We start from the raw sequence: 564,445 nt of genomic DNA, 5'->3' as shown, positions 1-564,445 counted from the left end.
TGGCCTTACTGAGTGGATTAAGGATCCAATGTTGCCCTGAGCCATGGTGTAGGTTGCTTACGTGGCTCGGATCCTCTGTTGCTGTGGCTGTGGTGTAGGCTGGCAGCTGCAGCTCTGATTTGACCCCTAGCGTGGGAAACTCCATGTGCCGTGGGTGTGGCCCTAAAAAGCAAAAAATTAAAAAAAAAAAAAAGATTTGTAAAAATAATCTAGACAAATAGCCCTTGCTTGTTGAAAGATCAACTATTGAAAGTACATTTGTTTTACATCAAGGTGGACATTAACCCCTGACCTATATATTTGACTGTTAGCACAAGAATGTAAAGAGTGGCAACTCCTCGTCTAGGGGAAAGAAGAATAAAGTAGCCATAAAACTTATGGGGCATATCCATCTCTAAGATTCCTATTGAATAAGGCCTGATATAGGTGACTGGACAAGGACAACGGGAAAAAGGAATGATGTCTGGCCACCATGAATGATGTCATACCCCAGACCTTAAGAAATGAAAACCTCCACAGGACAATAGAAAGGTGGGACTCGTCCTCCCTGTCCCAGTGTCTGTGTTGGGAGCTACTTGCTTTCCTTTAATAAAGGCTTTTGACTTTTGACTTTTGAGTTCCCACTGTGGCACAGCAGAAACGAACCTGACTAGTAACCTTGAGGTTGAGGGTTTGATCCCTGGCCTCGCTCAGTGGGTTAAGGATCCAGTGTTGCCATGAGCTGTGATGTAGGTCACAGATGTGACTCAGATCCTGCATTGCTATGGCTGTGGTATAGGCTGGCAGCTGTAGCTCTGATTATCTCCCTAGCCTGGGAACTTCCATATGGCACTAGTATGGCCCAAAAAGCAAAAAGGAAAAAAAAGACCTTTTGCTTGCTTGCTGCCTGTGTGTGTTCTTGAAGTTCATTCTTCGGCTCCTTGAAAAAGAACCCAATTCCGGTAACACATCCACCACCCGAGCCCCTTCATGAAATTTTTTTTTCTTTTTTTGGGGGGGGCCGCAACTGCAGCATATGGAAGTTCCCAGGCTAGGAGTTGCAGGTGCCAGCCTCCACCACAGCCACAACAACACCAGATCCAAGCTGCACCGGCAACCTATGCCACAGCTCATGGCAACGCTGGATCTTTAACCCACTAAGTGAGGCCAGGGATTGAACCTGTATCCTCATGGATACAAGTTGCGTTTGTAACCCACTGAGCCACAACAGGAACTCCCAAAGTGCCCCCACTTTTGCTGTTCAGGGAGACACTGCTTTGGGAAAGATCCTCTGTTTTTTTGTTTTGTTTTTTGGCCACACCCACTTCTGCATGCAGAAGTTCCCAAGCCAGGAATTGAACCTGTATCACAGCAGGGACCATAACAGTGATAACACTGGATCCTTAACCAGAGCCACCAGAGAATTTTCCTCTATGTTCTTACTTGCTGCAAGTAATAAACCCTTCCTTCTTCTGATCTTTGGCTTGGCTGTGTAACTGAATTGGTTAACTGGACCCAGGCCAGTGTCCTAGCCCAGATGAGACCCCTTGTCTCCCCCCAAGGAGGTTCCTCTCCACCCCTGTTCAGATTCTCACAGCCAATAACAAAACTGATGCTGAGACTGGAACAGCACAAACTTTATTTAATGGCCAAAGAATGGAAAAATGGGGAAATTAGTTTACAAATCAACTTCGCAACCAATTCAGTTAGACACCAAATATATCAGAGGATTGAGGATTAAGGGGAGTAATTTAGAAAGAAAGGGAGGTATATTCATGACTTATCAGAGAACAAGGGTGTGGTTTGGACCTAGAACTGCTGCAGCACTCCTTTTTACTTGTATGGGCTACTCTAGTTGTTGTCATGGCAATCGTCAACAGTCAAGGTGCTGGTAGGTGTGTCATTTAGTATGCTAATGTATTACAATGAGCCAATGAGTGTATAATAAGGTTCAAGGACTGAAAGTCAAATCTTCCGCTATCTTGGGCTTAGTTGATTCTAACCAGTTCTTGTTTTTTTCTTTGCAGCTTCCTCCTGAAACTTAGATAAGAGTGATTGGTTTCCATTTGAGGGAGGGGTAGGGGTATGATTCTAGGCCAATAGTCTTGGTGACAGTTGTGTCTTTTGGCTTGTTGCTGAAATTTGGCCTCTGTCTGCCCATGCCAAAACTTGGCCTTCATCAAATGGAGACAGAGTTTTGGGTGAAGAAGAAAAAGATAGCATTGTTGCTTGCAGGCAAAGGGGGCCACAGCAGGCTAATGCCTTAAAGACATTCCTTTGGGAAAGATTAGGAGGTGGTTTTATAGTTTGGGAGTGAAAAATAGGGCCATAGACAAGGATCAGGGTAGAGGCCAGCTTGATTGCATTGTTTCACAAAGCTGGTGTTTAGTGGCCCTGGGACTGGTTCTGGTGGTCCCCCTTCTTCCTGAATAAAGAATGCTTCATCAAGGAATTCTTCCATTTGTTGGGGGTTTTAGTTCTGCAGAAAGGCTCAAGGACAGTGTTATGTCTATTCCTTGAGAAGGAACCGGGACCTTGCCCTAGAGGGCACTGTTGTCTCTTGACTGCTCCTCCCTGGTCTCTGCATCCCCTCCCTTCCCTGATTAGCAACTACCCTTTGGAACTCATGGAGGCTGAAGTTATTCCCTAAAACCAAGAAAAGCTTGTGTGCCTAGTAGCCCCACAGGGCCCTAGCTCAGTTATAGACTCAACACTCAAGAGGCAAACCCAGTTTTCTTTTCTTTTTTTTCTCTTTAGGGCTGCACCTGTGGCATATGGAGGTTCCCCGGCTAAGGGTCGAATTGGAGCTGCAGCTGCTGGCCTACACCACAGCCACAGCAATGTGGGATCTGAGCTGCATCTGTGACCTACACCACAGCTCACGGCAATGCTGAATCCCTAACCCACTAAACAAGGCCAGAGTTGAACCTGCTTCCTCAAGGATACTGACTGGTCAGATTCGTTTCTGCTGCGCCACAACAGGAACTCCAAACCCAGTTTTCAAGTAACACCAATGACTCTTTCTGAAATAGGAAGAAAGGGGGAGAGCATAACCTTTAAAAGAGTGACATAGCAATTGAGGATACGACAAAAATTGGTTAGAACAAACTAGGTCCAAGATGGGATGATTCTACTTCCAGCAAAACCTGACCTCATTATATGCTCACTGTAATACATTAGCATGAATGAAACACCCATAGGCACCAAGACAATTCCAAGGCCAACCATAAAAGGCTGAAAATTGGGCGGTGGCCCGATTCCTGGAAATCCCCACCCCTTCCCCAAAATTGTTGGAATAATCTTCCTAGTCATGAAATTACTCAGCCAATAAAAATTCACCACCTCATACTTCCAGGCCTCTCACCTTCGGAGATGGCCCATACTTTGTCTATCTCTCTCAAAAAAATCTACTTCTCACTTTGTCTTTCACTGAATTCCTTCGGCACTGAGATATAAAGAACCAGGACTTCAGGAAGTCCTGAGACCAGGTGTGTGATTTAAATTAAACAACAGTGGCTTCACTGTAATTCCCTGGTGGCTTACAGGTTAGGGATCTAGCATTGTCACTGCTGTGGCTCTGGTTATGGCCGTGGCGTGGGTTCGATTCGGGCCCAGGAACTTCTGCATGCCATGGGCTGGGCTAAAACCCTCCCCTGCTCCCCAAAACAAAACAAAAAACCAGTGAGTCCCAATCTGGGTTTCAGTTGAGTCCTAGCACGTGGATTCAAGTCCCAATCTGAGTTGTTTGGTTTCACTTCCACTTATAAAAGCGGGCTGTTGGGGATGTGCCCGCCCCCGCACTGTATGCAGTCTGCCCCTTCCGTAATTCCCAGGAGTGGGAACCGCCCCCTTTTTGATTTTAGGCTAAATGAGTCTGACTGCTGGTTACGTTCACTAGGGTTAATGGTTGAGCAGGAAGATTAGAAACAAGGACATAGAGGCAAAGTATTCCCTTGGTATTAATTTTATTTTTATTTATTTTTATTTTTTGCTTTTTAGGGCTGCACTTGCAGTATATGGAGGTTCCCAGGCTAGGGGTCAAATTGGAGCTACAGCTGCCAGCCTATACCGCAGCCACAGCAACGCAGGATCCAAACCGAGTCTGTGACCTACACCACAGCTCACGGTCATGCTGGATCCTTAACCCACTGAGTGAGGCTGGGGATTGAACCTTCGACTTTATGGTTACTAGTTGGATTCGTTTCTACTGTGCAACAATGGGAACTCCATAAAGTGATTTCAAACAAGGTGAAAAGTAAAGGATATACTAGGGAAATCTGGTTGCCTTGGCAAAAGCACAGAGTTTCTGGTCATAATTGGCATAGCAAGAGCTTCATTGGCTTACCACAGGCATACCCTCCCTGCAAATGAAGCATGCAATGGCCCTCAGCTCTTCCAGTGAAGAAAATTTTTTTTTTGTCTTTTTAGGGCTACACCATCAGAATATGGATGTTCCCAGGCTAAGGGTCAAATCGGAGCTGCAGCTGCCGGCCTACACCACAGCTCCTTAACCCACTGAGCAAGGCCAGGGATCGAACCTGTGTCCTCATGGATGCCAGTTAGATTTGTTTCCATTGAACCACAATGGGAACTTCCCAACAAAAAAAATTTTTTTTTCTTTTTTAGGGCTGCATCCGCAGCATATGAAAGTTCCCAGGCTAGGGGTCCAATTGGAGCCAGCCCCACAGAGTAATCTGTTGCCTGACTTTTCAGGAGCCTTCCATCTCCCAGTCTTCTCTTACTTCCCAGGTTTTTCAGTCTCTGTGCAAAGCCTGAGGGCTTAGCTTCCTTTTTTTTTTTTTTTTTTTTTTTGTCTTTTTCAGGGCCACATCCGAAGCATATGGAGGTTCCCAGGCTAGGGATCCAATCGTAGCTGTAGCCACCAGCCTACGCCAGAGCCACAGCAATGAAGGATCCAAGCCACCACTGCAACCTACACCACAGCTCACGGCAACACCGGATCCTTAACCCACTGAGCTAGGCCAGGGTTTGAACCCACAACCTCATGGTTACTAGTCAGATTCGTTAACCACTGAACCACGATGGGAACTCCTTAGCTTCCTCTTTTATCTTGCTCTACACCCCATTTCGAGGCTGAAAAACTCTTGGTTCCTAGAAGGGGCGGTTGGAGAGTGAAGTAGAGTATACATTTCCATGACTTGCAAGATTTCTTTTCTTTCTCTTCCTTCCTTCCTTCCTTCCTTTTTGTGTCTTTTTAGGGCTACACCTGCAGCATCTGGAGGTTCCCAGGCTAGGGGTCCAATTGGAGCTGTTGTTGCCGGCCTACACCACAGTCACAGCAATGGGGGATCTGAGCCAGGTCTGCGATCTACACCACAGCTCATGGCAATGCCTGATCCTTAACCCACTGAGCAAGGCCAGGGATCGAACTTGCATCCTCATGGATGCCAATTAGATTCGTTTCCACTGAGCCATGACGGGAGCTCCTGACTTCCAAGATTTCATACGTGGACCATGAGCCCATCAGGTAGACTCCAGCCAGAAAAAGAATCTCACATTACCACATAATTTGAACAATAATAAGAGCCCCCATAAAGATCTGTGGAACCGGACAAGAGAGCTTGAAAGGCATCCTGGAGGAGGTGCCTTTTGATCTGAGCCTTCCCAGGGAGTAGAGGAAAGGGCATCGCAGAGGAAAGGACTGGCAGAGAACTGGCTGGTGGGTAGGCCTGCGGACTGAGCTCAGGGGAGGGTGCACCAAGAAGGGGAAGGGACGCTGGGGAGTAAGAAAGGAAGAGTAAGGGGGAGGAGGGCCAGCAGGAAAGGGGAGAGAAAGCGTGATTAGGTCAGAGGGAAAGGGAGGTACACAGACACAGTGGAAGGGAGGCCAGGAAGGGCTCAAAACCTTTGCAAAGACAGTTCGCCTCCCACTGATCTGAACGCTTAGATCTCAAGCCCTGTCCAGAGTTATTCCAAGTCAGGGAGAAGAACCACAGGCATCCGAATTCCCTGGGGACAGGTCCAATATACAGATTCCTGAACCCCACTCTCACCCTGAAGAGTCACTAGAGGCTGGCATCCAAAAACTTGGACTCGATCATCCCTCCCGTCCCCTGCCCTCAGTGCCAATGGATCTGGAGCGTAATAAAACGTGAGATTCTCTGTCCCGACCTGGGAGATGAGGGGTAAGGGTTTGACAGTTGTGGAGACAGAAGCTTCTACTGTTTGCCAGGTTGGAATTTTGATCTGCCCTTGCCAAACAACTGGAAGGGTGGGTACCCCTGTTACCCCCATAGTACACATAAGGGAGGTTAAGTGACTTGGGGGCCCGAGACCACACAACTCATAAGGGGTAGAAGCTGGGTTCTCACCCGGCTCTTTCTGATTCTAGTTGGAGAAGGAGGTAGTTCAGTGGCAGAGCACGTGAGCTTTGAATCCAGGCGTGCTTAGCTCTGAATCTCAGCTCTACTCCGTAGTGTTTGCTGGGCTTTCCCTAAAACAGTGCAGGGTCCAGGGCAACACAAGTGGCTAAGACAACTGCTACGGGGTCGTGATTTTTCATAGGCCCCTGGGGATGGCATTGAAGATAGAAACTTGTGAATTGAATTTGATCGATACTCAGAAGAGAGAAGTGAGTCCCAACACCCTCTGGCCCCTTGGCCTCAGGCAGAGGCGGCCAGAGTGTGTGACTTCAGGGAAGTTCCAGAAATTCACCGAACCTCAGTTCCTCATCTGTACACTGGGGGAAACATCAGATGAAATAAGATAATATCATTAGGACAGTTTCTGGTCTGTAGTAAGCTCTGGAAGATGACTAGCTATTATTATTACAGTTCTAGGTAATTCTCATCTTCCCAATCTAATCAGGTCCCTGCTTTCACTGCTCTTCTGAGCACTGCAGGGAGATCTATTCTTGTTTAGACCCCAGGTATAACCTTGCTTGGCATTTGATGACATCTGATGGCATCTGATTGAAATCATCAAACTAGTATTAATGTAATCATTTCTCTCAATACTGGAATAGCTAGTACTCTGGTTCCTTTTTCTTTTTCCTTTTTTTGGCTGCCCCATGGCATATGGAGTTCCCAGGCCAGAGATCAGATCCAAGCCATAGCTGTGATCTCTGCCGCAGATGCAGCAACACCAGACCCTTAACCTACTGTGCTGGGGATCAAACTTGGGTCTCAGTGCTCCAGAGACACCACTGGTCCCGTTGTGCCACAGCAGGAACTCCTCTCCTGGATTCTGTTGTAGGATGCTTGTTCTTCCCACTCTCTTTTTAAAAATGGATTTAGGAGTTCCCACTGTGGTGCAGTGGATTAAGAATCCTATTGCAGCAGCTCAGGTTGCTACAGAGGCACAGGTTCAGCCCCTGGCCTGACACAGTGGGTTACAGGATCCTGTGTTGTCATAGCTGCGGTGTATGTCACAGATGTAGCTTGGATTCAGTCCCTGGCCCAGAAACTTCCATATGTCTTGAGTGCAGCCATTAAAAAAAAAAAAAAAAAAGGATTTAAAAATTTAAATTATTTGTCAGTTTTACCACTTATTGGGAAGAGAAAAATCACAAAATAATGAACTGGGGAAAAAAACCCCAAAGTTGTTTTACTTGCATGATTGAAATGAAATTATGTGAAATGAGTAGTAAATAGTACTAAGTGAAATGAAATGGTGATAAAACAGGACACACGGCAGCTCCTTGCCCCGACCAGTTCCTTGCTCACTTCCTAAGACAGTAACCAGTGGGCCTGGTTACTTCTAGGGAGCTGGTTTTGGGGGTTCCCCCCCCCCGACCCTTTTTGGCTGCACTCTCAGTATGCAGACTTTCCCAGACCAGGGATTGTCTTTCTCATTTTTTTTTCTTTTTAAGGGCCACACCCAGGGCACATGGCGGTTCACAGGCTAGGGGTCAAATCAGAGCTGTAGCCAATGGCCTATGGCACAGCCACAGCAACACCAGATCCAAGCCACATCTGCAACCTATGCCCCAGCATCTGGCAACACTGGAACCTTAACACACTGAGCAAGGCCAGGGATCCAACCTATGTCCTCATGCATACTAGTCAGATTTGTTTCCACTGAGCCACTATGGGAACTCCCCTGGGCCAGGGATTGAACCTGCACCACAGCAGTGACCTGAGCTGTGACAATACCAGGTCCGTAACCTGCTGAGCCACAAGGGAACTCCAAGGGAGTGAGTTTTAGCTGTTTTCTGGTGCTTTTCTCTGCCATCTCTTCGCACATCCAATTCTCGATTTATCCGTTTAGACCCTGTCTGTTGAATTCCTAGTAACATGGGCGAGGGCTGCTTCTTTTACAGTCTCACCCCCAGTCCATTCTTGAGGTTCAGGATGTCACTATTTCCAGATAAAAATGGATAGTGTTTATGAAATCGTGGCCATGTAGACATTGTTCTCCGTCGAGCTTAATAATTACACTCACTTCCCGTCCTGAGACTCTGGGTGTTTCCCTTCCCCTCCCCTCTCCCTGCACTATCTGCTGCTGTCACGTCCTCTGCTCTCCTCCAGGGCTCTGGCTTCGCAATTAGCGCGCTTCTCGCTCTGAGCCCGCTCTTCCAGGGTCTGTCCCGCTAGTCACACAGCCGCCAGCCTGGACCCTCCCCTCGCTGCCTCCTGGGTTGGGCCTTGTCCTGGCTCCCTGCTCTTCGTGCTCTCCTTACTCTCGCTCTGTCGGAACACATCCCCAGTTAAGAATCCCTAACTCACATCCGAAAACAGAATGGTCTTTGGACCTCCTCCTGATAGTTAGTTCCAACTTGAGTATCCATTAACGGGGCCAAAAATGCATAAGGACCACAAATTACCGGGAAGGCACTACTGCTTTCAAATGGATTGTGTTTTACTTATCACAATAGCATCAGGGAACATGTGAAAACCTGTTGAGAGTAGAGGCTTGGGAGTTCCTGTTGTGGCTCAGAGGGTTAAGAACCCGACATAGTGTTTGTGAGGATACAAGTTCGATCCCTGGCCTCGCTCAGTGGGTTAAGGATCTGGTGTTGCTGCAAGCTGCTGATGGGTCACAGATGCAGCTTGGATCCAGCGTTGCTGTGGCTGTGGCATAGGCCGGCAGGTGCAGCTTGGATTCAACAGCTAGCCAGGGAGCTTCCATATGCTATAGGTGCCGCACTAAAAAGAAAAAGAAAAAGAAGAGTCGAGGCTTGAGAGTTAGTTCAATCTAGCTTCAACCTCCGATCCTCCATTTGCCACCTCATGCCCTTGACTTCTGGTAACAGAGCCTCCCCTGCTCCCTGTGATTAAGTGGGCTCTGAAGTACTGGTTTAAGGCCCCACTGAGCATGGCTGGCCAGTCATGGTCTCCTGCTGGACACATGGTCCAAAGGTGTGGAGTTGGGAGTTCCCGTGTGGCTCGGTGGGTTAAGGATCCGGCACGGTCACTGCTGTGGCACGGGTTGCTGCTGGGATGCGGGTTCTTTCTGGCTCGGGAACTTCCGCATGCCACAGGCGTGGCCCAAAGCAATGAGAAGACCCAGAGAAAAACCAAATAAAAACAAAGGCGTGCGGAGTTCCCACTGTGGGATGGTGGGTTTAGACTGCAACTGCAGCCGCTTGGGTCCCTGCAAAAGTGCGGGTTCGATCCCTGGCCTGGAGCAGTGGGTGAAAGGAGCTGAGACTTGACTCAGTCTCTGGCCTGGGAACCTCCATGTGTCATGAGTGCGGCCATCTAAAAAGAAAAGGGAAGAAAACGGTCCGGCGTTGGAATGACTGACGACCATCTTCGCGGTCATGGGGCATGAGTCCTCTGGAGGCAGAAGCCATGGCAGAGGAGAGCACAGATGGGGAGAGGACGACGTGGTCTGCGCCCTGGAAGCAGCCGGCTCTAAGCCCGCAGGCTTCCTGGGGAGATGAGCTGACAGACTGTAGGCCATCTGCGGTTCACGCGTATTTGGTTGGATTTCTTCCACTTGGAACGTAAAGAGTGCTGACTAACAAGTTACCGTTGTGAACCTGGGCAAGGTTTTCACCCCCTCATCTCACCCCCAAGTCTCGGTTTCCTCCTCTGTTGGAGGGGGGAGTAAGATCTACCTCACGGGTAGCCGCAAGATCTCCACGAGGTGGGAGTTCCCGTTGTGGCACAGTGGTTAACGAATCCGACTAGGAACCATGAGGTTGCGGGTTCAACCCCTGGCCTCGCTCAGCGGGTTAACCGATCCTGCGTTGCCGTGAGCTGTGGTGTAGGTCACAGATGGGGCTCCGATCTGCCTTTGCTGTGGCTCTGGCGGAGGCCGGTGGCTACAGCTCCCATTAGACCCCTAGCCTGGGAACCTCCATATGCCATGGGTGGGGCCCTAGAAAAGGCAAAAAATAAATAAAATAAAAGCATCATTCGGCTGCATGTTCCCCCGCCCCCATTCCCTCCTTAACTGGCCTGGATACAGGGGAGGAGCAGGATCCTCTTTCCCTATCACCCCGAGTCTCAAACTCGCTCAGGTGGCAGGGTGCTTCTCTCTGTGACGGAACCAGGAATAAACTTATATTAGCCACGGGTCCTAGGACTGCCACTTATTCATGCTGAATGCAATCACAACCATCTGCACACATTTCTCCTGGAAGAAAAAAAAAAGGGCTGTCCGCAGTGCTTGACAGCTGGTTGTTTTTCCTGGAACCCCCCCCCCCCTTGCTACTTACTGCTTCACTTTGCTGTCAGTGAGCTCACAGAGCAGAGAGAGGGTGGCAGGAGCTCAAAGTCTACACTGTGAAAAAAATTAAATGTGAGATCATAACATCCACATACTTCTTTTGTTTTAGGCTGAATGCAAAGGAACTCTCCTGGGACTCACTGTCCTAGGACAGTGACCCATATGGAGATTCTTAATTCCCAGGGCCTTTTTGTTTTTATTTAACTTTTTTAAAAACTTTTTTTCTTTTCTTTGTATGGCTACACCCGTGACGTATGGTTATTCCTGGGCTAGGGGTTGAATTGGAGCTGTAGCTGCCGGCCTATGCCACAGCCACGGTAACGGTGGATCCGAGCGAATCTGCGACCTACGCCACAACGTGAGGCAACACCATATCCTTAACCCACTGAGCAAGGCCAGGAATGAACGTGGGTGCTCACGGATACTAGTTGGGTTCTTAACCTACTGAGCCGCCCCAGGAACTCTATCTTCTAATTACTCGATATAAATGCATGGTATAAAATTCAAAAGGTATGGAAGGGAACATGGCACTGCAGCCTCACAGTTCCCTGCCCTGAAACCAACCACCATGACCCATTTCTTGTGAGTCCTTCTGGGGGTATTCTGTGCTAGCATCATCTAATAGAATTATCATGATGAACACAGGCTATCTGCACTGTCCGTTAAGGTAGCCATTGGCCACATAAGCCTTTTCACACTTGAAATGTGGCCAGTGTGACTTAGCTGACTTTTAGTAAAGTTTATTTACTTTCCATTTTGTCTTTTTTTTTTTTTTTATTTTCTAGGGCCACACTTGTGGCGTATGGAGGTTCACAAGCTAGGGGTCCAATTAGAGCTGTAGCTGCCAGCCTACGCCACAGCCACAGCAACGTGGGATCCGAGCCGCGTCTGCGACCTACACCACAGCTCACGGCACCGCCAGATCCTTATTAACCCACTGAGAGAGGCCAGGGATTGAACCCGTGTCTTCATGGATACTAGTCGGGTTGGTTAACGGCTGAGCCATGATGGACACTCCAAAATGCACTTTCCATCCACATGCTCCGTGCCTGCAATTCAGTGGTGATGGCGGCATTCTTTAGCGTTAACCAGGACTCCCTTTCCTTCCGTAAAGGGCGAAGTCTGCAGGGCAAGAAACAATCAACACAGAGCATCTGGGGCCAGCTTTGCTTTTGCCCCGTGAGAGGGACGAAGAGATGGTGAGAGGGGCCAAGGCGCTTTGTGGAGCTGGCGAGGGGGAGGGGGGGCTCTGCTGGTGAATCTCACTGTTCTTAAAACTGACCCTAAGTGCATGTAGATCCCTGACTAGGACTGGGCTCTTAGACCACCTTCCTTTCAGGCTAGTTCAGGGACTGTGCATCTCGCCAGTTTCAAATGGCCTCTAGAGAAAGGCATGTCACTAACCTGCTCCGGTGTCTACCCTGTATAAACCCCTTCTTCTGTGAGGTCCCTATGGAAGGCAGGGGATTCCGGAGTCAGTATCAGACAGATCTGGCTACAAACCCCAGCTCCAAATGGCATCGTTTCTTTGCAGCTTATGCGCTGAATACGTGGCTTCATGTGCTGGCCTGAAGGAGGTCAGTCTGTTTTTGCCAAGTAATCACAGGAGGAGAAGGAAAAAATGGTCTACAATTCGCTCAGGAATATTCCCGAGTCATCCCTGGGGCAGGGCCTGCTACTAGACGTCAGGGAGAGGAAGGAGGTGGGATCCTTGCCTTGTCCGGGTTCCTGACCTCATCGAGAACAGCGGTTGGGTCTGCACACTGGTGGACACTGTCTTCCATGATGCTCCTTTGGTAGGCGACACCCGGAGGAATGGAGGGCGTACGTCCTGCAGAACGCTGATCTCTGTTACAGGGCTAGCAATAACCTCACCAATGGGCCCAGTGGCTACTGGTTATTGATGCAACATAAAATCACAGTCCTCTGCGCATCCCAAACCAAGACTCAGCCACATCCTGGATAGAGAGGACTATTGGCCCCATCCTCACCCCTCCTGGAATCCACACTCTGGCCACCTCACATTGTGGGTAGAGTGTACTGTCCCCCCACCATCCCCACTCCCCCGGCTTGGGGCTTGGCCAGAGGACTTGCTTTGGTCCATGGACAGGGCAGAAATGAGTCTGCCAGTCCCATGCCCAGGCTGCAAGGAGGCCCGAGGGTGGGTTTCCACCTGCCCTCTCGTGCCTCTCTTGGGTACCTGCTGCCTCTTCAGCCTGGGCCCCGGCACGAACGAACACACATGGAAAAGAGCTACCTCGGCTGCTGTGCCGACCAGCAGTGAGAAGCAGAGGGGATCCAGTCAGCAGAGCGTTGAAGCAAAGCTGTACCAGTCATACTGCAGACTGGTGAGAATTGTTATTCCACCCACTGAATTTGGGGGTTTTGGGGGGGGGGCGTACCATGGCATGCAGAAGTTCCCAGGCCAGGGATCAAAACCCAAGTCATAGCAGTGACAATGCCGACTCCTTAACCACTAGGCTCCCAGGGAACTCCCCAACCCAGTGAATGTTGGGATGGGTTTTTTACGTAGCAATATTGTGGCAATAGCTAACCAATACATCATGTACTCACTCCTTTTTTTTTTTTTTTTTTTTTTTGCTATTGAGGGCAGCACCCCCGGCATATGGATGTTCCCAGGCTAGGGGTTGAATCAGAGTGTAGCTGCCAGCCTACACAACAGCCACAGCAATGCCAGATACGACTTACACCACCGTTCACAGTCATGCCCGATTCTTAACCCACTGAATGAGGCCAGGGATCAAACCCGCCACCTCATGGATCCTAGTCGGGTTCCTTAACCACTGACCCATGACGGGAACTCCCTACCCACTTTTGGTTTGGGCTTGTTAGGGCCACACCCAGGGCATATGATATGGAGGTCCCCAGGCCTTGGGTTGAATTGGAGCTGCAGCCACTGTCCTCCAGTACAGCCACAGCAATGTCAGATCCCAGCCGGGTCTGCGACCTACACCACAGCTCATGGCAACACTAGATCCGTAACCCACGGAGCGCGGCCAGGGATCGAACCTACCTCCTCGTGGATACTAGTCGGGTTCATTTCCACGGAGCCACGACAGGAACTCCCCGCTCTCTTATTAGGTTATAAAGTCAGCTGCTACAATAGACACCCTACACAGTGGTGGGGTAAAAGAGAAAGACATTTTTGGATCTCTTGGGTGAGAATCTGGCTCAGCAGTCCAGGGCTACTTTGGTGGCTCGTGTGTCAGGGAGCCAGGCTCCACCGTTCTCCAGTGTGAGCCTCCTCCACGTGAAGCCTTCCTCTTCACAGGTTGAAGCCTTGATTTCCTGCCTTGATTTCCCTGCAAGCCAAGATGCTCCACAGGGTGGCGCCAAAGCCTCCTTCCAACATTAACCCTCCTACATCCAAAGCCTCACCTTCAACTTTCCTCTGGAGCCCCTTTTGAATGGGAGCTACATTTTCTCCCCTGCTGCCTTGCCCACAGTCTGCCCAGCTTCCACTCCTGGGAGAACCTTCCCGAGATCAACCAAGGACCAACTCCGTCATCTCTGGGGCTGACTGCATGTCACCAGCATCTAGTACCTCACCTGCTGACCAGCTGGAGTGACACTTTCCAGTTTTGTGACTCAGCTAGCTCTGCTGTCCACCACATTATTACCCTTTGACAACCCCCCATGCCCCGCTTTTACAAAGACGTGGATGCCCACAAGCCTATTTAAAAAAATAATAGGGGGAGTTCCCTGGTGGCTCAGCAGGTTAAGGGACTGGGGCTTTGTCACTGCTGTGGCATGGGTTCGATCCCTGGAGCCACGATCCTGGAACTTCCACAGGCCATGGGCACAGCCAAAAAAACAAAAAACAAAACAAAACAACGAGTGGGGCTCTGGGGTTCCAAGACACGCCCAATTGCGGGGGCGGGGGGCGTCTTCACCATATCCGTATATGGAGGCATGTTGGCTAGTGTTGGTTGGCTCCTGACACCGACTTCTACCCCCTTCTCTGCCGGTGCTAGAAGCCTGGGAACCACATTTCACAGATTCCGGACAGCAGGTTCTGCCAACAAAATGGGCTTGTGTGCAGCTGGAAGGTGGAAAGGAGCTGGAAGCCACTCTTTCCTCCTCTGCAGCAGACTCCACATTCCGCGCCAAGTCACCAGCCTTGGGGCTGTGGGGCTGCAGTGACCTCATGAGTGGTTTCCCAAAGGTTCCTCACTTCTGAGTGTACCAGGAGTCCCTTGTGGCACAATGTGTTACGGACCCGGTGGTGTCACTGCAGTGGCTGAGGTCGTTGCTGTGGTGTGGCTGTAATCCCTGGCCCAGGAACTTGCACACGCCACAGGTATAGCCAAAAAAGAGAACATATGTCTGCAAATTCTTCGACCCGCCTTTCTTCAAAAGGTGGAGACTAGGACCCGCTAACTAGTGGGTTAATGATCCAGCTTGTCTCTGTAGAGGTGCCGGTTTTGCCCCTGGTCTGGTGGACACAGAAGGCTAAGGATCCAGTGATGCTACAGCTGTGACAGAGGTCGCAGCTTCAGCTTGGACTCTATCCCTGGCCTGGGAACTTCCATGTGCCACGGGGGGCGGGAAGAGATAGAAGGAAAAAAAAGGTGGAGACTAAATCCCTCCTCTTGAATGAGAGCTGGCCTGAGTGACTGACCTCTAACCCCTCATGTTAGACGACAGAAGTGATGCTGTGTGCCTTCTGAGACCCGGTCCCACAGAGGATAACTTCTCTGGCTCGCTCTTAGCTCACTCTGGAGGAAGCCAGCCCCCATGTGCGGACATCCGTCAGGTAGCACGTGGACAGACAAGCCCAGACGGGGAGGAAACGAGGCCTCCTTCCAACAACTGGCACCACCCGGGCAGCATGGAAAGGAGTGACCCACCTCGGCAGTGGACCCCCCAGCCTCGGCCAAGCTGTCAGATGACTCAGCCCTGCCCCAGATCCTGAGGACCTCAGGAGAGACCCAAGCCCAACGGCCCAAGCCACTCCTAAGTTCTTGATTCACAGAAATGGTGAGCAATAAATGTTTACTGCTGCTTTAAGCCTCTGTTTTGGTGGGATCGGTTACATACCCCCAGACAATCAAGACACTGCCTGATCCAGGGGTTGAAGCAGACAGACGTGAGACCCTCTGAGATGATATATTAACAAATCACGTCCTCATAACGGTTGGGGACCTTGGCCCCGGGCTCCAGGCCTTTGCCTTTACCACAATATTGCCATGCCAGCAACTCACAGATTTTCCTGGGTACAAAATTCCTTGACACCCTGTCCCATAAAAAGGGCAGTAGAACTAAATGTGCACTATAATCCAGTAGGGTTTTGTTGTCTGGGGGGCAAACTTAAAGCAGAGCAGTGGCAGAGAGGCACACGATCCCCCAGGCTTTCAGAGATGAGGATCAGGCCAGACTTAGCTGTACTGCGTGTCCCACGGCTGGAGCTCCAGAGGGAGCCACGTTCACAGGGAGGCTCAGACGGGAACCTCTGCACCACTAGCAGGGGACACTGCTGGATGCCAAATGGGCGCGTTAGAGCAGGGAGCCTATTTGTTCCATCGAGCTCACTGGGACCTGCTGGGCTTTCTGCTGAGCTACCGAAAGGGAAAGGAAGGAGCCTCCACGACGATCCCAGGGATTCCCCACTGCTTCCCGCATTCCCCACACTTACTTCTCTCATCCCCATTCTCAGGCCACACCTGGACCTTACCATCATTTGGCATTTACCATAAAAAGTCTCAAGGAGTTCCCCTCAGCAGACACGAATCTGACTTGGCATCCATGAGGACGCAGGTTCAATCCCTAGCCTTGCTCAGTGGGTTAAGGATCGGAGTTGCCGTGAGCCGTGCTGTACGTCACAGAGGTGGCTCAGATCTGACGCTGCTGTGGCCGTGGCCAGCTGCTACAGCTCCAAGTTGACCCCTAGCCTGGGAACCTCCACATACCACAAGTATGGCCCTAAAAAGCACACACACACACACAAAAACCCTCAAAAGTCCAATCCTTCATTCTCCGAACCTAAGCTCTTGTCCTTTCAGGTCTCACGCAAGTGTATCCACATACACGTTCTTTAGCTGCCTCAAAACTTCGGGTCTGGTGCCCCATTTCTCTCACTTGGTCTAAACGCCCAAGTTGACCGCTTCGTCTCTCTACTTCCAGGCCACCATCCAAGGACTCTTTCTAAAACTCAAGCTTGATCCTGTGGCTTCTCAGCTTAGAACATCAAAGTTGTGCTCAGTTTGGTCAAGTCCATGTGCCGCTGCCAGGCCCCTCAGGCGTGGTCCCCGCTCACCTGCTCGGCCTCCGCCCCTGTCCCTTCCTCCCTGTGCTTCCTGCCTGGGGACCCAGACCACACAGATCAAGCTCACCCACGGTTTCACGCTCCTCGCCTCGGAACCGGCCTCCGTCTAGAAGGCCTTTCTTTCACCTCATCGGCCTGAAAAGCTTCTCTTTGGCCTTCTTCCTCTTCCCCTCCTCCAAGCCATCCCTCGCATTTGCTCCTTTCCAGCCAAGCAGGAGCTGAACCCCTCCTAGGTACACTCCTTGGTACACTGCCATTGTCCCGTCAACTCACTGTCATCTCTGTTTATCCTCAGGTCTTAGGGGCCTCTCGGGGGCACAGACGTTGCCCTCGTCAACTCCTTCCCCAGGATCCAGGCCCGGCTCAAGCTCCACCTCGTTCATGGACTCTCCCTACTTTCCCACCCTTCCCGCCTCTGAATCCTGCCACTTCTCTTCTCTGCATCACTTCTGCCCTAATCACACGTTGGCTCATTTCACAGTACTTTAAACACTGGCTGGTTTCTCTAACACACGTCATCGGGATCAGCGAGGATTGTCATTCGTTTGGTGGCTGGTGGCCTTGTAGCGCCCTCTCTCCTTCCATCACTCAGATCTCAGCAAGGAGCCGGGCTCCGAGCCAGTCTGTCCATCGGAAAGGTGGAGACAGAGGGCAGTCCTGGGCAGCGCTGTTTCGTACCACCTGACCCTGGGCACCCCCTCCCTTCCAGGCTACTTCTGGGGGTGTGGCCCGACTCAAGAGGAGACAGCTCGCCCACAGCCTGGCTCGGTGAAATCTCTGGGCTCTGGCTCAAACACTGCCCAGTCTAGGACTAGGTGGGCAAAGCAGAATCTCACTCCTGGGAATGTGAATTCAGAAATAGGGTAGGGTAGCACCGGAGGCTAATACAGAATTGTGCAAATCTGAGGGAGTGGGATGTAAAAAACATTCCCTAGGCCTCACTTTATGTACTGACTTTTAAAAGAAGGGAACTATCCCCCCAAAGGAAGCTGGCGCTACCTGGGATCCTGGCCCACACTTTGGTAAGCCCCGCAGTACAAGGACCTTGCTCCTTGGTCTCTCTTCAGCTCCCTGCCTTTGGGTCCATCTCTTACTGGAATCAACCCCCCACTCAGCAGCATCTGAGCGGCACGAGGACCTTCTGCTCTTGCGACCCAACCGTGTAGCCAAAGCACCGAGTACTGTGCCTGGTGCTCAATGGACAGTCGCTGCCATCCCCCTCCCCCCCATTACTGTCACCCCTGTTAGTGACTCTTGGGTGGCAACCGCAGCTCACATGTCTCTGCATCCCTACACCCAGGGCAGTGTGTCGGTTTGCAGGTTTGGGGTCTAACAGTCCCGGGCTACAATCCGAGCTCGAAATGTTGGATGTGTGGCCTTGGGCCGTTGAGCAGGTTACTTGTATTTTCCAAACCCTCTTCCCTGTCTGTCAAAGGAGGACAGCAAGATATGCTTCCATGGGTTGTCGGCTCAATAAGACCATAAAAGGCCTAACCCAGGGCTTGGCACCGAGCAGGCAAGTAGTAACTATGAGCTCCTAGCTGTCTCCCGGGCCCTCTGCTCCTCCGGGGGACCCTGTGCTATTGGCCTGCCGTTAGCACCATTCTTTACCTCATGCTGCTAAACCAACGGCACTATTTGTGGCCATTTTTGGCAGATGACCACATCTTGTTCATTCAGAATTTCTTGTTCTCACTAAGGTATTTAACTCTCATTGACTTACTAACTGTGGTTGATTAATGACTTTCTTTGCAGCAGTGGAAGAGCCTTTGCAGCTACTGTCATTACATAACCACTTGGAATCTTGCAGCCGGAGGCCTGTGCTGGGTGAGGGAGGAAGTGGGAAGGTCTGGTGCTGGGCTGAGCTGGAGGGCGCCGAGCAGCCCATGGCAGACCCTCGGGGAGGTCAGGAGAGGCCAGGGAGGTCCGTCTTGGGCGGGGCCACTCTCACACCTTATTCTTCTTCTGTTTTTTCCGGCCTGGAAACATGCTGTAAACAACTGGTACTTGATGAACCAGGAGAGAGAGCACCAGCACACGCTGTTATCTGACCTGACGCTCTACGCCCCTTGAGGATGACATGTCCTCAAGTTCCCAGGGACTGATTCCACTGGGGAATCGAGGGAGAGAAGCCCCCTTCCTCCTCCTCTTCCCCCTCCTTGGCCCGCATTTCCTCTTGTGCAGGTACCGGCTACCACCAGGGGTTCTAGCTTCAGCTCTGCGGTTTCTTGCCTGCGGCCCTTGTTACTGGCATAGAAATAATTCGGCTGCTTACATTCTAATTCCTTACCACATGGCTGATTGGTTGTGAATGTACATTTTACTAGAACAACAACAAAAATATTTTACAAGCAATTCCTAGAATCTGGTGCTATACACACACGTGTAGGCGGCCTGAGCCAGGACGGGGCTCACTCGGGGGGAACCTCAGGTGCCGCGTCACTCTCCTCACCCAGGTCTTCCACGTCCGATTCTATGGTCAGAACCGCATCTGCTGGGGCTTCACTGACCTCCCTGGAGTAAGAGGAATAATGCCAAGGCTTTTACTCTCAGAAGCGGCAGGGAAACGTTCCATTATTTCCTTATTTTATTGTGGCTTTTCAGGGCCCCACTTGTGGCACACGGTAGTTCCCAGGCTAGGGGTTGAATCCAGCTGCAGCAGCCGGCCTACACCACAGCTCACGGCAACACCGGATCCTTAACCCACTGAGCGAGGCCCGGGATGGAACCCAAGTCCTCAGGGATACTGATCAGGTTCATAACCCGCTGGGCCACAAGAGGAACTCCTGTTCCCTCATTTGAGACCAGAACTTTACTTTGTCCCCCCTCACTTACCCCGCACCCGCATGGAGGACCTCTTCCTCATCAGAAGACTCCTTGTCGTGTAGCTTCTGGGCCATGTTTTTCTTGCGTGTGGCGTTGAGAGGTCTGTACATATCCTGAAGCCAGAGTGGCCGCCTTCTCCAAAAGAAGCCCTCCCTCTGCAACGCAGAAAGGGAGATATTAAGTCTGCACCTCCCCTCCTTTCTCTGGCCATGGCACTCTGTCCTCCTCAAATTTACCTCGCTCTCGCTCTCCCCCGAGCGTCTCTTACGCAGCAGAAAGCCGAAAAAGCCCCTTGGAGGAAAACACACACAGTGAGTGACACGTGCCCCTCCCACCTCCCTCGCAGCGTGCTCGCTCTGGTCCCACCAGGACTGAATGGATACCTCAGCCCCCAGTCCCAACGAGCCCAAGCACCCCACATCCGGGATCCCGAGAACAATTCCACGCACGCTGGCCTTCCCGAAGGTCTCCAAGTCTGTCCCAGACGGCCCCTCCGTGTCTCTGGGGAGCCTTTGGCATGTGGCTTCGCACGGAGTAAAGGCAGCATTTTCAGCCCCACTCGGCTTTGTGGCCCTTACCCAAGGGCCCCTGGGCAGTGCAAACACTGCCCAATCATGCTGGGCGGAAGAACATTAACTCTCTAGACGCATTTTACACGAGTCCCCTTCAGACATCGTTTCCCATGTGGCATTTGCTGGCGGGAGGGGAGAAGGTGATGCTAGTTTCCTAGGTGCTTTATCCCAGAAGCTGAATCCCACCAAGCAAACACCTGAGTCCAACTAGGAACGTTATCTAGCTTGCTGCCTTTGGTTGTTTTGTTGTTTGTTTGTTTGTTTGTTTGTTCCTTTTTAGGGCTGCACCCACGGCACATGGAAGGTCCCAGGCTAGGGGGTCAAATCGGAGCTGCAGCTGCTGGCCACAGCCACAGCCGCAGCCACAGCCACAGCCACAGCGATGCAGGATCCAAGCCAGGTCTGTGACCTACACCACAGCTCCCCAAATGCCAGATCCTTAACCCAGTGAGCAAGGCCAGGGATCCAACCCACGTGCTCACGGATACTAGCTGGAGGCGTTTCCGCTGAGCCACGATGGCAACTCCCAGGCTTGCTGACCTTCAAACTGCAGGCTCTCCCTGATGTGTGAGTGAATTGTGAGATCAGTTTCAAGGCCGTCACCAGCACAAAAACATAAAATACTCTTTTTCAATGCAAACAGAATAGAGAAAAAGAGTCAGAGGGCACGATAAGTTTGGCTTAGAAATGACGGAGGTCCATATAGCATGTGTGTCCTCAGTTGTGACCGAACATGAGGCCAAGAGCCCAAGCATGGTGTGGACAACAGGACGTCCCCAGGGGAAAGGGCCCGTCTTCTTTTTGATACTCACTAGCGGTGAGTCAATGGGGCGAGACATTTTCCCTTGCTCTCTCTCCTCCTCCTTATTGTAAAAGGGAGAGACAAACTACTGTCTCAAGCTTCCTCCAGTTAGAACTCTATGAGGTTTGGATAAAGCGGATAGAGAGTGGGGGCCGGAAGGCCAGCAGGACGACAAGGCAAGTTTGCTTGCCACTGTACAGGAAGGAGTCGTCTGCTCCATGTCATCCACTTGGAGGGGGCCTAGGAGCCCCCAAACCCCCAAAACCACGCGGCCCTCCCTACCCCGGAGCCTCCGAGAAGCCTCTCCTGGTCCGATGCCCACCACCAGCAGGAACGGGGACAACCCAAACCGCTCCCCCTCCACCCTCGTTCCTTAAAGGACTAGAGAAAGCGGATGAATCTGGACCAGTCTCATTCGAACTCAGCTTTGGCCGGGAGCTAATCCTGCTGGTGAATAAAGTATTAGGGTAAAGAAACATTCTTCCTGCCTTCAGTGGCTTCTTCCCTGTAAAACGAGGAGACTGAAAGAGATGAGTTCTACGTTCTCTGGTTCCAAAAAACTCTGTCTTAAAAGACCAGTATTTACCTTTTGCGTCCTACTTTCCCTTCCCGCAATGCCCTCTTACGAGAACAGACCTGTTTTGGAAGAAAACATGACCGTGATTAGCCATCACAACAATTTTCTCCAAATCCTTACTCATTCCATTTATTTTAGGTCTACCAGTCCCATGATAATCACTTCCGAGGCCAGGAATTCTCGCCTGTTTAATAGTCCCTTGGCTCGTCCCAAGGCCCTAACCTAGCATCTTGCATGCCGCTGGCAGTACACTTCGCCGACTGCTTCAGACAACATTCAACAGATAATTCCTAACAAAAACTCCCAGAAGTGGGAAAAGAAAATACAAGTATCCTCAAGAAACCTAAGCATTGTTTTCAAGTCCAGAACAAGAGTTAGAAGCCTATCGTGACGGCTACTGTTGATCACTGTTGAAGAGGTCCTCATCAACGCAGTAAGGACAGTGAAACACTGGAACGGAAAAGACAAACATACTTGAATGCGAAGCGATGGGCAACCTAAAAAAGACCAAAAGAATCCACCGAAATTGTACTGGCAGCAAGATGAGAATTCAGGCAGATGACGCCACACAAAATCAGGAGATCCACATCTAAGCCTCAACAGCTTCCCCATAGAACACAAAAAACTAGCTAAACAACAGACGATCGAGCCCGATGATAATATCAAAGAGCAGGACTCTTCCCTGCCAGGTATAAAATACATAAGGGAGCAGCTGGAATTAAGCCGTGTGCTACTGCTGCTTCTACAGGAAAAGATAACTGCATCAGCAGACTAGAGTCCGGATAAAGACAGCACTTCAGGTCAGTGAAGAAAGAATGAACCATGCAGTGAAAGATCTTACAACAAGTGGATTTCCAAAGAGGGGGGAACGTTAGATCCCCTGCGTCCACCCCAACAGATTCTAGGCAGATTATAAAAGCCCCCGAAGAAAATGTTAGACTCCTTTTATGACATGAGGAGACAGCGGCCTGGCTACCAAAACCTGCTCCCCAAAAGCCCTGAGGAGAGGACGGGCAGACACGGCGGCAGACTGTCCACACGCCGCCTACTCTTCCCAGCCCTTGCCGCCTTCTCCCCTGCACTCTCGCCTTCCTCTTGACTTATAAAACTCTTCATAACAAATAAATAGATACGGTCTTTAATTACACATCAGGGTTTCCCGTCTTTCCCAGTGCTTCTGTCTCCAAGGAGACAAGACAGAAAAGCAGAGTCGGGTGAGACTGGCTTCTGCTTTTGGTTTGGCCACCGGGGCCCGAAGTTGGTCTCCTTCATCTATAAAACGGGGTGCGGATCTCACCCGCACAGGGTTGTTGGAATTCAATCAGACACCACATGGAAAACTCTTCACCCTGCGCTTGGCATAAATCAGCGCTAAGTTGGTGCCACAGACACGGTGGTCAAATCTATCAAAGGCTCTGCTTGAGGCATCAGGCTCTGAAGGCGCTTTCCCGCCACAAGACTATAAAAAAAATACTGCCTCCGTTTTTTTTCTGACACTCTTATCCCTTTTCTTTTTTTTTTTTTCCACATTTATGGAAATATGTTTACTTAAGGTGAGAAATGGGGACCTGCTATTATTTTCCCCCTCAAGCCGTTAGGTAGCTGTTCTATTACCATGTATTCATTTTCTTCCACGGATCAGAGTATGAAAACACGACACTGCAAAAGTCTTGGAAACACATGGGTCTATGGACAATATCAATAAAAAGGCATACATAAGCTCAACCAAAAATGTGTTCAGACCTAGGTGATGAACACATGAAAACTCTTCTGAAGGACATCGCACGGCCACGCGTACATGGCATCAGATACCACCTGCCTAGAATGCTGTAACGATGTCAGTTTTCCGCAGATCAACCTACAAATTCCATGCAACCCTATTTATATCCAAGACAATTTGCAAACGCCACTTGGCCAGCTGACATTTGGTAGAGAAAATATGCAAGAATAGCATGTCACCTCTGGTCTTCTTACAAACCGAATTTGTCCAACTAGTCTAATGCCTTTTTAATCTCGGGTTCAATTCTACAGAGACCTCCTGGGAGTGAAGTTCCTTTAAAAATCCTGGGAATATACGTTTCAGTAAAAGAACCCCACGTATTTCAGTCCTCGTGACTAAAGAGGGGGTTCAAGCGGTAGTAAGTGGAAAGGTGGCTGTGCTTTTCAGTTTGCAGGTTCTGAATCTGACGTAATTGTTGTCCTTACCTCGATGAGACAGAAAATTACAATCAAAAGCATCACCACTACAGTCACAGATATCGCCAAGATGAGCTTGTTATTATAGCCATATCCGGGGACTTCTTTGGGGAGCTAAAAAAACAAAGCACAATTTTTTAAAACCAAGGGGATAGAAAGGATAAAAGCTAACTATTTTTAAACCTTCTCTAAATAATAGCTAACTATTCCTTTTTTTTTTTTTTTTTCCCGCCAGGGAGGCATGCAGAAGTTCTGGGCCCGGGATCAAATCTGTGCCACAGCAGTGACCCAAGCCACAGCAGTGACAGCCCTGGATCCTTAACCTGCTGCACCACAGGGGAACTCCAATAGCTGATTATTCTTACACTGTGCTAAAACCCCATCCTTTCAGGCGAGCAGCTCACAGGTTCTTAAGAACAGACCAAACCCAAAGTGTTATTAATCTTATGGCCAGCATTTCCTTCTACAACCTAGTTATCTTGTGCTTTTGGCCCTCCTCTCGTCTACCCTAGGAACAGTGCCACATGCCCTAAATGAGCAAAGAGGGAGGGCGCTGGCTTAGCCGGTCTCGTGGCTGAGACAAGAAACAGGCTAGGAGCCCCCGGTCTTCCTGCGTGGGCACTTTATGGGCCTGTCCTAAGCGGACGAAAAGTCCAGCTCCCATGTGTCAGGCATTGTCTTCACCTCACTCGACTCCTTCTGTTCCCCCTGGGCTTCTGTGTTCTCGTTGATGTAGTTCTCGGTTTTCCACTGGTCCGTATCCCATTCTGCCTTGGACACCTTTGCTTCTTGCTGCTCACTGAGAAGCTTCATCAGGAGGCCTGTCCTGGAGATGAGCTTGGCACAGGCCAGCTGCACTTGGGGCTCGGAGCAGTCCATCTTCAACGTCCGGATAACATGAGAAATGAGCCCCCTCACGTCATTGTTGGGGATGAGGGACTGCAGCTGCTGGTTCAGCTGAGCTTCAAACTGAGTCCCCGGGGAGGAAACTCCTGGGGCAATGAAGCTTGTGGGCTTGGAGGCCACGTCAGTGCCCACACCGTGGTACTCCCACTGTATTTTGTGGGTGTGTTGATCAGTAGGCATAACGTTGTCTGCAGGAACAGCAGAATATCCTGAAGGAAGAGTGCTCTGGGCGGTGCTTGCAGGGAGAGTGCCCGACAAAGTAGTTGTGCCTGAAGCAGTAGTAAGTTCTTCAAAAACAACCTGTGGAGTATTGTTTTCTGAGATGACGTTTTCTGTAGAAGGCTCTGAAGGAGAAAAGGATTGTGGAGAAGGCTTTTCCTGAGAACTGGGTTCTCCTGAAGGCGACGAAGCCTCTAGTGAAGGGGAATTTATGAGGCTCCTCACTGCAGAGGACAGAGGCCTCAAGGCAAACAGCGATCTGTAGCTTGAGATTTTGCCTGGGAACCCCTGGCCCTTTTTGGGAACGGTCGTTCTGTGAAGCAAAGGAGAGTGAGAGTTGCGGAAGGAGTACATCTTTCTGGGATGTGAGAGTGTTTTAGAAGTCTTCATATTTTTGACTCTTGCATTAGCATCTTCTAAAACAAAAATAGTGTATGATAAGTCCTTTGATTTCTTTTTGACCTTTCCTGGGGCTTCTGGATGGATAGAGGCAGCAGGCCTGCCCCTCGAGTACTGTTTCAGGAAAGAAGAGACTTCCGCTTTACGTTCCTTTAGGAGTAAAGCCTCTTTTTCCAAGGAGTTTGCCACTAGCTTCCCGGGCCTCTGCGCCACGTGCAGCTGGGCCAGTTCCCTGGCGGAGGGCCCCCTGAGCTTGCTTCCTCTGGCAGCGTTCTCCACCAGTGGCTGGGCATTCTCTTTGCCCCTGGGGCTCTGCCTTCTCATTTCTCTGAAGTGCCTTTTCTTTATGCCCCTTGGGCCCTCGAGGACCCTGTTCACCTTCGGCGGCCTTTTTTCTGCGCTCTCAACCTCTTCGAGGCTCTTCTCCTGTTGTCGGGCGGTTTCCAATTTCTCTCGAAGGATGTGGCGTCTCAGTTGGGGACTTAACACGTTGGACTGTATAAGCATGGCAGTTTTTTCTTTCCTTAGAACGTCATCAATTTTTTCCTGAATTTCTGCATCTAACAAATTTTCCAGAAAACGGAGTTGCCTCAATTTAGTTTCATAAGTTGAAATACTGGATTCAGGTTTAACAGAGGGGTTCCCGGTGGGGGTCTTCAAATGGCCCGGTGGGATGTTTGCCTCTGCTACATTTGAAAAGAGAAGCTGGATGAATGGCAGCAAGGTGGATTCTGCATCTTCTAGATTTCCCTCGGAGAAATACGGCAGGATGTAGTTGAGTGCACTGATAACATCACTTTCATCACTAAAGTCCGGCTGCTCATCCATGAAGCTCGACAAGCTGACACGACTTCTGCCTGAGGACGGCCTCTCTGGCTCAATAATCAGCTCGGTGCTGGTGTTCTTCTTCCGGGCTTGTAGCACCTTCATGAACGATCCTTCTGCGTGCCCTAGAGATGTTTCTTTATCTGTCAAAAAGGAAGAGACTGGTTCTGAACACAGAAGACTGATGGGGCAGCTCTTGTCCCATCAGCCACGTATCCCGGGCAAACACACTAGGCAGCAGCAAACCTCCGAGGGCCACTTAGAGAGGAGACAGAGAGACCCACACTTAGACCTACGACTGGCAACAACAACAGGTGGCAGAAGACAGCTTCCCAAAAAGTGCCTCTTCATTCAGAGAGCTCCATAACGTGAAATACAGCGACTACATTTAGGATTAGTCCACTGGACCCCAGGGGCCAAATGCCCAGGACTCGAGAAAAGCCAGGGCTGGAAGACAAACACTCCCGGACTCAGCTGGACCCTGCGGATCTACTGTGACTCCTCCCCCAGGCTCACACACCCCATCCTGTCCTGCCTCAGAAGCAGAGGGGCTGGCCCCGTCTCTCCACCTCTTCACTGTGCTTGTGTTCTGGCTGCTATCCCAGGGGACCGCGACAACACCTGCGGCTCACAGGGCCTCACCTGCACTTGTCCTTCTCCATCTACCCACCGAGTCCTTTGCCCGGTCCCTGCTTCCATATATCCCAGCCCTCACCACCGAAGGTTCTACACAGAAGAAGACACTATGTCCACCCTGGTTCTTTGCTACAATTTGGGCAGGGATCTGGGGTGCAGGTTGAGAGATTTTTCCAGGCTGTATGCCAACGTGGAATGTTAATACGTGAGGTCCTAAAAGGCAAGAGGGAAAAAGCAACTTCTGCCAGAAGCCTACTCTGCTTTCATTTCATTTCACTTCGCCTATTTCCAGCTCTGCTTGCGGAACCACCAAAGCTGCTCACTACGGGAAGGTGATGTGTACCACTGTGTAGCTGGGCTTCTCCTCCAGAGGGATGAAAAGAGTTTGGGGTGGCGGTGGTGAGGGTCAGGGGAGGAGGGAAGGGTCACGAGGAAGGAGGAGCCCAGACTGGCCGAGAGCCCACAACTGGCGACAGGGGCCTGAGCACTAGGCCACGACACTGAACGCCTCTGATCTTGCTTGCCCTCACCTGTAAAGGCAGACCAAACACGCCTTTTCTGCCCACTTCTGGGGGAGAAGGGAGCAATATAATTGGTTAAAAAAACTGAAAACATTGTTTTGAAAAAGAAGCAACATGGTCTTTATCTAAGTAGCAACGTGTCCTTTACAATGTGCTCTAGATCATTGATGGAGACGCGTATTCGAGCCATCTGGGCAGGAAAGCAGGTTTTGAAGTTGTTAAGGTAGTGTCAATAAATCTAATATACAGAAAAATAGTTGAAAGCACCCGAGTGTTTTGTGGGTAGAAAAGCTTGAGATTTAGAGCAAGTTCAGAGCTGGATGGTCTAAGAATAAAATAGCTCTCCTACCCATTCGAAGGGCTAGGTAGCAGCTTCGGGTTGTGGAACCAGAAACTCTCAGGTAAACCATAAACCATAAACCATAAAAGGGCACTGCTTACACTCTATCATACAACTGCAAACAAAACAAACAAACTAATCAGAACTACATTTACGCCTGTTGTAGAAGACAAAGGGTACTTGAGACTTAACGTATCTAAACTCAGTTTACACACTGTGGTGCACTGTAGGAATAAGTTCTCATTTGCAGGGAGCACCGAATATAGTATGTGGCCATTAAGGTTGACTCCCTTCCCCTCTGCATTCCTTCCTCTTGCTCCTTTATGTGGGTCACTTACATCAGGCAGCTAATGTAACTGAGCTGTTATTAGCTTAATAATGTAACCAAGAATCTGACCTTTAGCAAGGGAGTAGTTCTTAGAAATTTAGGGAGTTGGAGTGCTGAATGAATAAAACTATTGCAATTACACCATTCATTCAACAATCCATCATAACTGATTAAAAATAAACATTAAATAAACATTTAAAAATGTATCACCAGGCAATTCGGACTCACCACAACGCGCGCTGTTTTGCAGGCATCTGTCACAATGCAGCTTGACTGTCTTGCAGACAACTTCAATGCTGTTTTTAAATTGGCAGAGGCAGCAGGCCATATGGCTAGGCAAGATCCTATAAACGGAAATGCAGAGAATTAAATCTGTGGTAGAGGGGTTGGTTGAGCAGATACGAGAGGCAGGCCACAGCCACCACAGGGCGGGGCCGAAAGGACTTCTTAGGGCATATGAACTAGAGCATTGCACAGGGACTAGCTGGTCAAGGGCTGCTCTTGGCTGTTGTAAATAAATATGCAGGAGGACAGAGGTACCCAACAGAAGGATGACGATGGCAGTAGATATAGTGTGCCTAGACGAAAAAAGTGATACGTGTTAGAATTGGGGGACATTGGCCTGTAGTTTAATTCGGAAGTATCTCCTCCCAACCCAAAAGCTCACTGTGAGTTGACAGTACACAGCAAGAGGGCAGATTTCTAGGAGAAGTCTGAACAAGTCCCCAGCTTCTGGAGTCCCTTTCTCAATTCCTAGTTGTGAGTAGCAAATATATTAGAAGGTACTAAATAAAGAAACATTGTGTGGTTAAACAATAACAGAGACTGTATTGGCCAGATCTGGACAATCTGAACATTCAAAAGAAGAATGCGAGCATGACAATAAGGTATAACAGCATTAAGTTAAAGAAGGGCACACGAGTCCGTAATGATAAGTGAAAAGACAAGAGGGAGAGCTCTTCTTTACACAGTAGTATTAGCTAATAAATGCATAGGGAATGATAGAATTAGGAGCATCATCTTGGGAATTCCCGCTGTGGTGCAGTGGGTTAAGGATCTGGCTTGTCTCTGTGGAGGCGCCGCTTCGATTCCTGGCCGAGAGCAATGGTTAAGGATCTGGCATTGCCACAGCTGGAACACCTCTGGCTCGGATCTGATCCCTGGCCCAGGAGCTTCCATCTGCTGTGCGGGCGGCCAAACAAAAGGGAAAGTGCCATTTTGCAACTACCAATGTAATAACTGATTCAGACAAGGATCACCACTGATGCACAGCTGGGCGAAGAGCTGTTTGACAGTAGGACCCTCACTGATCCCCAAATGTCACCCCACAGATTATTTATGAATTACCAAGGGGGAAAATAACTTTCCAATGGAGCGATATGGAAGACAGCTCCCTAAACAAGTGATCAAATCTTGACCCACTGGGCCACCCAGAGGGAGGAAGTAGGAAGGATACAGTGTCTACGAAGCATTCGTCCCCAAAATGTTTACTTGGAATCTCATGAAGAAACAGACAAATCCACACTGTAGGGCAATGCACAAGACAACTGGCTTAGATTCTTCAAAGATGACAATTTCATAAAAGACTGAAAAAAAAAAATACCCGAGAAATACTCCAGCTTAAAAGAAACAAAGATATGACATGAGATGCCTAATCTCTGACTGGACTCTGTATCAAGACAAAACAGACTTAAAGAATGGTATTGGTGGAGTGTCCGCTCAGGTGCAATGGGATTCGGTGGCGTCTTGGGAGCACTGGGACGCAGGTTCGATCCCCAGCCCGGCACAGTGGGTTAAGGAGCCAGCGTTGCCACAGCTGTGGCTTAGGTTGCAACGGCAGCTCGGATCCGATCTGGCCTGGGAACCCCATATGCTGCGAAGGGGCCAAAGATATGAAAAGACAGTTTTCAAGAAACCGCATCTCAGGCAATAAGGTTCAGTGATCCCCAAGAGATGGGAAATAAGGAAGTGATCCCTATGATTGCCCTGCTCACTTCTTTGAGAGAGTTTTCAGGTCATCGGACAGGGAAGAGAAACCCAGTCAGAGACTGATGGACTCCCTGACTCAGGAAATGGAGCTGAGAGTCTGGGAAAACCAAGGTAACAGGGGTTCACAAAGCAGAGTACTAGAGAGAAAAGAAAGGCACAGACAGAGAACTCTGGAGACATGCAGAGGGATCTCTGGACTATTCAGCAAGGTGTTGGTCAGTGCAGGTGTGTGAGGAATTCCTTGAGGCCAAGAAAAGAACCACATTAAAGGATTAATCAGAATAAATGGGTATCACACAGCATGGGAAATAGTACCTGTTCCTACAAGCCAGACGGGAAAACCTTAGGATACTCAAAGGACTTGTCTCAGCAGTTTTTTTCTTCCTTTCTTTGCTTTTCTTTTTTCTTCCTTTTTTTTTTTTTTTTTTTTTTTTGCCTTTTCTAGGGCCGCTCCTGCAGCATATGGACGTTCCCAGACTATAGGTCTAATCGGAGCTGTAGCCACTGGCCTACGCCAGAGCCACAGCAACGCGGGATCCACACCGCATCTGCGACCAACACCACAGCTCATGGCAATGCTGAATCTTGACCCACTGAGCAAGGCCAGGGATCCAACCCGCAATCTCATGGTTCCTAGTTGAATTCATTAACCACTGAGCCACGACGGCAACTCCCCTCAGCAGGTTCAAATGATGAGCTCCAGATCAAAGGCTACTTGTGGTCATATCTAACAAATCTTAAAAACGAGACCTAGGGAGTTCCCGTTGTGGTGCAGCAGAAACAAATCCGACTAGGAACCATGAGGTTGCAGGTCTGATCCCTGGCCTTGCTCAGTGGGTTAAGGATCTGGTGTCGCTGTGAGTTGTGGTGTAGGTGGCAGACGCGGCTTGGATCTGGCATTGCTGTGGCTGTGGTGTAGGCTCGCAGCTGTAGCTCTGATCCCATCCCTAGCCTGAGAACCTCCACATGCTGTGAGTGTGGCCTAAAAGAAAAAAAAAAAAAGTGACAACAATAACAACAACAAAAAACTAGACCTAAAAAGATAAACTGTTTTGTTCCACCCAAAACAAAGCTCAAGCATTTTATACGAATATACAAATATATATAGCACACAATAAACTAAAATTCACAATGTCTGGAATTATGTGAAAAATCACCAAGCATGCAAAGCAACAGGAAAATATGTCCCATGTGGAAGAGAAAAAGTACTCAATCAAAGCAAACCCATAATCTGCACAGATGTTACCATCAGCAGAAAAGAACATTAAAAATTTTAATACATAGGAAAAAAGTTATTATTACTGTATTCCATGTGTGAAAAAAAATCCAGACTGAAAATGTTAAGGAGACGCATAGAAGACGTAAAACACACCCGAACTGAGCTTCTAGAGGTGAAAGCCAATTTCTAAATGAAAAAGATACAGGATGGGCTTAATGGCAGGTTAGACACTGCAGAAGAAAGCATCAGGAAACACTGAGGCAGAGAAACTGTCCAAAATGAAGCACAAAGAGCAGCAAAACAAAACAACACAAATGACACAAGGGCTGGGAGGGGAGAAATGAAAGTACATTATCTGAAGTTGCCTACGCGAGTCATGACTCTTATTAATGAAAATGACACATGAAAAAACCTGACTGAGGAAAATAACACAACAAACCTAAAAAATTTAAGTGAACATAAATGTAAGAAAAATCAACTTACAGCTTTTCCAATTCAAGGGTCATCATGAGGATACTTTCAACCGTTGTAAGTGACACTTGTGTTGTTCCCAGGTCTCTGAAGGAAAAGCCCAAACATGCATGATATAAACACAAGGACAAAAATTCTAGACTTAAAAAAGAAAAAAATGCCTAACATGTAATTACTTCAATTCTGGCTTCTTACTTGCCATAGATGATAATTCCAAAGAGCTCTTATTGACGAAAGTTAAATTGACTGGCATCGTCAAATTAATGACCTTGGTGTCGAACACTCCAACCTTTTAAAATTATTATTAAGGCTTCGTTTTGGTCTTTTTAGGGCCACGGGGGCGGCATATGGAAGTTCCCGGCCTATGCCACAGCCACAGCAACTAGTGATCCAAGTTGTGTCTGCAGCCTACACCACAGCTCATGGCAACGCCCCATCCCCAACCCACTAAGCGAGGCCAGAGATCGAACCCGCATCCTCGTGGATAATAGTCAGGTTCACTACCACTGAGCCAGGACAGGAACTCACACCACTTAGAATTTAAATTGTCACTGTTTAGGCAAAACACTCAATCTCCCATGAGACGGTGGTGATACTTACAAGTATCTCAGCGCTGGTAATTTATAAAGATACGAATCTTCAACTGTTGTCAAAGGATTATGGCTGAGAACTCTGAAAAAAATGGAATGGAATTAAAATTATCTGCATTTTTAATTACTTTCCTGAAAGTTTTTTATTCATTTTTTGGGTCTGGAACTTGAAGGAAAAAATCATTTTCTGTCTTTACTTATAAATCACCCTTAGAATCCTTAAAACACTCTTTCTTTGGAAACTACCCAAGTATCCAGGAGATAAAGAGAAAGAAATAGAAAAAAAAAAAGTGGATAGCAAAGAAAAAACACTCCAAAGAACTTTTCAGGTCAAAGACCCTAGAAGTGATTATCCTGGCAGGAAGTCCTTGCTCTCTAAGAAATGCTATTTTGAGGGTTGTTTTCTTTTTTTTTTCCCCTCCCACTTTTCTCGCCATGCGGCACATGGGCTTCTCGGGCCAGGGATCAGATCTGAGCCGCAGTCATGACCTAAGCCACAGCTGCAGGATCCTTAACCCACTGTCAGGTGGGGATCAAACTTGCAACCCAGCGCTCCCGAGATGCCACCAATCCCGTTGTGCCACAGCAGGAACTCTAAGGAATGCTAGTTGTAGTGTCCTCCATAATTCAAGGTGGTTTTCACCTCTAGAATTTTTTTTTTAATTTCATGGTTTAAACTGCACAGTTAAAAACAAAAATAGGACCAAATCCTTGGTTTTGGAGACAAAGAAGAAGAGATAAGTCCAAGAGAAACTGGTAAAAGCCATACTCCCATCACACAGTCCCGTGTGTAACCTTTTTGCTTTGCTTTTCTTCTCCTTTCTTTGTTTTAGAGCTATACCCACGGCATATGGAAGTTCCCAGGCTAGGGGTCGAATCGGAGCTGTAGCTGCCGGCCTACACCACAGCCACGGCAACACCAGATCCAAGCCACGTCTATGACCTACACCACAGCTCATGGCAATGCCAGACCCTCAGCCCACTGAGCAAGGCCAGGGATCGAACCCTCATCCTCATGGATACCAGTCGGATTCTTAACCCACTGAGCCACAACAGGAACTCCTTAGAGATTTGAAACCATGTGGCAGGCAAATCACTGAAAAAGGTGGAGGAGTAACATCTGAAAGTTCATCATCCCTCTACAACAACAACAACAACAACAACAACAACAAAATTGGCAAAAGGGGTCAGAATCACCTGTTTAGAACTCTGGAAATGTAGCCAACAGGCTTGCAGCAATTTAGTTTAAGGAAAACAAATTAACTTCTGTAAGAACAGTGAGATGGGTTGTTTTAACATGTCCTAGACCTCTGCTCTCCAGGCCAGTGGTGGCCTTGAAACAGAGCCCACGTTCCCAGTCCCAGAGGGAGCAGAACGGAGCTTGAGTTCCCTCGAAGACTCATTCCCAAGGCACCGCCATTGTTTTACCTGTCTGGTGGTTCCCTGGAAGACCTCACTTGAAAGGCTCGCCTTTGACCTGACTGACAGCTGCCTGGTGCTAAAAGCCTCTCCTCGGGTGGCATTTTGGAAAATGTTTGCAGGTCAGTGTTGTAACAGGGCAGTTGCATGAAGGCGTAGGTAACCGTTTGGGGCAAAAACCTGCATCACTAATAACTATGAGCATTAAGAAATGGGGTCAGCAAGGTTGCAGGATGTAAGAGCAATAGGCAAAAATTAGCTGTATCTCTATACACGAGTAATAAGTAAGCCAAATCAAAATGAAGAAAACAACTCCATGTATAACAGCATCAGTAAGAATAATATACTTAGGAAAAAACTTTAACCAGCGAAGTGCAAGACCCACGCTGCAAAGTGCAAAACATCGTTGAAAGACGTTGAAGATCGAAATAAACGAAAGACGCCATGGTCACCGATCCGAGGACAGCATTATTAAATTTGTACTACTTCCCAAATTGATCTATGTTTGCAGTGCAATGCCTACCAAAATCCCAGCTGATTTCGTTCCGGAAACTGCCAAGCTCATTCTAAAATCCACATGGCAATTCAAGGGGCCCAGAACGACCAAAGCGATGTGGGTAAAGAGCAAAGTGGGAGGACTCACCCGTCCTGGTTTCCAAACCCAGTTCAAAGCTACTGCAATCACAGGGTGGTACTGGCATGAGAACATACACGGAAATCAACAGAACAGACCTGACAGTGCGGAAATAAATCCTCATATTTATGGTCTATCGACTTCCAACAAGGTGCCGCCGAGCAGAATTCAATGCGGAAAGAAGAGTCCTAAATGGTGCTGGGACGACTGCACACCCACACACAAAATAACAAAGCTGGACTCCTACCTTGCACATCACATATGAAAAGTAACTCAAAGTGGATCAAAGAGCCAAGTGTGACAGCTAACGCCACACAATTCTTAGAAGAAAACCCAGGAGTAAATCTTTAGGACCCTGTCCTAGGCAACGGTTTCTTACAAACAAGCAACCAAAGGAAAAACCAGGTAAATTGGACCCTGTAAAAATTAAAAATGTGTGTGCTTCAAAGAACACTATCAAGAAAGTGAAGAACAGCACACAGCATGGGGGGAAATATTTGCAAATCATTTATCAGGTAAAGGTCTAGTATCCAGAACATCCAGAATACACAAAGAACTCTTACAGCTCAATAATAAGATAACTAACTTTACTTTTTTGCTGTTCAGGGCCAAACCCATGGCCCATGGACGTTCCCAGGCTAGGGGCCGAACTGGAGCTACACGTGCCAGCCTACGCCACAGCCACGGCAACGCGGGATCCAAGCCATGTCTGCCACCTACACCACAGCTCACGGTGACGCCTGATCCTTCACCCACAGAGCAAGGCCAGGGATCGAACCTAAATCCACATGCATACTAGTCTGATTCGTTTCTGCTGTGCCACAATGGGAACTCCAAAGAGAACTAATTTTAAAATGGGCAAAGCAGAGTTCCCTAGTGCCTCAGCAGCTTAAGGATCCATTGTTGTCACGGCTGTGGCTCCGGTTCAATCCCTGGCCTGGGAACTTCTACACACTGTGGACATGGGCAAAAAGGAAAAACTACAAAAGCACAATGGGTAGGAGTTCCCATTGTGGCGCAGCAGAAACAAACCGGACTAGTATCCATGAGGACACAGGATCGACCCCTGGCCTTGCCCAGTGGATGCTAGTCACATTCCTTTCCGCTGAGCCACGACAGCAACTCCTCCTTCACTATTTCTCAATAACTCGTCCATGGCCTTGGTCCCATCAGCTCAGTGTTTCTTCGTAACCAGACAGTCCTTCTCTAACTGAGAATATTACCCTTGTGTTTGTCCCTCGTGAAATCAAGACATAGGACCACTCTAAATGATCCTATCTCCTCTTCCCGTCTTTAGTGTAGCCTCTTCTTCACTAAGGCTGTGTCTGGGCAAAAGGGAGAATGAGTGAGAACGGAGTCCACAGCTCAAGCTGGGGGACTCTACAGCAACCGTTTCCCCACAAACCACAGCACAAATGCTTTTACATGCACAGTGGACACGGCACTAGGGATCATTTCCATTTTGGTCTGACTCCCTCATTTTATAGATAGGAGGTGTGCTAACTCCTAGGCCATTGCCTCTTTTATGTTCATGAGCTTATCTTCACAGGAGTCACAGTTTAAGACACGTTGTTCTAAGTGATTTCTTCAAATGTATCTTATTTGAGGAAGAAAACTCCAATACTTTTGCATAAGCCTTTTGCTGTAGAACAATGGAACAGAATAAAGGCAACTCACAAAATAAGGGGACATTTCTTTCTTTCTTTCTTTTGTCTTTTTAGGATCCTACCTGCGGCATTTGGACGGTCCCAGGCTAGGGGTCCAATCGAAGCTACGGCTGCCGGCCCACACCACAGCCACAGCCACAGCCACAGCCACAGCCACAGCCACAGCCACAGCCACAGCCACAGCAATGCTGGATCCGAGCCACATCTTTGACCTACACCACAACTCCTGGCAAAGCTGGATCCTTAACCCATGGAGCGAGGCCAGGGATCCAACCCGCAACCTCATGGTTTCCAGTTGGATTTGTTTCCGCTGCGCCACGACGGGAACTCCAAAATAAGGGAACATTTCTTGCCTGTTGCTTTTTTCTCCAAACTCTTCTCTACAAGTCCAGACAGACAGACTACATTTCCTTTCGGTGAACTGAGGAGACTGAGAAGAACTGAGGGCTGAATCACGTCATCACTGCCCTGAATGTACTGAAATCCTAACAGCTGAAGCTGAAAACCATCCAAAGAAGGCAGTGAACAAAACTTTAAAAACAGGGCAAACTCCAAAACTATCTGTGCTAGAATCCCAGGGCAGGCAGGGAAAACTGGGTCCTTGGCAGAAGGCAGTCAAAGAAATAAGCAGAGAGATCCTGACCCTGTTCCAACATGTTTGAAGGACTTGGGGACGAAGCACCCCCTTTCCCTAACCCTTCTACACAGCTTCAGCAGCCATGAGAACATGACTCCCCACGGGAGACTTCTCAATCCGAGACCTCTAACTGCACCACATGAACCCTCTCTCAGGGAATCCGAAATGGTGAACCTGTATCTTCATCAAAGCCCTGAGAATAGCCTTGAGGAAGAGTCCCTGGCAGTCGGGAACAGTGGAAGAAGCAAGCGCCGGGGAATCAGGCAGATCTGGAGTTGCATTCTGGATGTCACCTGCTGGGGAAGTCACTCGAGCAAGAAACATCTCTGAGTCTCAGGACCATTTACCTCATAAGGCAGTTGGAGGATTAAATGAAAGAGCACGTGCAACGCACCTGGCACAGGCTGGGCACAGAGTACGTGCTCAGCAGTAATGACGTCACAGCTGCACTGGCCAGTGGCCGGTGCAGATGGGGTGCCCAGGGGTGGCACGCCAGGAGTGCCAGAAGCAAGGAACTCTCACAGGGAAAAAGAACTCCCTGCTCTAAAGGTCCTAGTCACGTTAGAAACCAACGTCGGGATACAAGGCACAAAAAGCCACATTGCCACCATTTACCGCCTTTGACAAGGACCTGCGGAGCTGCATAGGAAATCACTGGCAGGCTCCTAAGCGGTTCTGCCACTTGTTAGTGGTGTGAATCTCGGCAAGTTATCCAACGTCTCCGAGTTGCCATTTCCTCATCCCCACAATGGGGATGATAATATCTGCGTCACGAGAGTTGCTGGGATGAGAACCCTGAGATATTATGTGAGGTAACACGTGCTCAGCACTGACTATATACCAAGCACTACTGTCTTCCTTGTACAGTAAGGAAAAGTACGGCATGGTGCCTGGGACAGAAGTACTTGTTAGGGGGCAGAGGAAGACTCGCTATGCTTCTGAGAGAAGGAAGATTTCTCGCGATACAGGGGGGAAGACGAGGAGGCAGCTGGGAAGAGAGGAGAGGAGAGAAGGTGCTGGAGTTCCCGTCGCTTGCTCAGCCGTTAACGAACCCAACCAGCATCCATGAGGACGCGGGACTGATCCCTGGTCTTGCTCAGTGGGTTAAGAGCCGGCGTTGCCGTGAGCTGTGGTGTAAGTCCCAGACATGGTTCGGATCCCGAGTCGATGTGCTTGTGGGGTAGGCCAGTGACTACAGCTCCCATTCAAGCCCTAGCCTCGGAACCTCCACATGCCACAGGTGTGGCCCTGAAACGGGGCGAGGGGCCGGGGGGGAGGTGAACACAGACATTCCAGAGGAACTGGTTGGTGCCCCTTCCTCAGGAATCTTTCCTAATGCACGACCCACTTTCTCCTTCGGCCCCCACCCACACCTGGCCACCCGGCTGCAGGGCTTTCACGTTTCCCCATCCACATCCATCTTTCTCCTTCCAGTGCAAACGTTTCTCAGGGACAAAGTCCCTGTCCTAGTCTTCTTCATACCCCAGCACTTACTACAGCGCTGACACTCAGTGGGCATGGCCCTCGGTAAATCACTGGGCATGAATTCGTGAACTTTCATCCACTGTGATTCCACAATGCATTTTCCCGCGTTGCCTACGTTACTCGGATTCTCATAAGGCACTCCCCGTGTTATAAAAAGTTCAGAAAATGTGCTGCGTTTAAGACCCTGTATTGATACTGCTACTACAACCTCCTGCTTTAGGGACCCAATGGGCCTGCTCTCAGATGTGTCAGTTCAAAAACAGAACAAAACGAAACAAAACCAAGCAAAACAAAACGAAACACTGACCCTGGAGCTCCTTCCCCAAGGTCGGCACCAGCAAATTACCGAGGGGATGAGGGAGGCCACCACAGACAGGCATCCGCAGGAACTGATCCTCTAGCTCCAGACCACCCTCGACACCTGCATTAATTAACCTGAAATGAACTATGTGAAACTGGATTTCTGAATTCAGCGAAGGGAGTCTTTTCCAAAGCCAGGTTTAGAAGAAGCTCTTCACCTTAAGTCTAAAATGCCCATTCAGGCCCCTGAACATACCTGCTCTCATTCCCTGGAGTCACAGAGAAATCACAGAATGTCCTGGCTGCACGAGTATAAAACCCACATCTCCTACTGAAGAGCAGTCAGGAAAGAACGTATATAGAATTGTATATACTTGTATGTAATGTATTGTCTTCATGTCTTCCACACTACAGCTGAACACAAACCACATCTTTTTCCGTATCTTGAAGGTTGCTATTGGCCAAGAGAATTCACGTTCCAGGTATGTACTTTCTGAACAATAATGTTCTGGGAGGTGGGGAGAGAAGGGCCTGCCTGCGGTGGGTGTTCGGGAATTCGTTCTGCTTTGCCACGTCAAAGAAGCTAATGGTTGAGGAAGCAGCCACACCTTTTGCTCCCTGAAGAATTCTGTGCTCAACTCAGTTATTGGCAGCTCTGTGTTGCGTACTCAGTTATAAGCAGCTAGGACTTTGCCCAGGAGCAGGAAGCAAAGTTAAATTCAAAAGGAGAACTTCACGGACCATGCGCATACTGGAGCAGCGGGACTGGGATTAGCCATGGGATTCCGTGACAATGCTAACCTGGCTGTTTTGCTTGGTTCTCTGGTTGCCCATGCCCAAGACCAGTACTATGGAAAGGAGAGCATTTCATTGCTGAGTTAGACCCGGCTCTTGGCCTCTTTGTACCTTAGTTTCCTCACTTGGAAAATAAATACAGGGACCTCAGGATGTCTTTTCTGGAATTCATACTGGACTTTGATTTTTTTTTTTCTTTTTCTTTTTTTGGCCGCCCCGTGGCATACGGAATTTCCAGGCGAGGGATCAGATCCGAGCAGCAACTGCAGCAATGAAGGATCCTTAACCCACTGTGCTGGGCCAGGGCTCAAACCTACATCCCAATGCTCCTGAGATGCTGCTCATTGCTCCACAGCGGGAACGCCCATCTTAGGTTTTAATGCATAGGGTTCTTTTTACATGTATTCATCTTCTATTGCACTTACAACTTGTGTAAAAACTGCATTCCATGCCAGGCTTGAAACGTTCCAAAGCTCACCTCTGTGATTAAATTGCAACCAAGATTTCTACAAAAAAGACACAAGCAAAAGAAGAAAAAGATTTATTCTGTCCGAACATTTAACCATTGGCAGTAATCCTAATCTATACAGGATGACACATAACCTCAATACTCCCTCCACACATTAAAGAACTCTCACTGCAGAGGACATCTGCTTGGGATTTATACATGTTCATGATTATTTACGTGGTGCATCAGATACAAAAGAGCAAAGGTGCAATAAATATTTGTGCCTCGTGATCTTTATTTCTCCAGAGAAGGGCAGCACGCTTGACATTTGGGGCTGGATAGTTCTTTGTTGGGGGCTCTCCTGTACACTGCAGGATGTGTGGCAGCATCTCTGGCCTCTGTCCACTGGATGCCAGCAGTACATCTACCGTTCTGACAGCCAAAAATTATCTCCGGACATTGCCAAATGTCGCCTGGGTGCAAAATCACCCTGGTTGAGAGCCACTGCTCTATGATTAGTCACTCCGATATGTGCAATAATTCCCAGGCTAATCTTTACTAGAGACAAAAAGAGATTTCCTCCATCGTTTTTGTAGCAATTTTAGTATTCCAAAATGAGTAACAAATTACTTTCATTAAACAAATAGTCTTTATAACAATTCCAACATAATGACGTTTATAGTTGCAACTTACACATATTGCAAAAAAGGTAGCGATTCAAATGTACGTCTTTCAATAGATTGTATTTTGTTGCAGGATAAGTCCCTAGGAAAAGGAAAAGGAAAATAGCGCCTCAATTAGCTACTACATTTCCAATTAGTAGGAATAACCAGTAGAGCTTAGAATGATACCAATGAATAAGCTGCTTTTGTCTCAATGCTAAACCTTAGGAAATGTGACTTGAGCCTTCCAGAGCCCCTAACCCTCTCTTCACCTCTCTTAAGTGTCACACCTTCACGAGCTTCATAAGCAAAATATACAACTGTAGACCTTGATAGATCTTGGAGGTAAGCTTTCCCGAGAGCAGAAGACTTGATAAGATGACCTTTCATGGTCTCCTCAAAGTCTAGATGATGAGCTCAAAGTTTTAATCTCCACAAGTAATTTCTTACAGCTAAAAAGAATATTCTTACATTTACACCCCTCCCAGTTTCATCATGTTTTTCTAGGCCAATTCAACACCAGAAGAAATCAAAGATATCCTTCTTGGGAGCTCCCATCGTGGCTCAGGGGAAACACATCTGACCGGCATCCAGGAAGATGCGGGTTGCATCCCTGGCCTCACTCAGTGGGTTAGGGAATTGTGAGCTGCGGTGTAGGTCACAGACACGGCTGGGATCTGGCCTTGCTGTTGTAGTCTGGAGGCTGCAGCTCCAATTCGACCCTTCGAACCCTAGCCTGGGGAATTTCCTATGCCACAGGTGTGGCCCATAAAATAAAATAAAATAAAATAAAATCATATCCTTCGACACAACTTGAAAGGAAGGTACTCCTCTCGTTAACATGTAACTCCAAACTAACCCAGTACTGTACTTTCTTTTTCATACTGACTTTCACTTGAAAATACTCACTGTTGACCGTAGTAGCTATCTTACGTCCTAACGATTCCAGCTTAGTCTCTCATTTCATCTGGGTGGGTATAACTGTCTTCTGACTGGTGTTTGCATCACTAGTCTCTCCCTTTCTAAGCCATCCTGTACACAATCGCCACATTAACTCTACACAGGTGATTCTCAAATATCAGCATCATTTGGGAACTCACTGAAGATACATTGTACTCAGCGCTACGCTGGACCAATTGAATCGGTAACTATGGGGATGGAGCTTGCGGGGTTTTTTTCCTTTTCTTTTCGTCTTTCCAGGGCCACACACACGGCATATGGAGGTTCCCACGGTAGGGGTCCAAGAGCAGGTACGGCTGCCAGCCTACACCACAGCCACAGCAATGCGGGATCCGAGCCTTGACCGTGACCTACACCACAACTCAAGGCAAAGCCAGATCCTTAACCCACTGAGCGAGGCCAGGGATCCACCCTGCACCCTCATGGATGCTAGTCAGGTTCGTTAACCGCTGAGCCAGGACGAGAACTCCCTGGAGCTTGTGTTTTAACAAGCCTCCAACGGATTGACTCTGTTGCAGGCTAAAGATTGTTCTAGAGCTCTGCTCTGGTAACATGACAGGGCATGTTATCCTTGGCTCAGCCTCCCAAACCCTAGAGGATCAGGCTCTAATCGCCTACTCTCCCTACTTGTACTCTACAGGTACTCAACAGTATCTTTTCCGTGTTTCGCCTTTCTCCCACTTGCCTTTGCAAGCTTACTCTTCCCACGATGTCTCATGATACCCAAGGGCCTTTCCCGGTCTCATTTAAACAGCACTGTTTTTGTAAACAGTTATCTCCCCTGATCCAATTTTTTGGATCTTTTTTCCCTCTTCCATGCACCAAAACAACTCATAGCACTCACCGCCCTGATCCATTTCTTCTTTGGAAGATAGCCTCTTTTGCATCCCAGTTCCTCTCAGCATAAACACCGTGAAAGTTTGGACTAGATCGTGCTCATGTGCATTGTCTTTTTTTTTTTTTTTTTTTCTTTTTTTTTGCGTTTTAGGGCCGAACCCGCAGCATATGAAGGTTCCCAGGCTAGGGGTCTAATCGGAGCTACAGCTGCCAGCCTACGCCATGGCAACTCCAGATCCTAGCCTGGTCTGTGGCCTACATCACAGCTCACAGCCAAGCAAGATCCTTAACCTGCTGAGCAAGGCCAGGGATCGAACCCGCAACCTCACGGTTCCTAGTCAGATTCCTTTATGTGGCGCCATGACGGGAACTCCTCGTCTCTCCTTTTTAAGCCAACGCATGGACATAAAGCAAACGCTAATATTTACAAAATAAACATACATCTGGGGAGTAAATAAGAGAAATAGGGAGGAAATGACTGCTTTAAAAGAAGTGCAGTTTTCTTACTTCATGGCTCCCTCTTCGGGCCTCTACAGCACCCTGTCATCCTTCAGTGCTTCTCTAGTACGGTCTGCACTTACATGTGCATTTTTCCGCTGAGATCATGAGTGGCTAGAAGGAATCCTGTCTTACCCACCCTTATGTTTACCACACTAGGCACAGGGCCTGACACATCCTTTTTCGGCTTTTTTATAGATTGGTTTTGTTTTTTGTTTTTTGTTTTTTTGCCTTTTCTAGGGCCACTCCTGCGGCATGTGGAGGTTCCCAGGCTAAGGGTCCAATCGGAGCTGTAGCCACCGGCCTACGCCACAGCCACAGCAACGCCAGATCCGAGCCGCGTCTGCGACCTACACCACAGCTCATGGCAATACCGGACCCTTAACCCAATGAGCGAGGCCAGGGATCGAACCCGAAACCTCACGATTCCTAGTTGGATTTGTTAACCACTGAGTCATGACAGGAACTCCAACTTAATGTGTTCTTGACAATACTATTTACATAATTCATCTGCTTAAATATTGAAATGTTCATTTAGGTTCAATTACCAAAATTATGAGTTCGTGGCATTCATATTAATCGACATGCTGTATATTTTCTTGTCCTATAGGTGACAAGTTGAGAGGTTAACTTTAATTCCTCTTGTCTTACTACACTAACTTTTTCAAACCTTTCTATAAAAGCCAGATATTTAGGATTTGCAGGCCACATACAGTTTGTTGCATATTTCTCTTTCTTTCTCTCTCCCTTTTTTTCATTCACAGCCCTTTAAAAATCGTCCTCAACTTGTGGACTCTATAAATAAAAGTGGACCAAGGGCCAGATTTGACCCATGGATCCTAAACTCAATTTTAATGGATAATAGAGGAACACTTCTAAGGTTCATGTGCCTGTGTATAATGGCTCAGGCCTCATTACCACTCTTCCTCTACAACCAAAGGGTGTTTTTCTATTTACATCTTATCTCGATAATTAAAAAAATTTAAATGCCCGGCAGATATTTAACTAGAGATGGGCTGGGGCCCTACGCAGACTTACAGAATTGTAGAATTTTCTGGCTGGAAGAAATTGTTGAGATGATCTATCTAGAACCCATTAATTACTTTATAGATACTCTACCGTATAGATAAGAACTCATAAGTACATATGATTAACTAATTAACTTACAAATACCGGAGGGACAGCAAGCCTTCAAAGGAATCCTTATGTAACTCGGTCAAAGCATTATCCCTGAGAATTCTGAAAAATGAAAAGGTTATTTCTGCATCAAAATGCAAAATAACTACAACTATTTACTACATAGGACCGACTCCCAGATGTGGGGAAAACATGGGTAATGGTGACACCTAAACGCCATAATACTTTTTTTTTTTTTTTTAATATCTTTTCAGGGCCATACTAGTGGCACATGGAGGTTCCCAGGCTAGCAGTCAAATCAGAACTGTAGCTACACGAGAGCTACAGCAATGCCGGATCCGAGCCGCGTCTGTGACCTACGCCACAGCTCATGGCAACGCCGGATCCTTAACCCACTGAGCAAGGCCAGGGATCAAACCTGCAACCCCATGGTTCCTAGTCGGATTGGTAACCACTGAGCCACGATGAGACTCCCCTAATTCTTTTCTATTTATTTATTATTATTATTTTAAATGGTTATGGCCACACACAGGCTAGGGATTGAACCTGAGTGGCAGCTGCCACCTACACCGTGGCTGCGCCAAATATTGGATCCTTTAACCCACTGTGCCTGGCCGGGGATTAAACCCTCACCTCTCAGACACATGAGCCACTGCAGTAGGACTCTTAACCCACGGTGCCACAGCAGGAACTCCCACCCCCATTGTTTTAAAATGATTTTTATTTTTTCCATTATAATGGATTTACAGTGGTCTGTCAATTTCTACTCTACAGCAAAGTGAACCAGTCATACACACATGTATTCTTTTTCTCACATTATCCTCCATCATGTTCCCTCACAACCCAATTCTTATTTAACTTAGGGATGGTGATCTCTGCTCTGTCTTAATTTAATTTATTTTCAAAAATTTTTTTGACTGTGCCTACAGCATGTGGAAGTTCTCAGGCCAGGGATCAAACCTGCACCACAGCTGTAATCAGAACCACTGCAGTGATAACGTCAGATCCATGACTGCTAGGCCACCAGGGAACTCCCTGCTCTTGTTTTCATTTCAGCCTTTCTTCTCATGCCCTCCTTTGTGTCCTTCTCTCCCTCCCCTGCTCTCTCTCTTCCCCTCTCCCCTCCCCCCCATTATCTCTCTCTCTCTCTCTCTCTCTCTCACTCTCGCACACACACCACAACCCATCCACTCTTCCCACCAAGTCACATAGTTAACGTCTACTCTTTAGATCACAAAGTCTCTGTTAGAGTTCAGCTCTGGTTGGCATCAACCTTGCAGAGCTGGTTGTGCTCCTTGCTGGGGCCTGCCGCCTCCGCCTCCGCCTCCTGGTTCAGCTGGCGGGGGCATCCGGTGACCCCAAAGGCTGCTCAGGGGCTGAGTGTAGGCCTTGGAGTTCTGGGGCGAGTGTGGGATAAGGAAGAGCACCTGCCGGGACCTCTTGCTCCCGAGGCAGAGCTGAGAGTCCTGGGGAAACGTCTCTGCCATGCTGCAGAGCTAGCAGGAGCCTCAAAAAGACAGCAACTTTTGCCTGACCGGCAGGAACTGCAGAACCCAAAGGATTGACAGTGGGAAACCCGGTGGAGACGGGATTAAGATGGCGGAATAGAAGGACTGGAGCTCAACTTCTCTCCTAAAAACAACAAAATTACAACCAAATGCTGAGCAATCTTCAACCAAATGGACTGGAAATGTTCCAAAAGATATCCCACTCCAGAAGACAAAGAGGAGGCCACATCAGGAGGTAGGAGGGGCGATTATGCCATAGAAGCAACCCCATACCTCCTGGGTGGGACGCCTCACAGACTGGAAAGGAACTGGTTCACAGAGACTCACCCACACAAGTGAGAGTTCTGAGCCCCACGTCAAGTCCCCATGCCTGAGGATCTGGCATTGGAGAAAGAGCTCCCCAAGCATCTGGCACTGAAGGCCAGTGGGGCTTGTGTGCAAGAGCTCCACGGGCCTGGGGGAAACGGAGACCCCTTTCTTAAAAGGCGCACACAGACTTCCGCCTGCGCTGGGTCCCAGGGAAGAGCAAAAGCTCCAGAGGACTCTGGGTCAGACCTGACTGCAGGTCTTGGAGGATCTCCTGGAAAAACAGGGCATGAATGTGGCTTGTTGTGGGGGAAGGACATTGGAAGCAAAGCTCTTGGGAATATTCATCAGCAGGTGTTCCTCTGGAGGTGGCCATTTGGGAAAAATCTGGACCCGCCCATCAGCACTGAGAAGCCCCAAGCCAAACTACAATCCAGGTGGGATCACAGCCCCAGCCATCATTGGTAAACAGGCTGCCTAAAGACACCCCAGGCACAAAGCCTCTGCCTCTAATCTCACCCAGAGACAAAGCCCCACCCACCAGAGGGATAGGAATCAGCTCCACCTACCAGTGGGCAGGCACCACTCCTTCCCACCAGGAAGCCTACAGCAAGCCCCCAGACCAACTTCACACACAAGGGGGGCAGACACCAGAAGTGAGAGAGGCTACAACTCTACCATCTGTAAAAAGGTCACCACACCAAAAACCTATAAAAAGGAAAAGACAGCCAAATATACTCAGAGAAGGGAGAAAGAAAACAAAAAAAAACCCAGAAAAACAGCCAAGTGATCAGGAGATTCTCAGCCTCCAGGAAAAAGACTTTAAACTGCTGATGCTGAAGATGATGCAAGACATTGGAAATACACTGGAGGCGAAGATGGACAATGTACAGGAAACACTGAGCAAAGAATTACAAGATATAAAACTTAAGCAAGAAGAGATGCAAAATACAATTAACTGAAATAAAAAATTCATGTAGAAGCAGCCAACAGCAGAATACAGGAGGCAGAAGAATGAATAAGCCAGGTGGAGGACAGACTAGTGGAAATCGCTGATGCAGAACAGAGAAAAGACGGGAAACAAATGAAGAGAGTCTCAGAGAACTCTGGGACAACGTTAAACGCACCAACATCCGTATCATAGAGGTGCCAGAAGGAAAAGAGAGAAAGGGACAGAAAAAACATTCAAAGAGATAATAGCCGAAAACTTCCCTAACACGGGAAAGGACCCACTCACTCAAATCCAGGAAGCACCACGAGTACCATATAAAATAAACCCAAGGAGGAACACCCCGAGATGCATATTAATCAAACTGACCAAAATTAAAGACAAAGAGAAAAGACTGAAAGCAGCTAGGGAAAAGAAACAAATAACATACAAGGGAACCCCGATAAGGCTATCGGCAGATTTCTCAGCAGAAACTCTGCAGGCCAGCAGGGAGTGGCACGATATACTTAACGTGATGAAAGGAAAAAACCTCCAACTGAGACTACTTTACCCAGACAGGCTCTCATTCAGATTTGAAGGAGAAATCAAAAGCTTCACAGAGAAGCAAAAGCTAAGAAAATTCAGCAACACTAAACCAGCCTTACAACAAATACTAAAGGAACTTCTCTAGGCAGGAAAGAAAAGGCCGCAACCAGAAACAAAAATACCACAAATGACAAGGCTCACCAGTAAAGGTATAATATACAGTAAAGATACGAAATCATCCACACACAATTATGCCACCAAAGTCAGAAATGGTGAGAAGAGGAGGGTACGTTACGGAAGCAGGACACTGGAGATGCACTTGCAATTAAGAGACCAACAACTTAAAACAATTTCGTACATGTTTAGACTCTCCTATCAAAACTTCACAGCAGCTGCAAATCAAAAATCTACAATTGATACACAAACAATAAGAAAAATCAACCCAAATACAACACCAAAGATCGTCATCAAACCGCAAGAGGAGAGAACAAGAGAAGAAGGGAAGAAAAAAGAGCAACAAAAACAAATCCAAAGCAATTAATACAATGGCAATAAGAACACACATACCAATAATTACCTTAAATGTTAATAATGGACTAAACGCCCAAGCCAAAAGACACAGACTGGCTGAATGGATACAAAAACAAGACCCACATATATGCTGTCTTCAAGAGACCCTCTTCACTCCCAGGGACACATACAAATCAAAAGCGAGAGGATGGAAGAAAATATCCCATGCAAATGGGAATCAAAAGAAGCCGGAGTAGCACTACTCATATCGGACAAAATAGACCTTAAAATGAAGACTATTTTAAGAGACAAGGAAGGTCACTACCTAATCATCAAAGGATCAATCCAAGAAGAAGACACATAACAATTCTAAATATCTACACACCCGACATAGGATCACCACAATATGTAAGGCAACTGCTAACAACCTTAAAAGGACAAACCGACAATAACACAATCACAGTGGGGGACTTTAACACCCCACTTACAGCAATGGACAGATCATCCAGACAGAAAATCAATAAGGAAACACAGGCCCCGAATGAAGCCTTAGACCAGATGGACTTAATAGGACATGCCACCCAAAAGCAACAGAATACACATTCTTCTCAAGTGCACATGGAACATTCTCTAAGACTGATCACATCCTGGGCTACAAATCAAGCCTCGGTAACTTTAAGAAAACTGAAATCACGTCAAGCGTCTTTTCCCACCACAACGCTCTATGGCTGGAAATCAACAACAAGAAAAAAACTGCAAAAACCACAAACACATGGAGACTAAACAACACGCCACTAAACTACCAATGGATCACTGAAGAAATCAAAGAGGAAATTTAAAAATACCTAGCAGCAAATGACAACAAAGATAACGACACTCCAAAACCCATGGGGTGCAGCAAAAGCCATTCTGAGAGGAAAGTTTATAGCAATACAAGCCTACCTCGGGAACCAAGAAAAAGCTCAAATAAACAAGCTAACTTTATACCTAAAGCAGCTCGAGAGAGAACAGACAAGACCTAAAGTTAGTACAAGGACAGAAATCTAAAGACCAGAGCAGAAATCAATGAAATAGAAACGAAGAAAACCACAGAAAAGATCAATCAAACAAAAAGCTGGTTCTTTGAAAAGATCAACAAAATCGATAAACCCTTAGCCAGACTTATCAAGAAAAAAAGAGAGAGGACTCAAAGCAATAAAATTAGAAATGAAAAAGGAGAAGTAACAACGCACATCACAGAAATACAAAGGATCATAGGAGACTACTATACGCAACTATACGCCGATAAAACGGAAAACCTAGAAGAAATGGACACATTCTTAGAAAAGCACAATCTTCCAAGACTAAACCAGATGAAACAGAAAAGATGAACGGACCCATCACAAGTCCTGAAATGGAAACTGTGATTAAAAACACTTCTCCAATAAACAAAAGTCCAGAACCAGGAGGCTTCACAGGCAAATTCCATCAAACACTTAGAGAAGAGCTAACACCTATCCTTCCGAAACTATTCTAAAAGATGGAAGAGGAAGGGACACTCCCAAACTCATTCTATGAGGCCACCATCACCCTGATACCAAAACCAAAGATACCACACAAAAAAAGAAAACCACAGGACAATTTCATTGAGGAACACAGATGCAAAAATCCTCAACAAGATACCAGCAAACCGAATCCAGCAATACATTCAAAAGGATTGTACCTCATGATCAAGTGGGATTTATCCCAGGGATGCAAGGGTTCTTCAATATCCACAAATCAATCAGTGTGATACACCACATTAACAAACTGAAGAATAAAAACCGTATGACCCTCTCAATAGACGCAGAAAAAGCCTGTGACAAAACACAACACCCATCTGATAGAAACAAAACAAAACAACCTTCAGAAAGTGGGCACAGAGGGAACCTACCTCAACATAATAAAGGCCATATACGACAAACCCAGAGCTAACATCATCATTCTCAGTGGTGAAAAGCTGAAAGAATTCCCACTGAGATCAGGAACAAGACAAGGATGTCCACTCTCGCCACTACTATTCAACATCGTTTTGGAAGTCCCAGCCACAGCAATCAGAGAAGTAAAAGAGATAAAAGGAATCCAAACTGGAAAGGAAGAAGTAAAACTATCACTATGCGCAGATGACACGATACTATACCTAGAGAATCCTAAAGACTACCAGAAAACTGTTAAAGAGCTCATCAATGAACTCGGCAAAGTCGCAGGATACAAAATTAATATACAGAGCTGCCCTTCTCTTCTCTTTTCCCAAACCATATTGGGAAGCCCCATACAGAACTACAGGAGGGTTAGGACTGCATATGAAGTCCTTTGATTTTTTGCCCACGTTAAATTTTTTTAAAAAGCTAAAATGTGGGAGTTCCCATCATGTCTCAGCAGCTAGCAAACCCGACTAGCATCCATGACCACACAGGTTCGATCCCTGGCCTTGCTCAGTCGATTAAGGATCTGGCATTGCCATGAGCTGTGGTGTATATTGCAGATGCGGCTCGGACCCTGTGTTGCCGTGGCTGTGGTGCAGGCTGGCGGGCACGGCTCCGATTGGACCCCTAGCCTGGAAACCTCCCTGCGCCACAGGTGTGGCCCTCAAAAGACAAAACAAACAAACAAAAACGAAAATGTGCCCCAAATGTACCTAACTGTTCAGTTTAATAATTACAAAACAAATCCTCTCGTGTAACACCATTCCCGTCAAGAAAGAAGACCACCAGCATCCCTTTGTTTTTCTATATATTTTAACTTTTTACACCCTTGAAATTCTACACTTATGTATAAAATCTCAATCTTTTGAGACAAGAATCCCTTGAGAATGTCATAAGAGCAATGGTCCTTTTCCCTAGGAAACTGAACTTTCTTGAATACATGCAAAGGTATGCAAGCAATTTCCATTTGTGGGCGATCCTTCTATGGCAGAGGTCTGTGAATAGAGTAGACTGAATTCAGAGGGCCGCACTTGGATGGGAAATCAAATTACATCCCAATTTTCACAAATTTCTAATGAAAATGAGCATTTCCTTCCACTGTGAATGTAGGCAACATACCACAGTGGACAGCAACACGGTGAATTTGGTCCCCAGGAGAAATCACAGATCATTTCATATCACACATTTGTTGCAGATCTTTTTTTTTTACACACATCCTAATGAACATGGCAGCAGTTGCATGTACCGGTGCATGTAAGGAACCCAAAACACAGTGGCTATGAAGTAAACGGTGGCTGTAATACAGCCCAGTGGTTCGACATAGGAGCTCAGGGTTCCAAAGGCCTTGGTTCAAACGTTGGCTCCCCCACTTCATGAAGAGAGAGACCTGAGCCAACATGCTTCATTTCGCCAAGACTCAGCTTCTTCATGGGGATAATGATACCTTCCCCCACTGGGCTGTTGTGACGAGTACATGAACTGGATCCACATGATGTGCTTAGGACCCTGTCTGGCACCGTCAACAGGCCCATACATGCAACTCCCACTACTACTGTTACTTCCCAACAATGCAAACCTCCTCCTAAGTGAGGTCTGTTTCCTGATTTTTCCTTTTCCCTGGTTCATGTCAGATAAACCACATAAATCTTAGGAAGCATATTACCTTTAAATCTTGATTGTACGTGTGCTCCCCCACCCCCACCCCCACAAGACTCTCATCCTCTCAATGCCTCTGTTAATACTTCTCTTGCACATATCTTGAACTATCATTTATTCTCATCGCTGCCCTGCAGTTATAGTAGTTAGTAGCCCTACCACTGTACCTTGGGCTTTGAGTTAAGCGTAGCATATTTATTACACTATCATTAATTTTATTTGTTGCCCCCCCTCTTTCTAGGACTGTACCCATGGCTAGGGGTCAAATCAGGGCTGTAGCTGCTGGCCTACACCACAGTCACAACAACACAGGATCCAAGCAGCATCTGAGACCTACACCACAGCCCTCGGCAACGCCAGATCCTTAACCCACTGAGCAAGGACAGGGATCGAACCTGCGTTCTCATGGACGCTAGTCAAATTCGTTTCTACTGAGCTCGCCAGGAACTCATTAGTTGAATATATATCATTAATTTGAAAAGTATTATGAAAACCATTTCAATATAATTGGTTTCCTTTGTCTTTCTAGATACTTGAACTTATTATACATTTATTGACTGATTTTTTTTTAATAGAAATTTATTGTCTCTCAGTTCTGTAAGTGAGAAGTCTGAGACCAAGATGTTGGCAGGGCCACGCCCTCTCTGAAGTTCCTAGAAGGATCTGTTCCAGGCCCCTCTCCTGATTGCTCATAGTTCCTTGACTTGTGGTAGCATAACTCCAGGGTTCATGTGGGTTTTGTTGTTGTTGTTGTCTTTTTAGGGCCGCACCCATGGCACATGCAGTTCCCAAGCTAGGGGTTGAATCAGAGCTGCAGCCGCCAGCCACAGCCACAGCAACGCCAGATCCACGCTGCGTCTGCGACCTACGCCATACTTCACAGCAATGGCGGATCCTTAACCCACTGAGTAAGGCCAGGGATCAAACCCGCATCCTCATGGATCCTAGGCGGGTTTGTTACTGCTGAGCCACAATGGGAACTCCCTACCTTATTATACAGTTAAAACCATTACCCCAAGGACATAGCTTCTATAGATTGCCAATGAGATATACGTGGGGACTGGGGGTAGGTTAAGAAATCCTGCCCTGGGGAACCAGTGACCCCAAGTTAGGAACCTCTGTTTATAAGATACAAACCTCAAGCTAATTTAGAAATCCTCAAACCTCACTAGATTCATGTTATAGTGTACCGACTCCCAAACACACGCTTTTTAAATATTGTAAATTTCATTTTAGTTTTTAAAATTATGTAGCATATATATATATATATATATATACACTCACCTGGTTCAAAATTCCAAAGGTATGGAGGACACAATCCAAGGTTTTGCTCTGACCCCTGACCCTCAGGCTACCAGCACGCTCCACTCCCCAGAGGAAACTAACGTTATCTATCTCTTGTGCCAAATGACTTTCATTTTTCTTACAAGTTTGAGAAATAAAATCTCCAAGTCAGATACCATCATGGACAATAAAAACTACATATAATATTTAGGAAATCTGTCAATTAAAAAAAATTGGAGTTCCCATTGTGGCTCAGCAGGTTACGAACCCACCATAGTGTCTGTGAGGATGCGGGTTCAGGCCCTGGCCCTGCTCAGTGGGTTGAGGATCCAGTGTAACTGTGAGGTGCAGTGTAAGTCGCAGGTACAGCTCAGATCTCATGTTGCTGTGGCTGTGGCGTAGGCCTGCGGCTACAGCTCCAATTCAACCCCTAGCCTGGGAACTTCCATAAGCTGTGGGTATGACCCTAAGGAAGAAAGAAACAAAGAAGGAAGGAAGGAAGGAGGGAAGAAGGGAAGGAAGGAAGGAGGGAAGAAGGGAAGGAAGGAAGGAAGGAAGGAAGAGAAAGAAAGACAGACAGACACACACACACACACACACACATAGAATTTCAGTTAATAGATTGCTTTGAAATATGGAGAGGGAAATACTTTTCTCACAGCTTCCGACCTCAAAACTCTGGACCAAGAAGGACCTTACAATGGAAGATGTTATATTCATATTTGGAGAGAATATACTCACAGTGTCTCAACCCACTGGAATGCCTTCCATGTATTCCCATCAATGTAAGAAATAGCGTTTCCTTGGAAATCTCTGTGAAGAAACACAGTTCATAACTTTAATAGGCAGCAAAAGAATAAAGAGGATAAGTAAGAGAATCATGGCCACCTTGTGGGGACTATTCAAATGCAGAAAGGACCAGCTTTCTAATTTCCGCAGCTTTGCAGCTTCCAAGTGGGCACCGTTAGTAAAGACGCAATGCGAGGCCACTGGCACCAACAATGAGGCATTACCTCGGAACCTGACTTCCTATCTGTCCGATTCCTTGGATAGATAATGCCAATTACTCTGAATGTAAGTTTTTTTTCCCCCCAGTCACCTCAAATGACTCCTCCTGGGAGTTCCTGTCATGGCTCAGCAGAAACAAATCCGACTAGTATCCACGAGGTTGCAGGTTCGATCCCTGGCCTCGCTCAGTCCGTTAAGGATCTGGCGTGTGCCACGTAGGTCACTGACACAGCTTGGATCTGGCATTGCTTTGGCTGTGGCGCAGAACGGCGACTATAGCCCTGATTCGACCCCAGGCCTGGGAACTTCCATGTGCCACAGGTGTGGCCCTAAGAAGCAAAATAAATAAATAAATAAATAAAAACTGAAATGACTCCTTCTACAAATCAATGAGAACAAAACAGCAAAAATGTATCAGTACCAGCAAAACAAAGAAATTCTAAGTCAGGCAACACCCACGCTTTGGCTCAGTGGCCTCTGAATCTCTCCAGGTATTAGAAGGGTAAAGGCAGTCAGAAATTAGAGGGACCAGTACGGAAATCTCGCTCAGACATATTGCACAGGAAAAAGCACACTGAACAAGGAGGAAAGTCATGAGCTCACTGGGGAAAAACAAAAAGGAAAGAGACTGGAAGGTAAGACATACATCCAAAGAGTAACGGGAGTTTTCTTATGCATGGGGTGGGATAAGTCCAAACAGATACCTGTAGGCCCATCTGCCTAGGGGACAGTTCCACTCAAACAGAAGCCTCCTGACTGCTTTATGCTCACCAGTACCCGAGGCCCAAAACTCCGCTCGCCTCCCTCCAACGGGTTCTCCTTCCAGACTGCTGTGTTTCCACCGGTTACACCATCCCTCGCATCAACATACGAGATTTTTCCCTTTCCTGGACTCCCCGCCCCAGCTCCAGTCAACTGCTAAATCTTGTCAGTTCTTCCTTCCTGGTGCTCTCAGCAGTTCCTTTCTACTCCCATCACAACCACTCCAACTGCTCACTTTACTCCTAGATTTCACTGCAGCATTCACGTTGGTCTCCCTGAATTCACCTTTTCCCCTCTAGATCACTCTGCATATGGAACCGAAAATAATCCCCTTGTTTCCATCATCTGTGCCTCTTGCTTAGAAACTTTCCATGGTACCCGTATCTTAAGGGCGTTAACTTCCAAACCTGCATGGCCGACAGTCAAGGGGTTTCCATAATCACATCTTTCGCTGTTGCCTGACCCAATCTTGGCAGCCAGACGGATCGATGAAATCCTGATCGCCGAGACAGCCACACTGAGGCCTGAACTGTACCCCCTACTTTTTCTCTAACAACTCACAGCTAATCTTTAAGTCCCAGCCAAAGTTTCAGCTTATCCATGCAGCTGTCCCGGGCCGCCACACCCCAGTGAGGACCGGTGCTGGATGCGTTATGGTACCTTTCTATAGCTCTTCTAACACCTCATTATATATCGCCGCCCTTTTAAAGGCATATTCCTCTTCTTCCCACACATCATTGTCCTGTTCTGGAGACAACGCCATACTTCCGTGGCTCTCACAGTATCTAGCCCTGATTTGGCACAAAATGGGTACCACATAGAGAAAGCCAGGTGACAAAGATGCCTTTGAGATATAACAGAGGGACTGAATAATCATAATAATAGCTAACAATTGGGAGTTCCCTTTGTGGCTCAGTGGTTAACGAACCCGACTGGTATCCATGAGGATGAGGGTTCGACCCCTGACCCCGCTCAGTGGGTTAAGGATCCGGGGTTGCCGTGAGCTGCACTGTACGTCTCAGACATGGCTCAGATCCCGCGTCGCTGTGGCTGTGGTGTAGGCTGACAGCTCCAGCTCCGATTCCACCCCTAGCCTGGGAACCTCCATACACCACCGGTGGGCACCCCCCCCCAAAGAAAAAAAACAAACCATTCTTACAAGACGGTGAAGGTGTGGTTGTAGCTCTTGGGCCCTAGAACAGGCACACTGCGGAGCCTCTGATTTGGGCTGAGTCCAGTGCACGACAGCGTCTCATTTCTGCAGGTGCACAGCTCACATATGTCGACGTGCTCTGTGACGACATTCTGTTCTGACTGCTCCTTTTCTGGGGGGTATTGGGCGGAGTGCACCACCGAAGACTGCGCAGAAGGAAGGGTTGTCTCAGTTGACCCTGGTTGAGAAGTTATGCTAACAGGTGGAGCTGTGACTTGAGTCAGGCCTGGGTAAGGAAGTGTCACCGCAGGGTATTCTGGAGCGGGAGATGTCGTCTCTTGCAGGACTGTAGAAGGTTCAGCCTCTGCAGTAGGGTGTAGAGTGGTGGTAGGTTCCTGACTTTGATCCTCACTTGGAGCTGGAACTGTCACCTCCTGATGCAATGGCTCTGGAGGCTGAGGTGGGGTCTCTTGCTCGGTTGGAGAAGGTTCAGCCTCCACACCGGATCCTGTAGTTTCAGTCAGTTCCACAGGTTGAATTGTGACTTGAGTCAGGTCTGCATGTGGACGTGTCGCCTCAGGGTGTTCTATAGGGGGAGCTGTAGTCTGCTGCAGGCCTGTAGAATGTTCAGCCTCTGTGCTGGGTTCTGCAGTTGTGCTAGGCTCCTGGTTCACAGGCTTACCTGTGACACTGGGTGACGTTGGAAGCTCAGCCTGACCCTGATGTGGTGTTAGAACTGTTTGGCTCTGACTTACGGGAGGCTGGGTTAGGGTCTCCTGCGTGGCTGGAGAAGGTTCCTCCTCCTTCGTGGGTTCCGTCGTTATGCTAAGTCCCAGGTCCAGAGGCTGAACCGTGACTTCAGTCAAGGTTGGATGCTGATGCTGAACCTGCTCTGGACGTGGAAGCGTCCCCTCAGTGGGGTTTGGAGGGGGAGTTGTAGGATGCTCAACCTCCGTGGTAGGTTCTGGAGTCACAGTAAGCACCACGTCCAAAGGCTGAACCGGGGGGTTGGGCAATGTTGGATGTGGAGCTTGGTCCTGACCTGGAGCTGCATTCGTCGCAGACTGATACAATGGAGGCTGGACCACAACCTCTTTAGGTGGCTCCAGAGTCTGAGCTGGGGTCTCCTGCGTGGCTGCAGAAGGTTCGTCCCCCTTAGCGGGTTCTGCACTTATGGTCAGTTCCAGGTCTGAAGGTTGAACTGTGACTTCAGTCAGGTATGGACGCTGAGCCTGAAGCTGCTCTGGATGTGGAAGTGTCGCCTCGAGGTATGCTGGAGGAGCTGTCGTCTGCTGCAGGACTGTGGGATGGTCAGCCTCCATAGCAGGTTCTGGAGGTTTAACTGTGACACTCGGCGGAGCCTGGTCCTGTCCAAGCGTCGGAACCGTCATCGCAGGATGCACTGGACTTTGTGCCTCCACCTCCTTAGGCAGCTCTGGAGGCTGAGGCGGGGTCCCCTGCTGGGATGGAGATGGGTCCGTCTCTTTGAGGGGTTCCAAAAGCTCCTGCTGGATCGAGGAAGCCTCTGTATGCCCAGGGGACTGCAGAAGTTCGGGAAGGGGCCCTTGAGAGGCTAAAAAGGGTTCCACCTTCTCAGGAGGCTCTGGCGGCTGAGCCTGAAGCTCCTGCTGTGTGGCAGAAGGTTCTCCCTCCTTCGGGGGCTGCAGAGATGCAGCTGGGGCCCCAAGGGGAACGGGAGACTGAGCTGGGGCCTCCTCCTGGACTAAAGAAAGCTCCATTCCCCCAGGGGGATCTAGAGTCTGAGCAGGGCCCTCCTGCTGCGCTGGAGAGGTTTCCACCTCCTTAGTGGGCTCTAGAGTTAAGACAAGCGCCAGATCCAAAGGTTTCCCTGTGGCACTAGACAACCCTGGACGTTGCGCTTCACCGGGACCTGGAGGTGAGAACGTCGCCTCTTCATTTACTGAAGGCTGAGCTTCGACCTCTGCAGAGGCCTCTGGAGGCTGAGTTGGGTGCTCCTGATGGCTGGGAGCAGGTTCGGTTTCCTCAGGAACCTCTTCAGGCCGAGCTGGGGCTGAATGCTGACCTGAAAACTCCTGCTGGCCTGACAACAGTTGCGACTGCTCAGGGGACACCGCAGACTGCACTGAGGTTTCTGGTGGCAGTGGAAAAGCTTCAACCTTATTACTGGATGCTGGACTTAAGGTGAGCACAAGATCCACAGGTGTAACAGTGACACTGCTGGGCCGCTGCGGAAGCTGAGCTTGATCCTGACCTAGCGGAGAAACTGTTGTCACGTGATGCTCTGGAGAGATAGCGACATACTCGTTAGAGAGCTCTGTTTGCTGAGCTGGGGAGGATTCAACCTCACCAGGAGCCTCTGGATGCTGACCCGGGGCCTCCTCATGAACGGTAGCAGCTTCTGGAGATTGATCTGGAGCCTCCTGTTGAACTGGCAAAGGTTCAACTTCCTCAGGTGGCTGTGGAGGCAGCGTGGGGGCCTCATGCTGGGTTGTAGAAAATCCCACACTGGTGTGGGACACCGACGGCTGAGTTGAAGGCTTGTGCGGATTTGGAGACCCAGGTCCCACCTCTGGCCTGGGTTCTGTGCTTATGGTAAGCCCCACATCCACAGGCTTGACAGTGACATTGGCTACGTTTGACTGCTGAGCATGATGGTGACTTGGAGGTGAAACTGTCACTTCATGATGCTCTGGAGGTTGAGCTGGCTGTTCCTGTTGAGCTGGCAAAGGCTCCGCCTCCCCAGAAGGCGGCTCTGGAGGCTGAGCTGGTTGCTCCTGCAGGGTTGCAGAAGGTTCTACCTCTTCTGCAGACAGAGCTGGGGTCCCTTCCTGGGTTGGAGAAGTTTCAGCTTCTTCCAAAGACTCTGAGAGCTGCACTGGGGTCTCCTGCTGGGTTGGAAACGGTTCATCTTCCCCAGGAGGCTCAGAAGGCTGAGCTGGTGGCTCCTGCTCACTCAAAGGCTCAACCTCCCCAGGAGGCTCTGGAGGCTTCTCTGAGGTCTCCTGCTGGGTTGGAGAAGATTCCGTCTCCTCAGGGTGCTCAACAGGCTGAGGCAGGGCCTCCTGCTGGGCTGTAGTTGACTCAGCTTCCTTAGTAGGCCCTGGAGTGATGGTAAGTCCCAAATCCAGAGGCTGAGGTGTCCCATTGGGCAAGTGCAAATGAAGGGGATGCGGCTGATGATGCGGAGCTTCTAGCTCACCGCTCTCTGGCCTCTGAAGTACATCCTGGGTAGGGAACCCTGGGGCGTGAGCTGGGGACCCTAGCTGGACTGGGGAAGGTTCCACCTCCTCAGGGCGCTCTGGAGGCTGAGCTTGGGTCTCCTGCTGGAGTGAAAAGTCAACCTCTTCGGGGCGCTCTGGAGGCTGAGGTGGGGCCTCCTCCAGGACTGGAGGAGTTTCAGACTCCTCAGGGCTCTCTGGGGCCTGCAATAAGCCATCCTGCTGGACTGGAGAAGGTTCAACCTTTTTAGTGACCTCTGGAGTTACGGTAAGGGCCAGATCCAGAGGTGTCACAGTGACACTGTGCCTGCCTGACTGCTGAGCTTCATTTACCCTATGACGTGCTGATGGCTGCCCTCCAGCCTCCTTAAGTATCTCCGAAGCTTGAGCTAGGAGGGCCTCCTGAAGGCTTGAAGTTTCCATTTCCTCAGGGGCCTCTGGAGGCTGAAACAGAGCCTCCTGCTCAAGTGGAGGTGATTCTACCTCTTCTGTGGGCTGTGGATGCTGAGCAGGGGCCTCTTCCTGGAGTGAGGATTCCACCTCCTCAGGGGGCTCAGTAGGTGGATCTGGATCCTCTACAAAATCTGTAGGTAGATTAGGATAAAAGACACTCACACCGGGATCGAAATGATTATCCTGCCACTGTTCCCTCCAGTTGCTGAGTTTCTTCAGACTGGCCCCTAGTGCCAACACTAAGTTTGGCAAGCTGTCGGTGCTGAAACAGATCTTTCTTCTAGTTTGGGGGTGAAACAACAAATTTGCTTGGTTTTGAACTCTTGCTACCTAGAGGTGGAACAAGTATTGCAAATAATTGGTGATCTTCAGCCTGATCTGGACCTACCCTCTCAACCTTCCTTTGGAGTACAGGCAGAACTAAGCCCTGACTCTGATCCCAACCTAGCACTAGAGGCACCTCTGGGAAATTCTGATGCTGCCTTAGCCTGTCATTCAGATGCTGCTGGTCAACAGAAAAGTGATCTGGCCTTGCAGGCAACTCACCAGCTGAATCCAAGTCCGGGTCTGGAACGAAAGTCTCCGTTACCTCCTGACTGGGCGGGGCGAACATCTGGGCTGGAGAGGAGGCCGTCGAGTAAGCCAAGCCCCCCGGCTCTGCCGAGGGTGCAAGCACATGGGGCGAGTCCAGTGAGCGTTCAGAGGTCAGCCCTGGGGGGTCGGAGGTCAGGGCGACATGGTCCAGGGCCCAGTCCCCCGACGCCTGAGCTACCTGGACCAGAAGCCACAACGGTGGCCACGAGAGGAGGAGCAGTGGGGACCAAAGGTAAAGGCGCGACATGACGGGACGTTCCCTGAGCGGGAGCTGAACCACTAAGGCAGCGCCCTGTCAGCAACCGTGTGCCCCGTCCTCCGCCTCACCTCACCCGGCTTAGTTGGGCCGTCTCCAGGCAGCCCCCCCTTACTTAAGTTCGCTCTCCTTGGGCCCCTCTAGGCACGCCCCCTTTCATTGCGTTCCCTTTCGTCACGCCGCCATAGTTACGTTCCCTGAGTTCCGCCCCCTTGTTAGGTTTCAGGCCCCCCCCCCGCCCCGCCCCAGAGCCAAGCTGCGCCTCCCGCCTCCCTCCCCAGAGAGCCTTTCTCCCAGGGTCCGGAGGGCCCTCCCCCTTGCAGAGGCAACAGTTCTCCCCTGCGCAGCCCCCTCCCCAGCCCCTTGCCCTCCCCAGCCCCTTGCCCTCCCCAGCCCCGCGGTGCCGCCCCTCCCATCCGCCCTGGCCCCCACAACTGGGCAGGATGGGGGCTGCCGACAAGAGCCGCCCTCGACTCCAGAGGCCTAGGGGTGGCGGGGTGGGAGGTGCAGAGCTTCCCAAGGAAGCCGCAGGGCCTAGCGTTCCAGGAAATTCAAACATGCTAGCCCAGTTCTGGTCGTTTGAACGCCACCTCCTCAAAGGGAGACCTGAGAGACATTCTTCCTCCCCTTGGCCACACTGTTTCCAAGAGAAGTAGCTGACCTGCAAAATGAGCACCAGTCAGGGTGCCAGCAGGGGAACACACCTCACAGGTGGCAGTTATGAAAATGTTGCCATTTCCTCTAAGCTCTCCGTATCCATGTCCCGTTACTAATTCACCACTGTCCTATTAGGGGTTACCACTGACTCAGTGATGACTCCAACACTTCCGTAGGAGGGGTTTTGGGGGGTGGGGGTGGGGGTGGGCAGTGAATGGCCCTTTACACTATTCGCCTGGGAAAACGTCCCCATCCACTTGCCTCAAGCCAGCCATTAACCTAGAAAAGCATTTCAGTGCTGCTTTTCAGAGGTCTACTGTGGGTGCCCACATGAAGACACTTCAGATGTGAAGTTTGGAAATGCTGTGACCAGCACCCAGTTTACTTCCTTCCTACTCCCTTTAATACTCTATCTAATTTTAGTCCTTTTTAATTGGCTGGCACACCTTCTAACATCCAAACTCCAAGAGAGGAGTTTCATCTTAATCCCAGTGTCTAGCACACAATGGTTTGGTTAGGTTTGGTTTGGTTAGGTTTGGTTTGGTTTGGTTTAAGAGCTGCACCTGAGGCACATGGAAGTCCCCAGATCTAATCAGAGCTGCAGCTGCCGGCCTACACCACAGCCACAGCAACGCAGGATCCGAGCCACGTCTGCGACCTACGCCACAGCTCAGGGCAATGCTGCATCCTTAACCCTGCTGAGCGAGGCCCGGGGTGGAACCCACCTCCTCAGCGATGCTCGTCGGGGTCGGGTCTGTTACCACAGAGCCACAGCAGGAACTCCCCACACATAATGGTTTTTAAATGGAATTGATTCTAAGACTGGCCTCATTTAGGAATGGATCTGTTATTATAATCAGGTTTCACAAATCTTTAGCCTCAGTACTGAATCCTTTCCTCTCCCGTTTTACATTTCTTAAAGCCCAAATTGGGTATCTTCGAAGTTCCTTAACCGATTCGATTTACACGGAATTAAGTACTTTGCACAGGAAAAACTTTCAAAAAATGTTTACATTTGTTCAGAACATAGCCACCTTTTCTTTCTCTGCTTTCTTCCCTTCAGAACAAACTTTGCAACATTGGGGTGAGTTAAATACGCAGAAATCTAGCTGCAAATTAAGTTCTCAAGGATGTGAAACACACTTTTTGCTCTTAAAAGGAAAACAACCCGGGAGTTCCCGTCGTGGCTCAGCAGTAATGAACCCGACTAGGATCCAAGAGGATGCGGTTTCAGTCCCTGGCCTTGCTCAGTGGGTCAAGGATCCGGCGTTGCCATGAGCTGTGGTGTAGGTCGCAGCTGGGGCTTGGATCTGGCGTTGCTGTGGCCATGGTGTAAGCGGAAGCTATAATTCCAATTCGACCCCTAGCCTGGGAACCTCCATATGCCGCGCATGGGGCGCTAAAAAAAAAAAAAAAAAGACAAGACAAAAGACATAGGAGTTACTAAGATCCAGGTAGTACACCTTATTTGAAAGGCATTAATAGTTTTCCAACACTGGAGCCATAATCACACTGAAAGCCATAGTTCCTTTGTTCCCAAATCCCTGGGATTCTGTCTGGGGGAGTTCTAAAAGCCCTGCGTCTTCTCCTGGGTCCGCAGCTGTAGAAGTACACTGAAGGCCCTCAGTCCTGCTCTCCAAATTTCAAAGAAGGGGTCAGAGCCCTCGCTAAGCACCTGGAAGGTGGGTACCCCTGTTACCCCCATAGGGACCTCCCATAAGGGAGGTTAAGTGACTCGGGGGCCCGAGCCCACACAACTCTTTAGGGGTAGAAGCTGGGTTCTCACCCGGCTCTTTCTGATTCTAGTTGGAGAGGGAGGTAGTTCAGTGGCAGAGCGAGTGAGCTCTGGAGCCAGACGTGCTTAGTTCTGAATCTCAGCTCTACTCCACAGTGCAGTGTTTGCTGGGCTTTCCCTAAAACAGTGCAGGGCCCAGGGCAACACAAGTGGCTAAGACAACTGCTACGGGGTCGTGATTTTTCATAGGCCCCTGGGGATGGCATTGAAGATGGAAACTTGTGAATTGAATTTGATCCATCCTCAGAAAAGAGGAGTCACAACGCCCTCTGGCCCCTTGGCCTCAGGCACAGGGGGCCAGAGTGTGTGACTTCAGGGAAGTTCCAGAAATTCACTGAGCCTCGGCTCCTCATCTGCACACTGGGGGAAACATCAGGTGAAATAAGGTAATATCATTAGGACAGTTTCTGGTCTGCTGTAAGCTCTGGGAATTCCAGCTAATTCTCATCAGTCCCTGCTTTCACTGCTCCTCTGACCACTGGAGTGAGATCTGTTCTTGTCTGGACACAGATGCAGCTTTGCTTGGATCTGATTGAAATCATCAAACCAGTATTAATGCAATCATCTCTCTCAACGCTGGGATAGCCAGTATTCTCCCGGATTCTTTTCCTTTTCTCTTTCTTTCTTTTTGTCTTGGCCTCCCCGTGTGGCATATGGAGTTCCCAGGCCAGGGATCAGATCCAAGCCACAGTTGTGGCCTATGACACAGATGCAGCAACACCAGATCCTTAACCCACTGTGCTGGGGATTGAACCTGGGTCCCAGCGCTCCAGAGATACCACCGATCCTGTTGTGTCACAGCAGGAACTCCTCTCCTGGATTCTGTTGTAGGATGCTGGCTCTTCCCACTCTCTTTTTAAAAATGGATTCAGGGAGTTTCCGTCGTGGCTCAGTGGTTAATGAATCCAACTCGGAACCATGAGGTTGCGGGTGCGATCCCTGGCCTCTCTCAGTGGGCTAAGGATCTGGCATTGCTGTGAGCTGTGGTGTAGGTGGCAGACGGCCGGATCCCTCGTTGCTGTGGCTGTGGCACAGGCCCTCGGCTACCGCTCCACCCAGACCCCTGGCCTGGGAACCTCCATATGCTGGGAATGCGGCCCTAGAAAAATACAAAAAGACCAAAAAAAAAAAAAAAAAAATAAAGGATTTAGGGGAGTTTCCGTCGTGGCACAGCAGAAACGAACCCGACTAGGAACCCTGAGGTTTCAGGTTGGATCCCTGGTCTCATTCAGTGGGTTAAGGATCCAGCATTGCTGTGGGCTGTGCTGTAGGTTGCAGAGGCAGATAGGATCTGGTGTTGCCGTGGCCCTGGCGTAGGCCGGCAGCTATAGCTCCGATTAGAAGGAAAAAAACCACAAAATAATGAACTGGAAAAAAGAAACACCAAAAACCCAAAAGGCGTACTACTTGCATATTTTGGAGTACTAAGTGAAATGAAACGGTGCTAAAACCCAAGGACACACAGCAGTTCCTTGTCCCTGACCAGTTCCTTGCCCATCTCCCTGAGCCAGCTCAGTGGGCCTGGTTACTTCTAGGGAGCTGGTTTTTAGGCGTGCTCCCCCCCCCCAGCTTTTTTGTCTTTTTTAGGGCTGAACCCACAGCATATGGAGGTTCCCAGGCTAGGGGTTGAATCCGAGCCTACACCATGTGGGATCCAAGCCGAGTCTGCGACCTACACCACAGCTCACGGCGACACCGGAGCCTTAACCCACTGAGTGAGTCTAGGGATCAAACCTGCATCCTCATGGATACTAGTCAGATTTGTTTCCACTGAGCCATGACAGGAACTCCTTCCCTCCCCCCTCCCCTTTTTTTGTCTTTTTGCCTTTGGTGGGGCCACTCCTGCAGCATATGGAGGTTCCCAGGCTAGGGGTCCAATCGGAGCTGTAGCCACTGGCCTATGCCAGAGCCAGAGCTATGAGGGATCCCAGCCGTGTCTGCGACCTGCACCACAGCTCACGGCAATGCCAAATCCTTAACCCACTGAGCAAGGCCAGGGATCGAACCCACAACCTCATGGTTCCTAGTCGGATTCATTAACCACTGAGCCACGACGGGAACTCCTCCCCCTTTTTGGCCACACTCTCAGCACACAGAATTTCCTGGGCCAGGGATTGAACCCACACCACAGCAGTGACCTGAGCTGTGACAACACCAGATCCTTAACCTGCTGAGCCACAAGGGAACTCCAAGGGAGTGAGGTCCAGCTGAGTTTTCTGGTGCTTTTCTCCACGTCTCTTTGCACATCCAGTTCTTGATTTATCCGTTTAGACCCTGTCTGTTGAATTCCTAGTAACATGGGCGAGGGCTGCTTCTTTTACAGTCTCACCCCCAGTCCATTCTTGAGGTTCAGGATGTCACTATTTCCAGATAAAAATGGATAGTGTTTATGAAATCGTGGCCATGTAGACATTGTTCTCCGTCGAGCTTAATAATTACACTCGCTCCCCGTCCTGAGACTCTGGGTGTTTCCCTTCCCCTCCCCTCTCCCTGCACTATCTGCTGCTGTCACGTCCTCTGCTCTCCTCCAGGGCTCTGGCTTCGCACTTAGCGCGCGTCTCGCTCCGAGCCCGCTCTTCCAGGGTCTGTCCCGCTAGTCACACAGCCGCCAGCCTGGAACCTCCCCTCGCTGCCTCCTGGGTTGGGCCTTGTCCTGGCTCCCTGCTCTTCGTGCTCTCCTTACTCTCGCTCTGTCGGAACACATCCCCAGTTAAGAATCCCTAACTCACATCCGAAAACAGAATGGTCTTTGGACCTCCTCCTGATAGTTAGTTCCAACTTGAGTATCCATTAACGGGGCCAAAAATGCATAAGGACCACAAATTACCGGGAAGGCACTACTGCTTTCAAATGGATTGTGTTTTACTTACCACAATGGCATCTCAGAACATGTGAAAACCTGTTGAGAGTGGAGGCTTGGGAGTTCCTGTTGTGGCTCAGGGGTTAAGAACTCAGCATAGGACTTCCCTCGTGGCTCAGTGGGTTAAGGACCCAACGTTGGTACTGCTGGGGCAGAAGTTCAACCCCTTGCCCAGGAATTTCCACATGCCACAGCTGCAGAAAGAAAGAGAAAGAAAGAGAGAGAAAGAAAGAAAGAGAAAGAAAGAGAAGAAAGAAGAGAAAGAAGGAAAGAGAGAGAAGAAAGAAGAGAAAAAAAAAAAAAAAAAAAAAAAAAAAAAAAAAAAAAAAAAAAAAGAAAAGAGAAGAAAGAAAGAAAGAAAGAAAGAAAGAAAAAGAACAGAGGGAGGGAGGGGAGGGAAGGAAAAGACCACAACATAGGATCCCTGGCCTCACTCAGTGGGTTAAGGATCCGGTGTTGCTGCCAGCTGATGGGTCACAGATGCAGCTCGGATCCAGCATTGCTGTGGCTGTGGCATAGGCCGGCAGGTGCAGCTTGGATTCAACAGCTAGCGGGGAGCTTCCATATGCCACAGGTGCGGCACCAAAAAGAAAAAAGAGTTGAGGCTTGAGAGTTAGTTCAATCTAGCTTCAACCTCCGATCCTCCATTTGCCACCTCATGCCCTTGACTTCTGGTAACAGAGCCTCCCCTGCTCCCTGTGATTAAGTGGGCTCTGAAGTACTGGTTTAAGGCCCCACTGAGCATGGCTGGCCAGTCATGGTCTCCTGCTGGACACATGGTCCAAAGGTGTGGAGTTGGGAGTTCCCGTGTGGCTCGGTGGGTTAAGGATCCGGCACGGTCACTGCTGTGGCACGGGTTGCTGCTGGGATGCGGGTTCTTTCTGGCTCGGGAACTTCCACATGCCACAGGCGTGGCCCAAAGCAATGAGAAGACCCAGAGAAAAACCAAATAAAAACAAAGGCGTGCGGAGTTCCCACTGTGGGACGGTGGGTTTAGACTGCAACTGCAGCCGCTTGGGTCCCTGCAAAAGTGCGGGTTCGATCCCTGGCCTGGAGCAGTGGGTGAAAGGAGCTGAGACTTGACCTAGTCTCTGGCCTGGGAACCTCCATGTGTCATGAGTGCGGCCATCAAAAAAGAAAAGGGAAGAAAACGGTCCGGCGTTGGAATGACTGACGACCATCTTCGCGGTCATGGGGCACGAGTCCTCTGGAGGCGGAAGCCACAGCAGAGGAGAGCACAGATGGGGAGAGGTCTGCGCCCTGGAAGCAGCCGGCTCTAAGCCCGCAGGCTTCCTGGGGAGATGAGCTGACAGACTGTATGCCATCTGCGGTTCACGCGTATTTGGTTGGATTTCTTCCACTTGGAACGTAAAGAGTGCTGACTAACAAGTTACCGTTGTGAACCTGGGCAAGGTTTTCACCCCCTCATCTCACCCCCAAGTCTCGGTTTCCTCCTCTGTTGGAGGGGGGAGTAAGATCTACCTCACGGGTAGCCGCAAGATCTCCAGGAGGTGGGAGTACCCGTTGTGGCACAGTGGTTAACGAATCCGACTAGGAACCATGAGGTTGTGGGTTCGATCCCTGGCCTCGCTCAGCGGGTTAACCGATCCTGCGTTGCCGTGAGCTGTGGTGTAGGTCACAGATGGGGCTCCGATCTGCCTTTGCTGTGGCTCTGGCGGAGGCCGGTGGCTACAGCTCCCATTAGACCCCTAGCCTGGGAACCTCCATATACCATGGGTGCGGCCCTAGAAAAGGCAAAAAATAAATAAAATAAAAGCATCATTCGGCTGCATGTTCCCCCGCCCCCATTCCCTCCTTAACTGGCCTGGATACAGGGGAGGAGCAGGATCCTCTTTCCCTATCACCCCGAGTCTCAAACTCGCTCAGGAGGCAGGGCGCTTCTCTCTGTGACGGAACCAGGAATAAACTTATATTAGCCACGGGTCCTAGGACTGCCGCTTATTCATGCTGAATACAGTCACAACCATCTGCACACCTTTCTCCCGGAAGAAAAAAAAAGGGCTGTCCGCAGTGCTTGACAGCTGGTTGTTTTTCCTTGAAAACCCCCCCTTGCTACTTACTGCTTCACTTTGCGGTCAGTGAGCTCACAGAGCAGAGAGAGGGTGGCAGGAGCTCAAAGTCTACACTGTGAAAAAAATTAAATGTGAGATCATAACATCCACGTACTTCTTTTGTTTTAGGCTGAATGCAAAGGAAGTCTCCTGGGACTCACTGTCCTAGGACAGTGACCCATATGGGGATTCTTAATTCCCAGGGCCTTTTTGTTTTCATTTAACTTTTTTAAAAACTTTTTTTCTTTTCTTTTTATGGCTACACCCGTGGCGTATGGTTATTCCTGGGCTAGGAGTCGAATTGGAGCTGTAGCTGCCAGCCTACGCCACAGCCACAGCAACGCGGGATCCGAGCCGCGTCTGCGACCTACACCACAGCTCACGGCAACGCCAGATCCTTATTAACCCACTGAGCGAGGCCAGGGATTGAACCCGTGTCTTCATGGATACTAGTCGGGTTGGTTAACGGCTGAGCCGTGACGGACAGTCCAAAATGCACTTTCCATCCACATGCTCTGTGCCTGCAATTCAGTGGTGACGGCAGCATTCTTTAGCGTTAACCAGGACTCCCTTTCCTTCCGTAAAGGGCGAAGTCTGCAGGGCAAGAAACAAGCAACACAGAGCATCTGGGGCCAGCTTTGCTTTTGCCCCGTGAGAGGGACGAAGAGATGGTGAGAGGGGCCAAGGCGCTTTGTGGAGCTGGCGAGGGGGGGGGGGGCTCTGCTGGTGAATCTCACTGTTCTTAAAACTGACCCTAAGTGCATGTAGATCCCTGACTAGGACTGGGCTCTTAGACCGCCTTCCTCTCAGGCTAGTTCAGGGACTGTGCATCTCGCCAGTTTCAAATGGCCTCTAGAGAAAGGCATGTCACTAACCTGCTCCGGTGTCTACCCTGTATAAACCCCTTCTTCTGTGAGGTCCCTATGGAAGGCAGGGGATTCCGGAGTCAGTATCAGACAGATCTGGCTACAAACCCCAGCTCCAAATGGCATCGTTTCTTTGCAGCTTATGCGCTGAATACGTGGCGTCATGTGCTGGCCCGAAGGAGGTCAGTCTGTTTTTGCCAAGTAATCACAGGAGGAGAAGGAAGAAATGGTCTACAATTCGCTCAAGAATATTCCCGAGTCATCCCTGGGGCAGGGCCTGCTGCTAGACGTCAGGGAGAGGAAGGAGGTGGGATCCTTGCCTTGTCCGGGTTCCTGACCTCATCGAGAACAGCGGTTGGGTCTGCACACTGGTGGACACTGTCTTCCATGATGCTCCTTTGGTAGGCGACACCCGGAGGAATGGAGGGCGTACGTCCTGCAGAACGCTGATCTCTGTTACAGGGCTAGCAATAACCTCACCAATGGGCCCAGTGGCTACTGGTTATTGATGCAACATAAAATCACAGTCCTCTGCGCATCCCAAACCAAGACTCAGCCACATCCTGGATAGAGAGGACTATTGGCCCCATCCTCACCCCTCCTGGAATCCACACTCTGGCCACCTCACATTGTGGGTAGAGTGTACTGCCCCCAACCCCCCTCCCCCCGCCCCCCGGGCTTGGGGCTTGGCCAGAGGACTTGCTTTGGCCCATGGACAGGGCAGAAATGAGTCTGCCAGTCCCATGCCCAGGTTGCAAGGAGGCCCGAGGGTGGGTTTCCTCCTGCCCTCTCGTGCCTCTCTTGGGTACCTGCTGCCTCTTCAGCCTGGGCCCCGGCACGAACGAACACACATGGAAAAGAGCTACCTCGGCTGCTGTGCCGACCAGCAGTGAGAAGCAGAGGGGATCCAGTCAGCAGAGCGTTGAAGCAAAGCTGTACCAGTCATACTGCAGACTGGTGAGAATTGTTATTCCAACCCACTGAATTTGGGGGTTTTGGGGGGTGGGGAGCGTACCATGGCATGCAGAAGTTCCCAGGCCAGGGATCAAAACCCAAGTCATAGCAGTGACAATGCCGACTCCTTAACCACTAGGCTCCCAGGGAACTCCCCAACCCAGTGAATGTTGGGATGGGTTTTTTACGTAGCATTATTGTGGCAATAGCTAACCAATACATCGTGTACTCACTCCTTTTTTTTTTTGCTATTGAGGGCAGCACCCCCGGCATATGGATGTTCCCAGGCTAGGGGTTGAATCAGAGTGTAGCTGCCAGCCTACACAACAGCCACAGCAATGCCAGATACGACCTACACCACCGTTCACAGTCATGCCCGATTCTTAACCCACTGAATGAGGCCAGGGATCAAACCCGCCACCTCATGGATCCTAGTCGGGTTCCTTAACCACTGACCCATGACGGGAACTCCCTACCCACTTTTGGTTTGGGCTTGTTAGGGTGTTAGGGCCGCACCCAGGGCATATGATATGGAGGTCCCCAGGCCTTGGGTTGAATTGGAGCTGCAGCCACTGTCCTCCAGTACAGCCACAGCAATGTCAGATCCCAGCCGGGTCTGCGACCTACACCACAGCTCATGGCAACACCAGATCCGTAACCCACGGAGCGCGGCCAGGGATCGAACCTACCTCCTCGTCGATACTAGTCGGGTTCATTTCCACGGAGCCACGACAGGAACTCCCCGCTCTCTTATTAGGTTATAAAGTCAGCTGCTACAATAGACACCCTACACAGTGGTGGGGTAAAAGAGAAAGACATTTTTGGATCTCTTGGGTGAGAATCTGGCTCAGCAGTCCAGGGCTACTTTGGTGGCTCGTGTGTCAGGGAGCCAGGCTCCACCGTTCTCCAGTGTGAGCCTCCTCCACGTGAAGCCTTCCTCTTCACAGGTTGAAGCCTTGATTTCCTGCCTTGATTTCCCTGCAAGCCAAGATGCTCCACAGGGTGGCGCCAAAGCCTCCTTCCAACCTTAACCCTCCTACATCCAAAGCCTCACTTTCAACTTTCCTCTGGAGCCCCTTTTGAATGGGAGCTACATTTTCTCCCCTGCTGCCTTGCCCACAGTCTGCCCAGCTTCCACTCCTGGGAGAACCTTCCCGAGATCAACCAAGGACCAACTCCGTCATCTCTGGGGCTGACTGCATGTCACCAGCATCTAGTACCTCACCTGCTGACCAGCTGGAGTGACACTTTCCAGATTTGTCCCTCAGCTAGCTCTGCTGTCCACCACAGTATTACCCTTTGACAACCCCCCATGCCCGGCTTTTACAAAGACGTGGATGCCCACAAGCCTATTTAAAAAAATTATAATAATAGGGGGAGTTCCCTGGTGGCTCAGCAGGTTAAGGGACTGGGGCTTTGTCACTGCTGTGGCACGGGTTCGATCCCTGGAGCCACGATCCTGGAACTTCCACAGGCCATGGGCACAGCCAAAAAAACAAAAAACAAAACAAAACAACGAGTGGGGCTCTGGGGTTCCAAGACACGCCCAATTGCGGGGGGGGGGGCGTCTTCGCCACATCCGTATATGGAGGCATGTTGGCTAGTGTTGGTTGGCTCCTGACACCGACTTCTACCCCCTTCTCTGCCGGTGCTAGAAGCCTGGGAACCACATTTCACAGATTCCGGACAGCAGGTTCTGCCAACAAAATGGGCTTGTGTGCAGCTGGAAGGTGGAAAGGAGCTGGAAGCCACTCTTTCCTCCTCTGCAGCAGACTCCACATTCCCTGTCAAGTCGCCAGCCTTGGGGCTGTGGGGCTGCAGTGACCTCATGAGTGGTTTCCCAAGGGTTCCTCACTTCTGAGTGGCAGCGGCAGTTTTGTGTCTACGGAAAGCAGCTGTGGTAAAATAACCTGAAGGCCAGTGGGGCGATCCCCCCACCCCAACTTTCACCACCATTACCCCCTCAGTGACAACCACCAATTCATGGCATAGTTTCTTTTCCTCCCTCCCTTTCTGTTTCTTTCTTCCTTCTTCTTGTTTTTTTTTTTTTTTTTTTTTACTTGAAATATCTAGAGTGGTTTCTATTTTCCTGTCTATAGTAGTTTTAAAATATGTCTGCCAGGAGTTCCCATTGTGGCTCAGCAGTAACAAACCTGACTAGTATCCATGAGGATGAGGGTTCGATCCCTGGCCCTGCTCAGTGGTTAAGGTTCCGGTGTTGCTGTGAGCTGTGGTGGAGGTTGAGATGCAGCTCAGATCCCATGTTGCTGTGGCTGTGGTGTAGGCCAGTGGCTACAGCTCTGATTTCACCTCTAGCCTGGGAACTTCCTTCCATATGCCCCAGATGTGGCCTTAAAAAGGCCAGGAAAAAAAAAAAAAAAAAAAGTCTACCAGGAGTTCCCTTGTGGCACAATGTGTTACGGACCCGATGGAGTCACTGCAGTGGCTGAGGTCGCTGCTGTGGTGTGGCTGTAATCCCTGGCCCAGGAACTTGCACACGCCACAGGTATAGCCAAAAAAGAGAACATACGTCTGCAAATTCTTCGACCCGCCTTTCTTCAAAAGGTGGAGACTAGGACCCGCTAACTAGTGGGTTAATGATCCAGCTTGTCTCTGTAGAGGTGCCGGTTTTGCCCCTGGTCTGGTGGACACGGTGGGCTAAGGATCCAGTGATGCTACAGCTGTGACATAGGTCGCAGCTTCAGCTTGGACTCTATCCCTGGCCTGGGAACTTCCATGTGCCACGGGGGCGGGGGGAAGATATAGAAGGAAAAAAAAGGTGGAGACTAAATCCCGTCCTCTTGAATGAGAGCTGGCCTGAGTGACTGACCTCTAACCCCTCATGTTAGACGACAGAAGTGATGCTGTGTGCCTTCTGAGACCCGGTCCCACAGAGGATAACTTCTCTGGCTCGCTCTTAGCTCACTCTGGAGGAAGCCAGCCCCCATGTGCGGACATCCGTCAGGTAGCACGTGGACAGACAAGCCCAGACGGGGAGGAAACGAGGCCTCCTTCCAACAACTGGCACCACCCGGGCAGCATGGAAAGGAGTGACCCACCTCGGCAGTGGACCCCCCAGCCTCGGCCAAGCTGTCAGATGACTCAGCCCTGCCCCAGATCCTGAGGACCTCAGGAGAGACCCAAGCCCAACGGCCCAAGCCACTCCTAAGTTCTTGATTCACAGAAATGGTGAGCAATAAATGTTTACTGCTGCTTTAAGCCTCTGTTTTGGTGGGATCGGTTACATACCCCCAGACAATCAAGACACTGCCTGATCCAGGGGTTGAAGCAGACAGACGTGAGACCCTCTGAGATGATATATTAACAAATCACGTCCTCATAACGGTTGGGGACCTTGGCCCCGGGCTCCAGGCCTTTGCCTTTACCACAATATTGCCATGCCAGCAACTCATAGATTTTCCCGGGTACAAAATTCCTCGACACCCTGTCCCATAAAAAGGGCAGTAGAACTAAATGTGCACTATAATCCAGTAGGGTTTTGTTGTCTGGGGGGCAAACTTAAAGCAGAGCAGTGGCAGAGAGGCACACGATCCCCCAGGCTTTCAGAGACGAGGATCAGGCCAGAGTTAGCTGTACTGTGTGTCCCATGGCTGGAGCTCCAGAGGGAGCCACGTTCACAGGGAGGCTCCTCTGCACCACTAGCAGGGGACACTGCTGGATGCCAAATGGGCGCGTTAGAGCAGGGAGCCTATTTGTTCCATCGAGCTCACTGGGACCTGCTGGGCTTTCTGCTGAGCTACCGAAAGGGAAAGGAAGGAGCCTCTATGACGATCCCAGGGATTCCCCACTGCTTCCCGCATTCCCCACACTTACTTCTCTCATCCCCATTCCCAGGCCACACCTGGACCTTACCATCATTTGGCATTTACCATAAAAAGTCTCAAGGAGTTCCCCTCAGCAGACACGAATCTGACTTGGCATCCATGAGGACGCAGGTTCAATCCCTAGCCTTGCTCAGTGGGTTAAGGATCGGAGTTGCCGTGAGCCGTGCTGTACGTCACAGAGGTGGCTCAGATCTGACGCTGCTGTGGCCGTGGCCAGCTGCTACAGCTCCAAGTTGACCCCTAGCCTGGGAACCTCCACATACCACAAGTATGGCCCTAAAAAGCACAAACAAACAAACAAACAAAAAAACCAAAAACCCTCAAAAGTCCAAGCCTTCATTCTCTGAACCTACGCTCTCGTCCTTTCAGGTCTCACTCAAGTGTGGGCTTGAGTTCTTTAGCTGCCTCAAAACTTCGGGTCTGGTGCCCCATTTCTCCCACTTGGTCTAAACCCCCAAGTTGACCGCTTCGTCTCTCTACTTCCAGGCCACCATCCAAGGACTCTTTCTAAAACTCAAGCTTGATCCTGTGGCTTCTCTGCTTAGAACATCAAAGTTGTGCTCAGTTTGGTCAAGTCCATGTGCCGCTGTCAGGCCCCTCAGGCGTGGTCCCCGCTCACCTGCTCGGCCTCCGCCCCTGCCCCTTCCTCCCTGTGCTTCCTGCCTGGGGACCCAGACCACACAGATCAAGCTCACCCACGGTTTCACGCTCCTCGCCTCGGAACCGGCCTCCGTCCTGAAGGCCTTTCTTTCACCTCATCGGCCTGAAAAGCTTCTCTTTGGCCTTCTTCCTCTTCCCCTCCTCCAAGCCATCCCTCGCATTTGCTCCTTTCCAGCCAAGCAGGAGCTGAACCCCTCCTAGGTACACTCCTTGGTACACTGCCATTGTCCCGTCAACTCACTGTCATCTCTGTTTATCCTCAGGTCTTAGGGGCCTCTCGGGGGCACAGACGTTGCCCTCGTCAACTCCTTCCCCAGCACCAGGCGCCGTGTGGGGCACAGGATCCAGGCCCGGCTCAAGCTCCACCTCGTTCATGGACTCTCCCTACTTTCCCACCCTTCCCGCCTCTGAATCCTGCCACTTCTCTTCTCTGCGTCACTTCTGCCCTAATCACACGTTGGCTCATTTCACAGTACTTTAAACACTGGCTGGTTTCTCTAACACACGTCATCGGGATCAGCGAGGATTGTCATTCGTTTGGTGGCTGGTGGCCTTGTAGCGCCCTCTCTCCTTCCATCACTCAGATCTCAGCAAGGAGCCGGGCTCCGAGCCAGTCTGTCCATCGGAAAGGTGGAGACAGAGGGCAGTCCTGGGCAGCGCTGTTTCGTACCACCTGACCCTGGGCACCCCCTCCCTTCCAGGCTACTTCTGGGGGTGTGGCCCGACTCAAGAGGAGACAGCTCGCCCACAGCCTGGCTCGGTGAAATCTCTGGGCTCTGGCTCAAACACTGCCCAGTCTAGGACTAGGTGGGCAAAGGAGGAACTCACTCCTGGGAATGTGAATTCAGAAATAGGGTAGGGTAGCACCGGAGGCTAATACAGAATTGTGCAAATCTGAGGGAGTGGGATGTAAAAAACATTCCCTAGGCCTCACTTTACGTACTGACTTTGAAAGAAGGGAACTATCCCGCCAAAGGAAGCTGGCGCTACCTGGGATCCTGGCCCACACTTTGGTAAGCCCCGCAGTACAAGGACCTTGCTCCTTGGTCTCTCTTCAGCTCCCTGCCTTTGGGTCCATCTCTTACTGGAATCAACCCCCTACTCAGCACAGCGTCTGAGCGGCACGAGGACCTTCTGCTCTTGCGACCCAACCGTGTAGCCAAAGCGCCGAGTACTGTGCCTGGTGCTCAATGGACAGTCGCTGCCATCCCCCTCCCCCCCATTACTGTCACCCCTGTTAGTGACTCTTGGGTGGCAACCGCAGCTCACATGTCTCTGCATCCCTACACCCAGGGCAGTGTGTCGGTTTGCAGGTTTGGGGTCTCACAGTCCCGGGCTACAATCCGAGCTCGAAATGTTGGACGTGTGGCCTTGGGCCCTTGAGCAGGTTACCTGTATTTTCCAAACCCTCTTCCCTGTCTGTCAAAGGAGGACAGCAAGATATGCTTCCATGGGTTGTCGGCTCAATAAGACCATAAAAGGCCTAACCCAGGGCTTGGCACCGAGCAGGCAAATAGTAACTATGAGCTCCTAGCTGTCTCCCGGGCCCTCTGCTCCTCCGGGGGACCCTGTGCTATTGGCCTGCGGTTTGCACCATTCTTTACCTCATGCTGCTAAACCAACGGCACTATTCGTGGCCATTTTTGGCAGATGACCACATCTTGTTCATTCAGAATTTCTTGTTCTCACTAAGGTATTTAACTCTCATTGACTTACTAACTGTGGTTGACTAATGACTTTCTTTGCAGCAGTGGAAGAGCCTTTGCAGCTACTGTCATTACCTAACCCTTGGAATCTTGCAGCCGGAGGCCTGTGCTGGGTGAGGGAGGAAGTGGGAAGGTTTGGTGCTGGGCTGAGCTGGAGGGCGCCGAGCAGCCCATGGCAGACCCTCAGGGAGGTCAGGAGAGGCCAGGGAGGCCCTTGTGAGGCCTGAGGAGAGCCGTCTTGGGCGGTGGCCGCTCTCACACCTTCTTCTTCTTCTGTTTTTTCCGGCCTGGAAACATGCTGTAAACAACTGGTACTTGATGAACCAGGAGAGAGAGCACCAGCACACGCTGTTATCTGACCTGACGCTCTACGCCCCTTGAGGATGACATGTCCTCAAGTTCCCAGGGACTGATTCCACTGGGGAATCGAGGGAGAGAAGCCCCCTTCCTCCTCCTCTTCCCCCTCCTTGGCCCGCATTTCCTCTTGTGCAGGTACCGGCTACCACCAGGGGTTCTAGCGTCAGCTCTGCGGTTTCTGGCCAGCGGCCCTTGTTACCGGCATAGAAATAATTCGACTGCTTACATTCTAATTCCTTACCACGTGGCTAGAATTGGTTGTGAATGTACATTTTACTAGAACAACAACAAACATATTTTACAAGCAATTCCTAGAATCTGGTGCTATACACACACGTGTAGGCGGCCTGAGCCAGGACGGGGCTCACTCGGGGGGAACCTCAGGTGCCGCGTCACTCTCCTCACCCAGGTCTTCCACGTCCGATTCTATGGTCAGAACCGCATCTGCTGGGGCTTCACTGACCTCCCTGGAGTAAGAAGAATAATGCCAAGGCTTTTACTCTCAGAAGCGGCAGGGAAACGTTCCATTATTTCCTTATTTTATTGTGGCTTTTCAGGGCCCCACTTGTGGCACACGGTAGTTCCCAGGCTAGGGGTCGAATCGAGCTGCAGCAGCCGGCCTACACACAGCCCCGGCAACGCCAGAGCCGATCCTCATCTGCGACCTACACCACAGCTCACGGCAACGCCAGATCCTTAACCCACTGAGCGAGGCCGGGATGGAACCCGAGTCCTCAGGGATACTGACCAGGTTCATAACCCGCTGGGCCACAAGAGGAACTCCTGTTCCCTCATTTGAGACCAGAACTTTACTTTGTCCCCCCTCACTTACCCCGCACCCGCATGGAGGACCTCTTCCTCATCAGAAGACTCCTTGTCGTGTAGCTTCTGGGCCATGTTTTTCTTGCGTGTGGCGTTGAGAGGTCTGTACATATCCTGAAGCCAGAGTGGCCGCCTTCTCCAAAAGAAGCCCTCCCTCTGCAACGCAGAAAGGGAGATATTAAGTCTGCACCTCCCCTCCTTTCTCTGGCCACGGCACTCTGTCCTCCTCAAATTTACCTCGCTCTCGCTCTCCCCCGAGCGTCTCTTACGCAGCAGAAAGCCGAAAAAGCCCCTTGGAGGAAAACACACACAGTGAGTGACACGTGCCCCTCCCACCTCCCTCGCAGCGTGCTCGCTCTGGTCCCACCAGGACTGAATGGATACCTCAGCCCCCAGTCCCAACGAGCCCAAGCACCCCACATCCGGGATCCCGAGAACAATTCCAAGCACGCTGGCCTTCCCGAAGGTCTCCAAGTCTGTCCCAGACGGCCCCTCCGTGTCTCTGGGGAGCCTTTGGCATGTGGCTTCGCACGGAGTAAAGGCAGCATTTTCAGCCCCACTCGGCTTTGTGGCCCTTACCCAAGGGCCCCTGGGCAGTGCAAACACTGCCCAATCATGCTGGGCGGAAGAACATTAACTCTCTAGACGCATTTTACACGAGTCCCCTTCAGACATCGTTTCCCATGTGGCATTTGCTGGCGGGAGGGGAGAAGGTGATGCTAGTTTCCTAGGTGCTTTATCCCAGAAGCTGAATCCCACCAAGCAAACACCTGAGTCCAACTAGGAACGTTATCTAGCTTGCTGCCTTTGGTTGTTTTGTTGTTTGTTTGTTTGTTTGTTTATTTGTTCCTTTTTAGGGCTGCACCCACGGCACATGGAAGGTCCCAGGCTAGGGGGTCAAATCGGAGCTGCAGCTGCTGGCCACAGCCACAGCGATGCAGGATCCAAGCCAGGTCTGTGACCTACACCACAGCTCCCCAAATGCCAGATCCTTAACCCAGTGAGCAAGGCCAGGGATCCAACCCACGTGCTCACGGATACTAGCTGGAGGCGTTTCCGCTGAGCCACGATGGCAACTCCCAGGCTTGCTGACCTTCAAACTGCAGGCTCTCCCTGATGTGTGAGTGAATTGTGAGATCAGTTTCAAGGCCGTCACCAGCACAAAAACACAAAATACTCTTTTTCAATGCAAACAGAATAGAGAAAAAGAGTCAGAGGGCACGATAAGTTTGGCTTAGAAATGACGGAGGTCCACATAGCATGTGTGTCCTCAGTTGTGACCGAACATGAGGCCAAGAGCCCAAGCATGGTGTGGACAACAGGACGTCCCCAGGGGAAAGGGCCCGTCTTCTTTTTGATACTCACTAGCGGTGAGTCAATGGGGCGAGACATTTTCCCTTGCTCTCTCTCCTCCTCCTTATTGTAAAAGGGAGAGACAAACTACTGTCTCAAGCTTCCTCCAGTTAGAACTCTATGAGGTTTGGATAAAGCGGATAGAGAGTGGGGGCCGGAAGGCCAGCAGGACGACAAGGCAAGTTTGCTTGCCACTGTACAGGAAGGAGTCGTCTGCTCCACGTCATCCACTTGGAGGGGGCCTAGGAGCCCCCAAACCCCCAAAACCACGCAGCCTTCCCTACCCCGGAGCCTCCGAGAAGCCTCTCCTGGTCCGATGCCCACCACCAGCAGGAACGGGGACAACCCAAACCGCTCCCCCTCCACCCTCGTTCCTTAAAGGACTAGAGAAAGCGGATGAATCTGGACCAGTCTCATTCGAACTCAGCTTTGGCCGGGAGCTAATCCTGCTGGTGAATAAAGTATTAGGGTAAAGAAACATTCTTCCTGCCTTCAGTGGCTTCTTCCCTGTAAAACGAGGAGACTGAAAGAGATGAGTTCTACGTTCTCCGGTTCCAAAAAACTCTGTCTTAAAAGACCAGTATTTACCTTTTGCGTCCTACGTTCCCTTCCCGCAATGCCCTCTTACGAGAACAGACCTGTTTTGGAAGAAAACATGACCGTGATTAGCCATCACAACAATTTTCTCCAAATCCTTACTCATTCCGTTTATTTTAAGTCTACCAGTCCCATGATAATCACTTCCGAGGCCAGGAATTCTCGCCTGTTTAATAGTCCCTTGGCTCGTCCCAAGGCCCTAACTTAGCATCTTGCATGCCGCTGGCAGTACACTTCGCCGACTGCTTCAGACAACATTCAACAGATAATTCCTAACAAAAACTCCCAGAAGTGGGAAAAGAAAATACAAGTATCCACAAGAAACCTAAGCATTGTTTTCAAGTCCAGAACAAGAGTTAGAAGCCTATCGTGACGGCTACTATTGATCACTGTTGAGGAGGTCCTCATCAACGCAGTAAGGACAGTGAAATACTGGAACGGAAAAGACAAACATACTTGAATGCGAAGCGATGGGCAACCTAAAAAAGACCAAAAGAATCCACCGAAATTGTACTGGCAGCAAGATGAGAATTCAGGCAGATGACGCCACACAAAATCAGGAGATCCACATCTAAGCCTCAACAGCTTCCCCATAGAACACAAAAAACTAGCTAAACAACAGACGATCGAGCCCGCTGATAATATCAAAGAGCAGGACTCTTCCCTGCCAGGTATAAAATACATAAGGGAGCAGCTGGAATTAAGCCGTGTGCTACTGCTGCTTCTACAGGAAAAGATAACTGCATCAGCAGACTAGAGTCCGGATAAAGACAGCACTTCAGGTCAGTGAAGAAAGAATGAACCATGCAGTGAAAGATCTTACAACAAGTGGATTTCCAAAGAGGGGGGAACGTTAGATCCCCTGCGTCCACCCCAACAGATTCTAGGCAGATTATAAAAGCCCCCGAAGAAAATGTTAGACTCCTTTTATGACATGAGGAGACAGCGGCCTGGCTACCAAAACCTGCTCCCCAAAAGCCCTGAGGAGAGGACGGGCAGACACGGCGGCAGACTGTCCACACACCGCCTACTCTTCCCAGCCCTTGCCGCCTTCTCCCCTGCACTCTCGCCTTCCTCTTGACTTATAAAACTCTTCATAACAAATAAATAGATACGGTCTTTAATTACACATCAGGGTTTCCCGTCTTTCCCAGTGCTTCTGTCTCCAAGGAGACAAGACAGAAAAGCAGAGTCGGGTGAGACTGGCTTCTGCTTTTGGTTTGGCCACCGGGGCCCGAAGTTGGTCTCCTTCATCTATAAAACGGGGTGCGGATCTCACCCGCACAGGGTTGTTGGAATTCAATCAGACACCACATGGAAAACTCTTCACCCTGCGCTTGGCATAAATCAGCGCTAAGTTGGTGCCACAGACACGGTGGTCAAATCTATCAAAGGCTCTGCTTGAGGCATCAGGCTCTGAAGGCGCTTTCCCGCCACAAGACTATAAAAAAAATACTGCCTCCGTTTTTTTTCTGATACTCTTATACCTTTTTTTTTTTTTTCACATTTATGGCAATATGTTTACTTAAGGTGAGAAATGGGGACCTGCTATTATTTTCCCCCTCAAGCCGTTAGGTAGCTGTTCTATTACCATGTATTCATTTTCTTCCACGGATCAGAGTATGAAAACACGACACTGCAAAAGTCTTGGAAACACATGGGTCTATGGACAATATCAATAAAAAGGCATACATAAGCTCAACCAAAAATGTGTTCAGACCTAGGCGATGAACACATGAAAACTCTTCTGAAGGACATCGCACGGCCACGCGTACATGGCATCAGATACCACCTGCCTAGAATGCTGTAACGATGTCAGTTTTCCGCAGATCAACCTACAAATTCCATGCAACCCTATTTATATCCAAGACAATTTGCAAACGCCACTTGGCCAGCTGACATTTGGTAGAGAAAATATGCAAGAATAGCATGTCACCTCTGGTCTTCTTACAAACTGAATTTGTCCAACTAGTCTAATGCCTTTTTAATCTCGGGTTCAATTCTACAGAGACCTCCTGGGAGTGAAGTTCCTTTAAAAATCCTGGGAATATACGTTTCAGTAAAAGAACCCCACGTATTTCAGTCCTCGTGACTAAAGAGGGGGTTCAAGCGGTAGTAAGTGGAAAGGTGGCTGTGCTTTTCAGTTTGCAGGTTCTGAATCTGACGTAATTGTTGTCCTTACCTCGATGAGACAGAAAATTACAATCAAAAGCATCACCACTACAGTCACAGATATCGCCAAGATGAGCTTGTTATTATAGCCATATCCGGGAACTTCTTTGGGGAGCTAAAAAAACAAAGCACAATTTTTTAAAACCAAGGGGATAGAAAGGATAAAAGCTAACTATTTTTAAACCTTCTCTAAATAATAGCTAACTATTCCCTTTTTTTTTTTTTTTTTTTTTTTTTTTTTTCCGCCAGGGAGGCATGCAGAAGTTCTGGGCCCGGGATCAAATCTGTGCCACAGCAGTGACCCAAGCCACAGCAGTGACAGCCCTGGATCCTTAACCTGCTGCACCGCAGGGGAACTCCAATAGCTGATTATTCTTACACTGTGCTAAAACCCCATCCTTTCAGGCGAGCAGCTCACAGGTTCTTAAGAACAGACCAAACCCAAAGTGTTATTAATCTTATGGCCAGCATTTCCTTCTACAACCTAGTTATCTTGTGCTTTTGGCCCTCCTCTCGTCTACCCTAGGAACAGTGCCACATGCCCTAAATGAGCAAAGAGGGAGGGCGCTGGCTTAGCCGGTCTCGTGGCTGAGACAAGAAACAGGCTAGGAGCCCCCGGTCTTCCTGCGTGGGCACTTTATGGGCCTGTCCTAAGCGGACGAAAAGTCCAGCTCCCATATGTCAGGCATTGTCTTCACCTCACTCGACTCCTTCTGTTCCCCCTGGGCTTCTGTGTTCTCGTTGATGTAGTTCTCGGTTTTCCACTGGTCCGTATCCCATTCTGCCTTGGACACCTTTGCTTCTTGCTGCTCACTGAGAAGCTTCATCAGGAGGCCTGTCCTGGAGATGAGCTTGGCACAGGCCAGCTGCACTTGGGGCTCAGAGCAGTCCATCTTCAACGTCCGGATAACATGAGAAATGAGCCCCCTCACGTCATTGTTGGGGATGAGGGACTGCAGCTGCTGGTTCAGCTGAGCTTCAAACTGAGTCCCCGGGGAGGAAACTCCTGGGGCAATGAAGCTTGTGGGCTTGGAGGCCACGTCAGTGCCCACACCGTGGTACTCCCACTGTATTTTGTGGGTGTGTTGATCAGTAGGCATTACGTTGTCTGCAGGAACAGCAGAATATCCTGAAGGAAGAGTGCTCTGGGCGGTGCTTGCAGGGAGAGTGCCCGACAGAGTAGTTGTGCCTGAAGCAGTAGTAAGTTCTTCAAAAACAACCTGTGGAGTATTGTTTTCTGAGATGACGTTTTCTGTAGAAGGCTCTGAAGGAGAAAAGGATTGTGGAGAAGGCTTTTCCTGAGAACTGGGTTCTCCTGAAGGCGACGAAGCCTCCAGTGAAGGGGAATTTATGAGGCTCCTCACTGCAGAGGACGGAGGCCTCAATGCAAACAGCGATCTGTAGCTTGAGATTTTGCCTGGGAACCCCTGGCCCTTTTTGGGAACGGCCGTTCTGTGAAGCAAAGGAGAGTGAGAGTTGCGGAAGGAGTATATTTTCCTGGGATGTGAGACTGTTTTAGAAGTCTTCATATTTTTGACTCTTGCATTAGCGTCTTCTAAAACCAAAAGAGTGTTCGATAAGTCCTTTGATTTCTTTTTGACCTTTCCTGGGGCTTCTGGATGGATAGAGGCAGCAGGCCTGCCCCTCGAGTACTGTTTCAGGAAAGAAGAGACTTCTGCTTTACGTTCCTTTAGGAGTAAAGCCTCTTTTTCCAAGGAGTTTGCCACTAGCTTCCCGGGCCTCTGCGCCACGTGCAGCTGGGCCAGTTCCCTGGCGGAGGGCCCCCTGAGCTTGCTTCCTCTGGCAGCGTTCTCCACCAGTGGCTGGGCATTCTCTTTGCCCCTGGGGCTCTGCCTTCTCATTTCTCTGAAGTGCCTTTTCTTTATGCCCCTTGGGCCCTCGAGGACCCTGTTCACCTTCGGCGGCCTTTTTTCTGCGCTCTCAACCTCTTCGAGGCTCTTCTCCTGTTGTCGGGCGGTTTCCAATTTCTCTCGAAGGATGTGGCGTCTCAGTTGGGGACTTAACACGTTGGACTGTATAAGCATGGCAGCTTTTTCTTTCCTTAGAACGTCATCAATTTTTTCCTGAATTTCTGCATCTAACAAATTTTCCAGAAAACGGAGTTGCCTCAATTTAGTTTATAAGTTGAAATACTGGATTCAGGTTTAACAGAGGGGTCCCCGGTGGGGGTCTTCAAATGGCCCGGTGGGATGTCTGCCTCTGCTACATTTGAAAAGAGAAGCTGGATGAATGGCAGCAAGGTGGATTCTGCGTCTTCTAGATTTCCCTCGGAGAAATACGGCAGGATGTAGTTGAGTGCACTGATAACATCACTTTCATCACTAAAGTCCGGCTGCTCATCCATGAAGCTCGACAAGCTGACACGACTTCTGCCTGAGGACGGCCTCTCTGGCTCAATAATCAGCTCGGTGCTGGTGTTCTTCTTCCGGGCTTGTAGCACCTTCATGAACGATCCTTCTGCGTGCCCTAGAGATGTTTCTTTATCTGTCGAAAAGGAAGAGACTGGTTCTGAACACGGAAGACTGATGGGGCAGCTCTTGTCCCATCAGCCACGTATCCCGGGCAAATACACTAGGCAGCAGCAAACCTCGAGGGCCACTTAGAGAGGAGACAGAGAGACCCACACTTAGACCTACGACTGGCAACAACAACAGGTGGCAGAAGACAGCTTCCCAAAAAGTGCCTCTTCATTCAGAGAGCTCCATAACGTGAAATACAGCGACTACATTTAGGATTAGTCCACTGGACCCCAGGGGCCAAATGCCCAGGACTCGAGAAAAGCCAGGGCTGGAAGACAAACACTCCCGGACTCAGCTGGGCCCTGCGGATCTACTGTGACTCCTCCCCCAGGCTCACACACCCCATCCTGTCCTGCCTCAGAAGCAGAGGGGCTGGCCCCGTCTCTCCACCTCTTCACTGTGCTTGTGTTCTGGCTGCTATCCCAGGGGACCGCGACAACACCTGCGGCTCACAGGGCCTCACCTGCACTTGTCCTTCTCCATCTACCCACCGAGTCCTTTGCCCGGTCCCTGCTTCCATATATCCCAGCCCTCACCACCGAAGGTTCTACACAGAAGAAGACACTATGTCCACCCTGGTTCTTTGCTACAATTTGGGCAGGGATCTGGGGCGCAGGTTGAGAGATTTTTCCAGGCTGTATGCCAACGTGGAATGTTAATATGTGAGGTCCTAAAAGGCAAGAGGGAAAAAGCAACTTCTGCCAGAAGCCTACTTTGCTTTCATTTCATTTCACTTCGCCCATTTCCAGCTCTGCTTGCGGAAACACCAAAGCTGCTCACTACGGACGGTGATGTGTACCACTGTGTAGCTGGGCTTCTCCTCCAGAGGGATGAAAAGCGTTTGGGGTGGCGGTGGTGAGGGTCAGGGGAGGAGGGAAGGGTCACGAGGAAGGAGGAGCCAGACTGGCGAGAGCCCACAACTGGCGACAGGGGCTGAGCACTAGGCCATGACACTGAACGCCTCTGATCTTGCTTGCCCTCACCTGTAAAGGCAGACCAAACACGCCTTTTCTGCCCACGTCTGGGGGAGAAGGGAGCAATATAATTGGTTAAAAAAACTGAAAACATTGTTTTGAAAAAGAAGCAACATGGTCTTTATCTAAGTAGCAACGTGTCCTTTACAATGTGCTCTAGATCACTGATGGAGACGCGTATTCGAGCCATCTGGGCAGGAAAGCAGGTTTTGAAGTTGTTAAGGTAGTGTCAATAAATCTGATATACAGAAAAATAGTTGAAAGCACCCAAGTGTTTTGTGGGTAGAAAAGCTTGAGATTTAGAGCAAGTTCAAAGATGGTCTAAGAATAAAATAGCTCTCCTACCCATTCGAAGGGCTAGGTAGCAGCTTCGGGTTGTGGAACCAGAAACTCTCAGGTAAACCATAAACCATAAACCATAAAAGGGCACTGCTTACACTCTATCATACAACTGCAAACAAAACAAACAAACTAATCAGAACTACATTTACGCCTGTTGTAGAAGACAAAGGGTACTTGAGACTTAACGTATCTAAACTCAGTTTACACACTGTGGTGCACTGTAGGAATAAGTTCTCATTTGCAGGGAGCACCGAATATAGTATGTGGCCATTAAGGTTGACTCCCTTCCCCTCTGCATTCCTTCCTCTTGCTCCTTTATGTGGGTCACTTACATCAGGCAGCTAATGTAACTGAGCTGTTATTAGCTTAATAATGTAACCAAGAATCTGACCTTTAGCAAGGGAGTAGTTCTTAGAAATTTAGGGAGTTGGAGTGCTGAATGAATAAAACTATTGCAATTACACCATTCATTCAACAATCCATCATAACTGATTAAAAATAAACATTAAATAAACATTTAAAAATGTATCACCAGGCAATTCGGACTCACCACAATGCGCGCTATCTTGCAGGCATCTGTCACAATGCAGCTTGACCGTCTTGCAGACAACTTCAATGCTGTTTTTAAATTGGCAGAGGCAGCAGGCCATATGGCTAGGCAAGATCCTATAAACGGAAATGCAGAGAATTAAATCTGTGGTAGAGGAGTTGGTTGAGCAGGTACGAGAGGCAGGCCACAGCCACCACAGGGCGGGGCCGAAAGGACTTCCTAGGGCATATGAACTAGAGCATTGCACAGGGACTAGCTGGTCAAGGGCTGCTCTTGGCTGTTGTAAATAAATATGCAGGAGGACAGAGGTACCCAACAGAAGGATGACGATGGCAGTAGATATAGTGTGCCTAGACGAAAAAAGTGATACGTATTAGAATTGGGGGACATTGGCCTGTAGTTTAATTCGGAAGTATCTCCTCCCAACCCAAAAGCTCACTGTGAGTTGACAGTACACAGCAAGAGGGCAGATTTCTAGGAGAAGTCTGAACAAGTCCCCAGCTTCTGGAGTCCCTTTCTCAATTCCTAGTTGTGAGTAGCAAATATATTAGAAGGTACTAAATAAAGAAACATTGTGTGGTTAAACAATAACAGAGACTGTATTGGCCAGATCTGGACAATCTGAACATTCAAAAGAAGAATGCGAGCATGACAATAAGGTATAACAGCATTAAGTTAAAGAAGGGCACACGAGTCCGTAATGATAAGTGAAAAGACAAGAGGGAGAGCTCTTCTTTACACAGTAGTATCAGCTAATAAATGCATAAGGAATGATAGAATTAGGAGCATCATCTTGGGAATTCCCGCTGTAGCGCAGTGGGTTAAGGATCTCGCTTGTCTCTGTGGAGGCGCCACTTCGATTCCTGGCCGAGAGCAATGGTTAAGGATCTGGCATTGCCACAGCTGGAACACCTCTGGCTCGGATCTGATCCCTGGCCCAGGAGCTTCCATCTGCTGTGCGGGCGGCCAAACAAAAGGGAAAGTGCCATTTTGCAACTACCAATGTAATAACTGATTCAGACAAGGATCACCACTGATGCACAGCTGGGCGAAGAGCTGTTTGACAGTAGGACGCTCACTGATCCCCAAATGTCACCCCACAGATTATTTATGAATTACCAAGGGGGAAAATAACTTTCCAGTGGAGCGATATGGAAGACAGCTCCCTAAACAAGTGATCAAACATAGCACTGGGCCACCCAGAGGGAGGAAGTAGGAAGGATACAGTGTCTACGAAGCATTCGTCCCCAAAATGTTTACTTGGAATCTCATGAAGAAACAGACAAATCCACACTGTAGGGCAATGCACAAGACAACTGGCTTAGATTCTTCAAAGATGACAATTTCATAAAAGACTGAAAAAAAAAATACCCAAGAAATACTCCAGCTTAAAAGAAACAAAGATATGACATGAGATGCCTAATCTCTGACTGGACTCTGTATCAAGACAAAACAGACTTAAAGAATGGTATTGGTGGAGTGCCCGCTCAGGTGCAATGGGATTCGGTGGCGTCTTGGGAGCACGGGGACGCAGGTTCGATCCCCAGCCCGGCACAGTGGGTTAAGGAGCCAGTGTTGCCACAGCTGTGGCTTAGGTTGCAACGGCAGCTCGGATCCGATCTGGCCTGGGAACCCCATATGCTGCGAAGGGGCCAAAGATATGAAAAGACAGTTTTCAAGAAACCGCATCTCAGGCAATAAGGTTCAGTGATCCCCAAGAGATGGGAAATAAGGAAGTGATCCCTATGATTGCCCTGCTCACTTCTTTGAGAGAGTTTTCAGGTCATCGGACAGGGAAGAGAAACCCAGTCAGAGACTGATGGACTCCCTGACTCAGGAAATGGAGCTGAGAGTCTGGGAAAACCAAGGTAACAGGGGTTCACAAAGCAGAGTACTAGAGAGAAAAGAAAGGCACAGACAGAGAACTCTGGAGACATGCAGAGGGATCTCTGGACTATTCAGCAAAGTGTTGGTCAGTGCAGGTGTGTGACGAATTCCTTGAGGCCAAGAAAAGAACCACATTAAAGGATTAATCAGAATAAATGGGTATCACACAGCATGGGAAATAGTACCTGTTCCTACAAGCCAGAAGGGAAAACCTTAGATACTCAGAAAGGACTTGTCTCAGCAGTTTCTTTCTTCCTTTCTTTTCTTTTTTCTTCTTCTTCTTTTTTTTTTTTTTTTTGGTCTTTTTGCCTTTTCTAGGGCCGCTCCTGTGGCATATGGAGGTTCCCAGGCTATAGATCTAATTGGAGCTGTAGCCACTGGCCTACGCCAGAGCCACAGCAACGCGGGATCCATGCCGCATCTGCGACCTACACCACAGCTCATGGCAATGCTGGACCCTTGACCCACTGAGCAAGGCCAGGGAGCCAACCCGCAATCTCATGGTTCCTAGTTGAATTCATTAACCACTGAGCCACGACGGCAACTCCCCTCAGCAGGTTCAAATGATGAGCTCTAGATCAAAGGCTACTTGTGGTCATATCTAACAAATCTTAAAAACGAGACCTAGGGAGTTCCCGTTGTGGTGCAGCAGAAACAAATCCGACTAGGAACCATGAGGTTGCAGGTCTGATCCCTGGCCTTGCTCAGTGGGTTAAGGATCTGGTGTCACTGTGAGCTGTGGTGTAGGTGGCAGACGCGGCTTGGATCTGGCATTGCTGTGGCTGTGGTGTAGGCTCGCAGCTGTAGCTCCGATTCCATCCCTAGCCTGGGAACCTCCATATGCTGTAAGTGCGGCCTTAAAGAAAAAAAAAAGTGACAACAACAACAACAACAAAAAACTAGACCTAAAAAGATAAACTGTTTTGTTCCACCCAAAACAAAGCTCAAGCATTTTATAAGAATATACAAATATATATAGCACACAATAAACTAAAATTCACAATGTCTGGAATTATGTGAAAAATCACCAAGCATGCAAAGCAGCAGGAAAATATGTCCCATATGGAGGAGAAAAAGTACTCAATCAAAGCGAACCCATGATCTGCACAGATGTTACCATCAGCAGAAAAGAACATTAAAAATTTTAATACATAGGAAAAAAGTTATTAGTACTGTATTGCATGTGTGAAAAAGATCCAGACTGAAAATGTTAAGGAGACGCATAGAAGACGTAAAACACACCCGAACTGAGCTTCTAGAGGTGAAAGCCAATTTCTAAATGAAAAAGATACAGGGTGGGCTTAATGGCAGGTTAGACACTGCAGAAGAAAGCATCAGGAAACACTGAGGCAGAGAAACTGTCCAAAATGAAGCACAAAGAGCAGCAAAACAAAACAACACAAATGACACAAGGGCTGGGAGGGGAGAAATGAAAGTACATTATCTGAAGTTGCCTACGCGAGTCATGACTCTTATTAATGAAAATGACACATGAAAAAACCTGACTGAGGAAAATAACACAACAAACCTAAAAAATTTAAGTGAACATAAATGTAAGAAAAATCAACTTACAGCTTTTCCAATTCAAGGGTCATCATGAGGATACTTTCAACCGTTGTAAGTGACACTTGTGTTGTTCCCAGGTCTCTGAAGGAAAAGCCCAAACATGCATGATATAAACACAAGGACAAAAATTCTAGACTTAAAAAAGAAAAAAATGCCTAACTGTATTACTTCAATTCTGGCTTCTTACTTGCCATAGATGATAATTCCAAAGAGCTCTTATTGACGAAAGTTAAATTGACTGGCATCGTCAAATTAATGACCTTGGTGCCGAACACTACAACCTTTTAAAATTATTATTATTATGGCTTCGTTTTGGTCTTTTTAGGGCCACGGGGGCGGCATATGGAAGTTCCCGGCCTACGCCACAGCCACAGCAACTAGTGATCCAAGTTGTGTCTGCAGCCTACACCACAGCTCATGGCAACGCCCCATCCCCAACCCACTAAGCGAGGCCAGAGATGGAACCCGCATCCTCGTGGATAATAGTCAGGTTCACTCCCACTGAGCCAGGACAGGAACTCACACCACTTAGAATTTAAATTGTCACTGTTTAGGCAAAACACTCAATCTCCCATGAGACGGTTGTGATACTTACAAGTATCTCAGCGCTGGTAATTTATAAAGATACGAATCTTCAACTGTTGTCAAAGGATTATGGCTGAGAACTCTGAAAAAAATGGAATGGAATTAAAATTATCTGCATTTTTAATTACTTTCCCGAAAGTTTATATTCATTTTTTGGGTCTGAAACTTGAAGGAAAAAATCATTTTCTGTCTTTACTTATAAATCACCCTTAGAACCCATAAAGCATTCTTTCTTTGGAAACTACCCAAGTATCCAGGAGATATAGAGAAAGAAATAGAAAAAAAAAAAAAAGTGGATAGCAAAGAAAAAACACTCCAAAGACCCTTTCAGGTCAAAGACCCTAGAAGTGATTATCCTGGCAGGAAGTCCTTGCTCTGTAAGAAACGCTATTTTGAGGGTTGTTTTCTTTTTTTTTTTCCCCTCCCACTTTTCTCGCCATGCGGCACATGGGCTTCTCGGGCCAGGGATCAGATCTGAGCCGCAGTCATGACCTAAGCCACAGCTGCAGGATCCTTAACCCACTGTCAGGTGGGGATCAAACCTGCAACCCGGCGCTCCCGAGATGCCACCAATCCCGTTGTGCCACAGCAGGAACTCCAAGGAATGCTAGTTTTAGTGTCCTCCATAATTCAAGGTGGTTTTCACCTCTAGAATTTTTTTTTTTTAATTTCATGGTTTAAACTGCACAGTTAAAAACAAAAATAGGACCAAATCCTTGGTTTTGGAGACAAAGAAGAAGAGATAAGTCCAAGAGAAACTGGTAAAAGCCATACTCCCATCACACAGTCCCGTGTGTAACCTTTTTGCTTTGCTTTTCTTCTCCTTTCTTTGTTTTAGAGCTATACCCACGGCATATGGAAGTTCCCAGGCTAGGGGTCGAATCGGAGCTGTAGCTGCCGGCCTACACCACAGCCACGGCAACACCAGATCCAAGCCATGTCTATGACCTACACCACAGCTCATGGCAATGCCAGACCCTCAGCCCACTGAGCAAGGCCAGGGATCGAACCCTCATCCTCATGGATACCAGTCGGATTCTTAACCCACTGAGCCACAACAGGAACTCCTTAGAGATTTGAAACCATGTGGCAGGCAAATCATTAAAAAAGGTGGAGGAGTAACATCTGAAAGTTCATCCCTCTACAACAACAACAACAACAACAACAACAACAACAACAACAAAATTGGCAAAAGGGGTCAGAATCACCTGTTTAGAACTCTGGAAATGTAGCCAACAGGCTTGCAGCAAACTGGGGAGCAATTTAGTTAAGGAAAACAAATTAACTTGTGTAAGAACAGTGAGATGGGTTGTTTTAACATGTCCTAGACCTCTGCTCTCCAGGCCAGTGGTGGCCTTGAAACAGAGCCCACGTTCCCAGTCCCAGAGGGAGCAGAACGGAGCTTGAGTCCCCTCGAAGACTCATTCCCAAGGCACCGCCATTGTTTTACCTGTCTGGTGGTTCCCTGGAAGACCTCACTTGAAAGGCTCGCCTTTGACCTGACTGACAGCTGCCTGGTGCCAAAAGCCTCTCCTCGGGTGGCATTTTGGAAAATGTTTGCAGGTCAGTGTTGTAACAGGGCAGGTGCATGAAGGCGTAGGTAACCGTTTGGGGCAAAAACCTGCATCACTAATAACTATGAGCATTAAGAAATGGGGTCAGCAAGGTTGCAGGATGTAAGAGCAATAGGCAAAAATTAGCTGTATCTCTATACACGAGTAATAAGTAAGCCAAATCAAAATGAAGAAAACAATTCCATGTATAACAGCATCAGAAAGAATAAAATACTTAGGAAAAATCTTTAACCAGCAAAGTGCAAGACCCACGCTGCAAAGTGCAAAACATCGTTGAAAGACGTTGAAGATCGAAATAAATGAAAGACGCCATGGTCACCGATCCGAGGACAGCATTATTAAATTTGTACTACTTCCCAAATTGATCTATGTTTGCAGTGCAATGCCTACCAAAATCCCAGCTGATTTCGTTCCGGAAACTGCCAAGCTCATTCTAAAATCCACATGGCAATTCAAGGGGCCCAGAATGACCAAAGCGATGTGGGTAAAGAGCAAAGTGGGAGGACTCACCCGTCCTGGTTTCCAAACCCAGTTCAAAGCTACTGCAATCACAGGGTGGTACTGGCATGAGAACATACACGGAAATCAACAGAACAGACCTGACAGTGCGGAAATAAATCCTCATATTTACGGTCTATCGACTTCCAACAAGGTGCCGCCGAGCAGAATTCAATGCGGAAAGAAGAGTCCTAAATGGTGCTGGGACGACTGCACACCCACACACAAAATAACAAAGCTGGACTCCTACCTACCTTGCACATCACATATGAAAAGTAACTCAAAGTGGATCAAAGAGCCAAGTGTGACAGCTAACGCCACACAATTCTTAGAAGAAAACACAGGAGTAAATCTTTAGGACCCTGTCCTAGGCAACGGTTTCTTACAAACAAGCAACCAAAGGAAAAACCAGGTAAACTGGACCCTGTAAAAATTAAAAATGTGTGTGCTTCAAAGAACACTATCAAGAAAGTGAAGAACAGCACACAGCATGGGGGGAAATATTTGCAAATCATTTATCTGGTAAAGGTCTAGTATCCAGAACATCCAGAATACACAAAGAACTCTTACAGCTCAATAATAAGATAACTAACTTTACTTTTTTGCTGTTCAGGGCCAAACCCATGGCCCATGGACGTTCCCAGGCTAGGGGTCGAACTGGAGCTACACGTGCCGGCCTGTGCCACAGCCACGGCAACGCGGGATCCGAGCCACATCTGCGACCTACACCACAGCTCCTGGCAAAGCCGGATCCTTAACCCATGGAGCGAGGCCAGGGATCCAACCCGCAACCTCATGGTTTCCAGTTGGATTTGCTTCCGCTGCGCCACGACGGGAACTCCAAAATAAGGGAACATTTCTTGCCTGTTGCTTTTTTTCTCCAAACTCTTCTCTACAAGTCCAGACAGACGGACTACATTTCCTTTCGGTGAACTGAGGAGACTGAGAAGAACTGAGGGCTGAATCATGTCATCACTGCCCTGAATGTACTGAAATCCTAACAGCTGAAGCTGAAAACCATCCAAAGAAGGCAGTGAACAAAACTTTAAAAACAGGGCAAACTCCAAAACTATCTGTGCTAGAATCCCAGGGCAGGCAGGGAAAACTGGGTCCTTGGCAGAAGGCAGTCAAAGAAATAAGCAGAGAGATCCTGACCCTGTTCCAACATGTTTGAGGGACTTGGGGACGAAGCACCCCCTTTCCCTAATCCACCTACACAGCTTCAGCAGCCATGAGAACATGACTCCCCACGGGAGGCTCCTCAATCCGAGACCTCTAACTGCACCACATGAACCCTCTCTCAGGGACAAAGGCTAAAGAATCCGAAATGGTGAACCTGTATCTTCATCAAAGCTCTGAGAATAGCCTTGAGGAAGAGTCCCTGGCAGTCGGGAACAGTGGAAGAAGCAAGCGCCGGGGAATCAGGCAGATCTGGAGTTGCATTCTGGATGTCACCTGCTGGGGAAGTCACTCGAGCAAGAAACATCTCTGAGTCTCAGGACCATTTACCTCATAAGGCAGTTGGAGGATTAAATGAAAGAGCACGTGCAACGCACCTGGCACAGGCTGGGCACAGAGTACGTGCTCAGCAGTAATGACGTCACAGCTGCACTGGCCAGTGGCCGGTGCAGATGGGGTGCCCAGGGGTGGCACGCCAGGAGTGCCAGAAGCAAGGAACTCTCACAGGGAAAAAGAACTCCCTGCTCTAAAGGTCCTAGTCACGTTAGAAACCAACGTCGGGATACAAGGCACAAAAAGCCACATTGCCACCATTTACCGCCTTTGACAAGGACCTGCGGAGCTGCATAGGAAATCACTGGCAAAGCTCCTAAGCGGTTCTGCCACTTGTTAGTGGTGTGAATCTCGGCAAGTTATCCAACGTCTCCGAGTTGCCATTTCCTCATCCCCACAATGGGGATGATAATATCTGCGTCACGAGAGTTGCTGGGATGAGAACCCTGAGATATTATGTGAGGTAACACGTGCTCAGCACTGACTATATACCAAGCACTACTGTCTTCCTTGTACAGTAAGGAAAAGTACGGCATGGTGCCTGGGACAGAAGTACTTGTTAGGGGGCAGAGGAAGACTCGCTATGCTTCTGAGGGAAGGAAGATTTCTCGCGATACAGGGGGGAAGACGAGGAGGCAGCTGGGAAGAGAGGAGAGGAGAGAAGGTGCTGGAGTTCCCGTCGCTTGCTCAGCCGTTAACGAACCCAACCAGCATCCATGAGGACGCGGGACTGATCCCTGGTCTTGCTCAGTGGGTTAAGAGCCGGCGTTGCCGTGAGATGTGGTGTAAGTCCCAGACATGGTTCGGATCCCGAGTCGATGTGCTTGTGGGGTAGGCCAGTGACTACAGCTCCCATTCAAGCCCTAGCCTCGGAACCTCCACATGCCACAGGTGTGGCCCTGAAACGGGGCGAGGGGGCGGGGGGGAGGTGAACACAGACATTCCAGAGGAACTGGTTGGTGCCCCTTCCTCAGGAATCTTTCCTAATGCACGACCCACTTTCTCCTTCGGCCCCCACCCACACCTGGCCACCCGGCTGCAGGGCTTTCACGTTTCCCCATCCACATCCATCTTTCTCCTTCCAGTGCAAACGTTTCTCAGGGACAAAGTCCCTGTCCTAGTCTTCTTCATACCCCAGCACTTACTACAGCGCTGACACTCAGTGGGCATGGCCCTCGGTAAATCACTGGGCATGAATTCGTGAACTTTCATCCACTGTGATTCCACAATGCATTTTCCCGTGTTGCCTACGTTACTCGGATTCTCATAAGGCACTCCCCGTGTTAGAAAATGTTCAGAAAATGTGCTGCGTTTAAGACCCTGTATTGATACTGCTACCACAACCTCCTGCTTTAGGGACCCAATGGGCCTGCTCTCAGATGTGTCAGTTCAAAAACAGAACAAAACGAAACACTGACCCTGGAGCTCCTTCCCCAAGGTCGGCACCAGCAAATTACCGAGGGGATGAGGGAGGCCACCACAGACAGGCATCCGCAGGAACTGATCCTCTAGCTCCAGACCACCCTCGACACCTGCATTAATTAACCTGAAATGAACTATGTGAAACTGGATTTCTGAATTCAGCGAAGGGAGTCTTTTCCAAAGCCAGGTTTAGAAGAAGCTCTTCACCTTAAGTCTAAAATGCCCATTCAGGCCCCTGAACATACCCGCTCTCATTCCCTGGAGTCACAGAGAAATCACAGAATGTCCTGGCTGCACGAGTATAAAACCCACATCTCCTACTGAAGAGCAGTCAGGAAAGAACGTATACAGAATTGTATATCCTTGTATGTATGTATTCTCTTTAAGGTTTCCACACTACAGCTGAACACAAACCACATCTTTTTCCGTATCTTGAAGGTTGCTATCGGCCAAGAGAATTCACGTTCCAGGTATATACCTTCTGAACAATAATGTTCTGGGAGGTGGGGAGAGAAGGGCCTGCCTGCGGTGGGTGTTCGGGAATTCGTTCTGCTTTGCCACGTCAAAGAAGCTAATGGTTGAGGAAGCAGCCACACCTTTTGCTCCCTGAAGAATTCTGTGCTCAACTCAGTTATTGGCAGCTCTGTGTTGCGTACTCAGTTATAAGCAGCTAGGACTTTGCCCAGGAGCAGGAAACAAAGTTAAATTCAAAAGGAGAATTTCACGGACCATGCGCATACTGGAGAAGCGGGACTGGGATTAGCCATGGGATTCCGTGACAATGCTAACCTGGCTGTTTGCTTGGTTCTCTGGTTGCCCATGCCCAAGACCAGTACTATGGAAAGGAGAGCATTTCATTGCTGAGTTAGACCCGGCTCTTGGCCTCTTTGTACCTTAGTTTCCTCATTGGAAAACAAAGGGACCCCTCTGGAATTCATACTGGACTTAGGCCCAGCTAACCAATAACTGTTGGATTTTCTTTTCATTCTTTTTATTTTGTCTTTTTGCCACTTTTTGAGCTGCTCCCATGGCATATGGAGGTTCCCAGGCTAGGGGTCCAATTGGAGCTATAGGCACCGACCTACACCAGTGCCACAGCCACTCGGGATCCGAGCCGCGTCTGCAATCTACACCATAGCTCACGGCAACATCAGGTCCTTAACCCCCTGAGCAAGGCCAGGGATCGAACCCGCAACCTCATGGTTCCTAGTCGGATTCATTAACCACTGAGCCACGACGGGAACTCCTGATTTTTTTTTTTTTGTTTTTCTTTCTTTGGCCGCCCCGTGGCATATGGAGTTCCCAGGCAAGGGATCAGATCCGAGCCACAGTTGTGACCTACACAGCAACTGCAGCCATGAAGGATCCTTAACCCACTGTGCTGGGCCAGGGCTCCAACCTACATCCCAATGCTCCTGAGATGCTGCTGATCCCATTGCTCCACAGCGGGAACGCCTGTCTTAGGTTTTAATGCATAGGGTTCTTTTTACATGTATTCATCTTCTATTGCACTTACAACTTGTGTAAAAACTGCATTCCATGCCAGGCTTGAAACGTTCCAAAGCTCACTTCTGTGATTAAATTGCAACCAAGATTTCTACAAAAAAGACACAAGCAAAAGAAGAAAAACATTTATTCTGTCCGAACATTTAACCATTGGCACTAATTCTAATCTATACAGGATGACACATAACCTCAATACTCCCTCCACACATTAAAGAACTCTCACTGCGGAGGACATCTGCTCGGGAATTATACACATTCATGATTATTTACGTGGTGCATCAGATACAAAAGAGCAAAGGTTCGACAAATATTTGTGCTACGTGATCTTTATTTCCCCAGAGAAGGGCAGCACGCTTGACATTTGGGGCTGGATAGTTCTTTGCTGGGGGCTCTCCTGTACACTGCAGGATGTGTGGCAGCATCTCTGGCCTCGTTCCACTGGATGCCAGCAGTACATCTACCGTTCTGACAGCCAAAAATTATCTCTGGACATTGCCAAATGTCACCTGCGTGCAAAATCACCCTGGTTGAGAGCCACTGCTCTATGATTAGTCACTCCGATATGTGCAATAATTCCCAGGCTAATCTTTACTAGAGACAAAAAGAGATTTCCTCCATCGTTTTTGTAGCAATTTTAGTATTCCAAAATGAGTAACAAATTACTTTCATTAAACAAATAGTCTTTATAACAATTCCAACATAATGACGTTTATAGTTGCAACTTACACATATTGCAAAAAAGGTAGCGATTCAAATGTACGTCTTTCAATAGATTGTATTTTGTTGCAGGATAAGTCCCTAGGAAAAGGAAAAGGAAAATAGCGCCTCAATTAGCTACTACATTTCCAATTAGTAGGAATAACCAGTAGAGCTTAGAATGATACCAATGAACAAGCAGCTTTTGTCTCAACGCTAAACCTTAGGAAATGTGACTTGAGCCTTCCAGAGCCCCTAACCCTCTCTTCACCTCTCTTAAGTGTCACACCTTCACGAGCTTCATAAGCAAAATATACAACTATGGACCTTGATAGATCTTCGAGGTAAGCTTTCCCAAGAGCAGAAGACTTGATTAGATGACCTTTCATGGTCTCGTCGAAGTCTAGATGATGAGCTCAAAGTTTTAATCTCCACAAGTAATTTCTTACAGTAAAAGGAATATTCTTACATTTACACCCCTCCCAGTTTCATCGTGTTTTTCTAGGCCAATTCAACACCAGAAGAAATCAAAGATATCCTTCTTGGGAGCTCCCATCGTGGCTCAGGGGAAACACATCTGACCGGCATCCAGGAAGATGCGGGTTCCATCCCTGGCCTCACTCAGTGGGTGAAGGAGCTGAGCTGCGGTGTAGGACACAGACGCGGCTGGGATCTGGCCTTGCTGTTGTAGTCTGGAGGCTGCAGCTCCAATTCGACCCTTCAAACCCTAGCCTGGGGAATTCCCTATGCCACAGGTGTGGCCCTTAAAATAAAATAAAATAAAATAAAAACATATCCTTCGATACAACTTGAAAGGAAGGTACTCCTCTCGTTAACATGTAACTCCAAACTAACCCAGTACTGTACTTTTTTTTTCATACTGACTTTCACTTGAAAATACTCACTGTTGACCGTAGTAGCTATCTTACGTCCTAACGATTCCAGCTTAGTCTCTCATTTCATCTGGGGGGGTATAACTGTCTTGACTGGTGTTTGCATCACTAGTCTCTCCCTTTCTAAGCCATCCTGTACACAATCGCCACATTAACTCTACACAGGTGATTCTCAAATATCAGCATCATTTGGGAACTTACTGAAGATACAAATACTCACCGCTACTCTGGACCAATTGAATCGGTAACTATGGGGATGGAGCTTGCGGGGTTTTTTCCCTTTTCTTTTCGTCTTTCCAGGGCCGCACACACGGCATATGGAGGTTCCCAGGGTAGGGGTCCAAGAGCAGGTACGGCTGCCAGCCTACACCACAGCCACAGCAATGCGGGATCCGAGCCTCGACTGTGACCCACACCACAACTCATGGCAAAGCCAGATCCTTAACCCACTGAGCAAGGCCAGGGATCGAACCTGCACCCTCATGGATGCTAGTCGGGTTCGTTAACCGCTGAGCCAGGACGAGAACTCCCTGGAGCTTGTGTTTTAACAAGCCTCCAACGGATTGACTCTGTTGTAGGCTAAAGATTGTTCTAGAGCTCTGCTCTGGTAACGTGACAGGGCGGGTTATCCTTGGCTCAGCCTCCCAAACCCTAGAGGATCTGGCTCTAATCGCCCACTCTCCCACTTGTACTCTACAGGTACTCAACAGTATTTTTCCCGTGTTTTGCCTTTCTCCCACTTGCCTTTGCAAGCTTATTCTTCCCACGATGTCTCATGATACCCAAGGGCCTTTCCCGGTCTCATTTAAACAGCACTGTTTTTGTAAACAATTATCTCCCCTGATCCAATTTTTTGGATCTTTTTTCCCTCTTCCATGCACCAAAACAACTCATAGCACTCACCGCCCTGATCCATTTCTTCTTTGGAAGATAGCCTCTTTTGCATCCCAGTTCCTCTCAGCATAAACACCATGAAAGTTTGGACTAGATCCTGCTCGTGTGCATTGTCTTATTTTTCTTTTTTTCTTTTTTGCTTTTTAGGGCCGAACCCGCAGCATATGAAGGTTCCCAGGCTAGGGGTCTAATCGGAGCTACAGCTGCCAGCCTACGCCACGGCAACTCCAGATCCTAGCCCGGTCTGTGACCTACATCACAGCTCACAGCCAAGCAAGATCCTTAACCTGCTGAGCAAGGCCAGGGATCGAACCCGCAACCTCACGGTTCCTAGTCAGATTCCTTTATGTGGCGCCATGACGGGAACTCCTCGTCTCTCCTTTTTAAGCCAATGCATGGACATAAAGCAAATGCTAATATTTACAAAATAAACATACATCTGGGGAGTAAATAAGAGAAATAGGGAGGAAATGACTGCTTTAAAAGAAGTGCAGTTTTCTTACTTCATGGCTCCCTCTTCGGGCCTCTACAGCACCCTGTCATCCTTCAGTGCTTCTCTAGTACGGTCTGCACTTACATGTGTATTTTTCTGGTGAGATCGTGAGTGGCTAGAAGGAATCCTGTCTTACCCACCCTTATGTTTACCACACTAGGCACAGGGCCTGACATTCTTTTTCGGCTTTTTTATACATTGGTTTTGTTTTTCGGTTTTTGGTTTTTTTGCCTTTTCTAGGGCCACTCCTGCAGCATGTGGGGGTTCCCAGGCTAGGGGTCCAATCGGAGCTGTAGCCACCGGCCTACGCCACAACCACAGCAACGCCAGATCCGAGCCGCGTCTGCAACCTACACCACAGCTCATGGCAACACAGGACCTTTAACCCACTCAGCGAGGCCAGGGATCAAAACTGAAACCTCACGATTCCTGGTTGGATTTGTAAACCACTGAGTCATGACAGGAACTCCAACTTAATGTGTTCTTGACAATACTATTTACATAATTCATCTGCTTAAATATTGAAATGTTCATTTAGGTTCAATTTCCAAAATTATGAGTTTGTGGCATTTGTATTCATCTACGTGCTCTATAATTTCTTGTCCTATAGGTGACAGTTTGAGAGGTTAACTTTAATTCCTCTTGTCTTACTACACTAACTTTTTCAAACCTTTCTATAAAAGCCAGATATTTAGGATTTGCAGGCCACATACAGTTTGTTGCATATTTCTCTTTCTTTCTCTCTCACTTTTTTTCATTCACAGCCCTTTAAAAATCGTCCTCAACTTGTGGACTCTATAAATAAAAGTGGACCAAGGGCCAGATTTGACCCATGGATCCTAAACTCAATTTTAATGGATAATAGAGGAACACTTCTAAGGTTCATGTGCCTGTGTATAATGGCTCAGGCCTCATTACCACTCTTCCTCTACAACCAAAGGGTGTTTTTCTATTTACATCTTATCTCGATAATTAAAAAAATTTAAATGCCCGGCAGATATTTAACTAGAGATGGGCTGGGGCCCTACGCAGACTTACAGAATTGTAGAATTTTCTGGCTGGAAGAAATTGTTGCGATGATCTAACTAGAACCCATTAATTACTTTATAGATACTCTACTGTATAGAGAAGAACTCACAAGTACATATGATTAACTAATTAACTTACAAATACCAGAGGGACAGCAAGCCTTCAAACGAATCCTTATGTAATTCGATCAAAGCATTATCCCTGAGAATTCTGAAAAATGAAAAGGTTATTTCTGGATCAAAATGCAAAATAACTACAACTATTTACTACATAGGACCGACTCCCAGATGGGGGGAAAACATGGGTAATGGTGACACCTAAACGCCATAATACTTTTTTTTTTTTTTAATATCTTTTTAGGGCCATACTAGTGGCACATGGAGGTTCCCAGGCTAGCAGTCAAATCAGAACTGTAGCTACACGAGAGCTACAGCAATGCTGGATCCGAGCTGCGTCTGTGACCTACGCCACAGCTCATGGCAACACCGGATCCTTAACCCACTGAGCAAGGCCAGGGATCAAACCTGCAACCCCATGGTTCCTAGTCGGATTGGTAACCACTGAGCCACGATGGGACTCCCCTAATTCTTTTCTATTTATTTATTATTATTTTTTTTTAATGGTTATGGCCACACACAGGCTAGGAATTGAATCTGAGTGGCAGCTGCCACCTACGCCATGGCTGCGCCAAATACTCGGTCCTTTAACCCACTGTGCCTGGCCGGGGATCAAACCCTCACCTCTCAGACACCTGAGCCACTGCAGTAGGACTCTTAACCCACAGTGCCACAGCAGGAACTCCCACCCCCATTGTTTTAAAATGATTTTTATTTTTTCCATTATAATGGATTTACAGTGGCCTGTCAATTTCTACTCTACAGCAAAGTGAATCTGTCATACACACATGTATTCTTTATCTCACATTATCCTCCATCATGTTCCCTCACAACCCAATTCTTATTTAACTTAGGGATGGTGATCTCTGCTCTGTCTTAATTTAATTTATTAGTATTATTTTTTTTTTAATTTTGACTGGGCCCACAGCATGTGGAAGTTCTCGGGCCAGGATTCAAACCTGCACCACAGCTGTAATCAGAACCACTGCAGTGATAACATCAGATCCATAACTGCTAGGCCACCAGGGAACTCCCTGCTCTGTTTTCATTTCAGCCTTTCTTCTCATGCCCTCCTTTGTGTCCTTCTCTCCCTCCCCTGCTCTCTCTCCCCTCCCCCACTCTGTCTCTCTCTCTCTCTCTCTCTCTCTCTCTCTCACACACACACACACACACACACACACACACACACACGAACCCATCCACTCTTCCCACCAAATCACATAGTTAATGTCTACTCTTTAGATCACGAAGTCTCTGTTACAACTCAGCGCTGGTTGGCATCAACCTTGCAGAGCTGGTTGTGCTCCTTGCTGGGGCCTGCTGCCTCTGCCTCCTGATTCAGCTGGTGGGGGCATCAGGGGACCCGAAGGGTGCTGAGGGGCTGAGTGTAGGCCTTGGACTTCTGGGGCGAGTGTGGGATAAGGAAGAGCACCTGCCGGGACCCCTTGCTCCCGAGGCAGAGCTGAGAGTCCTGGGGAAACGTCTCCGCCATGCTGCAGAGCTAGCAGGAGCCTCAAAAAGACAGCAACTTTTGCCTGACTGGCAGGAACTGCAGAACCCAAAGGACTGACAGTGGGAAACCCGGTGGAGACGGGATTAAGATGGCAGAATAGAAGGACTAGAGCTCAACTTCTCTCCTAAAAACAACAAAATTACAACCAAATGCTGAGCAATCTTCAACCAAATGGACTGGAAACGTTCCAAAAGATATCCCACTCCAGAAGACAAAGAGGAGGCCACATCAGGAGGCAGGAGGGGCGATTATGCCATAGAAGCAACACCATACGTCCCGGGTGGGACGCCGCACAGACTGGAAAGGAACTGGTTCACAGAGACTCACCCACACGAGTGAGAGTTCTGAGCCCCACGTCAAGTCCCCATGCCTGGGGATCTGGAATTGGAGAAAGAGCTCCCCAAGCATCTGGCACTGAAGGCCAGTGGGGCTTGTGTGCAAGAGCTCCACGGGACTGGGGGAAACGGAGACCCCATTCTTAAAAGGCACACACAGACTTCCACCTGCGCTGGGTCCCAGGGAAAAGCAAAGGCTCCAGAGGACTCTGGGTCAGACCTGACTGCAGGTCTTGGAGGATCTCCTGGAAAAACAGGGCATGAATGTGGCTTGTTGTGGGGGAAGGACATTGGAAGCAAAGCTCTTGGGAATATTCATCAGCAGGTGTTCCTCTGGAGGTGGCCATTTGGGAAAAATCTGGACCCGCCCATCAGCACTGAGAAGCCCCAAGCCAAACTACAATCCAGGTGGGATCACAGCCCCCCCACCCCACCCCCAGGCACACAACCACATCTAATCTCACCCAGAGACAAAGCCAGAGGGATAGGAATCAGCTACACCTACCAGTGGGATAGGAATCAGCTACACCTACCAGTGGGAGGCACCACTCCCTCCCATCAAGGAAGCCCACAGCAAGCCCCCTGGACCAACTTCAGCCACAAGGGGGGCAGACACCAGAAGTAAGAGAGGCTACCGCTCTAGCATCTGCAAAAAAGGTCACCACACCAAAAACCTATAAAAAGGAAAAGACAGCCAAATATACTCAGAGAAGGGAGAAAGAAAAACCCCCAGAAGAACAGCCAAGGGATCAGGAGATTCTCAGCCTCCAGGAAAAAGACTTTAGACTGTTGATGCTGAAGATGATGCAAGACATTGGAAATACACTGGAGGCGAAGATGGACAATTTACAACAATCACTGAGCAAAGAATTACAAGATATAAAACTTAAGCAAGAAGAGATGCAAAATACAATTAACTGAAATAAAAAATTCACTTAGAAGCAGCCAACAGCAGATTACAGGAGGCAGAAGAATGAATAAGCCAGGTGGAGGACAGACTAGTGGAAATCGCTGATGCAGAACAGAAAAGAGAAAAAAGACGGGAAACAAATGAAGAGAGGCTCAGAGAACTCTGGGACAACGTTAAATGCACCAACATCCGTATCACAGGGGTGCCAGAAGGAAAAGAGAGAGAGAAAGGGACAGAAAAAACATTCAAAGAGATAATAGCCGAAAACTTCCCTAACACGGGAAAGGACCCACTCACTCAAATCCAGGAAGCACCACGAGTACCATATAAAATAAACCCAAGGAGGAACACCCCGAGACACATACTAATCAAACCGACCAAAATTAAAGACAAAGAGAAAAGACTGAAAGCAGCCGGGGAAAAGAAACAAATAACATACAAGGGAACCCCGATAAGGCTATCGGCAGATTTCTCAGCAGAAACTCTGCAGGCCAGAAGGGAGTGGCATGACATACTTAACGTGATGAAAGGAAAAAACCTCCAGCCGAGATTACTTTACCCAGACAGGCTCTCATTCAGATTTGAAGGAGAAATCAAAAGCTTCACAGAGAAGCAAAAGCTAAGAGAATTCAGCAATGCTAAACCAGCTTCACAACAAATACTAAAGGAACTTCTCTAGGCAGGAAAGAAAAGGCCACAACCAGAAACAAAAATACCACAAATGGCAAGGCTCACCAGCAAAGGTATAATATATACAGTAAGGATAAAAAATCGTCCACACACAATTATGCCACCAAAGTCAGAAGAGGAGGGTACAGATGCAGGACACTGGAGATGCCCTCGCAATTAAGAGACCAACAACGTAAAACAACCTCGCATATGTTTAGACTCTCCTATCAAAACTTCACAGCAGCTGCAAATCAAAAATCTACAATTGATACACAAACAATAAGAAAAATCAACCCAAATACAACACTAAACCACAAGAGGAGAGAACAAGAGAAGAAGGGAAGAAAAAAGAGCAACAAAAACAAATCCAAAGCAATTAATACAATGGCAATAAGAACACACATACCAATAATTACCTTAAATGTTAATAATGGACTAAACGCCCCAACCAAAAGACACAGACTGGCCGAATGGATACAAAAACAAGACCCACATATATGCTGTCTTCAAGAGACCCTCTTCACTCCCAGGGACATATCCATACAAATCGAAAGCGAGAGGATGGAAGAAAATATTTCATGCAAATGGGAATCAAAAGAAGCTGGAGTAGCACTACTCATAGCAGACAACATAGACCTTAACATGAAGACTATCTTAAGAGACAAGGAAGGTCACTACCTAATCATCAAAGGATCAATCCAAGAAGAAGACATATAACAATTCTAAATATCTACACACCCGACATAGGATCACCACAATATGTAAGGCAACTGCTAACAACCTCAAAAGGACAAACCGACGATAACACAATCACAGTGGGGGACTTTAACACCCCACTTACAGCAATGGACATATCATCCAGACAGAAAATCAATAAGGAAACACAGGCCCCGAATGAAGCCTTAGACCAGATGGACTTAATAGCTACTTATAGGACATGCCATCCAAAAAGCAACACACTCTTCTCAAGTGCACATGGAACATTCTCTAAGACTGATCACATCCTGGGCTACAAATCATGCCTCGGTAACCTTAAGAAAATTGAAATCATGTCAAGCCTCTTTTCCCACCACAATGCACTATGACTAGAAATCAACAACAGGAAAAAAACTGCAAAAACCACAAACACGTGGAGACTAAACAACACGCCACTAAACTACCAATGGATCACTGAAGAAATCAAAGAGGAAATTTAAAAATACCCGGAAGCAAATGACAACAAAGATACGACACTCTAAAACCCATGGGGTACAGCAAAAGCCGTTCTGAGAGGAAAGTTTATAGCAATACAAGCCTACCTCGGGAACCAAGAAAAAGCTCAAATAAACAAGCTAACTTTATATCTAAAGCAGCTCGAGAGAGAACAGACAAGACCTAAAGTTAGTACAAGGAAAGAATTCATAAAGACCAGAGCAGAAATCAATGAAATGGAAACGAAGAAAACCACAGAAAAGATCAATGAAACAAAAAGCTGGTTCTTTGACAAGATCAACAAAACTGACAAACCCTTAGCCAGACTTATCAAGAAAAAAAGAGAGAGGACTCAAAGCAATAAAATTAGAAGTGAAAAAGAAGAAGTAACAACGCACATCACAGAAATACAAAGGATCATAGGAGACTACTATATGCAACTATACGCCGATAAAACGGAAAACCTAGAAGAAATGGACACATTCTTAGAAAAGCACAATCTTCCAAGACTAAACCAGATGAAACAGAAAAGATGAACGGACCCATCACAAGTCCTGAAATGGAAACTGTGATTAAAAACACTTCTCCAACAAACAAAAGTCCAGGACCAGGCGGCTTCACAGGCAAATTCTATCAAACACTTAGAGAAGAGCTAACACCTATCCTTCCGAAACTATTCTAAAAGATGGAAGAGGAAGGGACACTCCCAAACTCATTCTATGAGGCCACCATCACCCTGATACCAAAACCAGACAAAGACACCACACAAAAAAAGAAAACTACAGGACAATTTCATTGAGGAACATAGATGCAAAAATCCTCAACAAGATACCAGCAAACCGAATCCAGCAATACATTCAAAAGGATTGTACCTCATGATCAAGTGGGATTTATCCCAGGGATGCAAGGGTTCTTCAGTATCCACAAATCAATCAGTGTGATACACCGCATTAACAAACTGAAGAATAAAAACCGTATGATCCTCTCAATAGATGCAGAAAAAGCCTATGACAAAACACAACACCCATTTCTGATAGGAAAAAAAAAAAAAAACCTTCAGAAAGTGGGCATAGAGGGAACCTACCTCAACATAATAAAGGCCATATATGACAAACCCAGAGCTAACATCATCATTCTCAGTGGTGAAAAGCTGAAAGAATTCCCACTGAGATCAGGAACAAGACAAGGATGTCTGCTCTCACCACTACTATTCAACATCGTTTTGGAAGTCCCAGCCACAGCAATCAGAGAAGTAAAAGAGATAAAAGGAATCCAAACTGGAAAGGAAGACGTAAAACTGTCACTATGTGCAGATGACATGATACTATACCTAGAGAATCCTAAAGACTACCAGAAAACTGTTAAAGAGCTCATCAATGAAGTCGGCAAAGTCGCAAGATACAAAATTAATATACAGAGCTGCCCTTCTCTTCTCTTTTCCCAAACCATATTGCGAAGCCCCATACAGAACTACAGGAGGGTTAGGGCTGCATATGAAGTCCTTTGATTTTTTGCCCACGTTAAATTTTTTTAAAAAGCTAAAATGTGGGAGTTCCCATCATGTCTCAGCAGTTAGCAAACCCGACTAGCATCCATGACCACACAGGTTCGATCCCTGGTCTTGCTCAGTCAATTAAGGATCTGGCATTGCCATGAGCTGTGGTGTATATCACAGATGCGGCTCGGACCCTGTGTTGCTGTGGCTGTGGTGCAGGCTGGCGGCCACGGCTCCGATTGGACCCCTAGCCTGGAAACCTCCCTGCGCCACAGGTGTGGCCCTCAAAAGACAAAACCGGAGTTCCCGTCGTGGCGCAGTGGTTAACGAATCCGACTAGGAACCATGAGGTTGCGGGTTCGATCCCTGCCCTTGCTCAGCGGGTTAATGATCTGGCGTTGCCGTCAGCTGTGGTGTAGGTTGCAGACGCGGCTCGGATCCCGCGTTGCTGTGGCTCTGGCGTAGGCCCTTGGCTACAGTTCCGATTTGACACCTAGCCTGGGAACCTCCATATGCCGCGGGAGCAGCCCAAGAAATAGCAAAAAGACAAAAAAAAAAAAAAAAAAAGTTTTGGAAGTCCTAGCCACAGCAATTAGACAAACAAAAGAAATAAAAGGCATCCATATAGGAAGAGAAGAGATCAAACTGTCACTGTATGCAGATGACATGATGCTATACATAGAAAACCCTAAGGACTCAACCCCAAAACTACTTGAACTGATTAATAAATTCAGCAAAGTAGCAGGATATAAGATTAACATTCAGAAGTCAGTTGCATTTCTGTATACCAGCAATGAAATATTAGAAAGGAATACAAAAATACGATACCTTTTAAAATTGCACCTCACAAAATCAAATACCTCGGAATACACCTGACCAAGGAGGTAAAGGACCTATATGCCGAGAACTATAAAACTTTAATCAAAGAAATCAAAGAAGATGTAAAGAAATGGAAAGATATTCCATGTTCCTGGATTGGAAAAATCAATATTGTGAAAATGGCCATACTACCCAAAGCAATCTACAGATTCAATGCAATCCCTATCAAATTACCCATGACATTTTTCACAGAACTAGAACAAACAATCCAAACATTTATATGGAACCACAAAAGACCCAGAATCGCCAAAGCAATCCTGAGAAACAAAAACCAAGCAGGAGGCATAACTCTCCCAGACTTCAAGAAATACTACAAAGTCACAGTCATCAAAACAGTGTGGTACTGGTATCAAAACAGACAGACAGACCAATGGAACAGAATAGAGAATCCGGAAATAAACCCTGACACCTATGGTCAATTAATCTTTGACAAGGGAGGCAAGAACATAAAATGGGAAAAAGAAAGTCTATTCAGCAAGCATTGCTGGGAAACCTGGACAGCTGCATGCAAAGCAATGAAACTAGAACACACCCTCATACCATGCACAAAAATAAACTCCAAATGGCTGAAAGACTTACATATACGACAGGACACCATCAAACTCCTAGAAGAAAACATAGGCAAAACACTCTCTGACAGCAACATGATGAATATTTTCTCAGGTCAGTCTCCCAAAGCAATAGAAATTAGAGCAAAAATAAACCCATGGGACCTCATCAAACTGAAGAGCTTTTCCACAGCAAAGGAAACCCAAAAGAAAACAAAAAGACAACTTACAGAATGGGAGAAAACAGTTTCAAATGATGCAACTGACAAGGGCTTAATCTCTAGAATATATAAACAATTTATACAACCCAACAGCAAAAAAACCAATCCATCAATGGAAAAATGGGCAAAAGAACTGAATAGAGGGAGTTCCCGTCGTGGCGCAGTGGTTAACGAATCCGACTAAGAACCATGAGGTTGCGGGTTCGGTCCCTGCCCCTTGCTCAGTGGGTTAACGATCCGGCGTTGCCGTGAGCTGTGGTGTAGGTTGCAGATGCGGCTCGGATCCTGCGTTGCTGTGGCTCTGGTGTAGGCCGGTGGCTACACCTCCGATTCAACCCCTAGCCTGGGAACCTCCATATGCCGCGGGAGCGGCCCAAGAAATAGCAACAACAACAACAACAACAACAAAAGACAAAAAGACAAAAGACAAAAAAAAAAAAAAAAAAAGAACTGAATAGACATTTCTCCAAAGAAGATATACAGATGGCCAACAAACACATGAAAAAATGCTCAACATTGCTGATTATAAGAGAAATGCAAATCAAAACTACCATGAGATATCACCTCACACCAGTCAGTATGGCCATCATTAATAAATCCACAAATAACAAGTGCTGGAGGGGCTGTGGAGAAAAGGGAACCCTCCTGCACTGTTGGTGGGAATGTAAACTGGTACAGCCACTATGGAGAACAGTTTGGAGATACCTTAGAAATCTATACATAGAACTTCCATATGACCCTGCAATCCCACTCTTGGGCATACATCCGGACAAAACTCTACTTAAAAGAGACACGTGCACCCGCATGTTCATTGCAGCACTATTCACAATAGCCAGGACATGGAAACAACCCAAATGTCCATCAACAGATGATTGGATTCGGAAGATGTGGTATATATACACAATGGAATACTACTCAGCCATAAAAAATGACATAATGCCATTTGCAGCAACATGGATGGAACTAGAGAATCTCATACTGAGTGAAATGAACCAGAAAGACAAAGACAAATACCATATGATATCACTTATAACTGGAATCTAATATCCAGCACAAATGAACATCTCCTCAGAAAAGAAAATCATGGACTTGGAGAAGAGACTTGTGGCTGCCTGATGGGAGGGGGAGGGAGTGGGAGGGATCGGGAGCTTGGGCTTATCAGACACAACTTAGAATAGATTTACAAGGAGATCCTGCTGAATAGCATTGAGGACTTTGTCTAGATACTCATGTTGCAACAGAAGAAAGGGTGGGGGAAAAAATGTAATTGTAATGTATACATGTAAGGATAACCTGACCCCCTTGCTGTACAGTGGGAAAATTAAAAAGATTATAAAAAAAAAAAACAAAAAAAAAAGACAAAACCATCAAACAAAAACTAAAATGTGCCCCAAATATACGTAACTGTTCAGTTTAATAATTACAAAACAAATCCTCTCGTGTAACACCATTCCCGTCAAGAAAGAAGACCACCAGCATCCCTTTGTTTTTCTATATATTTTAATTTTTACACCCTTGAAATTCTACACTTATGTATAAAATCTCAATCTTTTGAGACAAGAATCCCTTGAGAATGTCATAAGAGCAATGGTCCTTTACTCTAGGAAACTGAACTTTCTTGAATACATGCAAAGGTATGTAAGCAATTTCCATTTGTGGGCGATCCTTCTATGGCAGAGGTCTGTGAATAGAGTAGATTGAATTCAGAGGGCCGCACTTGGATGGGAAATCAAATTACATCCCAATTTTCACAAACCTCTAGCGAAAATGAGCATTTCCTTCCACTGTGAATGTAGGCAACAAACCACAGTGGACAGCAACACAGTGAATTTGGTCCCCAGGAGAAATCACAGATCATTTCATATCACACATTTGTTGCAGATCTTTTTTTTTTTACACACATCCTAATGAACATGGCAGCAGTTGCATGTACCGGTGCATGTAAGGAACCCAAAACACAGTGGCTATGAAGTAAACGGTGGCTGTAATACAGCCTAGTGGTTCGACATAGGAGCTCAGGGTTCCAAAGGCCTTGGTTCAAACGTTGGCTCCCCCACTTCATGAAGAGAGAGACCTTAGCCAACATGCTTCATTTCACCAAGACTCAGCTTCTTCATGGGGATAATGATACCTTCCCCCACTGGGCTGTTGTGAGGAGCGCATGAACCACCGGAACCACATAATGGGCTTAGGACCCACCCTGTCCGGCACTGTCAGCAGGCCCATTCATGCAACTCCCACTACTATTGTTACTTCCCAACAATGTGCAAAGCTCCTCCTAAGTGAGGTCTGATTCCTGATGCTCTGTTCATGCCAGATAAACCAAATCAACCTTAGGAAGCATATTACCTTTAAATCTTGATTGCACACACATGCTCCCTCCTCTCCCGCCCCCGCAAGACTCTCATCCTCTCAATTCCTCTGTTAATACTTCTCTTGCACATTTCTTGAACTATCATTTATTCTCATTGCTGCCTTGCAGTTATAATAGTTATTAGCCCTACCACTATATCTTGGGCTTTGAGTTAAGCATAGCATATTTATTACTATATCATTAATTTTATCTTTTGCCTGTTTTTTTTTTTTTTTTTTTTTTTTTTTTAGGACTGCACCCATGGCATATGGAGGTTCCCAGGCTAGGGGTCAAATCGGACCTGTGGCTGCTGGCCTATGCCACAGTCACAACAACACAGGATCCAAGCAGCATCTGCGACCTATACCACAGCCCTCGGCAACGCCAGATCCTTAACCCACTGAGCAAAGACAGGGATCGAACCTGCATTCTCATGGATGCTAGTCAAATTCGTTTCTACTGAGCTCGCCAGGAACTCATTAGTTGAATATATATCATTAATTTGAAAACTATTATGAAAACCATTTCAATATAATTGGTTTCCTTTGTCTTTCTAGATACTTGAACTTATTATACATTTATTGATTGATTTTTTTTAATAGAAATTTATTGTCTCTCAGTTCTGTAAGTGAGAAGTCAGAGACCAAGATGTTGGCAGGGGCACACCCTCTCTGAAGTTCCTAGAAGGATCTGTTCCAGTCCCCTCTCCTGATTGCTCATAGTTCCTTGACTTGTGGTAGCATAACTCCAGGGTTCACGTGGAGTTTGTTGTTGCTGTTGTTGTCTTTTTAGGGCCGCACCCATGGCACATGCAGTTCCCAAGCTAGGGGTTGAATCAGAGCTGCAGCCGCCAGCCACAGCCACAGCAACGTCAGATCCACGCTGCGTCTGCGACCTACACCATAGTTCACGGCAACGCCGGATCCTTAACCCACTGAGTAAGGCCAGGGATCAAACCCGCATCCTCATGGATACTAGGCGGGTTTGTTACTGCTGAGCCACAATGGGAACGCCTTACCTTATTATACAGTTAAAAACATTACCCCAAGGACAGAGCTTCTATAGATTGCCAATGAGATATACGTGGGGACTGGGGGTAGGTTAAGAAATCCTGCCCTGGGGAACCAGTGACCCCAAGTTAGGAACCTCTGTTTATAAGATACAAACCTCAAGCTAATTTAGAAATCCTCAAACCTCACTAGATTCATGTTATAGTGTACCGACTCCCAAACATGTGCTTTTTAAATACTGTAAATTTCAATTTAGTTTTTAAGAATGTGTAAACATATCTATATGCTCACCTGGCTCAAAATTCCAAAGGTATGGAGGACACAATCCAAGGTTTTGCTCTGACCCCTGACCCTCAGGCTACCAGCACGCTCCACTCCCCAGAGGAAACTAACGTTATCTATCTCTTGTGCCAAATGACTTTCATTTTTCTTACAAGTTTGAGAAATAAAATCTCCAAGTCAGATACCATCATGGACAATAAAAACTACATATAATATTTAGGAAATCTGTCAATTAAAAAAATTGGAGTTCCCATTGTGGCTCAGCAGGTTACGAACCCACCATAGTGTCTGTGAGGATGCGGGTTCAGGCCCTGGCCCTGCTCAGTGGGTTGAGGATCCAGTGTAACTGTGAGGTGCAGTGTAAGTCGCAGGTACAGCTCAGATCTCATGTTGCTGTGGCTGTGGCGTAGGCCTGCGGCTACAGCTCCAATTCAACCCCTAGCCTGGGAACTTCCATAAGCTGTGGGTATGACCCTAAGGAAGAAAGAAAGAAAGAAAGAAGGAGGGAAGGAGGGAAGGAGCAAAGGAGGGAGGAAAGAGGGTAGGAGGGAAGGAAGGAAGGAAGGAAGAGAAAGACAGACAGACAGACACACACACACACACACACATAGAATTTCAGTTAATAGATTGCTTTGAAATATGGAGAGGGGAAATACTTTTCACACAGCTTCCGACCTCAAAACTCTGGACCAAGAAGGACCTTACAGTGGAAGATGTTATCTTCATATTTGGAGAGAATATACTCACAGTGTCTCAACCCACTGGAATGCCTTCCATGTATTCCCATCAATGTAAGAAATAGCGTTTCCTTGGAAATCTCTGTGAAGAAACACAGTTCATAACTTTAATAGGCAGCAAAAGAATAAAGAGGATAAGTAAGAGAATCATGGCCACCTTGTGGGGACTATTCAAATGCAGAAAGGACCAGCTTTCTAATTTCCGCAGCTTTGCAGCTTCCAAGGGGGCACCGTTAGTAAAGACACAATGCGAGGCCACTGGCACCAACAATGAGGCATTACCTCGGAACCTGACTTCCTATCTGTCCGATTCCTTGGATAGATAATGCCAATTACTCTGTATGTAAGTTTCTTCGACCCAGTCACCTCAAATGACTCCTCCTGGGCGTTCCTGTCATGGCTCAGCAGAAACAAATCCGACTAGTATCCACGAGGATGCAGGTTCGATCCCTGGCCTCGCTCAGTCCGTTAAGGATCTGGCGTGCGCCGCGTAGGTCGCAGACACGGACGGCTTGGATCTGGCATTGCTTTGGCAACTGTAGCCCTGATTCGACCTCTAGCCTGGGAACTTCCACGTGCCGCAGGTGTGGCCCTAAGAAGCAAAATAAATAAATAAATAAATAAAAACTGAAATGACTCCTTCTACAAATCAATGAGAACAAAACAGCAAAAATGTATCAGTACCAGCAAAACAAAGAAATCCTAAGTCAGGCAACACCCACGCTTTGGCTCAGTGGCCTCTGAATCTCTCCAGGTATTAGAAGGGTAAAGGCAGTCAGAAATTAGAGGGACCAGTACGGAAATCTCGCTCAGACATATTGCACAGGAAAAAGCACACTGAACAAGGAGGAAAGTCATGAGCTCATTGGGGAAAAACAAAAAGGAAAGAGACTGGAAGGTAAGACATACATCCAAAGAGTAACGGGAGTTTTCTTATGCATGGGGTGGGATAAGTCCAAACAGATACCTGTAGGCCCATCTGCCTAGGGGACAGTTCCACTCAAACAGAAGCCTCCTGACTGCTTTATGCTCACCAGTACCCGAGGCCCAAAACTCCGCTCGCCTCCCTCCAACGGGTTCTCCTTCCAGACTGCTGTGTTTCCACCGGTTACACCATCCCTCGCATCAACATACGAGATTTTTCCCTTTCCTGGACTCCCCGCCCCAGCTCCAGTCAACTGCTAAATCTTGGCAGTTCTTCCTTCCTGGTGCTCTCAGCAGTTCCTTTCTACTCCCATCACACCCACTCCAACTGCTCACTTTACTCCTAGATTTCACTGCAGCATTCACGTTGGTCTCCCTGAATTCACCTTTTCCCCTCTAGATCACTCTGCATATGGAACCGAAAATAATCCTCTTGTTTCCATCATCTGTGCCTCTTGCTTAGAAACTTTCCATGGTACCCGTATCTTAAGGGCGTTAACTTCCAAACCTGCGTGGCCGACAGTCAAGGGTTTTCCATAATCACATCTTTCGCTGTTGCCTGACCCAATCTTGGCAGCCAGACGGATCGATGAAATCCTGATCGCCGAGACAGCCACACTGAGGCCTGAACTGTACCCACTACTTTTTCTCTAACAACTCACAGCTAATCTTTAAGTCCCAGCTAAAGTTTCAGCTTATCCATGCAGCTTTCCTGACCGCTGCAGTGAGGAACGGTGCTGGATGCGTTACAGTACCTTTCTATAGCTCTTCTAACACCTCATTATATATCGCCGCCCTTTTAAAGGCATATTCCTCTTCTTCCCACACATCATTGTCCTGTTCTGGAGATAACGCCATACCTCCGTGGCTCTCACAGTATTTAGCCCTGATTTGGCACAAAATGGGTACCATATAGAGAAAGCCAGGTGACAAAGATGCCTTCGAGATATAACAGAGGGACTGAATAATCATAATAGCTAACAATTGGGAGTTCCCTTCGTGGCTCAGCGGTTAACGAACCCGACTGGTATCCATGAGGATGAGTGGGTTAAGGATCCGGGGTTGCCGTGAGCTGCACTATAGGACTCAGACATGGCTCAGATCCTGCATCGCTGTGGCTGTGCTGTAGGCTGACAGCTGGAGCTCTGAATCGACCCCTAGCCAGGGAACTTTCACATTATGTGGGTGCAGCCACAGGAAAAAAATAGCTAACAATCAAATATACGCTAGGCACTGACATGAAAGCTTCACCTGTCTTTACTCATCTAAACTGCCCAACACGTCTGGATTCTGTGAGATGGTGACTATCATAATTCCCATTTTGCAGATGCGGAAAGTAAGTCAAAAAGCTAATAAATGACTGACCTGGGTTCAAACCCACAAAGTCTGGTTCCAGAATCCCCACTCTTAAGCCCTTTGTTGTATTCTCACCCATGACATGGGGAAAGGGACACGTTACTGTGAAGAGGATGGAGCAAAGGCAGGAGAAGAGGAGATATTAACGAACTAATGGGGTAAAAAATGGAGAAGGAGAAAGAATAAGGGCAATCATATGGAACAGACTGGAGAAGAGGGAACAACAGTGAAAAAATGAAGATAGGGAATCGCTGACAAACAAAAAGTGAAAACAGAAAGTCAGTCAACACGGGCTGGGGAGATGAGAAAGACCTGGAAGAGAGGCTGCCATGCCAGGCGGGATGCAGAGAACAAATGAGGAAAGGCAATTCGTGGAATTCCGTCGTGGCTCAGAGGAAACGAAGCTGACTAGCATCCATGAGGACGCAGGTTCCGTCCCTGGCCTCGCTCAGTGGGTTAAGGACCCGGTGTTGCCATGAGCTGTGGTGTAGGTCGCAGACGCAGCTCAGATCTGGCGTTGCTGTGGCTGTGGTGTAGGCCGGCAGCACCAGCTCCAATTACACCCCTAGCCTGGGAACCTCCATACACCACCGCTGGGCACCCCCCCCCCAAAGAAAAAAAACAAACCATTCTTACAAGACGGTGAAGGTGTGGTTGTAGCTCTTGGGCCCTAGAACAGGCACACTGCGGAGCCTCTGATTTGGGCTGAGTCCAGTGCACGACAGCGTCTCATTTCTGCAGGTGCACAGCTCACATATGTCGACGTGCTCTGTGACGACATTCTGTTCTGACTGCTCCTTTTCTGGGGGGTATTGGGCGGAGTGCACCACCGAAGACTGCGCAGAAGGAAGGGTTGTCTCAGTTGACCCTGGTTGAGAAGTTATGCTAACAGGTGGAGCTGTGACTTGAGTCAGGCCTGGGTAAGGAAGTGTCACCGCAGGGTATTCTGGAGCGGGAGATGTCGTCTCTTGCAGGACTGTAGAAGGTTCAGCCTCTGCAGTAGGGTGTAGAGTGGTGGTAGGTTCCTGACTTTGATCCTCACTTGGAGCTGGAACTGTCACCTCCTGATGCAATGGCTCTGGAGGCTGAGGTGGGGTCTCTTGCTCGGTTGGAGAAGGTTCAGCCTCCACACCGGATCCTGTAGTTTCAGTCAGTTCCACAGGTTGAATTGTGACTTGAGTCAGGTCTGCATGTGGACGTGTCGCCTCAGGGTGTTCTATAGGGGGAGCTGTAGTCTGCTGCAGGCCTGTAGAATGTTCAGCCTCTGTGCTGGGTTCTGCAGTTGTGCTAGGCTCCTGGTTCACAGGCTTACCTGTGACACTGGGTGACGTTGGAAGCTCAGCCTGACCCTGATGTGGTGTTAGAACTGTTTGGCTCTGACTTACGGGAGGCTGGGTTAGGGTCTCCTGCGTGGCTGGAGAAGGTTCCTCCTCCTTCGTGGGTTCCGTCGTTATGCTAAGTCCCAGGTCCAGAGGCTGAACCGTGACTTCAGTCAAGGTTGGATGCTGATGCTGAACCTGCTCTGGACGTGGAAGCGTCCCCTCAGTGGGGTTTGGAGGGGGAGTTGTAGGATGCTCAACCTCCGTGGTAGGTTCTGGAGTCACAGTAAGCACCACGTCCAAAGGCTGAACCGGGGGGTTGGGCAATGTTGGATGTGGAGCTTGGTCCTGACCTGGAGCTGCATTCGTCGCAGACTGATACAATGGAGGCTGGACCACAACCTCTTTAGGTGGCTCCAGAGTCTGAGCTGGGGTCTCCTGCGTGGCTGCAGAAGGTTCATCCCCCTTAGCGGGTTCTGCACTTATGGTCAGTTCCAGGTCTGAAGGTTGAACTGTGACTTCAGTCAGGTATGGACGCTGAGCCTGAAGCTGCTCTGGATGTGGAAGTGTCGCCTCGAGGTATGCTGGAGGAGCTGTCGTCTGCTGCAGGACTGTGGGATGGTCAGCCTCCATAGCAGGTTCTGGAGGTTTAACTGCGACACTCGGCGGAGCCTGGTCCTGTCCAAGCGTCGGAACCGTCATCGCAGGATGCACTGGACTTTGTGCCTCCACCTCCTTAGGTGGCTCTGGAGGCTGAGGCGGGGCCCCCTGCTGGGCTGGAGACGGGTCCGTCTCTTTGAGGGGTTCCAAAAGCTCCTGCTGGATCGAGGAAGCCTCTGTATGCCCAGGGGACTGCAGAAGTTCGGGGAGGGGCCCTTGAGAGGCTAAAAATGGCTCCACCTTCTCGGGAGGCTCTGGCGGCTGAGCCTGAAGCTCCTGCTGTGTGGCAGAAGGTTCTCCCTCCTTCGGGGGCTGCGGAGATGCAGCTGGGGCCCCAAGGGGAACGGGAGACTGAGCTGGGGCCTCCTCCTGGACTAAAGAAAGCTCCATTCCCCCAGGGGGATCTAGAGTCTGAGCAGGGCCCTCCTGCTGCACTGGAGAGGTTTCCACCTCCTTAGTGGGCTCTAGAGTTAAGACAAGCGCCAGATCCAAAGGTTTCCCTGTGGCACTAGACAACCCTGGCCGTTGCGCTTCACCGGGACCTGGAGGTGAGAACGTCGCCTCTTCATTTACTGAAGGCTGAGCTTCGACCTCTGCAGAGGCCTCTGGAGGCTGAGTTGGGTGCTCCTGATGGCTGGGAGCAGGTTCGGTTTCCTCAGGAACCTCTTCAGGCCGAGCTGGGGCTGAATGCTGACCTGAAAACTGCTGCTGGCCTGACAACAGTTGCGACTGCTCAGGGGACACCGCAGACTGCACTGAGGTTTCTGGTGGCAGTGGAAAAGCTTCAACCTCATTACTGGATGCTGGACTTAAGGTGAGCACAAGATCCACAGGTGTAACAGTGACACTGCTGGGCCGCTGCGGAAGCTGAGCTTGATCCTGACCTAGCGGAGAAACTGTTGTCACGTGATGCTCTGGAGAGATAGCGACATACTCGTTAGAGAGCTCTGGATGCTGAGCTGGGGAAGATTCAACCTCACCAGGAGCCTCTGGATGCTGACCCGGGGCCTCCTCATGAACGGCAGCAGCTTCTGGAGATGGATCTGGAGCCTCCTGTTGAACTGGCAAAGGTTCAACTTCCTCAGGTGGCTGTGGAGGCAGCGTGGGGGCCTCATGCTGGGTTGTAGAAAATCCCACGCTGGTGTGGGACACCGACGGCTGAGTTGAAGGCTTGTGCGGATTTGGAGACCCAGGTCCCACCTCTGGCCTGGGTTCTGTGCTTATGGTAAGCCCCACATCCACAGGCTTGACAGTGACATTGGCTACGTTTGACTGCTGAGCATGATGGTGACTTGGAGGTGAAACTGTCATTTCATGATGCTCTGGAGGTTGAGCTGGCTGTTCCTGTTGAGCTGGCAAAGGCTCCGCCTCCCCAGAAGGCGGCTCTGGAGGCTGAGCTGGTTGCTCCTGCAGGGTTGCAGAAGGTTCTACCTCTTCTGCAGACAGAGCTGGGGTCCCTTCCTGGGTTGGAGAAGTTTCAGCTTCTTCCAAAGACTCTGAGAGCTGCACTGGGGTCTCCTGCTGGGTTGGAAACGGTTCATCTTCCCCAGGAGGCTCAGAAGGCTGAGCTGGTGGCTCCTGCTCACTCAAAGGCTCAACCTCCCCAGGAGGCTCTGGAGGCTTCTCTGAGGTCTCCTGCTGGGCTGGAGAAGATTCCGTCTCCTCAGGGTGCTCAATAGGCTGAGGCAGGGCCTCCTGCTGGGCTGTAGTTGACTCAGCTTCCTTAGTGGGCCCTGGAGTGATGGTAAGTCCCAAATCCAGAGGCTGAGGTGTCCCATTGGGCAAGTGCAAATGAAGGGGATGCGGCTGATGACGCAGAGCTTCTAGCTCATCGCTCTCTGGCCTCTGAAGTACATCCTGGGTAGGGAACCCTGGGGCGTGAGCTGGGGACCCTAGCTGGACTGGGGAAGGTTCTACCTCCTCAGGGCGCTCTGGAGGCTGAGCTTGGGTCTCCTGCTGGAGTGAAAAGTCAACCTCTTCGGGGTGCTCTGGAGGCTGAGGTGGGGCCTCCTCCAGGACTGGAGGAGTTTCAGACTCCTCAGGGCTCTCTGGGGCCTGCAATAAGCCATCCTGCTGGACTGGAGAAGGTTCAACCTTTTTAGTGACCTCTGGAGTTATGGTAAGGGCCAGATCCAGAGGTGTCACAGTGACACTGTGCCTGCCTGACTGCTGAGCTTCATTTACCCTATGATGTGCTGATGGCTGCCCTCCAGCCTCCTTAAGTATCTCCGAAGCTTGAGCTAGGAGGGCCTCCTGAAGGCTTGAAGTTTCCATTTCCTCAGGGGCCTCTGGAGGCTGAAACAGAGCCTCCTGCTCAAGTGGAGGTGATTCTACCTCTTCTGTGGGCTGTGGATGCTGAGCAGGGGCCTCTTCCTGGAGTGAGGATTCCACCTCCTCAGGGGGCTCAGTAGGTGGATCTGGATCCTCTACAAAATCTGTAGGTAGATTAGGATAAAAGACACTCACACTGGGATCGAAATGATTATCCTGCCACTGTTCCAGTTGCTGAGTTTCTTCAGACTGGCCCCTAGTGCCAACACTAAGTTTGGCAAGCTGTCGGTGCTGAAACAGATCTTTCTTCTAGTTTGGGGGTGAAACAACAAATTTGCTTGGTTTTGAACTCTTGCTACCTAGAGGTGGAACAAGTATTGCAAATAATTGGTGATCTTCAGCCTGATCTGGACCTACCCTCTCAACCTTCCTTTGGAGTACAGGCAGAACTAAGCCCTGACTCTGATCCCAACCTAGCACTAGAGGCACCTCTGGGAAATTCTGATGCTGCCTTAGCCTGTCATTCAGATGCTGCTGGTCAACAGAAAAGTGATCTGGCCTTGCAGGCAACTCACCAACTGAATCCAAGTCCGGGTCTGGAACGAAAGTCTCCGTTACCTCCTGACTGGGCGGGGCGAACATCTGGGCTGGAGAGGAGGCCGTCGAGTAAGCCAAGCCCCCCGGCTCTGCCGAGGGTGCAAGCACATGGGGCGAGTCCAGTGAGCGTTCAGAGGTCAGCCCTGGGGGGTCGGAGGTCAGGGGGACATGGTCCAGGGCCCAGTCCGACGCCTGAGCTACCTGGACCAGAAGCCACAACGGTGGCCACGAAAGGAGGAGCAGTGGGGACCAAAGGTAAAGGCGCGACATGACGGGACGTTCCCTGAGCGGGAGCTGAACCATTGTGGCAGTGGAATGAAGCGCACGCGCACCTTTAGCAACGGCGCGCCCCTCCCCCGCCGCACGTCACACAGACTAGCCACGCCCCTCAAGTCCCGCCCCCTTTATTGGGTTCAGGTGGGGACCCTGTCTCCGCCTCCCCAGGTAGCCTTTTTCCCAGCGTCACCGGGACCCTCCCCCTTGCAAAGGCAACAGTTGCCTCCCGCCCAGCCCTCACCCCAACCCCTTGCCCCTCCCAGCCGCCTGGGAAAACGTCCCCATCCACTAGTCTCAAGCCAGCCATTAACCTCGGAAGACATCACAGTGCCGCTTTTCAGAGGTCTACTGCGTGTGCACACATGAAGGCACTTCAGGTGTTAAGTCAGCATGTGAAATAATTTTCTGGAAATGCTGTAACGAGCGCCCAGTTTACTTCCTTCATGGCCCTTTTAATAGTCTCTTTAATTTGGGTCCTTTGTAATTGTCTGGTACAACTTCCAACATCTAAACCCCAAAAGAGGAGTTTCATTGTATTCCCAGTGTCTAGCACACGATGGTATTTTTGTTTTGTTTTGTTTTGTTTTGCGTTTTAGGGCTGCACCTGGAAGTTGCCTATGGCATAGGGAGGTTCCCAGGCCAGGGGTCTAATCAGAACTGTAGCTGCTGGCCTACACCACAGCCACAGCCACAGCCACAGCCACGCCAGATCCCAGCCGCGCCTGCAATCTACACCACAGCTCGTGGCAACGCCAGATCCTTAACCCGCTGAGCGAGGCCAGGGATGGAACCCACATCCTCAGGGATGCTAGTCGGGTTTGTTACCGCTGAGCCACAGCAGGAACTCCACACACATAACGGTTTTAAAATGGAATTGATTCTAAGATTGGCCTCATTTAGAAATGGATCTGTTATTATAATCAGGTTTTTCGATCTTTAGCATCAGAACTAAATCCTTTCCTCTCCCATTTTACATTTCTTAAAGCCCAAACCGGATCTGTTTGAAGTTCCTTAACTGATTTGATTTAAACTGAGTTAATTATTTTGCACATGAAAAACCTTCAAAATGTTTACATTTTTCAGAACATAGCCACCTTTTCTTTCTCTACTTTCTTTGCTTCAGAACAAACTTTGCAACATTGGGGTGAGTTAAATAATCAGAAACCTAGTTGCACATTAAGTTCTCAAGGAAATGAAACACACTCTTGCTCCTTTAAAAAAGAAAAATCCCGGGAGTTCCCGTTGTGGCTCAGTGGTAATGAACCCGACTAGGATCCATGAGGATTTGGTTTTAATCCTTGGCCTTGCTCAGTGGGTTAAGGATCTGACGTTGCCATGAGCTGGGGTGTAGATCACAGACATGGCTTGGATCCTGTGTTGCTGTGGCTGTGGTGTAGGCTGGCAGCTGTAGTGTCGATTGAACCCTTATCCTGGGAACTTCCATAATGGCCCTAAAAAGAAAAAAAAAAAAAAAAAAAAGATAAATTTTATATGTAATACATTAATATTTTCTTTTAGTAATTATTTTGTCGGAGTTCCCGTCGTGGAGCAGTGGTTAACGAATCCAACTAGGATCCATGAGGTTGGGGGTCGATCCCTGGCCTTGCTCAGTGGGTTAAGGATCCAGCGTTGCCGCGAGCTGTGGTGTGGGTCACAGACGTGTCTCGGATCCCGCGTTGCTGTGGCTCTGGTGTAGGCCAGAGGCTGCAGCTCCGATTGGACCCCTAGCCTGGGAACCTCCATTTGCCATGGGAGCGGCTCAAGAAAAGGCAAAAAGACAAAAAAAAAAAAAAAATTACTTTGTCAATTTAATTTCTTTCTTTTTTTTTTTCTTTTTTTGTCTTTTGTCTTTTTTGTTGTTGTTGTTGCTATTTCTTGGGCCGCTCCCGAAGCATATGGAGGTTCCCAGGCTAGGGGTTGAATCGGAGCTGTAGCCACCGGCCTACACCAGAGCCACAGCAACGCGGGATCCGAGCCGCATCTGCGACCTACACCACAGCTCACGGCAACGCCGGATCCTTAAGCCACTGAGCAAGGGCAGGGACCGAACCCTCAACCTCATGGTTCCTAGTCGGATTCGTTAACCACTGCGCCACAACGGGAACTCCGTCAATTTAATTTCTAATTTAGGGCATCCATATAATTGGCTTACAGAAGGTTCTTCAGCAAAATATTTCACACACGATACATATAAGTTACTACGATCTGGGTAGTACACCTTATTTGAAAGGCATTAATGGTTTTCCAACACTGGAGCATAATCACACTCAAAGCCATAGTTACTTTGTTCCCAAATCCCTGGAATTCTGTTTGGGGGAGTTCTAAAAGGCCTGTGTCTTCTCCTATGCCCACGACTGTAGACGTACACTGAAGGCCCTCAGTCCTGTTCTCCAAATTTCAAAGAAGGAGTCAGAGCCAAGGCTCAGGACTTCAGGAAAAGCCCTTTAAATTTCCTGCCTCATGGAGTTCCCGTCGTGGCGCAGTGGTTAAGGAATCCGACTAGGAACCATGAGGTTGTGGGTTCGGTCCCTGCCCTTGCTCAGTGGGTTAACGATCCGGCGTTGCCGTGAGCTGTGGTGTAGGTTGCAGACGCGGCTCGGATCACGCGTTGCTGTGGCTGTGGCGTAGGCCGGTGGCTACAGCTCCGATTCAGCCCCTAGCCTGGGAACCTCCATATGTCGCAGAAGCGGCCCAAAGAAATAGCAAAAAGACAAAAATAAATAAATAAATAAATAAATTTCCTGCCTCAAAAGCAGTTTCAGAGTTTCATGCTTTCCTATGGAATGATAGAGCAGAGTAGTCATGCAAAGTCTTCTAAATCCTGCTGGTTGTTTTGAATTGTGGCTACACTGGCTCTGCATCCCTTGACTTTTTATATCCACATACTTAAATTAAATCCTATAGTTCCTCTTTGGTTCTCGCACCTGTGACCTCTTCACAGGGTCCATATACCACAGCTATTTTACCACTTTCTGAAATAAAGTTAACAAGGATCAATGCAGAAATTTTCTTATTTTAAAACTTCCTGTATACAGTGGTAGCACTCAATAATTACACATCTTTTTGATTTTTGTGTGTGTGTGTTTTTCTAGGGCCGCACCCACGGCATATGGAGGTTCCCAGGATAGGGGTCTAATCGGAGCTATAGCCGCCGGCCTACGCCAGAGTCACAGCAACACAGGATCTGAGCCAAGTCTGCAACCTACACCACAGCTCACGGCCACGCTGGATCCTTAACCCACTGAGGGAAGCCAGGGATCAAACCTGCAACCTCATGGCTCCTCGTCGGATTCGTTACTGAGCCACGATGGGAACTCCCATCTTTTTGGTTTCTAAAAGTAATAAATACCATTTTCCTAGAAGTTCCCTCATGCAACACTTCAGTTTTTGTCACAACTATTTATGAAAAAATATATAAGATGTATCAACTCTGCTTCAAAAACCTTTATGATCTTAGAAATAAGAGCTAAGGAATAATGACAAAGGAAGTAAAAGCTGTAGAAACAAATACATTCAATCATAATACGACTAGTAAAGCGTTAAGTAGGGGTCAAAGTGAGTGCAAACCTGGGATAGATACCATTGGGCTATAATTTTTTTTTTGGCTGTCCTTGTAGCATATAGAAATTCCCAGGTCAAGAATCAAACCCGTGCCACAGGGAACTATAATAGATACTTCATATTAGAAGCAAGGCAAGTATCTACTCCCCGGGATAAAAATTCCACCATGAACACAGCTTTGGAGAGACAGAGGGAACATTTGAACACTCTAGAAGAAGAAACTGGTTCATGCACCTTTTGGAAAATACAGCTTCCCTCAAGGCAAACTACAGCCACAAGGCTTTTGGTCGAAGGAGTTTTAAGTGCATAGAAGGGAGTATGTTAGCATATGAAGGACAGGAAAACAACCCAGACATTTAGTTTGGTTCTTAAAGGTTGTTACTCAGAGTTGACAGCTGATGGAGATTCTGCCTGATGACCAGGGAAGTCAACCTTCACTGGAAGGACTGTCCGGGCTGGAAGACTGAGACCAATCCACAGTCAACTCTTAACAAGCAAATGAGGTGTCTGACAACTTAGCTAGGATTTCTCAGTCTCTAGGGAATCAGGGAAGCAGTTCTGTTCTGGGAATCTACCAATCCTAAAGTTTCCTTTGAGCACAGCCTGTGATATTCTCCCACTGTTTAACTCCATAGGGAACACAATCAACACTATTCAATAGCAGGATCACTTTCAAGGCTCACAAAAGTGTAACTAATTATTACGTAAGAATCATGTTCACCCAATACATCAGAAATGAAAACTGAAACTAAACTGATTCCAAAAACATAGTCTAATAAACTCTTCAATGGGAAAACATCAATGATAATAATAATAGTCAATACATTTTTGGGAGTTACTGTTGGGGCACAGTAAAACTGACTAGTATCCATGAGGACGTGGGTTTGATCCCTGGCCTCACTCAGTGGGTCAAGGATCCAGTGTTGCCATGAGCTATGTTATAGGTCGCAGATGTGGCTTGGATCCCCTCTTGCTGTGGCTGTGTCATAGGCCAGCAGCTATAGCTCTGACTCAACCCCTAGCCTGGGAATTTCCATATGCTGCAGTTGTGGCCTTAAATATATATATATATATATATATATATATTCTGCCTACCATGTTCCAGACATAGTTCTAAGCTTTTTACATTCATCATCTCATTTACTCTTACAATATACCCCAATGAGGTAAGCTAAATTACTAATTCTATTTTGTAGATAAAGAAATTGCAGCATAGAGATATTAAATACCTTCAAGTCTCTCTGGCTACAAAACCTAAAATGGCATTTTTTAAAAATCTAAGAATTGGCACAACATTGTAAATCAACTATACTTTAATAAAAAACTTAAAAATTAAAAAAAAAATCTAAGGACAAAGACAGGACTCAAACATAGATGTCCAAGGCTATGATCACTATACTATTCCACATAATAAGCAAGCAACTGAGAAAGACGAACTGGATCAAATACTTTCTGTATGAACTGAGGCAAGTCATTCTATATCTAAACACTAGAGATAGTAATATTTGCTGTCATTTTTCTTACAAATGCTACGAGAAACAAATTTGAGACCACTGCTGTGAAAACATCTGGTGAATGAAAGAATATGTAGTGTTTTAAACAACCATTTTCATCCAATTACCTTTCCAAATAAGTTTATTTGCTCAGTAAAACTGACGTACTTCAAGGACAATCAAAAAAGTCTTACCTAAAACCACAGTCAGCAGCTTCTGGAATGCATCTGTCATAGCCTTCTGAATAGCAACCTTCTGCGTTATCTTCCTTTTCATATAAGGAATGATAAGGGCCCTAAATCCAACCAAAACAAATGGATTTAAAGTGCCTTCTGAATAACTATTTCTATGTTACATACTTAAAAATAAAAATGCACCTGTGACTCTTGGATTATTATCTTAGCGATTAAGAGCAGGCACAAAATAAGGGTTTGGTTGCAGGTATATCCTGTCAGGGCACATTTTCATTGCTCAGATCTATTCTGGAAGTTCCTAAAGTACTAAACGGGAGATGCAAGCCAAGAACGTGGCACAAATCTCGCATTACTCACAGATTTCAAAGGAATACACTGTAGCTACAATGCTATAGACCCTGCTCTTCTGTGCATAAAGGGCTGGATTCAGCACAGTGAGGTAGATTTAGTGCTAGTGCAGATGATCTGGCCTCTCCCCAAGCATCAGCCACTCAGGTGGATGGTGGAGCCTCCTCCACTCCATTCACTAACAGGCCTGCCTCTGACTTAAAACCTTAAGCCCCACTGCCACAGATTTTAGGGAAAAACTCAGTACCAATTGGAATACCATTTCTATAGATCTGCACTTGACTTTTTCCATTGAGGCCCTTCTAGAGGAGGCAAAGGACTAAAAATTTACACAAGAGTTTATTTAAGTCTTTAGATGATGATTTTGTTGGAATAACTAAAGGTCACAGACATCTGTATTTGAAGGACTATTTTAACACTAAACAAATTAATTAACCAAAAATGGGGGAAAAATTTCCTGCCTCCTAATCTTCTCGGCAGGCAGTCAACTCTAAATTTCTAAAGTTAAAGGTTCTGTCAGGTATTGCCTATGTTGCAAGGCAGAAAAACTCTGCCCAGGGCTTTATTTGCTTATCAAGGGTGATGATGTATCTGAAAAGATGTTTTAGAAAGAAAGGAAAAAAGAGAAATCCCCACCCCCCCAGCCCTCCATACATATGGGAAAACAGACCTTCCTCTAGCTTATCCAAAGGTTCCTGCCAACTCCAGTACTTCTGCACTCATAGGATGGCAACACCACCTCTAAAGCACAGAAGAACTTCAGCCTTTACTTCGATATCTTCATTTTCCCTTTCTTTAAGGTCAGAAAGTTCCTGAAGCTGTTCGGATTTTGAATTAAAGGCTAGACTTCAAAATATTTTCCTATTAGAAATAAAAACTAAACTCCAGCAATCCCAGTTAATAGTTGAGATGTCCTATAGCTTCAAAATCAAGTAGGACTTGCAAATGAATTACTATAGATGCACAACTATTTTTTATTATATACCATACAAATACTGGAGAAAATTATGGACACCACCATATCCATGTCACTGAGATCATCACTGATTCTAGGTGGCAGGCCAATGCTCAGAGGCTTTCACTTGGGGGCCTCTCACATCTCCTCCCCACAGCCCAGTTCTAGTCTTCTCTCTAAAGTCTAGGATTTCAATGTTAAAAGGAGTCTGTTTAGTCAAAGAAAATCTAGAGGGTTTACCTTGATGATCCTTTTTGACCATCCATTGAGACCAAAATAGTAATTTGCCAATTCTTGGCATCTGGAGCTGTTTAGGGCAAGAGTGTTATGTGGAACTGCCTTATGTCTGGTGCCAAGACAAACCTAAAGACATGAGACCTAAAAATATCACAACCTGACACAGACTTATTTTGCATACACCTGAGAATTATCAATACCAATGTCATAGAGTAGTTGTGAAGATTAAACGGGACATTTTAAGTAATGAATTCAAGTAAGCCCTAATTAAATGTTATTTATTATTTTTAAGTCAGTACTTCTCTGCATCATTTCCAGGGCCCTTGAATCACATCTGAGGAAAATTCTCAGATTGCATCAAGGTTAAATTAGTGAGGAAAGAAATATGCATAAGAAATGGCAGCAAGGTCAGTAGGAAGTAGCCAGATCCAGAAGCCAATCAGAGAAGCCATACAATTATAAAGCAAAGTGTTTGGGACACATAAGCCTCACTCACTTATACAGAGAAATTCAAACAGTCCCTGAGAAAGGAATGGTGGCTGAATGGAGGCACATAATGAAATGTAACTCTAGGGATCTGGGAAAGTAAAACTGGATGGCATGTTTATATGGAATAAGATTTCTACAATGCATTAAAGAATATTTTAACCATTTTCCAGGAATTAAAGGGAGTTCTGAGTAGCTAACCTTTTTTTTTTTTTGGCCTTGCCTGTGACATATGAAGTTCCCAAGCCAGGGATCAAACCCATGCCACAGCAGTGATCCAAGCCACTGAAGTGACAATGTCGGATCCTTAACCCACTGTACCATGGGAGAACTCCACTGAAGGGAGTTCTGAGTAGGCAGTTTGAGAGTGATGGGGTGATGATGCATCATTTATGTTACAACTGACAAAAGGGTTTATCAAGCTCACACGTTTAAAATTCACATAAAAATAAACATAAGCAAGACTCATGTGAAAATGTCAAATTAAGGGGCAGATAAAAATCACATGGTGTTTAACAGCAGTTAAGTTTGGGTTAGACCTCTAGCTTCCACATTTATTATCATGAACCCTAAGTCACTTAACCATCCTGAGTTCAAGTTTCTCCATCTTAAAACAGAAGAAAAAAGAGGGAGTTCCTTTCATGGCTCAGTGGTTAACAAACCCCACTAGGAACCATGAGGTTACAGGTTCCATTCCTGGCCTCACTCAGTGGCATAATTTGCCCTGAGCTGTGGTGTAGGTTGCACACACGGCTCAGATCTGGCGTTGCTGTGGCACAGGCCAGAGGCTACAGCTCTGATTAGACCACTAGCCTGGAAAATTCCATATGCCGCGGGTGCGACCCTAAAACAATAAATGAATGAATGAATAAATAAATAAATAAATAGAAATGGGGAACCAGGGGAATCAGTGGAGGAGTGCACCTGAAAGCATCCTGTAATTAGAGTGCTGTACAAATGCTGGCCTATTATTTTTAAAGTCAGCACTTCGTCCCAGTGGAGCGAGGAATTCCACATTTGGACCCTCACTGGAGATTTCTGAAAAAGCTGCTTCTGGTCACATGCCTTCTGGGCTCTGTGGGCGTCCCTTGCTGACTAAAACTTGATGATGGCATAGAACCCAGGACTTGCCACCACAGCATCTGGGAAGACTTGGGCCGAATATAAAAGGCCAAACTGGGAGAAAACTGTGAACAGAGGAGGCTGTAGGCTGGTCCCACGCTAAGTAAGTGCAGGAAATTTCACGCCCAGGAAACAAAACTGCCCGTTTCCTTAAGTTCCCCCAACCCTTCACCACAGGCAACTGTAGGGAACCTGCAACTCCAAACGCTTCTCATTTCATGAACAAGTCTGCTTCTGAAATCCTAAACTTCGAGAAGCATTAGTAGACAATGTGCTGGCTGTTGGGAGCTATCCCTCAACTCTCCGGGGCGAGCAGACTGCTCAGGTCCCCTGGAAAACTAAGATTCCTCTCAGCGGAGACTACAGGCGCCTGAAGTGTTGAGGCAGGACTCCCCGGGTCCCAGTTATTGGGGCGGGGGCGACTTCCTCCATCCCTCCCGCCCCCCCAGCCGGCTCACTTGCAGGTCCTCGGCCGTGGGTCCAAAGCTCAGCTCCCACACAGGCAAGGTTCTGTCATTCCGAGTAGGTACCTCAAAAGAACGCAAGGCCGCCATTCTACCGTCACTGCGCAAGCGCGGCTCAGGAGCAAGCGACACTGCGCCTGCGCAAGGCGCTCCCGCGCTTTTTAAAAATGGGGCAGGGAGGGGGCGGGGCCATCTTGGTTGAGGTGAAAGGGAGGGTGGGGCTCAGACCTCTTCTTTTCTCCTCCCGCTTTGGGCGGATCTCTGCCTCCAGTTTATCACCCGCAGGCCCACCATCCCTAGGCCTTGTAATTTAGTGTTTCTCTTCAAGTGCATTTTCAGGGTAGAATTCAAAAGGTGAATTTACAGGATCAAATCTTTATAGCAGGAGTTCCCCTTGTGGCACAGCGGAAATGAACCCGACTAGGAACCACAAAATTGCGGGTTCGATTCCTGGCCTCACTCAGTGGCTTAAGCACCAGGCGTTGCCGTGAGCTGTGGTATAGGTCACAGATGCCGCTCGAATCTGGCTTTGCTGTGGCTGTGGCGTAGGCCGGCAGCTGTAATTTTTTTTTTTTTTTTTTTTTTTTTTTTTGTCTTTTTGCCTTTTTTTGGGCCGCTTCCGCGGCATATGAAGGTTCCCGGGCTAGAGGTCAAATCAGAGCTGTAGCCGCCGGCCTACGCCAAAGCCACAGCAACGCGGGATCCAAGCCGCATCTGCAACCTACACCACAGCTCACGGCAACGCCGGATCCTTAACCCACTGAGCAAGGGCAGGGACCGAACCCACAACTTCATGGTTCCTAGTCTGATTCGTTAACCACTGCGCCACGACGGGAACTCGGGCAGCTGTATTTCTGATCAGACTCCTAGGCTGGGAACTTCCATATGGCACGGGTGCGGCCTTAAAGGACCAAAAAAAAAAAATCTTTATAACAGCTGGCTTCATCTTCAGACTCCCAGAAAAGACCAAATTACTAGCAACTACTCACAACAGAAGATGCAAACTATTACATTTAGAATGAATAAGCAATGAATAAGCAAATGAGGTGTAGCACAGGGAACTATATCCAATCACATGTGATAGAACATGATGGAAAATCATGAGAAAAAGAACATGTATATATCCACGTGTGTATGACTGGGTCACTATGCTATTCAGCAGAAATTGACACATTGTAAATCAACTATACTTTAATAAGAAAAAGAATTTTTTTCTTTTTTGGTCTTCTCCAGGGCCACACCCGTGGCACAAGGAGGTTCCCAGGCTAGGGGTCTAATCGGAGCAGTAGCCACTGGCCTAAGCTACAGCCACAGCAACGCGGGATCCAAACTGTGTCTGCAACCCACACCACAGCTCAAGGCAACACCAGATCCTTAATCCACTGAGCGAGGCCAGGGATCGAACCTGCCACCTCCTGGTTCCTACTCGGATTCGTTAACCACTGAGCCACGACGGGAATTCCAAGAAAAAATTTTTAAATGAACTTTAAAAATTTAGCTTTCCTGACCCCGTGCGGGTAAACAGTGCCCCCCTGGGCGTGGAGCCAGCGGCCACTGCCCAAGGGCGAGCTCAGAGTGCGCTGTCCCACTGCAGTTTGGGCTTTGTGGCTGCGCGTGCGTGTGCGTGTGAGTACGCGTACGTCTGTGCCGGCTGTGGGTGGGTGTGTGTGTCTCCCCAACCAATCAGTTGACAGAGCCCCGGGAGGGAAGTTGCTGCAGCCACCTGGGCCTTCGGCTCTCTGGTACCCCCAGGGCCCACACTGAGTTCTGTGTCTGCGGCCCGGACCCGCCCAAGTGACACATACGGTTGCCCCTAGCATGAGGGCGATCTGATCAGCAACCACGTGAACCCAACTCCTGTGTCCGGCGCCTTAGTGCTGGGGGCCTGGCCACTGCCCACCACTCCAGACTTGCCACAGCTGCTGCCTCCACATCCACCTCTGTCATTTCACAGCCCTGGTTCACGGCCGTGAATGAACCACAGTGCTTCTACAATGAATCCATCGCTTTCTTTTTAGCTTGCCACAGAATGGGACACAGTGAGCAAGTTGGTGATGGGGACTTGGAATCACCATATCTTCATCATGTTGGCCAACCTACTGGTCATGGTGACAATCTATGTCAACCGCCGCTTCCATTTTCCTATTTATTACTTAATGGTGAATCTGGCTGGGGCAAACTTTTTTTTTTTTCCTTGGTTTTTAGGGGTGCAAGGCCACCTGCGTGGCATAGGGAGGTTCCTAGGCTAGGGGTTGAATCAGAGCTACAGCTGCCGGCCTACACCAGAACCACAGCACAGCCAGATCTGTCTGCAACCTACACCACAGCTCACGGCAATGCTGGATCATTAACCCACTGAGCAAGGTCAGGGATCGAACCCACCACCTCGTGCTTCCTAGTCAGATTTCTGCCACACCTCAGACGGGAACTCCTGCTGCAGACTTCTCTGCTGGGTTGGCCTACTTGTATTTAATGTTCAACAGAGGACCCAACACTTGGAGACTGACTGTCAGCACATGGCTCCTGTGTCAGGGCCTCATTGACACCAGCCTGACAGCATCCATGGCCGACTTACTCACCTCTGCAATTGAGAAGCACATTACAGTTTTCTGCATGCAGCTCCACACTCGGATGAGCAACCAGTGGGTGGTGGTGGTGATCGTGGCCATCGGGACCATGGCCACTGTTATGGGGGCAATACCCACTGGGGGTTGGAACTGCATCTGTGATATTGAAAACTGTTCCAACATGGTGCCCCTCTGCAGTGACTCCTACTTGGTCTCCTGGGCCATTTTCAACTTGGTGGCCTTTGTCATCATGGTGGTTCTCTAGGCTCATATCTTTGGCTGTGTTTGCCAGAGGACTATGAGAATGTCTCGGCAAAGGTCTAGCCCCTGCAGGAACCAGGATACCATGATGAGTCTTCTCAAGACGGTGGTCATTGTTCTCGGTGCCTTTATCATCTGCTGGATTCCTGGACTGGTCTTGTTACTTCTCAACGTGTGCTGTCCACAGGGTGACGTTCTGGCCTATGAGAAATTTTTCTTCCTGCGGACAGAGTTCAACTCTGCCATGAACCCCAACATCTATGCCTACCGGGACAAGGAGATGAGCGCCACCTTCAGGCAGATCCTCTGCTGTCAGTGCAGTGAAAACACCAGTGGCCCCACAGAAGGGTCAGCCCGCTCAGCTTCCTCCCTCAGCCACACCATCTTGGCTGGAGTTCATAGCAATGACCACTCCGTGGTTTAGAAAGGAAACTAAGATGAGACACAGCCATCATCTTTGGAGGTATGAGCAGCCTCCCGCTACCCCAAAGCCAGGGCAAGGTGGGGGATGAGAGAGAGAGGAAAAATACACTCATGTACTTAATAAACACTAACCCATGGCAGTTGTCTTCCTAGACCCAACAAGACTTGATACATATTGAAAATTAGCTTCTGTGACAAACTTCATCCTGATCCCCCTTCCTTTTGAAAGTAGAAAGTGGTGATCTTACAATGGAATTCATAAACAGACTCTGGAGTGTCCGTTTACACTGCCCTAACTAGTCTTCAAAAGATTTTGTGTGGTTTGGTGCAAGTCAGAATAAATTCTGATTGAATCCACAACATCATTTACATACAGGCTTCCCTTTTTTAATTTTTAAAGGATACATTTCATGCTTGTGATGGATAAGCCTATAGACTGTTTTTAAACTATTCTAACTCCATTTTTTTCCTTATGTAGGAACCCTGTAAATTAGAATTACATTTTTAGAAAGCATGCATGTAATGTATCTATGCAGTTTGCCTTAAAAAGATAGGAGGGTAGGAGTTCCCGTCGTGGTGCAGTGGTTAATGAATCCGACTAGGAACCATGAGGTTGCAGGTTCAATCCCTGCCCTTGCTCAGTGGGTTAAGGATCCGGCGTTGCCGTGAGCTGTGGTGTAGGTCACAGACGCGGCTCGGATCCCGCATTGCTGTGGCTCTGGCCTAGGCCGGCAGCTACAGCTCTGATTAGACCCCTAGCCTGGGAACCTCCATATGCCACAGGAGCGACCCAAGAAATGGCAAAAAGATTTAAAAAAAAAAACAAAACTTCTAGGAAATAGAAAAACCTAGATGTCAAAGCCAGTATTCCTTTGGATTATGAAACAAACAATGATCTAATCACAATATTTCCTTTTATGTTAAAGTGTTATAACATGTATAAAACAAGCAGGGAATGTAAGCTTATTACCGGAAGAATATGTGCTCTATAAAAGTTACAGGAGATGAGCACAGTGGTATTGTTTCCATATAATACCCAAGTACATTCTAATTATCAGTTCATCAGAAGAATTTTTTAATAACCTGTGTTTTTCCGTTTTATTATACATAGTCATTGTAGAAAACTTGAAAAATGCATAAATGTATAAAACAGAAAAAATACTGATATCGCAAACCAGAAGTAACCACCATGAACAGCTTTTCCCCCGTGTATGCCTATATGTATATGATATAGCTTTTTATACAATTGAGATCATACAATTTTATAACTGGTTTGTTTTTTCCACTCAGAATTGCCACATTTTCCTATGGCATTAAAAATATTTCAAAAATATAATTTCAATGACTGTATAATATTCCACTTAATGGATACAATTCAGTTTAACCATTCCTGTCTCGTTGACTACTTAGACTATGTCTAATTTTCACTATTATAAATAATGTTGCAAAAAAATTTATGTACATAAAACTTTGTCCGTATAATTGATTATTAACTTAGGACGCATTCCCATGAAGGATTTTTTTTTTTAAATGTGATCTTTGTGTGCTCTTACCTTTTATAAAAGGGGATTTCCTGCTTTTGCGCTGCATGGGTGGTAATTGTGAGAAAAGCCAATTAAATTACCTTTTTTACAAAGGAAATGCAGTGGTTACTCTAAGAGAGTGACTCTTTTGTATCACAAGATAGATGAGAAACAGTCAGCTGTCACAAATTGCCAGGATACCCTAACTAATAGGTCTAGCGATTCCAAATTTCTCTTGAGAGCTGGATTATCCAGCTCTCATTAGCCACAACTGTAATGTAGAATTGAAGAAAATGGAAAGAAATCAAACCTACCGAGTGAATAACGGATCATCTTCATATTAAATATCTGAGGACCCTTCTGTAGCAAATGGGTTGAGTGTGTCAGTACAAGACTGGATACCTGATTCTCGAGGGTCATCCCCATAGATGCTGCCATATTAGATGATACCTGTTTAACAGTTCAGTACACTTACTAATTTGTTGTAAGAAGTAACCAATAAAGTCACAGTCACGAAGCAGGCATGGGAAAGTCAGGAGTGTGTTTAAGAGAGAGCTGTCTGGAAGGAGAATGGTTATCTAGGAAGGAGGAAGGCAGCACGTGGTCACCATTTGAGCAAAGGGCAGGCTCAACAAGTGCCCCAAATGGAAAGAGTCTGGGGAACCAGCTGGCAGAAAAGTGATTGCACAGACTTTGTACAAAATACAGAGCATTTTATAGTGGAAAGGAAAGAAAGGAACTTGGACCTTTACTCATGTGCATTAATTCTGAAGGAGATATGGACTATTTGAAAATTAAAAACATACTCATTGGGCCTTAATAAATCATTCTCAATCAGCGCTTAAAAAAGAAAAAAAAAAAATAGCTTCCCGGACGCTATATGGGAAATGACCACAATCCTTTGACTTATGTTTTCATGAGTTTTAAACACGCAAATTAAAGTATAACTCATTAAAGCCATCAACGGTCTAGTATGAAATCCATAAAAAGCTAGTCTCTGGGAGTTGCCATTGTGACTAAGCAGTTAATGAACATGACTAGGAGCAATGAAGATGCAGGTTCGATCCCTGGCCTCTCTCAGCGGGTTAAGGATCCAAAGTTGCACGAGCAGTGGTGTGGGTCGCAGAAGCGGCTCGGATCCCGAGTTGCTGTGGCTGTGGCGTAGGCCAACAGCTGTAGCTCCAATTCGACCCCTAGCCTGGGAACGTCCGTATGCCGCAGGTGCGGCCGTAAAAACAAAAACAAAACAAAATAAGCTAGTTTCGTTAGCGCCTGGCATCATTTCTCCACCCTCCCCGCTACTACTTTCCCCACCTCAGTAGATCAGGCCCTAAGCCTCCCCATTACCTACTTGTGAGCCTCACCGTCAGCTTTAGCCGTCCTGGTTACTATGGTGGGGAGTATCCCCGCCTGTCAAAAATAGTTGGTTTTGGAGGAATTACTTGGATCCTGGTACTGTTTCAAACCAATAATTACATATTTTATTGTCCATTTCATCATCCATTGTATTCATTGTACACACGCATTTGTTCATTGTATCCATTATTTGCGGATGTCTCTGCATCTTCAGCTGGTTTGCAAACACCTCATGAAGAATAGTTCTGCCAAATGTCCATCGACAGATGATTGGATTTGGAAGATGTGGTATATATACACAATGGAATACTACTCAGCCATAAAAAAGAATGACATAATGCCATTTGCAGCAACATGGATGGAACTAGAGAATCTCATCCTGAGTGAAATGAACCAGAAAGACAAAGACAAATACCATATGATATCACTTATAACTGGAATCTAATATCCAGCACAAATGAACATCTCCTCAGAAAAGAAAATCATAGACTTGGAGAAGAGACTTGTGGCTGCCTGATGGGAGGGGGAGGGAGTGGGGGGGATCGGGAGCTTGGGCTTATCAGACACAACTTAGAATAGATTTACAAGGAGATCCTGCTGAATAGCATTGAGAACTTTGTCTAGATACTCATGTTGCAACAGAAGAAAGGGTAGGGGAAAAAATGTAATTGTAATGTATACATGTAAGGATAACCTGACCCCCTTGCTGTACAGTGGGAAAATAAAAAAAAAAAAAGTATAGTTCTGTTTTATCATCCTTCTTTTAGTACCTAGCACACTCCCCCTCTATGAGGTACTCAAATATAAGTGGACTTAATAATGAAGTTTTTTGTTTGTTTGTTTGTTTTTGGCTTTTTAGGGCCACACCCACAGCATATAGAAGTTCCCAGGCTAGGGGTGGAATCAGAGCTACAGCTGCCAGCCTACGCCACAGCCACAGCAACTCAGGATCCAAGCCACTTCTGCAACCTACACCACAGCTCACAGCAACACCAGATCCCTGACCCACTGGGCGAGGCCAGGGATCGAACCTGCATCCTCATGGATGCTAGTTGGATACTCTTCCACTGTGTGCCACAATGGGAACTCCAATAATGAAGAAATTAACACACTCTTTGCACAAGGAAGGCTTTAATAATTCCAAAAATATAGAAACTTCTTCATTGTGGTCTTTTTGGTTTGTAAATGGCAGCCAGGGGCCAGGGGCCTGAGCTTGGATGGGAACAAGAAGGAAGCCCTAGAAAACCACTTATTTCTGGGGCTCTGGTCAGTTTTATTTGTAAATGGGAAGGGAAGAAAATAACAGGAAGTGGAGGCAAGAGGAAGAAGAAATGAAGAATTCCCAAGTGAGGAGAGGCATTCTGGAACGACTCCACCACAGGCCTCTGCCCACTTTCTCATCCCAAGTGGCACCCTGTCATCCAGTAGGAGAGTGGCCGGCCTGCACAGTGCAACCTCCACTTTACCCTGTGGAGAGAAAGAAGATTGGTTCTTGCTTCCTACTTAGTAGCTGCTTCTTCACACCCATGGCCCAGCGATCAGTGAGTCTACCACGCAGAGCAACGCGCAGAATCCCCTCCATTCCCCGCTCTCTAATCTGCGCTCCTGTGGCCCCTCTGATTCTTCCTTTATTTTCTTCTTCTTGCTTTTCTTTTCAGGGCCGCACCTGCGGCATATGGAAGTTCCAGGGCGACGGGTCAAATCAGAGCTGCAGAGCTGCAGCTGCCAGCCTACGCCCGCAGCCACAGCAAACCTGGATCCAGGCTGCATCCGCAACCTAGGTCACAGCTCATGGCAACACGGGATCCTTAACCCATGGAGCAAGGCCAGGGATCGAACCCACATCCTCATGGATCTAGTAGGGTTCTTAACCTACCAATCCACAACGGGAACTCCCTGATTCTTCCTTTAAATTTCCTTTATCCATGGCGGTTGCCCTCCTCTCCCATACAGTGTGTGTCCACATTTTCAAATCCCCAACTCCTTCTGAAGGCAGAGAGCACTGTCTTATGAGACTGAGAATTACTCTAAAAAAATTAAAATAAAAAATATCCCAGCTTCCAGCATCAACTTTCCGTCCAGAAAGCATCAGCCCAAATAGTCGTCAATGTCCCTTTTTTGCACGGTGTTTTTCTGGGAGGCACTTAACTCCTCCCAGTCTCAGTTTCCCGTAGAGGCGGCCACGTCTATTATTTATATACACGTTGAAGCTCAGAAAAGGTAAACAACCATCCCAACAGCCACCCTTGGGAAACTGACACGGGGTGTCTGCCCAGCTGATGAGCCACACGCTTGCTATAGAAGTTGTTGCTGCTGATCGTGGAGAGAAAGGCCCCCAGGCAGCCATGTTTATATTGTTTAATTGCTCCCATGCCTGTGGCTAATTGAACGCAGCCGGTACATGGGGTCCAGGCTGAGCCCATTAAATTCTCTGTCCCAGGCACTTGGACTGGGACTGAGCCTCGCCAGGCTCTATGGTTGCTTAGCATGTTAGATCCATGGATTCAGGGCAGACATTGTCATGGGGACCATAGAGCAGAGAAAGCTGGTCTTCAGAGGGAGTAGTGAAGCCAATGCACCAAGGAAAGCAGAAACCTGCCAGGGAAAGCTGCTTCCCTCCTCTTCCTCGGGCCCATTTGCACCCCTTCTGAGGGCTCAGAAGGACACCTTGTCCTCTCAGAATAAACCACCCTCGGCTAGCTCAAATCGTTCTGTTATTCCAAAGAAGAGAGTCGGTTTAACACCATGGCAGAGGAAGAGCCAGATTCCAGGTCTTCCAAGTCAGAGTTCCAAGCCCTGCCACCATCCTACATTTTTCTAGAATGCAGACAGTCTAGGCCTGGCCTCCTGTCACTCTCTCCATCACCTTGTCTTTCTTAAGACTCTAACCACTAACTTAGTCCCACCGTGTCCTCCTCACCAGTTCTTCATCCCTCCTGCTCCAGACACAATCTTTTTTGCACAGTTGATGATTGAGAGAAGATTGGGGCTCAGCAGTTCTGAAAGGGAGAAAGAGGATACTCATGAGAACACAGAGAACCGTCCCAAAGGCTGGCTCACCCCGCACAGGCGCATGCCACCCAGAGGCTGAGAACTTCCAGACGAGGCAGCGTCTCCCTCCCAGCGGCTGCCGGAGGTGAAGGGTAGCTGAGGGTGGGAGCAGGGGGGCAGAAAGCTGAGATCCAGGCCTCTTTACTGCCATACTTCCTAGCCAGAGTACACGGTGGTTCGTCCAAGTGTGGAGGTTTCTAGGGAAAGGAAACGCCAAAACAGGCAGCCCAGAGACCAAGGGGAAGTCCTGCCTACGGAGGAAGGCTCTTCAGGTGAAGCACCCAGAGCCATTAGTCAGGGTGCAAAGGAGGAGATGAGGGACAGAGCCCTGGCCCTGGAGCTTCCTGGATTAGCTCTGAGACTGGGATTTTGCACTTGGCCTTTGCTCAGACCGTTAGCCAAAGACAGTATACCTTGGCGGTGAGAGCCGAATCCTCAGAGTCTTCAGCAGTTTGGCATTCAGCACTGGTTCTAGGAGCCTGTTTGCTCATCTGTAAAGTGGGTCATACTAGTTTCTATTGTGTGGCAAGTTGGGTGAAATGACCTCTGCATATAAAGTGCTGGGTATGGAATACGCCTGCAATATGTACTGGCTCCTGTCGCTGCTCTGCTGCCACTGACTGCAGAGCCTTTCTGGGCACTGCGAGCACACCACACAGCCTCCTGTGGTGGTTGGGACATGAGTCAGACCCTCTGTTCAATAAAGGGATTCCCTGGTTCCTCGCCACCCACGGGGCCCCAGCCAGACCTTCACATTCTACTTGGCAAATGTTCTCCGTGTGACTCCGGTAATCGTTGCACCAGTAGTGGCTGTTGATCTGGAAGATGCCATAGTCAAAGCTGCCGTCTGTATTTTCATTTACCTTTGTTATATTGAATTCACTTTCCACGAAAGCCAGGCACAGCCCTTAGGACAGGGAGAAGACGGCTTTTAGAAGGGACCAAGCTGAGGGAGAAGGGACACGGAGGAGAAAGGGAGACAGGTATCAGAAGAGAGGAACAAGACCTAAGAGGCTAGATGGGGCGAGTGGGCTAGAAACACCCACTAGCTTCTCCTCTCATCGCCAGGCCGTACACCCACCCAACCATTCATTGTCTCTCTGTCCATCCATGCTTTCCGCACTTCATGATCCCCTACTGTACGCCAGAAACGGTGCAAAGCCCAGTGAGGGACACTTAGCTTGGTCAAAAGCAGATCCTGCCTTCAAGGTGCCTTTAGTACAGGAATGAAGATATGGACCTAAAAAGCCCACGAAGCAAGGTGAAGGGAGAGAGTGCTGTCAGACAGAGGTGCAAACATTCTGGCCCAAAAGGAGAAAGGTCTGCCACGGAGAAGGATGAAGCCTTTACACTGGCTGGTCCCTTTGCCTGGAATGCTCTTCCCCCAGATGTTTGGGGGACCAAATCCTTTACTCAATGTCCTCTCCTTAGAGGGGCCTTCCCCTTCTAGAATATGGTCACTCATGCTCTCCCTGCTTTATCCTTCTGCACAGCATTTCTCACCACCAGGAAGCACTTCCCACATCTGCGTGCCTGGCTCTTGCTGTCCCTTCACCTAGGATGTGAACACACGAGGGAAGGGGCTGTATGGATGTCTGTATCCCCAGTGCCCAAACCAGTTCCTGGGACAGAAGTGCTCAGTTCACAATCGTTGAATGAGGAGTTCCCATCGTGGCTCAACGGTTAATGAATCTGACCAGCATCCATGAAGAGGCAGATTCAATCCCTGGCCTCGATCAGTGGGTTAAGGATCCAGCGTTACCATGAGCCGTGGCGTAGGTCGAAAATGCGGCTAGGATCTGACGTTGCTGTGGCTGTGGCCTAGGCTGGCAGCTACAGCTCCAGATTCAGCCCCTAGCCTGGGAATCTCCATATGCTGTGGGTGTGGCCCTAAAAAGAAAAACAAACAAAAAACCAATGGCTGAATGAGCAGGGAGGTGGGGGAAAGGCTTCTTGGAGAGGGCTGCTTTTGGAACCTGACTTTGAACAACCAATAAGAGAAAAAGAAGGATGGCCCCCCGAGGGCATGGCTGGGGGGGGAGGAGGAGCAAGGGGGGGGCGGGCTGAGGAAATCCACTCACAATCGCTCAGGGAGTAGCCCTCAAAGCCATCCAGGTCCTCCTGGTGCAGCACCTTGGCCAGGTCACAGCGGTTGATGAGGCTGGCTTGACTGACAGCAACCAGGCAGCTGACCAAGGAGATGAGCAGCGGGCGGGTCATGCTCGGAGGTGGGAGACGCAGTGGAGGGCGGGCCGGGGAGGGGTTTGCGGGGCCTGTGGCCTCACAGGTGGGACCTCACAGCTCTTCTCTGAGGGCCTGAGAAATCTGGAGAAAGCAGCCAAGGGTCCTTGCTCACTCACTGCTCCCCACCTGGCTGCTTCCAGTCTCTTTCCTCTCGTGTTATTTTAGAATACTTTTGTTGTTGCAGACAATGTTAAATATTTACCAAAAAAAAAAAAAAAATAGTATCATGAGCCTCTACACACCCATTGCCCAGATTCAGCAGTGGAAAACCAAGACCAGGAGTTCCTGCTGGGGCGCAGCGGGTTTTCACTTCGTTTAGGTTCTGCTCACCAACCACTTTCCTTGCCCCTTTTCCCCCTCTGCCTCCACTCTTCAAACTTCTGGTGGATTAATTAAGCTTTCTGTGTTCCCTTTGTTTTTTCTGTTGGTTTAAAAGATATCTATATTGTGTCTTTATACCTTTAAGGTACCTCAACATTTTATGATGCATACTTAAATATACTTTTTCTAATAAAATCAACAAATTATTCTGTGAAAAAAAACCAGAGAAGTAAAAGAAAAGATTCCCACTGCAGTGGTTTGGGTCACTGCAGAGGTGCAAGTCCGATCCCCAGCCCAGCACAGTGGGTTAAAGGATCCGGTGTTGCTGTAGCTGTGGCTGGATTCAGTTTCTGGCCTGGGAACTTCCATAGGCTGAAGGTGTGGAAAACAAACAAACAAACAAAACCACCAACCTCGTCCCCACCCCCTTTTAGCTCTTCTCACTCTTGTGATGGGCACCCAGCCAGGGGGAGCCTTTGGGTACGGGGGTAGGGGGGGAATGAGGATGGTAAGGGAGGTTGATGAGAACTGTACTTCAGCAGGATTTGAGTATGTGCTTTCAGAAGAAGGGCTAAGCCACTGGACAGTGATCTTCCCCAACCCCGAACTCCCACACGTGTCTTGTGACTTTCCTGAAGGGCATACCCTGCCTTGAGTTATTCATAGGGGATTGAGTGTATGGAGGTTCCCAGGCTAGGGGTTGAATCTGAGCAGCAGCTGCCAGTCTACACCACAGCCACAACAACTTAGGACCTCAGCCGCATGTGCAACCTACACCACAACCCACAGCAATGCTGGAAACTTAGTCCACTGAACAAGGCCAGGAACTGAACACACATCCCCATGGATACTAGTCGGGTTCATTACCACTGGGCCACAGTGGGAACTCCCATACGTTCTATCATTTTTTTTCCACTCAAAGGTGCAAGACATAAAGCAAGTAAGAGTAATTTAGTTGTAGAAATAACCTTCACTTTCACCCTGTGTGTGTGTGTGTGTCTGTGTGTGTGTGTGTGTCTGTGTGTGTAGGAAGAGTGAAGAACAGGGACTCTGGACTTCAAAGGCTGGGCTGCTGTGTAACCTTGGGCAACATACTAAACCTCCCTAGGTCTCCTTTGTAATAGGAAGATGTGCTCATACTTATTTAATAGGGTTATTGTGATGATTAAAGGACATAACAAATGCTCAGACCTTGGTATCACATTCCGCGCCTCCGAATGGGAACCAGAAGTCCTGGGAAAATGGCCAATTCCCGGGCTGGAGTAGGAAGAGATCCTAAGATAAGTCTCAATTATCTTATGCCAGAAAGTAAGGAAATGCTCAAAGTATGGATTGGGGCATGTCAAATGGACACGAGAGCCAGCTCAAGGGGCACCTGCTGGCCAAATCTGGAACAGCTTTTTTTCTGGTAACAGCTTTACTGAGATAGAATTCATGACCTATAATTCACCTACTATACAATTAATTCATTTAAAGTGTAGACTTTTTCACAGAACTATGCAACTCTCACCATAGTCAGCATGAGAACATTTTCATCAAACCCCAAGAAATTACACCTCCATCAGATCTCCATGAGCAGCCACTTCCTATTGCACCTCTCTCCAGCCTCTGGCAGCCTCTAAGCTACTTTCTTTGTCTTTTTTCTTTCTGTCTGTCTGCCTTTTTTTTTTTTTTTTTTTTTTTTTTTTTTTTTTTTTTTGCTGTTTAGGGCTGCACTTTGGCCTATGGAAGTTCCCAGGCTAGGGGTCAAATCAGAGTTAGAGCTGCTGGCCTACACCACAGCCACAGCAACGCAGGATCCAAGCTGCGTCTTTGACCTACACCACAGTTCATGGCAACGCCGTGAGCGTAACAATACGTGGAGACACCAGACAGTATTTTGACCTTGTAACCAAAATTAACACCTCTAAATAGAGACAGAGAGCTTATGCCACTCCAGATGCGATACCCTGAGAAGGACACACATCACTTAGGCAGTATTCTGGCCAGGAATGCGTAACCTGTATCTAATCTTGAGGAAACATCAGACAAAGCCAAACTGAGGGGAAATCTATAGAATAACTGGCCTCTATTCTTCAAAAGGGTCAATGCAATGAAAGCAAAGAATGAGGCTATTTTTATCACTAGGGTGTGTGTGTGTGTGTGTGTGTGTGTGTGTGTGTGTGTGTCTGTGTGCGTGTGTGTATGTGTGTGTGTGTATGTGTGTGTGTGTGTTTCCCCTTAGACTAGGTGAGAGTTCCTGCTGTGGTGTGTGAGTTAAGGATCCAGAGTTGCTGCAGGTGCAGCTCAGATTCAGTCCTGGCCCGGGAGCTTCCACATGCTGTGGGTGCAGAAACTAAGTGTATGTCCCTAAGGGTTCCTCCAAGCACGGCAGCTTCTGCTTGGACAAGAGGGCTCCCCTGATGCCGGTCTCCTAGACTCACGGCCATAGCAGCCCAAACTTGCGAGCAATCTTTTGCTTCTCTCTCCCACCCTAGAGCTGCCAGATTCACCAATAAAATTACAGGATGCCCACTTACATTAGTATTTCAGACAAACAACAAATAATTTTTTAGCGTAAGTAGATCTCGTGCAACTTTATTCTGCTCTGACTCAGCAGGTTCCTTCACAGACAGGTGTCACGGAGCCCCAGAAAGCAGGGAGTTTGGTCTCTGCCCTCGAGGTCCCCTGTCAGGGTTCCCTGAGAAAGACAGTGGTTCGGCAGGTGCAGCCACCTCCCCTCCCAAAGCTTACCTCTCTCCTAGCCCTCTCTGACCCCAGGTCCCAGCTGGCCCAGGGTTTTCCCGAGGACGCTGTAGTAGAACAAGGCCGTTTGGGGCGGAACATCCGCCTCCTCGTGGACTATTCTTTAGCCCCGCCCAGCTCACCACGCTCCATGTTCTAAAGAAGGTGGGTGTGCTGGGCCATCCCTGCCTTCTGGAACCCCAGTTCTGTGAGGTCATCACTCTCCTGGAAATACCCTGGACTTAACCATGTAAATTGGCTCAGTCTGGTTTTTTTTTTTTTTTAATTGTTTTATTTTGAAGTTCCCATTGTGGCTCAGCGGTAAAGAACCTGACTCATATCCACGAGGATGCAGGTTCCATCCTGGCCTCGCTCAGTGGGTTAAGGATCTGGTGTTGCCGTGAGCTGTGGTGTAGGTTGCAAAGGTGGCTCAGATCCTGAGGTGCTGTGGCTCTGGTGTAGGCCGGCGGCTGCAGCTCCGCGTCAACCCCTAGCCTGGGAACTTCCATATGACACAGGGGCAGCCCTAAAAAGCAGTATATATATAGTTGATAGTTGATCAGATTGGCTTAGTCCTGAAGTAATTCTGCCAATTACTTCAGGCAGAAATTGTAGATGGGCCTAGAAGGACTGGCGGCACCTGTGATGCAGATCAGCGGGTAGGATGGGGTAGAGAGGGCTGACTGTTCTGTCTCCTACCTCCCGTCCCTTCGGGGAACAGAACCACCTTTGAGGGAATTCCTCCCCCCATGGGGCTTTAGTGGGACTGCTGCTCACAGGATCCTGCCCTCCAGGTGACAGAGTGTGCCCAGGCCCCAACCAGGGTATCTTGAATTGGAATTAAGCAGAGCAGCTCAGCTTCTCACAGAAAGCCTTGGGGTGTGGGGCCAGAGGCCAAACGTTTGAAATCACATGGATACAGCCCATCTAAGAGAATAGGCCTCCCTGAAGAGGGCACAGGGTCCAGACAGGATTCTAGCCCCAGGGTCCCGGGGTCCATCCTTTCTGCAACCAAAACACACTCTCGCCCTGACTGCAACCCTGCAATTCCAAACGTGCCCCTTCCTGTGTAAACACATTTAAGTTGGGGTTTTGTCACTTTCAACCAAGAGGAATCCGCCTAGCAGAGTCAGGATGGGACTAACCATTCATGGAATGGTAACCTGACAATCTGTCACCTCCCCAGGAAGGCCACACTTCTTGGAATCGTTTGTCACCAAGGCAGCCTGGGAGACATTTCCACCAACTGTAGCAGAAAAGAGGGAAGAGAAAGTTTTGTTACTGATGTTCACTCCACCCTCTAGGGTCTGACAGTAAGGAAGTAGGACGAACTTTCTGAGTGGGCAGCGCTGTCCTCCCCCTCGGGCCCGCCCTCCCGAGCAGCACAACCGCGCTTTGCATCTTGGGATATGAAGCCAGTGGTGGGGGGTGGATTCTGGGCGCAGGGCGCCGATGGAAGTAAAACCCTGGGAGGAGGGCATTCTCGGGGTACCACTTTATGAGGTACAATTTGTGGCTAAAAATCTGCAAGTGCATCCCAAATATGACCCAAATAACCTCATCTGTGCAGAATTAGAACCCTGGGCCTCTTTTGTATAGAGGCTTCCATAGCCCAGGACCACATGCTGGAAATTTGGCCAGGGGAGGGTCTCCCTGCAACTTTAGGTCCCAGAGGGGTTGACGGCACAAAGGGGAACCAGAGGGACCCTTGACTCCTGCCCCTCTAACTATGACAGGCATGAGCCCTGGATGGACTCCTAGTCATTCACAGAACTGGAAAACCCAGCCTGGGACCCAAGAGTAAACTCTGGATGTCACAGCCTGCGTCAAGAAGACGTGGAGGCTGTGGATCATCTGTTGAAATAAACATTTATAAGTTATACACCAACCTAACAAACTATAAAATAAAATATTTTCTATCCTCATATTCTGACCAATATTCCTTTAAAGGGAAAAAAATTTTAAATCTGCATGAAGCTATGGTTTATTTATGACTGAAAATTAGCAAATGTAAAAGATAAAAGAATTTAATTTTTATTCCACAAGTCTAGATGCTCTGTTAATGGGCTGAAAACATTGGGCTGAATAATAAACATATACATAACTCATAAAGGATTATAACTATTCCATGAAATGTATTTTACTTATCTTCCTTTCAGAAAAGATCACTAATTATACTATTACGATCAAGATTTTAAAATATATTTGAGAATTTAAAACATAATTATATTCCAGGAGTTCCTGCTGTGGCTCAGTAGACAAACCCAACTAGGATCCATGAGGATGTAGGTTCGATCCCTGACCCTGCTCAGCGGGTTAAGGATCCAGCATTGCTATGGCTGTGGCATAGACCAGCAGGCGTAGCTCCGATTCAACCCCTAGCCTGGAAACTTCCACATGCCGCAGCTGAGGCAAATAGTGTAAATTCCTGTGTATTTCCAGAACCATGACTAGGAACACAAAAATAAGAAATTGTATACTCAGCACTACTAGAGAAACAATACATCATCGTGTTCAAATCTCTCATGTTCAGGTAACCTAAGAGGAAAGCATTGACAAGTTAATTAACTTTTTTCTCTTACCTAAGTACTTTGCCACTCAAAAAAGAGTAGAACTAGCAGGGGTAATTAAGCGTCCATTAACTTTTTTTTTTTTTTTTTTTTGTCTTTTTGCCTTTTCTAGGGCGGCTCCCTTGGCATATGGAGGTTCCCAGGCTAAGGGGGGTCGAATCAGAGCCACAGCCGCTGGCCTACACCAGAGCCACAGCAATGCGGGATCCAAGCCGCATCTGCAACCTACACCACAGCTCACGGCAACACCGGATCGTTAACCCACTGAGCGAGGCCAGGGATCGAACCGGCAACCTTATGGTTCCTAGTCAGATTCGTTAACCACTGTGCCACAACGGGAACTCCAGGGGTAATTAAGCATCCATTAAAACTTTAGATGCAGTTGTATTTCCCCATATGAACATAGGGCAAGATGCAAAGAAGCATCTTGCTGGGGCCTAAATACTGTTAGCCAAGGAAGTGGATGTTTAGGGTTAGGTCGTACTCTGCCGGTGCTGAGTGGCCCGTCCTGAGTACAGAGGCATCCCATGGTTTAATTTCTTTTGTATATAGGTGCCCTAAAGCACAGGGCCCAGCTACAGACTCCCCTTTCAGTTCTAAGGACAATACTGGAAAAATATGCCTTTGGAAAGAAATTGTTGTAGAAAACAGAGGAAAATTTAAAGAAATGTCTGCTTTGAGTTTTCAATAAAATATAAGAAAACCCCAGAGTTCCCTTGCGGCTCAGCTGGTTAAGGATCCAGTGTGGTCACTGCTGCAGCTTGGGTCAATGCTGTGGTGTGGGTTTGATCCCTGGCAGGGGAACTTCTTCATAAAAAAAAAAAAAAAAAAAAAAAAGTTAGAAAAAGTAGAACAAAAGCATTCCCAAGGAAAACAGAAGGAATCAAAGCCTAAGAATGAAAGTATAACATATTTCCTTGGATATAGGGGGAAATGTTGGGTGATAAATTAAAAACAGAGTTAAGAAACAAAGACTAGAGAACCTGTACATTGCATGTCCCACTATGGACTTCGGATCCTTCTCTGTAGCACCAATGTGTAAACTAAATTCTTCAAAGTTTCCCAGTGAATTCCCCACAAGGACAGGCCACTCTGAAGCCAAGGGTTACCACCAAGCAACAGACTCCTTTAATAAAAACTCCGAGGAGTTCACTGGTGGCTCAGCAGGTTAAAGATCCCGTATTGCCACCGCAGTGGCTCAGGTCACTGCTGTGGCGCTGGTTCGATCCCTGGCCCAGGAATTTACCAGGGATGCAGCCAGCCAAATAAATAAATAAATAAATACACAGAAGGTGGATTATCCAAGAAGGTAAATACAACTGAAGGTCATATTTATAGTAGACGATTCTAAAGCCATGTTGACTTAAAAGCATGGCTAAACTCTTTCTTCCATAGAATCATATTCTGCCCTGAGAGAGGGTCCCCAGCAGGCCTGGGAAGTACCATTGCCTGCCGCTGGCCTGAGAGCATGAGACAAGGAGGAAATGCATGTCTTCGCTCAGAAACGTGCAATGGAAGCTCCTAAATTGTTCTGTGAAATGCAAGATAAGTGAAATCCAAGTATGCCTTTGAAAAATCAAATACAGACCTTAGTGGGTCCATAAGTCTAATTAATAGAGATTCCTGGAGAATTTCCATGGTAGACATTCACACAATTCAAAAAGGACCATGTCACCCTGATGGTCAGCCCTGTGAGAAATGAATCTTTCCACTAAGCTAAAACCTGCCTGTGTCCACTTTCTCTTTTCTTTCTTTCTTTTTAGCTGCATCTGCCACATAAATTTCCCAGGCTAGGGGTTGAATAAGAGCTGCAGCCACCCGGCCTTCGCTTCGGCTATAGCAAAACCAGATCCAAGCTGCATTTGCAAACTACATCACAGCTCACGGCAATGCTGGATCCTTAACCCACTGAGTGAGGCCAGGGATTGAACCTGCATCCTCAGGATAGCCACAACCTCAGTCCCCATGAGTCTTCCACTCAACATTGTAATCTTCTATGTGGAATGGCCAGCTGTTGAATTTTAGAGCCAAACCAAATTTTCTGGCAAAGAACTGGGTTTGTGTAACTGCATTCATAGGTGAAGCGTCTGACTACATCATTGCAGGTTTTAGTGTGATCCTGCTTGAGCATCTACGTGGAACTTACCCATTGTTTTACTATTTCCCTCCATTTCTCTTGTATGTTATAGTTAGGGCATTACACTGATTTTTAAACTTACCTTTATTCTGAATAGATAAACAAATAAAAAAAGAATAAACTATTGGTTCATACAACATGAATACATTTTAAAATAATTATGCTGGAGGAGTTCCTGTCATAGCGCAGTGGAAATGAATCCGACTAGGAACCATGAGACTGTGGGATCGAGCCCTGGCCTCTCTCAGTGGATTAAGGATCTGGCGTTGCTGTGAGCTGTAGTGTAGGTCGCAGCTACAGCTCCAATTAGACCCCTAGCCTGGGAACCTCCATATGCTGCTAGTGTGGCCCTAAAAAGCCAAAAAAAACCAAAAAACAAACAAACAAAAAAAACTTATGCTGGAGTTCCCACATGGAGAAGGGGGTTAAGGACCTGGCCTTGTACTGTGGTGGCTCAAGTTCGATCCCTAGCCTAGGAATTTTCACATGCTGCCAGGGCAGTCAAAAAAAAAGCTGTTCTGAGGGAAAGAAGCCAGACCAAAAAAAAAGTGTGTATTATATGATTTCATTTATAGAAAGCTCTAGAAAATGTAAGCTAATCTATAATGACAGAAAGAAGATCAGTAGTTGCTTGGGGATAGGGGAGTAGAAAGGGGAACAAGGAAATTTTGGGGGATGATAGAGATGTTCGCTATGTTGGTTGTGATGATGGTTTCCTGGGTATAGGCATATATCAAAAATTTTCAAATCATACACTATAATATGTCATTTATTAATTTCAATGCCGCAATAAAATGCTTAAAATCTTTAAAAATTATGATCATTACACAAAACGTATTTTATGAGAAGGGAGCTATGGGTCTGTCGTGGTTGGGAATGCCAGCATCAGGAAAATTCTGAAGTGGGGAAAATTTCTTCCCTATCCAGGTTGTCAGGCCAAATCGCTGTGCAATTTATCCCATGGCCACTAGAGAGCAGCAGCGGCCCACGTACAGAAAGTGGGGCTTTGGGGGCACCATTACTTTTTTGTTTTTTGTTTTTTTTTGGTCTCTTTTGCCTTTTCTAAGGCTGCTCCCGCGGCACATGGAGGTTCCCAGGCTGGGGGTCCAATCGAAGCTGTAGCTGCCGGCCTGCGCCACAGCCACAGCAACGCGGGATCCGAGCCGCGTCTGCGACCTACACCGCAGCTCACAGCAACACCGGATCCTTAACCCACTGAGCAAGGGCAGGGATCGAACCCGCAACCTCATGGTTCCTAGTCGGATTCGTTAACCACTGCGCCACAATGGGAACTCCGGGTGGTGGCCCTAGAAACAGCAAAAAAAAAAAAAAAAAAAAAAAAAAAAAAAAAAAAAAAAAAATTCCCTCCTGTTGGTCCCTCAACATGAAGAGACCTTCCCAGGCTACCATATGTCCTGTCTTCAGCGGGCAGCAGCCATAGCTCCAGGACTGTCATCCACAGAGGTGACATGGAGTAGCCAGAGATGGCACCAGTTATGATTCTCTGGGTGCCTTGGGAAGACTTCTCAGGCTCAGGATACCTTCTGTATTGGCCTTCCACCTTGAAACCCTCCCATTGCAACACAAGGGAGCATTCCATTTTCAGACACCGTAACGTCACAGGCTTAGCCAACCAGGCTAAAGAATGAAGCACTGGAAAGATCATTTTTATAAAGGAGAGAAGGTTTCCCTGGGGGTGGGATGGTGGTGGTGGAGGAGCCATGGGATGCTGTGATGGAGGCCTCCCAATAAAAGCTATTGCTAATACGTATTGAGCCCTCCCAGCGCTTAAGGCACGAGGCTTTGTCTGCAGTGACTTAATTTCATCTTCACAGCACTCTTGTGAAATTAGCTGCAGAGAAATGAAGTAACTCACCCCAAATCGCAGAGCTGGTACAAGGCAGAGTAAGGATTTGCATCCAGGTTTGACCCCAACATGGTGGATTTAGCTTCTACTCTATACCGCTCGCTTTCATGGAGGTGTCTTTCTTGCTTTGGGGAGCTGGGGTATTATTGACTCATGAATTAATGTGATAAATGAGTTCGTGTTGGCAGCAGGTGGTGGGTATTTCAGTTCAACCTTCTGGAGATAAAGCCCCTGATGCCTGAGGAGAATTTTAAGCACCTGTGATGGCCCAGGAGGGAATTGGTCTTTTTTTAATTGATCATTTACAATGTGTGAGATTCTGTGATAGACACTTTTTTAGTGATGCCATTGGAAGGGCAAGTGGGCAGAGGCCAGCAGCAAGGAATTGAGGGGCAGGTGACCTATGATGATGCAGCAACACTGTTCACTCACATCCACAGGAGCATGTCAAAGGCAGCAAGACCCTCCTTCAACTGGAGTCCTGAGCAGGTGACCAGACCAGGATGTAGGTCCAGGGAACTCACCAGAAGGCCCCAGTCATCAGGAAAGATCAAACCATCCTGGTGAAGAGATAACTCATACACGTGGTTTGTGGGTGATGTAGTCCTCCAGCGGTTTCTTTCCTGGCCATCCTTTCTCCTGGGATCATGCAGCCTGATCCTCCAGGCCAGGTGCCTCAGGGAGGTGGCCTCTTCTGCTCTAGGTTCCGTAGGGCTCAACAGCCCTGGGCTTCTGCCCATCCTGCTGCTTTCATGCTCTTATGGACACATGGTAGGCATGATCAGGTACCAAGATAAGGCTCCAGAGCTGTACAGGTGAGGACAAAGCAAAAGGAGGCCAGAGTTAAACAGACCTTCACTGACCCACTGGGTCCACTTGCTTCATTTCTTAGATGGGAAAACTTAGGGCTGGGGGAGGGCGATGGACTGAACCAAGGTCACACATCGGGGAGCTGGTGGCCAAGGGCTAATGGTGGACTCCCAGCACAATCTCCTTCTCCCATACTCCCCCGCCTTGCTCAACCACAGGTCCTTGCTGCTGGGTTCTTCTTTTGTCCTTTGTCCATTGTTATTCACTTCTTGTTATTCACATCTTGCTGTGTCTTTCTGAAAGCAGTAATTCTTTGACACCATTACGTATTCAGGCTGGGTTCAAATTTCCAATTGTTTTATGTCAAAAAGCACTTTTTAAACAATTGCATTAAATCAAGATCCAGATAAGATGAGTTCAGTTGTGACTGGTTGATGTCTCTGAAGTCTCTTTTAATCTACAGGTTTCTCTCTCATCTTTCTCTTTTTTCCATGCAATTTATTATTGAAGAAGGCAGATCATATATCCTATAGATGGTCCATTGTCTGAGTTTTGATGATTATAAGCCCATGATGTAGTTTAACGTATTGCTCTGTCTTCTGTAATTCCTGTAAATTGACAATTGAGTCTAGAGGTTTGATCAGATTAAGGTCAAAGTAGGTGTTGTGTTCTTCCATTGAAGGGATATGATGTCTAGTTGGCTTCCTTTTTGTGGCATTAGCAGCTGCTGATGCCCATTGCCTGGACCCATTCATTCCCTGGGGGTTAGACATGGTGACATTGCGTCATCCCTTCTTCATTTATTAGCTGGATCATTTCTATAAAGAGGGGCTTCCCCTCCTCTACCATAGGTTCCCCAGGCCCTTAGCTCATGAATTCCATAAAGATTCTTGGTAGTTACCCGTGATTACCACCATTTCTACGTGAGCAGGCTGAGCTTAGAGGGGTAAAAGGACCTGTCACCAGAACCGTCCAGTTGCGCCCCAGTCAACCCACAGAATCATAATGAGTAATTTAATGGAAGTTGGTTTAAAGCCCTAAATCAAGCAGCAGCCCATGTGTGGCAAACCCAGGCCTGAGGACACTAGGGCCCTTTTCTCCCTTCGTAGGTGGATAGAGCTGCATAGAATCTTAGACATCATCCAGGTCAGCTTTGTCATGTTCAGACGGGGAAGCTGAGGACTGGAGAGGTATAGTGACTCAGGCAGACTTGCCCATGCAACCAAGGTCATGGGCATATCCTTAAAGGAAACCCCTGATATTCCTGTGATCAGTGCCAGGGTCTTTGATGGCTTTGCCTCTGCCATTCTCACTCTACAGCCTGTGCTTGTACCCACTGCATTAGGCCCATCTATCAGTCATGTCTTCCCTCCCACTCTGTCCCAGAGCCCAAGACAGACTTTTGAGGAATACAGTGGAATAAACCTACAAATGAAGGTGCCATTGTTTCTCCATCTTAGGAACTGACTGCTCCATCCACTGGGAAAGGTACTGTAGGCATCAGTCCTGCTCAGGCACATGGGTAAGAGGATGGGAGGGAAGCAGGAAGCAAAGGGCCCATCTAGGAAAGCAACTGGAGCAACAGACTCTACTCCACCTTGGCAATAGTCAAGCCCAGCAACACACCATCCTGCAGGCAGCATGGATGGGGTGTACCAGCAGATGGCAGGGTCTAGTCACTGAGATGGGGTGGGGGCAGAACTCCAGGCTGCAGAAGGACCAAGGGAGGACCCTCATCCTCATACTGGGCAGGTGACCAAGGCAGAAACCCAGGCCAGGGATCAAGTCAGAAGCCTTAAGTATTAGAATTTAGCTGAGTTGGGAGGAATGGAAAGCCCTAAACATCAGTGGCTCAAACGCTGTAGAAGCTCATGTCCCTCTCATGTTAAGACACCTCGAGGTAGTCAGTCCACTACCAACAGGGTGCTCTATGGTGCAAAAGAGGTGAAAGAGAGAGCACCCAAGCTCCCCTGTCTTGTTAATCTCCTGTCTTTAATCATGACTTTGTTCCTTGGCACAAAATGGCTGCTGGTACTCAGCATTTCCATGCCATATTCCAGGTATCGAGAAAGAATAGGGGAAGGAAAAGAACAGTTTCCTTTTTAAGGACAATTCCTAGAATTGTGCAGACTACTTCACTTACATTCTATTGGCCATATCTGAGTCACATGACTAGACCTAGCTGCAAATGACAAGAGGAAGTACAGTCTTTATTTCACACATCTATGGGCCCAACTCAAAATCAGAGAGTCTGTAAGTGAAGATTAGAGAACATGTGTCCACCGGCTCAAATTATTATTCAAAACAGAAGTCAGCAGGGGACTCACAGCTTAGGGCCAGGAGCTAGGCTGTAGCTCTTTCCATTCCTGCTGCCCTAGGTCCCAGGGCTTGGCCAGAATGGAGTCCTAGGAGTCCACTTGTGGGGAGGGAGGAGGTGTTGAGCCAGCCACAGAACCCGACTGTGCCTGAGTACCTGCTACTGCAGCCCCAGTAAGTGGGCCTTTCATAGCTAAGTGTAGCTATGAAGAAATGTTTGCTCATTGTCAAGGACAGGCCCAGACTCAAAGGCTAACAACTGCTTGATGCTGTGAAAAGCATCTCACGATGCTCAGTCCAGGGCCACAGAAGGCAGTGATGTGGCTGAGGACAACTGCCTTTGGTTTTCTTTTAATTTTTTTTTTTAAACTTTACTATAGAATAACAAACAAGCACAGAGAAAAGTACCCAAATCATAAATGCACAGCTCAATGATTTTCACACAAAAACGAACACACTCAAGTACCCAGACAAAGAAGTAGGAGTTCCCATTGTGGCTCAGCAGAAACGAATCTGACTAGTATCCATGAGGACACAGGTTCGATCCCTGGCCTCTCTCAGTGGGTTAAGGATCTGGCATTGCCTTGAGCTGTGATACAGGTCACAGACGCCGCTTGGACCCCAAGTTGCTGTGGCTGTGGTGTAGACTGACAGCTGCAGCTCCGATTGGACCCCTAGCCCAGGAACTGCCATATGCTGCAGGTGTGACTGTTAAAGGGAAAAAAAATCTTTCTAGGCAATTCCATAGACGATGTTAAGAATCACTGCTTTTATAACAATGGCTCACCAACTTGGCTGCACGAACCCACTGTGATAGAAGAGGAACAGAGAACTAGAAGGCAGTGGGGGTCAGTGGAGAAAACGGGGGGCCAGACAGGCCTGCCAACTATCAGCTGTGTGACCTTGACTGAGTCCCTTCACCTCTCTGAGCCTCGCCTGTGAGTTGGGAATATCACCTCATGCCCTGCAGAGCTGAGGCTGAGAAATAGAGGGTGTAAGCCCTGGCACAGGCAGGGTCCATATACAGGAGCTACGGTTATCATGCTAACGGTGGGCGGCCCCAGAGGGACCGGAAGTACTTCTCTCTTTCTGCAGATGGGACCCAATCTGGGTGTAATGGACACAGCCTGTGTTGGCGAAGGGTCAACAGGTGGTGTTGGTGAGAAGCTGGGCTCTTCCTAGGGAGCATGAGAAAATTCCACGGGCAGCAGAGATTCCAAGCCAAAGCCAGGGATGGGTGGCTGCTGCTAGCATGGGTGCAACAGCACCAGGAACCAGCAGCTATGGATGAACCTGCACAGGATGAGCTTTCACAAAGCCAATCCTCTTCCAGCCAGAAGAGGGAGAAACTGGCTGGCTGCAGGCTCTGGCTCTGAAAGCGGCTTCTGGAGAAAGAAGCAACCTTTGTCCAGCACCTGCTTTGCGCCAGATGCTGCACATTCATGGCTTTAATCCTCTGAGGTTCAATCCTCATCCCATTTAACCCTTGAGGAGCCTGAGACTTAGAGGCGGCCGTGCCTGCCTAACTCACAGAGTCCTGGTGTAGTCAAGAGCCTGGGACCTGCCTCTCATTGGCCTGAATACAGGGATGCTGTGTATTCAGACGACCTGAGGACACCTTGTTTGATTAGATGCTCATATCTGTATTTTTTTTTCCCAAAATGAGAAGTATATTGGAGTTCCCTGGTGGCCTAGTGGGTTATCACTGCTGTAGCTCGGGTTCAATTTCAGGCCTGCGAATTTCTGTATGCCGTGGATGTAGCTGAAAGAAAGAAAGAAAGAAAAGGAAGGAAGGAAGGAAGAAAGAAAAAGAGTATATGACTTTTTAAGCTGATACATTTATCTTATGTACTTTTTAAAAGATACAATAGTCACTTTAGAACATATAGAAAATACAGGAAATCAAAGGAAAAATATAAGAATCTCTCGTGGTCCCATCCTACAGAGATAAGTATATCATGTTTTGGCCCAATTGGTCATATATATGAGGTGTGTGTGTGTGTGTGTGTGTGTCTAGGTAGAAATTTACCATGGAGTTCCCGTCATGGCTCTGTGGTTCACGAATCGGACTAGGAACCATGAGGTTGTAGGTTCGGTCTCTGGCCTTGCTCAGTGGCTCAAGGATCCGGCGTTGCCGTGAGCTGTGGTGTAGGTTGCAGACGTGTCTCAGATCCCGCGTTGTTGTGGCTGTGGCGTGGGCTGGTGGCTACAGCTCCAGTTTGACCCCTAGCCTGGGAACCTCCATATGCCGCGGGAGCGGCCCAAGAAATGGCAAAAAGACAAAAAAAAAAAAAGAAATTTACCCAAAAAGGAGTCACATGGTACACCGTTGGATAATCTGCTTCTTTTCAGTTAATAAAACAGTGGACCTTGAACAACGCAGATTTGAACTGCGCAAGTCCACTTAGAGCAGATTTCTTTCAATACAAAGCAGGCTGCATATTCATGGAGATGGAGGGCTGACTGTGAGACTAGCATCTGGGGATTTGGTATCCGTGGCAGGTCCCGGAGCCAGTTCCCAGTGGATACAAAGGGACGACTGTACATAGTGGCTGTATTTCTATGGCGTTGAATATTCTTCAACAGAGGTTCTATGTTAGAAACCCTGGGAAAGCTTAACAAATATTCACGTCTGGGATCCATTCCCAGCCCGATTTACTTGGCCTGGGATGTGATTGGCCTCTCGGACCTTTAAAACTCCCTAGGCGGTTCCGATGTGCAACCAAGATGGAAGCTCCTGGGCCACAGCATTATTTTTCCATCGTGGCCTTGAATTCTCTTTGCTGAAGGAATGCACTGTAATTTGACCAATCCACCTTTTTCGGACATTTAGTTTGGTTCCATTTTTTTCATCATTAGAAACCAGGGGTTAGCAAACTTTTTCTGTAAAGGGCCGAATAATATATGCTTTAGCTTTTTTGGGCTAAAAGTTCCCTATTTAACCCTGCCTTTGTAGCACAAAAGCAGCCATAGACAATGCATAAGTGAATAAGCCTGGCTGTGTTCCAATAAAATTTTATTTACAAAAACAGGTGGTGGCCAAATTTAGCCCCTGGGCTGTGGTTTGCTGGCTCTTGCTATAAGCAGTGCTGTGGGGAGTATTCTTGAAGCTACACCTTCTGGTATGAAATGATCGTTTTCTTGGGACAGTGATTTTTACACTGATTATTTTTATTTATTTATATATTTGGCTGCACCCATGGCATGTGGAAGCTCCTGGGCCAGGGATCAAACCTGTGCCAGAGCAGCCACCTGAGCCACTGCAGTGACATGGCCAGATCCTCAACCTACTGTGCCCCTAGGGGACTCCTATACTTTTTATTTTTTATTTATTTGTTTATTTGTTTGTTAATTTAGGGCCACTCCTGCGGCACATGGACCTTCCCAGGCTAGAAGTCGAATCAGAGCTACCGCTGTCAGCCTACACCATGGCCACAGCAATGCCGGATCCTCAACCCACTGACCTGGGCCAGGGATGGAACCCACGTCTTCATGGGTACTAGTCGGGTTCATTACCGCTGAGTGGGAACTCCTGTACCACATCTTCCTAATCCATTCACCTGTCAGTGGATATTTAGATTGTTTCCATGTCTTGGCTATTGTGAATAGCGCTGCTATGAATATTCGGGTTCATGTATATTTTTGAATTGTGCTTTTGTTCAGATACACGGCCAGGAGCAGGATTGCTGGATCATATGCTTGTTCTATATTCAGTTTTCTGAGGTACCTCCATCCTGTCTGTTCTCCATGGTGGTTGTACCAATTTACATTCCCGCCCACAGTGAAGGAGGGCTCCCTTTTCTCCACTCCCTTTCCAGCATTTGTTATTTGTAGACTTATTAATAATGGGCATTCTGCGCAGGACCACCTCATTGTTGTTTTAATTTGCATTTCTCTAATAATTAGTGACACTGGGCATTTTTTCACATGCCTGCTGGCCATCTGTATGTCTTCTTTGGAGAAATGTCTATTTCAGTCTTCTGCCCATTTTTTGATTGAGTCGTTTGGGTTTTTTTTTTCTTTTCTTTTTTAAAAACATTATTTTCTCTTGTTAAGGGCTGTACATGTTCATTGTCAATTTTTTTGTAAATAAAGAGAAGTGTTTTGTTTTGTTGTGTTTTTTAAGGCAGGGAAATGAAAATGATTCCCTGCTGATTTCCCACCATTCTTTAGCCGCCTCTTCTGACACTTCTCCGCTCTGCCTTCCCGCCCCCAGGTCCCTGCACTACAGCCCTGCCATCCTCCAGGCTTCTAAGCCACAGCAGACGCTGTTTCCTCTGTGGATTGTTCTTCCGGCCCTTCTTGTCTGTTTTCCTATTTACCTTTTCTGACTCAGCTCTCCTGTCACTGTTTCCCCAGCATATGACACAGACCCGAAAGTGGCCAAGATCACCGTGCCCCGAACAGTGGCAAAGGGATACTGACCCACGAAGGATGCTGTGGGGTTCTTCCGCCTGACCCTAAAGCAGCACTGGTCCTACCCTTTTCCTCTCTGCAGTCTCAGATACTCCCCACAGCGTCTGAGCTAAACAGGGAACCACCAACTCCCCTGAGCCTTGTCACTAGGGGGTTGGCATTTTGCTACATTGCCCTGCTGTGAAGACTGGTGGGGAGGCTGGTGCCAAATGGGCAACCCAGAAGGATCTTTCTCTTCCTTCTTCCTTCCTCCAGGCTTGTTTTTTTCAGCTCGGGAAGCCAGATGCTTTGGAGTTTAATTACACGCTGCAGTTGGAAGCACAGAATGTCAGAGCTGGAAAGGAAGAACCTTATTATAAATAATCATTGCCAGCATTTATTGAACACTTACTCTGTGCCAGGCACTGTGCCAGGCCTGTTTCCAGGCATGACCTCATTTACCCTTCCCAACAATTCTAGGAGGCAGATAGCAGCCTCCAGTTCTACAGGAAAGGAAACAGAGGCTCTTTAGGGAGGTTACAGGGCATTTCCCAAACCGTGCGGAGTGGGACACAGGGGCAAAAAATCTGAGGCAGTATTAGGAGAAAAGAGTCCCATTGTTACACACTGCATCCTGAGCCCCTCCTGGGAAATTCACAAGACACATCGACATCCTAAAGGCCCTGAGAAGTCCTATAGTAAAGAAATCTGTTGAGGTCAGTGTCACTTCTGTTGCAGACCTCATAGGATCAATGATCCGCAAAGCACAGTTGGGAGTTCCCATCGTGGCTCAGTGGAAACGAATCTGACTAGCATCCATGAAGATGCAGGTTCGATCCCTGGCCCTGCTCAATGGGTTAAGGATCTGGCATTGCTGTGGCTGTGGTGTAGGCTGGCGGTTACAGCTCCAATTCAGCCCCTAGCCTGGGAAATTCTGTATGATGTGGGTATGCCCCTCAAAAAACAAACAAACAAACAAACAAAAACAAAAAAGCACAGTTGGGGGAAGTGCAGGTATTAACCACGCTCCTCATCTTGTAACTGGGAGGCCCAGGCAGTGATTTCGGTGCAGACCAGGCGCAGATATTGGCCCCATGCTCTCTGCTCACACATTCCCCCACCACCACCCCAGGGAAACACAGAGCAGAGGAAGGCAAATCATGACAAGCTGGCCCACTCCCTGTTTTTGTAAATAAAATTTTATTAATGAGGATCTGGACCGGAGGGAGTGGGATGGACTGGGAGTTTGGGGTTAGTAAATGCAAACTATTCCATTTCGAATGGATGGGCAATGAGGTCCTGCTGTACAGCACAGGGAACTGTGTCCAAGCTCTTGGGACAGAACATGATGGCAGATGATATGAGAGAAAGAATGTGTATATATGTATGACTGAGTCACTTTGCTGGATAGCAGAAATTGGCATAACACTGTAAATAAACCATACTTCAATTATTTTTCTTTTTAGGACCGAACCTGCAGCATACGGAGGTTCCCAGGCTAGGGGTAGAATTGGAGCTACAGCCACCAGCTTACACCACAGCCACAGCAACTCTGGATCCTAGCTGCATCTGTGACCTACACCACAGCTCATGGCAACGTCAGATCCTTAACCCACTGAGCAAGGCCAGGGATGGAACCCACATCCTCATGGAGCCTAGTCGGGTTTGTTAACCACTAAGCCACGAAGGGAACTCCCAAACTATACTTTAATTTTTAAAAAATACCCCCAAAAGAGAAGATGATCTGATCCAGCTCCCTTGGTTTCCAGATGAACCAATCGAGGCCCAGAGAGGATGGTTGACTTATCAAAGATCACACAGCCAATCATGGGCAGTAGATTTCCGATCTCCAAGAGCCAAGTACTCTCTGGATTTCTCAAGGGCCAACCTCAAAGTCTCTCGAGGAGCAAAGGCTGAACAGGGCAATCCATGTTTATTTAAATTCTATACCAGATGCAAGAAAAAGTTATTAACTTCCCTTCTGCCAACATGAAACGTGAGATCATTTGGGAAGGAACCCAGCAGAAGGCAACCTTTGCCCGCTCCAGGAAGGGTTTGCCAAACGAATGAATAGTGTAAACAGGAGCCCCAGGGCAGCTGTTTGAAACCACTTCAGAAAATAAACTCCGCTCAAGGGCTCTTGGGCCTCCCTGAACTGTGCTGTCATACAAGGATCATCTATTTACATTTTTTGTGTACAGACACAGTTGAATGTGCAAATAAAATCATTCTTATCTCTTCATTAAAATGGCTCATGCCTAGAGCACGTTGTTAACTTCTTTTTTAAAAGGTGGATGATTTAAAATACTTTCTGATTGGATTTCCCTTTGTGGCTCAGTGGGTTAAGAACCTGGCTAGTAGCCATGAGGATGCGGGTTGGATCCCTGGCCTTGCTCTGTGGATTAAGTATCCCGTGTTGCTGTGGCTGTGCGGTCAGCCGGCAGCGGCAGCTCCGATTCGACCCCAAGGCTGCGAACTTCCATGTGCCGCAGGTGTGGCCCTAAAAAGACAATAAATAAATAAAACACCTTCAGGTTTAAACATTGTAGTTCAGATCGGTCCATCCAGCAAGTGATACGGATTGGGAAGGTTTTATTAATCTCTGAATCTAGGGTACGAGGCATCTTACCGCCCCTGGATGGCCGAGGCCTGCGGGAGCGCTAAAGGTTCATGTAGACACAGCTGTGGGGACCCAGGGCATAAACAGGGGCCTCGAGGCGGAGGTTCTTCCTGGGGCAGATGTCCTTTCCAGAGCAGGGAGATGAAAGCTTGTCACTGAGGTGGAGGGTAAAAATAGTCCTGTGTGGGTGGCAGCTGGGCCCAGAGGCACTGGTTTTCCATCTCTGCCTCTAGAGCGAGAGCAGCCCGGTTGACTGGCACCTTCCCAGGCTCCAGAGGCCCCTCCTGCCAAGCCCCTCCCGCCAAGCCCCTCCCGCCAAGCCCTGGAGGCCAGGGGGCGTGGTCTTTCTCTAACCAGGAGGTCCACTTCCCCCTCCCCTGTCTGTGCACCCAAAGTGCTAGGAAGAACTTGGGCTGGGTTATCAGGCAGCTAAGGGCTTACAATTCCGCTGTGCCACTTACCAGCTCTGTGACCCCAGGCAAGCTTTCTCTCCTTTCTGAGCCTCCATGTTCTCATCTGTCAAATGGGGCTAAGGATTAGTCTCTCTAAGACCTGCTGTGATGATTCAATAACAAAGGTAGCCAACTCTGCCACTTTACCCTTCTGCCCCTCTCCCATCCACCCTCTGCTCACCTTCCAGCATCTTCTTCAAGAGTGGCTCTGAGGAGCTCCGGGTATGGCTCAGCAGGTTAAGAATCCAACTAGCATCCATGAGGACGTGGGCTCGATCCCGATCCCCGGCCTTGTTTAGTGGGTTAAGCATCCTGCGTTGCTGCAAGCTATAGCATAGGTCACAGCTGTGGCCTGGATCTGGTATTGCTGTGGCTGTGGCTTAGGCCAGCAGCTATGGCTCCGATTTGACCCCAGCTGGGAACTTCCATATGCCACAGGTATGGACCTAGGGAAAAAAAAAAAAAAAAAAAAAAAAAAAAAAAAAAAAAAAACATGGCTCTGGGCAAGCCAGCTGCAAATCATGAGGACACTCAAGCAGCCCTACTGGAAGGTCTACACGGCCCGGAATGGAGGCTTTGAGACAACAGCTGTTCAGGGAGCCCTGTTAGAAGCCGATCTCCCAGCTCCAGTGGAGCCCTGGCCACTGTCTTGACTACTGCCTCAGGAGAGACCCCCAGCCAGAACCACCCAGCTAAGCTGCTTCTGGTTTCCTGGCCCTCAGAAACTACATGAGATAATATATACTTGCCAAATATTGGGGGTGATTTCTGATGCAGTTAAAAATAACTAATTTACTTACCTGTCTGGGTTACTATAAGAATTAAGAGTTGATGTGCAGCAGGGAGTTCCCGTCATGGCACAGCGGAAACCAATCTGACTAGTATCCCATGTGGATGCAAGTTCGATCCCTGGCCTCACTCAGTGGTTAAGGATCTGGCATTGCCTTGAGCTGTGGTGTAGGTCGAAGACATGGCTCAGATCTGGCATTGCTGTGGCTGTGGTGTAGGCCAGGGGCTACATCTCCTATTCGACCCCTGGCCTGGGAACTTCCATATGCCACAGGTGCAGCCCTAAAAAGAAAAAAAAGAGAGAGAGAGAGATAATGCACTTTAAACAGCAACCAGACTTGCTGGGACCAGTGGCTCCAGAAAGGGCAGAAGGGAGAAGTAGAAGGAGGGAGCACTGGACAGAGAGTACCTGTCTGGGTCCAAGACAGGCAGGTTCCCACTTCCGAACTCTGTGGAGGAGTCTGAGGGATTGGAAATACAAACTGGTAAGGACCAGCCCATGTATAAAAATAGCAACAGATTGACCTTGTGGCAGAGTGGGTTAAGGATCTGGCGATCACTACAGGGGCTCAAATTTGATCCCTGGCCCAGGAATTTGCACATGCCACAGGCACAGCCAACCCTGGCCCTAAATGACATGAACAATAATTGGCAGTAAAAAATTAATAATAATAAAATAAAAATAGCAACATCCCAGGAAGTCAAACCAAAACCCCTGTAGCAATCAGCCCCAAAGGGCCAGGCCTTGATCAATAACTGACAGCTTCCCTAATTTTGCCCCACTTTCAGCATAGTACAAATTGAAGAAAGTTCAATGCAATCCCCTAGCCCGTCACTCGGGATGTCCCCGTTCTAGTCAGTGCACCTCCAGCTTTTCCATGCCAGCAGCCTCCTGTCAGGGCAGACCTGAAGCCTGCTGTTTTTTCTGATACAAAGTAACCCCGCTCCTCTGCCTGCCTTTGTGTCTCTGGCAAACCCAAGTAGGGGAGGCTGACCCCTTTGCTGTAGCCGACTCTGAAAAAATAGCCTTTGGTCCTTCTCATTTGGGTGATCTTTATTTATTTTCACAAACCCAAGGTTTCTCTCTCTCCCTTCCTGCTCCTAAGTCATAGACAACATCTTCCTCTTCTGCCAGGTATCCAGAGAAAGCTGCTCAGGGATGATGGAAGAGAGGGGACCAGTCAGAGTTAAGAGTGTAGCCTGGAAACAAGACAGATCTGGGCTCAAATTCTGGCTCTGATGCTTAACTAGCTGTGTGGTCTTGAGCAAGTCAATTAGCCATGCTGAGCCTCTGTTTCCTCGTGTCAAGGGGACATCCACTGTAAGAATTCAGTGAGATAATATCTGTTTTTTTCTTTTTTTAGGGCCACACCCATGGCATATGGAAGTTCCCAGGCTACGGGTGGAATCAGAGCTACAGCTGCCAGCCTATGCCACAGCCACAGTAACGTGGCATCCGAGCCACATCTGCAACCTGCACCAAAGCTCACGGCAATGCCGGATCCTTAACCCACTGAGTGAGGCCTGGGATGGAACCGTCATCCTCATGGATACTAGTCAGATTTGTTTCCACTAAGCCACGATGGGAACTCCCCAGTGAGGTCACACCTTTAATGCACTGAGCAGATAATAGATGCTTAATAAAGGCAAGGCCCATCATCAGCCTCTTGCTGGAGTAGGCAGGCCCCTGTACCCCACCTTGACTCTCCCCCGCCCCCACCTTTCTATGCAGCAGACACCTTGACTGACCTCAGCTGGATTGAGGCAAAGCCATAGGCTCCCAGATCAGGGGTTGGTCTTGGGAAAAGGATGGACCAAGGACATAAGAGCTTGTCTCTAAAGAAATCCAGCTCATCAAAATCAGGGGACAAAAATGTCCAGGCCAGATATCTGGTTTTATCCTGTTCTATCCTGGCTCTGAGGGTGGTCAGGGCAGGGAGACTCCTGCCCAGAAAAACTGATTGCCCCTGTGCCAGGCTGCTTTCCTAGGACTGAAAAGAGTGAGCTGGGTCTTTCCCTAATCCCTCCTATATGTCTGTGTATCTATGCATATGTGTCAATTTCTTCATCTTTAAAATGAGAGATGGGAGTTCCCTGATGGCTCAGCAGGTTAAGGATCCAGCATTGTCACTGCTGTGGCTCAGGATGCTGCTGTGGCACAGGTTTGATCCCTGGCCCTGGAATTTTCACATGCCACAGGCATGACAAATAAAATAAAATATAAAAACATAATAGCTTACCAGGACACACACACACATATTAGTGTTCTGCTGATAGTGAGGGGGCGGCTTTGGGATGTTCACATACTTGAGGCAATTTGCCAAAACTTTTCCATCCATTTGTCTCCACTGGAATCCTCCTGCCAGAATCTTCTGCCTGGACCACTGCAAAAAGTCCTAAATGCTTTCCTTCCTTCCTTTGATTCAACAGTCAAAGACTAGGGTAAGAAACTACCCCCTACCCCCTAAATGCATTCAATGATTTTCAAGGATTGGAGGCAATGCCCTCATTCCCTACAAGGCCGGCGTGTGAACTGGCACATTTCTGGAGGGTGATTTGGTTGGATGTGATTTACTGATTCTGCAGGTATGTTTTTCAAAATACAATCAAAGTAAATAGTATAGTTTCTGCACGAAGACTTTGTTATGGGTTCTTTATGATAATATTGTTTCTGATGGGAGAAAGAAAGGAAGGAAGGGGGAAGGAGGGAGGAAGGAAGGAAAGAAAAGGAAGGGAAAGACAGAAAGACAAGTAAAATGTCCAAAAATAGAGACCTTGGTTAAATAAACTGTAATAGTCTCTACTTTGAAACACCATTCCTTCACTGAAAACGATGCTGCAGATCAGTCATTCTCAAAGCGCAGCTAGGAAGCAGGAGCATTAGTTTGAAATGGGCAGAAACTCTGGGCTTGGCCCAGCAATGTGAGTTTTAACCAGTCCTCCGGACAATTCAGAACCCCTGTTGTAGATGAATATTTATCATTACGAAAGGGTAAATTGTTACATGACAAAGAATTACAAAACAGCATGTACCAAACAGCATGGATGAACAGTGCGTCCTTATTTTGAATACATATAGAGAGAGACACACAGAGACAAAGGCCAGGAAGATTTTGCACTGAGGCGGTAACATGGACACTCCGGGGGGGTAGGATTATGAGCTTTGAGACTTTTTTCCCTTTTGCTAATCTATACTTTCTAACTAGTTTACGGCGACGTGTTTTTGTAAAAAAGGAAGGAGAAGGGGAAAACACAATAACTTACATTTAAATTTTTTAAAAAGTCAAGTGGGGCGGGTGGCGGGCGAGGTGCGCGGGAGGCGACCGCCTCCACCGTGGAAGCTGGGGGGCCTGAGTGGCGCTGGCGGGTCGCCAGCCGGCCGCGGCCGCGAGAAGGGAGAGGGGAAAGGGCCGGCGACACTGGGGTGGGGGGTCTGCAACTCCTCTGAGGTCTGGGAAAGCTTACCGCGACTTAAATAAAGAGTGCAGAAGAGATTTAGGGCGGACTCAGGAGGAGTGGAACTGCCCAGAGTACCAAATCCCGGAATGGGCGCCTTGGGGAGATGTTTTCCGGCTGGAACAGACCAAGGCTGCCGGGAGGGTGTCGAGCTTCGCCGACCGAGGGCGGACCGGCCCTGATCTCCGGGCCGCTTCCAGCCCCGGGACACCGGGAGCGCAGCGCCGGAGGCTGCATTCCTGTCCCCCCGGGCTGCGGCGGGGCCCGTCGCGGGGGGAGGGGAAGGAGGAGGGAGAGGGGGCGGCGCCGTTGCTAGGGGAGGGGCGGCAGGGCGGGCGCGGAGCTCAGTCGGTGCCGCGACGCGCGCTCCGCTCTGCGGCTCCAGCTTCCGCGAAGCCTGTTGCTCGCTTCTGGGGGCCGCCGCTTCCCGCCAGGTGCCCAGGGGCCGGCGGCCCGAGGGGTGCCGCGCGCGGACAGCCCCCCGCCCTCTTCCCTTCCCCCTGCACAGGTGGACCCGAGCGTTTGCAAGAGCGCGGACGCCAGCAAGTCTCCTGGAGCGCCCGCGACCGCGCGCCAAGACCCCCGGTGCGCAGCGGCGATGAACACGACCTTCTTGAACCACAGTGGCCTGGAAGCGGCAGGTGGCTTGGGCGGCGGTGGAGAAGCCGCCCTGGGGAACCGCAGCCACGGGCTGGGCACGTGGCTGGGCTGTTGCCCCGGGGGCGCGCCGCTGTCCACCAGCGACGGAGTCGCGGCGGGGCTGGAGCCGGACGAGCGCAGCCTGTGGGTGTCGCGCGTGGCGCAGATCGCCGTGCTCTGCGTGCTGTCGCTAACCGTGGTCTTTGGCGTTTTCTTCCTGGGCTGCAACCTGCTCATCAAGTCCGAGAGCATGATTAACTTTCTGATGCAGGAGCGCCGGCCCTCCAAGGACGTGGGCGCTGCCATCCTCGGGCTGTACTGAGCACCGCCTCGTCCCGCCCTCGCCTGAGTTGCTGGAAGAAGACGGAGAAGGAAGCTCAGGACCCTAGTTCCCCCTCCCCAAGCTCTGCCACCGCCTCGGGCAGCGCCTGGCGGGCAGCGCAAGGGGGCATGGCCTTTCTTGGGGCACCTGGGTCTGGGACACTGCGGGACTCCAGGCGGCGGATCGGAAAGGGACTTCCACACCCGGCTGGGTCCTGATTGCGCTTCAGCCTTGGGGGATGGGAGGGTAAAGGATGGGGGTTCCTAAATGTTTCTTTGAAAGGAAGTTCGAGGCAGTGGAGGGAGAGGTTGTGGGATGCAGCTTGGGGCTGAGGTCACCTGCGTGGGAATTTTGTGTGTGTGTGGGTGGGGTGGAATGGAGTGGGGCGAGTTACGAGCAGCGTGGGGGTGGGGGAGAGTTGTTGACGAATCCGAGTCGCTGAGCTTGTTGGCCTGATTTCTCATTTGGAAAGAAATCTTGTAATAAAACTGCAGCCGTCGGGCTTCGTGCTTCCGGCGGTTTCTACCCGCCATCGCTGTAGGCTGTGAGTATGTTGGGGTGTGTTGGCGGGTGTGGGCGGTGTGTAGCCTAGCGTGTAGCACTTTAAGTCGGTCACAGGACGCAGGGTTGCCGGACTGGGCAGCTGTCACGGTCGGGGGGTTCCTGAGGCCTCCCTCTTAAGCCAAAACCAGGGAGGGGAAAAGGAACCTTTATCTATGCTCACAGCCACAGAGGTAGGTCTTGCAGAGAGAGACAGGACAGCTGGTGAGATCAATTAAATCACTGGGAAATTTGAATCTCTTTCATGAGATGAAAAAAAAAAAAATCAATGACTTGAGTCCCAAAGGGAAAAACAGCAAAGTTAATACATTGGGACAATTAACAAATAAAATTTAATTTGGGGGCTGTCTAGATGGAGGTAAAATTTTAATTATAGGCTAAAAGCACAATCTAAGAGGTTGTTTGACTTCACCCTTGCAGAGGGTAGGTGAGTAGATTCTAAAGATGCCCCTTTGCTGCAAGGAAAGAGAGGCTATGGGGGTTGGGGGTGGGGAATGTAAGCCTGGGAGAGGGCTTGGTGGTTTAAAGGACTCAGGATGTTTAAAATGAAGTAAATGACCTCCAGTGAAGCTTGGTTTTGGGTATTTGGAACCTCCATTATGAGATGCCCCCTGCTGCTTAGAACCCTGGCACCTCTTACAGGTGCAGAATGTCCTTAAAGCAGGGTTAGCACTAAGAACCTTGGCACTCAGGCCCAGGGGAAGTGGGTTGTCTGTCTGCAAGTGTCTGGTCTAGGGAAGAACTGAGACGGGGGGCTGGGGGTGGAGGAGAGAAAGCTGGGCTTTGTAGCACCTGTATATCCCCCTTACCAACCCCTCTCAGGCACCCTGGTGCTTGAAAGATTTGCAGGGAGGGTTCCAGTGGATTTCTCCTCTTCTCTTTTTTGCCATGGTACAAAGTCAAGGTGAATGAAAAGGAAGGTGGCTGAAGCCTTACTTGGCTTTGGGCAGAGAAGTATAGAAAACACCATCTCGGAGTTCCTGTTGTGGTTCAGAGGACTAAGAACCTGACTAGTATCCATGAGGATGTGGGTTCATTCCCTGGCCTTGCTCAGTGGGTTAAGGATATGGTGTTGCCACAAGCTGTGTAGCATAGGTCAAAGATGTGGCTCAGATCCAGTGTTGCTGTGGCTGTGGCATAGCCTGGCAGCTGCAGTTTGGATTTGACCCCTAGTCTGGGAAATTCCATATGCTGTGGGTGCGGGCCTAAAAAGAAAAGAAAAAAAAAAAAAAAGAGAGAGAGAAGGAGAGAACACCGTCTCATGTCTTCAGCACTAGTACCACACAAGATGGGAGAGGGGGGCACACAGTATCTCAACAAAAGCATAGACAGTCACTGATTATGAAGGGTCTGAATCTTCCTGGCTCCTGAGCCCTCCTGTGTCATCAGAATCACCATCATCAGGATGTGTCACCTCCCCACCCACCCCTACCCCATGACCCCAATCTCAGACCTGGGAGGGTTCATCCAATTAGGCCAGTCCAGTAGAGGTTAGAGGCCTGAAATTACTTGTAACGTGTCTATGGGGCAAAATTCACAACGTGCAGAATGTTTTGTTGATGGTTTAGAGTGACATTATGTAGCCTGGCCTGATCTGGAGAGAGCAGCCTTGAATGATTTGGGCAACCTGAGTATCTGGCTTTGTGCAGCACAGGTGTCTGGAGCCTGGGCTGACCTGCTGGCCTGGAGAATGCACTTCAGACAGCTGCAGGCATTCATGTACAACCCAAATGACAGGAAAATAGGAGTTTCAGGAGGGATGCAGCTTGGACGCTGTTGTCTGGCTGACCACATTGGAGCAAACACGGCAAGACCCTTCCTCTAATAAAATAGATCTGTGAGGAGTTCCCTGGTGGCTCAGTGGGTTAAGGCATTGTCGCTGTTGTGGCACGGATTCAATTCTTAACCAGGAACTTCCACAGGCCATTGGCAAGGCCAAAAGAAAGAAAGAAAAAAAAAAACAAAAAAACAACATGATTTCTGACTGAGTTAAGAGAAGAGGATTCAAGAGTTAAGTTTCCTGAATTTGCTGAAAAAGGAAAGCCTTAGTGGGGAAGCTTTGCAGGATTTTCTCACAATAAAGAAGAAAAAGGACAATGAAGACATGTACCAACATGACTGTGCGTTCCATCCCATGACTGGCACACGCACATGCACATGTATGCACACACAGGCACACTCACGGGCATTCTTGCACAAAACATTCACACAGGCAGGCACACGAAGCCAGGCTCAGCCTCAAAGAAGGAAAGAGCTAGAGTGAGTGGGGTCCTGGGAAGGAGTGGAAGGTGAGATCTCATTCGCAGCCCATCTTTGTTCTCCCAAAGCCTCGATGTCCTGCAGTGTTTACAGAGCTCTCGTATATAAACTTCGGGGCAAGAACACTTAGTGATGTAAGAGTGCATGATGCTTAGTGCTCCAGGGGAAAAGGCAAGACCAGATCCAAGTCCTGAGCCTGGGGCATCAGGTGCTGGATGGAGAAGGGACCTGGTTCTCCAATGCCCTCTCCCCACTCCCCAGGGATTGATCTCCCTACAAGGGCTGCCCTAAGTTCAGGGGTCACATCTTTGGGGGTCTTGAGTTCAGAAGGGAACTCCTCAACCATGGTCTTTGAAATCCTAGCTTCCCTGCTTCCTAGTTCTGTGGCTCTGGAAAAGTAACTCAAGCTCTCTGTGCCTTAGTTTCCTCATCTATAAAATGGAAGCAGTGGAACCCACAGCTCTCATGAGATGATGAGTATAAAGTAGCCAACCTAGTGCCTGGCACGAAATAAACACCCAGGAAAGATACTTATTGTGATTATTGTTATTTTTGGTTTTGGTATGAACTCTTTCCCAGCAAGATATATTTGATTCTCTGAAATGGGATCCCAAATAGAAAAATAGTAATTCATATTTGCAAAGCTCTCTCATAAATAGGATAAAAACAACGTACCACAAGTCTAATGTGCCCATCAGTGAGCTCCCATCCTGGTGAGGAAGTTTCATTACTACTCCCACTTTATGGGGGAGGAAAATGAGGCTCAAAGAGGTTACCTGAGGTCACCCAGCCAGGAAGGGGCAGAGCTAGGATCCGGCCCCATCTGTGAATCCAGCCTTCACGCCACATACTCTTGTTTGTTGCCCACGACAGCTTGGTGAGTAAGAGCAGACAGTCTCCCATGTGTCTGTTTATAGGAGAGGAAACTATGGTTCCGTTTCACCGACCTACCCAAGTTCATCCTTTCAACCAGTGTTTACTGGGAATCTCCTGTGGGCCAGGTACCATGCAGGCACTGGAGTGAGAGAGGGGGTGACAGGGCTGGAGTCTAGCCTGGCTTGCAGCCCCTGAGCCCCCGGTACTTGCATTGCTCCACGGGGCCACTAGCTCTCAGCCACCAAGGGTCTCAGGGATGAAGTCAAACCCTCCACTTCCCTTCCTCTGAGTCAGGGATGGATTTTCTGGAGTCCGTTGTGCCCTCACCAACGAGATGTCCCCTGGAATGTGGGACAGTAGGGAGGACTCACCTCACAACATCCACTTACTTTCCCACTTGTTTGTCTGAGCCAAGTTCACATGGAGTCGTGCTGGGCTGGCTTCCAGGAGTCAACCTGCCTGAACTCAGCCGAGACCCCAGCTCAGCCGCAGACCAAGAGCAGCCCTGAGCATTAGGGCGGCTTAGAAGGGAGAGTGAAGCGTGAGAAGCGATGAGCACAGACCAATGTGGCCACACACACACACACTTGGTACAGAGGAATTCAGTGGGATCTCTGAGGAGCAAGCCATGAGTGCAGCTCGTGGTCCTCTCTTGTCAATCAAGATCTCACCAGGTACATGGATGTCCAGAACCCCTAACCCCAGCTCAGGCCAGGCCACATCGGGCAAGTGTCCAGGTCCCTAAGATGGGGTATTCTGGAGCAGTGCCTGCGCACCCTCGTAGCTCTGTGATGTGGTAGGATACTGGGGCATGGGTGGGGAGTTTAATCCTTGGGGAACAGAATTTTCGGGGGAAGAAAAGACAACGGAATTAGAATACCAGCTCTTCTAAGGTTGTCATCTGTGTATGTGTGTGTGTGTGTGTGTGTGTGTGTGTGTGTGAGAGAGAGAAAGAGAGAGAGAAAGAGAGGTCATGTGACTGTGCCAGCAAGTGGCAGCATTTCTTAACCATGACTGTCCTGGTACTAGCTGCTGAGGAGGTTGCTAAGACAAAGGCAACTACATCCTCAAGATGCTAATAACATGAGTATAGAAACAGCCATCCACACAGGGACTCAGTTACGCCAGCCTCTGCTAGGGGTGTCCACGGGGGAGCACAAATCAACCCATAGTCCTGTTTTGTCTGAGGAGGGAGAGGAAGACTCTGGATTTGGAGGAGAGGGTGTTTGGACACCTCAGTCCCCAGTTCCTTACTCACAGGGACGCACCAAGCACCTGATCTGGGCAAGGTGTTCTATGGGGCTTTGTGAGGACTGGCAGGTAGAGAGATACAAGAATCCGCACTGGACCAAGCCACATGCCCCAGGCTGAAGAAGGTCCCCCATCCTCAAGATAAGCCTTTTCCTGTGGCTTCGGTTTTGTAAGACCATGGTCTTCCCCACCTTCCTAGCCACCCAGCCGGAAACCACATGTGACTCACTCCTATCTCCTCCCTGGTTTAAACCCTTCGGATTAGTGCCGGGTGGGAGGGGGGCGGCGCTAGAACACCCCAGTGGTCTCTGCTCCCACCCACTCCCCTTTTTTCCTGATCTCTCCTTTGATGCCACCAAGCCAATTTGCCCAAAGAACAGGCGACCTCATGCTGCGCCCCCCTGGCTAGCCGTCATGGGGAGTGCTCAGAGCACTGCCCAAATGCTTGAGCCAGGGTTCACAACCTTCTAGGGCTGTCCTAAACCTCTCTGCCAGCCCCTTCCCCAGCATTTCCCTCTGCTCTCCCCCTGTGATCTAGCCGCCAAGCTACACCCTGAAAATGCTGCTGAGTTCCCTCTCCATGACTTGACTTCTATTGATTGGCCTCCCCAAATGCTTGTGTCCCTACTTCCCCTGCCCTTTGAGAACTACTCACCCTTCAGGGTCAAGCTCAGTGCAGCCTCATCCACGGGAGAGAATTACAATTGCGCTTATCACACATCCCCACCGTACAATCTTTGTACATCTATGTAACAACAGCTAATGTTTATTGAGCCCTTCTACGTGTTAGGCTCAGTTCAAACATTAACCCTTCTACAAGGTGGCTGCTACCATGTCCTTATTTTCCATTTGAGGCCTAGCAAAGTGAAGAAACTTGTCTGAGATTGTACAGCCCGTGAATGGAGCTGGGATTCCAACCCAGGCAGACTGGTTTCTGAGTGCATACTCCTAACCACCAGGCTACACTGCCTCAGTGCATGCTCAGGCCTGCGTTCTGGTTATCAGTGTCCATGTCCATCTCCAACACTATACTACCCTTGAGGACCAAAATTTGTCTTCTCTGTGTATTTTCTATGGTACCCGGCAGATGCTGTATTCAGTTTAGAAACATCCCAAAACTTGGTTGAAGACACAGGCTCTGCTTTCAAGCAGCATCACGCATCACAGGGATCAAAGACATGTCATCAAGTAAAACACAAGGAGGATGAGCCTTCACTTCAATCAGATGCAAATAAAATTCCATGGGAACGAGTCCCCTTTTAGGTGCTAATATTGCTATTTAGAGAAGATCTTCCACACGCCGGCAATGGTGTGAAACAATTTTCATATTTTATCTCATAATCCTTTCTGATTTTTCTCCTAACCCAGATCTAATCATTCCTGCAAGGCAGAAACTATTGTCATCTCCACTTAAGAGAACAAGGCTCAGGCTCTCTAGGTCACTCCTCTGAAGCCACAGTGAACAATCAATGGCACCAGAGTTCAAATTCAGGTCTATCTGAGTTCAAAAGATGTGTGGAAGTTGAAGAGCTGACACACTTCATGATTTTGATTGAAATTTTGAAATTACACCATGCCTTGATTTTTCTGTTTCGTTGTTTGGGATGCTGGGATTTTTGTGAGCACTTCTCACTTTTCTTTGTTGAAGAATGTGATGGTGACTCCTTCGTCAGGAAATAGTCTTACTCCCAACGATAAAGATGATGATGAAGGGGTTCCTGCTGTGGTGCAACAGGATCAGCAGTGTCTGCAGCACTAGGACAAAGGTTGGAACCCTGGCCCGGCACAGTGGGTTAAAGGATACGGTGTTGCTGTAGCTGGTGCATACGCTGCAACTGCAGCTTGGATCTGATCCTTAGCCTGGGAACTCCATATGCCAAGAGCAGCCAAAAAAAGAAAGAAAAAAAAAAGATGATGCTGATGACGATGAGATGAAAGTAACAACCTATCACCATCATTAAACAGACTTGAAGGAGTTCCCGTCGTGGCGCAGTGGTTAACGAATCCGACTAGGAACCATGAGGTTGCGGGTTCGATCCCTGCCCTTGCTCAGTGGGTTAACGATCCGGCGTTGCCGTGAGCTGTGGTGTAGGTTGCAGACGCGGCTCGGATCCTGCGTTGCTGTGGCTCTGGCGTAGGCTGCTGGCTACAGCTCCGATTGGACCCCTAGCCTGGGAACCTCCATATGCCGCGGGAGCGGCCCAAGAAATAGCAAAAAAAAGACAAAAAAAAAAAAAATAAAAAAAATAAACAGACTTGAAGTGGCCAAGAAATGTTACCAAAAACACTATAAGTAGAGAGAGAAAGAGAGGGTTAGGTTGAGACGGTGGATAAATAGTCACTCCAGCCAGCTTTATAAACATGAGGGCAGATATTAAAGAAAATCCATAGCATGGTTGGAAAACAGAAGGGGTGCCCTCAGTGGGCTAGAAACCCTGAAGATCTCCTGGAAAATAGGCAGCAGTTTAGGTCATGTTGAAAGGAGTTCCCAGAGCTCATAGATCAGGCAAGCAAGGTCTGCCACACAAGGAGGGAACAGTTCCAGGGGTGCCCCAAACTGGGGTGCACGGGTAAGGGCAGCAGGAGTCACTCGTGGGGTACCAAAGAGGTTGTAGTCAGAAGAATCAGCCTCCTGGAGTTCCCATCGTGGCTCGGCGAAAACGAATCGGACTAGTATCATGAGGACGCAGGTTTGATCCCTGGCCCCGCTCAGTGGGTTAAGGATCCGGCATTGCCATGGGCTGTGGTGTAGGTCACAGATGAGGCTCAGATCCTGAGGTGCTGTGGCTGTGGCTGGCAGCTACAGCTCCAATTCGACCCCTAGCCTGGGAACATCCATGTGCTCCAGGTTAGGCCCTAAAAAGACAAAAAGAAGGGGGGGCAGGATGTAAAAAAAAAAAAGAAAGAAGAAGAAGAAGAAGAACAAAAACAATGGGACTAAAAAAAAAAAGAAAAGAAATCAGCCTCCTCTTTCCTTGCCCCAGCACTTCTTACCATCAGAGGCAACTCTGAGGTTTTTGTCATGGGAAGGGCACTAGCGGATGATACAGAAGAGGAGAAACTATTTATGCTCATGGTGAGCCTAAGATACACTGATCTGTAAAGATTAGAAGAGGTTTGCAATGGCAGAGAGATGGCATACCTGCCTCAAAGACTGCCCTGGGCCCTTGATGCCATGCACCCTGTCTCTCTGGCACCTGCCTTGTTATGCTCCTTACTGCAGACTTGGGTCATGAGATGCTCCACTTCTAAAAATGTGGTTTTATATTCATTTTTCTGCAATGTACATATCAGCAGTCACATGTATACTTACAGAAGGGTGGAAAACTCCAATGAATTGCTATGGAGATGAAACCTGGAATGAGGTTTCCTTAGTAACGAAACTGTTTCTAAAAGGCCACATCACCTTGGGGAAGCAGGAAGCTCCTGTCAAGGACTTGAAGAGGCCCCGTCACAGACCTTTCCATCAGGGCCAGGTGCTCTTTCAGTTTCTTTCCACTTTTTTTTTTCTTTTCTTACCATGCCCAAAGGCAAGGGATTTAAAGACTTTGATTCAAGCTCTGGCTGTGCCACTAGTAAGACGTGGGGATCAGGTATTTGAGGGCCCTGAAGAGGGGTGAGGAAATGGGCTGCTGCCTTTCCTCTCTGGCTCTGTATTGACCCAGCCTCCAAGGTGACCAGCCATGTGACCTTGGACAAGTCTTTGTATCTGTTCCTGGGTTTCCTTGCCTGCAAAGGGAGGGGCCAGACTAGATGGTTTCTAAGATCATATAAGCAGTACTTTTCTCTCTCTCCCACGACACTCAGCCTTGAGGGACAACGAGCCTCTCCAGTCAATTAGGCCAGCGGAGCTGTCCGTGGTGCTGAACATCTGTGTTGCGTTTCTGGACCACTCGCTGATCTCAACAGATCCTGGCTGTGCCCAGCACTCCTAGAAACTGGTGGGCTCAGGCCGCCTCCATCAGGCGTCTCGGGCCTGCCTGCAGCTGGAGAGGAGACTCTGGAGGGTCTTGGAGTTCAGGGAACACTGGAGGAGGAATCTGGAGATGTGGTCCTAGCCTGACTCGGACATTTGCTGTCAGCGGGTTTTTGATGAAGCCACACCTTCCCTTGTTTTCTCATCTGTGAGACTGAGATGGGGACTAGGACTAACACCTGCTGGGCCCAGAAGTCCTGGGAGCGTGCCTGGGCTACGGGGGAGAGGGGAGCCCTTGAAGATTCAGCCATTCCCTCCCTGTCCCAAGGCTCAGGCTTCTCTAACGGTGATTGAGGATGAGGAACAAAACTCACTCCCTTGTTAGGAACATGTGTTCTTTTGTCTGGAAGAAAAGACAGGCAGTGAGCAGATGTAGCATTTACATTTTTTTCAAATGACAACTGAACACTGAGGATGATTAGTGCTTGTTATGAAATGTGTCAAAACTATAATAAAATCTCCAACTTATATCATCTGCCTACTTATCTGATCATCTTTCCAGAATCTGCTTCACTCCTCAGTAGCACAGGATGAAAAAGACAAAGAGGGGAAAGGGGGCTCACACTGGGAGGGACCCAGACACCGCAATTCGCTCTGAAACATCTTGTGTTTCTCAGCCTTCTGCTCTCCCACTTGTCGATATAATGTGACCATTGGGAGTGTGGAGTCCAGAATCAAAAAGGCCCTTGATTCAAGCCTTGTTTCTGCTTTTATGAGCTGTAAGGCATTCTTTCCAACCTTCAGTTTCTTCATTTGTAAAATAGGATGTAATGACACATATTTCTGAGTATTGCTTAGAGAGGATGGAATAACATTTATGAAAATGATTAGCAAGCACAGGGTCACCATGCATTGAAAGTAACTTATTTATTTATGGGTTTTTTTTTTTTTTTTTTTGGCTGTGCCCTCCTTATGCAGAAGTCACCTGGGCCAGGGATCAAACCTGAGCCACAGCAGTGGCAGTGAGCCACAGCAGTGACAATGCTGAATCCTTAACTGCTAGGGTACCAGGAGTGACTGTTTTGATTAATGAATAGTTGCATAACAAACCACCCCCCAAACTTTTTCTTGTCTCTTTAAGGCTGCACCTGCAGCACATGGAAGTTCCCAGGCTAGGGGTCGAATTGGAGCTGCAGTGCTGGCCTAGACCACAGCCACAGCAACACAGGATCTGAGCCACATCTGTGATCTATGCCATAGCTTGCCGCAATGCTGGATTCTTAACCCAATGAGCGAGGCCAGGGATAGAACCCAAATCCTCATGGATACTATGTCAGGTTCTTCTGAGCCACAACAGGAAATTCTACCCCCAAAACTTCATGGTTTATGTGGTTAAAATGAGAAACCATTTATTATCTCTCATGGTTCTGTGGGTTGAAGGGTGACCACGGGTCAGCTGGGCAGTCCCTCAGCTGCATGTGACATAGGCAGGAACTGCAGCCATCTAGGGCTCATCTGGCTGGAGTATCCAAGTCTGGTGCCTTGGAGGGGACGGCTGGCAATCAGGGCTCAGCTGGGATGGCACGCCTCTCTCCTTTCCTAGTAGTCTCATGGCATTTCCTTCTCCCTGTGGCTTCTCTGCTAGTCTCTGCAGCAGGACAGCTGTACTTGTCCCATGTCAGCTTTCTCCCCACGAGCGCAAAAGCCGAAGTTTCCAATCCTTTATAAGCCTTGGGCTCAGAATTGGCATATTTTCTTTTCTGCCGTATCCTATTTATTAATATGATTCCCAAAGCCAGTCCAGATCCACTGTGGGAAGAGAGACCCGATAAGGGCATGGGTGCTGGGAGGTATGTCTTGTTGGGGACTATCTTTGGAAACAAACTACTACATTGAGCAATACATGATTTTTATGGTGGGTTAAGGAACTGGTGTTGTCATTGCAGCAGCTTGGGTCACAGCTCTGGTGCAGGTTTGATCCCTACCCCAGGAACTTCCATATGCTGTAGGCGGAGCCAAAGAAAAAAAAAGGATTTTTGCTATTGAAATTTCAAGTATGCCACTCCCTTATCCCTTCCTTAGAAATATCGTCTCTTAGGTTTGCACAATTATTGAACAAGTATTTGTTGACTATATAATTTTTTTAGAGCCACACCCACAGCATATGGAGATTCCCAGGCTAGGGGTCGAATCAAAGCTGTAGCCACCACCTACACCGCAGCCACAGCAATGCCAGATCCAAGCCGCATCTTCGAACTACACCACAGCTCAGGGCACCTCCAGATCCTTAACCCACTGAACAAGGCCAGGGATTGAACCTTCGGCCTAATGGATGTTAGTCAGATTCGTTTCCACTGAGCCACGACGGGAACTTCTGCATAGAGTAATTTAGAGTCTGTGGTCACCATCCTAATACAGGTGTCATATTTCCATTTCTTACATATCACTTCACAGGCCTAGGACAGAGCTCTGCATACAGCAGGTGTTAAAGGCTACACACTTTGCTGGATATAATATTTCTGCACCAACTTTATTCTGGTTAATATTTTCATGTATCTTTTCTTTTCTTTTTGGTCTTTTTGGGGCCACACCCACGGCATATGAAGATTCGAAGGCTAAGGGTCAAATTGGAGCTGTAGCCGCCGGCCTACACCACAGCCACAGCCACACAGGATCTGAGCTGCATCTGCGACCTACACCACGGCTCACGGCAACGCTGGATCCTTAACCCACTGAGGGAGGCCAGGGATCAAATACTAGTCAGTTCATTAATCACTGAGCCATGATGAGCCACGAAGGAAATTCCTATGTATCTTTTCTTTAACCCTTTACTTGCAGGTTTTCTCTGTCAATATATTTTAGGTCCATAAAATATAGCTGGATTAAAACAAACGTAATTTTTTTGCTGATGTGTTTCCTGTAGTTTCATTTATTGTGAAAACCAACATATTTGGCTTTATTTCTACTGTCTTATTTAGTGTTCTGGTTTTTATTTACCCTTGTCATTTGTTTTTCTCCCGTCGTTCATGCTCTCTCTTGGTTTGGAAGTTATGCATTTTATTTCTGTTCTTCCAGCAGTTACCTTCAGTTTTTAACAGCCTCCTTGATGAAAGAGTCTGAAATTAATCAATATTTCTGTCTTCATCCTGGACAAAACAAAGACTTCAAATGTTTAAACTCTGACTACTTCACCCTTCTACCAAGTTTTCTTATCTAGTATTTTGTTTCCACCTTGTTTTTTAACTCTCCCAAAGTAGCAATTATGTCTTTTTATTTTGAAATTTACTTACATAAAATTCATGCTTTTGGGTAACATACCATGAATTTTGACAAATGCTTAGCGTTGTGTAATCACCACCATAATCCACACAGACAGTTCTACCAAACAAACAAGCAAGCACACTTTCTCAGGCTGCCACTTCAGAGTCAAACCCTCCTTCCTTCCCTGACAATCACTGCTTTGTTCTCTATCTCTATGGTTTTCCTTTTTCAGAATGTCAAATAAATGGAACCCTATGATATGTAGCATTTTCAGTCTGGCTTCTTACCCTTAGCTTACTGCAACCACACTGACGCATGTATCAACAGTTCATTCCTTTTTATTGCTGAGTAGTATTCCATTGTATGAATGTATCACCTATCACATTTTTAAAAATTAAGTTTTGATTTTTATCTATCTTGAAGGACATTTGGGTTTTATTGGTTCTTTGGCAATTTTGAATAAACCCAACATAAATAATCCCATACAGTTTTTGAATGTATGTGTGAGCAAATTTTAGATTTCTCTGGGGGAAATACCTAGGAGAGGGATTGTTGGGTCATATAGGAAGTACCTACTTAATGTTACAAGAAACTGCCAAGCTGCTTCCCACAGCGGCCGTCCTATTTGGCATCCATCAGCAATGTGTAAGTCATCCACTTTCTCTGCATCCTCGCTTGCACTTGGTAATAGCAGGGTTATCATTTACTGTTTTGAAAATAATAATCTTTAATGAATGATGACATTGGCTCATTTACCATCTGTATATATTTTCTCTCTCTCTCTTTTTTTTTTTTTTTTGGCTTTGTGTCACTTTTGGGCCACAACTTTGGCATATGGAGGTTCCCAGGCTAGGGATCTAATCAGAGCTACAGCTGCTGGCCACAGCCACAGCCACGCCAGATCCAAGCCACGTCTTCAACCTACCCACTGAGCAAGGCCAGGGATCAAACCCAAAACTTCATAGTTCCCAGTCGGATTCGTTTCTGCTGCGCCACGACGGGAACTTCTACCACCTGTATATTTTCTTCAGTGAAGTCTTTTGCTCATTTTTAAAGTTGGGTCGATTTTCTCATTGTTGACTTTTGAGGGTTCATTGCATAGTTTGGGTACAAGTCCTTTGGCAGATATGCAATTTGTGGACATTTTCTCCCCACCTGTGGCTTGTCTTTTCATTTTCTTTTTCTCTTTTTTTTTTTTTTTTTTTTTTGTCTTTTTGCCATTTGCTGGGCTGCTCCCTCGGCATATGGAGGTTCCCAGGCTAGGGGTCGAATGGGAGCTGTAGCTGCTGGCCTATGCCAGAGCCAGAGCAACTCGGGATCCGGGCCACATCTGTGACCTACACCACAGCTCACAGCAACTCCGGGTCCTTAACCCACTGAGCAAGGCCAGGGATCAAACCCGAAACCTCATGGTTCCTAGTCGGATTCGTTAACCACTGAGCCACGACGGGAACTCTTCATTTTCTTAACAGTGTCTCTCACAGAGTTCCACCCCTCCCCCACCCATTGCCTCCCTAACAAGGTGACTCAGTCCGGCCTGGGTATTGCATCACTCAGGACTACTGCCTTTTTGCTCTGGTTCTCTGTCCTCCAAGTGGCTTCCCGATCTTTATGAGGGCTTCCCTGGTCTCCTGACTCTGAGGAAGGAGTCCCCCGCACAGCAAACATGAGTAGTCCAGGACTGCAAAGGCAGCCTCCATCCCTTCCCTCCTGAGTTTAGGAAGTGGCATTCTGGTGGCCAAGAGGCTGGCCAATTTATTTGTGTCTTTTTTTAAGGGCCGCACCCGTGGCATACGGAGGTTCCCAGGCTAGGGGTCCAGTCGGAGCTACAGCTGCTGACCTACACACAGCCACAGCAACACGGGGTCCAAGATACGTCTTCGACCTACGCCACAGCTCACAACAACGTCGGATCCTTACCCGCTGAGCGGGGCCAGGAATCGAGCCTGTGTCCTCATGGATACTAGTCAGGTTCATTAACCTCTGAGCCATGACAGGAACTCCGAGGCTGGCCACTTTTGAGTGTCCTGGCCCAACTTCAGGACCCTACTGAAGCCTGGATCATGGCAACTCCTCTGAAGTCCACCCTGTGAGGTCCTGCCTGAGGGCCCGGCCCACGATCTTCAGGGGACCTCCCTCTGTTTTGCTTCCAAGCTCAGCGTGGGGGGCGGGGGCGGGGGTGGGGGAGGGAAGTCAGCTCCAGGGTGGGAAGACTGGCTTTCGGGGGACCTCCAGGGATGGAAGGACTTTGTGTTTAGGGAGAGAAAAGTTTTTGGGGTGGAGTGGGATGGCAAAGGAGAGAGCCTGGAACAAAAAAGAGTGCTCAGCTTAATCCCTTCTCCCCACAGTGCAGTGCAGGGGACTGCTGTGCAAGGAGGTGGGGGAGGTGGACAAAAGGTTTATTTCCAAATACAGCAGAGCCGTCTTGGCTCTAGAGATAGAGTCACTTTGCCTCTTTTCTTAGTTCCCAAAAGAAAGATGAAAACCTCTCCTTTCTCTAGAGTTTTTAATGCAGCCTGAGCTACAGGATCTGAAAAATAGCAAATGGCTCTTGAGCAAGAAACAAACTTAGAAGTGGGGGTGGGGATGGGGTGGATTCAAGTTTTTCCATTTTTTAGGGCCATATCTGCAGCATATGGAAGTTCCGAGGCTAGGGGTCGAGTCAGAGCTGTAGCTGCCGGCCTACACCACAGCTCATGGCAATGCTAAGCCTTAACCCACTGAGTGAGGCCAGGGATCGAACCCACATCCTCATGGATACTAGTCAGGTTTGTCCGCTGAGCCACAACAGGAACTCCTATCTTTCCTTGTGAGCCAAATTCCTTCTTAAAATTAAAAAAACTGGAGGTCACGCACTTTGCTGCCAAGCTCTCAGTTTGTCTGTCCATCAGTCTGCTGGTAGGGAACAGACGAAGTTCCTGCTAAGCCACCATCTGCCCCCACCTTCCCACCGCCTTCCGGGCACTGCTCTCTGGCCACACATTTCTTTTCTTTTCTTTTTGTCTTTTGTCTTTTTTAGGGCCGCACCCGAGGCTTACGGAAGCTCCCAGGCCAGGGGTCAAATCGGAGCCACAGCTGCCAGCCTACACCACGGCCACAGCAATGCCAGATCCAAGCCACGTCTGCGACCTACACCACAGCTCACAGCAACACCAGACCCTTAACCCACTGAGTGAGGCCAGGGACCCATGTCCTCATGGATACTAGTCAGGTTCATTAACTGCTGAGCCACGATGGGAACTCCCCCCTTGCATTTCTGATGCTGACTCACTTGTCCTAGGATGCTCTGCCTGTGGAGGAGAGCCTAGGGCACAGCCAATTGTGTCAGGTTGTCCTGCATGGACACATGGAGACCTCTCGTCTTTGCGCTGGACTTCGCTTTGGTAAAGCATTTCCCATCTCATTCTACTCATTCAGCCCTGTGCTAGTTCTTCAGGGGAGGTTGTCATTTCGCTATCTGAGGGGTCAATACAGCAATGGGGGGCAGAGTGGGCTAGAGCCCGGTTCTCCCAACCTGTGTCAGGTGTGGGATTTTCATGGATTGGACTCAGTTCCCAGGCAGACTCAAACTCCCAGAGCCCCCAGGTTCCCAGGAAGTTGGGGCCATCCCTCATGCCCACCTCACGACCTCTGGAGGCAGGGAGAATGCCTGTCCACCTGAAGTGGGTGGCGGGACAGGCGATGCCCTGAGAGCTCAGCCCTCACCCCTAGGCTAGCACATGCTCCCAGAGTATTCTGCAGCCAGGCCTCAGAGCAGCTCTTCTCTAAGCCTTTAGGTCTTCTTCCAGCTCCCCTGCCAATGGTTCCTGGCTTAGTCAGGCTCTGAGACGCCTTGGTTCCTGCCGTCAGCACTTCCTTCAGTTTAGGAATAAAAGGAAGCCGTCCTCTGAATCCCCACGCACGTCTCCCACCCCCAGAGTCTTCTTTGCTAGCTCCTGCTGTTGCGACTGTCAGGAGTGGATTTTTGGGTAATTGTTGCCATGGAGATCCTGTCTTGAGTTATTGTGCAAATGTGTCCCATCTTTCTCCTTATTTGGTGTGTGATGGGAATGCGGGTAAAATGGTGAGGCTGAAGACGCCTCACCTCTCTCCCCCAGCACCAAGCTGGTTCACCTGCGCCCAAGCTTCTCGGTAGCCTGAGCCTCATTCCTGTCTTCTTGGAGGACCCTGGCCAGTTGCTACCAATGGAAAGAAAGTCCTGGGCAGCTGAGGACAAGGAGACCTGCTCTCCGTGGGTTGAACAGGGGGGCCCAGGTCCAGTGACCTTTGGCAGCGATGGCTTCCCAAAGCAGCAGCCGATTCCTGGAGCCATCAGCCCATTGGGGAATTAAGCCAGAGCGCCCAGCACCTTCCTCCAAGAGACAAGCCTGTCTGAGAGTTGAGGAGTCACTCACTTCGACCCCAGCTCCATCCCACTTCCACAATCATCGCTGTGCACAGGATCCCGCCGCGGAACCCAGGCTTAGTGCCTCGCCTCCGTGTGCCCCGAGAGCTCATCCTCCCACATGCAGATGACTGGTTCATTAGCACTATTTTTATCATGTCTCTTTCCCATCCAAGATTTGGCCTCCTCGCCCCATTGCTTTTTCTACCAAATACAGACTCAACTTGCATTCAAGGGCTTTCGTCAAATCCTTCCTCTCCCACCAACCGGACCAGCCCTCTCCGCCTCCCCCTCCTCCCCCTGGCTCTCTACTGCAGTTCTCAGTCAGCTCTCAGAGCGCAGCCTCACCCACCCCGATCATCCTGCCTTTCCTCAGGCTTTGTCCTCCCAGAATGACTTTCTCTGATTCTTGTTGGGAACCCATCACCTTCTTCAAGAGCCGACATCAGCATCCGTCCTCCACAATGGCTCACGGCACAGCTACTGTTGAAAAGGCTTGAGTGGAGGGGTGTGGCAGGGGGTACGAAGACAGGGTCCTGCACTGGAGAGCAGCAGGGTGGTGTCCTGTCCCACCAGCACTGGTAGCCACACAGGCCACTCCAGGGCTGCCATCCAACCGGAGCCACGAGACAGTAAACATATGGCCGCCCCCTCGGTGTCTCCGCGGATTTGACACGCTTCCCAATAAAGGATTCATTGTTATACAGTCAAGGAACAAGGGAAGTAAGAGCATTTGTAAGGCAGAATTCTGGCCTGTGTGGGGAGATTGCTGTTCACATTGCTACACAGGCGGGAACAGGATCTGCGGGAGAACACTGCAGAAGCTGCTGCAGGACAAATCAGACGCTGACCCAGGACAAATCGTATGGGCTGTTACAATCAATTTTCCCCTGAAGGTTAAGATGGACCCTCCTGTGGGTGAGAAGGCTCCCTCTTACCCCTCTCTTACTCCTCTTCCTCTCCATTTTTACAGGGTTGTAGCTCTTATCTTGCTGACAAGGCTTCATGAGGCATGGAGAGGTGGTTCTATATTACACAGTGCCTGCCTAGTTTGATATGAGAAGAGACAGCATGTGGATCCCCAATCTAATAGGGGAGTTAGAGTCCCTGCCCCCAGAAGGTTCCTATTCTGATGGTGGAGACACCAGCCCTATTCTAAAAAGCTCTTTAGTCAGTTGGCAAGGGGTGGGGTGGGAGGGATGACACACACAGCTATGCTTGGCTCATACATCTAACCAAGTACAGCTGGACCAAAGTGTCAGCAAAGCTACCCACAAAGGTAAGAAGGATGACGAGGTTAAGATTTGATTGTGAGCGCTGAAGGAACAGTCTGGTGAAGAGATGAAGGGATTCCAAGACATGCACTGCACTGGAAGTTGTGCTTGGCCTGAGACGTTCACAGAAAACTGATGAATTTAGGAGTTCCTGCTATGGCACAGCAGGTTAAGGATCCAGCATTTAGGATCCTTCTGTGGCAGTGCAGGTTCGATCTCTGGCCTGGCCCAGTGGGTTAAGGATCCTGAGTTGCTGCAGCTGTGGCGTAGTTCAGTGCTGTGGCTTGGATTCAATCCTGGCCCAGGAACTTCCATATGCCACAGGTGTGACTGAAAACGGAAAAAGTAGAAAAAGGGAGGGAGGAAGGGAGCAAGGAAGGAAAAAATTGCTAAGTTTGTTCCTTAATGAGTCTAGTTCAGAAAACAAGTCCGTTCAAGCTCTAATTTGACTCAAGATAAAAATTTTGGCCTCTCAAAGTCTATTTGCGTTAGTATTTATTGTGTCCCAACTTTGCAACTAGCATTTTAAAAAGTAAATAGCTTGGGAGGGGAGAATTGAGACAAAGGCATGGTTTTGGTCTTATAGAGGGTCTCATTCTGAGCTTTCACTGAAAAAGAAACTCAATGTAAACCCGCTTAAGAAGGAAAGGCATTTATCAGCTCCCTAAATTGGGAAGTTCTGAGGTCATGACTCAATCCAGGGACTTAAAGGATAGTGTGTGCCCTCTCCACCTCTTGGCTTTGCTGTACTCTTGGAGTGCTTCATTCTCACGGCTGGAGTTCAAGCCTCCAGGTTAAGATGTCTGGCTCTCACACAGGCAGTGATTTGTTAAAGCAGTGCTAAAGGGGCCAGGCCAGTCTGAGTCCGTCCCTTTTGAAACTCTTCCCCAGAAGTCCCTTCCAGCAACTCCTCCCCACATCCTATTGACCAGAACTGGGTGACATGACCACCCCCAGCCGCAAGAAACTCTGGAGAGGCATGTATTTTCAACTGGGCTTCCCTCTAGACCAACAAAAGCAGAGTTTTGCTCGTGAGAACCAAGGAGAGAAAGAGCATTTGTTGGGGAGCCAGGAGTGTTTATAGGAAGACTCTGATTGGCTCAGCACGGTCATGTGGTCATCCCTGGACCAACCACTAGGGCCTACTGATAGAGTCCTCTGATTGGCCAGGCCTGCTTCAGGTGCTTCCCCTGCTGGAGAAGGCAGCCCAGCTGAATCCCATGGAACACGTTTTCCCATAGGAGGGAGAGATTAAGTTACTAGCAGAAGAGAATAAGGCTTTATAGGCCAAAAAGGATGCTGGGCAGATAAACAACCTACTCCCATAACAAGAATTTTCCAATATAGAAAGAAAATACACCAATAAATAGCTTTAGGGAGAAAACAGTTTCAGAAATCTCTCCCTGACACAATATACACAAAGTCATGTTGCAAGAACCAAATATAGCCACATTAAGGGGATGCAGAGAAAAACGGTTAAAAAGGAAAACTTCCTGATGGGAGTGACCTTGGAGTTGGGGTGTGAAGGAGGTGAAGGCTAGAGGAGGAGCAAGGTTGCAAAAGCCCAGTGGGAGAAGCACCACGCAGAGGCCGGGAACAGAGCTGGCTGGGAGAGAGAGGGAAGGTGGGGTGGCCAGCCCACTGAGTGTTCTCCCGCCCTGTGGCTGTGGAGGCTGGGTTTCCTCCCTGGGTGTGTCTGGGCCTCAGAAAACTGGAGGCTTCCTTTTCCCCTTGGGTCAGCATCTGGCTCTGACACAGCCCTACTTAGCACTGTCTCGGCCTGGGAGGTTGGGCAGAGGGGAACTGGGAAGCCCTTTGATGCTAAGTTCCAAGTGGAAGGAGGGAGGTGGCTCTGACATGGGAGCAAGATGGAGCCACTGGGAGCGAGTTCCTAACCCAGTTAAGGAGTGATTATATGGTCGTTTTCAAGGGCTGTGCCAGTTAACAGACACATCCCAGGAGGCTCTAACTGGCAGCTCGACAATTCACTGTTAAACCTGGGATCTGGAGCCGGCTGGTGTGGCAGCTGGGCGAGAAGCCTGGGCACAGACAGCTGGGGTGGGAATCTTTAAGGATGGAAACGATGGGTAAGCAACTTGCTGTTTCCATGGAAACTGACTCTGGGAGGATGAAACGTGGTCCAATGGGTAACCCAAGGGGAGAATACCACCCACCACCAGGCTTTTGCTGTGGGCGACAAGCGGGCACCTCTGGAACTTGCCATTTCAGCCGTGTTGGTGGGCCCTGTCCACCTCTGTCTGCGTCCTCTTAGGAACATCACACTCTGGCAGTGTGCGTGCCAGTTCACGGCAATATCCGAGAGGCCTGGGGAGACACTCTGGAATTAGAAAAGACTTGACATTGCTCCTGTCACCCTGAGTTAGCTCTGTCTGGCAGGAATATGGTACAGTGCCAGGCCACAGGAATGGAGCTGGGGCAAGGGCCACAGACTAGGGCTAGGACAAGCTGGCATGAGAATACCCAGGGCAGAGGTGAAATGGCAGGAGCACTAGATTGGGAGCAGGTGACCTTCACACTGATTTCAGATGTTTTTGCCACCTGGCTGAGTGACCCCCTGGCGAGTCACCCTCTCCCAGAAGGTCCCTAAGACCTCTTCCAGCTCCACTATTCCTCTCTTCTGGGATCTGGAACTTGACAGTTTTGATCAGCCCCACACTAAACTAGCCACTGAACTACCGCTCCTTGGCACAGGGTGCCCTCAAGGCCCTTCTCAGAGTGGGTTCTGAGACAGGCAGGATGTGGGACAGCCCCATTCTGCGGGCTTTTGCTGCTCAGGTGTGTCTGAGCACACAGACAGGTGCTCCTGAAGCTCCCAGCCGCCCCTGCATGCTCCCGGAGATGGTCTTAATAAGCTGGCTGTTGCAAATACTCTTCTATTTCCAATAGGTGCTTTTTAAGGTGGGCCTTTTCCTGGGATAAACATGAAGGAAAAAGCAATTTGCAGTGTGGGATTTTGGCTCTGGCACTGAACATACACATTAAGAATTTAATTTTCTTTGCCCTCCCTCTTCCTCCCTCCCCCACAATATCCTCCATCCCCTCCTTCCTGGCCCTTCCACTCCTCTGCACCCCTGTCTCCTCGGCCAGATGCCTCCTCCCCATCCTACAAGGAGCAGCGGAGTGGGGATGGGGGTCCAGCATACAGGGAAGAGGGCCCAAGAATCCTGCTAGGGGTGAGGGGTAAGAAAGCGAAGTGATCTAGATACTGCTATTAGTACCTGTGGGCTCTCTCAAAAAACAATAAAAAATACTGGAAAGCCAGCAGCTAGGAAAAAGGACCTCAAGTGCCTACGTTAAGAGTGACTTCTTGTCTGTCTTTACCCCATGCCTCCTCCAGGAGACCCCATCGCATGGCTCTGGGATACAGTTTTCTCTCTTTGACACATACTGTTCACTCCAATTTCAATCTATATTTATTAAGTGCTTACTGTGTGCAGAGGGGCGGGGGATGCAGGAGGGTAGAAAGTAATGAACTTGCTCTCAGGTACCCATGACAGGCCCCAGCCCACCTTCAACCCCAAGCCTGAGCCCCCGTCAGTGAGCCCCTCATGCCCCTCCCAGGACACACTCCTCTGGCCCACTGCTCTTAGGGAACCTAGGCAGCCCCAAGCCTGCCCTGGATGACATCACCGAGCCCTGAACCAACCAATCCTGCGGTCTATACCAGTTCCATAGATTCTCACTGCTGAAGCTACCTGGAGTCGCAGCTCAGGGCATCCTCAATGATTCACATGCCTGACTGTTTTGTCTTCAGCCCAGCTCTGGGATGTAGCTCATTATTACCACCCCCACTTCATGTATGAGGACACTGAGGCTGAGAGAGGGTGAGCAATCGATAGTAATAAAGTGGAGATCTGAATTCAGGTCTTCTGATGCCAAATGCAACGCTATGTCCATGACATTACACCTGTTCACGAATAAAATCTAACAGCCGAACCCCTGCTGTGCTTTCTTGAGGGACACTAGGTCCTTGAGTAACAACCATATCAGCTGCATAAGAAGGGACCAGACCTAGGTCTTGTTCAAAGCTACCATCCCATGTCCCAGGCTGTGCAGAAGCACTTTATATACATTGCAGAGTTCACTGGCTCCCAGCCTCCCTGTGGGACGTCTGTATTTTGGTTTTGTTTTCCTTTTTTTGGCCACCCCATGGCATATGGGGTTCCCAGGCCAGGGTTCAGATCTAAGCCGAAGTTGTGACCTACATCCTTGAATGCACCGTGCTAGGCCAGGGATAGAACCTGCATCCTAGTGCTGCAGAGAAGCCACCAATCCTGTTGCACCACAGCAGGAACTCAGCCCAGCCTCCCTGTGGGATGGCATAATTTATCCCTACAGGATAAGACACCAGTTTGGGGATAGGTGAAAAGCCTTGCTCAAGGCGACACAATTAATAAGGGACAGAGCTGGGCTGCATACCCAGGCCTGCTTGATTCTAATCCCTTAAGCTTTCTTGCCTCTTAACAATCACTTCTACTGACTGCCAAGATCTCAAGTGTGGGCACATGAACCACCATTAGGAGGAAGCTGTTAGTATTCCCATCCCACAGATGAGCAAACAGGTTGGGGTAATTAAGCCCAAGGTTACCTTGCTAGAAAGTGGTAAAGTCAAGATTCTAAGCCGTATCTACCAACCCCACCACAACACCAACTCGCCACCCCTCATCCTGCTTGCGGCATCTCACAAGGTCATGTCCAAGGTCTTTGGTGGCCAGGACTTCTCAGGAGCTAACCCTGTCACAACACACACCGTCTACAGCTTCTCCACTAGGTCTCATCAGCATGTCATCAGGGGCCGTGGGGAGAGCACACTGTGGCTCAGCGGGTTAAGAACCCAACATAGTGTCCGTGAGGATGTGGCCTCACACCCCTGGCCTTGCTCAGTGGGTTAAGGATCTGATGTTGCCACAAGCTGCAGTGTAGGTTGAAGATGCAGCTTGGATCTGGCATGGCTGTGGCTGTAGTGCAGGCCAGCAGCTGCAGCTGATGAGACCACTAACCTGGGAAAGTCCACATGCCACAGATGCAGCTGTAAAAAGAAAAAAGAAAGGAGCTGTGGGGAGCTCTCAAGGCGGGCAGCAGTGCCAGCCTCTGCTCTCACAGCTGCGTCCACCTGGTGGTTGCTCCACGCCTGAGGACTGCAGACACGGGCGCTCCTGAGAAAGACCGACGACTCCCCAGAGCTGCAGCACACCCCCACTCCTGACTGATCCCAAAGACGCGGCTTTAAACCAGACCCCATGGCGAGGCTGGCTCAGGAGCGCCCCACTCCCGCTCCCTGAGCAGTGGCTCCTGGGTCCACAGAGCCCAAGGCGCCAGCAGGGACCCTTCCCACTGCTCCTGGTTCAGGATAACAGTTAAGGATCTTTCCATTCTGCCTTCAAGCTTCAACCCCCGCTCCAGCTTCCTACCCTACACTTCCCCACTCTTTCCACAGGCCACTGGGAGACCCAGCCAGCTGAGACCAGAGTTCACACTCCCCCCTCCCAACCAGCTCCCCTCCAGGACACCCCCACCCTCTCCACCCAGCTGCAGTCCTCCCTCCGGGCCGTGTCCCGACAGCACTGGGACCCAGGTCTGAAGCCCTCTGCCCTCTGAAGGCGCAATCTCCCATATCTACCCCACTTCCTTGGCACCTATCACTGCCCCATGACGTCTTATAATTACTGACTTTTTATGTTAAAAGGGTGAGATACTAGGGTTGAGCTGATACTAGGGTTGAGCTTCCCCCACTTAAGTGACTATCCCAGGCCTTCTACGTCTTTATGTGCTGGACTCCAAATGGATGACTTTGGAAAACTTGTTGTAAGGTAACTTCTCATTCAAGGAAGCGGCCACGGCTCCCATTCTGGAATTCTGTTCTGGGGCTGCCTTCCGAGGGTCTCCCAGGTCCCCGGGCTGTGGTAAGAGAGGCTGCTTCCTGCTACAGAGGTGGAGGAGGGGGCAGAAATGGTTTTGTGGAAGAAATCAGCACAGACATGACTTTGCGGCCACCTATGCTCACAGCCACAAGAATTCAGACTGCATCTGCGAGCGTTGGGGGTTTTAGCTTTTCATGTTCACCACGTGGAAAGCCTGAGGGCCGGCGAGGATGATCCTCTGCTCCTGCAGAGGTCCTGACTCCTGACCCGCTGCCTGGGCCTGCACACGTTCCGGCAAGAGACACTCTTAGCAGGGCATGCTGACCAGGGCCAGGGGAGCAGAGCCAGGGGCCGGGCTCTGCCCACGCTGCCCTGGGTGAAAGAAAGTGGAGTCCATGGCGCGGGCTGGAAAAGGGAAGAAGAGAGTGAAACCGCAGCCCTTCCGCCCCTGATGAGTGACCGCCCACCAAGGAGTGGATGCTGTCTGAATTCTTGTGGCTGTGAGCAGAGGTGGCCGCAGTCACGTCTGTGCTGATTTCTTCCACAAAACCATTTCTGCCCCCTCCTTGGGTCTCTGAGCAGCAGCTGTTTCTTGGATGGGCTCTGAGCTGGTGGGAAGAAGCCGTGAGCCAAGCGGATGATGGCACGTCAGCTCTCCTAGCAGATCCCTCTCCAGCCTCTGACAGCCAGAGGCTGATTAAAGCGTGTTAACTCCCGCCCCCGCCACCCTGTTCCCCTTCAACTTGGCCCACAACCCTTCCTCTCCTTCAAACGTCCTGCAGCCTTCACCTCGCTTCTGCCCAGAAAGCCCTTGCTAGTTAAGCCCCCTGCACCAGTGCTGACCCTCCACCTTGGCAGTTCTGCTTGTTTCAATGAGTAGTTCTCGTCTTTCCCGTTAAATGGGAAGAATGACCTAACACACCTGGAAGGCATTTAGAGCAATGGTTCTCAACCTTGGCTGCACCCGAGAATCTCTTGGAATGTTAAAAAGAAAAAAAAAAAAAATCCTGAAATCCAGGCCACACCCCTGATCAAGTAGCTCAGATCCTTGGGGGCCAAGAGTCAGAATCGAGATTTTTAGTTTATTTTTTTGACCGAGCCCATGGTGTATGGAAGTTCCTTGGCCAGGGGAACCACAGCAGTGACAATGCTGAGCCCTTAACTGCTAGGCCACCAGGAAACTCCCAGAATCAAGACATTGCAAAACTCCCCAGTAAGTGGCTAAGGCTGAGAATGACTGCTTCAGACGTCTGGAGTCTGCTACAAAACATGAGGTCATTTTGGCCCTGTGACAACTCTGGGAAGGAACACAAGACAGGTGTGACTCCCATTCTAAGAGAACACTTAGGTTCAGAGAGGTGCCGGCCATGTGGCTGCCGCCAGCAGAGCTGGGATTCGAAAGCAGGTGCCTGCATCCTAGACTCAGGGCTTTTACTGCTGCCACTTCCTCTTTAATGACTGCCAGCTGCCGAGGGCAGAGGTCGCTCCCAACCCCCGTCTGCCCTAAAACAGTTAACACGATGCCAGGCATATGCCCTGTGTACTAAGAGCTTCCCTGCCAAGGAGGGCCTGGTGGAGCTTGTGTGGGCTCTTCATGAGGAGGGGCTGGGGAGACCCCACCAACAGAATTGCTAGGTCAGAGGGACAGGCTCCGAGGCCACAGTCCCCTCTTCCTGGATTTCTTCTATCAGTCATCGGTGTCTTAGGTTTTAGCGTAAGCAGGGTGACCAACAATCCTGGTTTATTCCAGCCGAAGCAGGTCACCAGGATTTAGGACTTTCAGCTTTAAAGCCAGGACACATTAGTTGCCCTCCTTGTCTCTCCCCAAACAGTCCTGGTTGGCACCTTTTTCCTTCCATGCCCCCTCCTCCCTTTATATTTATCATCACTGCTGCTGAGGGCCCATGAGCACAGGCTGGTGGCTTCCTCCAGGCCTGGCCACACCAGCTCAGCTGAACCATGGCCTCCATGTCTCAGAAGTCTGTCATCTGCATGCGCTGGGGTCCCCCAGTGCCCCGCTACAGGCCGCTGGCCTGACAGCTGCAGAACCAACGCCTGCTGCACACGCAGGATGCACAGAGGTCCCCGCAGCGAGGACTCCTCAGCAACCACCATTCCCCAGGAAATGTGTAGCACTGGAGGTAGGTTGGGGGGGAGGGTGTCTCTTAGAGGTGACATGGGATTGTGGGGGTGTCTGGGACACATCCCAGAGGAAACAAAGACGCTGATATGCAAAAGAGCATCACAGCATGTTCCCAGAAGGCTAAGCAGTCTCGGGAGGAAGGAGAGCTGGGCAGGGCTGGGAGGTGCCACTGGAGGTGGCAGTGACAGGCTGGCCTGTCACACTATGGTGCTGTCCTCAGCAGACACAGAGGCATCAATGAGGGGGGCCCCTGGCCAAGAAGGACCTTCTTCCCAAAGCACACGGGAGAATTAAATAATCCCCGGCTGGTCTAGAGCAGTGGCTCCCTTGGTGTGGCCGAGGGACGTCTGCAGGGCGGCCTTGTCCTGGGTAGAAGGCGCTTGTGCTGGAACAGTCTCTCATCCTCATCCACACGTTACAAACACCTGGACGTCCCTTAAAACCTCCACCATCCAGGCTGCATCCCAATTAAATCAGAACGGATTAGGGTAATAGCCACACATGGGGCTCTTTCAAAGACTGGAGGGGATCCTGATGTCGAGCCATGGCTGAGACCCCTCTGCTAGAGGGACGTGGGGATGAGGCGGGAGGGACTGCTCAGAGAGGAGGGTCTACGGTGGGGACTTAACCAACTGCACCTGAGCGGGCCAAGGACACGCAGAGTCCCCTCGCCGCCGTCCCACCTCCCTTCTCTCCCATGGGCCACACGACGTGAAAGGTCACAAAAAGGGAGAAGGAACCGATCGATACCACACAGGAAACCGTGTTCCAATGCTTGCCTGCAGCATGAGTGAAGGGGGCAGGGAGGGTGGTTCTGGCCATACCCTGAAGCTACTGCTCAGAAGGGAACTTCTGGATCTGAAAGGAAGCAAACCAAACCTGCAACTGTTTCCACCTCTTCCAAGTACACCAGGCCAGAGGCAGAGCCGAGGCATGGGCCGACCAGCCAGAAAGGGTTATGTCGCTCCCTAGTGGCAGGACCTGAGTACAGCTCCCATTCCCCACTCCCAGAGGCTCCTCCTTAAATCCTCTCTCCCCCTTTCAATTAGGCAAGTATTTTAGAGCAGAGAACCTGCCATGAAAGGTGCAACAAATGCATTACAGCCCTCTACCCAATCCTGGCGGGCTGCCTTGCTCCCCTGCATCTCGTCCTGAGCACAGGAGGCAGGCAGGGTGGTGCAGTGGTTATGACCTGGGTTATGCGGCTATGAGGCCTTGGGAAAGTCACTAAAGCTCAGGCTCTTCACCTGCACAATGGAAATAAACACACAACCTAACTCAGAGGGTTTGGGAGGATGAGAGGGATATCTTGGGAAAAGGACCATTCTTGACTTCTAGAAAGAGCCACACACAGGCTAGCAGTAGTCAAGGTCTGGGCTCTCCTCTGAGCAAATAAGACAGCCTACTCTTCAACCGACAACAAAGGATCATGTGTCTCTCTCTCCACTCTGGCTCCTGGGGCTCCAGGCCAAATCAGGGACTCCCCAGGGCATCTCTGTGGGGCTTCACGACCTGCATGTGTCTTTTTCTGGGTTCTGACATTCTACTCTGACTTTTTCTTCTTGGTCCTCACGTCTTTCTATTTCACGCTCTTAGTTATTTCCTCTAAGTCTCCTCAAATCATTTCTGGAATAAGATATAATCAAATTAAGAGTGTATTTTGGAACTGTTAAGTTTTCTCTTCACTCATATACACTGAGTTCCACATGTTTTCAAATGCTATCATCTTTGGCTAAGACAAAAGCCTCTGCCTACAAGACACAAATCAGAATTACCTTAGAGACGTAAAAAATACTCTAATTCAGGAGTTCCTGTCGTGGTGCAGTGGTTAACGAATCTGACTAGGAACCATGAGGTTATGGGTTCGGTCCCTGCCCTTGCTCAGTGGGTTAACGATCCGGCGTTGCCGTGAGCTGTGGTGTAGGTTGCAGACGCGGCTCGGATCCTGCGTTGCTGTGGCTCTGGCGTAGGCCGGTGGCTACAGCTCCGATTCGACCTCTAGCCTGGGAACCTCCATATGCCACGGGAGCGGCCCAAGAAATAGCAAAAAGACAAAAAAAAAAAAAAAAAAAAAAAAAAAAAAAAAAAAAAAACCTCTAATTCAGAAGGTCTGGGGTAGGCTGGAGGAATATATACTTTTTTAAATGTTTCCCAGCTGCTTCCCAGTCAGTCAGTCAGTCAGCCCCACCCCTGGTCTCAGAACAGTGTTTGAGAATCTCTGGCCTGAAAATGTAAAAAAGGGGTCATTAGTCGTTAACGATGAATGTCTAATTCTTTATAAAAATATACTTTTCTAAATAAAATAAGCCGCAACTTTATTCAACTGATGTGTTTCAAAAACAATGGGTGTAAAGCCAAATTTGTGCGTCAAACCCATCTGAATTCATCAGGCAAAAGGACTTAGGGGAAAAAACCCAGCAGTGAAGCCTTCTGTAAAGATCAAGACCCTCCTCCTTCTTTGGTCTTTGAGTTTGACTTTTCTTAAGGTGGTCACACCTGGAGTAAACATAAGGAAGCTATTCCCAGGCTCCCTGTCAATCCACCTGTCTTCAAACACAACAGGCACACCAAAATCCTGCACAAGGTGGCACAGGCTGCGCCTGGAGATTCTTGCACCAGCTCCACCTAAGAATTCACCCCATCTCCTCTAGAGGGCGCTCCCTCCCCGGCCTGGACCCTTCCCTATACACAGGACTATGGACACAGAAGCACCTAAGACCAGCCCAAGACAACTGAAGGCCAACAAGGGGAAGGAAAGGTGATCACATGGTGACAGGAGGGGTGCCCCAGGGTCTCCAGACATACTGTGGCTGCTGTTCCTTAGCCTTGGGTGGTAAAGACCCACAAACTGCCTCCTTGATTTTTATTACAAAGTAGGGAAAATGGCTCTGACAGTGCAGCATGAAGGTCTGACTTCTGGTTCATCAAGGCCAAAAATCGCTGTAAAGGCAAGTGTGGAAATACACTCGTGTACATTACAAACAGATGTCACATCAGCCAACAGAGAGCAGAGGGTGGGGGAGTTTCTGCCTCCCCAGAGTTCAAGTCCAAATGGCTCTTCTGCTCCTTGCACATCTTCTTCCAAAGTGTGCTGGCTGGCGGAGTCCTCGGGTGCCCAGGCTCCCAGCCAAGACTACACAGTTTAAAAACCCATCTTACGGACAGGAAAGACCTGAGCTGGGTCCCTGGGGTGGCAGGGGTGCTGGGTGTGGGGGATATTTCAAACTGGGCCTCCCAAAGTCAGAGCCGGGTTTTGATGCTTCCACCCCTCTGTCTACCCAACCAGGCCAGTTTTCACTCCTGCAGGGCCCTCAGTCCTTCTGTGAAGGGGTCACAGAGTCCTCTTCTTTCCTCGGAAACCCATGGGGCCCCTGTTTAGCCCAGATGAGTAGGAGCAATGGAGATCCCACCAAAAGTATGAAATCAGCACTCAGGAAATGCACGTTAAAAATATGTGACAATTAAGAAACATTTCCCCGAAAAGCATCAATGTCACAGACGTGCCCGAAAAGACCAACACTGCTACAGAGAGAGGTGGGAGGTAAATACGGGAGATGGCAGAGCACACGCAGAGAAAAGGGAAAGACAACGGAGACAGCTCAAAGGACAGGAAACCAAGACTGGGAGTCGGCAGGGCAAGACAATCAAAGGAGGGCTTAATACTGACCAGGTTTACAGTTCCTCTGGGGAATTCTGAGTGTCACTTTATGTCCTGCCACTAGATTACTGAGCCTAGGGCTGGTAGGGCCTGTGACAGATGAAAAAAATCTCCTAACCAGGTCTTTCTGGTACTCTCAGTGACTAGTCTCTTTAAACAGACTGGCTTTACAATAAACTCCACAATACGCCACATATTGGTACAGCCTTAATCCAGGGTTGGTCAGAGAAGGAAAAAGGTCCTGGTCCCTGAAAAGTCTCACAAGGACATACACACCAGGGACATACGTCTCTAGGGTGGCATCAGCCCATACTGGCTAGGCAGAACGGGGGATTGGCTGGCAGTTGCTAATATATTTCAAGAAAAGGAAGAGAGCCCTTAATTAATTAATTATTAACTAGAGATGCTAAAACTAGAGATGAGACTGTAATGGACAAATCACTAACCTTTGCCCACAGCTGCTACCTAAGGGGCAAAAGCCCACCAAAGCCGGGGCTGCGGTCTCGGAACCATAAAAACCAATCATTCCATTAACTACTGGGAAAAAAAAAATGGTGACCAGGGTCTCCAGTCTTAAGACTGACCACTCCCGGGGAGTAACAGCGGCCTCACTTCAGAAAGGAGAAACACCCAACAACTGTAATGTGGAAAATCTTACTCGCTGTCAGCAACAGCGCCAATGCCTGTTTCCTCTAGGTGGCTGCTTCGGGGGTAGCAGTCAGTCATCCGAGGGTCATGTTTTGGAGACGGGAGGGCTAGGAGCAGGAGCAAGTGAGTCCACCACTATACCGGCTGCAGGAAAAGAAGGCCTCTTCCCCCTCCTCTCTTTGCCTCCCGGGCACACCGCTGCTCTGAGGACAAAACCAGCAAAGCCATTCTCTTCCTCCCCTTTCCCTCCTTTACCCTTCCGTCGCTTCCTCCCCCAGTGAGAGTGACAGCGGGGGGGGGGGGGGGAGGGAGAGAGAGAGAACAGGTACTCCATTCATTTCCTAAGCACCGCGCATCTGGGTAGCAGGAGCTTCCCCTCCGAGACGTCACAGAAAAGAGAGCAGGTCTGAATCCCCCGCCAGGTTACAAATCACAATTATTTCCGAGCGGTCGTCACAGTTAAGACGGGCAAACGCTTCGCCAGGCAGCCCCTGGGCCCCCCTCCTCTCTCGCGCACACACTCACACACGCTCTCCCGCAGCAGGAGCCCGGTCGAGCCGCTGGGCCCGGCTGGCTCAGGTCAGGTACTGCACCGCGAGGAACATGACCACACAGGTGAGCAGCATCCCACCGATCATGAAGTACTTGTCCTGGAAAGCCCGCTTCTCAATGAGCCGCATCACCGTGTTGGACAAGCCCAGCATGTTGGCGATGTCGAGGATCTTCTTCTGCGTCCCCTGCGGCAGAGAAGAGAAAGGAGAACAGAGGTCAGCTCGCTCTGCCAAGGGTGGGCGAACGGCATCCTGAGATGGGGCTTTACCAACAGACATTCTCTTGGTCATGCCTGAAGCGTCCAAAAAGAGCAGCAGCCACCAGAAGCAGGTCACATTCAGATGGCCACGTGCCTTCCGGTCAAGGGCCCAGAGCAAAGCAAGGGGGAAGGGCAGCCTTTTCCACAAAGACGGTGGGGAAACAACGACCTATAGAGTATCACAGTATCACATACATGTATCATATACTCACACATACATGTACATCCATATATATGCTAAAAAATGATCTTTGACTCACGTTATACATACAAAGTAATTAGAAGAGGATCATAGAATTACACATAAAAGCTAAAACTACAATAAAGCTTCTAGAATAGAAAAGTGTGCCCAAACTGGACACAATCCAGGTATATATCAACCAGAGGATGGAGTAACAATTTGTCACATGCATAATGGGATACTGCCGGGCAATAAAAAGGGCCTGATTACTCCATGTGACAACATGGAAAACATTCCTAAGAGGAAGGAACCACACACAAAAGAGTGATATGAATACATTTCTACCAAGTTCAATAATAGTCAAAACTAATATATGGTGAAATAAATTAGAAGAGTGGTTGCCTGGGAAGGAGGAGGGGGCAGGGCCTTCCTGACAGGGAAAGGGCACAAGGGAGCTTTCGGGGTGATGAAGATGGTCCGTGTCTTGATAGAAGTGTGAGTTACAAAGACGTGTGCATGCATTTGTCAAAATTCAATGACTGTACAAATTAAGATCTGTATACCTCACTGTATGTACATTATACCCCCATTAAAAAGTTTCAAATTAAAACATTTTTATTTTTAAAAAGGCAACCTCAAAAAACCTTCTTCAGGAGTTCCTGTTGTGGCTCGGTGGTAACGAACCTGACTAGAGATCCATGAGGATTCGGGTTTGATCCCTGGCCTCACTCAGTGGGTCAAGGATCCGGCACTGCCGTGAACTGTGGTGTAGGCCGGCAGCTACAGCTCCAATTCGATCCCTAGCCTGGGAACTTCCATATGCCGTGGGTGTGGTCCTAAAAAGACAAAAAAAGCCAAAAAACCATTTTTTGAGTAACAAAAACAAAAGTCCCTTTTTCGGGAGTTCCTTAGTGGCTGAGAATGTTAAGGATCTGGCATTGTCACTGCTGCGGCTCTGATTACTTGTATGGTACAGGTTCACTCCCTGGCCCAGGAACTTCCACATTGACACAGGCACAGTCCCCCCCCCAAAAAAAAAACCAAAAAAAAACAAAACAAAACAACTTTGTCTCTGCTCCCTGTCTCTAAAATGCTTGCTATCAGCTCCCACACTTCATAGAGTAGAAACCTCAGGGTCTGTGTCTACGTTCACAAGAGGGTTTGAAGCGGGCAAGATGAAACCACAGGAGTTCCTGTAGTAGCTCAGTGGGTTAAGAACCAGACACTTGTCTCCACAAGGATGCGGATTCAATCCCTGGCCTTTAGTGGGTTAAGGATCCAGCAATGCTGCAAGCTGTGGCATAGGGTGCAGATGCAGCTCAGATCCAGTATTGCTGTGGCTGTGGCATAGGCTGGCAGTTGCAGCTCCAATTCGACCCCTAGCCTAGGAACTTCCATATGCCACAGGTACAACCATAAAAAGAAGAAAAAAAAAAAAGATGGAACCACAGAAACACAACTGGCAGACACTAACACAAAGACCTAAAACCCATTATATGACTGTCACCACCCACCACCCAAAACAAAAGGGTATTTAATTCCTAAACCAACAGCACAAACCACCCAAGCAGCCCTTCCTCTCTGCTTTCTCATTTTCATTTTTCAGCACAATTTCGTATGAAGTAACAAATATAAACGAGTGCTGGGCAGACCCCAACTTACACACACATCACCCACTGCGCTGATCTGAAGGCATCTAACCTAATCTCCCACATCCATTCTTTAAATGAACAACCCAGTAACGAGCAGCTGAGAGGTGGCAACAACACGAGGCATCATGCACAGCAGCTCAAGACCCACGTTCTGCACAGACAGCGGTTAACACGCCTCAAGGAGAGGATCTCTCGGGTCAAACCTCCTCTCTGCCAGAGGAGCCGAGAGCCACGTTGTCCCTACAACAGCGACGGTAAATATTAGACTCTCGCTAAAGGGTCTGCCTAGCTCTGCAAGTGCAGTTTGTTTCATCAGCCTATGACGTTCAAGTATCGAGCTTCTAAAATCACCTGAAAATTAACACAAATTTCACAAACTGTATTCACTTTGCACCACAAATTTCCCCAGATCAAAGCCTCACTCCTTCATACTCCTCCCATGTTCCTCTCTGATAGTTTTAGGCAGAAACTTCCCTGACAGAAGTGAGGGGAGAGGCAGGAGGAGGGAGTCAAGGGACCAAGACCGGAGCAACGGGTGCGCAGAGGAAAGGGAACTGAATTAGAACCCGCTCATCCCAACTACGGCTGCCCACCGGGTCTCCCAACACTTCACCTCTGGGGGCGGTGTTGGGGCAGAAGTTGCCTGGACTCCTCAGGAGAGCAGACTTGTAGGAAGCTGACATTTGCTTTAACAATAAGCTCTGCCCCCACCGGGCCGAGGGGAGTGTGACAGGGTGAGTCTCGTCCTCAAAGGCTTTGACTGTTTTTCTGAGATATGGGAAGGAGGCCAGCAGTTTTCTAAAGAAAGAGAGGCTTAATCACTGTGTATCAGTTTAGATTCCTGCAGGTGGCCGCTCTCAAAGGGGGGGAACCCAGGGAGCTGTCAGAGCCCACGCTTCCAGACCATCTGAAGCACTGCGGCCATCAGCAAGAGATAAGTGTCACTCATGGCTCGCCTGACCTTCTCCCTGGTAAAGACGGCAGGGGCTGCTCAGAAACCTACTGAGGTCCCGCGGAGCTGACAGCCTCAACATGGGCCAAGAAAAACTAAGATAAAGCTCATGCTTCCGAGTGACTGCTTCTCACAGCTCCGTGGCTGGGAGTGCTTCGTTCACAGGGGACCACACCCTGATAATAAGCACAGCCCACACCCCATTATCCATCAGGGTTGATACAGGAAAAGGGCTGAGGCTGCAACATCATGACTGACATCAGAGCCTGTGTAATGTTTCTGTAAGCCACTCCCAGGGGGTTTGAGTCCCAGCCAATGGGGCAGGGCTTCGAGGAATACCTGTTACTAAAGAGAGAGGGAGGAAGAGACACTGAGGATTTCCTGCTCTAGAAGCGTCCGTGGCTAGTCAACCAGCACGGCCCTCAGACCCTGCCCTGGGGCCTCAGTCACTGCAGTACAAAAAGGTCTTGGCTGGGAGTTCCCGTCGTGGCTCAGTGGTTAACGAATCCAACTAGGAACCATGAGGTTGCGGGTTTGATCCCTGGCCTTGCTCAGTGGGTTAAGGATCCGGCGTTGCTGTGAGCTGTGGTGGAGGTTGCAGACGTGGCTCGGATCCCTCGTTGCTGTGGTTCTGGCGTAGGCCGACGGCTACAGCTCCGATGCGACCCCTGGCCTGGGAACCTCCATATGCTGCAGGAGCAGCCCAAGGAATGGCAAAAAAGACAAAAAAACAAAAACCAAAAACCAAAAGGTCTTGGCTGTAAGACAGTCCACGGCAGGGGCCATAAAGGAAAAATACCTGACAGAGAATGAGACATGTAACAGAGTTTCTAAGTGGAGTCTACAACAGACTTTCTCAGTCCACTATTGCTTCCTTTCACAGCAGCAGACACTTTTATGTTAAATCCAGGAAATGGAAGACCTAGACACCAAGAGATGCCACATCATGGCTCACTGCAAACATAAGAAATACCTACTGGCAAAGGGAACTTACTTTTGGATGCACAGTAATTCAATCCCAACAGAAAGGATCCCAAACTCAAAGGCTCTGTGTCACCATCACACTACCACCATTTAAGGATATGTGATCAAAATGCAAACACAGGCCCCACACTGAAGCCAAGGCAAAAGGCCTTCTCCCTGTCCCCCCAAAGGGCCCCCACCTTCAAGGTCAGTCTCTGGGCCCTCAGTCCCTCCAGAATACTGTGCCCGCCTCCAATGAGGTCATCCATGCCGTGGTGAATTTTCTGGAGGGAGGAGTTAAACTGCAGTGATTCATCCATTGGTATGGTGGTGTCAGAGTCCTGTGAAAGAAATGCAGGCACTTGATTAACGTTGCTTGCTGGTCAGCTCCTGGGGTCCCGCTGTGCCTGACTGCTCTGCCTTTTGGTCAAGGCCAAGAAGGAAGGGCAGCCAGAGGGAATGGTACAAGAATCAGAGGAACCTAACAGAGAAGAAAAAGCACAGCAAGATCTGGGGCGGATCTGTCCACTTGGAGGAAGACCTTTCCCCAGACTGCTCACTCTCCCAGGGAGTTCCACCACACAAGTCTTATTCACCTCTGCCTCTGTATCACTTCCCCACTTAGGAAAAGAAAGTTTTTTTGGTCGTGCCCACAGCATGCGGAAATTCCAGGGCCAGGGAACAAACTCACGCCACAGCAGTGACAATGCCAGATCCTTAACCGACTCGGCCACCAGGGAACTCCACAAAAAGTCTATGAAGAACTTGCTCGGCTTCTGCTAAATGCTTCCTCTGACCCCTCCCTGACCTCGCTTACTCTCCATGTTCCTTTACTTGGCTTCCCCTCGATGCAGTGTTAAAGGTTTGCTGCTGTCCTCTGGCTCTTCTGTCTACAGTTTTCCCCTCTGATTAGGCAAAGTGACCAAGGAGAGAAGAGACCGTGTTTTCTACTAAAGGCCTAAAGGTGTTCAGAGTGGGACTATGCGCTTGAGCGGGGAAGAAAAGTCTGCAAAGAAATGAAGGGAGAAGCAGCTAGTGCTGATCAAGTGCTTTCCACTCTGCATGCTCTTTACCCCAAGCTCACTCAGTCCTCCGCAGCATGTGGTCATTATGATATCGCCCACATTTTAAAGGGAGAAATAGAAGCCTAGAAAGGTGGAACGACTTGTCCAAGACCACGCAGAGCTGGTAAGATGTCCAGTGAGGGACAAACCCCAGTGTTGAGAACAGCGCTGCCCTCTTCACCGTCCTGCAGGGACGAACACCAAGACCAATCCCAGGGCTCTATGTACACAGCATATGTGCAAAGGACACAGACGCAGGTCACGACCAGCCGTGGCACTGCCCTCTTTCCTACCTCCTGACCATCGCACATTCTTCTGCTAAGCAGCGCTGTTTTTACCACTTCCCATCATCATGAAGAAGTGAAACCACCTTGTCTTTGCTGCTCAAGTTCATAAGCATTTTTCATGTGTATGTTTTCAACACCCCTGTGAACATGAGAGACTTCTCATAGGTGGGAGTCATGTTTTTTTAAACACACTTTACTCTCACACCTTAAATAGTGTTCTGCTTAAGCAGATGATCAGCGAGTCAAGACTCCAGTGTTTACATCAGAGACTTATTTTTATTTATCTGACACACATTTACTGAATGCCTTTTATATACCAATCTTTTTTACCCTCCCATCTGAAAAGGTATAGCTTGATGGGCTGATACCTCTCAGAAAAATGAGAGGCATAGCTCCAGATGATAAAAAGACCAAGAAGTTCATTCAGCCAGTCTTCTGAATAGTGTCACACCAGGCTGGCAAGAAACAAAATAACTCTTGAAGGATCATCCCTGCCTAAAAAGGCCTGAGTAACCAATGCCATAGCTATCAAAGGTGTTCCCACTGTGGCTCAGCAGTAACAAACGTGACTAGTATCCAGGAGGATGCAGTTCCACCCCTGACCTCATTCAGTGGGTTAAGTATCCAGCATTACCGTGAGCTGTGGTATAGGTCACAGATGCAGCTCGGGTCCTGCATGGCTGTGGCTACGGTGTAGAGCTGCAGCTGCAGCTCCAATGTGACCCCTAGCCTAGGAACTTCACATGCCACACATGTAGCCCTAAAAAGAAAAAACAAAAAAAGCCCACACAACACCTTTCAGTGTGTCACACAGTTCCCTCCTCTTCTGAAAGGTGGCTAGGCTTACCACTATACCACCAACACATCTTCACTGAACTTCTGAATTGTTAATCATTGTTACCTGACAGCCTATGCTAGAGGAAAAAAACTATGTAAGCATATGCTGAAGCCCTTTGGGGAATTTACTGCAAGTGTGGATACAGCAAACAGAGTTAAACATCTGCAAAGTGGGAATCGATATGATTTCTAATGACAGGCTCAGAAAGGTAAGACCTCTTGAGGAAATGAACCTCTCTGTAAAGGCAAAAGCAAATAAACAAACAAACAAACCCTTAAAACCCATTTAATTTGGTGGAATACATCATGCAGGACACAAAAAGGCCAGTATATTCTCAGCCATGTGGAGGAAATGATTCTATTAAGACCAAAGGAGAGGGACAGTGGTGTGCAAAGAAATCAAACATGCAAAAGCAACAGGCCACTTTCAAACGGGCTCGAGTCAAGCAATCCCTCTACAGCAAAGTATCTGTTAACAAATTCCTCCAAATTGCTGCTCAGACTAGGGGCAAAAACATTTTACTGCATCTGACACTGGAACCACACACATACACAGCACAATGGCAACTGCCTGAAGGCAGCTTTGAAAGGCTGCCCTCACTACAAATAGTCTTAAGTTCTAATCATCTGTCTCGATCTGAGCAGAAAAACGTTTCCACCATGTGAACGTCCACCTCTCTGCATCGAACCAGTCAAACCAGGTAATTTTCATCCTGCCTGTTCCCTCAATTTAACTGCTTCCTCTTTCGGTTTTTGTGTTAGAAAAAGGCATTCCCTGTTTAGGTCTAGTCTCTGTGGCAATGCACAGTCACTGTCCCTTCCGGTTGCTCTCCTCCTGTCCGATCAGTCTGCTTCAGACACCCCCTGAAAGGACCCCACTCTGAGCCCTGGGCTCCTGCAGACCCTGCCCAAGCACCTGGCTTACATTTGTGGTGAAGGTGCGGGACAGAAGCTCCTCTCGCTGTCTCTCTTGCTGCTCCCTTGTGTATCGTCGCTGCTGGAAGTTTCTGAGGGCAGTCTGCAGGTGCTGGACGTCATACTTTAACTGGTCAACACGACTGGAATGGATAGAGAGATTAAACTGCAGGAGCCCAGAGCAGCAGTGGGAGGGGGCCAGACTTTGTCTTCAGGAAAGAAGACACTGCCTTACTTCCCTCTGCAGCCCTCCATGCTATCCACCCGCCCACCCCCTACCCCTGCTCAACAATCTGATTTTGATCAATGATATTGAAAGTAAAGAAGCAGGGTTGCAGTACATGAGATTCCAGCAGCTTTACTTAAATATCTGCCGCGCTCTGATTCTGGATGCATGTCAGGGAACAGGTGACACGAAGCAGGTTCGATGACCTCTTCCTGACCTTCCAGGGATTATATCGCTCTGCTGGGAGAAGCCCAAGGGCATCTTGGGAGTAAAGCATCAGTGAAGTTTCAGAAAACTTTTGGGAGTAGGGGCTGGGGGTGGAGGTGGTGAGAGTGGTTTCATTTTAATTTCATGGAGGTGTATCAAACATTAGATCAGCATTTCATTATAAAAAGACTGACTGGAGTGATTAAGAGCAAGATATTTCAACCCAAGAATGTAGGAGGAACTAAAGAGCAGAGTGCAACTCCCTGGCGGCATTAGGTTCAAAGTGGCCATGGGTCTGGTCAGAAAAATCGTACTGGGGGGAAAATCTCAAAACGACACCAATGAGGAAAGGAGATGCAAGGCTTCTGAGCCACTAACCTCACAGGCCTTTTATTTTAAATTGAAGGATAGTCGATGTACAGTATTATATAAGGTACAGCTGCACAATATGGTGACTCACCATTTTTACAGGTTTTACTCCATTTTCAGTTATGATAAATATTGGCTGTATTCCCTGTGTTGAACAACACAGGCTTTTTATTCTGAGGTAGTACCACTCAAACAGAACTGTGCTCTTTACGGGACTTTATCTTTGCATAGTCTCAGATTTTCAATGTGTAAACGGATTTCTCAGAATTGTCCAAAGGCCTGCCATGATGGGCCTGGGGCATCAGAGCACTCACAGTTTGGCATTCTGTCTTTTGTTAGGGGGCTCCTTGCTGGACAAAATCTCCAGACGCTCTAGATGGCTGAATATCTGGTCTATGCTTGCTTGGATTTCGTTTTCTACTACTGCACAAAAGAGAAAAAAGAATAATTGCTGGAAAAGAGATTGTGAACTTAAATTAGAATGATAAAGCAAACATATCTTTTTTCCACAACCAATAAACTCAAAAATAGGTACTTCAAAAGGAGAAAAACGCATACACTAATGATGATAGGGAAAAATTCAAATTATACTAAGTGACTTTGTAAATGTTTCTCAAAAAAAAACATGTATATATAGCTGTTAATGCCATAACGGTGCCAATTTTTTAAAAGCTGAACATAAATCTGTAGAAATAAATTTCCTGCCTTTAGAAAATAAAATGAACATTTAAAGATTTTCCAAAAAAATATTTTAAGCAAAATGCAGTATTTTCTGATCCAGAATGAGACTTCTTTTCCTTTGAGATTATTCTCAGGTATGGGCTATAAATATCTAGTAAAAAGACTGCCAAGTGAACTCCCTATAGAATATAATGAGGTTTAAAAAAATCACAAAAGGGAACATTAGTATATGAAACACGGAGAATTCCCTTAAGAATGGGTAGACTGGAGTTCCCATCCTGGCTCAGCAGAAACAAATCTGACTAGTATCCACGAGGACGCAGGTTCAATCCCTGGACTTGCTCAGTGGGTTAAGGATCCAGCATGGCCGTAAGCTGTGGCGTAGGTGGTGGCTCTGATCTGGTGTTGCTGTGGCTGTGGTGTAGGCCGGCAGCTATAGCTCCGATTTGACCCTTAGCCTGGGAACCTTCATATGCTGCAGGGGCAGCCCTGACAAGACAAAAAAAAAAAAAAAAGTGTAGACTGATGTTGGAATCCCCAAAATAGACCAAATGACCAAATATCAAATGGAAAGGCCCAGGAAAGAATCCACAGAGGTAAAGATATGACAAATATAGTCATTTTTCTTATTCCTCTTGATAAACAGTCAAAAGGACCTCTTTTCCATTTCTAATCATGTGCCAATGAGATTGCTGGGAAGGCAAACAAAGCCCCTGGACAGAACTAAACTGCGCCCAAAAAAAGGCATCCAGGTTGCCTCTTGCCCAAGAAAGAAATGACAGTAGAGACAGAAATGTCACCTTCCTAGGGGAGCCCACAGCTAACGTGCAGCATCCAGAACAAAGTGGGGCACAGGGGCAGGGGAAGAGGTGCTCTGGAGCTGAGGAAAGGAGAGCTGAGAAAACAGGAGAGCTGGGCAGGGCGACAGCCGAGCGGAGAAGACAGTGGCTGGGAGGCCAGCAGTATCTGGGGAGCGACTGGCAAAAAGGACCTTTTCTCACCACAGAGAAGAAACTAAAACCTCCAAAAAAGCAGCACGCTTCTCAAAAGAAACCATGGTGTGGGAACTAAACTAATTAATATTGTTCTTCGTTTCCGAATAATCCTCCTAAAAAGCCACAGCTCTCAGCTCAGAAGAAATGACCGATTCCAGTTAAACATCTCTGGATTTTTATGGACGACATTCCTCTACGGAGGAGGTAATGAGATTAAGACAGATGGAGGAAAGTGCTTCCATTCCCAAAGGGCCATGTCGGGTTGAGTGGAGGGGTAATGGGGGATAAGACTGGAGGGCTTTCAAAGGGCACAATCAGGGAAATCAGTGACTTTGCCACAGGGCTTTTCTGTCCACCCTAACGACACAACTCATTCCACGCTGAATCATTACGCCCCTGAGGCAGAAACGCAGTCAGGAAACCCAGCCCATTAGCACCGTGTCATCAGAGAAAGGACTCTGGTCTCCATAGTTAATTACTCACGGTGCACAGACTGCTTGTCTGCCGTCTCCAGGCGTCCCATGTGAGACTGGATCTCGTGGACCTGCCTATCAAAGGAAGAGGGAGGAAATGAGTGAGACGGGAGTAATCAACAGCGCCTCAGCCAGGAAAGACAATTTTTCTAATGCTAACATCTAACTGATTTAAATTGACAGCATCGCTGAACTGTAAAATTTGTATGTGGCACTTGAGGTCACATGTTTTGGCATGGTTTCTAATATCTGAACATTAATATTAATAGTAATCCTGACAGGCAGCGTTTAGTGAGTGCTTACCACATCTGAGACATTCTGCTAAGTCAATAACCCTAGGAAGAAAGTACTATTATCATCCTTATTTTGTAAATAAGACATCCAGAAGCCCAGAAAGGTTATGTAACTTGTTCAAGGTCACACACCAAGTGATAAACCTCCATCTGGAAGCAGCCAATCCCACCCTCTGTTCTTTGACCCAATGTGCTGAGCACTGGTCTGTACTAGGGAGAGTCAAAGGGCAGGCGAGAGATAATCCTTGTCCTTGAGAAACAGTGTAATTAGGAACGACAGGCCAGATAGACAAGAAAAGTTCCAAGACGATTTAAGAGAACTGCTAACACACAGAAGTGTCAACAAAGAGAAAGCTGAGGAGCTACGCACAGCAGTGCGACGCAAAGGCAGGTGAAGAAAAGACTAAGCTGGGGAAGCCCTGTGGGTGAAGGGCGTTCTGAACATCATTTTGAAGAAGGGAGGCATGATTTGGTGAAGGAGGAGCTGGAGAAAACGACAGGCAAAAAGACCTGCAAGGCATGTCACTTGGGTTACTGACCAGCAGGCCGGCCTGCCCGAAAGAGTGGGGTCAGAGGGGAGAAGGGGATGGGGTGGTTGGCTGGAGGAAACCGTCCAAGGAAGGTCCTGTAAGACAGGGATCTCCTGTTAGATAAACATCTTTCCCTGGCAATACAAGGCGACGGCCATCTCACTGGGAAATGCAACACCGCAGCCGGGACTGCTAGCCTGGTCCCGGGTATCAGGCCCCAGAGCACTCTCCAGAGGTCCCCAGGCCTGGCCAAGGTGACGTCCCCCTCTCCGCCCTCCAAGCTGTCCTCTATGATCAGTCCTTGGACTACAGTTTATCTGACCCCAACAATCATCTCCCGTTGCCTCTGGTCCCTCCACGTGACGGCCACGTGAAAGGGGCCTGTCAGCTCTTCCACCATCTCCAACCCTTGAGGGAAAAGTCGGCAACGATCCTCCACCGTGAACACCACAAACTGTCACCCCAAATTTACCCAAATTTGGTTTTAACTTGCCTCTAGTTTTTTCCAAGGCTTCCCTGCAGCCTCTAAACATGACCCATGGCCCAAGAAGCAGGACAGCTCTCTGATGACTCTCAGAGTGCCCCTGGCTGAGACCTGAGGCAACTGGAAATCACTAATAGAGTCTTGAGAGACCTGACTGCTACTTCAGGTGGGCAGGTCCGGATACTTGAGGATGCAGGCATGCGGAGATACAGAGGCAGATGGAGGAATGCAGCTGAAGAAACCAACATCTGGATTAGGGTCACCATGAAAACAGCTACAGAAGATGGCAATGCTGACCGAAAAGAGAATTAGGACTTTACTGAAGGCCTGAACGTGAGCAATAACGTAAATTTTGAATGATAGTGGGCAGAGAATGGACTACAATAAATGCTGATGGTTCAGTTTGTTATGCATCTGGACAAAAGACACCTCATGTAATACAGGAAGATAAACTCAAGATGCTTTAAAGCCTAAATGTAAAAAGCAGGGCTTTAAAACTTTCTGAAGATAATACAAGACTGCATATTATGACTTCAGGTTAAAGAAAGATTCCCTAAATAAGACCAAAAAAAAAATCTACCCTCCCACCAAGAAAGAAAAGACTAATAAATCTGACTATATTAAAACAAAAAACATTTTTACGCCAAAGACACAATTTAAAAAAAAATAAATAAATAAAAAGACAAGCAGAGCCTGGAAGATTATCTGCAGCAGATAAGGAAAAACTAAGGTCCAGAATATAAAGAATTGCTACAAATCAATAGGAACAGCCAAAAAAAGCAATTTTTAAAACAAGCAAAGGGCAACTGACAAAAATGGAAACATAAATGGTCAGTAAATATATGAAGAGACACTCAACTTTACAGGTAATCAGGAAAATGCAAATTAAAACTATGACATCACACGTTGTATTGCTGTGCACAGACACATGTGCAGCGAGGTCCTGCATATGGTCCGATGAAGAGCACGGCAGCCTTGCCAGTTAAGTCCTGCTTCCATTCATTGTATACGCTGGAATTTTTTCTCCCCATGGAAGGTAATTGAAACTTTGTGTTTATCACCAATAAATGGTAAAAAAAAAAAACCGAACTATGACATAACATTTCTCCCATTAGACTGAAAATATTTAAACTATAAGAGTGAGAGATTCATGGCAGGCAAGACCCAAAGGATCCTGGGGAAGATGTCTAGGCTCCACCACAGAATTGCCTTTGGCTCCTTGTTTTGTTCAGTATTATTTATCTATTTATTTATTTTCTTTTTCAGGCCTCACCCACAGCACATGGAAGTTCCCAGGCAAGGGACTGAATCAGAGCTACAGCTGCTGGCCTACACCACAGCAACTTGGGATCCAAGTCACATCTGTGACCTACACCACAGCTCACAGCAACCCCAGATCCTTAACCCACTGAGCAAGGCCAGGGATCGAACGTTCATCCTCATGGACGGATACCAGTCGGGTTCGTTACCACTAAGCCACAATGGGAACTTCATGTTTAATATTTTTTAAGAATCAACTTACGATTCTGAATTTGCATATGACCCTGCACTCCAGTGAGTGGTTAGGATATTGTAAAACAAAACAAATATTAACATTTTTCATTTAGTCTGAAGTAGCACAATGAAATTTGTCAGGGATAAAACCATTTTGACTTAGGACTTTTCTTAAAAAGTCAAATGTACATATAGAATGGCATTCAATTTTGGGAACCATCTGCTAAAGGAACTCTCTCTACCAATTAAAGGTTCCCCCAATGGAGGATGACTGGGAAAGAGCTGGAAGTCAAGTTATGAAGAGGAATGGTCAAAAGAGCTAGTGAGGAGTTCCCATCGAGGCTCAGTGATTAACGAATCTGACTAGGACCCATGAGGTTGTGGGTTCGATCCCTGGCCTCGCTCAGTGGTTAAGGATCCAGCGTTGCCGTGAGCTGTGGTGTGGGTCGCAGACACGGCTCAGATCTGGTGTTGCTGTGGCTGTGGCACAGGCCAGCAGCTACAGCTCCGATTAGACCCCTAGCCTGGGAACCTCCATATGCCGAGGGAATGGCCCAAGAAATGGCAAAAAGACAAAAAAAAAAAGCTAGTAATAATAATCCTCTAAGAAAAGAAAAACAAAACTAAATTAAAATGTGGCAGCTGGTGCTCTTCAAATATCTAGAGATGATATACAGAAAGAGGAAGGGGCCTGTTTTCTGTTGTTGCTCCTTAAGGGAGACCCATGACCAAAAGGTACAAATTTTAAGATGCCAGATTTCAACTCAGCACAAGGGGGGAAAAATGAAAACAATTATGAACTCTGTAAGCAAAGGGAAAAAACAGAGCTCCGGCGTGCTTAAACACACAGTACATGAACTCTCTTGGGTTCCACAAAGGATTTTCTTGACCCAATTGAGTTGAAATGGACAATCTTGCCAGTCCCTTTCAATTCTTAAACTCTATGATGACAGCAGGAGAGATGACACCAATACCCACAAAACCCTACAACCACTCTTCAGGCGGTGCTTACTATTTTCTAAGCTAAAATGGATACACTTTAAATTGCTGGGAAACATCACTGATTTTTCCATCCAATCTCTATTTGCTTTGAATGAATCAGAAAAGATAGCGCCAAAAAAGTGATTCCAATCTCTACACGTCATGCCTGAACGGAAATAAATGCAAAACAACAAAGCAAGTATGAATGGCATGGTGGGAACTATTAGATGACAAGTGGCAAATCTGTTTCACACTGAACCGGGAACTCAGACAACACATTTGAAGCCCATAAGGAACAGCTGATACACAAATATGACTTGCGAGTATGAATAATAGAAATCAGAAGTCCTAGCCCTGTCTAGCATGGGGTCCATGATGGGCCTGGGTGAAAACATAACTAAGCAAAGCCCTAGCAGCAAGTACGCAAGGGTCACTGATGCTGATTTTTTTTAAAAAAAGATCTAGGAAGAACTTTATTTTTTTAATTTTATTGAAGTATAGTTGATTTACATGTTGTGTTAATTTCTGCTGTACCACAAAGTGATTCAGTTAGACATATATATATATATATATATATATACACACATACTTTCTCATATTCTTTTCTATTATCACAGGATATTGAATATAGTTCCCTATGCTATACAGTAGGATCTTGTTGTTTATCCATCCTATATATAACAGTTTGCATCTGCTAATCCCAAACTTCTAGGAAGAATTTAAAAACAGAATTTCAGGGGTTCCCATCGTGGCACAGCAAAAACGAATCTGACTAGGAACCATGAGGGTGCGGCCCAAAAAAGCAAAATAAAATAAAATAAAATAAACATAAAAACAGAATTTCAGAGTTCCCTTGTGGCACAGGAGGTTAAGGATCTGGTGTTGTCACTGCAGCGACTCAGGTCACTGTTGTGGCATGGGTTCAATCCTTGGCCTGGGGACCTGGCATGTTCCGGGTATGGCAAAAAATATGTATATAAATAAATAAATAAGCACTGAATTGCTTTTTAAAAGTCCATGGAACTACCACACCCCATCATATACACACACTCTGCACCCGTGCTGCCGCTGACCAATTTGGGCAGGAAACAAGGTTTTGGAGTTAAAAGATCTGGGTTGTATGCAGGAGATGAGGGGCACTGAATTAAGTCATTTAACTCCTTGGTGCCTCAGTGTCCTCAACTAGAAAACAGGGTACAGATAATCATAACTATTTAAAGGGCTGTAGGTCCAAATGCAGTATGAAAGTGCTTGTGTAACCACTACAGCACCAGACAAAAGTTTGGTGTTTTTACTTAAAAGTAGCGGGAACCATCCGGGCACGTTTCACCTCACCCACTTTGCCTCTACTATATTTAGCCTCTCATCAGAAGGCAAAATCAAAAGAGGAAAAACTGGTCTTGAGATAAGGTAATAGTCTTTAAACCCAGCTGTTCATCAAAATCACCTGGAGAGCTTGTTAAAAATAGAGCTTCTTGTGCTCCAAACCTATTGAATCAGAATCTCTAGTGATAATAAGGGCCAGGGACTGGATGATCCTGGACAAATATGGGCACCTTTACAAGCACTGGGATCTCAAAAATAGAAGCCTGGCCACTTGCTCCTCTATCAAGTTCATCCTAATGCAGTATTATTTAAGGGTGAAATGTTTATTCTGTTTTTCATACACTGTTCAGGTAATTCGAGTTTTCAAGATATATAACTTTAAGTCAAATGTTGAATAATTCCAATGTACTTTCAGGGCTATGGCGAGAGATAACTACTGGGTTCAAAGCTCCAGTAAAATTAATGTGTTCAGCTACTGCTGTGTCAATCCAGCTACAGTCATTAATTTCTGTAAGTGCAAAAGTGAGTTGCTGATGCACGGAGGATTCTGCGTTTCCTCTTAAAGACACTCAATCACCAGTAATACGGAGCTGGAAGGTAACTTACAGGGCAATCAGCCCAACATTCTTATTTTGTAGATGAGGGAAACAAGGTGAAGAGGTCTAGAACCAGGATTCCAATCCTGGTTCAGTCCTTGAGGGCAAGGGACAGATCAGAATACACTGCAGCGCGGAACAAAGAAACTCCCCAGTAGGGCTGTGCTGTCTGCACTGAGAATGGTGCCCTGACACAAAGGAGGTGCTCAATAAACAGTCACCGAATGAACCAGTGACTGCATGGTAGGCCTAGCAGTGGTTGGCCAAATCGCATCCGTTGTCTGTTTTTGTAAACGAAGTTTTACTGGACTACAGTCACGTCCATTTGTTTACATACTATCTTATGGTTGCTTGCACACTTTAACAGCAGAGTTGAAGAGCTGCCACAGAGACTGTATGGCCTGCAAGGCCTAAAATATTTACTATCTGGCTCTTGACAGCAAAGGTCAGCGAGCCCTGATATAGAGTCCAAGGGTCTACAGAGTCTGAGGGAGGTTGTTGGAGGCCTGCGGAGCTAAGTAGTTCATCTACACTTCACGAATCTTGTTTGGGACACTAATTAGTGTTCCTCCTCTAAATTTACAAATTATTGAGCTTCCTGGTTTACTCTGATCAGCTACCTGCTACACTGATAACAGGCAGCCTGGGACTCTGTGAGCAAAATTATTCTTAAGAATAAACTGGGTTGTGGTCTCCCTAGCATCATTCTTTAACCAAAATTAACCAGCTGAGACTGTACATCACAGATTAACTTCAAAGCACTACTCAGTCCACTATGCCTTGCTATTATAAAAAACCTGCCCTTTCTTAGTAACATGAGCATAGTTTCCTGTTTCATTCCTTTTCCATCTGATTCACAGATCTAGGTTTTAAAGTCTCCTATAATTTTTATATGAAAGAGAATAAGGCTCCCCAGTGTAAGACCAATTCAAAACTATTAAAAGTTAGGCACTATATTTTCCTTCTCCCAAACCAAACACTTATTCAATAAAATAAAATAAAAAATGACACAGTAACTCAACGAAATATAAACTTAGAAAATGAAATAAGAGGATCATCATCCCTCTTATTCTAATGCTCTGAAGAATTTCTTTTGTTGTGAATTCATTAGGAAGGCACATCCCCATTTTATTTCTTTTCCAGCCCCTAAGGGTGTGACTTAATGAGTTTTTATCAGCACAAAACTATAGCATAAAATTGAAAGTTGTTAAAACAGTTGTTAAAAAGTTGTAAAAAAGTTGTTAAAATAGGATCGGTATATGTACACACTCTGGAAAATTGAAAACAGAGACTCAAACAGCTATTTGTACACCAGTATTCTCAGGAGTATTAGTCACAATAGTCAAAAGGTGGAAACCATTAATAGATGAATGGATTACAAAACACTATGTGTGGGTGTGTGGGTGTGTGTGGGGGGGTGTATGTGTGTGTATCCACAGAAGAGTATTATTCAGCCACAAAAAAGAACGATATTCTGATGCATGCTATGACTCAGATGAACCTTGGAAACACTGTCAAATGAAACGCTAGACACAAAGGACAAATATTGTATTATTCCACTTATATGAGATATCCAGAATAGGCAATTCAGAAACAGAAACTAGAACAGGCTCCCAGGGACTTGGGGAGAAATAGGGAGGAACTGTTTAATAAGTTTCTTTTTAGGAGAGTGAAAACGTTCTAGAAATGGGTAATGTTGACAGTTACACATCGTGAATATACCTGATGTCACTAAATGGTACACTCAGAAATGATTACAATTTTAAACGGTAAATTAAATGATATTGATAATTTAAAAATTAAACGGTTAACTTTTGAATGGTAAGTTGTATGTTATGTATGTTTTACCACAATAAAAAAAAAAATAAATCATAAAAAATCTTCCCCCAAAATAGGATAGGTATGATTCTATTTCCATGTTCAGCTACATATCTCAACAAGTTCCAAAAATGCAGGACAATATGAATAAAGGGCACTACCAAGGAATTTAAGTTATGAGATGCTAAACCAAAATTCAATTTCCTTAAAAATAGTCTCTAACCAGATCTGAATAACAAGTACTGTAATAATACTGAACGCTATCTATAGGGCATTCTTTCTATCCTAAAAATATGGTCTTTAATATAAACCAAAATCGTAATAAAAGAAAAAAAATCACGGTGTAGCAGCAACAAGATTTGGGTCAACCAAGAGAAGGAAATGACATCATTCAGGAGCAGTGAGCTATTAATTAAACTTTTTCTGACGATTTTAGTCCAGTGATGGAAACTTCCAAACTGCTCTAGGAGATCCTGGTTGGTACTGCTCATTCATCTGCCATCCGATCATACCAAATGTTAGATCTTTTTTCGTACCTGCCCTGACTCTCCAACTAAACAGTAAACGCCTATGTGCAGGGGCCGATTTCCCACCAGCTCTACCGATATGGACCAGAGTTGGCAGGTACCGGACAAAATATTACAACCTGTAGGTGCTACTTTCACTTCACCTAGTCTACCCGGCAAGTAGTCCCTGCCTCAAAACTCTCAGGAAGCATTCGGCCCAACGTCCCCGAGCACCAGGCCGGACCCTCTGGCCGCCGCTGACCTGGGCGTCCAGCCAGAGATGGAACACTTCCGAGCTGCCCTCGCCCCGAGCCCGACCCCCGACAGCGCCCAGGTGAAGGACTGGGCCTCCATACTGACGGACGCCTGAGGCCTCAGCCCGCGGTAGGGGTGGGGCGGGGGAAGTCCTCGCCTAGCCTGGCTTCGTCCCCGCCCGTGCCCGACGCATCCCTCACTTGTGCGTTTGCTGGTACAGCGGCTCCATGTTGCCGGGCCCGCCGGGTCCCGCTCCGGCTTCCTCGGAACACGTCCCCACGGCCCCACTTCCGCCTTCCGGCTTCCGGTCGCAGGACCCTCCCGCCCCTGCCGGCTGGGACTGCCCCAACACGCGCCCTACTGATGATGGCTGCGAGAAAGGAGAAGGGGAACGAGAAAAGAGCCCTGAAGAAGAAGGCGAAGTGTAGTCAAATGTTGTGCCTCAGGTAGGGGGAGAGGAACCAGAGGTTTTGGCAGGAGGCTATTTTTCTGCATCGAATCAGGCATTGGCAAGGGCATTCATAGAGTACTGACGTGGGGTCCTCAGAGTAAGGTCGGTGGCCAGCGGACGGAGAGCTCATCTCTGCCGGAGCAAGGTTAGGAGGGTTCCTGCTTGAATTTACCTTATAGTGTTTAGTTGGGTGACTGGAGATGTCTCTCTTCACAGGAGCCTCTGGTGCAAGCATCTCCTATCTCGCCCCCACCACATTTATCCATCTAATAAACCCACAATGAATGAGTGGCTACCGTGTATCAAGCTAGGACATGAAGGCTTTGGACCCTTGGGCATCTCCAAGTAGACGTTATCCGTTTCCATCCTCCCAGGCTTATCTGCCGTTCCTCCCAAGGGAGGAAATGTTCCTTTTCCTTTGACGAGTTGATGCTTCTATTTTCCTGTATCCTAGTCCCACCCAGTTTTGTGTCCCAAGAGATTGTCCACCCATGTACATTCTTTCTCTAACATTTTCACATTCTAATGCTTATTTATTAATGAGCACCTACTATTAGAGGCACAGATATTGGGAGGAGAAATACAAGTAAGACATAGCCCCTTGGAGTTCCCCTTGTGTCTCAGTGGGTTAAAAACCCAGCTAGTATCCATGAGGATGAGGGTTCCATCCCTGGCCTCGCTCAGTGGGTTAAGGATCTGGCGTTGCTGCAAGCTGTGACATAAGTCACGATGTGGCTCAGAGCTGGTGGTGGTGTGGCTGTGGTGTAGGCCAGCAGCTGCAGCTTGGATTCGACCCCTAGCCTGGGAGCTTCCATATACCATGGGTGCAGCCCTAAAAAACAACAAAAAAGGGGGGGAGGCATCATGCCCTCAAGCTATATGATAAGGTAGCATAAGCGCTACAACCAATACAAAGTACTGGTTATCTGGAGAAAAGCAGGAAGGATTCAAGGACTAAATAGCCTATGAAAAGAGCCTTCAAAAATCAACAGAGTTTAGGAGTTGCCTGGTGGCCCAGCGGGTTAAGGATCTAGTGTTGTCACTGCTGTGGCACAGGTTCAGTTTCTTGCCTGGGAACTTCCACATGCCACAGGTTGCAGCTGAAAAACAAGAGTTTTAACAGTGTCTTGCACACACTACCCATTCTATAAATGTTAATTGTATTGGCCTGGTGGAGAGCAATGAGGCTGAGGAGACCCTGAACAAAGGCAAACAGGGGGAAAGAACATGATCTCCTGTGGCCCCTTTAGGGAGCTTGGAGGAGTAATAGTATTAGAAGGAAAGTTGGAGCCAGATCACGGGAGAATCTTAAATGTCATACTTGGACTTGTACTGTAAATTCTTATCTATAAGTAGTTGGAAGCTTTCAGAGCCTGGGTAGAAATTTCAGATTTTCGCAAAGAATTTTTATGTTTATGTTTCGGTTCTTCTTTGGACCTCACAGTATTCCTGTGAGGTGGGTAGAGCAGACAAGAAAACTGAAGTCCAGGGGATCTCTCTTCTGCCTCTCAGTCTCTTAGACCTTTATACGTGCTTAGACCTTCCTCCAAGGAGAAGAAAACTCCATCCCTCCAACTTATTGCACTTTTTTTTGGTTTGTTTTTTAGGGCTCCACCCATGGCATACGGAGGTTCCCAGGCTAGGGGTCGAATCAGAGCTACAGCTGCCAGCCTACACCACAGCCACAGCCACATCCACATCCACACGGGAGCCGCATCTTCATTTACCTACACCACAGCTCACCACAATACCAGATCCTTAACCCACTGAGCAAGGCCAGGAATCGAACCTGAAACCTCATGGTTCCTAGTCGGATTCGTTTCCACTGTGCTGCAATGGGAACTCCCAACTTGTTGCACTTTTAACTTCTACCTTATTTTTCTTTTATGGCTAGACCACTTGCACAGTCGATCTACAGTGCAGCGTTCTGTATGGGTGACTTGTCCTCCAGCCTCTCCTTTGTTCTACTAGAACTGATTTCTAGCCTCACCAGAGTTCACCTGACTTAGTCCAGTAGTTCCTTTCCATGAATCATCCTCCGTATATTCATAAAGCTCATACTATGTCTCAGGCACAGTGCAATGGCTGGGGTACAAACATGAGTAAGATATCAACTTGCCATAGAATGTCTCTCATATACTGGGAGGGAAACGTCTACACAGATAACTAGGATACCGTGTCATGAGCATGGGGTAGAGGTTATCAAGAACTATGGGATGACAGAAGGGACACTTAGCCTAGACTGGGGATTCAGGGGGGCTTCAAAGAGGAGCTAATAACCTGAAACAGTCTTGATGTATTTATTTGATGCTGGTTCCATCATTACTTGTGAGGCTGCATTATCCTTCACAGTGCCCATGAACACTTAACTTCCAGTGACCGAAACTTTCTTACTGTCCTTCATCGATGATGACACTAATGGCAAGTTTTGCCTCGAGTATGCAGGGAACTATTAATAATAATTCACCATTTAGAATTTTGAAGTGTAAGTGTACAATAATTTATCTTCCAATTATGTCTTCTCTTGAATTCTTAGGCTTTAATCTCTGCTTTCCTAGAATATATCTCTTTTAGTGTTGGCTGCACCTCTGCCCTCATATACTGAAACCAGTTGGCAAGGGAAAAGGGTGGTTAGGCAAGGGGAGCAAGAAGAGTCGTCTCATTCGTGAATGGAATAGATGGCCCTCACCTGACCCAATTTCAGACCAACCCAGTGGCTTATAGGGTTACGACGTTGATCAGAAGAAAGAGGGGACATTGACTGTAAAAGCTAGTTGGCAGAGTAATGGGCTCAGGTGGGGAAAATATGCATGGCCACTTCTAGAGGACTGCCTACTGAGGGGGTGGGATGACCACCCTTAAGAGACTGAGGTAGGGGAGTTCCTGCTGCGGCACAGTGGGTGAAGAATCCGACTGCAGCGGCTGGAATCACCCCAGAGGCTTGGGTTCTATTCCCAGCCTGGTGCGGTGAGTTAAAGAATCTGGTGTTGCCACAGCTTCAGTGTAGATCACAGCTGCAGCTCTGATTTAGTCACTGACCTGGGAACTTCCAAATGCCATGGGTGTGGCCATAAAAAGAGAGAGAGAGATGGAGTAGGGAGCCCCACACAGGGCAAAGTATGCTGCCGCCGCCACCATACTGGTGTGCTAGAGACTGGAGGAAGCCTGTGGTCAAACATAGGCTGTGAAGAGCCATGGCATGGCCCCACACAGGTGGCTCAACCCCAAGGGTGAGTGCTCAAAATCTTGAATTCATGCTATATTCAATAAGAATAAGAATTATCCCAAATCAGTGAGTTGGTACCATTCTCATGGTCTGATCTCATGCAAGGCCACCAAAGCAATACCATGCTGGCCAATGGAAGCAATCTGCCTGCCAGATTGCCCTGGACAACTCATAGGCACGAGCCCTGAAGCTTTTGGGGGTGCCTGGTCAAGCCTATCCATGGAATGAAAAATTGGAGAGTACCCTGAAGAGGAGAGGCAGACTAGAATGATCCCAGCCATCTTAGGGGAACTTAGAAAAAATTAAAGCAGCACTCCAAAGTGTGGGACCCTGTGAGGCCCAGGCCCTGGGTCAGGGACTTTGCTTGCCTAGGTCTTAGGACAACCTTGTGTGGTAGAACAAAGATGGTTTCATATTCTTTGCTAGACCTGTTCCCGTTAAAAGGTGGAGTCTAATTCCATTCTTCTTTAATCTTAGTGACTTGCTTGACCAACAGAATGTAGCACAAGTGAAATTCTAAGATTTCCAAGGCCAGGTCATAAGAAGTCCTGTGGCTTCCACCCAGCCCTTCGAAGAACTCACTCTGGTGATACTGAGTCATCTTGGAAAAAGTTTGACTACCCTCAGGTCATCATGCTAGAAAGGCCACACCTGTGCCTATCAACATGCCAGCTGAGCCCAATTTCCAGCCAAGGCACCAGACTTGTAAGTGAAGCCAACTTGTACCCTCAATACTAGTCTATCCATCAGCTAACTCCCACCAAGGGACCTCTGTAGACTCCAAATGGAACAGAAGAATTGCCCAACTGAGCTTATGCCTGAATTCCTGTCCAGGAAATCAAGAGTCATATAGTAAAGAGGATATTTTAAGCCACTGAATTTTCAGGTAGTTCATTTTGCAGCAATAGATACCTGACCTCAAAAAGTTCTTCAGCTAGTTAGCGGGACAGGGTACAGAGATTATGAAAAGGTGACAATGCAGAGACAATAGATGAATGTGTAATGAGTAGTAAAAACAATTAGGTTCTGCCATAATGTAGGGAAGGAAGGGAGCCCTTTCAATTTGATGATGAAGGAAGACCCTCCAGAAGAGGTGAGATTTCCACTGGCCCTTGAAGTGTGCGAAGGATTAAGATGGATGGAGGCACAGGGAGTTCTTGGCAAGCAGAGAAGTGACATTCAGAAGCCATCGGCAGTCCCAGGCAGTCTGTGTGGTTCCTTTTGGCTAGAGCAGAGGGTTTCTGCAGTAGAGCAAGATGCTGTGGGCAGGAAAGATGTTTTGCCTCCATCCTGGCAACATCTGGAGGCTTTTGAGTCTTGAGTGATGGAATCAAGTCATAGTTCTGGAAAATCAATTTGATGACTTGATGCCCTCTCCTTTTATTTGAATTTCAAGTGGTGCCCCCACAGTTCTACAGTTCCAGGATTTGGTGAATTAATTCATAGTCAGCCTGTTTGTTCCCTTCGTGGTAGGATAAACTTCAGTACTCTGAAGAGTATTTTTTATAGACTTATGCCACTAAATTTTATTTATTTTCTTTTTTTTTTAATTTTTTTTTTAAATTTTATTTATTTTCAACTGAAGTACAGTTGATTTATAATGTTGTTGTTAGGCTCAGGTGTCCAGCAATATATATATATATATATATTCTTTTTTCAGATTCTTTTCCATTAGAGATTCTTATAAGATACTGAGTGTAGTTCCCTATGCTGTGCAGTCGGTCTGTCTGAAGAGTATTTTTGATGTATCCAATTTAATGGAACTTAAATCTTAGCTCTGAAACCATTCATCTGTTGTGTTTCTCCAGTCAACTCAGTCAGGTTGAACAGAACAATTCCGTTGTCTCTTGTGCCAAACCATCACTGCCCCTTACGCTCCCCCTGCCCTGGTCTCTGCCCCCTTCCCAGGGCACCTTCTGATCCTGTTGGCTCCTAAGCCCCCCTTGCCCCATCCCACCTGTGCCAGTGCTCGTGCATCACCCTGCACAAGTGGTACCAGCTGTGACTGTATCGCACTTCCACTACCAAACCCTGAGGGCCTGTGGAGAGGAACTCGTCACTCCTCAACCACGCCCTCCCCTTTCCAGTGTTGCTTTGAAAGGTCTTTTGAACACAGAGAGTTGATGTCATATGTATATTGAGCCTTTTGATAGCTCCCTGGGGCCTAAAGAACACAGTGACCAAGACCAAGTCTTATCTTGGCAGACAGAGCCCTCTTCACTGGCCACATCTCTGGCCACTTCTCCCATCCTAACTAGAGTAATTACAGTTCTTCTCACAAGGGCTTTTGTGTCCTCTGGCCTTTTGCATGCTATGCTTCAAACACCCTTCCATTTGCCTCAAGCCTGATTAACTCAAATTTCACCTCTGGTTACACCCTCTTGGGGACGTCCCCTGACACCCAGGCTGGATTGGAACTCTTCCCCTCTGCTCCCCTGGCACCTGGTGCTCTTTCTCAGTGCTTATCACAAGTATCCCCAGTCTCTGCCCACTAGCCCAGGAGCAGGAGATGTGTCTTTCATTCCTGTATCTTCCTAGCATTGCTGTATCTTCCCAGATCAGAGGTTAGTACAAGTTAGGTGCTTGTTAAATATCTATCGCCTTGAAATGGACTCTGTTTAGGAGTTCCCATCGTGGCGCAGTGGTTAACGAATCCGACTAGGAACCATGAGGTTGCGGGTTCGGTCCCTGCCCTTGCTCAGTGGGTTAACGATCCGGCGTTGCCGTGAGCTGTGGTGTAGGTTGCAGACGCGGCTCGGATCCCGCGTTGCTGTGGCTCTGGCGTAGGCCGGTGGCTACAGCTCCGATTCGACCCCTAGCCTGGGAACCTCCATATGCCGCGGGAGCGGCCCAAGAAATAGCAACAACAAAAGACAAAAAGACAAAAAAAAAAAAAAAAAAAAAAAGAAATGGACTCTGTTTAAGCTCACCTAAGTATTCCACCTGCCTGCCAATTTAGAAGCCCACTTATTTGAAAGTTGTTTTTTTGTTGTTGTTGTTTTTGTTTTTTTTTTCCTTATGGAAGTTCCCAGACCAGGGACAAAATCAGAACTGCAGCTGCTGGCCTACTCCACAGCAACACCAGGTCCGAGCCACACCTGTGACCTATCCTGTGGCTTGCGGCAACGCCAGATCCTTAACCCACTGAGCAAGGCCAGGGATTGAACCCACATTCTCATGGACACTATGTTAGGTGCTTAACCCACTGAGCCACAATGGTGACTCCTGAAAAAGTTGACTTTTAGGTATTATAAACTGCCTGCATCAGAAGAGCCATTTTTGCCAAAAGCCTCGTCGCTTGGAATCCGCACAGAGTATTAAACAAAATTGCCTCCTCTTTGAGCACCTGCACGACAGTTTCTCATTCTCTGCTCATAACCATTTGATTGGAGACAGGACAGGTGGCACCACTGGTTTTCTGCACAGCTTACTGAACTGCAGAGACTTGCTGCCCAAGCTGACCGTGGCAGAGGGGAGCTAGGTCCAGGCTGCAGTCTCACACCCTCTGTGGGCAGCTGCTCTGTCATCCTGTCTTTTTGACTCAAAAAGGGTCTTGCCCAGATAAGTACAACACCTCTCATGGCTTCTGCTTTGGACAGCCACAAAACCCTCGTCACCTTCTGTCCCCAACACCAGAAACATAATCCCACTGCCTCTGGGTTTTCCGGCCCCTTCGATTAAAGCTGAGCAGACAGAAAGGATGACATTTCTGAATTCAGAGGCTGCAATGAGCTGAGGAAAACAAGCATCTGTGGCCCCTTCCAGGACCCACCAGGTGGAGGAGATGTTGCCCCGGGTGCGGGGGCCGGGGTGGGGGGAAGGCGGGGAGGAGGCTCCAAGGAAACTGCCCTCCACGGAGAGTCTGTCCGCAAATTGTCTCATGTAGCCAGAACAGCCAGGAGCAAGGTAGGGGGAGCAGAGTTTGGTCTGAGGAGAGCCAGTGTATTGTAAACAGGATAAAAGGGCCTGGAAAGCCCCACTTATCACTGACTAATGTGTCCCCAGGTCATCGGGGAGCTGGACCCCCACCAGTAGCCCTGAGTGAAAAAGAATTCCCCATTAACCCCATCACCTGGGAGTGGAGCCAGGGCAAAGGTCTGGCTTTTCCTCTTGCTAAGTGAGTCCCATCATCCTTAAGCCTTCGTGGGGCTCAACACAGTTTCTAGGGAGCTCTCAGCCAGATGGGAGAGATGTCTTCTGGGGTCCCCTGGAGCAGGGCCTGCGTGTGGGCATGCTTGGAAGGAGAGGGGGTCTGGAAGAAGGCAGAGGTAGCGGGAGGCCGGAGGCAGTTGCAGGAGCAGCTTACTCTCCTGCTTAATCACGGAGGTGGGGAGGCTTGAGGGTCAGCACATGGAGCAGTGGCATGGCTAAATTTATTTACTCTAGCTGATTTACAGTGTTCCGTCATTTTCTGCTGTGCAGCAAAGTGACCCAGTCATACATACATATACGTTCTTTTTTCCACATTATCCTCCATCATGTTCCATCACGAGTGGCTTTATTTAGACTTGAGGGGCTGACTGAGGTCTCTGTGACTCTGGACTCTCATGATCTCATTCATTGTCTACAAACCCCGTATGTGCAAGTATCTTAGAGCTGAGAAACCAAAGGTTAAGTCAAGTCTCCAAAGTGAACGGTGGATAAGTGGCCCACTGAGAACCAAACTCAGGCCTGGCTGATCCCAGCCTGGGCAGGTTAAGTCAGTTGGACCAGGTGTCCCACATGGCTGTTTAAGTGTGAAGACTTCCAAGGGATGCTTGGATGAAATGAGTTCAACTTTTCTCTGTATATACTTCACCCTTCCAGGGAGCCTTCCGTGATCATCTCTGTCATCTTTGGGCCCCCGTTTTCTTGGACCCCTGAGCATGGACTAGTAGCAAGAGTTCAGAGTTTGAAACAGAGAGTCTGCATGTGATTTTTCCAACTTGTGCCCTTTTGCCAAATCAATTCTTCTGAGCCTCAGTTTCTTTATCTGTTATATGGGGACCCTAATATCCACTCTCTGTATTTCACCATTTTGTAGGAGGATTAAATAAGAAGGGCTTTAATATCCACTCTCTGTATTTCACCATTTTGTAGGAGGATTAAATAAGAAGGGCTTTGCCCATGATTTGAGGGTTAATTATATTCACAGTGATTGTCGTGGGACCTCCTGAGTGAATTTCTTGACTCCAGTGTTCGCCCCCTCGCCCTCCTGCCTCTCAGGGATATTGCCTTCAGGTTCACCTGCCTAAAACCTCACCTGATGCATGCCTCCTGCTCAGAACCATCCGCGACTCCCTGCTACTGCTTCCTTGGCCAGGAACTCACCTTTCCAGGACTGGCTCACCTACCACTCCCAAACCGGGGGCCTCTGCTCCTCTGCCCAACCATGGGTTTGAGTCACGGTTCCTACTTGGGATGTCCAAACACACTGTATGTTCTCCTACCTGTAGGCCTGTGCTGGCTCCTCGGAGAGATCTGTCCCCTCTTCCAAGGAGGTGGCTCTGATCCCAACCCCTCCTCCAGCTGGCTTCCTGACCACCCGTCCTGTTGCACCTCTCTGCCCTTCTGTCCTTGTCATTCTCTGTGCCTTGGCATTCACCTCCGGGGAGTGATGCCTTTCCATGGATGATCAGTCTCCACATTAGACCATAAGCTTCTTGAGGACCAGGACCTGCTTATGTCTTTCAGTGAACCTCCTCAACTAATGTAGGCTAGAGGGGCAGTGGCTTAACGGCATGTCCTCAGGAATCCATCGATCTACAGGGCAGGAAAGAGTGGCTTACCCTGCCCCGTGAGCCGCTTGAGCAGAGCTACTTTGAGTCTCTGGCCTACTGGAGGGCTCAGTGTACATCCATGCATTGGCTCAAGCCACGGCAGGCCAGTGTGGAGGGGGCGATTGTTTTTAACAGGTGGCAACTCTGTGGGTCCTGGCAAAGAGTACCAACGTAGAAGCCCTCTATTCTGCAGCTCCATAGACCTTGCCCGGAGCATACAGGAGCCTCTGTGACATCTCCTTTCATATCCACCATTCAGTGAGTCCTCAGGCTTTCACATGTGTGGTGGGAGGCAGGAGTAGGAGGGAGTTTTCCTTCCATGCCCTTGATAACCAATGAACTGATGACCATTCGGCCTGCTCATCTTCCTAGAGAGAAGCTGAGGGTCCAAAGAGGGGTGCGTCCTGCCCACATCAGGCAGCGTTCAAAGCCCAGCTGGGGTTGGAACCTGCATGTCCCGACTCCAGTCCAGTGCCCAGCTGTGTACCTCATACTCTCCTTGGGTGACACACAGATCAAGGTCCTGCAGACAGGGATTCTGGAAGGGGCCTGGGACCCAGCCCCCCATGAAAATTGCCTTTAACCTGCCAGGAGATGGAGTAGGCCCACCCAGACCGAAAAGTTTCCAAGAAGAAATCTCTAAGCCCCCCTCCAAAGCCCTGAAACCTGGCACACCTCAGTGCATCATGTTTTTTTCTCCTCATGAGATAAAGATGCTGTCACCAGAGCCCAAACCACATGGTCTGGGGCTTCCCTGTCCAACATGCTATCTGCTAACCACATGTGGCTGTTGAGTACTGGAAGGGTGGCTTGTGCGAATTGGCTTTTGCTGTAAGTGTAAGATACCCACTGGCTTTCAAAAACTTAGCACAGCAAAATGCAAAATACGTCAATACTTTTTAACATTGATTCATGTTGAAACGATAAAGTTTTGTGGGGTTTTTTTGTCTTTTTTTTTTTTTTTTTTTTTTTTTTTTAACCTTTTCTAGGGCTGCTCCCATGGCATATGGAGGTTCCCAGGGGCTAGGGGTCTAATCAGAGCTGTAGCCACCGGTTTATACCAGAGACACCACAATGAGGGATCCGAGCCACGTCTGCGACCTACACCACAGCTCACGGCAACGCCGGATTGTTAACCCACTGAGCAAGGCCAGGGATCGAACCCGCAACCTCATGGTTCCCAGTCAGATTCGTTAACCACTGAGCCACGACGGGAACTCCAAAACGATAAAGTTTTAGATGTGCGAATTGGCTTTTGCTGTAAGATACCCACTGGCTTTCAAAAACTTAGCACAGCAAAATGCAAAATATGTCAATACTTTTTTACATTGATTCATGTTGAAACGGTAAGGTTTTAGACGTCTTGGGTTAAGTAAAATATATTATTAAAAATGAGGAGTTCTCTTGTAGCACAGCAGGTTAAGGACCTGGGCAGGAGCCACATCTCCACAGAGGTCCATGGCTGAACTCAGCACAGTTCAGATGAACCCCGCATCCCACGGGCAAAAGCCCCACTCAACAACCACCACGCCGGCCCCAAATAAGCCGGATCAAGCCAGGGATCCTCAGTAGCCAAGGCTTTCTCACCCTGCTTTCAGGGTCTCCAGGAGACAAGCTGCATTCACAGCGATAATGTTGCAGCTTTGAAAGGGAAGCGCCTCAAACCCCCTGGGCCTGGGGGCTAGAGGAGCCCTCTGAGGAGAGGGCCAGACAGCAGGCATCCCTCAGAGGCCTCCGTCCCGCTGCAGGCCATGGGGCCAACGTGTCCCAACACCGACAGCTTCCTTGCACAAGCCAGACCTCACAGAGTGAGGGGCGCGCCGGGAGGGTCGGGAGCTCATCCATCAAGAACCATCAAACAGCAGGGCCACAGGCCTGCCTGAACGCTTGGCTCTTTCAAGGGGACTTCTGCACCCCCACCCCCACCCTCCAAACCTTGGCCTCCTGGAATCAAGCACATTCCATTGGTGGGGGATTAGGGGGTCGGCAACCCAGGCTGGGCTGCCTCACCCCCCCACCCCGCTCACCCACCGTGCAGGGACCCATCTCCTATACGCCCCACCCCACCCCCGGCTGGAGCTGTGGTTAAGGGGCCCAGGGCAAAATAGAAATTGGCGGGGTCTTTTTGTCTGCCTCTGCTTTTAAGAAAATAGCACACACATGGAGAGACAATCTTGACTATCTTGTCCTTTTTTTAAGTCGGAAGAGCTGGATTGCACAGAGATCTCCAAAGCTTTGTTTACACCAAGAGCTGGGGCTGGGCAGTGGGAAGGGTCCCTGAAATGAAAGCAGAGGATCTTCAGTCCTCCCCACCCCACCTGACACCTGCACCTGGCTCGGTCTCCTGAAGCACCAGGGGTCAGCCGGCCTCAGGTGCCCTGAGTGTCACAGCCAGGTCCTCCCTGCCAGGTGGGACAAGAGCCTGGACTTCCCTTCTCCCCTTCTCACCCAAGGGAGCCCCAGCTGGGGGTCTGCTGTCCTGACTACAGCAGGGCCAAGAAGAACCCCAAGCCTTGGGCATCATTGCTCATGGAGGCATCAGAAAGGCCTGTGTTCAAATCCTAACTTAGCCCCATTTCCTTAATTGCCCTGCTCCTCCTGCATTCTTGGTAGAGTGGAAAGCCTATCAGAGAGATGTGGGTTGGGCCAGTGGCTAGCTGTGCATCCTGGGAGAAGTCACTTGACTACTCTGATCTTTATCTTCCTTATGATTTTTTTATAAGGATTCAATGAAATCCGGGATTTGAAAACACCTGGCGCAATACATAGTGGATGCTGCCATTAGATGGAATTCATCCTTCTTCCTCATGCCCTCCCAAATCTCTCAGTACTTTCACAACATAGCTCTGATCACACTAATCACCCTAGCCACAGGCATAGCTATAAGCAGGGCTCCCAAGTGGTGGGCTCCTGGCAGGACCTTGTCACAGTGCCTAGTACACTTGTGGTGCTCAGGCAATGTTCTCATTTTTATATCTTTGTGAAGTAGGGTTGCATATTAGTTCAGAGCATAACTCTGCAGCCTGAGTTCAAATCCAGACTGCCATTTACTGGCCGGGCAACCTCAGCCGAAATACCTAACTTCTCAGAGCCTCAACCTCCTCATTAGTAAAATGGGCATAACGATGGCTCCTTCCTCTTAGGGTTGTCGTGGGGTTTAAATAAGGTGATAATTACAAAGGACATGTGATACATGCAACAGGAGTGTTTTGACAAATGAAATTTATTGACCACCTTTCCTGCCCAGAGATGCTCACCATCCACCTGCTGGCCCCGGCTCAGGCCCTGTCCTGTTTGGGCAGGGAAGTCCTTTCTGACCCTGTGTCTCTTTTCTTATAGGATGGGGAGGCAGCCGAGCTCCTGAAGAGGCCGGTGAAGGACTTGGTTTGGCAGCTGGTCCTTGCCTCCACCCCGCCCATCTGCACTGGTCAGAAGCCAGGGCCTGCAGTTCCTTCCCTGCACTGGCTTTCTCGTGAGTGGGGGCTGGGCTGGGGCGGGCCAGCTGCTTCTCACGGCTCAGGAAGGGACCGACAGGCCGGGAACACGTTTGTAACCGCCCAGTGGTTAGCACAAAGGTGGCTGCAGGAGGAGCTTCCTCTCCAGGAGGAAGGGAGAAGGTCAGTGGCCCACATCCGGCCCTGCCCATTCCTCCCAGATGCTGTGGAAAGATGTTCTAGCCACTTCGTCATTGCTGGGCGGGGTCTTTCCTTCGCGCCGGGGCAGGCCCCTTGGAAGACCCTGGCCTGCGGGGCTGGGCACACAGTCACAGGCACCCCCCACCCCACCCCCACACATACACGTAATCCAGGGGCTGTGGGATGAAGCAACCTGCTATTGACCTGGCCATCCGCTTGCCATTCCACTGGCCTGTCCAAGACTGCAGGGCCCCATCGTCTGGATGCAAAGTGGGCTGTTGGGAGTGATGGCTTTGCTGTCGGTATTCATTGCCCAAGAAGTTAAGGTTGTGGGTCAATCCTTAGATAGGACCATGGATTTCCTTCTCTCCCATAGTTGCAGATGTCACCCTGCACCAGAGCCTGCTCTCTTCTGCATGTGCAACATACCTGAAAGGGGTCAGCTCATGACTCAGCAGAAGGCAAAAACTGTCTTCTTTCTGCCGCCCACTCTGGCTGCATGAGCATCGTCTTCACAGGAGACCTTTGGATGCTGGAATGCAGCCTCTTGAAAGGTCATCTCCCTGGGACCACTGCAGTCCCAATGGAGCAACAGAGGCTTTGGGATGCCTGGAGCTGGTTTCTTTGTGGTGGGGGTGGGCAGCTCCTGCTCTGCATGTTGGAAGGGGACCCCAAGGAGGCATGAGTGCCTCATCCCCAGGGGAGGGGCAGAGTTCTAGACCAGGGGCTCTAAGTTCTTCGTGGGAAAGATGACAGTTTTCCTGGCAGCCCCAGGCACGGCTCAGGTGTGTGTTCCCATGGAGGCTTCATGCAGGTCTCCTGAGTTTGAGACTTTATGCTACTTCGGTGACTTCTGATTGAGGATAAAATGCAAACTAGAAGAGCAGATGCTAGAACAAAGATGCTGTGAGAGATGGTGAGGTCTGTCCATCTGTCCATCTATCCATCTGCTGAGCATCCACAATAAGCCAGACTCGGCCTTGGGTGCTGGTGATCTAGAAGTGAGAAAGCCAGGGCCCTTACTTTCAAATTGTTTTCCAGTGAGGAAGACAACATTGATTAGGATAGAAGAACCTGGGAGCCCTGCTGAAATGGCTTAAATAACAAGGGAAACTTATTTCACATGGCAAGAAGGCCAGCAGGAGAGGTTCTGGGATTGGTCAATTTAGAGGCTCAATGGTATCATTGAGAACATGGATTTTTTTTTTTTTTAATTTCTGCCTGAATACCCTCCAAGGACCATCCAGCTCTCCTCATGGTGTCAAAGTGGCTGCCACACATCCAGCTATTGCAGGCCAGTACTGTAAACAACTGAAGCATGAGAGGAACAGTTTCTTCTTGTGTCTCTTTTAAAGACAGAGAGCTTTCCACAAGCACAGCAGAAATTGCCTTCAACTCTCATTGGCTGGCATTTCATCACCTGCCCATGCTCAAATTAATCTCTGAAAAGGGCTGACCACATGTGGCTTAGGTGAATCTGGGTTTACCCCTGAGGTGGTGATCCCTTTCTTAGGGAGGATGGCTGTCTTGTCAGAACTGGGGTTCTCCTTTCCAAGAAGAAGGAGGAGCTGGCTACACGTGGTGCCTGTTGGCAACCAGATAGAAAATCCCAGCATTCTGTGTTTCTTCCCCCAACCCAGGCACAGCTCGGTAAATCTATCCCTACATTTCTCAGCTCCCTGCGATGTTTGTTTTTCCCTCAAGACTGACTGCTTGGCCACAAACTGCCCTTTGTTTGTTGTTAAAAGTTGGCCATGTGAAAACTTCCTGCCACAGCATTCTCTCTCTCAGTCTTACAACCACACATGTGCATGCATGCACACGTGCACACACACAATCTAGTGGCCACTCTAAATCCAACATCTATATGAGGAAAATCCCTATTCCAGTGCATTGCCCCCCCTCCAGTACAGACACCACCATCCATGTGTGACAAGGTTTGCACAAGTAGGCATCACTAAGCCTCCATTTCTTCCCAAACAATGCTGGATCTAAAGCAAGTGGGAAACGAGACCCAATCCCGTGTGCTCCACTGGCCCATCCAGGAGGAAGATGCTTACAAGGCAGTTCTCAGGGAGGAGGCTGCTTATCCACTTGGGTCCATAGCAGGCACCAGAAGGAATCTCAGTGGTAAAAACTGCTCCATTGAACCCAGAGGCTATGTGTGGGAGCCGGATATTGGAGAAAACCAGGAAAACATAAGTTTTTCAAAGTTTGTGAGTCAATATCTGTTCTGCAAAGAAGTTTACTGTGTCCTTTTTTTAGAGTCCACATGTAAAGTGATAGCATATAACGTTGGTGTCTCACTGGCTGGCTAACTTCACTTAACATGATAATTTCTAGATCCATCTGTGTTGCTCCAAATGCCATTATTTCTTCCCTTTTAATGGCTGAGTAACATTCCATTGTGTACATGTACCACATCTTCTGGATCCACTCCTCTGTCGATGGACATTTAGGTTGTTTCCATGTCTTGGCTATTGTATGTAGTGCTGCAGTGAACACCGGAGTACATGTGTCTTTTCGAGTCATGGTTTTCTCTCTGAGTAGATGCCCAGGAGTGGGATTGCCAGATCAAATGGTAATTCTATTTTTAGTTTTCTGATGAATCTCCATATTGTTTTCCACAGTGGCTGCAACAATTTACATTCCCACCAACTGTGTAAGAGGGTTCCCTTTTTTCCACAACCTCTCCAGCATTTATTGTTTGTAGACTTTTTGATGATGGCATTCCGGCCGGTGTAAGGTGGTGCCTCATAGTGGTTTTGATTTGCATTTCTCTAATAATGAGTGATGTTGAACATCTTTTCGTGTGTTTTTTGGCCATCTGTATATCTTTGGAAAATTGTCTGTTTAGATCTTCTACCCATTTTTGGATGGGGTTATTTGTTTAGGTTAGCATCTTCATTATCTGCCTTTCCTCACCAGAATAGAAGCCCCATGAAGGATAGACCCTGTACTGTCTTAGCCCATATTCTATCCTAGAACACAGAGCTTGGCCTATAGATAGCGGTCAACAATAAATGAATCGAGGATGGCTCCAGTCTCTTTTTTGGGATGAAAAGGAAAGAAGAAAGCAGGGAGGGAGGGAAGGAAGAAAGAAAAAAAGAAAAAACATAAATATGCTTCCAAATATGCTTCTATCAGAGATTAGCTACAGCTGTGGTCTCCCCATCCCACCCTGTCCTGCAATGCTGATCACAGAGGAGTGAATTGACAGAAGCAGGTGTAAGAGTCTCTCATAAACACTTCTCCTTCTTAAGGGTGATTGGCGCTTCTGAGAAATAGAAAACGATGGGAGGAGGGTGTAAAGGAAGCATCTCCAATAGTACTGTTGCCCACGCACTCCAAGCAGTGTCTATGTAACATAAAGATCAGTGTGCCCATTTTACAGATGAGAACTCTGAGTCTCATCAAGGTCCCTGGACTAGTAGAAGGTGGAGTTAAGGTTATACATTAGCAATTACTCCCACTCGCATTGTCTCCTCCCCCTATTTCCAGGCAACTATTGCTCTATCTTATGCTTCTGTGGACTTTTCTATCCTGGCCATTTCATATAAATGGAATCATATAATAGGTGGAAATACCCTTCCACTCAGCTGGATATTTTCCAGGCTCACCATATTGTATCATGCATTAGTACTTTTTTTTTGGGGGGGTGAATATCTCTATTTTTTAAGTTGTTATTTCCCCAATACAATTTTTTTTCTACTGTACAGCATGGTGATCTGGTTATACATACAAGTACACATTCTATTTTCTCACATTATTATGCAACATCGTAAGTGACTAGACACAGTTCCTAGGGCTACACAGCAGGATCTCATTGCTAATCCATTCCAAAGGCAATAGTTTGCATCTGTTAACCCCAAGGTCCCAATCCACCCCACTCCCTCCCCCTCCCCCCTGTCAACCACAAGTCTATTCTCCAAGTCCATGATTTTCTTTTCTGTGGAAAAGTTCCTTTGTGCCGTATATTATAGATTCCAGATATAAGTGATATCATATAGTATTTGTCTTTCTCTTTCTGACCTACTTCACTCAGTATGAGAGTCTCTAGTTCCATCCATGTTGCTGCAAATGGCATTATTTCATTCTTTTTTATGGCTGAGTAGTATTCCATTGTGTATATATACCACATCTTCCTAATCCAATCATCTGTCGATGGACCTCTGGGTTGTTTCCACGTCTTGGCTATTGTGAATAGTGCCACAATGAACATGGGGGTGCATGTGTCTTTTTTAAGGAAAGCTTTGTCCGGATATATACCCAAGAGTGGGATTGCTGGGTCATATGGTAGTTCTGTGTATAGCTTTCTAAGGTATCTCCATACTGTTCTCCATAGTTGTTGTGGTACTTCTTTTTTTGATGGCCTAATAATATTCCGTCGCAAGGATGGACCACATTTGCTTATCCATTCACCAGTCGGTGATCACTGGGTTTCCAGCTTTCCAGTATTATGCATAATGCTGCAAGGAACATTCTTGTACAGTTTTTGCATAGACATGTGTTTCAGTTCTCTTGGGTAAATACCCAGGAGTGTGATTGTTGAGTCATATGGTAACTCTACGTGTAACATTTTGTGGAACTATCAGTGTTTTCCAAAGCAGCTGTACCATTTTATGTTCCCACCAGCAGTGTAGTAGGGTCGCAACACCTGAGGGAGGCTCAGTGCTCTTATTATTACTATTGAAATTTACAATTCTCTACAGCTTCCTGAATATTAAGGTTCCACAAGGCAAAACCCTCAGCATGACTTTTATTTTTGTTCTCTCTGCTTCACCTGCTTCCTTACCTTCCTCTTTGCTTTAATCTCTAATTCTCCTCCAACCCTGTCATCCCCATGCTTCTCACCTGTGCGGTCCTCACACACCAGGGGGAGGGACCTTTTTCTGTGCACACTTGTGATATTCTGGAGCTGTGCATTTGCTGGCTGGGGGAGGGGAGGGAAGTGAAAAGAGAGGAGTCGGAGTTCCCATCGCGGCTCAGTGGAAACAAATATGACTAGTATCCATGAGGACTCAGGTTTGATCCTTGGCCTCGCTCAGTGGGTTAAGGATACAGCATTGCCGTGAGCTGGTGGTGTAGGTCTCAGATGTGGCTCGGACCTAGCGTTGCTATGGCTGTGGTGTAGGCTACAGCTCCGATTCGACCCCTAGCCTGGGAACCTCCATATGCCACAAGTGAGGCCCTAAAAAGACAAAAAAAGAGAAGAAAAAAAAGAAAAGAGAGAAGTCCTTTCCCAGGCTCTCCCTGGGTATCTCAGCAAAATCACAGTACTGTCCAAGGCTGAAAATTACGGGGAGACATTGCCCTCGGGTGGGTGGGATAGAGAAGGTGTGATTTAGGGAAGCCCTGGACCCAGGGCTCAGTCCCTGATAATGTTCTGCTTTGTCTCTGGGGCATTAGTGCTGCCTCCTCCAGGAAGTCCTATGATCCTACTCCCCAAAGTACTTTCTGGAAAAAGAGGAGACTGTGTTAGGTCATGCACTCCCTTCCTTGCTGGACAGGCCCCTCTCAGGGCTGAATGCTGGGTGTGCAGGATCCACCTATGTGACACATGCCACCTCTTTTTTTCCCGCTGGAAAGTTCACGGTGAGAATGCAGGGTCTACCTGAGCAAGGAAACCCTTCGATTCAGGCAGTGGAAGAAGCGGCGCAGAAGTCTCCGCGGTAGTTCATTGCCGAGCAGAGTCAGTGAAGGGAGGTATTCCCGGAGCCTGCCTGGGAAAAGCCACTCACTAAGTACCAGCATAAGCTTACTACAGAGTTCCTCAGGCCAATTTATGTCCAAGGATGAGTGACACCTCCATGACTCTGTGGCTCATGGTGACCCTACAGTTCTAGTTTATGGCAGCCCTAGGTGGGCTTTTCTGGGGTTCTAGGTGCCTGTGTCCTATGGGTCTCGGTGGTTCCATGTGTCACCTGTACCAGGCAAAGTTAGCCCTGGTTTTCTAGGTGAAGGTAACCCTGGCGAACTGTACCCTCTGATTGTAGGCACCAGTGGCCCTGTTTATGACCCTGGGAGGCAGTGGCTCTCGACTCTGATAGCCGTGGGCAGTCTGAGTGCCTGCAACCCTGTGGCATTAGTGATGGAGGCCCCACAGTTCTAGGTGCAGGCAGCCTCTGGCACTAGGCGACCAATGAGTCTGGGGGCACTGGCCCCAGACTGGTCAGAGAAGAAGGGAAGAGGAGCTCAGCCAGCACTGCCCCACACCCCTCAGGTGCAGCTCCTGACCCTGCATGGTTAAGCCCTCGGCTGTGGCTACCTCTGAGCTGAGGGATCTGGAAGCACTTCATAAGGGCCCGGCACCGTGCACAAGTTAGTTATTATAAGTCACTGATGGGGCGGGGCTGGGGGGATCCCAGCCAGCAGCCTCCGCACTGACCGGTGGCTGAACCCCGGCTGGGCTCCCTGCCCTGGAAGCAGGGCGATGCCTGGGGACGGATGGCCCCGTGTCCTCTCGGCCTGGCCCCATGGGAGCCTAAGGCTACCTCCCAGTGGCCTCTGCCGTGGTACAGAAAGGGGCTGCTGCTGAGGAAGGTAGGATCCAGCAGGTCTGGGCAAGTCTGCCCTGCCGAGGCCGGGCCCTCTCCCCTCTCCTGGGTGGCTGGGGCACCCCAGGGCGGGCGGGCGAGCACGTCCTGAGCACAGGCCCCTGCCCGGGAGGCCCGGCTAATGACCCCATGCATTCCGGCCTGGATGGGCCCGAGAATTGGCTGAGGGCAGGCCCATTAGCTGGAATTCTCCCAATGCTCACACATCAGAGTGGAAGGGGGGGGGGGAGAAGTGAAAAGTTGAAAAAGAGCTAATTATCGCTTTTATCAGAGCGGGTGGGTTGATGGGTCCTGCCCGAGGGCAGCTGGGGCTGCATTAAAGATTAAACGCCAGGTAAGGGGGAGCGGGGCTCGTCATTCCATAGGAGGGAGGCCTTCAGGCCGCCCTATGGAGACCCAGTGGCAGGCGGCAGCCTTAGATCTGTCAGCCGAGCCCTCTGTCCCAGCGCCCACCATGGCCACATTCCACCAGGGGACCCCTGCGGCGCCCAGCGCTTCCGCCAGCCGCTGTGGGGAGGGCAGCTGAGGTCCACGTCTGCTCCCTCAAGGCATGAGGGGTCGGGGCAAACCTAATTATCCAATTGGTAGGTTTCCTGGCACCTGTCTTAGGGGGACTTAAATGATTCCTGCACGTCGCCCGGTGACCTTATGTGTAGAACCTGCACTGGAATTATCTGAGGCCTGGGTAGGACTTGGGGTCAGGGAGTCTGATCCTCCTTGTTATTACAGAGCAGGAGCCCGAGGCCCAGAGGAGGAGAGGGACTGGGTTGCCCTCTGGTTAGTCCCATGCAGTTGTAAGTTCCTTGAGGATGGGGGCTGCATCTTTTTTTTTTTTTTTTTCCTTTGGCTGCACCTGAGGCACATGGAAGTTCCTGGGCCAGAGACTGAATTCAAGCCACAGCTGTGACAACGCCGGGTCCTTAACCTCCTGCACCAGAGCGGGAACTCCAGGGGCTGCATCTTTAATTCCCCTCTTTATACCTAAAGTATTGAGATTAAGGGAGCTGGGGTGATTAGCTTAGAGTAATCAAAATCAGGGTGATTTCATTACGCCACTGAACCCAACAGTGTTTTGAACACGCTGGGTGTTCAATGAGCATTTTTTGCTCGTGTGGATGATAAAAAGTTTGCACCTAAGAAGCATCATCATCATTTGTGGGATTCTCCAAATCTCAGGCGCTAATTCATGTCCACGAAGAATAGGCGTGGGTGAGTGCCACGGTCTTGAGTTATCAGGACAAACCAAGGCACAGGTGGGGAGTGGGTTGCGGAGTACCACAGGCAGGTGGTGTCAAGGCAGCCAGATGTGCTAGTCTTCACTGTGTGTGTCTTGACAAAGATGTGCACTAGCCCATTTCCACCCCTACAGAGACCCTGGAAACATGGTGTCCACTCTCTATCTGCCCTTGCCCAGGAGAATGAATTAGGCATCGTGCTTCTTTCTCTCCTCCCAGCCTCTAGCAGCCAAAGCGTTTCCAGTTTGGTTTCTGTCCAAGTCAAAGAGGCCCTCACTCCCCAGGGTTGCTTGCAGACTTGACTGAGGTCATTCATGATACTGACCCTGCTGAGCTGAGTTAGGCTTAGCGCTCTCCTGTGCTCCGTTATAAACGGCCTCACTGCCCCACTGATCTGGTCTAAACCGGGCTAGTAGATCCCCTATAAGTGCCCAGTGGAGGGAAGGAATGAGTCTGAGCAAGAATAGGTAAAAAAAATCTGGAGTTCATAAAGGACCCCAAGCTGAAAACTGCCCTGACGACAGGGATGTTCTGACAGTGAAGCCAACGTGATGCTGGATTGCGAGGAAAGATTGGAAGAGAGACGATAGCAACCTACTCCTCACCATCAGGTGCTTCTTTTGGGGGGAAGGGGCCACACCTGAAGCATCCAGAAGTTCCCAGGTCAAGGATCAAACCCACGCCACAGCAGTGACAATGCTGGTCCTTAACCTGCTGAGCCACTAGGGAACTCCATCAGGTGCCTCTTAAGAAAGCTCGGGTAGTCCTGGCCCGTATGACCCAGCCTGCCGTGGTTCTCCAGCAGAGCACTTACCATGGTGCTAACCAATCTGTTGATTAACTGTATGAGAATTTGCTCATCTATCTACATCCTCCACTAAACTCCATGACTACTAGGACTCTTTTTTCTTCATCCTTGAACCCCAGCATCTGGCTTGGCACATTGCAAGACTGAATAAATATTTTTTGAAGGACAGACAGGGTGAAGGGAGAAGGGGAAGGAAATGGGAAAGAAGGACAGAAGAAGGGGAAGAACTTTTTCAGGAGTTGAGGTGGATGAGAGTCAGGCCTTGCTTCCAAGGAGCTCGCCGTCCAGCGGGGACGCATGAGCAGGTGGCCGCACGGTGGCCCACAATGCAGGGTGGTTCGTGCAGATGGAAAGGAAAACAGTCTGACAGTGGGGGCCTAGAGGAGACGGTGACTCACTCTGGGAGCTTTGGAAGCTTTCTCTAACCGAGTCTTTAAGACTGGGCGGTCCTGAGTTGGGCAGACAAAGGAAGAAGAGTCATTCTTAGCAGGACTAAATGGCAAAGGCTCAGAGGTGAGAACATGTGGCCACGTCAAGGAGAGGTGACAAGGCTCAGCTGAGTAGGGCGTGGGTCCGGAGACACGGTGGGAAAGGGCTGAGCTGCCAAGGTTTTCAAGCAGGGGTGTGACATGTCCAGCCACCAGGAGTGTAAAGGGAGGGGCTTTGAAAGTCCAAGGATTGGCATTAACCTTCATTAAAAACAGAGACCATTTGGGGGAGTTCCTGTTGTGGCTCAGAGGGTGAGAACCCGACTAGTATCCGTGAGGACACGGGTTTGATCCCCGGCCTCGCTCAGTGGGTTAAAGATCCAGCATTGCCTTGAGCTGTGGTGTAGGTCACAAACACAGCTCAGATCCCACATTGCTGTGGCTGTGGTGGAGGCCGGCAGCTGTAGCTCCAATTCCACCCCTGGCCTGGGAACCTCCATATGTCGCAGGTGCGGTCCTAAAAAAACAAAAAACCCCAAAAGAACAGAGACCGTTTTGTTTAGAGCCAAGAAAGGTCGGGATCCCTGAGGCCCCAGCAGAGAGTGATCCTCCGGCCCATGTGATCCGATTGTAAGAAGACCTTGGTTTACGTGCTGGCTCCGTCATCCTCCACCCATGACCTTGACGAGGTGGCCTTCACCTCTCTGAGCCTCGGTGTCCTCACGTGCAAAAGGGGATGCGAAGTCCCTGCTTACCCTGTGAGCTTCAGAGGCGGGGCGGGGGGTGCTGGGCAGAGGACGATGAGCCGGAGACACACGATGCGTGGGAAGGCCTGACACGAATGTGATCATGAACATGTCACGTCTGAGTCGCCAGCAGAGAGGACCTGGACGTGAAGGTCAGGGCTCTGCACCCAGATCTGCTAGGGGCCCTCCTTCTGTCTCTCCTCGTCAGAGGCTCCACAGCGGAGACCCACCAGCCTGATTTGCAATCTCGCTTTTCCCCTTCTAGCTGGGTGCCCTCCAGCAAGGCACCTCATTTCTCCATGCCTCCGTTTCCTCACTGGCACAGCTGTGATGGGAGTGCCCACCTCAGGGGGCTCTTGTGGGAGTGGAGACCAGGCCTGCCAAGTCCTGGCACACTGCGGGCTCTGAGAGTACTCCCCAGCTGCTGGTCCTCCTCCCTCCTCGCACCCAACCCCCTCCCATTCCTCCGCTCCCACTTTTGTCTCTTCCTGGGAGCCTGGCCCAGGGTTCCTGGAGGAGGACTCCCTGTGGCTGGTGAGGCCCCCGAGGAAGGCAGGCTTATGGTGAGGTCTGAGCAGAGAGCCCACCCCTGTGGCCAAGGAGCTGGACCCCAGCACCGGGAGCCACTCAGAATTCCACAGCTCTGGGACTCTTCTCAGACTGAGTGACAAGACACAGTCCTCAGTGTGGTTCCATCTGGGCTGGGACACTGGGCCGAGCCTCGACCCCAGTGCGAGGGAGCCAAGATCCTAAGACCTCCAGTTCCCTGGTCTCCTGAGCGCCACTCCCCCCCCCCCGCCCCAGCCCCATCTCTGACTGGCAGGGATCCAGGAAAGCCCACCTGGGGAACTCACAGATGCTTCCTCCGGCTGGACAGCCCTTGCCCTCGTGGAACATTTTAGGCAGAGCTGGGAAACCACAAAAATTTTAAGCTGAGATGAAGGAACGTAATGGGCTCTAATCTGAATTGACAGTAGCATTATTAGCCAGCCTGGGCTGCAGCAGCAGCAGCAGGAGAGCAGGGAGGAAGGGGAAAGAGGAGGAGGAAGGGAGGGCAAAAGGCAGAGAACGGACCCAGACGCGGAATGAGGCAGGGCTGAAGTGGGAGGGGCTGCCCAGGAGCCTGGGGAAGAGTCTTAAAACAATAGCAATGGTAATAATAATAATAGCAGCTAGTGCTTCTTTAGAGCTGCAACCAGCAGAGTTCCTATCATGGCTCAGTGGTTAACAAACCCCACTGGGATCCATGAGGATGCGGGTTCCATCCCTGGCCTCTCTCAGTGGGTTAATGATCTGGCATTGCCATGAGCTGTGGTGTAGGTCACAGATGCGACTCAGATCCCAAATTGCTGTGGCTGTGGTGTAGGCCGGCAGCTGTAGCTCTGATTTGGCCCCTAGCCTGGCAGCCTGCACATGCTGTGGGTGTGGCCCTAAAAAGACACACACACACACACAAGATTAGGATCCAAGAGCTGCAACCAGCCAGGTTCTATTCAGGCAATATTCCAAGCCCTCGAAGTAATGAATGTAATCCTCACGATGTAGGTGTTCCTATTACTGCCCCTTTTTGCAAATGACATAGAAATTATGGAACAGAGAGATCCATCAGTAAAGAACACTCGGAGTTCCCGTCATGGCTCAGTGGTTAACCAACCCAACTGGTATCCATGAGGACATGGGTTTGATCCCTGGCCTCGCTCAGTGGGTTAAGGATCCAGCGTTCCTGTAAGCTGGCTTGCAGGTCGAAGATGCGGCTCGGATCCCACGTTGCTGTGGCTGTGGCGTAGGCTGGCAGCTGAGGTTCCGATCTGACCCCTAGCCTGGAACCTCCATATGCTGCAGGTGCAACCCTAAAAAAAAAGATGAAAATAAGTAAATAAATAATAAAGAATGCTCATCCTAATTGCGAGGCTGAGGTCTGTCTGCTTACAGAGGCCTTCCGCTGCTGTCCAAAGGTCAAGAGCCAAAGGCCTAGCTCAGGAGTCAGTGAGATGCAGCTGCCACGTACTGGACTGTATGGGGCCCCTCAGTCCAGAGTCTGGAGAGGAAGAAAGGGCATGTGCTCAGAACCACCACCCAGGTATGAATGATGGGGCCAAATGAGTGCCAGGGAGAAGAGGGGCTAGAAACCCAGAGGTCAGAGGTCTTAATTAGCCTTTAGGAGTCAGAGGTCAGAGGTCCATTTAGCCAACCAGGACCTGGAAGTCATGACCACTGACAGTTGGCTAACTCTGCCGTGGCCATCATGTGGCTGTGGGTTAAGATGTGACTCCCGCTTTCTTCCGAGGAAAGAGGGGACATGGTCACCAGCACAGCCTCCCTGGGGTCAAGGCCCCTCCTTTGGCCCCCAGCCACTGGGAGACCTCTGAGCCCCCTCCTGAGGGAAGCACTTCCTGTTGGGCTAAGGTTGTCAAACCCCACATGTCCTGGTTCTGCAGGGACCACCTCTACGCGAGCAGAGCACCGCCGCCCCACCCTGCATCTAGACGTATACCCCTCCCGGCCATCCCGCCTCCCTGGAGATCAGATGTTCACAACGTCGCCATGGGTTCCATGTCCAGGACACAAAGAAGGTCTCAGTTATGCTTAGTGGGCTCCACTGCATTGGAGGAAATGGTTTTCTTCCTGTTGCAGGGAAGAGCTAAGCAGGCAAGCAGAGGAAATGCGAGATATGGGAGTTCTGCTTCAGGGCCAGTAAGTGGCTAAGAGGCCACCTGGGGTCAAAGCTTGATTGTGTGACCTCATGAAGATTCCTTAACCCTCGCTTGCCTCGATGTCCTCATCTATAAAATGGAAGTAGTAATTGCAGTACTTTGCTCCCAGTAGTGGTTATAAGGATAAGATGTTAGTGTGTCCTTCGTGCTCACAACACAGATTCCTTTTTTTTTTTTTTTTTTCTTTAGGGCCACACCTGCAGCACATGGAAGTTCCTGGGCTAGGGGTTGAATCAGAGCCGCAGCTGCTGGTCTACGCCACAGCCATAGCTACGCCAGATCTGAGCTGCATCTGCAACCTACACCACAGCTCATGGCAACACTGACTGGATCCTTTAACCCACTGAGCAAGGCCAGGGATTGAATCTGCATCCTCACTGACACTATGTCGGGTTCTTAACCCACTGAGCCACCATGGGAACTCCACAACACTGGTTCTTTTTGCCCTGCCATGTACCGCCTTGGTCTGCAGCTGGGAGGGGACTCTGCCCCTTCCTTTTCCAGCATGGGGAGGTTTCTTAGTCTGTGACATGAAGCAAAACAACCTGGGCAGGCATCCCCTGCTTCAGACAGTCCAGGGGTTATTTAGGTGCTCTGTCTGGGTCAGGAGTGAGGGGCAGATTCTAGAAGAGCAAAGGCTTCCCCCTGAACAAGGTGCCCTGAGCTTAAGCCTTCTCTGCCTTCCTGCACCCAGGGCTGGATCCGCATAAACCATAACATGCTGCCGAAGTGCAAGGAGTCCCTGTCGCCAAGGGACCCCCAGATGCCTGGGAATATATCAACGTCAGGACAGCATGAGGTCCCCCCTTCCCTGGCCCCCGCCGATGGCATTAGCCATAATTGGGGAAGAATAAGAGCAGCAGCTACCATGCATGAGGCTCATCCTGCATGCCAGGCACTTTCTGGAGACACCAGCTAATGCTCCCAACGACCCTGCAAGGTTGGCTTCATCATCCCACGACGCCGTAACCTTCCCACTGACACCTGCATCGCCCTCTCCCGCAAGCGCCTCTCCTGGCCAGGACCCATTAAGCTTCGGGCTGAAGCTGGGTTACTACCCCCCGGGGAACCTCGTCTCACTGCCACTCGGCCAGGTCTGCTCACACCCCCAACACTGTTCCCATGAGCACCCTGTACGCACCCTTTGTTAACACTCATCACACTCATTTATTTGTATTCCATTTTTAATTTGATTTGGGGGTAAGCAATGCATGCATATGATTCAAAGCCACAATAAGGAGTACGGTGGAAAGGCACCCTGCTCTCCCACCCCTGTTCCCCAGCCACTGAGTTCAGCCGCCTGGGGCGCCCAGGGCTGTCAGTTTCATCACACCGAATAGTGATGACTTGTTTATCTGTCTTCTGTCCTTTGGGAGCAGGGACTGTGCCTGCCGTGTTAACTGCTTCATCTCCAGGGCCCAGCACAGTGCCTGGCACGTGGTAGAACTACTGTGTACGTAATCTCTCTCTCTGAGAGATATCTGTATGGAGTTTTTTGTTGGTTTGTTTTATTTGGTTTTAATGAATGAGGCTCAGAAAAGAAAGTCAACTTGCTTGTTTGGCTCTAACTCCTAAGGCTGTGCTCACTCAGGGGTTCTGTTTATCTGACTTTTAAAGGCCACCTGTCCCTTCTTCTTGGACATTTGACCATCCCCTGTGGAATGGATCTCGATTTTATTTTTTGGCCTCTCCCACGCATGTGGAAGTTCCCTGGGCCAGGGATTGAACCTGCGCCGCAGCTGTAACCAGAGCCACAGCAGTGACACCTTAACCTGCTGAGCCATGAGAGAACTTTGATTTCATTTTTTTTTAAGTTTAATTTTTAGAGTGAAACGGAAAGAGTGCCCCTCAGTAAATTATCGAAAACAAAAAGCCTTGGTTTAGGAAACAGCGTCATCACTCTTCGGACGTCACCCTGATCCTGCCCAATTCCCACCCCAGTGTTGTAACCTCGGGATGTTATTGCTGCTGCTGCTGCTGCTGCTGCCCTACCTTGGGCCTCAGCCTCCTCATCTGTAAAATGGGAAGGGGCCCATCAGGTCTGAAGTTCTTTGGAGCGTTGATGTCTTCTCTCTTTTGCCCTCTGGCTGGTACTGTTTTATGCCAGGACTAAATGAAACAATAGCTGTGAAAGTTTTTTGGAAGCTAAGATTTGGTACCAATGCAACAAATGCATGATGTAGTGGGTCAGGATGGTTTTCTTCTCACCAGCCAGTCTGGCCAGCTCCCTAGCTGTGGCCCAGGTCAAGGTCAAGCACACACATCCATAGGTCCTCTGACAAGCTGGAGGGAGAGGCAGGAGGGAGAAATTCATCCTGGGGAAGCAGGTGGAGCTGAGAGGTGAGGACCCGCTTGGAGACGGTGGGTTGACCCATGCGCCATCTTTGCCAGGGGGGCCAGTAGGCTGCTTCCGGATGGATTAGCTCATTCCTTGCCTGGGGATTGGGCAAGCCGCCCTCATCTTGCGGAAGTCCCAAGTTCGGGTTTCTGCATAGCCTTGTTCCTGGTGGTTGAGGCAGCCAGGGCTTCTGGGGGTTGGGAAGGAGAAGCAAGAGGGAACCAAGAGAAGGAAAGGGTTAGAGAGAAAAGGGCAGAGAGCATGGCCAATGAAGAGCCAACGTGACAGGGAGGGACACGGTGCCAGGAAGCCTGCTACTGGGCTTCCTGGGATGCTGCTGGGGAGGGAAATAGAGATGGGGGAGCAGTACAGAGTGCAAGATTCATAAATTCCTTTGTTCATTCACCTTTTCATTCATTCATCCAACAAAACGAGGGATGCCAATGGTGTGATAATTGCTATCAAGGTTCAAGTATATCCAAAATGCTAAGAAAATGTACAAGAAGGAGCAAATAACTATTCAGTGGGTTGCAGGAGTGGGGTGGTTAGGGGAGCAGGCAAATGTCACTGAAGATATTCAGATCAAGCCATGAAACAAGCAGACAAGCCAGCCCACATGTCCTCCCCAGCTCCGTGGCCCTAACCCTAACCCTAACTGGATGGTGGGTTCCCAGACCTCCAAAGCCTAGTCTGCTGTTGCCCTCACTGGGTTTGAGTCTGAGCTCTGTTACATACTTGCTGTGTGACCTCAGGTAAGTGAACTAACCTCTTTGAGTCTCCATTTTCTCAGTTGTAAAGTAGGGACAACACCAACTTGGAGGATTGCCGTGAGAGTCACTTTATGGGGTGCCTGGCCCCTGGACAGAACTAGCTCAAAATGACCTGCTGTTGATAATCGTCAGTATCAGCAGCAGCAGCAGCAACTTCATCCCCCCAACTCTGGGCCTCTGTCTTTGGTCAGAGAGGAAGGCAGAGGCTGCTCCCATCATCCCCCATCCCTGCCCCCCCCGGCCCTTGGGGAAATATGAGAAGCAGAGCTTGAGGATCTAATATGAGACCCCCCCACACCCCTTAATCCTTCCTGAACTTGGGGGGTTGGGTGCGGGGTGGGGGCGGCACCGCCGTAACACCTGCACGTCTCTGACATCTCCTGCCTCTGGGCAGAGAAAGCAATTTCAGAAATGACATGTTACCAACAAGCAGAAATCAGCTTCTGAATTAAAATGTGTCGGCGTCAGGTGACCCCGGGCTTGGAGGGCTGGCTGCACGAAGACAGCTGAGATTAGGGCCTGTCAACCAGGGGAGGGGCTGTGCGGGAAGGGGTGCGGGGACCCCAGGGGCTACTGTTGGCCAGCCGCCCTGGACTTGTTGGGACAGAGGGGCAGGAATTCGGATGCTGGGTCGGGTTCTCCTGCGGCCCTGGCCGGCCACTGCCTCACAACTGTCTGCCCTCCTTGGTGGGGGTGGGGTGGGTGGGTCCGGGCTCAGCTCCCCTGGGACAGGGATGGCTCCAGCGGCTCCAGCGTAAACACACTAATGGGCCCAAGAGCCAGGGAAGAATGTGGGCCCCACAGCCCCTGGGGACTCGAGGACGGATGGGAGTAGAGGGGATAAGACACCCAAGCGGCAGTCAGCCTCAGTCCTCAGGTACGCAGGGAGGAGGGGGAAGAGGGAAGGGGAGGAAGAGGAGCAGGAGGATGGAGGGAGATGCCACCAGCTGCCCTGAATCCTTGCAGTGCCTCTGCACAAGCTGTGCCCTGCACTGTGGGAGAAGAGGCATGAAGAGGCTGTTTAATTTCCAGCCCTGCTACTTATTGTAGGGCTTTGGGCATGGCAGAAAGCCTCTGAACTTTAATTTCCTTCTCTTTAACATAGGCTTCAGGTGCGTTCCGGTTGTGGCTCAGTAGGTTAAGAGCCTGACATACTGTCCATGAGGATGTGAGTTTGATCCCTGGCCTCACTCAATGGATTAAGGATCCGGCATTGCCATGAGCTGCAGCAGAGGCCGGCAGCTGCGGCTCTGATTCAGTCCCTAGCCTGGGAACTTCCATATGCTGCAGGTGGGCCAAGAAAAGAAGAGAAAAGGAAAGGAAAGGAAATGGGCACCGAGGTTGTATGTACCCCCAGGGTTGTCATATCGTTTAGATGAGTTGACCCGAGGAGATGGCACCAGAGTTTTGGTGCAGTCAGGTGCCTCTCACAGGGCTTAACCCCTAGGGAGCTCTTTCCTTGTCTGCAACTCCCTGAAGGCTGGGCCTATGTCTTGTCACGATGGGATCCGGGCACATGCCTGGCACGCTATAGGCGGCCAGTCAGTGCTGCTGAGTGAGCGGTTCCATGAAGGGCTGGAACCCTAAACAGCCTCTTCATGCCTCTTCTCCCACAGTGAAATGTGTGAGTCAAAGTGGGAAATGAAAAGCAAAGGGTCAGGGCAGGCAGGGGACCCCACTCTGCCACTTTCCCTCCAGAATATCCCCACCCAACCACAACCACAGGTCACTCCTCTGGCCTTTATTCTAGAGCAGGGCTTAGGCGGGGTATGCTTGCTGACCAGATGGGGACCATATTTCCCCAGTGAAATCACACATAGGTCCTACTATATAGCACAGGGAACTATATCCAGTCTCTTGGGATGGACCATGACGGAGTATAGGAAAGGGAATGCATGGAAAGATCGATCGATCGATTGATAGATAGAGATGTATATGCCTGGGTCACTTTGCTGTACAGCGGAAATTGGCACAACATTGCAAATCAACTATAATTTTAAAAATTGGCACAACATTGCCAATCAACTATACTTTAATTTAAAACATCTAAAAAAAAAATACACATATATATAGGGGTTCCCATTGTGGCTCAGTGGGTTAAGAACCTGGCTAATGACTATGAGGAAGTGGGTTCAATCCCTGGCCTCACTCAGTGGGTTGAGGATCTGCCATTGCGACAGGCTGTGGTGTAGTTCACAGATGCGGCTCAGATCTGGCATTACTGTGGCTGTGGCATAGGCTGGCAGCTGCAGCTCCAATTGGACCCCTAGCCTGGGAACTTCCATATGCCACAAGTGCAGCCCTAAAAAGGGGGGGAAAAAAGTATAGATCTTAAATATTCTCACCAAAGTAAAGGCAATTATGTGACATGCTGCAGGTATTAGCTAACCCTATGATGGTAATCAGTTTGCAATTAATATGTATATAAAACCAACATATTATAAACCTTAAATTTATAGAATATATGTCAATTTTACCTCAAAGGCTGGACATTTTTTAATTAAAAATTTTAATTGAAAAAAAAAGGAATCAAACATAGGAGATTATTCCAAGTGTCTTTAGGAGTCAGTGGGCAGAGTAATTGGCCTTGGGTCCATCTGAGGAGCCCCAGGACCTGGGGTCACCATAGTCATGAACCCAGCAAGGTAGAGCAGGGCTGGCAGGGATGAGGGGCCCTTGGGGCAGCAAAGAGGGAGCCCGAGGCGCTGCTGAGCCTCTAAGGTGGGAGGCAGTTCGGGGAGGCAGGAGCAAGGCTGTCTCATGATTTCTTTTTCTCTTTTTTTTTTGCTTTTTATGGCCACACCCATGGCATATGGAGGTTCCCAGGCTAGGGGTCAAATTGGAGCTGTAGCTGGTGGCCTACACCACAGCCACAGCAATGCTGGAACCAAGCCACATCTGTGACCTACACCACGGTTCACAGCCACGCTGGATCCTTAACCCACTGAATGAGGGCAGGGATCAAACCTGTGTCTTCATGGATACTAGTCGGGCTCATTAACCGCTGAGCTACGAAAGGAACTCCTGTCTCATGATTTCAAGAGAGGAAACTCTCTCCCTGACTCCCCATCAGTGCTGCTGTAAATGCCCTCCCCACCTGCTACAGGAATTCCACTGGGAGAAGGCACAGCTTCTCACCTTCTTCTCAGAGCTAAATCATTAGAGAAGAAACCCAGGAATTGGAGAAAATTCTAGAAGGCAGTTGGGGGAGTTTCCTTGTGGCTCAGTGGGTTAAGGTCCTGCATTGTACTGCTGTAGCTCTGGTTACAGTTGCGGTGCAGGTTCCATCCCTGGCCTGGGAACATCCACATGCCATATATGTAGCCAAAAAAAAAATTTATTTGTATAATATATATGTATATATATGTAAAATACACATATGGCAATTGGTATGAACTCAGGGATGACAAAGGCCTGAGTTTGAGGCCCAGTTCTGCCCCTCACTCATGAATATTTTAAGCTCCTTGAACCTTAGATTCCTCACCTATAAAACAGGGGTAGCAATTGTAACCATGCAGGATGATTATGCAGAATCAAAGGAAGAGCATGGGAGTAACCGAGAAGGAAAAGCTCTTCTTTATAGAAGTCTGACAACTGAAAAATGGACGGGATGATGGAATTAAAAAAATCACTATTCGCAGAGCTCCCCCTGTGGCGCAGCCAGTTAAGGATCTGCCATTGTCTCTGTAGCAGCTCGGGTTTGATCCCCAGCCTGGCATGGTGGGTTAAGGATCTGGTGTTGCTGCAGCTGCGACTCAGATTTGATTCCTGGCCCTGCAACTTCTATATGCTGCAGGTGCAGCCAAAAAAAAAAAAAAATTATCATTTGCCGTTGATTTGGGCAAGGATCACTAATGGACGCTGAAACTATTGGGTAAAAAGTTGCTGGACAACAGGATGGTCCCCTAGTCTCAAAGCACCACCCCACAGGTGACTCATGAATGACAGAGGGGGAAAGGTAACTTTATGCAGGAGAGATCTGGGGGAAACCACTTTAACCAAGTGATGAAATTCAACATCTCTAGTCATGCTGGCAAACCGTGGCTCCTGACCGCATGCACGGGGAAGGGCCCACCACCAAGTAGACCTCTTGCCAAAATGTTTCACCAGACTCTAATCCTAAGGAAACAATCAGACAAATCTCAGTTGAAAGACATTCTATAAGACATCCAGCTTGAACACTTCAAAATATCGATGTTGGGAAAGCAAAGAAGGCAGGGAGGCTATTGTAGGTTGGAGGGGGCTGCACAGACATGGCAGCAGAACATAGTGCCTGATTCTTGAGTGGATCCTGGATCAGGGAAAGAAACTATGGAAGACGTTTGAGGAACAACTGGGCAAGTTCGAATAGGGAGCGTGTCGTAGGTAATATTGCGTCAATGTCAAATCTCTCAGCTGTCATGATGACCTTGTGATTCTTTTGGAGAATGTTCTTCTTCTTAGGAGATTAGTGATAAAGTCTTTAAATGTTCTAGCAAATGGATCAGCAAAATATACATCTATTCCTCTCTCTCTCCATGTATATACATATATACATACATACATAAACACACATATATGCAAATGTGGCTAAATGCTTTTATTTTCTTCTTAGAGCTGCACCCGTGGCATATGGAAGTTCCCAGGCTAGGGGTCGAATCAGAGCAGCAGCCTCTGTCGGCCTACACCACAGCCACAGCAACATGGGATCTGAGTCACATCTGCGACCTACACCTCAGCTCACGGCAACGCTGGATCCTCAACCCACTGAGCGGTGCCAGGGATCGAACCCATGTCCTCAAGGATATTAGTCGGGTTCGTTGCCACTGAGCCACCATGGGAACTCCCTAAATGCTTTTAGAAGTGGGGTTAGCACAGGCTAAGTATCCACCTAGTGATTATCTCAGCAGGCCCCGATCCCCAGGGAGAGTGGTGGCACCAAGCAGCTGAGGATGGAGGGGCCTCTCTGGAAGTGGTGAATGGGTAGGAGCAGGGAAAGGCTGGTTGGGGATGGGGGAGTGGCTGAAGGCAGTGTAGGGTAGAAAGAACATAGGGTTCGGAGGCTAAGACCTGGGTCTGCAGTGAGTTACTTAGCCATTTTGTGCTTTAGTGTCCCTGTCTGTAAAAGGGGGAGGAAGGGTGCCTGCTGCTGTGTGAGAGCACTTCTGTCACTGCTCGGAACCAGCCGCTCCCTGGGCCCAGGAACACAGGGGAGAAGGAACATGCAGGTGGAAGTGCAGGTGCCCTCGTGGTTGGAATATAGGTCTCCTTTTGCCTCCTTCCCTGGGGACCCTGTGTGGCTCCCAGGAGGGCTGGCTGAAGAGTCAGGGCAGGGCAGGGACAAGCCTTCTCTACTGCCCTTTGCTCCAAATGGAGCCTTCTCCCCCATCAGACCCCCAGGAGCAGTGGCTTGTTGAGGACACGCATTTGCTCTTTCCAAAGCATCCCGGGAAGGCAGTGGCCAGAGGAGGGACTCTAGGGCTGATGCAAAAATGATGGAAACTGGAGTTCCTGACGTGGTGCAGTGGGTTAAGAATCTGACAGCAGCAGCAATCTGCTGCAGAGGCTCAGGTTTGATGCAGTGGGTTTAAGGACCTGGCATTGCCACAGCTGTGGCTCGGATTCAATCCCTGGCCGCGGGAACTTCCATGTGCCGTGGGTGCAGTCTTAAAAAAAAGGAGGCAAGAGACAAAAAAAAAAAAAAAGAAAAAAAAAAAAAGAAAAGAAAAAAAAGAAGGGGCAGTTCCTGCTGTGGTGCAGTGAGTTAATGATCCGACTTGTCTCTGACGTTGCCAGTTTGATCCCTGGCCTGGGAACTTCCATATGCCACAGGTGCAGCCAAAAATGGAAAGAAAAAAAAATAATAACCAAAACCATGGCATGGCCATGCTTCTCATTTCTCCTACGGGACCGTAAGTCCTGGAAGGCTCCTGCTTTGCCTTAACTTGCCTTCCCCACAACCTGCATTGCCAGCCATAGGATGCAGACACTAGAAATACTTGCCATTTCTGGGAGGGGACCCTGGCACTGGCCTCGTCTGTCTTGGTATATGACCTTGGATGGGTCACCTCCTCCTTCTAGACCTCAGCTCACCCAGAATCCTTAAAATGAATCCCCAAGCCGCCTCCACCTGAGGGGAGGCAGCTGTACAGAGGCAAGAACTCTGAAATACTTCGGAGGCCAGCGTTCTGGGTTCTAATCCTGCCGCCATCTGTTACTAGTGGCACTCAGGAGGCTTCACACCTCACAGCCTCCATTTCCTTGACCACGAGATGGCGGTGGTTGTGTCCGCCATGCAGGGTGATTGCAACGAAGCGAGACAAAATAGGTACAAAGCGCTGACATGCAGTTTATTGGTTTATTGTCTCTCTCCCACTTACAGTGTCAGCCCCACGAGACAAGGACATGGTCTCCTTCACTGCTGCACCCCAGCACCCCCGGGGTGGTGCCTGGTGCTCAGTGGAAGCTCCCGAAACCATCGTTGATTGAATGGATGAACAGAACAGGTGCTCAATACAGGTTAGTTTTCATCGTAATTCTTAAATGTGCAGAGACAAAAAGCATTTGAAGGTTGTTGAGCAAGGGAACTCTGGGAAGCAAGAAATAATCTTCAGGGCTAGCATGGGTCTGTCAGTCTCTCTGCAGTGGAGGATACCGGGGAAGCTGGTGACATGCCCACGAGGGCCAGGCAGGAGCACCCCTAAGTGAGATGGGGGTACTGGGCAAACTGGGGAGCCCCAGCCCATCCTGTCTGATCGGGATCCTCCCTCTAGCTGACTGTGGCCAGGGTGAGAATGCAGGCCCCGTTTGCCAGTTTGGGGCCAAAGCAGCTGACCTTATAAGAGAAGCCAGAAGAAACCCAATGGAAAACAAATCATCTTTTAAAAGGAAAACACAAGTGAGAGCCAACAAAACCCATCGCTGGACTGGGAGGGACCCGGTGATGTAGCCCAACCCTCTCAGGCAGTGTGGGCAGAAGGAGGGAGGGCCCGGTAGTGCCCCCTCCCTCGCAGTGGCCTCCACGGGGTCCTCATCCCTCCAGGCCCCTCAAGAAGGCCCAGCCCCATCGCTGAGACACAGGAAATGCTGATATGCAGTCCAGATCCAAAAGGCCAGGTCACATGCAGCAGGGGAAGAAGCAGTCACTTCCCTGGGTTCTTGGGCTCAGGCTGTATCCAGACTTCGGGGCTCCCAGGCTCAGGGTAAGTCAGCCCCCATCACCTGGCCCGTGTCAGAGTTCTGTAAATATTCATTGCTTGAACCTCTTCAGCGTGACTTTGACCCTAGCCTTCCACCTCTGGTCTGCATCTGTAAAATGGGCACAGTAATAGGGCCCTCCCTAACCCACAGGGATGACGGGGACACCAAGTGAGGTTAAAGGGACAATGGTGTTTCTGAATATCCAAGGTGCTTGACAGATGCAAAGTGTGGTCACCCTGGGTGTCATTATTATCATGGGCAAGCTGCTTTTGCCAGAGCCAAAGCGGGGGCCTGGGACCCGGGAGAGCAGAAAATTTACGACTTCACAAGGAGGATCCCAATCAAGCCCCTCTGGGTCCACATGCACAGAGGGATGTCACTCGCCAGCTCCAGGACAGTCCCCCTCAAGAGACCCAGGAGCCTGGAAGACCTCCTCCCCTGCCACCTGGTGTCCAGCTCAGGGGGGACCCCAGCATCTCCCCAGAAAGACAGCTTTCCACAGAATACCCAACCCCACAGCTGCTGCTTCCCCACACATAGAAACTATAAATAACATAAATATTTTTCTCATATATTTTAGCTATATAAATTATTCTCTTTTGCCCTAAAATCTATATATGCGAGGTAGACCAAAAAAAAACAAAAAACAAAAAATACCCTGTAAGTGTTTCCCTTCAAGCTGTAGAACGAGGGGGCACTGGTCACTGGTCTCAGGGGGCCCAGCAGGGCTGAGATGGACCTTTGGGGGCAACTGGGAGGGAAAGGGGTAGGAGCAGGGAAAGAGAAGTCAGGGAGACCCCACAGGCCAAGGGGCCCTCAGACCCGGCCCCAGGCCCTTGACCTGGTCAGTGTTGGTGGGTGGCCATGGCCTCGGTCCCTCAGTGTCTCCCCTTTATCTTCCTGCGATCCTGGCACTGCCAACCGGGGAGCGGGATGCAGCCGGTCTGCTGGTGGTGCCCCTCTTCCTGCTGCCTTCTGCCCAGGGCTGAGACAGGGTGGCATTGGAGATGGGGTCTCAGAGCAGGAGGATGGATCGGGCTGGCAGAGAAGTCTCCACATGGTGGGGGAGCAGAAGAAACTAGGAGAACAGCCCTCAATTCCTTTTTGACTCCTGCCAAGATGTGGGCCAGCTTCTTGGGTCAGCGAAGTCAGCCTAGGGAGGGGGTCTCTGGGTCAGTCTGGCTTCTCATCAGAGCCTCTGCAGCCAGAGATCCTTGAAGCATCCCTCGGAGGCTGCCACTCCACCAAAGACAGGGCAGCCTCGCCCCACCCTTGGAGATGAAGGGCACCGGGGGTTTCTTCCTGGGCCTTGCACAGACGGCTTCTCAACATTCGGCTGATTCTGAAGTTTCCTGTCCCAGCAAAGGGTCAGCAACTCTGGGTTCAGGGCAAAAGGAAGCTGACAGAGGGCGAAGCAGGGCCAAAAGAGCAGCCAAAGCCCTCCCGAAGGAGGTCACTTCCTCCCGGCCGGCATCGGGCCCTGCGCTGGGAGAGCACACAGCCTCCAGCAAAGTGACTCAGCAAGGTCTTGATCCTGAACCAGAGAGGCGTGTGCCGCTATAAGAGAGCCCTCAGCCTGGCAGGTCCAAGGGGGGTGCGTGCATGTGGGGTGGGCAGGTGCCTGAGGGGGCACCTGTGTGAGGATACCAGCTTCTCTCTTCCCTCCCAGGGCCTTAGCAGGTAGAACTGGAAATAGCCACAGGATCAGAGGAAATTAGTAGTCATTTCTGTTCCTCAGGTAAAGCCAAAGTGGGGCGCCATTAGAAAATAAAGGGAGCCCCCAAGGAGCCAAGCTTAGCAAAGATTTTCCCATGCCTATAACTCCAGCCAGAGCAAAAACGTTAGATTAGAAATGTAACCAAATCGGAACTCATAAACCAATTCTCGTGCATCATGAATGCCAGCTGCCCTGGAGCCACACAGCACAGGTGAACCCCAACCACAGGGAACTGAGCCAAGTGGGCTCAGAGGAAGGCTGAGAAACGAAGGGGTCACTATCCACCCGGGCGACCTCAGTGATCCGAGCCCCACCCTAGGGACTGGCTCTTCCTATTGGTCTTGTGTCCACTGGGGTTTTTACTGAGCCGGGCTGGGTGGATGCAGATAACTCAGCTCTCAAGAATGAGGCCTCTGAGGAGGCATATTTTAAAAGCCAAGTCAGGAGATCCCATTGTGGCTTGGCAGGTTAAGAACCCAACAAAGTATCCATGAGGATGGGGGTTCGGATCCCTGGCCTTGCTCAGTGAGTTAAGGATCTGGCATTGCTGCAAGCTGTGGCATGGGTCACAGATGCCACTCAGATCCGGCATTGCCAAAGGCCAGCAGCTGCAGCTCTGATTTGACCCCTAGCCCAGGAACTTCCACATGCTGCACGTGCAGGGATAAAATGGAAAAAAAAAAAAAAAATCAAGGACAGGGCTCCAGGGCACGTATCTGACATAAGCTTTCCTTTCTCCAAACCAACAGCTCCCACCGTCTGCCCTTCCGCTCCATCTCTAGCACAGCAAAGCCACAGGGGGAGTGAAGAGGTCTAGCCCCCAGGGTTCCATGTGACTTGAGCAGGGCCTGAAGGGTGGACTGACCCTCCCAGCCAGACCCCAGCCTTTGCTTCCAGCGGATCTTGCCGCCTCGGGCTTCCCTGGCCCAGAAGCTCACCTCCCAACATCTTGCTGGTTTAGGCCACTAATCCCAGGAATGGAGATGGCAGAATGTCCTCTCTCTCCTCTCCAAGGCCTCAGTCCAGCCCTCCTCTCAATCTATTTCCTTCCACACCCTTTCCATTCTGCCCTCCTGCTGCAAATCCTCACCAAGGCTGGGGACCCTCGGGTTCAGGGGCGGGGCCCACACCTCCCGTTGCTGAGAGTTGAGGGAGGGGAAGGCTGCCGAGGCCCAGTGGGGAGAGAAGCCCCTCTGTACGGGCACGGTCCTCGGTGAGCGCACGCACTCTGTGGGTACCTGCCCAGAGGGGCAGCTGCACAGCTGGGTGGCCTCAAGGTGGCCTGGTGCCCGGGGAGGCCCTGGCAGCGCCCAGCTGGCACACAGGGCAGCAGGCCTAGTGCTTACAGGTGTACACGAGCTCCTCCTGCACACACTGCTGGCACTCCACGTAGCAGCACCACTGCACCTGGCAGTGGCAGGAGAAGGCCACCAGGCGGCTCTGGGTGTCATAGCCCCGCCCGCAGCACAGGCTGCTGCAGCTGGCCTCCCGGGAGCACACCCTGCCCGCTGTGCCAGGCGAATACTTGCTGGGCCGGCAGAAACTGGGTGAGTCCTCCATGTAGACCAGGTCTCCAGGTCGCGGGGCCGGGCCCTTGGTGGGGCTACCCGGCCTGGCAGGTGCCCACAGCTCCAGGCGGCCCAAAGCCTCGTTGGTGGCACTGGACACCTTGACGGCCGAATCGTAGCGCAGCTTCAACACCTGGCCGGTCTCGCGGAACGGGGACAGCTGCCTCCAGCAGGTACGCACAGCACAGGAGCCCGACACGCCGTGGCACTTACACGTGGTCCTGAGGCCACTCTTCACGGCCTATGGGGAGAAGCAGAGCAGAGGCATGGTCGGAGGCCCTGGGCCCATGGCCCAAGCCTGCCCCTAGAGCACCAACCCCGGCCGGGGGAGTGGCGAGAGGATGGGAAAGAGACAGGAAGGTCCATGTGAGGGGAGCAAATGGGACACAAATGGCCCACGTGGCACCTCAGTGCAAACTAGCTCCAGGCGCCCCCTCCTCTGGGCAGAGGCAGTCCTCACGCCTTGGTGAGAGCAGTGTGGGCCCGATCTTAGCCCCGGCTCCTCCCCTGGCCCCAAGTTCTTATAGAGTAGACAGCTTGCACAACTGAACACAGCAGCCCTCGCCTACACCATGATGAGAACACAGAACACAGAACTCAATTTCTTAAAGAAACAGAGCCCTAGGAATTCCTGTTGTGGCTCAGCAGGTTAAGAACCTGACTAGTATACATGAGGATTCAGGTTCAATCCTGGGCCTCGCTCAGTGGGTTAAGGATTCAGCATTGCCACAAACTGCGGTTTAGGTTGCAGACGAGGCTTGGATCCTGCGTTGCTGTGGCTGTTGTGTAGGCAGGCAGCTGCAGCTCTGATTCGACCTGTAGCATGGGAACTTCCATAAAAATACAAAAAAAAAGAAAAAAGAAATGGAGCCCTAACCTCTCCCAGTTTTCTCATCCCAGTGGACTCTGATGCTTTTTGCCCTCTTGCCCTCCACTACTGTGTGACCTCAGCTAAGTCTCTTCCCCTCTCTGGGCTTCCTCCGTCTTCCCATCTGTAAAGTGGAGGAAGGGTGGGGGTTGTTCCAGATCCGTTTTTGAACAATGTTAGCTTCTAGGACCTCTAGGAAGGCCCGTCCTTAGAATGGAGGCCCTTCCGCAATCATGTTCCTGCCTGACCAAGGCCCCATCCTGAGCCAGGCTCCCACCTGCTGCCCAGGACCCTCCTTACTTCCTCGTATCTGGTAAATGGTCCAGAGTAGACGCCGAAGGAACACGTGGATTGAAAGGAGGAGGTTCGTCCTGGGCCGGCTCCGTGTGTGTGCTGGAGGGCAGAGCGCGTGCTGGCCTCCTATCCACCTCATTCGCTGGCCCTTTACTCTGGCTGGAAAGGACTTTGGGGCACCTGAGAACGTGCTCACCTTAATGCCCACGTGGGTGTTGTGGGCATCTGCCCGAGCCCGCAGGTCTTTGCTTCCTCTCTTGGGCCCCAGGAAGTTGTTCAGGAACTTGGTGCTGTACTTGAGGTTGTCGCCGCACACGCCCCACTGCCAGGCCTGCCGGCTCTCCAAGCCCGGAGAGTCATCGCAGGTGCAGCGCTCCATGCGGCCGGCGCTGCAGGCCCGGGCCAGCGTGTGCGTGAGGGCAGCCGAGGACACCGCATACAGGAAGGCCGTCTCCTTGAAACCTGGGCCAGGCCCCAGAGGAATCGGGGGGGGGAGAAGGAGAGTGGGCTCAGGGGCCGTCTGCTACCCTCTGAAGATAGAGGGGTGGTGGGGGCCACTGTGATGAACCTGAGGACACAGATCAGTGCAGCCTCCCCGCCACCTGCCCCTTAACCTCAGGCTGCAAGTTACTGTTTAAATGGGACTCCAATTTCCTATGGAGCGTGTGCCCAGGTTCTCGGGTTGGTAGGGCACAGGGTGCTCCCTCTACTGAACAGATGAGGACACAGATGCAGAAAAAGTTGACCTAGGCACCTGGTGAGCGGCAAAGCTGGGCTAAACCATTGACCTTGACTCCAAACTGATATGTGAACAAGTGGGACCAACCTGTTTCTGAGCCCTGATCCTCTGAAATAGGTCCTGTGGGCTTCCTGAGCTTCCTAAAGCCTCTCAGATGTCACTCTCTGCTACCTCCTGGGGAGTGGGCCCAATGACAGGCTGATCTTGGGTCTCCTGCCTGATGGATCCCAGACTGACCGTCCACCCACTTCTGGGACCATCACAACTCTTGCACTGTTGCGGCACAGCCCAGACCTGGCCTCCCCCATGAGCTCACTACCTCCCGCCTGCTCTCCAGTGGACCTGGGGTGCTGGTGACACTGAGGTAGGGGCATCAGCTCTGCCCCAGACCCTCCCCAGTCATGGGGAGCACTTGCCTAGAAGGGGGCAGGCTGCTCCTATCCACCATGGCTGCCTTTTTGTAAAAGTCCCTGCTGCTTGGTGATGTCATCACACGGTGACCTTTCCCTCCACCCCTCGGGCTCTGCGCTTTCTGGGGGCAGATGAGGTCTTGCTCAGCTTGGTGTCTTCAACATCCAGCATGGTGTCTGGCTCGCTGAGAGCCTCACAAGATGCGTGGAGGGATGGAGGTGTGGAGAGAGGGAGGGAGGGAAGGATGGACCAGGGCATGTGATGAACAGAAAGAAACAGGTGAGGGAATGAACAAATGAAGTCAGCCTGCCTCAGGCTGAAGTCAGACAGCCTGACTGTCTTCTACCCTTCTCTGCTCTCGTACCTCTATGTTGTATAGGGGGCTGATGGAAGGGACTGGGAGACCACCTGTCTCATCTGCGGGCGCTTCCAGGAATGGGCTCTGCCTCCTCCCCTTCTCTCTGGTGTCCTCCTGCACCTCTGCTCCCCCCGCCCCCAGACTGACGGAAAGCCTGGGAGTCACTAACTTCCAGCACCCTTTTCACTCGGGACTATGCTGGGTTCACAAAGGCCATGTGGCCTGGAGACAGGGGCCTGGGGAGGAGGAAACGCAGCCTCCTCCCACCCCTCCTCCTAGCCCTCCTCCTCCTCCCAGCCCTCCTCCCTACCTCTCTTGAGCAGCCCCGTCCTCCCCTCCAGGCTGCAGTTCCAGCGCTCATGCCGGAACTGAAACTGGCACTCGAGCAGGCTGAGGTGTGCGGCGTCCTGCAGGGTCTCAGCCAGGCCTGGCTCCCGTCGGCAGAGCTGCTTCTGCCGGCGGGACAGCTTCAGGAGGTCACATTGCTTCAGGTGGGCCCCGCCCTGTGCTGGGGCAGCAGTGCCCAGCCCTGGGAAGGGCGTCAGGACCTCCCGCCCGGTCAGGCTAGAGAAGGGGGCAAGAGAAGGGAGACCAGTGACCCTTGAGGTTCATGACAGGGAGGATGCACGATGACAGTCCCTAAGGATGTGGGGCAGAGAGGGGGAGGGGGCCTTCTTGCGGGCTTCATTATTTACCCCCTCTAGGAGGGGGGCTCTCCCCCTGGAGTTCTGCCCCCATTTTACAGAGTTGGAAACCAAAATGCTTATAATGAGGGCCAGTACAGGGCCTCAAACCCAAGTTTTCCAGAAGCCAGTTTCTACTCTTCTTACCCACCTTATTTCCCAATCTTGCTCAGTCAGAAAAACCACGTGGGGTGGTTTTTTTTGTTTTTTTTTAAGGGCTGAACCCTGTATATATGGAAGTACTCAGGCTTGGGGTCGAATCGGAGCTATAGCTGCCAGCCTGTACCACAGCCACAGCAACACCAGATCTGAGCCATGTCTGCGACCTACACCACAGCTCACAGCAACACTGGATCCCCAACCCACTGAGCGAAGCCAGGGATCAAACCCGAATTCTCACGGATACTAGTCGGATTCATTTCCACTGCACCACAACAGGAATTCCCTGGGATGCTTATTAAAAATACGGATGCCCAGGGAGTTCCCATCGTGGCCCGGCAGTAACAAACCCAACTAGTATACATGAGGATGTGGGTTCGATCCCTGGCCTCACCCAGAGGGTTGAGGGTGTGCTGTTGTTACCATGAGCTGAGGTGTACGTCGCAGATGTGGCTCGGATCCGGCATTGCTGTGGCTATGGCGTAGGCCAGGAGCTGCAACTCCGATTCGACCCCAGGGCCTGGGGTGTGGCCCTAAAAAGAAAAAAAAATGCAGATGCCAGGATCTATACTTAGCAATTCTGCTTCTGTTGGTCTAAAATGGGGCCTGGGAATCTGTGTATTTACCACATTCCTTGGGCAGGCTTGAGGATTAGAGCAGTTGGGAATAATGCTCATAGCCTTGGCTGCTGCTTGGCGGGAAAGCCATGTTCTTAAGGGGTGGGGGTGGGGGAGGCAGGCGGAGGGATGTCAACGTGAAGACACCCAGCCAATTTCCCTCTCTCCCTTCTATTAAGTGGCCGCCCAGGTAACGCCCTGCCAAGCTGACTTGTTTCTATAATTCCAAGATAGATCTTTTTGGCTGTGCTCATGGCATAAGGAAGTTCCCAGACCAGGGACTGAACCCACACCAGAGCAGTATGGACTGATAGGTGGATGAAGGTGCCAGCATGTCTGAAATGCCCAGATTCTGGAGTCGGGCTTCCATGCTCGAGCCCAACTGCCACTTCCTAGCTGTGTAACGTAGAGGCAGCTGAACGAGTGATCCTCTCTGCCTCCCAGGGCTGTTGGGAGGATGATATGAAAGTCACTAACCGCAGTGCCTGGGACATGTCGCTTCACTTTCCTGCTAGCTGGAGTTTCTCAAAACTCTCTCCTCTTGGAGTTCCCAATGTGGCTCAACAGGTTAAGAACCAGACTAGTATCCATGAGGGTGCGGGTTTGATCCCTGGCCTCGTTCAGTGGGTTAAGGATCTGGTGTTGCCGCAAGTTTCGGCATAGGTCACAGACGTGGATCCTGCATTGCTGTGGCTGTGGTGTAGGCTGACAGCTGCATTCCAATTTGACTCCTAGCCTGGGAACTCCATATGCTGCCTATGCAGCCCTAACAAACAAACCAGAAAATTCTTTCCTCTTGCAGAATGCTTTACCCTCTAACCTGGGCAGAGTCTTCCCTTTGTCCAGATAAGAGGAGTGCCTAGAGCAGATGGGCAGCAAGGTGAGGAGTGCATTTAGAGCCCATCTGCCCTCCCCCGAGAAGTGATCGTGAGCTGTTTCTCCCAGTTCAAAATCTCTGCTGTCCTGTCCCCTGGTGACCCTTGGTGTGGGTGGAATAGACATCATTCTGCCACCCAGCTGGAGGAAGCAGCCCCTTTCCGGAATATGTTGGCCTCATGGCCACGGGATAAGATCAAAGGTGGAACCAGGTGATGGGTCTTAAAGCTCCTGCTCCGATGTGGTACTTGTCACTTGTGCTCAAGTGCCACTGGCCAAGGCAAGCCCTGTGGCCAAGCCCTGAGTGGTCAGAGAGGCCACATCCCCAGAGCCATGGCTCTCCTGCCCCAGCCGAGACACCTGGCTGGATGCCACACCCTCCCCATCTGCCCCAGGGAGGGTGCAGGTCCTGGCCGGGCCCCAGGTGCCCCCAGAAAGTGCCCATCGAGTCCAAATCCATCAGGTGCAGCCAACCCAGTGTGCAGCATATCTCCGAAACCCCCAAGCAGAGACAGATGCTATCAGGCTCCTCCCGGCCCAGCCTGGCCCTGGGCTCCCCTCCCAGACAGGGTGAGGGCAGGGACCCGTTAATCATTAATCTGGGGGCAAATGGGTAAATTTCCAGTCCACCAGGTCTACACCCAAACCCCTCCCTGCAGTCTGGCAGGAAACCCTTAGAGCTTGACCCTTGGCAGGTCCAGAGCCGAACCCGATGTCCACTCCAGCCCAGGAGGCCCCACCCTGATGGCCTCCGGTGGGGAGGGCAGCTCAGGGGCTGCAGGAGCAAAGGTTGCAGCAGCCATCCAGCCCATCACATGTCTTCCTCCCCACACCAGCGGCCGAGGTGAGGGGCAACCTCTGTTCACACCCTTCTTGTATTTCGGAAATTGGGACCTCCCCCTTGCAGTAGCCGATTGACAGATGAGACAACAAGCAGGAAAAGATGGGGATTTTGGCCACTAGGGCTGCACGCTCTTCAAGGCCTGTCTCAAATGCCATTTTAAGAACAATAGCATTACTTTTCTATCATAGTAGCTAGATTATATGTTATATAATGTATCATTTATATTCTATTATATAGTATTATCTACCAGATTTTAAGTGCTTATTACTAACCCCTCCTTTTTTTGTCTTTTTAGGGCCGCACCCATGGCATATGAAAGTTCCCAGGCTTGGGGTCTAATCGGAGCTATAGCTGCTGGCCTACACCACAGCCACAGCAACGCCAGATCCAAGCCATGTCTGCAACCTACATCACAGCTCACGGCAACTCCAGATCCTAAACCCACTGAGTGGGGCCAGGGATCGAACCCGTGTCCTCATGGATACTAGCCAGGTTAATTTACCTCTTAAACCCTTTAAACTACTCTTGGTTGGGTTGGCTCTATCTGTGTGGTTACCTGTTGGCCATTTTATATCGTATGAGCTCGTGGCTCTCGCCTCTTGATTGGACCAATGAGTATCACATGACCCAAACCGAGCCAATCAGTTCTTGCTCTGGGAATTTGGCATTTGACTTAAGAGAGCATACAGTTGCTTTCTCTTTCTTTGGGTGACTGGACTTGTAACTCAAGAGATAAATAGAGAAAGCAGGTCCCAAGAGAGAAAAAAAGAATGAACCAAACATATGGAGAGAAGCAGAGGTGAGAATGGGAGAATTTGGAGAGCTTTCCAATCTGCCCCTGGCTGCAGATTCTTCCTGTGGTCAGCTGTGTCCTTGCTTGAGACACTGCCTGTAGTACCGTGTCAAGGCTAGGAGTCAGATTATCTAAAGAAGGGTGCCGGCCCTGATAACCACCTTCTGACAGCTGTGGAATGCCAGCACACCCTAGGCTGCACCTGTGAGCCGGGCTCAGCAAACACCTTTTCCCCCCATCAACGGGCACCTGTTTTTTTAATTTCATGTAATAGGCCCTGTGATTGATGGCCCCAGGAGTCCAGTATCAAGTCGGTTAATTTTATTAGCAGTAATGACACTTAGTAGCGATTAATGGTCAGGAAAGGCAGCCAACCGCACAGCAGCCTCAGGCCACACTGGGCCCTGGTCTGCCCAGGGCTGCTCTTGAAAAAGGCCCCTTTGTACTGCCTCAAGGGCCCCCACAGGGCCTAGAAAGACAACGGGGAGACCTGCCAGGACCCAGTTTCCCTTTTATTTGTTTTCTATGTTGCAGTTGGGACCATTTTTCCTTTGAAGAAATAGTGCTAGGACATCAAATTTAGAAAATACCTCGGAGTTCCTGCTGTGGCTTAGCGGTAATGAACCCAACTAGTATCCATAAGGATGTGAGTTTGATCCAGGCCCTCGCTCAGTGGGTTAAGGATCGGCGTTAAGGATCAGCAAGCTGCTGCATAGGTTGCAGATATGGCTCGGATCCCATGCTGCTGTGGCTGTGGTATAGGCCGGTAACTGAAGCTCCAATTCTACCCCTACCCTGGGAACCTCCATATGCTGTGGGTGTGGCCCCTAAAAAAGGACAAAAAAAGAAAAATACCTTAACTGCTTTCCTTAAACAGCGCTAGTGAACGGGCCAACCACATGCTCTACAGATGCCATGGCACCTGTTAGAGACAGTTTCTTCTTGGATTTCTAGGTGCTTCAGGTTCCAGTCTGTCCGGGATCAGTGGACCTGATTCCCTCTCTCTGAAGAAACCATCTCTGGCACCCCAGGCCTGCAAACCCCACCCACCAGGCCCTTCTGCAAAAATCTCAATTATCCACATGTTAGTTGAGCTCCTCGTGGGTAAGATATACATGAAGATCAAATGAGCTTTATGAGTCTAATGAATCCAGACAAAATCTGGGGTTTTAATGAAGACACCAACCTCATGGTCAGATCAGATGCTATCAGCCAAGCAAGTGACCAGTGTTCTGAACTGAAGCACAGAGGACGGATAATCCATGAACTTTCTTATTGCCCTTCTGGGCTGACGGACAGAGGTGCCCCTGAGCCCCCAAGGACCACCCCCTCTCATCAGCTGCACCTGCTTTGGCCCAGCTGGTCTCCCCACTCCTGCTTCCTGTCAGGCTCTCTCAGACGGACTTCCAGCCTCTCTTGTCCTATTAGGAAAGCAACGGCCCCAGATGACTGGCTCCACCCTCCTCCATTCTTTGCCCCCAACCTGTGCCCCTCTGCTTTTTCAGCCCATGGCCAATAATAGTCAGGTTGATGAGACCAGAAGCCCCCACCCCCGCGCAGTGAGATGCCTCTAGCTTTGACCCCAGAGTCTTCCCGGCCCCTTTCCAGGCCTCCTCGTCTCCTCCCAAAAGGGGAGAAGTCAAGTGTACACCTCAGGGCTTCATCTCACGTCCCACTCCCCAGAACTCCTCTGTCCACTCCTGGCCCTTCCTGCCCCTGCCTCCTTTCGCCCCATTCCAGGCTCATCCCATCCTCAGTTTCGGCTAATGCCGCCCTGTCTGGAGGACCTTGAAGGAAACCAGAGAAGGTTCTCCCGGGCTTTGGGCAAGCCTTCCCCGAGATGGCTTTGGTCCCTGAGAAAAACTAGAGTTCACCCCGGAACAATCACCCACCGCCTTCTGGAGTGTGGGAACCCAAAGACCTCAGGCCCCCAAGGCTGTTCTGGCCTGGGGTGTCTGACCCCAGCTCCGCCCTCATTTATTGGTGACCCTGGGGATGTCCACTCCCCCCAGCCCCGCAAGCTCACTCTAACAAATACACACCGACAAGTGGGAGAGCATGACCAGAGCCAGACTGCCTTGGCTCAAATCCTACCTCCACCTCTTCCTAGTTGTGCTAGCTTGGGCAAGGCCCTTCACTTCTCTGTGCCTCATCTGTGAAATGCAGACAATCACAGCACCTCACATGGTTATTGTAAGGATGAAATGAATGAATATTTGTAACTCCTAGAACAGTGCCTGGCACACAGTAAGCTCCAGGGAAGTGTCATTTTTCTTTTCTTTTCTTTTTTTTTTTTGCTCTTTAGGGCCGCATCAGCGGCATATAGAGGTTCTCAGGCTAGGGGTCAAATACGCCACAGCAATGCAGAATCCGAGCCACGTCTGTGACCTACACCACAGGCAACGCCGGATCCTTAACCCACTGAGCAAGGCCAGGGATCGAACTTGCAACCTCATGGTTCCTAGTCAGATTTATTTCGACTGCGCCACAAAGAACTCTGGAAGTGTCGTTCTTGAGCATTTATTACGAGCCAGGTGAACCTGGCTGGATTCAGGAGCACTCCACACTCTCCCCAGGTCCCAGGGGGCAGGGGAAGGAGAAGGCTTTGAACCAGCCCAGCTCCCATCGGTACCATCAGTACCTGCTCAGGGACCCAGATGAGATCTTCTGCCACCATCTGGGTAAGACCCTGACCTCAGCCAGTCCCTTCCTGCCTGGAGAGGGAGGCCAGGGGTGGGGTCAGAAGCCCCAGGGAGCACTCCCAGATCTCTGGGGAAGGCTGGGCGGGTGCAGAGCACGTCCCATCACCTAGGAGTTCCCCCGCTGGCCTCTCCACCCCCCACCCCTACCCTTGTTTCTGCTCAAGAGGGCCCAACGGTTCCACAGGAGGCTGCCCCCAGGATGTGGGTGGGTGAGTGGGTGGGTGGCACAGGACAAGACCGGCAGTTCCCAGGGCACCAGGTAATGCCAGCCTGTCTGGACCCTTAGCTGGAGGGGCCAGGAGCTGTGCCTGGCACCAGGGCCTGTGCCAACTGCAGGCAGCTGCCTGGGAACCAGGAAAGCCTTGCCCTGCCTGGAGCATCGGCCTTGGCCCCCCAGCAAAACCCTATTAGATGCTCTTGATAACAGGCTTCCGCTGCAGGACCATTTGCATGGTAAATGCTCCTTTTGTACTTTCATCTCAAATATCTCAGTCCACCTCTCCCGCCCTCGCTAAATCCCCCTACACACACACACACACACACACACTCACACTTACTCACACTACCTACTCCTTGCCAGCAGCAAAGAGCTCGTGAGGGCAGGGTCTGGCCCAGGAACAGAGGGCACAAGACTCTGGGCAGCCCTTCCTAGGAGAGGGAGGCCCAGCCCTGGCTCCTCTCCCCTCTTCCTATCATCTCAGGGGCCCCAAGGTTTATGCCGCTGAGAAGTACAACCCTCCCTCCATCTTTCAGACCCCCCCTCCTTGGCAAACTCACTGTGACCTCATACCCGCTCCAAAAATCTGTCCTTCATGAGCAGCCTTTTTTTTTTTTTTTTTTCTTTTTAGGGCCACACCTATGGCATATGGAAGTTCCCAGGCTAGGGGTCAAGTCGGAGCTGCAGGTGCTGGCCCACACCACAGCCACAGCAACGCTGGATCCAAGCTGCGTCTGCGACCTACACCACAGCTCACGGATCCTTAACCCATTGAGCGAGGCCAGGGATCAAACCCGCATCCTCATGGAGACTAGTTGGGTTCTTAACCCACTGAGCCACAACGGGAACTCCACGAGCAGACTTAGTGGAAAATTTGGCAGGTAGCACTTCCCACTTTTACTCCAACTCCTTTCCCCCCCTCCCCTTCACCCACTCATGTATTTAAATATCAACATAGAGGATTTTATTGAGCATCAGCTTCAGGCCAGAGAAGAACCAAACAAACCATGGCTCACTACTTCCCTGTCCTCCTGGGTCCAGCCTCCCTTTGGTCCCCGGCTCAGCCTCAGAAGCCACCTTGAGGACTGAATCAGCACACTTCCCCCCGGAGCCCACCCCAGAGCTCCCCCCACCCCCGTCCCACGGCTCGGCTCGGAGAGAAAAGAGCCTGGCCCAGCTGTGGGCTTTGTCTCCCCAAGAACAGCTCCACTTCCTGTTTCTCAGCCTCCCAAAGGGGCTGCCTGCTGAGGGTGGCATCACGGAGATGGGAGCTAAGTGGGCAGCAAGCAGCCCGCCCAACAAGCTTGCCTTGCATCTCAACAATCTCCGGTATTTAGAGCACGGCTAGTGCACCATCTGCAGAGGAAACGCTTCCCCCTGCTTCCCTCCCGTCTCCCTCCCACTCCACTCAGCCTCGGGGAGGGGAAGCCCCTGTTCCTGGCATGCATGGATCAGGTGGCACGGAGGCGGCCACGGAGGGCACCAAAAGTCACTCCTGTGCGGAGGAATCCCTCCCCTCCGCAGGCCTGGGGTCACGAACATCTCCCCCAGCTCCCTGCCTGCGTCCAAACGTACACGATTTGAGTCGCTGTGTTCTGGGGCTAGGGAAACCCTTTGGGGTCACCTAGTCCAGAAGGCTTGTCCTCATGGCTACTGGGAGGTACCCCAGGGGCTTCCAAGGGCAGGCGGGAGGGCAAGAGGTTTGCCAAGTATGCAGGTCTCTGTTTTGACCTGTTTGGTACCCTGGAAGTTCATGTAATTTTTTTGTCCAAGGTGACTCACTGAGAAGTGGCAGGGCTAGGATGGTGCCCGGGTCTCCTAACTGGCAGTTTCTTTTTTCAGGTTTAAAGTAACACTTCAGGGAAGCAAAAATCAACCATCCCCATAGCAAATGCCTAGGATGACAGGCACACAAGACAGGTAGGATTGAACAGAAGGAAGTCTGACCAGGACCCGAACTGGTCAAACTTTAACCTGGTCTAAAACTCAGTTTCTTGGCGTTTCTTGTGGCACAGCAGGTTAAGGATCTGGCTTTGTCACTCACTGCAGCATCTCGGGATCCTGCTGTGGTGCGAGTTTAAGCCCTGGCCCGGGAATGTCCACATGCTGCAGGTGCAGCCAAAGAACAAAAAACAAAACACAACACAACTCAATTTCTTTTCAGCCAAGAGTCAGAAATAAAGCTCATGCAAGTGGCCTGCCAATTCATACTAAAGTGTGAGCGTCTGATATAATATTACCAGTGCCTGAGAACATACTTTGCTAGACAGAAGGAAACTCAAAGGAGAAGGTCTGGGATCATAAAGAGAGAATGGAGAAGGCTGGGGTGAGGAAGGGAGAAGGAAGAGAAAAGGGGAGCTGGAAGCCTTGAGATAAGCTTCTCCAGCTTCTTGGATTCACAGGCCCAGCCCTGAACCAGGGAAGGAATAGTTTAGGAGGCATAGGGTGGGGACTGCAGAGAAAGGCAAGTAGTCACTGAGGCTATGTCATCTTGGGGCAAGCAACACTGCCACCCAGCTCTGGCCCAACCTTAGGGTCCTGGCTCCTGGGCTGGGAGACTCTGGCCACGTTTTTAAACTGTGGTAAGCTGACCAGCCAAGCAGCTTGTCAGGCTCTTGAATGGTCACCCTCCTCCCTGTGCACAGGTAGGCTCAGGCTGGGCTGTGGGCCCTGGAAAGGCCTGGCCCCTGGTGATGCCTTGAGTGTGGTCACCCTGTGATGAGGCCAAGTCCCTTGTTTGCAGATGCTCTAGGAGGAGATGTCCCAGGCCATTAGATTCCATGTGTCCTCCTGCAGGTCCCGGGGATGGCTCCAACCCCTCCACCCCCTCGCCTCAGCTCTAAGGAGAGCAGGACTCTCCAGCCTGGTCAAGGACCCACTCCCTGAATATGCCTAGTGAGGGCCAGAGAGGCCAGGAAAACCCAGGGGATGGAGAGAGTTGGAAGGGGCTTCCTTGGGAATAGAGCAGGGTCCTCCAGAGCAGGACCAGGACCAGAACAGTGTCCCACCTTGGACCGTCCTGGACTCAGAGCCAATCAAGGCTGTCGCAGAGGGCCCTCCCCTCAGGCCAGGCCAGGCTCCTCCTTGCCCTTCTGCCGTGGCTAACTTAGCCCAACCTCCATGCCTTTCTTCATGCTGCAACCCCTACCTGGGTTATCAGTCCAAATGCCCTCCTGGATCCTCTGGACCCTTTTACAACTCCAGCTTTTCTAACACTTGGCTTAAAAATCAGGGAATGAGAAAAGTGATCCTGAGGGCCCCATCCAGCTCAAGTAGGCCGAGATGTTTGTCTGCCTCTTCCAGGAAGTCCTCCTTACTTGCCAGCCGCATCCTACTCTAACCATCCAACTTCGTTGTCTTCTCCACTTGTTCAGATATAGCAGGTCTGCATGGTTCACACTTTTTTCTTCCTCCGCAGGGCTGTACAGAGATCTCTCCAAGTAGCCTGCAAGCCCCTTGGCAGAGTTCCTGTATTCTCATCGCCTGATGTCGCCCTTCACCAGCCCAGACACTTGCTGACTGCATGTATCAGATGTTGGGCTCAGATGTTGACCCCAGGCAGAGGGTCTAGCTCCAGGCTCTCCCCTAGCCTATCCCACACCCAGGCCTATACCACCGGCCTCCCCGCCTCTCACTCCGACGCCAAGGCTGCAGGTGTCACCTAATGCCCCCCACCCCCACTAAACCTTCCCAAGCTCGAGCTTGCCTGTTGCTCCCCAGCTGAGGCCCCCCTTCCCCTGGGCAGCTCTGACCCTCAGCCTGTAGCCAACACCTCTCACTTGGAATATGTCGTAGGTTATCTCTTGCACTGCACGTTCTTGACTCTTGGTTTGTCACCCAGTTTTTTATGTGCTTATGTCTCCAGTTCATGCATGGCTCCCTTTGAGCCACAGTCTTGGGGCCTCATGGTTGGCCAGCTCCCTCCCGAGTCCCTAGCATTGCCTCTAGTTCACAGGAATGTCAGGGCGGGCTGTCCCCTCTCCCTTTGGTTGGCTCTTCCTCTCCCCCAGACCCTCCCTCTCTGCCCCGTCATGTTTCCTCTTTCTGCATGGCTCTCAGGGCACGTGCTGCTTGGTCATGACCTGGCCTCTGTCAGGATGGGAGCGCAAAGCAAAGCAGGGAGCAGCCGCTGGCCCCCATCAGACTCCGGAAGTCAGCCACACCTGGCCTTCCGTGGGAATCCTGGTGGCAGCAGAAATGAGCGGGGAGGTGGGGCAGATGCCTCAAGCCCAGACCCTCCCACAGGAGAGACCAAAGAGGGATGGCGAAGAGCCTCAAAAAGCCAGGAGAGAATCGAGCCACCATAGTACTCAGTCCTGGAAATTCCAAAAAGACTGCTTTTTTTAGGGCAAGAGCCACGAAGCTCTACTTTCCCCCTTTTGAGACCAGATGCATTTCAGAATTCAAGAGTTTTCAAATTTTAGAAAGATAATATAATACACGTACTGTGTATAAGAGAACAAACCTAGCAAATTATAGGGAGAAGCCAGCAATCAGACATTATTTCTGCGGAAGTACATCTACAGGTTGGGATAAACAAAGACCATAGCTATTTGCACTTTGGTTTAGGTCACGTCTCGCTGCCGTTTGAGTTCACCGCAGCTGTGCTAAAGAATTGTGGTTGCTGTAGCTTTCTGGAGTCTGAAACTATGGATAAAATTTTGCGAACCTGTGAGAAACTTTTAGTACCTGTCATCAGGAGAGGTTGTGCCGTCGAATTTTAAAGAAAGCCCCCCGCCAAGTTCTCACTGTGGATCAAACCCGCATCCTCATGGATGCCAGTCGGGTTCTCTAACTGCTGAGCCACGACAGGAACTTCTTCGGCACTTTTATGTATGTAAAATCCTCATAACAACCCTACAAGTTAAGGATTAGCCCATTTTATAGATGGGAAAAACTGAGGTCAGAGCAGATAACTGGCTTGCCACAATTAGTAAGTGGTTGGCTAGAGGACTTGAACTTGATCTGTGTGACTCCCAGGCAGGTGCTCCTTATGCTGTAGCTGGGCCTTAGGCTGCCTCCCATCCTGCTCAGGCTGATGTCAGGGCCGAGATATCACAGCACCTCATAGCACCTGGCCCACCTCCTCCTGAGCCCAACTTCTGCCTGAGCACACAAGGCTAAAAGCACCAGGACCTCTCCCCATTAGGAGATTCCAGCCCAGGAATCCCCACCCCAACCCCTTGCTTCTCTCTCCTCTCGGTTTCCCCATCCTCAGCCTCAGAAACTCCACCATCCACCGAGGAGGCTGGTTTGACCCAAACCCTAGAGTCCCAACTCCTCAGGGGTTACAGTTCAGCCAGAGACAAGCTAGACGAAATTCCTTCCCCAAATACAGTGATTCTTATCGGTAATGTTTGGCTTGCAGTCTGCTACCCCAAAGCAGTACAATTCCTTTCACCCTTGTCCTTGCCTTCAACCCTGTTTTTCTCAGGACCCAGTCAATCCATAAAACTGTTTTTTAAAAATCCAAATACATAAAACACTTAGAAATAATTATTTTAATTGTTTGCAAGGCCCACACGCTGAAAAGTACAAAACACTGCTGAAAGAGGTGCTCAAAGCCCCCAAAAGAGAGAGAGGGCCAGTTTATAAATCAGGAGATTCAATATTGTTAGAACGCCAGTCTTCTATAAACTAATTTACAGATTTGATGCAGTCCCACTTAAAATCCCAGCAGATCATCCTGTAGATATTAACAAGTTGATACTAAAATTTATGTGGAAATACAAAGGACCTAGAGTAGCCAAAACAATTTTGGAAAAAAAGTACTGGGTTTTAACACTTATCACAGTAATCAGTACTGTGGCATTAGCCTAAAGATAAGCTTATGGAATAGGATAGAGAGTCCAGAAATAAGCCCTTGCATATTGGGTCAATTGACTCGTGACATAGATGACAATGTAGGAAGGATCATCTTTTTGACAAATAGTGCTGGATTTAGTGGATAGCCACGCAGAAGACAATAACCTTCAACCATTACTTCACATCATCCACACAAAATAGCTCAAAAAGAATCATAAGACTTAAGTGTAAAAGCTAAAATGATGATGACGTTTCTAGAAGAAATCTCTGCAACCTCTAATAGGCAGAGATTTCTCAGATAAGACACACAAAAAGTAAAAACCATGCCAGAAAAAGTTCAAAAGTTGTACTTTAACACAACTAAAACTGTCTCTTCTTCATAAGATAACAATAAGAAAATGAAAAGGCAAGCTACAGACAGGAGAAAAATACTGCTAATACTTTCTGACAAAAGACTTATATCCAAAATATGCAAGCAGCTCTTACAACTCAATAAGAAGAAGATCAATAACCCAATAAAAAAGATATTCAAATGACCATATGATCCAAAAATCCAGTCTTAGATATGTACCCAAGAGAAATAAAAACACATGTCCACAAAAAGGCATGTGCATGAATGTTCATAGCAGCTTTATTTGGAATAGCCCCAAACTAGAAACAATCCAAATGTCCATCAACTGGTGAATGAATAAACAAATTGTGGTACATCTATGTGATGGAATACTACACAGCAAGGAAAAGGGGATGTGCTACTGATATATACAACAAACATGGGTGAATCCCCAAAATATTATTTTGAGCAAAAGAATTCAGATGCAATAGGGTATATCCCATATGATTCCATTTATATGAACTTCTACAATGGGTAAAACTAAAGTGGCAGAAAGCAGAGAAGTCGTGATAGTGGGGGAGTGTTGACTGCTAAGGAGCACAAGGGACCCTTAGCATGATGGCACTATTCTGGGGAGTAATTGTGGTGGTAGTTACATGGGGTTTTACATTTGTTAAAACCCAATTCATGCACTTAGATTGCATGCATTTTATAGTATGTATTGTTGATTTGGGAAAAAAATAAGGTTGTGTTTTCCTTTTTCACAATGATGACACTTCCACAACCCAAGAAGATGGTTAGAATCCCAGGAACTACCAAAAGTGAGCCTGTACTGAGCACTTGCATGTGCCAGGCACCCTATTAAGGCCCTTTCATTCATTATTTAAATTAAGCCCCACAGCAGCCATTAGGATGGGCATTATCATCACCCAAAGCTCAGAAACGTTAAGACACAGCCTGAAGTCACACAGCGAGCAAGAGGCAAAACCAGGATGCAAAGTAAGGTCTAGATGACTGAAAATGCTGTGCTTCCATAAACAGCTCTGTACCATCCCTAAGACAGGAGAGAAACGCACACAGTGCAGAGGTCACACATCTAAAAAGCACCATTAAAGTCAACTATGTTTTTTAACATTGCATCCACAGGAATTATTTCTAGTTACAGAATTCACTGGGCTGACTCAAAGACTGGACTGAGTGACAAGGCCTATCATATACCCAGCTTTTCACATAATACAATGAGCGTACATTTATAAAACACCACAGAAGTTAATATTTGCAGAATTCCCAAGCCATCTGAGCCAACACATGCGCTCTTGAGTGACCCTAGACTTCCAAGCCAGGACCAGCTGGTTAGGGAAGCTTAGGACCTCCAGGTGCTAAAGACCTTGAAGGCAAGTGACTTGACCATGGACAACACAGAGAGTGGTCCAGAGCCAGAACAGATCTGGTCCACCTCCCATCCCATTGTCACCAGGCCATCCTGTCTCACTGCTGAGGACAGAGAATTTGTGGCCTCACCCATCCCTCTAAAGCCAAGAGAGTCTGACAGAGTTAACCAAGTAGGGGAGGGGTTTACCCCCTCCCCCACCACAGCTCCTTTGCAGCTGCTGTTCTCCTCTGTGACCACACAATATGAGCTGTGATCGCTGTTCTCTGCAGAGCAAAGAGCCCAGAGTGCAGGCGGGACCTGATCTCTATCCTGCCTCTCCCATAACTTGCTGTGTGACATAGGGTGAGTCACTGAACCTTTCTGACCTTCAGTTTCCTTTGGGGAACTATTACACCCATCCTGTATACCTCAAGAATGGGTCTGAGGATCAGATGACAAAGGGGCTGAATAAGAAAATGATTTGGAAACTGCACGACTAGTATTATCAGCATCAACAGAATTAGGCTCTAGACTCATGTAAAAGAACCAGAAGCAGTTGCCAGCTCACTGGTTTGGGGACGATGGTTGCTTCATCTGAAAAACATAAATAATAATATAGGACGTGCTTGAAGCAGGGAGTTAAGACCAGAGAAGTTTTGGGGGTCACTTCCAATTCTTTAAGTCTGATTCTATAATTTCAAAAACCTCAAGAAGATTGGCCTCACCTGTTCTCCTGATGTTTGAATTTTTTTTTCATCAAGATGCCAAAACACTTGCCTTGTAATCAGAAATGAGATTTCAAATGCTAATGACCTGGAGAAGGGAGAAGCACATCGCTTCTCATTTTCACTACGGTGTGAATGACTGATTTAGAGTTCTTCCAGAGCAAGTCATAACAGGGCTTACTTCATGAGCGTTCAAGCTGAATCCTGTCCTTTTCTCTGAGACCAAACACATGAGAGCATGAAGCCCCAGTTTTAGCTTATTCTCTAAGCACTTGTCCTCCTCCCCAGATCGGGGGAGGGGGGTGGTAGCTTAAGTGTACTTTTGCCAGCTCTGTCCAGGGGGATCTCACGACTTGGAAGAGGTGGCCCATGTGCACTTGAACCCTCTCAGCCCCAACCCACCCCTGATCCCTTTTCATTTCCCAGGCCACCCTCTTGCTCACAACCTTCAAGTTCCAGCCCTGTGTACTGCCACATACTTTTTTTCCCTTCCCACCACACCAGCCCGGGTGGTCCCAGCCCTCTGGAGCCCCTCTCCTCCCACCTCACCTGGCCCTTGCCCCATCCACAACCTTCAAACCCGAGCAAACGAAAAGACTGTGGCAATGAGCTGGTATCCGAGCTCATCATTTGTCCTCTACAGTCCGGCTCAAGTTGGGGCTGGATATCAAAATACTGTACCTGGTCTTCTTAATAATTACTAGCATTTACTATGTGCTAGACCCTGTTTTAAGTGCTTTGCAAGTACTAACTCACATGATCCTCATAGGAAATAAGCACTATTATCTCCATTTTACAGATGAGAGACTGAGGCACAGAGAGGTTAAGTGACTTGGCCAAGAGCACACAGCTAGCAAGTAGATGGATTAGGGATTGAACCCAAATTCTGTGCCCTAACCATTCGATCCTGTGTCCTGAGGTAGCAGCAGTGTCTTTTCAAGCCTAAAATCATTGGGAACAACCTGTATGTACAGTGCTCTTGAAGTGAATAGAGAGGCTTAGTCATATCAAGTTCAGCCCCTTCTTTGTACAAAACGGGACACTGAGGCAGAGACTGAGTGGTCTTCCCAGGTCACCAGCAAGTTGAGCCCAGAGCTAGTCTGGGCTGACACTACCCCACCCCCTATACATTTCAGAAGAGGCCATTGCCCACAGCCAAGGCATGCTTTAACCAGGGGTCATGACCTGGAAATTAGCACACAGCCCTATTCCAGCCTCTCCTGGACCTCTCAGACCCTTATTCACCCCTCCCTGCCAGGTCCTCAAGAGTAGTGTCTGGCAAGCCACTTGCTTGGTGGTTTATGTTTTTGGGGTTTGGCTTTTGTTTTTTGTTTTTTTGTTTGTTTGTTTTTTGCTTTTGCGGGATGGGGTTAGACTGTAAACCTCACCCTGACTTAGGTTGAAGATTTCAAAAAATGATTTAAAGTAACAGGCTGTGCATACTTGGAGCAAGCGTGGGGTGGAGGTCAGGAAAGTGACTTCACACCCATGACCCCATCGCCCACCCCAAGTCCCTGCAATTCAGGGTCAGAGAATGAGTGATGATTGCCCTGTAACTTGTTCTCCAAACACTGCCTGCTTTCACCTCATTCTCTCCCCAGGTGTCACGCCACCTCTGATCCTCCTTTTCCAGTCATATACACCACCTCCCCTCTCACTCTCTTCACCATTCTCTTGAGAATTCACCCAAAGCCAGGTCTGAAATTTGGTCAGGTTTCCCCCACAGAGGTTTCTCTCCGCGTCTCCAGCTGACACTCCCCACAGTCCGCAGGTTCCTCCATCGAGATCCCCTCCCCCGGCCTCGGTGACAACCCACCCGCCCAGCCAGCCAGCCAGGTCGCTGCTCCGCGGGGCAAAGGCAGAGGGTGGGGAGGGAGACCCTGGCAAGGGCTATGGCTAGACAGAGCCCACGATGGGGGCTGACAGAGCAACGAGTGAGGGTCAGAGAGGATATCTGAGCCCGAGACTGACGCCTGGACCGGAACAAGGTCCGAGACGCCTGCAGGGGTCCGGGAGCCTGCACCGGGCCAGGGTCCGAGACCTGATGGAGTGGGCGGGATGAGGTCTCGGACAGGGCAGGGGAGAAGAGCGGAGGTGTAGGGGATCAGAGCTCGGACCGAACCTGGGAAGCCAGAGAAGGCGGTCGGGGCGCGAACTCCGACCCTGAGGTGCGGCCAGTGCTACCGGGGCTAAGGACTGAGTTCGAGATCCCACCCCGGCCACCAGCGGGAAGGAAAAGTTGGCGGTGCTGCAGCGGGAGGAGGGGAAGGCAGGCGAACCGGGGCGCAGCGGGCACTGACCCGAAGTAGGCGGCGGCGGCGGCGGCGGGCAGCGCCAGCAGGCAGAGCGCGGCCAGGGCCAGCGCGGGCGGGGGGCGCATGATGCCGGCGACGCGGCGCCCTGTCGCATCTCCTCGCGCTGCTCAGTGCTCGCAGCGCCGCCACCAGCCGCCTGCAGGGCTTTAAACCCGGGTGGTGTGGGGCGGGGCGGAGCGGTTGGGGGGCGGGAGTGGCGCTTGCAGTGTCCCGGGGCGGCGAGCCCCCCGCCTCATTGGCCCCGCCGGCTTGCTCCGCCCCATCGCGGGTGGGGCCACCGCCCCGGGTCCGCCCCCGCCCTGCCCCCCAGCTCCCCTCCCACCCGCCCCAGGTGAGAGCTCACCTGAAGCCGCTCGGGCCGAAGAACGCGGCGGCTGAACCCGAAGGCCCTCGGGCCTGGAAGGCGAGGATGGGGGTACGAGGCGGGGACCGGGGGATTTCTGCCTCCCTGGGCGGGTGGTGGGACGCGCAGAATTCCCTCCCCTCACAAGGAAAAAGGGGTGGGGGGCATAGAAGGAGGGAGACGCTCGGAGTCCCGGAGCTGTGTCTCGTCCGCTCTCCCGCGGGCGGGTGCGCGTCCCTCTGCCCCAGCTCCGCGACTCTTCGAAGGCCGGGCCTTCGAATGCGGACGCAGAGCCGCTCTTCCAGAGCAGGAGAAATGCACGTCTAATGGCAAAGGGAGTCCTGGGAGGTGCCTTGGTCTCAGCGGAAGGGGGAAAGGGAGCCCAGTTTCTAAACAGGACACTGTCTGTCAAGGAGGAGCCCTCAGTGAGCATTTGGTGATGTTCAAGGAACAAAAACCTAGATTCTCCTGTCAGTGGGGCAGGCAGAGCCGGGGCGGGGGAGGAACCTCCTTTCCAAGGTGCGCAGATGCTAGAACTTCCCTCAGACAGCATGGAAATGTCCAGTTTGGGGCCACGACGCTCTGTCTTGCTAAATTTTTTAAAAAGTTTAACCCTAATTCCTGCAGCGAAGGTGCCATGATCAATGCAGTGGGGGGCACCGGTCTAGGAAAGCAACATACAAGTCATCCAAGCAAGATTCATTGCGGTTTTGAAAGTCTTGAACATGGGGTCAAATCCAGGCAAACAAATTGTGACTTGTCCTGAATGCCAAGATCTGCATGTAAAGTTTCCCCCAAATCAACCATGCATGCAGAACACTAGGTGACAGCGACCTTGGCTTTGTGGACACGAAGGGGTTGAGAGACTGGTGGGAAGATGGGAGCTGCAATATTAACAGAGGAAGCCACTGGCCACAGTGAGACTTTCTGAGCTCAGTTTCCCTGTCAAATGAGCAGAGTGATTAGCTAATCAATGATCTTTAACAACTCTGCCAGCGCTATCAAATCTCGTTCTGTTGATGAAGGCGCAGGACCTGAGTAAGTAAATGATGAACTCAGATATGAAATGGGGATGATGACAAATATCTCACAGGATTTTTCTGTAGAGATAAGAGTGATGCCAGGAGTTCTCGTCATGGCTCAGTGGTTAATGAATCTGACTAGGAACAATAAGCTTGTGGGTTTTATTCCTGGCTTTGCTCAGTGGGTTAAGGATCCGGCGTTGCAGACGGTGTATGTTGGTGTAGGTTGCAGACACGGCTCGGATCCCATGTTGCTGTGGCTGTGGTGTAGGCCGTGGCTACAGCTCCGATTAGACCCCTACCCTGGGAACCTCCACATGCCGTGGGTGCGGCCCTAGAAAGGACAGAAAGACCAAAACCAAAACAAAAAAAAGAGTGATGCCAAATGCCTAGCAGGTGCTGGCTTTCATTTCAGGGGTTGTTATCCTGCAGGCAGGACCAGTGGTGTGCTGGTGCTTACAACTGCTCTGCGAGTCAGGCAAGAGTCTAACATATAATTTGCCAATTTCTGTGCTGCAAATATTGCCATCGCGACTGATTTCAAGCTATCAGTGTGGCGTCATCTTGATCTCTGGAGTTAGAAAGAGATTTGTACAGGTGGCTCTGCAGGCCAATCCGAACCAGCTCCAACACATCACTGGTAAGACCTTGAATCAGGCTTAGCAAGGCTCAGAGGAGGGGATGCCAAGCTGGACCAGTGTGAGTCAGGGAGGAGCAAGAGCCCCCACCAGGCCCCAGCCACCCCAATGGGCACCTGAATTCAGGCGAGGGAGGTGGGAGCTGCCCCAAGTTCCCTTCCTTTCCTCATGCCCGTGAGCACCCAAGGTGCACACAAGCACACACAAGCCTGCAGGTGCCTGGAGAGGGTGGGGGAAGGGGGAGGCACATTCTCCCAAAGTGACACTTTTTCAACATTTCATAAAAGATATATGTTGACATCTGACAGTTAAGGCTGCAATGCAGAGAAGTTGCAGGAAGCACCAAAGATGTATGGGAGACATCAGTGGTGGGGCAGAGGCACACATGGAAATATCCAGATGGAAGTTCTTGAGCCTCCACTAGCCCACGATGTGGCGCCTTCCTTCTGAGGTTAGAACCAAACGCTGCTGGCCTCTGCCTGCTGGGGTGACCCCCCAACTTACCCATGGAGGCTTCAGAGTTCTGCTTCGGCCTTACTGGTCAGCAGGACTTCATGGAACTGCCCAGTTAGCAGTCGCCGTTGCTGATAATAGTTCCAATAGCAGCTCCTATGTACCAAGCTGCCTGTGTGTGCGAGTATGCGTGCATGCACCCGCCCCAGCGTATGTGTGTGCACGGGCGTGCCTGCTCAGGCCTAGAACATGTACCAGCACATGTCTCACTGAAGCCTCAAGCCCCCTGTGAGTTTAGGGCTATCATTATTCCCATTGCACTGACAAGTTAAGTGAGGCCCAGGAAGATTAATAGCTGGTGCACATGACCCAGTTGTAGGTAATGGAAATAAGAGTGAAGCCCACCCCCAGAGGGACTGTCACACTTGCTGTGGCTCCTGATTGACCATGGCTGGCTGAAGGCTGCCCAGGCAGGGCCCTGCCCACAGTGGCCTTTGCATGATTCACCCTTATGGACCATCGTGTGCCTCCCAAGTGCCAGCCATTAAGGGCCTCTAGTCTGGAGGAGGAGATGGTGGTGAAAACAGATTATCTCAATATCTGTGATATTGTGGGACCTCTGAGGAGGGACTCCAAGATCAGCCCTCAGTCCTTACAGCCTGGGCTGTAAGGATTTGTTCCTCCCACCTCCCCCTCTGCCCCGGGAGCTCCTCAACTGGGCCTGAATTTTACTTCTTTCCAAATCTCTGGAGGCTGGCACAGGGCCCAGTACGTGGACGGTACTCAGGTACTATGCGTTGTTGCTGGCTTCTAACTTAGTCTGTGACCGTTTTATGGGGCTGCAGAGATGGAGAGTATCATTCTGATACAACACATGCTCACAGAGGCACCCCCACCCCCGTGCCCAGACACGCGCTCCCTGATATGTGCTGCAAACACACACCCTGACACTCTACAGCACAAGTCCAGGCATTTGGTGACACACAGACCTCCCGCCCCGCCTCCCCCATGGCTGTTTAAATTCCTAGGCAGACCCACAGCTGCTCCTGGACCTACACGTTCACACAGGTATGCAAGAGAAGCATTCTTAGGCATCCACATGCAGCTACCTGTCTCCATTCACCAGCCCAAGGCAGCCACGGTGTGGGGATGAAGCAGTTTTCCCAGCCCTCTGCACAGACACAGACACACACACACACACACACACACACACACACACACACACACACACACACACACGGGCAGTCCCAAATGAGTGACCCGAAAGGCTTGGATAGGCTGTATCAAATCCAGCTCCTCTTCCTCCTCCCTGCGGCCCTGCCCCCAAACCAGGCCACCCTGCCTGAGGCAAACCCCCAGGAGCTACTCATCCTTGTCTGGCCCTAGGTCCCCCAGGACTCCAAAGCCAAGGCCAGGCCCCAGGCAGAGCCTGGCACTCACACAAGCCTCTGAGTTCACCACCAGGCCATGAGCAAGTGGAAGTGAGGACTTCCAGGCTGGCCATCTCCCTCTCAGCACCCTCACTGCTACACTGGAAATGGGCTTGACCCAACAGGCAGTGGGGCAGGCGGTGCCCAGTAGCTCCAAAGGAGGGAACCAGCACCCAGGCCCAGCCCAAGGCTCGGATACTCAGGAGAGCTGGTCCTGGCCAGGAGCTGGTGTGGATGTGCTCACTGTTCCTCTGCCTGTGCTCACCTACTCCCTGTGACCCAGCCTTCTTTGGTACAGCCTCATTATAACTAGCTCTGCTCTGGGAGTTCCCACTGTGGCTCAGCAGTAATGAACCCAACTGGTATTCATGAGGACACAGGTTCAATCCCTGGCCCCGCTCAATGGATTAAGGATCTGGCATTGCCATGAGCCACGGTGTAGGTCACAGACGCAGCTGGCATCTGGTGTTTCTGGGGCTGTGGCATAGGCAGGCAGCTGCAGCTCTGATTCAACTCCTAGCCTGGGAACTGCCATATGCCACAGGTGAAGCCCTAAACAGACCAAAAAAATAAAACTAGTTCTGTTCTGACCACTTCCATCCATCCCACCCCTGCACGTCTGAGCTTGCCTTAAATCTCACACTCTCACACTCTCTTTTTTTGGTTCCAGGGTGCTATGAGGCATCACACTGGACAGCACTGTCCCTGCTACCCAGGAAAGACACTGAAGTCCAGAAAGGTAAGAAACTTCCTCAACATTTTTGGAACTCAGTGGCACTTGGTGGCTGGGTATGTGATCTTTCCTAAACATCAGGCTGAAATAGGACTGAAGCCAAGTGGGGAAAGTGGGCCACAGAACCCCCCTGAGGGATACTCACAGCTATACATGCAAACAACAAAAATGATGGGGGAGAAAGATACCAAAATATTTTTTAAGTGGGTGCTTTGGAGGTTGAGAGTGTGTGTTAAAAATGTTTTTATCCTCTTCGTAGTTTCCAAATTTTCTTTTTTTTTTCTTTCTTTTCTTTTTTTTTTTTTTTTTTTTTTTTGTCTTTTCTAGGGCCACACCCGTAGCATATGGAGGTTCCCAGACGAGAGTCTAATTGGACCTGTTGCCACCGGCCTACACCAGAGCCACAGCAATGCGGGATCCAAGCCACATCTGTGACCTACACCACAGCAATGCTGGATCCTTAACCCACTGAGTGGGCCAGGGACTAAATCCACAACTTCATGGTTCCTAGTTGGATTTGTTATCGACTGAGCCACGATGGGAACTCCAAGTTTCCAAATTTTCTACTGCAAGCCTATTTAACATTTACAATGAAAAACATTTTGGGGACTTCCTGTTGTGGCTCAGCAGTAACAAACTCAACTATTATCCATAAAGACATGAGTTTGATCCCTGGCCCCACTCAGTGGGTTAAGGATCCGGCACTGCTGTGAGTTGCAGTATAGATCACAGGTATGGCTTGGATGTGGTGTTGCTATGGCTGTGGCGTAGGCTGGCAGCTACAGTTCCGTTTCAACCCCTAGCCTGGGAACTTCCATATGCTGTGGGAGTGGCCCTAAAAAGACCCCAAAAAAATTATTTTTCTTAAAAGGGGGAGGGAATAACTATACAAGAATAAATCTTTAGTGGTAAAACTTTAAGCATTGGCAGGAAAGATATTGGGAGGGGATAGGGGAAGTATTCCTAGACATCCTTCTATGGCATCCACCCATCTCCTTTTCTGTAGGAAGAGCCCTTGTTCTCTCTCTGGAAGCTCGCTCTGGAGTTAGCAGAGCACACACACCTCCCCCCTCCCCATGGCAATTCCAATTCGAGGCCATCTCGCTGCTGTTTGTTCTTCCCTTCCTCATCTTCTTGCTCCAGAACAGTGCTCTGAGCGGAGGTTGGGTTGTATGGAAGGTGGCATGACCGTTCCTCGCCCCCTTGCCTGCGGGAGGCCCTTCTCCAGCCCTCGAGACAACGGCGTATTTAGCGAAGGAAGGCTGAATGCAGAGGGAGGTGGGAAAGTGGCAAACTGGAGAGACCATCCCAATTGCCAACAGCCTGCTCCATTGTCCGCATAAGTCAAAGTCAACTCAGAACTGTCAGGTGACATATACGCCCGTTCTCTGCCTGGGTACTGGGCTCGCCGTGAATACACCTACCCCCAGGGTTCCCACTTCCAGAAGCATTAGGACACAGTGAGAGGACTGGGCAGGCAGCACTGACCAGCAGGCAGCACGCATCTTGCCTTTGGCTATTGCAGATCCCTCTCGGGCCATCCCACTGGCAAAGCACGAACAAAAGACTCCACTTTCAGGTGCTTTCAGCAGAAGGGTTTTCCACACAAGCTGCAGCTACTAATATAGTTCAAAAGAAAGGGAAAAAATGAAGGAAGGAAGGAAAGAAGGAAGGAAGGATAGGAGGAAGGCAAGAGAAACAACTTTTTTAGGAAATAGAAATAAGAAATCATCCAGAATTTACTATAAAGAACATTCTAAAGATTTGACTCTGAACAAAGGCACTCTTTTTTTTTTTTTTTTGGCTGTACCTGCAGCTGGAAGTTCAGGGGCCAGGGATCAAACCCGTGCCAGATCCTTAACCCCCAAGCCACCAGGGAACTCCCAAAAACCCTCTTAACATCTTTTTTTTTAATGTTTTTATCTGAGTAACTCTTGCTTCAGGAAGGGAAGGGTGAAAGGAAAGTGTATCCATTTTGAAGTTCGAATTATTTAAGCGGCACCTGGAGGAATGCAATCCCTTGCAAGTTCTAGAAGGTTCCCATCAACAGACCACCTCCACCAGGTCACACTTGCACAACCACAGGAACAAAGAAGTTTGTAGGAGGTGCTCATTAACAAAGTCTTGACTAGTGATGCTGGACCACAGCATGTCTTCCTAAACTCAGTGTGGGGCTCCAGTGGCCCAGCAGAGGTCTTTCTTTAAACCAAGGAGGGGAGTTCCCATTGTGGCTCAGTGTGTTAAGAACCCAACCGACAAGTATCCATGAGGATGTGGGTTCGATCCCTGGCCTCATTCAGTGGGTTAAGGCTCTGGCATTGCCCTGAGCTGCAGTGTAGGTCACAAACACAGCCTGGATCCCTCATTGCTGTGGCTGTGGCGCAGGCCAGCAGCTGCAGCTCCAATTCTTCCCCTAGCCTGGGAACCTCCATATGCCACAGGTGCGGCCCTAAAAAGACCAAAACAAAATAAACTGTGAGGAGAGACTCCAATCTTCATTTGTCTCCAGGAAACAGTAAGCTCAGGCACACACACACACACACACACACTTAATGACTAACTCTGTTTTACTACAAAATTTCCTTTTCATAGAAAGTAGGATGATATACTCTTGGATTTAACAAACTTTGAGCATCTGGTGCTGAGCCCTAGGAGGAAGAGACAACGCCAGGTTCTGTTCTTGAGGAGCACAGAATCTGTTGGGAAAGACGTGCATACAGCATTTTGAATACTTACACATGCTAAGCGTCGTTCTGAGTTCTCTAGAAATATTGACTTATTTCAGCTTTACAACATTTTACCGATGAAGAAACTGAGGCACAGAGAGGTTAAGTAACTGCCCAGCTAGTAAGCTTGGGGTTAGAACCCAGGAAGCCGGTACGTGTTTCATCACCACGCTGCAGTAAAGAGAAGAAAGTGTCAAATGAGAGAGGAACCCAGGCGAGAGGACAATCCGTTCATTGTTCCAGGGAGGTGTGTCTGGGACAAGACTGAGAGGTAGTAACACTTGGGCTGGATCGCGCAGATCGACTTTTTTCCCATCCATCTTTCTTTGCTTTGCCAAATAGCACAATCCATCCTCATCTGCCACATAAACGTTGGAGAAGGAATCAAGTCTTACCACTGGTTGTCATTATAGTTCTAAGACGTGATCCTACAGGGCATCCCTTTGCTATACCGTGTTCCCCTTTGGAGTGAGACGTAGATTGAAAGGGTGCTGGACTTTAGACTAGAAAATGCCTTTGTGATTTGCTAAACCGTACCACTCTGTTATTGACTCTGGAATCTCATTCTTAGCCCCAGCTCCAATGTCAAGGTCTACACGCCCCCTCCTCTGCCTCTGGATTTAGCATCCAGGTTGTGCCTACATTTCTCCTCTTGAGGAGGCCTTGGGTCTACTATGACCTGCCTGCGATACCACATGTGTCCAATAGGGGTCGCTGGCTACAACAGGATGGGACACCTGTCTTTGACCAGTGAAAACCCTGGGTCCTCACTTAACCTTGTCCTTGGCTTCTTCTGCGACCTCGGTTTCTGCATCCATAAAATGGACAGAGCACTCCCTAATGGTCTTCCCCACAGAACAGTGGTGAGAAACATGAGGATGAATGTGAACACCTTCCAGTGTGATTCAAGAGAGGCAGCGCCTGCGTGACTTTCTCACAGCTCCTAACTAGATGATTTCAAAAACGCCGTCATTCCACGACTACCCGCTGAGCATCACTCATTGTGCCAGGTGCCGCACAGAATCCAGAAATCATCTCTACCTTTGCAGTAAAGGACTCTGAGTAAAAGTTTAAAAGCAAGCTGGAACCCTGACGGTGCGGGGGTAGGCGCCAGCTCTCCCGGGTGGACAGTAAAAGCAGTGTCTCCTCCCCTGGGAAAGATAATGGGGTGTGAAATGGCAGGACATCTACTTGTCCTGGACACCTACTGTGGCTGGAAGTCTCTCCCATCCGATAACTCGTCTTTCCTCACACAACCCAGCCTGCACGTGGGGAAACAGACACAGAGAAGGGAAGTGACCTGCCCCCACACCGGGATTCCGGGAACTTCCCCGCCAGCTAATCCCAGAAAGTGGGGTGGGAAAGGGCAGTGCGGGAAGACAAGTGACCCGAGCAGGCGGGGAGGGGCGGGGCAGGGAGGACCTTCCTGTTGGGACACCCTGACCCGGCAGATGGAGGGAGGGAGGCTGGGGCGGCCAGCCTTCTGCAGGAGCGCCCCCTGCTGGTCCCCTGTGCCACCGGTTGCAGAGGCTGCTCAGCCCTCCAGGCAGCGCGGGACTCCCCAGAATAGAACCGGGAGGGCGGGAGGAGCCCTCCCCACCGCTTCACTTTGCACGTGGCGAACACAAAGCTCAGAGGAGGAAGTGACTTGCTCAAGGACTCTCAGTGAGCCGCCAGGATGCAGGTCTCTTAGAGGTCCTGCCTGACACGGCAGAGGCCGCCACCTCCCCTCCCCTGAGCCTTCCGGTGTGGCTGAGCCCAGAGAGCCCCTTCGTCCACCCCCTGTGCCCGGCCAGCCCCCATCGCTCCTCTCCCGTCCCTGCCTGCCCCACAAACCCATCTCCTCCAGGAACCTTTCCACACTGCAGCCCCAGAGCTCGCCCTGTTGTCTCCAAGGCCTGGGAGTTTAAATGGCTTTCAATTCTGAAACGTGGCTTTGTCAGGCAGCGGGCACTATCTTGGGCGCTACAGATGAGGCCTCTTTCTTTGGAATTCTCCACTCACCCACCCAGCCCCTCCCCACCCAGAGGTGCCTGGTATGGAGCCAGACTCTCACTGGGCGGTGAATATTGATGAATGTCTTTTTCTTCTTTCCATTAAAAGCAGCCCAGCAGTACCCCTGGCCCTGGACAGCCAGGGTGCCTGTGCTGGGACTGGATCTCTCCTTCCGAGCCGGTGACCTTGGGCAAGTCATTTAAAATTTCTCAGAGCCCTTATTTCCCCAACTATAAAATCAGGGATGGGCGTTCCCATTGCGGATCAGCAGATACCAACCTGACTAGTATCCATGAGGACACAGGTTCAATCCCTGGCCTTGCTCAGTGGGTTAAATATCCAGCAAGCTGGGAGCTGCGGTGTAAGGTTGTAACTGTCGGCGTTAGGTGTAAGGTCAACGTGAGGTTGCAGGCATGGCTCCGAAACTGCATTGCTGTGGCTGTGGTATAGGCCAGCAGCTGCAGCTCCAATTCAGCCCCTAGCCTGGGAACTTCCATATGCCGCAGGTGTGGCCCTAAAGAAAAAAAATTCAGGGGTAAAGCTATTCTTTGGGCTTGTTGTGAGCAGTAAATGAGATAATGTATAAAATGTGACTGGAACATTGTGGGTGCTCCAGAGCCTGCCAGGCTGATTAGTCGGGCTTCCAAGGAGCAGTAGGCTGGGCTCTCTGGCCTCATCCTTCTATCTGGCGGCCTTTATCCTAGATGTGAACCTTCCAACCCTAAGGCTCGCTGCCTCCTGCCTGCTGTTGTAGGAACATCAGGGAAGGGGACACACAATGGCTGTGGGCAGATCCTGGGAAAGGCGGATGCTATTAGTGGACAGAAAAGGCTAAACGAGGGACATGGGTAATCAGGTCAAGCCGCCAGGCCGATGCTCCCACCGACATGCTTTCAGGTACCCAGGTCTGCCTCTCTCGCTCCCCTCTTTGTGCTGCCATCCTGCCCCTCCATTCTTTCTAAACATGTCTTTCTGCTTCTGCATCGATTAAATCTTGGTTCCTGCTTCTCTTAGAACGTATAGCCTGCACGTGGCCCATCGTGGCTTCTGTGACACCCCCACGGAGCCACAGCCATTCAGCTCTGGGGTCCAGAGGCATCTGTCGTGTGTCCTAACACGTGTCTGAGGAAAACGTGGGGACCCCACACTGGCACTTCCAGGATCTGCCAAAAGCTGTGGCCAGTGTCAACTGGCTGCCCAAGGGTCAGGTATCTATACCTGGCACAATTGGCTGTGGTCATGGCAACAGGGCATCTGCTGCAGGCATGGCCACAAACATAGTTGCATGTCTAATAGAATAAATATTCAATAAATACGGTCAAGAAAAATAATAATAACAGAAACTCATGGATGTTCATTAGAACTGCATGAGTAAAGGGAATTTGTGAACTGTTTTACGTGGTGCATGGTCCCCCCTAGTTGCATGGACCTTGTGCCAAATTACCCATCTTGTCTGCCCAGATTTTTATGGACTGTGTCTGCTTGAAGCTTAATCCACTCATATGCTTGTTACAACAAATACTGCTCCAGGAAATGGTCCCAGAGTCCCTAAACCTGACTGATGGTGTTGCGAGAAGGACTCTCCCCTTTCTCCAAACACTCTTTGATGTGATTTAAAAAATGAATTTGTGATGTGAAAGGAAAAGGCAGCCCCTGCTCTGCATCTTCCCTTCACTTGCCCGCCTGCGGGGCTCCAGACGCTTCCTCTCCTGGCCTTCCTTCCCTCCCCCCCCTCATCCCCGGTTATGAGGTCCTGTGAGCCAGCCAGGAGAGCAAAAGCCTAGACCTTCAGCCAGGAATAGCCAAGAGGAAACAGCAGGACAGGGGGACCGTGAAGCTTTTTGCTCCCTGTTGTCCCGCTGATGACTTCTGGGAGAAAGGAGGTGAGGCAAAAATGTGCCTCCCCTCCCCGCACCGCTCATCCCCTTGGGTGGAGGTCTCAAGGAAGATGTGATTTACGCGTGGAAAAGGCTGGCAGAGCACGGCCCACCCACCGTAAAGCCCCCATAAGTGATTTAGAAACAGCTCTCTCCTCCTCCAGGCACTTTACTTCCAACTCTCAGTAAATGGTCACTGCAGATGTGCCCGTAATGCCAGTGGCACCCTCCTACGTGGGGACCCTTTTGCAGCGCGCAGCCCATGCGGTTGTATGTGGCAGTCCTAATGGCACATATCCCAGAGGTCCCATTGTGGCACAGCGGGTTAAGAACCTGATTAGTGGAGTTCCCGTCGTGGTGCAGTGGTTAACGAATCCGACTAGGAACCATGAGGTTGCGGGTTCGGTCCCTGCCCTTGCTCAGTGGGTTAACGATCCGGCGTTGCCGTGAGCTGTGGTGTAGGTCGCAGACGCGGCTTGGATCCCGCGTTGCTGTGGCTCTGGCGTAGGCCAGTGGCTATAGCTCCGATTAGACCCCTAGCCTGGGAACCTCCATATGCCGTGAAAGCGGCCCAAGAAAATAGCAAAAAGAAAAAAAAAAAAAAAAAGAACCTGATTAGTATCCACGAGGACACGGGTTCAATCCCTGACCTCGCTCAGTGGGTTAAGGATCCAGCATTGCCGTGAGCTGTGATGTAGGCTGCAGATGCAGCTCAGATCTAGCGTTGCTGTGGCTGTGGTACAGGCAGGTGGCTGTGGCTCCAATTCAACCCCTAGCCTAGGAACTTCCATATGCTGCAGGTGCCGCCCTAAAAAGCCCCCCAAAAATGCTAATGGCGTGCACCCAGTCGTGCTCTGCCCTGTGAGTGGTCAGTCTTGCTGACTATTAGTTATCCCTCCAAACCTTTCCCCACGCACATTCCCAGTGGGCCTGCCACCACCTTTCTGTGTCCCCAGCCTCAGCCCTTGGGAGTCACCCCTCACTCCCTGGCTTCCGAGTGAGGTGTGCCTGGATGCACATCTGAGTCCCAGCTCTTAGGAGGGCTGTGGCCTCGGCTAGGTCACATGGCCTCCCTGGGCCACAAGTCCCTTATTTGTGAAGTGAGAGTGGCTCCAGCTCTCCTGTAGGGCATTACTGAGGATTCGACAGGAAAGCCACCAAGACCAGGGCCTGGTACCTGTTGCGTCCCCAACATCAATCCCACCGCCTGCCTGCCCACCCCCTTGCCTCAAAAATTTCCCATGTATACTCCAGACTCTGCCCAAGGAAGGAGTTTCGGGATCTGGCTACACAGGCAGCTTTTCTCTGGAGCCCCGTCATTGCTGATGAAGTTTGACTATACCAGTTAAAGGGGGTAAGGGTAAGACAGAGGTTGGGTGACATCCAAGAGTCCTAGACTGGATTCTTCCTGAAGTGAAGGGTTATTTTGCAAATCCAAATCCTAACCCCTGGATTTCTTTATTTGCACATCTGGCTCTTCATTTTTTCCAAAGAATTTACTGAGCAGCACACCTGCGCTTTAGGACACAGGTCAGCAGGTGGCTTCCAACCAAGATATCACCCTGTGGCCCTGGGCACCTGTGCGCCCCTCAGCCTTGCTCACAGGGAGGCCAATGACCCTCTGCACTGAGGGATTCCTTTCATCAACAAATTGCCCCAAAGTACTGAGCATTTATCAGGGGCAGGCACTGGGCTAGTTCATTTCACTATCTCATTTATTCCTCCCAATTTCTCCAGAAAGTGACATGACAATGATCACCTGGACTGTTTATTTTGTTTGTTTGTTTGTTTGTTTTTTCTTTTTAGGCCAAACCATGGCATATGGAAGTTCCCAGGCTAGGGGTCGAACTGGAGCTGCAGCTGCCAGCCTACACCACAGCCACAGCAATGCAGGGTCTGAGCCGTGTCTGCAACCTACACCACAGCTCATGGCAATGTGGGATCTTTAACACACTGAGCAGGGCCAGGGATCAAACCCACATCCTCATGGATACCAGGTGGGTTCATTAGGCCGAGCCACAGCGGGACCTCCTGGACTGTTTTTAATCATTGACGTGTCCAGTATTACACACTTGTCTTCCTCTCATGGAAGTGATGGGACACAAAGATATGCAAAATTTGTACTTATTCTTTGCTCTTAAAATTCCATCTCACATAGAAAGGCAAAGAACAATCTCAGTCTTCCTCTGGGTACATCTCTATAAACCAGACTCTGTGACTGAATTCAAAAAATACCACTGGTTCCAAGGAATGCACCTCATGTTCCTGGGAGGCCCAGGTGAATTCCAATAGTCCCATTCCCTCTGTACCTTTCTTGTGCTTCTCTCCTGGAAAGGGGATGTGGGTTTAATATCTGAGGTGAATTTTAAGATCTGCGGGTGAGGTATTACTAACCTCCTTTAACCCCCCCACTACCTCCCCCACCAACACCTCCCCCCACCAACACTCATTGTCTGTGTCTCCAGCTGCTGTTCCTAGAAGCTCCAGCAGGTGTCACTGTGACCCTGACCATCCTCACAGGTCCCTGATCTGGGCCCATTCACACAACACCTTTGTGGCCCCAGGGCTCTCAGAGGTCGGGCCTCGCCTCTAAGGAGTCCCACAAGGAAGGTCCTGTCCCAGAGAGAAGGGCCCTGTCTCTGCTTCACTCTCCCAGGACTATCTTAGGGAAGGGCTGTGCTTCCACGAAATTCAACCTCATGGTCAAGGGCCTAAGGGTGCGAGGGTGGAGAGAAAAGGGGGCAGAGGAGATCTAGACTCTGCTTCCTTCCCTCCAACCCCGCTGGATCGCTTCTTCCATTGCATTAGGAGAGTGTCCCCCTACTCCTCCAACCTTTGGGGACAAATCTTGGTGATGGCTGAGGGCCACTCAGGGTCAGGAATCACTGCACAGATGAGGAGCCAGAGGTAAAAGGGCTGGAAGTCAGGGAAGCTTCCAGGAGGAGGTAATTGTGGACCCAAGAGATTAATTCATGGCTCTGCCCCGCATTGAGAACAAGGGAGATGAGGGGCCAACCTAAGGGGTTTAGTACCATCTTGGGGGAGAAATGCTGATGGGTGTGTTTATCAGTGGCCACTGCAGAGATATTTCTGGGGTCAGGGTGGGCTTCCAGGGACTCTCCCCCCACAAGTCGGAGAAGCAAGAGGCATAGACTAAGAGCACGAGAGGGGATGGAAGGAGCTGGCCAGGAGCTATAAGGGGAAAACAGGATGCTGAGTTGTGAACGGGGGGGAGGGAGACCTTCCTTCCAGGCTAAAATTGGGTCCTCTGAGTAGAGGAGGGATGTGACAGCTGAAGGAGGGGGAGGAGGCAGGGAGGGAGGGAGCCAGGACTGAACCTGTGCCCAGCCTCAAGAACAGCGGAGCCCCCGGGCTGTTTGCTTCCTTGAGCCTTTGGCCCTTCCTGGGATAAAAAGTCAGTGACAAGCCAAGGACATGTGCTTTTCCACAAAAGGCCCTCAATGCCTCCTGTCCTAAAGCCCAACCAGACCTCAGAGGGCCCCGCAGCCTCCTAACAGCCCATCTCACCTAACAGATCCCTGCTGTCTCCCCCTTCCCAGGCAGCCTGCCCACACTCAGAGGACCTCAGGGAGTCGGAACCCGTCACCCGCCGCCCCTCCAGCCACTGTACCAGAATCCCCACGCCCCATCCCCCCTCTGAGCTTTGGCCAATTTGCCCCTTTGGTTATCATCATGGGGATCTGGCCCTTCTGGAAGCAAGTCTTGACCCCTGGGGTGGGGCCTGGCCCTGGAAGGATGGGGACAGGAGAGACTTGAGAACTAGTGAAAACACAGCGCCAAGATGCGAAGGAAGTTGGAGGAAAAGCCGGCCTCCCCAGCAGGAGCCCGAGACAGACAGCTTCAAGTGGGCAGGCTCACCCTCCCGGCTTCCTCCGGGAGCCCTGTTTTCTCAGAGGCCAGCTCACATGGAAAACATTTCAAGGCACACCTACACGCAGAATAAGATTTCGTAGAAGATGCAACAGCGTCTCCATTTTGTCCAGAACAGGCCTCTGCTGAGCTATTCCGCTTTCTCATTAATGCCCTGGGCTGCCCTGGGGGGCATCAGGGGATGCAGGGCTGCCCACTGCCCAGAGCAGGAAACAGGTGTTCAAACCCAGGCGAGCCTCCAGCCAGGCCCCTGAAGTTCAAAGAGAACTTCCCAGGGAGTTCCCTTGTGGTGCAGTGGGTAAAGAATCTGGCATTGTCACTGCAGCAGCCTGGGTTGCTGCTGTGGCACGGATTCAATCCCTGGCCCAGGAACTTCCACCTGCCTCAGACACAGAAAAAAACAAAAAACAAACAAAAAAATCCCAAAAACCAAAAAATGCAAAAACTACCCAGAGGACTAGCTGGGCAGTTGGGGATTTGGATGCTCCGAAGCGGGTTGGGAATGCTTGCAGGACTAGAACGCAGACCTTAGCAGCAGCTGCCAGGGGAGTAAAGGAAACTGCTCTTTCTCTAATTTGCTGCTGAGCAAAGCAACAGATCTGGCAGCCTGTGTTGGGGGGGCAGAAGACTACGATGCTGAAGGAGCCCTTGTACCAGAAGCTCCCACTCAAGGCCAGTAGGACTGACCAGGGCTCCAGCCCAGCTGCCAGGCACACTTAGCAGCGGATGCCCAGATCTTACGTCCTGACAGCCCCTTCTGAGGGCACCGTGCACCACCCCCATGGTTGACATCTGTCCAGTGGCAGCCAAGGCCTGGGACACTGGAGTCCTTGTGTTGTCAACAGCCCCCACTCTCCATCTGCCCTCGTGGCTGTGGAAAACAGTTACCGACTGACCAGGCTACAAAGACACTGTCCCCAAGTGCCAAGGCAGAGCCGAGAGCCGCCTGTTCCCACCATGGGATCTGTGACAAGGACCGGGGGTCAGAATGCAGGCTGGGGACTTGTCAGCTCTCTAGCCCACCTTCTTAGCCCCCTGTCGAGGGTTGCTGGACACTGGACACCCCCCTGTGCCAGTGGTCCACCCTGAGCCAACAAAATCCTGTGACCTGCCTCGGTGGATCCCCCAGCCTCCCCCACGCCAACCCCGCTGGCCCTGCCAGCTTCCTGGGGCCTCGGCTGGTGAGTTTCACCACCAGAGGTGGCTGCGGCATTTTGGTGGCCAGGGCCACTGCCTTCCCGAGTCCTTTTCCGTTGCTCTGTAGCCCGATCTTGTTCATCCATAACCCTCAGGAGCGGGGGGCAGGGCTGGGGGCGAAGGGGGCTCTGTCCAGGCCGCGGCGGGGGCGGGCCCGGGGCTCCCCTAACTGCAGAGGCTAGCCTTACACACCCAGCAACACATGTCCCCCTTTATGGACGGGGCTTTCTCTCCTTGCTTAAAGGCAACTGTGAAAAGAGCAGGGCTGATTCTGGCTGCCTAGCCGTCTCCTGGCAACAGGCCTGGCAGGAGGTCTTTCTTCCTCCACCCCCCCTTCTCTCCTCCGCCACCCCCCTCTTTCTTTTCCCCCCTGTGTCTTGTGTTGTGTATCATTAAAACTTCCCTCCCAGCCACTTCGCAGCCAACAACCCGGCCCTTCTGGGGCCAGTTCCCTTGGGGCAGCTCAACCAGCCGGCCCTGGGGGTGGGGGCTCTGAGGGGTCAAGCCCCCAGAGACGAGGCTTTGTGTTCTGGAACCGAGGCTTAAACTCAGTCTGGCAACCTTCGGCACCAGGGCAGCCGCAAGAACCGCCCCCACCCCAGGCACCTCTTCCTCCTCTTGCCCTCTCTCCAAGGTCCCAGGGCCACTGGGCACTGCTGGGGCCTGCGAGGGCCTCCCAGAGCTGGACACCAACAACCCCTCACCTAGAAGGACAGCCCCAGCCAGAGGCCTGCAGCCAGCTCTGGCCTGTGTCCTGGTCGCCCTGAGAGGGGTGGGGACACAAAGGCTGGTGGTCACAGGGAGCACAGGACCAGAAGGGCTCTTCCTTTGGCCACTTCAATCTAGGGGGACACTGAGGCCCAGAGAGGGTATGCGCCTGGCCAGGGACACACAGCCAGGTGGGAGAAAGCTGGGGCAGAAACCCTGGTTTCTGTTCTCCCACTTCTGTGGCTCTTCCAGGAGGGAAACAGGTGGCTCTCTAAGGTCGATGCACCCCCTGGGGCCTTGACCTGCCTACCCCGAGTCCCTCCCTCGCCTCTTCCAGACAGACCTGGAGGCTCAGCCCCTCTGGGCAACCGGGAGGCAGTTAAGCCTCCTCCTCCACCCCTCCCCCATGCCAGTATCTGGGTCACAGAGGCCTAGCGCTGGGCCGCCTGTCATCCAACACATTCTCAAGATGGGATGGCTGGTCCCAAGCCTCCTATCTGATACCTCAAGGCAGGGACGATGCTGGGGTGATTCTCAGCTGGTGGCCAGGGTGGCTGCCCTCCATGCTGCCCGCTTCTGGAGCTAGCTCACCTCCCGGGCCCTGGCCAGGCGGCAGGTGCTGGCCCCCCAAGTGCCCTGAGCTCCCAGTGGCACTTTCAGGGCATCGTGACGTGACCAGAAGTGCTCAGCTCTCTTGTCCCCCCCATCCAGTGTTTTGCAGAGTTCCATTTCCAGGCGACTTTCATTCCACAGGTGCAGACAACCTGTTCTGCTGTTTTCTCAACGCTTTCGTTGAAGTTGCTTTGCCTTCCTTTTAACAACTTCGATGAAAAAGAAGCTTTAGATTCCTACGATTTTCAACAAGGCGATTTCTTTCTAACCAGATACTGTGGTTCCCCAAAGCCTCTGAATGTGTGACCGTCTCTCTTTATTATAAAGGGATCTTAGTGAGTGTTGTTTCAGCACCAGACTTTCCCCTCCCTCGGCAGCACCCAGGAAAGTGCAGGGACACGGGGCAGTGGATGTGAACAAACGGACTTCCTCACTGTGTGATTCGACGTTCTCGCTATGCTTCCTCTCATGGGGGCATCCACGGTCCTCTCTGGCTTCTGAGAAACGTTACCATTAGCCACAGAAATGCTCTCGAAATTCTAACCTTTGGCCAAACTATGTTTCAGACTTTCTTAAATTTTGGAGCAGGGGAAAAAAAAAAAAAAAAAAGATAAAGGAAAAGAAGAGTTCCCACTGGGGCACAACAGGATCAGCGGCATCTCTAGAGCACTGGGACACAGGTTCCATCTCCAGCCCAGGGCCATGCTTAAGGATCCTGTGTTGCCACAGCTGTGGCACAGGTTGCAACTGCTCCTCGGTTCTGATCCCTGGCCTGGGAACTCCAGATGCCGCAGGGTAGTGAAAAAAGGAAAAGAAAAATATTTTGGTTATGCCAGGTCCTCTGATTTGGGACTCAGAAAGTGATTTGTCATCTTAGTACTGCCCCCTTAAATGTGTCGAGCAAAGGCACAGGAAGCCTGGGGAGGGGCAAGGTCAGGGTAGGGAACATTGTCGGGGTCCCCTTTGGCCTTCAGTCAGGAGACAGTCTGGACAGGACTTGGCCGTCTGGGCCAAAAAATGCATGAAAGGATGTTCAACATCAGTAATTAGTAGAGAAGTGCAAATCAAAACTGCCATGAGGTACCATCTTCCATGGGCCAGAATGGCCGTCATCAAAACGTCTACAAACAATAAATGCTGGAGAGGGTGTGGAGAAAAGGGAACCCTCCTACACTGTTGGTGGGACTAGAAATCGATAAAAAACCACTGTGGAACACAGTATGGAGATTCGTCAGAAAACTAAAAATAGAATTACCATTTGATCCAGCAATCCCACTCCTGGGCATCTGTCCAGCGAAAACCATGACTCGAAAAGATACACGCACTCAGCATTCAGGTCAGCACTATTTGTAAGAGCCAAGACATGGAAACAACCTAAATGTCCATTGACAGAGGAGTGGATAAGGAAGATGTGGTACATGTACACAATGGAATAGTACTCAGCCATAAAAAGGAAAGAAATAATGGCATTTGGAGCAACACAGATGGACCTGGAAATTATCACTCTAAGTGAAGTTAGACAGTGAGACACCAACGTTATATGCTATCACTTACATGTGGAATCTAAAAAAAGGACACAATGAACTTCTTTGCAGAGCAGATACTGACTTTGAAAAACTTACGGTTTCTAAAGGAGACATGTTGGGGGTGGGGGGGATGGGCTGGGGGTTTGGGATGGCAATGCTATAAAATTGGGTTGTGATGATCCTTGTACAAATACAAATGTAATAAAATTCACTGAGTTTTTTTAAAAAAAGACTGCCATCTGCTTAGTCACAAGTTAATAATAAGTCTTGGGTACCAGCATTTGTTGGCTACAGTATGCCCCAAGTTCTTGGGGTAAATTATGCTCTTTGATCCTGTGAGCTGTGGAATTAGTAGATACCCATTTGCCAGAGTGAGAAATCAGACACACGGAGGTCTAAATAACTTGCCCAAAGTCACAGCCAAGCCGTGGAGCCAGGAATGGAAATTATTCTATCTGATCCCAGAGCCCATGTGCCCCCACAGCATTCTCCTCGCATCCTCCCCCAGCCCGAAGCTATCTGGCCAGTGGGGACAGACCTGAGGAGATCCTGGCCCCTCAGATGAGGTGAGGCTGATGCGCAGAGGCCTGAAAATGGTGGGCGGAAAGCAGAACTCAGCCCTCTGTCCCCAGAGGAGCTTTCCACCAGCTTCTCTGAGCAGCAGCCTCAGAAAGTGCTGTTGCCATGGAGGGGGGGGGGCTGCTTCTCCCCACTTTCAGGAGCCTGAGCTGGAGCCCAGGAGGCCAGTGAATGGAGGGCTGAGATCAGAGGCGGAGGAGAGAGTGTGGAAGGAAGGCAGGTGAGCGGCTGCAGCTTGTTTTTCTTTTCCGTTTTTTAAATGGAGAGAGAACTCACACTAGGAAATCTCTCATTTTCAGGTGCACCATTCAGTGGCTTTGGGTATATTCAATAGGCTGTGCAACCGTCACTCTTACCTAATTCCCAAACCCTTCAGCACCTCCAAAAGATGCCCTACTCATTAGCAGTCACGCTGCAGTTTCTTAAGGAAAAGCAAAGGCAACACCAGCTTGAAGTCTATTCTGGATGAATTTGCAGTCCCACCTCAGCCCTACACCCTCATTTTGTTCTTTCCTTCCTCCAGCCAGCCATCTGGGAGTGAGTCTCCTCTCCAGCTCCAGGCTCCAACTGCAACCTCATTCTCAACCAGACCAATCCCCCAAAACCAAAGAAAAAAAGACTAACCTTCCCTTAAATTAATGCAACTCAACTTGTAAGTCAATCAGCAAGCTTTAGTCTAACTGCCCTATACCAGACACTATGGGCAGGAGGATACAGACATCAGGTTAGGAGGATGGTGGCTGCATGTAACAGCCTGATGTAGCCTCAACAACAAGGAAAATGTATTATTTCACGTAACAAGAATTTCCAGAGCGGGACTCCCCTGGGGTCAGTTTATGTTTCAGCAATGGTGTCAGAGACGCAGCTTCTTTCTCTTTGTTCTGTTCTTCTGCTAGTCAGCCTTATCCTCAAGCAGTTTCCCTCATGGCACAGGCTGGCTGCTGCAGCTCCAGGCATCACACTCAGACACAATGGTGTCCACAACCAGGGAAGAAAAGGGACATGTCTTAGTATCATTTTAAGAACACAAACATTTTGCAGAAAAGTGTTTGTGCTCCCCCCCAGCAGAATTCCCCTCCCTCATGTCTCATTAGCCCAAACTTGGTCCCATGCCTAGGCTTAAATGAATCCCTGGCAAGGGGAATGGGTTTCCATGACGACTGGCTTAGACCAATCAGAATTTATCTCTGAGCCATGTGGGAGTGGGGTAGATACCAGGACAAGGGGCCCCAGCCAGACTAGAGGAAGGGGCCACCAGTAGTGTGAGCTACACCCAAATAGAAAACTTAGCCCTCAAGAAGCTCAAGAAAGAGCGACTGGGAGTTCCCATGTGGAAAGGAATCTGACTAGCACCCATGAGGACACAGGTTTGATCCCTGGCCTGGCTCAGTGGGTTAAGGATCCATCGTTGCCATGAGCTGTGGTATAGGTCGCAGACCAAGCTCAGATCCCGTGTTGCTGTGGCTGTCTGTAGGCCGGCAGCTACAGCTGCAATTCAACCCCTAGCCTGCGAGTGCAGCCCTAGAAAAGACAAAAACAAAACAAAACAAAAAGAAAAGAAAAAAAAAAAAAAAGCAGCTGCCTGTCATAAAGGGATGGTGGAAGGGGCACTTCCCCATCACTTACCATGTCCCAGGTGCCATTTCTGAGACCACTGAAATCACTCCACTGGACAAGCAACAGCCCTTTGAAGCAGGTGTTATTATACCCACTTTGCAGGTGGGGAAACAGGCTTAGAGAGGGGAGGTGATGTGCCCAGGATCACATGGTAAGAGGCAGCACTAGGATTCACTGGAGGTGGTGGTGGTGGTGTGGTGGTGTTGGCACGAGATTGGGCTCTAAGACAACCATTCAGACAGGTCTCTCCAGCCAGACATATGAAACTCCATTCAGATCTTACCTGGAAGCCAAGGCAAATGAGCAGCGGTGATGGGCTATGCCAGGTGTGGGGCAATGCCAGACAGGTGCCCCTGGTGTGCCTGAGCACTTGCCTACACCTGTGCCAGCCACAGCCACCTGCTCCCGGGCCTGCTGGTGAGGCAGCTCTGACCCCCTTGCCAGCCCACCGGGCCCACAGCCACGTGTCCAGGCTCTCTGCACCCAGAGCCAGTGGTTGGGCCTGTGTGAGTTTCCAGCAAGGGCTGCTGCTGGCTGCACTGATTTGTGGGGAAGATAATTAGCTGGCAGAACTCTGGAGGGTGCAAACCAGGATTTGGCCAGAAATTTCTGTACCATCTCCAAGGATCATACTAGGCTCGTTCTATCTCATCTCCCTGATGTGCCTCCACAAAATCCTTCCCCACCAGGACCCTGGAGACAAAAATAACCTTCACGGATCTTATCTCGGTTTTAAAGGAAACATCTATTTGATCATCTGTTGGGTGACTGTCTCCCCTACAGATGGCAAAGCCAAAACCTGCACTGTTTTTGGTCATCAGCCCCCAACCCTGTGCTCTATGACAATGGGTTAAATGAATGAGCCATCCCCTCTCCCCCATGCACAGAGCACCTGCTGTGCTCCTGGAGTCTCCCTGAGGATGGACCACTCCACCTCGAGAGCTCAGCCCCAGGCTTTGCCCATGGCAAGCATGAAGCACATGTTGGTGGGTGATGTGAAAAACAGAAACGCTTTCCTGCCCTGGAGCCCAGAAGAAAGCAGAGATGGGCTCTTCTGTCCCCCACTTGGCTATGTCCCATTCCTCAGGGAGTGGAGGGAAAACTGGGAGGGACAGTCCTGACCAAGAGCAACCCCATCAGCCACTCACAGGTGGCCACACACAGATGGCCACATAGAGGGCTGGCTCTCCTTCCCCAGGGAAGGAGCGCTTCCCTGGGCAGGAAGTGACCTTGGGTCAGAGCACCAAGGCCTCGGACATGCGTGGGTGGGGGATCCGGGCTCCAAGGCAGAGGTAGAATAAAGAAGGATGGGAAGAGACTGAGAGAAGAAAGAAAGGGAAAGTGAGGAAGGGAAAGAGCAGCAGAGAGGGGGGCTGGCAGCCCTGGGCTCACCAAGCCCCAAGTGTCCTGTGCAGCAGCAACTTCTCAGCGGGCTGCAGCCCCTGATATCAGCGCGTGCTTAGGCAGTGCAGGGGTCATCTGAGAGGGAAGAAGGAGCCCAGAACCAGAGTGGGGTGGCTGGGGTGGCTGGGGAATTCTAGGTGCCAAGGTCTACTCAAGATGGGGGCCCCAAAAGATCATCAGGAACTCAGACCGTGGTCCCCACTCCCCATCAGAGGCCTCGGCCTCAGCCTCCTCCCTCGGCCAGTCAACAGCAGTGTTTATAATGGGCCTGCTCCGTGCCAGACCCTGCTCTGGGTGCTGGAGCTTCAGCAGAACTTAGATTTTAGAGTAGGAAAGAGACATGAAGTGGGCAACTTAACAGATACTTTTGATATGGAATATATGGAATAGAAGGGCAGTGTTCAGGTCTATGCAGAAAAATAAAGTGGAATAAGAGGCCCAGACAGACAAGAGCAGCTAGTGGTATGGGGGAGGGCACTCTCTCTAAAGGGGAGATTTTTCAGGAGTTCTCTTGTGGTGCAGCAGGTTAAGGATCTGGTGTTGTTACTGCAGAGGCTTGGGTTGCTGCTGTGGCTCCAGTTCGATCTCTGGATCTCTGTCCTGGGAACTGCCACATGCCACGTGCATAGTCAAAAAAAAAAAAAAAAAAAAAAAAGGAGAGATTTTGCTGTAGGTCTCAAGTTGGGATGTCAGACAAGATTTTCCTGGATAAATCCTTCTGGAGGAGGTTCCTGGGCGCATGAGGAGCAGCTTAGCCGAGGCTGTCAGGGGCAGAAGGAGCAACCCAAGACAGCTACTTATTCCTCAGCCCCTAAGAGAAGAAGGAAATCCAATATTTATTATTCACCAACCGCGGTCTGGCATTCTGTCAGTACGGTTCTCATTTAACGCTGACAACTCCCTATGAGATGTAAAGTATTATCTCCACCCCGGATGGAATAGGGGAGGCTCAGAGATAACAGGGAGCTGGCCAGTGGTGCCTCCACCTCGTTTTTCTGTTGCTCTCTCCCTTCTCAAGAACTTTGGCCCCAAATCACTTTCCAAAATGCCCTTGGGGAACTAGTGATGACCAGGACAGGAGGAATTACAGTGACAGGGAAAACCTCTTACGGCCCCACAAGTGACACCTGTGATCTTGGGGTGCAGGTGGGCCGGGCCAGGAAGGACGGTGACATCATCCTATCACTTGCAGCCTCCCAAATCTTGACACAAGGTTGAGGCAGTCGCGGGATCCCTGCCTGCGGATGCCCAGAGTGCGAGCCCACGCCTTACAAAAGGCACCAGGGTCCCGTATTTGGGGCCCTGCCCGCCTTCCCAAGGGAGCCACCTGGGTAGGGAGGTGAGGGGAGCCTGAAGCCACGCACACCTTATCCTCAGCTTAGCTCGGGGATTGAGATGTAGATTAAAGGCACTCACTCTGGAGGATGCCTACTTAACCAGGATCCCTAAAGATCCAGGCTGCTCACCAACAAAGGCTCTGGTTCCCAGCCAGCGGGCGTGGGCGCGGGGCGGGGCCCGCTTCAGCGCCTACAGACTTCCTGCCTTATTATCAGCACCACCGCTAGAGGGCGCGCCGGGGCCGGGCGACTCAGAGGCCGGCGGGCTCCAGGGCGCCTTTCTGCGTTCGGCTGGCATTTGCGGCTCGGCTCACCTCTGTGTTTGTCTGGTGCAGGCTTCCGGCATTTCCAGAACGCTGCCTGTACACTGGTTAGTTTAAAGAAATCTTGATGGGTTAATTTTCTTTAATTTTAATTCCTGCGCCAACCACCCATACTAGGGCCCATCTTCCTCCAGGATGCCCTCTCCGGTTGTCTAGCTTTCTAGTGGCTTCCAAGGAACTCACTTCAACCTGTTCTGTGACTCCTGTAGCTCTTGGGGTAACGTGAAAAGCCCCTCTCTCTGGCTCTGAGACCGTGGCGGTCGCCCCCACGCTCCCCCTTGATGCGGTTCCCTGCCGGTGTCGCGAGGTTGCAGGCCTTCCGCACTCGTTGCTGCAGCCGCCCGCAGCCGCTTTTACCTCTCCCTTCATCCTCCCCAGGCCGGTCTGGGGATCCTGGCTCCTGGGCTCCAGCAGCCTTAGGGCATGTTCCAAGCAAAAGTGAAATGCCCAGCGCTGGATGGACAATGTCCTCCTCCCTCCCCGCAACAGACGGGCAGCCCCCTGCGGGCGGGCGGAGGCCCGGCCGCCCGGCCCTTTGTCTCCGCGGAGCCTCGGCAGGGGGCCGGGTCAAGCCGTGCTGAATACACAGCGGCCGACTGCGTGCCCCGGGGAAGCGCATGTCAAAAGGAACCGGGGGCCGCTCGAGGGCTGGGGTGGGCTGGGGAAGGGCAGTCACTCGGCAGGTCCGAGGTCCCCCACATCCACAGACCCAACACAGAGTGCTTCCCACGTGCCACCCCTCAGTCCCCAGACCCCTTTCAAGGGATCACCCTCCCGCACAGGCGGAGGGCTTGGGGTCCAACGTCGGGTTGCAGCCACCTTACCCACCTTGGCTGGCCTTGGAGTGGATTTAACGCTTTTCCCATCGAGTGCAACTCATCGTGCGATTTGGGTGCCTAGTAGGGAGAGGGTGCTTTCGTTTGTGACACGTGGCTGGGGGTGGCTCTCCCTCCCGGGCAGGGACCATTCCCCTGTTCCCGCCGACAGCGTTGGGCCCGCAGGAGGAAGAAAATTAAGCCTGTGTTGAAGGAAGGACACCTGGCAGGGGAGGGAAAAGGGCTCAGGAACCCTCTCCTCTGGGGAGCTTTCAAGTGGGGGAAATCCCCGCACAGCTTCCATTCTCCAGGGCACCTTGCGGGGGCCACCAGCGGTTCCCACAACGCCCCTCTAGTTCTCTCCTTCTGTACTACCTCAGACTGCGAAGCGAGCAAAAGTCCGGGATTCCACCCACTTGTGTGTCCCTCTCTTCCAGTCCCTGCCCCATGCTCACAACCCAGCCTGGGGTTTCCAGGTGCACCCGGGCTGCCTGGAGGAGGCATTGGAATACGAGCCTTCAGGGAACAGCCAGCCCTGCCTACGCACCCAGAACCCCTGTCTGGGTGAGTCTCAGTCAATCCCCACCCCACCTCTGGGATCTTTTGCCCCCACCTCCAGGGCTGGCACCTATGGAATCTTGGAACCAAGAAATGGCCCCAAAGGGGTCATCTAGTCCATTCCCTGCCTCCTGGCCGCTCAGTAGTGTCTGGGTGGTCGGGAAAGGGTAGCCCTCCTCAGTGCACTCAGAAAGATGATTGTGGGGCTCCGGAGTCCCCCAAACTGTCAGGCAGCAGGCACATCTGATCAGAAAACCAGCTGAGAGCCCCCGCACCCCCCCCAGCCCCCGGGAAGGACAGAACACCAGGGAGGACTTAGCAGGCTGTGAAAGGTGTGAGTGGAGGGCCCGCTTCCCCTAGAGTCAGGGCCCTGGCGCTCTGTGGTTGGGGACAATGGCAAAGCCTCTGCAACCCCCTTTCCAGGTGAATCGACCCATTTCCAGATGCCCCAGAACCAGCCCAGCACAGGGCCATCTCTAAAAGTCCCCATCTCCACAGCCTCCGCCCCGTCCACTGTCCCACGCAGGTTGGGGCTTTCTCTTTGCCTTGTTCATCTCTCCCCATCTCTGCCTCTCCCTCCTCTTCCTTCCCCTTTTTTCTTCTTGGCTCCTTCAGCTAGTCTCCCCTCCCTCTTTCTCTCTTTCTCTCTTTCTTTCCGTCTCTCTCTCTCTTTCTCTCGCCCTTGCTGGTGCGCTCTCTCTCTCTCTCTCTCTCTCGCTTTTCACGACTCTGTCTCTCCCGTTTCTCCTCTTCCCTCCCCTCCTCTCTTTCATCTCCACCCCCCCACCCCCTCCAGTCGAGCACCGGGCTAGGAACGCGGCAGAAGCCGTGGCAAGCCCAGGCGGCTCTCCCGACCCTTGATGCCCCCAGGCCAGTTTTCCGAGCTCCCTGCGCCCATCGCAGCCTTTTGCAGAGAGAGCTCCCAGGATGGGCAGGAGCAGTGGGTTCGAGCTATGGGCATGGGTGGCCCAGATCAAAGGCCAGGAATGTCTGGCCCCCTGGCGCGGACTTCCTCCAGCTATGCCCCCACCTGGTGGAGAGCCCGCCATTCCCCCGCCTCGAAGCACTGGGGGTGGGCTTATTCGCTGCCCCTTCTGCCGCAGTTCCAGGAGCCACAGCCCTCAAACCCTCTCACTGGCCTTGCTTTCTTTGCCCTAGGCCCAAGGATGCTCCAGGGCCTCTGGGGGCCTTGAGTGGCTTGGGAGCAGGGTTGGGGGGCAGGCACCCAGCTGACAGGAGTCAGTGCCCCCCAAATCTGGCTTCAACCTTGCACCACTCAAGGCAGACCTCATTCCTTGACTCGGGGGAGAGAGGAAAGAACCCACAGAGGCCTTGGAAGGACTTTTTTTCCTATGGCAAAGGGTGACATACATACATTTGGTGTCCACACAGGGGAAGGGGGTTTATCACCAAACCCTAGGTTGGCGCCTAGGGCCTCAGGAGGGAGAGTTAAACAGGGAAGGGGGTCTTGACGGCAGTGATGTCCGCAGAGGACCCCAGTTGCTCCCCGTTGGAGCCGCCGCGTTTCACGAGCCCCAAACCGTTCATCCACAATCCTGCGGGTCGTCCTTCTGACCTGAGCAGGAGGCCGGGCCTGAACCCCTCGAGGAGGAGAAAGTGACCCCGCTCCGCGCGCAGGAAATGCAACTGGCCGGCTGGTGTCAGTTGCAGGAAATGCAAAGGCAGCAGGAGGTCCCGATACCGATCTGATCCCTGACAAAAGACTCAAATGACACTCGGCTCTGTCCCCCGGCGCCGCCCGCAGCCAGACCTTTGAGCCTTCGCGGACCCTTCCGCGCGCCTCTCAGACACCCGGGAAGAGACCTCCCGCGGCCGGGTCGAGGGGCCAGCCGGCTCGCGGGCTCGGGAGGTTGGGAGGGGGTTGCATTTCCCAAACCCCTCCGAGACCCTCCGATCCTGTCCTGCCCGAGCGAAGCTTCTGGAAACATCCCTGTGCTTTCTACTCTCCATCCCTCACGGGTCCGAGTCCCAAGAGGTCAGGGGCCCCCGGAGAGAAAAGGAGCCACCCATCAATACCCACGCCAGCCCGGCACCACGTGAACGCCCCCGGCAAAGCCGCAGCTCTCTGAACCTGGCTGGCCGGGGGCGCGGCGGTGCCGGACCAGCAAAGGGTCCAACGTGCCGGGTCCCCCCAAGTTCCCGCTGTATCAGGGGCGCAGGCTTTGCCCAAGTTTGCTGGGCGATGCCCTTCCCGGAGCCCGACTCGTGGGCCGGGCGGGAGGGGCGCGTGATTGACAGGCTGAACTACAGACTCATCTCTTACCTTAGGCCGCGGGCGCTGATTGGCTGCTCGCTGACATCCTCAAACCCGGCTGCTCCGCGCTGGGCTCGGGAGGGGGGCCGCTGCGGGTGGAGGTGCGCTTCTGACAAGCCCGAAAGTCATTTCCAATCTCAAGTGGACTTTGTTCCAACTATTGGGGGCGTCGCTCCCCCTCTTCATGGTCGCGGGCAAACTTCCTCCTCGGCGCTGCTTCTAATGGAGCCCCACCTGCTCGGGCTGCTCCTCGGCCTCCTGCTCTGTGGCACCAGGGTCCTCGCCGGCTACCCAATTTGGTGGTAAGACTCGCCTCTCATCTGACCGCGGCCCGATTTCTCCGCGGAGCCCCAGGGAGGTGGGGGGCGCCAGCTGGGGGTGGGCTGCGGCAGGGCTGGGGCTCCTTTCTTCTTACCTCCCTCCAGCCCCCTACTCGCTTACCCCCCTGGATTTTCTGCTGGTGTCGCCTTCAGAATCCAACTCCTGGCTTCTCTGATAATCACCATTTTCCCTGCTACTCGCTGCGGAGGCTGGAGGACTTTCCCGTCTCAGAAGGTCTCTTATTCTTAGATCCTAAGCCTCCACCCGTCCCAATCTGGGGGGCCCCCCGAAGACCCTCCATTTGCTTGCAGTTGGGTTTCTGGAAACCCAGCGATGTCCCTGGGGCCCAGCCACTCCTCTTCTCCATTTTGGGGTCTTCATGGGCATTCCACCCCCACCTCTGCAGGCGCCTCCATCAAGAGATTTCTCCACAATAACCCCCCGGTGTCTTCATATTTTAGACCCCAGTGGCTTCAGGGATCCCTGGGGCAGGGTAGTGGGGGGTGGGATTTCATCAGATTCTCCCCACTCTGCTCTAGATTAATCTTGAGCCTCAGAAGTGAATATGGTATTTGCTGATCGGAGATGCCATTGAATTCGGATTTAATTCATTTCTTGCTTGTCCATCCTGGCGAAAGCAGGGCTTCTTGAAAATGTAGTTGGTTGGGAGGGGGTGGGTTTGTTCTTTGACCAAAACCCCAATTCTCCATGTCAAATTCGTTCCTTTTGGAAAACCGAGGGCCGAGGAGAAAGAGAGAGAGGGAGAGGAGGATTCCGTCCCTGAGAAATGCGGATACAAAAGACATTTTTAGTAAATAAGGCTGGGAAACCAGGCGCGGTGGATTTTTTTTTTGGGGGGGGTGCGTCTATGGGGGAACCGGCCTGGAATAAACAGCCCTTCGGGAGCCCTAGTTCCAGGGAGTCCCCTTGTTTTCCAAGCGGCCTCATCGCCACCCGGCAGGTCCCAGAGGCCAGAGGGGAAAGACACACTGAAACCAGTCCTCTAAATCACACCCCGCCTCTCCTTAGTCTCCAGCCCCCTGCATTCCGGAAAACTTTAATTAAAGAATCTTCCCCTCCTGGATGTAGGAGAGCCTTGTCCTTGGGGAGGGAGGGGGCGTGAGGAGGGAGAATTTGGGATCTGTTAGTAAGCAGAGGGTCTGGGGCCCTGCGACAAAAGTCAGGGAGGAGTACCACCTGCGTGTGTCCCTTTTCCCTACCTTTTCACCCCCTGCCCAGCTGGGTATGGGGGAGCAGAGCCAGGAGATCTGGGGGCCACACCCCAGGTCGGTCTCCAGCTGTTTGGGGGTGGCAGCATTTGTGTCTGGGTATTGGGGGGGGCATGGAGATGAGAGCAGAGCACGGCCAAGGGTCTCCATTTAGAGGGTACTGAGAGTTGCTCCCAGGATGGACACCCAAGGGGAAGTCTTTCTTCTGCCCAGCCCATCCTTCCTGTGGCGGCGGGCTGGCCTGAGGCCTCCTGTACATAAAGAAGTCCATGGGGTGCCCGAGGAAGCCAGGGATCCTGGGTTGGGGGCTTTGCTGGCTGTGGGGAGGGCTGCTGCAGAAACCAGTTCTGCCTCACTGGCCCTTCCCAACCTTCTTCCCATCCCCTGGCCAAGGCCATGCCGTTCGTCGCTTTCACGGGGACCTTGGGGTGGGCGGGGAGGGTGGGAAGAGAAGGCTTCCCATGGGCTGTAGGAACCAAGAGGAAAGACCGGGTTCCCCTACCCTTTGAACTGGACAAGGGTGCTTCCTGGGGCAGAGCTGGGGGGGAGGGGGTGTATGGTGTATTGGGGAGCATTAGACAGGGACCACCCAAAAGGAAGATGTTGGAAAAACCTGGACGTTGATCTTAACGTAATGCTGGACAAATGGCTTGTTTGGGGGTTAGGGGGACAGGGATGCTGCTTTGTCTGAGCCAAGAGGTTTGTGTGTGTGTGCGTGTGTTTTAGGTCTATGACCCTAAGGAGTGTCATCTGCACACTAGTGTGCTTCCGTATGAGGGAGTGTCTCTGCCTGCAACTGGGGGACTGTGGATGTGAACTTGGGTGAGCTGTGCCTGGGGTATCCATGGCCAGTGACCAGGTGTGCTGGGTCTCTGCATACAAGTGTCAGCAACGCTGATTCTCCGGGGGTGGGGGGGGGGTGTGTGTGAGAGAGAGAGAGAGAGAGAGACAGAGAGACGAAGTCTAGCAGTATCTCTGCCCAGGTAGAGGTCAGCACTTGTGTGTGCTCGTGACACTGCGTGACTGTGTTCATGACTGGGCGTGTGAGTGGTGTGTGTATGTGTGTGCGTGCGTGTGTGCGCACGCACATGTCTTCGTCACAGTCTAAGGGGAAAGCTCCACAGATGTCTTTGTGCATGGCTCTCTGCGCTCATGGCCATGACCTGATTGTGCTTGTAAATATGAGTGTGAGAGCTGTGTCTGGGTCTACCTGTGACCCTGTCCTCAGTGCCAATGACCGCGGCTGGGCCTACGGCTATGGATATATTTGTAGACATATGACCTGTAAGTGGGAATGACATCTCAAGCTTGATGCTTGGTGGGCATCCATGGTCCTGGAGGGACGGTTCGGAAGGAGACAAGGGTCTAACAAGGAAGCTGGAAGGGACACGACGACCTGGGATCCCTGGCTGAGCAGCATGGGTTGGGGGTAAGGGGGCAGAGCGTGGCACATGCTTGTCCTGTCTGGCTAAGGACTATGGTCACCAGCCCTCCCATCGTACGCTGTTTGTCTTTGGTCTTGGAGTTAGGGTGGTGAGTGAGTCCCATTCTCGGGGCCAGGGCAGGAGGCCAGGGCTGGGACAGGGACAGTGGAGTAGACAGGCCCCAGATTCCTGTGCCTACTCTGTCCCTAGGGCAGCCAGATTCCAGCCCTTTAGCCCATCACGGCCTGCCCTCTTTGCCCACCCCCCCAAACTTCCCCAGCTTACACGTTCCCTAGGAGGAACTTCAAGGGGAAGTCATTTAGCTGGGCCTTCTGTCTGTGCTACCCCTTGAGGAGGGCACCCCCACCCCCAGTGTCCTGCATGGCTAAGGCCCCAGCGCTCAGAGAAGGTAGACCAGAAGGCCGAGCTGCAAGGGGCCTCTGACGGAGATTCAGGGAAGGAAGAGATGAGCTCCAGGGCCTTGCAACCAGATAGTGGCGGAGCTGGGACAGGAAGCCGTGGCAGCGGCACTGATTTCTATAATTCTTCTTGTCAGTCCCAGTTAGCGCCTGGTGGAGGAACTTGTCTTTCTTCTCCTTCTTGGGGGAAAAGTGAACTATCTTCTTAGGGCCCAACCTAGTGCCTGCTGCATTCCAGAGGCGGAGGCCCTGACGGAAGGGGCCTGTGTTGGGGGTCGCCTCTGTGTGACACACCCCTCTGGGCCTCTGTTTCCTCACTTTTTCGCTCAGGAATCACCAGCCCGCCCGCCCTGCTTCACAGCTTGGGTGAAAGTGCTCAGCAGAAGTCAAGGACAGTGAGCTGTGAAATAAGACCATCTGCATCCTCTCTCCCCCCATCCTGGGGGCCATCGCCCCTCTCAAGCCCTTGCCCTAAGTCCTGCCTCAGTTTCCCCATCCGTCAGAGGTTCCGCTGTCTCCCCCGCTGCACTCCCACCTCCACCCACTGCCTTTCACAGGCTTGTGAACATGTTCAGTCAAACCCCGCGGGGGTCAGTGGGCTGGGCCCAGGGAGGCACCTGGGACTGCGGGGGAGGAAGGCCCCAGGCCAGGTGTTAACACTTGTAACAGGCCGGAATTACAGCTGGCTGGGGCTGGGGCTGGGGCTGGGGCTGGGGTTGGGGCTGGCGAGGCGCTTAGCTGGCTGGAGGCTGTGGATCCCACAGGCAGACAGACAGACAGACAGACCGATGGGCAGATACCAGATCGGATGGCCAGGCTTTAACCCGGGGGTCTCCCTTCCAGGGCAGGCCTTACCCTGGAGGATTTGGTGGAGAAATTAATCCAGGTCTCTTGGAAGGGAGTTAACAGCCCTCCTGCCCACCCTCCCCCCATTGTGGGCGGGGCTTGCTGGCCAAAGGGAGCAAATTCGGTTGCCGATCTGTTTATATTCTTCTGAGGGGACCACATTTTGCTTTAACAAACAAACAAACAAACAAAAAATGCAGGTCAAATGTTATTATACTGCCAAGAGCCTGGAGCTGAGTTATGTTCTTGAAAGAACCTGCTTTACTATGTGGGGCCAGGTGGGGGGAAGGGGTTGCGGTCAGGGAACGTTCTCTCAGAATCTCAGAGCATTTTATCAACAGCTCTGGGGCCAAGAGATGACAGTGGCATCTGAGCCCTGAGCATCCTCCTCACCCCCGGTATCCTGAGGACCTATGGTCCAGGAAGGTTCTGGACAGCTGCTTGGTGGGAAGACTTTTTGGAGGAGGTCGAAAGAGGTAGGAGCTGGACTGCGGTGCCAAGTCCTTTAGCGAGCGCTCTCCCCGCCCCCTCTGCAGCTTTCCCCACTGGCCGACCCAGCCCGACCCTGCCAGTACCCACACCTTCTGGCATCCGGGTGCTTTGCTCAATCACTGGTACAGGGGGAGAAACTGAGGCAGACAGAGAGGGCTCTAGGTGGAAATCCCCAAAGGATAGACTCAGCCAAGCCAGCATCTCCCATCCTGCCTACTCTAGAACTTGATGCTGGTAAACCTGAATGGTACTCGGGCAGATGCAGGACTGAGAAGATATTATGGACACAAGGTGGCGGAGGGGAACTCTGACCTTGGGGTTTTCTCTAGACTTTGGGACTGGGTCTCTTCTGGGTCTGGGCAGGAGAAGCGGCTCTTCTCAGGGACGAATGTAGCTTAACAGACCCTTCCAGGGAAAGTGGGAAAAAGGAGGCCCTTTCTGGCTCAGAACACAGCCAGCCCGGGGCTTGAGGGAGACCTGGTCTTCTAGCCTTTTCCACCCTCCCTGCCGTGAGCCACAGAATCCTTTTAAAGCCACCGAGGAGGGAAAGAACATTCTCTCCCTGTTGCCCCTGCTTAGGGGAGAAGGTCAGCCTAACCCCTTGCTCAGAGGGCCAGCCCGATCTTAGAGCTACACACTCATGTTACCTGTGTGCCAGGAAGTGGTAGAGCCTGAGTGGAGAGACCCGTGTCTGAGTTTGGCTGTGTGACTTAGGATGAGCCCTTTTCCTTTTCTGTGCTTGAAGCCCCTGTCTCCCTCTGAGCTTCATTTTTCTTGACCTGCCTGAAGGATCCCTTCTGACTTGTAGTCTGCAGAGCTATGGCAGGGACTGATTCACAGCTGTAAAGCCAGGAGCTCCAGGTGGCTCCAGTGCCACTCCCCCAACACCCCCCACCCCCGGCTACCCTCCCCCCCACATCCCCTTGAGCCTTCCTCCCCCACCCCTCGTGGGCCTACTCAGACAGCCAGAGTCTGCCTTAGGTAGCCCAGGCCTTCCATTCTGTGGCCTCGACCTGAACTAAATCCCAAAGCTGGCTGCTCTACTACTGCCAACCCCACCTGCTTGCACCTCCAAACCTCATTTTCCGCAAACACTCACGTTCCTTTGGAGCCAGGCTGTCTACCCTCATACTCTTGTGTTACCTTGGCAACCTAGGGCAAGTTAACCTCTCCAAGCCTCAGTTTCTCCATCTGTAAAAGGAGAAAAGTGATTGTTTCTACCTGAAGAGTAAATGAGTGAATAGGAGTTCTGTCATAGCACAGTGGTAACCAACCCAACTAGCATCCATGAGGACGCGGGTTTGATCCCTGGCCTCACTCAGTGGGTTAAGGATCCAGCATTGTGGTGAGCTGCGGTGTAGGTCGCAGACGAGGCTCGGATCCTGTGTTGCCGTGGCTGTGGTGTAGGCTAGAGGCTGCATCTCTGATTCGACCCCTAGCCTGGGAATTTCCATATGTCGCAGGTGTGGCCCTAAAAAAAAAAAAAATTAGAAGCGTGAATAATGCCTGGCACACAAGAAGGACCATAAAACATATTATTTTCACCTTCTGTCTGTAAGCTATTTTGACTCTTTTAAGTCTTGGACCTAAACTTGCCTCTTCCAAGAAGTCCTCCCAGGTTGGCCCCACCTGACTCTGTTTTCTCTATATGCTCAGAGCTACCTTGCCCCACTTTACTAGGTACTGGTGACTGTGAGCCTGTAGCTTTCTGTTTAACCTGAGAAAGCTAGACCAGGCTAACTTCCTGCCCTTCACCTGCCCAGGAAGGGAGTGGGGAGGGCAGAGAAGGCACCACAGTCTCTCCTAACCCTACTCGCATCCCCCAGTTTTGACTCTTGTAGCCACTGTCATTTCCATCTGGGACCTGGAGCCACTTCAAGCTGGGCCGGGGAGGGGTGGGAGAGGCAGACTGGAAGGGGTGGGGGGAGTGGCACTGGGGCCGCCTGGAGCAGCCCGAGCAGAAGTTACTCCTCCAGGAGCTGAGAGATGATTCAGAAGGTGATTTATAGACGGAAGGCAGAAAGCTTGGCTCCTGGCAGAGGCCTGCTGCTTAATTACATTCTTTGGGGGGTGGAGGTATGAGTGGGGCGGCAGCAGGGGAGCGACTTCTACCCCCTCCCCCTCCAGGCCTTGTCCCTGGAGCTGCCCCAACTCCAAGCAGGGTCCTCTGTCTCGTGGGGAAGAGGGAGACTAGGCTGGGGAGCAGGCAGAGCTTCTGGGAATAGAGCAGGTGGAGAAAAAGGGAAGAGGCCAGCGTCCCACCTCCTGGGACTCCTGCAGGGGCGTCTGGGATGCAGAGGGGGCCGGGAAACAGGCCCCCCTGGGAAAAGTCGCTTGATCTCCTCCCTGCTCCCGGGCAATTGAGTAGCTAACCCACTGAGGCAGAGGGTTTCTAGAATCTTCCTGAGGGCACAGCCCCACTCTTTCCCTCTAGCGCCCTATCCTACTGCTGCTTGCTGGCCCTTCCCTCAAGTTCACCCCCTCTTCTGTTGCTCGGTTCTCAGGGGGCCATGGGCTGGGGGCTGGGGACCTGGCTCTTTGCTTAGAGGTTGAAACCCAGTCCTTTGGCATCAGGGGACTCGTGGTATGTGACCCAGTGGCTGCCTTAGATCTAGAAGGTTCTCCAGGCAGGGTCAGCCTTATATTGGCGGGAGAGAACGTTTCCTCTCCTCACATTAAACTAATGTCTCAGTCACCACAATTCAAGTACTAAAGCTAAAATCACTTCTGCGCTGTTGACAAGCTGCCCCCATTCTGTCTGTCACTTGCTGTGGCGACAGGTGGATCCCCGCCGTGGACACTGACCCACGCAGTCTCCATCGAGGCTTTGAAACTCCAAACCTCCGCCTCTGGTTCTTGAGGCCTGAAAGGTGCGTCGGGGCAGGGGGTAGGGGAGCCCAGGCCAATGGAGTCTGTTTATCTGTTTGCAGCTTGGCGTGTACAGCCGGGAGGAGTTGGCAGGGGTCAGGATGGGGACACTAGACAGCTCTCTGGTTCCCCCTGAGGCAGCCCTTCTCAAAATGGCCTCATTCTGTGCATGGAGTGAATTCCAGAAATGTCAGGCACACCCATACATCTCAGGGAAGTGTGTTCAGAGACAAGAGGGGGCAGTGTGGGTGGTGGGGGTTTCTGGGCAGGGAGTTAGGGGACCCGAGATCTGGCTTTGCCGCTAGTTGCCGTGTGACATTAGACAAGTCCCTTGGCTGTTCTGAGCCTCAGTAAATAGGGAGTTGGACAAGCTGCTGGCCTTGGACTTCCAGCTATTTGGATTATCTGCATCTGGTGAAAGGCGGGTGGTCACTGAGAGATGCCCTCAGGGCAGGGTGGGGAGAGCGAGCACAAAACTACACTCAAATAACTGTGAGATCATGGGTGAGTCTCTTACCTGTCAGGCCTCAGTTTTCTCATCTGCAAAATGGCCAATGATAACAAAGCCACTTGCCCTTCCTACCTGCAGGGCTGCTAGGAGCTTCAGAAGCAAGGACCTTTTTTTTTTCCTATTTTTTTTTTTTTTTTTTTTTTTTTTAGGGCCACACCTTCGGCACCTGGAAGTTCCCAGGCTAGGGGTCGAACTGGAGCTGCAGCGGCCTACACCACAGCTACAGCAATGCAGGATCGGAGCCGCGTCTATGACCTACACCACAGCTCACAGAAATGCCGGATCCTTAACCCACTGAGTGGGACCAGGGATTGAACCCACATCCTCATGGATACTATTTGGGTTCATTACACTGAGACATGCCAGGAACTCCAGAAGGAAGGATCCTTATGAAAGCCCTTGAGAAGCATCAGGCTCTTTCCAGAGAGGACTCTCACTGCTAGTCCTACCGGAAAGGGGGGTAGGAGTCAGGCCCTGGTCAAAGGTGCTAAGGATGGGCCCGTCAGGACCCCCTGAGCCTCTGAGCTTGAGGGTTTGGTTATTCCCAGCAGAGGTGGAAGGAATGGGACGCGGACAGGGGTCTCAGCTCCTTCCTGTGGGGGGGTCTGGAGATTCCCTGGGGAGCACGGAGGGGAGGGGGCAGAGGTTGGTGGTCAGGTGGCTGCAGGGCCTGCCTAGGGTGACCCCAGCAAGTGAGAGGTCACAGGCCTGACCTGGGCTCATAGCATCTGGTTTCTAAGCAGGACACGATGGTGGGCGATGTGAGCAGAAGTGAGGAAGGTTGAGCGTGAAGGGCCAGGAGTCTGTGGCCCTCAGGAAATCCTAGTCACCTGGAGGGGACCAGGAGCTCAGAGACCTAGGCTGGAAAAACAGGAAGGACTGTGTGTGTGTGTGTGTGTGTATGTGTGTGTGTGTGAGAGAGAGTCAGGGGTGGTGAGGGGGATGGGAGCAACAGGACCAAGCGCCCTGCCCCTGGGCACAGAGTCCCACTTATCTGCCAGAGCCAGCTGGTCCACCGAGGAAAACCAATCTCTCCTCGCAGGGCCCATTAAGAATGCAAATAGGGGCTGTGGGAGTGGGAGTGAGCCGGCCTCCTGCATCCTGCCCCACTCCTCACCGCTTATACTCCTGACCTGGCTTTCTGAGGGTGTCTCTTCCCTGCTCCCAAGCTTCCCATGGCTCTCCACTTCTTGTCTGGCACCCAGGCTCCCCAGGGTTGGCCACCCTAGGGTTGGCATCAGTTATACTTTTCATACCCCCCCCAACATCTCTCCATGCCTGTTCATTAAAATACTGGAAGGCTGACCTCTGTGCCTGTAAATGGACATACTTCCCCACCTCCTGTCTCCCCTCCCCACCCTCAACTGCTGATATTTCATTTTGCCTTCAAGATCCAGATTGAAAGCCTCTTCCTTCGGGAAGCCCTCCTAGATTCCCAAACCACTGCCCTCCACGTTGGGCATATGTCGTCCCTCCTTCTCCATCCCCAGCCATGCCATCTATTCCCACCATCCTCTCCCCCAGGCTGTGGGTGACTTCTGCTCCTCTACTAGACGCAGATGCGTTTTCGTCACCTCGTGATTCTATCTCCCACTGCCCATCATATGGTAGAGGGTCAGTAAGCAAAAACACAGCTTGGTGCTGCTTGTAATATACTCTGTAAAGGCACATGGACAAAAGAGGGTCAAAAGAGGGTCCTAAGAGTGTGGACAGTGTCGTGAACAGACTGAAGGAGCGGAATGAATTAAAATCTCATCCCTGGGCGAGCACATTGCTTCTGCTGACTTTGAAAGGCTGCTGATCTTGCTTCCCGTTTCTCAGCTCACGTGGCTAACCGCCCTGAGCTTCAGAGGGCACCCAAGAGGATGCGACCCTGATGTGAATAGGCTGCCTTCCCAGAAGCTGAGGTGAGCTTTGCTTCCATGGTCGCAATTCCCCTGGAATTATTTTTTCCATCCCAACTCCATTTGCAAATATTTCCTATCAGTGTCCTATTTCTCCCCACCCCCCACCCCCTATATCCATAGTGCACACTATCCTTAGGTGTCCAAGTTTTTTAGTTTAAAAATCACATTTGGGGAGTTCCCATTGTGGCGCGGTGGAAACGAGTCCCACTAGCATCCATGAGGACTTGGATTCGATCTCTGGCCTTGCTCAGTGGGTTAAGGATCTGGCATTGCCATGAGCTGCAGTGTAGGTCACAGATACGGCTCATAACCTGCTTTGCAGTCGCTGTGGATAGGCTGGCAGCTGCAGCTCCAATTCGACCTGGAACTCCCATACGCCACAGGTGCAGCCCTAAAAATAAAAATAAAATAAAAATAAAAAAGCAAAATAAAATAAAATAAAATAAAAATCACATTTGGCAGGACTTGTTTCCCCATTCAGCAACGGGTCACTACATTTGCTGATGGTGTGTAGAGCCGGTTCCTATACACATATCATGATTTAGAACAAAACTCTGCCCATTTTACAGATGTGGACTCAGGTCAGGCTCAGGCTGTGCTTTGAACCATGTCCCGTTGAGCCCAAAGCCTTTTCCTTCTAGCACCCTTCAGACTCAAAAGTGGACTTCCCACATGGAACAAAATTCACTTAATCGTTTTCTACCTCGGTTCATATAGTGTGGCTTTGTGTCAAGGTTGTATTTGAATTTCAACTTGAAAGCTTCTGCTTTGGGTTTGTTGATACTATTTCTTTTGTTGTTGAGGATGATGATACTAGATCTGAACCTCTGGAAGGTCTCATATGTGCAAGCTTTCCACATATATGAAGCTGGCAGTAGTGGCCCTGTGAGCATTTTGTTGCCTGGGTGGAGGTGGAGGGAGAGTGGCCTCGGGCAAATCACTGTTTCCGGGGCCTTTATTTTCTCTCCTGTGAAATAGGAAGAGGTAGACGCATGACCTTTCATGTTACCTCCAGCTTTAAGGTTTTTCGTTCTACTTAATCCTTTATGCTCCTTTGCATCCAGCCCCACCCTACACATGCAAGAAAACAATGGGACAGAATCCTCTTTCTTTTTCTGTTTTTTCTTTTTTTGGGGGGGGGGTGGGGGGCAAACTACAGCATGCAGAAGTTCCACAGTCAGGGATCAAATCTGTGGTGCCACAGCAGAGACAACACCAGATCCTTAACCCACTGAGCCACCAGGGAACTCCCTGGAATCCTCTTCCTCCCTTCCTTTCTTTTTTTCTTTCTTTCTCTTTCTTATCTTTTTAGGGCCACCCCCATGGCCTATGGAGGTTCCCAGGCTAGGGCTTGAATTGAAGCTGTAGCTGCCAGGCTATTCCTCAGCCACAGCCACACCAGATCCAAGCTGCGTCTGCAACCTACACTACAGCTTACGGCAATGCTGGGTCCTTAACCCACTGAGCGAGGCCAGGGATTGAACCTGAGTCCTCATGGTTACTAGTCGGGTTCGTTACTGCTGAGCCACGACAGGAACGCCTGGAATCTTCTTTCTCACTCAAACCAGTTCTTGCGTTGGTATCTCTGATACAGATGGTTTTTGGCCTGACCTTTACAATAAAATCTTCACCTTGATTTCTCCCTGAGGAGCTAGCATGATTTCTCCTTGCTGTTAAAGTATGTTTCCTTTAAGTCCTGGCTGTTAGAAAACTCAGTCAAACATGAGCTCAGAGCCTTGCACCTGTATTGACCTTGACTTGGCATGGTTGTCTTCTTCACCTTGATCCTAACTTTCTATTTTCCTTTTGTTATTTAACCCCATGTGTTTTGTGTTAGAAGTTCCTTGAGGGCAGGCAACTGTCTCCCACACCACTGTCTTCTCTGCCTGGCACATACACAGTCGATGCTCAATAAATATTTGTTGTCTTTGGAATGAATATTTGCTATCAGCCATTTCAAATTCTTTCTGGAAAGGACAAGCCATACACAAATTAAAATTAAAAGAAAAAAAAAGCCTTTTGCTGTATCGAGGCATTGGTCCTGACCAGATAGATTTGGGTTGCAAGAATTCTGTTCAGGAGTTCCCTTTGTGGCACAGTGGGTTAAGGATCTGGCATTGTCACCATTGTGGCTCTGGTCACTGCTGTGGAGGGTTTGATCCCTGGCCCAGGAACTTCCCCATACCAGGGACACGGCCAAAAAATTTTTTTTCCTTTTAATTACTTTGTTTTTCTTCTTTCTTTCTTTCTCTCTCCTTCTTTCTCTCCTTCTTTCTTTTTTTGCCTTTTAGGCCATACCTGCCACATATGGAGGTTCCAAGGCTAGGGGTCCAGTCAGAGCTGCAGCTGCTGGCCTGCACCACAGCCACAGCAACCTGGATCCTTAAGCCACTAATCAAGGCCAGGAATCGAACCCACATCCTCATGGATACTAGTTGGATTCTTAACCCACTGAGCCACAATGGGAACTCCCTCTTTCTGTTCTTTTATCATCAGGTTTTCCCCACAGGTCTATAAAACCTTGACTTTGGGGAACCCACCAAAGTCTCTATGATCTGCCTCATTTTAAACTTGAAGTTGGTACCTAATTTTCCTCTTGGACGCTCTTGTTTCCGGCCAGTTGGGCTTTCCTCTTTCCCTGGCTCCCTTCATACCTGGTTCCTCCCACCTCCCCTTCCCCTGGAAGCCAGCCGGGGCTGCTGTGGCCATTCTGCAGGTGGCAGAATGCCCTACTAGCCTCTGCCCTGTCTCTCCAGCCGGGCTGCTCCCAGCCCCCACCCAGGCATCATGAGAATGGCCGTCACTGTGGACACAGGTGGGACGGAAGAACAAGGCCGGGCTGAACGTCACATGTGATGAGCATAAGGGTCCCTCACTGCCAGCCAGGTCCTTCCCAAAATCCTAGAGGGACACCGCCCTCTTCAGCCCTTAGATTTCAGAAGTGGGAATGCCTAACCCCAGGCCCAGTGGTCCTCCAACTTCACTGAAGCTTTTGCAGGAGAGATTCTGGAGCTTTCCTCAGCTAGGGGCTATGGGTCAGGATATCAGCTAGGAGCTATCGGTTAAGATGGAGTCCATGACCTTGGCACTGTCCTTGGACCTAAAATAGCCACATGGGATTGACATCTTCATCCCTGTTTTATCTGTGAGAAAATCGAGGCTCGCAGAGCCCAAGCAAGGAGCTGGGAAGTGAAAGGGGGAGGCAGGATTTAACAGCCAGCTAAGAATTCGTCATGTATGGTGTGTGCTGATAAAACAGCACACGCATTAACGCATCCTCCCAGTGGCCTTAGGACGCAGATACTCTTCTTGCCCCCATCCTCCAGATGAGGAAACTGAGGCCAGGAGGAAGCCTTTCCATTGCCCCAGGCTCCACAGCTGCCAAATCTCAGAGCTTGAACCACACCACCAACTGCCTGAATCCAGGCCTACCAGGCATCACAGCCCTTTGCAGTGACACCACATCTCGACAGCCAGGAAGTTCCTCCTTGGGTCTGACTGCAGTCTTTCCTAACTTAGTCCAAGCCCAGATGCTCTCATTTGGTCTCTTGTAGTCAGGAGCATCAAGTAGATTTTCAGCTTGCATTCAAGGACTAGGGTGTGGGAGTTCCCGGCGTGGCTCGGTGGTTAATGAACCCAACTAGTATCCATGAGAATGCGGGTTCAATCCCTGTCCCTGCCCAATGGGTTAAGGATCCGGCATTGCCGTGAGCTGTGGTGTAGATCGTAGACACAGCTCAGATCCCCCGTTGCTGTGGCTGTGGCGTAGGCTGGCAGCTGTAGCTCCGATTCGACCCCTAGCCTGGGAACCTCCATATGCTACAAGTGCAGCCCTAAAATGACAGAAGACAGAAAAAAACAGAAAGAAAGAAAGAAAGAAAGAAAGAAAGGACCAGGGCATGTTCCTCACTGAATCTTCCCTTTCCAGAACAATCCCTCCCAGATGACCCAGCCTCCCACACACCTTTAACCACCTTGTTCTCCCTCTCCTGGTCTCTCTCTGGCTTCTCCACATCTTTTTGTATGTGCTATGACCCACAGGCAAAGACCAGGGCAGAGGGCTCCTGCCAGGCCCTTCAATTTAGAGGGTCTTACTCTGGTGTCTTAAGGCTCTACCCTCCCGGTAGCACAAGGAATCTGGGGTCCAAGGGATCACGCCCACAACACCTCACCCCCACCCCGGCCTCCTGTGCTCTGGGTCCTCAGGAGTCTACCCAAGGCAGGCAGAAGTGCCTGGCTCCTGTGGTTGTGTGTCTGCTTCTGGGCTGGCGGACCTCTGCCTGGGGTTCATCCCATCAGCACAGGCCATGCTGCTGGTGTGCGTGCCCCTAGGGACGAGAGTGGTCAAAGGGAGGCCAGTTGCAGGGCCTGTGGCTGGCACTGGGAGGTCCGGTCAGGGTGTCCAGTGTGGGGTGGAGCGGGGGCGAGTGGGCTGCAAGCCTCTGGGCTGGGGCTGGCTCTCTCCATGTTGCTTTACTGGCTCAGAACGCCCTGGAGAACCTGGCTTTCCAGGTGGTGAATGAGCTATTTTACCAAGATGAGGTGATAGAATGATTTTTTTTGGGGGGGGGGTCATGCCCATGGCATGTGAACATGCCTGGGCCAGGGATGGAGCCCACACCACAGCTGTAACCAGAGCCATGGCGGTGACAATGCTGGATCCTTAATCCCCTGAGCAACCAGGGGCCTACAGACAGGATGGTTTTTAAACATATTATTGCAGTATACCTACAGGAAGGTACATAAATTCTAAGTGTACAGCTCACTGAGTTGGAGAGAATATATTTTATTTACCAGTTTGTTGACCTGATGTGAACTTTTATATATTGGGGCACATGGTGGAGGAGCCTCATTTCACACTAACCCCAGGCCCTAGAAGGGAACCAGCCAGGCCTGGGCTGTGGATGGGAAATGGGCTTCTCCGGGGTCTGACTGGCATCCAATCTGGAAGAAGCCTTGCTTTCTCCATCTTTGCGTCCTCTTGCCTCCCGGTCTCGGTAGCTTCCTTCTACACTGGCAACACTTAGAGCTTCCTCGCAGTCTGTGGTCACTTTTTTTTTTTTCCCTGCACCCACAGGCTATGGAGGTTCCCAGGCTAGGGGTCGAATCAGAGTTGTAGCTGCCACCCTATACCACAGCCACAGCAACTCAGGATCCGAGCCGCATCTGTGACCCACACCACAGCTCACAGCAACGCCCGATCCTTAACCCACTGAGCGAGGCCAGGCCTCAACCCCCTGCAACCTCATGGTTCCTCGTCGGATTCGTTTCTGCTGCGCCAGGATGGGAACTCCTGTGGTCACTTCTTAGCTTCAAGGCTCTTTTGTTAAACTGGGACCTTTTCTTACCCATTCTTGGCCTCAAAGGATGTTCCTACCTATTTGGTCGGTTTTGTCATTTTGAAATGGCCAACAGAAGAGCATTCAGCCGGCAGCTCCGGCTGTGATGTCCCACCCTCTTTAGCATGGCCCGGGAAGCCCTGGACCTGACTCCACCCTCACTCACCTCCCACCCCCACATTCTCACCCTATGACCTACTTCCACTTGCACATGTAAGAGTGTGGACTTCGGGGGATGGCAGTCCTGGGCTCTAGAAGGTTCTGCCTTTAATATCTGGGTGACGGGTTCCCATTGTGGTGCAGTGGAAACAATCCAGCTAGTAACCATGAGGTCATGTGTTTGATCCCTGGCCTTGCCCAGTGGGTTAAGGATCTGGCGTTGCCGTGAGCTGTGGCATAGGTCAAAGAGGCTAGAATCCTGAGTTTCTGTGGCTATGATGTAGGCTGGTAGCTGTATAGCCGTAGCTCCGATTTGACCCCTAGCCTGGGAACCTCCGTATGCTGCAGGTGTAACCCTGAAAAGAAAAAAAGAAAAAAACAAACCCAAAAACCCCTGCGTTACCTGAACCCCTCTCTGAGCCTCAACTTTCTTTATATAAAATGAGGTTTTCTGTGAGGACTAAAGCTGTAACGCATGAAGAGTTCCCACTGTGGCACAACAGATCCACAGCGTCTCTGGAGTGCTGGGATACAGGTTAGATCCCCAGCTGGCACAGTGGGTTAAGGATCCATGGCTTGGATCTGATTTCTGACTCAGGAACTCTGGCCAAAAGTGGAAAAAAAAAAGATGTAACATAGCTTAGTGTCTGGTGTCCACACTTAGCCATCAGTCTCACTTTATCATTTGGGTGGTTCTTTTTTTTTTTTTTTTAATGACCAGACCCACGGCTGTGGAAGTTCCCAGGCTAGGAATTGAATCTGAGTGGCAGCTGCAACCTATGTGGCAGCTGCAGCAATGCCAGATCCAGGCCAAGGATCAAATCCGTGCCTCTGCAGGGACCTGAGCTGCTGCAGTCAGATTCTTAACCCAGTGGGCCCTTCATTTGAGTTATTCGTACACTGCCTCATGTCTCCAGACCTTGGCGCTCGCCCCGCCTTATTTGGAATGACTCGTGTGAACTCCTATCCATTCTTCAAAGCAGAGTTTAGGCACTGCCTTTTCCATACCACTCTCTGTCACACCCGGCCCCAGCCCAGCCCCTTCGGGGAGTATCTGTTTCATTCATTAGACTGTGAGTCCTGAGCAGGCGGGACCCCGGTCTCAGTCACCTTTGTCCCCACATCACAAGGAGGGTGCAGAGAACACACTGCATCCTTTAACGTGGGTTGTAGGATGAACGGGCACCATTGAGAGTTACCTGCTGGTCGCAGGCTTTGCCTGCAGCCCCAGCGAGTTTCCCATTGCCTCTGTGAGGCCCTCCCTGGAAGCCCTGGGGCACTTGTCATTCGTGACTTCCTCATGTGTGTCTATCTTGTCTTCCCAACTGGAGGGTCTGCCCCCTTAAGGGCAGGACTCTGCTTTATCTGTCTTCATTATCTCAAATGAGCCTCACATGTCATCCGGAATTTTGCAGGAGCACAGCTGGCAGTAGTGTGGGTTGGTTGGCCAATGTACCAGGCTCCTCCCTGGGCTCAGCTGCTTCCTGCTCCCTGGTCTTGGTGTGAATCACAGAAATGCTACCTAATAGCCCTGGAACACTGGGTTGTTTAAAAAAAAATCGGAGGGAGTTCCTGTTGTGGTGTGGTGGAAATGAATCCGATGAGTACCCATGAGGATGCAAGTCCAAATCCCTGGCCTTGCTCAGTGGGTTAAGCATTCCGCATTGCCATGAGGTCTGGTGTAGGTCGCAGACACAGCTCAGATCCTGCATTGCTGTGGCTGTGGCCATCAGCTGCAGCTCCAATTCGACCCCTAGCCTGGAAACTTCCATATGCTACAAGAACAGCCCTTAAAAAGAAACAAACAAACAAAAAATAATTTTTCAAAACTATGTAGTTTATGTTTAAGCTTTATAAAAGTGGTGTTTTACTAATGCCTTCTCTTCTGTGATTTCATCCGCCCCCTCTGCATGATGTTTCTAGGTTTCAAACTCTGTTATGGGGTAGGACTGGAGATGCTTCATTTTTACAGCCGTTATCATTGGAATACAGAGCGTTTTGTCTGTTCCACCTCCTGTCAGTGGACGAGGTCTTGACATGCATGTGAGGGACAGACAGTAGTTTGTGGGAGAAACTACTCAGGAGTGGAACGTGGGGCTGTGGGACGTGGGAAAGTTGTGCTTCGCAAGTCAATGCTAAACTGTTTTCCAAAGGGGTTGTGTCCGCTGGCACTCTCATCTTGGCTCTACATTTTCACTGACCCTTGAACTTGAGTAACCTCACTCTTATCGGTCTGGCAGCTGTAGAATGTTGCCTGTGGTCGTCATGTGCTGAGACGGGACTGCTTTCAGGTCCCAGAGCTGGGAGATGCAGCGGCAGGGTTGGGAGCCCGGGGTTCATGTTGACACATCAAATGGGCATTCGGAAGAACCCGTGGCCAGGTCTGGTGTGTCCGGCGGGACACCCTCCATGACCCAGCTCCTTGTGTTGTCTGCCCAAGGGCACAGGGCACCATTGACCATTTGGTGACAGGGGCAAAAGTAACTAAAAGAGACCCAGCCAGCCCCCTCTTCCCTGGCTCACCTCTTCACTTCGCCGTCTTCCCCTTCATACCCTCACTGGTTGTGACTGTCCTGCCTGGTATCCGGAGATAATGCCACTCCTCCCTGGCAGGGAGGGGCCAGGAGGGAAATGTGCCCTGGCTCTGGGGGCTCATGGGATGGGCTGCCATCACCAGCTGGCATCTCTGTCCTCGCTGCTTGGTCCTTATTCTCCCTTCCTGTCCTGTCCTGTCCTGTCCTGGAGCAAGCCTCTACTTCCTTGAGCCTCCACTATAAAGATAAAGGGGTCTTTGGACCCCTCTCCTGACCAAAGGAAAAAAAATCTTTTCCATCAGTCCTCCACCTGACCTTCCTTTTTTCAAAAAATTTCAAAATCCTATCATCTTCCTGGGAATCTTCGCAGCCTAACTTCTACCCTCTCTCTCACCTCTTCTGAATGCCTTTTGGGCCAGAGCAGGACATCGCAAACTATACTTCTTCCACCAGTCCCACACAATCCTGCTGAGAAGGGCTTTAGGGGTCAAATACGTTTGGGAAGTGCCACCTGCTACTTCTAGCCTCTTAGTGTTTATGGTGCTCATTAGCACATCAGTATCTTGTTAGCATGAGAGCAACACAGAGGCCTGCAGGGATGATCCTTGTTTTCATTTGTTTAGTGTTTTCCAAAACTATTTACTCTCTCAGAGTTCCCGTCATGGCTTAGTGGTCGATGAATCTGACTAGGAACCATGAGGTTGCAGGTTCGATCCCTGGCCTTGCTCAGTGGGTTAAGGATCAGGCGTTGCGGTGAGCTGTGGTGTAGGTGGCAGACGTGGCTCGGATCCCGCTTTGCTGTGGCTGTGGTGTGGGCTGGCGGCCACAGCTCTGATTAGACCCTTAGCCTGGGAATCTCCATGTGCCGTGGGAGCAGCCCTAGAAAAGACAGAATATTTACTCTCTCAAGTAACAACTATTACCTATTTGGAAATGTGATCTAGAAAATTCTCCTGCCCATTTCATATGTCAATTTGTTCTCGTGGACTTAACTGTTCTCAGCAATCAGGCTGTGATTCCTCCGACTTTTAAAAATCATCCTATGGGAGTTCCCAATGTGGCACAGAGGAAATGAATCCGACTAGGAACCATGAGGTTGTGGGTTCAATCTCTGGCCTAGCTCAGTTGGTTAAGGATCTGGTGTTGCCGTGAGCTGTGGTGTAGGTCACAGACATGGCTCGGATCCTGTGGTGTAGGCTGGTAGCTGTAGCTCCAATTGTACCCCTAGCCTAGGAACCTCTGTATGCTGTGGTTTTGGCCCTACCTTAAAAAGCAAAAAATAAAAAGCAAAATAAATAAACAAAAATCATCCTTGTAATCTACTTCAGTCCAGAGGACCCATCCCAGAGGGTTTTGCAATGAAGGAATCAGTCAATTGGTCATTAAACTGAATCCCCTCTCCTGTGAGGCTTGCAGAAACCAGGCCCAGCTGGTCTTTTTACCTGGAGGACATGGGTCTCTCCGGCCAGTGTCAGACCTTCTCCACGGCATTTCCACAAAGCCTGTCCCCATCATCCCTGGTAGGATGCGTCTCTCCCTTGCAGTGGGCCTCCTAGAATTTTCTTTTTAGGCATCGGCCTTCCTGTTAAGTCTGGGAGACTCTCCAGGGCAGGGACTATGTCTTTGTATTCCCACAAGCAGGCACTCACTCAGTCCCTGCCTGCTGAATATTGAATCTCTCCTGACTCCTTTTAGAGAGATGGTTGGGAACTGTGGTTAAGCCTGCAGGCTCTGAAGAAGACTGGCTGTGCCCCCAAACTACCTGGATAAACTCAGGCAAATTAACTTAGTTAATCTCTGCACTTCAGTTTCCCTACCCCAGTGGGGGTGATGATAACGGTACCTTTCTTACAGGGTCTTTGGGAAGATTAAATGAGTTAATGTGTATAAAGCACATGAAACAGTGCCTGGCATGGAGAATGGCATTGGTCTGTGTTAGCATTTATAGCAAAGGCAGCTACCATCTTTTGTGCCAGGGATTGTGATAAAGGCTTTGCCTACAATCTTTCAATGACTCCTGCCTGCAGCCTCTATCTTTTTTGTTTTCTTTTTCTTTTTTGCTTTTTAGGGCCATGCCTGTGGCTTATGGAGGTTCCCAGGCTAGGGGTCGAATTGGAGCTACAGCTGCCGGCCTACGCCAGAGCCACGTGGGATCCAAGCACATCTGCGACCTATACCACAACTCAGGGCAACGCTGGGATCCCTGAACCTCTAAGCAAGACCAGGGATCAAACCCGCATCCTCATGGATAATAGATTCGTTCCCACTGCGCCACAACGGGAACTCTTTAAAGTAGATGATGTTTACATTTTTCCAATTAGGAAGCTGAGTCCTTCCAAGAGGATAGGAAAGTGGTGTTAGCAATAGGACCAGGACTCAGGTCAGTCAGCTCGGTCCATGGTAAGCGGTGCTGCTGGAGGACTGGGCAACTCCTCTATCTCTTTTCATCTATAATTACCCCAATGAGAAACTGACTGACGCTCTACCCTTTTCAATAAGGTGCAAATCCACCGCCAGGTTGGGTGTTAAGTGTACGCAGGTGCATACCAGTGGGCGCTTTGACGCAGGCGCATAACAGCGGGTGCGTGCACGCATGCGCATAACGGACCCGCGCATAGGTAAGAACCAGCTGGCGGAGAGGCCCCGCGAGGCGGTTGCGAGCACCTCTGTGGTAGATCCAGAAAGACCAAACTACTGAGGCAGGACTTGGAGCATCTACAGCAGAAGGGAAGTCACCCGTCCGTCCACAGTGTTGTGGAAGAGGCAGAGAGAGCCTGGAATTCAGCTTGGTGTCCTCGTGCCCCTGGCTCCTTACTCGGGGCCGCGTGTGAGCCCGGGAAATGTTTGCAGACGTTCACCTGTGGTCGCTTTTACCCAGGTAGGTTATCCAGGGGGCAAGACAGAGATTCCTGAGGTTAGCAGCCACGGGTTAGGGGTGGTTAGAAAGGAGCATCTGGATTTGGGGGTCGGGAGGGCGCATCCCTGACTTCTGAGATGAACGACGTGGAATCCTTTCCCCATGTGTCTGTCAGTCGGCCTTCGCAGACCCCGGAGGCTGACTCCAGAAGTCACGGGGTTGACCTGTTCTTTCCATACCGGCCAGGGCTTATTCTAGCACCTTCCCCGCTCTGGCTCTACAACAGAAGTGAGATGTGGGGGCCTTGGGCGAGGGGTTGAATGTGGTGATGTGAACATAGTTTAAGAGGCACACACCGCAGGCTGTTTATCTCGACGCGGAACAGGTTGGGGGCTTCAGTGCCGGCAGGTGAGCCGCGGCTTTCTTGGCACCGGAGAGCAGGTCACCAGGGCGGCCAAGGTGGCTGCGGGGGACTGGCGGGGCGTGAGCGGGGAGGACACCGCAGCAGGTGTGCTCAAGCCAAGGCACGGCGGCTGGAAGCAGCCAGCCAGCTTGGCAGAGGGAGCGAGAGAAGGGGGTGCTGAGTTCTTTCCGCCCGAAGAGGAGGGAATTCCCGGGAATCCCTAGGCTGACTGGGCTAGCAAAAGCTTGGGAATCTGGTAAGGTGTCAGTTTTAAGATTTTTATTCTCTTCACATGGTGCAATGTGCTCTGTGAATAAAAGAGAATGTGAATTCTATAAAGATTTGGAGAAGGAGTTTGTCGTGGCTCAGTGGCTTAAGAACCCAACTAGTATCCATGAGGCTGTGGGTTTCACCCCTGGCCTTGCTCAGTGGGTTAAGGATCTGGCGTTGCCATGAGCTGTGGTGTAGGTCACAGGCACGGCTTGGATCTGGCGTGGCTGTGGCTTAGGCTGACAGCTACAGCTCCTGTTTGACCCCTAACCTGGGAACCTCCATATGCCCTGGGCGCGGCCCTAAAAAAATTAAAAAAAAAAAAAAAAAAAAAAAGATTCGGAGGAACTACTTCTCTTGGTTGGCCTGGTTCTCTGACCTCTCAGCCCCAGGGAAACCCAAGTTAACTCCCCCACTGGGGCCTGGAGCCTCCTGTGGGCCTTCCTTTTGTACCAGCTGACCCCCAGCATTCCTTCCAACTCTGAGGAGTTCCCTTCCCCCGGGGGGCAGCCCTGTGTAGGGCCTGGGTCTCTGTCGGACTGCCTGTGAGGTCCAAACCCATCAGCTGGGACCTCAGGCCCTTCCCTCCTCTCTCTTTGCCCCTTGGGTTTCAGTGTTTTGAGTCACGTCAGTTTCCCAAAAGTGCCCTTCTTCTTCTTTGTCTCTCAGGCCATAAAGATCCACCTCTGAGCACAGCCCTTAGAGGTCTTGCGGATTATCCGAGCCCATCCTGCCCTATGTCCTTCTTCACTTGGTCTCCCCGCCTCCACCAGGATGGTCTGGTGGGCCTCTGTTCCTGTGTGCATGGCCTGCCCATTCACTTGTACCCTCCTCTAGGTTAAGGACGTGACTCTGTCTTGTGCCCAGTTCTGTGCAGAGCACAGAGTGGGTGCTGAATAAATGCATTCTGCTTGAATGAGCTGGTTATCACCAGCAAGTGAAATCTAGACAGGTAGCAAAATAGCAAGAGTACAGGATTTAGGTTCAGACTGGGGTCAAACCCCACCGCCCCTTACTGGCTTATGGTCCCCTGTCTGAGCCTCAGTTTCCTCATTTGTAAAGAGACAGTATTTACCTCCCAGGGCTGTTCAGAGGATACTCTGCAACTGGAAGGTGCTAGAACCTGTGTCATCTACCCGGACTTCTCTTGGGAGGGGTCCTAAATTCATGTGTCCTGTCAGCCCACAAATCCCTCCAGCCCTCAGATGGAGATCTTCTCCTCTACCTGCCCCTCCCCAGCGAGCCCTTGAGTGTGGGACTGGCCTTTTCTGAGATACAGAGAAGTAAACCTTGAGTGTAGAAGATTCATGACAACATTCAAAAGAAAAAAGGTCAATGGGCAGGGGCGCCAGCATTTGAATTTACAGGGCTGTAAATCCAGAGAGCAGCCTGAGCAGCAGGATTGACCTGAGTGTTCCTTTAGCCCTCTTTCAACACGCTCCACACAGACCCTGTCCTAATGAATGTCTCACCTCTTCGCTTTATCGGCCAGCTCAGTGCCAACATTTGGCTAGCTGTGTGACCCCAGACAAGTTACTTAGCCTCTCTGAACCCCTATCATCACCTCTCAAATGGGGATCATAACCTCATAAGGTTCTTTGGCAAATCAAAAGATACATTGTAATTAAAGGACACCAGTCAGGGCTCAATAAATGTTAGCTGTTATTAGTAATAATAACAGCTGTTCTGAGTGCCCCAGTAAACTGGCCCCCTCCCTACCTTAGGCAGTTCAGTGAATTGTTTCCTTATGGCCTCATTAACCACTCTCTACTCGAGTAGATACACTCACATTATCTTGTGCACCATTGGGTATGTACCCGTAAGAGCTTTGCTCTTTATTTCATTCACAGCCCTGCCTGTCCCCATTACCTCATCTCTCCCTGTGTTTTGTGGGCACCTCTTCCTGTCTAGCATGAAGGCCTTCTCTTAAGCCAGGTCATTCCCGAGGGAACCTTAACTGGAGCTAATATGCTTTGATTTTTTTTGTACCTCATATTGAACGCATTGTTTGTAGGGAAATTGGTAATATGTTTTTGCTTTAAATGTTTGCTGTGTGTGTGTATGTGATTTTATCTTTTCTGCCCAAAATATGTTTCCCCTGGAAGAAATTCCTGTCCACTTTTTTTAACAAATGGGACTAGAACACAGGATTGAAAAATAGAAATTCTTGGAGTTCCCGTCATGGCACAAGGGAAACGAATCTGACTAGGAAACTCGAGGTTGCAGGTTCGATCCCTGGCCTCTCTCAGTGGGTTAAGGATCCAGGTGTTGCCGTGAGCTGTGGTGTAGTCCCAGATGCAGCTTGGATCCTCCGTTGCTGTGGCTGTGGTGTAGGCCTGCAGCTACAGCTCTGATTCGACCCCTAGCCCTGGAACTTCTGTATGCTGCGTGGCAGCCCTAAAAAGAGGAAAAAAAGAAAAGAAAAATATAGAAATTCTTTGTGGCACCTGGTCTAGTTTTGACAGTGGTGTATGCAGTGAGTGGATGTGAGGGGGTGGGAAGTGAGGACAGACCCACAGGAGGTGGGCTCCACTGTGGACATGTGGAGAGAAAAGCATTTCCAGTGGAAGATGTGTGGAGAACTTGAAATCCTAGACAAATGCAAAGTAGCTGTGGGCAAGCACCGAGAAGGATGGGGAAGAAAGCAAGAGAAAGGCCTTGGTACCTTGAACCCCAAGAGCATTTGGGGGCAGCCTGCATTTCTGCAGAGAGAATTTCCACTTAACTTACAAACATAAACCATCACCACCACCACTCCCCCACCCTCCCAACTGCAAGGCTAAGAAAAGTAAGTTGAGAGTTCCTTTCGTGGCTCAGCCGTTAACAAACCCGACTAGCATCCATGAGGGCACCGGTTCAACCCCTGGCCTCGCTCAGTGGGTCAAGGGTCTGGTGTTGCCGTGAGCTGTGGTGTAGGTCGCAGATGTGGCTCAGATCCCGCATTACTGTGGCCGTGGCGTAGGCCGGCAGCTACAGTTCTGATTCGACCCTTAACCATATGACTTGGGTATAGCCCTAAAAAGACCAAAAAAAAAAAAAAAAAAAAAAGACGAAAGGAAAAGTAAGTCGGAAATCAGGAAGAGGGGGAAATGGGGGCAGGAAGAACCAGGGGACACGAGATTGAAGGCTTGGGCAGGGGGTCACCAGATTAGGCTGTAGGAGGAAATGATTTCTTTTGAAATACACTTTCTATCTTGTCTTTTTCCAGTGCATGTTAACCTGTGTCTTGTAATGCACCTAAAATGTGAACACAGAGGTTGGCTGGCATGTGATTGCCACCTAAGTGTATGTGAATGGAGGGGCATGCCCAAACACTTTTACTGATGTGTTGCTGGATCAAAAAATTTTGCTTCCGTTGCCCTAAAGATGGAAATTTGTTGAGAAGCCCCAGGAGAGACCATTAGGGAGGATTAACTTCATGAGAGGAAGTGGACAAAACCATGGTTGTGAGTGATGGGCTGGTGCCCAGAGCCAGAGGAAGCCCCTGGGGATGGACGGCAGAGGGCTGAGGAGGCCCAGCTGTGCGCTGCCCCCCACCCCACCCCCTGACCATGGGCAGGTTCTGAGCCTTGTCTGTGACAGAGGACAGTGTCTCTCCATCTTGCCACATCTTATAATGGAAGAGGGGAGGCTACCACAAAGAGGAGGGGGCACCCAGACCAATTAAATCGGGCGGGGGGGGGATATGGTCCCAGCATCAGTAGTTTTATGCTCCCCTGGGGCCATTTGACAGCCAGGGTTGAGAACCAGCGACCCACCCTTCTGAGTACCAGAACGTTTAGAGGGCCCGTGTGGGTCTGCAGGTGGACCTGAATACGGCTCCTAATAGGTGCTGAGTAGATGGTTTGCAAAACCCAGGCGCCTGTGGCTAGAAGGCGCTTGAGAAGAAAGGACAAGGGGAGTGAATGCAGTGAGCCTGCAGAGGAATTGGTGGCAGGACTCCGGGACTGATGAGTTTGGAGGGGCGCGAAGGAAGATGTTGAGGCTCGCTCAGGCTGCCTCGCCTGCGGATGGGGATGGGGCTGGGCCTGGGAGGGAGGGGCAGCCACTGCTTTGAACTTGTGTGGAGCCTCGCTAAACAGAGCAGGGGAGGGGGGAGTCCAGGTGCCTGGCAGGGCTGTTTACACCTGCGCGTGCTCAGCGCCTTGGGGGACGGGGTGCAAGGAAGAGCTCCGGGGAGTGCGGTGGAAATACCCGCTGTGAAAGGCGGGAGCAGACAGCGCCCTGCAGTTGCCTTGCCCTGCGATTGCCTTGCTGATGCTGATTGCCTGGCTGCCCTCCACCCCAGCTCTTGCTCCCTCCCTCTGCCGGTGCCAGCCCTGTACAGGTTGTGTCCAGAAGTCCCCAGGGTTGGTTGGAGTTTTATGTTCCTTCTGAGCTGTGTTCGGGAAGTTGTTAATCAGGAAAACAGAAAAAAAAAAAAAAAAAAAAATTCAAGGCACACGCATATGCACACCTCCTAGTTCAACTGTTTTTCCTTTTGCCATAATTGCTCCCCCTGCCCTCTCTTTGCTCCCTCCCTGCCCCAGCAGTGTTTGGTTTGCCAAATCATTTTATTTATTTTTATTTTTTATTTTTTTTGTCTTTTTGCCATTTCTTGGGCCGCTCCTGCGGCATATGGAGGTTCCCAGGCTAGGGGTCCAATCGGAGCTGTAGCTGCCAGCCTACGCCAGAGCCACAGCAACGCAGGATCCGAGCCGAGCCGTGTCTGCGACCTACACCACAGCTCGCTCACGGCAATGCTGGATCGTTAACCCACTGAGCAAGGGCAGGGATCGAACCTGCAACCTCATGGTTCCTAGTCAGATTCGTTAACCACTGCGCCACGACGGGAACTCCTGCCAAATCATTTTAAAGTAATTCACAGTCTTCATGACTCTTCACCCTTGCATTTCCAAATGTAATGATGACCCCTATGACAACATACCGTTATCACACTTAACAAAATTATTAATGATTCCTAACCATTCAGATTTCCCCAGTCATCTTCAAATGCCTCCATGGCTAGGATTTTCAAACCAGGCTCCGATTATTTGATTATTATGTCTTCTAAGTTTATTTATTGGCTGCACCTGTGGCATATGGAGGTTCCTGGGCCAGGGATCGAATCCAAGCCACAGCTGCAGCAATGCTGGGTCCTTAACCCACTGCACTGGGCCAGGGATTGAGCCTGTACCACCACAGAGAACACTAGATCTTAATCCACTGTGCCATAGTGGGAACTCCTCATAAGTTTGTTTTAATCTAAAAATCTCTGCCCTTCTTCCCCCAACACACACACACACACACACACACACACACACACACACACACACACACACACACACTTTTAAAGCGTCCTTGGCCTTTTGGAGAATTCAGGCCTGTAGCCTTGTTAACTTGTCTAATTGCTTCTCTGTAGTGTCATTTGGTTTGTTCCTCTATCCCTCATGCTTCCTGACAGCTGGAAGTTACTTCTAAAGGCTTGCAGAGATTCAGGATAAACATCATCTTTGGCCAGAGAACTTTCTAGGGTTTGCTGGGTATTTCCTATTGCATCATCTCATACTGTGCTGTTGTCACGCTCTGGGGGAGGTTTTTAATGATCTAGTTTCATGGACTCCTCCCCAGAGAGTCTGATTCAGCAGGGCTGGCTTTGGAGCCCAGCTGTCTGTATTTTTCAGAACCACGCCAAGTGATCTGAATGCTGAAGTACCATGGCCTGCATCCCCGAATAGCGGCCAGCTGGTAAAAGCATGTTCTTGGTCCTCCGAAAGCCATGGTGTAAGGGAGTGGGTGGGATGGTCGAGGCTGGGGAAGTCCTTGGGGCCCAGCCCTCACCCGGGCAGGGAATCAGTGCTCTCGGGGGGTGAGTGGGGTGGCTGGGCATCCCAGCCCCAGTCGGGAAAGAGCATGGGCTACCTGGGGACAACTCCCAGGCTCAGCTGGAAGTTTGTGCGACACCAGGGGGGCCCCACGCACCTCTTTGTGCTCCCAGTGCTTAGCACAGGGCTCGGTCTACCGTAAATGTTTGTTGACTTGAAGGCGCACAGGGCTTTCAGAAGAGCCCTAGGGAACCACAGTAAGGGTGAACCCCAGCCCAGCTCTGCTTTCCGTGTTCCCTCCTGGGCTTCTTCCTAAGATTCATATCAAGGATTTCCAGACTGTGGAACCAGCAGCTGTGTGATAAGGCCCAGAAAACCAGTGGGGCCATCACCTGCCCTCAGCTTGTCCTGCTGGCAGCCTGTGGGCTCTGGGGGAGGTGAGGAGAAGGTTGGGGTAGTCAGAGGGAGCTGCTCAGGGTGGCATGGGGAGCAGGTGTGCTGGGCCTGAGGGTGAACCAGGCACTCTGCCCAGCACACAAAGATGAGAGAAATGATTCCCTCTCTCAACAAACTCAGTCTCAGTGGAGAAACAGGTAGTCACTGGACAAGCCAATGGATGTGTTTCCAGTTCCCCCTAAGGTATGCGTGTGTAAGAGCTGGGAAATACCCAGAGAGAACAGTTTAAACTGGACACAGTAAGAGGGGGTTTCAAAATGGACCTTGATGGATGAATAGGAGCCCAAAGCGAGTAAGAGGACTGGGCAGGCTGTGTCTTGACTTTTATCAGAACTGGCTTGAAAGGTAAAGCACTTTAGGAACCCAGAAAAATCCTAGCCTGGGAATCAGCAGACTCAGTTTCTCAGAACAAGCAACCTAACCCTGAAGGGCCTTCGTTTTTCCGTCTATAAAATGGGAAACTAACCCCTGCCTTATATAACTTAGGGGCTGGAGGGGTTGGGAGGGGGAGAAGTGTTATAAAACTAAAATGAGGTAAAGATGCAAACATGGCTTAGGAAAAATTGACATTAGAATTCTGATTGGTGGAGTGGGAGGTGAAGAGAAATGGCAGAGATCCAGGTGTAAAAGATGCCCGAGCTGGAAGGTCACCTCTTTGAAAATGCATCCCTGCTTTTTTCAGTGTCCCTGCCCTCAGCCCTCCCACTCCTCGTGACAGCCACCCTCACGGGATTTCTCAGACTCTGCCACTGACTGTGCTCACCTGTGGGAGTGTCTGTCCATCACTAGAGTGGGCGCCTCCGAGGGGTGTGGAGGCTGTGTTTACACACACCAGGCATGGGACACGTGTACTGAACGAAGCCCTAGCCCTTGAAGTGGAGCCTTGGAGAAGGAACTGTGTGGTGAAAGGGAGACAGGGCTCTGGGGGTCACAAGGCCTGGGCGGTACTCCCTGTGCTGCCTCCAACCATGGAGGTGCCCTGGGCAAGTCCTGTTGCTTCCCTGGGCTTCAGCGGGAGCTGGACTAGATAATGCCCAGGGGCCCACGGACTAGGACATAGGGACCTGATGCTGTGATGGAATAACGAATGCCTGTGGCCGTTCACAGAATGCCTCTAAAGCCTTTCTAGGGCTTCCATACCCCATCCCCACCCTGCCTCCTCCAGCTAGCAAGAGACCAGCAGGGGAACCTCCTCAGGCTGACACTTTCATTCCCCAGGCTTTTATTTTAAGCATCTACCTGGTACCCAGCGAACATCCCAGAGACACGGTCCCACTGTGATTCCTAGAACGCTCAGCATCTCTCGAGTTGATAAGATTCTTGGAGGGAACACATTGACAGGAGCCTTGTGAATCTGAAGCCAGGCCCCAGTTGCCTCATCTGTGAAACAGAGCGTAACAGCCCTCTGTGTGTCTGGAAGCAGCCGCTGGGCCTGAAGGGTCAGGACTGAACGAGTGTGACATGGTCTGGTCTTACCTGTGAGCTCCGAACTGCTCAGCAAAGCAAGTGCCCCTGGGAGCATCCCCCCACCCCCACCCCCATCACCTGGAAACATCTGTCCACTTGGGGTCTTGCTGCCCCTTAGGGGACCCTTTGTTTGGGGGCCTGAGGTGTGAGGACTTGGGCCTGGTTCCCTTTCACTTCTCTCTGGACACCCACCTGGGCTCAGGCCTGGTCTTCCTGGCCTAATACCTGCCTGAAGGAAGATGCCCAGGGCTCACCTGTGTCCTCTCAGTGCCAAGGGAGGACACAGCCCTGGGGACCCAAGCTGGAGCTGCTGACAGGCCAGAGAGGCAGGAAACCCCTCTCTCCCTCCCTTCCCCCGCCTCCCCCCCCTCCTCCCGCCCCAACTTCTTGAAAGCCTCTTGTCTCCCCTGCTTGCTTCCTCCCAGTTCTCTTCTCCTCCCCAGGTCTGACCATCCTGCTCTGGGCCCCACTCACTCCCAATTTGGCTGAAGGGGACAATCCTTGTCTCCCACCCCCCTCCCCTTCTCCACTCTGATCACTTTCCTATGAATTGAGGGGGGGGAAAAAACCCCTCATGCTCACAACACAACAAAAAACAGGTTTAAACATTTTACAGGTTTCAACATTTTTCAGGCCGCCTTGTCACATCTTATCAGATCAGCCAGGAGCCTCAGGCCAGGCGCTCAGGGAGCTGCTTTGGAGAACAGAAGCTGTAACATTCCAGCCAGGCCGCCCCGCCCTCCGCCCTCCCCTCCCGCTCCCCCCTCCCCTCCCGCTTCTCCCACGGGGCTCCCAGGTGAGCGTGGCCCGCGCCTCGGCCCTCCCTCTCCCTGGCTACTCCACAAGCCCCTTGCTTTGAGTGGCCCCTCACAGCCGTCTCTCCCTCCCGCAGCTGCCCAGAGCTGTGGCCCCTCTCGGCTCTCAGATGCCCACCTGGTCTTGCAAGGTGATTTCTGAAACTGGGGAGCAGAGGGCAGTTGTCAGAGCCACTCACAGAATGTAGAAGTGGCCACGGCCGGTGGGGCCCTGAGTTGTGTTGGAGGGTTTAGGGAGGGAGAGGAGGATAGAGAGACGCCCCCCACCCCCCAAATGGACTCCCATGGTTAGTCCTCAGGGGCTGCTGCCAATGAGAGGGATACTTTTTACTTGGGTTCCATTTTTGGGGGGATGTGTGGGTTTTGTCACCCATGGCAGTGAGGACCGCTGGCATGAAATACCTACTTTCCCTCCCAACATTCACAGCAGGGCCCCATCTTGTTCCTGCCATGCTCATGGGGACCTTGGTCACACAGGACAGGGTGGCAGATCCAGGAAGAGCCGACCAAAGCCCAGGTTTTAGCAGAGACAATCCGAGGGAGGGGCCAAGACCTTGGATCCCAGGGCGAGAGTGATCCCAGCGTGAGCACGGAGAGGGCCCCCTTACGCCCACCAGAGGATGCCTCCTCAGACTGAAGGTTTAGGATGCTAGCAGAGCGCCGGCCCCGGGAGGAGGTGGGGCTGGAAGTGGAAGAGGGAAAGAGCCGAGAAAGGAAGGGCGTGGTGGCTCACCCTGTTGGCTGTGCACCTCCACTGGGACCTGATCAGGAATATCGGAAAGCAAGACAGACCTGGGCGAGCCGTGCCAGTGGTGGCTGAGCTAGGCCTAACCAATCTGTCTCCTGCAGGGTGTCGGGAAAGCCCTCCTCTTGGCCTGAAGTCTTGCCCCCCTTATGTGAGGTCCCCACCCCCATCCTCCTGCCCCCCCTTCCCTTTGCACATGGCATCTAATGCCCACACCACGAGGCTCCTCACTTGTCTCAGGCTTTTCCCCAGTGACCCCTGGGGGAAGAGCTCACGTATCATTCATCTTTTAGGTGGGGACAGATCCCCAAAAGTTGGATCCTTTTTCTTGGGATCCAGCTCTGCACCTCCAGCATTGTCTGGACCTGGGTGCCTGCAGGTCTCACCACCCCACAGGTTTCCTCTTTTTTTTCAAAACTGCTTCCTTTTTTTTTTTTTTTTTTTTTTTTTTTTGTCTTTTTGTGTTTTCCAGGGCCACACCTGTGGCATATAGAGGTTCCCAGGCTAGGGGTCAAATCAGAGCTGTAGCCGCCGGCCTAAGCCACAGCTCACAGCAGCACCAGGTCCCCAACCCACTGAGTGAGGCCAGGGATCAAACCCACAACCTCATGGTTCCCGGTTGGATTTGTTAACCACTGCGCCACAACAGGAACTCCCCAAACTGCTTCTCTTAATGTTCCCTTTCTTGGTTGACAGGATCTCCATCTTTCTGATCATTCCAGCTTAAAACCTCTGTCATCCTTTCCTCCTTGCTGTTGTTTCCATGTGACCCATCCTTACCCCCTCCTTCCCCTCTGCTTCTAAGGCCACCATCCTGAGATTCACAGCCACAGGCCCTGCTAACCTGCTTGGGAAGTGCCTGGGCCCCTGCTGCAAATAGACTGACCTCAGACCTGCGAACCGAACCGTGTCTCTGGGGGGTGGTTGTAATGCCTGAAGACAGGTCTGAGGCTCTTCCTTAGCATAAACTGTCACCCCAGCCTCCTGACTCCTTTCCCAGCTTTCCAGCTCTAGTGCCCACCCCTCGACCCCATTCTGCAGATTAATATTCCAAAGCCCGGTTCAGGAACCTTCAATGGCTGCACAGGTTGCCAGAGTAAAGCTTGGCACTCAGGGCCCCCTTCCCCTCCTCTGCTCCTTTATAAGGCTCCAGCTGCGGTGGACCTGCTGCTCTTCCCTCTCCCACCTCTTGCTCGGGGCTATTTCCCGCCACCCCAGCCCCCCAAGGGAGCCCCAGCCATCCTTTATAGCTCGGCCTCTCCTCCATCGTGCCTCCTGGGTCACCACTGTCTGGGACTTGTTCACCTTTCTCTCACCACGTGCTCCCTGGCATGGTGGTTACGTGGGTGGTAAGCCTCAGGTGCCTGGGGACCCTCGGTCTTGTTCATGGCATGCACAGCACTCAGACCTAGTGGGTGATGAAAAAATGCTTGTTGGTCTGTAAATGACAGATGCCTCCTGGTCCAGGAGCCCTGTAGGTGTGGCTCAGTTCGTCGCCATGTTTCCAGTGCTTGGCATTCTGCCCAGTTCAGTCATCATTTAAATGTGTGTTGAGTGAATAGGTGGGGAATGAATTTGTTTACCAAGGGAAGACACTTCCATATACTCCACATGTTTATTGCCCTCATGGGACCCCAGGCTGGGACTGAATAAAGATGGGAAATCCTGCAGGAGCCCCCCCCTCCGCAGGCTCACAAGCTCTTGCAGTTGCTTCTTCACTGATTCCTCTGTGGACTCTGGGTTCAAACTCAGTGCGAACCCCTTCCATCCTCACCCTCCCCTTCCTCTGATAAACAGGGGTGGCCCCTTAGCCCTGCTGGAGACATCCGAGAACCAGATGACCCATCCATGCCTACTGAGTGAATGAAGTGGCTGCTGATGGGAAAGGTCCAGGGAGATCTTGATGGAAGGGCGTCCGCCGGGGTATGTAGGCCCACTCTGTGGCCCACAGGACCACGTGAGCCTTTCGGACTCGGAGCACCTCCCTCCCCTTGGCTTGCACTGAGATGGGTTCAGGGTTGGGAGGGCATAGAGCTGTGCTCAGTACCCGTGGAGCGCACATGCTCTGGGGAGGATGAGCAGATAGGTGAAGAAAAGCAGTAGCTTGTGAAGCTCGCCCTGGGTTCCTCCTTTCACTTTCTCACAGACTGCCTGCCAGAGCATTGGGGTGAGGTGCCCTTGCCACTTGGGTTTAAGCTCTTTGGAAGTTCCAGGAGTTGGGTGCTTCAGGGCCCACCAGCCCCTGCCTCTGCTCTGCCTCATTGGGCACATGTGCCCCTGAACTTGTCAGGTTTCCTTCATGATGTCCTCCAGGCCTGAGTGGCCTCTTAAACTAAATAGGTAGTGGCCTTGCGTTTCAAGGTCAATGCTTGGATCGTTACTTTCTGCCCATTTTTAAGACTTTCTTTCCCCTTCTGGAAGTTTCCATGTTCCAGAAGTTTTCTGGTTCCCTCTGGACCCAGGAGCAGGAAGGACATCTGTCTAGTCCTGTCCAGGAGCCAGTACTGGGCTATTGCAGGGTTTCCAAAACATGATGGTTGCTTTGGAGGAGAGAGGCACGTGACCACCAAGGGGGTGGTTCGGACTCCTCCCTTTTCCATCTCCCTCCTTCCTTCTTCCCAGAACCCAGTTTAAGAGACACTGGTCCTTTGGGTCAGACTCTTAAGATGCCCAGTCTGGAGCTATCAGAGCTGGTTGGTCCTCACCAGGGAAGCAGGGGAGGACAGGGGGACCGTGACTCAAAGAAAGGCATGCCTGGAGGAGTTTTGGCCACAGAGCTTACCCTGAGACTGGAGCTTTGTCCTTGGGCTGCACCCTTGGATCCACCTTCCACGGCCCCATCCTGTGCGACTTGGGAAAATAACAAACCTCTCCAGACCTCAGTCTCCCCATTAGAGACGGAAGGATAGAGCTCTCATAGTGCCTTCGGCAGAGAGGCCATAGGTGCAGCTGGCAGGAAGAGGCTTGAGAAGCGGGCCTCTAGGACCTTGCCTCTTTTCTTCCCCCCAACTTATCCATTTTTAATAAGTGTATAGTTCAGTGGCATCAAGTAGATTTGCAGTGTTGTCCAGCCATCACCACTGTTTGCAGAACTTTTCATCCTTCCAAACAGAAACTATACTCATTAAGCTATAACTTCCCCTCCTGGCCCCTTACTACCTCTAATCTACTTTCCATCACTATGAATTTTATTTTATTTTTTGGTCTTTTTGCCATTTTCTTGGGCCGCTCCCATGGCATATGGAAGTTCCCAGGCTAGGGGTCTAATTGGAGCTGTAGCGCCGGCCTGCACCAGAGCCACAGCAACGCGGGATCCAAGCCGCGTCTGTGACCTACACCACAGCTCACGGCAATGCTGGATCGTTAACCTACTGAGCGAGGCCAGGGATCGAACCCGCAACCTCATGGTTCCTAGTCGGATTCGTGAACCACTGAGCCACAACGGGAACTCCCGTCACTATGAATTTGCTTATTCTTGGTACCTCATGTAAGTAGAGTTATACTAGATCTGTCTTTCTGTGTCTGGCTTATTTCACTTAGCATAATGTTGTCAAGGTGCAGCCATGTTGTAGCATGTATCAGAGCATTATTCCTTTTGTGGCTGAGTAATATTTCCTTGTATGGATTCACCACGTTTTGTTATCCATCCATCTGCTCGTGGACATCGGGTTGTTTCCACCTTTTGGCTATTTGGGATGGTGCTGCGGTGAACATCGGTGTACAAGTATCTGGTTGAGTCTCTGCTTTCTGTTTTCTTGGGTCTGTATCTACAGTGGGGTTGCTGGGTCGTGATGATGAGTCTGTGATTAGCTTTTTGAAGAACAGTCCCTCTGTTAATTTGTCGTATGTATGGGGGGGTGTATATTTGGAAAAAAAAAATAGCTAACAGAAGTTCCCGTGTGGGAGTTCCCATTGTGGCTCAGTGAGTTAAGAACCTGGCATGGTCTCTGTGAGGATGTGGGTTGGATCCCTGGCCTCCCTCAGTGGGTTAAGGATCTGGCATTGCTGGAAGCTACAGGGTAAGTCACAGATGCAGCTTGGGTCTGGTGTTGCTGTGGCTGTGGTCTGGACCTTGGGTGAAGCTCTGATTCAACCCCTAGCCTAGGAGCTTCCCTATGCCACACTTGCAGCCATAAAAAGAAAAGTTCCCATGTGGCACAGTAGATTAGGGATCTGGGGTTGCTGCAGCTGTGGTACAGGTTGCAGCTGTACTGAGGGTTTGATTCCTGGCCCAGCGAACTTCCATATGCCACAGGTGAGGCCAAAAAAACCCCATTCTATCCCTGCTCTGTGCTCATCATGCAGGCCCACCTCCAGCCCTCTGGAGACAGAAGGTGCCACAGGTAGAAGTGAATAGCTTGGTGGAGGTGGGAGTCTGATGAGACTGCAGAGCATTTAGGCCTTGCCTGTTTGGAGAGGGCATTTCATCCTGAGAGGTCAACAGCAAGGCCTCGTGAGCAGCCTGCTGCTTATTGGCACCTGCCGCCCATCAGTCTGGCTGGCTGTGTCTGTCCTCAGCTCAGCTGGGTGGTGGGTGGTTGGGGTGGAGGATGAGCTGTCCTTAGGGGAGGGTGGCAGGGCCCTTGGGCCAGGCAGGGCCAGGAGCTGGGTATAAATAGCGCCTGCCCAGCTGGGAAGACCTGGCAGTGCCCCCCGCCCTCCCCCTCACCAGCTGCTGGTGCCAGGCGGGTCCCTACCTCCCTTGGGAGCCTAGTTATTGTCTCAGGTCCTAAACGTAGGAACTTCCTCAGCGGAACTGAGGAGTCTTGTCCTGTGTGTAGGTGGAACCTCCGGATGCCTGGAGGCCTGGGGAGTGGGGCTGTAAGATGGGGGGCATCAGCCTGGCCCTTCAGGGAAGGAGTTGTTCTCTCATTCCTTCGCTAGAGAATCAGCAAGGACATGTCATAGCCTTGCCCTTTGTTAAGCCATGTGTGTGTGTGTGTGTGTGTGTGTGTGTGTGTGTGTGTGTGTAGGGAACTCACACTAGGACAGCCAGATGGAATTAGAAAACAAGTCAGCTCAGCCCTTTGAGATAAGGTTTGAATATGGTAGAGGAAAAACCAGGGGAGAAGTCTGGGAGCCCACAAAAGTCTTCAGAATGCAGGCGACTGGGTATCAGAGGTCGAAGGAGGATAAGATGTTTACCAGGGGCTTGGGCAGTGGAAAGGCCCCCTGAGAGAGGGCCCGGCCTGTGCAGAAGCCTGGAGATGTGAAACAGCCAGGCTGCTAGTCATCTAGCAGGCTGAACAAATCTACTCAAGGCCACTCACGCTTTGGTACAAAGAATTAAGGAGAATGAGGCTTTCTGTGTGACCTCCTCCAGGGGAACTTGCACTTCAGTAATGGGGACAAGGAGCTGTGAGTCAAGGTAACGCATCTGTGGTGGTGGAATTTCTGACAAGAGCATGTGTGGCTGGGGGCTCAGGGTCAGGGTGGCAGGGCATGTTTAGGGAGGGCAGCCATCCTGGAGAAATCAACCCATGGCCACGGCCTCATTAGCCCCGATACCAGCCCGTAGACCTAAACCCGCCTCCCCAGAGGCCCTTGCTGATTCTCATCAGGATGTCTGAATCTGAGCCCAAACCCTCCAATGGAACATCCTGGAAATGTCCCTCTGCCTTTGGCTTCCCTTTAACACTTGGCCAGGTCACAAATGTCTGTGGATTGAGCTGCCAGGGAAGGGGCCAGCTTTGCCCTGATCCAGGGCATCCTTTCCAGTGATGGATGGGAAGGGGCTCTGGAAATTCTGATGTGTTTCGTCAAGTCAGGGATGGGAGGGCTGAGGAATGAGGCTGATGACCTGGCAGAAAGTCTGGGGACAGCCCCAAGATAGGCGGTAACCACCACGACCACCATGACTTGCGGGCTTCCTATGTTCTGGGAGCTTTGTATCCTTTATCCCTCCCATCATGTTTTTTATTTTTATTTTTTGCTTTTTAGGGCCGCTCCTGCGGCATATAGAGGTTCCCAGGCTAGGGGTTGAATCGGAGCTACAGCTGCCAGCCTACACCACAGCTACAGCAACGCCAGATCAGAGCCAAGCCTGCCACCTACAACACAGCTCATGGCAATGCCGGATCCTTAACGCACTGAGCGATTAAACCTGCAACCTCATGGTTCCTAGTCAGATTGGTTTCCGCTGCACCACAATGGAAACTCCTCATATGTGTTTTATAGATGAAGAAACAGGCATGAGAGGTGAAGTAAACTACTCGAGATCAGCAGCTTGGAAACAGCAGAGCTGGATTTGAACGCAGGCAGCCTGGCTCCTGGGTGCTCCCCAAGTCCAGGGTTGGACCTGGACATCAGGAGGAGGCAGGGCTTGGTGGGAGGAGGAAAAAGAACTAACTCATCATCTCTGAGGCTGGGGCTTCTTGGAGGACATCACTTCTGGAGTCAGACAAAACCTATGGTTTGACTCTGGCTTGGCTGCTTCCTTGTGTAAGTTGCCCAGTACCTCTGCCTCAGTTTCCTTGTCTGTGAGGCATAACAGCACTCACCTCCCAGAGCCGTCATTCAGGATTAAATGACACGATGTCTGTGGAGTGCCAAGTAAACGGTTGTGCTAAGTAAGTGCTAAGTAAACGGTTGTCATCATTGCTAAGTGCTGGATGTGACTGCAGAGGAAAGAAGCAATCTGCTGGGTCAGAGGAGAGGTTGCAGCCGTCCAGGAGGAAGGATTCAACCATCGAGGGCTTGGTGCCCGTCAGGGGAGAGCAGGGGAGCATGGCATCTCCCTGTTGGGAGCAGCTCTGGCCTTCGCAGGCAGCCGAGCCCTGCCAGCCAATGCCAAGACCTTGGGCATTCTGCTGGGCTGGGCAGGCCCGCCTGGGACCCCCTGGGGTGGGGGGATTGCTGAAATCAGTGAGCAGGGAGCCCCTGGGAGGGCTGGGACAAGCTGTGGCCTCACTGAGTGGAAATGAAGAGGCAGTGGCTCTCTGGTTCTCTTGATCCAGCTGTCAAGCCACTTCTCACTGTGGGCCTCTGCTTTTTCATCTGTATAATGGGTTTTGTGCCCTCTAAAGGCACCTCTTGTAGGCTCGTCTGGTCCAGCTTAGCTTGAGGGTGCCCAGGCCTGCGGAGGTGTGGACAGGTGTCAGGCAAAAGCTGGGAGAAGGTGAAGAAGGAGGGGAGGAGTAGGGGTGGGAGAGGGGGGTAAAGGAAGGGTCCTTGAGTGCCCCTCAGGCCCTACTTCCATTCCTCTGGGCAGAGGGAGGCTGGAGCTTTGGGGCCCTGGCGTGGTTGGTGAGCAGACCAGTCAATGGAGGACAACATGGAACAGGGCCCCCTGGTGCCAGAGGTGACGGTGAGACAGGTCTGCCCCGTTAGAGTTTGCAGTGGGGCCAGGAGGCCAGGCCGAAGGAGAGCGTGGGCACTGCAGTCTGCACCTCTGGGGCCACGTGGACAGAGGCATCTGCGGTGGGGAGACCGGAGGGCTCTAGCCAAAGCGGAGGGACACTGCGACTGGGCACTGGTGGCTAGGTCTCCCCCTATTGCTCTGGGATAGTCAGGGAACAGGCCAGGGTTTGAGAAAGAGGCAAAGACTCACCATATTCCTTTAGAGGGGGCCTCATGGCCTCACACTCAGGGCCAAACCCAGGTGGGGCCCTGGGGTGGCAGCGTCCTCCATCGGGCCCCGGCTCTCCTCCCCAGCTGTCTGCATAGGGGGCTTTGGGTCTCACACGGCAGAGGAGGGAGCGGGATGGGCCTGGCCCCTTTCCAAGGGGCCTCGCTCCCCAGCGCTCCTCTCAGGACGGCCGGGTGCTGAGTCGTCTGCATGGAGCCCTGGCTCAGGCTGCCCTCCGCAGGGCAGGGCAGTGCAGGGCTGCAGGTGCTGGGTAAGAGCATGTGGAGAGGCTGCCTGGGCTGGGAGGGGAGGCTCAGCTCTGACACTGCGCAGACCTGGGCAGTTCCCTTTACTCCCTGGTCTCAGTTTCCTTTTCTGTGAAATGGGATGATGACAGTGATGCTGAAGTTCCCACTTGACAGTCTTGCTCTGAGGTTTCCATAAGGGAAGAGACATGAACTCTCAGAAGTGGCCCAGCCCATCGCAAAAGAGAGGTATTTGCTGATCATTATCATCATGATGATAACCACTTTATACCTCTAAGCAGGGCTGCAGGTTGCCCTTCTTTCTCTTCAAAAGGGCTCAGTGCTCAGGATCTGGAAATGTCTCATAAATGTTACCATCCCAACTCCTAGACCTGGTTCCCTAGTGGGAAGATGAGGGCCCTGCAAAGGCCCTGTCAGATGCCGTGTGTGTCGTGGTGTCCACTGGGGGCCTCTGGGCTGCTCCGTCACTTAGGCGTGATTTCAGTGTTGAAGCCCAGGGTGCAGACTAGTCAGGCCTGCAGTCACTCCTACCCCTTAGGACCCAGACAGGCACTGCCCAGAAGACAGAGTGCTGGAGTTCCTGCTGTGGCGCACCAGGATCGGTGGTGTCTCTGCAGCACCAGGGCAGGTTCGATCCCTGGCCAGGCACCCTGGGTTAAGGGTCTGGCATTGCTACTCTGACCCCTGGCCTGGGAATTCCATGTGCCATGGAGCAGCCCGGGGCAGCGGGGGTGGGGGATGGGGGTGTGGTACGTAGTTTGCCTCATGTGTTCCGGAGTCCGATGACCAGGTTCCAATGAGCAGCTCCTTAGTAGCTCTGTGGTCTGAGCTGGTCACTCAACCTATAAGGCTTATCCATGAGAAATGGGGCTGCTTTAACCGACCCTTCTAGGTCATAGGGCTGTTATAAGGATTAAATGAAGTAAACCCAAAGAAGAGGCTCAGCCCGGTGTGGGGCACAGAGGAATTCAGGAATTGGCCATTCGCAGGGGGAAGTCAGGCCTGCAGGTTGCCCTTCTTTCTCTTCAAAAGGGCTCAGTGCTCAGGATCTGGAAATGTCTCATAAATGTTACCATCCCAACTCCTAGACCTGGTTCCCTAGTGGGAAGATGAGGGCCCGCCTCTCCCTCTGACAACAGGGCCCAGAGACAGCCCCAGGTGGGGGCACCACGGCCCTCCACCGTGCCCGTCATCCACACATAGCAGATAGTTGGATCCTCCCTGTGTTTCATTCAAAAAACTTTTGTGTGCTTTTTTTCCCGTTGGCCCCTGAGGTCTTCTGGACCCTTTTTCCCAGAGCTTTTGTCATCACTTTGCATGGGGGACTTGGCGGACACCACTGTCAGCCCAGAGCCTTGGTCAGTGCCTTGGTCAGTGCCTTGGTCAGTGCAGTATAGAGAGAGAGGAGCTGGGCCCTGATGCCTCCCTCCTTCCAGTTCACTCTGGCCCTGATCACAGGGCTGATTGCAATTGGTCTTGAAGTCTACGGAGACTCACAGATCATTTTCTCAGCTTCTGTTGTAAAAATGTCAGTCCTGCTGTTCATGTCTGGGGGAGAGAATGGTTCTCTAGTATTTCTTTTTCTTTTTTTTTTTGCTTTTTAGGTCCTCTCCCGCGGCATATAGAGGTTCCCATACTAGGGGTCGAATTGGAGCTACAGCTGCTGGCCTACGACACAGCCACAGCAACATCAGATCCGAGCCTCGTTTGCGACCTACACCACAGCTCATGGCAACGCCGGATCCTTAACCCACTGAGGCCTGGGATCAAACCTGCATCCTCATGGATGGTAGTCAGGTTTGTTATGATTGAGCCACCATAGGAACTCCGGGTTTTCTAGTATTTTAAACACTTGCTCCTCCTCCTCTGGCTCCTATAAGATCTTTTCTCTGTTGACTCTTTTTTTTTTTTCTTCCTTTGCTGGAGCATGAAGCAGTTTGATGTGGGGTATCAGTTCCCAGGCCAGTGATTGAAAGCACCAGATCCTAACCACTAGACCACCAGGGAACTTAGTAAAACCTGAGAGGTTGATAGAATATTGATTGAAAAATTAGGGACAGAAGTGTGATGAGATTCAACCAAGCTCACATAGTGTTGTGTAGGGGAAGTACACTCCTCCTGACCCTGAGCTAAACTTTCTTAAAGCCAAGAAAGAGGGGAGAAAAGAGATGGCGCCCCAGAATTGTCTAGGGCTCTGCAGAGATGGTCAAGGAGGCCCTGGTGAACAAAGGAGAGAGGAACTGGAGAGACCCTGGGAGGCACCGGGCTGGCCAGGTATCATCCCAGGAAAGAGGCTGAGGGGCATTGCCTAGGTGACAGTGTGTGTATGCACATGGGTGTGAATGCATGCACACATGCATGTGCACACTCCCTGCTGGGACTGAGGCTTCTCTGCTTGCCGCTTTCTCTGAGATGTGATGGGGGTCAAGCCAGCTTCCGCCATCTTCCTCTCTGTAGACTTTGTTTCCTTCCAGTAGATCATCAGAAGTCTCCATGTGGCCCTAGAAACCTGAACTCCCAGCCTGACCCCTCCCCATCAGGGAAAGGGGCCCAGAGCCTGGGAGGGACTTGAACTGGGTCCCTAATACTCTCTTTCCATCCAGGGTTCTTTGCATAGTGTTGGGTCACCCCCAAGGGCTCCCATGAGAGGTTTCTGCTGGTCCCCATGCCCCTGCAAGCTGGGGCAGAGGGCTGACTGCCTGGATCAGAGCTCTGCCCTTCAAGAGACAATGTATACCCAAGGTCAAGGGCAACACATTCAGCTGCCAGGTTTCTCAGGGCTCATAGGTGCTCTGTGGCTCCACCTACCTCGAGTGCTTATGGGGAAGAAATGATGCTTTGTGCCTGCAGTGCCACTGCCCTCTGTCTCCCCACAGGTCCCTGGCCCTGGGCCAGCAGTACACATCCCTGGGCTCACAGCCTCTGCTCTGCGGCTCCATCCCAGGCCTGGTCCCCAAGCAACTGCGCTTCTGCCGAAATTACATTGAAATCATGCCCAGTGTGGCTGAAGGTGTGAAGTTGGGCATCCAGGAGTGCCAGCACCAGTTCCGGGGCCGCCGCTGGAACTGCACCACCATTGATGACAGCCTCGCCATCTTCGGGCCCGTTCTTGACAAAGGTACTGTCTCTGGACTGGGCAGGAGGTGGAAGAGGGGCTGAGTTGGGGGACAGCATCAGGATATGTAGTCACTCTTCCAGATCAGGGTGCCTCAGCCCTGAGCCCAGGTCCCCAGGGGGGAAGATGATGAAATGGGTCATGACCTGTGGCCTTTACAGGAAGTAGGCCATGTCACTCTGGGCCTGTGTCCTGACAGGCCGTCTCGTGGTTGCCACACCTTACCAGGTGCTGCTGGGGAATAGGGAGCCTTGGGATCCTGAAATCCTGGGGCAGGCTAGGAGGCTGCAACCAGCCTTCCCTTCTGCTGGCACAGTGGTGGCCCCAGGCTTTGATGTGGACTTTTGTGATATTTTTCCAGTGTTAAGTGCTCTACAAATCTAGCTTTGGGGTGGGGTGAGAACTTTGCTACCCCTAGGTCCTTCCCATACAGAAAATTCTGGAGCCGAGGGGGCTGTCTAGTGCCGGTAGTATTGCATTACCTCCAGGTGCTTTGGTGAGATGTTCCTGCTGGTTCCCATGCCTCTGCAAGCTGGATATGCCCATGGATTGTGGTGGGGCTAGAGGGCGTGCTGGCCAGATAATCTTGCAACATGGGAGTCTCACTGGCTGTCTCAAATGAATGGGATTCACATAACCTGACTTTGAATATGAAGGCACTAAGGAGAGAGGGATTGGGGGTGTGTGTGACTACTCCCAAGAAGTGGACTTTGGGGCTGGGGAGTTCTAGGCTGAAGAAGCACAACTCTTTGAGCAATTGCACTGTCTAGGAATATAATGATCTTAGCTGGCCTCCCAGGAGCTACTATTCGTTTTCTGCAGCAACTCAAACCCTCCTGGCCACCACCAGGGCTTTGGCACCCAAAGGCATGAGCTTGGTCCGCCCTCCTTTCAGAAGAGCTGCATTTACAGCTGGAAAGAAGATCTGAGAGCCAGCTGGACCTGGGGAAGGGTTGGCAGGGAGTGTGGAGGAAAGAGTTGGGGAAAGCCAACGCCCCATTTTTGCCTGCTGTCCCCCCTATCTGTGCCTCAGGTAGCCGCACCTACAGGCTATTGTCATGGGACAGTAGGGCAATTAGCAAATCAATGGATGATGATTCTGTTTACACTTCTATTGCCAAAGCTAATTATTCCCTGTTTACATAAAAGGTTTGGCCTCTAATTGGGGCCAAGTGGCGGGGTGGTTTGCATTTCAAACCTGATCTTGCCAGCTTGTCAGTCTCACCGCCTTCCGGTGCCCCACCTCTGGCCAGGTAGTGCTTAATCAAACAGCCTGGCGTCTAGACGCGCTCCCCAAAGCAAGACACCTGATTGCTCTGACCCGCCGGACGTTAGCCTGTGAATTCAAACAGGGTCTCCGAGCTTATTATCCTTTCACGTCTGTGTTTAATGTTTTAAATCACCGTTGTAGGTTCTACGACGTGCCTTCATCTCGAAATTGCAAGAGGGCAGTTTCGTGTTGGGGAAGGAGGGCGTCAGATGTCAGAGACACTGGGAATTTCAGGGAAGCTAATTGGTCTCTGGGAGGAAGGCCTGCCCGCTTGCCCCAGGGGCCAGGTGTGAACTCTGCTTTAGGCTCCCCCCTTGGCGAGTCCCGCACCCCCGCTGTGCGGGCCACCGGCGTAGACCTCTGCCCACGGCTGTGAGACCCCGGGTGGCAGGGAGGTGGTCTGTTCCGGGGCGCGTATCTTCAGCGGACCCCGGGGACCGACTCCCCAAGGGCTTAGCCGCCCGGAGCCTGGGCGCGGGGGGCACGGGGGTCGGCGGCCGGAAGGCGAGAGGCCGAGACGGCGGCGGGGTGCGGGCCGCTGGGGATCGCGGTCCCGGGCGGGGTGGGGGTGGGCGGCCCGGAGGGGCTTAGGCTGCTTGAAAGGGGCCCGAGCGCCGCCCCCCACCGCGCAGCCCGGCCCCGCGCCCGCTGCGGCCGCCGCGCCATTCACACGCCCTCTGGCCATTCGGCGCGGCGCGGGGGCGGGGGGCGCCGCTTCAATGGGGATTTCGCGGGCCGGCGCCGGGGCCGGGGGCGCGGCCCGGCCGCGGGAGCCGCCCGTTGCTACGCGGTGGCGGCCGGCCCGGCGGCCCGGGCCCGGCGGCCGCATTATGCGGGTAATGCGGTGTGACACCGCGCGAACAAAGGCGGATTGAGCGGCCCAGCGGGCCCCGCCGGACGGGGACCGGCACAGCGGGGCTGTCAGCGCCGCTCCCAGGCTAATCCCCGCCCCGCCCCCGCCGCCCCCGCGTCCCCGGGGCTGGGAACAGAGCGCGGCCGGGACCCGGGCGCCGCCGCCGCCGCCGCGAGAGGCCGCCGGCCAATCGGCCGGCCGGAAGTGAGGCCCTCGCCCTGGGCGACCCCTGCTCCCGGGCGCTCAGGGGTGGGGCCGCCCAGGCCGGGGTCGGAGCCGGGGCGCAGCGGCTCGGGCCTCGGCCGCCGCCCCCGTCGCAGTCAGGTCCAGAGCCCTGGCGGGGCCGCTCCCAGTCGCCTCCAGCCTGCCCGGGAAGGGGGTCGGACCCTCTGCCGGTGGTCCATGAGGGCCCTGGGGCCTCTAAAGAGGCGGCGGTGGCTACGAGGGGTTACCAGGCTGCCGGGCTGCCATCTCCCTGAGCGCCCAGGACCAGAGCCAGAGTCCAGGCAAGGAGGCAGCCAGGCCGGCAGCTCGGTGTTTGGCTACCTGCGCGGCCTTGGGCAGGTCACTTCCTGCTCTGGGTTCCTCACCCGTCAGGAGAGAGAGGTTGGTCTGTAGGTCTTTCAGGCCTTTGTCTCCCAGGTCATCAATGGCTATATCTGCAATACGGGCCTGCCTTTCTTCCTCATAGGGGTAAGAGGGTTAAATGGGATAAAGCTCACGAAGGGCAGAATCCGGTGTGGACCCAGCACTCCAAGGTGGTTATCATTATGAAGAGGTTGGGGGGACACCCTGAGAACCTTTTCCTTTGCTGGACCCTGGGGCGGAAGCAGTGGGGAGGTGCCTCCTGTCCCTCCATCCTCCCTCCAAAACCTTGGCTTTGTCTGGGTGGAGGACAGAATAAGAGGGAGGCTGAGACGCCTACTCGGGAAACTCTGGTGGCAGAGGGAAGTTGTACCAGTTTACAAAGAGGGTAACTGAGGCTCAGAAAAAGAGTCTGTCCAAGTGCTTCCAGGTGGGGAATGGGTGGGCTTGGGTAGGTGTAGGCTGAGGGATTCCTGGCCTCCCTCCTCAAAGACCAGGGAGGTCTTTGCGAGATCCTGAGGTCCCGAGAGATCAGGAGTGCTGGATTCTCCAGTTTGGGAAAGCAGAGGGCGGAGGGGCCTGGGGCCAGGACGACAGATCAGGGCCACCTCATCTCTGCAGCAACCTGCCCGAGCTGTCTTTCTACCCCTGTTTCTGACTGGCTGTGCTCTGCCAGCTGTTAAAGCCCTGGGTTAGTTGGTTAGTGGCTCTGAGCCTCAGTTTGCTCACCTGTAAAGTGGGGATACCCACTAGGGGCTGGGCCAGCCAAAGAGGGAAAGGTACCTCGGTTCCTTTCATTTCCCTCAGGGCTGACAAGCCCTTCTTCCCAGCTGGGGGAGAAGTCAAGGCATGGTGGCCCCGCTCTGGGACCTGGTCTGAGCAGTGCCTCCCCACGCCCTCCCCGCAGCCACCCGCGAATCGGCCTTCGTGCACGCCATCGCCTCTGCTGGTGTGGCCTTTGCTGTCACGCGATCCTGTGCGGAGGGCACCTCCACCATCTGTGGCTGTGATTCGCATCATAAGGGGCCGCCCGGCGAGGGCTGGAAGTGGGGCGGCTGCAGCGAGGATGCCGACTTCGGGGTGCTTGTGTCCCGGGAGTTCGCAGACGCACGTGAGAATAGGCCGGATGCGCGCTCGGCCATGAACAAGCACAACAACGAGGCTGGCCGCACGGTGAGCTGCGGCCGCCCTCATCCCAACCCTGCCCAAGACTCCTTCCCAGACCCTGTGCCTGCTCCACTCTGCCTCTGCCCATGGCCCTTGTGCTTTCCCGGTCCCCCCTCTCTTCCCCCGTCCTTCCTTCCTTCCTCTGTGGACTGTTCCCGGTCCCCACCTGCACCTCTGCCCTGGGGATGCATCCGTCCACGAGTGTGGCGGCCCCATGGATCGGGTGGCAGCCAGCCCATGCTGTGCACTTCAGCTGCCCATAGGGCTCTGAGACTCATGGGCCTGGCTTTGAGTGCAGCCTCCGTACCTTCCTATGGTGGTTAGACCTTGGGCGAGTCACTTAAAGCTCCCAGCCTCAGTTTCCCACCTGTTAGCTGGAAATAACAATCCTTATTTCCTGAGATGGGAAGCATGGGAGACACGGATGTAATTTCTGTCAGTCCCCACTGCCAGTTCTTGGGGTGAAGGGGAGGGAGACAACGGGCACCATTCTTCTGGTCCGAGCCTCAGCCCCCCTTTGGTTTTCACCCAGGCGTAGAGTAGGAATAGAGAAGGCTTCAGGGATGGAGGTGGGTGCAGGCAGCATTGGGAGGGCCTGGGCGTGCTCCCAGGTGGGGGTCAGTCTGGGGAACCAGCTGCGCCTCCTCTTCCCAGACCATCCTGGACCACATGCACCTCAAGTGCAAGTGCCATGGGCTGTCGGGCAGTTGCGAGGTCAAGACCTGCTGGTGGGCCCAGCCCGACTTCCGTGCCATCGGCGACTTCCTTAAGGACAAGTACGACAGTGCCTCGGAGATGGTGGTGGAGAAGCACCGTGAGTCCCGCGGCTGGGTGGAGACCCTCCGCGCCAAGTACGCGCTCTTCAAGCCACCCACCGAGAGGGACCTGGTCTACTACGAGAACTCCCCCAACTTTTGTGAGCCCAACCCGGAGACGGGCTCCTTTGGCACCAGGGACCGGACTTGCAATGTCACCTCCCACGGCATCGATGGCTGTGACCTGCTCTGCTGCGGCCGTGGCCACAACACAAGGACGGAGAAGCGGAAGGAGAAATGCCACTGCATCTTCCACTGGTGCTGCTACGTGAGCTGCCAGGAGTGTATCCGCATCTACGATGTGCACACCTGCAAGTAGGGAGCCAGGTAGGCCGGCTGGGCAGGGAGGTTAGGGGGCCTCGGTGCAGGGAACTGGGGTTGCTGCCTCCTTTTCTGGATGACCCTGTCTGTTTCGGAGTGAGCCAAGACACACACGTTTCCACAGCCGAGGTTGGTTGCCAGGATTTCCCAAGCTTCGGTGCGAATGGTCCTTGGGCTGTGGCTTGGTGGATTACACAAAGCACAGATGATAGTAACCAAGTGTGTGCACGCGAGGCTGCAAGCAGTTGTTTAAGTTCATGTGTAAGTTAGTAAATCATAGGCCAGGTCAGCTTTTCGCACGGCCACTCGCTGCCCATATTGCGCATCTGCCGAGCCAGAGGAGGGACTGTGGAGGTGGAAGCTGGGGTGCCTGACTTCTGGTCCCAACTTTGCTCTTAACTTCCTGTCCTTTCACTTCTCTGGGCCTCTGGTTTCTTACTGTAAAGTGAGGGGGGTAAAATATTTGAACCAGCAGGCCAGAAAGTCTCCTGTACCCCTGGGGCAGAGTCCTTTTGCATGCACCTTGAACTCAGAGGGCAGGTTTTTGCACAGGCGTAACTCCCACACCTCCGAGGTGTAGGAGGTGGGTGGGGAAAGCGGTGTCTAAGCCCATATTCCGGCAGATCTGAAGCTTGGGTGGAGCAGGGCGCGCTGTCACCGAGTTTATGGACGGTGATGGGGAGGAGGAAGGAGTCAGGTTCAGAGTGACGGTGCTGAGTAAGCGAGGGATCAAAGGCTGCCGGATTATGTTCCCAAGAGTTGCCCTGTGTGGGCGACACTGTTGCCCGGCCCTTGGGTCCATGGGTCTCCAGGACAGGTCAAGATGGGCGTGTGGTGGTCCTGGTCTCGGAGGGTGTCTAAGGCCTGTGTCCCCTTGCGCCCCTTTCTCTGTCTGAGACGGGCCTGGTCTATAGAATTTCAAGCTCTGGTCCAGCTTCCACCATCTACCAACCATGTGACCTAAATAATACTTATTTTCTCCTCCTCTGTCATCCTCCTCTGAGGTGCTCTGAGGAGCAAAGGGAAGGACACTGGAGACAGTGCTTGGTTCACTGAGGCACTTGCCCGCCTGGGGCTGTAGCCGGGAGGGCACCCCACTGATGCAGTTCCATGCAGGGCACCTCAGAGCTGGTGATGCTCGTCCGGCTGGGTGGGACTCGGGTGGGGTGGGCTTCTTTGCAGCACGGAGGAACCTCACGTGCCAGGAGAGCTCGGCTGAGGGCAGATTCAGCCTGTTTGGGAAGCCCCTCTGTGTAGCTCAGGTTACAGGGTCCTGAAAGACAGCAGGAGGTACCGCTTTTCTTGGTGTCCGAATAGTAGTGTGGGTGGTGGAAGGAGGACAGAGATGGTTCCAGCTCCATCACTTACCAGCTGGAAAGTAGGGGTGATGATGGGAGCCTAGCAGCATTTTTACGAGGTTCAAGTGAGTTGGCAGATGTGAGTGCCTGTCTGAATATGGTACTAATAAGTGTGAACAGTGCCCTCAGAGCTATGACATGAGGGCAGGCACAGTGCAAGGCAATGGTGTCATCACTTGGGCAATTTCATTTATTGCTTTTCAAAACGATGGAGGAAAAGTCAGTAAGAGAGAACTCCCAGGCTCACTGTCATGCCAGGTGGAAGGAATGTTTGCAAGCCACAGTGCCACCCTCCTCTCGTGCCCACTCTGGCCAGAGGCAACAGTGTCCTGTCAGGCAGGACACAGCTCTGGCCATTCTAAGAGGAGGTTGTGGGGAAATCAGAGTCTCAGAGCGTGAACACTGGAGAGGGCACAGAGGGCATTTGTCTAGCCCTGCCCACTGCACAGACGGGACACTGTGCCCAGGCCTCAGCCTCCAGAGAGCCCCCAAATGTGGGTCCTGCAGAGTCCACAGTGGTAGCAGCCCCGGCTCTGTTAGCGACTCTAGGGGGCTCCCGGGTGTCGGCTGGGCTTTGGCACCTCCCCTCCCCCGGGTTCGGGCAGCCTTCTGCCAAGTGGGAAAGAAGTGCTGGGTTGACCCTCAGTGTCCAGAAAACCCCTGCCTGTGACCTGACGCTGACTGTAAGATCCGTGTTCTCCGTCCGCCTTCTGCTCCCCATTTCTGAGACAGAAGGGCATTTCCCCCAGTCTTAGGGGAGATGATGCCATGCCCGGGGGGACACCCTGGAGCCCTTGCCCTGGGGCAAGTGGAAAATTGTCTCGGTCTGCTGCCCTTTTGACAAAAACTCAAATTTGTTGATTGGGGCCAGTTGTTGTTCCTCTCTGAGCCCCAGTTTCCTCATCTGTGCACAGGGGGTAGGAACCGTGACCCTGGCAGGGTTGCTGTGTGGACGAGAGGTCGTGCACACAGGAGCCTTGGCACAGGGTCCAAGGAGACAGCGCATTTTCCAAGGCCACGTGGGGCTGACCTCCAGGAGCCGCCTTCCGCCAGGCTTGCTGCTGGTCCGGAGCCCCAGGCCGAGACCTGGTTACCTTCCCTGTCCTTTCGTCCGCATAGACACCCTGCAGGCAAGCTGGGAACTGTGGAGAGAGGCTGGCAGGGACCGTGTGGGACGGAGCTCCGGCTCTGGCCTTTCTCGGCCACCTGTCTTGACAGTGCGGGTGGGAGAGAGCCGGGCATGTGCCCTCCACACCCTCAGGGCAGGAGAGCCCAGTCAAGACGGCTGTAGGCCACAGCAGGGCCAGAGGCCCGGGCTTCTCTGGGGAAAACCTCTTTCCACTGCTCGTGGATTTCGTCCAGTATCTCCGGCTGCCCACTGATTGCCCACCTTACGCGAACCAGACTCATTCCTTGTTACTCAGATGCGGTGAGCGCACTCAGCTGGAGGGGGCAGGGGGCCTGGAGGACCCCGGGAGGCGTCGCTAACTTGCCGTGAGACTTTGGACGTGGCCCCTTGATCTTGCAGAGTCTGGTTCACCCCCTGCAAGAGTCGGCTTCTGGCCCTGTCAGCCCCCCAAGGAGCTGGGAGTTAATCGGGAATGAGCTCTTTGGGCTTCAGATCCCTTGGGAGATGGAAATACATGAACACGGAGACCTCGGGCTTCCCGTGAGAAGGAATTATTCATAGTTCAACGTAGTTTCTTCCGTTTGGACAGCTCGAAACAAACGCAGTGTCTGGGAGTCTGTCAGGTGGTGGGGGACTGGGCCCTAGATTTGCGGGGTTTCTCCCCGTCTCCGAGCAAGTTGGTTCCTAGACCAGGCTGGTTACCTGCTCCGGGGCTTCTGGTTGCCGGAGCCCCAGCTAGAAGGTGAGGAGGAAGGATCTGGATCCCAGCGTGTAGATGTCCTGTAGCTCCCAGGTCCTTCCGCAGTGGTAGAGGGGGCGCACAGAAGCTCCGCCTGAGACCCCCGTTACCTCTGAGCTCAGGAGAGATGCCGAGCCGTCCGCCAGCAGCCTCCGACCTTTGCACCCTGTGGGAGGTCTCTCTGGGCAAACCGTTACGTTCCTAATTCTTCTTTACTTTCCCAAGGGCACTGGGAACAGGTGACGTGTGCGGCTGGGCGGATTCACCGAAGTCCTACGGGGAGCAGGGCCGAGCCGGGCTCAGCCCCAGCATCAGACGGCACGGAAACGGGACTGTTGCCAGATGCACGTGTGGTAATGACCTGGACCCACCTCGCCTGCTGCCTGGGAGGCCTCCCTCCCTCTCTCATCTTCAGTTTCTCACCCTACTCGGGATGGTGTGTGGTTTTCAAAGAAGGGGCTTTCTTTTTAGTTCTCTGGGGTCTGATAGGAACAGACCCGAGGCTTATCTTTGCACATGTTAAAGAAAATAAAAGTGGCAAAAACCCCAACCAACCAACCTTCTACTCCAGCAGAACAGGCTGGGCTGCCGTGAGCCTCTGCCTGGTGGGAAGGACATCCGCGTGGGCAAGACCGTCTCCCAGCCGCTGCGTCTGGTGCCATCCCGAGATGCCTGTGCGCGGGGAGTCAGGAAGCGGGGCAGCGCCCTGCCGTCTCCTCTTCTCTGCCGACTCCCATTCAAATCTGATAGACTTTCACATTCTGATAAAAGCCATAGGTTGAGCTGGGAGAAAGTGGTAGGGAGGCCCACGGCAATCGTTAGAGTCGGTTTGAGTTTTGAAGAGCCGGAGCTCCGGGCGACCTGGTAAGCTGTTTGAAGAGCAGCCGTATGTTCTTCTCAGTCCCATTTTCTCTGTAACCCCGTTCTGCACGAGAGGCTCTTGTGAACTGCAGTCAGATCTCCAGCTCTTTCTCTGCCATTCTGCAGTTTCCACCAGGAATGCAGTCCTTTTTTTTTTTTTTTGGTAGTGAACATTGTAAATAGGTTACGTGGGGTTGGGGGGGGACACCCTTTCGCCAGCTCAGATGGCTTCCCAAGGAAGGAAGCATCTTTAGAAGGGGCCATTCTGTCCCTCCCAGCCCTGCTCACCTGCAGATCCTGCATAAAAACAAACTCCAGCTTGAGCAGTTGGACTCTGGGTCACTTAGGATAAATTAGACAAAGGGTCAGAGAGAGTAGCAGGCTGTCCTTGAAATTCCTGTTTTGTGAGCAGTAGATGGGGAGGATAAAGAGGAGTCGTTCGTTTCCTTCCCAGTCGGGACGCGTCGTCCTGCGTCCCTTTCTGTGTGGCCTGTGCGAGGAAACCAGTGCAGATCTTGCCCCCACACCTCTGGCCTCACCTGCCCACGGAGAGCTTCAGTTCGTGCAGCCACCAGGATCAGGACGAGGTGTTCAGAGGCGGGCGAGCAGTCACTCGTTCCTGCGGGTGAAGCATCCCTCCGCTGAGTTCTCCTTGATCCCCACGGGTCCTCTGCCGTGGCCTAGAGGAAGCTAGCAGAGCGGAGGCAGACAGATCTGACAGACTGAGTCAACACGGCAGCTCTGTCTTAAGGAGAATCAGAAAGGAGAGAGGCAGCCGGGCCCGGGTGGAGCACGCGCCGCCTTCCTCCCCTCTCCTCTTCCCTGGGGTCAGCCCGACACTGACCCCAGACAGCAGGCCGGCCACCTTCCCACCTGCTCAGGCAGGTTCACCAAGATGATCGTCTAGACGCCGGGCCTGCGCTCTTGAATCTGCTGGCAAGGAGCCCTGCTAACGATACACTGCCCACCCCTCTAGAGAGTCTGAAGTGCCCCCCATCTCACCTGAGACTGGAGCGTTTTAAATCGTGTCGACCAGGTGATGCTTGCTTTATGTGAGAAGGACTTCTGCAGAATGGATACACATGTTCAAAGCAGTCTTTTCATATCTATGTATTATCTCTATTAAAAGTGATAAAGTCATGTTTCTGGGGCGTATTCAAGTAGACGACAAGTAATTATTTAATAATAGTACATTGAGTGCATTGTAATTATTCTCGCAGTAGTCAGGTAATAGTATCCAACAGAAATTTCCTACCAACCTGCTGTATCCAAAGTTTTGTAAAAAGTTGTAGAAGTTGTTGATCTTTTTGATTTTATATTCAAAGTCTCTTTTTATAAATATTATTTATTATACAATGTATATACCTTTGAGTTAACTAAGATTATATATTATATAAATATATATATATTTGGAGAAAATATATTTCATCATGCAGTTTTTTTCTGTTAAGTCATTAAAGAGAAGGTAAACTTCAAATGGAAACGTTGTACGATGTGTGGCGTTTGCAGACTAAGGCTCGGAAGGTCAGCGTCAGATTCTGAATCGGGGAGCCTTCACGTCCACTCTGAAATCCCTGGCCCCAGTTAAGGTCATTTCCTCTGTTCTCCAAGCAGGATCATCTGAGATGTCCTGCACAGTAGGTCTCATCTACGAAAGGACTTCCTTATAGGCTTACCTTGGTCTAAATCAGCTTCTAACAAAACTTCCAGTTTTAGAAAAAAGCAATTTGGGAGTTCCCACTGTGGCTCAATGGTAATGAGGTAGCGAACCCAACTAGTATCTACAAGGACTGAGGTTCGATCCCTGGCCTTGCTCAGTGGGTTAAGGATCCAGCGTTCCTGTGAGCTGTGGTGTAGCTTGCAGGTGCGGCTTGGATTTGACCCCTAGCCTGGGAACCTGCAGTTGCCGCAAGTTTGGCCCTAAAAAGCAAAAAAGAAAAAAAAGAAATGAGCAATTTGGGTAGTAATTCATTTCATAGGCTCCAGCACGTCTAATGCACAAATTCATGTCATAGACACTCAAAGATACGGCTCGAGGCCAGTAGACCACGGGATTGGCCACTGACTTAATCCCTTTCTAACCCATGTTTTCAACTCCACTTATTGGGAAAATAGGATTTGCTCTACTGAAAAGGAAACTTGACTGGAAGTGGCTCTCCCCACGAGCTCCACCTGGGAGCTTCGGAGGGGACAGAGTGGCTGGAAAGAAGAAATGATGTGCCCTGGGCTCTGGGGGCCTGGAACAGGTGTCATTTGAAGTTTTAGATGGGTGTGGGCAGAAGGACCCACCCACGGGCATGCTTCATGGAAGGGCGTGCTCCCCTCAGACTGATGCTTCAAAAGGACTCACCTGAAGCTTACAGGTAACGCCTTTTCAACAACGAGATGGCTGTAACTCCGTTTCACAACAGGCAATCCTTTGGTCTTCAGACCTACCCATAAAATGTCACCTTCAGTTTATTTGGCACAGGTCACATGTTTTCCTTTTTCTTTCTTCTTATTTACCTTAATTAGAAATAGGTAAATTCATCTCACTTCAGAGGGAAAAAAAAGCAGAAAAATAGAGGGGTCTGCCTTGCGAGGTGGAGAGGGGCTGCCTGTGTGCCCTGACCTTCCGTTAGGGTGACCACTAGAAGCTCATGAACTTTCTTTTGCCCATGACGTGTCTTTATTTAGTACCTGAGAAGCTGTTTCCGCTGTGCAGTGAATCAACCATGGAAAGGGTCGAGCTCTCCCCATCTCGCAGAGCTGTTTGGCCTTGTAGTTTACGTAAGGCTTAATGCTCATCTACTGCACTAGCTCGGGTACTTCTTTTTCAACATATTAAACTGCCAAACATTTAGGAGTTCCCGTTGTGGCTCGGCAGAAGTGAATCTGACTAGTATCCATGAGGACGCAGGTTCGATCCCTGGTCCCGCTCAGTGGGTTAAGGATCTGGCATTGCCGTGAGCTGTGGTGTAGGTTGCAGATGCGGCTCAGATCCTGTGTGGCTGTGGCGCAGGCTGGGGGCTACAGCTCCGAGTCGCCCTCTAGCCTGGGAACCTCCATATGCTGCAGATGTGGACCTAAAGAGACCCCCAAAAAAGAAAAAGTAAATTGTCAAATTTTTAAATGGTCCCTAATCACACTCACCAAGGCCATTTGTAATCCAGTGATTAATTCTATGATTAAAATAGTTGATAGCAGTGCTTGAACATTAGGTTTCTCCAAAAGTGCAAGTACTACTAAACATCTAAAAACAAGAGGAAGATCACCCTAAAACATCCAAAAGAAAGAGATATTATGGGAAGATATCTTTCAAAGCAATATTTTTTTTCTCTTTTTTGTCTTTTCTAGGGCTGCCCCTGAGACATATGGAGGTTCCCAGGGTAGGGGTCTAATTGGAGCTGTAGCCACTGGCCTACACCACAGCCACAGCAACGCAGGATCTGAGCCGTGTCTGCGACCTACACCACAGCTCACGGCAACGCCGGATCCTTAACCCACTGAGCAAGGCCAGGGATCGAACCCGAAACCTCATGGTTCTTAGTTGGATTTGTTAATCACTGAGCCACACGGGAACTCCTCAAGGCAATATTTTTTTATGAAGACAGAAACTATGAGAGTGTTCAAACATGAGGCACAACCAAAGGCAAAAGAAGCATAAGCGAAGGGAATGATGATGGTTAGTTTACGCTAGGTGCATCTGACGATGCTGTCCATTGAGCTCCCCTGGCCCTGGGGTGTGGATGTGCTATTGTGTACAATTGGCCAATGCATTATTTCAGCAAAATTATGGCTGTTCTACGTGTCATTATTTCTCCCAGCTCACCAAAGAACTTTCTAGGATGCAAAAAATTACCTTACCATGAATCTTACACTCCCAAAATGGTGTAACCGCATTAGCTGTATGGAGACTGTAGGCTGGGAAAATTTTAAACTTCCGTCTGCCTTGCAAACTGTCTCCACTCCTTGGGATTCTTGCCTATCACAGGCGCCATCTCCTGCATCTTAATGTCACGGTGTCCGCACAGCACACGCCCTCCGTGGGCCCAGCTCCAGGACCCAGTCTCAGCACTGCTTGCCAGCTGATGAGAAACTCTGGATCATTTTGCAATAACTTCTGAAATTTACATGCTTTTTTGAACTCTCATACACACCTTTCCCAGTCATTTCTTTGAAGAGGCTCATGGATCAAGTTGCCGGGGCAGGAAAATGAAATCTTGCTTTTACCTTCTGTGTTTGGGTTGGGTTGGTTGTTTATAGCTGACTCAGTGCTTCAAAAGTTCTGTTTACCAGGATTTGATTAATTTTACACATGTGAATCTACTTCATGACTTGTTGCTGAAACTCAGGGGAGGCTCTTCACTATAATTTTTATGGTATAAAAAGTTAGCCTTAAAGGAAAACACATTTTGGGTTTAACCACCATTATCCACTTTTTCTGTTACATTAAAAAAGTGTTGGGTGTTCCTGTTGTGGCGCAGTGGAAATGAATCTGACTAGGAACCGTGAAGTTGTGGATTCAATCCTTGGCCTCGCTCAGTGGGTTAAGGGTCCGGCGTTGCCATGAACTGTGGTGTAGATGGCAGGCATGGCTCGGATCCTGCATTGCTGTGGCTCAGGAGTAGGCCAGCAGCTGTAGCTCCGATTGGACTCCTAGCCTGGGAACTTCCATGTGCTGCAGGGGTGGCCCTAAAAAAAAAAAAAAAAAGTATTTCAGTGAAGTTGTACAGATTTAGAAGGGATAAAATAGCATCCTTTTGTGAGGTTTTAATGACATCTTTTTTAAAATTTCTAAATTTATTTTTTGCTTTTTAGGGCCACACCGTCGGCATATGGAGGTTCCCAGGCTGGGGTCAAATCGGAGCTACAGCTGCTGGCCTACACCACAGCTCACAGCAACGCCGGATCCTTAACCCACTAATCGAGGTTGGGGATCGAACCTGCAACCTCATGGTTCCTAGTCGGATTCATTTCCACTGGGCCACAACGGGCACTCCTAATGACATCGTCTAACCAAAAAACAGCCTGTTAACAGTTCAGCCATAGAAGAAATCTAAGCAGCTAGGGAGTCTCCTTTGTTCCAGGCCAGGCTGCGCTGTAATCTTGAACGCTCAGATTCAAGATCTGAGCCTAGCATCGGCTTTGAGGAGCGCTGGGATGGCTTCAGCCTCTGCCTTCTCACGGCTGTGCAGGGACCAGGTTGACCTCAGGGTCATCCTCCCAGGAGGGTGTGGACACTCTGAGGTTGACCTCTCCCCACAGGCCTTGCTGATGTTCTGAGTGGCCTTTAGTCCTAACCTGAGCCACCTCTAAGGATCAGGGTTTAGGCTAAAAGATCTGATAGCTCAGAAATAAGCAAAATGGATAAAGGATACCAAAATGAACTATGTGAAGAAATCCCACTGAAAGTGTTTGAGTCCCTTGGTTTGCACGTGAAGGAGTAATTCTACTTGAGGAACAGGTTGTCTTCCTGGTTTATTACTAACCCACTTATGGCCTTGATATACTTGTGATTTTAATAAGGGGAAACAAGTAAAATAGGTGTAAAGATTCTTGTTGTACATTAACTCTGTAAAATCAGCTATTGAGCTGTTTTTTTCCTTTTGGCCACACCCATGACATGCAGAAGTTCCCCGGGCCAGGGATCAAACCTGAGCCTCAGCAGCAACCTGAGCCATGGCAGTGATGCTGGATCCTTAACCTGCTGAGCCACAAGGGAACTCCTGTTTTTCTCTTAAATTAACAATGTCTTCTAAATAATTAAAATCATCCACCTCCTCACACTAATAACAAAACAAGGAAGGGATTTTCCAAGCTCCCTCTTCATCCATTCATATCAGTTATATATGTTGTTTGTACAAAATACGGGTCTGTAGAATGTTTTCAAGTATATTTACTCTTTATTGCATTCCTTCATTTGTATTAAACAATATAATTATATTTTTCAATATAATTTTGGACAAAACACAGAGACATAAACCTCATTTAACAGGAGACATAAGTTAATACAATGTGTGCTGCTTTCATGGGAAGAGAAAAGAGGCAAGCTCTAAAACAGGTAAGGGAATCCAGGCTACTGGCCACCAGGAATCACAGAATTTCACAATACAATCCACTTTAAAAAAAAAAAAAAAAAGCCACAAAATAAGCTTGGGATGAAAATCCAAAGAAGAAAGTAGATGTGACATACAAGTCTACCAAAAATATACAGATAGTAAGATCTGCAGATAATTCACCTTCTACATGGGGACAGATGGCAGAGCGATACCCAAGCACACGGGCAACGAGCCTTAGGTAGCGTTAGGTACCTTCAGGTGGCTTCTGATTGCTTGTCCCTGAATTTTAAGCAGCAATGGGGAGAGAATGGCATGTTCCACAATTCTCATCACCACACACGACGGCGACCTGATTAAACTTCTTCAAAGGCAGCTGTAAGACAAACCGCCGTTCTCTTTCCCTCGGGAAGAGGTGCGTGGAGGGAGAGGAATGCGCTTAGTGTGCTGGAATGGACGGGGAAGGACTGAGGGCAGAGGGCTAGAAAGTGGTTTTTGGTTTTTCTGGAAAATGGTGTTTTATTTAGATGCTAGAGAGTACAGATAACTTAAAGGAAGGCTACATGGTAAGTGGTTGGGCTAAGGAAAACAAAATCGATGCTGAATAAGCCTTTGACATACACTAAGGGATTGCCCCATTTAGAGTTGGACACTAATTAGTGCTGCGAGGGCGGCAACTTACTTGGGTGACTCCTTTCTGTTTAGGGGTGTCTGCTTTTTCCATACAGAGCTTTCACACGTTTCTGACATCTACCAAGTGGTAATGATGAGCGCATCTCCTACCACACAGCCAACCACTTACACTAAGGGAACGTCACAGCCAGCACAGAAATACTGCGATTTTCTATTAAGAAAGATCTTCTGCTTGTAACATGGGAAACATCTCTGAAAATGATTGAGAACAGCATCTTAGAGATCCAAAGCCCTGTTTTTTTCAGGCAAAGATAACCAGCTTCCTGGGAGAACGTTTAACCAAATATCCAGTTGCCTTAGCGCAAGTACGGGGGAGGGGGAGTGGTAAGATAATCCCCTTGGACCCATACCTCTGTTCACTGCTCCTGGTTTACAGGCAGAAAGTCTTCCTTCTAATAGGCCAACTGTTGTTTTGCAACATCATCACGTTTGCTGAGCTTCTGGGTGGTGACGGCGGGGGCAGGGAGCTGAGAGCGTGTAGTGTTCACCAGTACAGTATGCTCCTACGTTTAAAGACTGAGGAAGGAAGAGTCAGCTTGCAGGGAAAGGTAAGCGCGGCATCCTAAGGCCAAGTTATACCTTCCACAAAATAGCGGAACATCTCAATAAGCACAAGGAAGGGAGTTTTATTGCACGAATCATGCAGAGTGAGCATGTGGTGAAGGTGGGGAACATTTCACTTTGTCCAGTATCTTGAGGAAGTTGAGCGAAGATCCTAGGCCATCTTCACCCTGGTCACTTCTCTTGGTCACTTTGCGTTGGAAAATAGTTCATTTTCAAAGTCCAGGGGGCTACTGAAAAAAATACCCAGAACACACACAAAAAAACAGATGAGGGTCTGCAAAAAGCTGTTGGTCACAAAAAAACACTAAAAAGCTTCTTAATGGCTTTTCTACATTTTTCTCTATGCATTTGCTATTAGATGTGCATTTCACAAAAGAAAAATGGTCACAGCTCCATGCATTTAAAAGCAGGTTCCAATAAATATGTACCATTGAGCTTTTTCCTGCACTGTGACAAGGCAGTTTTGCGAAGCAGGACAGGGAGAGCAAACCAACAGTACAACCCATTTCCTTGCTTGGTCTCTCAGACCTACAACACAGCGAAGAATTCTAATAAATGCAAACAAAGTTGTCCAAGAGAGGTTGCGAATTCAAATTCATGTGTACTTTATAGCACCTCTTAGAACAGGTGCTTGGACCTGAAAGGTCCGTAAGTCTGGCTGCTGGTTTTAAATGTTTATGTACTTACGCTCCTTCTTCTCTTAAGAGGGCCAAGAATTTTCTCACACGGTATTCAGGGTCCATCTAAATACATCAGAAGAAATAAAAAGGTTGGGTTAATGGTGCCCTCCAACTATGCGCTTACTTCCTGCCGAGAAAATGACTGGTTTCCTCTCCTGCTAGTGCTCTGCTGAGTCACAGAAATGCGTGGCCTGCTCCCTGACCAGTGTTCTGATAAACGGCCAAGCAGACAAGATCACTCGAGGCGAGTGAGTGGAGTTTCCTCGCGGAGAGCATTGTGGTTCCCAAAGACTCAGCTGGTCAGTGCTCCCAAGCGTGAGACCAGAGGGGGCCATTCCTGGGGGCGCAAGTGACGCCCAAGTCACAGGACTCAGCGAAGGCATAAAAGTGAGACCAAAACTGAAGAAACCAATTGATGTTGATTCAACCTAAAATAGTTTATTAATGCTATATGTGACACTTCTGGTTTTTTTGGCATTGGTCTCCCTTGCATGGTTTGTTCTTTGCAATTAATGAAAAAAAAATGTGCTGAAACCAGAAAAAATGAACAGTGGGGCTGATTCCTCTGCCACGCTCTCTGGATAACCCGGTCTCCTGTGACTGAGAACGGCATCATGAGTCCCTGAAAAGATCGGGAAGTTAGTTCTGATTCAGGCTGTGGGTTCAGGTTGTTATTATTAATTATTCAATTTCATTCCATTTTCATATTTCTACTAATTTGTGTAATTCTATTTTATTCTCATTGGCCACCAGAGAGATGAAATTATGTAAAAAAAAAGATCATTAAAAACGTCTTTAATTCCTTAAGTTGATTTTTTATTGTAAGAAACACACCTAACTTTTAAAAAATGTTCCAGGGCAGGAGTCTGTTTCCCAAGAGGGAACTCCCTGCCCTCCAGGAATACCTTTCAAATGCTCAGTGCAGCTGCGGGTAAACGTGCAATTCGATTCCCCCCTCCAACCACTTTTTAAAAAAGATTTCTTCTCTTTTATCCCAGAAAAACTTCCAACAGAAGTTTCAAATGTATCAAAGTTAAGAGGTCAGACTACAAAGGACTAAGAAAAAGTGTGAATAGTTAACAAGTGAAACATTTTTCCTTTTGGGGAATAGAATTACATATGAATCAATTGTCAAGTTCTTAAAAAAAAAAAGACCTGGCTGGAGCTCCGCTGTAGTCCGTACTTGCAGGTCTCTGCCCATTAACTCTATTTAATATGTGTGAGCAACGACTTACTGACTTGCCTGTAGCTATGGAATTAAAAGTCAAGAGAAAGGGAGGAAAAAAGTAATCTAGATAAATGACTTTATTCCCTCAGGTGACATCCAGTCAGAGCAGATCCTCAGCGCTGTGCAAGTTTTAACAGAATTGTGTATAGTGAACAGAGCGGTAACATGACTTATATTCTGCTCAACTACATGCCGCTTCACTTAGGCTCAGTCTCTCTAAGGCAGATCTAAAGAGAATTCACTCGGCTGCACGAAATCCGTTTGACATGAAGAGCTTCAAACTCAGAGGCCTATGAAGTGTCAGCCGCTGAGATGCGGCCTGAGTGCCCCGCTCTCACTTTCCACCCTCATCCACGGGAGGCATTCACGCCGCCCCTGACCTGCAGGCATCAAAGGAGGAGGAAGGGGTACGGATTGAGGAGAAAACCCCACATGGTGTCTTCTGTGCAATTATTGAAAAAGAAACTGTGCTGAAACTTAAAAAATGAAGAGTAGATGCTGACTTATTTGACAGATTTATCTTTTCCAAGGAAAGAGCTAATACATCTGTATATGCACCATTTCCAAGCATAAGCCTAAGCAAAGTGAGGCGTCTGTAACTTTAATTTACTACATAATGAAACATAAGTAAATCGGCTTAAAACAGTCCAGGTGAAAGTTCAATAAATTAAACTTTAGGTATCTGAAAGCCACAGTGTCATTTTAAAATAAATTTACCAGCAAGATTAAAAAGGATGCATTTCATGATTCCAAATTGTTATTGGTCCAAGAGCCTATTTCAGAAGTAAGTGAAACTCCAATTTCACCTCTGCTACCCACAAGTCACACTGAACAGCAGGACTGAGCAGAAATACATAACCCTCAGAAGGCAGCCAGTCTGTCCGCCTAGGACCTGGGAGAGATGCATTCAACACAAGTTTACTGTGTGCCCTCCTCTGTGTCCAGCTCTGTTCGAGGGGCTGTAGATTCAATAGTGAGTGAGAGCCAAGGTTCCCGAACTCACAGAGCTTGGAAGGGATGCCGTTATTATCTAGCAAGTCTGTCAGGTAAGAACAAAAGACAAGGTGGGCACAGGGAGGGGTAAAGTTGCAAAAAGAAGAAAGCTAAGTTGCCAGAGGATGTGAGAAAGTCCCAAAGAAGCTTCATCTGTTTTTGCCCAGGCAGTAGCCTGGGGCTTAGTTTTCTATGTGATCCTGGACAATTCAACCCCGCAGCAGTTTGCCTGAAATTATGAGGAACCCAGCCAGGGGAAAATATACAGAGCCCAAGTCTAATCCATACAACTCACTTCCCCTGGCCCTTGAGGCCATCTCCAGGGCCCTTCTGGTGTCTGTGCAGTAGCTTCCTGACCTCTGATGGACAACGCCATCCCCTCTCCTTCGACAACTGGCAGTGACCTTGGATAACTCACTGACAATCTGTGGGACACTCAATAACCTCCCTTCTAAAATGAGAGGCAGCAGAACAATTGTTCTTTCAAGTCTTTCCTAGTTCTAGGATCTAATGCTACCTACACTAAAACTTAGAGTAACTTTATCTTTTATTTATTTTATTTTTGCTATTTCTTGGGCCGCTCCCGCGGCATATGGAGGTTCCCAGGCTAGGGGTCCAATTGGAGCTGTAGCTGTCGGCCTAGGCCAGAGCCACAGCAACTCGGGATCCGAGCCACGTCTGCAACCTACACCACAGCTCACGGCAACGCCGGATCCTTAACCCACTGAGCAAGGGCAGGGATTGAACCCGCAACCTCATGGTTCCTAGTCGGATTCGTTAACCACTGCACCACGACGGGAACTCCTATCTTTTATTTTTGCATTTTAAGAAGTGGGAAAGCAAAGTACCAACAGGTTACTGTTTGATCTCAGAAGTGGGCTCCTAACACTGACTTGAGTTTGGAAATAACATAAGGGAATTATAACTTAATTAAAACCTTCGTGAGAGGAAATGATAAAACCTCTCTGCATATATCCTGAAGCTTCTATGTCTGAGCCACATGGCGAAGGCAGCATCTTACCTGCAGGGACATCTCGATCAACATTAGTAACTTCTTGATCCCGATCCAGACCTTCTTCCCTTTGACTTGCTGTGCAATTGTGGTACGTTCCTTATCCTTGAAGTTGCCCAACAGCTATGTGAACAATAAAAAAACAAAAAACGAAAGCACCTCTATGAGTGCCTCAACGGCAGTAGTTAATTCTCATACTTACCCTTGAAAGAGGAGTGCTAAGAACTACCTGACTGGTTCAAGCTGATAGAATTCTCTCAGAACTTTAAAATCCAACCTGACTTTTCTGAGTCCAGTAGGTACAATTCTGAAAATGAAAATTGGTATCCTAAGCCCTGTTTTCCTATGGACGGTCATTATAATTTAGAGACATATTTGCTGGGGGAAAAAGAGCTCCAATCCTTAATAAATATCAGTTAAAATTCTTAACATTCCTTTCTAGGAATAATCTGTATGTGTCAAAGCAGAATAAATTTAATTTCTCTTACTCAACTCCAGCACAAAAACTGCACAAATAGGTAACCCAAAGACATATATCATATGGGTTCTCTTCCTTTCTTTCTCTCTCTCTCTCTCTTTGCTTTTCAGGGCCACACTCATGGCATATGAAAGTTCCCAGGCTACAGGTTGAATCGCAGCTGCAGCTGCTGGCCTACACCACAGCAACACATGATCCAAGCAGCATCTGTGACCTACACCATAGCTCATGGCAACACCAGATCCTTAAGCCACTGAGTGAGACCACGGATCGAACCCGTGTCCTCTGGATACTAGTCAGATTCGTTTCCACTGTGCCACGAAGGGAACACTCGATAATTTGCTTCGTTGGGTGTTTGCCCCAACGGTATAGGTCTTGAGGATTTTAAGAAGTTCCTGAATCTACCACAGCTGAATAGTCACTGGATGTTTGCTAACAGATCTGATCAAGTCATTTGTACACACTGATATTAATGGAAAGTTTAATAAAGGACTTTAAAAAAAAAATTTAAAGACTCATTCTCAAAAAATGTGAGCAATCACTTCCATGTCATGAACTTGTTAATAAAGGTCTTTTTAAGAAGTTTCTAAGGTTTTAATTGTTATTCCAATGTATTAAACACAAGTAAATGGGCTGAAAGCTAGTCTGAATAACTGAATTTTTCATATATTGATTACTTGACTCCCCTTCCTCTATTTCACGTTTCTGGTTCATGTCATCTATACATTACTCAGGCTGGGCATGAGACTATTCATTCCTGGCAGTTTGTATGCTGCTGAAACTGAGGAATGAGAAATTACTTCCCTCTCACTTACATTTATTTCTTCTAATTCCTGAAAATGATTCTGGAGGTACACCCTCAGTTCCATGTTCCAGGTTAACACAGAAACTGAACACCAGGTGCTCAGTTTGAAGGTGCCCAACACCTTAGCACTGATTCCAGCCTCAACTCCTTTCTTTAAACAGTGTGCAATCCACTGACTCATCCTCACCTCCAAAGCCTCTAGCAGCTGCTCTCCCGTGGCGATGTTGGGCACGTGGATGGTGGTGCTGAAAGCGTTAAGCATCTCCATCTCCTGAAGGACATCTTTGCGGCTAGTGGTCCCGATGATAAGAAGCTTGCGGCCCTGATCATGGGGAGAAAATGTGTTAAAACACACAGGAGAAGACTGGTTAGGAAACTAGAGTAAACCTGAACAAGAGTCATTTATTTAATTGCAGAAATGTGAATGATTACACAAAAGAGAAGGAAAAAATTCAGAATTTTGCTCTGGGAAATCTAAAAGTATCAACAACGTGACTCAGAAAGAGCATCGCTTTCTTCAGAACTTGGTCCAGAAAGAGGCAACTGCTCTTACTCCTCATTCATATCAATAAAATAATGGATGAGTAAACCAGGAAGACACACAAACCAGATAGAAAGATACCTTAGCATATGTTTGTAATTCATGTTTCACAGCGAATACGGTATATGTATGGCTGGAAAAAAAAAATGAATGAATGGAAAGTCCACACCACCCACTTAGCAAGGCTTTATGCTTTTTAGAAGGATTAGGGTAATAATAATATATTTATGCAACAGTTAACTGTGAGAGGCACAGTGCTAAGTGCTTTACAAAATTGTCTCACTTAATATTTTAAAATTGCATTTTAATTTTTAACCCCCAAATAGTCAAGAAATGTTTAAAAACTACACCTGGCTTAGGCCACCATTCCTGCTTCCCTCTCTGAGAGGGAACCATTTTCACCTCTTAGTTTTTCTTCTTGTATTTACTTCCTGATCTTTAAATAACAAGGTTATAGTATTCTATGTAGATTTTTCTTTTCAGTTTAAATGTTATTTCCTGAATTCCTGTTATGGAAGATGGAGATTTGATATTAATTTTGCACTTATCCCCTATCTCCAATATGTCCCTTTTCATGTCCATCCAATATAGTTATTTCAGTCTTTGGTTAAATTAATTAATTAATTTTCTGCTTTCTAGGGCTACACCTGCGGCCTATGGAGATTCCCAGGCTACGGGTCTAATCAGAGCTACAGCCACGGCAACGTGGGTTCCGAACCGTGTCTGTGACCTACACCACAGCTCACGGCAATGTCCAATCCTTAACCCACTGAACGAGGCCAGGGATCGAACCCCCAACCTCATGGTTCCTAGTGGGATTTGTTTCCACTGAGCCACGATGGGAACTCCCTGGCTAAATTTATATGTAGTATTTACGATGATAATATAAATATGACTTATGGCCAAGCCATGTAGTGTACTATTAAATTCCCTTTCTTGGGCAACACTTTGTTTTTATTAGAGTTAAGAATTGCCATTTCCCCCTTTGCTTAGTTTACTAGGTGCCTATCACAATTTTATCCCCAAATAAATGCAGCCATAATATCCTTTTAATACGTTCTAACATGTTAGGGGATTTTAAAGTTTTGGGTGTTTTTTCTTGAAGACAGCCTCCTCTTGGAGGCCTCTGTTCTCCAGGCCTGGTGCACAGCTGTTACTCTAGAACTTTCCTCTCCTCTCTTACATACCCTTTATCTTAGCCTTCCTTTTTTTTTTTTTCCCCCCCGCTTATCCCCTCTTTTCTGGGGTACATATACTTCAAAAGCTTCCTGAGGAAGGGTGTATGGCAGGTGAAATTAAGACCTTACATGTCTGGACATGCCTTTATCCCACCCTTAATACTGTATATTCCCTTTATACTGGATAGTTTGGCTTGGGATAGAGAATAGGTAAGAAATAATTGTCCTCTCAGAATGTTCAAGGGCTTATTCTATTGTCTTTTAATTTTCAGTGTTGCTGACTAGAAGACTGATACTATTCTGATTTTCTGACTCATTGTTTCTAACTTTGAAAAAAGATTTAATTTAAAAGAATCTTTTCTTTATCCCCATGCTATAATTTCAGTTATGAACCTTGAGCTAAGTCTTTGTTTACTACTTTTGCTGGTACTAGATGGATCCTTTCTAAACTGGAAACTCCAGGAAGTTCCCACTGTGGCTCAGCGGGTTAAGAGCCCAACACAGTGTCCATGAGAATGTGGGTTCCAGCCCTGGCCTCACTCAGTGGGTTAAGGATCTGGGGTTGTTGCAAGCTACAGTGTAGGTTGCAGCTGCAGCTCAGATCTGGGATTGCTGTGGCTGGCAGCTGCAGCTCTGATTTGACCCCTAGCCTGGGAAATTTCATATGCTGCAGGTATGGCACTAAAGAGAAAGAAAAAAAAAAAAAAAAAAAAAAAAGAGCAAAACCAAAAAACCCCTGGAAACTCCAGTTGTTTAGTTCTAGGAAATATCTTGGATTACTTTTTGAAATTTCATTTAGTCCCCATAGCCCTGAACATCCATTAGTTGGATACAGTTCTACTAAGATTTTGCTTCTGTGTTTTCTAATATAAAATTTGGGTCAGTTTCAACTTTATCTTCCAAATTGTTTATTAACCCCTTTCCATAATTTATTTCTTTTTTTTTTTTTTTTTTGTCTTTTTGCTATTTCTTGGCCCGCTCCTGTGGCATATGGAGGTTCCCAGGCTGGGGGTCTAATCGGAGCTGTGGCCGCCAGCCTACGCCAGAGCCACAGCAACGCGGGATCCGAGCCGCGTCTGCAACCTACACCACAGCTCATGGCAACGCCGGATCGTTAACCCACTGAGCAAGGTCAGGGACCGAACCCGAAACCTCATGGTTCCTAGTCGGATTCGTTAACCACTGCGCCAGGATGGGAACTCCCCATAATTTATTTCTAAGAGCTCTTTTTTTTAAAAATTACATCCTATATCTATTTCATGAACACTACCTTATTGTAGATCTCTGTGAATACTATATGTTCTATTTTATTTTTTTAGGGTTGCACCTGCAGCATGTGGAGGTTCTCAGGCTGGGGTCTAATCGGAGCTACAGCTGCCAGCCTACACCAGAGCCACAGCCAGGTGGGATCTGAGCCACATCTTCGACCTACATCCCAGCTCATGGCAATGCCGGATCCTTAACCGCTGAGTGAGGCCAGGGATCCACATTCAAGTCAGGTTTGTTAACTACTGAGCCACAATGGGAACTCCAATACTATGTATCAAAAAAAAAAGAAAAAAAATGTTTTCTTCTTTTCTCTGCTTTGTCTTTGTTTCCTCTGAGTCCCTTCGCCTTTGTTCCCTGGTGGTTTTCCTCCACCAATGCCTGGTGATTATTGGATGACTATTCATGTTTAGGAGTTGAACTAATGACTGGAAGCTGAGTCTGAGGGCGTCATGACAGGATGACCAGATAAGACTTGGCTGATTACTAGGGGTCCCTTAAAGGTCAGGGTGTGTACATTCTTCCCAGAGAAGAGTCTTCCAGTCTCCTTCCTGAGGCTATACAGTCTCATTTCCAATATACTACATGGGAGTTGATGGGGGAAGAGGTCTGGGTACCTCCTCACTCAATATGGAAACTTTCACTTATTCCTATTTGCAGTGTGGCACCTCTTCAGACCAATCTCTCATTCAGTGTCCATTATAATCCTGAAATTACGTATCAGTATTATTTCTATTTTACTGATGAAGCTATTAAGTGTCACAGATTTAACTAATTTGTTCAAGGTCTAATAACTAATAAATGATGGGGCCAGGGATGGAAATCAGATCCAGAATCCAAAATTATGTACTACCTTTTGGAGTTCCTGTCGTGGCTCAGTGGTTGACAAAGTGGACTAGTATCCATGAAGATGCGAGTTCGATCCCTGGCCTTGCTCAGTGGGTTAAGGATCTGGCATTGCCGTGAGCTGTGGTGTAGGTTACAGACATGGCTCGAATCCCGCATTGCTGTGGCTGTGTCGTAGGCCAGCAGCTGTAGCTCTGACTCAACCCCTAGCCTGGGAACCTTCATATGCCACGGATGCGGCCCTAAAAAAGACCAAAGACAAAAAAAAAAAAAAAAATTATTATTGTACACTGCCTTTTTTCATGAAGAAAAACAAAATTTTAAAATGTTTACTTGAAAATGTAAGAGGAATGAATTTTAAACTATGTCACTAGACTAATGATACATACTCATTCCACACCTAAGCCTTTAATCCTTAAATCTATTCACAGATCTTAGAAACTCAGGACATTAAAATACATGAGGAAACAAAAAATTATTATGTGAAAAGATTTCAAGAAATTGAAGATCAGATCCAAAACAATTTCTATTTGGGTTTGGTAAATGTCAAACCACTACTGTGAGTAAGGCATGCTGGCCTTTCTCAGTCTTCCTCATTGTTTTTGTCCATCTATTCTGCCAAGAATGGATGATGCGCCAACATAAATGGATGATGCTACCAAAGAAACAAAGCGGAGGCCTCCTGGTATAATTAGTAACTGGCATAGCAAATGCCTGTGCGAAGGCTATGAGACAGAGGTTTACCTATGAAGTATGTAGACTAAAGGTAATTATTATTCAAGAAATTGACTAGCAAAAAAATCAAAGACATTTGTCCGCACACCTTTACCAAGCTCCTCGGTGAATATGGAGCAGACCTTGTATGCAGAGGGAGAGGGCAGAAGAGATGAGTGCAGTCCGGTGTGGAAGGTGGAGGCACTGCATGCAGGGTGTCACCGCAGAGGGCAGAAACAGCTTCTCCGGAGGAGCAAGACCCGACTGAGTCTTGAGGAGTGAGGAGGTTGATTAGGGGATGAAGGGGCAGGACATTCCAAGCCAGAAGGAGCCGAAATAGATAAACCCAAAACAAAAACTGGGGTGGTGGGGTGATTACGAACACGTAAAGACACATAATAAACAGTCACAGAAAAGTGGTGCTTTGACACTCAAGCTATTTTCCAAGACGAAATTCTAGTTGTGAACCTAGGAACACATCCCCAAAGCCTCGGAGATGCCAAAAGCCACGCAGAAGGGGACGTCTTCATTACAATGAAAGGTAATGGCTACTCCGCTTTTTCTCTTGGGTGGGTTTTCAATGTTCCACGGTCCCTAATTCAAACTCCCTCATCGTGCCCCTCGCTTCCGGAGGGCACTGGCTCTTACTCATCCCAGAAAGCTGGAACCGCCGCTTTCCTAGTGATCCTTTCTTACGTTACCACTGGCTCGGCTCCTCAGAGTGTTGAAAGACTGGGAAATGTAGAGCCACTTATAATGGAGACGCTAATTTATGTTTTGCTTTTCTTCTTGTTTAACGAGACTGCAGACGCTGCGGAGAGGTCATGACCCAGGCAGGTTCAGGCCTTGACGTGTAAGCCTCTTCTTTAAGAAAAGACCAAAAAACATTACCAAATAATTAAATGGCGCTGGGTCATTCTGTATATTAATTAGTGGTAATACTTGGGAGGAAGCGTTCATGGAAAACCAACTCTCAATATACTAATATATCACATTGGAGAACATTTTGGAGAAAAAGCTGCCAGCAGCATGAAATGGGAAGGCCAGCTTTCAAAATAAAAGTAGAGGCATTCCTGCCGTGGCTCAGAGGTAATAAAGCTGACTAGAATCCATGAGGATGCAGGTTCGATCCCTGACCTTCGATCCCTCAGTGGGTTAAGGATCCGGTGTTGCTGTGAGCTGTGGTGTAAGTCACAGATGCGGCTGGGACCCAGCATTGCTGTGGCTGTGGTGTAGACCAGCAGCTGCAGTTCCCATTCGACCCCTAGCTTGGGAACTTCAGTATACCTCGGGTGCAGCCCTAAAATAAATAAGTAAAAAAATAAAAGTAGAGCTCCATCCAAGAGGGGAATGGAACGGCTACTAGCCTGAGTATGTTGTGCCAAAACATGCCCCTTGATGGAAAGAAAAAAAAAAAAAAAGGCAGAATGGTAACTTTACTTGGAAAAAAATTGTTCCCAGCAGACTCTTTACTGAGATTTTCTAGTCCTGATGCAATAAAGAAAAGGCCTAAATAAAATGACTATCTGCCAATCGGATTATGATAAACATTGTTCCAAGGTTAAATAAGTATTAGTTAACTAATTCTCAGTACCATAAGAAACAACTCAGGTGAAAACATTACCATGAAAAAGGCAGGGCTCAGTCAGGTGTTGATCCTTCAAAAAAACACTTCTTTACATGATGAAGAATGAACCAAGTACTAAGCAGTATCTAAGCCTTTTGCCACACAAAGGACTAACCAGATAATCCACACCCTTTCATAGGTCCTGTCCATTCATTGGTCCTAATAAACTGATTTGTAACAAAAGTTCATGTGGAAGAAAGCTTCCCCCCCTTAAATAAAAACGCCACCAGTATAATAATGCAGTGAAATGGAAGGACTGATTTTAACCTGCTAACGAAAGTAAAGTCAGTTATGCAGTAGAGAAAGGCCAATTCTTTCCATATCACTGAATATCCATATTCAATGCTAAGCAAGTGGCAATACATCCCTGGGAAGAAGAATGAACTGTGAACAATTGGAAACCCTGATATGGATTAAGAAGTAAGTTTAAAAGTGTAACTCACAACTGCTGTGTGCTGGGGGCCTTAAACTTTATTTTCTGATTGTTAGAATTGGAGGCTTTTGTAAACGAAATTGAAAGTTTTCAGAATTTAGAATTTATAAGCCCCATTAAGCAAAAGATCAAGTAATTAGCTGATCAGACCACTAACATGAATGGACTCTGCTCAGGTATTTTATGGAATTATGAGACTTGGTTTGTGGCTCCAAAGTGAGTACAATTTAGTTGGGGAGAGCAAATAAATATTTAGGGACCGCTACCAAGAAACTCGCCGGCAAATACAAACAATGGCTGAGGGGACACTGCCTGTGGAGGCAGCTTCATCAGCGTGGGGCCATCTAGGAAGACTCCTGTGGTACAGGAGAGACGCTGACAAAGAGGAGGCCCTGGAAGAGAAGGGACGGGTCCCCTACCTCCTAATTCCTCTGTGGGTGGTAGAAGCAGCAGAGCTAGAGCACTCAGGGCTGAAAATTAAATCTTTTCAGAGAGATGGGGAGTATGCAGCCCATAAAAGCAAGACTCAGAATGCTAAACTAAGGAAGGAGATTTAGTATAAAAAGCAACAGGAAACTAAAGACGGTGCTGGAGGAGGAAGGACATGATGAAGAGAAAGATGATCCTGACAGCCTCATGCTGGGCGGTCCAGCGCTCGAGAGAAAGTTGCTGCCGGAAAGACGCGGTCTCAGGGTGAGTGCGCCCAGCGAGGATCTGCACCTCTTTGCTGCCCACGCTGTCCTTTTAAGTGCAAGCCCCAGGTGGGCAGAAAGCAAGAGAGGAGAGGCAAGTTCCCTAATGGACAGGTGGCTTTTGGTGCCACAGAGAAAGCACAGGCTCCATCATTCATAGCTGGGTGGTTTGGACTCCATTACTGAACTTTCCAGCACCAGTCTCCTCCTCAACCATAACAGTGGGATTCAAAATCCTACCCACCTGTCAGAATAGAGCAGGAGATGAAGAATGCTGGGGAGGAGAGAGCCTTTGCCGTCGCTGTCAGAGGAGGCAGGAATGAAGGAAGTGAGAGCCTTGAGAGGAACCTGAAAAACCGCGCGGCCTGGGATGTCAGGAATGCATGGCATCAGGTCGGGCACCTGAGAACTCCTCTCTTCCCAGCAACGCAGGGCCCTGGCAGCCAATGGGTACAGACGGCATGTTCTCCCAGAGGCCCAGACTCCCTCTGCCACAGTGCTAGGAGACGAGAGCGCCAATCTGCAGCTTCACCAGGCCTTCGGCGAGGCCTGAAACTAACGATCACACACCCCTCGGAAGGAGCCAGGCGAGAGTGGGGGGCCTTGGCAAGAGGCGGGGGCCTCGGAGCAAGAAAGCAGCTCAGGGCTGAGGGTGCGAAGCTTTCCTGGTCAGAGGTGCTTCAGACCATCCTTGATCTTAGCTTCATTTTTGTTTTTTTTTTTGTTTTTTGTTTTTTTTTTGTCTTTTTGTCTTTTTTGTTGTTGTTGTTGTTGTTGCTATTTCTTGGGCCGCTCCCGTGGCATATGGAGGTTCCCAGGCTAGGGGTTGAATCGGAGCTGTAGCCACCGGCCTACACTAGAGCCACAGCAACGCGGGATCCGAGCCTCGTCTGCAACCTACACCACAGCTCACGGCAACGCCGGATCTCTAACCCACTGAGCAAGGGCAGGGACCGAACCCGCAACCTCATGGTTCCTAGTCGGATTCGTGCTTCATTTTTGAAATGGGAGTAGTAACGGCTCATATTTTTACTCAGTGTGGTGATTCAACGCAGAGAAAAAAAATTCTGTCCACCTAAGACATTGTGCAACTTTGCCACTGCATTTATTTGCAAGTCTGAATCCTATTTCTAGTCTATCAACTCCCTGGGGGCAGAGCCCATGTTTTCTTCATCTCTGTCCCTGCAGTTCTTAGCACAGCACGCCTGACGCACAGCAGATCCCTCCCTCTGCCTGGAATGTTCTTCCCTTGTACGGCTCTCTGCCTCGGTCAGGGCTTTGCTTGAGTGTCGCCTTTCCCACCAGAGCTACTCCCACACATGTTTAAAAGTGCAACACCCCCTCCTCATCTCCCTTATCCTGCTCTTCCCCCCAGAGTATGGACTACCTTTCAACATATTATGTCTTTTTTTTTTTTTTTTTGCCATTTCTAGGGCCGCTTCTGCGACACATGGAGGTTCCCAGGCTAGGGGTCTAATTGGAGCTGTAGCCGCCGGCCTACACCAGAGCCACAGCAACGCTGGATCCGAGCCGCGTCTGCAACATATACCACAGCTCACGACAACGCTGGATCCTTAACCCACTGAGTGAGGCCAGGGATCGAACCCGCAACCTCATGGTTCCTAGTCGGATTCATTAACCACTGAGCCACGACGGGAACGTCCCTTTCAACATATTACATACTTGCCTCATAGTCTTTTTTCTTTTTTTTCTTTAGGGCCACACCTGTGGCATATGGAAGTTCCAAGGCTAGGGGGCGAATGGGAGCTGCAGCTGTCAGCCCACATCACAACAACCCCAGATCCGAGCCGCCTCTGCGACCTACAGTGCAGCTTGTGACAACCGCCAGATCCTTAACCCACTGAGTGAGGCCAGGGATCGAACCTGCATCCTCATGGATGCTAGTTGGATTCTTAACCTGCTGAGCCACAACGGGAACTCCTCATTTACAGTCTTTATTTATTTATTCTATTTACTGCTGGTCTTCCCTTAAGAGTACAGGCCTTGGGTCTGGTTTTATTGATGTATCCAGGGCTAGCATAATGCCTTGAACACAGTAAGAAGTTAATACATCTGTGTTGAAGGAATGAATGCATAGTGATCTCGGCTACGCGGGTTTCAAGGGCAGCAGATCGCCCCTTCCATGTTCCATTTTCTCTTCTGGCCCTGGAAACATGCACATGAGACCAAACGTTCATCTACAGTTTCAGAGAATCTGTACCTCTGAGCCCCAAGTGCTGAATGTTAAGATAACAAGTCAATAAGGCTTAAAGTCAATCTAGAACGAATAGTATGTATGATTCATTTACTATATAAGAGACAAAGGCTGTCCTATCTCTTTCTTTTAGCTAGTCAATCACTAAGCTATTCATAACTATTCATAATAGAGACTTCTCTAACAGAGAAATGGTAAGATTCATTAGAAGCCATTAATTTAAGCTAGAGAGATAAGTATTATAAGCATCTCCTACAATGCTTGGTTTCCCCAAACCAAGGGAAAAATTTGACTCCTGTTAAAAACAACCAGGAGTCTGGACAGTGAAAGGAGAAAAATGGGGTCTCTGAAAATGCTGCATGCATTTCTGATTTCTCATGCTCAAATGTCTGTGACTTCTTCTTCTTCTTCTTCTTTTTTTTTTTTTTTTTTTTGTAGTTAAATGTTTAAGTTGAATACCAAAGGAAGGATGTTTCAAATAAATCATGCTACAACGAGGCAGACAACTACACTTTAACTCTCCATTAGATTTTACCCTGAAGCAAATTCTTAGTCTCCCGTCTTTGTAACCATCCTCCTGGTGCTGCAAGCAGGGCAGAGGACAGTAAGGAGGGGAATTCATGATGCAGAAACTTCGCCCCCAATAATTTTTTTTTTTTGGTCTTTTTGCTATTTCTTGGGCCGCTCCCACGGCATATGGAGGTTCCCAGGCTAGGGGTCCAATTGGAGCTGTAGCCACCGGCCTACACCAGAGCCACAGCAATACGGGATCCAAGCCGCGTCTGCAACCTACACCACAGCTCACGGCAACGCTGGATCCTTAACCCACTGAGCAAGGGCAGAGACCGAACCCGCAACCTCATGGTTCCTAGTCGGATTCGTTAACCACTGCGCCACGACGGGAACTCCCGCCCCCAATAATTTTAAGAAATTACTATAGGCAAGAGCAGACCACTCTGGGATATTAAAGAACACGTGAGTACCAGTTTATGAAAAAGACACAGAATCATCAGATTTTTCTCCTCAGAGTAGCTCTGAAAGCTTACCTAGTTCTCTCCTTCTCCACCCCTCTCCTGCTATTTTGTAGGTGAGAAACCAGGGTGAGCTCTTGCATCCAGGCAGGGAGCTGAAACTAGAGTTCAGGCCTCTGACATTTCTACTATGCTTTGCTGTCCATTCTAAGTCATGTAATTTTTAACTTAGATAAGCCATGGCTGATCTCTTAATTATGAACTGGGTAGATATATCACCTAGAAATTATGACCTTTGAGTTCTTAGGAGAAAAAGGTTAAATAAATTAAGAAAATGAAGATGTACTGACTGTGCCACAGTATTCTTAGTGCCCAAAGATTTTGCAGGTGCTCTCTCATTAGAAACTTAACCAAGATCAGCAAATCCAAACTCCTTGGCCTGGGACTCCCAGGAGATTTTCCCTACTTCCCTCAGCTTATAGCTTGATTATTTTAATGACCCCGTGGCTCTAATCAGGTCAATTTCTTCTTTCTCGTTTGGTTTCTACCTGTACGACTTTTATCCAGAGCATTCCTCTTTATTAAAATGTTTTCCAGAGTTTTCTACCAATTTGCAATTGTCTCATATGTTCAAGACATTTCAAAACGTGCCTTCTCACTCCATTCTGCCCTCATTTGACCCCACATGACTCAGTTTATTCCTTGAGGCGCCAACCTCTCAGAACATGGATTCAATGTGCCCAGTTAAAATACTTCACTTATCTGGAGGCCAATTTGCTGGACAATTTCAACTATCCAGAACATAGCCAAGAACTAAGAAACACGCAAAAATTCTCTGACTTCTAAAATTCTCTAACTTCTAGAAGAAACCAAATAAATGCGGCTCAAATGACTTTCCTCACAGGTAGGGCCAACTTATCCATTAGGCACAGTGGGCGCAGAGGCCAGGGCCACAAAAACATTCTAATTTCTTCTAAAGTCTTTGGGAGTTCTGTGGCTCAGCAGGCTAAGGATCTGGCATTGCCACTGCAGCAGCTTGGGTCACTGCTGTGGTGGGGGTTTGATCCGTGGCCTGGGAAATTCCACATGCCATAGGCATGGCCAAAAACAATCAGAAAAAGAAAAGAAGTTTCACGTTGAAGAAAATATTTTATTTTTTAATTTTTATTTATTTATTTATTTTGTCTTTTTGCCATTTCTTGGGCCGCTCCCACGGCATATGGAGGTTCCCAGGTTAGGGGTCTAATCGGAGCTGTAGCTGCCAGCCTACGCCAGAGCCACAGCAACGCAGGATCTGAGCCACGTCTGCAACCTACACCACAGCTCACGGCAACGCCAGATCGTTAACCCACTGAGCAAGGGCAGGGACCGAACCCGCAACCTCATGGTTCCTAGTCGGATTCGTTAACCACTGCGCCACGACGGGAACTCCTATTTTTTTTTTTTGTCTTTTTGCCTTTTCTAGGGCCGCTCCCGCGGCATATGGAGGTTACCAGGCTAGGGGTCGAATTGGAGCCACAGCTGCCAGCCTACACCACAGCCATAGCAACGCCAGATCCGAGCTGCATCTGCCACCTACACCACAGTTCACGGCAACGCCGGATCCTTAACCCACTGAGCAAGGCCAGGGATCGAACCTGCAACCTCATGGTTCCTAGTCAGATTCGTTAACCACTGCGCCACGACGGGAACTCCCTGAAGAAAATATTTTAAGTACCAAGGTTAGAAAATAAAAATTCTTAACTTTTTATGGCGAAAAAGACCCACCAATGTCATAATGTGGTCCTGCTCAGAGGAAAATGCCTCATCAGGGCCTAGTTATTCTTACTTTATAGATAACTCAGGAGGCCTGATGGTTGCCTGTTTTATTCCTTAGTTCACAGCTGACAAGACGCAGCAAATTAGAAGAGGGGGACTGTCAGAGGCAGACAGGCTGGCACAACTCACCTGGATTCTGCAAGTAGAAGCTGATAGCAAAAACCATTAAAAACGAGAAAAAGCACCAAAAAACCCTCAAAAAACAGGGCCCACTGGGCCTACTTAATGACCGCCAGGGCTGAGTCCTCTACATTCCAATAGTTCCTGCATAATCGCCGTGTGATTATGGTTGTAATGATGATCCTGACTCATTACCATAGTGCTTTTCATACTTTGTTTCAGACACCAAAGATGTATGTAGCATTTTTCCCTCTTAAAAAAGGCTAAAGTATAACAATTGATATTTAAAGACGTTAAGCTTCACTCATTTGGAAAAAATGCAGCCTTTGATTTCTTAGGAATTCCTATTCCTCCCTCCAGTGAAAGTGCACATGCCGTATGAAGCCTAAGATGAGTGACTGTACACAGAACATATCCTTAAATTCCCAGGTATCGGTTCCTATGTACATAATAAGCATGTTCTAATTGTGGTGCAGGCATATCTTTCACCATCTCTCCCCGCTGCTGCAGAGCTGGAACTCATCAGAGGACAATGGTCCTGATGACGCTCCCTTTTGCTCATCTTTCCAGACCAAGAACTACTATTTGTGAAATATCTGCAGATTTTTCTCAGGTAAAATGGACCATACTTTCCTCTATATTCCACTGGAACTCACATAACTTATAAAACCTAACTACATATATCACTGTCTCTACACACCTTTCTCCCTCTCTAGAAAGAGACACCAACTAGCCTGCATATAAATGAGAAAAAAAAAAAAAAAAGCCCTCCTAGGTGGATGAATCAGAAAAAAGTAGTCTTCTGGGTCCATGTAGCCACCCTTGCCCCCATTCCCTAAAGCTCCAGCACTTCATATGAGTGAAAAGGGACCCCTTTCCCTCTTTCTCAGGGCTAGGGTTGCCAGATAAAGCCCTGAGTGTAAGTATGTCCCAAATAGTGCATGGGATATACTTACACTAAAAGAGTATTTGAAATCTTTCTGAAATGCAAATTTACCTAGGCATCCTATATGCTTATCTACTAAATCTGGCAACCCTACTCAGCTGGGCAGTTTCACACACTAGGGTTCTCAACTCATAGGATAAGCAGAGTGTGGGCTGGATGTTAACCCCCACTTGCTACTTGACCTTGGGCATAGCTTGTGCCAAAACTGTACAAATGGATAGGTAGTCCTGGATTATGAGCTTTTTGAGGACAAGTACCATGTATTATTCATCTTTGTTATTTCTATCACGTAGAACAAAGTTTATTAACTGTACATCCTAATAAAAGCATATATTCCTTTTTTTTTTTTTTGTCTTTTTGCTATTTCTTGGGCCGCTCCCGCAGCATATGGAGATTCCCAGGCTAGGGGTTGAATAGGAGCCGTAGCCACCGGCCTATGCCAGAGCCACAGCAACGTGGGATCCGAACCGCGTCTGCAACCTACACCACAGCTCACTGAGCAAGGGCAGGGATCGAACCCGAAACCTCATGGTTCCTAGTGGGATTCGTTAACTACTGTGCCACAACGGGAACTCCCTAAAAGCATATATTCCTTAAAGAAATACTTCAAACTTTTATTATTATTTCCAAGGAAATACCTTTGGATAGAAAAGTAACTTCCCATCTCCCTCCATGAAGCTTAATACAACTGTCACCACCTATCTTGGTCAACCTTGGCCACACTGGCATCATTCTACCATCCTAAGTCCAGCCTGGAAGCACAGCACTGAGCTGAAGGCCAGGTGGATGTCTGAGGACAACTCAGAGGGTCAGGAGGCATTTACAAGCTTTTCCTCTCAGGACTGCAGGGTGTTTTACAGACCAGATCTTAAATTAAATCAGTCTTAAAAGACAAAATAAGCTTAGATACAAAGGTAGGTTCATTTACCTGTTGGGCAAGCAGGAAATTAATTGCAAAGAACTGGCATTTTGACAGTTATGCTGCTGAGTTAAAAATGAAAACGGTACATACGGTAAGTTTTAAGTTTTTCCTGATTATAAATAAATGCTTGTTACAAGAAATAATGAAGAAAAACCCAGCTATAATCATACCGTCTAAGATAGTTGACATTAAGATGGAGAAATAAAAGAACTTCCTTTTACTTTTGTTTTTAATTCCACTCTTTAAAAAAAATCATTTTTTGGTACATTTTAAAATAAACATCAACTTATGGACTAATAGGAAGTTCCTGTTGTGGCTCAGTGGGTCAAGAACCTGACTAGTATCCATAAGGATGCAGGTTCCGACCCCTGGCCTCGATTTAGTGGGTTCAAGAGTCGGCGTGGCCACCAGCTGCCACATATGTGGCTTGGATCTGGCACTGCTGTGGCTGTGGTGTAAGCAGGTGCAGCTCCGATTCAACCCCTGGCCTGGGAACGTCCATATGCCGAGGGTGCGGCCCTAAAACAAAAACAAAAAACGCTTATAGAATAATAAATGCATTAAAATACTGGGAAGATGAGCTCAAATTTCTTTTTCTTTTTTTTCCCAAAACATCTGGAGGCCACAGGTATAAGGGGAACCACAGAAAACAATCTTGGGAGTTCCCATTGTGGCTCGGCGGAAACAAATCTGACTGCTATCCATGAGGATGCAGGTTTGATCCCTGGCCTCACTCAGTGGGTTAAGGATCCGGCGTTGCAGTGAGCTGTGGTATGGGTCACAGATGCAGCTCGGATCTGGCATTGCTGTGGCTGTGGCATAGGCTGGCAGCTATAGCTCTGATTCGACCCCAAGCCTGGGAACTTCCATATGCTGTGGGTGAAGACAAAAAAGACCGAAAAAAAATTTTTGGGGGGGGCATAAATCCTCCAGTTCTTTTTTCTTTCTAACTGAAATCACACTTGGAAGGATTAAGTGGAAGGTGATTTGATAGTTATACAGGCAGTTTCTGACACAGGCTGAGTTTATATAGAGAACAGATCACTAGCTGGATGGCCCCAGAGCTTTTCATCTCACTGCTCTCACTGGTACTTCTCCCCGTCCTTCTGTCCCATTATTCCTCCTTATTCTGGGAACTGGCACCCTTCTTCCACTTGCTCCAGGGCTGGCCCAGGCAGGGTCTGTAGGAGCAAGACTGCAGGCAGCTGGAGGGGAGGGAAGGGAAGCTGCTTTGCCTTTTCTTGCTGACATTTCTAGGGCTGGTTTTTTCTTCAGCAGCTGCCTGAGTCTAGCTCTTTTGATAAAGGTTGGTTACTCTGTTGATTTTATACATTTTTGTCAAGAGTTTTCTTTAAAGTGAATAAGAAACTAACAATTGAGTTGTGATTTGCAATTTACAAAGAATTATAATCAACATTTATCTTATTTCTCACAATGTAAATATTAGTTAAATATTACTGCTGTTCCTGTTTCACAAATGAGAAAATTGAGGCTCAGAAGTTAAATGACTAGATTCGAATCTAAGTCTCCTAACTCCTGGGCTCTTATTTACACTGCCAGTGCCAGTTCTATGTGTAGTTAAGACCCATCATCTTCGAGATGTCCACTCAACAGATGTTATCATCTGCATGTTCTAAAGAGGTCTGGAAAGAGAAAGAGAGAAAGGGCAGGAAGGAGGGAGGGAAAGGAAGGAAGGAAGGAGGAAAGGGAGGGAGAGAGGGAGGGAGGAAGGAAAGAAGGGAAGGAGGGAAAGAAGGAAGGAAGATGGGGCGGGAGGGAAGGTTGGTCTAGGCAGATTATCTGGAGCTTTCCTTGTGAAAGGCCCTCTTTCCATTCTCCAAAGCGGGAGGTAAGCAGGACTGTCAAGACGAAAACATGGTTACAGACCAAGTTGTGACTTAAAAAGATGATGGCCTTCTTCCTTCTACATTCCAGTAACTATCAGGACAATTGAGGGACTGTTCTGGACCCTTTGTTGGCTCTCAAGTTCCCCTTGTCAGGTCTTCTTACCCAATGGTTGTTATGCCACATAGCATAAGCCCCTAGGAATCTCCAACCATCTGTGTCTTTGTTTTGGGGACAGGAAGGTAGGACAGAAGCTGTGAAATGCTACTCTGTTCCACCTTAATTTAGAAAAAAAAGAGGCACTTTGGTCACAAGCAATGGGTGGCTACAGGAAGAAGGAAGCAGGTGGTCCAGTGCCCGGAGGCTAAGGACAAGTGTAACGGGTAGTGTCCTCGGGGTCTCACAATGGCCAGAAGCCCCGGCCCTCTCTCTACTCCTCACGTTGCTGAACTCTGAAATTCCTGTCTCTACTTCATTCCCCCTTTTACAACGGGAGCTCCAACCCCATACCAGAGTATTTGTCTTTGGATTTAGGAAGCGTCTACATTTCAGGGAATGGGAGATGAAGAATCAGGATGTCCCTATTTCTTTCCCCACGACTGCAAATGAGGGAAGTTGTACCTGGACCTTCCAACTTGGACCTCTGAACGCACTTTCTGTGGAAATTTGCCACATACAGTAGTTACATTCTCTAGTTTTCCTATCTTACAGGCTAATAAGGTTCTGTGGACTTTCTAAAGGCACCTCTTTTCTTAAAAACAACAACTGTGATTTCCCATTTCTAGTTCTGTACAACAGACTTAATAAAATACTAACCCTCTAAGAACTTTGAAACAGTAATAAAAAGGAAGAAATAGAATCTTAGATGTCAATCTCTAGGCTCCAAGCAATGGGAACAATCAAATCACACAGGACAAATGTTCACCATTTTTTTAGGATAGGACTCTATAAACTGATTTTTTTTAAAAATTTATTTTTTTGTCTTTTTAGGGCCGCACCTGTGGCATATGGAGGTTCCCAAGCTAGGGGTCTAATCAGAGCTGTCTACGCCACAGCCATAGCAATGCCAGATCCAAGCCACGTCCGCAATCTACACCACAGCTCACGGCAATGCTAGATCCTTAACCCACTGAGCAAGGCCAGGGATTGAACCCACAACCTCATGGTTCCTAGTGAGATTCGTTTCCGCTGCGCCACGACGGAAACTCCCGGATTTTTTTTTTTTTTTTTAAATAAAATGATTCTTTACAAATGACATTCTCTGTGGACAACAGCATACTCCTACTTTTCAGTAACTATGCTTTTCACTGTAAGGCATTAATACCTTCTATCTGTGCAGTCCACAGGCTTACAGAGAGCTTAGGTTAGCTGGCTGTCAATGGGGTAGTAAGGCAGGAGGAATTATCTCCATTTTACAGATGAAGAAATAGGCACAAAGGTATTAAGGGACTAGTTTAAGGCTATAAAGCCAGAAGATGTCTCAGCTAACAAGGCTCTAACTCAGGTTTTCTGCCTCCAAGTCCAACACACTGAGTAAACGGTATAGAGAGGATACTCATAACTGGATTCCCAGCCTCATGGACTCTACTGCGATGGTGTAATCAAGACTTCTCCAATGCTGACGTCATGTCATGGTAATATTTTTAAGGCAGTGAGAGAATATTTTGTCTCAGCACCATTAGCATTTCTCTATGCTTAAAGTTTAGATATTTAATTCTGAGTTATCTGAAAATGACGTGTATATATGTATATATATCCATGTTATAATTTTTGTATTAATTAATATGCATTATTGATGTGCTCTACCAAAAAACAAGTCACCATGAAAACATGGTTTTATTTAGCAGATACTTTAGCAATATTTTATAAAAGGACCTGTCAAATTTCTTTCACCGTTTTTTTTTTTCATGTATTTGAAACTATCCTACACACACACACATTCAACTTACATAGAACTTTCTGAGATAATCTATGAAGAAAAGTATACTTCTAGAGGATTTTGTAAAATATAGTGGCCATCTAATATCACTGACTTAATAAATGGGAAAACTGGGCTATAAACTGCCAATCATCACACAAATTTCAATAAAGAAGTCTAATGCAAAAATCACAACATCAGTGATTACAATGAATGTGTCTGGCAAAATGACTACACCTCTTTCCTAAAGTGGTTATATATCTTATTGAGTCATATTGTAGTCATTAGCCAGAGTTAATTTTGAACAGATAGACAGAGAGATATTCATGTTTAGGCCTGCATGATTTGGAGTCTCTTCTATTATCTGCTCATTTCGCCAAAACAACCTAAAGCCTGAAGAGTTGCTTAATATCCCCAAGACTTCTTAATAACATATCTCAAGTAAGACTTCGCTGAGATGTCATACAAGGATTATAGAAAAAGCAATCTTGGAGTTGCCGCTGTGGCGCAGTGGAAACAAATCCAACCAGTATCCAGGAGGATGTGGGTTTGATCCCTGGCCTCGCTTAGTGGGTTAAGGATCTGGCGTTGCTGTGAGCTGTGGTGCAGGTTGCAGATGTGGCTCAGATTTCACATTGCTGTGGCTGTGGTGTAGGTGGGCAGCTGTAGCTACGATTTGACCCCAGCCTGGGAACTTCCATATGCCTCGGGTTTGGCCCTAAAAAAAAGAAAAAGCAAAAAATCTTGAAACCCATGGAGAAATAAAAACGTCTAAGTTCCAATAAAGAGCTTACTAACAGTCTTATTGGTTCACATGTTACATACCTTTTTCACTCTAAGTCCTACTTCTTTTTTACCAGGTAATGTTCCTAAGAGCCAGAGCAGCGAGGACATTGTTTTTTTCACCAACTTTATTTTTAGCTAAAACTCTAACAACTGTTAGATCGGAGTTCTATCTTAGTAATATTGCTATGAATCTGGAGCGATATTCTTTTGTAAAAGTTTATAGTTTCCCAAGTGGTATGCTATGAATAAATGATAAGTTTTCCAAGATACCAGTTCTCGTCAGCCCTTGGGAAGGCTGGGTGGCACTGGTGTGGCTGCACCTCTGGCCAGCTGTGAATGGCCTCATTCATTTACCCAAGTACATCATCAGATGTTATTTTCTAAATGCCATGACAGGAAAAAGGCTGGGAAGCACTGAAGTGATAAAGGAGTAGTTCTCCCTAAGTTACAAGATTTTTCTGGTGCATATGGATGGCACGGTCTTCCAAGCCGGTTCCCCAGAGTGTCAGGTAAACCTAGCATGAAAGCAGTCAGGTGAATGGCTTAACTACTCTCACACTTGAGGAAACTGGGAGTTCCTTTTCAGGCACTTTGTCTCCCCCCCAAAAAAAAACCCAAAAAACAAAAAAACAAAAAACAGACGGTGCCAGAAGAGACCTATGAGGAAAATAAGAAAGCAACTGGTGCTGCAGGTTGCAGGAAGATTTACCTGGCCTCCCTGCTTCCCTACTGCCTCCTCCTTGACATGAAGACTAAGGCTTTCATCCTCCTGATCCTGAAAAGCACATTCCCCTCGACTTCCATAAATCTGCACAACTTGAAAAGAGCCCCAGTGTCATCAAGTAAAAGAGATGGCTTCAGGAATCTCACTGGAAGGAGGGGTGCCTTCAAGCCTCTCACTGCTAAGCCGGACATTTCCTAACACTGGACAAATTGTACGTCCAGCTCAGGGAGGGTGAACTGCAGTGGTCTTTTACCCTCCAAGCCAATTGTTAGCTTTTCACAGGAATCAGCAGGGAAGCACATGTGAAACCTCTGTGGTGACGGCAAGCACCCCCATGCCTTGTGTGACTCTGCATGTAGATGAAGCAGGCTGGGAGCTTGCTAAGCTACTGCTGCTGAGTTCTCAGAGCAGCCCTTTTCTCCGGCGTGGCTCCCTGCTGGGACAGCCCTTTTCAATTTTTCTATCCCCCCTCGATCTCTTCTCCTGCAGAACACAGGGAAACTTGATTGAAATAAAGACCTAGGGAACATGTTTTATTTTCTCCTGTTCAATCCATTTTAGAAAAGCTTTTAATTGGTTTTAAAAAGATGCTAAACAAAATGTGATGATGTTTTTCAGTCTTCATGAACTACGGATACCACTTTTTATACTTTCAAAGGGCTAATAAATCAATCATGAAATTAACTCTCAGCTAAATTTAAAGCAAATCCACTGAATACCGGGTTCATTAAAAATCTATGCATTTACTTAGAAAAATTTAAAATTCAAAGAAAATTATCCTAGTGACTGAAATCTGACTTGCATTTTTAGTCCTACACTGAAAATCCAAGACCAAAGCTATCACAAAGGGAAAAAAGGAAGGCCTGTGAACCAGTTTTAATAAGCCAATTTACAATGAGGGAGGGAAACGGAGGAGGGGGAGAAGGAGAAAAGAGAAGATCTTGATACCTAACAACATGGTGTCCCTGAAGGGCTTCGTTTCCTGAAGCATGTACACACATGCACACGCAGCTTTTCTAGGTGAAGGCTGAATTACAACAAATGCGAAACTAAGGATTCTGTGACTGATATGATTACTGCATTGCACGCATGTACAGTTCCTCTGTTTAAAGAAAAATACCTACACCATTGCTGTCTTCTTGACAGCGATAACCTTAGAGCGTTCCACCAGTCTCTGCGTCTCTACCACATTCATATACCTTTAATATTTAATTGAAAACATCTGAAAAAATCTACAAGCTAATGGTTTGGTAAAGTGAATGCTTCTACTTTAGAATGACAAACAGCCATGATATTGGAACAGCCTGAAAATTTTCCCCTTATTTTCCTGAGAGAACACAAACTACTTTTAAAAGCAAGGTGGTAAAGAGAAAGCACATTTTTATTGTGGTAACTATATGCCAATTAGAAATACTTTAAACATTAATTTCTTCCGCCACTCACTCACTTATATAGCAGGTCGTGTAGCAGTCCCGGTCAGAGTACCAAATTCTGATTAATAACAGGCTGGTAGTCTCTGAACAGAGAATCCCTGCCATCTCCAATCAGTAAGGCGGCCAGATGTTTTACTTCTTACATATTCCTCCATCCTTCCTTTCCAATACTTAGAGAAATTTGCTCCACATCCCTTTTTAATGATCCAACTCCCATTTCTAAGATTTTTTCCCCAAGCTGGGCCACGTACCTTGTGTGCTCACTCCTTACATCTAGCTCGATTATCGAATCCTCCTTTCATCATTTAAGTAGCTTCCAAGACTATCTATCCAGCTGTCTTTCTATCTGTTTATTTTTGGCAACACTTTATTAAGACATAATTCACATAACACACAGTTCACTGATTTAAAATGTACAGCTGAATGGTTTTTAGTAGACGGCAACCACCACCACGATCAATTTTAGAACATATCCATCATCCCCAAAGAAACTGGCAGTAGACACTTCTCATTCTCCCTTTCGACCCCTCCAGTCCTAGGCAACCACTGATCTGCTTTCTGTCTCTATAAATTTGCCAGTTCTGGATATTTCGTATAAATGGAATCGTATGTAATATACGATACGTAGTCTTTCGTGACTGGCTCCTTTTACACAGCATGTGTCCAAGGTTCATTCATGTTATGACATGTATCAGCACTTCATTTCTTTTCTCTTTTTTGGCTGTGCTTGCACACGTGTAATTTATTTATTGAGGTTATTTACTTTTATTCCAACAGCTTGAGATATATCTATCTACACATTTATTGAAGGAATCAGAAAAGGAAAATTATAGTCATTTCCCTAATTTCAGCTTTAATATAAGCTAAAACTCCAATGCCTAGGAATGACAGTTCATAGGAAAATAATTATAAAATATCCTTTCACCGTGCTTATGCGCAGTAAATTTTCAAGGTTGTTGTAGGTTATGTTCCTTTTCACTAGTCTAGGAAAAAAAAAAACTCCTAGAAAATCCTGACCTCCTAAAAATTCTTTACCTTCAAACACACATATAATTTTAGCTGTTGAATTAAAAATTAGATTCACCAGCTTAACATTAAATATTTTCCATATAGCTTAGTTTATATCTCTAATTTCAAATATGAGATTCCCATACAGACATTAAGATGTTTTTTAAGTTAGTGCTTCACTCCTTTGTATCTGCCTTTGATTGGCATTTCTTCAAGGGAATAGAACACAGAACCAATCAAGAGAATTTGTGTCTTGTGTCATAGCCAAACATGCTCTGGCAGCCTCTACATAATTAGCATTTTTAACCAACCCTCATAGGTTAGTTTAGATGTGTTATCAAAATCACCAGTCACCAACAACCACATCAGTAAAGATGTAACCACACAAACCAAGATCCTAGATATAAAAACTCACTCTTCAAAAGTGCCAAATGACACAAGAAAAATAACTTAAGCTCATGTGTAAAAATTAAAAACAAAACAAAATTCCCTATAGGACATAAATTTCCCCAAATACAATTCTTAGGAAAACCTAAAAACAATAAATGAAACAAATGGAGACATGTTTAATCCTTTCCACATTAATATCATGTATTAATTTAATATCTCTTATGAGAGATGGAAGTGGGGTAGGGGTGTGTAATATGGTGGTGAAGTTATAAAACAACAAAAGAGAATACTAATTGAAACTGGGATTTTGAGATCCTCAGAAAAGGAACGAAAAACTTCTCTGATTACTTTTAAGAAAATCATTTACCTTAAGACAGAAGGCCAGATCAGATGACCTTTCAAAATCCCTTCAACATGAGAGTTTTACATGCTTATTCAGAGAGCGTACCAATGTATAATTTACTGAGAAAACTCTGTGAAAATGTTCCTTATATTATTTTTACCTGAGGAGGTGCTTTTTTCAGTAACACAAGAAGAGCCTGCAATACCAGATTAGAAAATCGAGGGCCAATAGGGACATAATCTGGAAGAGAAGCATTGTTATTGTTTAGAAATTCAATATATATGTGCACATATTCCAAACATTCAGATTTTTCTGCATCAACAGTCCTAAATAACAGTCATGCAATTAATGCTCAAGAAAAAATATCACCAGGAGTTCCCTGGTGGCCTAGTGGTTAAGGATTCAGTGTTGTCACTGCTGTGGCTCAGGTTCGATCCCTGGCCTGGGAACTTCCGAATGTCATGGGCATGGCCCAAAAAAATAAAAATAAAAATAAACTTTTTTTTTTTTTTTTGAAAGAAACATCCTTGAACTGAATCTCAGCCGCAGCTGAGACCTATGCCACAGAGGAGGCAATGTTGGATCCTTTTAACCCACTGTGCTGGGCTGGGGAGTGAACCTACATTTCTACAGCAACCCAAGCTGCTGCAGTCAGATTCTTAACCCCCTGGGCCACAGTGGGAATTTCAAACACACATTTTAAAAAAGAAAAAGATCTTCAATAACTTAAATGCTTAAAATGATACATAAAAACTCTTACTGGTAAAAATTTTTTTTAATTTAATTTTATTTTTTTGTCTTTTGTCGTTGTTGTTGTTGCTATTTCTTGAGCCGCTCCCGTGGCATATGGAGGTTCCCAGGCCAGGGGTTGAATCGGAGCTGTAGCCACCGGCCTACGCCAGAGCCACAGCAACATGGGATCCGAGTCGCGTCTGCAACCTACACCACAACTCACGGCAACGCCGGATCGTTAACCCGCTGAGCAAGGGCAGGGACCGAACCCGCAACCTCATGGTTCCTAGTCGGATTCGTTAACCACTGCGCCACGACGGGAACTCCTGTTACTGGTAAAAATTTTTAAAGTGCTTCAACTATCCATTTTGAGTTCATGGAGACATCTTTGTCTGATATTTAGAGACAGTTTTTTTTTTTTAAGGAGGGAATACATCTCCAGGTGTACTTACTAAATATTTCCAAGAAATTACTACAAACCGTGGCAATACAGTAAGTGCACAGGTAACAAAATATGATACTAGGCAAGTAATGATAATGTAAGGAAGGTGCTTCAATATAACTGAAATGGTGGTAAAGGCACTAAGACTGGTCCTCAGAAGGTAAAGAACAGTGAACTTCTCAAAGAACTTTCTACTTGTTAAACTTCAACCAATCCTTCAAGATTCAACACAGTTGACACCTGCTTAGCCTTCTCTGCATGTTCCATATGCATCCTTGCTCTGTGCATAGAGCTGCTGTCAAAGCATCTGCCTTCTGAAGTAAAAAACGATCCTTCCCTTTTCTGAATATCTAGAACACATGGCACATTCTACTTTGTATTAATTTTTGTCAATGTATGTGATAATGACGGCATCTTACTACTTATTTTTCTGAGCCGCTAGTAATTCTAGCACAGTGGTAAGGGGTCAGCAAATGCTTACTGAATAAATGAACAAACAAGTAAAGATAATAACTATTCACACAAGTGAAAATATACGCAGAGGGCACACATTCCTGACATAGCAGTGTTGCTATGACCACACATCTCAATTGTGTTTAGATAAAGGAATTTACACAGAGCTATGAGTATGTGCCTAAAAGCTTTTAAAGAAATAATCCCATAAACTGAGCTAAAATGTATCAAAAATAGCAAACCAAAAACTCAGGTCACTAGATAAAACTATCAATTTAAGAAGAACTTACAGATATACCTGCTTTGCTTTATAACAAACAGTGTCTTAGGAAGGAGGAAATAAATAAATAAAGGAGGATGTAAAGCCAATGTCTGAAAATCATGGGAAAAATATAGCAAGAATAGTTAACGTGCAATCATTACTAGCGCATTCCGGACCCCTTAGAAGGGGTTAGCTGATCAAGTGTTGGCAGTATTTTATGATGTTTATTAAGTTAGCAAATGAGGTCTATTTCAATCCAGTTGATTACAACACCTTGAGCCACTGTTACAAAGAATTTACTCCAGATTTATTTTGGGGGGGGCGATGAAATAAAATGTAAGTGTAACGACACTGTTCTGGCATTTACTTGTAGAATCTATCTTACAAGCTGAGTATACGAACTGTCTTCATCCTTGCTGTCTGCAGGAGTACACTTAAACTTAGGAGATGTTTAACAGACGTTTTTAAAAATTACTGAAGAGCACCTTTAACTTTCAGAGTGTTTGCAACAACATTTACCTCATTTTTGTCTTCACAATTACTTTGTGGGATAAGTAAGGAAGAAAATACAGTCTCTATTTTATATGAGCAGAAACTGAGGTACAGAGAGTTTAACTTTTGCTCCAGGTGTTACAGGCAGTCTGTAGATTTTACCCACTCCTAAATCCTTCTTTCTTTTGTTCTATCAAAGTTTATAAGTAGAAGCTCTGTAGAGGTAGTTCAGAGATATTTTATCTATATAGCAAATATATCCTTTAAAGAAAATCATTAACCATTTATTATGGGCAGGGAACTCTGTGGAAGATACAAAATAACGTAAGACAGGGCCCTTGTAGGAAAGAAGTTTATAACCTAGTTATGGTCATAAGATGTATATAAATGTATTTATACATTTATACATGTATTTATAAATACCATTGTTGACTTCAGATATAAGGTTTTTCTACTGCCTTACTGTTTATAAACACCTGTATTTTTCTCTTATGACACATTAGCTGTAATGTGACAAGGACGGAACCAATGGCAAAAGTTATGACTCACCAAGCAGCCTCTCAATGTCATCCACAACTACACAACTGAGCTGGGATTTGTATGCATCATCGAAGATCTAGAAGAAAGCAAAATCATTTATTATCTTACTGCCCGCCATAATTACAATTTCCAAGAAGAAAAATTTAGTTAATGCTGACCAACCAACGCTCAAATAAAAGATAGTAAAACACTAATTATTTCAGACTACACAAAATTAGAATTTGATATTAGGATTTCAGAATGTAAAGAGTGCTTTCACAATTTAAAAATGAGTCAAATGAGGCTCAAAGCGGTTAAATGACGTGCCCAAGATGTCACAGTTGGATCATGGCTGAGCAAGGAGCAGGGGAATGCTGTTTGCAGCTCCAAGAGCTGGAAGTGTCACTTTGGCGCATGCTGAGGAATAGCAGGAATTAATCAACTGACAAATCCATCAAGTTTATCATAATGGTCTCTCCCGTCTACGTCAGGAGCATGTCTTCAGTGCTGTGACTCAAGAGCTAGAGAGAGCCACAAGTGTCGTGTGGAATGAAACTGAATATCTGAAACGGAATATCGTCTGATTATAAGAATTGTGGCCTTGTCAAACAGGAATAACACTGAAAACACAGAATTCTGTCAACTCAGATCAAACCATAACAGCCAAAGTGTTTACAAAAGAATTAAAGTAAGGTATAAAGGATTAGATAGATGTATCTTTAGAACTAGACAAAAGATAATAGCACCTTATCTTAAGATAGCAAAGAAATGCAAATTCCTTTGTGTTGAAAGGCTAGGTTTTAAATTGTATAATTCCAAAATACTGAATTTTGATTTTGTTGACCTCCCAATTAGATACACAATTAGATATTTTCTATGTTCAAAAAGTCATTCTCAAAGGTGAACAATAAAAAAAAAGCAAAACAAAACAGCAACTCATGCTGACAATCTAGATGGTAAGTTCTTCCCCCAAACACTGTCTATTAAGGTAGGAATCGTCTTCCTTGGTATTCGGTTTTCAGGGTCTGCTGTCTTACTGGTGCTTAATAAATATTTGCTGTATGCATGAACGAATGCCTCTAATTGCTTTCCTTTGCACCTCCCAATTGTGTCAAAAATCTCACCTACCCTTTCATCTGTGGCTGTCTCCTCACTGGATTGTGAGGTAGATAAAAACTTTATTCATGTTCTCCCCAGTACCCAGCATAGATGAGTATTTAGTAATAATATTTGCTCAATGGATTCAATGGTTGAAACAACACAAGTTCTAATTCCATTTGGCCATAAGTCACTTGTCTCTCTTCTTCAGTATAGCATTTTATATATTGATTATATATTATGGATGCACTGTATTCTTCCCTATATTATACTAGATTGTAAGCCCTTTGAAGGCAAGTACTACTGAATTCATTTCTGTATGCTCATATCACTTAATATGATGCCTTATCAGAAAGTAATCAGCAAATACATACTGAAGGAATAAATTTAAATTTACACATTAAATTCAAGTAGAAATATCAAGTAAGCAGCAGACGATGCAGTCAGGACACGGAGATCATCCTCAGGGGATGACTGCTGAAAATGAGACGGATGAGATTTTCAAGGAAAAATGGTATAAACGGAAGAATAAAGGGCTGAGGACTGAATCTTGGAGTGTTGTCCTATTCATTCATTCAGCAAGTATTTTCAATTCCTGTTATGTGTCAAGCACAAATGAAGGCAATGGAGACAGTAATGAATTAATAAGCCACAGCAACTATAATAAAGCCTGACACTTTTATGTTTGAGGAAACACAAGATGATGTGGTGTTGACAGCGAGGCAGCTGTGGTAGTCACTGGAGATCCCATGCACATCCTGGTTCTCTCTCCGGCACACAGTAGGACTATAGCTCCTTACCCTCTCTTAAGTTAGCGATGATTATGGGGTTTTTCTTTGGTTAGTGAAATATGAGTGGGAATATATCACTTTCTGAAAGGAGTGCTGGATTCACCATACGTCCTCTACCCTCCCTTGGCTGTCATGGAATCACATGTGAGATGTAGCCTCTATTCCCTATTAGCTTGAGTCTCAGGGGAAACTGCAGCAGAGTCTCCCCTCTGAATCATGGCGGACATGTAATGAGAGCAAGAAATAAACTTTGCTGTACTGAGCCCCTGAGACTTTTGGAGCTGTTCATTATTGCAGCATAACTTAGCCTATCATGCCCGATATAAGAGCGTATGAAGTCAACGATGGTCACCTAAATTTAGGAAGTGACATTTAAGCTGAGACCTGACGGATGAACAATTCAGTAGAAAACAGCTGGGAGCAACTCAGTAGAAAACTGCTTTTTCTAAGCAGACTGGTTATTAGGAGGCACAAAGATGAGAAAATTCAGGAGCGCTGCAGGAACTAACACACAGTAAGAATAAAATGAAGAGGTGTCAGTGCCGGTGCTATGTGTACAGGGGGTGGTAGGTGAGAGATGAAATGGAAGAGACAATGGAAAAGTTGAGAAGCAGTTCCACTGTGGGTTCTTTGCTATTTTTTGAGGACTGGACCAATACAGTAGCCAGTGTATTATCTTACAAATGGAGGTGATTTCAAGGAGTCACTGAAAACAATGCTTTGCTCCTTAAAACATTTGTTAAGAATTCTACCAAAGGCTCTGGTGTGAGCATAGGATTCTGTCAGGCTGTAATGTTGTGGATTAGAGCCACATGGGCCCAGGACATCATGGACTGGCTACTTGGAATAGTTCTACATTTTTCCCAAATCAGTCTTTCTTCCTTTCTCAAAGCTTGTAGAGCTTACTGGGCATTGCTGAGGTCTAAACTGATGATAAATTTGTTTGTAATCTCACCAACTTATCTCGGATACTGTGATTCACAAGGCATTACAAATCACTTCACAGCTGGCCGCATGGCCTACCTATAACATTTTAGAAGAAAAATACCTACAGCAGCCATTTAAAGCAGTTTTTTTTTTTTTTTTTTTTTTTTTTAAATAGACAGCTCTTAATGTACTCATTACTACCACAGGGAGAGGAGCACTCACAGCTAACTCTCTTAACAACATACTAACCATGACAAAGGCTATGCTATTCCAGTTGTAACTTGACCAGTTTCAGTTGACTCTGCTATAATTTAAATACACACACACCTTTCACTCCTTACACACACATTCTTTTCCATATGTAGTCACTAGTGTAATATAAGGTCATCACTCTTCCCCCGAATCCATGATTTCTGCCTAGTCTCCTCAGCCTCTTTCATTCTAAATAAGGAGATATTCAGATTCGACTGGCAAGTGTATGCGATTAGCTGTCAGACTAAAATCTAAGTGAGATATTTACATACTGAGCTAGGAAGTTCTACCATAACTTTAGGTAGATAAACCCAAAAAGGAGGAGAGGTACTAGAAGGAAAGAAGCAGAAAAAGTAAAACTATACAAACTGCCCCAGCTAGAATACAACTCAAGTGTCAAACTTGCCATTAGCAACAGCACACAGCAAATATGCAGTGCCTGCTCCAGACCAAATGCCAAAGCAACATTTAGCTAGGTGGGCCGAAGCTGGGGCTCATGGTGGTATCTCACAGACTCTTTAAAAAATTAACTTAGGAGTTTCTTTTGTGCTGCAGCGAAAACAAATCCTACTAGGAACCATGAGATTGCAGGTTCGATCCCTGGCCTTGTTCAGTGGGTTAAGGATCCAGCATTGCCGTGAGCTGTGGTGTAGGTCACAGATGTGGCTCAGATCTGGTGTTGCTGTGGCTGTGGCACAGGGCAGTAGCTGTAGTTCCGACTTGACCCCTGGCCTGGAAACCCCCATATGCTGTGGGTGTGGCCCTAAAAAGTAAAAAAAAAAAAAAAAAAATTAACTTAAATTCTGATCCTTTCATTTAGTGAGACTGAAGTATAATTGATGCTCAAGTCTTTTCTTGCTGGAGAGGTTATCAGTAGGGGAGCAGAGAAGTTATCACACGAACTAGGATCCCTGAAAGGGGGGAGCTGTTAATAATCACGTTGGGACAACAGGTAAAAACCATGACTGCACAGGGCAAACTGAAGTGTATGGTCATCCAGGTTCTATCAGGGTATTTCCTGTACAGCAGGTAAAATTATCAGAATACACACACATATTCTTAGAGTCAGGTGAGAAGGCTAAAGGAAAAGACTGGGAAAAATGGAAGAAAGAGTGTGGAAAAGAGCGACATCAAATTAAAAAAAAAAGAAAAAAAAAGAGTGACATCAAATAAATAAATAAATCAAAGAGTGACATCAGGGGAAAAAATGAGAAGCCTATCCTAGAAGATGAAGAGTATCTCTAGAAGATAGACTTGCCATTTCTAGCTGTGGACATTATGAGAACTGGTGCCTCCCCTCTTATGTGCAAAGGCAGGTAGTGGGTCATCAGAGACCCATCAGGCTCAAGCGGAGCCTGGGCTTGAGGCAGGGGGCATGCCAGATGCACGGTGAAAGGAGGTGTGGCGTTCCAGCCTCGGGAAGCTTAGGGGCAGGCTGACTGTGGTCCTCAAGGACTCCGCAAGCTCTCAAGGCACACAGCCCGCTTCTGGGCTGGAGACCACCCGTGTGGAGAGGTGGGGTGGCAGCTGCAGACTCTGGAGCCTACATGAATACACGTGGGTACAGGCCAGCATTAGCTCCACGTTAACCCCAGCCTTTCAGAATCACAAACCACAGCAACGTGTGTTCTAAGTAGATCCTGTCCTCCATTTTCTAGCACCTCTTTAGGGCTCTGAGATAAGTGAAGCCGAATTCTCTGGTTCTTTTGGGGCTGAAAGAGTTCATCTCCGTTCTGAAGGGGCTGGCATGAAGTACCTAGTTAGTAGGAATCTGATGACAAGAGGAATGCGATGACTTAGAAAATCTCTAATGTAGTTAATCTGTCAGCAATTAGTTGAAAACATACTCTAATCATATTTGGTAGCATATAAAAACGTAAACGAGCAAATTCAAATTGGTGCTATCAGTAATAATCTTGAGTTTCTAAAAATAGCTTGGGAGTAGACCAAGCCAACATTAGCTGTCTTCTAGTGAAACTGCCTCGGGAAGTGGACCTCAACTTTTGGCAAAATCCTAAAGCTTCCTGGAATGACCTTAATATCCCTTATTTGTTCTCCCTACTTTTCAGGAAAAATTCTTACATTTTCATGTAACATGAGCCACAGAATGGGGTATTTTTAATAATATAAAAAATCTCAAAAGTCTAAAAGTTCTACTAAAGATCTGCACCATTCTCCTTTGTGTGCCAAACAGATACAAATGTCAAAAGATAAAGTGTATTAAATAAAAACAACAAGTGCTCACCCCCCCCACCCCTGCCCCAGCAGTACAGGGGCTTGTGGTCACTTCCGGGGTGTCCCCTTTTCTCAGTTAATAAATGCACCATCTTCAACAAATCAACTACATGATATATTAGGATGTTAACCAAAAACATCCAAATTCTGTTGCTTAGTAACTGCTGTCAAAAGATCCAATTTCCAGCTCTGCTCTTTGTATGGACTAAACCATGAAAAGAGGAGGATTAGGCACCATGATTCTGTTCTGTGCAGACTACAATTTGCAGTGGGATTTACAGGAGGATATTCAAAGAAGATTATTTCTTTCTTGCAAAGCTAGTGGAAAGGAAAATTTCTTCCATTAATTTTTAGTCTTTAAAAACTATATTATATTATTAATGGGTATATTTTTATAAATCATTGATATTTTTACTTAATTTTGTTCAAACAAGGTCGTTGCATCAGATTGTTCTATTTCATCTCTGTACTGACTGTATACTCAGAAAGCACCAAGACAAGGTAATTAGTTAAAATCGAATTCTACTGCTTTGTTCTTTTGTTCATTTAATTCCATTAATAGAAATAGTGAAATAGGTTTTTTTTTTAAACCTATCGATGCAAAAACAGATAAAGGAATTAAAGTTTTCAAATAGGATAAAGTCAGGGTTACAAAAAATAAAATGGGGGAGAAGAGGAAGCTCTGTGGATATTCAAATATCTTAATGGAACACATGGTATGCCTCCCAGAATGTAAGAATAATACCTCATACAGACTTTGGTGGTGTTGAGGAGTTTATCTATGGAGAAAGGATTTATTGAACAAATTAAGAGAAGTACAAAGTGAATTTTAAATTAATTGAGAATAAACTACTTTCATATATATTAGCATTATCTGTATGTGAATAAGAGGCAACAGCTTAATTATAATTAAATCTCAGATACTTATTAAAGCAAGCCTTATGTCTCTCTCTACTGACAAAAACTCTTCTCTCTTGGTTTAAGTAATAAAATGGTATATAAAGATATTTTATGAAATTAACTATTCAGACCACCTTTCTTTTACCAAAATTTAATGTTATAATATTTCTGAGTTCCACAAACTACTGCCATTTCAAAGTATTTTGAAAAATCTTTAAACCTGAGCATTTAGTTATTAAAATGTACCTGAAGAAGGACTTCCTGTTGTGGCTCAGTGGTTAACAAACCCGACTGGTATCCATGAGGACGCAGGTTTGATCCCTGGCCTGGCTCAGTGGATTAAGGATCTGGTGTTGCTGTGACCTGTGGTGTAGGTGGCAGACATGGCTCGGATCCAGTGTGGCTGTGGCTGTGGTGTAGGCCGGTGGCTACAGCTCCGATTGGACCCCTAGCCTGGGAACCTCCATATGCGCGAGTGCGGCCTTAAAAAAAAAAAAAAAATGCAGCTGAAGAAATAATTAAATGCCCATCTTTTACCTACCAAGTTTGCAAAAAATATCTTAACAACATCAAGTGTGGGTGAGAGTCCAAGGAAGCAGTCCTATATAATGGGACTGCAAGTGTAAACTGGCACAACTTTTCATATTTATAATTTTTTTTTCTTTTTCAGCTGCACACATGGTATATGGAAGTTCTTGGGCCAGGGATCAAACAAGATGGATCATTAGCCCACTGTGCCACAGTGAGGACGCCTCTAAAAGATTTTTAAACCATTAATATTTGTACCTTAGCAATCTCAGTTCTGGGAATTTATCCTAAGGGAATAACTAGAAATGTATGTACAATAATAATGATTGGTAAAAATAACCACTATACATTACTGAGCACATATTATATCCCATCTCATTTAATTGGTATTAATATATATATATTTTTTGTCTTTTTGCCATTTCTTGGGCTGCTCTCGTGGCATATGGAGGTTCCCAAGCTAGGGGTCTAATCAGAGCTGTAGCCACCGCACACCACAGCCACAGCAATGCGGGATCTGCAACCTACACCACAGCTCACGGCAACACCAGATCCTTAACCCACTGAGCCAGGCCAGGGATCGAACCTACAACCTCATGGTTCCTAGTTGGATTCGTTAACCATTGCACCACGACGGGAACTCCGGTATTAACATTCTTTTCATTTTATAGATGAGAAAACAGAGGCTTACAAGTTAAGGGATTCAAATTCAGATCTTTTTGAAAGCCAAGTCCAAATTCTCAGTAATTCGTGATGCTACTTTAAGAAAAACATAGTAAGAAAATGGCGGCAGTAATTGGCAGTTCTGCTGAATATTGTTTATAATTGTGGGAAAAAAAAAAACTGGAAACAACCTAAATGTTCAATAAAAAGAGAATGTTGAAATGGATATTATACAGCTATTAATTTAACATAATACTGAGATACATTTTAATGACAATGAAAATTTTTCATAATATATTAAGTGAAAAAAGCAGGTTTAAAGGGGTATGTCCATTGTGATCCTCAATACATAACGTGTGTATGTGTGTCTGAGTTGAGAAGAACACTGAAGGACAAATACGGACTTTCTTCTGTGTTCTTTTCTGCATTTTCTAAGTAATTTTTGAAATTAGGAAAAGCTACATTTTGAGGGTGGGAGGGAAACACTCAAAGAAATGTCTTTTCCAAAATAATAAAAAAATTATAAATTACTTGTTCATTGGGAAAAAAAAAAATCTTCCCACCCTCACACTAAACAACAACAAACAAACAAACAAACAAACAAAACCAGGAAGTGGGAAGTTCCTGTTGTGGCTCAGTGGTAGCAAGGAGTATCCATGAGGATTCGGGTCCAATCTCTGGCCTTGTTCATGAGGATTCGGGTCCAATCTCTGGCCTTGTTCAGGAGGTTAAGGATCCTGTGTTGCCATGAGCTGTGGTGTAGGTCATAGATGCAGCTCGGATCCTGTGTTACTGTGGCTGTGGTGTAGGCCAGCAACTGTATCTCCAATTTGACCTCTAGCCTGGGAACTTCCATATGCTGCAGGTGTGGCCCTAAAAACAAACAAACAAACGAAGGGAAGAGAATAATGGTGGGAGGTAGACTAGAACCACTAAAGAATGACATTTATATTTCATTTTCAAAAGCAAACTGAGAGTTAGCACCTTTAGATGGGTTTGAGCCCTCAGGCTTTTGTCAAGCTATCATTAGGCAACAATGTGAAAACTATTTGCAGGGAAAGATTTTGCAGTATTTCTAATATATTTCTAAGACAACCTGTGCTTCATTCTTTGTTCTGTTCTATAGTCACAGGGAATAATATTTTTCCCCGAGGGAAACTAAAAAAGTCTTATTACGAATTTATTATGCTGCTGAAGCAGAAATAATTTTTGTAACTTTAAGGGTGCATGGATGAATCCAGACAGTGAATCATGAATCCAACTAATTTTAAGTAAGCTTGTTGTAGACACTTATTTTTATATTCCTTAGCCTTCCACTCATCTAAAACCCTACCTTGAAAGCCTTCAACAATTTAAAGATTAAATCATAAGTTATTAAACCATTAATTTAACCATTTAAGCCTCTAAAATCAGCACATATTACCTTCCCCCCTTAAGTCAATTTGCAAGAGATTGAAATAATAAAAATGATAATATCTCACACTTATAAAGCAGCTTTGATGTGCAGGAGCCTAAAACACTTTCAAAAAACTTTATAGAAAAACTAAGACCATCCACCCACAACTCAGAGTACATCTGAGGTAGAAGCTGGCAGCTGGTGAAAAGCAATGGAGTAATTTACCACCTGCACAGAAGACTACTTACTACTTTTGAACAAGCATAAGCAATAGATGGAGTTAGAAAAACACAAATAGAATCAGCTGTTCAGTTAAATGGTAAGTCCGATGGCCACAGATTCCAAGGGCTATTATTTAAATTTTCACCAGAGGAAATGATTGAACGACTCCCTTCAGAGGAAAAAATAGAAAAAACAAAGAAAAGCAACTTCTAATCTACATTGGGGGTTACTGGTCCTCGTGATTCTGTCCAAAGTTTCCAGGGAAGGAGAGATTACTACTGGTTTCACCTGAGACACAGAATAAACCGACTGTGATATTTAAGTTCTTTTTGTGTCTGACAACACTTCTCTCTCTTTCACACTCAATTTCAAAGATCCTTATATAGAATATTTATCTTGATGTTTGTGCAAGGCTGTAATCCTGCTCCAAGCCCTGCCTCCTCCATCCATTTCAAGCACCCTACATAATTTTCTGCTATCTACATAAACCTAAGACTAACTTCTCAAACTTAACATTTTTTTTTTTTGGTGTGTGCCTTTTAATTTTATTTTTTTTAATTTATTTTATGATGTACCATGATCTCTCTCTCTCTCTCTCTCTTTTTTTTTTTTTTTTTGCTTTTTAGGGCCACACCCTCAGCATGTGGAGGTTCCTAGGCTAGGGGCTGAATTGGAGATACAGCTGCCGGCCTACACCACAGCCACAGCAACGCCAGATTCGATCCTCGTCTGCAACCTACACCACAGCTCTCGGCAACATCGGATCCTTAACCCACTGAGTGTGGCTAGGGATTGAATCTGCAACCTCATGGTTCCTAGTCAGATTCGTTTTCACTGAACCATAATGGGAACTCCTGGTGTGTGCTTTTTTAAAAAGTGTCTTTTTCTCCTTGATCTCTTCCCCAAAGAGAAACTGAGGTAACTTCATCCTACATCTTCATAAAGTGAGGGTCTAGAGTAAGGTAAAAGAATACCTGATCTGTCTTTACTAGAGAGCAATTCGATTCTCAAGAGTCTTTCCTCTTATCCTAATTTTCTAGGATCTTTTTAACTTACAGTTGGTTTTTATGCATAAAAGATCAAGCATAAAAAAGTATGCTTTAAGTAAAGTATTCCTTTAAGTAAAAGGAATACTTTAAACTAGATATATAAAAATAATCTTTCTTCACTGTCTGGGAGTATACAAAATCAGAATATCTATGAAAACACTCAAGTGAAACAGCCATTCAGAGTGTTCATCATTGATTTTTTACTGTTGTTTTTAATAAGCAACCACCTACTATACTAGATGCCTTACGTACTGGCTTGAATGTAAGAGTGATGATCAGATGCTCTGAGTCCTTTCAGTGCTAGAATTCTATTCTATGTTGTTCTAACTTTCACCGAGGGTTCAAAGTAGTCTTATTAAGAAAGTGACACGGAGTTCCGGCTGTGACACAATGGGATTGGCAGCATCTCTGGAGCACTGGGACACAGGTTCAATCCCTGGCCTGGCATAGTGGGTTAAGGATCCAGCCTCGATGCAATGGTGGCACAGGTCACAACAGCGGCTTGGATCTGATCCTGGCCCAGGAATTCCATAGTTGGTTGGCAGGGTGGCCAAAAAGAAAAAAAAAAGTGACAAATGGTACCTTCAGAAAGAGGCAGAAAGACGAGGACTGCACTAAATTGCCAAGCAGACTCTGATTAATATTTAATATGCCACCATCTTTTTGTTGGGGGTTTAAGAATATCTTTCCAGTGATATACCTCTGTTCTTTCCCCAACTATACAGTCAACTTAATTGACCCCCCCAACAGTCTGACTTTGTACACTGATGAAAGAACTTAAAAAACCCCAAATGAATTTGTTCCACTCTATTCACACATTGTTTGTTTTGTTTTGTTTTGCTTTTTAAGGCTGTGCCCACGGCATATGGAAGTTCTCAAGCTAGGGGTCAAATCAGAGCTGCATCTTTGACCTATACCAGAGCTCACGACAACGCCAGATCCCTGACCCACTGAGCAAAGCCAGGGATTGAACCCACATTCTCGTAGACACTACTCTGATTTGTTTCCACTACGCGACAAATGGAACTCCCTACTCAAACACTTTTAACTGTGATTTTCTTTCAACCAAGACAATACAAATGGAAGAAATGAAAATTAATAATATATTAAATAATATATATTATATATTAATAATATGTACATAATATATTACATAATCACACTAAACACAGCACCGTTTGGAAGATAAGGGTACTCTAATAAAAATATATTACAAAGTTAAATACTATATCTAAAACAGGTGCTGTCTTCCCCCAAATTCTGCTGATAATTCTATTTGTGAAGAGCATAATCGCAAAGGCTCTTATAATACACACACGGACATATACATGTGTGTAAAGATACGTACCGACACCCATAAACACACGCACATGCGTACATCTAAGAGATAGGAAATTAAAATGAAAGTAAAAATCTCGATACCTTCTTCATGGCCTGACACTTGGCTGTCTCAGAAAAGCCAATCATCTTATCAGGAGAACAGATCTTAATGAAGGGGAAGTTGGATTCCTCTGCAATCCTTGCAGCTAAAGCAGTCTTCCCACTGTGAGGAGGGCCTGCATAACGATACAAGCAAGTCAGGGGAAAAAAGCCAACCTAAGCAGAAGGGAATAAGACAAGTTCAAACTTTTATCCACAAGGTACTGAAGTCCCAACTAGTTGCTCATTAACATTTCCTGACACAATTTCATGGCAGACATGTTTTCTCTTATTTATTAGCAACTAAATTTAATGAACTGATTAGCATTTCGCAAAAGTATGATGAAATACATTCCTTCTTTCTTTCTCACATAACCTTAATTTTTCAAACTTCTGGCTAAATATATACAATGCAAGGGCTCTGCAGATACCGACTCACAGACTTTGAAAAACTTATGGTTTCCAAATGAGACAGGTTGGGGGTTGGGGTATGCACTGAGGGTTTGGGATGGAAATGCTGTAAAATTAAATTTGATTGTGATGAGTGTTGTATACCTATAAATGTAATAAGATTCATTAATTAAAAAAAGAAAAAAGTGCAAGGGTTCTGCTTCTTTAAAAAAAGAAAAGGCATTCAAATGTGTATCAGTACTTATTAGTTTTATCAAATCATTTGTCTGACAAAAAAAATACAATCTTCTTAGGAGATGATATTGGGGGCAGTGGAAACTGCCTCATAGAAACAAATGTGATTTAGAGAGCTGGAATACTAGGAGTTCCCATTGTGGCTCAGCGGATTAAGAATCTGACCAATATCCATGAGCATGCAGGTTCAATCCCTGGCCTCGCTCAGTGGGTTAAGGATCTGGCATTGCTGTGAGCTGTGGTGTACGTCGAAGACATGGCTTGGATCCTGAGTTGCTGTGGCTGTGGGGTAGGCTGGCAGCTGCAGTTCTGATTCAACTCCTAGACTGGAAACTTCCATAAGCCGCAGGTGTGGCCCTAAAAAGACAAGAAAGCTGGAATACTAAAGACCCAGACCTTCTCATGAAGGAAATCAAATCTACAAATGTACCTGTATTTAGACATCTCCTCCTTCCCTTCTGTGTAATAAAGATGTGCCTGTCTTCCACCCGTAAGCCAACCAATCACTTCTGAGCTTCTCAGGAACCTAACATTATTATTATTATTATTAGGTCTTTTTTACAGCCACACCTGTGGCATATGGAAGCTTCCAGGCAGGCCTACACCACAGCAATGCCAGATCTGAGCCGTGCCTGTGACCTACACCAAAACTCATGGCAACGCCAGATCCTTAACCCACAGAGTACAGCCAGGGATCGAACCTGAGTCCTCATGAATAGTAGTTGGGTTACCACTGAGCCAGAATGAGAACTCCAGGAACCTAACATTACTGATTGTATCCTCTTCTCCATATGATCCACCTGTTCCCTGAAGCTACTTCAATAGCATTTAAACATGCTCTAATCTACTGAGAGTTTAATAAACAAAACAAACAAAAAAACTCTTGCTGGACTTCACACCCCTCAACACTACTCTGTCTTCTCTCCAAAATGGAACTTCTCTAAATAATCATCTATGCTGGCTTCCTTTACTCCTCACCTTCCACCCATCCTCAAGCAAACCCTATGGCTTCCATTCCCATTACATGCAATAGGCTCCCATTGGGGTCACCAAATCCAACAGTTTATGTGCTAGCCTCTTGGGAGTATTTGATCATTGACAACTCTCCTTTCTTTAAAAAGTTCTTTTCTTGGCTTTGTGACAGCACCTTCTGCTTCTCCCAACTCTCACCTCTCTGGTTACTCTTGCTCAATCTCCTTTGTCAACTCCTCTTGCTCTACTTAGTCCTTAAATGTTGACATACCTCAGAGGTCAGTTCTAGGCCCCCATTTCTTTTCAACCTACCCTTTCTGTAAGTGACCTCATCCATACCCATGGATCCAACAACAGCCTACACACCGACAACTCATGACTGCATAGGGCCAGCTAGACCTCTCTTCTGAGCACCAGACCCACATATCCAAGGAGCTATTCAACACTTCCAGTTTGATTATCCTATAGGAACCTTAAACTTAACATGTCTAAAAGTGAATTCGTGATCTTTCTTCCTGAAATGTACTTCTGCACTAGTGCTCCCAATCTTAGTCAATAATACCATTTACCAGCCGTGAATACTAGAAAACTGGGGATCCTGTTTGTTTGATACCACCCCCCCACCATTCAATCTAGTTACTTACTAAGTTTCAGCTTCCTTATCTACAAAATAAGTATAACAGCAGCATCTACCTTCACAGGATTGAAGTGAAGTTTAAATAAGACAGTATATATAAAGTGCCAGTTGAGTGACTGGCAAACAGTTAAGAGTTCAAAAAATGTTGTCTTAATTATGCTTAATAATTAATTAATAATTATTATGGAGTTCTCTTGTATGTAGCACAGTGGGTTAAGAATCTGGCATTGTTATTGCAGCAGCTTGGGTTGCTGCTGTGGCAAAAGTTCTGTCCCTCGCCTGGGAACTTCCACATGCTTGGGCATGGCCAAAAAATGTAAAAAAAAAATTATAATAATAATTATAAAGTCTCTTTAATTCTACCTCCTAAATATCCCTCAAAATGATCTACTTAGTGCATCTCTCCTATGTTACTTCAAACCATAACCAGCTCTCATTAAGACTAATGCAACTCTTTCTCACCATTGGCTTCTCCTGTATATATTTGCCACTCCAATTCTTTTTTGGTTCAGAATTCTGAAACATTTAATCAAAAGAGAATCTGGCCTTTTTTTTTTTTTGGCCACACTGTTGGCATGTAGAAGTTCCCAGGTCAGTGATCGAACATGCACCATAGGTGCAAGGTACAATCTGTGCCACAGCTGCAGCAACACCAAATCTTTAACCCGCTGAGCCACAAGGGAACTTCCGAATCTGGCATTTTAAAAGTCAGGTTTACAAACTTGACACATTCTCAGTATCAGCAATTTATCTACACATTGCTTAAGAAAATAGAGTCTATGAAGATATCAATAAGACATTTAAAAGTTCATTAAAAGCTACAGCAATTTGCAAGTAAGTATCCAGTTTTACTTAACAAATCCACTGAGAGCAAATTTAACTAAGTATATGAAAACAATAGTTACATACAATTCTCTGGAAATATACATTATACCTACAGCTGTTTTTACAGCTAGAGTCTTACTCCCTCGCCCCTTCTTAATTCTCAAAATGGTGAACCACTGTATGGTCCTGGATCTCCAAGCTATAAAACTGAAATATGTGTCTCTAGCATAGCAGATGGTGACCAGGAAGGCAGATCACAAAACAATCGTGATGTTTTGAAGATATAAATCTGATCATGTCACTTCACTGCTTAAACCCTACAAATGGGCTCCTCATTGCCCCTCAAATAAGAGTTTAAACCATTAACATGGTCTACAAGGCTTTGCATGACTGGCTCCCACCTTCTTCAGTCTCACGTTTTAGCCTATCTCCCTTTCTGGTTCAGTCTCCTTCCTTCCCAGGGCTCGTTCACAAGCTGGTTCCTCTGCCTGGAACATCGTCCCTGGCTACTCTGCCCAACCAGCTTTTCCTCATCCTTCAGGTCTTGGCTTAATGTGTTCCTCTCAGGGAGCCCCCACCCCCAGACCTTTGGAAAGGGTTGGATTCCTTCGTCATGTGGATTCATTACATTTTTTTTGTCTTTTCTTTTTTTTAGGGTCTCACTCGCAGCACATGGAAGTTCCCAGGCTAGGGGTTGAACTGGAGTTGTAACCACCAGCCTACATAGCCATAGCAATGCCAGACCCGAGCCAAGTCTGCGAGCTACACCACAGCTCACGGCAATACCAGATCCTTAACCCACTGAGCAAGGCCAGGGAATGAACCCGGGTCCTCATGGATACTAGTCAGATTTGTTTCCACTGAGCCACAACAGGAACTACAGGGATTCATTAAATTTTGCTGTTGTTCTACTAATTATAACAGAATAAACAGCTAGTGAACAGAATGTCCTTCTTTTGTCTACTTGGTAAAATCCTAACTGATCCTTCAAAGTTGAAATTGAACATCACCTCCAGATTTCCTGACCACCCCTGGGCACAATGACTTGCATTCACATACCCTTACACATACACACGGTAGTTAGGTATTTGTTTACATGTCTTTTTCCATGAACAGACTGAACTCTGTGAATGTCTTTGTATCTCTAGCAACCAGTTCAATGCCTAAAACATAGTAAGCATTCAGTGAATATTTATTTAACTGAACTGAGTACTACCTGGTATCATAGTCTTTTATGTAACATAGAAATTTAGATACAATCCTACAAGAAAACTAGTTGCTATCATTCATCAGTAACATTCTACTCCAAGAAAATTTAAATTTGTACGCAATATTGGAACATCGGCTGGATTACTATTTTCAGCGCATGAACAGGTTTAGAACTGAAAATTGTTCATTCTTCTGGAATGTGCTAAATGCTTTTATAAAAGTGCTCTCTTTTTTAACTTTTGATGCCATCTCATCATTTTTTCTCACCTTCTAAAAGGACGCTGACCAATGGTGTGCGGTCACTGTTTTTAGTCTGTTGAACCAGCAGCTCCCCATCTTCTAGAACTCGAGTAACTGGATCACCCCATTTGATGATACCATTCATTATGTAACTTGCATAATCCTCTTGGTTTGTGCCAAATGCCTATGAAGGAAAAAAAAATGGTTTAAAGCATTTTGAGACAGACAACAAGGTCTTACTTAATAGCACAGGGAACTATATTAGATCCCCTGAGATAAACCATAATGGGAAGAAATATTATTTTAAAAAAGAATGTATATATGTGTATAACTAAGTCACTTTGCTGTACAGCAGAAATTAGCACAACACTGTAAATCAACTATACTTTAATGATAGAGAGAACAAAAAAGCATTTTGAGCATTAGCATTAAATCAAATATTTAAAGATATAAAAGATGAGTAATAATTCCTACACATGAGTGCTGTAGCAATATCCCATATTAAGCAAAACCAAAACTGTTTTGTAATTTCTCACTTAACTTTTTACCCAGTGGGGAGAAAAACTGCTTTATGTGACTTAATGGAACAAAATAATGGTTTCTAGGCTCAGATTCTAAGAGAGCCCATGCTCTCATAATCCCTGAGAAAAGCTGTGTTCCAATGTGCTTGTTTCTGTAAGGGTACATGGGTTGTGGCCTTCTGTTAAGAACAAAAAGGAAAAAGAGAATATGGATTTAGAAATCAGAAGCTGTTGGCTCAGCACACAAAGATACTATCCTAACACTGGCTGTAGGTGTCAGGGATTAAAATGGGACTACGCAATGGTAATAAGGAGATCTTGTTCACATTAGCTTCGTGGAAGGGACTATAAACTGAATTGCACCAAAGTGTGTGTGTGTAAATGCAGGATTTAGAATGAGGGAGAAATGAGCTGAGGTAATGAAAGGTTAGGAAAAGGAAAGAAAAGTAATTGCCACATATAATAACTTCATTTGTACCATATATTAGGGCTTAAATCACATCCCTCTTCATTTTCAATGTCTAATCTCAAATTGTAACTCCCATCAAACCAGCTACCAAAAGTAGTCAGAAACTTTAGTTCTTAATTGAACTGCATTTTAGAAGGTTAAACAGGAGAAAAAATGAGTAGGAAAACGTGACCCGATATAATGTAAAGGTCGTGTGTCTTGAGAATTTCAAACTTTAAAAAATCGCCACATCCCTCAAGTTAATTGTCCATTCCCCCATGTGTGGAATGATTTTCACAGTTCTTTAGAACCTGGACCTCACAGAAAGTCATCCTGAGTAACACCATCTCTAAACAATACACAGTGGTCTCATCAGTCTATATTACTTTGCCACCAAATCGTTTTTCAGACCACTCTTTAGTCCTTGCATACACTAGTGCTTTGATTCATTCCTGAGGACAGAGTAAAATCCTTATTCCCTGGTCTGGATATGATAAATTCAGTGGCCCTATAAAAAGTTATAAAGGAAAAGCCTAACAGATAATGGTTGAAAGGCTATTGTAGGGAATATGTAGACCGGCTGGTTTTTGTCTTTAATTATCCCAGTTATATAAACTTCAAGCTTCACAGCAGCAGCTAAGATACCTGAACCAGAAAACAGTGACCCTCCCAAGCTACATAATATGGATGAGTCATCCTTACTTGTCCTGTCATCTCATTTTTTATTTTATCTCCCAGACCCTTAGAATAAATAAAAATAAGTTACTGCTTACTTAACTAAGTTACCTTAGTTGCTCCTTCCTTGTAGCCAAGTTATTGGTCACTAAATTTTTTTTAAAGAGATTGGTTAGGCTAGGCTCTAGTATTTTTGGTAACTATTACAAATAACAGCAAAAGATTAAACCATTTCCACCACCAAGTCACTTTGGAAAAGTAACTATTGTATGTTTAAAAGTCACAATAGTCATAATAAAGCAAAGAGGGCTAAAACAAGTTGATTTTTGTGTTTAAAGGAAATGCAACAAATAATTATTGTCATGGGTATAGAAGGAACTTATACAGATCATATAAAAATAAACAATACAACAGAAAAATAGGCCAAAGATATGAATAGCATTTCATAGAAGATACTCATATGGCCAATAAACATATGGAGAAATGCTTAATTTCACAGGTAATCAGTGACATGGCAAATCAAGACCAAAAGGAGATCCCATTTTATATCCAATGGAATGGCAAAAATTAAGTCTGACCATGCCAAGTGTTGGAGAGGGTGTAGAGAAAAAGGTCTCTTTAAGATTATTGGGGGCAGTGTTTATTGTTCAACCATTGGAAAATGGTTTGAAATTCTTTAGTTTGAAATTTAAAATTGGACATTCAAAAACCCAACAACCCAGCAATTTTATTCCTAAGTAAAATTTCATTCTAGGAAAAACTCATTCAAGAATGCTATAGCAGCACTTGTCTGTAATAACAGAAAACTGGAAACATTCTAACTGTCAGGAAAATAGATAAATTGTGGTGGTCACACAGTAGTATGCTATCCAGCAATGAAAATAAATACGCTATAGCTACAGGAAATCATACAGATGACTCTTGATAATAAAATATGTAATAAAATAGCAAGTCTCAGAAAATTAATATATATATCATATTTTATTTTATTTTTATTTTTTTTGGCTGCAGTAGGCAGTGCACTTAGTGTGGGACTTCAGTTCCCAGACCAGGGATTGAACCCAGGCTGCAGCAGTGAAAGTGCCAAGTCCTAACCACTAGACCACTAGGGAACTCTAATATATACCATATTTTATTTTTACACACTGTAAACTGATGACAGTATGTCATGAATTAAAGATTAAGAATAATCCAATTCTGTGCACTCAAGGTCCATTAAGAAAGAAAAGCAAACACACATACCTTTTTAAGAGGCCTTTCTACAATTTATTTTTGTACTAATATAGGACTCCAAACAATGGTTACTCAAATATGAGCGGTTGTTTTATAGGAAAATGGGTTAATGATCTTATACTTTATTCTAAAACGCCAACTATGACTGTTGGGGTTTTGAGTACATTTTAAGAAAACCGATACTTTTTAGAAAAAAGGGCACAGGGGATGGTGAAAAGTTTTAGAAACTATAGCAGTTAGAGGAACTAGAGGTACTGAGAAAGAAAAGAGGATGTCTTGGAGGAGGTTGGGGAAAGGCAGAGAAAAAGGAGATTGAGTTAACTGTAAATATTGTAATAACTAACATAAGAAGGCTGGATGAATTAGGTTTCTGTAGCTTCAGAAGGCCTAAGAGCCAATGAGAAAACTAATTCTAGTTCAAAATAACTTAAGAATAATTAGAAAGTCTCAAAATTGAATGGTCTGCCTTCTATAAGATGATGAGCTCCCTATCATGAGAAGTATTTCAGTTTAATTACCCAGCTATTGGAGTCACTGCACAGTTTCCTGTATTGTATACACTTCTTGTACTAACATTTCTGATTTTTTAAAACTACATATGGTCTAACCTTTCAAAATGCTGGGTGACATATGGAGGTTCCCAGGCTAGGGGCCAAATCGGAGCAGTGGCTGCTGGCCTACACCACAGCCACAGCAACACAGGATCCGAGCCGTGTCTGCGACCTACACCACAGTTCACGGCAACGCTAGATCCTTAACCCACTGGGCGAGGCCAGGGATTGAACCTTCGTCCTCATTGATGCTAGTTAAGAGTCTTTTCCACTGAGCCACGACAGGAACTCCAAAATGGCACTTCTTTTCCTCCCAAATTATTATAATTTTTTTGGCTTATACATGACTCAATATTCATACTCACTGGTTTGATATCGTTTTCCAAAGAAGCAAGGAAGTCTCCTCTTGTCACCTGTAGGCTCTCTGCTTTCTCCATGTCCACTTCTACTTTAGTACTGGCCTAATTAGAAATGGAAACAAAATGTAAGGACTTTTAAGATTTAAGAATATTTTCAGCCTAAGAATGTAACACCTGAGGATTTAAAAAGCATATTTCCACAGATTAAAAAAAGCCTCATAGTCACACACATACTCTTTGCCTGAACAATTCCACTTTCAGGTTTTATTCCATGAATACATTCACGAATGTGTACAAAGTAGAACTAGGGTATCTATTACAGTAATGTGTAATAGCAGAAGACTGAAATGTCCATGAAAAGAGAACCAGTTAGGTAAATTACAACACATCTTTACCAAAAAACACTGGATAGCCATTTTTTTCAAAATGAGGCACTTGGCAGAGAAAATATATGGAGAAGGTCTCTAAGAACAGTGGTTCTCATTCTTGACTACGTATCAGAATAACCTCTAGAGTCTTTACGGATATATACAGATGCTCAGCCCCACCCTTCAGGATTTTGATTAAACAGGTCCAACAGAGGGTCCAGGCATTTATAGTTTTGTTAAGTGAACAGGTGCTTCTAATGCTCAACCAGATTTGTAAACCATTATTCTAGGGGACCAAAGACCTACAACTTTGATTTTTACTCATATTGTGTGCTTGAGAATCTATGTGCCCGCTCCAAATATTCTGCTTACTGCACCTGGAGCTAACACTTAGAAGAGACATCTGGAGAAGCATCAAGGCCTTTATCAGCACCTGGAGCTGCCTGGACCTGATGAGTGATTGAGATACAAACGCACTTTTTAATTCGATTGGGCTCACTCCCAATAGCATCAGGCAAGTGAGTCTAATTTTTAAAATGGTACTACAGGTTTTTAAAAAACATATCTTCCAAAAAATCTGACTATAAAACAAAAGTGTGTTAAGCAATATCAACCTTCCAAAGATTATTATAAAATATGAGTCATGTTCCTTTAGGAACTGACTGCTGAGACAAATAAAATGACAGACATTTTGGAAAAAGTCAGTCTTGCCTTATGAGATAAAAAGAACTCGGTCAGAAAACTGGATAAAGATGGCAAACAGGACACATTTATCTCCCTTCCTGCTCCCCATGAAATGATAGAAAGTGAGAGAAAAAGGCTAAAAAGCATGGAACATATACCTGGAAGTTTTAAAGTCATCTGGAGAAAAAAACAAGAAAAGACGAAAAACATTTTTCTACAGTTGAAGAAAGGTGTATCTCTGCAATTTAAAGGTTTCAGTGAGTGGTCAGGGTCAATGCAAAGAAACCCATATCTGCCTAGACACACTGCAGTAAACTATCAGAGTACAGAAGGTGAAGAGAAATTTTTAGAACCTTTTTGACAGACAAAAACAGGTCACCTGCAAAGGAACCAGAATAAACACCAGAAACTAGAAGACATTGTAACCTGTAACCATGTCTTCAAAAATACTTCTGGCTATCTACCACAGAAAAGGATTCTCATATGTACACAGGGAGGCACAGGCAAGCATTTTCCTAAGAGTGTTATGAAATATTATTATGACTTTCTCTTAGAGTGAAGCTGAATTCAAATGATAGAAACATAGCAAATGAAGGGGAAATATTGTCTACCTTCCAACATTTATCAAAAATTATGATAGATTTCAGGACTGAAGCTAAAGTTACCTAATTGTAAATAATCAATATTAAAATTATAAAAATGTCCTGTGTATTCATTAAAATAAGTTTTCTGACTTCTCTTAGTTAACTTTTACAATTTTATCAAGATTATAAAATCTTATTTTAAAAATACCTAATGCTGAATTTTTACTTCTTCAGAAAACTTTTACTTACTTGCCTAAATTAGTGCAATTTGTTCCCACATTTTATTTATAGCAGCTAATCAATATAGAAGAGGCAACATCTTTCAGCTTATACCTGCAGAAACTAATAAACTTGTATTTCAACACCAGCAAATATCCAGTGGTCACCCTTAAATTTCATAACCTTTTAAATCTGACCTTTCAAAGTTCTTATCATTCCTCTCAAATTAAGGGTAGAATGACCTTAATCAATCAAAATTCTACTGAAAATAAGAAACAATTTTATTGGAATTCTACAAACACAAATCAACTTTGATTCGGCTGTAACGTGTGCGTGTGTGTGTCCTCAATTTATTTCCTTATAACAAATTAGAGCAGAAGAAATTTGGGTCATGAATCTTCTCTACTTGAAGCATAAATCGCTTTCAAGATAAAAACACCCAAATGTCATATGAATTTTGATTGACCACAAACATGGTTGTTCAAGCACAAATGACTTGGACATCAGGTGTTTATGAGTGGATTTTTCCCCTTGTTTCAGAAAACCGGAAAAAACAGTTTTAAAGGGGGAAGACTTGTTTGACTTATCCCACCTGACTTTAATTTCTTTTGAAAAGCAAAACATCACTATAATGGCTTTTTATAGTACAAAGAGAGAGCATCATAACAAACACATGAATGTGTGTACAGGTTCTATACCGATTTAAAATCATACGTTTCAAATCAAATACTTATTCGGCAATCACTACTAATAAAGTTATGAACGTGTACAGCAACGAGAATACCAAAACTGTGTGCCTTTTGTTCATCTGAGGATGAGTCTTGCAGGGAAAACAGTATTTAAAGACCTAGCCAATGCAGGTTTTGTTAAAATACAGAAAAGAAAGTCAATGTTAGTATTCTCTCTTTCTCTCTCTTTTTTTTTTTTTTTTGGAAGTGAGGTTATTAGTATCTTAGACATCTTTCTCTTCCCTGAAGTGCCCGCAAAAATCCCCTTGCATTAGACATTCCATAGATACTCTAAAAAAATTAAAAGCTGTTTGGGACAAAAGGTGTTGATCACAAGGCCGCATGCATCGCCTGAAGTTTAAAGATAACCACATGGAAAAAGTGAGGGAAATAATGTCCACTATTTGTACCACTTCTTACTTGGAAATCTAAAGGATAATACACTCTGTACAGTGGTAATAAACACTTTAGCTTTTTTTTTTTTTTTTTTGGCCACACCCACGGCATGTGCAAATTTCTGGGCCAGGGATCAAACCCAAGCCACTGCAGTGACAATAGCGGATCCTTAACCCTCTGGGCCACAAGGGAAATCCAACATTTTAGCTTTAAATTAGAAAAATTATAACTGGAAATAATCAATAGAGATCAGAAAACTCAGAAAAGGATGTATATGATATCTTAAATCAGCCAATAATAATAAAATCGCAATAACAATAAACATTTATATAGTTTGGAAGGCACTTCCATAAATAGTATTTGATTTCATTTTCCCCAAAACTCAATGAAACAGATAGTTATTTCCCCCTGACAGATCAGATAAAAAGAAAAGAGAAGGAACTGTAATACATATCCACACCTTCTAACTACAAAAATCTGTTACTGTTCCACTGTTCCATACTGCCTCATGTGTATATAAATCTAGCACATGCTTAGTTTCCTAGTGAGACAGTGGCTTAGAGATATTTTGGGGGTAAGATTATTGTGATAAAAATAACAAATGACTAAATAAGAGAAAAATCCAGTGGTCAATGCACATGAAAAATCTGGTAACTAATAAACTAGTTGTTGTGGATTATAGTATCAAGAAGCACTGATGTGGTCTGAGGTAAAAGATAGGTATGGTGGAGAATAATTTTCACATCATTTATATAATATTTCTTGAAGTCACCATCACTTTTTTTCTTTTCATGGTCGCACCTGTTGCAGGTGGGAGTTCCCAAGCTAGGGGCTGAATTGGAGCTGCAGCTGCCAGGCCTACGCCACAGCCACAGCAAAGACGACGGATCCCAGCCACATCTGCAACCTATGCAGCAGCTTGCGGCAACACCAGATCCTTAATCCACTGAGTGAGGCCAGGGATCGAACTGTATCCTCATGGACATTATGTCAGGTTCTTCACCCACTGAGCCACAAGGGGAGCTCTCACTATCACTTCTTATGGCATGGAGAAAGAATGGCTGAACGACAAGAGTGGATCCACCCTATAAAGGATCCAAAGCCATATTTCCCACACTATCCAGATCTTTGGCTTTCTTCTTCCCCATGCAGTAGTACTAGTATCCTCCTTCCACTGGGTCTCCAGTATTTTAAAGAGGTTTACCCCCTTGTCTAAAGTGGCCTCTTCCAGTATGACATTCTTAAGCAAGATCAAAGTCAATTTTATATGGTGAAATTCTGACTTAGAGATGGTTTGATTCAGCATACACATATAAGTTTACTAATTTGAAATATTTTCGGCTTTGTGGGCCATGCAGTCTCTGTTACAAATACTCAACTCTGCCACTGTAGCATGAAAGCAGCCACAGACAATACATAAATGAATGGGTGTGAGTGTGTTCCAAAAAACTTTATTTACAAAAACAGGCCACAGTTTCCCGATCCTTGGCTTAGAGCCATTGACAGGCTGTATCCAAATAAAACATACTCAACCCGACTGTTCAGGCTGTTATTATTTCCTGCATGAATTGTCATACACGTTCCCCTCTCTTGCCTTGTGTCACCAACTTCACTCCCCTAAATACTCCACTCGACACAGCTGCCAGCATGAGCTTATGTTTTAACATTACGTCACTGCCATTCCTGAACCTCTTCAATGGCTCAGCACTACTCACAGAAAAGAGGGCCATACTTCTTAGTGTTGCAAAAAAGGCTCTTTGTGCTCCACCCCCTGCTTTAGTCTCCTGACTTATCCCCACATCTCTACCTCCCCTTCCCTACATTTTATGCTGAAGCAATACTGAATTGCCCTAACATACCACGCTACTGCGTGTCTCTGCTCCTTTGCATATGTTGTTCTTTCTGCCTAAAATGCCTGACCCCGTGAGGAGACTCATCCACCCAGAAATTCCTCCATGAAGGCTTCTCTCACCACACAAGTTGATTATACTTGACACCTTTGCACTTTCTTACCTTGCTTGTACTGCACATGGAGGATCAGATTGGGAGCTGCTCAAGGGCAGGCTCTGTGCCCTGGCATACTGTCTAGCATATAGTATGTGCTAAATAAATCTACTGAACCAAAGTCAATAGCAGGATCATAAATGATATATTACTATTTCAAGAAGAAAAAGAATACATCATTCTTGAAAGGGAGAAACAGAAGAAATTTAAATAAAGTATTGGTACATGAGCCAGGCATTGACGAGATAAATAAACATGGAGGGTTAAAGATTGTGGGTGAAGAAAAAAACAGCAACAGCAGAGAAGCAGAAAAATACGTTACTATCTGATGACAGTTTGGCTAACGTGTATGGAGAATATGTGGAAAGGCCAGTTTAGGGTCAGACCTATAGAGCCTGGTGAGTCACGGCAAGTGTCTGAAGAATAGAATGGGAGGAAACAGGAAGATTAATAAAACAGAAGACAGGTAGTAGCAATTAGAACTGAAAACTACTGCCGAGACAGAATTGACAAAATTTGGCAAATAGCTTGATGTAAGACACAGTAGAGTGGTAAAAATCAAAGATAATTTTGGAGTTTTAAGCCTGGGAGATTGAGGTGAACAGAGAAGTAGGGACAGGAAAGAAAGTAGTTTTTTTATTTTTACTTTTTAAGTGAATTTTGTTTTGGAATATGAATTTTTGAGACCAGGGAGAGATATGTGGTATATAAATCAAAAAGTGGGAGAAAGATACATTTAAGAGATGAGCCATAAATCTGAGAGTCATTTATCTATAGGTGGTAACTAAAACCTGAAGAGAAGGCATGGTGAAGGATCAAATGAACTTTATCAAACATCTACCAAAATAAAAGTACCTTGGTTTGTTTTTTTTTTTTTTTTTACTTTATTTATTTATTTATTTTTGTCTTTTTGCTATTTCTTTGGGCCGCTCCCGCGGCATATGGAGATTCCCAGGCTAGGGGTCCAATCGGAGCTGTAGCCACCGGCCTACGCCAGAGCCACAGCAACTCGGGATCCGAGCTGCATCTGCAACCTACACCACAGCTCACGGCAATGCTGGATCGTTAACTCACTGAGCAAGGGCAGGGACTGAACCCGCAACCTCATGGTTCCTAGTCGGATTCGTTAACCACTGCGCCACGACGGGAACTCCATTTTTTAAAAAAGAAAAAAATTTATATTCCATAAGCATAATGACTGGCTCAGATATGGTCATGTGACCCAATCAGAATTAATAAAAGCCAATTCTCAGCTTTCAGCTGGAGTAACTACAGATGTATTCTCTCTCTCCTGCTGTTGCTGAGACATTATGGTGTTGACTTAGAGCAGCCAGTGGCCACCTTAGCACAACTGAGTGGCATCTGCCTAGATGCAGCCCATGCAGGTGAATGAAAGATGAAGAAAGTCACATGGTGACATCCTCTGAGTTCCTGGATCCAGCCACATCTAAAGCAAAAGTACCAACCCCACTTCAAATCTATGACTGAATAAAATACTTGGTTTACTTAAAAAAAAAAAAAAAAAAAAGTGCCCTGGTATGTATTTCTACCAAAGTATCAACACATTATTGTACTAATTTGCAAACATGTCCATTTCTCTGACTCTGTACTCCTTGTGGGAAGAGGTCATGCTTTATTATCTTCATGTCTCCAGCTTAATACCTTGAAAACAGCAGGTATTCAGTATACATTCTTAATGAAACAGCCCCTATAATGCTAGCATGCAGAAAATCCAGCTTCCTATGATATGTTGCACGGCAACACAGCCCAAGTGTTTAAAAAACTCTTCCGGAGTTCCCGTTGTGGCTCTGTGGTTAACGAATCTGACTAGGAACCATGAGGGTGTTTGATCCCTGGCCTTGCTCAGTGGGTTAAGGATCCAGCATTGCTGTGAGCTGTGGTGTAGGTTGCAGACGCGGCTCAGATCCCATGTTGTTGTGGCTCTGATGTAGGCTTGCGGCTACAGCTCCAATTGGACCCCTAGCCTGGGAACCTCCATATGCCCTGGGTGTGGCCCTAGAAAAGATAAAAAGACAAAAAACAAAACAAAAACAAACAAAAAAAACCTTTTGTCTTCACATGTCTGTATCAAACAGCATCAACCCAAGGTAAGCGGGTCGGTGGTCACCAGGGAGCAGATGCTACCGTTATCTCTTCTCCAGCTACTCTGAAGATTTAGCAGTTGACAATGAATCCCTGTACCTTTAACCACGACTATTACCCTAAGCCTTTGATAGTCGGAAAGGAAAGAGAAGGAATCCTGGCATGGCATTTATAGGGCTGGAGACGTCTAATCTGTTAGTTGATTTCACTGACCTTTATGTGTCTGTTCATGGCAGTGGACTGTGCTGCTCGCACCAGACCCTCCAGTTCAGCGCCGCTGAAGTTCTTGGTCTCCACAGCCAGTTCTTTAATGTCTACGTCAGCAGAGAGTAACTGATGCCCTCTCATCCTTGCTGTGTGGATGTGAAGGATCTGTAGTCGACCTTTCTCATCTGGTAAGCCTGATAAAATTGAACATAAAATACAGAGCAGTATAATCCTAGTATTTTTCTGGTACGTCCTCAAGCATGTAAATATCTGCTTCTCGTGATATACTTACCTATTTCCATTTTAACTTCCAGTCTTCCAGGTCGAAGGAGAGCCTCGTCTATCAGATCTGGTCTGTTGGTCATTCCTGAGCACAGGCGTTAAAACAAAACAACAGACAAATGATGAGTTCAAAAATAAGCGTTCCCGTCAGGAGTTCCCGTTGAGGCTCAGTGGTTAACGAATCCGACTAGGAACCATGAGGGTGTTCGATCCCTGGCCTCGCTCAGTGGGTTAAGGATCCGCTGTTGCCGTGAGCTGTGGTGTCAGTCACAGACGTGGCTTGAAGGCCAAAAAAAAAAAAAAGCCCATCTTAAAAAAGATTTGAGCACATAAAGCCGTGAAAAAAAAAGAAGTTATAATAGGGATGCATGATCTGAAGCTCAATCCTAGGCCTACACAGCCCTGAAGCACCTCTGAGGACCTCTGGAGGCCTACAGGACTCAGTTTGAAAACCACTGCATTACACTGTGCTACCTTTTTCATCTGTGAGCTCTAAGATTATTAAAGCCATGAGTCACTAAAACCCATCTTTCATTTGTCCTATTTTTTTTTCTTTTTGGGGCCATACCCAAGACATATGGAAGTTCTGAGGTTAGGTATTGAATTGGAGTGGCAGCTGCCAGCCTACACCACAGCCAGAGCAACGCCAGATCCAAGCTGCATCTGTGACCCACATCACAGCTCATGGCAACACCGGATCCTTAACCCACTGAGCGGGGCCAGGGATCCAACCCCTCTTCTCATGGATACTAGTCAGGTTCATTACCACTGAGCCACAGTGGGAACTCATTTGTCCTATTAAGACTAGACATTAAAATAGTGAAACTCTTCAATATCACTTGATTCTAATTTGGAAACACCGGCAAATAATATAATTACAAGCTACACAAACTTTAACTCAGAACCTATTCATCTAATGTTTTTGAAATCACAGTACTTTTTAAATTAAGCAAACATACCAATGACTAAGATGTTGTTCAGCTGCTCTACCCCATCAATTTTGGACAGCAACTGGTTGACGACGGTATCATGAACTCCCGTGCTGCCAGCCATGCTCCCTCTCTGCTTGCAGATGGCATCAATTTCATCAAAGATGATGATGTGCAAACCACTATTAGCACCAAGCTAATAAGGGAAGAAATTACATTAAAGGTCATAATTTGAATATATTATTAAACTAACCAAAAAAGCTAAACAAATCTTTCACTCCATTTGACTAATAAATATATCAAGAATAATCATGGTTGTTGCTCTCCCAAAGATGTTGGAAGCCAGTCTCAGAATCCTGCAAACTGAAGAGGCATTCTAGAGCTTCATATTTAATACACACAAAACAAAAATACACATCATATGCTGATAAAAGAGAACAGTTCATCATAACTGACTACTCATTCACACACATTTCCAATCACACTCTTTGATACAATTCTTAAACACTTCTTAAGTCAATGAATGGCAACTCCTTCCCATTTTCCTTGAGTTTGGGTGAGCGTATAGCCCCAAAAATGGTAGGATTAATGTTTGTCCTATTATACAGCTAAAGAGTAACCCCACCCAGAGGCGGACTGGGTATTGGGCAAACGGGAGAAGGTACTGAACTTGATTCATATTCAGTTATACTATATGAAAACAGATCACTTCTTCTGAAGAGTAAAATAAGAACAGACACAACTTATAAAAAGAACATAGGGAGTTCCTGTAGTGGCGCAGTGGTTAACGAATCCAACTAGGAACCATGAGGTTGCGGGTTCGATCCCTGCCCTTGCTCAGTGGGTTAACGATCTTGCCATGAGGTGCGGTGTAGGTTGCAGACGCGGCTCGGATCCCGCATTGCTGTGGCTCTGGCATAAGCTGGCAGCTACAACTCCGATTAGACCCCTAGTCTGGGAACCTCCATATGTTGCGGGAGCGGCCCAAGAAATGGCAAAAAAAAAAAAAAAAAGAACACAGTCAGTGGAGTTCCTGTTATGGCTCAGTGGGTTACAAATATGACCAGTATTCATGAGGATACAGGTTCAATCCCTGGCCTCGCTCAGTGTGTTGGGGAATAGGCATTGCTGTGAGCTGTAGGGTAGGTCAGACAAGGCTTGGATCCTAAGTTGCTGTGGCTATGGCATGGGCCAGCAGCTGCAGCTCCAATTTGATTCCTAGCCTGGGAACTTCCATATGCCACAGGTTTGGCCCTAAGAAGCAAAACAAAAAACAAAAAAACCAAAAAATCCCCAAACCACATTCGTAGTTACCCTGCAGCTCAGCAGGTTAAGGATCTGGCATTGTCAATGCTGCAGCTCGAGTCACTGCTATGGGATGGGTTCAATTTCTGGCCCAGGAACTTCTACATGCCATGGGTGAGGCCAAAAAGAAAAATGTATAACACAGTCAAGCAGGTCTGTCTGTTTGTATTTCTTTCCTTCTTTCTTCCTCTCTCTCTTTTCTTTCTCTCTCTTCTTTCTTCCTCTCTTTTCTTTCTTCCTCTCTTTCTTTCTTTCTCTCTCTCTTTTCTCTCTCTCTCTCTTTTCTTCCTCTTTCTCTCTCTCTTTCTCTTTCTCTTTCTTTCTTTCTTTTCCTTCCTCCCTCCCTCCCTTCTCTCTCTCTGCTTAGCGGAAATGAATCCAACTAGCATCCATGAGGACGCAGGTTCAATCTCTGGCCTCGCTCAGTGGGTTAAGGATCTGGCATTGCCAAGAGCTGTGGTGTAGGCCGCAGATGCAGCTCGGATCCAGCATTGCTGTGGCTGTGGTGTAGGCCAGCAGCTATAGCTCTGATTCAACCCCTAGCCTAGGAACCTCCATATGCCATGGGTATGGCTCCTCCCACCCCACTCCCCCCCCCAAAAAAAGAAAGAAAACATATTTTTACTATTTAAATAGCTAACATGATTGGCTTTTATTTTTATGATGTTTTCCATTACTTTTACCCTTAAAATCCTCCCCCATTATAGACACTGGCGGTCACCCAGATTTTCTCCTCTTGTCAATTTTTACTTTACACAAAATTCTTTATTCTATCTTGAGTTTTATTTCTGTATATGGTATAAGTGAAGCAAGAATCCAAGCAGTTCTTCAAAGAGATAACTGATTCAACACTGTTGACTAAACAATCCTTTCTTCATTGAGATGCCATTTCTTCAGGCTTTACACTGTCACATACACTAGATGACTACACTACGGACCACAGTCGTGGTCTGGGCAAGTTCTTCCCTCTACACGGTCTCCTTTTATATAACTGTCTTGTTTACTTCTGGGTGATTATTAGAATCATTCTACTAAAGTAAAAACAACCTTCCCAATTAAAAACAAAAAAAAAAAGTAAAAAACAAACAAAAAAGCCAAGTTTGATTGGGATGACATTCAATCTCTAAATTAGTTTAGGAAGTACTAACATCTTTATAGCATATTCAGTTCTTAGGAAGACTATGTCTCTCCAGTTATTCAAGTCTCTTGTGCCCCCAGTAGTTTTGTCATTTTGTCATATGAATTCTTTTATAAAGATTGCTGGGAGTTCTCATCGTGGCTCAGTGGCTAACGAACCCGACTAGTATCCATGAGGACTCGGGTTCAATCCCTGGCCTCACTCAGTGGGTTAAGGATCTGGTATTGCTGTGAGCTGTGGTGTAGGTCGCAGATTCGGCTTGGATCCCACGTTGCTGTGGCTGTGGTGTAGGTCGGCAGCTACAGCCTGAGTCGACCCCTAGTCTGGGAACCTCCATATGCTGTGGGTGTGGCCCTAAAAAGACAAAAAAAAAAAAAAGATTCCTAATTGTTTGTTTTTTCATTGCAGCTGTACATTGGACTTTTCCATTATATTTCAGAAACCATACAGATGAAGAAATGATATTAATTTCTGTATATTTATTTTATAACTGGCTACTTTACTCTCATTTCAAATATCAATGTTTTTTTAGTTGATTCCTTTGAATTTTCTATATAGACAGTCATATCGTCTACAATACAACTTTGCATCCTCTTAAATAACAGGTATAATTGTTTTGGGGTATGAGATATTATTCCCAAAAAAAAAACATATAGAAGGAGAAAGAGAGGGCCTAAAAAATAAGAATTCAGAAGCATGAAAAATCACTTCAGCAAAAGGCCAAGAGGCAATTCAGGCCCTATTAAAAAAAATGAGAAAATTTACCTAAGATGAGAAACAAAATTTATAGTACTGTCATGACAGGGACCGAAATCCAGAAGTAGGCCTTTCTACCGAAACAGAGAAAAACCACACACATAAAAGTTGCAAAAGGAGAATGTTCTTTATATAAGATGATTTTAACCCTGACTTTAGGATGGAAAAAGAAATGTGTAGCTGGAAGGTCAGGGAGAAACAATAGTATATAAATGAGGTAAACAGAATCTGTAAGAAAGTTTTGGTGATGGAGGTGCTGATGAATAAAAAACAAAGTCCTAGGTTTGATTACAGCCTGCAAGTGGAAAGGGGAAGTTACAACAAAGATAAGAAATGTCTTTGTAGGCATGATAAGAAAGCTGCAGAAGGGAAAAGACAGAATGGAAATTTTTTTTATAAGTTTCTGCCATGAGATTAAAGTGTTAATAGGGCATCTAATCTAATTAGAAATGTCCTCCAGAGAACAAGATATAAACAACTGGACAAAAAAAGGACAGAAACATAGATTTGAAAATCATTTACAAACAGTAAAGAAACTAAACATTTACAAACTGTAGCAAACAAAATTCTGTAGGAAGATGACTCACATCATTAAGCTGGAAGAATACAAAAGCAAGACAGATTCTGTGCTACAATAACAGAAGATGACGCCAATAAAGGCCACCCAAAGAAAAGGGGATCAAGAAAACAGGACAAAGACAAAAGATGAAGTAGGAAGAAAAATGGTTCTAAAAATTACATGAAGGAAACTGGATTTGATCTAAAGTCATCTAAATATATAAGGTTTTTTAAATTAAAAAAATACAGATAAAACACTGTATGATCAACTAATTCCACTCCTTGATTTATAGCAGTTCTGCTCATAATTGCCCCAAACTAGAACAAATGTCAAATGCCCTCTAGTGGGTGAGGAGATAAAACTGTGGTACATCCATGTCATAGGATACTATTCAACAGTAAAAAGGGACATTTGATACATATGACAACTTGGATGAATCTCAAAGGCAATATGCTGAGCCAGTCTCAAAAGGTCACATACTATGATCCAATTAATATGACATTCGAAAGACAAAACTATAGGGATGGAAAACAGATGAGTAGTTACTAGGAGTTATTAGCAAAGGGACAGGATGAGGGAACTTGGGGAGGGGATGTAAACATTCTGCATCTAGATTTTGGTGGTGGTTACATGAAACTACACATATGTTAAAATTCATAAAACTGTACACCACAAAAGTCAATTCTCCTTCATAATAATAAATAAAAGACAGATACTGTATCTTACAACACTTCTATTACTTATTACTTGGAATAATGTTCATTCTTTAACGCATTCCCATGCAAGATGACAGTCATGTGTATCAAGGTTTCCAAAATTTAACTAGATTTCACTGCAATTTTTCCTGAACATAACTTACAAATTGCTCTTTCCACAAATGTTTTAAAACTAAATTAAAATCTGAAAAAGTCTCAATATTATCATATTTATTGAACAGATGTCTGATGACAAAAGCTTGCTGCTTATAAAAATTCAACACCAAAAACTATGCACCTTACCATCTGTGGAAAAGATAGAGGTGAGGAATTGGAAGTACAACCTTAGCTTTGCCAAACCTTTTTTTTTTTTTTTTGTCTTTTGAGGGCTGTACCTGCGGCATATGGAGGTTCCCAGGCTAGGAGTCTAATTGGAGCTACAGAGCTGCTGGCCTACACCACAGCCACAGCAATGTGGGATCCGAACCACATCTGCGACCTACACCACAGCTCATGGCAACGCCGGATCCTCAACCCACTGAGCAAGACCAGGGATTGAACCCGAAACCTCATGGCTCCTAGTCAGATTCGTTTCCACTGCGCCACGATGGGAACTCCCTGAGTCGGATTCTTAACCCACTGCACCATAGCGGGAACTCCCTTGCCAAACATTTCTACATAGTAGAGTATTAATTCTTGCCATCTTCAGTGAAAAACAAGGACATTCCTGTTTGTGACTGAAAACCTATTGAGATGCTATATTATTTTTAATTCAAGGTTGTCTGTCAATTAGCATAAAACAGAAAGTTATTATAATGTATGAATTTCGCTGTCAATGTGCCTTATGTTGCCACTGGAACCATGACTTCCTCCTCAGTCCAACCTCCAAAATCATCTAGGTGGATGGGCAGCCTCGGACAATAAGAACTCTGTGCTTGATTTAATGATCACAGAAGCAATCTTCCCTAAACATAATTCAGTACAATTCTGACCTTTTCAGAACCCTGCTAATCTTGGGACCTGTCATCAGGTCCCTTCCCCCAACCTAGTGAGTACAATAACACCAATTTCTACAGGTGTGTTACTTAAATAAAGGCAAGTTCTTACTGCAATAAATTAGGAATCAGGTGAGGAAGATGTCAAGATTAATGTTCATGGATTAATAACGCTGAATCATCAAAAAACCCTTTACCAAAGAGTTTAAAGTTCCACAATCAATCCTCTTCAACTCACTGACTTCTAGCTCTGCTCTTACCATCTGCAAAGTTTTTCCCTATAGAAACAGAGCTGATGCTGTGGAGCCCCTGGCAACAGCCTCAGAAAATGGCTGTTCTATATTTAACTAGTTTGACCTATATGCAAGTGTTCATCTTTGTCAGCCTGGACTGTCCAGAGCCACAGAAGCAATGCTTTTCTGTATTATGTAACACACATATACTCTCCATGGGGTCATTAGCTGACTATACCGAGCCATTTCTAGATGTAAGGACTGAAAAAAGTGTATCAGAAAAAGCTGGCTATGATTAATATCTACCTAGAAATTCTTTGCCAACTCAGTTTTATTATTAATAGTGTCATACTTAAACTGTCTGCAAGTTTAAAAACAGTACCAAAGATACCAATGCAGCCATGTGGAAACAATCACCAGAGATTTTATAAAATGCTTCTCATCTGCACCTAATGTTTAATCCTCAGTATACCATCAGGGTCTATTAGAAATACAATTCCAGTTTTTAATTTTGTTAAGCAGTTTCAGCTATTTATAAAGACTGGTATCTCATGATTTTTTCTTAGAAGTCTTTCACAGGAACAAAAAAAAAACATATTTTTTTTAAAATAAAATAAAATTCATTCTATCTTGCAACCAATATGTGGGTCCACTGGATCTTTTTATAAATCTAAATATTATACCATTTCGACAGTCTAGAAATTATGTCGACATTACTCAATTATTCCTATCTAGGCTAAAAAAGATTAGCAAAATTAAAAAAATGGAAGAATGGTGGAATTGCTCTGGAGAATGATGCAATAGTGAAATAAATATTACGTGACATCACCTGTCAGTTTTCTTATTGTTTTACCCAAAGTATTGCATCTTCTCTCAAGAAGGTATAAAAGAAGTCTAGAGATACCATACATCATCTTTGTTGTCCAATTTTAGTTTTGACTGAACACAGGTGAGAATTTAGATTTTCTTTGCTCCTTGGCCATAATGGCAAATAAAAGACTATCAACAGAGAATATTTCACAATTATTAGGTGAATCCAAAAACGAATGCAAAGAGATAGTGGCATTTGAAACCAATGAAGATGGTGAACTGGATCTCTATAAGGAAAATCTCAGACTATGTGCCTTCAGATGTCGGTACCATATTTGAATTTTCTCAAACTCAAAAATGATTGAGTAATATGTTTCTAAGGACAAAGAAAAAATATAGAGTTTTCATCTAGTTACTTATTCAACGGAAAGTCTTCATTGTGCAATATTTTTTGAGGAGTTCCCATTGTGGCACAGTGGAAATGAATCTAACTAGGAACCATGAGGTGGCGGGTTCGATCCCTGGCCTTGCTCAGTGCGTTAAGGATCTGGCACTGCCATGGGCTGTGGTGTAGGTCGCAGACATGGCTTGGATCTAATGTTTCTGCAGCTGTGGCGTAAAGCCAGCAGCTGTAGCTCTGATTCAGCCTCTAGCCTAGGAATCTCCATATGTGGCTAGTGTGGCCTTAAAAAGCAAAAAAAAAAAAAAAAAAAAAAAAAAAATTGACCAGCTAGGCTATCTCATTTTTCTAAAGATGAAGACAATATTTTTTATCTTTTATTTTATCTATGCATCAGAATTTCCCTGAATAGTATCTAGTCAACAGATGTTGAAGGCAGGTGTTAAAGGCAACAGGTGATATAGACATTAAAAAAATCAGATTGGATATTCTAAAAGATGCGTACAAATCTAAAACGGAAAATATTTTGCAATTATGGAGTGTCTGATGGCCATCTTAACAAAATTATAAGCCAAAGATTTTTTTAAAGAAAAAATTTCAAAATATTGTCTTGATGACGCAAATAGAAGCAGCAGAAGTAATAATAAGCTGGAAAGTATTATGGATGTATTTGAAATTTAGAATTGGTACAAGTTCATGCATGACACCTGATGAACAGTTATACATTCAGAGGCTCCTGCCCATTTTGGGTATATATCTATTGACTGACAGATCAATTGATAGATATCTTCAAACCCAGGAAAATATGGAATAAAAATTTGGTTTGCCATATTTAAGCTCTTATTAAATATTTTTGTAAATGATTTGTAAATCAACTTAAATGTAATATTTACCAAGGAGTTCTTTCAACCCAGATAGTAAACGGTTAGTAATGACCTTTTCTTGGTATGCTGAGTGGTAAAAAGATATTTGAAGCAAAAAACAATGTAGAACTAGGGATGAATTGTAAAACTGAATTGGTTCTGGGACTGTCTGAAGAGTTGTGATTAGTTATTAGACTAGCACTAAGCTACCAGGGCCCAGTGGAGCTGAGGTGGCTAAAGGTCTGAGCATGAACAAGAACTTAATGGGATGTAGGGAAGCAGGGGAGAAAACCCCTTTGTGTTGAACTAAAACGATAAAGCTCGTGACAAGTAGATTTGCAGTAGAAGGATTGTTATAAAGGCAATGTTTAACATTTATTTTTACCATCAACAAAAATAAGAAAAAGTAAGAAATGACAGGGTAGATTAGATTTAATAAAATTTACTAGATTAAAAAAATAGATATTGTATTTCTGGGTATTATTCATATTGATCCACATAAACCTACTATTTATTTTATTTTATTTTATTTTATTTATTTCTATGGCCTATGGAAGTTCCTGGGCCAGGGATTGAATTGAGCGGCAGTTTGAATCCGAGCTGCAGCTGTGATCTAAACCACAGCTGTGGCTATGCCAGGTCCTTTAAGTCCACTGCAGGTTTCAAACTTGTGTCTCCCTCAGTGACTTGAGCCACCGCACTGAGTTATTTTTTTTTTTTTTCTTTTTTAGGGCTGCACCTTTGGCATGTAGAAGTTCCCAGGCTAGGGGTTGAAATAGAACTGTAGCTGCCGGCCTACACCACAGCCATAGCAATGCCAGATCTGAGCAGTGTCTGTGACCTACACCACAGCTGACAGCAATGCCGGATCCTTAATCCACTGAGCAAGGCCAGGGACTGAACCTGCATCCTCATGGATACTAGTCGGGCTCATTACCACTGAGCTACAATGGGAACTCCTGCAGTGGGATTCTCAACCCACAGAACCACAACAGGAACTCCTGTTATTCATTTTAATGTCTAAGATGATATTCCATTTTCTACTGAGAAGAATCAGAACTTTTCCCCCCAAAGTGGAGCAATCAACATTCTAGTACATGTCATTTTGTGCACAAGTACAAGAGTGTTTCTCTAGGGTAGCTGTCTTGAAGTAAAACTCATGGGCTTTGTGCACGTTAATTTTTGTAAGATGTTACCAAATTAATCTGCAAGACATTGCCCACTTGGTATATTTTTCTAATTTATACCATGACTAGTAATACATATTAGGCCCCATTTCTCCGCAACCTCACCACTTTTAGTGTTTACTAGCCTTTGTATATTTTATCAGGCTGTTTATAAGATGATTTCTCTTTCACTATGCATCTCCCTGAGCACTGTTTCAATTGCTTATCTTTACCTGGGTTCTTCCTCTGAGAACTGCCTATTCACATCCTTAGCCAGTTTTTAAAAAAATTACAGTGTTTGTCTTTTTCTTATTATTCAGGAGTTATTACATAGAATTTACTATAGAAGGTGCCGATTCCTTGTGGATTATATGCACTGCAAATATCTTCTCTAGTTTGAGGCATTTGTATTTAGTGTAACTTGTCTGAGAGAATTTTCTTTATATTAATGTAGCTGAATTAACATTTTTTTTCCTTTCATGGGTTTGATTTCTATATATTAATAAAGAAATTCTTCCCTAGCTTCAAATCTTAAAGGCTTTTACCTTTTTCTAAAATTTTTTTTTCTAAAAGTTTTAGTTTTGTTTTTTGCAAATCCATTTTGTAATTCTGTACAAAGTGAGATAGGCCCTGCATTTAATCTTTTTCTGAACAGAGAGCCAATGATCTCAGCCCCATTCATGGAACAGCATATTATTTCCCCTCTGATTTGTGTTGTCAGTTTTCAGATAACGAGTTCTTCCTGTGCTCTACTCTTTCCTTGTTCTGTTTTCACATGAATATATAAAATTGTCTAAATTAGTACAGCTTTCCAGCAAGTCTTGATCGCTGATGAAGTAAGTTTTCATTATTCTCCAAAATTTTCACGACTCTTCGAGCATAAAAAAAAAAAAAAAAAAAAAAAAAAAAGGTTGTCAAATTCCATAAAATTCCTGTTAGACTTGATTGGAAAAGCAATGAATTTACAGATTAGTACGGGCAGAACTGTCATTTTCATCATGTCGGTATTCCTGTGCGAACATGTTCTAATTTATTTATTAGCTTTAAAAAAAAGATTTTCAAAAATGTTTATAATTTTCTCCTTTAACTTTCCTGTTATATTTAATTCTAGGTACCTTACCATTCTAACTGCTATTGTAAGTGAAATTTTTTTTAAAAAGTTACATTTTCAGTGTCTTCACATTTTGAGTCTTGTTATTCCTTTTTTGCCTTCTAAAGTACTTGAGTTTTTTCATTCCTTCCACAGCTCCTCCCCATGCCTTAGAAAAGCTTGAGAACTACACACACTTTTTACATAAACATTTGACTTAAAGTTTTATATTAACATTACTATCTTCTTCCCAAATAATACAAGGGTCTTACACGGATTCAACCCACTTCCCATGTTTTGTTCCACATTTTAGTTCTACCTTAAAAAAATACTATTGTTATTTTGTACAGTGAATGCTTATTAAATTCACCTCTTTAAAATTGTTTGTTTATTGCGAAATACGGCATACATAGAGGGAAAGTTCGCCACACGTGAATGTACATCTCCAGGAACTGTTACAAAATGAACTTCCATGCAACCATAACGAGAAGCAGAACAGTACCAGCATCCTGGCAGTGCCTCCTCCTACCCTTCCCAACACCCGTTCCCGCTGTGGCCCCATAAGCAACCACAATCTGATTTTTATGGTAATTATATCTTACTTTCCTTTATAGTTTTACCAACTGAGAAGGATGTATCATTAAACACTAACTACATTTTAGTTGAGCTTTATATAAATGGAGTCATATGGTATGTAAGATCCTTTCTTATCTGGTTTCTTTTTGCCCAACATTTATTTGTGAATTTCACAACTGTATATGGCCATAGTCTGTTTATTTTTATTACAATGCAGTACTTTATCATATATTTACATGACCATGTAAATTCTAGTTGACAGTTATTCTCTTTTGGCTCCTTAAAAATGGCATTCAACCAATTTCTGGTTTTCATCATATCTGTTGAAAAGACAGCTGCCAGCTAACTGTTGCTTCTTAGAAGATAATCTTTTTTTCTCCAGGTGTTGTGAAGATTTCTCTCTCTCTCTCTCTTTTTTTTTTGTTTTGTTTTGTTTTCAATTGTTTATCAAGGATTATCTCTAAGTATAGGATTCTTTGGTACTTCTCTTGCTTGAGGTTCACATCACTTCTGGAATCCATGGATGAATGTTCATTAGTTTTAGAAAGTTTTTTTTGTTTTTGTTTTTTTTGTCTTTCTGCCATTTCTTTGGGCCGCTCCTGTGGCATATGGAGGTTCCCAGGCTAGGGGTCCAATCAGAGCTGTAGCCACCGGCCTATGTCAGAGCCACAGCAACGCGGGATCCGAGCCGCGTCTGCAATCTACACCACAGCTCACGGCAACGCTGGATCGTTAACCCATTGAGCAAGGGCAGGGACCGAACCTGCAACCTCATGGTTCCTAGTTGGATTCGTTAACCACTGCGCCATGATGGGAACTCCTAGTTTTAGAAAGTTTTAACCCCTTCCCTCTTCAAAAATTGCTTTTGCCCCATCCTCTTTCTCCTGACTTTCTGGAAATTTAAATAGGTGTATTAGACCTTCTTGTGGTATTCCTCTCTCCTCATTACTTTCATCTTTTATCTCCAGTTATTTTTGTCTAAAATCTTTCAGTTCACTAATTCTTTCTTCAGATATGTCTAATCTGTTGTTTAAACTTGAGTTAATGTACTGAATTTCTCGTTACCAGAATTTCCATTTGATTTTTTTGTTTCATAGTGCTCTGTCAAATTTTTCAATCTTGGATCTCTCTGAATGTGACAGTTACAGTTATTTTAAAAGTCTGTGTCTGACATGTACTCTGATGTTCATTGCAGCACTATTTACAATAGCCAAAACATGGAAACAACCTAAATGTCCATCAACAGAGGAGTGGATCAAGAAGATGTGGTACATACACACAATGGAATATTACTCAGCCATTAAAAAGAACGAAATACCAGCATTTTTAGCAACATGGATGGACCTAGAAATTATCATGCTAAGTGAAATCAGCCATACAAAGAGACACCAACATCAAATGCTTTCACTGACATGTGGAATCTGAAAAAAGGACAGACCGAACTTCTTTGCAGAACAGATGCTAACTCACAGACATTGAAAAACTTATAGTCTCTGGAGGAGACAGTTTGGGGGGGTGGGGGGATGTGCTTGGGCTGTGGGATGGAAATCCTGTGAAATCAGATTGTTATGATCATTATACAACTACAGATGTGATAAATTCATTTGAGTAATAAAAAAAAGTCTATGTCTGAGAACTTCAATATCTGGATGCCCAATTTCTTTTCTTTTTCTTTTTTTTTTAGGGCCACACCCATAGCACATGGAGGTTCCCAGGCTAGGGGTCAAATAGGAGCTGTAGCCGCTGGCTTACACCACAGCCATAGCAAGACCGGATTCAAGCCGTGTCTGTGACCTACACCACCGATCAAGGCAAGGCCTGATCTTTAACCCACTGAGGGAGTCCAGGGATTGAACCTGCTAGTCAGATTTGTTTCCTCTGAGCCACGATGGGAACTCCTGGAGGCCCAGTTTCTATCATCTTTTGTTTCTCTTTTTGTGTTGTTTATGTCTTTATGTATCTGATTGCTTTTGATTATATGCCAGGCATTGCATTTGCAAACTACAGAAACAGTCTATGACCTTGCATGATACTACCTTCCTCCAGGAAGGAGCTACAATTCTGCCTAGGACCGCTGGCAATTTAGGAACTCTCAACCTAATTTTAAAAAATGATTCAAAACTGCTCTGTAGCCTCTGTTAAGAGCATGTCTGGTTCTGGTTAACCCTTGCTTCTATGGTACAGCCCTTTGAGGTCCCAACTCAAAATGAGGCATGTTCATCAGGTGTCCTCTCTTTGGGTGCCATGGGCTTTAATTTTTGTTCTCCTTACTCCAACTAGCCTGTTGAAAGGGCTGCAGAGCTGTTTAGCAGCTCCCTTCAAAAATGGCTAATATCGCTAGAGGAACAGTGACCCCATATACTGGGAACTTTTTTTCTGGGCCTCCATTCCATTCTCTCCCTAGATCTTATAAACTCTTTGGCATCTCCAAGCCAAAAAAAAAATTACTCACTGAGCTTTTCTGGTAATCTTCAGCGGCAGGCATGATTCAAATTACCTATCTGCCACTGCCAGATGTAGAATTCTCAGATTTTATTTACATATTTACAAATTTCATTACTCACCATTGTTTCTTACATCCACTATTTCCTTTTGGGTTCAATTTCCTTCAGTCTCAAGTACATCCTGCTTCACATTCTTCCAACAAGCTTCTGTGACTAGTTAATTCTATTAGACTTTGCCTGAAAAAATACCTTCATTTCATCTTACTTCTGAATGAGAATTAAGTTGGGTATAAAATTTTAAGTTGACAGTTATTTTCTTTCTTTCTTTTTTTTTTTTTTTTTTGTCTTTTTGCATTTTCTAGGGCTGTACCCACAGTATATGGAGGTTCCCAGACTAGGGGTCTAATCAGAGCTACAGCTGCCGGCCTCACCACAGCCACAGCAACACAGGATCCGAGCCAAGTCTGCGACCTACACCACAGCTCACGGCAACGCCGGTTCCTTAACACACTGAGCGAGGCCAGGGATCGAACCTGCAAGCTCATGGTTCCTTGTCAGGTTCGTTAACCACTGAGCCACGACAGGAACTCCCCATAGTTATTTTCGCTTAGCTCTATGAAGATATTCTTTCACTGTTTTCTGCTCTCTTTTGTTGTTGTTGAACTTTACTATCAACATAATGGAAATCCTTTTGGATGTCATCACCATTTCTTTTTCGTTGATGTTAAGATGTTTTTCTTTGGCATTCCAGTTTCACTACAGTGGGTATGGAAATAAGTTAATTTTTTTTTGACCGCACCCCCCAAAATGGAGAAGTTCCTGGGCCTGGGATCGAACCCCTGCCACAGCTATAACCAGAGCCATATCAGTGACAATGCCAGATCCCTGACCTGCTGAGCCATGAGGCAACTCCAAATTTCTATTTATCTCATTTGGGTTCATGGTGCTTCATGCATCTGAGTATTCATGGGTTTTTAAAAATCAATTCTAGAACACTCTCAGCCATCCTATCTTTGATTACTGCCTCTACACTATTTCTATTTGGACTTCTCATTTTAACTCTGTTATCTCAATTTCTCTCTCACGTTTCCTATCTCTATCTCTCTGTGCCACATTCTGGGTGATTTCTTTAGATCTACGCTTCTGTTTATCACTTCTCTCCAACTGGAACTACTGCTTATGTTTAACCTAGTTGCTGAATTTTAAATTTTGATGATGACATTTTCCATTTATTGAAGTTATTTTAGCTTCCCCTGTGAGAATCCTTTGTGGCCTGGGTTTGTTAAAGTATCCCTTGGGGTTTGCTTATCTCTAACAACCCTAAGTGTTATCATTAGCCTAGAATTCCTTTTAAAATTAATTTCTCAGTTGGGGTGCCCCAGACTACATTGATGCAGTGTGTATATGTGCATATTTTTTTCCAAATGCTAAGCATGAGTCAATAATCCATGGTTTAGAATTCCCATGGGAGATTCCTCAGTTCCCAGTCCAAAACCCAGACACATAGTTAAATGGTTCTGTTATTTCTCTGTGCTGGTAGGGAGATATTTTCTAGTCATTCTTTTCATTGATGATACAGCCATTCTGAAGTTTCCAGTTCCTAGACCACACCTTCAGTAAGTTCATGGACTCATTTTATGCCCCCTAGTGGAAGCTAAAACCCAAATGCATATACTACCAGAACCAAAAGCTAAAGTTTTTTATTTTTATCACTCTAATTTTTAGGTTTTTATTTTTTTATTTTTTATTTCTGAAGACTTCCTTTTCTTTCCTGAGAGCTCACTTGTGCATTTAAAACTATTTTAGTCATATTTTACTCAGCATTTGGTGATGTTTGTAGTAGGAAGGAAGATTTTTTTCAGGTTACTGAGTCAACTCTATTGCCAGAACCAGAAATCCCATGTCACTGTTTGTAAACTTTCCTTTAATGAAACAAATATGGTAATACTAGGGTATTAGTCAAGGTTTTCCAGAGAAAGAGAATCAAAAGACTTATAGCTCTATTCCCCTGGTGCCTGAAAAAATATAGAGATCTATCCATGTATCTATCTGGAAATTAATTGTAAGGAACTGGCTAACACAATTATGGGGGCTGACAAGTCCCAAGATCTGAAGTTGACAAGGTGGAAACAAGGAGAGCCAATGGTGAGGTTCCAGTCCAAAGGCCTGTAAGTTTGAAAGCCAGGAAGAGTGAGTGTTTCAGTTTGAGTCTCAGCACAGGAAAAAACTGATGTCCCAGTTTAAGGCAGTCAAGGCAGTTGGAAATTCCCTCTTATGCAAGGGAGGGTAAGCCTTTGTGTTCTATTCAGGCTTTCAACTGACTGGATGGTATATTAGGAAAGACAATCGTTTTACTCAGCCTATAAATTCAAAAGGTAAACACAACCTACCCAGAATAATATTTAACCAAACATCTGGGCACCCTTAGGCCCAGTCAAATTAACACATATAATTAACCATCACAATTAGTAAACTCTGGTTTGGTTTTTAATTAACCTTACTTTTTTCTAAGACCCAAGTCAAGCTTTCCTTTAAGACCTAACAACTTATACCTGTCACTCTATAGCTGAGCTGACTTGGTGGTAAGTCAGCTAGCTTTCTTCACATAAACCTTACATATATATAATTCTGTAAATCACTTTATGGACTTAATTTCTTTCTTTTAGGATAAATGAATTCAAGTCTCTAGAATTATTATGGGAAAAAAAGTGTCACTTAAAATACATTCATGATCTGTTCTGCAAAACCTTTGGCTTATATAATCATCATCTGTGTTTATATTATAAACATGTGGGTACTGACATCTGCTCACAGCAAGTAAATCTCCCATAATCATAGTTTGGTGGCGGAACTCAGTTCAAAATAAATTTTACCTGAAATTTTTTTCAAAATATAGATCACAGTAACAAGCTTTCCACCAAACTCTGGATTTCATTCATCCTGTAAGTGATAACAATAACAAACTTTGACAAAATTATATTAACATTACCCTCCTCTGCTCCTCTTCAGCATCAGCAAACAGTTTACGAATATTAGCCTCTGATTCTCCCACATATTTGTTGAGGATTTCTGGCCCATTGACCACTTTGGGTTCTCTTGCATTCAACATCTTGCCAATCTGTCGAGCCAACAGCGTCTTACCACAACCTGGAGGCCCATATAACAGGATGCCTTTAACATGTTTGCAACCTAAAAAGGAAAAGAAAACAGCCAAACATCAGCTACTAAAATCCAAGAAAGATATCAAAGTTTTCTTTCTTCTTTCTTCTTCATAAGCATGTTAGGAAAAATAGAGCAACAGCATTAACATATATTAATATTCAGGTGCCATAAACAGAACTGAACTCTTTTTTAAATAGAAAATCCAGAAGAAAATTCCTACATGAGTACCAATAGCTGAAGGGGAAAGCTGCCAATTAAAGGTCTTTGGAAAAGTATATTTGAACTATCATTTAGTACAAATACTTTTAACTCTGAAAATGTCTCTTTGACCTAAATACCTAATTAGGAACTATTACTTATTTTTTCATTATCCTTTAAAGTCAGGGGGAAAAAAAAGAGATCTGTTTTTAGGCAAATTTAACCCAACGCAAATCTATTATGATACAACAGGCTATGGAAACTATGTCTTAGTCACAGAAATTACAGGTCTACCTGTCAATACAAGCACTTGAAGAAAGAGCAGACATGTCTGAGTTGGGTGGGTATAGTGCAATCCATCGGATCCAGATGGATATTACTGACTTTGTAGATAAAGCGGAATGTTCTATTTCATGTGACTATGCCAAGCAGGGCACATGCTTTCTTAGAGTCACGTGGATGAAAATGAAGCTTCAAAAGAATAGCATTCAGTTCTTCTTCTAGGAAAGCATTGCTAGGTGCCTTAAAGGCATCATTAACAATAGCAAAACAGGAGTTCCTGTTGTGGCACAGTGGAAACAAATCCGACTAGTATCCATGAGGATGAGGGTTCCCAGGCCTCACTCAGTGGGTTGGGTATCCCACACTGCTGTGGCCGTGGCATAGGCTGGCCGCTGTAGCTCTGATTCGACCCCTAGCCTGAGAACCTTCATATGCTGTGGGTGTGGCCAAAAAAAAAAAAAAAAAAAAAACCTGGCAAAATAGCAAAACTGATGATTTAGACTCCTCAGGATTTCTTTAGCCCATTCTACAGAAGCATGTACTCTATTTCTTCAGATTAGGATGAACGTTGGTTTCTGTTTACTCACTCTAGGAATTTTTATCTAACAGTTTCACATTTAAGATGCATCACTGAAAAAGCATTCTGCGAAATAATGATTTCCTAGATTTCGAGTTTTACACTCAAAACTACAGGTGCGGAGTTCCCGTTGTGGCTCAGTGGTTAACGAATCCGACTAGGAACCATGAGGTTTGGGTTGGATCCCTGCCCTCGCTCAGTGGGTTAAGGATTCGGCGTTGCCGAGAGCTGTGGTGTAGGTCACAGACATGGCTCAGAGCCCACGTTGCTGTGGCTCTGGTGTAGGCTGGCAGCTACAGCTCCGATTCAACCCCTAGCCTGGAACCTCCATATGCTGCAAGAGCGGCCCTAGAAAAGGCAAAAAGACAAAAACAAAAAAAAAAGACAAAAAAAACAACAACTACAGGTGAAAAAGAAAATTTCTGGAAATGGAAAATAGTATGTTTTCATGGAAAATGTCCTCATTTGGAATGAAAGCCTTAAAAATTATACCTTTATGAGAAAATTATGACAATACATTCAATGACTCATATAAAGGAAATCTTAAAAGATGCAATCGACTCTACTGGGAATTTTAGATTCTGAGGAGGGAGACCCTTGGGTTGCCAGTACCACCATCACTTCTGTCTTTATTTCCAAAAAACAAAAACAAACAAAAAAAGCCTCCCTTTTAAATCCTTGAAAGTAATGAGATCAGTGCTTATGATTAGGTTTGTAGTGACAAGGGGAACTTAACGTAGCTTCTGGCCTATGCCAAAGCTCCAGCAACGCAAAATCTGAGGCGAGTCTTCAACCTACACCACAGCTCACAGCAACACCAGATCCTTAACCCACTGAGCAAGACCAGGAATCGAACCTGCATCCTCATGGATGCTAGTCAGATTCATTGACTGTTGAGCCATGACAGGAACCCCAAGGCTTAGAGTCTTAACCTTTCTCATTACAGAGTAAATTCTTGTCCTACGAGCTGTGGCTCATAACATGTCTCTGTCCTTTTCCCACCCTTGGAACATGAGGGGTAATGAGCATAATCCTCGAGCTTCTCCTAGAGGCCAACACCACCAAGCACTGTCAGCATTCAAGCCATTGGGTCCTACCTGAGGAGGACTTTGGACTCTGGCTCCTAATCTTCCTCTCCAGCTACTATTATGATTCAAAACTGTTCATATAAATCATAGCAGAAGCAGGTGGTGGGGAAACAGGCATGAGGAGAAGAGAGCCAGAAAGGAGAAAATGAAGACTTACTGAGTACCTACGAGTACCAGGCCTTAGACCCCCCCAGTCTCCTAACCTTTTCCAAGTTTATCAACCTTCCAATCACACTTCCTTCCACATCAAGCCATACTTTCTTTCAAAGACTCACAACTCCTTGGCCTTCTTATAGTTCTGTTAAACCTACCCCATGAGCCCTGAACACAATATAGCTTTATTGCACTACACATTGGCCGCAGAGCATGACTGGAGAAAATTACACCACTGTGCCGACTGACAGCCTAACAGGCTCAGGCTATCCAATTTCAATTCTACCCTCACTGCTTTCTCAATACTGCATGCCACCTACTTGTTTCTCTTCTCCGTAGTAACTACCCAGATCGTCACTGTTCTCTTCTCAAGTGCTATCCCACACCACAGTTCTTAGAGATGATCTAGATTCCTACTTCGCCTATTTTTTTTTTTAAAAAAGGAACTACCGGGCGTGAACTCCCTTCAGCTCCCAGCTTCTTTATCTACAAATTTATCTTCAGACCTCTCCATTTTCAACCTCAGCATTAATTCTCATAGGAGGGTTTTCCTTCCTCTTTTCCAAGGTTTAAATTGTAATTATTTGTTTATATACCTTCCTCTCCATTAGACTGTGAACAACCTCAAAGGCAGGGACTGTCTCCTCAATCCTGAATCACAAACACCCAGCCTAATGCCCAGCACGTAATATACAGTCAATAAATGGCTGAATAAGGAAATTGTTGATTCTTTTCCTACAAAACTCATAGAAAATGAGAAGACGGTTTATAAAAAATTATTTGAGGCTCTTAATTTATGAAGTGTTTACTTTCATGGCTGAATTATTTAAATACCCCCCAAAATACTGGCTCAGACTTTACAAATTTGGCAAGACAAACTACATAATATATAAGTACTAGAATCTTAACTCTGCAATTGTTTTTATAGGTGAGAAATGCTTGATTTAATGTGTTTTGACCACTTTATAAGACTCAGATCTTATAACTCACAAAACATTACCATTAAATTTGAGAGAAAGAGATAAAGTGCATATCCATGGAACGTACACATAATACAGATCTCTGAAATTACAGAATCTACTCCATATAACATCAATAGGATTGCCCTAGAAGCTCTAGTCTGCATTAAAACCATAATTACTTCAGGATCTCAAGAAAGCACATCAAAAATACACATTGACGTGAAGATTTTCAAAACCCACCTCTATAAAGGAAGCAGTTACTTGAATAAGCAGTGGAAATGGGAATTTGTTATTACTATTATTATCATAGCCTCTTCTGACTTATTAAATAAGCGTTGGCCTCTAATTTTAAATGAGTCATAAAAACTCTTCATAAGTAATTCCATTCAACAAAAGTGTACTAATCTCCTGTTTGGACTAGGCATGCAACTAGGTGTTCGGGATACAAACATGAAAAAGACAGTCCCTACCTGCAGGGCATTTCTGAATTAGCAGGAAAGACAGAAATAAAAATAGGTTATCTACAATATGATATGATATTATCAGAGATATGTACGAAATGATTGTGGAACCTAGCCGAGAGAGACTGATTCTGCCAGGGTGATGGCAGAAAATTAGCCATGGACAGGGGAAGGAATAACATTCAGTCTGGGCCTCGAAGGACAGGTAGAGGCTCCTGGATGGGAAAGAGAAGGGAAACAGGGCCCTAAAGAGAGAGACTGGCATGATCAGAGGCATAGATACGTGGGTGTAGAAGCTGTCCTCTTAAAACAGCCAGTAGTCACTGACTGTGGCTGGGAGCCTTGGGGGTGAGTACCTGAGGAAGAGGCACTTGACACCATGCCCAGGAGTTTTTAGTTTGTTTTGTAAAAATCCCGAGGTTTTTAATCAAGAGGATAAAGAGGGATGTGTTTAAAAACTAACGCTGGCGGCAGAGCGAGGAAGGACTGGAGAACCAAGATCGGAGGGTGGAAGTGGAGTTGGAGGAATGCTCTTAACCTTTTTCTGGGGACATCGTCTCACTGGCTGGCTCTGAATTGTTGCCAATTAAGCTTTCATATCCCTCCGATTTCTTTGGAAGCACAGGACAACTGGGTCCAGAGGCCACAGAAGGCCCTCCTACTGATGTCCCATCTTTCCCCCAAGCTTTGCCAGGACATTAAGGCCTAGCTCTGATGCTGGGGAGCCTCTGATCTCTGGCTGCTGGACTGTCTGATTGCCGAACTGTACTGATTGCCATTATGGTTTTTTTTTCTTCATGTCTTACATGCCCCCTCACTATTTAGAGATCAGGTCCCTGGGTTAGGGAACAGCAAAGGGCAGGCACAGAAGGAGGAGAAATAAGTGGAACTGACTTGTTTAAATTGTCATATTCTCTCATTCTATCTCTTATTTTCTTTCCCGTGGAATAGTCTGATGGACCTCCCTCGAAAAATATCCATGTACAAAAAATTTGCATGCAATTTTGAGAACATTCTTAGAGGTCCAATCATGGAATTCAAACTAAAATTCCCTGAATGTGGAGTTCTCTTGCGGCACAGCGGGTTAAGGATCTAACGTTGTCACTGCAGTGTCTTGGGTCACTGCTGTGGCATGAGTTCGATCCCCAGCCCGGGGAACTTCTGCATGCTGCAGGTGTAGCCAAAAACAAAAACAAACAAACAACCCCCCCCAAATCCCTGAATGTATTACTAAAATAATCCAGAGACCAAGAATGGAAAGATACAGTAGATCATAAGAAACAGTAGGAAAAGAAAGGAAGACGTGAGATAATAGAAACCAAAAGAAAATAAGAGAAAGAGGAGTCAATGATCTAGATCTAAGGCATTTAGCCTGAAAACATGGGGAAAATGATTGTAACCTCAGAAAATAACCAAGAAGTTAGCAAGAGGAAAGTAGAGAGAATCATAACTTTGCTTTTGGCTTCATGGTATCAGGCAGTGATGCCCATTAAAAAATACTTGTTAAGGAGTTCCAGTTGTGGCTCAGTGGGTAAAGGACCTGACATTGTCTCTGTGAGGATGAGGGTTTGATCCCTGGCCTCGCTCAGTGTGTTAGGGATCTGACATTGCTGCAAGCTGCAGCATAATAACTCACAGATGTGACTCAGATCTGGCATTGCTGTGGCTGTGGTATAGGCCACAGCTGCAGCTCCAATCTGACCCCTTGGCCTGGGAACTTCCATACGCTGCAGATGTGACTATAAAAAGAAGAAAACAATAATAATAAATAGTTGTTGAAAGCTCAGAAAAAATAGTATAAGAACTATTGGTTCAATATTTTTGAATGCCTGCTCTGGGCACATGAAAAGCCTCAAAAAACTTTCAGCAGAGGAATGTCACAATAGGGATAAAGGCTCCAGAGACAGAGGATGAGGCTGGGAAAGAGAACATTGGATTTAAAAACCAGGAAGTTTATGCTGATCTGGGTCAGATCATTTGGAGTTGAGGTAGGAGAAGGAAGTGAAGTAGTGTAAGTAGGAACAGACTGAGATCATACTTTCAGGAACTATGGCAACAAAGAGAAGGGATTTAAGGAGATAGCTACAAGGAAATCTCTTCTTCTGAGACTAGTTAAAGTAAAGGAGAGAAGAGGAAGTGAGCTGAGGTTACATCTGTAGAGTTCTGTTTACTGTGTGAAGTAGGGGCTCAGGTCATCTACTGTGGGGTATGGAGATGATATTGGGAAACATGATAAAGGTTTGGAAAGATGTGGGGAATTGGGAAAATATGTGGGGGAAATGGGCCTGAGCAGACAGATGCCATCAGGTAAGCGAACTCAGCAGATGAAATCCAGGTCACCGAGGGACTACTGTAATTATATAGCAATTTAGAGTGTTAGGTAAGCTGCAGGTTCTTACTCAATTCTATAAATGTAAGCTCATCAAAGCTGCCATTAAGCATCTTGATTTTCGTTTGTTTTAACCATCTCTTTTTTTCAAAATTCAATCTTAAAGTCTAGCCACATGAAGTAAATAATAGTATCAATTTAATTTGAAGTCAACATATTTATAGCTTGATTCCATCACCTAATTTTCTATCCAAAAGGATCCAAAACTATCACATTTTCCCTCCACTTTCCACAAAGTTTGAGGCTTTAGTCTCCATTTCTAAGGCATTTGCATCTTTTCTCCTTCCTCCATAACTTAAAGTTATAACTAGCGTGGGCTAATCAAATATAGTGCCAAAGCATTTCTTCTTGTCATTTCCTGTATTCAGTTACTTCACTGCTTATTTTTATTAAGTGCTCCTGTTAATCATCTTCTTAAAAATATCTAATTTTTATCTGGATGAGGTACAACTATAACCACTCTGAGTTACAGTAACATAAAGGAAAATAAGTAGTAGTGAAAAGCATAATTCAAAATGGCCAAAAATGGCTTTAATATATTTGGTTTTCAAATTTAAGTTGCTAATTTTATTTGACTATAGGAGTAAATGAAGGTCTGGGATGTCATATTCTTTCATTCGTTCAACAAATGCTACAGTTGGAGGTGGGAACATGAGGCAGTTCTCTCCTGATTATTTCTACTTCCTGAGTGAAATAAAGATTCCAGATCATCAGTGGGGAGTGTAAGGATGGAGAAAGGGAAGAGGTGGTGTTGGAGGTCCAAGGAGAATGGAGATAAACTGGTCATCTCAGAGAGCAGGGGAGGAAACAGACTGACTGAAGGAAATAATCGCTTCTCAGCCCTCTTGCTAAAATCAAGTGTAGCCTAAGGACATAGAAAAAGAATGCCAGGAAATACCGAATCCAAGAACTACTGAGGGCTTGCTTGAGATGTGGCTCTTAAATTTAGAGACATCAAACACCATGTTTTTGTATTTTTCTTAAGCTACAGTGAAGGGTCTGGGTCCTGATACAGAGTAAGCAGATAGCTGAGAAACACGACACACAGAGAAGAGGAGGAGCAAGGCTGTTAAGGGAGGAGGTGAGGAGGGTAAAGGTGGTAGACCATGGACTCTAACCTCGGTAAAGACGACAAAACGGCTGGGAAGTGAGAGAGTAAATTAATTTGATCTCATGGGATCATACTTGCTGGAGTTGGGGCAGGGAGGGCGGTGTTGGAAGAAAGCAAGGGAAAAAGAGAGAGAGCTACAGAGAAAGATGCTTAAAACTGAGATCCCCAAAGTGGTTGTTACTGGTAATGGCTAAGTCTTGAGTATGACCAAAGAGTGAGTGGCTAGGATGGAGTGAAAGAACAGTTAAGTGGAAATGGGAACTCCAAAGAACTGGGAAGGTAGATTGTTGAGCAAATCACCAACCAGGATACTAAAGTCACCAGAGAAACAGAGATAAATGAAACAATGAAGATTAGAGTTACATGGGCAAGTACACCGGACAACTTCTTTATCTGGATCCCCTGTTCAATGCTCTCTAGCAGGGTTACTCTTATTCGCTTCCATTTTGTTTTCTGTGTTAGGAACAATGAAAAGTATTCATTATCTATTACTGAATCATTATGTAACAGCTATTAATAAAGGTATAAATAACATTAAAAGCTAAAGAAATAAACATAGAAAGTGGTAATGCAATAGTTTACTAAGGATTTAAGTGAACATGACATTGGAACCTCACTATAAGACTACAGTCTGTAAATAATTTTAGCAGAAGGCTTGTTTGTCTCTCATTCTAGAGCCCTTGTCATCAGGTATTTTAAATGATTTCCTAAAATATGAACCACAAAGCTGCATTTCAATTATATTTCACAATAGATATGTCAAAAGGATGAAAGTATGACTTGTGGTCAGGTGCCAGATAGGTGAGGACTGACTGGATTAAGTATATTAGGAAATAAATCAAGTGAAAAACCTCTAGAGGAGTTCCCATCATGGCTCAGTGGTTAATGAACCCAACTAGGACTCATGAGGTCACGGGTTCGAACCCTAGCCTTGCTCAGCGAGTTAAGGATCCAGCGTTGCTGTGAGCTGTGGTGTGGGTCACAGACACAACTTGGATCCCGCATTGCTGTGACTGTGGCCAGCAGCTGTAGCTCCAATTCAACCCCTGGCTTGGGAACCTCCATATGCTATGGGTGTGGCCCTAAAAAGACAAAAGACAAAAAACAAAAAAATCTTCTAGAGAACACTAAAAATTACTAAGAGTCCGGGAGTTCCTGTTGTGGCTCAGCAGGTTAGAAACCCAACTAGTGTCCATGAGGATGTAGGTTCAATCCCTGGCCTTGCTCAGTGGGTTGAGGATGCATTGTTCCCATGAGCTGCGGTGTAGGTTGCAGACAGGACTTGGATCTGGTGTTGCTGTGGCTGTGGCATAGGCCAGCAGCTGCAGCTCTGATTCAACCCCTGGTCTGGGAACTTCCATATGCCATGCATGTGGTTCTAAAAAGCAAAAAAAAAAAAAAAAAAAGCTACTAAGAGTCCCATTTTTCTGACTGGTGATTCTCAGACTTAGATTTCTAAAACTAGCTACAGAATTTTTTTTTTTAAACTGGAGATTAGTGCTATCATTAGGTTGCCTTTTTTTTTTTTTTTTTTTTTTTTTTTTTGCCACACTTGTGGCATATGGAAGTTCCCAGGGCAGGTACTGAATCTGAGCTGCGACCTACACCATAGCCACGGCAATGCTGGATCCTTAACCTACTGTGCCAGGCACAGGATTGAACCTGAGCCACCACAGAGACAGTTTCAGATCCTAAAACCACTGCATCACAGTGGGAACTTCTGGATTGCTTATTTTGCAGAGTAAAGGTTTTTTAAACAACAACAAAATCAAATCAAACCTGACATCTTCTATCACCACCATTTCATATAAGAATATATGTGAAGAGTTCCCATCATGGCTCAGTGGTTAATGAATCCGACTAGGAACCATGAGGTTGCAGATTCAAGCCCTGGCCTTGCTCAGTGGGTTAAGGATCTGGTGTTGCTGTGAGCTGTGGTGTAGGTCACAGATGTGGCTTTAGATCCTGTGTTGCTGTGGCTGTGGCGTGGGCCAGTGGCTACAGCTCCAATTCAACCCCTAGCCTAGTCTGGGAACCTCCATATTCTGCAAGAGTGGTCTTAGAAAAGGCAAAAAGACGAAAGAAAGAAAGAAAGAGAGAGAGAGAGAGAGAAAGAAACAAAGAAAGAGAGAAAGAAAGAAAGAGAAAGAGAGAAAGAGAGAAAGAAAGAGAAAGAAAGAGAAGGAAAGAAAGAGAGAGAGAGAGAAAGAGAGAAAGAAAGAGAAAGAAAGAAAATATATATGAAAACGTAGGACAGACATAATCTCAGACTAAAGAACAGTTTTCTGTATAAATACTCAAAAGTGAGGGCTCTGGAGTTAACTTGCCTAGATTCAAGTCCTGGCTCTTCCACTAACTAGCTGAAATAATAATAGCAAGTACCTCAGAAGATTATTATAATTATAATTTTTTTCTTTTTAGGACTGCACCTGCAGCACAGGATCCGAGCTGCATCTGACCTAAACTGAAGCTCATGGGAATGCTGGATCCTTAACCCACTGAGTCAGGCCAGGGATCAAACCTGCAACCCCATGGATACTAGTCGGGTTTGTTACCGCTGAGCCACAATGGGCACTCCCTCAATGTCTATTTTGTACGTAAGTTCATTTGTATCATATTTTAGATTCCACAGATAAGCGATATCATATGGTATTTGTCTTTCTCTTTCTGACTTACTTTGTTTAGAATGATAATCTCTAGGTCCCTCCATGTAGCTGCAAATGGCTTTATTTCATTCTTCTTCTTTAGCCATTCATCTGTCAATGGACATTTAGGTTGTTTCCCTGCAGTGGCTATTAGGAAGATTATTAGCAAGATTAAGTCCCATAAGGAACTCAGAATACTTCCTGGAACAAAGAACTCATAAATATTGGCTTAATTAATATTAGCTTATTTTTATCATCTTGCTATAGAGGAGTGATAAAAGAGAACTAGACTCTCAACTGTTATGTGAGAATCAGATCATTGTTAGGTGACTGTAAAGCTTGAAAATAAATGACTATCAGAGTTCCCGTTGTGGTGCAGCAGAAACGAATCCGACTAGGAATCATGAGGTTGTGAGTTCGATCCCTGGCCTTGCTCAGTGGGTTAAGGATCCAGTGTTGCCGTGAGCTGTGGTGTAGGTTGCAGGTGCGGCTCAGATCTGGCATTGCTGTGGCTCTGGCATAGGCCAGAGGCCACAGCTCCGAATGGACCCCTAGCTTGGAAACCTACATATGCCACGGGTACGGCCCTCAAAAGACAAAACAAACAAACAAACAAAAAACAAAAGGAGAAAGAAAAGAAATGACCGTCTTGCTTGTGAAATTCTTCCTGACTATTGTGACCCTCTGGTCCCTTAAACACTAAACACTACTGTCATGTGAACATCGCAAGTTATAGTACCTGTTCCTTGATGAACCTAAACTCCAAATCAATGCCGTAGTAAACGAGTTGTAACACAGTAGTTTCACAAAGACTTTACCAGTGTTCAGTAGGTCAGGATTCTCCGTAGTTTAAATCTGTCTTCCAGGTAGATTACATCATGGTCAATCCTGAATGCTTTTCTTATGCCCGAGGCAGAATCAATCCATACCTACTTCTCAAGCCTGACAACCTCATTTAGGGTCAGTATGTAGTTCATCCATAAAAACCAAGCGACCGTGACCGTGACCATCGGTTCCACATGTCCACATCCTTCTATCATCTTTCTCTAAGGATGTTTCTTTTCCAAAGTTGCCTTTATCTTCTCAACTGCACCCATTCTCAGAGTCTTTAACTACCAGATATTAGGAAGCTGCCCCCTCCTCTTTCTTAGGGGACACACACCTCACTCTGCCAGCACTCCCCTGGGATGACGGGCTTCTACTGAGAGGAACTGGGGCTGTTTCGGCTGCTTCACCTGAAAGGGCATCTGCAACGTACACGACCAACGCCCATTCTTCGCCTCTTAACTGAAGGCAGATTAATGTGATCTATGCTTCTCACCTTAACTACCACTCTCTCAGTTGAATTCTCCACCAAGAGACAAATTCTGGAATACTGTTTGAACCCTAGGTGTTAATATTCAGTGATTATAATCATATCCTTTTGGTAGGGAGGCTTTAAGGTGTGTGCATAGCTTGAAATTATTTCTGATCTAAATGTCCAAATAGAATAAGACCTTATCCACTAGAATAAGGTTTATGTAGGCCCTCTGAAGAAAATAATACATGAAAATACACATAAGAATGTAATATACTAATTATAATCTCTTTTCTTAAAATAGCTCAATGAAAAATATGCAGCCTTATTTCTGGAATAAAATGAATAAATAGTAATGTTACCATTTACAATCTTTCAAATATTATCCATAAATGTAACAAATTTATATTTGCTAATTGCTTCAATTTTAAACAACAGTGAATTTTCTTTGTTTTCCTGAGATAGTATCAGAGGCACGGTGCATGGAGGAAAAACTGTCCGTCAACTTTTAGGTAACCAAAAGAAGAAAAAAGTTTTGCCAAACACTAATTTTGCACAAGAGTAAGCAGAGTAATAATAAATTAGGAGCGATCCCTGTCAAAACAGCATTAGGATAAGGAGTGTTTAATTTATTTTGTGGGAGACACAGTCTATAGAGAGAGAGAGAGAAGAGTCAAGTGGGCTGTGAGGTTTAAAGGGGAATCCCAAGCAGTTTCCAGTTCAGATGCAGACAGATTCTAGGTGTTTGCCAGAGAGGGAGGATATCGACAAACTAGGGGCAAGTCAGGACATAGTCACAAGTCTTGCAAGCCTCCCTCTGCAGTTATGCAAATCAGATTTGAATGCTTATTTTTTAATAGCTCATGGACTTGCAGAAAACATGATCACAAATCAGTATTTATATTTGATCTTTTGTTTCCAAGTTTGCATAATTCCAACTTCTCCTAGAATTCTGAGCATTTTCTTAGTTCTATTCAACTTATCCTTTTGGTAACAGAATATGATTATTATGCTACGAAGTAGTTTTGAATTTTCCAGCCATGCAGTGAGGACTTGGACCATAACTTCCATCAGCTCATAATGTAGGAGGATATTTTATTGTTTGTTTCAAAGACTGTCAATCAGCCTCTAAAACAAGTTATCTACCTTTGCTTCCCTGTGCACTTACCAAATCTTTAAGAAAAAGGAAATACTAGGAATTCTCTGGTGGCACAGTGGGTTAAGGATCTGGCGTTGTCACTGCAGGGGCTTGGGTCGCTGCTGTGGCACGGGTTTGATGCCTGGCCCCAGAACTTCCACATGCTGTGGGTGTAGCCAAACAAACAAACAAACAAAAAACAAAAGAAAAGGAAAGGAAATACTTAAGACTAAAAAATACAACTTCTGACCCTATTTGAGCAGTCAGGTCTTTGATCATCCATTCTCTGGGTTTCATTTTGTCTGGTAGAGACATGCTGTTGCCCCATCAACTTTAGAATGCCAAGAGCACTTTGAGTTCCATTAAGACAGAGTGAAAACAGCCTGTGCCCTGAGCACTAAGCAGCTGTGCAGGATGTCTACCACCTGATCGGTCAACATCCAGGTTAGTCACCTGAGAGTCAGTATAGATCCTAGCCTTAGATAGCCTAGAACTAAAGAGGGGGTATGTTCAGCATCTCTCCAAACTAATCTTTGCTCACTTCCCCACCCTCTTATACTCCCTAAGAGGGTGTGGCCTGGTATTTCATGAATTCTTGATGACAAAGATCATGCTTCTGCTATAGCAGGTCCTGCCTTGCTGCTATCTGGCAGCATGTATCTTTTTATTAGTTTCAGAATTTTATGTCTTTTCCTTTCTTCTTTTGCCCTCTGTCCCTTAAACTCATTTTACTTGCTATTCTATAAGGCCTCTACTTCAGACTAGCAAATACCTTGTTTTCTCTAGCAGATAGATAACTTCTAACTATTCTCCTACACCTGGAACTTCTACTGTATCATTCATGTTCTTCTCTTCCTCAGAAGCCACCTCTTAAATGAATGCCGCCTAACTCTGTTGGTATCTAAGTCTGTTGATACCACCTAGTTCTGGCCACAGCTTTGGGTTCTGGTCTTCAATACTTACAGTAGCAGCTGTCATACTTTAACATGCACCCACCTCCAATGGAGCTCGTTAAAATGCAGATTTCCAAGCACTACTCCCAGAAATTTGAATTCATTAAGTCTGGAGTGGAGCTAGGGAAGCTATTTAACAAGCAACTCCCGCTCTCATGATTCTAATGCAGGCTAGAGGATGCTTTGAGAAACATCATTAATAGTTACAGCTCATACTACATTAAGCTGCCTTCTAAGAGTTCTTAGGTTTTTAGTATATATGTTCTATAGCCTCAATTAAATCATAAGCTAATAAGGATACTCTACTCTCTGACAAGTTGTAGCTGTAGAAGAGCAAAGAGCTACTCTAGCAGGACAAAATTCATCAAGAATAAGGGAAGATTTCTGTACTTGAGTACAGCTGGTGGAGATATGCTTTTGTGAGAGAAGATGTGGGGGTTTTACCTAACAATAAATTGAATATGAGTCAAGACAGAATGTGGATGTCAAAAATGTTAATGCAATTTCAACCTGCATCAAAAGAAGACTGATGTTCTGAACAAAGGACGAACCATTCTGGTCTATTATATAACATGGACCATACTTGCAGTACTCCAAGGACTCCACTGATTTCTGAGTTTCACAACTTAAGGCAAATATAAACAAATGTAAAGTTCAGACAAATGAGAATTGGATGGTAGAGGCCTAGAAATCTAGTTATAAAAGGACTGACTGGAAGAACCAATCAAGCTGAGAGTTTTATTCATGAGAGAACATGAATCTGGGGAGAGTTCAGGTCTGGACAGAATAGCTTTCTTCACATACTTAAAGAGCTTTCCTAGGAAGGTAGGATCATCCTTATTCTGAATAGTCTGAGGGGGAGAACTAGAGTTTGCAGCAGAAGCTACAAGGATACACATCTCACCTTAACTCAAAGGAAGACTCAAACCAACAGCTGTCCAAAAAAGGGAATGTAGTGTTCAGAGAGAATGAGTTTCCCATCCCTGAAGGAATTTGAGCTTAGCCTAAGGAACTTTGCAAAAGTTATTCAGCAAAATTGGAGAGAAAATTCAAACTAAAGACAAGTATGTAAATTAAATTACTCTTAAGATCCCTTGCAATGCTGAGATTCTATAATTCCTTTGATATTCTCTGATACAACCAACTAGTTTTGCAGACAGTGAGCTCTGATGAAATAAACATTCCAGGATGGGAACAAAGAAAAAGACCAGAGGCTAGAAAGATAACAAAGAGGCTATTGCTATGGAAAGACATCCCATGTTCTTGGATTGGAAGATTTAAATTGTTAAAATGGCCATACTACCCAAAGCAATCTACAGATTCAATGTGATCCCTATCAAATCACCCATGTCATTTTTCACAGAACTAGAACAAATAATCCTAAAATTTTCACGGAACCATTAAAGACCTAGAATTGCCAAAGCAATCCTGAGGAAAAAGAACAAAGCAGGAAGCATAACCCTCCCAGACTTTAGACAATACTACAAATCTATAGTAATCAAAATAGTGTGGCATTGGCACAAACCAGACATACGAATCAAGGGAACAGAAAAAGCCCAGAAATAAACCCACACACTTATGTGACAATCTTTGATAAAGGAAGCAAGAATATACAATGGAGAAAAGCCAGTCTCTTTAGCAAGTGGTATCGGGAAAATTGGACAGCCACATGTAAATCAATGAAGTTAGAACACTCCCTCATACCATACACAAAAATAAACTCAACATGGCTTAATGACTTAAATATAGGACATGACACCATAAAACTCCTAGAAGAGAACATAGGCAAAACATTCTCTGATATAAATTATGTCAATGTTTTCTTAGATCTCCCAAGGCAACAGAAATAAAAGCAAAAATAGACAAATGGGACCTAATCAAACGTATAAAGTTTTTAACAGCAAAGGAAACCACACAACCAAAGGTCAACCTACAGAATGGGAGAAAACATTTGCAAATGATGAGACTGACAAGGGCTTAATTTCCAAAATATACAAACAGCTCATACCACCACAACAACAAAACCCAAACAACCCACTGGAAAAATGGACAGAAGCCCTAATTAGACATTTCTCCAAAGAAGACTTACAGATGGCCAGTAAGTCCATGAAAAGATGCACAACAGTGCTAATTATCAGAGAAACACAAATCAAAACTACAATGAGGTACCATCTCACACCAGTCAGAATAACCATCATTAAAATGTCTACAAATAATAAATGCTGAAGAGGGTGTGGAGAAAAGGGAACCCTCTTATACTGCTGGTGGGGATGTAAACTGGTGCAGTCATTATGGAAAACAGTATGGAGGATCCTTAAAAATCTAAAAATAGAGTTGCCATATGATCCAACAATCCCATTCCTGGGTATATATCCAGAGAAAATTCTAATTTGAAAAGGTACAGGAACCCTAATATTCATAGCAGCACTATTTATAATAGGCAAGACATGGAAGCAACCTAAATGTTCATCAACGAATGAATGGATAAAGAAAATGTGTGTGTGTGTGTGTGTGTGTGTGTGTGTGTGTGTGTAATGGAATATTACTCAGCCATTAAAAAGAATGAAATAATGCCATTTACAGCAATATGGATGGACCTACAGATTTTCATACTAAGTAAGACAGAGAAAGACAACTATCACATGGTATCATTTATATGTAGAATTTAAAATATGATACAGATGAGCTTACAAAACAGAAAGACAGAAAACAAACTGATGGTTACTAAAGGGGAAAGGGTTGGGGAGGGATAAATTGGGAGTTTGAAGCTAGCAAATTCAAAGTACTATATATAAAACAGATAAACAACAAGTTCTACTATGTAGCACAAGGAACTATATATTCAATGTCTTATAACAACCTATAATGGAAAAGAACATAGAAAAGAATATTTATATATGTGTAACTGGATCACTTTGTTGTACACCAGAAAATAACAACATTGTAAATCAACTATACTTCAATTAAAAATTTTTTTTTAATTTAAGAAGAGGCTATTGCTATCGTTCAGGTATAATTTACTGAAACTATGAAAAAGATAAGAGGAATAATCCAAAAAAGCAAAGCAGAAACAAAATTAGGAGTAATCAGTAATGAATTTGAAAAAAATGCATGCGTACATAAATATATCCAACTGATCCTTTGATAAAGAATCAAAGGCAATACAATGGAGCAAAAACAGTCGCTCAAAAAAATGGTGCTGGAACAACTGGACATCGACATGCAAAAAAATTTTGATTTAGACACAGACGTTGCACCCTTCACAAAAATTAACGCAAAATGGATCATAAACCTAAATGTAAAACAGAATTATAAAACTCCTAGAAGATAACACAAGCAAAAACCTAGATGACCTTAGGTATAGTGGTAGATTTTTAGATATAATTCCAAAGGCATGACCCCTGAAAGGAAGAGTTGATAAATTGGACTTCATTAAAATTAAAAACTTCTTCTCTGTTAAAAGCAATGTCAAGAGAATGAGAACACAGCCAGAGACTGGGAGAAAATATCTGCGAAAGACACATTTGACAAAGCATTATTATCCAAAAAATAAAAGAACTCTTTAAACTCAACAATGAGAAAACAATCCAATTAAAAAATGGGCCAAAGACCTCAACAGACAGTTTACCAAGTAAGATATACAGACGGCAAATAAGCTGTGAAAAGATGCTCTGCATAACATGTCCTCAGAGAGATGTAAATTAAAACAATAGTGATATCACTACACACCTACTAGAATGGCCAAAACCCAGAAGACTGACAATACCAAACGCTGGTAAGGATAAGGAGTATAGCATTCTCATTCATTCATTTTGTGGGAAAGCAAAACAGTACAGGCACTTGGGAAGACAATTTGGCAGCTTCTTACAAACCTAAACCTACTCATTCCATTCAATCTAGCAATTGCGCTCCTTGGTATTTACCCAAAGGTGTTGAAAACTTATGTCTACACTAAAACCTACGTACAAATGTTTACAGGAGCTTTATTCAGAATTGCAAAACTTGGAAGCAACCATGATATCCTTCAGCAGGTGAATGAATAAATAAACTGTGGTACATCCAGACAGTGGGATATTATTCAGGACTAAAAAGAAATAAGCTATCAATTGATAAAAAGGCATGGAGAAACCCTAAATGCATATTTACATTATGGAAAATACAAAACTATAGAGATGGTAAAAAGATCAGTGGTTGCCAGGGATAGGAGGGGATGGCACAGAGGATTTTTAGGGCACAGAAAATACTCTGTATGATACCACAATGATGGATACATGTCATCATACATTTGTCCAGACCCAGAGGATGTACAACACCAAGAGTAAACTGTAATGTAAAATAAACTGAGTGATCACGTGTGAAAGTGGGTTCATCAGTTATAACAAAGGCACCACTCTGGTGGAGATGTTGCTAGTAGGGAGGCTGTGCATGTGCAGGAACAGGGGTTATAAGGGAAAATCTCTGTACTGCCTACTCAATTTTCCTATGAGCCTAAAACTTCTCCAAAAGAAAAATCAATTAAAAATGCATGTAAAGCACACATGATATGACCAACAAGGGATTAATATCCAACATAGATAAACAGCTCATACAACTCAACATCAAAGAAACAGACAACCAGACTGAAAAATGGGCAGAAGAACTGAACATTTTTCCAAAGAAGAAATGCAGATGGCCAAGAGGCACATGAAAAGATGCTCAACATCACTAACCATCAGGGAAAGACAAATTAGAATCACAGAGATATCACCTCATATCTATCAGAATGGCTATCATCAAAAGGAACACAAATATGTTGGCGAGGATGTGAAGAAAAGGGAACTCTTGTACACTGTTGGTAGGAGTGTACAACTCAATTCCTGAGTATAGAACCGAAAAAACCCCCGCAAAAACACTAATTTGAAAAGATACATGCACCCCAATATTCATAGCAGCATTATTTACAATTGCCAAGACATATAAGCAACCTAAGTGTCCATTTAACAGATGAATGGATAAAGACACAAACATACATACACCATACATTGGAAAACTAGTTAGCCAAAAAAAGAACTAAATTTTGCCATTTGCAGCAACATGGTTGGACTTGGAGGGCATTATGCTATAAGTTATGAAATAAGCCAGACAGAGAAAGACAAATACGGTATGATGTCACTTATATGCAGAATCTAAAAATTACAATATAATGCAAATGAAGCAGCCTCACAGATACAAAGAACAAATTAGTGATTACCAGTGGTGGGGGGCACTATAAGGATGGGGGAGTGGGGGTATGAACTACTGGGTATAAGATAGGCTCAAGAATGTATTGTACGACATGGGGAATACAGCCAACATTTTGTAATAGTTCTAAGTGGAAAGTACAAATTGTATTTAAAAGTAGAAAAATTAATAAAAAGTAAAAGAAAAAAAAAAGCATGCAAAGCAAAGGAAAAAGGGAAGAAAACATGACACCAAAGACCTAGAAAATAAAGGTGGTTGGGAAGAGATAACTATTTGTGGGATGGAGAAAAATGTTTAATAAATGTACCAAAGTTTTGAACGTTTCGAGAATTCATTTCAGTAAGAATTCTCATAGGAGATGGTGAAAGCGCCTGGAGATACAGGCGTACATTGTACACAGTAAAGGTGACCTAAAAATCACCTCCAAGTGATTGGATAAAAGGAATCAGCCTCCAGAAAACAGTGAAGCTTATGGGTAGTGTGGCTTTACATCTAAGCTGTGAAATTTAAAATAAAAAATCCAGTAATAAATCAATTTATTTAAAATGCTGAACCAATAAGCCTAAAAGAGCACCAGACTGGGAGTAAGACAACCTGGATCCTAGCCGCTGCTGTGATTCTAGTTTAAATCCTTTATCCTTCTGGGACCTCAACATCCTCAGCTATAAATTAAGAATGACAAACTTTTAAATAAGCTTTTCCTTAACTAGGCATATCTTTATGTAAATATATTTGTTAAGTAAGTTTCCGTAAATTTGAAAAGTGTCAGACTAGATAATTCCTATGGTCTCCTCCTCTGACGCAGTCTAATTCTGATTCAAATATACAGCTACCTTAATGTAGTGGAATCTAATGTATCCACAAATATACTGTCTACTTTTGATTATCGCAGAGAGAGGAGTATTAAATAATACAAAATGAGTGACAATCCTTTTGAGAAAATTTCATACCTTGACATCAGCAATTGAGAGAAGAAACCAAAGGGTCTAATAGCAAGATAAGCAAAAACCGGGAAAGGACTGAATAATTAAAGCAATAAATATAACTAGTATCTTTATCTGTGTCTATACTTCTAAATGATCTTTTCCTCCAATTCTCAGATGAGTTGCTAAAAATAGAATGAGCCCACAAGTTCAACCCATTTGATTTTTTAAAAATTCATTTTTAGGCAAAATGATGAAAAGGAATCTTTTGGGGGGGGTTCTTTTTAGGGCCTCACCCGGCGCATGTAAGTTCCCAGGCTAAGGGACTGGGAGCTGCAGCCACCACCTATGCCTACGCCACAGCCAACGCAGGATCTGAGCCACACCTGCAACCTATACCACAGCTCACCGCAACACCCGATCCTTAACACACTGAACAAGGCCAGGGATCCGAACCCACATCCTCATGGATACTAACTAGTCGGGTTCACTACTGCTGAGCCATGACGGGAACTCCCAGAATCAGTCTTCTGACTGTGGCAATAAACTATCATCTGCCTGTCTTTATGTTACACACAGTATCCCACCTGGAGCCATTACTACATGTAAGATGAACGTGAATTTGAACAGCTGAGTTCTATGTCATTTACTACGACGTATGGTCAGCCTTCCACAGCCAGATAAAGAAAGATCAGAGTACAGAGAAATTGTAACTCAGTAAAGTGGGTCTTCCTACCTCCCTTGTTCTAAGCTCGTCACAGCTACAGTTGTTGCCCAAATGATGAGTTACAGAGGAAGCCAAAGTGATCAGGGAGCAGAGAGAAAAGCAAGACGAACCAATAAGGAGACGTTCTGTAAAAGTCCAGCAACACAGGAAGAGTGTCAGGCAAAAAAATTGTAGTTGTGGGTCACCATGGACGTGTCCCTGGAATGCATAATAATCTGCAATTTGGATAATTCTCCTACTTATATGTGAGATTTGACTAAATATATCTAATGTGTGGATTAGCAGCATATTAATTATAGGTTTATCCTATAGTAACCATTCATTATCAAAAGTCTCTTAAGTCTTGCTAAGTTTTCTTCCTCATGACAGGATCCTAGGTAGATTTTAAAAAATCAAAGAACTTTAAAAAATTATATCATTGTGGATAAATTTGAGTAAATACATGTATAAATAATATAGGAATTCAAGCTACAGATGTGTGTACCTTTATATATCAGTTTTCAGTCACTGTGGAATAAGAACAGGACTCAAATTATTACTTGCCCAGAAAAAAGATATTGTATTAAAGCTAGAGGTATTAGTAAGGAACTCAAAGTCACAAATAAATCTTTTTAGTGTTGGATCCATTATCTACAATAACTTTCAATGTCAAATTTTACATTATTAGTAAAATGGTACACAGAGGGATTTACGCTAATTCTTTGAAAAACTTGAAAGAACACCATGTTAATTATTTTAAAAGCAAAATTCAAATTTCTTGCAGGTTTTTTTTTTTAATTATGAACATATTATCAAAAGTAGATTGTTCCTGAAATTCCCACTGTGGCTCGACGGGTTGAGAACGCAAATAGTATCCATGAGGATGTGGGTTCAATCCCTGGCCTTGTTCAGTGGGTTAAGGATCCGGCATTGCTGTGAGCTGCAGCATAAGTCACAGATACAGCTTGGAACCCACGTTGCTGTGGCTGTGGTGTAGGCTGGCAGTTGCAGCTCCAATTCACTACCTAAACCAGGAACTTCCATATGCCATAGGTGTGGCCATAAAGAGAAAAAAAAAAAAAAAATAGTAGATTGCTCCAAGTAACAAATTACCTGGAACTCTAAGAAAAGCCTTTTTTGAATCATGGCAGAAGTACTCTACTAAACAGCAATGTTTAACATTCTGGGCAGTTTTTTGCTAATTCTTCCACTTCCCATCCTACAAAATCCTATTTTCTATTGTGTCTATCAAGATGGTTGTTTTTCCTGGTTAGTATATCACATATATAAGAAACTGACAAGATTTATAGAAGGAAGTGATAGAGCATTTATCAGCTCTTCTCTGATGGAATGCAATAAGACGTAAGTATAAATCAACCAAAGCATGAGTTCACAAACAATGAAAACATATTTCTAGGTGTCCCCTTGACTACCTTATCAACAAACACTGTTCAAAATGGGCGATTACAAAAGAGGATAATCTAAGGCGTAAACTATTTTCAATAGCAACAGAAGTTTAAGATAAGGAGATATATATCTAAACATTTGATTAAGAGTAATGGATTAAAGATTTCTGTCCTTTGTAAAAATAACGTTTGGCAATGTATTCATACCGACTACCATCTACATAGTGTTTCACAGGGAGCAAGGTATTATGTTAGAAAATTTACACACATGAATGCCATACCGACGATAAAATTACAAAGTAAGTAATTTTGCAGATGAAGGTGCCACGCCTCAGAGAGTTTAGGACCCAGGGCCCTTAAGTATTAAGAGGCCCAGGGCCATGGGAGTGATACGTGATAATGGCAGACTCAAAGCCAGCCTTGTTTTGGTGTGCCTTTTACTGCTGAGGAAGAGATGCTAATGTACCAGTACAGGGCTTATCTGGATACATCTTCGCTAATACTATTCATCTAAGAAGGCAAACAAAACCAAACAGTATCCATGTGTTCCGTCCTTGGGAGAATAAAAAAAAAAAAAAAAAAAAAAAGCCCAAGATACACTATTGAGAAAAAAACGTCACAGAACATAGACTAGGATGATTCTATTCACACAGAAAAATAAATCTGTACAATGACTACACTCAGTCAAAAATATATGTGTGTATAGATGCTAAGGAAAAGATTCACACCAATCTCTTCTGCACAGTGACTAGCTCTAGGAAAGAAAGCAAAATTAGAGTGAGTAACATGAAAGGAGATTTCACTTTTACTCTTCCTGTGTTGTTTTATGAGGATCCATTACTCTTACAATTTGTAAAACAGAAAATGCACATATTTGTGTGTGTGTGTACATACAATTTGACCTGATGTCCTTAAATCTGAACACTTGTGACAGCACTTTCAATTCTACATAAGAACAGCATTTCTCAATGAAGTGGATGATAGGTGATAAGTGCCTAAGCAAAACCCTCCCTCCCTTCTTATTTCTATAGTCTAGTTCCACTTGGGGCCAATACAAGAGGTCTTCCCTAGATTGAGAAGGAATCTAAGAGGATCAACACAGATTTAGTGATTTTTATTTTTTTATTTTTTATTTTTTTTGTTTTTGTTTTTGTCATTTTGCCATTTCTTGAACCGCTCCTGCGGCATATGGAGGTTCCCGGGCTAGGGGTCTAATCGGAGCTGTAGCCGCCAGCCTACGCCAGAGCCACAGCAACGTGGGATCCGAGCCGCGTCTGTGACCTACACCACAGCTCTCGGCAACGCCGGAACCTTGACCCACTGAGCAAGGGCTGGGATCGAACCCGCAACCTCATGGTTCCTAGTCGGATTCGTTAACCACTGCGCCACAACGGGAACTCCAGATTTAGTGATTTTTAAACGACAATGGCTGGGGTCCTTCCTCCTTCAATGCATCTGCTGCTTCCCCACATTGCCCACGTTGCTAATTTGGTTCCCAATGTACCTTACAATGCAACTTACTTGACACAATACCGCTCTCGGATGTGCAAATAATTCCCAAATACACTGTAAGCATGTTGAGGGAAGGATGTGGTGTTCTACAACTGAAAGTGATCAAATTCTTGACATTTATTTGTTTCCTGAAAACTTATACTCTGAGCCAGGCACCATCAGAGAAGCAGAACATACACTAGTAACCAAATAAATAAGGTCTCTTCCTTACTGAATTTATATTATGCTCATGGAGGGTAGGGATATGGGGTGGGAAGAGGGATGGAATATTTGTAATAAGCAATTTTGCTAAATGTAATTATGCATAAAAGAACATGGAATTACTGGAACACCTAGGAAGAGCACTGAAGTCAAAGGTTTTTTTCCTGAAAAAAAATGAGATCAAAGCTGAGGCTTAAAGGATGAACAGGAGTTGGATAAAAAGATGGTGAAAAAGTACCCTGGGACATAGAGGTAAGAGACAGTAGCATGGCAAATTAGAGGAACTGAAAATAGCACAGGTTGGCTGGAACCCAGAGCATGAGGGAGGGGGCACAGACTGAGAGAAGAGGCGGGAAAGTCTGGCAGGGGCCAGAGACCACATAGGGCTTGTAAGCTGTGGAAGGAGTTAAGGAGAGCTACTAAAGAGTTTTAACCAGTGGAGTGACAGGATCAGACTTGCCTTTTTATAAAAATCGCTCCAGTTACAGTGTGGAGAATGGATTAGAGAAGGGCAAGGCTAAAGGCTTAGGGAGCAATTCAGGCAAGAGATAATGGTGTCCTGAAGGAAAGCAGTGGCGGGGGAGATGGGAGAACTGGCCAGATTTGAGATACTGCGGAGACTGAAGCCCTGACGGGAAGGAAGAGGTGAGGGGAGGAGACGAGTTAAAGAAGGTGCCCAGATTCTCAGCTACAGCAGTATCACCTGAGACGGGAAACAGAAGTAGGTTTAGGGAGGATGGAGGGGGCAGCTGAATGAGTTTATTCAGAATTTGCTGTATGATTATGAGATAGCCAAGAGGCTATGGTGCTAAAAATCCAGAGCTCTAATTTAAGACCATGATGGAATATGCATATTTGAGAGTTAATGGCATCAAGATACTAAGTGAACCTATGGAAACGAATGGGATCAATTTGAGGGAAAACAATCCCAGAATGAGGAAAACAGTAGGTCTAAGACAGACTCCTGAGGAACCTCATTGTAAAGGACACAAAAGAGACTGAGAAAGGACAGCCAGAGAGCTAAAAGGAAGACCAAAAATCCTTGGATTTACAGAAACCAACTCAAGAGGTTATTCTGAGAGAGTGGTCCACAGTGTGCTTCGCAAATGCGTGTAGACTGACTGAAGCTCACCTTCAGGAAATAAAAACATCAGCAGTTCATTCTCTATCCTCACTTCAGCTTCCAGTTTCTTTTTGTGGCAATGAAAACAAATGCAATGCTTATTCTCCACTCCCTCCAAAAGAAGTCCTCTTGATTTACTTATTTCTAACACTTTCTCCCTGAGACCTGAGTCTCACCAATTCTGTCACCTCAATAACTAACCCCCAACCTCTGCCAGTTCCGTCTTCATAACTGCCTTCACATCCTTTCATCCCTTTCCGTTTCCATTGCCACCTTCCTAATCCAGGTCCCAAGTACAACACAACTGGACAGTTATGGTCTACTGGTCTCCCACTATCTCCTCTTTCACGTCTTCTCTAAGGCAATGCTTTTCACACAGAATAACCACATTAATTATCTAAAATATTAACTTTGTTTTATTTCACTGCCCAAAAAAACACAACCCATTATATAATTGTTCAAAAATTTCATTCATTTAGCCAGTGTTAATGGAGAGCTGTGCTTCTCAAACTATCTATGCTATAGTCCAGGGTTGTTTTTTTTTTTTTTCCCCCTTCTTCTTCTAAGTTTTCAATCAATTACAGGCCAACATTTTCGTAAAATACAATTTTAAAAGTCATGGTAATATTAAATTACTAAAAAAAAAGTTTCTAAATTCTCACTCTCAACTTTAATATTTAATCTTGTCATGGTTTGGTAACAACAGTTCATGGTCCAGCAATGATCTGTTGACCACAGTCTAAACAGCCCCAGTACTGACAATACATGGATGAAAAGACATTACAGTGGTGCGTTCAATGCAGGGCGATTTTGCTATTCAGGGGAGACATTTTTGATTATCACACAGTAGGAAGGAGGGAACTACCGGGCATTGAGTGGACAGAGGCCAGAGATGCTACTAAACATCCTACAATGAACAGGAAAGGCCCCCTCACCCCCAAAAAGGAATTATCCAACCTAAAATGTCAAAAGCACCGTAGCTGAGAAACCCTGCCTTACGAGTATATTGCAGATGAGTAACTGGATGACATCAAGAACAGAACTTTGAGGAGTTTCCGCTATGGCACAACAGGATCGGGAGCATCTCTGCAGTGCCAGGACATGGTTCAACCCCTGGCCTGGTGCCACGGGTTAAAGGATCTGGCATTGCCACAGGTGCAAAGTAGGTTGAAACTGTGACTCAAATCTGATCCCTGACCCAGGAACTTCATATGTTGCAGGAGGCCAAAAAAGAAAACAAACAAACAAAACCCAGAGTTTTGGATTAGAGGAGTTAATATTGTTAAGATGGCCATACTACCCAAAGCAATCTACAGATTTAATGCGATCCCTGTCAAATTACCCATGCCATTTTTCACAGAACTAGATTAATTAATCCTAAAGTTTATACAGAACCATTTAAGCCCCAGAGTTGCCAAAGCAATCTTGAGGAAAAAGAACAAAGCGGGAAGCATAACCCTCCCCAATCTCAGACAATGGTACTGGCACAAAACCAGACATATAGATCAATGGAAGAGAATAGAAGGCTCCGAAATAAACCCATACACCTATGGGACAACTAATCTTTTTTTTTGTTTCTTTTTATGGCCAAACCTGCAACATATGGAAATTCCCAGTCTATGGGTTGAAAGCTAGCTGCAGCTGCAGGCCTATCCTACAGCCACAGCAACACAGGATCTGAGCCACATCTGTAACCTATGCCACACTTGTGGCAAAGCTCGGTCCTTAACCAACTGGGTGAAGCCAGGGATCGAACTCACATCCTCACAAAGACTATGTCGGGTCCTTAACCCACTGAGCCACAATGGGAACTCTGGGACAATTAATCTTTGACAGAGGAGGCAAGAATATATAATAGGGAAAGACAAGAGACAAAGTCTCTTGAGGAAGTGGTATTGGGAAAGCTGGACAGCCATATGTAAATCAATGAAGTTAGAACACTCCCTCATACCATACACAAACATAAACTCAAAATGGCTTCAAGACTTAAGTACAGGATATGCTACCCATAAAACTCCCAGAAGGGAACATAGGCGAAACATTCTCTGACATAAATTGCGCCGATGGTGTTCCTTAGGTCAGTCTCCCAAGGCAGTAGAAATAAAAGCAAAAATAAACAAATGGGACCTAATCAAACTTATAAGCTTTTGCACAGCAAAGGAAACCATAAACAAAACCAAAAGACAACCACAGAATGAAAGAAAATATTTGCAAATGATGTGACTGACAAAGGCTTAATTTCCAAAATATACAAACAGCTCATACAGTTCAACAAAAAAATAAACTACCCGATTGAAAACCTGGCAGATCTAACTAGACGGTTTTCCAAAGAAGACATACAGATGGCCAATAAGCATTTGAAAAGATGCTCAACATGGCTAATTATCAGAGAAGTGCAAATCAAAACTACGATCTCACACCAGTCAGAATGACCATCATTAAAAAGTCTACAAATAATAAATGCTGGAGAGGGTGTGGAGAAAAGGGAACCCACTTACATTGTTGATGAGGATGTAAACTAGCATAGCCACTATGGAAAATAGTACGGAGGTTCCTTAAAAAACTGAAAATAGAGTCGCCATATGATTTAGCAATCCCACTCCTGTGCATATACCCAGACCAAACTGAAAAGATACGTGCACCCCTATGTTCACAGCAGCACTATTTACAATAGCCAAGACATGGAAACAACCTAAATGTCCAATGACAGATAAATGGATAAAGAAGATATGGTATGTGTGTATGTATGTATGTATGTATGTTTGTTTGTTTGTATGTATACACACACACAATGGAATATTACTCGGCATTAAAAAGAATGAAATAATGCCATTTGCAGCAACATGGATGGACCTAGAGACAAATACCATATGATATCACTTATGGAATCTAAAATATGACACAAATCAACATTATCTATAAAACACACCGATACAGAGAACAGACCTGTGGTTGCCAAGGGGGAGGGAAGGATTGGGAGTTTGGGATTAGCAGAGGCAAACTATTATATATAGGATGGATATGGTCCTACTGTATAGCACAGGGAATTATATTTGATATCCTGTGATAAATCATAATGGAAATGACTATGAAAAAGAATATATGTATAAGTGAGTCACTTTGCTGTATGGCAAAAATTAACACAACATTGTAAACAACTACATTTTTTTTTTTTTTTTTTTTTTTTTTTTTTTTTTTTTTTTGTCTTTTGGGTGTGAGCTATTCTGGGCCTGCATATAGTTCCACTAGGGTGAATCGAGCTGTAGCCCGCCTACGCAGGCCAGCAACCGGATCCGAGCCACGCTGCACTACACCACAGCTCACCACGCCGGATCGTTAACCACTGAGCAGGCAGGACAACCGCACTCATGTCCTATCAGTTAACATGCACGAGGAACCACAATACATTTCAATAAAATTTAAAAACAAACAAACAGAGCTATATTCTAAGTATACACAAGGTGCAGGGGAAACATAAGAGAAGCACCTGAGTCTGTCTGGAAAGTAACGGACAGTACTTACCAAAGAAAGTCCTCATCTCCTGATTCATAGCTTTCCACAACCTAACTCCAACTGAACTTTTTTTTTTTGGCTGCCCCACAGCACATGGAGTTTCCAGGCCAGGGATCAGACCCGAGCCACAGTCAAGACCGAAGCCACAGCTGCGGCAATGCTGGATCCTTAACCTGCTGTGCTGGGCCAGGGATCGAACCTGGGTCCCAGTGCTCCCAAGACACTGCTGATCGATCCCACCGCACCATAGCAGGAACTCCCCAACCTAACTTTTAAATCGAATTACCTGCTCCTTCCCATTCTGCTAGACTGGTCAAAGCTGTGAATTCTACACCTTATTTAGTCTGTTGCTCTTCCCAGGACATGGACAACCATCCCCTCCTCGCCTCCTGTCCAAAATCACTCAGCATTTAAGTCCTCCCTCAAGCTCTGACTCCTCCACCAAGTCTTCTGTGATCCTCTCTTAAAATTCCTGAAGGATTTACCATCTATACCGCTCATTTAGCACTTTATCACATAACAGCTTTTGACATTATTTGTTAGGTGATGTTGTTGAACTTCTAAAGGATTCTTTGAGTTTTAAATTTATGTGCCATCTCTAAGTTGACAGTTCACTTGAGACAATTTCGACGGGCGGTTCGGGGTTTTTGGAAGCATATGTTATATTTGGAATGGATGAGCAATGGGGCCCTACTGTACAGCACAGGGAACTGTGTATGACTGGGTCCCTCTGTTGTACAACAGAAACTGAAGAAACATTGTAAATCAACTACACTTTAATTAAAAAAAAATGCTATACCCATAGCAACTACTACCTCCCTGTATTATGCTACAAAAGGTGACAAAAAAACACATGAAGAAAGCAGAGTAATTAGGTATTAGACATTATAGTCCTACCAGCTCTTCATGTCTTTTGAGCTCATGGCAATTTGAATCTATCAGGTTACTAGAAAAGTACTTTATTGATGAATCTTAAATGTCTTAGTTCATTCACTCTCACACACTCCACACTTACATTTCTTAATCCAGGCCAAGATAAGTCCACAGAACTTGGCCACATTTGAGTTCCAAAAAATTTACCACAAATAAGAAAATTAAGGAAACGCAATTGAGACAGTAAAAAGAAGAAAGGGAAGAAGAAGAAAGAGGGAAGGAGGAGGAGGAGGAGGGGGAAGGAGCAGGAGGGAAGAAGAAAGATGAGAAAGACAGGAGAAGGAGATAAAGAGGAGGAGGAGGAAGCAAGAGGAGGAGGTAGTTTAACTCTGTCTTATTTATTTATTATTATTATGTTTTTTTTTGCTTTTTAGGGCCTCACCCATCGCATATGGAGGTTCCCAGGCTAGGGGTCTAATTGCAGCTGTAGCCACTGGCCTACGCCACAGCCATAGCAACACGGGATCCAAGACACATCCGAGACCTACACCACAGCTCACGGCAATGCCAGATCCTTAACCTACTGAGCAGGGCCAGGTTTTTTCACTAGTTAAGTTCGTTAACCACTAAGCCATGATGGGAACTCCTAGTTTAACTCTTTAACAGAGGAAGAGAGGCCAGAAAAGTTTAAATCGTTGTCTGGTATCTAAATGCAAGCCAGATTTCTGTACTATACTCAATATGTAGAATTCTACCAAATCACTAAAGTCCTGAGTAATTTCTGAATACCAAGGCTGTCACTTACAAGTGCATATAGGAAATGGTAGAAGGTAAGCCAGATCTGTAACTCTTCAGTGTTTTAATAATTCCTCTCTTAGTCTTCACCCCCCCAAAACCTATTATATCTTTGTTATCACAACCTTTATATATGTGGAAAGCTTTGTAAATTTGAGAATTAATTCAGGAAGAAAGGCAAAAATGGAACCTATGTACGCATAAGATATTCTCTGACAAAATTCAAGGTTTATTGACTACTTGAGTCTCAGCTTCATCTCATCAATATTCAGAGAGGCAGTTCAGAATGCAGACTCTGCAACCAGATTTCCTGATTCTGAACCTCAGCTCTGCCACTTACTAGTTGTACAAACTTAGACGTTTCCTTCTCCTTTAAAGGCTCCTGAACCAAGTTCTAGTCCTAGTTCTTTATGTGACTTTCTTAGTGACCTTGGGCCATAGTTTCTACACCTGTCAAGAGAAAGAGCCAGGGAACTGTGCTAGATCAGTGGTTCCCAACCAAGGACGACTTTGCTCTTGGGGACATTTGACAGTGTCTGGAGGTACTTCTGGTTGTTACCACTAGGGGTGAAATGAGAAGTTCTACTTGGCATCTAGTGGGTACAGGCCTGCGATGCTGCTGAACATCCTACAATGCAGCCAGTGCCCAACGCCCAATAATTATCCAATCCAAATGTCAATGGTGACAGAGTTGAAAAATCCTTGGCTCTAAGTCCCTCAAAGACCACCTCCGAGGTCCCCAAGAAGTGTGAGAAAGTCCATTTTAGTGGTTTTATATGATGGGCTTTCATGAAAGAAGAATAGAATAATATAAAAAGTTAATGCCATAGACTTTGAGGCCAGATTGCCTGGGTTCAAATCTGACTCCGCCACTTACTAGCTTGGACCAATTACTCAACCTTTCCAAGACTCCGTAAAATGGGGACAATACAGTACCTCATAAGGCTGTTGTGAAGGATTAAATAATACGTGTAAAGCATTTAGAACAGTGCTTGATTGAAGTTCTCTGGTGGCTCAGCAGTTTAAGGATCTGGTGTGTCACTGCTGTGGCTCTGGTTACAGCTGAGGCACAGGTTCAGTCCCTGGCCTGGGAATTTCCACATGCCACTAGAGTGGGAAAGAAAGAAAAGAAGAAAGGGAGGGAGCGAAGGAAGAAGGAAGGACGGACAGACAGTGCCTGGTCCCATATAAGTATTAGCTAACGTCATCATCACCAACCTAAATATGGCAGTAAAATGAAAAACAAAAAACAAAAACACCAACCATTTCACTTTAGGAGTTGCATGAGTTAGATTCCTCAGTGAAAAGGTTCTGAAGACTGAACAAATTCAAGCGCAGTTCCCCACATGTCAGAAACTCTGCTCTCCCTCATGTCCCCCTTCTCCCACTCTTCCCTCCAATGCTTCCACGGCTGCTTGAAGGCTGGGATGCAAATGCTCTTCTAACGGTTTGAAGGGAATACAAACTACTTTTATCCATTGCTATAATGCAAAAGGTAATGGAAGGAAGTAGTTTGTATCATAATGGGGAAATTGTTTTCATCTTTCAGGAGAAAAGGACGGGCATATGTGCCTATGCTCTGTAAGGAGCTGCCACCAAAGCCCTCGGATTCAGGCCTTATCCCTGAGCTCTTTTCCACAGAAACTTCCCGAAGCGGGTGAGGCATACCTGTTCCCCTGCTCCCTGGCTGTGCCGACAGGAGAGCCACCGCAGCCTGTGATAGTATCTTTTTGTTTGTTTTTTAATTACACGAGTAGAAATACAGTATCACAGTTAAACATGCAGAGACAGAGGTACACAGAGTAAAAGAAGAAAAATCTCCCTCTCTATCCCATTGTAGCTTTCCTTTCACAGAAGAAAACAATTTTTTTTTTCCAATTTAATTCATGTCCATAGAGACTTTTGTAATGCATTTACTTTCAGGTTTTTTCAAAATTAAAACATATCTGTGCATTTAAAGATGTATCATTTTAAGATCTGCTTCACTGTATCCACAATGAGGACGGAAGGATGCAGCACTGTTTGTTTAGTCATTTCCTTCCTGGTAAACGCTTAGGTTCAGACTTAGACTTCAACTTTAGAGCGACCCAACCATTGATTCATAAGTAACTCAATTGAAGTTGTCAGCAAATCTAATCCATTGGTGACTCTACAGTCAGCTCTGCCTCCCTGACATAAATAATTTTTAAAAGTCTGTTTATAAATTAAAAATGCTAACTGAATTTACATATATTTGACTCTGAAATATAAGCATAATTACACTCTTTCTATTCAATGTAAGTAAGTTTAACTTGAAAAATTTAAATCAATGGAGAAATTAATTCAAGGTTAGATCTTGCAGTTTATAAAAAGGCACCTATAGTTTTTCTTGTAGGGTGTCTGCTCTATCTCTGAATTCTGCTCTAGAGATTTTAGAAATCATAGTCAGAAGCCATTTTCTTCTTCTAATTTAAAAGAAAATTCTCCAAACTGAAGTTAGAATTAGTAAATTATTAAATTATTACTTCTTGATATTCAAGTACCATCTACAAGCACTTTGTGGAAAAGCAGAAGGGGGAAGTTTTGCATCTCTAACTAGTGAGCAATTGCTTTCTTTTCCTTTCGTAATAAATTACAGGCAGACTTGAACAGATGTCAGGTTGGCATTCAAAACCTAAAATATAGCTGAAAAGCAAGTTATGACTAATACAAGGAAAAAAGATGAATGTCAGAAAGCTTCATTTTTTTTTTTTTTTTTTTTTCAAATTTCAGATAAGCTCTTTAGCCTTAGGGTTCCTTTTACAGAGCCCTGGAGTTTGGCGAGATGTCTTAACCCCCATTTAAATTGCAATCTCTCCTCATGAGTGGGGGTGTGAAAATGCATTTTAACAGTGTCAGTGTTTATGTTAATCTTAGCAAGAACTCCCTCTCTCCCAAATAGGGCATGTACAAAACCTTAGCGCCCTTTCTTCCACTGTGTTTTACTTGCACTGTTCTTAGCATGTGAAAGGTGTCTGCACGTGATCGAAAGGCTCCTTATCTTCTGTACCTCACAGAGTAACTGCAGTTTCACTTGTGATATTTCCTCTAGAATTCCAAAAGAAACCTTAAAAATACAGACTGAAAATGGGCTTAGGGAGGGAGGCACAGAAAAGGTGGCCAAAAAGAGCACAGCATCAGTTTCAAAGAAAGGGGGTGCAAGACCATAAACAGTGGCTTTGCTCCCCACGGGGTGGCCTGCCTGTCTACGAGGAATAGGTCCACCCAAAGACAGAATGAGGCTCAAGGCCCTAAGTCTCTACAGCTTCCCCTTCTAGTTCTAAAGCAGGCAATTCCTGCCAGAGCCCCCTTTTCCTCCGATACATGTAAACCTAGTCCTAATATTACATCAGGAGACAGTAATTCTTTAACAATTACTCCACTGTTCTTTGAAAAGGATTTATTGTTGCTTTTGAGCTGATATTTACAGTTTAGAGAGAATTGCCAAGGATGCGGAAAAATGAAGTTTCTTTGTAGAAACTATCTTTTCCAACAAAAGGGCTATAGTGAGAATTGAGGAAATCAATTCATTATTTATCCAGAGCACTCTCCACAAAACGGCACGCAAAGGAGTGAGTGCGGTAAATGTCTGAACAGAAGTATATGTGTTTGGGTTGACACCTGAACGCCCTCAAAGACCGCCGAGTTTATTCACTGATACCTACAAATGCTGCTTTTGGATGCCCACATTTCCATCCTGGGACACAAAAGTGCTTCTATTACCTCGCAAGGCAAAAACTTCAGGTCTTTCCTAACTAAACGGCTGTCATTGTGGGTGTTTAGAGGGCTTCTAACTAAAGAGCTGTCGGGTATCCACGAGCCATGGGTTTCCTTGCTAATGCTTTCAAGGAAGAGCTGCCCGCTGCGGGTGTGGGTAAGTCCAACCGTTAGAGATGAGGACAAAGTGAAGAGTTACTTCATAATGTGTTCAGAAGAACAAGAACAACAAAAATCGAAACTGATTTTCCCCAAAGTAATCTCTTTGCCTCCTTCCACATATGACCTTTCTTCCACTGCTATATGTGACTTTTTCCCCCCTTCAAGGCCTTCCTTGACTTTAATTCTGTAAAAATATTATGACAAAAACAGGATGGTGTATCTACTATGTACTTGAAAGTGTTTCAAGAGAGAAATTAACAAATTGGAAACTCTAGACACTTATGTCACATATATTACCTCATCTGATCCCTATTTTTTCTGCATACTTGTGCCCCTCTGGTTAGTCCTCTAGTCTCTATCTCATTGGTAACATTCTGTATGCATCTCAGCTATATTTCCAATTCTGAAAAGTAACATGAAATTTTACAAGCAAAAGGAAAGAACGATATTCCCTAGAAGCATAATTATCAGTCTCATAAACACAATGACAGAAGAGAATTCTAAATTTATCACTTTGTGAACTTGAAACTTTGATATATAGGCAAAAAGATCCATTTAGTTAAGATTCCTGTTTACAAAGTAGACATAACTCTAGACTCCATGGTAAAAGACAATGATTTGGTCTCAAGCCAAAAGTAAAAATGTTCTCTGCTTAAAACAAAATAGTCCCATAACCTACATCAATTATTCTTTTCTAATCACTATTTTTTTCCATTTCGTGTGATTTAACCAATCATATTCAGCATTCAATAAGATTCCACAACCATTCAGTTTAACTATTTAGTTAACAAAGAGCAAGGGAAGAAAAAAAAAATCAGCCAATTTCGTTCCCACATGGCAGGGTAAAACACAGGGTATCTATAAAAAGGATCTATCTGGAGTTCCCAGGTGACCTAGTGGGTTGAAGATCCTGCATTGTTACTGCTGTGGCTCAGGTTTGATCCCTGGCTTGGGAACTTTTATGTGCTGTGGGTGCAGCAGCCAAAAATATTTTTTTTAAAAAAGGACCCTGTAAGGTTATTTTATATTCTACTTAATGTAGCAATTTGTACTTTAAATACCTTTATCAAAGTCTAATAAGAATTTTATAACCATACTATAGAGGTCAGTGAAGTATTCTACTCTGTACTTCCCCCAATATTCAAAGTAAAAAAGAAGCCTCTATTGGAAAATAAGGAAAGACACATGCTTATAGGAGAATTATTTCTCTGCCATTTTACCATAAAAAAGTAGCATAAGGACACTGAGAGTCTTCATCCAAAATAAAAAAAAAAAAAGTCTTTAAATTCAACCCTAATTGAAGCCAAAATACCTTGAGACCCGTTGTCTTTTAAATCAAATTGGTAACACATGCTTCTTGATGGCAAAAAGCCACAAAGAAAAAGAAAATACTACTTTTTAAAAAGTAAATAACTCATTTATACCTAACTAAATTAGTGTAAAAATGTTAGAAAAATAAATCCATAGAAAAGGTTCTGGATAGTAGTACTCACAAAATTGAAATTCAAAGTCCCTAGTTAAAACACACACACACACACACACACACACACACACACACACACACACACTAACAACAACAGAAAGCACACTACATATAATTCAACTAATTTCAATATGGACTGCAGAGACAGATTAAATTCACTCAACAATTCCAAATCTGTTTTAATTTTAAACTCTTCAACAGCTGGCAGAGTCACAAATCGACCCACACGAGTTTGCTCCTTTATGCATTATCTTTTCAACCTCAGACAGAGGTCCTAATGAGTAGGGTTTGATAATGCACAACCAGGAAACTATTTCCTGAATAACCGAATCCTCAGAAAGTCCTAAGCCATGAGAAAACATTTATAATATAATTAAAAGATAAAACTTACAGAAGCAGTTATTTTTCCATTTGTTGGCTAAGTATGTATGTTTAAAGAAACAAAATCATTAGATTTCTGTTTGGGGCCAGGCTTTAAAACCAGCAAAAATATTCCACAAGAATAACTGAGAACATTCGGATCACCCTTCAATCGCTGCTTAAACCAAAATACACTTAAACGATATTTCCATGTCTTGATTAAAATCTTTATGGATTTATTGTGCCTCAAAATACATAGTACCAAGATCGTGAATTACATCTTTTTTTTTTTTTTTACGATTTTCCAAATTAAAATTCTGTTTTTTATGGACTTGGCCTTTGTAGCTCTCAGATAAAAAAGTAGGTTACTGCCGTTTCAAGGTGTCTAAAACTCAGGTGATGAGGGTCTCTGTCATTTTCTCTTAATCCAATTCCAAACTCGACCTTTAGCCAGTGAACAGGTGTGTGCTGTGCCTGTAATTTTTCAGGGTGAACGGCCAGGCAGAAAAACTACCAACAATAGGAGGCTGATAGAACCTAGCACTTAGTGCCTAGAAAGTAGTTCTTATCCCCACCATGATGAATATACTTTTATCTCCCAGTAGCAATTTAAAGATAAAGAATGATGGAGGTGAGGGGAGTATTGTATTCCTTTAGGTTTTTTTTTTTTTTCTTTTTTCTTTTTGGATACTGTTTTTAATACTAATAGCCTGCCAGAAGCTGTTATGTTATAAATTCCTTTCTCAGATATTCTGCGGCTCACATTCCAATCCAACCTATGATATGGATATGAGAACAGTCATGGCAGCATTGCCACTAGCGCAAGTAAAACCATTTCACACACAGATAAATTAAATAAACCTTCAAGAAAAAAAGTGATAAGTGACTAGTGCATTTCTTTGTATGCAGTAGGGAAATTGCTATGTATATCCTGCATTTGTCCTTCTGGACAAATTTAAAACATGCCAAGTATCCATTTACTAGAAGATGTACTAACTGGGTAATATAACAGTACAATAAAAAGAAGCAACAGCTAATATTAGAACAATGCCCACAGTCTACCAGATAATGACTACTCAGCAGGGTAAATTTGATCCACAGTGAATCTTTAGAGTCAGGTGAAATTTCTAAATATGTCCTACCAAAAAACTCATAAATGTACAAGTAAAATGAAATTTCTAAGTATGTCCTTTAAAAAAAACATACTTGAATGAATAAATGGAGCAACCACAAATATTTCTATGACTTCCCCATAAAATTAAAATGTAATTCAAAAATTCTAATATTTCAAAGACTTTTTAAAAAAACTTTTTTTGAAGAAGTCAAAAACAAAATATTTGTTAGGACTGAAAAATAATTTCAAAACATTACTGAAAAGAGACTTCGTCATATTCATTAAAAAAAAATACAAGATTTTTATCAAATTTTCCTTTTTAAACTCACCCATCTGCTCCACAATCTCGGGGGGAAATACTCGAGAAGCAAATGCTCGTCGAAAAATATCTGAAAATTCCTTGTCCAGACCTCCTATTCCCATTTTTTCAAAGTTCCAGTCAGGATTGATGATAGACTGGCGATTTTCCTTGGTTTTAGCTTTGCCTATGTCAAACAAAGATAATCAAATGTGAGACAAGAACTTCATCACTAAGTATAAAAAGACAGAGCTCCCTGGGCAGCCTCGGTGAATAAAGAGAAGCTACCCTTATACAAAGATGAACAACATGCTCTTAGCTGATTTTCTAATAAGGACAAGTTTTGCTATATTCACTACTTCATCTGGTCCCCATTTAGGGTAAAACACTTATAAAACGATTAGTGAGGTTCATGCTGTAATCAGTTCATGGAGTTTGGCCTTATTAACTGCTAATCCTAAGTTAACTAACTTGGTCAATTGGAAGAAACATCATATGCATATCTGATGAAGAAAACACCAGGTGCCAGAAATATGACTAAAATTGAGGAGTCCCTCGAGGCTCCTAAAGCAAGATTTAAAAATATATGTATTTATCTAGATTAAGTTTATAACTAGAAATACAACTCCTCAACCTGAAAAGATGCACTAAGTTTGAGGTCTTATTTGCTTCTTTGTCATCTGCACACAAAAGGCTAAAATCATCCTAAAGATTTTAATGATTTCAAAATTCATGTGTTTAAATTCTTTTGCAGATACAAATTATCTACCTTAAATGTCATAGTGCCCCCTAAAGTAACTCAAGAGAACCATGTTAACCATCTCAAACACAAAAGAATAAAAGTGCCTTAGTACATTCTACTATAAACAAAACAAGAAAGTAATACTATAGTTTTTTTAATTAGAGAAGAAAAGGTCACATAGAAAAAGTTTATCCTAGATGGTAATTTTGTCAGAGTTTTGTAGACATAACATTTCCTCTGTGAAGCGCTGAAAAATATTTTCTCTTACACTCTACTGCCCTCTTGTGGCTAAACATACTGCATGATAAATCAATATACAATTTGACTTTCCAAAGAGGGGGAAAACTTATCAATCACAACTCTGCATGAATGACTTAGAAACACCTATATTGTATGAAAGTCATGCAGTTCTCTTGGATAATATACTTCAACAAAATGTGTACAAAACATAATATACAGGAGTTCCCGTTGTGGCTCAGCAGAAATGAATCTCACTAGAATCCTAGAGGATGCAGGTTCAATCCCTGGCCTCATTCAGTGGGTTGGTGATCTGGTGTTGCCATACGCTGTGGTGTAGGTCACAGATATGGCTTGGATCTGGCGTTGCTGCGGCTGTAGTATTGGTGGGCATCTGTAGCTCCTATTCCTCCCCTAGCCTGAGGACTTCCATATGCTGCAGGTGAGGCCCTTAAAAAAAAAATACACAAAGAAATCACTTCAGAAATGTGTTGGATCAATAATGGGAGATTATGAGATATCCTACATCCATAAAACATATATAGTCACTAAAAATTATACTGCAGAAATGTATTTATTAAAATGATTGAAATATGTAAAGCAAAAAAATTATAAAACAGTATGAAAATATCAAATTTAAAAATTTTAAGGTGAGTTGTTTTTGAATGAGTACCTATCCATATTTTATGAAATATTTTTAGAATTAAGAAAAAATGATGAGGAGGAATGATAATTTATGGGTCATGAAAAAAAGCCACGCATTTGAAGTTAAATAATTTTGGATATGATAGTATGTAAACCAATGAAAATCCTCTACTTTGTACTGGAGTAGACATAAACATAGTTAAGTCAACCAAAAATAAGAATTACTAAAGTTTCCACTGTGGGACAGTGGGTTAAGAATCTAACTGCAGTGTCTCAGGTCACTGCAGAGGCATGGGTTTGATCCCCAGACCAGCGCAGTGGGTTAAAGGATCCAGCATAGATCACAGCAGCAGCTCGGACTCAGTCCTTGGTCTGGGAACTTCCATATGCTGCATGTGTGGCCATGAAAAAGAATAATAATAATAATTTTAAAAAGAATTACTATATAGTTATTCTGGCATCATTATTCTGGTGATTTACTGATTTTAAAGACCAATCTGCGTTACTTTAATATAATTAAAGTAGGGCTAACATGTAAGCCAGATTGAACTATAAAGTTATTGGAAAGACTCTTTACCTGCACATTCATCATTTAACTCATCACTAATACAAGTGATGCTAGTACCACATTTAACACACAACCAGCTGAGGGACATTCTACAAAATAACTGACCAGCTCTCATGGTTGTGAAAGACAATGAAAGTCTAAGTATTGTTTCCACGTCTTGGCTATCGTGACTAGTGCTAAGGAAATGTCAGACATGGGACAGGGCTACGGAGACTAAACCACTAAAGGCAATGGGGGATCCTGAATTAGATCCTGGAACAGAAAAAGGACATATGAAAAGACTGGTGAAATCAAAATAAAGTCTGTAGTTTAGATAACAGCAATGGAACCATGTTAGTTTAGTTTTGGTAACTGTACTACGGTTATTTAAGATGCAACATCAGAGGAAGCTGGTCCAGGGTATACAGAAACTTTCTGCACAATTTTTTTTTATAAACCTTCTGTAAGCCTGAATTTATTTCAATATTAAATGTTTAAAAATTAACTTTATCTGTATCTTTCCCCTTATTTTTAGTGGTGTTACTAGGAAATTAAAAATGACATGTGGTTCACATCATATTTCTATTGGATAATGCTGATCTAGTGAAGGTTTTAAATTTTTTTCTACATCAGCACATCTGACAGATATGAAATGCTCTGTGATTTTGTGATAAGCTTTCTTTTTCTTTTTGTTTTTTTACCATTTCTTGGGCCACTCCCGTGGCATATGGAGGTTCCCAGGCTAGGGGTCTAATCGGAGCTATTGCTGCCAGCCCACGCCAGAGCCACAGCAACACGGGATCCCGGCCGCGCGTCTGCGACCTACACCACAGCTCACGGCAACGCCAGATCCTTAACCCACTGAGCAAGGCCAGGGATCGAGCCCGCAACCTCATGGTTCCTAGACGGAGTCGTTAACCACTGTGCCACGAAGGGAACTCCCCTGTGATAAGCTTTCTAAAGAGAGTGTCCCCATTCCCCCTCCCCACTTAAAAATCACGACAGTCCAGTCGCATATTATAACAGAGATAGTCCCACTTTATTCAGAATCTTCTAAAAACGCTTACCAATAAGATTGAGTGATGAATTTTCTGCTTTTTCAAATGCAACTTGACTATTTCCAACAACCAGTCCTACTTCAATCTGTATAGAAAGACAATAATTAGTAATCAAGAGCAGATTTCTGCACTTCTCAAAGCAAAGCAAAAAACAAAGAGGAAAGAGGTCTCTCTGAGCAAAGAAAATTGTCCAAATTATCATCTAAGTTACATTTACTTTTATCAATTGCCTTCTACTATTCCTATTTTATTTCAATGCATATATCTTTTGATACCACCTGTCATCATTTATTTACAATAAATATCACGTTCATTCAACCAGGATTACAAGTACATATACAAATTTCAAGTTACTATTAGATCTGCAAATAAGTATATTTTACACTATATTTCAATAACAATGCTGGCTTTCAAAGCCATTTTTCTCCCTACTATCTGAAAAGAAAAAGTATATAATATGAAAGAAATCCCCGAGGAAGAGAATCACCAGGAAATTTATATTAATTTGCACAATGCACATCATAAAGATTACTAGAAACAAGGCATACCTTCTGCCTTTTACCCGTCCCAGGCTCTCCCTTCAGGATGCTTGGATCCATGGCTTCAATGTCCTTTACCAGTAAGCCAAAAAGCTTTTCATTGAAGCTGAACACGAGCTATATAGAAAACAAGTACGGGAAGAAGAATCACTTCATGACATAATGGCTTGATTCTCACATCATCGCCAGTGTTTACCGAATGCAGGCAAGCAGCTTTCCCTGGTATATTCCCTCCTAAATCCTCCCCACAGGCAAACTACCCAGACAGTCAAAGAGAGGAAAAGGAATGAACATTTACTGAGTATTCGTTATGAACCAAACAAACACTACAGGAGGTTCTGTGTTTAATATTCACAAACGCTCTTGGAAACAAATTATTCCGGTTTTACTAGTAGGGAAACTAAGATCCTATAGTCACAGTCAATAGCAGAGCCAGGATACATGCCTGGGTGTGTGACTTGAAAGTCGTGCTTTTCCACAACCAATACAAAACGCCTGCCATACAAGTGCAGAGAGAGCTTCTGAGGGCCTAACACTCCCCCAAATGCTGAGTACCTTCTATAAGCCAGGTCTTCTTCTAGGAACTGGGGTATAACAGTAAACAGAATAGGCGAAGCTGACTGTCTGTCAATCCTGCCACTACTAATTACTGCAAATGAGAATAAATTGAAGAAAAGTGATTTGGAGTAAGATATGTATTTCTTCTCTGTATGACAGAGGATTTTCTTTCATAGGTTTGGAGCCATCTGCATGCCACTGGGCTTAAAATTAGTACAAATTCCCAAGCATTTTCTATTAAAATGCAAGGGCAAAAGTATAAACAATGAAGTTTAGCCAGACAATTAGAGCACAACTATCGTCAAAAAGTGCCAGAATCGAGAATGACTACAATAAAGCCCAACAGGTCAACAAATCATCAGCTGACTGTCTTCTTGGGGAGCCTCCTCAAAGTGTCTAATCCAAAGCAGCAGCGCACTTTACTGACCTCAAAGTACGGAACACACATGGCATTTCTTTCTCTTCAACTAGAAAGTAAGCTCTACGAGGGTAGGAATTGTGTCTGTTTTGTGAACTGCAGATCCCCAGGGCCTAAAATAGTATTTACTGAAGATGTGCTAGGTGTTCAATAAATATTTAATTCACCAACTGACTAATGGGTTCTTGTCTCAGCTACACCCCTGGCTGTGAAGCCTGGGCATGTGATGGACCTTCTCTGGACCTAAAATCCTTCGTTTGCAAAATGAGGAGGTTAGAAAAGATAATCTCTGAGGTTCATTCCAATTCTAGTACTCTTGAAAACATTAACCAATACATAGCATCTTTTTCTGTCCTGTGTATCAGTAATTCGCGCAGTTTCCACTTGGGAAAGTGATGTTATGATGCATGGGTTATCCAGATCCTTCGAGTCTTCTTCTTCCGGACAGTGACGCTCCATGCACTCCCACAAATCTTTCACCACTTCTCTCTTTCACCACTTCTCTCATTCCCCATCTTACAGACCTTCCCACATGAGAGACACATGAACAGTCTATGGAACTCATTAGAAATCAGAAGGCTATGAGCTGGGACTCTCAAACCCTTTGGTCTTAGGATCCCTTGAATATGTCTAAACATTTTTGAGGACGCCCAAAATTTTGTGTATACAGATTGTATCTGTTGATATTCACCATATTAGAAATTAGAACAAGAAATTTTATTAATTAAAAAAGAAATAAATACATTATTGTTAACACAAATAACATAACTTTATTTTTTATTTTCTATGTCTTTTTTTTTTTTTTTTTTTTGTCTTTTCTAGGGCCGCTCCCTCGGCACATGGAAGTTCCCAGGCTAAGGGTCTCACTGGAGCTGTAGCTGCTGGCCTACTCCACAGCCACAGCAATGCCAGATCCGAGCCACGTCCGCGACCTACACCACAGCTCATGGCAATGCCAGATCCTTAACCCACTGAGCAAGGCCAGGAATCGAACCCAAAATCTCATGGTTCCTAGTCGGATTCATTAACCACTGAGCCACAACGGGAACTCCCCATACCTTTATTTTATTTAAAAGATTCTCAAGGAATTCCATCAGGACCACCATTTGCGAACAGCTGCTATGGAGCTATGGTAGGAGGAAGGAGTTAGGAATGATTAAGAAAGTCACAGGAAAAGAGACCAAATGTAATGGTACAGCAGTAAAAGAAAAATGATTTATGTGTACAATGAGCAATTTATCAACTTATACCTTAAGTAAAATTTTTATTTTATTTTCATTGGTAGATTTTTTTTTTTTTTTCCCTGCACTGACGGCATGTGCAAGTTTCCAAGCCAGGAAATGAACCCAAGCCACAGTAGGACAACACTGCTAGGCTATCGGAGAACTCCTAAGTAAAATTTTAAAAGAACAGAATTTCTTCCTAGGGGGTTAAACAATATGTTATTAACTAAAGTCCAAAAAAAGGAGTGATGTAAACAATGTCATTTTCAAGAAGAGAAAATTTGAGCATCAAAAGCTCCATGATAGGAGTTCCCGTCGTGTCTCAGTGGTTAATGAATCCGACTAGGAACCATGAGGTTTCGGGTTCGATCCCCGGCCTCACTCAGTGGGTTAAGGATTTGGCGTTGCCGTGAGCTGTGGTGTAGGTTGCAGATGCCGCTCAGATCCCGCGTTGCTGTGGCTCTGGTGTAGGCTGGTAGCTACAGCTCCAATTCAACCCCTAGCCTGAGAACCTCCATATGTTGAGGAAGCGGCCCAAGAAATGGCAAAAAGACAAAAAACAAACAAGCAAAAAAAAACTCCATGATAAAAGCTGAACATGCACGTGTATACCCATACACATACCCACACACAAAACTTCCTTAAGAGTTTCTCATAGAAATCCATAACCAAAGTTAAGAATTATCTTTCTGGAGTTCTCTAGTGGCCTAGCAAGTTAAAGATCTGGCATTGTCACGACTATGGCTCTGGTCACTGGTGGGGCAGGTACAATCTATGGCCTAGGAACTTCTGCATGCCGTGGATGCAAGCCATAAAAAAGAGGGAAAAAAAGAATTACTTTTCTACAGAAATATATCAGTAAAAGAGAAAGACATTCAGAGACAAAACAAATGCCCCACTAGAAGAAAACAAGTAAGAAATTAGGGACATACATGTCTACAGTGTTTTCAAATTTACAGAGGGAAAAGCTGCTGTAATTATATGTGACACTGTAACCTAAAAGCTACCTTAGAGGAGTTCCTGTCGTGGTGCAGCGGAAACAAATCCGACTAGGAACCAAATTGTTTCAGGTTCAATCCCAGGCCTCGCTCAGTGGGTTAAGGACCCGGTGTTGCCATGAGCTGTGGTGTAGACTGCAGACTCGGCTTGGATCTGGCGTTGCTGTGGCTCTGGCATAGGCTGGCAGTAAACAGCTCCAATGAGACCCCTAGCCTGGGAACCTCTATATGATGCGGGTGCAGCCTTATAAAGACAAAAGACAAAAAAAAAAATTAAAAAAATAAAGAAATAAAAGCTACTGTAGAATTTTTCTGAGCAGACTGCTGGAGGTTCTGCATATATGTTTCCCTCACTTTTTAATCATTCATCTTAGAAATAGCTGTTTATATGCAAAGCTTGTTTCAGAATTTTCAATGTAGAACTGATTTTGGACAACTGCAGAGATTAGAATGCCTGTAAATGAAGGAAATGAAAGAAAAAACTACCTGTTGTGCCACTGAGAACGCCTGGTTGTTGAACTGCTGAATAAATTCTGCAGCCATCTTGTCAGTATCATAAGGGTTGGAGTCAATACTTTTTTTCTGCAGGAAATCAATCTCCATGGTCATTGTGCCAATACATTGTTTGGCTTTGTCAAATGTATAAGAGGACACTGGGGGGAAAAGAAGCATTTCTTAAAGCAAAGAAACACCAAATAAAGTAACTAAAACTTTCGCATAAATGAATTATTACAGAACTTGATCACGGCCTTCGGTGGAAGGACACATAGGAACAAATTTTTTAAAATAATAACAAAGAAATAGCAAAAAGACAATAATAATAATAATAATAATAATAATAATAATAATAATAACAACCACTAGAGATTTCTTTTCCCTGAATTAATTAGAACACTATTGAACAGCACTCTCCTGTACTTTTACCCCTCACCCAACTTTTCTGGGGACGTTACAGTCCTCCTCACACAGCCTCTGCATCTTCTCCCCTTTTATTAAACAGAAGACAAATGACAGTAGGGGGAAGGAAGTCCCAGTGGAGTGGGCATAACATGCTGCTTCCAAAAAAGATTTTTGCTTGACACAAGAAAGAGCTAAGGTGAGAGATGTGTGGACTCTTTTGTCCTAACAAACTAGAATGCAGGCAGGACCAACAAACAAACAAACAAAGAAAAAACACTTGAGGAAAAAAATGTTTACTAGAGGGGATTTCCTCCAGGGGAACTCAGAGTTTGACATTTCTTTTTTAATACTACCAGAATATTTACTGAGGATCTATGATGTCCAGGGAACTATAGTAAGCTCTACATGCATAATAGAACAAAGACCAGGTTTTTAGCTCATCCTGGTATTAATAGTGTCTGTAGGATGCCTTATATATTCATGAACTGTTTAAATGAAACAACAGCAACCAAACACCTACAGTCTTCAGGCTAATAACAAAGTGAGCAAGACATAGGGACTCTGGAGTCTTTGTTTCAAGAGATTCTGTTAGTAACTAGAAGAATCTAAGTAAATCAGCTAGCTCTCTGTACCTGGATTTGTCACATCTGTAAAATAAGACTCGGAGCTAGATAAATCTTCATGGTCTTTGCATACTCAATTTCTGTTCTAAACTTACTTCTTACAGTCTAACCACTGGAGTTATATACAAGGATTTTCTAAAAATCCTTTGAATGAAATTGCTTGAGTAATCATATTTTTATATTTTGGTTTGCCATCATAAAGGGGACACATATTTTAAAGATAAACACTATCGGAGTTCCCGTCGTGGCGCAGTGGTTAACGAATCCGACTAGGAACCATGAGGTTGCGGGTTCGATCCCTGCCCTTGCTCAGTAGGTTAAGGATCCGGCGTTGCCGTGAGCTGTGGTGTAGATTGCAGTCATGGCTCGGATCCTGTGTTGCTGTGGCTCTGGCATAGGCCGGTGGCTACGGCTCCAATTAGACCCCTAGCCTGGGAACCTCCATATGCTGCGGGAGCGGCCTAAGAAATAGCAAAAAGACAAAAAAAAAAAAAAAAAAAAAAGATAAACACTATCAAAAGCAAAATAACAAAGAAAGCAGGGTGAGGGCTGGAAAATTCACTGAAGACTGAAAAATAAGTTCAAATCTTGGCTGAAAGTTTCAGAATACACTCCTGCCTCCACTTCTGGGTGTTCTGTCTAACATTCCCTAGAAAGTAGAGGTTACATTCTGAGTAACTTCTATAAGCAAGGGAGCTTAGTTGTTTCTCCATATAATGAAGATATTTATAGGATGAAATATTGATGTGAAAATGAATACATTGATTCAGCAATTTCATTAACAGGTGTCTGTCCCAGAAAGACTCTTGGAACATTTGCCTGAAAAAGAGATTTATAGGGAGATTCACCACAGCATTATTTCTAATAGTCAGACATTTTAAAAAATGCTGATCAGTAGGGAAATAATGAATAAAATGTGGCATATTTATAATGTGGAATAATGTGCAATTAAAATTAAAACCTGATGCATATTTAATAAAGATGAATGAGCCATTAGAACATAATATTGAGTGAAAAAGTACACTTCCAAAAGATCTGCAGAGTACGACAACATTTCGTGTATTAAAGCCCCTAAAATAATTCCGTAACGTCATAATGCATATACAGGTCGGCATATGTATATGTGTGTGTATTATATATATGCGTGTGTGTGTGCGCGTGTGTGTCTATGTGTGAATCATCTTTATATCAAGAAATCTGAATAAGGGGAGTTCCCGTTGTGGCTCAGTGGTTAACGAATCCAACTAGGAACCACGAGGTCGCAGGTTCGATCTCTGGCCTCGATCAGTGGGTTAAGGATCTGGTGTTGCTGTGAGCTGTGGTATAGGTTGCAGATGTGGCTTGGATCTGGTGTTGCTGTGGCTCTGGCATAGGCCAGCAGCTATAGCTCCGATTAGACCCCTAGCCTGGGAACCTCCATATGCCACGGGAGTGGCCCTAGAAAAGACAAAAAAAATTTTTTTAATTTAATTAAATTTTTTAATTTAATTAAAAAATTTTTTAATTAAAAAAAAGGAAATCTGAATAAATGTATTAAAATATCATCATTACTGACTATAGTTTTCACATGCATTTTAAGGTCAATGTGCCACAGCAGAAAAGACCAGGCTGTTACAACTGCAAATGCTCAGGCAGCACCATGGACAGTTTCCCAGGCAGCACCATGGTCAGCTCCATCATCAGCCCCAAAGGGACAGAGGCCCTGAGGGCTTCAACCAGGAGTAAAAGGCCAGAAGGTGGAGAAGAGTTGTTTTTGTTTGTTTGTTTGTTTTACGACTAATATCAATTTAATATCAAACAATTAAAACTATTTTATAAACAAAAAAATTATAGCCAATGCTTTGCATAAACAGACATGACAAAAAGACACGTAATGGTCAAAAACATGTTAATTGAACCATCTGCAATATTTAGTATGGCATTCCAGATGGAGAGAAGACCAAATGATTCCTCTAGAAGATTCCCTCAGACTAAAATCACTGACTTCACTAAAGAATTCTCCCCTTACAGACAGAACTCTTGTTCCACAATCCTTGAATTAGCACTCCCCTTCAGACCAAAAACTTCCTATCCTCTCTTTGCCTATATCTCTACTTACAAAGAACCAGCTTTCTACCTTATGGCTACATCATGGCATCAATCAGGCCCCCAAGCCCTTCCTTGACTCAAGCTTACTCTACCTTACCACCACCTGAATACTGAGTTTTATAATTTTGCCATGGGTCTGTCTGATTTGCCTTTTAAAGAACTGACTTTACCTTCAAGATAAGCTTTTCTGGTGGTGGGAGACTGTTTAAACATAACTTAAGCCACAAAACACACTTCTCATTTCATCAAGATTTATAATCTTGAATTTTCACTTTTTTACAACAGAATTTATCTACATTAAAAGTTAAATTTGGCTGTGATAATCTATGTGGGAAAAGGATCTGAAAGAGAATGGATGTGCATACATGTGTAACTAAAGCACTTTGTTGTAGAGAACAAATTGCCACAACATTGTAAATCAACTATACTTCAATAAAACTCTTTAAAAAGTTGGGGGGGGATGGTTAAATTTAGGAGTTCCCGCAATGGTGCAGTGGGTTAAGAATCCTACCACAGTGGCTTGGGTTGCTGCAGAGATAGAGGTTCAGTCCCTGGCCTGGCAAAGTGGGTTAAAGGATCTGGCGTTGCCACAACCGGGGCTTGGATTTAATCCCTGGCCCAGGAGCTTCTATGTGCTGTGGGTGCAGCCATAAAACAAACAAACAAAAAAAATTAAAAAAAAACCTCTTTAGGAGTTCCTGTCGTGGCTCAATGGTTAATGAATCCAACTAGGAAACATGAGGTTGTGGGTTCGATCCCTAGCCTTGCTCAATGGGTTAAGGATCTGGCATTGCTGTAGCTGCGGCTTACGCCAGCAGCTGTAGCTCTGACTGGACCCCTAGCCTGGGAACCTCCGTATGCTGTGGGTGTGGCCCTAAAAAAGACAAACGACAAAAAAAAAAAGAAAATTAGAAACTAAGCTACATACACACCAATTTTCTCATTAGATTTAACAAGTGTTCATTTTTATTTCTGCCAGTGTCTACAAATAGGGAACCCTGGCTTCATCCACTAACCTACTTCCCTTTGGTGCCAAACCCCTCCACTGTCTCTGCTTCTCACTATGCTTCAGGTGAAGAAGTGGTAGTTAAGGGACTCACTTATGTCAGTGTTTCCAAAAATATGGCTGGTAAGAACTACTTAAGGGTGATTGTTAAAAACACAGATTCATGAATCAGACTCCCTAAGAGAGGGGCCTGGGAATGTTTTTTTTAAAACAAACAAACAAACTCCCCAGGTGTTTCTTTGAGGCAAGTTTGGAAAGCACTAATTACGCAACCTTATCTACCAGCTACCCATATCTAATCTCCTTTGTTTTCACCCCCGTCAAAAAACTTTTCTCTCTCATCCTACTTCCACAAAGAAAGGCCAAATAAAGGTAATCCCAATATTTAAGTTCCCTTTAACTTGGGGAAAAAGCATAAGTTGCCATTTCCTAAGTAAAGAACAGGAGGGGGTTCCTGTTGTGGCACAGCAGAAACGAATCCGACTAGTATCCATGAGGTGTGGGTTCGATCCCTGGCCTCAATCAGTGGGTCAGGAATTTGGTGTTGCCATGAGCTGTGGTGTAGGTTGCAGACGCAGCTTGGATCCCACGTTGCTGTGGCTGTGGTTGCTGTGGTTGCTGTGGGTAGGCAGACAGCTACAGCTCCAAATTGACCCCTAGCCTGGGAACTTCATATGCCTTAGGTGCAAAACTAAAAAGCAAAAAAAAAAAAAGTACATCTTTGTTCTTAAGAAATACACTCTAAAGCATTAGTGGTAAAGAGGAATGATTTCTGCAACTTAATCTCAAATGATTCAGAAAAGTGTGTGTGTGTGTGTGTGTAGAGTGAGAAAGAGAGAAAATGATTTTTAAAAATGAAATTTGATGAGCTCTGGATAAAAGCAGTACATAGGAATTCTCTGTATTATTTCTGTAACTTTTCCATAAATATAATTTTTAAGCTTTAAAAGCAAGCAGAAAAGATGCTGACTCAATTACACTTGCACTTTCTTTTTTTCCTCCTACTGCATCCATGAAGTTGAATGAAAAGATTCATACTCCATTTTCCCTATTTTGTCACACTGACTAAATACAATGCTATTTTTACTTATTAGCTCCTTGGTTTATAATCCACAAATGGCTTAGTCTTATTTTTTCCCCGTAAATCATAAATCACTTTCCATGCCCTTCCCTTGGTTGTTTTAAATACAGTTCATTTTATTTTTTCATTTTATTATTATTATTTTTTGTCTTTTTGTCTTTTCTAGGGCTGTACCTGCAGCATATGGAGGTTCCCAGGCTAGGCGTCAAATCGGAACTATAGCTGCTGGCCTACACCACAGCCACAACAACGCTGGATCAGAGCTGCATCTGCAACCTGCACCACAGCTTAAGGCAATGCCAGATCCCCAACCCTCTAAGCGAGGTCAGGGATCCAGGTCGCATCCTCAAGGATACCATTCAGATTCGTTTCTGCTGCGCCACAATGGGAATTCCACCCTTTCTTCTCCTTACCCTAAATCTGATTTATCTCTCCAACCAAGCACAGAAGGAAACATATTTTATGCAGTAAAAGAGAATCACCAAGTAATACCAACAATTCCTCTTCAACATAACTTAGATAGAAAAATTTTTCAGTAGCTGTAATTTCACAAAGTACTCTTCAGCTTAGTTTTAGGCCAAATCAAATAATCTCCAATCTATTTTCCTTCACTCCTGAATTCTGCCCACTCCTCACTACGCTCCATGATGACACTGGAGTTCTTTTCTAAAGACAGGATTCTGATGGGCTTATTCAGAAATTCTTGGGAGCTCTAAGTGTCTTTGTGTAAAATCCAAAAATGTCAGGATGTACTTCCAGGCTTTCCACTAACCACATACTACTTTCACCACTTAATACAATCCAATCAGCCCAATCCTTTCAATCAGATAAACATGCTGCCCGAGCACTGCCTACAATGTGCTTGCTCCCATCTCAATGCCTTTTATTTATCCACTTCTCATTTTAAAAGCCTTTCTTGTCTCTATGTATCATGTTTTTCCCCTACTTCATCACCCTCAGAACTCTAGTGCCTTGAAAGAATTCTCTAATTTTCCAGTCTCCAATCAAGCCATCCCCTCCTGTTCTATCTCAGCACTTTTACGGAGTTCCTAATGGTAATATCTGTGCACAAACTTACCTTGTACATTTTTTGTGACCTACGAACATATGGATATTCCTTTCCCCACATGACTGTAATTTCTAGGCAGAATAACCAGTAGATAAACAGGTAGGTACAACTATTTACTCTCCATTCTCATAGATCTAACCGGTAATAGGGATGAAAGTTCAATGGCCTCACAACTAGTCACAAAAAATTGTACACATCTTCCCAACTATGAGAAAATCATAAAGAAAATCTACCACGGGTAGCTAAAAAAATATATATACCTACCTTCTATTTCTTGCCCAATAGAAAGTCCAGCCCATTTTCGCTGTAAAATAGAACAACAACAACAAAAAAGCCACTTAACACCAAATCGACTAAATTAGAGAAAGGAGAAGAGGATTTCTCTGAATTTTAGAAACATATCCCAAGCCCAACACATGGTGGGCATGTTGTTAAGTATTAAATTGTGTCCCACAAAAAGATAGGAGGTCTTAGCCCCTGGCACCTGTGAATGTGACATTTGGAAAGGGGGTCCTCAGAGATGATACCAAGTTGAGTCACATCATTAGTGTAGACCCTGAGCCAGTATGACTGGCTTCCTTCTAAGAAAAGAGGCAGCCACACAGGGGGAGTCATGTGACAATGAAGGCAGAGACTGAAGTGATACATCTACCAGTCAATGAACATGAAGGACTCTGTGCAACACCAGAAGCTAAGCACGGAACAGATTTTCCTTAGTGCCTTCAGAGAGCGCATGGACCAGCTGACACCTCGATTTCAGACTTCCAGCCTCCAGAACTGTGAGAGAATAAATGTCTGTTGTATTAAGCCACCCAGTTTGTGGTACTTTGTTACAGCAACCCTAGGAAACATATGCTATAGTTTATATCCGAACATCTATTCCAAAAGCATATAAAGCTTGCCTTTTTACAGTTAAGCTGGCGCCTCTGAGCAAGAAGCTCCTGCACGTGATATAATGCTCCAGAAGGCCTCTGTAGTATCAGTGCTATACATGTATTGTGGTTAGTTATACTGTTGGTACAGTATCACAAAAAGAGGTTTGCTTCATGAAAACTAAATTAAAACTCATCAGATAATCCATACGGAAACCCAAGCAGGGATTCAAATCATTAGATGATCATGACTACTCTCTGTGTGCAGAGCCAAGAGTGTCAGGCACCTGCAGCGAGACCTTACTTCTCCTCAGGTCTCAATCAGTTAAAATGGCAAGAATGTACGGAGGCAGGACGAATTGTGTTTAGGCAGGAATTCAGGACTGGCTAGGTTTAGATTCAAAATTCGTAATTATACTGATAACACTCCAAAGAACAGCGAGAAAAATAACTTTGGGCTGAAAATCAATAGTTTATCTATTCATCCGAACTGTGTGGATTTTGTGGTGGGAACTTAAGAAGATGCTGTGCTTTGAGTATGTACAATAAGTGCTCTCCCTTCCAGCTTTCTCACCACAGGTCACCACTTCCCCCTCCTTTCTGCCCTTCACCTCTCTCTTCTGTAAAACTCCATCCCCCTTCCAGCCAACAGAACATTTAGTAGCATACTGGTTAAGCCCAGGCTTTGAGTCAAAAAGCAGCCACATTTAGGTTCTGCACTTCAATCCTAAAGAGGATAATATCAGTATCTATCACTTGGGGTTGTTGTGAGAATTAAACAAACAAACACATACAAAAGTACTCAGAATAGCACCTGGGCTATACAAAAATGTCAGGGAAATTTTTGTTTGTTTGTTTTTAGGACCACATCTGCAACACATGGAGGTTTCTACCCTTGGGTTGAATCAGAGCTGTGGCCACTGGCCTACACTACAGCCACAGCAACGCAGGATCCAAGCTGCACCTGAGACCTATACCACAGCTCATGGAAATGCCAGATCCTTAACCCACTGAGCAAGGCCAGGGACTGAACCTGCATCCTCACGGATACTGGTCAGATTCATTTCCACTGAGCCACAACGGGAATCCCCGAAATTTTTTTTTTAAGCAGAGAGACAAGGAGAAATAGTCAGAGACCCCATTTCTGACCACTAGAATCCCAAATATAGCTCTATAAAAGCTGGTAAACTCCAGAGCAGCCCAAATCTTTCATCTCTAGAAACAAATGTGAAAAATAGTCCTGATATTGGAGAGGCACCAAATAGAGAGGAGTGGCAGTAAGTGGAGATTTCCCATAATTTTTGAGGGATTTAAGAGATTTTTAATAGCTCCCTAACAAGTGGGGTGGGAGGGCAGAAATCAATGCTTTAAGCATACCTCAAGGAGGTGGGGTTTGCACTTGCTTAGTTTAGGACTGGGGGCCAGCAGCATGAGTTAGACGACAAGGGAGGAAAGAATACACACTAGTACTTGCAATGCTCCTACATTACATATTATGTGCCTGCGACAGTGCTAGGCAATTTCCCCTCCACAGAATCCAACAGTTATAAATATAATCATTATCCTTCCAGTTTTTACCGAAGCCCAACAAGTCTGGTATAATTTCACATAACAACTACCCATATCGTGTTCTTTAGTCTAACATCATTGCATTTTATGACATGCTGCCTACTGCACTAAGGAGGCAGATAATATTACTGTATTTTAATACTGCTACTATTAGATGTCAATTTTACAAGTAAATGCTATTTTTATATATTTTGTTACCCTGCTAATGTTAAAATAACCTGACACTTTATCTAACAGCTAACTGACATCACTGCAGAATATTTTAAAACGGGGCGGGGGGGCGGGTGGAAATCAGGGCAATAAAAAGCAGACATAGCAAAAATTGGCAATTAAGATATATCTTTACATTCCTTAAACAACACCTGGATGGTTTCCTCAATATGATTCCATACAGTTATAGGGTGAGGACAGCTTTCTTTAACTGAATTGATTCCGCTACGACTTTTGAGAACAGAAGAGAATGAATGCGTATGTGCGTTACCTGAGGTAAGCTGAACGCAATGCTCCCTGGAACCACAGACGGGTGGGTCCTCAGTGTGAATGTGTACCTGTGGTTGGGGGAGGTCCTCACGACCACATGCCTAAAAGACGGAAATCCAGTCAATACTCCACGCCGAAGGAAAGAAAGAACACCAGCTCTAAAGGTGTTCATTTCCAGCAACTGATGCTTGATGAGTACCAGGTGGAAACATGACATTATACAAGTCTGGAAGAAACAGGATCACAAGTTTCATTCCCCCAAATTGCCAGCAATTCAAAATGTCTTCCAGTCATAAGGACCACCTTGGGCCAAACGGACATCAAGCAGAATCAGGACCAAGTTCAAGAGAGTACATACCATCCAAAATATCAACCCCGTTACAGTTCCAGAACTAAAGTCAGCGGACCCCTAGCCTAGGAACCTCCATATGCCACGGGTGCGGCCCTAAAAAAAAGGAAAAAAAACTGAAGGCAGTAATCTAGAGTCCTTGATATTAAGCAAAAATTTGCTGAATTTCTTCTCCTGAAAATTATTTTACATCCTGACTAGACTAAAGGAAGGCGAACCAAAGACAGAGGAGCCAGGATATAGCAATCCAAAACAAGTTAGTTTTTAGGATGACTCATTAAATCTCTTTGCAGATTCCCACAACAGGTTGAAACAATAATATCCTATAAAATTAAAAAGGTGGTAAAAATAAAAACCTTTCATAAAATATATAAGCTTTCATATAGATATCAGTATCTACTATTTCAAAGCATTTTCTACCAACTCACCCTGCTCAGAAGGTTATCTGTAAACAGATGAAATATAGTTACTTCATGATAATCTCCTCTACCAAGAAACTATCAAGGACTATGTGTGAGATAGAGGCTTCAAACTCTGTTACAATAGCACTTTTTTAAAAATTATCTTTTCGAACATAGTAATTTTTAAAATACGGAGTTCCCGTCCATGGCTCAGTGGTTAACGAACACGGCTAGTATCAGTGAGGGCGCAGGTCTGATCCCTGGCCTTGCTTGGTGGGTTAAGGATCCAGCATTGCTAGGAGCTGTGGTGTAGGTCACAGATGTGGCTGGGATCCCACGTTGCTGTGAGCTGTGGTGTAGGCTGGCAGCTACAGCTCTGATTTGACCCCTAGCCTGGGAACCTCCTTATGCTTCCGGTGCAGGCCTAAAAAGACTAAATAAATAAATAAATAAATAAAAATTAAAAAAAAAATTACCTACGAATATTTAAAATTAAAAAAAAAAAGCGCACTCTAGAAGTTTCTAAAATACCACTTAGCATGTTAAAAGAAAACAAGTCAGATACTCACTGGCCAGATTGGAAATCCTTTTCATTCACAACAGCACAGTTAGATAAAGATAATTCATCTGTAGGACATCTTGCAGCTTGCATACTCTATAGGAAGCAATCATTAGGAAAATAATATTAAGTCATCATTTATTTTCTTAAGAAAACACTTTATACCTTCCTGTCCTCTATTCCCCATCACCTGTAGTAAACACTTTCTGTTTTGGACTCCCAGCACCCCTTCCTCTATGGTAAAAGCAAACCCTGCCTTTCAGAAGCTGTTCCTTCCCCAATCCATGTGCTTTTGCAGGACTGCCAATCACAGAACAGAGTCCTATTCCATCCAGAGCATTTTATATAGACAGGCACTAGAAGAAAGGCACTCTCTCTTGCACCACCACCACACAAAGGAAGACTTTCTGCTCTAAAAGAGTAAAACTACCACAGAGAAAGCAAAGGCGACAGAGACACAGACAGACACCTTGAAACTCAGACCTGAAAATGGAGTTAAAGCCCTTGAGATCAGTTCTGAAAGTTGGCTGAGTCAGTAAATTCTTTTTTGCTCAAGCTTATTTGAGTTGGCTTTCCATTTCTTCCCCCCAAAAAGGATTTTGACCGAATAAAAATGCAGTGGTGTAAGCTCAATAAATCTGATACACTGTATCATGAAAAAGTATCTCTTTATAAAAGATCTTGGGAGTTCCTGTCGTGGTCCAGCGGAAACGAATCCGACTAGGAACCATGAGGTTTCGGGTTCGATCCCTGGCTTTGCTCAGTGGGTTAAGGATCCGGTATTGCCGTGAGCTGTGGTGTAGGCTGAAGACTTGGCTTGGATCTGGTGTTGCTGTGGCTGTGGTGAAGGCTGGCAGCAACAGCTCTGATTAGACCCCTAGCCTGGGAACATCCATATGCCATGGTGTTGCCCTAAAAAGACAAAGGACAAAAAAAAAAAAAAAAGAGAGAGAGAGAGAGATCTTGGAGTTCCTGTCATGGCTCAGTGGTAACAAACCTTAAGATCCATGAGGACGTGGGTTCCATCCCTGGCCTCACTCAGTGGGTTAATGATCCGGTGTTGCTATGAGCTGTGGTGTAGGTTGAAGACACAGCTCAGATCTAGCATTGCTATGACTGTGGCATAGGCTGGCAGCTGCAGCTCTGATTCAACCCTTAGCCTGGGAACTTCCATATGTCAAGGTGCAGCCCTAAAAAGCCAAAAGTGAAAAAAAAAAAATATTAAAAGGCTATGGACCATAGCTCCTACAGATTAATAAGGAAAGCTATCTTTCAATTACCTCTCAACAAAAATAATTACAAGGTATATTTAAAATAAAACAGCAATTAACAGTCTTTTTGATCAACAGCTACCAGCAAAACATTCCTTCATGTAAATCAACTACAATTAAAAACAAACAAAAACAAACAAAAAATCTAGTGGTTGAATGAATGAATGAAAGGATGGATAAAGCTGTTCAAGAGGATTGTGCAACCTGGAGAGAGTATCTGTTGCCACAGTAACCTAATAGGAATTAAACTGCCCTCATTGGAAAAAACCCAACATTCCTTCATATAATGTATATAAGCAGAAATCATTTCACCAACCTCTAGGGTTTCCCAGTTAGTGAAATATGTCTCATAGTCTGTTCATGACTAAAGTGCTCATTCTTGGAGTTCCCGTTGTGACTCAGTGGTAATAAACCCGCTATTATCCATGAGGACGCGGGTTCAATCCCTGGCCTTGCTCAGGGGGTTAAGGATATGGCTTTGCTGTGAGCTGTGGTGTAGGTCACAGACATGACTCGGATCTGAAGTTGCTGTGGCTGTGGCGTAGGCTTCCAGCTGCAGCTTCGATTCAACCCCTAGCCTGGGAATTTCCATATTCTGAGGGTGTGGCCCTAAAAAAAAACTAATAAATTAATTAACTAAATAAAATAAAGTGAGTGCTCATTCTTTAAACCTCAACCCAAAGCTGGTTCTTCTTAAATTTGTCTCCCAAATACAAATCTATAAAGGAAAATAAATTACTCCTTGCCTTGCTTTTGTTTTAACTAAAAGGTTAGTTTCAACATAGCTACCTTAGTTGTTCAGAGCAGTGGTCTCTAAAGTTGGATATGTGCATCTAAAGGGTTTGCAGTATAATCCTTTGGAGTATAAGGATATTAGTACTTCTATTTATATTTATCTTACACCCATCTTTATTAAAGATGAATCCCATGCTAAGTGTATATTCTGCCTCAAGATATAACCTAATGACACTAATAAGGTCTTTACAATCTGCCAGGCCTTTAAAAATTAAGTATTCACAGTAAGAGAAAAATTTCTATAATTTTTACACCTATGTTTAAAGTCACATCCTACTGAATCTAGCAATTCACAACACTAAATTAAAATTAAAGAGTTGAAACTGCTAAAGTTTCCTGAGAGAAAAGACAAGTAGCCATGGCCCACAGTTAAAATGGCTGAAATGAGATTACGGAAAGTAAAATGACAAATTGGCATTCTTTCATTGCTAAATACAAGCAAAATCTCTTATAAAACCCTGAAGAGCTGAAGGTATAGGGGAGGGCACATTCTCACAGAGGGTGGGAGGTTTGCTATATAGTTGAATCAAAATATATATATTTCTTTCACCTTAGAGGATTTGCTGGGTAATTTGCAAAACACACCAAGAACTACAATTTTGTGAGTCACTAATGGAAAGATGTACTGAAAAGGATACAGTATAAATTGTAAGTGAAACAATATGCTTTATGGTCAAACTGTAACCAGTGATGCCTTGGATGTTCTGACTGGAATAAAAAGACTAATTCCAGGAGTTCCTGTCGTGGCGCAGTGGTTAACGAACCCGACTAGGAACCATGAGGTTGCGGGTTCGATCCTTGCCCTTGCTCAGTGGGTTAATGATCCCGCGTTGCCATGAGCTGTGGTGTAGGTCGCAGATGCGGCTCGGATCCCGAGTTGCTGTGGCTGTGGCGTAGGCCAGTGTCTACAGCTCCGATTCGACCCCTAGCCTGGGAACCTCCATATGCCGTGAGAGCGGCCCAAGAAAATGGCAAAAAGACATTAAAAAAAAAAGACTAATTCCAGAATAAAGTTACAAAGACAGCATCTTACATCAAAGTCGTTTACTGCTTTATTCACAGGCAAGCTACCGCTGCGTACAAGTCCGAGCCAGAGGCGTCGTGCACAATGTGCTTCAGGATGTCACTGAGGTCAGCTTTATCAAAACAAGGCCCTACCACATAGAATCTTTCCGACACTCCATAAAAGCCCAGGAAGCAGCATCAAAAAAATGTTTAACTACATGGGGATTCACTGCTTACCAAAAGGTAAAGAGCTACCAAGAAGATACTTAAAAATTTAAAAATTCACTTGGCTCCTATAAGATAAAAATGAACAAAAAGTAAAAAAAAAAAAAAAAAAAAAAAAAAAAATCCTTTGTGCTAATGAAGAGAGTATTTCAAAAATGGTTAATAAGAAACATTTCTGCTATGGAAAAAAAATGTGCGTTTATTACCTAAAAACAAAACAAAACAAAACAAACCCTCTTATTCAGTATGCTTTAAAAAGTTAGAAACACGCGTTGCTGTGGCTCTGGCGTAGGCCGGTGGCTACAGCTCCGATTCAACCCCTAGCCTGGGAACCTCCATATGCCGCGGAAGCGGCCCAAGAGATAGCAACAACAACAACAAAAAAAGACAAAAAGACAAAAAAAAAAAAAAAAAAAGTTAGAAACAGAATTTTCTAATCTTTAAAAAAAAAATCATCCAAATGACTTTCCAGTGATTTTTAACCCATTATTAGTACTATAAAAGTACAATACATTCTGACTAGTCTTCAAGAAAAACTGAGAGACAGAAATTCACCAACCTGTTTCACACATTTCAATAAAAGATTTCCATAAATGGGAGATAAATCTGGGGGCAGGGGGAGGATACCATGATTTCAAAAGTACAGCTAAATTCCCATTTTTATTTATGCTTTGATGGCCACTAAAATCAAATACTGAAAAACCCCTGAATTTAGAAAGAGACTTCTGAAGAGTTTTACCACAAAATATTAATCTAAGATTTCAAAGAACAGTAAAGCATCACTTTGCTTCCTGTATTATTAATAAATTAGGAGAATTTCCTACAGTTCACCTTACGCTCATCCTTTTTCTTTTTTGTGAATGTTTTACAACGTATATAAACTATTAAGTGTACCACTTATAAATAAACAGGTATACATATTGAGGATACAAGATGAAAACATTTTTTACTTAAGGAATTTATGATAGAATGTCTGGAAATCACTATTTAATTTATTTTTACTTTTAGGGCAGCTCCTGTGGCATATGGAAGTTCCAGGCTAGGGTGTGAATCAGAGCTGCAGCAGCAGTCTTCGCCACAGCCATGGCGGCACTGGATGCAAGCCACAGATGTGACCCACACTGCAGCTTGTGGCAACACCAGATCCTCAACATGCTGAGTGAGTCCAGGGATCAAACCCACACCCTCATGGACACTATGTCAGGTTCTTAAACTGCTGAGCCACAACTGGAACTCCTTGGAAATCACTAATTTAGAACATGACACAAATAAGGTCGAGGTCATAAGTTTGCCTTCTGAATAAGAGGTATTTTTGCCCACAGTCACAGTCTGGCCAGCCGCCTGACCAAAATGCACAGAACTGTGTTTCGCAACTTACCCGGGGGTCTCTTTCACCTACAAGTTTCTTTCTTTTAGAGTCTCTTTTCTGTAACTCTGAGCCCCTTGCCTAGCCAACTTCTACTCAATTCTACAATTTCTCAGCTCAGACATTACATTTTCTAGAAGGCCTTCTTAGACACCTTCACCTCCAGATAATGGAGGTGAAATGGAAGAACTCAACTGTATTGATACTGTCTGTTTACACTGTGCAAAAGGCAGAAGCTTCTCAAGGACTGAGACTGTATCTTGCTTGCATCCTGGTTCCCAGAGCTAAGACAGGGCCTGGCACAGTAAGTGCTCATCAAACATGTGCTGAATAAATGAACTTAGGGATCAATACAATCTATCTCAACTGCAGAATAAACAATTCCAAGAACATGTACACAAAGGACACTTCAAGGTTATTTTAACAATCTCTCTCGGAATTCCCGTCGTGGCACAGCAGAAATGAATCCGACTAGGAACCATGAGGTTGCGGGTTTGATCCCTGGCATTGATTCAGTGTTGCTGTGAGCTGTGGTGTAAGTCAGAGACGCGCCTGGGACCCAGCATTGCTGTGGCTGTGGTGTAGACCAGCAGCTGCAGCTCCCATTCGATCCCTAGCCTGAGAACCTCCATGTGCCACGGGTGCTGCCCTAAAAAAAAAAAAAAGACAAAAAAACAAAAAAACAAAAAAGAAAAAAAAAACCTCTCAACTGCAGAATAAACAATTCTAAGAACATGTACACAAAAGACACTTCAAGGTTATTTAGTGATACAATTTATCTAGTAGTTTAAAATTATACAGAATTGATGTAGCCAAAGTTATTTAAAAATTTACAAAATGCTAAGTTAACCTTTTCATTTATAAACCTGTTTATTGCCAAAGAGTTGGTGTCCTTTAAAAAAGAGTGAAAAAATCTGTAGAAGTCATCTGGCTGGGCAACTAAAACAGATGCTGTGAGCAAAAGGCCTCCCTACTGGAATCTAGAAGCATCTGTTTTCATGGCAAGCCAAGCAGGGTATCTCATTTTCTCATCAGAATATAAGTCCCTATAAATAGTAGCTGTTTACTTACTACAATAATGCCAAGGGAAAATTCTGCAATTTTTCTAACATCGACCTTGCCTCTAGGAAACAATGATAAAAAGCCCAGCCACAGCTTTTTTGAAATGAAACATAGCTATTATGAAATGAAAATACAAAATTGATAGGTAAATTTTATTATGTTTAGTTATCTGAGTTACTAGAACATTTGACTGTCTGAAGACTAAAATGTTTTCATTAACAACTTGAAATGTAAAAAATTATTAACTCATTGCCTCTCAAAAGAATGAAAATCTCAAACCTTTAAATGGAAACTTCAGCGAAAGTAATTATATCATTACTTATGTGAGAGCCTTTTATTTTATTTATTTATTTATTTTTGTCTTTTTGCTATTTCTTTGGCCCGAAACTTCAGCGAAAGTAATTATATCATTACTTATGTGAGAGCCTTTTATTTTATTTATTTATTTATTTTTGTCTTTTTGCTATTTCTTTGGGCCGCTCCCGTGGCATATGGAGGTTCCCAGGCTAGGGGTCGAGTCGGAGCTGTAGCCACTGGCCTACACCAGAGCCACAGCAACGCAGGATCCGAGCCGCGTCTGCGACCTACACCACAGCTCACGGCAACGCCGGATCGTTAACCCACTGAGCAAGGGCAGGGACCGAACCTGCAACCTCATGGTTCCTAGTCAGATTCGTTAACCACTGCGCTACGACGGGAACTCCATGTGAGAGCCTTTTAAGAGAATTGGAGATGAGGCAGGGCAGGTAACCAGGATTTCTCTGGGTCAACAATGCACAGTTTTCAAATTTAAGTAACATATTTTCATCCAAAGCTCCACTTTAAAACTTGGGTTTTTTTTTTTTTTTTTTTTTTTTTCAGGGCTGCACCTGCAGCATATGGAAGTTTCCACTCTAGCGGTTGCACTGGAGCAACAGCTGTCAGCCTACACCATAGTCACAGCAATGTAGGATCTGAGCTGTGTCTGCAACCTACACCACAGCTCATGGCAACACTGAATTCTTAACCCACTGAGGGAGGCCAGGGATCACACACACATCTTCACGGATACTATTTGGGTTCATTTCCACTGTGCCACAAAGGGAACTCCAGGGTTTTTAAGCATATGTTTTCTTGTTTACCAAAGAATTCAGCAGGCCAAAACAAGTAACAAAAGAACCCAAAACACTTAAGACCTGACTGAGAGACCTCACTACGGAAAACTGTGACACTCATGAATCCAACGGTCTTCTCCGTGCTGCTTTAGGCCTAGGTTACAACTCCCTTGAGACACGAATTCCCCCACAGGAAAGGGAAGTAGCACAGAAAATATGAACTTGCCCAAGATCCAGCTCAGCTGACAAGGCTCACTCAAGTATGTCTTTCCTCAAAAATAATATTTTAAAACTGCACTGTTCAATAAAGTAACCATTAGACACATATGACTATTAAAATTAAAGCTAATTAAAATTTAAAAATTCAGTTCTTAGAGGAGTTCCCATCGTGGCTCAGTGGAAACAAATCCGACCAGGAACCATGAAGTTGAGAGTTTGATCCCTGGCCTCGCTCAGTGGGTTAAGGATCTGGCGTTGCCAAGAGCTGTGGTGTAGGTCACAGGCATGGCTTGGATCAGGCATTGCTGTGGCTCTGGTGTAGGCTGGCAGCAACAGCTCCGTCTCAACCCCTAGCCTGGGAACTTCCATATGCCGCGGTGTGGCCCTATAAAGACAAAAGACAAAAAAAATTAAAAATAAAAATTCAGTTCTTCAGCTGCACTAGTCACATTCTGAGTGTCACATGTGGCTATCAGTTATCACTGCAGAACATTTCACTGCAGGTGCAAGCCCCTAACAGTGGGAGAAAGAATATCAGTAATATGGAATTACTGTCTCCAGGCATATGGAATTACTCTGTGCTATAAACTCCCGAAATAATTTCTGTTAAAATTCTGAAGTCCTGTGGGATTAGAAGTAATCAGTGGAAATAAGTTAAACCTTCAAGTCCTAGATTAATCTCTCAAAGAGTCTAATCTGTAGGGATACCCTTCACATCATCATTTCAGACCAATAACTACTCACATAGATGAACCTCCTGACATCCCTTAGGGCCTTAAAATTCCTTTACAAATTTATATTGAAAAAGACAAAAAGTGAGTTCCCCTTTTGGTTGTTTGGGAGGAAAAAAATACGAAGAAAAATGTAAAAGGCTGACAATGCTAAATACTGGCAGAGATGTAATGCAGTTTCTTATAAGGTTAATGTGACCAAGCAAGTCTACCACTACGTTTCTAGTCAAAAGAAATGAAAACATATACACAGAAAGACTTGTACACAAATGCTCATAGAAGCTTTATTCATAATAGTCAAAAACTGAAATTATACAAAGATACATCAACAGTTGAGTGGATAAATTGTGGCATAGCATACAATGGAATACTACCCAGCAATTAAAAAGAAACTACCTACTTACACATGCAACATGAGTAAACCTCAAAAATATAATGCTAAGTCAGATGTGACAAGGAATTCATCATATATGAGCCTCATCTTGAAATTAGATGAAATCCTAGAAGAGCCAAAATTAATCTAAAGTAACAATTCAAAAAAAAAAAAAAAAAAAAAAAACAATGAGTGCCTATGGTAGGAGCTAAACGGACAGCAAAAAAGCTTGAAGTAATTTCATGAGATAATAGAAATGTTCTATATCTTAATTATATTTTATTGTATATAGTTTATACCTCAAGAAAGTTAAGAAATGCTCTGATTTTTTAATGGCTGGGCAATCTCCAATAAGTCCCATTGCAATCATAGGATAAATGTTCAAACTAGAAAATACAGTTTAGGTAGATGGTCAAAATGGGGCCTTAACATCCATGCAACAAAGGCCTAGACTTTCCTAAGTCCATACTCAGGTATGCCCACTAGAAGAGAGAGATAACTAAGCCTGCTGAACAGACTCGGTTCACTCCCCAAACAGTCCTCATCTAGCTGCAGCAATAAGAAAATGGCCAGATCTACCTCTAAAGGCCAACTGTAGGTTACTGACCATATCGGCCTGCTAGGCCTGGGCACAGTATGGAAAAGAACCTACAGCTCCTGGCACAAATGTTCTATGCTAACCGCCAGATTGGCAAGTCTTCTTCCCAAGAAGAGTAAAATTGTTCTTCCCTGTAATAATTTTTCCATTAGGAGGCAAGGAAATTTACCTAAAATTCTACTCTCCATACAGCCAAGAATGGAAACATGAGGACACAGGAAGAAATGCATACCCAGCCACACCTACGTAGGAGGACTAAATAAGATCATTCTTATTGATACAGAGTAAATACTCGATAAATCTCAGCTGTTCTTATGACTATCATAGAGACATTCAATAAAGAATTATTTGTAATAGCCCCCCCAAAAAAATCACAAACCAAAGCTAAATAAATGCCATAAATATAGGAATATGTTTAAAACTACCACTCATGCAGTCTTTAAAAGGTCAAGGTATCTCTGTATGTACTGACAAAGGAAAACATCCAAAATACAGTGCTAGGTTTTAAAAAAGATATAAAATAGTATGTAGAGTAAGTTTTTTTGGGGGGGGGTGCTGCACTCTCTGCATATGGAAATTCCCAGGCTAGGGGTCGACGTGGAGCTGCAGCTGCTGGCCTACGCCACAGGCACAGCAACACCAGATCTGAGCCATATCTGCAACCTCCACCACAGCTCATGGCAACACTGGATACATAACCCACTGAGTGAGGACAGGGATCAGAACTCCATTCAGTAGGAAATTACAAAATATGACAGTCTGAAGCACAGAACCTTTTGATAAATATACAAAGAGTTAAAATTTATTTATACTTGGCAGATTAACCAATGACTCAGCATCAAAATGAACAGTAAGTCATAAGCCAGTTAACTGAGTCCTTGCTCGGTATAATTTCCTCTCCAATACTGCTTTAATTTGGGATAGTTCATCAATGCAAAGTAATTTAAATAAATTACTTTAAAGTTTGGAGAAGTACCTGGAACAATACTTAACACATAATAGGCACTCAATAAATATTCGTTGAATTTAAAATTTTTTGGAGAATTATATCTAGAAAGTTGAAGAAAATTAATGTCTCTATCAACAGATAAGTACGTATGTAGTCGACCCTTGAACAACATCGGGGTTAGGGGCACTGACTCTACCCCAGTGGAAACCTCAGTTTGGGAGTTCCCTTCATGGCACAGGGGAAATGAATCCAACTAGTATCCATGAGAATGTGTGTTCAATCCCTGGCCTCGCTCAGTGGGTTAAGGATCCAGTGTCGCCCTGAGATGTGCTGTCGTCTCCAGATGCGGCCGGAATCCTGTGTTGCCGTGGCTGTGGCGTAGGCCAGCAGCTGTAGCTCTGATTTGACCCTTGGTCTGGGAACTTCCATATGCCATAAGTGCAGCCCTAAAAAGCAAAAAAAAGAAACCACAGTTTAACACTTTTTTCATATTTATTGGCTTGCCTCTATGGAGCCACCAGTGCAATCCCCAGCCTGGCACTGTAGGTTAAAGAGGCAGCTTTGCTGCAGCTGTGGAGTAGATCACAGCTCTGGCTCAGATTTACTCCCTGGCTCAGGAACTTCCATATGCCGAGGGGGCAGCCAAAAAAGAAAGGAAAAGAAGTCCACAACTTGCATGTAAGGGAACCCAAGCAGTGCAGTTCGAATCCCATGTTGTTCAAGGATCAACTATAATCAAAAACCTTGCTATAATTAACAGACAACAGATTCCCTTTACAACAGAAACAGATTTTTTTTTTTTTTTTTTGGTCTTTTTGCCTTTTCTAGGGCCTCTCCCCCAGCATATGGAGGTTCCCAGGCTAGGGGTCGAATCGGAGCTGTAGCCACTGGCCTACACCAGAGCCACAGCAACAAGGGATCCGAGCTGCGTCTGCAACCTACACCACAGCTCACAGCAACGCCGGATCGTTAACCCACTGAGCAAGGGCAGGGACCGAACCCGCAACCTCATGGTTGGTTCCCAGTTGGATTCGTTAACCACTGAGTCACGACGGGAACTCCCAGGAACAGAAAATTCTTAAGTATAGAAAAAACTTTAGCAAAAATGTGGAAGACCCATATGAAAAAAATCAACAGAAGCACGTAAAAGAATATCCAACTAAATGTAGAGATGTATGACTCAATATTATAAGGGTATCAGCAACTCCAAATTAACCTATAAATTTAATGTAATTATAAGCAAAATCCCAAGAGGACTAAACTGTAACTGGCAAAGTAAATGCAATACGCAAAATGAAAGGGGAAATTTTTTTTTTTTCCATTTTGGAAAGAATTAAAAATTCTTTCAAGAAAAATTTCAGAAAGAATGAGGGAAACTGGCCCAAGAGATATCAAAATATGCTGTATACAATAATTAAAACAATGTAGTGTTAGCAGAGAACTAGTTCAGTGGAGTAAAAAGAAAAACACCCAGAAAAAGAACCACGTGAGAACCTCACACCTGAGATTTAGAATCAGTGGGGAAAAGCTGAACTATTCCAATAAATGGCATTAAGACAACTGACTATCCACTTGGAGGCTGGGGTGTAGGTATTAATAATAAGAGCTAAAGTGTTTTGAGAGCCTATTATATGCCAGGCCCCATTTTAAGAGCTTTACACACCTGCAAGCATCCCAGCCCACAATTCTCTTTCCTACTGCCAAAATCTAAATAACATTATTTGCCTCACCCTAGCTAACATTTTTGTTTTCTCATAACACAAGAAAATTACTTCCCTCTAAATGATTTTTTAAACATGACTCATTCTGAATTCTGTACACTCAGAAAAGAAAAAAAAAATCTCATTTTAAGGTGAATAAACTAAAGGTTGTGTTTTAATCCTATAGCTAACTCTAATTTCATTGAAGCACAGTGTGGCTCTATTTGATCCCATTCACGGATCACAGCATTTTATTCTTAACCTTACAGAAGCACCTTAAGGCGCATACCTCAAATGCATAGGAAGGTTCGATCACCCGTAGGTTTGATCCCAACCTGCCCATCCAGCTTTTGCTCTTTCACCTCTTGGGTCCCTGCCAGTAAGCCTCTCTCCTTCCGGAGACAGGTCCACACCTCTCACGGTGATTTAAAAAGCAAAAGTTTCTTAACTCTCTTACCTCAAATTGTCAACCTTTTCTCTCTTCACTTTATAACCAAACTTCTCAAGTCTCCCTTCCTCGCCTCTCATTTTCTCATCCTATGGCAATCTTCTTTAAAATCCTCTCCAGCAACCACTTTACTGTAACAGCTGTCTTCCACATCACCAATAACTTTCTAATTGCCAAAATCAATAGTATTTCCCTCTCCTCAGTACTCACTTTTATTTGTTTCTTGGGCTGTCTTCACCTCTGTTAACACTATCATTATCCTTTCAATTCATTCAAGCTCACAATTTCAAAGTCACTCTTCCCTTTACCATCTAACACACACACACACACACACACACACACACACACACACACACACACACAGGAGCCAAGACCTATTCTACTTCTGCACTGTCACTTGCATGTGATTTCTCCCTTCATCCTCACAAATGCTGATCTAACTCAGCCCACATCACCTCTCTCCTAAAGAAAACTGCAATAACCTAACTGGTTTCCCTGACTCTACTTTCCTTCTCCAATTCAGTCTTCCCTCTGCCACCAGACATGACCTACAACTAAAAATGTGATCCCTAAATAATAAAGCCCAAACTCCTTGCCTTTATACTCATGACCATTTATGACCACTATTTCAATAACACCTGCCACGCCGGCCCCATGTACATCATACTCCTAACTCCATGTCTTTGTTTACACTATCCCTTTTGCTTGAATTCCCTATTCCAAACCCCTTCCACCTATGGAAATCTTACCTATCTTGCAAAGCCAAGTTTATGAAACTCCCTGGTTCCTAGTAAGACTGAATATCTCCATATCTGTGCTTCTTCAACAGCTTTTTTTTTTCCCCCAAGCCCAGAGCATGCAGAAGTTCCCCAGCCAGGGATGGAATCCGAGTCACAGCAGTGACAATGCCAAGTCCTTAACCACTAGGCCACCAGGGAACTCCTGTGCTTCTTCAGTAGTCTTACCACTACTTATCACCAGCTGCCTTAAACTATTTAGTTGAGGACCATGATTCTAAGCTCTGGCATGCCTGTGCCACCCAGTGTATGCAACATGTTAGCTGAAGTGTTTATTAGTATTTTTTGAAATATTCTTCCACTCTGGTCTGAATATTTATCTTCTCAAAATTCATGTTGAAAGATATACAGGTGGCCAACAAACACATGAAAAAATGCTCAACATTACTAATTATTAGGGAAATGCAAATCAAAACTACTATGACATACCACCTCACACCAGTCAGAATGGCCCTCATTAATAAGTCCATAAATAACAAATGCTGGAGAAGGTGTGGAGAAAAGGGAACCCTCCTACACTGTTGGTAGAAATGTAAATTGGTACAACCACTATAGAAAACAGTATGGAGGTTCCTCAAAAATCTAAATATAGAACTACCATACCACACAGCAATCCCACTCTTGGGCATATATCCGGACAAAACTTTCTTAAAAAAGACACATGCACCTGTATGTTCTTTGGAGCACTATTCACAATAGCCAAGACATGGAAACAACCTAAATGTTCATTGACAGATGAATGGATTAAGATGTGTTATATATACACAATGGAATACTTTTAAAAAGAACAAATAATGCCATTTGCAGCAACATGCATGGAACTAGAGGCTCTCATACTAAGTGAAGTCAGGTCAGAAAGAGAAAGACAAATACCATATCATATATCTGGAATCTATTATTGGCACAAATGAACCTTTCCACAGAAAAGAAACTCATGGACTTAGAGAACAGACTTGTGGTTGCCAAGGGGGAGGGGGAGGGAGTAGGAGGGACTGGGAATCTGGGGTTAATAGACAAAAACTATTGCCTTTGGAATGGATAAGCAATGAGATATTGCTGTATAGCAATGGGAACTACATCTAGTCACTTGTGATGGTGCACGATGGAGGATAATGTGAAAAAAAGAAAATGTATATATGTATGTGTGACTGGGTCACTTTGCTGTACAGCAGAAAATTGACAAAACACTGTAAACCAGCTATAATGGAAAAAATAACAATCACTTTAAAAAACTCCTATGTTGGAGTTCCTGTCGTGGCGCAGTGGTTAACGAATCCGACTAGGAACCATGAGGTTGCGGGTTCGGTCCCTGCCCTTGCTCAGTGGGTTACGATCCGGCGTTGCTGTGAGCTGTGGTGTAGGTTGCAGACAGACACGGCTCGGATCCTGCGTTGCTGTGGCTCTGGCGTAGGCCAGCGGCTACAGCTCTGATTCGACCCCTAGCCTGGGAACCTCCATATTCCGCGGGAGTGGCCCAAAGAAATAGCAAAAAGACACACACACACACACACACAATTCCTATGTTGAAAACCCAATGCCCAAGGTGAAGGTACTAAAAGGTGAGGCCTTTGAGAGGTGATGAAGTCATGAGGGCAGAACCCTCATCAACAGAATCAATGCCTTCGTAGAAAGAGGGCCCAGAGAGCCAGCTTACCCCTTCTAGCATGTGAGAGGTCTGTGACCTGGAAGAGGGCCCTCACTTGACGTGCTGGCACCCCGATCTTGGACTTTCAGCCTCCAAAACTGTGAGAAGTAAATTGTGGTTTATAAGCTATCCAGTCTGGTATTTTGTTATAGCAGCCCAAACAGAATAAGACAACTTCATACAGCACAAAATTCATCATTTTAAAGTGTACATTTCAGTGGTTTTAGTACACTATTTGTGCAATCATCACTATTATCTAGTTCCAGAACACTTCCAGCCCTTCATAAAGAAACTGCACCAGGAGTTCCCATTGCGGCTCAGCGGTAACAAACCCAACTGAGAGCAACATCGGTTAGATCTTTGGCCTCGCTCAGTGGGTAAAGGATCCAGAGTTGCAGTGAGCTGTGGTGTGGGTCGCGGACACAGCTCAGATCATGCACTGCTGTGGTGTAAGCTGGCAGCTACAGCTCCGATTCAACCCCTTGCCTGGGGACTTCCATATGCCACAGGTGTGGCACTAAAAAGCAAAAAAATAAAGAAACCTTGTACCTACTATCAGTCAGTCCCAGTTCTCCTCTCCCTCATCTCATGGCAATCACTAATCTACTTTCTTTTTTTTCTTTTTTTTTTGTCTTTTTTGCTATTTCTTTGGGCCGCTCCCGCGGAATATGGAGGTTCCCAGGCTAGCAGGCTAGGGGTCGAATCGGAGCTGCAGCCCCCGACCTACGCCAGAGCCACAGCAACGCGGGATCCGAGCCGCGTCTGCAACCTACACCACAGCTCACGGCAACGCCGGATCGTTAACCCACTGAGCAAGGGCAGGGATCGAACCCGCAACCTCATGGCTCCGAGTCTGATTCGTTAACCACTGCGCCACGACGAGAACTCCACTAATCTACTTTCTGTCTCTATGGATTTGCCTATTCTGAACATTTGATATAAATAGCATCATACAATCTGTCATCTTTGTGACTGGCTCTTTCACTTAGCATAATGTTTTCAAGATCATCTATGTGGTAGCATGTGACAGTGGCTGGATCACATTACATTGTATGGAAAACCCACATTTGCTTTATCTATTCACTAGCTGAAGACCACTGGGCTATTTCCACTTTTGGCTATTACGAAAAATGCAGCTATGAACAGTCAAGTACAAGTTTATGTATGAACATATATTTTCAAGCTACTTGGTTATATAACTAGAAGAATGGCAGATTCATTCTATGTTAACTTTTTAGAAACTGCCAAACTGTATCCCACAACGACTGCACCATTTTACATTCCTACCATCAGTGTATGAGCGTCCCAAATTCTCTACATCATTGTCAAAGCTTTTTCTTTCATCCACCCTTCCTAGTGGATGTGAAATAGTATCTCATTGTGGTTTTGATTTGCATTTCTCTAATGACTATGAAGGTGAATATCTTTTCATGTGCTTATTGGTCATGTGCACATCATTTCTGGAAAATATCTATTCAAATTCTCTGCCCATTTAAAAAAATGTTTTTTTTTTTTTCTTCCATTGCTGAGTTGCAAGGGTTCTTTATATATCCCGGGTACTAGATCATTGTCAGACATATGATTTGTTAAGTATTTTCTCCCATTCTGTGGGTTGTCTCTTCACTTTCTTGACAGTGTCCCTTGACGCACGAAAATTTTTAATCTGATGAAGTCCAATTTATCTATATTTTTCTTCAGTTACTTGTGCTTTTTGTATCGTATCTTTTAAAAAAAAAAATCACTATTTAATCCAAGATCATGCACGTACAGAAATTCCCAGGCTAGGGATCGAATCTATGCCACAGCAGTAACCAGAGCCACAATAGTGACTATGCTGGATCCTTAACCTGCTGAGCCACCACATACCTCACCTCCTCTTTCATCCATTCTGAGTTTATTTTTTTTTATATATATATGGTGTGAGGAAGAGATCCAAATTCATTCTATCCAGTTGTCCCCACGTCATTTGTGAGAAAGACTACTCTTTCCCCCATTGAATGGTCTTGGCACCCTGTTGAAAATCAATTAACTATAAATGTATGGACTTTTTCCTGGACTCTTAATTCTAGTCCATTGGTTTATATGACCCCTTCTGCCACTGCTACATCATCTTGACTATTGTAGTTTTATAGTAAGTTTTGAAATCAGCAAGTGTGTTCCTCCAACTATATTCTTCTTTTTCAAATTGTTGTGGTTAAAAAAATGGCTTTGCAATTCCACATGAATTTTAGGACCAGCTTGTCCATTTCCAGGGGGAAAAAAAGCAGTTCAAATTTTGATAGGGGTTGAGTTACACTGAATTTATAGATCAATTTGGGGAGTATTGCTATATTAACAGAACTCTTAAATTATTTACTTATTGGCCACACCTGTGGCATATGGATGTTCCTGGGCCAGGGATCAAATCTGAGCTGCAGCTGCAACCTACACCATAGCTGCAGCAATGCTGGATCCTTAACCACTACACCAGGCCATGGATCAAACCCAAGCCTCAGCAGTGACCCAAGCCACTGCAGAGACCAAGCCTCAGCAGTGACCCAAGCTGCTGCAGAGAAATGCCAGATCCTTAACCCACTGCACCACTGCAGTAACTCTCTATGTTAATAGAATTAAGTCTTCCAATTCATGAACAGATTTTCACGTAAGTTTCCTTCTAAGGTGTCCTTCCAATTATTTGATCTTTAATTTCTTTAACATGTTTTGCAGTTTTCAGTGTACAAATCTTATAAGTCTTTAGTTAAACTTAGTCATAGGTATTTTGTTCTTTTGATGCTAAACAGAATTTTTTCCTAATTTTATTTTCAGACTGTTCATTGCTAGTGTATAGAAATGCAAGTGATTTTTTTTACCTTGATCTTGTATCTTATAACTTTATGGGATTCATTTATTAGCTCTAAGTTTTTCCTTGTAAATATTTCAGAATTTTCTATATATAAGATCATGCTACTGTACAGCAGAAATTGACAGAACATTGAAAATCAACTACACCTTAATAAAAAAATTTTTTAAGATCACGCCATCTGTATATAGACATAATTTTATTTCTTTCTTTCCAGTTTGAATGGCTTTTTTTCTGTTTTCTTGCTTAACTGACCTACCTAGAACCTCTAAAACAGTATTGAATAGGTAAGAGCAGACACCCTTACCTTTTACTGATCTTAGAGCAGAAAGCTTTCAGTGTTCACCAGTAAGTCAGCTGAGGGCTTTTGCGTTAGTTGAAATTTAATTGTTGAACTGAATTTTCAGAGTGCCAACTCATAAGGCTGCTCTGAGAACCTAACAAAAACAGATCTGTGAAGGTGTTTTCAAAACTGTAAAATACCATTTAATTTAAGGTATTCTTATTTAGTAACTTAGCGCTCTTACTCTGAAAAGTTTACTCCAAACATTCTTAAAGAAATCAGGGAGTTTCCGTCGTGGCGCAGTGGTTAACGAATCCGACTAGGAACCATGAGGTTGCGGGTTCGGTCCCTGCCCTCGCTCAGTGGGTTAATGATCCGGCGTTGCCGTAAGCTGTGGTGTAGGTTGCAGACGCGGCTCGGATCCTGCGTTGCTGTGGCTCTGGTGTAGGCTGGTGGCTGCAGCTCCGATTCGACCCCTAGCCTGGGAACCTCCATATGCCGTGGGAGCAGCCCAAGAAATAGCAAAAAGACCAAAAAAAAAAAAAAAAAAAAAAAATCAGAACAATGTTTGTGAAGCTTTTTTTTTTTTTAAAGTCCCAATATCCTGATGGAAGTTTGGCACCTGTGCTCTTGTGAAGGGTGAAGAGAGAAGACTCTTTGGAGAGGGAACCAGAACAAAGATCCCAGGCCTAGAGCCTCTCCCCGGTACCAATCCCTAAGTCTCACACCGATGGACCCTTCCCCTACCAAGACACAGGGCATTCAGGAAAGCAGAGATGCAAGAAGCACCATGGTACACAACAAAGAACACAAGTTTTAGTGGAAAAAGTTAGCTATGATACCAATTCAGAAGCAATGAAAAAAAGTGAGACACCTGAAAATATGAGGTCTAATAGATGTCACACCTTCAAAACTGATGTTAATCTGAGTCACTATAATAATTAAACATGCTAGGAGTTCCCATCATGGCTTAGTGGTTAAGGAATCCAACTAGGAACCACGAGGTTGCGGGTTCGATCCCTGGCCTTGCTCAGTGGGTTAAGGATCCGGCGTTGCCGTGAGCTGTGGTATAGGTCTCAGACGCAGCTCGGATCCTGAGTTGCAGTGGCTCTGGTGCAGACCGGTGGCTACAGCTCTGATTAGACCCCTAGCCTGGGAACCTCCATATGCCACGGGAGCGGCCCTAGAAAAGGTAAAAAGACAAAAAAAAAAAAAAAAAATTTAGACATGCTAATAATTCTGTTCTTTTCTTCTTTTTTGGGGGGGGCTGCACTCACAGCATACATATGGAAGTTCCCAGGCTAGGTGTTAAATCAGAGCTACAGCTGCTGGCCTACACCACAGCAATACCAGATCCAAGCCCCATCTGTGACCTACAGCACAGCTTATGGCAACACCAGATCCCCGACCCACTGAGCGAAACCAGGAATCAAACCCACATCCTCATGGATACTAGTCAGATTCGCTTCCACTGCACCACAGCGAGAACTCCCTAAACACGCTAATAATTAATGATGCAAGTGCTTCCTATACTGAGAGGTTTCTCATTTAATAAATTCAACCTAGAAGATAAACATAAGTATATATAATGGTATTATTTACATTTTTATTTAGAAATAATTATAAATAATTGAGTCAAAATAGGCTGTTAGCAAGCAAAAAGAAGTCACCAGTCACTTGTTCAATGGAACAAATACCTAAAGAATATCTATCATGTCCTACACACTATGCTCCATGCAGATGCTCAATTAACAATGAAGAAGTGGCTACTTTTTAAATTTTTTGGATAATGAATATTTATTTTAAAATTAAGATATAAAACACCATGAAATACCATGTGCCTATAACCTAGTTTAAGAAAAAGAACACTTCCACTTCTTTAAATCAACTTTCTAAAAAAATTTTTTTGAAGTATAGTTGATTTACAATGTTAATTTCTACTGTACAGCAAAGAGATTCAGTTATCCATATACACATATCCACTCCCATATAGGCTATCACAGAATATTGAGTAGTTTCCTGTGCTATACAGGAGGTCCCCACTGACCATCCATTCCATACACAATAGTATGTATATGCCATCCTCAATCCCAGTCCATCTCTCCTTCCCATCCCGTTTGGAAAGCATTAAGTTTGTTTTCAAAGTCTCTGTTTCTGCTTTGTAAGTTCATTTGCACCACTTTTTTAGATTGCACATATAAGTGATATATGACATTTGTCTTTCTCTGACTTCACTTAGACCTTCTCTAGGTCCATCCATGTTGCTGCAAATAGCATTATTTCATTCCTTTTTTATGGCTGAGTAATATTCCATTGTATATATGTACCACATCTTTTTTATCCATTCCTCTGTTGATTGACATTTAGGTTGCTTCCACATCTTGGCTATTGTAAACAGTGCTGTGATGAACACTGGGTGCATGTATCTTTTCAAATTATGGTTTTCTCCAGATGTTTGCTGGATCATATGGTAGTTCTATTTTTAGTTTTTTGAGGAACCTCCATACTGTTTTCCATTGTGATTGAACCAATTTACACTCCTACCAACAGTGCAGGAAGATTCCCTTTTCTCCACACCCTCTCCAGCACTTAATGTTATAGACTTTTTGATCATGTCCATTCTGACCAGTGTGAGGTGATACCTCACTGTAGTTCTGATTTGCATTTCTCGAGTAATTAGCAATGCTGAGCATCTTTTCATGTGCTTTTTGGCCATCTGTATGTCTTCTTTGGAGAAGTATCCCTTTAGATCTTGTACTCATTTTTAACTGTTTTTTTTTTTTTAATGTTTAAATCAACTTTTTATTGAAGAAAAGAACATACACTCTACGTTTTCAGCTCAAGGAATCTTTACAGAGTGAACACACCTAGAGCACTCACACCCAGTTCAAGGAAGAGAACATCACCAGGAGTTCCTATCGTGGCTCAGCAGAAAAGAATCTGGCTAGTATCTGTGCAGACAAAGGTTCGATCACTGGCCTCGCTCAGTGGGTTAAGGATCCAGCATTGCCGTGAAGCTATGGTGTAGGTCACAGACCCAGCTCGGATCCCTCATTCCTGTGGCTATGGTGTAGGCCAGCGGCTACAGCTCTGAGTCGACCCCCAAGCCTGGAACCTCCATGTGCCTCAGAGCGGCCCTAAAAAGACCAAAAAAAAGAAAAAGGGAGAGAAAGAGAGAACATACCAGCATCCCATACTATCCCCTCCTAGTCACTAGCCTTTCACCTTCAACCACAGATAACCACTATTTTGTTTTTCCCACTAAAGATCAAAATCAGATTAGTTTAGCCTATTGAAAACTTTACATACATGGAATCATACAGCGTTTGTCATGTTGTGTCTGACTTCTACCCTTCAATATTATAATTGTGAGACTCATCCACACTGTTGCATATAGCAATAGTTCATTAATTTTCCTTGCTTTTTATAGTATATAATTACATAAATACACCATCTTATTTAGCTATGAGTTGTTTCTAGTTTTTAATTATGAATACTGTTGCTAAGAACATATTTGTACATGTTTTCTGAATAATATATGTGGGCATTTCTATTGTATATCTATACCTCCAAATGTACACACACTCCCTCCAGTAGAATTGCTGGGTGATAGGCATATTTGCACATGTTCAGCTTTAGGGAATTTTACCTAAGGTATACAAAGTGGTGTTTTGATATAAGTATACCTTGTGTAACGATTACTACAAGCAAGCTAGTTAACATAACCATCACCTCACAGAGTTACCATTCTGTGTGTGTGTGTAACACTTAAGATTTACTGTCTTAGCAAATTTTAAGAATACATTTATTTATTTATTTATTTATTTTTAGGGCTGCACTCACAGCATATGGAAGGTTCCGGGCTAGGGGTCGAATTCGAGCTATAGCAGCCAGCCTACGCCTTAGCAATGCCAAATCCGAGCCTTGTCTTCAAGCCACACCGAAGCTCACGGCAATGCTGGATCCTTAACCTACTAAGCAAGGCTAGGGATAGAATGGTATCCTCATGGTTACTAGTCTGGTTCACTACCACTAAGCCACAAAGGGAACTCCAAGAACACAAAACTTTTATTTTTTAATTTTTTTTGTCCTTTGTCCTTTTTTTTTTTTAGGGTTGCACCTGCAGCATATGGAGGTTCCCAGGCTAGGGGTTGAATCCGCACTGCATCTGCAACCTACGCTACAGCTCCCAGCAACGCTGGATCCTTAAGCCACTGAGTGGGGCCAGGGATCGAGCCCACAACCTCATGGTTCCTAATTGGATTTGTTTCCACTGAGCCACTATGGGAACTCCTAAGAATACAATACTTTAACGATAATGACTATGCTATCTAGCATTTCCAATAGTTTCTATGGAAAAGTCAGTCAGAATACCTAATCTGCTATATTCGCAGGAAATAGCTATGCTTTTTTAAACGTTTGAAAACTGGATATAGGAGAAGGTACTAAAGGAAAGACAATAATCCTGAAGTCTAGAAATAACAAGGCTGATTATACATATGGAAAGAAATCTAGGGGGGAGAGAGTAAACAATTTGTAAGAAACTAAATTGGAGAGCTCAAAATCTTAAGTCCGCTTTAGCATACATCAGCATCACCCAGAGAACTGTTAAAAGACTGCAGGGGCCCCACCGTCAGAGTTCTAACTTCATAAACCTGGGTGGAGCCGGAGAATTTGCACCTCTAACAAGTTCTCAGGTAATGCTGATTGGCTGGTCTGTAGACTCCATTTTGAGAACCACTGTACTAAGAGAAACGTCCTAGAAACAGAAATGATGACAGGTTCATTTCATTCTACAACAGATGAGAAAAAATACAGAAAAGAGGCTTCAATAATGTTTTTGGTCCATTTCATCCTTTAACTTGGCAAATATAATTAAGGTTATTTCAATGCTTGATAAGCAGTGATTTTTTTCTTCTTCAGCATAAGGAAGTTCCGGGCCAGGAATCAAATTGAAGATGCAGCTGCAACCTACACCACAGCTGCAGCAAGGAAGGATCCTTAACCCACTGCACCAGGCTGGGGGTCAAACTCGAGTCTCAGCAGTGACCCAAGCCACCAAGAGACAGCACCAGATGTTTAACCTGCTGTGCCACAGTGGGAACTCCCCCAAATCCATTTAATATATTGTCCTCAGAGGACATATCAGATATTAAACTAGTAAGAACAGATAACTATACTTGATCTTAGCCAAAAGACTGAGAAGCAATGATGAGCAGTAAATTGACTGGAAGTCTACATAAAATAGTTATCAGACTCACTATGTGTAGGTCGAGATAAAGGACTCTATTGGAGGCCAGCAGCTGTCTAACTAAAGTAATACCTTGGCCTCTATTATTAGTGGCCGAGATAAAAGAATAAACAATAGGACTCAATAACTGGGCAGAGAACAAAACATTAAAATTCCAACCACAGACATTGTCCACGATGATAATTTATTGAAATCTTTGGAAATAAACAATCACTCATCTATTTAACAATCATTTACTGAATAATTCCTCCATATCAGGCTCTATTCTAAACAGTGGGATCTAAGTCTGATATTATCTCATAAAATTTTGTCAATATTATTCTCTAGGAGAAGAGTAACTAGGATAACTAAATTGTTTTAATTTCCTCACATAGATTTTTTGGGGAGACCTGGAATTAGTAATAATGTCTGTTTTCATTTGGTTGTCAAACCTAAAAGCATGTTTGTTCATATGCACATCACACTAAAATCACTTTAAAATTTAAAAAATCCAACCAGTGAAATTCTAAAGTTCTCTTCATTATTTAGTGATTTTAAAAATCAGTGAACGTTGGATTTCAAAAACGACTTATTTCTCACTTTAATAATTTTCTCATTTTCCCCATTACCAAAGATCTATATAGCTAGCACAAAATATCAGAACTTTAGCACTTCATTCCAAATTTAGCAAAGGACCACAACACCATGCATTACTCATAAACAGCTGGTGCTAACTCATTTGATTTCAAATTTATAGAGCACGAAGTTGTGATAAATTATTAGCACTTTTTGGCTTAATGTCAGGAAGGAAGAAAGAGAGGAAGAGAGGGAGGGAAAGAAATCAGCTCCCTAAAGAAATTCAGCTAAATGTTATTGAGATGATCTTTGTATCTACTCTTATAAAATATAAGGGAAAATGTAGGTCAAAATCAATGGCAATAAGGATAAATTTAAAGATAAAAACTGTTTTAAAGGAGGAGAGATTAAGTTGCTCCTAAAACTCATATGGAAAAGGCCCAAACAATGCCAAATGAAGAAAAATAAGGAGGGAGCTAACTCTACCAGATAGCAAGGATAATTTTAAAGCTATGGTAATTAAAACAGTGGTGTTGATGCATGAAAACAAAATAATGACACTAAAAAAGAGTCCAGATTTACTGTGAATATAAAACAGAGATAGCATTACGAGTCATGGGGAAAAGGATAGACTCGATAAAAGATACTGGAACAACTGGTTATACATATGGAAAAGATAAAATTAGCATCCTAATTCACACCAAACACAAAAATAAATTCCAGATGAATCAAACACCAACATGTGAAAAGCAAAATATTATACCTTATAAAAGAAAATCCAACACCAAAGTGGAGAAGGATCTCTTTTAAACATCCAAGCACACTAATTGCAGAGGTTTGAAAAAGTGGTAGTTACAACTACAATAAAATTTAAATCTGAAACTCTATAAACATGAAAAGATCACCACTGAACAGCCCAAGAGAAAAAAACTGGCAAAGGATACACAAAAGTAATTCACAGAAGAGGAAATTCCAGTGACCGATATGAAAAAATGCTCAACTTCAAGAACAGGGGAAAAAATTCAAATTTAAACAATAAGATAGTTTTATACCTATTCTATTGTAAAAATTTAAATGCCCGCAATAGTAAGTGGAGAGGCCACGACTGACAGGTACTCATATACTGCTGTAAGAGTGCAAACTGCTATAATTAGGTGAAGATAAAGGTAACCAACCACCCAGCAATTCTTTTTTGTTTGCTTTTTAGGGGCACACCCGAGACATATGGAAGTTTCCAGGCTAGGGGCTGAGTCAGAGCTATAGCTGCTGGTCTACACCACAGCCACAGCAACCGGATCCCCGACCCACTGCGTGAGGCCAGGGATCAAACCCGCATCCTCCTGGATACTAGTAGGATGCATTTCCACTGCACCGCAACGGGAACTCCCACCCAGCAATTCCATGCAGCAATTCTACAAAGGCTATATGCCCAGATCTCCAGACATACAACCTAAAAAAAAAACCTCTTATACACATATATAAGGAGACATATATAAGAATGTGGGCAACAGGACAAATAAAATTGAAAACCACCTAAATTGTCCTCTGATAAGGAAATAAATAACTGTGGTATATTTACAAAATAGAATATCACTTGATAAACAGAAAGAACTGGTATTATATAATATCAACATGACTAAATCTAAGTCATCATTTTAAATGAAAAAAGGCAGGATGCAGAAGGAAATCACAGTATGACACCATTATATACATTTTAAAAACATACAAAATGATATGTTAGTAATGGGTACAAACATGTAGATGGAAAACGAATGGATTTATACCAAAAGGATAGCAGTTATTTTTGGGAAAGGTTGGCAGAATCAAGAAGGGACCTGAAGGGAATTAAATTGGCTCTGTAATGTTTTATCTCTAAAAAGAGATAAAGCAAGTATCATAATATGTAATACTTTTTAAATATAGATGGTGAGCACACAGACATATGCATATGTTATATTATTTGGTGTACTTTTCAGCATACTTGAAACCTCTTAAGGTATGTATGAATTATATTTGTTTAAAATTTATAGAGCTAAAAATAGTTACAGTCATATAAGGAATATTTAGTTTTTATCATAAAAAATAAGTTGGAAAGGATGAATTTAAATCACTAGGAAACTGCAGGCGGTGTAAGGTAGGTCTCAAAGCCCACTGAAGGGCATGAACACTGAGGTTTAAAAGACTTCAATACAAGGTCTTTACCTAAAACACCAAACCCAGAGAATGGACCTTTAAGAATAATGTTACAAAAGAACTAGAACAAACAATCCAAAAATTTATCTGGAACCACAAAAGACCCAGAATTGCCAAAGCAATCCTGAGAAACAAAAACCAAGCAGGAGGCAGACTTCAAGCAGTATTACAGAGCCAGAGTCATCAAAACAGTGTGGTACTGGTATCAAAACAGACAGACCGACCAATGGAACAGAATAGAGAACCCGGAAATAAACCCTGACACCTATGGTCAATTAATCTCTGACGAAGGAGGCAAGAGTATAATATGGGAAAAAGGAAGTCTATTCAGCAAGCATTGCTGGGAAACCTGGACAGCTGCATGCAAAGCAATGAAATTAGAACACAGGCTCACACCAGGCACAAAAATAAACTCAAAATGGCTGAAAGACTAAAATATAAGACAAGACACCATCAAACTCCTGTAAGAGAACATAGGCAAAACACTCTCTGACATCAACCTCATGGATATTTTCTCAGGTCAGTCTCCCAAGGCAACAGAAATAAGAACAAAAATAAACCAATGGGACCTAATCAAACTGACAAGCTTTTGCACAGCAAAGGAAACCATAAAAAAAAACAAAACCAAAAAGACAACTTACAGAATGGGAGAAAATAGTTTCAAGTGATACAACTGACAAGGGCTTAATCTCTAGAATATACAAGCAACTTATACAACTCAACAGCAAAAAAGCCAATCACCCAATGGAAAAATGGGCAAAAGACCTGAATAGACTGTTCTGCAAAGAAGACATACAGACAGCCAGCAAGCACATGACAAAATGCGCAACATCTCTGATTATAAGAGAAATGCAAATCAAGACTACCATGAGATACCACCTCACACCAGTCAGAATGGCCATCATTAATAAGTCCACAAAGAACAAGTGCTGGAGGGGTTGTGAAGAAAAGGGAACCCTCCTGCACTGCTGGTGGGAATGTAAGCTAGTATAGCCACTATGGAGAACAGTTTGGAGATACCTTAGAAATCTATACACAGAACTTCCATATGACCCTGCAATCCCACTCTTGGGCATATATCCAGACAAAAGTTTCCTTGAAAAAGACACATGCACCTGCATGTTCACTGCAGCACTATTCACAATCGCCAAGACAAGGAAACAACCCAAATGTCCATCGACAGATGACTGGATGAGGAAGATGTGGCATATATACACAATGGAATACTACTACTACTCCACCATAAAAAAGAACCACATAATGTCATTTACAGCAACATGGATGAACTAGAGACTTTCATACTGAGTGAAGTAAGTCAGAAAGACAAAGACAAATACCATATGATATCACTTATAACTGGAATCTAATATACAGCACAAATGAACATTTCCACAGAAAAGAAAATCATGGACTTGGAGAATAGACTTGTGGCTGCCGGGGAAGGGGGGAGTGGCGGGATCGGGAGCGTGGGGCTATTGAATGCAAACCATTGCTCTTGGAATGGATTTACAATGAGATCCTGCTGTGTAGCATTGAGAACTATGTCTAGATACTTGTATCTCAACAGAACAAAGGGAGGAAAAAAAATGTACACATGTAAGTGTAACTTGTTCCCCATGCTGTACAGCAGAAAAAATTAAAAAAAATTTTTTTAATTTAAAAAAATTTAAAAAAAAGAATAACATTACAGCAACTGACTATCGTATTGCCAAGGGTTCACTATTCTGCCATTTCAAGAATTTTCAACAGTGAGATGATATAATTTCACCTTACACCTCTGCAGCTTGATTTAAATACTTGAAAAAAAGAATACATCCATCTTAATCATAAAATCTTTTGGGTTTCAGAAAGAATAACCTATTTGAATAGTGCTGTAGAGTTCAATTTTATTTTCTAAAATGTATTGCACTTGAAGATACTTTATAAAATCTCTACTAGGAGTTCCCATTGTGGCTCGGTGGTTAACACACCTGACTAGTATCCATGAAGATGCAGGTTCAAATCCACAGCCTTGCTCAGTGGGTTAAGGTTATGGCATTACCATAAGCTGTGGTGTGGGTCAAAGATTCAGCTCAGATCCCACGTGGCTGAGGCTGTGGCCGTGGCCGTGGCATAGGCTACAGCTCCGATTCGACCCCTAGCCTGGGAACCTCCATATGCTGAGAGTGCGGCCCTAAAAAGACAAAAAACAAAATAAAATAAAATCTCTACTAGAGTGATACACAACAAGATAACTACTGCATACAAGATTGCAGAAAGCTGATATGCTTCAGGCAGCAAACTATTTTAGGAAATGGGACTACGAAACATTTTATATTATTTGTTCTGATTTATGGTACTGCCCATGAGCTGTTCCCAATTTAAGACTTGTGTTCTAAAACTTTATCTGAAGGTTGGTTATGTGGTAAAGATGTCATTCACCCATAAAATGTTCTAAATGGTTGGGTTTCTGGACTAGGCTACAACTTCTTCAGTATAATGACACTTAATATACGAGCCTGTCCTAGTCAAAACACCGTATTAGGTAAATTTTATCTCTAACATGTTTCAACTCCTAAGAAAGTTCCCTCCCTTAGAGTCCTATTTAACATCATCTTACTCCTATTTCTTAAAACAAATTACCTCAACTAGGTCGAAGACTTTAGGAAGAAAATGATCCATTGGTTTAATTTGCATTAATGTATGTGTATTTTCAGAAGGGGATGGCTAAATCTCCAGTAAGTGAGATTTCTGGCAATTCTAAGAGAACCAAAAAGGTCAGGTAATGTGGAAAACCTTTCTTCTTCTCTTTCCTTTTTTTTTCGGGAGTGGGGTGATGGTGGCAGTATAAGGGGCCTGGAAAGCAACACCAAACAGAGCAGTTTTACTGAAGAGCTACTCCCTACCTAGAGTCAACTTTCCTAAGCTAGTAAGGCTACATTTCAGATTTTTTCCTCTGCTTCTGATTTCATGATTCCAGAGCAGCTCCAGCCTGAGAGTTCTGAAAGACCGGGTGGAAGCCTGGGGCAGTGGCAGCCATCTGTATGTGGAAGTCATTTGTAAATTTAAGGCTATATTCAATGTAAGCATAGGAATTATTACTTTAGAATGTAATTTATTACTAGCAAAAATTTAAAACAGCTGAGAAAACCTATTACCTAAATGAATCTTTTGAAAGCCCAAAAGGAACCAGATATGTTTACTGACCATCTCATAAAATGTATACAACTTGTTATTATACATCTATAGATATATAATAGTGTGGGGGTTTTTTGTGGGTTTTTGTTGTTGTTGTTGTTTTAATGTCCACATCAGCGGCATATGGAAATTTCTGGGCCAGGGACTGAATCTGAGCTGCAGCTGTGACCTATGCTGCAGCTGCAGCAATGCCACATCCTTTAACCCACTGTGCTGGGCCAGAGGTGGAATTTCTACCTCTGCCAACCTGGGCCATTGCAGTAAGATTCACTTTATCTTTTTTTTTTAATTAAGAGTAGAGTCAATTTACAATGTTGTGCCAGCTTCTACCGTACAGCAAAGTGACCCAAGCATACACACACACACACACACACATATATATATACACATTCCCTTTCTTATACTTCTTAACCCACTGTGCCAGAGTGGGAACTCCCATATTTTTCTCATATAATACACTGAAACAATAATGACAAAATTTACTTTCTTTTAGGTTCTTTACTTTTAAGATTAGGAGCTTCAAAGTATTTTAGGGATTAATCAAGATCTGATGACCTAGATGCTATATATTAAATAATATCACACATTTTACTCCTTAGTTTCCCAAATGGACTAAATACAATGCTTTCTTTTTTGGCCAAGAAAAGCAAAAGACGAGATATGCAGGTTACTAATGCTACCATCAGCAACAGTGATACATCAAATCTTCAATGACAAAGTGAAGATAAATATATTTACAAGACGTCAGAATGCCAAAATTAACTAAACTCACCAAAAGCAGTTAAAACCACACAACAGCTTTTCTCTGACAAAAAGGAAATACAGAACCCATTGTAAGAATAATATTACAACAAGGCTGAATCTACTTGTTAAACATGGATAGGTAGTTGTTAGATAATTATAGCTATAGGAAGAAATGATAAGACAATCAGACATGGGCCAAAGGTATTCAGATTTTCTGAAAGGTAGAAGGTAGTTTTTGAAAATTAAACTTTGACAGCAAGCTCTAAAAAGTTCTAGCTAAGGCAAATCTACTCTTCTTTATACCCTTGCAACTAAGGTGGTGAACTGACCTCAAGTTCTCTAGCAGGATGCTCAAGGGCTATTTCTTTTATCTTTTTTTTTTTTTTTTTTTTTTTTGTCTTTTTGTCTTTTGGGGGCCATACCCGTGGCATATGGAGGTTCCCAAGCTAGGGGTTCAATCGGAGCTGTAGCTGCAGGCCTACACTATAGCCACAGCAATGTGGGATCCAAGCCACCTCTGCAACCTACACCACAGCTCGAGGCAATGCCGGATCCTTAGATCACTGAGCAAGGCCAAGGACTGAACCCATAGCCTCATGGATGTTAGTCAGGCTCGCTAACTGCTGCTGAGTCATGATGGGAACTCCCCTAAGAAGTCTTTTTTTTTTTAGAGCCGCACCTGCAACATGTGGAGGTTCCCAGGTTAGGGGTCAAATCGGAGCTGCAGCTGCTGGCCTACACACAGCTACAGCAACTCAGGATCCTTAACCCACTGAGCGAGGCCAGGGATCGAATCAGCAACCTCATGGTTCCTAGTTGAATTCGTTTCCGCTGCGTGGTGACGGGAACTCTCAAGGTCTGTTTCCGACCCCATCCTATTCTACCTTTTATTAATGACTAGAATGGAGACAGAAGCCATGATTATTAAACCTACAGATAAAACAAAACTGGAAGAGAGAGCTACTATGTTGCATAATATGAAAAACTCAAGAAAACCTTCAACAAGTAGCAGAAATGCCCTGACTTAAGAAAAGTGAATTTTAAGGAGGATAAGTGTAAGGTTTTACACTTATGTTCAATAAAACAATTGCATAATACCTAGAATGTGCAGGAGGAGAGGGAGGGGCTGACTTTACAAGAGCATGAGAGTTGTAATGACTGTACACTCAGTACAGGTCAAGAGTGTGATTTACTGCAGAAAAAAGCAAATGCAGTTTAAGCCTATATTAATGATGGCAGTGTCCAGCTTAAGAGAATAATAGTTTGAGTATATTCTTCGTTGCATTGTGTTAAGACTCTTGAGCACATTTTGGAAGAAACAGACAAAATAGAACCTTTACAAATGAAGGTAGCCTAAATGATGAAGGGTCTGGAATATAGGATATTTGAGGAATTAGAGATGTTTACTTTGCAAAAGAGAAAATCTGAGTGACTATATAACCTGCTACTGCTACCTGTCTTTTTTTTTTTTTTTTTCTTCTTTCTTTCCTTTTCTTTTTTTTCAAATTGATTGGCAGCACCCATGGCATGTGAAAGTTCCAGGGCCAGGGACTGTACCAGAACCCAGAGCCGTAGCAGTGACAATGCCACATAGTTATGCCGTAGCCTACAAAGGAAGTCCATGTAATTTGTTTTCTAACAGTTAGGCAGCTATCATGTGGAAGAGAAACTGTGTTTATTCTATGCAGCTCTAAACAGCAGAAATAAAATCTATGTATAAAGGTTACATGAAACCCCAAATAAAAAAGATTTTTCTAATATCACAGTAAAATGGGCTAGCTTCATGGAAATGCACCCTCTATCCCTAGAGAATTAAAACAGAGATTAGATTCTTTTTCGTTTTAGGGCTACACCTGTGGCATATGGAAGTTTCCAGGCTAGGGGTCGTAGATTCATTTTCAACAAAACTGTATTGAGCAACTAGATTCCAGGCAGGTGTAAAGCACAGATGATGATAGTGAAAAACTACAGTCTCTGCTTTCATGGAAGGTAAAGTCTAGTTGCAGAGAGAAACAATCACTAATAAATTTTAAATGACAGATAAATCTCTAAGGAAAGGAATATAGTTCTTCAAGAGCATATTAACACAAGATCCTGACTTAGTGCCGATCCGAACAGGCTTCCCCTGAGTAGCTGAGTGATCTATGCTTAGGAGGTAAACGATTATGAGCAGAACATCACATCACAAAGAAAGGACACACATGCAAAGACCTTGCGGTAAGAGGTTCAAGGAATAGAAAGGCTTATATAACCTGAGCATAAAGAGTAAGCGGGTGAGTAGAGATGCAGGAGCAGAACCACAAAGCATTTTAAAGGCCCAGTTAAGGACCTGATCTCCCAAAAGTAAAGAGATGCTACTGTGGAGGGTGTAAGAAGCAAGGGGCATGGAAGGGAACAATGTGCTGAATGGCAGAAGGGGACCTCTTGGTCCCACAGGAGTCCAAGCCAGAAATGATAGCAGTTTGGGAAAGGCGAAAATGAAGTTGTAGAGAAGTGGACAGACTGAAGGGATTTTCAGGATGTTACAGTGACAGAACCCACGTAACTAGTCCAGGGATGATTTGGATATAGTTTAAAGCAGCAATGCTCGAGGCAGATTCTATGGCCCTACTAATAGCCCCCCCCTTTTTTTTGAGGGAGGGGAGGAACAGAACTCAGTGATGGATTTCACTTGGAGGCAGAGGATATGGTGAGGGATGTATTAAGAATGACCCATTCCCAAGGTTTCCAGCCTATTTAAGCAGATGTATTGTAGAGCCACTGATTGAAATAGGGAAAGTACTAATTAGGTGGGCTAAGACCAGTGGTTTGAATTTGAACAAGTTCAGTTTGAGGTGCCTTGGTTTTGAACAGTCAGTTTGACCTATTGATTTGAAACTTAAAGAATAGGTCTGGACTAGGAGTAAAATCTTGAGAATCGTTGCCATATAGACAGCCCTTGAAACTGGGCTTAGACCAGATTGCCTGGGGAAGAAACAGTGAGGAGAGAGCCTAGAGGAATATCTGCATTGGATAACAGAGGAGAGGAGGGTGAGTCTGCAAAAGAGAGGTCTGACTAAAAACAGGAGCGAGGCTGAAGCCATGAGAAGAGCGTTTACCACGAAGGAGGCAACCGTCAACGATGTCAAATGCTCTTGAGACAGTCAGGAAGCCAAGGAATGAAAAATGTCATTAAGTTTAGGGACATGTTTCAGTGAGAGAAGAGGGTCAGAAATCAGAGTGCAATGGGCTGAGGGATGAGGGGGTGGTAAGCAACTGGGAGACAGATACATGGAGACAACTCTATCAAGATTTCTGGCTGTAAAGTGGGAAGAGAAAAGGTGACAGCTGTGTGGATGGAGGAAGGATGTGTTTTAAGATGGGAAAAGCTTGAGTTTGTTAAGAGGGAGCAGGTGGGGATCCTTGGAAGGTGGGAAAAGGCAGAATCTGAAGCACAGGTGGAGGAAGTAGCCATTGTTAACCTGGGGAAAAGAAGAGAAAGAGGCCTCATTAAACGACCTTTAAAGTCTCTTCTCACTCTAGAAGCTCCTGACTGGCGATTTCCTTCAGGGAGGACATCTGCATGTATGCATAATCTATGCAAACTTATTCAAATATACCAGTAGAAATAAATCAGTCAAGCACATGCTTATCCTCTAATGACGCAGTTTATGTCCCCTGGTTTGCCACCAGTGTAATCTCTGGACAGAATCCATCCCTTAGAGAGGTTTTTGCTCCACGCACACTGCAGTACAGCACAGAACCACCCTATCTCCCCTCGTCAAACCCATACTACACCGCGATCTCAGAGGCTAAAGGAGGAAGTAAAATTTAAAAGCCTGAAACTACAACCTATCCTGCTGTATTCGAAACGACTGTCATTCATAAAAGCAAAACGCGACACCTCAAATCCATCCCCACTCCAAGCTAAAGGCACTGCTGCCTGTTCCGGCAGTGACACGTCCCCCAGATGGCCGGGTTTAACACTAAAAGTCATTTGCACCCCCTCCTCCTTCCCAAGTCCTTTCATTGTGAAAAACCAGAAATGGGCTCCTAATGGTCCTTGCCACAGCCCTCGCCTCAATGCAGCAGACGGATCCCCCGCAGTTATTCCAGAGGTGGGACCTATTTAGCCCTCGAAATGGGGTGCTGAGACCCCCCGCAGCCTTTAGTACGGGCTGGGACTGCCATGACCCTGCGGCTACCCTGAGAAGCTGGGGGACAAACCCCAAGGGATGGAAAGGGAGAATTAAGGGAGACCCAGGAGATCCGGGTAGCGAGGGGGTCACCTCTCCTCGAGCTTCCTAAAGAGGCTGGAGTTTCTGAGCAGGGCTAATCCCCTGCCACCGTTTCCCCATCCCACCCTCTCTGGCTCGCCGCCCCTCCAACGCCGCCTCTGCTCAGACTCACACCCTTCCCCTGGTGCCGTCTGGACCTCGAGGTGCCCGCGAACCCGCACCCTCGCCTCGAGCCGCGGCTCCGGGCCGGCACTCACCCGGCCCGCCATCTTCGCAGACGCGTCCAGCTCTGCCGCCGCAGCTGGGCACTCGGCAGAGACCGCCCCCGCCGCGCGCGCGCCCGCCGTCCGCCCTCGCGCAGGCGCGCAGCCTTCTTGAAGCTGCGCGCGCGCGCCTGGCCGCGTCCCCGACGCCCCCGCCTCGCAGGGCGCGCGCAGGCTTGACAGCCGCCGAGGGCGCGGGGGGGGCGGAGGCGCCATTTTGAACGCGAGCGGCGGCGGCGGCGGCGGTGGCGGGGCTGCGACTGTCTTTCTAGAGAGTAAGGGTCCGCTGGCGGCTTTCTCCAGCGGGCCTTATGACAGCTGGCCGTTTTCGCCGAACTTTGTAGCATTGACTTCGATGCTTTTAAACACCGAGCCCTTGCTTACCTCTTTGCAGCTGCAGTTTGCCCTTTATTGGCCTTTTAGCTGTATGCTTCCAGGCCCATTTAAATATGAAAATGTCCATAAGAGCACCCAGCGTGGGTACCAGTCCTTCTCTAGGGGAGATCAGGAATGAGTGGTTGGTTCTGAATTCAAGTTCTGCGTGAATTCAGGATTTTCTACATACGGGAACCTGTTTCCTAGCTCCTTTAAATAATCAACCTCAGCGTTCCCATTTAAGTTAGGCGTAGCCTGGAAAACTCTGGTTAAGATTAATATTTCTTAACGTGTATTCGTAAATTGTGACAGTTCTTTATCTCTGCATATTGTATTATTTTATTATTAAATGTATTTATAAAGGTAACTGGTACCTCCAATGACCTTTAGGAGTTCCCTTGTGGCCCAGCAGGTTAAGGATCATGGTTGTTACTGTTGTGGCTCTGGTGGCTGCCTGGCTCAGGTTCGATTCCTGGCCTGGGAACTTCTGTATGCCATGGGTATAACCAAAACAGAAGCCCTAAATTCAGCTTTTTTCTTTTCTTTTTTTTAATCTTGGTATTTCCCTTCTACCATACCATTTCCTCACTGGGATCTCACGACTGATAGTAATAACCACACACTATAAGAAGAAAGTTTCTCCCAAATAGTCTCCCTAATGCTTGTTTGCCCCTACTATCTTTTATTTCTCTTCATATTTACACAAGGCTATAAGAAATGATAGGATGCAGCAGAAACTGACACGACACTGTAAATCAACTATACTTTAATAAAAATAAAATTTGAAAAATAGAAATGGGAGTTCCCATTGTGGCTCAGCAGTAAGGAGTCCGACTAGTATCCATGAGGATGTGGGTTCGAACCCTGGTCCTCCTCAGTGGGTTAAGGATCTGGCATTGCCGTGAACTGTGGTATAGGTCGCAGATGTGGCTCAGATCTAGCACTTCTGTGATGTTGGCTGGCAGCTGCAGCTCCAATTCCATCCCTAGCCTGGGAACTTCCATGTGCCGCGGGTGCGGCCCTAAAAAGCAAAGATTAATTAATTAATTACAAATTTAAAGAGTAAAAAATAGAGATGTTAGGGGTTAATTAGGAAAAAAAATAGTTTTTTCCAACTTGAGGAAAGGAAAGAAGTGGAAGAGCTGGGCATGCTTTAGTGATTTACAATGAAGCACTAATAAAGACAAGTGACCCGAAGATGGCCCGGGGATAGAAGAAAAAAATCAAGTGAGTTTCATAAACTTTCACACTGCACCGGAGAACCAGAATGTGCTGGTGGATAAATCAGATGTTAATTAAATCATTAATGGATCAGAGGGTTTATCAGGAAAGACAGGGAACTAGTTGAAATTTGATCTATTAACTTGGAAAAGCTATAAAAACAATTAGATTGGGAAGTCAGAAGGTTTAGATTCTCACCCTGTTCCTCTCTCTGCTACTCATTCAACATGTTGCTCCCTCTACCTCTGTGAGCCCCAATTTCCTTATTTGGAAAGTGAGAGGTATAACTCAATGAGCTTAACAGGTTGTCTTACATTTTTTTGATACTTTGAATCTATAAACCAAAGAGATTTTGCCCAAATAATGACAAGATCCAGAAGATGACATTGGCTCTCAGTGCGATGATCTGATATTATTTTCAAGGCCAGAGAAGAAGCAAATGTATTTATCTAGACGACTGCTTTGTTTTCTTGTTTTGCTGGATACGCTAGACTCCAAGTAAAAATGTCTTCACTCTCTCCAACCAGGAGGAATGTTTATCCTCTAGGAAAGATCGTTTGCCGGAGGCTGGAGAGGGTCCACTGTGTCAGCTTAGGTGCGTACCTACCCAGGATAAGGGGCCCTTTGTATCCTCTCACCAGTAGAGGAAATTCATTAGAATCATGTGCACAGCCCTCTGCAGGGTCTACCAAAGAAATCAAAGGCAGACATCAGCTCCTGCCCTGCAGCATCCAGTTGGAGGGGAAGGATTCTGAGTCATTGCTCCAAGTTGTCACATGCCTGTACCTCCCATCTGTGCCTTGCTCTAATATTCAAGGTCATCTTAGAAACAGAGTGGAAATGATTTGGCATCATCTTCTGAGCCATCCTTGCAGTTATAGTTGATCGACAACAAATATTTTTACTGCCCCAAATCCATTCCCCCCTTTTTCTGGTCACAGCTCCCCGAGTTCATGCAGCCTTGAACACATTGTCAGACAAGTTACCCTGCCCTCCCCTGGCCCAGGAGGGAGCACAGAACCCAGGCGCAGTCAGTCGGATGCTCCCCTTCACAAGCAGCTTCAATCTTGGCCATCCTGAGGATGAAAGGAAATCGCAAGAGCTGATTTACCACAACAGCGACATCCTGAAAAGACCATCCACCAGATGGATCTAGACCCCTGGAGTTTACCTGATTTCTGTCTTGGGCAACATCTGGTTGACTCTCTTTGTCTTGATGTCTGCGACTCAGTCATTCTTCCCTAAAAAATAAAAGAAAACAAAACAAAATAAACCCTCTCTCAGCTCATCATTGATCCCTGCTCTCCTTTCAGTATGCTCTCCTTTCACAGTGAGAAAATAGGTAAGATAGCTTACAATGATTTAAATTTAACCCCAAATCAAGGATCCAGCCTTGCCGTGAGCTGTGGTGTAGGTTGCAGATGATCCTGCGTTGCTGTGGCTGTGGTGTAGGCTGGTAGCTACAGCTCTGATTTGACCCCTAGCCTGGGAAACTTCATTCGCCCCAGGTGCGGCCCTAAAAAGAACAAAGACAAAATAAATAAATTTAACCCAAAATGTAGATGACTAAGATCATTTCCCAAGGTCTACAGGGCTTTTTCCAGGGGCGAGGAGGTGGATGATGTGGGACTAGGGATAGGCTCAAAGAGGAAAGGGCTACCAGGTACCTTAGAGGTGAGGAGATGATGACATGATGAAATGGAGGTAGCAGTACCCAGGATAAACATCAGTGAGGCATGTGGGGAGAGGGGAAAGAGTTTGACCAAGGTCAGCTCTTGCTGAACACAGCTGTGTGACCCACTGGGATGGTTAATTTTATGTGTTAATTTGGTGGGGCAATGGTGCCCATTGACTTGGTCAAACATCATTCTGGATGTTTCCACGAGGGTATTTTGGGATGAGATTTACATTTAACTCTACGGACTTGGAGAAAAGCAGATTGCTTTCTGTAATGTGGGTGGGCCTTGTCTAATCAGGCCTCAATTCTCCCCCGAGTGAGAGAGAGTTCTCCAGCTGACTCCCTTTGGATTTGAACTGCAACCCTTTCCTAAATCTCCAACTTGCCAGTGTCCTCCATCAGATTTTTGGACTTGCCAAGCCTCCGCAATCACATGAGTCAATTTCTTAAAATAAATTTCTCTATATATATATACACATCCTGTTGGCTCTGTTTCTCTGGCAATTCCTGACTAATATGTCATGTTTCCTGTCAGTGACAAGAAAGTGATCCCAGGTTTTATGTAGTGAAATTTGGTATCACCTGTTGCTCCTTGAAAGGTAACTAGCATCTATAGGTCGTGGCCTGAATCAAAGACTTGAAGACACCAAGGATATAATTCTATGTTCAAATAAGTGTTTAATCACTTATTAAGTGATATTTAATCACTTAATAAGTGCTCCATCGGAATAGGGCTGAATACCTTTGGGACATTTTGGTTTTAACAGTGATGCTAACAACTTGACTGGGCAGGGAGTGGAGGTGGGAAATAACTCGTCTGTGTTTTGAGGAGTGAGAGCAATATTAAGCTACATTAAAAAGAGAATTGGTTCACTATGATCCAGTTCATTTAACAAAGCAATGTGACTTTTTGGTGATTTCCACATTAGACAAAGGAAAATCACCTTTAGTCTTTGGAAATTCTAGGGTTAAATAAATGTCACTGGGGACAGAAAGACGTTTTTAGTTACTTCAAGGTGTGGGTTTAACAGATCTTCCAGCAGGAATGCATGCAGGTGTTTCAGAGCAGAGCACTGCATTGAAATCACCACTGCATTGTGAATGTCAGAAGGCAGCCTCCGGGGTGTGTGTGTGTGTGTGTGTTTGTGTGTGTGTGTGTGTGTCCCCTGCACCAGCCCCTTGCAGAAGACGTCGTTGTGAAGCAGACCAAGGTGGTCTTCATAAATCTTTTGATTCCCTTCCCTCTGCACCTCCTCCTCTCGTTCCCAAGTTCTTTCAGCATTCATCATCACCTAATATATTACTCTTTCCAGGAATATATACAATTTAAGAGACTACTGCCCAGAAAGCAATAAAGAAACAAATCTCTAAGGGCAAAATTTCAGGCAGACATCTCTATGTGGATATCAATCCTTATTCTTGCCCTTCCAATCATAACCCACTGTTCAGCCAATCATGCCCTCAGCCCAGGCTTTCAGGGAGCCTTGCTGAAAACTTCCTATTATGGCCCAATCATTGCCAGTTTATGAAATGAAGTTGCCATCTGCTTGTCTTTTTGTCATAGAAACCTATTTCTCAACATGATGGATAGGACTTGAGAAGAGAGCAAAATGGAGAAAGAATACGTCTTTTAAAAGAAAGGAAGACCAGCTGATGCAATGCAGCATTTTAGCTGCAGTCAGGTTTTTTATGGTTGAGTTGTTATTATTTTTGATGAATATATCTGTTCTCTTTGGAGGATCAAGGACAAACACCTTTAGTCACAAAAATCAATTCATTCTGGAGAGTCTGAGTGGGCGGGAGATAGGATCCTCTGTGGAAAGGAACGAATGTTGCTATGGAAACCAGATGATCCTTTAGTGTGAGCCCCAGTGCACTTGCCAGGATGCCTAACCCTGCAAGATAACATCGTGGGTCCAGAGAGCTGCCTGCATCTCTTGGAAAAGGAATCATTCAAATACTTGGTCTGATGCGCTTTTATGCATCTCAAGAAAAGGAAGTCAGAGTCTCCCGGGAGGGGCTGAGTTCCTAGAACCTTGGGACATTTAGAGGCCCACAAACCACATTGGGGATGACTATATTTTCTGCTGAGAAAAAGCGAAGGTGTGTTTTCTGGGGATGAGTTTACTGGAGAGGTTTGTTTCTAGGGCAAGGAATATGTACAGCAGGCCAGACCAAGGGAGGGAGCCAAATCTCTTGAGCAGGAGCATGACCAGAATAGAGAGATGAGTTCAGCAACACAGGGGAAAGATGGTGATTCTGGTATACTTTGTTTCATTTAAATTCTCTAAACTTAAATGTTTCCATGTGAGAATTAGATGAGATCATTATCATAGAGCACCTAATATATTTAGCACCTGACCCAGCAGCTACAAGACAGATACTACCATTACCAAGAGTGCTATAACTGATACTAATAACACTATTATCCAATTTTATTTGAATTTCATTTTCATATTAACCAATTTTAAGTTGAACTCAGAGGTGGGGGAGGGGCAATCTCCAAATAAGATATTTGTCAGGGTGAAATTATCTCTCTGCTTCTCCCAAGAGCGCTTTGTACTTTCTGTGCTGCAAACATAACATTATAGCGATGAGAAGTGTTTTTCATTAAGGGAAAAAAATCCCACTCAACTAATATTACCCTAAACAATTTATATTTATGGAATTGCCATGGTTTGTACTTGTTAAATTTCCCCTGAGCAGTGATCATGATTTCTATTAAGCTTCCTTCATAATTACGAAAATTTTATATTTAAAAAAAAATAAGTTGACAGTTTCCTGGTGGCTCAGTGGGTTAAGGATCCAGTGTTGTCACTCTGTGGCTTGGGTCACTGCAGTGGTATGGGTTTAATCCCTGGCCCAGGAACTTCCACATGCTGCAGGTGGAGACGAAAAAGAAAAAAAGCTGTTTTGCATTATAAAGTTAGCACATTTTCTCCCTATCAGTTAAAAACAAAAACCAAACAACAAAAAAAAACCACCTCAATTCCTGAATACAATCACTAGTGAATTAGATCTATTTTCCCTCTAGCCTCCCCCCATATATTCCTTATACATATTCTTATTATTTTTTTTTTTTTTTGTCCTTTTTGTCTTTTCTAGGGCCGCACCTGTGGCACATGGAGGTTCCCGGGCTAGGGGTCTAATTGAAGCTGTTGCCTCCCGGCCTATGCCAGAGCCACAGCTACGCCAGATCCAAGCCGAATCTTCGACCTACACCACAGCTCACAGCAATGCCAGATCCTCAACCCCTGATCAAGGCTAGGGATCGAGCCTACAACCTCATGGTTCCTAGTTTCATTAACCACTGAGCCACGACAGGAACTCCCATATTCTTATTTAAAAAAAAAAAAAAAAAAACCTACAGGTTTTCCTTGATTAACAGTGAGGTTATATCCAAATAAACCCTTCATAAATTGAAAATATTATAAGTTGAAAATGCATTTAAGGAGTTCCCGCCATGGCACAGCAGAAAAGAATCTGACTAGGAATCATGAGTTCGCAGATTCGATCCCGGGCCTCTCTCATGTGTTAAGGATCTGGCGTTGCCATGAGCTGTGGTGTAGGTTGCAGATGAGGCTTGGATCCTGCATTGCTAAGGCTGTGGTGTAGGCCAGCAGCTGTAGCTCTGATTTGACCCGTAGCCTGGGAACCTCCATATGCCGTGGGTGTGGCCCTAAAAAGCAAAAAAAAAAAAAAAAAAAAAAAACCAAAAAAACAAACAAACAAAAAAAACGCTTTTAATACACCTAACCTACAGAACACTATAGCTTAACCTAGCCTACTTCAAACATGCTCAGAACACTTACGTTAGTCCACATTTGGGCAAAATCATTTCACACAAAGCCTATTTTATTTATTTATTTATTTATTTATTTATTTTTGGTCTTTTTAGGGCCACACCTGGGGCATATGGAGGTTTCCAGGCTAGGGGCCAAACAGGACCTGCAGCTGCTAGCCTACACCACAGCCACAGCCACATGAGATCTGAATCGAGTCTGTGAACTGCACCACAGCTCACGGCAACACCAGATCCTTAACCCATTGAGCAAGGCCAGGGATTGAACCTGCATCCTCATGGATGCTAATCAGATTTGTTTCCACTGAGCCACGACGGGAACTCCACACAAAGCCTATTTTGTAATAAGGTGTTAAATATCTCCTGTAGTTTATTGGATACTGTACCAGAAGTGAAAAAACAGAATGGCTGTCTGGGTACAGAGTGATCATATGTCTGGGTACAGAGTGGTCATGGCTGATTACCCTCAACCATGCTGCTGACCCACAGATCATGAGAGCTATTAAACATGATACGTCACTGGCCCAGAAAAAGATTAAAATTCAAAATCCAAAGTATGGTTCCTACTGAATGCATGCTACTTTCCCACCATCATAAAATGGAGAAATTGTAAGTCAGACCATTGTAAGTTGGGGACCATCTGCTTATATGTATAAAATAAATATATATGTATATATATGTATCTATATGGTGGTAATCCTTTAGCAAGTGAGTGCCTTATGGACTAGAGGATTGTTTTATTCTCAGGCATAAGGCAGCTCATTAAAATATAGCATATTCTTGGGTTGTGAGGGTTGGAGGCAAAAAAACCCTTTATTATTATGAACCTAAACATTCTCTCTGTAGGTACAAACGATGACAGGTTTAAAAAAAAAAAACCTTATCTTTGCTATTTCAACTTTTCTTGAGATTATGATGACTCTATTCAAATAAACTTCATAGTTGCTGGCAAAACCAGTTTATATCTTTTCTTACAAGTCATCAGGACACAATTAGGTATCTGTAGTACATGAAATAAAATACTAGTAAATATTTGGAGAAAATAACCAAATAAAGAGCTGAAAATTAAACCAACATGAGAAATTTTTGTTATCAAATTAGTAAATAAAACAAAAACACTAAAAATCCTTTTTTAAAGAACAGCTTATCAAATGATGAAGTAAGGATGGCTTTCATTTGGTCGATAGGAATGGAAATTTGTATGATCTACTCAGAAAACAGTTTGGCAAGTAATGCGTATCAAGAGCCTTAAAAATCTTAATGTTTTGATCCAGTGATTGCACTTTTGAAAGTTTTTTTTTTCTTTTTTTGCTTTTCAGTGCTACAGGTGTGGCATTATGGAAGTTCCCAGGCTAGGGGTTGCAGCAGAGCTGCAGCTGCCAGCCTATGTCACAGCCACAGCCACACCAGATCCGAGCCACACCTGAGACCTACACCACAGCTCATGGCAACGCTGGATCCCTAACCCACTGAGTGAAGCCAGGGATCAAACCTGAATCCTCATGGATACTAGTCTGGTTTGTAATCTGCTGAGTTACAATTGGAACTCCTCTCTTTTTTTTTTTTATTTTAATTTTCTATTAGCAAGGAATGAAGTAAAGAGGAGGGAAAGATGTTCACTGCATCATAATTCATAAGAGAAAAACTTAAAAACAACCTAAATACTGAAATGTGAGGAAATAAAAATTTATGTTCTAAGGCAAATCAAGGAAAATTTAAACATAAAAATTTTTTCTCTGCCCTTTGGCCTTTCTCCTCTACTGTGCATTGTGTATGCATTATGCATCCACCCAAACTCCCTACCAGCAGAAATGTCTGCTCAGCTATAAATAGCAACATTCTCCTAGCACCTACAAGACAACTCTTTGGTTTTTTTTTGTCTTTTAGAGCCACACCTGCAGCACATGGAGGTTCCCAGGTTAGGGGTCCCGTTGGAACTGCAGCTGCTGGCCTACGCCAGAGCCACAGCAACTTAGGATCCAAGCTTCATCTGTGACCTACACCACAGCTCATAGCAACGCTGGATCCTTAACCCACTGAGTGAGGCCCGGGATCGAACCTGCCTCCTCATGGATCCTAGTCGGGTTCCCTAACCACTGAGCCACAACGGGAACTCCTACAAGACAACTCTTTAGAGGATAGCCTTTCTCCTTAATCTTGTAAGGGACCATGATGACCCATGACCCACTCCTCACTTCGCACATGTAGAACTGGATTGTGTAAACTGTCAATAATATGTCATTTAATGTATAGCCCTCTGTCTCAAAAATTTTATGTACCTGTGCTTTGACTTTTAAGGGGCAGAGTTCTTGGAGCTCTCTGAGAGGCTGTTCCCAAGGTTATAATTCTCAATTTGACTCGAATAAAATTTTCCATTTTTTCTTAGATCAACTGATTAATTTTTCATTGACAATTACATGAAAATGATTAAATAAATCAGGATATATCCATATAATGGGATATCACACAGCTACCAAAACTGTTAAAGACAAAACAAACAAACACAGAATTCCCTGGTGGCCTGGTAGTTAAAGATCCAGCATTGTCACTGTTGTGACTTGGGTTCCATTCCTGGCCTGGGAACTTCCAAATGCCATTGGCATGGCCCTCCAAAATGTTTAAGACAAATGTTAAACACTCTGGAATATACTCATTAAAATATTAAGTGGAGGGAGTTCCTGTTGTGGCTCAGTGGAAATGAATCCAACTAGTATCCATGAGGATACAGGTTTGATCCCTGGCCCTGCTCAGTGGTTAAAGGATCCAGCTTGCTGTGAGTTGTGGTGTAGGTCTCAGATTAAGAGGAAAAGAAGACTGTATGTATTCATAATCTGAACTATGTAAAAATTTCATGGAAAAATGACTGGAAAGAAATAAACCAAAATGGTAACAGTGACTGCCTCTGGATAATAGGATGATGGGTGTTTTTTTTTTTTTTTTTTTTTTCTCTTTTTTGTCTCTCTCTCTGGTGGGGAGTGTCTTTTTTTTTTTATTATACTTTAAAAAATTACTATAATTTTGTTATAGTTAGGAAAAATTATAATTTTAAAAGAATCATGTAGAAAAACCTCTCATACTTTCTTGTATTTACTGTCATATATATATATACACATACATATATATATATATACACACATACATACACATATACAGTCATCACGATCAAGAAAGTATTTGGTTAAAAAGATTAAGGCGTCAGACCTGAACTTAAAACTCTGACCTACTATTTCATTTTCCTCTTTGTAAAATGGGAATAATAGTAGATTCCAGTTCACGGAGCGTTATATCATGCAGGTCAAGTTCTCGACATATTTCCTGGCACATATTAACAGATGTTAGTTTTTCCTAAAATGCACAGTTATATGCCATTTACGGGCGTTTGTAAACTTTTCAGTGAACCAAGTTGGCATTAGGTGTTGAATTAATGAGAACACTTCTCAAGACCGTGGTCCTGAGCATCTGAACGAAGGTGCAGGTTGCTAGCATTTTTCCCAACTGTTGAAAATCTGTTCAAAAACAGGGCGGCTGTCTAGCTTCACACTAAATAGGAAACCTTCCTTATGTCTAACTCTGGTGTCGGCGTCTTGGTGTTTCCCACACAGACCAACGCCCCAAACTAGTTTCTACTTTTAGCTCAACCAAGGCAAATTTCCTTAAATAACGCCCAGAACTTGGCCACGCCCACATGCCCGCACCCAGTTGGTCCTAATACTCCCTGGGTTCGTTCAATCCGTGGAAATTTTCCTAGTTGATTGGCAGAGCAAATCGGAGTTTTTTTTTTTTTTTACTTTTTTGATTGGTCACGAGCAGCACTGGGACGGGGCACATGGGCGTGTCTCGCCGGGACGCGGTGCGTTGTCATTGGAGAATGAAGCCGGTATTTCCAAAGCTTCGTGCCGTCGCCTAGGTCCCCAGGGGCGGGTGTCCGCCCTCCTAGGCTTTTATTCTCCTTGGCATTGGTCAGACTTGTCGTCACTCACGGAACTTCGAGCTCATTGGTAGAAATAAACTCCAAGAGTCAGGGAGTGATTGGTTGGTTACTGTTCCCGCCCCGAGCCTGTCGCCATTTTGCGGAGGGGATCCGAATTCTTAAAGGCAGCGGTATTGGTACCAGTGCTTAGTTCGGCGGCAGGTGAGTCACAGGCGAGGGAGAGATGGCTGAAGGCCTGGCTGGATTTCCGCACCTTTAGAGGTCGGGAAACTAGACAGCAGCAGGTGGCCTTCACAAAGCGTTTGGGTTCCCTGTCCCTTTTCCGCCCTATGAGAAGAATGGCCAGGCTGCGGGGATCGAGAGACTTGGCTCTCATCCTCTGCTGGGCTCTCTGCTCTCCCGAGGGCCCGCAGTTCGAGAGGAAGAGGCCTGGAGGCCAGGCAGAGGGGACACTCGGAGGCCTTCCCCGGGGACCTGGCGCGTCTGCTCGCCCGCTGCGCACGCCCACTTGGCCACTTGCTCCGGTTCTTGTCCTGGACATCTTCCCGCAATTCTCCCTGATGGACAGTTGGTGCTCGTGGGAGGGGAGGGTGAGCGTGCCAAAGAGGCGCCAGGGTCGGCAGCGTCTTCCAGAGGGTCTGCAGCAGCTCAGCAGATGAGTAGGAAAAAAGAGAGGCCGGAGGGAGAACATGGGATGTGTATACTGTGTGCGGTTGGGAGGAGGAATCGAGTATTTGCTTCATAGGACATGCAAGTGGGAAGTAACCTTCCTTCTCCCAGCATGTTCCTCACTGTTTTTCTCATTTATGAGATTTGTCCTTTTTCGGAAACAAAGACAAAGACTCTTTAGTTTGTCGCCCAACAAGCTTTTTGAGTACTGCAGTGCGTTGTATTTCTATATACTTACTCTGTGCGGCTCTTGTAAGAATGATTAAAACATTGAGCATCATTCTTTGGTTAGAGTAGTTTGCCTATACCTAATTTATGTGCAGGATAAATGCTCTGCTCCTTTTCTCAGGTCGTAGAATAAAACGATGTGTGCTTGGACATCATCCATGAAGTTAAGCTACTGTAGGACAAGGTTCAGTTTTAGAGGTGGGGCCTCGAATTTGGTGACCTCCCCTCTGAGGTCCCTAGGGTTCTGATGAATGGGAGATGGACTGTTCTTGTTCCATCTTATCCCTGCTCTGCCCAGGAGTAAAGTTTTCCTTTGGTTTGCAGTTGAAAGGGAAACAAGGGTTGTATTCAGTACTGCTTCTAAGTCTTTAATTGGAATGTCAAGCTCACACTTCAAATAGGCTGATTCGTTAAAATTAAAGATGTAGAGTAAATTTCGGCAAAGCCAATCTGTCTTTGCTATTAGCTTCTTTTATATAATCTTTCATGCACTCGACTGAAAAATAAAATACTGAACATTTATGCAGTTAGATGTCAGTACACCTTTTGGGGAGTAATGACTGGGAAGGGGCACGAGGAAATCTGGGTACAACAAATCATTTTTTGATTTGGTTTATGACATTTCATTGAAGTAAATGTTATCATGTATGTTTATATCTATATGTAAATTGTATTATTTTCCCCTCTTTCTGGCTGCCCTGAGGCATATGGAGTTCCCAGGCCAGGGATCAGATCCAAGCCACACTTGTGACCTGTGCCGAAGCTGCAGTAGTGCTAGATCCTTTAACCCGCTGTGCCAAGCCGGGGATCGAACCTGTGTTCTGGTGCTACAGAGATAACCACTGATCCCATTGGGCCACAGTGGGGACTCCTATATCTATATGTCAAAAAAAGTTAAAAAAATTGATTAAGGCATTCTCTGGTAGTGTAGTAGGTTAAAGATCCATTCTGGCCATTGCTGTGGCTCAGGGCACTGCCCTGGTGCAGGTTTGATCCCTGGCCCAGGAATTTCCAAATGCTGCTGCTGGCAAAGCCAAAGGGGGAAAAAAATTAAGAGTAAGGTGAGTAACGGTCAACTCTGGATGCTATGGTATATTTGCAACTCTTTGCCTAGTTAATTTCTCTATTAGCAGTGTAGTTTCCCAATGCTGTATTTCCTCACCTCTGAAAATTTTTCCGGGTATTGATATGATCTGCTAGCCAAAGGCAACTACTAAATTTCTAAGAGATGTTACTATTTAACCTGACTTAAAGACTTTGCTTCACATTGTGTAAAATAAACTGGTTCTCTGCTCTTAAGTTCTCATTTCAGAAGTATTAGTGGTATCTGTTGTGTCACAGCTTCCGTACTTCAGATAACTAAAGCCTGCCACCATTGAGACTGTGCTTCCACCTATCTCACTTGGATGCTGCAGTGGAAAAACTGAAATTTTTGGCAGGGCATCAAAAGGCTTAGTTGAGTTGCCCTTTGAAGACAAGATACTCTGCTCTTTATTGGCCAAACGATACTTAAAATTGTTTAATTTTTACGAGGCGCCACCTCTATTAGAGACTTATATTTCATGTATATACCTTGTATTTGTATGTCTGTATTTCTGCAAATAACAACTACTTGACTTGCCTCTCTTTTCCTTCAGGTAACAGAATTCAATTACAATGGGGAACGTTTTTGAAAAACTCTTTAAAAGTCTCTTTGGGAAAAAAGAGATGCGGATTCTGATGGTGGGTTTGGATGCCGCTGGGAAAACCACCATCTTATATAAGTTGAAGCTGGGAGAGATTGTGACGACCATCCCTACAATCGGTATGTTGACGGCCTGGGACAGGACCGTTTACACTTTAATATGTTACCTTTTATACATGTCTTATTTTATCGCATGTTTCTTCTTGAAAATCTTGTCTAAGAGTGTAAACTTTTAAGCCAGGTAATACATAATTTTCCAGTTGCTCCCTGGCACGTCTGGCACATTGCTAGGATTACAGGGGAGTCATATGATTACATTTAGTTGGAAGAAATGTAACCTATCCGCTTAGCGAAAAAGACGACAACAGTCATGAAAGCAGTCCGGGCAGTTATGCCCTTCATTCCTCTCAGTTAGCAGGTGTCCCAGCCGAAGTGTGAGATGGGAGCTAGGACTGTGGTTGCTTCCTCTTCGGTCTTCCTTCCAGCTGGCCTTTCTAAGTGGAAGCATCTTTTCACACCGAGTGTGTTCCCAGTGTATAAAGATGTAGTGTGATTTTTTTTTTTTTCCTTCTTCACTCCGGCTCGTGCCAGCTACTTGAGCTGGTGGTCAGCTGAAGGATCTGATTTGTTCCAATGCTGGAGGACAATCTGGCGGTGTAGTTATTCCTGCAAACCCACAGTGTATTTTGTCAACTATTTAAGGCTTTTGCAAGGGCAGTTTTGACAGAACTTAGTCTTTGCCTTATGGATTGCCTCCAGCCAAACTCTTGGACGAGAAGAGGCTCCCCAGGATAGCATATGAATGTGAGTAGTGCTCCAAATGTTGGATTAGGCATGGGAATGGACCGATCAACTTCCAACTTGGGCAGCAGCTGCAGAGATTGCAACATTTAAAGGAGGAAACCAGATGGAGAAAATGTTCATACCCGCAATTTAAAAAATGTTACGGTCCATAATGAAAACAGCATAATTGCTTGGTTTTCTCCAATTATAAAAATAATTCATGCTTCCATAATGTAATACATCAAAAGACATGTAAGCAGGTATTAAAAAACACTGATTTTGGTGACTATCTTTGTGTTGTTTTCCAGCTTACTCTGCCTTAGACAATGTGTTTGGATCTCTTTCTATGTCATTTCCTCTCTGCAGACTGACTGCTTTCCTGCCTTCTTCCTCCCTCCCTCCCCCCTTTACGTAGCTAGTGCCAGCTCATTCTTTTGGTCTCAGTTTAAGCATCATTTCACAGGGACACCTTTCCTGACCCCCTTGGATGGGTTTTCCCCTGTTATGTTTCCATAGCAACCTGAAACTCTTAGTAACTCTCAGCACATCTGTCATTGCTTTCCATCGTTTCTCTTCCAAAAATGTAAATGAGAGCGGCGCCACGTCTGCCTTGTTCACCACTCTCCTTGGGTGGTGGATGCCTGGCACATAGTGGATGTCCAGTAAATATTTGGTGAATGAACTGAATACCGATCTTGTGGTAGATTGTTAAACTCATGGCCCCCAGTGAATCATGCCCCTCAGTAGCCACACCCCTGTGCAGTCCTCTTCCACAGTGATGCTGAGCCTGGCCACGTGGCTTGCTTTGGCCAAGAGAACCCACATCCTCTAGATACTAGTTGGGTTCTTAACCCACTGGGCCACAACGGGAACTCCCCAGAAAGGGTCTTTTTGGAAAGACGTAAACAACCTAAGCATGCTGCGGAGAACAGGCTGGAAGTTTTGGAGAGGGGCTGAAAATAGAGTAGAAGCTCCCAGTGTGGATGGAACTGGCACTGGATAGATGCCCCCTTCCATTGTTCCAAGCGAGAGGGAGAAAATTATGGGTGAAGGGGTAGGTGGGTTTCTCCACTGGGTCGTGGGAGGTGGAAGCATTCCCACTGGTGGCTTCTGTTTGCCCTGAGGTATGCCATAAGATCTGCAGGGAGAGTTCCCATTGTGGCTCAGTGGGTTAAGAACCCAACGTAGTATACATGAGGATGCGGGTTTGATCCCCAGCCTCGATCTGTAGGTTTTAAGGATCTGGTTGCCGCAAGCTATGGTGTAGGCTGCAGATCTGGCTTGTATCCCGCATTGCTGTGACTGTGGTGTAGGCCTGCAGCTGCAGCTCTGATCCGACCCCTAGCCTGGGAACTTCCATATGCTGCAGGTGCAGCCCTAAATAGAAGAAGCAAAAAAAAAAAAAAAAAAAAAAAAAAAGATCTGTAGGAAGAGAGGGGAGGTGGAAGATTGGGGAAGAGTAGCTTTGAGACACCTGTCGTGATGAATAGGGGAGCAAGCTGACTAACACATTCTGTTTTGTAAGCTATAGATCTTTGACTGGCAAGTTGCTTTGTAAATTAAAAACACTGTCCAAATGTTAGCTGAAATTATTTTGAATTGTTGAACCAGCAAAAGTCTTCATTAAACATTTTCTGCCTCTTCCCAATTTAGGTTTCAATGTGGAGACGGTGGAATATAAAAACATCAGCTTCACAGTCTGGGATGTCGGTGGCCAAGACAAAATCAGACCTTTATGGCGACATTATTTCCAGAACACACAAGGTAAAGGTTACCCGGTTTCTAGCTTTGGGACCATTTCTGTTAGGCGCATCTAAAGCTGGACGCTTGAAGCAAATCCTTGTGGTGCTCGGCTTTATTTGGACTGTCAGTCACTCCTTCTCTTCTGATGACCCACTTATACTTACTGGGGAGGTCTCTTTGAGAAGCAGTCCCTGCCTTCCTTGGAAAAGTGCTTGGCCTTTAATGCCTTACATAGGACTTGCCTCTTAATCCAGAACAGTTTGAAAGTGGTTGTCCTGGAGTTCCCGTCGTGGTGCAGTGGTTAACGAATCCGACTAGGAACCATGAGGTTGCGGGTTTGGTCCCTGCCCTTGCTCAGTGGGTTAACGATCTGGCGTTGCCGTGAGCTGTGGTGTAGGTTGCAGACCCGGCTCAGATCCTGCGTTGCTGTGACTCTGGCGTAGGCCGGTGGCTACAGCTCCGATTCAACCCCTAGCCTGGGAACCTCCATATGCCGCGGGAGCGGCCCAAGAAATAGCAACAACAACATCAACAACAACAACAAAAAGACAAAAGACAAAAAAAAAAAAAAAAAAAAAAAGAAAGTGGTTGTCCTAATGACTTTTATCTTTTTAGTTCAGCGAAAGTTATATGTGCCTTGGTTAAAGTACCGATTTTGGAAGAGTCTGAATTCATAATTTGAAACTCTTTTAAACCTGTTGAGAATATCTAAAAATCATGCCTATGGCAAGAAAAGAGATAGAACAGGAATGGCTGGAACTCCAAATCCCAGCGTCCCGTGTGGCTGCAGTCCCTCCCTGCTGCCCTGTTATTCTACTAATGCGTGAATAGACATGAATGTCCCAGATCACTACCTTATTTCCTTACCATTGGTTTCTGAAAAGTCAGGGGTTTAATGTGTCCCACTCCCCTATTAGCCTGAGTTTTTTTCATTGATTATATTATATTTTATTTATTTATTTATTTATTTTTTTGTCTTTTTGCTATTTCTTTGGGCCACTCCCACGGCATATGGAGGTTCCCAGGCTAGGGGTCGAATCGGAGCTGTAGCCACCAGCCTACGCCAGAGCCACAGCAACGCAGGATCCGAGCCATGTCTGCAACCTACACCACAGCTCACGGCAAAGCTGGATCGTTAACCCACTGAGCAAGAGCAGGGACCGAACCCGCAACCTCATGGTTCCTAGTTGGATTCGTTAACCACTGCGCCATGACGGGAACTCTCATTGATTATATTTTAGATAAATGGTATCTTAAAGGATATTGCCGATCAAGATATCCATAAGCTGTTGACATAATTTTCACACCCTGATTGTCATGTAAAATCATACCCATGTGGCATCTACATAGTCATTTTAGAATGTCGTGGTGTTTTCATTGCATATGTTTCATAGTAAAGACCTGTATTTGTCAGTCTCTTTCAGTCTCTTTCAGACCAAATACTCAAGCTGACTGTCCCTTTATATTATCTATGTATTATTTATCATTATTTTAGCTATTGCCTTAACGCTTAACTCTACTTGTAGTTATTCCTTCACCCTCTAGATTTAACATGCCTTTCCTCAAAATCACGCTTTTTTTTCACTTTTGTTAGTGGAAAATTTAAAACAGAAAAGAAAGAGTATACATAACGAATCCCCACGTAACCATCACGCAGCTTCAAGTTACTGACATTCTGCCCAGAGTGTATTATAGCAAATGCCAGACTTGATGCCTTTTATTCATACATCCTTAGTGTTCATTTCAAACTGATAATGCCTCTTTGGGGGGCTGTGTTCATGGCTTGTGGAAGTTCCTGGGCCAGGGACTGAACCTGTGCCACAGCAGTGACCCAGGCCCCTGCAGCGACAACGCTGGATCCTTAACCCATGATGCCACAAGGGAACTCCAATAATGCCTTTTTAAAAACATAATCTCTATGCATTATCACACCTCCAAAATTAATAGTCTTTCTTTAATGGCTGGTACCCTGATCCTTATTCAAATTTCCCCAATTATATCAGATATATCCTTTCCACACTTGGTTTGTTTGCATCAGGAATCAAAGTTTACACACCATGTTTCATTGTTATGTCTCTTTAGTCTCTTAATCTACAACAGTTTATCTCTCCATTTTCTTTTTCTGTCATCACAACTGCATTTATCAGCTGCAGTCCTTCTAAGCAAAGCATTCCTTCATCAAATATTTGGTTTCTCTTAAGTATAGTTTGTATAAGAAATCAATGTTTCCCTTCATTGATTTTTCCTTTCCCTTCATTGATTTTTCAGAGAAACAACCTGATACCCAACTTTCCATGACTGACACTTAGATTTTTATATCTTTGTGTTTCAGTCCATTGCAGACAGTACAACTTTTGACACTCAGAGGGTCCATTTAATCTGGATTGACAACTTGCCATATTGTTCAAACTATTGCAATTCCTGTGTGGGTTTGAACCACAGCCTTGCTATGAAACCTTAAGAAGGTTATCTTTCCTGTCTCAATTTCCTCATCTATAAAATAGAGGTGATACCTCTTGTGCTGGATCATTTGGCTTAAATGAGGTTGATTTTATAAAATGCTTAGTTCTACGGTTGGAGAGTAGTAGGCACTCAGATAAGAGCCTGTATTAGTTTAAGTTCTTCAGAAAAATAGAACCAATTGGATGAATGGATATACATACATAGATATTATATGTATATAATAAATCATATATGTAATATTATATATACATAATAAAGATTTATTATAAGGAATGGGCTTACATGGTTATGGGGGCTGAGTAGTTCCAGGATCTGTGTTTGGCAGGCTGGGGAACCAAGAGAGCTGATGGTGCCAGTTCCAGTTCAAAGGCGGAAGACAGATATCCCAGCTGGAAGTTAGAGTGTGAATTCTCTTAATTTTTTTTGTTCTATTCAGACCTTCACTGGTTTGGGTTTGGGCACTTGGGGAGGGGTGTCTACTTAGTGTCTTGATTCAGATGTTAATCTCATCCAGAAACACCCTCATGGACACACCCAGAAGGACTGTTTGACCAAATGTCTGGGCACCCTGTGACCCAAGCAAGCTGACACATAAAATTAACTGTCACAGAGCCCAAATTAGTAGAGGTTTTATGTCCTCATTCCCTAGAAAGTTTCCCTTTACCCATCCTGTTAAGAGCTGTCACACTCAGTCACCAAATTGAAATGCCTTTTTGTTTTCAATATTCTGTTTATAACAAGCCTAATTTTACTGAACTTTGGTAACTATTGCTTTGATGGTGGGGAACTGGCTATATATTCTAGGACCTTGGGGTGGGTCATTTATTTATTTATTTTTTTGTCTTTTTAGGGCCGCACCAGCAGCATATAGAAGTGCCCAGGCTAGCGGTCCAATTGGAGCTACAGCTGCCAGCCTATGCCACAGCCACACCAGATCTGAGCTGCATCTGCAACCTACACCACACCTCACGGCAATGCTGAGCGAGGCCAAGGATTGAACCCGCATCTTCATGGATACTGGTCGGGTTCTCAACCCAGTGAACCACAACGGGAGCTCCTGGGGTGGATTTAGACTCTTCATATCAGGAAATGGGGACTGTTTGAAGACTGGATTTGCCGTCTGGTGGGTCCAAATGTTTCAGCCCTTAGTAATCTTGGACATTGCTCTTATTTTTCCTGCCAACTTCCCAACAGTCAGTCTGTCTAGTATGTTGAGTTGGACAAAATTAATGAAAGCTTAGCTCTCACATAAAATGGTCCATTAGTTTTAATGTGGAAAGATTTTTCTCCCTTGATTACAGGTTCAGTTATTTTAATTTGCTAAATGGCAATATATTTATATGGTTAAAACTTTTAAGAGAAATAAAAGTATATAGTGAAAAGTCACCATCTCATTCCCGCCTCCTAACCACCCAGTTCCCCACCCATAGACAACCATCTTTGTTCCTTGTGTATCTGTCCAAAGATATTTTGTGCATATACAAGCAGCTGTAGATATATATCCCTCCCCACTTTAAAAAACAAATTACGGTACACTATTCATGTGTAAATTTGCCTTTTCTAGGTTTTCTTAGTTCAAAAGCATAGTCGGTCTGATGCTAGGTTCTTTTGTTTCTCACATAAGGATTTAAATAAAAACAGAGTATAAAATGGGACCTATTTTTTTTTTTTTTTTTTGTCTTTTTGCTATTTCTTTGGGCCGCTCCCGCGGCATGTGGAGGCTCCCAGGCTAGGGTCCAATCGGAGCTGCAGCTGCCAGCCTACGCCAGAGCCACAGCAATGTGGGATCTGAGCCGCATCTGCAACCTACACCACAGCTCACGGCAACGCCGGATCGTCAACCCACTGAGCAAGGGCAGGGATCGAACCCGCAACCTCATGGTTCCTAGTCGGATCTGTTAACCACTGCGCCACGACGGGAACTCCGGGCCCTAATATTTATAAAGCCTTATTTTTATTAGGAATGACAGAGGGGTCAGCTTCCATCCTGTTATTTTTGAATTGGAGACTAAGGATCTTCTCAAATTTGAGGATAACTTCATTTGCTTAGATATGATCAGAGTCCAGAACTTACTGGCAGCCTCTCAAATCTTTGGGGGGAATTTTGAATGTTCTGCATTTTTTGGTCTCATGTGATGTAACAGACATGACTTTGACTCTCATGTAAGCCCCAAACATCCTGAAGCCGTGGGAGCTCCCGCCTGTCGGAGGGAGCTGTTCTGGCAGCTGTTGGGTGGGCCTGGGGAGCAGCAAAGGAGAGGGCCAGCACTGGTGTTCCCTCCTAGACCTGCTTATGAGGGGGCCTGGGGAGCAGCAAGGGAGAGGGCCAGCACCGGTGTTCCCTCCTAGACCTGCTTATGAGATCTTGTTGTCAGAAGGAAGCCAGAGGTCATTGGAACCCACTACCCTTTTCCTGCCAGCAGAGTCCCTTTTGCAGTGTCCCAAGTGGCGGCTTAGCTGCACACAGATGTCTCCAGTGACAGGTGTGCCTCCTGAGACAGCCCACTGCACCTTCAGTTCTGTTGACCCTTTATCACCTTGACCTCCTCTATAAAACAAGTTGGACCTCTCTTTATGTCATAGCTTTTAGATATTTGAAAACAGCTCAGTCCCCCCAGTGAGTATTTTCCCAAAGTAGTTTTCCCAGTTATGCACGTTATTTTTCCTGTGACAAGGTATCTGATTCCTCTGCCATCCTAGCCATTCTTTGGATCCCCCCAGGTTGCTTGTGTCTTAGAGTGTCGGGTCCACCACTGACCACCTAACTCTCACTAATGTACAGTAGAGTCGGCTTTTTATTGCCCATATTTTAGAAACTGAACTGCTAGCACTCCAGTTGATACAGCCTCGGATCAAATTAGTTCTTTTGGCAGCTCCCTCCCGGTTTGTCTCATAGAGGGCCTGCTGTCAGCTAACCACCAAGCTGTCATCACCGTTACTATCACGAGGACCACTGCTAAGAGTCCTCCCCATCCTGGTCTGGATAGTGACTCCTGGGCACCTCGTCCAGCCCCACCTCTTCCTCCAGCCAGTGTGGCAGTGACCAGGCCTGTGCAGGTTTCAGCCACCTTTGCCCAGAGACGACTGGGGTAGTACCTTTCTTCGACCTGCTCTTGCTTCCTGGGATTTCTGTGCTGCTGTGTAGTGTGGGATGCTGCAAAGACTCCTGACACCAACCACCTGGTGGTGGGCCACACGTCACAGCTTAAGAGCTCAAGACTCTCAGACACTACCTCAAATTTGGGGCTCTGCAGACCACCCTCCCTTTTTTTTCAGCTGGCTCCAAATGTGGCACTTCCCACTATCCCCTCAGGGTCAACAATTCATTAAAACAACTCACAGGACTCAGGAAAATGCTATACCCAGGATCACAGTTTTGTTATAGCAAAAGAATACAAAGGAATCAGCCAAGGGAAGAGATGCACAGGGCAAGATCTGAGGTCCCACACCCAAAGCTTGTGTCGTGCACAGAGCATTGGCAACCAGGAGGGAACTTACCTGAACTTGGATGTCCATAGATTTTTATTGGGTCTTCATCATGTAGGCATGATGTAGAAGTGAAGTGATTAAAAGTGAGCCTAGGAGGAGTTCCTATTGTGGTCAGTGGAAACAAATCTGCCTAGTATCCATGAGGATGCAGGTTTGATCCCTGGCCTTGCTCAGTGGGTTAAGGATCTGGTTTTGCCATGAGCTGTGGTGTAGGTTGGAGATGTGGCTCGGATCCCGCATTGCCGTGGCTGTAGTGTAGGCCAGCAGCTACACCTCAGATTTGACCCCTACCCTGGGAATTTTCATATGCTGTGGGTGGGCCCTAAAAAGATGGGGGAAAAAAAAAAAAAAGAGAGCCTAAGAGTTCGTGCTGTGGTGCAACAGAATTGGCGATGTCCCTGTGGTGCCAGGACGCAGGTTCGATCCCTGGCCAGGCACAGTGGATTAAAGGATCTGGCATGGCTCAGATCTGATCCCTGGCCAGGTAACTCCACATGCCACAGGGCAGCCAAAAAACAACAGCAACAACAACCAAAAAAACCCTAACCTTTTCTGTGTTCTTGTTTCCTCTCTATGTTCTTGTTATTGATAATCTGGTAAAGGGCTATGATGCCTCTGAAAAAGGCTAGCTGCCTGTACAGCAGGCTTCCCACTTCTAGCGATCATATACCCTTCTGTATTGATTGCTTTCGGTGAAACCACACTCGTAAGCAGGGAGAAGCTGTGAGGACATGTAAACAGCTGCCCTTCCCAGGTTCTGATTACTAACACACTTGCGATTTCTTTCCAGGTCTGATTTTTGTGGTTGACAGTAACGATAGAGAGCGGGTCAATGAAGCCCGAGAAGAACTAACCAGAATGTTAGCTGAAGATGAGCTCAGAGATGCAGTTTTATTGGTGTTTGTAAATAAACAGGTATGTCACTGGCTTTCTGCATATTTAATTAGATGCCTGCTTCCCTGTCTTCACTTCCTACCATGACCCTCTCCTTCACCTCCTGTTTTTCTATTCGTTCACTTGCTCAACAAATAGCCACTGACTTTCACTAAGATCCAGACATCATTTTAGGTATTGGTGATATAGCAGTGAACCGGACAGACAAAAATCCCTGTGTTCATGGAGTTTACGTTTTAGTAGGGAGAGAGTCAGTCAATAAATAACATGTAATATGTCCAGGAGGAGTTTTCTTGGAGGAAGGGCCAGACGACATCTGAGCAGAGACCGAAGTCCAGCAGGCAGAGAGCCAGGCTGTTCTAGGAACAGCAAGGCAGCCAGTGCAGCAGGGATGGAGTGGGGGGTAGGGGGAGCAAAGGAGAAGATGAGATTGGATCAGATGGGGCCTGTCGTTGGAGAAACTGTGTAAATATAACATAAAGCAGTAAAAAAGGAGTGGGAGGAGGAGGTAGAACCATGCAGCCTCAGGACTCAAAGCTGAACCAAGTGTGGAGGAGAAGGCAGAATCCTGTGGACTGCTCCAGCCTGGATATCCACCGTCACGTTGTGATGTGTTTCCTTCCACTTTCTCCTCCGTGACGATGTTTGTTATATAATGGAGATCGTATTGTTTGGGTGGTGCTGCATCCTGTTTGTCACTTCGGATTTATTCAAAGCATTTTCTCTTGTCATCTAGCTCTTTGTCAGCACGATTTTCAGGGGAGAGTCGATCTTCACTCACTCAGCTATGACCCTACCACTAGGATCGATGTCAGTTTGAAGGTCACTAGTGAACGTAACAGACTTTCCTAAAAGAAAATAACACTTGTGCTTTTCAATTATAAAAACAGAACATGCTCATGGTATAAACACGCAGACAATTCAGAATAGCAAGTGAAACATTCTAGCCCCACTCTTCAGGGTAAGACATTGTTAAATTTCTCATACTTCTTTCTAGAGATATAACTCCCTGTGCCTGTATAAGCGGCGATTATGTGATTATATTCATATTTCAGTTCTGGAGATCATATTCTACATTGTTTTGCAACCTGCTTCTTCCCTTAGCATAGCTTTGATGTCCTTCCATATCCTTGCAGCCAGATCTGCCTTGCTCTTTAATGCTGATTTATTCCAATTCAGTCTGACCTCACTACATGCCAGGCACAGTTCTAGGCACGTGGAATACATCAGAGAACAAGCTAGAGATCCCTGCCCCAGTAAAGCTTGCATTCTTGTTAGGGGAGGCAGAGAATACGCACACTGAAGTCAGTTTTATGATACAGTAACTTGCGGTGAGTGCTGTATTTAAAAAGGTGAAGCAGGACAATGAGGAGGGGTCACAGGGGCTTAGGTCACCAAGGCCTCACAGAACATCCTAAGGGACCCCAGGAGATGGAGCTGTCGCAGGGTTTTGATCTTTCATTGACTGCGAGGTGAGAATACACTCCCCGGGAACAAGAGCGGAAGTGGGGGAACCAACCAGAGGTCATTTCACTAACCCAAGGGAGAAATGATAGACGATGGTGGGAGCAGGGCACAGCTATGGAGATGGTGAGAAGTGGCAGGTTCTGATATCTCTGAGGATAGAGCTGGGGGCATTTCCTAGCGTGGAGTTGTGAGAGGAGAGAGAGAAAAATTTGGGATGATTTCAAGGTTTAGGGCCTGAGCCACTGGGAGGCTAGAGATAAGCTTGCGGGTTAAGAGCAGGTTTGGGGGAAAAGCTTCATATTCTGTTACGTGGATGGAACATTTATAAACTGACGTTTGAATATTCTCTTTCAAGGATCTTCCCAATGCTATGAATGCAGCAGAGATAACAGACAAGCTCGGCTTACACTCCCTCCGCCAGAGGAACTGGTACATTCAGGCTACTTGTGCCACCAGTGGAGATGGGCTTTACGAAGGCCTGGACTGGCTCTCCAACCAGCTCAAAAACCAGAAGTGACGGGAAGCGCTCCGTTCCCTGTGCATCATGGCCAAAGCAGCTGGCCTCTCTGTGTGCGTGTGTGCGTGTGAGGAGCCGAGTGTGGGCGTGTGGCCGGGCGTGGGAGCAGCTTTCTCACATGGTGCCTTATACATGTGCTAGGGAAACCAGTCTTACATGTTATGAACAACGAGTGTTACATTTTAAATGCTACCTTCCATTTTAATGGCTGTGATGGCCAGTTTGGCAGTGGATGCAGGGGTCCAGGGGGCTCCGTGCACAACAACCAGAGTGGCCTCGAGATGGGAAGAAGGCGGAGGGTGGGCGGGGGACCGAGTTCGTTTGTGCCGTCCTGGGTCTGGCGTCTCTGCCCACCTGGGGTCCGCTCAGACTTTGGCATCCTTTTCCCATCACTGCCAGAGCTAGCAGCTCGCCTTTCAGTGCTTTGAAGCAAATGGTCCTCAAGAGAAAAAGGCTCTTGCTTCCTGCAGGTAAGAAGTTCAGATTTGAACTTTTCCCTGAAGCGATATTCTAACCTGGATTTCCTGGTTTAATTGAAAGGAATCGGTGGTCTTTTTCCATGAGGGTATCAGGACCTAGAAACTCTAGAAAAGCATCCAGTCCTTTCCTTCTTTGCCTCTTAGTTGCCAAATGGAGACCCTGGGGTCGTGACCCCAGCACGCAGCAAAGGCTCTTCCCCGGGCTCCACAGCCACACGCGCAGGGTCCAGTTAAGGCAGGAGGTGCCGGTGGAGCCTGTGTGCCTGCATCACCGCCCGGGCTTCAGGCTCCTGAGACCGCTGCTCCCACGTGTCTGCTTTGTGCTGAATGTTCTCCGCTCACAGCTGGACGTTCCCTCCTGGGGTGGAACTGTCACTGTGTACAGTGTCTCAGTCCAGCCTTCGGTTTGGATGAGCTGCTGTTCCCAGAACCACACGCCTGTGAGTTCTGTGCGTCTGTCAGAGAATCAGGTGGTCAACACGGGGGGTGAAGCTCCCGGCAGCCCCTGGTGTGGTCCCCGAGGTGGTTGGTGCTAAAGTTCGCTATGAAGAATGTCTCGTCCAGACCACTCTCCGTAGCCCTGACTCCCTCGTCTGGCTGGGAGTAATGTCTTCGGTGGAAAGATGTCTTAGGTTGTCCTCAGAACAGTCGGAGAAATGGCCCGGAAATGAGCTCAGTCACTCGGTATCTAGAGCACTTTTGCCCAGACAGCTGTTGGCCAAATTTGCACCGAAGCTCTTCACTACTACCTTTTAAAATTCCTTTGCCAAGGAGGAAAATGTTAGGTGAATTTTAACAAAAGTAAACCGTGTTTATTGACAGCAATGAAGTAGCTATAACTAGGAAGAACTTTCATGCCATGATAAATGTGGGATGTAATGTTTTTCTTTCAAATAGTGACTTTAAAGAATGCTCATTGTACTCCTGGCTACAGAGTCCAGATTTGATTTTTACTCATGGGGTTAAGTCCTGAGAAACATTTAGACTGTACGCCTCAGACTGGCAGGACCTGTGTCTTACACTTTTGTATTTATGCTCAATACCGTGTGCCTGGTACAGCACTAGGCCTGGGTGAACACGTGTTGATTGGCTGGACAATAAAGACCTTGCTTTGGACAGAGGGGAGGACAGCCATCCATGTGCTTCTGGATGTCTTGAGCCACTTTAAAATCCCTTTCCCTCTCCATCTCAGCCGACTTGCTGTTGAGAACCCCCACGGCACTTGTGCAAAAGGCAAGAACTGCAGAGGTGCTGTGCTGACCCTTCTGCCATCAGCAGTGCTTCCCACTCTTATCTTACGGGACACCTTCAGCTACTGCCTTTCTAGGACTCTGGAGCTGGTGATTTGGGAAAGGCTGGGGGGTACTTCAGTGTAGTAGCCTTGAGCAAAGACTAGGGTCCCTGAAAGCGTGTTCACATCCCAGCTGTGCCCCTCACCAGCTGCTTGGCCTCAGGCCTGTTACACTTTGCTTCCATATCTCTGAGCTTCAGTTTGTTGAGCTGTTAAGTGGGGACAGCTATTCAGAGGGTTGTGAGGTTCAATGTCTCAGACCTCTGGATGCCTTACCCGATGTTTTTCTGGGGATCTCTTATTAATGTCCAAGCTTGAACAGCATGCTGGCCACAAACTAATTAGCATTGAAGTGGGATGAGATGGGGGCTATGTTTAATCTTTCCTGCTCTATTTACCTCCTGATCCTACTGAATCATCTGTCCTTTCCTAACCATGGGAGATGCTAATAATACTAGCTGGGATGCTTTTTTTTTTTTTTTTTTGTCTTTTTCCCATTTCTTGGGCCGCTCCCTCGGCATATGGAGGTTCCCAGGCTAGGGTCTAATCAGAGCTGTAGCTGCCAGCCTACGCCAGAGCCACAGCAACACGGGATCTGAGCCACGTCTGCAGCCTACACCACAGCTCATGGCAACGCCGGATCGTTAACCCACTGAGCAAGGGCAGGGACCGAACCCGCAACCTCATGGTTCCTAGTCAGATTCGTTAACCACTGTGCCACGACGGGAACTCCGAGGGATGCTTATTTTAAAAAGCACATTACTCTGTCCCACGCTCACTTTGTTTTCTTTTTCTTTTTTTTAATGTGATTTTTAAACTATACTCAGAGTTGTGCAACTACCACTAGTCATTTTAGATGTGCTCATCAGCCCCCAAAAGAAACCCTGGATCCATTTCCTATTCCTAACTCCCCTGTGGCCTCTGGCCACCACTAATCTACTTCCTGTTTCTATGGATTTGCCTCTTCTGGGCAGAGGAGGGACCTGGGGAGCTGGTAGGTGCTTTGGGAACTGCTGAGGTGCTATTAGCCTGCCCCAGTCCTAAAGCACCAACCTGATGACAGATGAGGCAGAGCCCCAGGAAAAAGACTGCCCTATAGTTAGGTGACTGGAATGTATTACCTTGAGAGGGGAAGGGATGCTTCTAATAATATGCAGGGGCACGGGGCATAATGGGGGATGAATGGTCGCCCAGTCACCCTATCAGAATGGTGAGAGCTCTGAATCTGGAATCAAAGGCCAAGGCTGAAGTTATGGCCCTGTCCATTCACTAGCTGGATTCAGCTGGACTCAAACTGACCCCTGATTTCCTTGGGTACAGCTCTCTGTGAATACCAAGAATATAAGGGTAATGGGGGGTGGTCCACAAGTCAGTCCTATACATTGTAGATCATGTAATTTGATCTCTTTAAAATAACGCCTTAACAGGGCTAAGGACATTTGCATGTGAGTTGCTCAAGACAAGTGACTTTCTACTGTGGAGGTAGGTTTCAAGTGAGGTGAAGCATGACGCCTTAAGGTGACCTGAGTCCTTTGTCCACAGATATCTGGTGGAGGTTATCAAACAGTACACAGAAAATTGGACAGTATGCTCTGGAGACCCATTTTTTTCACTCGACATTTTTGATATTCTTTTCACCTTTTTTGGCAGCAGCCTTATTGAGATATAATTCACATACCTATACAGTTGGCCTATCACAGCTCACTGGTTTTAGTATCCTCACAGATGGTGAGACAGATCACTGCAATCAATTTTAGAACCTTTGCATCACCCTGAAGAGAAAGCCTGCAGCCTGTAGCAGTCACTCCCACTTCACACCTCCCAGCCCTAGGACACCACTAACCACTGGTCTGTCCTTCACCACCTGGTGGTCTTTGAGGAGTACCACACGAAGCACTTTCCTCCTATTTTGATTTTTATTCTTTTACTCTAGTACATGGCATGGGAAGGCTTCTAGGAGGATCCTGTGGCCAACATGCAAGCACTAGATGGACCACTGCACTAGGTGACCTCCAAAGTGCACCCAATCCTTAGACCAGTTACCAATTTGGCCAGTAAACAGCTTGCTGCTGCTCACTGCCACTAGGTGGTGCTGCTGCTCCATCCCACTGACACGCAGCCCTGGCTGGGATGGACCACAGGGGTTTCCAAGAGCAGGAGCCATCTATCTACTTTCCTGGACACCAAGAGTGCCCCAGAAAACCACAGCCAGGGGTATGCCTGGAAGAGAAAGGCAAGACAGGCACCCAGAGCACCAGGACTCATTGAGTGCCGATAATAATAAAGGCGGTAGCAACAATCGCAATCACGAAGCAATAATCTCTACTATTTACTGAGCATACTGGGTACTGTTCTAGGCACTTTACATACATCATCTCTAATTGTCCCACCAGCACGGCATATATATTATATCTGCATTGCAAAGAGGGACATCGGCATTCAAGAATACGAAATGACTTGCTGGAGGCCCCATGGCCGTAATTCAAATGCAGGTCTGGGCCACCAGGGACACGAGTCCTTCCAATACATACTACTGCTGTGGGCTCTGGCCTCCAGAGTTTGGCAGAGGGGGAGGGAAGGCAGCAAAGTGCCCAGAGGAGACATTGGGGAGGGCCCCAAACCAGGGATACAGAGCATCATGTGCAGAACTGTGTCAACTGACACACCTGGGCAGTGAGCAATGGATGGAGGGGAAGAGCCAGGGCACAGAGATGCATTCTGAGGGCAGGGGAGACCTGGACCTACCCTGGACGCTGATAACATTCTTGGAAAGCAAAAGCAATAATCAGTGTCCTAAAACAGGACTATGGATGGTTGCATAACTATAAATTTCCTAAGAACCATCAAATTGTCTACAATGGGGAATTGTACGATCTATGAATATTGCCTCAATAAAGCTACATGAAGTATATAATCATGAAACCAATAGCGATGAAGGTGCTGAGTTAGTAGATCTTAGCAGTGCTGTAGGCACTTTGAGAAGAGAGGGAGAGTAGCCTCTCAGAGTAGAAAACCTGACCCATGGCTGTCCAGCATCTGCTTGAATGCTTCAATGTTGGGGAGCTCAGTACTTCATAAAGCATAACTCTAATCTTTAGAAATTCAAAATCTCTCTCTTGTCCTTAGCCTGTTGTGTAGAATAAACCTTGTTGCTTTGCCATATACCATCTCTTTCGGTGCTCAAGGGCAGTCATTGCATTCCCCCAAGTCATTTTTTTTTTTTTTTTTTTTTATGCCTGCACCCACAGGAGTGCAGCTGTGGAAGTTCCCAGGGCCAGGACTGAATCTGAGACACAGCTGTGGCAATGCCAGATCCTTGAACCCTGTCAGGCCAGGAATTGAACCAGCATCTCCACAGTGACCTGAGCCACCACAGTCAGATTCCTAACCAACCATGCCACAGCAGGAACTAGACCCAAGTCATTTTTATCTTGTATAAAAATCCCTAAGGTTTTTCATGTGAAAAGATTTTCAGCCTCTCCTGTTCTCCTGGTAGCTGTCTGCCATACTTGCTTTGATCTGTCTGCACCCTTATTGAAATGTGGGGGCCAGTGTTGGCCCCAATATTCTCTAGATGCCAGCCCAGTACTATGATTAACAGATTGGATCCTAAAATCAAGGCTTTCTGGGTTCAAATCCTTGTTCCACTACAGGCCAGCTGTGTGACCATGGTTAAAAGTATCAACCTTTCTGAGCCTCAATGTCTCTGACTGAGTTGTGTTTTTTTTTTTTTGTCTTTTGTCTTCTTGTTGTTGTTGTTATTGTTGCTATTTCTTGGCCACTTCCGCGGCATATGGAGGTTCCCAGGCTAGGGGTTGAATCGGAGCTGGAGCCACCGGCCTACGCCAGAGCCACAGCAACGCGGGATCCGAGCCGAGCTGCGTCTGCAACCTACACCACAGCTCACGGCAACGCCGGATCATTAACCCACTGAGCAAGGGCAGGGACCGAACCCGCGACCTCATGGTTCCTAGTCGGATTTGTTAACCACTGCGCCACGACGGGAACTCCTGACTGAGTTATTGTCAGGACTGTATTGACTCTCACCTTCTGAGGGGTTCTGCTTGTCAGACTCCTTTAGGTGGGTTTGGCCTGGCTTGGTGACGGCTAGAGCAAAGGAGAGCAATGCAAAATAGCAAGCTGGGACAACTGTTAATCAGCCCAGTGGATACACACAAACTAACAGGGGAAGGAACTCTGCCATCTCTGCCTGCAGGGCTTTCCTCCCCTTGAGCTTAGTTCCCAGGTGGAGGGGGGGGTGATGGGTGGGGCTACCAGCATCAGGTGACTGTCAGACTCAGAGGCCCAAGAAGTAAGTTACTCACAAGTAACTCCCTTCTTTTTTCTTTCCTCAACATTTTATTTGAAAGTTTTCAAAAGTTGAAAGCAGTATTTAGAAAATCTTCACCTACATTCAACAATGGTTCATTCATTTCAAAATGACATGCACACATTATGACCCTTCACACCTATGAATTTTAGCACAGATCTCCTGAATGTGAAGACATTTTAAACATAAACACAAGATTACTGTTACACCTAAGAAATCTGTACTCACTGTCTAATATCATCTCATTTCCACTTCATATTTAAATTTCCTCATTGTCTACCAATGTCTTTTATAGTTTTTTTTTTCCCCCAAACTGGAATCCAATCAACTTTTACCTATTACATTTTTGGGTGGCTGCACCTATCGCATGCAGAAGTTCCTGGGCCAGGGATTGAACCCAAGCCACAGCAGTGACAATGCCAGATCCTTAACCCACTGAGCCACAAGGGAACTCCTGTTGATGTTTCTTTAATCTCTCTTTTTTTGGGGGGGTTAGTTTTCAAAAAAATTTTTTATTGAAGTATAGTTGATTTACAATATCGTGTTAGTTTCATGTGTACAATATATTCTTTAATCTGTTTTAATCTACAGCACTCTGTCCACCTTTTTCTTTCTTTTTTTCTTTTCTTTTTTTTTTTTTTTTTTTTTGGTCTTTTTAGGGCCACACCTGCAGCAGATGGAGGTTCCCAGGCCAGGGGTTGAATCAGAACCACAGCTGTCGCTCTACACCACAGCCACAGCCACGCCAGATCTGAGGCACGTCTGTGAACTACATCACAGCTCACAGCAATGCCGGATCCTTAACCCACTGAGCAAGGGCAGGGATTGAACCTGCATCCTCATGGACCCAAGTCAGATTCATTTCCGCTGAGCCAAGATGGGAACTCCTGGCCACCTATTTTTTTTTTTTAATGTGATTATTTTCCAAGAGAGTGTCCTTTGAATCTCATTCTGCATCCACTGCACAAACCCCTCCCCCAAATAATTCCCAAGGCAAGGCTAACTGGGGGACTCCGCCACCCAGTTATTGTTATTCCAGGCCTTTCCCGTTAGGATCCATTCACTTGAGGAAGAGACCCTCAGGCTGCAAACACCTAGGGCGGGTCAACAAATTCAGCCTTAGTCAGGCCTGGGATTCCATTCGGTTGAATTCTAACTAGATTCACCGCTCACCTCCCCCTGAGGGTCCCAAGAATGTAAACACCCTGCAGATTCTTCCACTAACACGGTCTCTTAGGATGTTGCCTTCAAATCACGGATTCCACACGTTATATTTCCACTCAGTCTTACCTACCAACAGACCTTTCCCTCTTCCAGCACAAGAGACAGCCTTTGTCATCAAAACTACATAAGAAGTACAAAGAAATCATGCATGTAAACACAGCACAGTGCCGGCATACAGTGAGTGGTAGGGAATCTCTGATGGAAAGGACCCACCTTGGTCGAGGATAACCGCTTGCAAGAGCTTGTCTCACAACAGGAGGTCCTGATAAGGAACATGGTGCTGCTGGTGCTGGTGCTGCGAAAATGGAATTCTGGAGGGGCCAAGAGGAGGAAGGAGACACCATACCTTTGCGTGTCCTGCCAACCTCTGAGAGACCCTCACACGGGAGTCCATCTTGATTGAGAGATGCGCGCGCAGCCAGGAAGGGTGGGACCAAATACGGGCAAGAGCAGACTGATTGGCCAGAAACAACCCGGAACTAGCCCCACCTCCATGAGGCAAGACTGGCAGCCGGAGAGCAGCCCTCCCGAGTTTCCCTATCCTACTGCTTTCGGCGTAAGATACTGTTTGTCAGTACCTTTGCCTCTGACAGTTCTTTTCCGAGTGTTAGACAAGAGCCCACGCTTGGGCCCTGGAAAGTGTCTCCCTTGCGGTAACAAACATTCAATAAATACAAGCTGTGGTTGCTGGGGCAGAGCACACTGGAACCCTTTTCCCTCCATTCTCCTGTGCAGAAGTTTGCCGCTGTGTTTTGGCAGCCACTTCATGCTGATGAAGCACCTTAGCTTCTGAACATTTCAGACCTCTTTGTCAGATCTCTTTTTTTTTTTTTTTTTTTTTTTGTCTTTTTGCTATTTCTTGGGCTGCTTCCGCGGCATATGGAGGTTCCCAGGCTAGGGGTCCAATCGGAGCTGTAGCCGCCGCCGGCCTACGCCAGAGCCACAGCAACACTGGATCCGAGCCACGTCTGCAACTTACACCACAGCTCACGGGCAACGCCGGATCATTAACCCACTGAGCAAGGGCAGGGACCGAACCCGCAACCTCATGGTTCCTAGTCGGATTCGTTAACCACTGCGCCACGACGGGAACTCCTGTCAGATCTCTTCTATGGGCTGCGGCGAAGCCACATCCGTCTTCCACATAGTGCATGACGTTTGTCTCTTCATTTCATCTAGACCCTGGCCCCTCATCCCAACATGCTGGCTTCACTTCGAATCTTGGATTTTGCCATTGAATCTATCAGTTCTCCCTCCAAGTTTTGCTTTCTTCAATTAGATAGCCTGACTCATAAATCACCATCTCAGTCGATAATAAGACACTGAATGAGACTAGGGCATGCCATCAGAAACCTCCCTCCAACTTGACTCATTCGTGTAACGAATATTTACTGGTCACCTGTAACGTGCTCTGGAGTGGGCACTGCTTGATTCTTCAGATTTGGATATTCAGCCATATACAATTTGGCTAGTCAGACTTTAAATCCAGCCCTTGATCTTCATCTTGCCTCTCAGAAATCCTGGAAGATTCTGTCAGGTGCTTTGCTAAAATTAAGTATAAAATATGTATAGCAATGCCTTCATGTGCCAATCTATCAGTAATGGAAAGGAGGTCAATTTGATCAGTTACCTTAACAATCCAAGCTGGCCATGAGTAATACCTGCCATCTTTGATGGCTTAAAACCTAGTTGACTGCAGATAAACATCAGACATACCAATCTGTAATTTCTGGAATCCATTTTCTCTCTAAATCTGGGCAAAGTTTCCCCATCTCTAGTTTATTCTACTCCTCTTAGCTTCCTGATTTCTCAGTATTTACCAATAGGGGTTCTACACTTGTATTGGAAACATTTCAGATATATTTAGTTGGAATCGAGAGCTCATGCAAAGCGGTGGACTCAGATTGAGGGTTGCGTGTCTATCTTGGGTCCCAGTTACCCTATCATCATGTTTGTTAATCTTTCCAGATGGAATATTATTCTCTTTAACAAAGGAAATGGAAGAAAATTAGGACAAATAACACTTTAACTTTGTTCAGGCTTTTATGAACATCGTGTCATCTGCTTTATTATTCTTACTCTGAAAAAAAAATCTGTTATGTTATTCTTACTCTGAAAAAACTAGCTTTTAAGGACTGCTTTTGTTACATTTATATTTTTTTAAAAGCTCTCACTGTTCTGGGATTCAATACTACTACTACTAATCTGAATACACTTAATATTTATTGAAGATTACTGAGTTCTAGGCACTGTGCTAAATGTCATACACATGTTCATCTCATTAGTGACTTTCTGAAACTATCCATTCTTGCAATTTGTCCTTTAGTTTTTCTCATTCACATGCTCTTAAAATCTGAGCTTAGCCATGAGCTTCTGGTGCACAGCCCCGAGCATTTCTTTTTCTCCTTTTCTTTCTTTTCTTTTCTTTTTTTTTTTTTTTTTTTTTTTGCTTTTTAGGGCCACACCTGTGGCATATGGAAGTTCCCAGGCTAGGGGTTGAATTGGAGCTACAGCTGCCGGCCAACGCCACAGCCACAGCAACCTGTGGTCCAAGCCAAGTCTTCGACCCACACCACAAGTCACGGCAACGCTGGATCCATGACCCACTGAACGAGGCCGGGGATTGAACCCGGATCCGCACGGACACTAATCACAATGCACCACAACAGGAACTCCCCGAGGGTTTCTTTAAAAGCTGCAAAGCTGTGCCTCTACTTTCTTATGGGTGGGTGGGTACTTCCTCTAAGCCAGTACTATCCAGGTACCAAGTTCTGCCTTCCAAACCTGCAGGAGGCGTGGTTCCCTGGGGCCGGATGGCTGAGGCAAGGTCTTGACTCTGGCTTTGTAAGGGAAGAGAGACGCGACAAATTAACCAAGGAAGGATGCAGAAGGTGAAGAAGTAGGCGAGCATCAGGGACCTAGGTCCCAGGAGTGCAGAGGAAGGAGCCCAAAGGTTAAAGTCCGAGAAGCTTGGGCATGCTCAGGGAGCAGAGAAAAGGAAGTCATTGCGGGCAGGGGTTGTAACACTGCCATTCACCTGTGAGGGTTCATTTTAATGGACTGGGCTAAGGGAAGCCCAGCTGGCTGGTAAAATGGTTTTTCTGGGTATGTTGTTGAGGATATTTCCAGAAGAGATTAGCATCTGACTCTGTAAATTGAGTAGAAAAGGTTCATGCTTGTAAATATGGGCAGGCATCGCCCAATCCACTGAGGGCTAGAACGGAACAAAAAGGTGGAGGAAGAGCTAATTGGTTCTCTTCTTGAACCGAGACATCTGTCTTTCCTGCCCTGGGACATTGGAATCAGAGCTCCCGGAGCTTGGCCTTGGATGCTATGACTCACCGGGCTGACCATCCTTTGGCCTCAGATTGAATTATACCACCAGCATTCCTGTCTTCCAGCTCCCAGACAGCCTGTCATGACACAGCTCAGTCTCCACGATCATGTGAGCCAATTCTCATGATAAATTCTCCTCACCTATCACTATATACCCTATAGGTTCTGTTTCTCTAGAGAACCCAATACACAGTCATTTCTTTTCTTTTTTTTTTTTTTTTTCAACAATGAGGGTCAGAAATGAGTCCAGAGAAGCAACTCTCTCCTCTCTCACCCTGCTGAGGACTGAGGCTGACAACAACTTACAGGATACTCTACTTGTAACCAAATGAGTCTTTTGATTTCCTGAGAGCCAAATTTCTTCACCCGTCCTGGTTCTCGACTTGTCCCATGCTATGATCTGCATTAAAAAAAAAGGAAAGATTTAACCATCTCACTGTGCTGTTAACTCTCTGAGATAAGGGATCATGTTTTTGTAAAATTCCCTCCCAGGATCCAGCACTGGGTAAGGGTTTAGCAAATATTTGGTGATTTAATGAATGAAATCAAAGTGATCTCTTGGGAGTGCCCATTGTACCTCAGGGGTAACGAACCCAACTAGTATCCATGAGGACGAGGGTTCGTTCCCTGGCCTCACTCAGTGGGTTAAAGGATCCAGTGTTGCCCTGAGCTGTGGTGCAGGCTGGCGGCTACAACTGCAAGCTGACCCCTAGGTTGGGAATATCCACATGCCTCAGGTGCGGCTCTACAAAAAAGACAAAGCAGGGAGTTCCCGTCTTGGCGCAGCAGAAACAAATCCAACTAGGAATCATGAGGGTGTGAGTTTGATCCCTGCCCTCCATCAGTGGGTTAAGGATCTGGTGTTGCTGTGAGCTGTGGTGGAGGTTGCAGACGTGGCTCGGCTCTGGCGTTGCTATGGCTGTGGCATAGGCTGGCAGCTGTAGCTCCAATTGGACCCCTAGCCAGGGAACATCCGTGTACTGTGAGTGCAGCTCTAAAAAGAAAAAAAAAAAAAAAAAAAAGCAAAGGAACAAAAAACTAAAAAAGCCAAGTGCTCTCTTTCTGTTCTTCTGGCTGGGTAGAGGTCCCAAGGAAATATCGTTTATAGGTCTTTCTCCTTTAACCACCCCCACCTTAGAAATTCTCTACGATGCATCCATTTTCAGGTGTGTGGATTTCCAGGCAAGGGTTTTGCAAACACAGACCACTCAATTTATTGCTTGTTTATCTAACTAAAGACCTCAGAAGTGACTAGCCCCCCAAAGGAGCAAGTTTTTCTCTTTTAGGACTTCCCAGCCCAAAGCAAATGCAGTGAGGCTGAACATGCAGAAGGCAGCTAATAAGCACTTGCTGACTAATTAGAGGGTATAAATATTCAAAAATATAAATTAGAAAGAAAGAGAGCTGCATTACAGATAATCAAATAACAAAGTTATCTAGAACCGTAGAACCTACCTCTACGAGCTCTGGGTATGGGGAAGAGGCAGCGATAGTTGCTGAAGAAGCTCTTCCTTGTAATTAGGCTTCCATCAGGATTATATCGCAATTAGTCTGGGATATTATAGCACTCACCTTCTCTTCTTGGACCACACTCCTGGGGATTTTTGGTTGGGCGGTAAAAGCAGGTTGTCCCAGGAAAAAATACATTCGCCATGAGCCACTTCTGAGTGAACGCTCCCCGTGTGGCTAATGGAATCTCAACCATCATCGTAAACTTGATTGGGTGGCTTCGTTTTGTGTCGATGACACTTAAACACAAGCTCGAGGATGTGGATGGCCCATTAACAGAACATGGCTCAGGAAATTATAAATTTCAAATTTCACAAAAATCAGTGATTTTAGACAACTCAAGTGTCTTCCCCTCATTAGGGCAGACAACCTCAGCCTCCAAATTCTGGCTGACAAGGACTTGCTGCGAGACAGGCACCAAAGAGAGTAAAAAAATAATAATATTCTCAATTATCTTGCCAGTTATTGAGACATTTAAAAAAGTCTACCTTACCCGCCTCAACAATCCCATTTCAACAGCTCAGCTTCATGTGTTTTAATCTACTGACAGACCCAGGAGGATGGGCTGTCTGGAGATGTTGGCTCTCTCTGGCTCGGCTGGGTACAGTTTGTCAGGTTCAAGGGCCTCTCTGCTTGTGACAAAACAAAGCCACCAATTCTTGCTCTCCAACCCCTCCAACCAGCAGATTGTCACTTCATCTCCCATCCACCATGCTTCTTCTCTTTCTTCTGCAAATAGGAGAGACAGCTGTAGTACACAGTTTTTTGCCAAAGAGCCTATCTCTACTGCCAACTAATTAGATTCGAGCTTTCCGAGGCTCAGTTTCTCCATCCATAAAATGGGTACAATAATATCCTCCCAAATCACTCAGAAGGTTACTGGAAACGGGTGGCGCCTATGTGACTGTCCTAAACTTTATAGAACTGTCTGCGTGCTGGTTTGTCGCTCAAAATCATTACCAGACGCCCATCCACTGTCAGCAGCTCTCAGGACCAGCCCCAGTAGCTTCCTTGTCGATGTAGGGCTCTCCTGTAGATGGCGCTCTGGCCCAGAGCATTCTGCTAGCGATAAACCCTGGCAAGTGGGACTACACCTGGGAGTGTGGCAATCAGTGGGTCCACCCCGAGTTTCCACTTCCTCTATGTCCTGGGTGTGTGCCCCCACAAAACATCTCCCACCATCACTTTTGGTTTCTCATAGGGGCAGTTCCTGCTAAACCCACAATCTTCTATCTCTCCTTTCCTGCCCTTTTCAGTGAAAGAAGCAATGTGTATTGCCGGTGTTCTCTGTCCAGGCCTCTCCTGCCTGGCCTTGCCCTTGGACCCCTGTGAACCTCTGCAGCAGGCGGTGTGTCTGCAGCCTCTCCCATCCTTTTGGGGCATTTTAGCGCCTAGATGGCTCCTCTGGGCTCCATGCCCTATGACGACGAGGTTGCCAGCTCTGCTCTTGGAAACATCCTTGTCCTGACTTCATTTCTTGTCTGAGATGAAGTTATGCAGTTTGAGACAGTATCCAAATCAGTGCTAAAAGGGAGGGAGCCCCAAGATCCCCTGCGTCATTAAGAAGACAAAGGCTAAAGGGTAGGGCTTGGCTCCACCATGGCAGGTTGGAATCCCAGCCCACCACTTAGCATTGTGTGGTCACAGGATGCCCTAAGCCCCTCGTCCCTCCTGCACACAGAAGAGAATGATACCTGCGCTCCAGGATGCAGTAACAGAGACTAGAGGTGAGTCTTGCAGTGAGCTTGGCAGAGTGCCAGGCACACAGTGGTATTCAAATGAGGGTGATTACTATTCAATGAGGAGCAGAGGTGATGGGTCAGGGACATCAGACCAGAGAGAAGACAAGGTCAGCTAATAAGGGAGGACCGTGGGAGGGAAGTGACAGGGGGTTCTGGAGAGGAGGGTTTCTCGGTGGCCTGTGAAAGCCACTGTGGGAACCTACCCTCACTCAGCTGACTCCCAGGGTCAGCCCTGCTGGCAGGGCTCTGGCACTGGGCAAAGTGAGCTGACCATCTGGCCAGCTGTTTTTACAACAAAAATAGCTGGTATCAGAAGCTTTGCAAACCAAGCTCCTTTGATCCGCAACTGGCATCGGAAGCCAAAGCCCCTTGGAGACCACCGCACTCTGATCAGCAAACTGCAGGAGCCAGTGTGTGTGGGATCTGGTCTGCAGGAAGACTATGCCGGGGCCAGAGAACCAGAGCCTGCGCTGAGCAAATCCCGAGGCGTTGGGCACAGTCTCACCCTCCTGATCAGTGATCCCTGTGAGTGACAAGCTGTCACCCCAGAGGTGTTGCCTCCTCTGTTCCCACAAAGATGCCTCCCTACCTCTGCTGCAGTATTTTTCATGCTGCACAGTTAGAAGCACGCATTCTGAGCCCAGACTCCCTGGGTTCATGGCCAGTCACTAGCTGCACTAGCTGCATGACCTTGGGCAGGTTACTTAACCCCATTTTGCCTCAACTGCAAAATGGAGTTCTTGTAAGGGACTATTGGGCTAATGCATGTCAGGTGCTTGCAACAGGGCCCGGAGTTTAACACCTGTCCCCGTAGTTGTGATCTGGGATGGCTGTGTGCCTGGGGCCTCTCTATGACTGACCGTCTCATCTCTTTCTTTCCCATTTAAAAATTAGTCAATATCCCTGTCTCCCTCTCTCTTGCTTTCCTCCTCTCTTAGCACACTTTTTTTTTTTTTTTTTTTTTGGCCACACTCAAGGCAGGAAGTTCCTGGGCCAGAGATCGAATCCAAACCACAGTTATGACCTAAGCCACAGCTGTGGCAATACCAGGTCCTTAACCCACTGTGCCACAGCAGGAACTCCATGACACACTTTTCATTCAGCCGACATGTATGACGTGCCTGCCATATGCCAGGCCCTGGGGAAGGGTGGGTGTTGGGGACACAGATGTAGAATCCACGGTCAGCCATGGACAGGACTCTCCAAACCCGACTGCTTAATCAGAGCTGTGACCTGCCCATCCTGATGCTGTTCTTAACCACCAATGCAATGAAGCCGGGGCTCCCAGGCCCTGAAGACTGGTCCAGCCCAGCTCCCACAGAGACAGGGCTGCCCTGGCCCTCAGCCTCCAGGGGGTGCTGGTGATCCTGGGGGAAGGGGGATCTTCCTTCCTGAGATGAAGTGGAAGAGGAAGTCAGGCTGGGAGTGAATGGGGCAGATGGCTGACATCCAGGGACAGCGTGCCCCCTGCCCTGTGAGTGACACAGCTGTCACTCACAGGACACAACAGAATCATGCAGGACCAGACACTGCTGTCTCTCCCAGGCAGGGTGACACATGTCATGGGGGTCTGGGGAGCTCTGAGGGAAGAGATGAGGTACCCTCCCCTCATTAGGTCCCGTCCCCCAGGGACACAGAGAAATGTTCTTACACACACCCGTGCCTTTGCCCAGGCTGTTCCCTCTGCCGAGCCTGCCTTCTTCTACCTCAAGCCTTCTCTATCTGACACCATCTCCTGTATCCTCCCGGGTCACCTCCTCCAGGAAGCCTTCTTTAGTGCTCCAGGGTGGAAGGAATCCTCGCCTCCTTGACGCTGCTCTGACTTCCACAGTGGCCACAGCGAATGGTGGTTATTGGTTTAGGCGTTTGCTTCCCCTGCCACACAGACTAAAGACCAGGTCTCAGCTTTCTCTGTATCCCAGCGCCAAGCACGCAGTTGTCACTCCACAGACGTGAGCTAAGGAATGGCTTGTCATTGCTGCCACCATCCACCTCTGCACAGTGTCGACATAAGGCAGGATGCAGTCCCTGCTTGATGCCTGGTCGAGAGCCACAGAATCGCTTTAGTGAGGGGTTGGGGTTTGGAAGGCCAGCTGGATCGAAGGATCTGGAATGAGGGGGAGCTTTCCTATTGAGGACCAAATCTAAGTTCTTTTTTCCTAAGAACTGTTTGGAATTGTCTCCAAATTACACAACGAGTTTGAGCTAAGCCTCTTATTCCCATCTGAGGTGACCCACAAAACGTGAACTGCACCCACCGGAGGCGGAAATGAGACACAATTTTCCAGGCAGAAACCCAGGGAGATGCTCACAGACAGGGAAAAAAAAGCAAGTATCAGTTTAACTTCGGTATTGTAATCAGAAA

The 564,445-nt window shown here is 46.7% G+C and overlaps 9 protein-coding genes, 2 long non-coding RNA genes and 2 pseudogenes across 28 annotated transcripts; 5 read left to right on the top strand and 8 right to left on the bottom strand.

The window, feature by feature from the left end:
* LOC100626147 (leucine-rich repeat-containing protein 37A-like) lies at positions 18,880 to 60,088 on the bottom strand. Of its 2 annotated transcripts, XM_021066830.1 has the most exons (15): positions 59,602 to 60,088; positions 55,409 to 59,186; positions 53,221 to 53,292; positions 43,829 to 43,900; positions 40,398 to 40,469; positions 39,682 to 39,762; positions 32,330 to 32,401; positions 31,742 to 31,816; positions 28,279 to 28,394; positions 24,561 to 26,368; positions 23,886 to 23,990; positions 21,690 to 21,739; positions 19,966 to 20,020; positions 19,739 to 19,884; positions 18,880 to 19,417 (listed from the first exon to the last, which is right to left on the bottom strand). In XM_021066830.1, exons 1-15 carry the CDS (start codon positions 59,894 to 59,896, stop codon positions 19,315 to 19,317), a joined length of 6,900 nt encoding a protein of 2,299 aa, XP_020922489.1. In that variant the 5' UTR covers positions 59,897 to 60,088; the 3' UTR covers positions 18,880 to 19,314. The 2 variants fall into 2 exon arrangements, with proteins under 2 accessions (XP_020922489.1, XP_003358058.4); XM_003358010.5 differs by lacking the exon at positions 43,829 to 43,900 and having other exon boundaries at positions 19,211 to 19,417.
* Positions 75,932 to 119,425, bottom strand: LOC102159591 (leucine-rich repeat-containing protein 37A). The gene is made up of 16 exons (XM_021066829.1): positions 118,947 to 119,425; positions 114,758 to 118,535; positions 111,852 to 111,923; positions 99,721 to 99,792; positions 96,304 to 96,375; positions 95,588 to 95,668; positions 89,076 to 89,147; positions 88,487 to 88,561; positions 85,028 to 85,143; positions 83,007 to 83,126; positions 81,320 to 81,624; positions 80,632 to 80,736; positions 78,441 to 78,490; positions 76,737 to 76,791; positions 76,510 to 76,655; positions 75,932 to 76,144 (listed from the first exon to the last, which is right to left on the bottom strand). The coding sequence occupies exons 1-16, from the start codon at positions 119,269 to 119,271 to the stop codon at positions 76,042 to 76,044; spliced, it is 5,547 nt and encodes a 1,848-aa protein (XP_020922488.1). The 5' UTR covers positions 119,272 to 119,425; the 3' UTR covers positions 75,932 to 76,041.
* On the bottom strand, positions 125,501 to 128,194 carry LOC110255898 (annotated as a pseudogene).
* On the top strand, positions 128,272 to 131,356 carry LOC100738755 (annotated as a pseudogene).
* Positions 135,349 to 139,600, bottom strand: LYZL6 (lysozyme like 6). The gene is made up of 4 exons (XM_021066320.1): positions 139,367 to 139,600; positions 138,034 to 138,192; positions 137,155 to 137,233; positions 135,349 to 135,701 (listed from the first exon to the last, which is right to left on the bottom strand). The coding sequence occupies exons 1-4, from the start codon at positions 139,503 to 139,505 to the stop codon at positions 135,632 to 135,634; spliced, it is 447 nt and encodes a 148-aa protein (XP_020921979.1). The 5' UTR covers positions 139,506 to 139,600; the 3' UTR covers positions 135,349 to 135,631.
* RPRML (reprimo like) lies at positions 163,456 to 165,477 on the top strand. Its single transcript, XM_005668698.3, has one exon. The coding sequence runs from the start codon at positions 164,585 to 164,587 to the stop codon at positions 164,945 to 164,947; it is 363 nt and encodes a 120-aa protein (XP_005668755.1). The 5' UTR covers positions 163,456 to 164,584; the 3' UTR covers positions 164,948 to 165,477.
* GOSR2 (golgi SNAP receptor complex member 2) lies at positions 183,053 to 214,284 on the bottom strand. Of its 2 annotated transcripts, XM_003131316.6 has the most exons (6): positions 214,157 to 214,284; positions 205,684 to 205,748; positions 203,839 to 203,947; positions 202,733 to 202,865; positions 199,820 to 199,960; positions 183,053 to 195,797 (listed from the first exon to the last, which is right to left on the bottom strand). In XM_003131316.6, the coding sequence occupies exons 1-6, from the start codon at positions 214,183 to 214,185 to the stop codon at positions 195,636 to 195,638; spliced, it is 639 nt and encodes a 212-aa protein (XP_003131364.1). In that variant the 5' UTR covers positions 214,186 to 214,284; the 3' UTR covers positions 183,053 to 195,635. The 2 variants fall into 2 exon arrangements, with proteins under 2 accessions (XP_003131364.1, XP_020922487.1); XM_021066828.1 differs by lacking the exon at positions 199,820 to 199,960 and having other exon boundaries at positions 193,049 to 195,797.
* Positions 214,411 to 291,472, top strand: LOC102167870. 10 transcript variants are annotated; one of them, XR_002337081.1, is made up of 8 exons: positions 214,411 to 214,552; positions 226,732 to 226,864; positions 248,985 to 249,121; positions 249,645 to 249,804; positions 260,684 to 260,833; positions 262,306 to 262,410; positions 264,491 to 264,568; positions 266,067 to 269,025. It is a non-coding gene; the product is annotated as an uncharacterized LOC102167870 (long non-coding RNA). The 10 variants fall into 10 exon arrangements; XR_002337080.1 differs by lacking the exon at positions 266,067 to 269,025 and having other exon boundaries at positions 214,412 to 214,552; positions 264,491 to 264,863; XR_002337079.1 differs by lacking the exons at positions 249,645 to 249,804; positions 264,491 to 264,568; positions 266,067 to 269,025 and adding exons at positions 277,753 to 277,821; positions 290,963 to 291,472 and having other exon boundaries at positions 214,418 to 214,552.
* WNT9B (Wnt family member 9B) lies at positions 248,932 to 273,320 on the bottom strand. Its single transcript, XM_021066827.1, has 4 exons — positions 273,182 to 273,320; positions 256,068 to 256,321; positions 254,446 to 254,711; positions 248,932 to 253,328 (listed from the first exon to the last, which is right to left on the bottom strand). The coding sequence occupies exons 1-4, from the start codon at positions 273,259 to 273,261 to the stop codon at positions 252,855 to 252,857; spliced, it is 1,074 nt and encodes a 357-aa protein (XP_020922486.1). The 5' UTR covers positions 273,262 to 273,320; the 3' UTR covers positions 248,932 to 252,854.
* WNT3 (Wnt family member 3) lies at positions 301,169 to 355,075 on the top strand. 3 transcript variants are annotated; one of them, XM_021066826.1, is made up of 6 exons: positions 321,844 to 322,182; positions 333,919 to 334,044; positions 342,831 to 343,072; positions 346,685 to 346,950; positions 347,599 to 348,086; positions 351,532 to 355,075. In XM_021066826.1, exons 2-5 carry the CDS (start codon positions 334,025 to 334,027, stop codon positions 348,076 to 348,078), a joined length of 1,008 nt encoding a protein of 335 aa, XP_020922485.1. In that variant the 5' UTR covers positions 321,844 to 322,182; positions 333,919 to 334,024; the 3' UTR covers positions 348,079 to 348,086; positions 351,532 to 355,075. The 3 variants fall into 3 exon arrangements, with proteins under 3 accessions (XP_013836319.2, XP_020922485.1, XP_020922484.1); XM_013980865.2 differs by lacking the exons at positions 321,844 to 322,182; positions 333,919 to 334,044 and adding an exon at positions 301,169 to 301,557; XM_021066825.1 differs by lacking the exon at positions 333,919 to 334,044 and having other exon boundaries at positions 321,845 to 322,182.
* NSF (N-ethylmaleimide sensitive factor, vesicle fusing ATPase) lies at positions 358,031 to 523,370 on the bottom strand. 3 transcript variants are annotated; one of them, XM_005668696.3, is made up of 22 exons: positions 523,220 to 523,370; positions 489,436 to 489,521; positions 488,118 to 488,217; positions 485,460 to 485,499; positions 478,915 to 479,081; positions 475,241 to 475,348; positions 474,702 to 474,777; positions 471,495 to 471,650; positions 434,613 to 434,812; positions 418,624 to 418,789; positions 417,675 to 417,749; positions 417,389 to 417,576; positions 410,096 to 410,191; positions 406,330 to 406,486; positions 401,778 to 401,911; positions 390,325 to 390,391; positions 387,555 to 387,634; positions 364,846 to 364,980; positions 363,385 to 363,498; positions 360,150 to 360,205; positions 359,891 to 359,990; positions 358,031 to 359,692 (listed from the first exon to the last, which is right to left on the bottom strand). In XM_005668696.3, exons 1-22 carry the CDS (start codon positions 523,229 to 523,231, stop codon positions 359,690 to 359,692), a joined length of 2,316 nt encoding a protein of 771 aa, XP_005668753.1. In that variant the 5' UTR covers positions 523,232 to 523,370; the 3' UTR covers positions 358,031 to 359,689. The 3 variants fall into 3 exon arrangements, with proteins under 3 accessions (XP_005668753.1, XP_013836318.1, NP_001231489.1); XM_013980864.2 differs by having other exon boundaries at positions 523,137 to 523,238; NM_001244560.1 differs by lacking the exon at positions 359,891 to 359,990 and having other exon boundaries at positions 359,507 to 359,692; positions 523,220 to 523,253.
* LOC102165973 lies at positions 524,684 to 555,892 on the bottom strand. Its single transcript, XR_002337071.1, has 3 exons — positions 555,707 to 555,892; positions 525,993 to 526,062; positions 524,684 to 525,897 (listed from the first exon to the last, which is right to left on the bottom strand). It is a non-coding gene; the product is annotated as an uncharacterized LOC102165973 (long non-coding RNA).
* Positions 534,390 to 549,772, top strand: ARF2 (ADP-ribosylation factor 2). Of its 3 annotated transcripts, XM_021066045.1 has the most exons (6): positions 534,415 to 534,433; positions 534,637 to 534,822; positions 536,767 to 536,933; positions 539,250 to 539,360; positions 546,082 to 546,206; positions 548,008 to 549,772. In XM_021066045.1, the coding sequence occupies exons 3-6, from the start codon at positions 536,786 to 536,788 to the stop codon at positions 548,167 to 548,169; spliced, it is 546 nt and encodes a 181-aa protein (XP_020921704.1). In that variant the 5' UTR covers positions 534,415 to 534,433; positions 534,637 to 534,822; positions 536,767 to 536,785; the 3' UTR covers positions 548,170 to 549,772.

This window comes from Sus scrofa, chromosome 12 (genome assembly GCF_000003025.6).
Source record: "Sus scrofa isolate TJ Tabasco breed Duroc chromosome 12, Sscrofa11.1, whole genome shotgun sequence".
Taxonomy (NCBI): Eukaryota; Metazoa; Chordata; class Mammalia; order Artiodactyla; family Suidae; genus Sus; species Sus scrofa.
Note: the sequence above shows the minus strand (reverse complement) of the source record. Positions and strands in the feature narration are given on the sequence as shown.

What these genes read in the sequence shown, in the direction of transcription:
- LYZL6 (XM_021066320.1), bottom strand. Translation starts at nt 139,505, where the DNA reads ATGACCCGCCCGCTGCTCATCTCCTTGGTCAGCTGCCTGGTTGCTGTC. An exon ending in TTGCCAAGTAGAATGTGAAG is followed by an intron (nt 137,234 to 138,033) that starts GTCTGGCTGGGG and finishes TCTCCCTTTCAG; the next exon opens with AACTGCTGAGCCCCAATCTT. An exon ending in GCAGGAGGGATGAAGAACTG is followed by an intron (nt 135,702 to 137,154) that starts GTGAGGAGGACA and finishes TTCTCTCCACAG; the next exon opens with GGTAAAGTGGAGGTTGCACT.
- ARF2 (XM_021066046.1), top strand. Translation starts at nt 536,786, where the DNA reads ATGGGGAACGTTTTTGAAAAACTCTTTAAAAGTCTCTTTGGGAAAAAA. An exon ending in TTATTTCCAGAACACACAAG is followed by an intron (nt 539,361 to 546,081) that starts GTAAAGGTTACC and finishes ATTTCTTTCCAG; the next exon opens with GTCTGATTTTTGTGGTTGAC. An exon ending in TGGTGTTTGTAAATAAACAG is followed by an intron (nt 546,207 to 548,007) that starts GTATGTCACTGG and finishes TTCTCTTTCAAG; the next exon opens with GATCTTCCCAATGCTATGAA.
- WNT9B (XM_021066827.1), bottom strand. Translation starts at nt 273,261, where the DNA reads ATGCGCCCCCCGCCCGCGCTGGCCCTGGCCGCGCTCTGCCTGCTGGCG. An exon ending in GCCGCCGCCGCCTACTTCGG is followed by an intron (nt 256,322 to 273,181) that starts GTCAGTGCCCGC and finishes CCCCTTCTCTAG; the next exon opens with CCTGACCGGGCGGGAGGTCC. An exon ending in ACACCCACGTGGGCATTAAG is followed by an intron (nt 253,329 to 254,445) that starts GTGAGCACGTTC and finishes TTCTCCCCATAG; the next exon opens with GCCGTGAAGAGTGGCCTCAG.
- WNT3 (XM_013980865.2), top strand. Translation starts at nt 301,184, where the DNA reads ATGCCCTTCCCGGAGCCCGACTCGTGGGCCGGGCGGGAGGGGCGCGTG. An exon ending in CGGGCCCGTTCTTGACAAAG is followed by an intron (nt 343,073 to 346,684) that starts GTACTGTCTCTG and finishes CCCTCCCCGCAG; the next exon opens with CCACCCGCGAATCGGCCTTC. An exon ending in ACAACGAGGCTGGCCGCACG is followed by an intron (nt 346,951 to 347,598) that starts GTGAGCTGCGGC and finishes TCCTCTTCCCAG; the next exon opens with ACCATCCTGGACCACATGCA.
- GOSR2 (XM_003131316.6), bottom strand. Translation starts at nt 214,185, where the DNA reads ATGGAGCCGCTGTACCAGCAAACGCACAA. An exon ending in CTGTACCAGCAAACGCACAA is followed by an intron (nt 205,749 to 214,156) that starts GTGAGGGATGCG and finishes TTCCTTTGATAG; the next exon opens with GCAGGTCCACGAGATCCAGT. An exon ending in CCCGCACCTTCACCACAAAT is followed by an intron (nt 199,961 to 202,732) that starts GTAAGCCAGGTG and finishes TTTCTTTCACAG; the next exon opens with GACTCTGACACCACCATACC.
- NSF (XM_005668696.3), bottom strand. An exon ending in CCATGAACAGACACATAAAG is followed by an intron (nt 410,192 to 417,388) that starts GTCAGTGAAATC and finishes ATTTCTAATTAG; the next exon opens with GCCAGTACTAAAGTAGAAGT. An exon ending in CTCTTAAGAGAAGAAGGAGC is followed by an intron (nt 359,991 to 360,149) that starts GTAAGTACATAA and finishes GCTGTGTTGTAG; the next exon opens with GTCTGAGAGACCAAGCAAGG.
- LOC100626147 (XM_021066830.1), bottom strand. Translation starts at nt 59,896, where the DNA reads ATGTCGCGCCTTTACCTTTGGTCCCCACTGCTCCTCCTCTCGTGGCCA. An exon ending in TAATTTTCTGTCTCATCGAG is followed by an intron (nt 21,740 to 23,885) that starts GTAAGGACAACA and finishes CTTCCAAAACAG; the next exon opens with GTCTGTTCTCGTAAGAGGGC. An exon ending in GTCCTCCATGCGGGTGCGGG is followed by an intron (nt 19,418 to 19,738) that starts GTAAGTGAGGGG and finishes CTCTTACTCCAG; the next exon opens with GGAGGTCAGTGAAGCCCCAG.
- RPRML (XM_005668698.3), top strand. Translation starts at nt 164,585, where the DNA reads ATGAACACGACCTTCTTGAACCACAGTGGCCTGGAAGCGGCAGGTGGC.
- LOC102159591 (XM_021066829.1), bottom strand. Translation starts at nt 119,271, where the DNA reads ATGGTTCAGCTCCCGCTCAGGGAACGTCCCGTCATGTCGCGCCTTTAC. An exon ending in GCCGTCCTCAGGCAGAAGTC is followed by an intron (nt 81,625 to 83,006) that starts GTGTCAGCTTGT and finishes TTGCCCCAGGAG; the next exon opens with TTTCCTCCCCGGGGACTCAG. An exon ending in CGGGGGAGAGCGAGAGCGAG is followed by an intron (nt 76,656 to 76,736) that starts GTAAATTTGAGG and finishes TCTGCGTTGCAG; the next exon opens with AGGGAGGGCTTCTTTTGGAG.